Source organism: Musa acuminata, chromosome BXJ2-10 (assembly GCF_036884655.1).
Source record: "Musa acuminata AAA Group cultivar baxijiao chromosome BXJ2-10, Cavendish_Baxijiao_AAA, whole genome shotgun sequence".
Classification (NCBI taxonomy): Eukaryota; Viridiplantae; Streptophyta; class Magnoliopsida; order Zingiberales; family Musaceae; genus Musa; species Musa acuminata.
In genome coordinates, this window is record NC_088347.1 from 27,542,964 (window position 1) to 28,045,886 (window position 502,923).

General features: G+C 40.4%; 65 protein-coding genes, 6 long non-coding RNA genes, 1 other non-coding gene and 2 pseudogenes across 125 annotated transcripts in view; 38 read left to right on the forward strand and 36 right to left on the reverse strand.

The window, feature by feature from the left end:
- LOC135624882 (protein REDUCED CHLOROPLAST COVERAGE 1-like) overlaps nucleotides 1–25,552 on the forward strand; it is an 81,724-nt pseudogene extending 56,172 nt beyond the window's left edge.
- The window catches only part of LOC135624876 (protein REDUCED CHLOROPLAST COVERAGE 1-like), a 97,494-nt gene extending 58,784 nt beyond the window's left edge, over nucleotides 1–38,710 (reverse strand). Inside the window, exon 1 of the mRNA XM_065128920.1 lies at nucleotides 38,322–38,710. The gene's annotated coding sequence lies outside the window, so the exon portion shown is untranslated. The remainder of the gene's footprint in view (nucleotides 1–38,321) is intronic.
- LOC135625736 (uncharacterized) lies at nucleotides 364–2,676 on the reverse strand. Its single transcript, XM_065130826.1, has one exon. The coding sequence runs from the start codon at nucleotides 2,674–2,676 to the stop codon at nucleotides 364–366; it is 2,313 nt and encodes a 770-aa protein (XP_064986898.1).
- On the reverse strand, nucleotides 4,053–8,097 carry LOC135624877 (protein REDUCED CHLOROPLAST COVERAGE 1-like). The gene is made up of 2 exons (XM_065128921.1): nucleotides 5,547–8,097; nucleotides 4,053–4,355 (listed from the first exon to the last, which is right to left on the reverse strand). The coding sequence occupies exon 1, from the start codon at nucleotides 7,951–7,953 to the stop codon at nucleotides 6,613–6,615; it is 1,341 nt and encodes a 446-aa protein (XP_064984993.1). The 5' UTR covers nucleotides 7,954–8,097; the 3' UTR covers nucleotides 4,053–4,355; nucleotides 5,547–6,612.
- LOC135625971 (uncharacterized) lies at nucleotides 26,056–27,768 on the reverse strand. The gene is made up of 2 exons (XR_010492223.1): nucleotides 27,608–27,768; nucleotides 26,056–27,133 (listed from the first exon to the last, which is right to left on the reverse strand). It is a non-coding gene; the product is annotated as an uncharacterized LOC135625971 (long non-coding RNA).
- On the forward strand, nucleotides 31,533–42,534 carry LOC135624879 (protein REDUCED CHLOROPLAST COVERAGE 1-like). Of its 2 annotated transcripts, XR_010491818.1 has the most exons (7): nucleotides 31,533–31,626; nucleotides 32,589–32,722; nucleotides 34,306–34,489; nucleotides 36,486–36,617; nucleotides 36,726–36,838; nucleotides 36,982–37,117; nucleotides 42,381–42,534. XR_010491818.1 is itself a non-coding variant. In XM_065128923.1 (6 exons), exons 1-6 carry the CDS (start codon nucleotides 31,576–31,578, stop codon nucleotides 36,992–36,994), a joined length of 627 nt encoding a protein of 208 aa, XP_064984995.1. In that variant the 5' UTR covers nucleotides 31,533–31,575; the 3' UTR covers nucleotides 36,995–37,275. The 2 variants fall into 2 exon arrangements, 1 of the variants encoding a protein (XP_064984995.1); XM_065128923.1 differs by lacking the exon at nucleotides 42,381–42,534 and having other exon boundaries at nucleotides 36,982–37,275.
- A 375-nt stretch (nucleotides 42,535–42,909) lies between these two features.
- On the reverse strand, nucleotides 42,910–44,310 carry LOC135624883 (plasma membrane-associated cation-binding protein 1-like). The gene is made up of 5 exons (XM_065128927.1): nucleotides 44,140–44,310; nucleotides 43,893–44,050; nucleotides 43,702–43,791; nucleotides 43,524–43,608; nucleotides 42,910–43,440 (listed from the first exon to the last, which is right to left on the reverse strand). The coding sequence occupies exons 2-5, from the start codon at nucleotides 44,001–44,003 to the stop codon at nucleotides 43,130–43,132; spliced, it is 597 nt and encodes a 198-aa protein (XP_064984999.1). The 5' UTR covers nucleotides 44,004–44,050; nucleotides 44,140–44,310; the 3' UTR covers nucleotides 42,910–43,129.
- A 1,845-nt stretch (nucleotides 44,311–46,155) lies between these two features.
- Nucleotides 46,156–63,929, forward strand: LOC103969748 (protein REDUCED CHLOROPLAST COVERAGE 1-like). The gene is made up of 24 exons (XM_065128925.1): nucleotides 46,156–46,343; nucleotides 46,536–46,630; nucleotides 46,748–46,809; nucleotides 47,444–47,536; nucleotides 48,070–48,142; nucleotides 48,432–48,803; nucleotides 48,922–48,989; nucleotides 49,079–49,210; nucleotides 49,401–49,442; nucleotides 50,128–50,652; nucleotides 50,822–50,979; nucleotides 51,071–51,620; nucleotides 51,964–52,026; nucleotides 52,127–52,228; nucleotides 52,329–52,646; nucleotides 52,718–52,810; nucleotides 52,896–52,997; nucleotides 53,093–53,197; nucleotides 53,940–54,073; nucleotides 55,645–55,828; nucleotides 57,837–57,968; nucleotides 58,077–58,189; nucleotides 58,407–58,497; nucleotides 59,899–63,929. Exons 2-24 carry the CDS (start codon nucleotides 46,570–46,572, stop codon nucleotides 62,215–62,217), a joined length of 5,892 nt encoding a protein of 1,963 aa, XP_064984997.1. The 5' UTR covers nucleotides 46,156–46,343; nucleotides 46,536–46,569; the 3' UTR covers nucleotides 62,218–63,929.
- A 549-nt stretch (nucleotides 63,930–64,478) lies between these two features.
- On the reverse strand, nucleotides 64,479–66,054 carry LOC103969749 (uncharacterized). The gene is made up of 2 exons (XR_010491819.1): nucleotides 65,847–66,054; nucleotides 64,479–65,522 (listed from the first exon to the last, which is right to left on the reverse strand). It is a non-coding gene; the product is annotated as an uncharacterized LOC103969749 (long non-coding RNA).
- A 1,570-nt stretch (nucleotides 66,055–67,624) lies between these two features.
- LOC104001015 (probable pectinesterase/pectinesterase inhibitor 34) lies at nucleotides 67,625–70,002 on the forward strand. The gene is made up of 2 exons (XM_009423188.3): nucleotides 67,625–69,107; nucleotides 69,199–70,002. Exons 1-2 carry the CDS (start codon nucleotides 68,030–68,032, stop codon nucleotides 69,894–69,896), a joined length of 1,776 nt encoding a protein of 591 aa, XP_009421463.2. The 5' UTR covers nucleotides 67,625–68,029; the 3' UTR covers nucleotides 69,897–70,002.
- A 3,127-nt stretch (nucleotides 70,003–73,129) lies between these two features.
- LOC104001017 (uncharacterized) lies at nucleotides 73,130–78,377 on the reverse strand. 2 transcript variants are annotated; one of them, XM_009423189.3, is made up of 5 exons: nucleotides 77,739–78,377; nucleotides 77,315–77,515; nucleotides 75,838–75,867; nucleotides 74,627–75,736; nucleotides 73,130–73,892 (listed from the first exon to the last, which is right to left on the reverse strand). In XM_009423189.3, the coding sequence occupies exons 1-5, from the start codon at nucleotides 78,198–78,200 to the stop codon at nucleotides 73,341–73,343; spliced, it is 2,355 nt and encodes a 784-aa protein (XP_009421464.2). In that variant the 5' UTR covers nucleotides 78,201–78,377; the 3' UTR covers nucleotides 73,130–73,340. The 2 variants fall into 2 exon arrangements, with proteins under 2 accessions (XP_009421464.2, XP_018675473.2); XM_018819928.2 differs by having other exon boundaries at nucleotides 73,617–73,888.
- A 1,003-nt stretch (nucleotides 78,378–79,380) lies between these two features.
- On the forward strand, nucleotides 79,381–93,230 carry LOC135583554 (KH domain-containing protein HEN4-like). 8 transcript variants are annotated; one of them, XM_065128930.1, is made up of 11 exons: nucleotides 79,403–79,506; nucleotides 82,015–82,756; nucleotides 83,039–83,506; nucleotides 83,782–84,036; nucleotides 84,213–84,524; nucleotides 86,276–86,355; nucleotides 86,443–86,548; nucleotides 86,624–86,783; nucleotides 89,002–89,062; nucleotides 90,711–90,785; nucleotides 92,969–93,230. In XM_065128930.1, the coding sequence occupies exons 2-8, from the start codon at nucleotides 82,049–82,051 to the stop codon at nucleotides 86,780–86,782; spliced, it is 2,088 nt and encodes a 695-aa protein (XP_064985002.1). In that variant the 5' UTR covers nucleotides 79,403–79,506; nucleotides 82,015–82,048; the 3' UTR covers nucleotide 86,783; nucleotides 89,002–89,062; nucleotides 90,711–90,785; nucleotides 92,969–93,230. The 8 variants fall into 8 exon arrangements, with proteins under 8 accessions (XP_064985004.1, XP_064985005.1, XP_064985006.1 ...); XM_065128935.1 differs by having other exon boundaries at nucleotides 79,431–79,506; nucleotides 82,035–82,756; XM_065128931.1 differs by having other exon boundaries at nucleotides 79,504–79,642; nucleotides 82,035–82,756.
- Nucleotides 93,231–95,516: 2,286 nt separating this feature from the next.
- On the forward strand, nucleotides 95,517–97,152 carry LOC104001019 (uncharacterized). Its single transcript, XM_009423195.3, has one exon. It carries the CDS (start codon nucleotides 95,848–95,850, stop codon nucleotides 96,964–96,966), a length of 1,119 nt encoding a protein of 372 aa, XP_009421470.2. The 5' UTR covers nucleotides 95,517–95,847; the 3' UTR covers nucleotides 96,967–97,152.
- A 1,126-nt stretch (nucleotides 97,153–98,278) lies between these two features.
- LOC135624226 (uncharacterized) lies at nucleotides 98,279–99,876 on the forward strand. The gene is made up of 2 exons (XR_010491622.1): nucleotides 98,279–98,842; nucleotides 99,200–99,876. It is a non-coding gene; the product is annotated as an uncharacterized LOC135624226 (long non-coding RNA).
- A 2,336-nt stretch (nucleotides 99,877–102,212) lies between these two features.
- Nucleotides 102,213–106,154, forward strand: LOC135585954 (auxin response factor 11-like). Its single transcript, XM_065128936.1, has 14 exons — nucleotides 102,213–102,644; nucleotides 102,712–102,830; nucleotides 102,970–103,065; nucleotides 103,193–103,249; nucleotides 103,338–103,490; nucleotides 103,560–103,644; nucleotides 103,731–103,821; nucleotides 103,898–104,062; nucleotides 104,154–104,267; nucleotides 104,350–104,422; nucleotides 104,508–104,673; nucleotides 104,750–105,312; nucleotides 105,410–105,597; nucleotides 105,694–106,154. Exons 1-14 carry the CDS (start codon nucleotides 102,584–102,586, stop codon nucleotides 105,836–105,838), a joined length of 2,076 nt encoding a protein of 691 aa, XP_064985008.1. The 5' UTR covers nucleotides 102,213–102,583; the 3' UTR covers nucleotides 105,839–106,154.
- A 619-nt stretch (nucleotides 106,155–106,773) lies between these two features.
- LOC135624884 (protein KINESIN LIGHT CHAIN-RELATED 1-like) lies at nucleotides 106,774–113,003 on the reverse strand. Its single transcript, XM_065128937.1, has 3 exons — nucleotides 112,155–113,003; nucleotides 110,470–111,378; nucleotides 106,774–107,277 (listed from the first exon to the last, which is right to left on the reverse strand). Exons 1-3 carry the CDS (start codon nucleotides 112,871–112,873, stop codon nucleotides 107,043–107,045), a joined length of 1,863 nt encoding a protein of 620 aa, XP_064985009.1. The 5' UTR covers nucleotides 112,874–113,003; the 3' UTR covers nucleotides 106,774–107,042.
- A 2,515-nt stretch (nucleotides 113,004–115,518) lies between these two features.
- Nucleotides 115,519–120,594, reverse strand: LOC104001022 (uncharacterized). The gene is made up of 8 exons (XM_009423198.3): nucleotides 120,272–120,594; nucleotides 120,081–120,174; nucleotides 119,427–119,546; nucleotides 119,278–119,326; nucleotides 117,355–117,454; nucleotides 117,188–117,249; nucleotides 117,004–117,062; nucleotides 115,519–115,806 (listed from the first exon to the last, which is right to left on the reverse strand). The coding sequence occupies exons 1-8, from the start codon at nucleotides 120,421–120,423 to the stop codon at nucleotides 115,702–115,704; spliced, it is 741 nt and encodes a 246-aa protein (XP_009421473.1). The 5' UTR covers nucleotides 120,424–120,594; the 3' UTR covers nucleotides 115,519–115,701.
- Nucleotides 120,595–121,899: 1,305 nt separating this feature from the next.
- On the reverse strand, nucleotides 121,900–128,028 carry LOC135624885 (triose phosphate/phosphate translocator, chloroplastic-like). The gene is made up of 12 exons (XM_065128938.1): nucleotides 127,549–128,028; nucleotides 127,402–127,467; nucleotides 127,234–127,299; nucleotides 127,073–127,151; nucleotides 126,478–126,598; nucleotides 126,272–126,367; nucleotides 125,722–125,834; nucleotides 125,565–125,642; nucleotides 124,174–124,290; nucleotides 122,658–122,757; nucleotides 122,458–122,558; nucleotides 121,900–122,224 (listed from the first exon to the last, which is right to left on the reverse strand). Exons 1-12 carry the CDS (start codon nucleotides 127,824–127,826, stop codon nucleotides 122,207–122,209), a joined length of 1,233 nt encoding a protein of 410 aa, XP_064985010.1. The 5' UTR covers nucleotides 127,827–128,028; the 3' UTR covers nucleotides 121,900–122,206.
- A 4,856-nt stretch (nucleotides 128,029–132,884) lies between these two features.
- On the forward strand, nucleotides 132,885–136,215 carry LOC135624886 (receptor-like protein kinase HSL1). The gene is made up of 2 exons (XM_065128939.1): nucleotides 132,885–135,636; nucleotides 135,715–136,215. The coding sequence occupies exons 1-2, from the start codon at nucleotides 133,044–133,046 to the stop codon at nucleotides 136,104–136,106; spliced, it is 2,985 nt and encodes a 994-aa protein (XP_064985011.1). The 5' UTR covers nucleotides 132,885–133,043; the 3' UTR covers nucleotides 136,107–136,215.
- Nucleotides 136,216–137,913: 1,698 nt separating this feature from the next.
- Nucleotides 137,914–141,631, forward strand: LOC135624887 (MLO-like protein 2). The gene is made up of 14 exons (XM_065128940.1): nucleotides 137,914–138,165; nucleotides 138,257–138,314; nucleotides 138,418–138,575; nucleotides 138,677–138,793; nucleotides 138,998–139,058; nucleotides 139,259–139,347; nucleotides 139,418–139,492; nucleotides 139,576–139,664; nucleotides 139,756–139,805; nucleotides 139,923–139,963; nucleotides 140,050–140,223; nucleotides 140,472–140,507; nucleotides 140,579–140,707; nucleotides 140,782–141,631. Exons 1-14 carry the CDS (start codon nucleotides 138,049–138,051, stop codon nucleotides 141,106–141,108), a joined length of 1,521 nt encoding a protein of 506 aa, XP_064985012.1. The 5' UTR covers nucleotides 137,914–138,048; the 3' UTR covers nucleotides 141,109–141,631.
- Nucleotides 141,632–141,797: 166 nt separating this feature from the next.
- LOC135624888 (fasciclin-like arabinogalactan protein 13) lies at nucleotides 141,798–142,817 on the forward strand. The gene has a single exon (XM_065128941.1). It carries the CDS (start codon nucleotides 141,944–141,946, stop codon nucleotides 142,691–142,693), a length of 750 nt encoding a protein of 249 aa, XP_064985013.1. The 5' UTR covers nucleotides 141,798–141,943; the 3' UTR covers nucleotides 142,694–142,817.
- Nucleotides 142,818–144,365: 1,548 nt separating this feature from the next.
- Nucleotides 144,366–146,376, forward strand: LOC135624167 (zinc finger protein NUTCRACKER-like). The gene is made up of 3 exons (XM_065127574.1): nucleotides 144,366–144,731; nucleotides 144,828–145,224; nucleotides 145,331–146,376. The coding sequence occupies exons 1-3, from the start codon at nucleotides 144,626–144,628 to the stop codon at nucleotides 146,052–146,054; spliced, it is 1,227 nt and encodes a 408-aa protein (XP_064983646.1). The 5' UTR covers nucleotides 144,366–144,625; the 3' UTR covers nucleotides 146,055–146,376.
- A 459-nt stretch (nucleotides 146,377–146,835) lies between these two features.
- On the forward strand, nucleotides 146,836–153,383 carry LOC135624890 (uncharacterized). The gene is made up of 3 exons (XR_010491820.1): nucleotides 146,836–147,036; nucleotides 151,399–151,540; nucleotides 152,433–153,383. It is a non-coding gene; the product is annotated as an uncharacterized LOC135624890 (long non-coding RNA).
- LOC135624889 (rac-like GTP-binding protein 7) lies at nucleotides 149,232–152,388 on the reverse strand. The gene is made up of 7 exons (XM_065128942.1): nucleotides 151,426–152,388; nucleotides 151,242–151,329; nucleotides 150,685–150,794; nucleotides 150,531–150,594; nucleotides 150,027–150,091; nucleotides 149,875–149,940; nucleotides 149,232–149,540 (listed from the first exon to the last, which is right to left on the reverse strand). The coding sequence occupies exons 1-7, from the start codon at nucleotides 151,849–151,851 to the stop codon at nucleotides 149,442–149,444; spliced, it is 918 nt and encodes a 305-aa protein (XP_064985014.1). The 5' UTR covers nucleotides 151,852–152,388; the 3' UTR covers nucleotides 149,232–149,441.
- A 37-nt stretch (nucleotides 153,384–153,420) lies between the features above and the next one.
- LOC104001029 (large ribosomal subunit protein eL20z-like) lies at nucleotides 153,421–157,010 on the reverse strand. Its single transcript, XM_009423205.3, has 4 exons — nucleotides 156,695–157,010; nucleotides 155,506–155,584; nucleotides 155,239–155,353; nucleotides 153,421–153,850 (listed from the first exon to the last, which is right to left on the reverse strand). The coding sequence occupies exons 1-4, from the start codon at nucleotides 156,927–156,929 to the stop codon at nucleotides 153,803–153,805; spliced, it is 477 nt and encodes a 158-aa protein (XP_009421480.1). The 5' UTR covers nucleotides 156,930–157,010; the 3' UTR covers nucleotides 153,421–153,802.
- A 2,557-nt stretch (nucleotides 157,011–159,567) lies between these two features.
- On the forward strand, nucleotides 159,568–161,709 carry LOC135624891 (aspartyl protease family protein 2-like). The gene has a single exon (XM_065128943.1). The coding sequence runs from the start codon at nucleotides 159,750–159,752 to the stop codon at nucleotides 161,460–161,462; it is 1,713 nt and encodes a 570-aa protein (XP_064985015.1). The 5' UTR covers nucleotides 159,568–159,749; the 3' UTR covers nucleotides 161,463–161,709.
- A 1,043-nt stretch (nucleotides 161,710–162,752) lies between these two features.
- LOC135625626 (transcription factor bHLH144-like) lies at nucleotides 162,753–165,120 on the reverse strand. Of its 3 annotated transcripts, none has more exons than XM_065130674.1 (4): nucleotides 164,392–165,120; nucleotides 164,122–164,226; nucleotides 163,869–164,018; nucleotides 162,753–163,770 (listed from the first exon to the last, which is right to left on the reverse strand). In XM_065130674.1, exon 4 carries the CDS (start codon nucleotides 163,525–163,527, stop codon nucleotides 162,862–162,864), a length of 666 nt encoding a protein of 221 aa, XP_064986746.1. In that variant the 5' UTR covers nucleotides 163,528–163,770; nucleotides 163,869–164,018; nucleotides 164,122–164,226; nucleotides 164,392–165,120; the 3' UTR covers nucleotides 162,753–162,861. The 3 variants fall into 3 exon arrangements, with proteins under 3 accessions (XP_064986746.1, XP_064986747.1, XP_064986745.1); XM_065130675.1 differs by having other exon boundaries at nucleotides 163,878–164,039; XM_065130673.1 differs by having other exon boundaries at nucleotides 163,869–164,039.
- Nucleotides 165,121–166,198: 1,078 nt separating this feature from the next.
- On the reverse strand, nucleotides 166,199–166,271 carry TRNAA-UGC (transfer RNA alanine (anticodon UGC)). The gene has a single exon. It is a non-coding gene; the product is annotated as a tRNA-Ala (tRNA).
- A 978-nt stretch (nucleotides 166,272–167,249) lies between these two features.
- LOC104001032 (protein MEI2-like 2) lies at nucleotides 167,250–174,593 on the forward strand. 3 transcript variants are annotated; one of them, XM_065128944.1, is made up of 13 exons: nucleotides 167,250–167,555; nucleotides 168,212–168,281; nucleotides 168,359–168,499; nucleotides 168,589–169,046; nucleotides 170,431–170,589; nucleotides 170,688–170,804; nucleotides 170,913–171,064; nucleotides 171,294–171,385; nucleotides 171,542–172,511; nucleotides 172,601–172,685; nucleotides 172,766–172,834; nucleotides 173,005–173,184; nucleotides 174,035–174,593. In XM_065128944.1, the coding sequence occupies exons 2-13, from the start codon at nucleotides 168,212–168,214 to the stop codon at nucleotides 174,173–174,175; spliced, it is 2,634 nt and encodes an 877-aa protein (XP_064985016.1). In that variant the 5' UTR covers nucleotides 167,250–167,555; the 3' UTR covers nucleotides 174,176–174,593. The 3 variants fall into 3 exon arrangements, with proteins under 3 accessions (XP_064985016.1, XP_064985017.1, XP_064985018.1); XM_065128945.1 differs by having other exon boundaries at nucleotides 167,251–167,555; nucleotides 168,237–168,281; nucleotides 168,577–169,046; XM_065128946.1 differs by having other exon boundaries at nucleotides 167,258–167,555; nucleotides 168,577–169,046.
- On the forward strand, nucleotides 174,326–176,302 carry LOC135624892 (uncharacterized). The gene is made up of 2 exons (XM_065128947.1): nucleotides 174,326–174,464; nucleotides 174,788–176,302. Exon 2 carries the CDS (start codon nucleotides 175,300–175,302, stop codon nucleotides 176,068–176,070), a length of 771 nt encoding a protein of 256 aa, XP_064985019.1. The 5' UTR covers nucleotides 174,326–174,464; nucleotides 174,788–175,299; the 3' UTR covers nucleotides 176,071–176,302.
- Nucleotides 176,303–177,563: 1,261 nt separating this feature from the next.
- On the forward strand, nucleotides 177,564–185,953 carry LOC103969752 (uncharacterized). Its single transcript, XM_065128948.1, has 4 exons — nucleotides 177,564–178,408; nucleotides 181,894–181,961; nucleotides 183,005–183,147; nucleotides 185,204–185,953. The coding sequence occupies exons 1-4, from the start codon at nucleotides 177,598–177,600 to the stop codon at nucleotides 185,736–185,738; spliced, it is 1,557 nt and encodes a 518-aa protein (XP_064985020.1). The 5' UTR covers nucleotides 177,564–177,597; the 3' UTR covers nucleotides 185,739–185,953.
- A 774-nt stretch (nucleotides 185,954–186,727) lies between these two features.
- LOC135624894 (major pollen allergen Ole e 10-like) lies at nucleotides 186,728–187,680 on the reverse strand. Of its 4 annotated transcripts, none has more exons than XR_010491821.1 (5): nucleotides 187,508–187,680; nucleotides 187,362–187,424; nucleotides 187,028–187,285; nucleotides 186,857–186,946; nucleotides 186,728–186,772 (listed from the first exon to the last, which is right to left on the reverse strand). XR_010491821.1 is itself a non-coding variant. In XM_065128950.1 (4 exons), exons 1-4 carry the CDS (start codon nucleotides 187,581–187,583, stop codon nucleotides 186,921–186,923), a joined length of 423 nt encoding a protein of 140 aa, XP_064985022.1. In that variant the 5' UTR covers nucleotides 187,584–187,680; the 3' UTR covers nucleotides 186,728–186,920. The 4 variants fall into 4 exon arrangements, 2 of the variants coding, with proteins under 2 accessions (XP_064985022.1, XP_064985023.1); XR_010491822.1 differs by having other exon boundaries at nucleotides 186,728–186,784; XM_065128950.1 differs by having other exon boundaries at nucleotides 186,728–186,946.
- A 649-nt stretch (nucleotides 187,681–188,329) lies between these two features.
- LOC135624893 (uncharacterized) lies at nucleotides 188,330–193,643 on the reverse strand. Its single transcript, XM_065128949.1, has 6 exons — nucleotides 193,450–193,643; nucleotides 190,903–191,115; nucleotides 190,656–190,829; nucleotides 190,339–190,563; nucleotides 190,096–190,224; nucleotides 188,330–188,757 (listed from the first exon to the last, which is right to left on the reverse strand). Exons 1-6 carry the CDS (start codon nucleotides 193,498–193,500, stop codon nucleotides 188,524–188,526), a joined length of 1,026 nt encoding a protein of 341 aa, XP_064985021.1. The 5' UTR covers nucleotides 193,501–193,643; the 3' UTR covers nucleotides 188,330–188,523.
- Nucleotides 193,644–193,811: 168 nt separating this feature from the next.
- LOC135624896 (uncharacterized) lies at nucleotides 193,812–196,443 on the forward strand. Its single transcript, XR_010491823.1, has 2 exons — nucleotides 193,812–194,176; nucleotides 195,992–196,443. It is a non-coding gene; the product is annotated as an uncharacterized LOC135624896 (long non-coding RNA).
- A 777-nt stretch (nucleotides 196,444–197,220) lies between these two features.
- Nucleotides 197,221–198,204, forward strand: LOC104001037 (chlorophyll a-b binding protein of LHCII type 1-like). Its single transcript, XM_009423213.3, has one exon. It carries the CDS (start codon nucleotides 197,300–197,302, stop codon nucleotides 198,098–198,100), a length of 801 nt encoding a protein of 266 aa, XP_009421488.1. The 5' UTR covers nucleotides 197,221–197,299; the 3' UTR covers nucleotides 198,101–198,204.
- Nucleotides 198,205–202,565: 4,361 nt separating this feature from the next.
- LOC135624897 (aspartic proteinase oryzasin-1-like) lies at nucleotides 202,566–210,922 on the forward strand. Its single transcript, XM_065128953.1, has 14 exons — nucleotides 202,566–202,707; nucleotides 202,807–203,215; nucleotides 203,291–203,351; nucleotides 204,908–205,002; nucleotides 205,206–205,318; nucleotides 207,801–207,969; nucleotides 208,050–208,089; nucleotides 208,191–208,255; nucleotides 209,089–209,202; nucleotides 209,299–209,363; nucleotides 209,450–209,606; nucleotides 209,680–209,799; nucleotides 210,458–210,540; nucleotides 210,633–210,922. Exons 2-14 carry the CDS (start codon nucleotides 202,820–202,822, stop codon nucleotides 210,715–210,717), a joined length of 1,563 nt encoding a protein of 520 aa, XP_064985025.1. The 5' UTR covers nucleotides 202,566–202,707; nucleotides 202,807–202,819; the 3' UTR covers nucleotides 210,718–210,922.
- Nucleotides 210,923–215,306: 4,384 nt separating this feature from the next.
- On the forward strand, nucleotides 215,307–217,706 carry LOC135624898 (probable WRKY transcription factor 31). The gene is made up of 6 exons (XM_065128954.1): nucleotides 215,307–215,773; nucleotides 215,863–215,961; nucleotides 216,041–216,205; nucleotides 216,287–216,583; nucleotides 216,667–216,780; nucleotides 216,863–217,706. The coding sequence occupies exons 1-6, from the start codon at nucleotides 215,420–215,422 to the stop codon at nucleotides 217,520–217,522; spliced, it is 1,689 nt and encodes a 562-aa protein (XP_064985026.1). The 5' UTR covers nucleotides 215,307–215,419; the 3' UTR covers nucleotides 217,523–217,706.
- Nucleotides 217,707–218,168: 462 nt separating this feature from the next.
- LOC135585630 (receptor-like serine/threonine-protein kinase At1g78530) lies at nucleotides 218,169–220,160 on the reverse strand. Its single transcript, XM_065130827.1, has 5 exons — nucleotides 219,401–220,160; nucleotides 218,980–219,318; nucleotides 218,655–218,909; nucleotides 218,443–218,576; nucleotides 218,169–218,357 (listed from the first exon to the last, which is right to left on the reverse strand). Exons 1-5 carry the CDS (start codon nucleotides 219,534–219,536, stop codon nucleotides 218,169–218,171), a joined length of 1,053 nt encoding a protein of 350 aa, XP_064986899.1. The 5' UTR covers nucleotides 219,537–220,160.
- A 1,351-nt stretch (nucleotides 220,161–221,511) lies between these two features.
- LOC135624235 (S-type anion channel SLAH1-like) lies at nucleotides 221,512–223,491 on the forward strand. The gene is made up of 2 exons (XM_065127651.1): nucleotides 221,512–222,529; nucleotides 223,111–223,491. The coding sequence occupies exons 1-2, from the start codon at nucleotides 221,660–221,662 to the stop codon at nucleotides 223,387–223,389; spliced, it is 1,149 nt and encodes a 382-aa protein (XP_064983723.1). The 5' UTR covers nucleotides 221,512–221,659; the 3' UTR covers nucleotides 223,390–223,491.
- Nucleotides 223,492–224,031: 540 nt separating this feature from the next.
- LOC104001041 (mitogen-activated protein kinase kinase kinase 18) lies at nucleotides 224,032–225,790 on the reverse strand. The gene has a single exon (XM_009423218.3). It carries the CDS (start codon nucleotides 225,448–225,450, stop codon nucleotides 224,152–224,154), a length of 1,299 nt encoding a protein of 432 aa, XP_009421493.2. The 5' UTR covers nucleotides 225,451–225,790; the 3' UTR covers nucleotides 224,032–224,151.
- Nucleotides 225,791–226,345: 555 nt separating this feature from the next.
- On the forward strand, nucleotides 226,346–229,380 carry LOC135624277 (zinc finger protein CONSTANS-LIKE 9-like). Its single transcript, XM_065127709.1, has 4 exons — nucleotides 226,346–227,740; nucleotides 227,812–228,027; nucleotides 228,116–228,441; nucleotides 228,539–229,380. The coding sequence occupies exons 1-4, from the start codon at nucleotides 227,147–227,149 to the stop codon at nucleotides 228,663–228,665; spliced, it is 1,263 nt and encodes a 420-aa protein (XP_064983781.1). The 5' UTR covers nucleotides 226,346–227,146; the 3' UTR covers nucleotides 228,666–229,380.
- Nucleotides 229,269–229,688, reverse strand: LOC135625737 (stigma-specific STIG1-like protein 1). Its single transcript, XM_065130828.1, has one exon. The coding sequence runs from the start codon at nucleotides 229,686–229,688 to the stop codon at nucleotides 229,269–229,271; it is 420 nt and encodes a 139-aa protein (XP_064986900.1).
- A 3,808-nt stretch (nucleotides 229,689–233,496) lies between these two features.
- Nucleotides 233,497–257,330, forward strand: LOC104001042 (uncharacterized). 5 transcript variants are annotated; one of them, XM_065128960.1, is made up of 24 exons: nucleotides 233,553–233,680; nucleotides 235,449–235,509; nucleotides 235,640–235,852; nucleotides 236,324–236,354; nucleotides 236,478–236,671; nucleotides 237,712–237,871; nucleotides 238,650–238,746; nucleotides 240,861–241,030; nucleotides 241,739–241,905; nucleotides 244,914–245,099; nucleotides 245,193–245,282; nucleotides 247,420–247,500; nucleotides 248,917–249,060; nucleotides 251,459–251,541; nucleotides 252,421–252,559; nucleotides 252,708–252,791; nucleotides 253,500–253,661; nucleotides 253,742–253,829; nucleotides 254,488–254,565; nucleotides 255,375–255,441; nucleotides 255,526–255,625; nucleotides 256,535–256,651; nucleotides 256,742–256,798; nucleotides 256,925–257,330. In XM_065128960.1, exons 2-24 carry the CDS (start codon nucleotides 235,486–235,488, stop codon nucleotides 257,096–257,098), a joined length of 2,706 nt encoding a protein of 901 aa, XP_064985032.1. In that variant the 5' UTR covers nucleotides 233,553–233,680; nucleotides 235,449–235,485; the 3' UTR covers nucleotides 257,099–257,330. The 5 variants fall into 5 exon arrangements, with proteins under 5 accessions (XP_064985030.1, XP_064985031.1, XP_064985033.1 ...); XM_065128958.1 differs by lacking the exon at nucleotides 235,449–235,509 and having other exon boundaries at nucleotides 233,497–233,680; XM_065128959.1 differs by lacking the exon at nucleotides 235,449–235,509 and having other exon boundaries at nucleotides 233,497–233,680; nucleotides 236,490–236,671.
- Nucleotides 257,331–261,297: 3,967 nt separating this feature from the next.
- Nucleotides 261,298–263,893, forward strand: LOC135625920 (uncharacterized). Its single transcript, XM_065131069.1, has one exon. The coding sequence runs from the start codon at nucleotides 261,994–261,996 to the stop codon at nucleotides 263,659–263,661; it is 1,668 nt and encodes a 555-aa protein (XP_064987141.1). The 5' UTR covers nucleotides 261,298–261,993; the 3' UTR covers nucleotides 263,662–263,893.
- A 682-nt stretch (nucleotides 263,894–264,575) lies between these two features.
- Nucleotides 264,576–274,359, reverse strand: LOC135624902 (pyruvate kinase 1, cytosolic-like). The gene is made up of 16 exons (XM_065128963.1): nucleotides 274,129–274,359; nucleotides 273,951–274,047; nucleotides 273,769–273,866; nucleotides 272,953–273,108; nucleotides 271,831–271,908; nucleotides 271,463–271,594; nucleotides 270,509–270,589; nucleotides 270,265–270,336; nucleotides 270,091–270,180; nucleotides 268,090–268,234; nucleotides 267,905–267,993; nucleotides 267,115–267,210; nucleotides 266,937–267,004; nucleotides 266,744–266,843; nucleotides 266,434–266,493; nucleotides 264,576–265,000 (listed from the first exon to the last, which is right to left on the reverse strand). Exons 1-16 carry the CDS (start codon nucleotides 274,195–274,197, stop codon nucleotides 264,848–264,850), a joined length of 1,584 nt encoding a protein of 527 aa, XP_064985035.1. The 5' UTR covers nucleotides 274,198–274,359; the 3' UTR covers nucleotides 264,576–264,847.
- A 2,460-nt stretch (nucleotides 274,360–276,819) lies between these two features.
- On the forward strand, nucleotides 276,820–285,753 carry LOC135624903 (BTB/POZ domain-containing protein At3g44820-like). 8 transcript variants are annotated; one of them, XM_065128966.1, is made up of 11 exons: nucleotides 276,828–277,164; nucleotides 277,966–278,035; nucleotides 278,625–279,824; nucleotides 280,720–281,239; nucleotides 281,465–281,860; nucleotides 282,092–282,243; nucleotides 282,629–282,720; nucleotides 282,842–283,792; nucleotides 283,924–283,977; nucleotides 284,079–284,170; nucleotides 285,545–285,753. In XM_065128966.1, the coding sequence occupies exons 1-4, from the start codon at nucleotides 277,112–277,114 to the stop codon at nucleotides 281,098–281,100; spliced, it is 1,704 nt and encodes a 567-aa protein (XP_064985038.1). In that variant the 5' UTR covers nucleotides 276,828–277,111; the 3' UTR covers nucleotides 281,101–281,239; nucleotides 281,465–281,860; nucleotides 282,092–282,243; nucleotides 282,629–282,720; nucleotides 282,842–283,792; nucleotides 283,924–283,977; nucleotides 284,079–284,170; nucleotides 285,545–285,753. The 8 variants fall into 8 exon arrangements, with proteins under 8 accessions (XP_064985043.1, XP_064985044.1, XP_064985038.1 ...); XM_065128969.1 differs by having other exon boundaries at nucleotides 282,634–282,720; XM_065128965.1 differs by having other exon boundaries at nucleotides 282,159–282,243.
- On the forward strand, nucleotides 282,892–288,360 carry LOC103969756 (uncharacterized; annotated as a pseudogene).
- Nucleotides 288,361–288,414: 54 nt separating this feature from the next.
- LOC135624905 (AT-hook motif nuclear-localized protein 1-like) lies at nucleotides 288,415–293,907 on the forward strand. Its single transcript, XM_065128976.1, has 5 exons — nucleotides 288,415–289,985; nucleotides 290,198–290,265; nucleotides 290,365–290,496; nucleotides 291,274–291,435; nucleotides 293,296–293,907. The coding sequence occupies exons 1-5, from the start codon at nucleotides 289,550–289,552 to the stop codon at nucleotides 293,587–293,589; spliced, it is 1,092 nt and encodes a 363-aa protein (XP_064985048.1). The 5' UTR covers nucleotides 288,415–289,549; the 3' UTR covers nucleotides 293,590–293,907.
- A 229-nt stretch (nucleotides 293,908–294,136) lies between these two features.
- Nucleotides 294,137–298,654, reverse strand: LOC135624904 (glucomannan 4-beta-mannosyltransferase 9-like). Of its 2 annotated transcripts, XM_065128975.1 has the most exons (9): nucleotides 297,703–298,650; nucleotides 297,528–297,626; nucleotides 297,070–297,322; nucleotides 295,753–295,863; nucleotides 295,526–295,662; nucleotides 295,321–295,434; nucleotides 295,044–295,243; nucleotides 294,780–294,974; nucleotides 294,137–294,700 (listed from the first exon to the last, which is right to left on the reverse strand). In XM_065128975.1, exons 1-9 carry the CDS (start codon nucleotides 298,030–298,032, stop codon nucleotides 294,538–294,540), a joined length of 1,602 nt encoding a protein of 533 aa, XP_064985047.1. In that variant the 5' UTR covers nucleotides 298,033–298,650; the 3' UTR covers nucleotides 294,137–294,537. The 2 variants fall into 2 exon arrangements, with proteins under 2 accessions (XP_064985047.1, XP_064985046.1); XM_065128974.1 differs by having other exon boundaries at nucleotides 294,780–295,243; nucleotides 297,703–298,654.
- Nucleotides 298,655–301,807: 3,153 nt separating this feature from the next.
- Nucleotides 301,808–303,034, reverse strand: LOC103968341 (uncharacterized). The gene is made up of 2 exons (XM_009381500.3): nucleotides 302,315–303,034; nucleotides 301,808–302,232 (listed from the first exon to the last, which is right to left on the reverse strand). Exons 1-2 carry the CDS (start codon nucleotides 302,796–302,798, stop codon nucleotides 302,051–302,053), a joined length of 666 nt encoding a protein of 221 aa, XP_009379775.2. The 5' UTR covers nucleotides 302,799–303,034; the 3' UTR covers nucleotides 301,808–302,050.
- A 6,839-nt stretch (nucleotides 303,035–309,873) lies between these two features.
- LOC135624906 (DNA glycosylase/AP lyase ROS1-like) lies at nucleotides 309,874–321,198 on the forward strand. 3 transcript variants are annotated; one of them, XM_065128977.1, is made up of 19 exons: nucleotides 309,874–310,007; nucleotides 310,204–311,046; nucleotides 311,243–313,273; nucleotides 314,255–314,345; nucleotides 314,458–315,970; nucleotides 316,901–316,980; nucleotides 317,523–317,607; nucleotides 317,696–317,787; nucleotides 317,881–317,949; nucleotides 318,068–318,104; nucleotides 318,186–318,268; nucleotides 318,821–319,261; nucleotides 319,419–319,455; nucleotides 319,531–319,588; nucleotides 319,669–319,808; nucleotides 319,973–320,038; nucleotides 320,158–320,272; nucleotides 320,363–320,401; nucleotides 320,784–321,198. In XM_065128977.1, the coding sequence occupies exons 2-19, from the start codon at nucleotides 310,554–310,556 to the stop codon at nucleotides 320,912–320,914; spliced, it is 5,601 nt and encodes a 1,866-aa protein (XP_064985049.1). In that variant the 5' UTR covers nucleotides 309,874–310,007; nucleotides 310,204–310,553; the 3' UTR covers nucleotides 320,915–321,198. The 3 variants fall into 3 exon arrangements, with proteins under 3 accessions (XP_064985049.1, XP_064985050.1, XP_064985051.1); XM_065128979.1 differs by lacking the exons at nucleotides 309,874–310,007; nucleotides 310,204–311,046 and having other exon boundaries at nucleotides 311,670–311,800; nucleotides 311,898–313,273; nucleotides 320,784–321,057; XM_065128978.1 differs by lacking the exons at nucleotides 309,874–310,007; nucleotides 320,363–320,401; nucleotides 320,784–321,198 and having other exon boundaries at nucleotides 310,402–311,046; nucleotides 319,989–320,038; nucleotides 320,158–320,246.
- Nucleotides 321,199–324,307: 3,109 nt separating this feature from the next.
- LOC135624907 (uncharacterized) lies at nucleotides 324,308–325,721 on the forward strand. Its single transcript, XM_065128980.1, has one exon. It carries the CDS (start codon nucleotides 324,456–324,458, stop codon nucleotides 325,446–325,448), a length of 993 nt encoding a protein of 330 aa, XP_064985052.1. The 5' UTR covers nucleotides 324,308–324,455; the 3' UTR covers nucleotides 325,449–325,721.
- Nucleotides 325,722–328,800: 3,079 nt separating this feature from the next.
- On the reverse strand, nucleotides 328,801–332,603 carry LOC103968344 (RING-H2 finger protein ATL68). Its single transcript, XM_009381504.3, has 3 exons — nucleotides 332,034–332,603; nucleotides 331,292–331,389; nucleotides 328,801–329,477 (listed from the first exon to the last, which is right to left on the reverse strand). The coding sequence occupies exons 1-3, from the start codon at nucleotides 332,199–332,201 to the stop codon at nucleotides 329,138–329,140; spliced, it is 606 nt and encodes a 201-aa protein (XP_009379779.2). The 5' UTR covers nucleotides 332,202–332,603; the 3' UTR covers nucleotides 328,801–329,137.
- A 2,259-nt stretch (nucleotides 332,604–334,862) lies between these two features.
- Nucleotides 334,863–335,699, reverse strand: LOC135624220 (dehydration-responsive element-binding protein 1F-like). Its single transcript, XM_065127638.1, has one exon. It carries the CDS (start codon nucleotides 335,649–335,651, stop codon nucleotides 334,920–334,922), a length of 732 nt encoding a protein of 243 aa, XP_064983710.1. The 5' UTR covers nucleotides 335,652–335,699; the 3' UTR covers nucleotides 334,863–334,919.
- A 6,442-nt stretch (nucleotides 335,700–342,141) lies between these two features.
- On the reverse strand, nucleotides 342,142–352,767 carry LOC135624908 (BTB/POZ domain-containing protein FBL11-like). Of its 7 annotated transcripts, none has more exons than XM_065128982.1 (21): nucleotides 352,622–352,767; nucleotides 352,417–352,519; nucleotides 351,259–351,559; nucleotides 351,126–351,176; nucleotides 350,647–350,767; nucleotides 350,318–350,450; nucleotides 350,143–350,192; nucleotides 348,678–348,766; nucleotides 348,505–348,604; nucleotides 348,256–348,292; nucleotides 348,006–348,151; nucleotides 346,630–347,185; nucleotides 346,065–346,343; nucleotides 345,678–345,823; nucleotides 344,831–345,169; nucleotides 344,514–344,757; nucleotides 344,353–344,408; nucleotides 343,745–343,825; nucleotides 342,844–342,888; nucleotides 342,687–342,755; nucleotides 342,142–342,611 (listed from the first exon to the last, which is right to left on the reverse strand). In XM_065128982.1, exons 3-21 carry the CDS (start codon nucleotides 351,435–351,437, stop codon nucleotides 342,441–342,443), a joined length of 2,892 nt encoding a protein of 963 aa, XP_064985054.1. In that variant the 5' UTR covers nucleotides 351,438–351,559; nucleotides 352,417–352,519; nucleotides 352,622–352,767; the 3' UTR covers nucleotides 342,142–342,440. The 7 variants fall into 7 exon arrangements, with proteins under 7 accessions (XP_064985054.1, XP_064985053.1, XP_064985055.1 ...); XM_065128981.1 differs by having other exon boundaries at nucleotides 352,606–352,760; XM_065128983.1 differs by lacking the exons at nucleotides 352,417–352,519; nucleotides 352,622–352,767 and having other exon boundaries at nucleotides 350,318–350,390; nucleotides 351,259–351,634.
- Nucleotides 352,768–352,918: 151 nt separating this feature from the next.
- Nucleotides 352,919–361,203, reverse strand: LOC103968347 (serine/threonine-protein kinase D6PK). Its single transcript, XM_009381510.3, has 6 exons — nucleotides 360,652–361,203; nucleotides 359,415–359,502; nucleotides 359,221–359,342; nucleotides 358,218–358,442; nucleotides 354,924–356,898; nucleotides 352,919–354,150 (listed from the first exon to the last, which is right to left on the reverse strand). The coding sequence occupies exons 5-6, from the start codon at nucleotides 356,684–356,686 to the stop codon at nucleotides 353,292–353,294; spliced, it is 2,622 nt and encodes an 873-aa protein (XP_009379785.2). The 5' UTR covers nucleotides 356,687–356,898; nucleotides 358,218–358,442; nucleotides 359,221–359,342; nucleotides 359,415–359,502; nucleotides 360,652–361,203; the 3' UTR covers nucleotides 352,919–353,291.
- An 873-nt stretch (nucleotides 361,204–362,076) lies between these two features.
- Nucleotides 362,077–366,532, reverse strand: LOC103968348 (probable glycosyltransferase 2). 3 transcript variants are annotated; one of them, XM_018819566.2, is made up of 2 exons: nucleotides 365,052–366,532; nucleotides 362,077–362,092 (listed from the first exon to the last, which is right to left on the reverse strand). In XM_018819566.2, the coding sequence occupies exon 1, from the start codon at nucleotides 366,495–366,497 to the stop codon at nucleotides 365,097–365,099; it is 1,401 nt and encodes a 466-aa protein (XP_018675111.2). In that variant the 5' UTR covers nucleotides 366,498–366,532; the 3' UTR covers nucleotides 362,077–362,092; nucleotides 365,052–365,096. The 3 variants fall into 3 exon arrangements, with proteins under 3 accessions (XP_018675111.2, XP_009379787.2, XP_009379786.2); XM_009381512.3 differs by lacking the exon at nucleotides 362,077–362,092 and adding an exon at nucleotides 362,299–362,599; XM_009381511.3 differs by lacking the exon at nucleotides 362,077–362,092 and adding an exon at nucleotides 362,299–362,604.
- Nucleotides 366,533–369,775: 3,243 nt separating this feature from the next.
- On the reverse strand, nucleotides 369,776–375,755 carry LOC135625418 (IQ domain-containing protein IQM3-like). Its single transcript, XM_065130206.1, has 9 exons — nucleotides 375,150–375,755; nucleotides 374,936–375,050; nucleotides 374,718–374,783; nucleotides 374,270–374,358; nucleotides 373,685–373,772; nucleotides 373,007–373,153; nucleotides 372,792–372,884; nucleotides 370,407–370,508; nucleotides 369,776–370,302 (listed from the first exon to the last, which is right to left on the reverse strand). Exons 1-9 carry the CDS (start codon nucleotides 375,470–375,472, stop codon nucleotides 369,868–369,870), a joined length of 1,458 nt encoding a protein of 485 aa, XP_064986278.1. The 5' UTR covers nucleotides 375,473–375,755; the 3' UTR covers nucleotides 369,776–369,867.
- A 2,154-nt stretch (nucleotides 375,756–377,909) lies between these two features.
- LOC103969757 (sialyltransferase-like protein 1) lies at nucleotides 377,910–379,923 on the forward strand. Its single transcript, XM_009383407.3, has one exon. It carries the CDS (start codon nucleotides 378,462–378,464, stop codon nucleotides 379,737–379,739), a length of 1,278 nt encoding a protein of 425 aa, XP_009381682.2. The 5' UTR covers nucleotides 377,910–378,461; the 3' UTR covers nucleotides 379,740–379,923.
- Nucleotides 379,924–382,236: 2,313 nt separating this feature from the next.
- On the reverse strand, nucleotides 382,237–383,552 carry LOC135624161 (protein SELF-PRUNING-like). 2 transcript variants are annotated; one of them, XM_065127569.1, is made up of 4 exons: nucleotides 383,279–383,552; nucleotides 383,136–383,197; nucleotides 382,900–382,940; nucleotides 382,237–382,623 (listed from the first exon to the last, which is right to left on the reverse strand). In XM_065127569.1, exons 1-4 carry the CDS (start codon nucleotides 383,477–383,479, stop codon nucleotides 382,406–382,408), a joined length of 522 nt encoding a protein of 173 aa, XP_064983641.1. In that variant the 5' UTR covers nucleotides 383,480–383,552; the 3' UTR covers nucleotides 382,237–382,405. The 2 variants fall into 2 exon arrangements, with proteins under 2 accessions (XP_064983641.1, XP_064983640.1); XM_065127568.1 differs by having other exon boundaries at nucleotides 383,136–383,552.
- Nucleotides 383,553–385,377: 1,825 nt separating this feature from the next.
- LOC135624909 (uncharacterized) lies at nucleotides 385,378–390,953 on the reverse strand. The gene is made up of 2 exons (XR_010491824.1): nucleotides 390,765–390,953; nucleotides 385,378–386,291 (listed from the first exon to the last, which is right to left on the reverse strand). It is a non-coding gene; the product is annotated as an uncharacterized LOC135624909 (long non-coding RNA).
- A 5,542-nt stretch (nucleotides 390,954–396,495) lies between these two features.
- Nucleotides 396,496–411,548, forward strand: LOC103968355 (uncharacterized). Of its 7 annotated transcripts, none has more exons than XM_065128988.1 (17): nucleotides 396,496–396,732; nucleotides 397,285–397,781; nucleotides 398,110–398,341; nucleotides 398,726–399,021; nucleotides 400,613–400,792; nucleotides 401,326–402,096; nucleotides 402,198–402,286; nucleotides 402,378–402,440; nucleotides 402,530–402,618; nucleotides 402,717–402,782; nucleotides 403,059–403,694; nucleotides 405,289–405,363; nucleotides 405,691–405,761; nucleotides 405,848–405,911; nucleotides 406,961–407,201; nucleotides 408,142–410,893; nucleotides 411,501–411,548. In XM_065128988.1, the coding sequence occupies exons 2-16, from the start codon at nucleotides 397,366–397,368 to the stop codon at nucleotides 408,843–408,845; spliced, it is 3,993 nt and encodes a 1,330-aa protein (XP_064985060.1). In that variant the 5' UTR covers nucleotides 396,496–396,732; nucleotides 397,285–397,365; the 3' UTR covers nucleotides 408,846–410,893; nucleotides 411,501–411,548. The 7 variants fall into 7 exon arrangements, with proteins under 7 accessions (XP_064985060.1, XP_064985064.1, XP_064985065.1 ...); XM_065128992.1 differs by having other exon boundaries at nucleotides 405,854–405,911; XM_065128993.1 differs by having other exon boundaries at nucleotides 402,717–402,776.
- On the forward strand, nucleotides 409,787–410,188 carry LOC135625739 (protein BIC1-like). Its single transcript, XM_065130829.1, has one exon. It carries the CDS (start codon nucleotides 409,787–409,789, stop codon nucleotides 410,186–410,188), a length of 402 nt encoding a protein of 133 aa, XP_064986901.1.
- A 3,032-nt stretch (nucleotides 411,549–414,580) lies between the features above and the next one.
- Nucleotides 414,581–420,796, forward strand: LOC135624910 (glucan endo-1,3-beta-glucosidase 14-like). Of its 7 annotated transcripts, XM_065129000.1 has the most exons (10): nucleotides 414,586–414,717; nucleotides 415,758–415,801; nucleotides 416,790–416,984; nucleotides 417,088–417,159; nucleotides 417,294–417,651; nucleotides 417,745–417,882; nucleotides 418,033–418,699; nucleotides 419,248–420,287; nucleotides 420,358–420,506; nucleotides 420,601–420,796. In XM_065129000.1, the coding sequence occupies exons 7-9, from the start codon at nucleotides 418,384–418,386 to the stop codon at nucleotides 420,421–420,423; spliced, it is 1,422 nt and encodes a 473-aa protein (XP_064985072.1). In that variant the 5' UTR covers nucleotides 414,586–414,717; nucleotides 415,758–415,801; nucleotides 416,790–416,984; nucleotides 417,088–417,159; nucleotides 417,294–417,651; nucleotides 417,745–417,882; nucleotides 418,033–418,383; the 3' UTR covers nucleotides 420,424–420,506; nucleotides 420,601–420,796. The 7 variants fall into 7 exon arrangements, with proteins under 7 accessions (XP_064985070.1, XP_064985072.1, XP_064985069.1 ...); XM_065128997.1 differs by having other exon boundaries at nucleotides 416,790–417,159; nucleotides 417,745–417,925; XM_065128995.1 differs by having other exon boundaries at nucleotides 416,790–417,159.
- A 201-nt stretch (nucleotides 420,797–420,997) lies between these two features.
- LOC103968357 (uncharacterized protein At5g03900, chloroplastic) lies at nucleotides 420,998–429,642 on the reverse strand. Its single transcript, XM_009381531.3, has 13 exons — nucleotides 429,176–429,642; nucleotides 428,059–428,166; nucleotides 427,852–427,955; nucleotides 427,590–427,676; nucleotides 427,353–427,422; nucleotides 427,190–427,255; nucleotides 426,666–426,755; nucleotides 426,182–426,247; nucleotides 424,478–424,620; nucleotides 423,891–423,977; nucleotides 423,743–423,806; nucleotides 422,296–422,439; nucleotides 420,998–421,479 (listed from the first exon to the last, which is right to left on the reverse strand). The coding sequence occupies exons 1-13, from the start codon at nucleotides 429,599–429,601 to the stop codon at nucleotides 421,342–421,344; spliced, it is 1,593 nt and encodes a 530-aa protein (XP_009379806.2). The 5' UTR covers nucleotides 429,602–429,642; the 3' UTR covers nucleotides 420,998–421,341.
- A 583-nt stretch (nucleotides 429,643–430,225) lies between these two features.
- LOC135624914 (heme-binding-like protein At3g10130, chloroplastic) lies at nucleotides 430,226–433,005 on the forward strand. Its single transcript, XM_065129004.1, has 8 exons — nucleotides 430,226–430,508; nucleotides 430,586–430,675; nucleotides 430,766–430,836; nucleotides 431,711–431,812; nucleotides 431,912–432,016; nucleotides 432,132–432,267; nucleotides 432,564–432,673; nucleotides 432,769–433,005. The coding sequence occupies exons 1-8, from the start codon at nucleotides 430,298–430,300 to the stop codon at nucleotides 432,838–432,840; spliced, it is 897 nt and encodes a 298-aa protein (XP_064985076.1). The 5' UTR covers nucleotides 430,226–430,297; the 3' UTR covers nucleotides 432,841–433,005.
- Nucleotides 433,006–433,820: 815 nt separating this feature from the next.
- LOC135624915 (uncharacterized) lies at nucleotides 433,821–434,517 on the reverse strand. Its single transcript, XM_065129006.1, has one exon. The coding sequence runs from the start codon at nucleotides 434,458–434,460 to the stop codon at nucleotides 434,014–434,016; it is 447 nt and encodes a 148-aa protein (XP_064985078.1). The 5' UTR covers nucleotides 434,461–434,517; the 3' UTR covers nucleotides 433,821–434,013.
- Nucleotides 434,518–438,594: 4,077 nt separating this feature from the next.
- On the forward strand, nucleotides 438,595–439,854 carry LOC135625740 (alpha carbonic anhydrase 1, chloroplastic-like). The gene is made up of 6 exons (XM_065130830.1): nucleotides 438,595–438,695; nucleotides 438,785–438,993; nucleotides 439,074–439,183; nucleotides 439,248–439,350; nucleotides 439,425–439,592; nucleotides 439,678–439,854. The coding sequence occupies exons 1-6, from the start codon at nucleotides 438,620–438,622 to the stop codon at nucleotides 439,852–439,854; spliced, it is 843 nt and encodes a 280-aa protein (XP_064986902.1). The 5' UTR covers nucleotides 438,595–438,619.
- Nucleotides 439,855–439,955: 101 nt separating this feature from the next.
- LOC135624916 (small ribosomal subunit protein eS25-like) lies at nucleotides 439,956–442,317 on the reverse strand. Its single transcript, XM_065129007.1, has 4 exons — nucleotides 442,184–442,317; nucleotides 442,027–442,101; nucleotides 441,804–441,938; nucleotides 439,956–440,282 (listed from the first exon to the last, which is right to left on the reverse strand). The coding sequence occupies exons 1-4, from the start codon at nucleotides 442,262–442,264 to the stop codon at nucleotides 440,169–440,171; spliced, it is 405 nt and encodes a 134-aa protein (XP_064985079.1). The 5' UTR covers nucleotides 442,265–442,317; the 3' UTR covers nucleotides 439,956–440,168.
- A 412-nt stretch (nucleotides 442,318–442,729) lies between these two features.
- Nucleotides 442,730–447,929, reverse strand: LOC135624912 (signal recognition particle subunit SRP54, chloroplastic-like). The gene is made up of 15 exons (XM_065129002.1): nucleotides 447,712–447,929; nucleotides 447,481–447,613; nucleotides 447,299–447,366; nucleotides 447,111–447,212; nucleotides 446,873–447,025; nucleotides 446,705–446,782; nucleotides 446,075–446,200; nucleotides 445,484–445,586; nucleotides 445,129–445,229; nucleotides 444,587–444,724; nucleotides 444,370–444,513; nucleotides 444,091–444,166; nucleotides 443,890–443,975; nucleotides 443,640–443,765; nucleotides 442,730–443,068 (listed from the first exon to the last, which is right to left on the reverse strand). The coding sequence occupies exons 1-15, from the start codon at nucleotides 447,895–447,897 to the stop codon at nucleotides 442,961–442,963; spliced, it is 1,728 nt and encodes a 575-aa protein (XP_064985074.1). The 5' UTR covers nucleotides 447,898–447,929; the 3' UTR covers nucleotides 442,730–442,960.
- A 766-nt stretch (nucleotides 447,930–448,695) lies between these two features.
- Nucleotides 448,696–450,995, reverse strand: LOC103968364 (uncharacterized protein At2g27730, mitochondrial). Of its 2 annotated transcripts, none has more exons than XM_009381538.3 (3): nucleotides 450,799–450,992; nucleotides 450,612–450,695; nucleotides 448,696–448,978 (listed from the first exon to the last, which is right to left on the reverse strand). In XM_009381538.3, the coding sequence occupies exons 1-3, from the start codon at nucleotides 450,946–450,948 to the stop codon at nucleotides 448,952–448,954; spliced, it is 261 nt and encodes an 86-aa protein (XP_009379813.1). In that variant the 5' UTR covers nucleotides 450,949–450,992; the 3' UTR covers nucleotides 448,696–448,951. The 2 variants fall into 2 exon arrangements, with proteins under 2 accessions (XP_009379813.1, XP_064985080.1); XM_065129008.1 differs by lacking the exon at nucleotides 448,696–448,978 and adding an exon at nucleotides 449,006–449,715 and having other exon boundaries at nucleotides 450,799–450,995.
- A 541-nt stretch (nucleotides 450,996–451,536) lies between these two features.
- Nucleotides 451,537–456,549, reverse strand: LOC135624913 (rho GTPase-activating protein 5-like). Its single transcript, XM_065129003.1, has 5 exons — nucleotides 455,520–456,549; nucleotides 453,442–453,562; nucleotides 453,247–453,366; nucleotides 452,647–452,877; nucleotides 451,537–452,355 (listed from the first exon to the last, which is right to left on the reverse strand). Exons 1-5 carry the CDS (start codon nucleotides 455,993–455,995, stop codon nucleotides 451,753–451,755), a joined length of 1,551 nt encoding a protein of 516 aa, XP_064985075.1. The 5' UTR covers nucleotides 455,996–456,549; the 3' UTR covers nucleotides 451,537–451,752.
- Nucleotides 456,550–461,025: 4,476 nt separating this feature from the next.
- Nucleotides 461,026–464,235, forward strand: LOC135624917 (beta-fructofuranosidase, insoluble isoenzyme 3-like). The gene is made up of 7 exons (XM_065129009.1): nucleotides 461,026–461,346; nucleotides 461,871–461,879; nucleotides 461,955–462,811; nucleotides 462,907–463,065; nucleotides 463,252–463,493; nucleotides 463,688–463,781; nucleotides 463,879–464,235. The coding sequence occupies exons 1-7, from the start codon at nucleotides 461,133–461,135 to the stop codon at nucleotides 464,062–464,064; spliced, it is 1,761 nt and encodes a 586-aa protein (XP_064985081.1). The 5' UTR covers nucleotides 461,026–461,132; the 3' UTR covers nucleotides 464,065–464,235.
- Nucleotides 464,236–485,163: 20,928 nt separating this feature from the next.
- Nucleotides 485,164–495,307, forward strand: LOC103969758 (beta-fructofuranosidase, insoluble isoenzyme 3). Of its 2 annotated transcripts, none has more exons than XM_065129011.1 (7): nucleotides 485,164–485,484; nucleotides 486,009–486,017; nucleotides 486,093–486,949; nucleotides 487,045–487,203; nucleotides 487,390–487,631; nucleotides 487,826–487,919; nucleotides 494,951–495,307. In XM_065129011.1, exons 1-7 carry the CDS (start codon nucleotides 485,271–485,273, stop codon nucleotides 495,134–495,136), a joined length of 1,761 nt encoding a protein of 586 aa, XP_064985083.1. In that variant the 5' UTR covers nucleotides 485,164–485,270; the 3' UTR covers nucleotides 495,137–495,307. The 2 variants fall into 2 exon arrangements, with proteins under 2 accessions (XP_064985083.1, XP_064985082.1); XM_065129010.1 differs by lacking the exon at nucleotides 494,951–495,307 and adding an exon at nucleotides 488,017–488,373.
- The last annotated feature ends 7,616 nt before the right edge of the window (nucleotides 495,308–502,923 follow it).

The window sequence follows — 502,923 nt, forward strand, 5'->3', positions numbered from 1 at the left end:
TGGATTTCTTGTTCTCTAAGTAACTTGGTTCCTATTTTCCAAAAATACAGGACCGAGGTGTCAACATTCTCGTCTGCATGAACTGTACGTAAAGACACTTGCCTTGTTGTCTTTTGTTTCTCGGAGGTAATCCTCCACATTCTACACCCTCAATAAAACGATGAATCTGAAATCTTCTTAGTCTACGAAACCCTTATTTATATTTCTGTGGAAGAAGAACAGTCTTCATCACACTTGATCATGGCGTGGGCAAGTCGACGCATGAAGAAAGCTACCACAGGAACAACACAAGACTTGACTTACTACTGCACTATACTACTACATTTCATGGACTTGCTGCAATCTGGTCTTCCACAAGAAGGGCTAAAGAGCAACCACTGAAACTGCCTCGTACTCCACACGCTTTCTGAATCTTTGGGGAAGAAGACAATAACCACCAACCCGCTGCTGAAGGTATATCGCCGCTGCAAAAAGCAAACCTTCACAAGGAACGATGACATCCCACACCAGCGAGTAAAAATCTCCGTCTGGACTTGCGTAGATGTACGATGAATCAATGCGACGGTTATAACTGCGAGAGCGATAAGCGTCGTACAGATGAGGCAAAGCTCGGGTGATCGTGATTCCGACGTAGAAGAAAGGCGTCAGGATCTTATCTTTGGAGTTCCGACAGACGTTAAGAACGATCTGAGGGAGCAGAAATCCGTCGAGCACTAAGCCAGCATAAGGGACCAAATCCTCCCAGCGAGAACCGTATCGCTGCCTGCTGAATTCCGACCTCTGCAGGTGGTGCCTTGAGCTGATGAGCCAAGTGAGCAGCGCCCCGGCGAAGTAGAGAGGCAAGCACAGCTTGAGCGTCGTCCACTCCGCGACGCGGTGCCCCTTGTTCTCGTCCGATGACCTCGCGGACCACGCCATTTGAAGCAGGTGGAAGGAGAGGAACAGAGCTAAGCCGGATAAGATCCTCACGATGACCTCATGAACGTCGAGCCACCCACCGCTCCGCAGACTTAGAAAGCCAGACTGACTGCGGTTCGCGAACAAGGCTTCAAAGTTCAGCACCAGAGGAATCACGTGGCCAAGGATAAGAACACCGAGCATGGTGATCGACATGGAAGGCAGGGCGTCACGGTGCTTCTTGGCGTGGAAGGTCTGCAACCCAATGCAAATGCACGACAACGTGAGAGAGATCATGACCATGACGATTTCGACATCCATCCTCCAAATCGCTTCAGTTACTTCTGCTGCGTAAATTTGCTGAGAATACAACTTTATAGGGTCAAAGTGCAGAGGGTCCTGCTTACTCCTTGTGGTGTTGATGGTGCCACTGATACGATCTCCCATCTTCGAGTGGAGAGGGGGAAACTGGATATTGATTAAGATCTCACAGTCAATTGCTGTTTGGTTTTTGGTGGGCAAACTCGGAGATCGACATCCCTTCATGCAGAGTGTTCCACTTCCAGCATCGTATATCCCCTCAGCAGCGATGCCAAACTGTTCGCCCCCCTCAGCGGAAGCAGAGTACATATAATAGCTTATGGCATAGCTTACGTTCCAAACACTTTGATTCTTCGCGACCCAGTCAGCTGCAGGCACGAAGCTTGCCGTCTCCGACGTCGTAACGAAGTCATAATCATCACAAAACTCGTCGCCCATAGAAAAGACATTAGCTTCCCCCCATCCACTTCGGCCGCCGGCATCCTCCACCGCGATACTGAACCGCATGTCGCGGGAACATCTTCCATCTGGATACCTTTCCTCGCTCGACTGTGTGCTGCCACTTCTCACCTTGCAAGGCCCGCTGACAGAATCTATTAGGGTGTAGTTATATCTCAGCCCAGGGATCGTGACCATTCGCCCACCCGACCGGTGGAACGAGACCATGCTGAAGTAGCCAGGGTCTCTCTTCTTCTTGTTACTCCACATATGACCGACCACGTCCTTTCTTCTCAGCGTCAGGACAGTTGGGAACCATAAGCTCAGTCCGATCGAGCAATCACCAACAGAGGGACTCGCCTGTGAACTCCCTTCAAGAATGTGACAGGCTATGAGACAGAGACGATTCTTAACATGGTCCCAATAGCCTTCACCCATCATGGACTTCTTAGGCACCATCGGGACATCATATGAAAGATAACTGGAATTGGAGAATTCGATGTAGAGATGCAACCGGCCGTTCTCCGAGCACTGTATCATATCGAAGGACAAGAATCTAGCGGAGAACCCAAAGCTACTACTTAGAGTTCCACAGTTGCTACCGGTGCAGCCACTGCCGTAGTCTAGCAGAAATGTTCTACCAGTCATATACCGGAGGAGATGACTACAAACAGAAGTAGGCCCGAAACTTAGTGATTCCTCCTGGAATGGAAGAGAGGAGCATGAGTGGTTGGCTTGGGGGATCATCGTGAAAACATACTCCTTTTGAGCATAGGCTACAAGCGAGATGGGATCGATGTGGTGGGGCCCCAAGCTCTCGACAGTCCCGCTCACCAGACTGGTAGAGATGTTGGAAGTCTTGGGGTAGTTGAGCTTCAAAACAGCAGAAAGATGAAGTCGATCACCTAAGGGCTTGTAGAAGATCCCGTGACCAACCATACAAAGCTCACCGGAGGCGTCCCAATCCACGGGAGCCCTCGCCGCTGCAGCTCGACAAACCGGAGGCAGACTCGTCTGCATCATCCCGGAGGAGGTGTCGCTCGCTCCCACGAAGGATGTCGTCGAGGAGTCCGGCGTGGACGACGCGGTGGAGTTCAAGGTGGGCGACCCGTATCACGAGCACATCGGCTGCTCTCTGGTGGGCTGCAAGTCCGACCCGTACGCAGGCCTGCTCGAGCTGCTCCGCTTCAATCCGAGGAGTTCGGTGGCGATCGCTAACTGTCTGCGGGGAGGGAGGAGGGGCCGATAGGCGAAGATGGGATGGAGGTGACGATGATAGGGAAGATTGAGGAGGTGGGAAGGACGGGGACGACGGCAGGCGGCGTGGAACGGCGGAAGAGCGCGAAGGGATCAGGGCGGAGGAGGCCGCGCAGCAAAAGCAGATGGGTGAGGAAGATCGATGAGAGGGGAGAGGAGCACTTCTTTAGGTTACCCATTTCCCTCGAACCTGTACGCGTATCGGGTGGCGGCAGAAGTGGGTGATGCGGCCGAGAAGAAGATGATGACGGTGATGAGCCATCAAGTACTACTACTGGTTGATAGATATCTCGTATGCCTAATGCTGCACCACTTACTTCATGGAAATCTCATCATATCAACAGTTCTCGTTCATCGTATCACCTCATGTTGGATCTGATCCTCGAGGGTTTCTTATGCTATGGGTTGTGATCATACAAAGAGTGGATAGAATTCTGAACCACGAGAGATGAACATTATAAATTTCGCGTCGACTGTGTCGTCCGCTGATGGCGATCTCTCTTTGCTGATAGAATTCTACAAGAACTGAAGAGGTGCTGAAACCATTTGTATCTTCCCACGTACTAACTTGAAGACATGTCAAACTTCCAGATTCATTGTTACCATGTTGATTATTTGTTGTTGTTATTATTATTATTATTTTTTCCAATTAGTTATCTTAATCTTTATAGATAAAATCTTGTCCGTACAAAGCTTAAGAAGAATTAGAAACCTAATGAGAACAAAAATGACAGTAGCAATGAAAAATAAAAATATCTGCGTATTTTGATCAATAATTTGAGTCAAACGAAATTAATACATCGGTTTGCCCATGACAAATGCTTTTAGAGATGGAATCATTGATTTACCTCTTTGATCATTTCAGATTCAATCGAGGGATTATTAAAGAAAAGAATAACAGCATCCTAAATGCATTGATTTAAACAAATTAGAATATACTGATCTCCGATGTTCAACGTTTCCAACTCATAATCAAGTCCATGATCAGGAATATCAGGTTTTAGAAGCAGCTAATTAAGCTTAAAATTTTCACTTTGACCATCACATCAGATAAAAAAACAAGAGAATTTTCCCAACCCTATCAACGACCGAATGACGTTAATTTTGCAAGCATGAAACGCATACCCGAAAAGAATATATTAGCAGAAATTGCAAAAGTTATTTTGATGGGTAGGAAAGTCGAGGTTCACAAAATCCCATGACTTACAATGTTGTCGGCTATAAATTTCAGAATCCTCAAAAGGAAAAGGGGAAAAAAGAGAGGAGAAAAATGCTCATACATGTCTCTTCAATGGAGAAGAAAAAATGGTTAATAGTTTCAACCTAATTCTAATGATTTGGTCAAAAGTTCTACGCTATTTCCATCCTCTCTAGACTTGGAACTTCATAGCCTTCTCAACAATCTATGTTGTGAACCTGCAGACGAAATGGTCTTCATCAGCCTGTACGGAAGAAGAAATGAAAATACTAGGAATGATCATGCAAAAATATTTTTGTGAATGATCAATCACCCAATTTCATTCAAACACCACAAATTAACCCCACACTCTACTCAGAAAGCATTTAATGTTGAGTTGAAAAGATGGCAAATGATATACATACATCTAGAAAGCTATGACAAACAACATACAAAAAAAAATTATATATGTTGTGCAAGTTGAAAACTCGACCACACATAAATCTTGCTTGAGCATCACTCCTGAATAACAGAGGCATACATTACAATTCAAGCAATCTACCTAGTCTGTACTGGAATGCCAAAAAGGTAGTGTGGCAGCTATATTACAAGTCTAATTTTCGGATAAATCTGCTCTAATTTGAGAATGCAAGAAAATGGTTGTAGATAATGTCATAAAAACAAAATCATAAGAGGTAGGATGCACAACCCAGCTTTCTAATCGGATTTAACATCATTATTAAATGTTGTACTGCTTCAACAAATGAACTGATAATCCCTGGTAGACTGGAAATCCAATGAGCCCAGAGACTCAAGACGTGTGATAGATGATTAGATCAACAGCAGTAAACATAGCAAGTGGAAGACTTAACTAAAAGGAATTAGGTTGGATTTGATGGTAAGCCATACCCTGGAATTTGCAACAGATGAGAGGTAATTAGAAAAAACAACTTAACTCCAGCAATCTGATTATCAAGATTGCAAATTAGAGAAAGCTACAATAGAAGCAAAAATCTGCGCCTCAAAAAGATGTTGATACTAGTTTCATGCATATCAAAACATCTTCGGAAGCCTGAAAATATCCGCTCAGTCTGTCTCTCTTGACCGGTTGCTTGGAAATTGGAATGGCTAGACCGGAACTAAAATATCGAGTCAGGCTTATAAATTACATGCATGATGGTATACTATGAGCTTTTTGATGGTGTGAGATATCAATACTGAAGATACTCGAGATTAAAAAATTTGGGGATTTCAAAGGTGAATCATGATCAGTTCACAAACAAAGTTTCTTCCTAATAACTTATGTTAAACAGGATAAATTAATTGTATGCTTGAGAAACCAACACAAAATTAAAGCAAAAGAGATGTTATTGACAATAAAGTATATGGAGGTGCATTGATGAGCAATAAATCTGCAAGTTATGTAACATTGTCAAGCTAATTAACAAAGAAATACCTGGCTTGGACCATGAGGAGATTTGTCGCTTACCTTCCTGAACGTTCAATCTTGGCTTCTTAATAAAAAATATCAGTTGCCTGAAAAATAGCAATAACTAAATTATCAACATTGCTAATTTTTCAGTCACGTCCTCCTGGATGTGGCTTGAACAATAAAAAAAATTCTTTCCTGCCCATTTTGAAGTTTGTAGTGTTCTTTGCTTGTGACTAGTCGGAAGTAACATTTTCACTGGAAGATATATCTGTTGCACTTATAACATCACTTCCTCTTACTACTCTGCTATATATAACTTTAAATGACTGTGATCCATATGGCCTATTGAGCAAACTTATAGGCAGCTTTAGTGTCTGTTTACGGCGATTTCTACCCTTGATGTATATGCTAAAGCTTCCCTCACCCTCATACTTTTTGCTACTCCTGAAGACATGCCTTCCACCACTATGCTGTGCATCTTGTCTGAAAACCGTCTCAGATTCCAAGTCGGTAATTTTTGTATTATTTCTGTGAGATTCTTCAGATTCCCGTTTCTCTAACCAGTTACCATCCAGCGGTTTACAAATGTCTATAATCTGGGATATCTCATTATTCTCTTCTGTTTTGGTCCCTTCTTCAGTATTGTTATCCGATGGAAGGTCTAGACTCACATCAGTTCTTAAATGAGATGTTATAATTGGTTCCAACACGGATTCAGAAGTTGGACTAATGATGGGTGGCAAAGATGAGAAGTCCACAGGATGAGAACCAGACCATACTGATCCTGGCGCAAAGTCAGGAACGTTTGCACCAATGTTGCACTGCCATGGATAATGGTTTCCATGAAATATGTTACCGTTCATAGCAAAAGTGGTATTTGGAATGACTTGAGGTTGGGTATATGGTGGATATATAAATGGCAAGGGACGTAGAATGTGCGAAGGCCTAGGTGAAGAAGGATAAGGATGATGCGGTGAGGTACAAATAGGAGGCACCATTGGCATTACAGCCGTGGGTGAAGCATGCAGACGGGCACTCAATGGCCATGGTGTAACTGCAGAAATTGTACCATTAGGAGGAAGACCAACAGTTACAGGAACAGGACCAAGTACTGTAGCAGGGAAAGGGCTAAACGGTGCAGCAGATGCAGACAGCTTCTTGCTAGATACCTCTCTCTCCCATCATAATTAGAAGGTGGTAGTTCCATCGTGGGATAATCACCACCTGTTTTCTCAGGGATGAGAACCTTCTTGAAATTGAATTGATGGAGACTAGAGTAAGAACTGATACCAACATTGGTACATGAGGCTTCGTCATGATTATCTTCTTTGCTTTCTGCAGTGATGGGACACTCAGATTTTTTCCTATCAGATGTATTTGTTGACAAATTCTGATCATGATTCTCATTTTGCTCAACTCCTTGAACCTCATTGCTAGATACACAATTGTCAATGATATTCTTGGTGAGCATGCTACTACAAGATGCCACTTCCAAATCAGAAGATGATGGTTCTAGTAATTGTTCTGTTTCACAATCTTCCTTTCTTTCTTCTTCATGATCAACTTCAACTTTTTTATCTGAGTCTAAAAACGCATCCTGGACAGTGTCCTTATCTTGGGTTATGTTAGATATCTCAGATAGCTCTGCAGCATTTTCTGTATGTTCCTCGGCCAAAAATGATTCCTTTATTTCAGATGCATTGCCACCAATAGACAACTCTTGTTCCAATGGCATATTCTCCTGAAACTTTCGGCTATGTATCTTGGCAATTGTTCCTGGAGGTGCCAGTGCTACATCTTTATATGATGGAGAATTACTAAAACTATGAACCAAATTGTTGCGAGGCTCAGAGACACCACCTATTAGGTTCTTCTGATTCTCTAATACCTGGCTATCATGGCGATAATAGGGTGCATGAGCATCTAATGGGGAAGTCGTTCTTTCGACAGCACTCCAAGAGTTATGACTGATCTCAGGATTGGTGGATGAAGGCACTGACTTCACCCGATAAGTTACAGCCTTATACGCCTTCTGACCAGATCTGGTGTCTGGTGACTGAACTTGCATGTTAAGATTGTCATTAAAGCTTCCAGGAATAACTATCTTTTTCTTAAGCAAATAATACCCATTATTTAAATAAGAAAACTGTGGCTTGGATTGAACAGTTTCACTAGGAACATCATTCATCTGATAGTTGTAGGTTTTCCAGGTGCTTGTACGTTGATGCTTGATTTGCTGGCTTGAACCTCCGATGGACCTTGGTCTTTGAACAGGTTGCCAACCATCTTCTGCTTCTGTATTTATCTCTCTTACATCTTCACTAAAAGAAGCAACCTTTTGCTCTGCTGTTCCTTTAGATTGTTGAGAAACAAATAACTGCTTTTTGGCAACAGCATCTTCATGTTTTGACTCAACACCTGGACTACTCATGTTCTCATCATCTTGGGTATCACTACCATCAGTCACTTGTTTCACTTCATCTGAAATAGTAGCTACTGAATCCTTGGACAAAGAATCTGCCACATTCAAGTTTTGAGATGACTGCACTTTCACCTGAATCAGTACAAAAATGATTGCTTGGTTTTTGCGATAAAAGGAAAACCAAGTGAAGCTCTTCCAATTAAAATTTTTTGAGAAACTTTAAATTCAAAAATAAAAAGGTTAGCATTCTTATGTTCATTAAATTGAGAGAAAAAATGAAAAAAGAATTCAACAAGCAGAAGAAAAGGTAACAAGAATTGTACAAGCATTAGTACATTAGTGGTCGAGGAATACTAATAAATTGACGATGCAGAGATAAGAGGAAGCGAGTGGAGCGGGGCGGCCGCATGGCACCCAAGGGCGGTCGAGGAAAGGGCAAGGGCGACAAGAAGAAGAAAGATGAGAAAGGTTTGGATTGTGGTTGCCGAGAGAAAATCTATTTTGAGCTGCTATTTTTGTTGTCATTAGTTTTCATTCTTGTCTGACGACTAACTCGTTGTTATTGTTGTCGTTGCTGCTCTGCTAGTTCTGCCTCTGGCTGTGGACATCACAGTAATGCTCCCGGATGAGTCTCATGTCATCCTCAAGGTCTGTGCATGTTCTTCTCATCTATATCTTTCTCCCTGTTGCCTAAGATAAAGACTCAGAGGAACAGACAGACAACGTTACATGAAATCTTTGTGAAAAGGAAAAGAAATGAAGAAACTGGCATGCATGTGAGACACAACGGGAATAGAATTTACTGTTCTGTGAGTAAAATTTAAGAAAGGTTGCATCCAGGAAGGAGCCATGGGAGGCAATGTTTTCCTCGGGTGTCCATGGCTTTTGATTCCCCTGGGAGTAATAGCAGTACTTGCTCTCTACCTCTGCTGACATGATTACTATGGTCCCTCATGAATACATTAGTTTGGTGGGGAACAAAATCAACCTCCTGCAGTTCCATGAATGCAAGTTCCCAGCATTTAATGAGAACTGGCGCAGAACTGCTTGTTGCATCACAAGGGATGACTCATGAAGGGGGATGTCCATTCTTTTGGATTCTGTTCAATGATTGAAGCTTCTCTTTCCCATTTTAGGTTCAGAGTGTATATCTCCTCATTCCTCATCCTAATCTGGCAAAACCATGACAGTGATGATGGTCTTCACCATGAAAAGCAATCTACAAGCTTTTCTTGTGCTGGTTCCTTTGTTTCTGCTATAACTCGTCAGTGGAAATTTGCAGGGGATATCGACCGACAAGATCATCGATGTGCGGCGGCTGCTCTGCGTCAACACCCTTGCGTGCCATATCACCAATTACTCCCTCTCCCATGAGGTACACATGACCTCCCTAACCCCTTTGCTTCTGGAGTTGTGGTACTTTCTCTTCTTGACTAAGTTTAAGCAATGGAGAATTAAGAGAAAAGGAAAGGTTGGAATTAGATTGTCCACTCTGAACAAGGATAGGGACTTCAGAAATCTAATGGTTGATGAGTTCTTGGAATGAGGGTGACATGATCAATTTAGCCAAGAAGGATTGACCTGTGGCTCGCAAGTTGTGGCGATGTCGCACTTGGAAAAACTGGGTGTACCGACGAGCCTTCGTCGGTAGGACGGTGAGGTTTAGTCGCATTTAGCTGAGGTTTGGGTGGAGAAGAGAAACACTTCGTTCTCCGATGTTGACGTTCATCGAGAAACACACCCATCTCCACCTTCCAACTCCTTTGTCTTTGGTTTTCAGGGAAACATCAGTTAAAACCTTTTATATTATTATATGTATCTTTGTTGAAATAATTAGATGATATACAAATAAACTTCTGCTCTACAAAACAATAATAATTTATAAACATTTTTGGCCTTTTATTTCAGGTAAGAGGTTCGAGATTGAAAGACTTCGTCGATGTCACGGTGCTGAAACCATGCACTCTCACTCTGGTTGAAGGTAAACATGAAATAAGTATTGATAGGAAAAAAATTATATTATCAATCAAAAATATTATTTTTTTATTCTCTCAAATTTTGTATTGATGAGTCTCTTGTGCATATGTTTTTCTATATTCATTAATAGGGTATTTGTACTTATAAATTTAAAATAATGAAAAATGGTATATATATATATATATATACACACACGCACAAATTTGGTGAAGTATGCAAATGCTAATTTTACAGGGATATATATGTTATTTTACTAAATACAAGTGTTTTGTTGAAATTTTCTTGCGGGAGAAGAGGACTACGACGAAGAGCGTGCGGTGGCGCACGTGCGGCGCCTCCTCGACCTCCTCTCCTCCACCACCTGCTTCGGTCCTCCGCCGCCTCCGACTCCGCAGCCAACGTCGCCCAAAGATGCCCCGTCTGAGTCAGCCTCCGCTGCGGCCTCGAAGGTCCGCAAGAAAAGCGGCGGTGCCGGAGCCGGCGGGAACCGGAAGAGCCCGCCGGATGACCAGGGCCAGTCCCAGCCGAAGTCGCCGTCACAGTCGCTGGCGGCGGCGGCTAAGGATTCGACGGCAGACCTAGAGGCGGAGATGAGCGGGGCGTGCCCTCGGCTCGGGGCCTTCTATGAGTTCTTCTCCCTCGCCAATCTCACCCCTCCCATCCAGTGTGAGTCCAATCTTACCCTTCCCTCTCTTTTCGATCATGTTTCTCCTGAATCTTGGTCGAGAATTTCGATTGGATCCTGAATCTTACCCTGTTTTCTTTATCGATTCGTCTGCTGCAGTTATGAGACGAACAACGAATCTTAGGCAAGATGAGCGTCCATCCGACGATCATCTCTTCTTCCTCGAAGTAGGTCTTACTATATTCTTTTTAACGTTTTATCCGTGAATCTTATCGCTAATTGTTTCTTTTGGTTGATACTGGATCTGAAATTGAAGGTGAAGCTATGCAATGGGAAGCTTGTGATCGTCGAGGCATGCTCCAGGGGATTTTACAGTCTTGGGAAGCAATGCTTGCTTTGCCACAATCTTGTCGATCTCCTGGGACATCTCAGTAGAGCATTTAATAATGTCGGCCTCCAATTCTTGCTATGTTTCGTTTCTTACATTAAATCTTTTGCTATTTCAGAAATTGTTAGAAGTAACAAACCTACAACATTTTGATTTCGATATTTTTCAGCATTAAATTTTTTTTTTGTGGCATTATGCATTGTTGCTAAGTTCTAGCAAGTGCTCAACTCTGTGCTGTGTGGTTTACAGGCTTATGAAGATCTCATGAAAGCCTTCATGGAACGGAACAAGGTTGGTTTGTTCTTGTTTAGTGTGGTGGATTCAGGAGCTTCTAATATGTTTCCATGTGGTTGATTCTTACTGATGTTTGCTTAGTTATTCCTTATTTCCTTCTTTGGCTGAAACTATGAGCTTATTGGTGTTCCTTGTTGACACTTAGTGTTGAAAATGAACTAGTTTTTTTATAATGACAACTTGCTTCTGTGATTAATATGGATCATCTTTGGCTACTCTATAACTTCTGCATTCTCTTCATGCTTAATCTGAAATATTTGATCATGTGCATCTTGACAAATCAAGTGAATCTTACAGAATGTCCAACTTATAATATCACAGGATTTTTTAGATCAAGTTCTGATTAATTTAGTGTTTCCTTTCTTAGGCCAAAGTAGCATGTCTTAGTTGGAAACCTTTTCAGTTGCTTAAAAAAGAAGAAAGCTAGGGCCGATATGTGTTTGCTTACTTAAAAAGAAAGTTGCAAACAATCTTTGGTGTTGTGTTTCTTGATTCTGTATTGTAGTCATGAGCTCCTTGGTTCAATCTTGTAGGTATATTAGTTTAATTTGCTTAGAATGTGTCATTTTATTCATTTCCACATCTAAATCTTGGGCTTGTGCATATCTTTGTTGTGGTACAGTCTAGCTAGTTGGTTGTTGAATGCATTCGGTTGACTAAGAGTGCCCTATTATTTGCAGTTTGGAAACCTGCCTTATGGATTTCGTGCAAACACATGGCTTGTGCCTCCAGTTGCTGCTCAGTCACCAGCCACATTTCCTTCCCTTCCTGCTGAGGATGAAACTTGGGGAGGCAATGGAGGTGGTTGGTTTCAGGACAGTAGAAGTGATATGATGCCTTGGGCAAATGAGTTCCTTTTTCTTAAGTCCATGCCATGTAAGACAGCAGAAGAGAGACAAATCCGGGACAGAAGAGCTTTCCTGCTTCATATCCTATTTGTAGATGTTGCAATACTAAGAGCTGTTGCAGCTGTAAAGCAAGTTATGGATGAAAGAAAAAATGCAGCTACAGTCGGGGTAGATGAAATCTTGCAGTTTGAGACAGTGGGGGATTTTAGCATCACTGTCACTAAAGATGCTTCAGATGCAAGCTGTAAGGTGGATACAAAGATTGATGGAAGTAAAACAACTGGTATTGATGCCAAACATCTCGCTGAGAGGAACTTGCTAAAAGGAATCACATCAGATGAAAATACAGCAGCTCATGTATGGAATTTTGATCTTTTAAAGAAACCCTACCACAAAAGTGTCTTGTCTTTGTTGTTATGTCTTGTTTTATATGTTTAACGTCAGTTGACAAATTTGTGGCTTGACATTAGTTTCTGTTTTTTATATTTTTATTGTTAGTGAACAAATTTGTGGCTTTCAACCGCAGGATATCGCCATGTTGGGGGTTCTTAATGTGCGATACTGTGGTTATATCGCTGTTGTGAAAGTCAAGCATCATGAGAAAAGCGAACTGGATTTACCTTTGCAAGGTGTTGAAATTAAGGATCATCCTGAAGGTGGTGCAAATGCTTTGAACGTTAGCAGGTAAATAGCCACAATTACATACTCTGATTTCATTCATATAAAATAGTTTTTGCATACTTCATTTCGTTGAAGATATTATTTGTTATTCCAGTCTGAGAATGCTACTTCACAAAAGCCATACACCAAGAGAGAAAAGATTATATAATCATCTACAGAGTTCAAGGCATGAGGAACTCTCTGCAGCAAAAAAAATTGTGGAGAAATTGTTGAAAGATAGCCTAGTGAAGCTTGAGGAGGAGGAAGCTGAATGCAATGTTTCAGTAAGATGGGAATTGGGAGCTTGTTGGATACAACATTTGCAGGATCAGAATAATGGTGACAAAGACAAGAAACAGGTTGGTGAAAATGACAAAAAACAAATCACGACGAAGACAAAAAGTGAGATAAGAGTTGAAGGCCTTGGGAAGCCTCTTAAAATTCTTAAAAACCCAAAAAAGAAACCAGATTCTGATGAAGAAAAGACTTTAACCATTGACAGGAAATCATCTGATGAGATGCATGAAAAACAGAATACAAAGTTGCCTATCAAGGAACCTAAGGTAGAAAGCAAAGAAACTGAGAATTCTTGCAAGCTCAAAGATTTGTTGACTGAACCTGTATATACAAGGTTGCTAGAATCTAATACTGGACTTCATTTGAAGGTATGCACAAGTCACATGAATATATGCAGGTTATGCCTTATTTCAGGTGTATGTTCTGATTTTTCTACTGCTATCTCAGGTGTTGATTGTCAGTTGCAAATTCATGTCTTACTATTACAGAATTAGTAACTTTGTTTGTTTATTCTAAAGTTTCAGTTCTGTTGTACATATGTACACTTATCTGGGCTATGTATCATTAGTTAATTCCTGTCTATATCACAATTACTACTAAATAACATGTAAATTTATTGTCTGTGTGTGTATCATCTTAACTTACATAGAAACATACATTAAGATTACAATTAATTTGAAGATGAGAAGCTGATCTATTCTCATGATCAGTCTCCACAGGAATTAACTGAGATGGCAATGAGATATTATGATGAAGTTGCTCTCCCAAAGTTGGTATGCCTGAGTACAATTTTTTCATATTTAATTCATTATTTTCTGTTTTAGTATGGAATGATGGTTAATGAGTATTATTTGTACCTTGGCATGTATTCAGGTCTCAGATTTTGGGTCATTGGAGCTATCACCTGTTGATGGTCGTACTCTAACTGATTTCATGCATACAAGAGGTCTAAGAATACGCTCTCTTGGGCAAGTTGTGAGTCACCTTTAGCTTGAAGAGGCTGAATATATCTTTACTTTCACAAAGTATTTTTCCTAATTATATTAAATGCAATATTATGTACAATATCTGTCAGGTCAAGCTTTCAGAGAAGCTGTCTCATGTTCAGTCACTCTGTATTCATGAGATGATAGTAAGGGCTTTTAAGCATGTTGTACGAGCTGTGATTGCTTCTGTTTCTGATACTGGAGATTTATCTATATTGATGGCTGCAACACTTAACATGCTCCTTGGGCTTCCTGATTCTGATGTTTCACATTCTGCTATACGTGTGCACTTTCTAGTCTGGAGATGGCTTGAAGTATTTCTAAGAAAGCGATATAACTGGGAACTTACAATCTCAAACTATAATGATATAAGAAAATATGCTATTTTAAGAGGGCTATGTCACAAGGTAATGATCATTTTTCATTTCTGTAAATGATATTTAATTTTCCTTTCATCTTACATGTTCAATTTTCTTAGGTGGGAATTGAATTGGCACCCAGAGACTTTGATATGGATTCAAATTTCCCCTTTGACAAATCAGATATCATCAGCCTTGTACCTGTGCACAAGGTAAAGCTGCTAAGATGGTCTTATTTGAAATATGGTATCTACCATAATGTATCTTACATTCTTAGTGCTTTTGAATCTTTTGCAGCAAGTTGCATGCTCATCTGCAGATGCACGACAACTTCTAGAGTCTTCGAAAATGGCACTTGATAAGGGTAAACTTGAAGACGCAGTCAACTATGGAACAAAGGTAATTCGTCATAAGATACTGTACAGGTTAACTTCTTTGTAAAGACCTTTTTTCTCTTTCATTTGCTTTTGGTATGAAGGTGTAGTTGGATGCAGGCTCTGGCAAAATTAATTGCAGTCTGTGGTCCTTATAATCGGATGACTGCTGGAGCCTACAGTCTTTTAGCTGTTGTTCTCTACCATACTGGTGACCTTAATTAGGTAGCTTTCAGATATTTGTGTCACTGAAGGCCATGGTTCTTATGATATGGACTTATGGAGTATCTTACGATCTGTTATGTGCCATGGTTCTCTCTTTTCTGATATCTTAAAAGGAACCTTGTTAAATGGTCTATTTGAGTAAAATTGAGCAGATCAATTATGTTTTTACCAATCCAATGTCAAAAATACACCATTATGGACAATTTAAATTTGCCAAGTCCAACGATCTGAAATTTGGAGAATTGTAATGTAAAGTTTGTGTCATGGGTGATTATGTTCCGAGTGATTGAAACCGTTTTTTGTAATTCATATTTCATAATATTGACATGTAATTCTGTTGGAAATTTAGTTGGTAGCTAATTTATGCCTTGAATAAGTGCATGCAGGACCATTAGTGGGTCATGAGGTTGAAACAGATCAAAGAGCGATAAACCACAGTTCAATATTTTAATACAGCATTTGTGTTCCTGACTTGTGTCCTCTTTTAGTAGATCAATGTCTAATTCTAATTGGATTTATCTGTTTTTTAAAGGCTTTTGCAAAGATCTGAATCGAGTTAAACCATGAAACAGTATTCTACCACTATGGTTTCTTACGCTAAGATGAATATTATAATATGCTATATGGTGTTTTTTACTATTTAAAATTTTATATATCACTTCAATTATTAGGGATGACTTTTAGGAACTTTCTGTTATAAATTTTGAACCTGTGCTCCTGTCTTTGGCTGGGATTATACTAAATTATTGCAACTTTTAGGCCACAACTTATCAGCAGAAGGCATTGGACATAAATGAGAGGGAGCTTGGATTGGATCATCCAGATACAATGAAGAGCTACGGCGACCTAGCTGTTTTTTACTACAGGCTTCAACATACTGAATTGGCTCTAAAGTAACTTCAATTCTTATTTGTTGTAGTATCAAATCTTAGATAGTGTTCTTTTGATTGGGAATTCTAATATCTTGAATTATTAGATATTCCATCTTTTGTTTTTATAATGACTTGAACATCGGTACTGTCTTATAAGATATTATTGCAGTATAATATATTAGGATTCGAGGAGATATAAACTTAGAATTAGTGCCTCTTCTAGATAGAAAAAAAGAAGAAGACTTCTGGCAGGTAACGGTCAAAAATTTTTAACTAGGTTATTTGCATGAAATGATCTTGATGAATTAATACATAAAAGTAGAAATTTTAGTCTTGAATTCTAGATTACCAAACTAAAAAGATGGTTTCACTTAAAACAACATTCTTAGCATAATACTTGTAAAGTTAAGGAGAAGCCTTTCTTCTACTATAAGCATTGAAAAGAAGTTTGTAAGTTATTCAGCATGAATGCAATGATTGAGATATTTGTACAATTTGTTCATTGTATATCATGCTTCCCAGCACATGTAAAAAATGTCTACATGTCAGAAGCTATTTAATAATGTAAATCTTCTAACTATGACAAAGAAAGCTTTATGATATTAATTAGTGAAGGATAGAGCTTTAAACATACAGAGTTTGTCATAGGAGTACCATGGCAACAAAGTATTTAGAAAAAATTGCATCTATATCTTTTCTTATGTTATTCTTTAAAAGCTTAAAGAGTGACAAATGGTTTATCAAACTTATCAGCATTGTAAAAATTCAGGTTCCTCCAGTCCACTGTGACCATCTTATGAGAGAGAAAGAACACATCGGAATTTTGGTTGGAGAAAGAAGATAGCTCCATTAATATCACATGATTAGTTATAACATGAATTTATTAGCCAAATGGTGAAGAGGAAACTTAAAAATTTTAACACTTAGTCTTGTGGAAGGAGATTGAATAGGTTCTTGTCATAGGCTTGTCAAGAGACCAGACAAATTTCATAAAGTTTCTCCCATTTTTCTCAGTCTAGTCGGGGAATAAATTTTTATGGCCGTTGACAAAGGCCATTGTTCTATTTTAGTCTCATGTGTGACATGTCTTGAGTGTTTTCTCTGTTTGGTCATTGCTCATTTTTAGCTTGTGTTTTGAAGCACTGAGGTTTATATTCTTGATGTGTTATCATGAGGGTTGGTTGATATGACCGGTTAAACAGAGAATTTTTTTTTTACATGCCAATGCAAAACTTAATATTAAAGCTTCCATGACACATATCTGTCTTATGGTTTTGGTTATGTCTACTCTATTATTATGCATATTAGCTAAAATATGCAAAGATGGCATTTTCTTCGTTTTTTTGCCACAAAGAATGCAGCTTAATTTGAGAACAATAGCTTTCTAGATTTAACTTTAATATTTACTTCGTACCTGAAAATTAATGTGTGCATAAAAAGTTGAAGAACAGAAACTAACAAAAATTAAGCTTCTTACTTTCCAGGTTAGTATTGTTATGTTTTGGTGTTTGTATTGGAAATAATAAGCCAGGACCATGCTTCCATCATATGTTATTTACCATCACCCTTAATTTTTCTCCTGTTACTTGTTAATCAGGTATGTGAAACGTGCGTTGTATCTTTTGCATCTTACTTGTGGACCATCTCATCCAAACACAGCTGCTACATATATTAATGTGGCTATGATGGAGGAAGGCCTGGGAAATATACATGTGGCACTTAGATATCTTCATAAAGCTTTGAAATGCAATCAGAAGTTGCTTGGTCCTGACCACATTCAGGTTTGTTTTTGTTCTCAAATTCTGTTTCTTCTTGTGTCTTTTTATTTCTGAAGTAGTCATAGCATTCTTTTAAGATAAGCAGCTGATGCTTATTGTAGTTCGGTGTTAGAAATCATAAATTATTACAATAATTGGTTAATGAAGTCCCACAGAAACATTATTAATTACTTTGAGATGATAAGGCATGTATTACAGAGTGACTTCTAGCTAGTTCACCCCTAATCTGCTCACCTAGTGACCTGGATAATTAGGTGATCTAGAACCCCTTATCTATTGACCTTCTGCTGTGTGGGAGAGGGCTTTGCCAAAGCAGTATAAGTTAGCAGGTTCGACTTTCAGCAATCCATATAAATTAGGAGCATCATTGGCCTGTTATCAAGGGGTTCAGTTATATGCTTCATTAGACAATCTCTGGAACCCATTAGCCAAAGTTTGCCACACACATTATTATTCTGCCCTAACAAGAGTATACCATTCTCGGTCATGCAACCAAGATTTGTTATACATAAGAAAATGGGACAGCAATTCATTCCTTTTTAATTTGTTAGTTTGGGTTTGAACAAGTACATCAAGCAAAATCAGATGAGCTTAAAATCTATCATGTGGTAGAGTACAAAAGGTTTTGGGATCTATAAGAAAAGGATTGCTTTCATATCAAGGTCATCTGGGATGACCTAGTCAGCTTAATACCTAAGCGAACTCCTTCACTCTATTTTCTCTCTAACCTCCTCTTTCTACTCAACATGAGAAAACAATCATTTCCAAGTTCAAAATGGGCATTCCCTTTTGGATACTCTATTATATTTTGAAACACAGGTTACTTGACAAATAAAAAGTTCAATATCTCTAGATGCATTCCATATCCATACTCTAGTGGGACATCTAGTTTGGCTCCTTTGTGACCTCTGAAATGTACGAGCCATACCTTTCTACTTGTGGGGGTTAAGGCTGCGTACATTGTCCCTCCCGGATACTGAATTAATGTGCAAGTGTTAAGAGTGTTAGGCTGCCACTTTGTATACACCTCCAATATTTATTAGAGCTGACTATCTTCTAGATATGTCCAAGGGTACTTCTCGAACACTTTGTAAGTCACTAGTTTATATTTTATTATCGATTGGGAAGAGCTCATTATTTTATCATCTTTAATAGTTCAAGTAGATGGGGATCCACAAAGCATAGTCTATGGAATATAGATTTGATTTTGACTGTTACCTTTTACATTATTCTCTTTTCCTTACAAGTATATCAATATAAGATTTTGTTCTAAAAGGTGTTTTACAATGTACTGCACTAAGATGCTTGTCAACACTTTTTTTCTTCCCATCTTTGATTCAGAACTATATATTTTCTTAAAGCAAAAATATGAGATTTCATTGTATACATGATTTTGCTGCCACATACACTCTGTCTCACTCTTTCAAAATTTTACTTGTTCCCATATCTTCGTCTTGTTATTTTCATTTCATTGCAAAACCAACACCAATTGTTTCCAACTATGTAAGGGAAAAAATTGCATCTCTGTTTTCTTGTGTTCTTGTATGGAGATGGTACACACACAGACATGACGTAGATGGACATACATAGGAACACAAAAATAATGGACACTAGCTGCATGTGTATGTGGAATGAAGTGGTTTTTTTGTCTCAAAACAGTCTCTTTTTCAGAAAAAGAGCTTCTGATACTAACTTGCCTTTTCAAATTAGTCCTCTGATTGGCTCTCTTATGATAACATGAAAGTTAATTTTTGGCAGATAAAAAACCTATCAACTTTATAGTATAATGATAATATCTTTTCCAGGTTTGCCTGTGATAAACCAGATTTATAATTTCATTGAATGATCTCACACTAACTGTCTTTTAACTTTCAATGTCTGATGTAAGTAGTTCCATTATTATTTTTTTGCATTGGATGGTAGACCTTATTTTATTTTTATATGAAGAGTATTAGGTATATATATAATATATGTATCTAATTTTCTACATTACATTAGACCGCAGCAAGTTACCATGCGATAGCTATTGCACTATCCTTGATGGAAGCATATCCTTTGAGTGTTCAACATGAGCAAACAACATTACAAATACTTAGAGCAAAGCTTGGTCCAGATGACTTGCGTACTCAGGTGATTTATGCATATCTTTATATGGAGAGACATCAATAAAACTTTTTTTTTCTTAATTCTGCATCGATTTAGTTTCTTGACTCACAGAGTTGCCATTTGATTTCGCAGGATGCTGCTGCCTGGCTCGAGTACTTTGAGTCAAAGGCTATTGAGCAGCAAGAAGCTGCTCGAAATGGTACGCGGAAGCCTGATGCATCTATTGCCAGCAAAGGCCACCTGAGGTACAGCAATAATTGCAGTGATTAGGTTTAACATGCTTTAGGTCACAAATACTGTGAGCATGCTCACTCTGCACTTATTGCTGATATACGTGATCTATATAACGTCATCCTCGTGCACTAAAATTAATATTTTCATTGACTAGATGTGCCAACTGAATTTTCTACTTCCACTAAAATGATGAATATCCTATGCCTGATCTCCTTGATTTCATTGATTCCAACCAAGATGGTAGAGGAAGAGATGCTGAATCCCTGAAGAGGAAGAATCTGGGTTTAATGGTATGTTGATAAGCCTTTATCTTGTTTAAATACTTCTGAGAATCTAATTGTGTATTTATGTTTGGTCATGTTGGCTTACATGTTTAATATATCCGCTTGCTACCTGAATGATTTTTTAAGTGGTAGATCGAATAAATGTCAAAGACAACATTTATAGAGCCAATAATTTCATGCTAACTTTGGTGGTGAATTAGGTCTTAGGTAGTATATAGTTTAACAGAATAACCTAATTTATAGCAAATATCAAGTTAGTCACTTGAAATAATTCAACTTGTACTTAATTTTTGCATCTAAATTAGTGGTAAACTGAATAAATTTTGAACTTAACACTCATAGAGCCAATTGTTTCATGTAAATATTGGCAATAAATCAGGTCTAACATAATATAGTGAGCAAACTATGCTAATTTATAACAAGCAACTAACAAGTTACTCACTTAAAATTTTTCAAATTGTACTTAGTTTTTACAGCTCTTGCTGCCTGCTACCAATCACTTGATTATAGGCATGCATTTATTTTACCTTGTCTGCCCTGCTTCTGGTTCAAGAAGATACTGCCTTATTGCTATATAACCTGTCCAAGTATTTGAAAGAGAGTCCAACTGAACCTAGAAAACAGAAGTAGATCCTCACTCTTAATTGTTGTGCATGTGGATAATCAAAATACTCAAGCTTTATGTATCAGTACTAGAAAAATATTTTTTGAGAAACATGTCCTACATCCAGCTAGTCTTCAAAATCATGATGTTAAATGAGAATTCGCTGCAAAGGCCATACTGTTTTTGCATAACAGTGTCCTTTAGGTATTTTTTATTGGTTATGAACAATATTTTCATAGTTTCAGAATTCTTTTAGTGTTTGATACTTAATTGCAACACAAACCAACTTATATTAACTAGATGCTTGTGCACTCTTTAATTAAAATCAAAATGTATTCCAGATTATTTATAGTATTAAAAAATATATATTTTTGTGTTACTGGGCAGTTTTTCTCTCTGTACTAAGATGCTAATGTAGTTGCTGAAAGAAATTGATGATGAATCAGACACTTAACCTATAAATGGAGCCAATACTAATGCTTGTACAATTCTTGTTACCTTTTCTTCTGCTTGTTGAATTCTTTTTTCATTTTTTCTCTCAATTTAATGAACATAAGAATGCTAACCTTTTTATTTTTGAATTTAAAGTTTCTCAAAAAATTTTAATTGGAAGAGCTTCACTTGGTTTTCCTTTTATCGCAAAAACCAAGCAATCATTTTTGTACTGATTCAGGTGAAAGTGCAGTCATCTCAAAACTTGAATGTGGCAGATTCTTTGTCCAAGGATTCAGTAGCTACTATTTCAGATGAAGTGAAACAAGTGACTGATGGTAGTGATACCCAAGATGATGAGAACATGAGTAGTCCAGGTGTTGAGTCAAAACATGAAGATGCTGTTGCCAAAAAGCAGTTATTTGTTTCTCAACAATCTAAAGGAACAGCAGAGCAAAAGGTTGCTTCTTTTAGTGAAGATGTAAGAGAGATAAATACAGAAGCAGAAGATGGTTGGCAACCTGTTCAAAGACCAAGGTCCATCGGAGGTTCAAGCCAGCAAATCAAGCATCAACGTACAAGCACCTGGAAAACCTACAACTATCAGATGAATGATGTTCCTAGTGAAACTGTTCAATCCAAGCCACAGTTTTCTTATTTAAATAATGGGTATTATTTGCTTAAGAAAAAGATAGTTATTCCTGGAAGCTTTAATGACAATCTTAACATGCAAGTTCAGTCACCAGACACCAGATCTGGTCAGAAGGCGTATAAGGCTGTAACTTATCGGGTGAAGTCAGTGCCTTCATCCACCAATCCTGAGATCAGTCATAACTCTTGGAGTGCTGTCGAAAGAACGACTTCCCCATTAGATGCTCATGCACCCTATTATCGCCATGATAGCCAGGTATTAGAGAATCAGAAGAACCTAATAGGTGGTGTCTCTGAGCCTCGCAACAATTTGGTTCATAGTTTTAGTAATTCTCCATCATATAAAGATGTAGCACTGGCACCTCCAGGAACAATTGCCAAGATACATAGCCGAAAGTTTCAGGAGAATATGCCATTGGAACAAGAGTTGTCTATTGGTGGCAATGCATCTGAAATAAAGGAATCATTTTTGGCCGAGGAACATACAGAAAATGCTGCAGAGCTATCTGAGATATCTAACATAACCCAAGATAAGGACACTGTCCAGGATGCGTTTTTAGACTCAGATAAAAAAGTTGAAGTTGATCATGAAGAAGAAAGAAAGGAAGATTGTGAAACAGAACAATTACTAGAACCATCATCTTCTGATTTGGAAGTGGCATCTTGTAGTAGCATGCTCACCAAGAATATCATTGACAATTGTGTATCTAGCAATGAGGTTCAAGGAGTTGAGCAAAATGAGAATCATGATCAGAATTTGTCAACAAATACATCTGATAGGAAAAAATCTGAGTGTCCCATCACTGCAGAAAGCAAAGAAGATAATCATGACGAAGCCTCATGTACCAATGTTGGTATCAGTTCTTACTCTAGTCTCCATCAATTCAATTTCAAGAAGGTTCTCATCCCTGAGAAAACAGGTGGTGATTATCCCACGATGGAACTACCACCTTCTAATTATGATGGGAGAGAGAGGTATCTAGCAAGAAGCTGTCTGCATCTGCTGCACCGTTTAGCCCTTTCCCTGCTACAGTACTTGGTCCTGTTCCTGTAACTGTTGGTCTTCCTCCTAATGGTACAATTTCTGCAGTTACACCATGGCCATTGAGTGCCCGTCTGCATGCTTCACCCACGGCTGTAATGCCAATGGTGCCTCCTATTTGTACCTCACCGCATCATCCTTATCCTTCTTCACCTAGGCCTTCGCACATTCTACGTCCCTTGCCATTTATATATCCACCATATACCCAACCTCAAGTCATTCCAAATACCACTTTTGCTATGAACGGTAACATATTTCATGGAAACCATTATCCATGGCAGTGCAACATTGGTGCAAACGTTCCTGACTTTGCGCCAGGATCAGTATGGTCTGGTTCTCATCCTGTGGACTTCTCATCTTTGCCACCCATCATTAGTCCAACTTCTGAATCCGTGTTGGAACCAATTATAACATCTCATTTAAGAACTGATGTGAGTCTAGACCTTCCATCGGATAACAATACTGAAGAAGGGACCAAAACAGAAGAGAATAATGAGATATCCCAGATTATAGACATTTGTAAACCGCTGGATGGTAACTGGTTAGAGAAACGGGAATCTGAAGAATCTCACAGAAATAATACAAAAATTACCGACTTGGAATCTGAGACGGTTTTCAGACAAGATGCACAGCATAGTGGTGGAAGGCATGTCTTCAGGAGTAGCAAAAAGTATGAGGGTGAGGGAAGCTTTAGCATATACATCAAGGGTAGAAATCGCCGTAAACAGACACTAAAGCTGCCTATAAGTTTGCTCAATAGGCCATATGGATCACAGTCATTTAAAGTTATATATAGCAGAGTAGTAAGAGGAAGTGATGTTATAAGTGCAACAGATATATCTTCCAGTGAAAATGTTACTTCCGACTAGTCACAAGCAAAGAACACTACAAACTTCAAAATGGGCAGGAAAGAATTTTTTTTATTGTTCAAGCCACATCCAGGAGGACGTGACTGAAAAATTAGCAATGTTGATAATTTAGTTATTGCTATTTTTCAGGCAACTGATATTTTTTATTAAGAAGCCAAGATTGAACGTTCAGGAAGGTAAGCGACAAATCTCCTCATGGTCCAAGCCAGGTATTTCTTTGTTAATTAGCTTGACAATGTTACATAACTTGCAGATTTATTGCTCATCAATGCACCTCCATATACTTTATTGTCAATAACATCTCTTTTGCTTTAATTTTGTGTTGGTTTCTCAAGCATACAATTAATTTATCCTGTTTAACATAAGTTATTAGGAAGAAACTTTGTTTGTGAACTGATCATGATTCACCTTTGAAATCCCCAAATTTTTTAATCTCGAGTATCTTCAGTATTGATATCTCACACCATCAAAAAGCTCATAGTATACCATCATGCATGTAATTTATAAGCCTGACTCGATATTTTAGTTCCGGTCTAGCCATTCCAATTTCCAAGCAACCGGTCAAGAGAGACAGACTGAGCGGATATTTTCAGGCTTCCGAAGATGTTTTGATATGCATGAAACTAGTATCAACATCTTTTTGAGGCGCAGATTTTTGCTTCTATTGTAGCTTTCTCTAATTTGCAATCTTGATAATCAGATTGCTGGAGTTAAGTTGTTTTTTCTAATTACCTCTCATCTGTTGCAAATTCCAGGGTATGGCTTACCATCAAATCCAACCTAATTCCTTTTAGTTAAGTCTTCCACTTGCTATGTTTACTGCTGTTGATCTAATCATCTATCACACGTCTTGAGTCTCTGGGCTCATTGGATTTCCAGTCTACCAGGGATTATCAGTTCATTTGTTGAAGCAGTACAACATTTAATAATGATGTTAAATCCGATTAGAAAGCTGGGTTGTGCATCCTACCTCTTATGATTTTGTTTTTATGACATTATCTACAACCATTTTCTTGCATTCTCAAATTAGAGCAGATTTATCCGAAAATTAGACTTGTAATATAGCTGCCACACTACCTTTTTGGCATTCCAGTACTGACTAGGTAGATTGCTTGAATTGTAATGTATGCCTCTGTTATTCGGTAGTGATGCTCAAGCAAGATTTATGTGTGGTCGAGTTTTCAACTTGCACAACATATATAATTTTTTTTTGTATGTTGTTTGTCATAGCTTTCTAGATGTATGTATATCATTTGCCATCTTTTCAACTCAACATTAAATGCTTTCTGAGTAGAGTGTGGGGTTAATTTGTGGTGTTTGAATGAAATTGGGTGATTGATCATTCACAAAAATATTTTTGCATGATCATTCCTAGTATTTTCATTTCTTCTTCCGTACAGGCTGATGAAGACCATTTCGTCTGCAGGTTCACAACATAGATTGTTGAGAAGGCTATGAAGTTCCAAGTCTAGAGAGGATGGAAATAGCGTAGAACTTTTGACCAAATCATTAGAATTAGGTTGAAACTATTAACCATTTTTTCTTCTCCATTGAAGAGACATGTATGAGCATTTTTCTCCTCTCTTTTTTCCCCTTTTCCTTTTGAGGATTCTGAAATTTATAGCCGACAACATTGTAAGTCATGGGATTTTGTGAACCTCGACTTTCCTACCCATCAAAATAACTTTTGCAATTTCTGCTAATATATTCTTTTCGGGTATGCGTTTCATGCTTGCAAAATTAACATCATTCGGTCGTTGATAGGGTTGGGAAAATTCTCTTGTTTTTTTATCTGATGTGATGGTCAAAGTGAAAATTTTAAGCTTAATTAGCTGCTTCTAAAACCTGATATTCCTGATCATGGACTTGATTACGAGTTGGAAACGTTGAACATCGGAGATCAGTATATTCTAATTTGTTTAAATCAATGCATTTAGGATGCTGTTATTCTTTTCTTTAATAATCCCTCGATTGAATCTGAAATGATCAAAGAGGTAAATCAATGATTCCATCTCTAAAAGCATTTGTCATGGGCAAACCGATGTATTAATTTCGTTTGACTCAAATTATTGATCAAAATACGCAGATATTTTTATTTTTCATTGCTACTGTCATTTTTGTTCTCATTAGGTTTCTAATTCTTCTTAAGCTTTGTACGGACAAGATTTTATCTATAAAGATTAAGATAACTAATTGGAAAAAATAATAATAATAATAACAACAACAAATAATCAACATGGTAACAATGAATCTGGAAGTTTGACATGTCTTCAAGTTAGTACGTGGGAAGATACTAATGGTTTCAGCACCTCTTCAGTTCTTGTAGAATTCCATCAGCAAAGAGAGATCGCCATCATCGGACGACACAGTCGACGCGAAATTTATAATGTTCATCTCTCGTGGCTCAGATATCCACTCTTTGTATGATCACAACCCATAGCATAAGAAACCCTCGAGGATCAGATCCAACATGAGGTGATCCGATGAACGAGAACTGTTGATATGATGAGATTTCCATGAAGTAAGTGGTGCAGCATTAGGCATACGAGATATCTATCAACCAGTAGTAGTACTTCATGGCTCATCACCGTCATCATCTTCTTCTCGCCCGCATCACCCACTTCTGCCGCCACCCGATACGCGTACAGGTTCGAGGGAAATGGGTAACCTAAAGAAGTGCTCCTCTCCCCTCTCATCGATCTTCCTCACCCATCTGCTTTTGCTGCGCGGCCTCCTCCGCCCTGATCCCTTCGCGCTCTTCCGCCGTTCCACGCCGCCTGCCGTCGTCCCCGTCCTTCCCACCTCCTCAATCTTCCCTATCATCGTCACCTCCATCCCATCTTCGCCTATCGGCCCCTCCTCCCTCCCCGCAGACAGTTAGCGATCGCCACCGAACTCCTCGGATTGAAGCGGAGCAGCTCGAGCAGGCCTGCGTACGGGTCGGACTTGCAGCCCACCAGAGAGCAGCCGATGTGCTCGTGATACGGGTCGCCCACCTTGAACTCCACCGCGGCGTCCAAGCCGGACTCCTCGACGACATCCTTCGTGGGAGCGAGCGACACCTCCTCCGGGATGATGCAGACGAGTCTGCCTCCGGTTTGTCGAGCTGCGGCGGCGAGTGCTCCCGTGGATTGGGATGCCTCCGGTGAGACTTGTACTATTAGCTTGGCACCCATGCCGGCCGCCAGGGCCGATACGAACTCGTCGCTCGCAGGTTCCGCTGATGGATGACCATCATTTCTTCTTCTTCTTCTTCTTCTTCTTCTTCCACTGTCCCGGGAAAGCTAGAAAAGGAAGAGAAAACTAGCGCATTTAGCTCGTTCATAGGTTGATTTAAATGCCTTGTATTTCCGACCATATCTAACACCCAAACTTGGAGTATATACTTTACGATCTTAATAATACATCTGATTTCGTGCTCTTACAAAATATATCTTTGTTTAAAGACTGTGAACTATTAAATTACATCAAAACTTGTGAACAATGAAAGATATGTTTATATATATGCTTTGTCCGATGGAAGGTCACATAAACTTACTGTTACAGACAAAAGAGTACTTTTGATTTCCCTACATTCTTGGCGAGTGATCAATGGTTGCAGAAGATGTTTGATCCAAGAAGAAAAAGTTGTATGCAATAAGAAAGATAAAGGTAGATTGGTTTCCAAAGAAACTCACACGGTCGATTTGCTTGAAATTAATGCATAATATTTATATATATTAATCGACAGGAGAAACAGAAGAAAGTGGAAAGATTACCGGTTTGAGAGTGTCTAAGCAACCATCGACAGCGTTTTCTCGAGACCAAACCATTCTTTTCATCTGTTTCTCCTCCACCAATTAATGTGATTCTCCCCAACACCGTTGCGTGTGCGATAGAACCAAAGAGTTAACAGAGCGAGAGAGAGAGAGAGAGAGAGAGGGGGGTTGGGGATCGAAGAAGAAGCAGAGGAATTAATAGAAGGTGGGGAAGGTGGTGGCTATCGCTGTAGACTACGTGTTTTGGTCGTCATCGACGCTGGCCTTAGCGAAAGGTGAAGGCTATCATACAAAGCAAACCCGTCCCGATCGGTGATACACTTCAGCCGCGTCCGATTCCTCGGCGACTTGGGTCAAACGCTGCCTATTTCTAAGAAATATGTCCATATTTATCGTTGCAGAAAATTAAAAATAGTTATAAAATCTATCTCTTCAACATCTGCAAGGTGTTATGATTAAAGCTAAGCTAATGATCTATCAAAGTCTAAACTACCCGATAATTATAGTAACCATTTTTAATTCATGTCTTGATATAACGTATGTATATGTACTTATGTATATAAAAAAAACTAAATTCTTGGTTTTAACTCACACTTAATTTGATCATCGAAGTAATAATATCTTTATTTAGTTTATGAAGTTGCAGATATACATATATCAATCTAACATTGGGATCCATTTTCACGGTAATAACGAAGACAAAAAAAATAGAGTGAAAAAATTTTGTGACGTGAGGAGGAAACGATCAACTCGAATGATGATATCAGCGTGACTGGTCCAGCAAGTCTGGCTGTCATCCATAATTCCGTGATGTTGATATGTAAGCTTCAGCTAAAAATAGCCATTAGTCCTTCAGTGATTCATCAGAGTATAATGCATGGGGCTGCATGACAGTCAGCCTTGTCTGTCATCATCATCGTAAATGGATTGCACTTGAGAGATGAAGCTTTTATCTTTCCAAGGTTGGCTGATGCTCACACTTCCTCTTGAATTATTTGTGCAAATCCACCTTTTTGTGGACTTGGATGGAGTTTGATTGGCATTTATTATGGTCTGCTCCATGGCAGCCTGCTGCAGTTTGGATGTCTTCTGCTTGTGGTTCCCGCTGCCTCTGAGAGAGAGAGAGAGAGAGAGAGAGAGAGAGAGATGCAAGTCTCAAACAACATATACTGATAACTGTGACCTCTTAGCTTTTATTTGATTTCATTATTCTTCGATTGATGTAAGATTAAATATGTCTATTACTGCTCCGATTCGACGTCATATGATAAATCATTATTTATCTTCGTATTAGTATAAACAAATCCTCACGACTGATTACGACAAATGATAACTAATCACACGAGTATTATTATTTAGATGAAAAACATGAATCACGAATGATAGGGAGGAGAAATGAGTACTCCATTGGCAAGGCATATACTCGACGTCACGTAGAGATTAGCCGAGGAGACATTGCCTGGCGTGGAGTAGTCCCAAAGCCAAGCGAAGAGATGTGTATGTATGCTTTGTGATTCCTCCCTCATCGAGCACTGTAATCTTTTGCTGTCGAGCAATGTAATCTTTTGCCATCCACCCATTTGGTGCCATTTCATATGTGAAATCTAATTGGATTTATAATGTACATTGTACTGTTGTAGTAGTAGTAGACACGTACACAGAAACAATAATACATGCATTCACAGGCCACAGTGTGTGTGTGTTTTGGGCGTCGACAAAGCGTTTATGAATTATATATATATATATATATATATATATCCAACTTGAGATGACAATTCCTGGTACACCTTTATGAATTACATAATTATGAAAAAGATCAAATGTATGTTTTCATAGGCCAAGCTACCCAAAAAGTTTTGGGATGAGGTTTTAAGGACTGTAGTTGATGTGATCAACTTATTACCATTTACAGCCCTAGATAGTGATATTACAGAGTATGTATGGTTATGGAAAAATGTTTCATACAGACATTTAAGAGTGTTTAGTTGTCGTATAAGAAGATTTGATTGTCATAGAAGAAATATATCAAGAAGGTATTGAAAAGGTTCAGTATAAACAATACAAAGCCAATTGGTTCTCCTCTTGCAAGTCATTTTAAGTTATGCTTGGAACATAGTCCTTCAAGTGATGAGGAGAAGGAGAAAATACAAAAGGTTTCTTATGCTTCAGCAGTTGGAAGTTTAATGTATCCGATGGTATGTACGAAGCCGAACATCGCATATGTAGTGAGTGTTACTAGTATATTTCTTGTAAATCCAAGCAAAGAGCACTGGGTTAGCAATGATTTTTGTTTAAGCTTTACAGGATCAGAATAATGGTGACAAAGACAAGAAACAGGTCGGTGAAAATGACAAAAAACAAATCACGACGAAGACAAAAAGTGAGATAAGAGTTGAAGGCCTTGGGAAGCCTCTTAAAATTCTTAAAAACCCAAAAAAGAAACCAGATTCTGATGAAGAAAAGACTTTAACCATTGACAGGAAATCATCTGATGAGATGCATGAAAAACAGAATACAAAGTTGCCTATCAAGGAACCTAAGGTAGAAAGCAAAGAAACTGAGAATTCTTGCAAGCTCAAAGATTTGTTGACTGAACCTGTATATACAAGGTTGCTAGAATCTAATACTGGACTTCATTTGAAGGTATGCACAAGTCACATGAATATATGCAGGTTATGCCTTATTTCAGGTGTATGTTCTGATTTTTCTACTGCTATCTCAGGTGTTGATTGTCAGTTGCAAATTCATGTCTTACTATTACAGAATTAGTAACTTTGTTTGTTTATTCTAAAGTTTCAGTTCTGTTGTACATATGTACACTTATCTGGGCTATGTATCATTAGTTAATTCCTGTCTATATCACAATTACTACTAAATAACATGTAAATTTATTGTCTGTGTGTGTATCATCTTAACTTACATAGAAACATACATTAAGATTACAATTAATTTGAAGATGAGAAGCTGATCTATTCTCATGATCAGTCTCCACAGGAATTAACTGAGATGGCAATGAGATATTATGATGAAGTTGCTCTCCCAAAGTTGGTATGCCTGAGTACAATTTTTTCATATTTAATTCATTATTTTCTGTTTTAGTATGCAATGATGGTTAATGAGTATTATTTGTACCTTGGCATGTATTCAGGTCTCAGATTTTGGGTCATTGGAGCTATCACCTGTTGATGGTCGTACTCTAACTGATTTCATGCATACAAGAGGTCTAAGAATACGCTCTCTTGGGCAAGTTGTGAGTCACCTTTAGCTTGAAGAGGCTGAATATATCTTTACTTTCACAAAGTATTTTTCCTAATTATATTAAATGCAATATTATGTACAATATCTGTCAGGTCAAGCTTTCAGAGAAGCTGTCTCATGTTCAGTCACTCTGTATTCATGAGATGATAGTAAGGGCTTTTAAGCATGTTGTACGAGCTGTGATTGCTTCTGTTTCTGATACTGGAGATTTATCTATATTGATGGCTGCAACACTTAACATGCTCCTTGGGCTTCCTGATTCTGATGTTTCACATTCTGCTATACGTGTGCACTTTCTAGTCTGGAGATGGCTTGAAGTATTTCTAAGAAAGCGATATAACTGGGAACTTACAATCTCAAACTATAATGATATAAGAAAATATGCTATTTTAAGAGGGCTATGTCACAAGGTAATGATCATTTTTCATTTCTGTAAATGATATTTAATTTTCCTTTCATCTTACATGTTCAATTTTCTTAGGTGGGAATTGAATTGGCACCCAGAGACTTTGATATGGATTCAAATTTCCCCTTTGACAAATCAGATATCATCAGCCTTGTACCTGTGCACAAGGTAAAGCTGCTAAGATGGTCTTATTTGAAATATGGTATCTACCATAATGTATCTTACATTCTTAGTGCTTTTGAATCTTTTGCAGCAAGTTGCATGCTCATCTGCAGATGCACGACAACTTCTAGAGTCTTCGAAAATGGCACTTGATAAGGGTAAACTTGAAGACGCAGTCAACTATGGAACAAAGGTAATTCGTCATAAGATACTACTGTACAGGTTAACTTCTTTGTAAAGACCTTTTTTCTCTTTCATTTGCTTTTGGTATGAAGGTGTAGTTGGATGCAGGCTCTGGCAAAATTAATTGCAGTCTGTGGTCCTTATAATCGGATGACTGCTGGAGCCTACAGTCTTTTAGCTGTTGTTCTCTACCATACTGGTGACCTTAATTAGGTAGCTTTCAGATATTTGTGTCACTGAAGGCCATGGTTCTTATGATATGGACTTATGGAGTATCTTACGATCTGTTATGTGCCATGGTTCTCTCTTTTCTGATATCTTAAAAGGAACCTTGTTAAATGGTCTATTTGAGTAAAATTGAGCAGATCAATTATGTTTTTACCAATCCAATGTCAAAAATACACCATTATGGACAATTTAAATTTGCCAAGTCCAACGATCTGAAATTTGGAGAATTGTAATGTAAAGTTTGTGTCATGGGTGATTATGTTCCGAGTGATTGAAACCGTTTTTTGTAATTCATATTTCATAATATTGACATGTAATTCTGTTGGAAATTTAGTTGGTAGCTAATTTATGCCTTGAATAAGTGCATGCAGGACCATTAGTGGGTCATGAGGTTGAAACAGATCAAAGAGCGATAAACCACAGTTCAATATTTTAATACAGCATTTGTGTTCCTGACTTGTGTCCTCTTTTAGTAGATCAATGTCTAATTCTAATTGGATTTATCTGTTTTTTAATGGCTTTTGCAAAGATCTGAATCGAGTTAAACCATGAAACAGTATTCTACCACTATGGTTTCTTACGCTAAGATGAATATTATAATATGCTATATGGTGTTTTTTACTATTTAAAATTTTATATATCACTTCAATTATTAGGGATGACTTTTAGGAACTTTCTGTTATAAATTTTGAACCTGTGCTCCTGTCTTTGGCTGGGATTATACTAAATTATTGCAACTTTTAGGCCACAACTTATCAGCAGAAGGCATTGGACATAAATGAGAGGGAGCTTGGATTGGATCATCCAGATACAATGAAGAGCTACGGCGACCTAGCTGTTTTTTACTACAGGCTTCAACATACTGAATTGGCTCTAAAGTAACTTCAATTCTTATTTGTTGTAGTATCAAATCTTAGATAGTGTTCTTTTGATTGGGAATTCTAATATCTTGAATTATTAGATATTCCATCTTTTGTTTTTATAATGACTTGAACATTGGTACTGTCTTATAAGATATTATTGCAGTATAATATATTAGGATTCGAGGAGATATAAACTTAGAATTAGTGCCTCTTCTAGATAGAAAAAAAGAAGAAGACTTCTGGCAGGTAACGGTCAAAAATTTTTAACTAGGTTATTTGCATGAAATGATCTTGATGAATTAATACATAAAAGTAGAAATTTTAGTCTTGAATTCTAGATTACCAAACTAAAAAGATGGTTTCACTTAAAACAACATTCTTAGCATAATACTTGTAAAGTTAAGGAGAAGCCTTTCTTCTACTATAAGCATTGAAAAGAAGTTTGTAAGTTATTCAGCATGAATGCAATGATTGAGATATTTGTACAATTTGTTCATTGTATATCATGCTTCCCAGCACATGTAAAAAATGTCTACATGTCAGAAGCTATTTAATAATGTAAATCTTCTAACTATGACAAAGAAAGCTTTATGATATTAATTAGTGAAGGATAGAGCTTTAAACATACAGAGTTTGTCATAGGAGTACCATGGCAACAAAGTATTTAGAAAAAATTGCATCTATATCTTTTCTTATGTTATTCTTTAAAAGCTTAAAGAGTGACAAATGGTTTATCAAACTTATCAGCATTGTAAAAATAAAAATTCAGGTTCCTCCAGTCCACTGTGACCATCTTATGAGAGAGAAAGAACACATCGGAATTTTGGTTGGAGAAAGAAGATAGCTCCATTAATATCACATGATTAGTTATAACATGGATTTATTAGCCAAATGGTGAAGAGGAAACTTAAAAATTTTAACACTTAGTCTTGTGGAAGGAGATTGAATAGGTTCTTGTCATAGGCTTGTCAAGAGACCAGACAAATTTCATAAAGTTTCTCCCATTTTTCTCAGTCTAGTCGGGGAATAAATTTTTATGGCCGTTGACAAAGGCCATTGTTCTATTTTAGTCTCATGTGTGACATGTCTTGAGTGTTTTCTCTGTTTGGTCATTGCTCATTTTTAGCTTGTGTTTTGAAGCACTGAGGTTTATATTCTTGATGTGTTATCATGAGGGTTGGTTGAAATGACCGGTTAAACAGAGAAATTTTTTTTTTACAGGCCAATGCAAAACTTAATATTAAAGCTTCCACGACACATATCTGTCTTATGGTTTTGGTTATGTCTACTCTATTATTATGCATATTAGCTAAAATATGCAAAGATGGCATTTTCTTCGTTTTTTTGCCACAAAGAATGCAGCTTAATTTGAGAACAATGGCTTTCTAGATTTAACTTTAATATTTACTTCGTACCTGAAAATTAATGTGTGCATAAAAAGTTGAAGAACAGAAACTAACAAAAATTAAGCTTCTTACTTTCCAGGTTAGTATTGTTATGTTTTGGTGTTTGTATTGGAAATAATAAGCCAGGACCATGCTTCCATTATATGTTATTTACCATCACCCTTAATTTTTCTCCTGTTACTTGTTAATCAGGTATGTGAAACGTGCGTTGTATCTTTTGCATCTTACTTGTGGACCATCTCATCCAAACACAGCTGCTACATATATTAATGTGGCTATGATGGAGGAAGGCCTGGGAAATATACATGTGGCACTTAGATATCTTCATAAAGCTTTGAAATGCAATCAGAAGTTGCTTGGTCCTGACCACATTCAGGTTTGTTTTTGTTCTCAAATTCTGTTTCTTCTTGTGTCTTTTTATTTCTGAAGTAGTCATAGCATTCTTTTAAGATAAGCAGCTGATGCTTATTGTAGTTCGGTGTTAGAAATCATAAATTATTACAATAATTGGTTAATGAAGTCCCACAGAAACATTATTAATTACTTTGAGATGATAAGGCATGTATTACAGAGTGACTTCTAGCTAGTTCACCCCTAATCTGCTCACCTAGTGACCTGGATAATTAGGTGATCTAGAACCCCTTATCTATTGACCTTCTGCTGTGTGGGAGAGGGCTTTGCCAAAGCAGGTATAAGTTAGCAGGTTCGACTTTCAGCAATCCATATAAATTAGGAGCATCATTGGCCTGTTATCAAGGGGTTCAGTTATATGCTTCATTAGACAATCTCTGGAACCCATTAGCCAAAGTTTGCCACACACATTATTATTCTGCCCTAACAAGAGTATACCATTCTCGGTCATGCAACCAAGATTTGTTATACATAAGAAAATGGGACAGCAATTCATTCCTTTTTAATTTGTTAGTTTGGGTTTGAACAAGTACATCAAGCAAAATCAGATGAGCTTAAAATCTATCATGTGGTAGAGTACAAAAGGTTTTGGGATCTATAAGAAAAGGATTGCTTTCATATCAAGGTCATCTGGGATGACCTAGTCAGCTTAATACCTAAGCGAACTCCTTCACTCTATTTTCTCTCTAACCTCCTCTTTCTACTCAACATGAGAAAACAATCATTTCCAAGTTCAAAATGGGCATTCCCTTTTGGATACTCTATTATATTTTGAAACACAGGTTACTTGACAAATAAAAAGTTCAATATCTCTAGATGCATTCCATATCCATACTCTAGTGGGACATCTAGTTTGGCTCCTTTGTGACCTCTGAAATGTACGAGCCATACCTTTCTACTTGTGGGGGTTAAGGCTGCGTACATTGTCCCTCCCGGATACTGAATTAATGTGCAAGTGTTAAGAGTGTTAGGCTGCCACTTTGTATACACCTCCAATATTTATTAGAGCTGACTATCTTCTAGATATGTCCAAGGGTACTTCTCGAACACTTTGTAAGTCACTAGTTTATATTTTATTATCGATTGGGAAGAGCTCATTATTTTATCATCTTTAATAGTTCAAGTAGATGGGGATCCACAAAGCATAGTCTATGGAATATAGATTTGATTTTGACTGTTACCTTTTACATTATTCTCTTTTCCTTACAAGTATATCAATATAAGATTTTGTTCTAAAAGGTGTTTTACAATGTACTGCACTAAGATGCTTGTCAACACTTTTTTTCTTCCCATCTTTGATTCAGAACTATATATTTTCTTAAAGCAAAAATATGAGATTTCATTGTATACATGATTTTGCTGCCACATACACTCTGTCTCACTCTTTCAAAATTTTACTTGTTCCCATATCTTCGTCTTGTTATTTTCATTTCATTGCAAAACCAACACCAATTGTTTCCAACTATGTAAGGGAAAAAATTGCATCTCTGTTTTCTTGTGTTCTTGTATGGAGATGGTACACACACAGACATGACGTAGATGGACATACATAGGAACACAAAAATAATGGACACTAGCTGCATGTGTATGTGGAATGAAGTGGTTTTTTTGTCTCAAAACAGTCTCTTTTTCAGAAAAAGAGCTTCTGATACTAACTTGCCTTTTCAAATTAGTCCTCTGATTGGCTCTCTTATGATAACATGAAAGTTAATTTTTGGCAGATAAAAAACCTATCAACTTTATAGTATAATGATAATATCTTTTCCAGGTTTGCCTGTGATAAACCAGATTTATAATTTCATTGAATGATCTCACACTAACTGTCTTTTAACTTTCAATGTCTGATGTAAGTAGTTCCATTATTATTTTTTTGCATTGGATGGTAGACCTTATTTTATTTTTATATGAAGAGTATTAGGTATATATATAATATATGTATCTAATTTTCTACATTACATTAGACCGCAGCAAGTTACCATGCGATAGCTATTGCACTATCCTTGATGGAAGCATATCCTTTGAGTGTTCAACATGAGCAAACAACATTACAAATACTTAGAGCAAAGCTTGGTCCAGATGACTTGCGTACTCAGGTGATTTATGCATATCTTTATATGGAGAGACATCAATAAAACTTTTTTTTTCTTAATTCTGCATCGATTTAGTTTCTTGACTCACAGAGTTGCCATTTGATTTCGCAGGATGCTGCTGCCTGGCTCGAGTACTTTGAGTCAAAGGCTATTGAGCAGCAAGAAGCTGCTCGAAATGGTACGCGGAAGCCTGATGCATCTATTGCCAGCAAAGGCCACCTGAGGTACAGCAATAATTGCAGTGATTAGGTTTAACATGCTTTAGGTCACAAATACTGTGAGCATGCTCACTCTGCACTTATTGCTGATATACGTGATCTATATAACGTCATCCTCGTGCACTAAAATTAATATTTTCATTGACTAGATGTGCCAACTGAATTTTCTACTTCCACTAAAATGATGAATATCCTATGCCTGATCTCCTTGATTTCATTGATTCCAACCAAGATGGTAGAGGAAGAGATGCTGAATCCCTGAAGAGGAAGAATCTGGGTTTAATGGTATGTTGATAAGCCTTTATCTTGTTTAAATACTTCTGAGAATCTAATTGTGTATTTATGTTTGGTCATGTTGGCTTACATGTTTAATATATCCGCTTGCTACCTGAATGATTTTTTAAGTGGTAGATCGAATAAATGTCAAAGACAACATTTATAGAGCCAATAATTTCATGCTAACTTTGGTGGTGAATTAGGTCTTAGGTAGTATATAGTTTAACAGAATAACCTAATTTATAGCAAATATCAAGTTAGTCACTTGAAATAATTCAACTTGTACTTAATTTTTGCATCTAAATTAGTGGTAAACTGAATAAATTTTGAACTTAACACTCATAGAGCCAATTGTTTCATGTAAATATTGGCAATAAATCAGGTCTAACATAATATAGTGAGCAAACTATGCTAATTTATAACAAGCAACTAACAAGTTACTCACTTAAAATTTTTCAAATTGTACTTAGTTTTTACAGCTCTTGCTGCCTGCTACCAATCACTTGATTATAGGCATGCATTTATTTTACCTTGTCTGCCCTGCTTCTGGTTCAAGAAGATACTGCCTTATTGCTATATAACCTGTCCAAGTATTTGAAAGAGAGTCCAACTGAACCTAGAAAACAGAAGTAGATCCTCACTCTTAATTGTTGTGCATGTGGATAATCAAAATACTCAAGCTTTATGTATCAGTACTAGAAAAATATTTTTTGAGAAACATGTCCTACATCCAGCTAGTCTTCAAAATCATGATGTTAAATGAGAATTCGCTGCAAAGGCCATACTGTTTTTGCATAACAGTGTCCTTTAGGTATTTTTTATTGGTTATGAACAATATTTTCATAGTTTCAGAATTCTTTTAGTGTTTGATACTTAATTGCAACACAAACCAACTTATATTAACTAGATGCTTGTGCACTCTTTAATTAAAATCAAAATGTATTCCAGATTATTTATAGTATTAAAAAATATATATTTTTGTGTTACTGGGCAGTTTTTCTCTCTGTACTAAGATGCTAATGTAGTTGCTGAAAGAAATTGATGATGAATCAGACACTTAACCTATAAATGGAGCCAATAAAAAGTATTGAACACCAACCCATTAACTTCTATGAATGGAGGGCGGTGTTCTAATACCAATAATAAACAACACCCAACACTTTCGACGAATACTACGATGCCAGTATTCTCAAGCTCATGAACAAATAGGCACCTGGAAGAACAGAGGGGCTCCACGAATTCACAAGAGCAGCGTTCGTTCCGCCGATAGAAAAGAGGCTTTGCTCTTCCTTTTTGGCCCGTCTACTGAGACAAAGAAGCGAAGGTCGCCATTGGAGATAAGAGAGACAGAGGAGGAGGCGATTAGAAACGGAAGCAATGGGAGGATAGCGAGAGGAGGAGAGAGGAGCAGCGAGTGGGCTATGATAAGGGACGAAGGGCTGAGATCTAACCATCACAAAGGCCGTTGGCAGCTTATGACCGCGTCCCCTGCCCCGAAACCAGTCATCGCTTTTTCAGTCTCGTATTCACGTATTCTCCCCACTCGTGTCTCTCATGCCTGACTATATCACCGCAGGCGTCATTGTCACCGCAGTGACGGGTCCCACGTTCTCGAGGCAGGCGGGTACGCGATCGGAAAACTCCTGCTCTGATCTGTATCGCCCCATGTCTACGTAGAAATACGTATTTCGAAAATTTCCCCGGACCCCATCGTGGCCCTTGGATCGATGATGGAGGGTGAGGATGCGCCCACCCAATACGGGTCGGACGACGGGGAACGGAGCAGTAGCTCCGGACCTGTTTGGTCCATTAATGGTTTTGGGTTGTGGGAGGAGCACCCTTTTTGGGCTGCTCCCGATGCTTGGGGGCTTAAGAGCTACAAGTCGGATCCGGGTCTGCTAAGACACCACACTATTGTTGGCCTGCGGCAGCTTGTTGTCACGAACGGTCGTCGCGCACCCGCAACAACTCCGTTCAACGAACCGTTCGTCGCTCACACCCGCATGTACAGCTGCTCGACAGCATGTTTCCTCATGGTTTTGGGTCATTTTGCTTGTAAATATGTAAGTTCGAACAAGCTGCAGCGTTGCAAAGCGACCGCTCACCGAACCGAGCAAAACAGCCCCAAAACGGCTCCGTTTTCGCGTGCCGCGGGAGGTGAGCGGAGTGCTGCCTCCGCTCACCAAAATGTCAGCCATCTCAGCACCCAGGAACCCCCCGGGTGGCACATGGCTGGATGGGGCTTCGGTTATATACCGGGCGTTGAACACTCTTTCGCAAGTTCGCACGTGACCTTTACGGGAACTTGGTTTTGCGCCCGGGACCAGGTGAGCGGCTGTTTGTGGGCTTGCAGCTGTTCGTTCATCCTTGAAAGCCTTGTTTTTCTTCCTCTCCCTCTTTTCTCTTGTGCACACAGGGTGTTCGTCGAATTGCTTGTAAAGCTTTCCTTTTCGCAAGACTTCGGGACTTGTCCGTTGCTCGTTCTTTCGATCTAACTTTCTTTCTCTTTTACAGGTCCTTCGGGACCTGCGAGAGGTTACAAAGTGGCTGATCCTTGTGGAGCAAGATCGTAAGGGCGAAGCGCGACTTAGGCAACGCAAGCTAAGTTCGCGTCTTTGCGACGAGGGTGACTCGCGACTTAGGCAACCCAAGCTAAGTTCGCGTCTTTGGCCGCAAGGGTGCATCACGCCTTAGGCAATTCCAGCTAAGGTCGTGACATTGTGGTAAATATTAGCTCAGGTGAAATGTAAATCCAAGGAACCAGCGGTTGGGTCGCGGCCTGACTCGACCCATTCCCCAAGAGCCCATGGTCGAGTCAGAGCCTGACTCAACCCATTGAGCGTAAGGGAACAATAATTCTTTAAATATGCACTATAATTTATTATTTCATTAATTCTACTTGTTCATGCAATTTATGTTCATAATTAAGATAGAGTCAATGGAGTTGCCCATCCGATGTGATTGGCACTACCGCCAAATTACGTTGGTGAATGAATTGGATTTGACGAACATGGGTGACTCACTCACGGAGCCTCTCACCCATAACTGTTGAGGAAATCTCTCTACTCTGTTGAGGGAAATCCTCTAACGAGGAAACTTCACCTATGGAGATGATCTGCGGAAGAGATGGTTGGTTCTGATAAGTAGATGAGATTTCCCTAACTGTTGAGGAAATCTCTCTACTCTGTTGAGGGAAATCCTCTAACCCGTTGAGGAAACTTCTCCTTCTAACCTGTATATAAAGACGGAGGATATGTCAATAACATTCAACTTCTCCTTCTAACCTGTATATAAAGACGGAGGAAATCTCATCTACTTATTAGAACCAACCATCTCTTCCGCAGATCATCTCCATCGGCACCGATCCCAGGTCAACTAAGCGTGGTTCGACCGTGGCGGTAACGTTAAGCGTAAATTGGGTTGGAAGAAAGGGCGTCAAGGACGTGATGTCTCGTTCCATATCACGCAGGTTGAGGCGTCAGCTCATTACTCTGCTCTCTCTGCAAGAATTACATGGCTTTGATTCCACTCTCCCTCCTCCTCGCTTGCTTCATCTTCTTTTTCTTCTTCTTCTTCTTCTTCTTCTTCTTCTTATTCTTCTTATTCTTCTTCTTCTTATTATTCTTCTTCTTCTTCTTCTTCTTTGATTCCACTCTCCCTCCTCCTCCTCGCTTGCTGCTGCTTCTTCTTCTTCTTCTTTGATTCCACTCTCCCTCCTCCTCCTCGCTTGCTGCTTCTTCTTCTTCTTTTCTTCCACTCTCCCTCCTCCTCCTCGCTTGCTTCTTCTTCTTCTTCTTGCTCTCATGACGGCACCGTGTTGAGGCATTCCCGACCACGACGATGCCATGCTTTTCCCAGTTTAATCTGTGGCGCGGAGCATTGGATCACATCGCCCGCTACTAATGAAATCGGTGTGATGTGGTAAGTAAACCTGAGGCGAGCATGCAGCAGCCACCGAGCGTCGTGCATCGACCCGTAGCCATTGGAATCCCATGGGCGCCTTCAATCTGCCGCTGCACTCGAATGCTTCGATGATAAGTATTTTAAGAGTCCTAAAATTAGATTTAAATTTATTTGATCCGTTCAAAATGTAATTATGAAAAACACCCTTTCATGAGTTTGGATATGTTTAAATAATACTATTTATTCGTCAACGTTTTGCAAGTGAGTCCACAAAGGATCGAGAAAGGAATTTGAATCTGGATTTGTGCTAATTCAAAAGAGATTTTTATTTTTTTTTTGTGCTGTGAAGAATCTGATTTATGGATGTAGGTAAGAATTGTGGAATCATATATTTTGCATCAGTTTTCTAATTTATTTTTTTATCATTAATTTTAAAAGTTTTCTCTTTCCATAATATATATGATATTTGTGATATATCTTCTTTAAATAAATACGACAATACCACATGTTAAATTAATTCTTATGAGTATTCAAATTCGTTCAAATCGAATCATCAAGTGTCAAATTAAATCAAAGAAAAAAATAATTCGGTTAAAAGGAAGGTACTTCAAACTAAAATCATTTGGAACCTAAGTAATCGATTACGTATGGATTAATCTACTGTCAAAATCATCAAGCCTCAAGAAGAGTAAAGGTAATAATACATCTTATTGATCCATACTTCTAAAAATGTTTAGATATTTTAACGATACAATTAAAAAGTTAAAATTATAAACTTAGAAAACTATTACTTTTTAAGTGAGCTTGATTCAAATCGATTAATCAAATAAACAAGATATCTTTTCAAATTAAAATTATTTATAATCTTTAAAACTAAATTACTGATGAACCGATTCAGATTAAATCGGTTCGAAACCAATTCGATTAGGTTTGATTTAATTTTTTGATTCGATTTGAATACCCCTATTAATATTACATTGCATTCTTGCATTACTTTCTTCTTCTAAAGAATTCTTCGACATAACTGTCATCCCATAACATGCAAGATATTGTCCCCATCTCATTTATGACTCTTCGCCTTGTAATACAACAATTCTGATCCGTGGGGACGAATACAACTCATGATCTTTGACCCATGCTGTCATTTCTTTTCTTTTTTTTTGTCTATCATACTATGACTATGATTGATTTTGTTCACGAGAAACATGTTTCTTATGTTAATGCACAGAGGGAGTAATATGTTATTAGATTTCGTGTTAATCGAAGTCTCACGTATTAGATTAATCTATTTCTATACTTGTGTTTTTATGGAGTGGATACAAGATCCTTCAAAGCATTATCGATCTTTACGCGTTCTCCATGAACTCAGCCCCAATAATATGTTGAGGCAAAGGAAGACGAGAGACGTGAACGGGATGCAATTACGAGGGACGACGATGATGATTCCTCGTGGAAAAGACACGCAATTAGATGGAGATTACGAAAAGAAATGGCATTCCACTTGCAAAAACTGTACATGATTTCTTTATTAATCTCCACAAGTTAAGCTAAGGTGGATGACTTTCTTGGGATTGGACTCCATCCCAATTCCCAATTAACAGCTTGTAACATATCAACCAATTATCAAAGGAATTAATGATTTATTATTGGTAATTTAAGTTGAATGGTTGGAGTCATTAGGTTGAATGATGAACGTTCACTACATTATGACCAATCGATGAACGTTGATGCATGGAGCCCACTGCAGTCGGTGATACCACGTTCTGTTCTTCGTCGTCAAGCTTCGGTCTTCCTCTATATATATATATATATACACACACACACACTTGCCCTTCTTCTTTTACGCCTTCCATCAAGGAAACTTGACAGAGATGGAATGAAGTTATCGATCCCAAATATAACATAACACCACACTGCACTTAATAATGATATTACATGGCCTGCATGTCCCCTTGCCGAAAGCAAAACGAGAGAAACCAAGACATAGTTACGTACAGGAGAAAGAGAAGCAAATTGACGAAGAGACAAGAGAAAGAATAATAAATCATGGAAACACTGGGTGCGCGGTGGTGGCGAGGTGGCGGTGGAATGATCGGTTCGGGAGGCTGGTGGTTTATATCAAGCCTTGGCGGGTTCAGCCGCTGGCTCGGTCGGCTTCTCCGTCTCCGGGGAGGGGTCCGAGGGAGCCGGGTCGGCCGGAGCAGGTGCCTCTTCCACCTCAGCCTCAGCCTCTTCCTTCTTGATCTCCTCCGCGGTTTCCGGTGTAATATCCTTGCTGGTGCTCTCGACGGCCGGTTCGGCGGGAGCAGGCGGCTCCTCTGCCGGGAGTAAGGTGGACACCTGCTCGAAGAGGAAGATCACGGGACCGGAGACGAGGCCGGGGCCGTACTTGACGGCAGCCTCGCTCACCGGCTTCGAGCCAGGGAACTCTGCGCAAGCATCTAATCTCATCACAAGCCCTTCCGCTATCACCTCAAAACAACTATAACGTCTGTGACAGAGAAAGCATTACCGATCTTCACTAGTTCCTCGATGAACTTGATCACAACAGTTGATTTCTTCTTCAGTCCTGACCCCGTCGGTTTCTTCACCAGAGTCTGTCGTCGTCCAAAGCAAGTATTTGCAGAAGGCTGTAAGTATTTGATACAGAGTTTGTAAATAACATGAGGATGAGGTCAAGATCGATAAACCTTGATTTCAACGGCAGAAGCTTCGTAGATCTCCACAACTTTGGGCTGCAGGTCAGTCTTCTTCTCTTCGAACTCCTTGCTGATGTCCTCCTGAACCAAACAAAGGATCCAGTAGAGATCAGATCAAGTAGAAGGGAGAAGAAGAAGAAGAAGAAGAAGAAGAAGAAGAAGAGAAGCAAAACCCCATGCACCTTCGATTCGTCGAAGGACTTGCATGCCTCGGCGGCGGCAGCCTTCTTGCCGTTCCTGTCAAACACCTTCTTGATCGTCGGAAGGACTTTAGACTTCCAGTAATTCACCATCTCTGCTCTCTTCCTCTTGCTCTCCTGTTAGCTCAAATCGCAAACACCTGTGTCTCCAAAAGAAGAAGCAAACATCACCACACGACTAAACTATATGCGACCAAATGATCGGTAAAGAAAGGAGGAGAAGACGTACTATGAAACTTGCGTCTTCCTCTCCACTCCGCTCCTCTGCCTTTCTTCTATGCCTACGATCACCAATGTATAGTATGCACGAAAACAAAGAGGAGAGCGGAGCCATGTGCTTGCCAGGGAAATATACAAGGACAACGCACCAAATCACCCTTGCACTATTATGAAATTACGGTGTAACCCTTCCTAAAGCTCAGGTAAAAAACGACCGCGTATATGTAATGCGGAGGGTATTTTCGTCCTAAAAGTAAGGATGGCCGGCTCAGCAGAAGGTTACAGTGGGGAGGTGACAGCTGGAGGTCGCAGTCGCCTATTGTCCTCGTGTGCCACCGCCGTCCGCCGAGCCCCGTGGGAAACGGAAAGAGGCGACGCGAAACGGGAATCGGATCGAGGGGTGGCAGAAACCGGGGTTTGTCGCTTTGGGCCGCGGGGCCCGTTGGGGAGCGGGTGTGGGTGGGCCCGGGAGCCGTATTGGTGTCTCCTAAGGACCACGTGGCTTCGCTGGCTTCGGGGCACACAGATCGGCCCTCCGTCATCTTTATCCCACTTAAAATAATATTTAAATACTCTTTTTTTTTCAAATCCCTTTTGGGGTGTCATTTTTTTGGGTTTTTTTGTGTGTTCCTCGAAAATATTATTTATTTTAATTATCAACAAAACCTTTAGGACCCCCTTATCAACAAAAATTATATATATATATATATAGATTAAATTGGAAGAAATTTCTTTGAGATATTCTAAGATTCTGATTATGGTTTTTTTAAGTATTATATTTTTTAATGGTTTCCCATGGAGGTTTTAATTAGAAAGAACTTCCACCTAACTATGGTGGCGAATAATTATTAGATTTCCATAAAGAACTCTAATTATCATGGATTAAAAAAATATTTTAATTTTATGTATTAGGCTTTTCAGATAATAATATATCTCCACTTATACATTATACATTGCAAGAATCCGAGGAAGAAGCCCTTGTCATCATCACCATTGGATGAATGGGGCCATGCTTCGAATCATTGTGATGGGTGATGTTTAGGTGTTTGTCCGAACAAGTTCCCCCTCCTTTTTCTTTTCCCCAATTACTTACTTTTCGTGCAATAATGTGACGTGATATAAGGAATATCTACCAATTTTATTGCATTGCAAAGAGAGTCACCCGTGTTCGTAAAATCCAATTCATTCACCAATGTAATTGGCGTAGCGCCAATTCTATCTTAATTATGAACATAAACTACATGGACAGGTAGAATTAATGAAATAATAAATTATAGTGCATAGGGAAATATTCTTGGAATGAATAATATTTAAAGAATTATTGTTCCCTTACGTTCAGTGGGTTGAGTGAGGCTGTGACTCGACCATGGGGTCTTGGGGAATGGGTCGAGTCAGGCCGCGACCCAACCACGGGTTCTTTGGATTTACATTTCACCTGAGCTAATATTTACCACAAGCTGCCGCAGGCCAATGTATAATAGTGTGATGTCTTAGCAGACCCGGATCCGACTTGTAGCTCTCAAGCCCCCAAGCATCGGGGGCAGCCCAAAAAGGGTGCTCCTCCCACAACCCAAAACCATTAATGGAGCAAACAGGTCCGGAGCTACTGCTCCGTTCCCCGTCGTCCGACCCGTATTGGGTGGGCGCTCCAAGGTGGAGCTCCCAATGGTAGCCAGCCCTCGCATCCTCACCCTCCATCATCGATCCAACGGCCACGATGGGATCCGGGGAAATATTCGAAATACGTACTTATACGTAGACATGGGGCGATACAGATCAGAGCCGGAGTTTTCCCATCGCGTACCCGCGTGTCTCGAGAACGTGGGACCCGTCACTGCGGTGACACTGACGCCTACGGTGATAAAGTCAGGCATGAGAGACACGAGTGGGGAGAATACGTGAATACGAGACTGAAAAAGCGATGACTGGTTTCGGGGCAGGGGACGCGGTCATAAGCTGCCAACGGCCTTTGTGATGGTTAGATCTCAGCCCTTCGTCCCTTATCATAGCCCACTCTCTGCTCCTCTCCCCTCCTCTCGCTATCCTCCCTTTGCTTCCGTTTCTAATCGCCTCCTCCTCTGTCTCTCTTATCTCCAATGGCGACCTTCGCTTCTTTGTCTCAGTAGACGGGGCAAAAAGGAAGAGCAAAGCCTCTTTTCTATCGGCCGAACGAGCGCTGCTCTTGTGAATTCGTGGAGCCCTCTGTTCTTCCAGGTGCCTATTCATTCATGAGCTTGAGAATACTGCCATCGTAGTATTCGTCGGAAGTGTTGGGTGTTGTTTATTATTGGTATTAGAACACCGACCTCCATTCATAGAAGTTAATGGGTTGGTGTTCAATACTTTTTATCTTTCCGAAACTCAACACATTAGTGGTCGAGGAATACTAATAAATTGACGATGCAGAGATAAGAGGCAGCGAGTGGAGCGGGGCGGCCGCATGGCACCCAAGGGCGGTCGAGGAAAGGGCAAGGGCGACAAGAAGAAGAAAGATGAGAAAGGTTTGGATTGTGGTTGCCGAGAGAAAATCTATTTTGAGCTGCTATTTTGTTGTCATTAGTTTTCATTCTTGTCTGATGACTAACTCGTTGTTATTGTTGTCGTTGCTGCACTGCTAGTTCTGCCTCTGGCTGTGGACATCACAGTAATGCTCCCGGATGAGTCTCATGTCATCCTCAAGGTCTGTGCATGTTCTTCTCATCTATATCTTTCTCCCTGTTGCCTAAGATAAAGACTCAGAGGAACAGACAGACAACGTTACATGAAATCTTTGTGAAAAGGAAAAGAAATGAAGAAACTGGCATGCATGTGAGACACAACGGGAATATAATTTACTGTTCTGTGAGTAAAATTTAAGAAAGGTTGCATCCAGGAAGGAGCCATGGGAGGCAATGTTTTCCTCGGGTGTCCATGGCTTTTGATTCCCCTGGGAGTAATAGCAGTACTTTCTCTCTACCTCTGCTGACATGATTACTATGGTCCCTCATGAATACATTAGTTTGGCGGGGAACAAAATCAACCTCCTGCAGTTCCATGAATGCAAGTTCCCAGCATTTAATGAGAACTGGCGCAGAACTGCTTGTTGCATCACAAGGGATGACTCATGAAGGGGGATGTCCATTCTTTTGGATTCTGTTCAATGATTGAAGCTTCTCTTTCACATTTTAGGTTCAGAGTGTATATCTCCTCATTCCTCATCCTAATCTGGCAAAACCATGACAGTTATGATGGTCTTCACCATGAAAAGCAATCTACAAGCTTTTCTTGTGCTGGTTCCTTTGTTTCTTCTATAACTCGTCAGTGGAAATTTGCAGGGGATATCGACCGACAAGATCATCGATGTGCGGCGGCTGCTCTGCGTCAACACCCTTGCGTGCCATATCACCAATTACTCCCTCTCCCATGAGGTACACATGACCTCCCTAACCCCTTTGCTTCTGGATTTGTGGTACTTTCTCTTCTTGACTAAGTTTAAGCAATGGAGAATTAAGAGAAAAGGAAAGGTTGGAATTAGATTGTCCACTCTGAACGAGGATAGGGACTTCAGAAATCGAATGGTTGATGAGTTCTTAGGACGAGGGTGACATGATCAAGCAAGCCAAGAAGGATTGACCTGTGGCTCGCAAGTTGTGGCGATGTCGCACTTGGAAAAACTGGGTGTACCGACGAGCCTTCGTCGGTAGGACGGTGAGGTTTAGTCGCATTTAGCTGGGGTTTGGGTGGAGAAGAGAAACACTTCGTTCTCCGATGTTGACGTTCATCGAGAAACACACCATCTCCACCTTACAACTCCTTTGTCTTTGGTTTTCAGAGAAACATCAGTTAAAACCTTTTATATTATTATATGTATATTTGTTGAAATAATTAAATGATATACAAATAAATTTCTGCTTTACAAAACAATAATAATTTATAAATATTTTTTGGCCTTTTATTTCAGGTAAGAGGTTCGAGATTGAAAGACTTCCTCGACGTCACGGTGCTGAAACCATGCACTCTCACTCTGGTTGAAGGTAAACATGAAATAAGTATTGATAGGAAAAAAATTATATTATCAATCAAAATATTATTTTTTTATTCTCTCAAATTTTGTATTGATGAGAGTCTCGTGCATATGTTTTTCTATATTCATTAATAGAGTATTTGTACTTATAAATTTAAAATAATGAAAAATGGTATATATATATATATATATACACACACGCACAAATTTGGTGAAGTATGCAAATGCTAATTTTACAGGGATATATATGTTATTTTACTAAATACAAGTGTTTTGTTGAAATTTTCTTGCGGGAGAAGAGGACTACGACGAAGAGCGTGCGGTGGCGCACGTGCGGCGCCTCCTCGACCTCCTCTCCTCCACCACCTGCTTCGGTCCTCCGCCGCCTCCGACTCCGCAGCCAACGTCGCCCAAAGATGCCCCGTCTGAGTCAGCCTCCGCTGCGGCCTCGAAGGTCCGCAAGAAAAGCGGCGGTGCCGGAGCCGGCGGGAACCGGAAGAGCCCGCCGGATGACCAGGGCCAGTCCCAGCCGAAGTCGCCGTCACAGTCGCTGGCGGCGGCGGCTAAGGATTCGACGGCAGACCTAGAGGCGGAGATGAGCGGGGCGTGCCCTCGGCTCGGGGCCTTCTATGAGTTCTTCTCCCTCGCCAATCTCACCCCTCCCATCCAGTGTGAGTCCAATCTTACCCTTCCTTCTCTTTTCGATCATGTTTCTCCTGAATCTTGGTCGAGAATTTCGCTTGGATCCTGAATCTTACCCTGTTTTCTTTATCGATTCGTCTGCTGCAGTTATGAGACGAACAACGAATCTTAGGCAAGATGAGCGTCCATCCGACGATCATCTCTTCTTCCTCGAAGTAGGTCTTACTATATTCTTTTTAACGTTTTATCCGTGAATCTTATCGCTAATTGTTTCTTTTGGTTGATACTGGATCTGAAATTGAAGGTGAAGCTATGCAATGGGAAGCTTGTGATCGTCGAGGCATGCTCCAGGGGATTTTACAGTCTTGGGAAGCAATGCTTGCTTTGCCACAATCTTGTCGATCTCCTGAGGCATCTCAGTAGAGCATTTAATAATGTCGGCCTCCAATTCTTGCTATGTTTCGTTTCTTACTTTAAATCTTTTGCTATTTCAGAAATTGTTAGAAGTAACAAACCTACAACATTTTGATTTCGATATTTTTCAGCATTATTTTTTTTTTTTGTGGCATTATGCATTTGTTGCTAAGTTCTAGCAAGTGCTCAACTCTGTGCTGTGTGGTTTACAGGCTTATGAAGATCTCATGAAAGCCTTCATGGAACGGAACAAGGTTGGTTTGTTCTTGTTTAGTGTGGTGGATTCAGGAGCTTCTAATATGTTTCCATGTGGTTGATTCTTACTGATGTTTGCTTAGTTATTCCTTATTTCCTTCTTTGGCTGAAACTATGAGCTTATTGGTGTTCCTTGTTGACACTTAGTGTTGAAAATGAACTAGTTTTTTTATAATGACAACTTGCTTCTGTGATTAATATGGATCATCTTTGGCTACTCTATAACTTCTGCATTCTCTTCATGCTTAATCTGAAATATTTGATCATGTGCATCTTGACAAATCAAGTGAATCTTACAGAATGTCCAACTTATAGTATCACAGGATTTTTTAGATCAAGTTCTGATTAATTTAGTGTTTCCTTTCTTAAGCCAAAGTAGCATGCCTTAGTTGGAAAGCTTTTCAGTTGCTTAAAAAAGAAGAAAGCTAGGGCCGATATGTGTTTGCTTACTTAAAAAGAAAGTTGCAAACAAAATTCTTTGGTGTTGTGTTTCTTGATTCTGTATTGTAGTCATGAGCTCCTTGGTTCAATCTTGTAGGTATATTAGTTTAATTTGCTTAGAATGTGTCATGTTATTCATTTCCACATCTAAATCTTGGGTTGTGCATATCTTTGTTATGGTACAGTCTAGCTAGTTGGTTGTTGAAAGCATTTGGTTGACTAAGAGTGCCCTATTATTTGCAGTTTGGAAACCTGCCTTATGGATTTCGTGCAAACACATGGCTTGTGCCTCCAGTTGCTGCTCAGTCACCAGCCACATTTCCTTCCCTTCCTGCTGAGGATGAAACTTGGGGAGGCAATGGAGGTGGTTGGTTTCAGGACAGTAGAAGTGATATGATGCCTTGGGCAAATGAGTTCCTTTTTCTTAAGTCAATGCCATGTAAGACAACAGAAGAGAGACAAATCCGTGACAGAAGAGCTTTCCTGCTTCATAGCCTATTTGTAGATGTTGCAATACTAAGAGCTGTTGCAGCTGTAAAGCAAGTTATGGATGAAAGAAAAAATGCAGCTACAGTCGGCGTAGATGAAATCTTACAGTTTGAGACAGTGGGGGATTTTAGCATCACTGTCACTAAAGATGCTTCAGATGCAAGCTGTAAGGTGGATACAAAGATTGATGGAAGTAAAACAGCTGGTATTGATGCCAAACATCTCACTGAGAGGAACTTGCTAAAAGGAATCACATCAGATGAAAATACAGCAGCTCATGTATGGAATTTTGATCTTTTAAAGAAACCCTACCACAAAAGTGTCTTGTCTTTGATGTTATGTCTTGTCTTATATGTTTAATGTCAGTTGACAAATTTGTGGCTTGAGATTAGTTTCTGTTTTTTATATTTTTATTGTTAGTGAACAAATTTGTGGCTTTCAACCGCAGGATATCGCCATGTTGGGGGTTCTTAATGTGCGATACTGTGGTTATTTCACCGTTGTGAAAGTCAAGCATCATGAGAAAAGCGAATTGGATTTACCTTTGCGAGGTGTTGAAATTAAGGATCATCCTGAAGGGGGTGCAAATGCTTTGAATGTTAGCAGGTAAATAGCCACAATTACATACTCTGATTTCATTCATATAAAATAATTTTTGCATACTTCATTTCGTTGAAGATATTATTTGTTATTCCAGTCTGAGAATGCTACTTCACAAAAACCATACACCAAGAGAGAAAAGATTATACAATCATCTACATAGTTCAAGGCATGAGGAACTCTCTGCAGCAAAAAAAATTGTGGAGAAATTGTTGAAGGATAGCCTAGTGAAGCTTGAGGAGGAGGAAGCTGAATGCAATGTTTCAGTAAGATGGGAACTGGGAGCTTGTTGGATACAGCATTTGCAGGATCAGAATAATGGTGAGAAAGACAAGAAACAGGCCAGTGAAAAAGACAAAAAACAAATTACGACGAAGACAAAAAGTGAGATAAGAGTTGAAGGCCTTGGGAAACCTCTTAAAATTCTTAAAAATCCAAAAAAGAAACCAGATTCTGATGAAGAAAAGACTTTAACCATTGACAGGAAATCATCTGATGAGATGCATGAAAAACAGAATACGAAGTTGCCTATCAAGGAACCTAAGGCAGAAAGCAAAGAAACTGAGAATTCTTACAAGCTCAAAGATTTGTTACCTGAACCTGTATATACAAGGTTGCTAGAATCTAATACTGGACTTCATTTGAAGGTATGCACAAGTCACATGAATATATGCAGGTTATGCTTTATTTCAGGTGTATGTTCTGATTTTTCTACTGCTATCTCAGGTGTTGATTGTCAGTTGCAAATTCATGTCTTACTATTACAGAATTAGTAACTTTGTTTGTTTATTCTAAAGTTTCAGTTCTGTTGTACATATGTACACTTATCTGGGCTATGTGTCATTAGGTAATTCCTGTCTATGTCACAATTACTCCTAAATAACATGTAAATTTATTGTCTTGTCTGTGTATCATCTTAACTTACATAGAAACATATATTAAGATTACAATTAATTTGAAGATGAGAAGCTGATCTATTATCATGATCAGTCTCCACAGGAATTAACTGAGATGGCAATGAGATATTATGATGAAGTTGCTCTCCCAAAGTTGGTACGCCTGAGTACAATTTTTTCATATTTAATTCATTATTTTCTGTTTTAGTATGGAATGATGGTTAATGAGTATTATTTGTACCTTGGCATGTATTCAGGTCTCAGATTTTGGGTCATTGGAGCTATCACCTGTTGATGGTCGTACTCTAACTGATTTCATGCATACAAGAGGTCTAAGAATGCGCTCTCTTGGGCAAGTTGTGAGTCACCTTTAGCTTGAAGAGGCTGAATATATCTTTACTTTCACAAAGTATTTTTCCTAATTATATTAAATGCAATATTATGTACAATATCTGTCAGGTCAAGCTTTCAGAGAAGCTGTCTCATGTTCAGTCACTCTGTATTCATGAGATGATAGTAAGGGCTTTTAAGCATGTTGTACGAGCTGTGATTGCTGCTGTTTCTGATACTGGAGATTTATCTATATTGATGGCTGCAACACTTAACATGCTTCTTGGGCTTCCTGATTCTGGTGTTTCACATTCTGCTATACATGTGCACTTTCTAGTCTGGAGATGGCTTGAAGTATTTCTAAGAAAGCGATATAACTGGGAACTTACAATCTCAAACTATAATGATATAAGAAAATATGCTATTTTAAGAGGGTTATGTCACAAGGTAATGATCATTTTTCATTTCTGTAAATGATATTTAATTTTCCTTTCATCTTACATGTTCAATTTTATTAGGTGGGAATTGAATTGGCACCCAGAGACTTTGATATGGATTCAAATTTCCCCTTTGACAAATCAGATATCATCAGCCTTGTACCTGTGCACAAGGTAAAGCTCCTAAGATGGTCTTATTTGAAATATGTTATCTACCATAATGTATCTTACATTCTTAGTGCTTTTGAATCTTTTGCAGCAAGTTGCATGCTCATCTGCAGATGCACGACAACTTCTAGAATCTTCGAAAATGGCACTTGATAAGGGTAAACTTGAAGATGCAGTCAACTATGGAACAAAGGTAATTTGTCATAAGATATTGTACAGGTTAACTTCTTTGTAAAGACCTTTTTTCTCTTTCATTTGCTTTTGGTATGAAGGTGTTGTTGGATGCAGGCTCTGGCAAAATTAATTGCAGTCTGTGGTCCTTATCATCGGATGACTGCTGGAGCCTACAGTCTTTTAGCTGTTGTTCTCTACCATACTGGTGACCTTAATCAGGTAGCTTTCAGATATTTGTGTCACCGAAGGCCATGGTTCTTATGAGTTATGATATGGACTTATGGAGTATCTTTGCCATGGTTCTCTCTTTTCTGATATCTTAAAAGGAACCTTGTTAAATGGTCTATTTGAGTATGACAGAGCAGATCAATTATGTTTTTACCAATCCAATGTCAAAAATACACCATTATGGACAATTTAAATTTGCCAAGTCCAACGATCTGAAATTTGGAGAATTGTAATGTAAAGTTTGTGTCATGGGTGATTATGTTCCGAGTGATTGAAACAGTTTTTTGTAATTCATATTTCATAATATTGACATGTAATTCTGTTGGAAATTTAGTTGGTAGCTAATTTATGCCTTGAATATGTGCATGCAGGGTCATGAGGTTGAAACAGATCAAAGAGCGATAAACCACTGTTCAATATTTTAATACAGCATTTGTGTTCCTGACTTGTGTCCTTTTTTAGTAGATCAATGTCTAATTCTAATTGGATTTATCTGTTTTTTAATGGCTTTTGCAAAGATCTGAATCGAGTTAAACCATGAAACAGTATTCTACCACTATGGTTTCTTACGCTAAGATGAATATTATGATATGCTATATGGTGTTTTTTACTATTTAAAATTTTCTATATCACTTCAATTATTAGGGATGACTTTTAGGAACTTTCTGTTATAAATTTTGAACCTGTGCTCCTGTCTTTGGCTGGGATTATACTAAATTATTGCAACTTTTAGGCCACAACTTATCAGCAGAAGGCATTGGACATAAATGAGAGGGAGCTTGGATTGGATCATCCAGATACAATGAAGAGCTACGGCGACCTTGCTGTTTTTTACTACAGGCTTCAACATACTGAATTGGCTCTAAAGTAAGTTCTATTCTTATTTGTTGTAGTATCAAATCTTATATAGTGTTCTTTTGATTGGGAATTCTAATATCTTGAATTATTAGATATTCCATCTTTTGTTTTTATAATGACTTGAACACTGGTACTGTCTTATAAGATATTATTGTAGTATCATATATTAGGATTCGAGGAGATATAAACTTAGAATTAGTGCCTCTTCTAGATAGAAAAAAAAAAGACTTTTGGCAGGTAACAGTCAAAATTTTTTAACTATGTTATTTGCATGAAATGATCTTGATGAATTAATACATAAAAGTAGAAATTTTAGTCTTGAATTCTTGAATACCAAACTAAAAAGATGGTTTCACTTAAAACAACATTCTTAGCATAATACTTGTAATGTTAAGGAGAAGCCTTTCTTTTACTATAAGCATTGAAAAGAAGTTTGTAAGTTATTCAGCATGAATGCAATGATTCAGATATTTGTACAATTTGTTCATTGTACATCATGCCTCCAAGCACATGTAAAAAAGGTCTACATGTCAGAAGCTATTTAATAATGTAAGCCTTCTAACTATGACAAAGAAAGCTTTATGATATTAATTAGTCAAGGATAGAGCTTTAAACATACAGAGTTTGGCATAGGAGTACCATGGCAACAAAGTATTTAGAAAAAATTGCATCTATATCTTTTCTTATGTTATTCTTTAAAAGCTTAAAGAGTGACAAATGGTTTATCAAACTTACCAGCATTGTAAAAATTCAGGTTCCTCCAGTCCACTGTGACCATCTTATGATAGAGAAAAAACACATAAGAATTTTGGTTGGAGAAAGAAGATAGCTCCATTAATATCACATGATAAATTATAACATGGATTTATTAGCCAAATGATGAAGAGGAAACTTAAAAATTTGAACACTTAGTCTTGTGGAAGGAGATCGAATAGGTTCTTGTCATAGGCTTGTCAAGAGACCAGACAAATTTCATAAAGTTTCTCCCATTTTTCTTAATCTAGTCGGGGAATAAATTTTTATGGCTGTTGACAAAGGCCATTGTTCTATTTTAGTCTCATATGTGACATGTCTTGAGTGTTTTCTCTGTTTGGTCATTGCTCATTTTTAGCTTGTGTTTTGAAGCACTGAGGTTTATATTCTTGATGTGTCATCACGAGGGTTGGTTGATATGACCGATTAAACAGAGAATTTTTTTTACAGGCCAATGAAAAACTTAATATTAAAGCTTCCATGACACATATCTGTCTTATGGTTTTGGTTATGTCTACTCTATTATTATGCATATTAGCTAAAATATGTGAAGATGGCATTTTCTTCATTTTTTTGCCACAAAGAATGCAGCTTAATTTGAGAACAATGGCTTTCTAGATTTAACTTTAATATTTACTTCATACCTGAAAATTAATGTGTGCATAAAAAGTTGAAGCACAGAAACTAACAGAAATTAAGCTTCTTACTTTCCAGGTTAGTATTGTTATGTTTTGGTGTTTGTATTGGAAATAATAAGCCAGGACCATGCTTCCATTATATGTTATTTACCATCACCCTTAATTTTTCTCCTGTTAATTGTTAATCAGGTATGTGAAACGTGCGTTGTATCTTTTGCATCTTACTTGTGGACCATCTCATCCAAACACAGCTGCTACATATATCAATGTGGCTATGATGGAGGAAGGCCTGGGAAATATACATGTGGCACTTAGATATCTTCATAAAGCTTTGAAATGCAATCAGAAGTTGCTTGGTCCTGACCACATTCAGGTTTGTTTTTGTTCTCAAATTCTGTTTCTTCTTGTGTCTTTTTATTTCTGAAGTAGTCATAGCATTCTTTTAAGATAAGCAGCTGATGCTTATTGTAGTTCGGTGTTAGAAATCATAAATTATTACAATAATTGGTTAATGAAGTCCCACAGAAACATTATTAATTACTTTGAGATGATAAGGCATGTATTACAAAGTGACTTCCAGCTAGTTCACCCCTAATTTGCTCACCTAGTGACCTGGATAATTAGGTGATCTAGAACCCCTTATCTATTGACCTTCTGCAGTATGGGAGAGGGCTTTGCCAAAGAAGTTAGCAGGTTCAACTTTCAGCAATCCATATAAATTAGAAGGAGCATTATTGGCCTGTTATCAAGGGGTTCAGTTATATGCTTCATTAGACAATCTCTGGAACCCATTAGCCAAAGTTTGCTACACACATTATTATTCTGCCCTAACAAGAGTATACCATTCTCGGTCATGCAACCAAGATTTGTTATACATAAGAAAATGGGGCAGCAATTCATTCCTTTTTAATTTGTTAGTTTGGGTTTGAACAAGTACATACAAGCAAAATCAGATGAGCTTAAAAACTATCATGTGGTAGAGTACAAAAGGTTTTGGGATCTAAAAGAAAAGAATTGCTTTCATATCAAAGGTCATCTGGGATGACCTAGTCAGCTTAATACCTAAGCGAACTCATTCACTCTATTTTCTCTCTAACCTCTTCTTTCTACTCAACATGAGAAAACAATCATTTCCAAGTTCAAAATGGGCATTCCCTTTTGGATACTCTATTATATTTTGAAACACAGGTTACTTGACAAATAAAAAGTTCAATATCTCTATATGCATTCCATATCCATACTCTAGTGGGACATCTAGTTTGGCTCCTTTGTGACCTCTGAAATGTACGAGCCATACCTTTCTACTTGTGGGGGTAAGGCTGCATACATTGTCCCTCCCGGATACTGAATTAATGTGCGAGTGTTAGAGTGTTAGGCTGCCACTTTGTATACACCTCCAATATTTATTAGAGCTCACTATCTTCTAGATATGTCCAAGGGTACTTCTCGAACACTTTGTAAGTCACTAGTTTATATTTTATTATCAATTGGGAAGAGCTCATTATTTTATCATCTTTAATAGTTCATTGTTCTAGAAAGTAGATGGGGGTCCACAAAGCATAGTCTATGGAACATAGATTTGATTTTGACTGTTACCTTTTACATTATTCTCTTTTCCTTACAAGTATATCAATATAAGATTTTGTTCTAAAAGGTGTTTTACAATGTACTGCACTAAGATGCTTGTCAACACTTTTTTTCTTCCCATCCTTGATTCAGAACTATATATTTTCTTAAAGCAAAAATATGAGAGTTCATTGTATACATGATTTTGCTGCCGCATACACTCTGTCTTGTGTCTCACTCTTTCAAAATTTTCCTTGTTCCCATATCTTCGTCTTATTTTCATTTCATTGCAAAACCAACACCAATTGTTTCCAACTATGTAAGGGAAAAAATTGCATCTCCGTTTTCTTGTGTTCTTGTATGGAGATGGTACACACACAGACATGATGTAGACGGACATACATAGGAACACAAAAATAATGGACACTAGCTGCATGTGTATGTGGAATGAAGTGGTTTTTTTGTCTCGAAACAGTCTCTTTTTTCAGAAAAAGAGCTTCTGATACTAACTTGCCTTTTCAAATTAGTCCTCTGATTGGCTCTCTTATGATGACATGAAAGTTAATTTTTGGCAGCTAAAAAACCTATCAACTTTATAGTATAATGATAATATCTTTTCCAGGTTTGCCTGTGATAAACCAGATTTATAATTTCATTGAATGATCTCACACTAACTATCTTTTAACTTTCAATGTCTGATGTAAGTAGTTCCATTATTATTTTTTTGCATTGGGTGGTAGACCTTATTTTATTTTTATATGAAGAGTATTAGGTATATATATAATATATGTATCTAATTTTCTACATTACATTAGACCGCGGCAAGTTACCATGCGATAGCTATTGCACTATCCTTGATGGAAGCATATCCTTTGAGTGTTCAACATGAGCAAACAACATTACAAATACTTAGAGCAAAGCTTGGTCCAGATGACTTGCGTACTCAGGTGATTTACGCATATCTTTATATGGAGAGACATCAATAAAACTTTTTTTTTCTTAATTCTGCATGGATTTAGTTTCTTGACTCACAAAGTTGCCATTTGATTTCGCAGGATGCTGCTGCTTGGCTTGAGTACTTTGAGTCAAAGGCTATTGAACAGCAAGAAGCTGCTCGAAATGGTACGCGGAAGCCTGATGCATCTATTGCCAGCAAAGGCCACCTGAGGTACAGCAATAATTGCAGTGATTAGGTTTAACATGCTTTAGGTCACAAATACTGTGAGCATGCTCACTCTGCACTTATTGCTGATATACCTGATCTATATAACGTCATCCTCGTGCACTAAAATTAATATTTTCATTGACTAGATATGCCAAAACTGAATTTTCTATTTCTACTAAAATGATGAATATCCTATGCAATTGTTTATTCTGCTTGGCAGTGTGTCTGATCTCCTTGATTTCATTGATTCCAACCAAGATGGTAGAGGAAGAGATGCTGAATCCCTGAAGAGGAAGAATCTGGGTTTAAAGGTATGTTGATAAGATTTTATCTTGTTTAAATACTTCTGAGAATCTAATTGTGTATTTATGTTCGGTCATGTTGGCTGACATGTTTAATATATCCGCTCGCTACCTGAATGTTTTTTTATACCTTGTTAAGTGCATGCCTGCACTATGTTGGCTTGGCATATTCCTGTGCCAATTCATGGCAGTCAGCATATATCATGTTGGTTTTCTTGCGAAATTAATGTCCTGAATCTAATTTAGTGGTAGATTGAATAAATGTCAAAGGCAACATTTATAGAGCCAATAATTTCATGCTAACTTTGGTGGTGAATTAGGTCTTAGATAGTATATAGTTTAACAGAATAACCTAATTTATAGCAAATATCAAGTTAGTCACTTGAAATAATTCAACTTGTAATTAATTTTTGCATCTAAATTAGTGGTAAACTGAATAAAATTTAAACTTAACACTCATAGAGCCAATGGTTTCATGTAAATATTGGCAATAAATCAGGTCTAACATAATATAGTGAGCAAACTATGCTCATTTATAACAAGCAACTAACAAGTTACTCACTTAAAATTTTTCAAATTGTACTTAGTTTTTACATTCAGCTCTTGCTGCCTGCTACCAACCACTTGATTATAGGCATGCATTTATTTTACCTTGTCTGCCCAGCTTCTGGTTCAAGAAGATACTACCTTATTGCTATATAACCTGTCCAAGTATTTGAAAGAGAGTCCAACTGAACCTAGAAAACAGAAGTAGATCCTCACTCTTAATTGTTGTGCATGTGGATAATCAAAATACTCAAGCTTTATGTATCAGTACTAGAAAAATATTTTTTGAGAAACATGTCCTACATCCAGCTAGTCTTCAAAATCATGATGTTAAATGAGAATTCGCTGCAAAGGCCATACTGTGTTTGCATAACAGTGTCCTTTAGTTATTTTTTATTGGCAATGAACAATATTTTCATAGTTTCAGAATTCTTCTAGTGTTTGATACTTTATGTTGCAATTATGGCAACACAAACCAACTTATATTAACTAGATGCTTATGCACTCTTTAATTAAAATCAAAATGTATTCCAGATTATTTAAAGTATTAAAAAAATATATTTTTGTGTTACTGGGCAGTTTTTCTCTCTGTACTAAGATGCTAATGTAGTTGCTGAAAGAAATTGATGATGAATCAGACACTTAACCTATAAATGGAGCCAATACTAATGCTTGTACAATTCTTGTTACCTTTTCTTCTGCTTGTTGAATTCTTTTTTCATTTTTTTCTCAATTTAATGAACATAAGAATGTTAACCTTTTTATTTTTGAATTTAAAGTTTCTCAAAAAAATTTAATTGGAAGAGCTTCACTTGGTTTTCCTTTTATTGCAAAAACCAAGCAATCATTTTTGTACTGATTCAGGTCAAAGTGCAGTCATCTCAAAACTTGAACGTGGCAGATTCTTTGTCCAAGGATTCAGTAGCTACTATTTCAGATGAAGTGAAACAAGTGACTGATGGTAGTGATACCCAAGATGATGAGAACATGAGTAGTCCAGGTGTTGAGTCAAAACATGAAGATGCTGTTGCCAAAAGGCAGTTATTTGTTTCTCAACAATCTAAAGGAACAGCAGAGCAAAAGGTTGCTTCTTTTAGTGAAGATGTAAGAGAGATAAATACAGAAGCAGAAGATGGTTGGCAACCTGTTCAAAGACCAAGGTCCATCGGAGGTTCAAGCCAGCGAATCAAGCATCAACGTACAAGCACCTGGAAAACCTACAACTATCAGATGAATGATGTTCCTAGTGAAACTGTTCAATCCAAGCCACAGTTTTCTTATTTAAATAATGGGTATTATTTGCTTAAGAAAAAGATAGTTATTCCTGGAAGCTTTAATGGCAATCTTAACATGCAAGTTCAGTCACCAGACACCAGATCTGGTCAGAAGGCGTATAAGGCTGTAACTTATCGGGTGAAGTCAGTGCCTTCATCCACCAATCCTGAGATCAGTCATAACTCTTGGAGTGCTGTCGAAAGAACGACTGCCCCATTAGATGCTCATGCACCCTATTATCACCATGATAGCCAGGTATTAGAGAATCAGAAGAACCTAATAGGTGGTGTCTCTGAGCCTCGCAACAATTTGGTTCTTAGTTTTAGTAATTCTCCATCATATAAAGATGTAGCACTGGCACCTCCTGGAACAATTGCCAAGATACATAGCCGAAAGTTTCAGGAGAATATGCCATTGGAACAAGAGTTGTCTATTGGTGGCAATGCATCTGAAATAAAGGAATCATTTTTGGCCGAGGAACATACAGAAAATGCTGCAGAGCTACCTGAGATATCTAACATAACCCAAGAAAAGGACACTGTCCAGGATGTGTTTTTAGACTCAGATAAAAAAGTTGAAGTTGATCATGAAGAAGAAAGAAAGGAAGATTGTGAAACAGAACAATTACTAGAACCATCATCTTCTGATTTGGAAGTGGCATCTTGTAGTAGCATGCTCACCAAGAATATCATTGACAATTGTGTATCTAGCAATGAGGTTCAAGAAGTTGAGCAAAATGAGAATCATGATCAGAATTCGTCAACAAATACATCTGATAGGAAAAAATCTGAGTGTCCCATCACTGCAGAAAGCAAAGAAGATAATCATGACGAAGCCTCATGTACCAATGTTGGTATCAGTTCTTACTCTAGTGTCCATCAATTCAATTTCAAGAAGGTTCTCATCCCTGAGAAAACAGGTGGTGATTATCCCACGATGGAACTACCACCTTCTAATTATGATGGGAGAGAGGTATCTAGCAAGAAGCTGTCTGCATCTGCTGCACCGTTTAGCCCTTTCCCTGCTACAGCACTTGGTCCTGTTCCTGTAACTGTTGGTCTTCCTCCTAATGGTACAATTTCTGCAGTTACACCATGGCCACTGAGTGCCAGTCTTCATGCTTCACCCACGACTGTAATGCCAATGGTGCCTCCTATTTGTACCTCACCGCATCATCCTTATCCTTCTTCACCTAGGCCTTCCCACATTCTACGTCCCTTGCCATTTATATATCCACCATATACCCAACCTCAAGTCATTCCAAATACCACTTTTGCTATGAACAGTAACATGTTTCATGGAAACCATTATCCATGGCAGTGCAACATTGGTGCAAACGTTCCTGACTTTGCACAAGGATCAGTATGGTCTGGTTCTCATCCTGTGGACTTCTCATCTTTGCCACCCATCATTAGTCCAACTTCTGAATCCGTGTTGGAACCAATTATAACATCTCATTTAAGAACTGATGTGAGTCTAGACCTTCCATCGGATAACAATACTGAAGAAGGGACCAAAACAGAAGAGAATAATGAGATATCCCAGATTATAGACATTTGTAAACCGCTGGATGGTAACTGGTTAGAGAAACGGGAATCTGAAGAATCTCACAGAAATAATACAAAAATTACTGACTTGGAATCTGAGACGGTTTTCAGACAAGATGCACAGCATAGTGGTGGAAGGCATGTCTTCAGGAGTAGCAAAAAGTATGAGGGTGAGGGAAGCTTTAGCATATACATCAAGGGTAGAAATCGCCGTAAACAGACACTAAAGCTGCCTATAAGTTTGCTCAATAGGCCATATGGATCACAGTCATTTAAAGTTATATATAGCAGAGTAGTAAGAGGAAGTGATGTTATAAGTGCAACAAATATATCTTCCAGTGAAAATGCTACTTCCGACTAGTCACAAGCAAAGAACATTACAAACTTCAAAAAGGGCAGGAAAGAATTTTTTTTATTGTTCAAGCCACATCCAGGAGGACGTGACTCTGAAAATTAGCAATGGTGATAATTTAGTTATTGCTATTTTTCTGGCAACTGATTTTTTTTATTAAGAAGCCAAGATTGAACGTTCAGGAAGGTAAGTGACAAATCTCCTCATGGTCCAAGCCAGGTATTTCTTTGTTAATTAGCTTCACAATGTTACATAACTCGCAGATTTGTTGCTCATCAATGCTCCATATACTTTATTGTCAATAACATCTCTTTTGCTTTAATTTTGTGTTGGTTTCTCAAGCATACAATTAATTTATCCTGTTTAACATAAGTTATTAGGAAGAAACTTTGTTTGTGAACTGATCATGATTCACCTTTGAAATCCCCAAATTTTTTAATCTTGAGTATCTTCAGTATTGATATCTCACACCATCAAAAAGCTCATAGTATACCATCATGCATGTAATTTATAAGCCTGACTCGATATTTTAGTTCCGGTCTAGCCATTCCAAGCAACCGGTCAAGAGACTCAGACTGAGCAGATATTTTCAGGCTTCCGAAGATGTTTTGATATGCATGAAACTAGTATCAACATCTTTTTGAGTCGCAGATTTTTTCTTCTGTTGTAGCTTTCTCTAATTTGCAATCTTGATAATCAGATTGCTGGAGTTAAGTTGTTTTTTCTAATTACCACTCATCTGTTGCAAATTCCAGGGTGTGGCTTACCATCAAATCCAACCTAATTCCTTTTAGTTAAGTCTTCCACTTGCTATGTTTACTGCTGTTGATCTAATCATCTATCACACGTCTTGAGTCTCTGGGCTCATGGATTTCCAGTCTACCAGGGATTATCAGTTCATTTGTTGAAGCAGTACAAGAGTTAATAATGATGTTAAATCCGATTACTAAGCTGGGTTGTGCATCCTACCTCTTATGATTTTGTTTTTATGACATTATCTACAACCATTTTCTTGCATTCTCAAATTAGAGCAGATTTATCCGAAAATTAGACTTGTAATATAGCTGCCACACTACCTTTTTGGCATTCCAGTACTGACTAGGTAGATTGCTTGAATTGTAATGTATGCCTCTGTTATTCACTAGTGATGCTCAAGCAAGATTTATGTGTGGTCGAGTTTTCAACTTGCACAACATATATATATATTTTTTTGTATGTTGTTTGTCATAGCTTTCTAGATGTATGTATATCATTTGCCATCTTTTCAACTCAACATTAAATGCTTTCTGAGTAGATTGTGGGGTTAATTTGTGGTGTTTGCATGAAATTGGGTGATTGATCAATCACAAAAATATTTTTTGCATGATCATTCCTATTATTTTCATTTCTTCTTCCGTACAGGCTGATGAAGACCATGTCGTCTGCAGGTTCACAACATAGGTTGTTGAGAAGGCTATGAAGTTCCAAGTCTAGAGAGGATGGAAATAGCGTAGAACTTCTGACCAAATCATTAGAATTACGTTGAAGCTATTAACCATTTTTTCTTCTCCATTGAAGAGACATGTATGAGCATTTTTCTCCTCTCTTTTTTCCCCTTTTCCTTTTGAGGATTCTGAAATTTATAGCCGACAACATTGTAAGTCATGGGGTTTTGTGAACCTCGACTTTCCTGCCCATCAAAATAATTTTTGCAATTTCTGCTAATATATTCTTTTCGGGTACGTGTTTCATGCTTGCAAAATTGAAATCATTCGGTCGTTGATAGGGTTGGAAAATTTCTCTTGTTTTTTTTATGTGATGTGATGTTCAAAGTGAAAATTTTAAGCTTAATTAGCTGCTTCTAAAACCTGATATTCCTGATCATGGGCTTGATTATGAGTTGGAAACGATGAACATCGGAAATCAGTATATTCTAATTTGTTTAAATCAATGCATTTAGGTTGCTGTTATTCTTTTCTTTAATAATCCCTCAATTGAATCTGAAATGATCTAACAGGTAAATTAATGATTCCATCTCTTTGATCAAAATACTTACCTCAAAATTGATAATAGTATAGATTCCGATATCAAATATCACGAATCGAGTTTAATAGGTTAATTGATTTATTAATTTTATTGACCTATTAATTAATATTTAAGTTAAAAATTAATAAGAATACATTTAGCTGACTTTTTATTTTTTCGCATTGCTACTGTCATTTTTGTTCTCATTAGGTTTCTAATTCTTCTTAAGCTTTGTCCGGACAAGATTATATCTATAAAGATTAAGATAACCTCAAATACTCTAATTTGAAAAAATAATAATAATAATAACAATAACAAATAATCAACATGGTAGTCGTACTTGGGAAGATACAAATGGTTTCAGCACCTCTTCAGTTCTTGTAGAATTCTATCAGCAAAGAGAGATCGCCATCATCGGACGACACAGTCGACGCGAAATTTATAATGTTCATCTCTCGTGGTTCAGATATCCACTCTTTGTATGATCACAACCCATAGCATAAGAAACCCTCGAGGATCAGATCCAACATGAGGTGATCCTATGAACGAGAACTGTTGATATGATGAGATTTCCATGAAGTAAGTGGTGCAGCATTAGGCATACGAGATATCTATCAACCAGTAGTAGTACTTCATGGCTCATCACCGTCATCATCTTCTTCTCGCCCGCATCACCCACTTCTGCCGCCACCCGATACGCGTACAGGTTCAAGGGAAATGGGTAACCTAAAGAAGTGCTCCTCTCCCCTCTCATCGATCTTCCTCACCCATCTGCTTTTGCTGCGCGGCCTCCTCCGCCCTGATCCCTTGGCGCTCTTCCGCCGTTCCACGCCGCCTGCCGTCGTCCCCGTCCTTCCCACCTCCTCAATCTTCCCTATCATCGTCACTTCCATCCCTTCTCCTATCGGCCCCTCCTTCCCTCCCCGTAGGCGGTTAGCGACCGCCACCGAACTCCTCGGATTGAAGTGGAGCAGCTCGAGCAGGCCTGCGTACGGGTCGGACTTGCAGCCCACCAAAGAGCAGTCGATGTGCTCGTGATACGGGTCGCCCACCTTGAACTCCACCGCGTCGTCCACGCCGAACTCCTCGACGACATCTTTAGTGGGAGCGAGCGACACCTCCTCCGGTATGATGCAGACGAGTCTGCCTCCGGTGGATTGGGATGCCTCCGGTGAGACTTCTACTATTAGCTTGGCACCCATGCCGGCCGCCAGGGCCGATACGAACTCGTCGCTCGCAGGTTCCGCTGATGGATGACCATCATTTCTTCTTCTTCTTCTTCTTCTTCTTCTTCCACTGTCCCGGGCAAGCTGGAAAAGGAAGAGAAAACTAGCGCATTTAGCTCGTTCATAGGTTGATTTAAATGCCTTTTATTTCCGATTCTGGCTCTTAACATGTCAAGTCAGACAAAAGACTACTTTTGATCGTCGTTAGGTTTGATTTCCCTACATTCTTGGCGAGTGATCAATGGATGCAGAAGACGTTTGATCCAAGAAGAAAAAGTTGTATCCAATAAGAAAGATAAAGGTAGATTGGTTTCCAAAGAGACTCACACGGTCGATTTGCTTGAAATTAATGCATAATATTTAAATATATTAATCGACAGGAGAAACAGAAGAAAGTGGAAAGATTACCGATTTGAGAGTGTCTAAGCAACCATCGACAGCGTTTTCTCGAGACCAAACCATTCTTTTCATCTGTTACCCGTTCTCGTTCTCCTCCACCGATTAATGTGATTCTCCCCAACACCGTTGTGTGTGTGATAGAACCAAAGAGTAAACAGAGAGAGAGAGAGAGAGGTGGGGATCGAAGAAGAAGCAGAGGAATTAATAGAAGGTGGGGAAGGTGGTGGCTATCGCTGTAGACTACGTGTTTTGGTCGTCATCGACGCTGGCTTTAGCGAGAGGTGAAGGCTATCATACAAAGCAAACCCATCCCGATCGGTGTTACACTTCAGCCGCGTCCGATTCCTCGGCGACTTCGGTCAAACGCTGCCTATTTCTAAGAAATATGTCCATATTTATCGTTGCAGAAAATTAAAAATAGTTATAAAATCTATCTCTTCAACGTCTGCATGGTGTTATGATTCAAGCTAAGAACTTTTAGGTTCTTACGATGATCTATCAAAGTCTTTACGCGCTAAGCTATCCGATAATTACGTCATCACTTTTAATTCATTATAATATATGTATATGTACTTATGTATAAAATTAAATTAAATTCTTGATTTTAATTCACTCTTAATTTGATATGGTAAAAATCCACCATCAAACTAATAATATATTTATTTAGTTTATGAAATTACAGATATACATATATCGATCTAACATTGGGATCCATTTTCACTGTGATAACGAAGACAAAAAAATAGAGTGAACAAATTTTGTGACGTGAGGAGGAAACGATCAACTCGAATGATATCAGCGTGACTGGTCCAGCAAGTCTGGCTGTCATCCATAATTCCGTGATGTTGATGTGTAAGCTTCAGCTAAAAATAGCCATTAGTCCTTCGGTGATTCATCAGAGCACAATGCATGGGGCTACATAACAGTCAGCCTTGTCTGTCATCATCATCGTATATGGATTGCACTTCAAAGATGAAGCTTTTATCTTTCCAAGGTTGGCTGATGCTCACACTTCCTCTCGAATTATTTGTGCAAAGCCACCTTTTTGTGGACTTGGATGGAGTTTGATTGCCATTTATTACGGTCTGCTCCATGCCAGCCTGCTGCAGCTTGGATGTCTTCTGCTTGTGGTTCCCACTGCCTCTTCTCGACTTAAATTGTTTGTGTGAGAGAGATGCAAGTCTCAAACAACATATACTGATAACTGTGACCTCTTAGCTTTTACACATCTTTGATTTCATTATTCTTCGATCATTATTTATGATAAGTCATTATTTATCTTCAAAGATATAAATATATAGTTTTATGAGAAATTATTTGATCGTATGGATTCGTATGATTTTATCCTTTCGTACTCATGCCGATTACGACATATTTAGATGAGAGAAGAGGAGAAATGAGTACTCCATCCACAAGCATATACTCGACGTCACGTAGAGATTAGCCGAGGAGACATTGTCTGGCGTGGAGTAGTCCCGAAGCCAAGCGAAGAAATGTGTACACAAGTAAATGTACGCTTTGTGATTCCTTCATCTTTTGCTGTCGAGTCCGATGTAAGGGCAGAAAATTAAAGGTGACGCCACCCACCCATTTGGTGCCATTTCATATGTGAAATCTAATTCGATTTATAATGTAAATGTTTGAGAATGTACATTGTACTATTGTAGTAGACACGTACACAGAAACAATGATACCTGCATTCACAGGCCACTGTGTGTGTGTTTTGGGCGTCGACAGAGCGTTCCGTTCATGTGCTCACTATAAATCCTCACATGTGGTGTCTCGTCTCTGCTCCTTTCACTTCCCGTGGGTGCCAGAAGATCCTGTAGATCGAGCCTCCATTGACTCGGATTACCTCTGACTTGGATGTTTATAGTCGTCCCTCACGATGCATTGCTGTTCTTCTGCCGTGGTAAAGCACTCCGAGTGAAAGATAAGGGAAACATTATTTAGCAGGGATTGATGGTACGTACAGATCCTGCAAAGCAAATGGGGTTCTTTGGCCCATGGAAACCTGACCACCCGGTTGAAGACAGCTAATGCTGCAGGAGGTGGACATCTCACCGGACTGCTGCTGCCTTCACCTCGCTCGGCTTTCCTTATAACCCTCGCTGACATCTTCTTCCCCTTTTGCGACTCTTTCTCATCTTTCACCTCAACTCCCTTCGCTTTCTCAACAGCAGCCTTATACGATGGGCTACGGCCGACTGGGATCGTCCGAGTCGATCCTCTCTGTTTCCGATCTGGAACCGAGTCGCGACGCGCCGAGCACGCGCAAGCGGGTGTTGCTTTGGCTCGCCTTCGTCGCTGTCCTCCTGCTCGCCGCTTCCGGCGTCTCGGTCGCGCTGTTCTTCCGCGGCCGGATCCCGTCGGTCTCGCCGGCGCGCCGCCGGGCCCCTAGCCAGGCCATCTCCAGGGCGTGCGGCCGGACTCGGTACCCCGCTCTGTGCGTGAGCTCGCTGCTCGACTTCCCCGGCGCGCTCGAGGCGGCCGGGGAACGCGACCTCGTGCACGTCTCGGTCAACATGACGCTCCATCGTGTCGGAGCTGCCATCCACGGCGCTTCCGCCATCGCAAGCGCCGCCATGGACACTCTGGCCCGTTCCGCATACGACGACTGTATGGAGCTGCTCGACCACTCCCTCGACCTGCTGTCCAACTCGCTCCTCGTCGTGTCCCCGTCCTCGCAGGCCCGGGTCAAGGCCGTCTCCAGCGAGGACGTGCTCACCTGGCTCAGCGGCGCGCTCACGAACCAGGACACGTGCAATGAAGGTCTGCAACCGGTCAAAGACCTCTACGTCAAGAAGCACATGGCGAACCAGCTGAAGGACCTCACCGAGCTTGTCAGCAACTGCCTGGCCATCTTCTCCGGCGTGAGCCGTAACGAGGACTTCACCGGCATTCCCATCCACAACAAGAAGAGGAAGCTCCTGAACGCCATCGACGTCGACGATGGATTTCCGGCATGGGTGGCGAAGAAGGACCGGCGGCTGCTTCAGGTACCGGCGGCGGACATTCAGGCAGACATGGTCGTGTCCAAGGACGGAAATGGCACCTACACGTCCATCGTGGACGCCGTGAAGGCCGCGCCGGAGTACAGCAGCCGCCGCATCATCATCTACATCAAGGCCGGCCGGTACTACGAGAACATCAAAGTCGGAAGAAAGAAGACGAACCTCATGTTCATCGGCGACGGCAAAAACCAAACTATCATAGCCGGATCGCGAAGCGTCTACGACAACTTCACCACCTTCCATACCGCCACCTTCGGTATGTGTCACTTCACAGTGAATTCCCATCATTGAATTCAACCGAATTGAAGGAAGGAGAATAAATTGGTTGACTCTGTAATGATTGGCAGCGGCGACGGGGACGGGGTTTATAATGAGGGACATCACGATACAGAACTGGGCAGGGCCGGAGAAGCACCAGGCGGTGGCGCTCCGCGTGGGGGCCGACCACGCGGTGGTCTACCGCTGCAACGTCATCGGCTACCAGGACACTCTGTACGTGCACTCGCAGCGGCAGTTCTTCCGGGAATGCGACATCTACGGCACCGTCGACTTCATCTTCGGCAACGCGGCGGTGGTGCTACAGAACTGCAGCCTGTGGGCACGGAAGCCGATGGACATGCAGAAGAACACCATCACGGCGCAGAACCGCAAGGACCCCAACCAGAACACCGGAATCTCCATCCACGCGTGCCGGGTGGTGGCGGCGGCAGACCTGGAGCCGGTGAAGGCCAGCTATTCCACCTACCTGGGCCGGCCGTGGAAGCTGTACTCCAGGGTGGTTTACATGATGTCGTACATGGAGGATCACATCCACCAAGCGGGGTGGCTGGAGTGGAACGCCACCTTCGCCCTGGACACGCTCTACTACGGGGAGTACATGAATTACGGGCCGGGGGGTGCGGTGGGGAAGCGGGTGACATGGCCAGGGTACCGGGTGATCACGCTGCCGGAGGAGGCGAGCAAGTTCACGGTGGCTCAGTTCATCTACGGCTCCTCATGGCTGCCTTCAACTGGAGTGGCCTTCTTGTCTGGCTTATCCGTGTAAATGGCCACCCATCCCATTCCTTCCTTCTTCTAAATGTTATCATTGCCTTTGTTCTATATGTGACCTCTTTGTTTATGTACGATATAGGTTTATTTTGCCTTTTTTATTTCTTTCTAAGATGTTTTTATTGGAATTCTTCAGAAAGAGAATAATTGCAATCTGCCGAACTTCGATTGAGAACTTCGCACTGTTCAATCTGTTGACTTTTCTCTGCAACATCCTCATGTTCTCATCTATATCTCAAATGGAGTGGAGATGGATATCTTAAAGCCTTCTTTTCCTTGGAATAAGAGTTGTTTTGGCCTTTTCGTACGTGAATTCAAGTGCAGTTTTTGGGAATGGATAAAGACAACATAAGCATGATGAGTATAAGAATCTAAGGATGTCCTTCCAATAAGTAAAATACTGCAATGTTTCTGGCGCCATGTTAACACCATCTTCATATAGAATACAAGGATTATTACGTGCTTGGTTATCTTCCCACCTGCTGCTATCATGGACACCAACAGATGACTCTAATGGAGGTCAGTGCTGTGTCCAGAAGATATCTATGAACAAGCAAAGTCTTCTGGGACACTGATGTGGCCCACAATTTCCAAAACTGTGTGTGACCTGTTGTTGATTACTATGGACAACAAAAATGGTGACAAGAGCCACAAGAACAGTTGTATCAGTCTGCAGTACTCTGCCCACCCCACGCCTTCACTCACAGGGAGGATGAAAGGAATCCGACGCAGGCCCCCATTGAAAAGCCGAAGGCTAAAAGGTAGGAGGAATACTTGATTGGAAGAGAGGGGAAATTTCCTGACTCCTGAGGACTCACGTGGTGCTGCCATTGTTTTGTTTCCAGTGGCTGCTCTCTTCTCCTCCTCCTGATGCTTTTTCTCTGTATTGGTGGGGACTTCGTGTGGCGGTGTCGGTGGGAAGAAACAATGCACCCCCGTGCAACTAAAACCATGGATGGGGGAAGACGGTGGCGAGAGCAGTGAAATGTGTCAGGAGGTGAGGGGTTAGAATTTAATGGGTGAACGGTGGGCAGTAATGGTGACGCCAAGCTGAGCTGCTTGTAGGGATATTGATGAGCCATCAGCATGAATATAATTATTATGCTATAATGATTCCCCACTCAATTGGGGATAGTATATATTTATTATGCTTGTAGGGGTTGGAATTTTATATTTTATATAAAATATATGCATAATATTGTGTGTAAATTATCACTTTATATTTGTGGTAACCATACATTCCAAGATATTTTATATTGGGTGATTTTCGTGAAGTTTTTCTCTAATATATTTTTTGATATATAATATCTTCTATTTTTTATAATTATATAAATATTATTGAGAGTATAGACGATAATAATATTGGAAGCAAACGATAAACAAAGAAGGATGAATGAAGTCTCGGGATGACAATAGGAGATGAGGGCAATAGGCGACAAAAGATAAGCGAGAATAGGGATAAAGTCGATGGATGAGGAAGGACGGATAAGACCCCACGATGAGAGTATGAGATAAAGACGACGAACTTTATATGCATAGAGACGATAGAGCCTCATGATCCTCGTGATGAGACTAAGGTGATGAGAGCATTTACGTACATAAAATAAGAGTCACTATTATTGTTGGTGTAAACAACTTTAAGTCGTGGTCTCGGGGCCGACGCGGCTTGGTTCGGGTCTGAATGATGGGAGATCTTCCTGGGACGACCCTTGGGACTGCAGAAGACCGATTGCGATGGTCCGATCGCGAAGGGGTCACCGTTTCCTCCGAGAGGGGGCTCCTCGCTTGGGCGTCTAGCGGGAGGCCTTCGTTTTCGCACCTACACACAGGTCGGGTCGGGAGAGCTTGACCCGACCCCTCCGATGATCAAGTCAGTGAATAGTCGCAAGGGGTTTTTTCTGTCATCTTCTCTCCTCCCTCACTTTCTCGGAGCGCGAGGGTTTTTATAGTGAAGGTTATCGTTGCCTGATGTGCCCGCTCGCAGGGAGCAGGATCGTACTCCTGGTAACGTCTAACATCGACGTTGGCGTGACGTGACGTGAAGGATCGAGCCTGAGCAGGATGTGAGCAGGATGTTAATGTGCCTCGGTCGACGTTCCGATTCGTGTTGACCAAGTGCTGTCAGATCGATAGAAAAAGATTATGATCATATTTTGAGAAAAAGAAGGAAAATAATTTGAGAAAAAGAAGAAAATTATGATCAACCCGAGTCTTATCACTATTATTACCCTCATCAATTATGATCATATTTTGAGAAAAAGAAGGAAAATAATTTCAGAAAAATCACCCTTTTATGTATGCAAATTAACAATATTATGCACTTATTGACTCAACAAATAAACTCAAAAGATGACGGCCGAGCTCTCTTATTTAGCATCTAAAAGGAGAACAAAAAATTGGAACAGAGTGGAAAATGATGTGGTGAGGTACTAATTAGCGGACATATTGAGCCCGTGAAATAGAGAGCAACTGCTTACTGCTTGGTGGTGCCGGTGTTGCTTCCCATGCCCACAGCATTCTTGATGGCATCAGTTGCCCGCCGAGCCATGTTCATCATCTTCTCCCCGGTCTGGTGCATCACCCCGCCGGCCTGCTCCTTGCTCTCCTGGCACGACTGCTTGCACGATTCGGCCGCGTCTCGTGCGCTGCTCACCAGCTCGTCCTTCTTAACCTTCACATTGCAACCAAATTATTGGGGAATAAACACAAACGCTAGGCGTGCATAGAACTTACCTGAGCCTGTCCCACAGCCTGACCAGCTCGTCCAGCTTGTCCTTCTTAACCTTAGGCGTGCATAGGCGTGCATAGCCTTACCTGAGCCTGCTCACCAGCTCGTCCTTCTTAACCTTCAGATTGATCTGCCATCTCTTCTCTCTCTCTCTCTTTCCTTCTTCGATGTCGCAGCTTCGGAAAAGGAATGATATGGATATGATCACCTGGCGGAGACTTTATATACCGTGGGCAGAGTACCAATGATGAGACGTCGCACGTACCATATGCATTGATGGGGAAGTGCTCTTGAGCTATTCCTCGGCTCAAAAATAGGAAGACCAGGTCTCGGCCACTCGACCGAAGCTTGGGCCTCAGAATCCGGGATTTAGATTCAATAGTTGAACACAACACATACATACACTGGAAATGAATTAGCCTTCCGAGAGTGTAATCTCAAAACAAATCACAAACAAGAAATGAATTCTGGCTGTCACATATTTCTCCTGGAAATCAAACTTCAACCAGTAATATTTTGAGCAGGAACTATATAAACTTCAACCAGTATATTAACCAAACCCCAAATGACTTATTTTCAAGAAACGCTATAAGTAAAATGATCCTCATTCTCTTTTATTAGAGAAGAAGTGAAACAGTTTGGGCCTCCTTGACGATACAACATACTACCTGACTACTGCGACCAGACGATGAGGGAAAAACATGGATCCATTCATAGATTTCTCTCGATAAATTCCCAAATTCTCTCTTCCATATGAACACGATCTCTAAGCCGACGAGGCATGTGCCGTTCATCTGGAAACAGCAGAAGTTCATACGGCTTACCAGCTGCAATTAGTGAGTTGATAAGTCTTGCTGTGTGCCTGAAGTGAACGTTCTCATCGATCATTCCATGAACAAGCATCAACTTCCCTTTGATCTTGTGCACATGGTGCATGATCGACCCAAACTCATAGGCATCAGGATTTTCCTTGGGCAAGCCCATGTATTTTTCAGTGTAGAATGTGTCATATCCATCCCATGAAGTTACCGGGGCACCTGATACTGCACACCGGAAAGTGTCAGGAAACCTTGCCAGGCTCATTGCTGACAGAAAACCGCCATAGCTCCAACCATATAAGCCAATGTGATCCACTTTGGCAAGCCCTTGCCTTACAAGCCACTCCGCACCAGTGAGTTGATCTTCTGCATCTATACGACCGAAGCTGTGCTTTATATGGCCCTCAAACTCCAATCCTCGCCTTGCAGTCCCTCTGTTATCTAGCTGCCAACAGAAAGGACAATTAGCTCGAGCTGGAAAATGCAGTGATAATCATGAGAGGCATCATTAGCGATAATCCAAAACTGTAACAAAGACTAATAAGAACATAAGTCTATCATAATAAAGGCCGACATGAAACAACTAATTATTTCTTGAGGTATCTAACAAAAACCTATGATTCGAAAGACACATTATATAAGAACAATACATACCACAAAGTCCCATATTTGTGTATATTCAATTACATGCACAATATCTGATTCAACTAGGTTCATCTCCCTCCTCCTAACCATTATGAAGTATAAACACAAAATAGTCATCTGTGTATTAATCTCACTATGTTTCCGCCTCACATTCATGAAAAAAAAAACCCATCATTTTAGCAATAATGAAAAATCAAGAAATATAAGACAACATCCAACTTCTAGATCCAGCAAGATATTTTGGAAAGCTTGATAAGAATGGAGCATGAAGACCATCTACAGTTTCAAAATTGAAGCTGTGAAATAATAATTCAAAAGTTCACTACTTTTTGGAACCATACAATTTGTATTAGATATCATATAGAATAATGACTATATGTTAAAGCCAATAAATTAAGTTTATCTCAACAATATCCCACTAGTATATATGCTTTTTTTAAACAGTTACCAAGAAATGTATTTGACAGATCATGTATATCATATTGCAGTTTATGAACCTGGACATAACTGAAAGAAAATAGCAAGCAGGATTACCTTCCATACTAAGATTCCCTTATTCCTTAGGTATTGAGCTCTCATGTCAACTGTATTTATCCATGAATCAACTACAAGTTGAACACTTGGACCACCATAAATATTGATTAATGTTTTATATGGAGGTGGCCCAAATTTCCTTGCATCAGGTTTGTATAACGCCCCATATAAAACTGTGCCATCTTTTGCAGATATTTGCACAATCTCTGGTGATAGAAGTTGTAGCTTCCTACAACAAGGAATGCTAAGAGGCTGCTCAAATAAAGGAGTTATTACACTTCTATCGTGTAAAGAACAAAGTATTACTCTAGGTGGAGAGTTCAAAGAATCGTGGACATCAACAAATCTCTGCATCTGATGATCAAGAACCACTGCATGTCTTCCCCTACCCTGAGTCAACCTCACTGGTTGTTGTAAGGGAAGGTTCCAATCTGGAAAAAGCTTTGTACAGTATAAGTTAGATTCTAATGGTCCATCCACCGTGCCAGTGAAGTAGAGAAGACCTGCATTTTCATTTATGCCAGCAATTTGCTCAACCATCCAATTACCCTGGGTAAGAGGCCCCAAGCAAACTCCATTATTGTCATGATGGTAGAGATGTCTAAAACCAGTCTTTTCACTAGCCCAAATGAAACCACCAGACGAACAATTCACTCCTTTGTCTAGAGGTGTGAAGCAGTCATGCAAGTTTATCCATGTCTCATGCTCTTCTACAAATAAGACCTTTTTCTTTCCGGTCTGAATATCAAACTTAAAAATCTTCAATTTGGAATGGGACCTGCTGAGGACTTGAGCTGTAAGAGAATTATCAGGCATCCAATTGACTCTAGCTAGATACTCTTCATCACCACCAGCATCATCTTGTAACCCGCAAACAAGGTCCATCCAAGTAACTTCTCCTCCAGAAGAAGGAACAACTCCAAGTCGAACTTTCACATTAGCTGCTCCAGCAAAAGGGTAGGCATGGTCTTCTTGTGCATCTGAGCCAACTGAATTTTTTCCCTGATGCATAATTCTGAAAAGAGGTATCTCAGCTGAATCAACTTCAGCGAATGCAATATATTTGCTATCGGGAGACCACCAGAATCCAGTCTTCCGATCCATCTCTTCCTGTAGCCGAAAGCAATCAGTCAGCAGATAAGAAGTTTATCATAATGCACTATAGCATTTGAGAATTAATTTAATCACAGACGAAAGGAGAAAGTTAGCACCTGTGCGATGTATTCAGCGAGACCATGAGTCTGAAAACAGAAAACAGATCAGACCTGTCAGATACTGTACATAAACATGGTCACTAAAATATTCATGCAAACAATATGTTTTGCCAGAAGCAAGCCACAATGTATATGGAATGAATATGGACATTTAAAGATCCAGGCTAAGGTTTGTTGCCCATAAGATAATAAGATTATTACTTGACAGCTGAGACATTCAAAATATGGAGAGATATTAACATGCGCTGTTTTCAGTGCCTACATACAAATACTTCAAAGAACAGTTGACTTCCAAATTGGCTAAATAGTTATGGTCGAGAGATGTTCTCCAAATAATTCTTCATTATATCAGCTTTCTCCATGGACTACCATGTCTGATATGTGTTATTCAAAGATACTCCTTCAAGAATATTTATAGATACTTCAATGTGTTTACAGAACTTATTGAGATCAAAACAAAGTATATAATGATGCTTTGTTAAATCACTATCAGATGTGCTGATTAGCAATGTCTTAAGGATTTAGGGCGTCATGACACCTAGAGTGACTGGTTCAGTACAATGCCTTATGTATCATGACAGCAATGAGAAAACCACAACTATTCTGACATAGGCCACAACATTGCTGGCAAATCATAATGTGCCACCATGTTCTCTTTATCCATACAGGGTATTCGGCAGATTAACATTACAAGGATATCATTCCTGTATTGCACTGAAACTTCTCTGGTGCAGTCCTTGATGGTGCATGTCGGACGACAGCTTTTGTTCTAGGTCAAAGTGCATGTCTGAAGATGGAACTTTCCAATTAGCCCAAAATCATCTTGCCCTCAGTTCCTTTGTGCATAAAGAAATAATAAATGGAAACACAACAGAATCCAGTTCGATCATATTTCAAAGAACCAAACCAAATGTAATGAACAAACTAGTCCTAGCCTGGTTGAAACAAACTATCCTGCATGAACACAGTTTTCATTTTCATATTCAATATTGACGAGCAAGAAGCCGCTTTTTCCCCTGAAGAATCATCATATTCTGAAGTGCTAATCTTTCAAGCACCTCTGGGAATAAAAACCCAAGAGAGAATTGGATCAAATTCAATGTGCAACTGATGTTCAAGTCAATAATTCCTGCTACGTTTGATAACTAGGCAACCAAGCTACAACAGAAAAATTGTACAGACAAAATAACAGAAACTCAGTTAGATGACTCAGATGTCTTGTAATCTTCTCAGAACGTAAACTTATCCACTAAAAAATTTCGATTACATGTTTACATAGCAAAAGAGAAGATCTTTGTTTATGATGTCTCCATAAATGAATATTTTCTCTAAAAAGTAACCCTAATCTTAAAGTTTATTAGATGTATATTGTAAGTTAATATGAACAAATCACAAGTATCATAATTATTTCCAAACCAAAAAAAAAAGTCATAAAAAAAGGATACATTGTTATAACGAGCAATGAATATCTCACCTTTCCATTTGCTCTTGCACCAAAAGTTAATTGGTTAGGCAGCTTAGGCTCCCCAGGTGACAAACTTAAAACATGAAGCTCATCATCTCCAACATACGCAAGCATGCTTCCATCTGGCGAAAGATGTGGGTCAATAATTGGCGAACCAGAACATGGCAGCTTGAGCTCTGGTTCTGAGCCACATAATTCCTGGAAATAGACCTGTTGGAAAAGAGATTATTCACTATCACACCTTAGACGAGAAATTTCAAGATTAATTGATATTGCGGCACAAGGGATAACAACTTTCAACAAAGAAAACATTTTGACAATCGGATAAATGTCATGTAGCAAAAAACAAATCAAATTCTTTTACTACAGTCGACCCATTTACTACGATCGACTTATTAACCGACTAAATCAAGAAATAGGGCAGAGCACAGACCCCATTGGGCAATGGCACCATGATGGTGGGCTTTTCCGGAGAAAAGCAAGAAGATGATGGAGACCTCGCTTTCCATTGGTACCGCGTGACTCCCAATCCCCTCTCCCTCGACCTCTCCCTCCTCAGCTTCTCCTCCACCGAGAGATTGGTCTCGTCGAGTCCCCCTCCTTCGGGCGGGCTAAAGGCCAGCTCTTGCCGCCCCGAGACGACGTCAAAGGCGAAGAGTTTGCGGTGGAGGGTGCCATCGGGGCTGAAGAGGTACGAGATCAGGCGCCCATCGGGGCTGAAGCTGATGGAAGTGGGGGCGACGTAGCCCGGCAGCGGGAACTGGACGATCTCCTCCACCGGAAAGAGAAAGGAGTCGTCATTCGCGTCAGCGAGTGGCATCTCGGCGTTGCAGTGGCGCGGCTTCTTCGCGAAGGCCTCCTTGTCGCTGTCCTCCGCGGCCACGCGCGCTTGCATCAGAGAGGGATAGTGGCGCCGGTGGGGGAGGGGTCGGAGGACCACCGAAACCCTAGGAGCGGTGGCCGAGCCCGAACCCTTGGGGATCGGACTGGACGTAGTGGGTCGATCGGATCGGCGGGCGGAGGAAATCTAGCGGCTCCCCACTCCGGCGCTTTCCACCACCACCTCTCTCTTTCTCTCTATAGTCCACACGGCTTCCCTTAAATGTTATGGACGTTCTCTTTGACACATTAAACCTCGACATATATTAAATTACATATTAAATAACTTTTTTCGTTACATATATGCCCTCACCTGGGGGTTCATATGTAAAACTCTATTTTATATGAGGCTCATTGACATATATGAGCATTTAGAATTCCATTAATGTGTTTTGAGTAGTCACTAATTAGTGTATTGAATAACTTGGGTTCTTTAATATTAACCAATGAAATTTTCAATGTGTTTACACTAACTATCGATTAAAATTAATAATATTGGGATTTTTGAAACCTATAACCAATATTCAATCTGTGCTATTGCAAAGTTTATCTTTCTATGTTATGTTCTCCATGGAGTGGATGTAGAACACACAAGGTGTGGTGTTTGAGATGGAACAGAGGATGATGGATGAGTGGTGACTTTGGTACACAAAAGGCTTGGATCAAGTAGGCAATGTAGTCCAAGTCTAAGGTACAATGAGATTGATTTGTGAACACAATAATGTGGATATGGATGTCAATGTGGTCACCTTAGGTGAGTCCCACCACCTAAAGATTTGAATCATATAGATGGCAACCCTCAGGGGAAATTTATTGGTATTGGATTTATACGTGGGGATCACAAATTGGTGAGATGTGACAAGCAATTGTGGGTGAGAGGAGGCACATCATTTTAGTGAGAGGACCAAAATTTGGGGGGGCTCAAGCGTACGGATATTGCACAAAGCCTCCTTATTTCCCAACACCGTTTTTTGATTAGAGAGGGCAACGAAAACCTGACTCGGGTTCGATTCGACTTGATTTCAGCCTCGATCGGGTCCGTTTTGGTTCAAATCGATGTGTTTAGAACATTCTCTGAAGTTGATGCGATGGGCGTTCGAACGCGCACTGCCAGCCTCTCAGGATTTGCCACGTCGGAAAGTAAAAATAGTTATCAGTGTCTCGCGTCACCGCACGGTCCATCTGCGATCGCAAGTACTTTCCCGTCAGTGTTTGTAGTCGCGGGTTCCGTGCGGCTCACGAAAGCGCGTCGCGCGGCTCGTTAGGTTGGTTTCACTCCGACGGTCTCTGCGGAGAAGAAGCGGCCGCCTCGATCATCAAAGGCAGGAATTCGTTTGTTCTTCTTCTTCTTCGGTTTCCCCTCGTCTCTCTCTCGCGTACCAAATCAGCTTTCTTGAGACTCTGCCGGATACTAGGGTTTGGGCGCTTCTGATATTTTCGCTATTCTGCTCATTCGAGGTTAGGGCTCGATGTTAGTTATGTTCCCGATCAACAAGACGGTAAGACGGTCTGATTTCTCGAGAATGCCAAATAGATTCTTTGTCGGCGAATATCGGAGGAATTTTAAGGAAATTTGCTTCACCCGATCGCGGGATGTTTTTGTTATTAGAGACGCTTGTAATCTCCATTTAAATCCATTCATGGATTTTGAACTGGAGTAAGATTTCTTGATATGTAGCAAAGTTTCAGGATGTATCGCAAGGCAATTTAGATTCATTAAAAAGGGAGAATAAATCCTACTTGATGGGCTAGACGTTTAACAGCTCGCATTCTCCCAGCTCAGTTAGAGTGTTTTTGAGCGACTGGTTGATGATGATCAATTGATTAAGAAGGATATTGTAGGATTTGGTATATTAATGCGTAAGGGCGGACCTCCCTGCTTGTGGGTGTAAGGTTGCATATGTTTATCCTCATCGGACCTTGCTTTGGCAAGAGCCTCGCGTCTTCGTATGCCATTATTATTTTATATCGAGTGAATTTTGGCAAAGAATTTACTTGAAATAGTGGGAATATTTGTAGTTTGTGGAGGTGGGCATGGTTCATTGAGAGTCTTGCTATGAAAGGCATCTTGGTTTTCACAATTCTACATAAATATGACATCCAGTTGTCCTCAGTACCAATAAAGCATCATATTCTCTCTTAATGCTGATGATTTTCATGATCTAATCAATTGAGTGGACAGAGTTATCTTTTCACTTACTCTAGGGACACCTCACTACACATTTTTTTGGTGTGGACATAGTTAAAATTTTAACCATCTTACTACAGTACTTAAGAGCTTATTGTAGCATCTGAATTCTTGAGTTGAAGCAAAAGGAGTCTTTCATGAAGGACGACTGGTTGGTTTTTGGCAGGTGGTTTTTCAGTCAGATAGCTAATCGGTGTAAGACATGAAGAGTGTTATGTCAGACAGATTAAAACATTTTTGTGGTGTAGTCTTAAGAAGAAAGTACTCTGTTAGGTACAGCTGTCTTGCATGTTGAGGAAAAATAAAGTTTTTTTGGTGCATGCATCCATTAATTATTCATTTTGTGAACGGGGATGTAAGAGAAGCTTTCTTGCATTACGTGTGGCACATGGTGATGTTGACACATCTGTGCTGGTTGACACAAGTTAAAAATTTGCCTGGCCATGTGTTCATACAGTTGACATGGTTCAGCATGGTTTGGCCTGTGCCATCCAATGTTGACTAGCACAACACTCTTTGGTTGTGTCTATCTAGGACCAGGTTTTGTCTCTGTTCAGCTGAATAAATGTCTATGGTGTTGTAGGTGATTAGTGGGCAAGAACACCAATGAGATATTGAGATCGTTACTTGTTTACAAGATGTGGGGCACTCTGAAAACAATTTTTGTGGCAAGGTTTGTTCTAGATATAAGGTGCAGCAAGTTTTTAAAAAGCTTCCAAAGTAGTGCCTGCTGATTTGCTTGCTCTTGTAGATTCTCATTTCATGTGTTTGAGTTTATTGTACATCTCATCATTGACTTGCTTTATGGTTCATTTGTTTCTGGAAGTTTCTGTCAGTTACTTGTTCAGTCAAAATTTTGACTTGTTTGGTGTCATGCAAAGGCATCATTATACCATGTATACCTTTGAAGAGGCCTCACCATAATAATCCTGTCTCTGCAACTCCCAACAAACAACTGATAGTAGGGGTGTTGCATTCCTTTCCTATCAAATATGCAGGGGATTATCTGGCTACTCCCTTTTATTTTTCTATGCTTTGCTTTTGGCACCAGCTTTGGGAATAAAAGGTTGCATAACTGATGCATGAAAATGTTGAATCATGACCAGTACAACTGTCACTTGTTACTGACTGTTGTATATGATCAAGTGAAACATAATTCCACGTTTTATGACAAATTTTCATGAAATAAATTAATAGAATAATTCGTTTAGTTTATCAATCAATTTTTAAGATGCCATATCGTTGCATGGTGACCACTAGGTGGCTTTAAAGTCTGAAACTTTTATATTTCAGATGAAATTCACCTGACTTAAGAGTGTTTACATGTGCTGGCTCTTATATATTGCTGCTTAATGGTGCCACTATTTTTCCATGATTCAAATTTGACTTGCTTTGTGACTCTTGCATGGTATTTTGACAAGGATGATATAAGTATGTGGTTGAAAGTCTAAATCAATCTAACCCAATCAAAACAAGATAAAAAATTTAACTAGTTCTAAGGAAATAAGATTCTGTTAGATATCCTGCTTAATTCATCTAGCTCTTTGTCTTCTCTGTGCTCAATGCTTTATGGTGTTCTGCTATTATTTAGAATGTTTTTTTTCCTTTGAATTTAAATTGTTGCAACTTGTTTTCATATTAGTCTTTCTTCTGGTGGATCAGAGGCTGAGAAGCAGATGGCATTTCCATTGCTACCATCCAAGCGTCCTTTTGAACAAAATCCCTTGGAGCACACTGGGAGGGGTAAGTGGAAAAAGACTGGACCTTCTATAACACTGCAGAATCAGGTGAAAGTGCCCCTAGGGGCTATTATCTTCCGAATACTCTGTCCTGCTTCAAAATCTGGAAGTGTGATTGGTAAAGGTGGAGGTATTGTAGCAAGGATACGCCACCAGACTGGTGCAAAAATTAGACTTGAAGAAACTGTTCCTGGATGCGACGAGAGAGTTATTGTAATCACTGGGTTGGAGAAAGATGCCGAACTTGGCAGCAAACATAGTAAAGAAGATGATGAAGGTGCTGGTGCTGTTGATGGTGTTGAGAGTGCCAAGGAAAATACTGATAATATTGAAGGGGCAGAGGATTCTGCTGCTGCAGATAGTTCAAAATTAGATGGAGTACCATCATCAGCAGTGAAGGCACTCGTACTTGTTTTTGAGAGATTAATTGAAGGTGAATCAGAAAATGATGATGAAGATGACACTAATAAGAAGCATTCCACTGTTTCTGCAAGATTATTAGTTCTGTCTGGCCAGGTGGGTTGTGTCCTTGGAAAGGGTGGGAGTGTAATCAAGCAAATGTCAGCTGATAGTGGGGCCCAGATTCGGATACTTCCTAGAGATAAACTTCCGTTGTGTGCTTCCCAACAGGATGAAATTGTCCAGGTAAAGATTATTTTTGGTAATATTTAGCAGTTGTTTATTATGTTATTTTGTCAGATTTGGAATGTTAATTATTTCTGCAGAAAATCAGATGTATTTCTATCTGTCTTTGTCATTGTTCAAATTTTGTTTGTCTCCTTTTCCAGTATCATGTACTGTCTCTTTCTTAGTGTCATGATTTCTTTTACCTTGTTTATTTTGTATTCACCAAGTCTAGGTATTGAAGAGAAGCTTAGCATGGCAATTAATGGATAATTGATGAAACTTTGTCTCATCATTTTGCAGGTAACAGGAGGGGTTGAATCAGTGAAGAAAGCACTTCATTTAGTTGCTCAGCAGCTTTTGGATAATCCACCACGAGAACATGATTTGTTCCCGTCATTGGGTTCTTCTGGTCCATCGTCTGATCCATTTGCTTCTATTCCTAGGGCAGAAGGCCTTCCACCACCAAATTTTCATTATCCCCCTCAAGTACCACCTTTCTCAAACAGGCCTCATGACATCACGGACTTTCATCCAGGCATTGGTCCACCTTTTCCTAAATTTCATGAAAGTGGACCTCTTCTGCAACCCCAAGTTTCTCCAGAGCCAATAACTTACAGGTTATTGTGTTCCAATGACAAGGTTGGAAGTGTGATAGGAAAGGGAGGGAACATTGTCAAAGGTCTTAAAAATGACACTGGCTGTGAGATCAAAGTTCTAGAGACAACTCCTGAGTCAGAGGATCGTATTATAGTGATATCTGGTCTTGCAGTATGCTTCTTTCCCCCTCCCTCCTTCCTTCTGACTCCTTGTAGTTGCTGCAACATTTGAGACCTTGATTTCATGGCTTCATATAGCACTTCAGAATTTTCTGTTAGTGTAGCCTATTTATTTTTGGCTATTCTATCTATATTCTATTATATTTAGGATGGGAACTATGTCAAGAGGAGGTTGTATTTTTAAGTTCGTCATGCTTAGTCATTTTCTATTTAATAGTGTGATGAAGGATAATGCTAGGTCTCCTAATCTGATGATGGTGTTTGTAGCTTCCAAGTGATAGGATAGCGCCAGTGCAGGATGCAGTTCTTCGTGTGCAACATAGACTAGTAATGGCTGTACCTGATACGAAAGAGAGCACTGTCTTGTCTAGGCTTCTTGTTGCTTCCAACCAAACTGGTTGCCTTCTTGGCAAAGGTGGTTCTATAATAGCAGAAATGAGAAAGCTTTCTGGAGCTCATATTCGCATCTTGGGTAGAGAACAGATCCCCAGGGGCGTACTGGAAAATGATGAGGTGGTTCAGGTATGTTTTGGGTTACTATTGTGTGAATATATGGCTGCTGCATCCTTTCTCCTGGCAGTTTCTATCTAAATTATTTGGTTTGGGCTTTGCCTCTGCCTCTTTCTGTTTTTGCAAAATGTCTTTGTTTTTGCTAAATTTTGTTCATCACAACAACATGACATTTGGATTCTTTATAGATATCTGGTGAATTTGGAGCAGTTCAGGAAGCTTTGTTGCAAATAACTGCTAGACTGAAGCTTCATGTTTTCCGTGATAAATTACCCGCTATGAATCCCAACATGCCTCCTGCTTTTGTTGAGCAATTACCTCCATATGGTTTTTACATGGGAAGGAGGGAGTCTTCACCTCCCAGGTTGCATCCTTATTTGCCACCATTTCAGAAAGATCCTGTTGGTCACCCCTTTGAAGAAAGATCTGTCTTTGCTCATCCAGTTCATGGTTCGGGTATTCCTCTCGGTGTTGAGAGACCTGCATCATGGCCACCTCAGGTATCATGTTTTCTGTGTTATTTTTATTGATATTACAGAAATGGTAATTTTCTTACATGTAGTTTGCAGCTTAGAGAGGCTAATACTTGTTTTTAGAACTAATGACTCATGTTATGAAGTATTTTTGAGAATAATTGATAACCATTCTGTGGTTGCTTTTATTTGGTTACTTTCTGCTAGTCAATAAGAAGTGCAGGTTGCAGTGCTTTTTCCAGTCAGACTTTGGCTTGTAATGTAGAAAACATATATTGTATATATAATGCCTTGCAATATACCGGCCCAGGTAGTACAGTGAAGTGATATACCAACATGGCTTGAAGTGTGCACCATTCTACACATCTGTTTGTCATACATGCCGCAACACTTGCTGTAATACCTTCATCTATTCTAGTAATAGCTGTTTGGGTACAAATAGTATGTAAATAGCGATATGAAAGCTTGATTGGGGTAATGTAACTGGCTCCAAGATATGAGTTGATTTTGTAGGCTTAACAAATATGGAGTTATAATATGACGCTACAAATAGTTGTTTGAATTATAGTGTTCTTTTGTTTTTAGAAGGCTTGTATTTGTCTCTTATCATATCTCACATATTCTATGTCCCAAATCTCAGTCCAGTATTTATAGTGGTTCTTGGGAGGACTTGTTCGGTAGTGTTAGTGCCATGTGTTGCCACTCACTTGTGCCTACTGGTACAGGTCCAATTGGAAAAGAAGAAAACGAAATAGTACTGGTATGGGGAGCTACCATGGTGTCTGGGTTGTTTGAAACCCTAAGCCAAGCTCAAGGTTGATGCTCACTGTTGGGATGGTATAGATAGAACAGTCATTTGTCTCGTGTATTTAATTAAGCATGAACTTTTTTATTTTAAGATGATACTGTTTAAAACTTGTTATGATTCGTTGGTAAGGAGCAAAATAGACCAGAAAACTCACATGTTTTAGCTGAAAAAGTGGTCCACGTACCTGGTTTGCCTGGATTAGTGGTACGGATGGTATATTGTGAAATGCAGAAGCATATGATCTATTTATTTGTTTGGTTAAACATACTATTGCTGTCAGTCAGTTTCATTAATCCAAGACTGTTGGCTGATGATTTCTGTTTGCCTTTAGTTCTGTGTAACTTTCTTAAGTCAATTGGATTTTTGTTCTGAAATCATGTGCAAGGTGATAAGGAGCAAGTTTTGTTCCATTATGAGTTGGCTTTCTATTTCATTTCATGCCCTGCTAGATTAACTAGTATAATATTTACAATTCTCAAGTTCTAATGAGAATTGTTTGTTTGGAAGGTGGGGGTTGAAATTTGGGTATTCATATGGACATAAAGATTCTCAACACTGTAAAATAATTGCATAATATCGGTATATGGTGTCCTGGCATGATTAGTTATGTGGGTTCAGTTTTTTGGCCTCATCTTCTGGTGGATATTAAGTGAAGTTTAGGCATATTAAAGTTCTTTTAGAAGTCTAGCTTTTGGTGTAATGCTGTTTTTATTTGTGCAATGATGAGGTTTCATTTTGTTCTGGTGTACTCTTGACTTTTCTTGTGGCATAATGCTGCTCTTAAAAGCTAAATTTAATCTTTCCTTGTTATTTATTTTTGAGTTTCATTTGTTGATAATAAGAAATGGTAAGCATATTTATCTCAGTTAAGTTTGCTGAAATAGAACTTGCTTTTTAACATGTTCTTTTTTTAACTTTTTTTTTTTTTTTCTGTTCTAAATCATTCTTCAATTTTTGTTAATCAATTTAGGGTATGAGGGATGTTGGTGGTCCCATGCTTTTGCCTGATTACCCAGGAGATCCACAAAGAAGGAAGGGTAGATTTGCTAGGTCTGTTTTTCCACTAACTTCTTTTGGTATCACGGCAATCATTCATGAAAAGCTGAAATTTCTTTATTTCTGTTGGCTTTTATGCAGTGGAAGCCAGCCGGCCCCTATTACAAGTGTAGATGTTTTTGTTCCTCGATCTCTTGTACCGTCCATATATGGTGAAGATGGAGGCTGTCTAAAGCGGATCCGTGAGGTTTGTTTGATAATTATGTTGTTGCACATTAAACTGATTTGTTCACCTTAATGTGCATTTTCCCCCCATTTTCAGATCTCAGAAGCCAAAATTATCATTACTGAACCCAGACCAGAGGCTACAGAGACGGTGATCATTATATCTGGAACACCAGAGCAGACCCATGCTGCACAAAGCCTCATCCATGCGTTTGTACTGAGTGAAACTGTTCCTTTAGAATCTACCAAATCTTGAGGTGATGTTCTGTCTTTCCGTACTTGATCTTTCTTGTTTTCACACTAAGATTCCTTCATTTGTAGTAGGTACTTTTGATGCTTCATCTCATGGACATGCATCATATGTTGCTGTTCTAATGTTGTTTTGATTTGGACCTTGGATTGTCAAATATCTAATCCACGATTTTTTGGCATTCAGCACTTTATTTTGGCCTCAGCCAATCAAGAAGCTTCAAGAAAGGAAGAAAATGTTTTCATATTAGAGAGACCAAAGGATCATATTCCAGTCAAACAATACTAGTTTCTTTCCTTGAATTTTGCAGATACTAGTATTTCTGGAGAGGATTCACAATTAGCTGAAGGAGTTAGTTTATCCTGAAAAGAAACAAAGAATATAAAAAAAAAATCTTTGTATGAGCAGAATTTAAATTTGGTTGTTCTGAACTCTATTGGGAAGATAATAAGCATGTGTTTGTATTTTTTTATGGATATTGCATGTATTAACAGTAAAAGTAGTATGATATTTTGAATGTTACACTGAAATATTTAGTGCGGTAATAGGTTTTGGTAGGATGAAAGAATGGTGGTGAGAAATTATAGTTTTTGTATTTTTAACTGATAATGGTTCCTGGGTTTCCATAATTAGTAATATATAGATGGTTAGGGATACATGTTCTGATGCTTTTATTTGTCTTGATCATCATTTTTTATTCATTGGATCTTCCTAACATTGATCTTTCTTTCATTATTTGTGGTGTTTGTGTCAGTATTCATCTTGATTTGCTGGCATGATGAAGATTTTTTGACTGTAGAGTGAAGGTTTGCTTTTCTTTGGTCAAGTGGAAGTAAAAGAGGTCTCTGGTGGACCTAATTCTTGTACTTTTCTAATGAAAAAGTTCATGTTGGTCTATAAAATAGTTTAACTTTAAAGATTGTTGGAACCAGGACTATGAAGTCATATTGCAAAACAGATTTATTCTGTGCCACTTCAATTGATCTTTGATCTCTGTTACAAACTTAATAACTGGGGAAGTTGATTTTGATAAGTGGGGATGATTGGCAAAATAGGTTTTATCAGTACAACTGAAGTTGAACAAGGATAGATTGTGTTAGGATACAACATGCTGATGGACAAGATTCAGTCGGAAAACCCATCTTCCCTCCTTGGAGAGTTTGTATACCATTAAGTGGAGTGGAGTTACGAACATTATATCTTCAATTGCAGAACAATTCTGTAGCCCTTGTTGTGAGTCAATATTTGCTTTAAGTGGACGTGCTGTTGAGTGATCTAAAGACTACTAAATGTTTTGCCTATTTTTAAGAGTGAAGTGTTTGAGGCCATTCAATATTTTTAGGATAGCAATGCTCATCCTTTGCTATCTGGGCTGAAAGGTTGCAGGTGTTGAGACATTTAACACGCTGATGGCCAAGGTTGTCTGACATAGGAAGCGAACTAAGAATCATTTCTATCAGTTAGGTTATACTTAGCGGGCTCTGGATTTTAATTCTTTTAGTCATTTAGTGAAATTGTCACTATAGAGGCCACTCGTTTCATCATTGCTTTTTGTTTACCACATTATGCTAGGGAAGAAAATGAAGTTGCATACACATTTTGTTAATTTAAATCCTGTGAAGACATATGAATGTTATCAGATATGCAGAACAAAGAAGCTTGAAGATTTCTTCAACAATTTTTTTATTATACTAATTTTGATGACTCATATTTTTGCTAGCCATTGATCACAAGTCCATAAGTATTAGATTTTTTTTTCTATTAGTTTAATTATTTATTGAAAATTTGTTAATTGTAAAAGATCCATTGGTTTGCAAGATCTATGCTAATGCAAATTTAATGGAAATATCATAAAAGGCTTCTCTATTACAGTCTAGCTGGGTTTTACAGCATTCCAATCGTATACAACTTCATAAATGTTAGGAACATTAGATGTGAATAACATTTGCTTTCATCAGAAGTTAGTTGTATTAGTGATTATTGGTTTAGTTTTTCTTCAAGTCAGGTCTTGTAATGATTTTTTATACCTCATCATATCTTCAGCAGTTCGGTTGGAAACTATTCTGGCCAGCATATGTTGGGTTCTAATTCAACCTTGACCATGAACTTTTTAGTGTGATTCTATGATTATAAAGTGATTTAGAATTTAGGATTGGCATGTTAAAATTTTGATTGTGACATTTTTATTGCTTCTTCCGTATGTGTGCATTATGTCGCCGGTGCAGTGACAAGTGATCTTAATGCAATCTTGGATGCTATTGGATATCAACCTGCTGTATTTTAAAGGTCTTTCTGGAAAACTTGCCATCTCCATCTCCTTTGCACTAGTTACTGTTTTGATTCTTAGTGCACTTATTATCCTGAGCTTTTCTTATTTTAACATATTTAGATACTCTACCATGATTTGGGACAAACTGAATTATATGTTTTAGTTTATGTAATTTAATATGTATTAAATAAAAAGAGGTGGATATAAGTTATTCATATGGAACTAAAATCAGTCAGTAGACTTTGATATCACTTCATCTCAGCTGAATGCGTAGAGCTTACTTAGAAGCAAGGTTCATCATACCATGGGTGTACTGTTCAGTATGGTTGGTATGTACCGGTTTAATAGGGGACTGGTATAGGCGGTACATATTGGTTTGTCAGTATGCCCCATTGTACTATACGTCGGTACGGTTCAATATATATCATATCGATGGTTGATCGGTACACTGATATGGACCAATAAGACGAACCATGCTCAGAAGTACATTATTTTTTTTCTTTTTGCTTTAGTTAAAGACATTCTTTTTTACTTCTAGTGCTTCATTTTCTTTCCCCTTCTCTTTCTCTTTTTTATCATAGCAAGTGCGGCAATGTTGATTTTCAACATCAGTAGATTCAGAATGATTAGGGTTGGGATCTGGTTGGTTGGTGGCTGCCGTGGTTGTCCAAGATAAACATGGTCGTGAACAGTTACATATCTATTAGTTTTTCACATTTTCAACTGTAATATGACCTTTCTAATAGATGTGTCTAGATAAATGGTTGAGCGCAAATCAGGGCATGGATGCATGCTGAACATTAGGGACCGTAATTCTCTTAAAAGTAGAGTAAGTGTAATATGAGAAATATAAATAATCAGCTGTTGAAATAATTTTGTCCCAGGGCTGGAATAGGTCAGTTTGTTTAAATTTTGTTTTTGAAAAAAATCATCTTATTTTTAAGGTCAAGCTCAAGGTTTATAATTTTGTACCGCACCGGAGTATTGAGCTCAGCTCAGTAAGGTACGGTTTATCGAGCAGTACGTTCTGGTGTACCGCTCGATATATATATATACATACATATATATATATATATATATATATATATATATATATATACATACATATATATACATACATATATATACATACATATATATACATACATACATACATACATATATATACATACATACATACATATACATACATACATACATATATATATACATACATATATATATAAGTTAAAAGAAAAAGGCGACGTCCCCTTGTTTTTCTGCCCGCGTGGGGAGAAGAAACGTCACCTCGATGACGCTGGTTTCTTCTCCCTGCAGCGTCGCCGAGACTACTTCTCCCCGCACGGATGAGGAGAAGTCGTCGAGGCCTCGTCGCCTCAGACGAGGAGGAGGCGACATCTCGGTAGCAGGTGGTCCATATATCGGTCTGCTGACGGATCGGTACGTACCACCTAGTATGGGCGGTATTATTCAAAATTAAAATCCTTAGTCAAGCTAATAAAATCATGCTCAACTTAATGAAGTGAGTTCTTTCTGGATATAATTTCCCTTGGACTTGAGGGCCCGAAATCCTTTATTTTTGTTCCTTATATGCATTTCTCCTCTTTTCCTTTCGTTGGATGAGCATTCAGATATTTAATTGATAGAGATAGGTGCACTTTGCAGGTTTGTTCTAAGAGAATATTGATTGGGCTTCTTCTGTTTGCTTTAAAGAATTTTCCCTGCAATGAGAAGTGAAAGGTATAATTTTCATATATATATATATATATATATATATATATATATATTTTTTTTTTTGTAGTACTATCTAGCCCACATACCAAAATTTCAGTAACAGCATGTTTGTTCTTGTATAGGAACGTCATGTTTGTTAATGTAGTTGTTTAGAGTCTAGACCACCTTTTTTCTCTGTATCTAAACTGTTAAATTAATATTGTAAACCTTCCTGTTTAATTAAAATATGATTTATCTCCATATGTTAGTCTAACTCATCGGCAAAGTATCGCCTGGTTTCCCCTGCATTAGTTGGTGCAAGAAAGTATACATATGTGAACAATTAAAGGTTTCAATGCAGTATTCATAGTTTCTACTCTGCAGTTACTGAGTTGTCTTCTTTTTCCTTTTTCTACTTCAATTTCATCTGTAAAAGTTGTCATTTTCAGAAGTCAAAACAAGGTCTCAACACGTAGGGCTAAGTTTGCATGCATTAATCCTACTCGGACCCTTCAATGGTGGAGCCACGTACACTGGGTTCACCCTTTTTGGTTTAACCTCTAAATTGAGGTGATAGTTTCTCTTTATATTGATTTTTAACCTATGATCAAAGACGAAAGAAAGAATTGATCATGTTCTATATTCTGCAACATGCGAAAAACATCACCATGTTTATTCATGAATGTTATTTAAGAGATGTGAGGATATGCCTTGTTTATGTTCAAACGTGTATGAGTTTATACTGGCTAATCTTATAGCTCAATCTCCAAAACTTTTGGTTCTTCGGCACCTCAATCTATTTTTCTATTCAGCAACTCCTGGAATACCAAAATGTGGTATTATGTCTATTTCCCATGCAATTTAGGTCTTAGCACCTTATTAATAGTCTGAATTCTGATACTATATCTGATGTACCTACGTTAACTTATGAGTATTTCTAGAATTGGACAAGTGTGTATATAAATTATATAAATGCTACTGTTCACTGTGATGCATCCCTGTGTTAGCTCGATTGTTGACATCTCAAGTACAGATCATATGGCTACCAAATTTCCAACTTTCGCATCATCCAGTGGTGAGAACCTGAAGCAGTTTGCATTGTGCCCACTGCTTATAGGCTTTAGGTAACCTTTAGGCAGAAACTTTATGTTGTACAGCACCAGAAAGACCTGAACTCTCCCACCACTTGGAATATGATATTCAGGTTTTGCTTTCTATAAGTGTGTTACACGGGATCCATCTTGCACATGATTTTAATAGCTCATATTTGACCCCCAATTAGTTCATATCGTTTTTCATTCTTCCTAGCATCTAACCACATCAATTGACACCACTATTTTGCCATTTCTCATGAATTAATTTCGTTTGCTTCCAGTATAGTTGGTGTCCGAATCCAAAATTCTTCACTTATCCAGTTGACTGCAACCAGTGCACGCTTGACTGTTTCTCTCAACTGGTGCTTTTTCAACTTGAAATTCCATGCTTCTTTTATTAGTTGAAGTTTTTAGCTTGTTCTCCTTTATGATATTTTTAGCTTGTTCTCATAGATGCTTCAATATTGATTATAAGAATCTGGTTACCGTGGTCCAATTTATTCTTTTGATGGATATTTATTGATCTTGTCTAGTCTTCCATTTCCTGGAACATTGTTGTGGCCAATATCCACTTTTTTTTTTTTTTTTTTGCTTGTCCTTGCGAGGTATCTGTTGTAATGTAACCTAGCTTATTGGGTACTGATGGAATCCTCCAAGATATTTTCAAACTTTGAAGTTCAAAGCATGGATACCTTGAAACTTCTTGTAGGGAAATAGTTAATCAATTTTTTTATGAAAATTCTTGCCTTTGAGGGTTGACGATATTTGATCTTTTTGTCTGATGCTTGTTGAAAATATTACAATTTTTTGTCAGTTGTTGATATCTCATAATTAAAACTCAGCCTATGGACTTCTGAGACTGATAGGAACATGGAGAATAGCATGTTTATCCGTTTCTCTCCATAATAAAAGTGAACAATTCGTTTTATTAGCACTACTTATGACCATTTTACACTAGTGAACATGAAGTATACTTTTGGATCCTACTCAATTTTTTGATATGTAGTAAATTCAGAAGGATGTTTTGTTCATAATTCTTGTGGAGATGTGTGCAGGATTTAGCATGAATGATCTCATGGTTTCCTTCTTTTTTACTGATTGCTGTCATTTCAATAGGGTTATTACTTTGTGATTGAAATGGGCAAAATAGCATTCACGTGACCTGGTCTCTGATGGGTTCCACAACTGGTTTGTTTTGGTGAAATGCCTCTACTCAATCTTGATTTTTCCTTCAAGGTAGTCCTGATGACTTGCTTATATTGTTAGGCCATCCACTTTTCGATGTGAGGTACATGCTTGGGTTGTTCACGTCCTCTTGATACTATTATTCAGGGTTCCCATGCTGTTTTTAATTTAAAGAGAACTTATTTATTTCCAATGCCTACTATTTCTTTTTTATATCAAAAGCTAACCCGAAATAACTGTTTAATTGTATGTTCTATTATAAGTTTATAACATGACATGCATTAGGAGTGATATGCTAATAGTTAATTCTATTTACATGTTTTTCTAGGGCACATTGTTTTGTGCATTTACCAAGAAAATAGTGTGAACTATGATCAACCATCAAGATCATTGCTAGCTTGTACTTGTAGTAGGTTACCATATTGACTGAGCCTAAATTTCTTGTTTATCTCTGATTTGTCAAATTTTGCAAGCTTATTTGTTTTGGGCTTGCAAATTGACTTCAGATTTAGTTACACAAGCATCTTGTTAAATCAGCACAGTTTTGATTGATCGAGGAATGACAACTAGTTTTACATGTCGGATGTTAGAATTTCATTTAGCTGCTTTCTCCTAGGGCTGCTTATGAGATTGAGTGCAATATCTTGGGTGACCAAGGTAAGAAACCCATTTACCAAAAGTTATATTCACCAATACAAGTCGCTTTTTGGATGTTCTTCATGATACTCAATACATTGAAGCTAATGAGTTTATCAACCTGCATAATATATTAAGCTGGTTTTGTAAATCTTGTGCTCCAATCATTTTAAACTAATATTGTGTTGTTTATAGCAACTAGAGGAATGTACTAAATTGATGTGTATGGTAGATGACTGCTAGAGCACATCTAGGAAGGGTATGATTTTATGCTAGTGGGTGTCATTAAATGGTCAAACACTGAACCGTCACATGAAACTTGTACCTTGACATGCTAGTGAGCAAGATGCCAAGGAAAACACTTGTATGCTTCGCTGTTTGCAGGCATAATGAGTAATTCATTCTGATTGGGATTTTATTTATTGTAGCATCCTTTGGTGTTGAGTCATTATGGGAATATTTAGTGATTTCATTGTTTATTTAAAGCTTTGATTAGTTGAGATCACAAGTACCTTATTACAAACTGTAATGGCCGGTGATACCATGCAGTTTCAGCACTAGACATGTATGTTCTAGGCATGTGAACATCCTGAGAACTACCATTAAGATAACTGCTACGTTAAATTGTGGACAGGACCTATTAGACAAGTACAGCATCTCTACCACAACATATGAGATGCCACACTTAATCCATTTATTGGGATTCCATTTAAAGTAGCAAAAATAAAGTTGTGTAGCTTGTTTGATTTGCAATAATGCACTGGATTATCATATTAGGATTACCTCTAACCGATTCTTATATATTTTGTGTTATTAATCTTTTTTTATTTTCCTAAAATGTTAGCCCTGTTGTTAATAAAGTTGGAGAAGACATTTTACAGCTAACAATGATTTTAGATGTAGTAAACAAATAGCATAGGCATGTTGGTGGCTTTTGAAATGTAAATACTGGAGACACAATCGTTTATAATTTTGTCATGTACATTGCATTTAACATACTGGTGTAGTTGGTAATCCACAAAATACACTAGATGAGTCTTGGAATATATTTTTCTGTTGTAGATGTGCCCAGTCAACGACTGTGATTGTTGCATAGTTTTTTATGAAAGCAGGAAAGTTAGAAATTGAAGTATGCATTTAGAAGCTTTTCCTCTCAGGTGCTTCAATGCAGAGATTACACATTAGCTTTTGGTTTATTTGGATTTTTTATTGGAAAAGATCACGTAAGCAGTACGTGTCATACGTTTGTTCAAATTTCAATTTGTTAGCTCTATTATTTTAACAAAAATCCGTTGGAAGTTGCTTGTTAATTCGAAGATTGTACGTTCTTTAAGGCCCGTAAAAATGAAATAGTTAATGTAGATAGTTCAAAATTTGGCAATGAGATTGGTATTTATAAGAAGTGTTAGGGTGTTTGGTGTTGAATACTAATCTTTGTTAAGTCCAGAAAGTTTTTAATCTTCAAAAGTGTTTTGGCGGCCCTTCAAAAGTGCTTGGCTGTGTATGATGCTTTATGCTTGAAATCGATCATTTTCTTTTATAAATATAAAAATAGGGGAAGCAACATAATTCATTTATGATTATCTAGAGATGCCAAATTCTGGACTCCTGAAGCTTCTTGATCCCTCACCAAATCAAGTTGTTTCCTAGTTGTTGTTCTCAGTATAATAAATGCCAATTCCTGTCATTCTTCGTTTTGTCGGGCCAAAAATTGCCTACGAAACCTAAAGATAATATTTGCAAAAGCATGAAATTTACTGTATTACTAAGCAATTTCTTTTATATGTATATGTATGTATGTATATATATATATTTTTTTTTTTTGAAGTATCGCTTTCTTAATTTGCTGGATCGTCAATCTTAATATTCCATGTGTCACAATGGCAACCAATAGCTAGAGAGCAAAAGTCCAAGAAGATACTTGTTTTATTCATATATATACTTGGCAAATCCATCTCCAGTCATCCTAGAATGATCCAGCAAGGCCACACCACACATACATTGATATCGATCATCTAAACCAAAGTCATAGTCCACCACCACCACAAGATGATAATCCCAACTCTCTCTGGCAACCATTCCTTCCCCTCCTCCCACCGCCACAATTCTCGTCTCTTAAGGCCTCGGCCTCCTTCCATCCTCTGTGGCAAGAGGAGGAAAAGAAAGGATCCAGCATGGGATGCGTGACCTCGAAGCGTGTTGAAGCGTCAGTGGCGGCCAATGTCTACCGTCCGCCGCCAACCAGCATCGCTCTATTCGACATCAGCACAATCGAGGAGCCGTGGCTTATCACCACCACCACCACCAAGGCCTTCGACGACGACGAGAGAGAGCAGAAGGAGAAAGAGAAGAAGCTCACTGCCGTGCCGCTCCCTCTGCTAGAAAAGCTCGAATCCTATGAGGTGGCTCCCAAATCCTGGTCCGAGGTGAGCAAAGTTCTTGAAGACCTCAAACCCACGCTCAACTCCCAGCCTCCTGCTGCTGCAGCCAAGCCCCACCATGCTCCTCCTCCGCCAGATCCCAAGAAGCCGCCATCAGCACCATCAAAGAACAACTCCTTCCACACACTCGAAGAGCTCGAGAGCCACACGAAGAAGCCTTCGCCGCGGCCGTCCTCTCCTCCACGAGCGAGCTCGCCCTCCCGCCCGCCGCCGCCCGAGATGGCTGGCTTCCGCTCCGTGAAAGAGAACAGCTTCATCGTACGCGACAGAGAGGAGAGGCAGAGGCAGAAGGCCGGCGGGGACGTGGCTGCCAAATTGCCGTGGTGGCGCCGCGACCCGCTCGATGGGTACCCCGAGCGCTGCCCCCCTGGGAACGCCGACGGCGTCGTGCTCTACACCACGACGCTGAGAGGTGTCCGTCGGACGTTCGAGGACTGTGAGCAGGCGCGACGGGTACTCGAGGGCCAGGCGCTGGACTTCGGCGTGGCGGTCGACGAGCGAGACGTGTCGCTCCACGGGGAGTTCTTGAGGGAGGTCAGGGAGCTGGTGGGCGAGGAGCTGGCGGTGCCGCGGCTCTTCATAAGGGGCAGGTACGTGGGCGGGGTGGACGAGGTGGTGGAGCTCAGCGAGACGGGGAAACTGAGGGAGATGCTGCGGTGGGTGGCACGGAGGGTAGGAGACGGGTCGGGGAAGGGAGGGAAGAAAGACTGCGAGTGCTGCGGCGGGGCAAGGTTCATTCCATGTATGGAGTGCAACGGGAGCTGCAAGGTGGTGGGGGAGGACGGGAAGAGCGTGGAGAGGTGTGAACAGTGCAACGAGAACGGGCTGATGCTTTGCCCTCTCTGCCATTAGAAGACGTCAAAGGTCGGATGGAGAATTGCAGCCCGCAGTTTGCTTAATGTTACGCAAATACCTGTGTTCGATAAACAAGAGGGCACTCGAGGCAATATCAGCCGTTGTATGATATACCACATGAATCACTAGCTTGTTACTAATCTTTGAAAGCTATGTTAATCACCTCTTGGAAAATGTTTTCTATTTCGTTTGGTTATTGCTCCTTTTTGCTCATTAGAACATATATATATATATATATATATAGGCCACTAGGAGGTGGGTCACCTCTCCAAAATACTATGTAATCTTCCAAAGTTGGCGTGGTTATGGGCCAGGAGATTGTGGTTCTTGTTGACGTGGCCTCACTGGGAGATTTGTAGGGTGAAAGATGCCATGGGATGTTGGCCATACATTTTAGAGTCGGCATATAGCCTTTGAGGTGGGAGATCTGGTTTTGCTGGGCTGCTGCTTTGAGGCCGTAATGCAGCAGCCAGCCAAATTGGTGTCGCCTTGCAGATCCTTGATGAGGAAGTCAGAACCTACAAGAGATCTCTTTGCAGAGATCTTTTATCGGACTCGCCCTCGGTATAGTATAGTTTTGAAAGATCTTTCGCTTAAGAGGTGTTTCTGTAAGTATAAAAATCGTAATTATGTTATTTCTATGTAGAAAATTTTAATTCTAGAAGCTAAAATCAACATACCTTTTAATATTACTTAGAGAGCTATATCTGATCTACAAGCGTACATCAACGATATCAATATGCATAAAAGACTAAACTAAATTTGTCTTCTCCTTTTATCTTATCATCCACAAGTTCGTTATGAGCAATGAATTAGAGACAAAGGAGAAATGAAAGAAAATCTATAATATCTATCTAAATAACTGATTAATTTTTTTGAGTTGTTTCATCCTTACGAGATCATATCATTTTATAGGTGAGAGAAAATAGTCTAAAAAAATAATTAGTAGAGTCATTCTCATTAAAATCATCTCATAAGAAATTTTATTATAATCAGAATACAATCATCTCTATAATATATCTTACATAATTAGATAAAATCATATAATCTAATAATTTTTGCTACGAAGAGGATGAGATATAAAGAATGACTCAACTTGATCGTTATACGAGGATGTTTGATTCTCAATTTGATCGTTACAAAACGATACTAGCAAAACTAGGTTTTTGGAACATGGTTGATGAATTCTTCATCGATCGATCCACAAATTGCTATGAATACAATTTTTTTTTTTCTTCTTACTAAAATGGATCTAAATTAGCACAGTGAAAAAACAAAAGTTCCACAGTTCCCACCTGTCACTCGATTAGTCTCAATGCTTCCTATCCTCTTTTCTGTTTGACACATGTTATTGTCGTAAGTGTGGTGGTGGCCTCTAAGATTTGAGTTAGAACAATCATGTCTTGAAGATGAAATATGATTGCATGTTTTAGATCCATTAAGGCGAATATATGCCCTAAGCCACTCGCTGTCGCCTTTGCGTCCTCTGCGTGCTGTTTGAATTCTCCTTGGGAAAGCGTCCCTTATCAACACACTGTGGAGGAGACAAGGAAAAGACGAGAAGTGGCTTAGGATGGGGAGAGTCTCTTCCTCCCAGACGAGACCACCAAATAAGAACAGTTTGGTTTCCACATGGTAGCGTGTCCCGATGAACCCATTTATAGCCTTACATCCATTATCCTCAGAAAGCACTTATGGCCACTCATGATGCCCTCAAGTACACAAAGGAAAGCAGCACATTCATTCACCCTCTGATTCCATGGATGCCATGCGTCACGATAGAGGAAGAACTCGGAGCTTAAAAGATGGCAGTTTGTCTTTGGCACAGGAACCTATCTCACTAGTGAAGCTTAGAGCTAAGTTGGATTGTGAGGTTGGTAAAAGTCAACTTGATCGAGTGTAGGAGAAGCCTTTATATCATTGCAGCAAAAATGGTGTCATAATGGGGTGCTTAAACCTTCTCGATCCTATGTTTACATGCTTTCTGCTACAGCTCTCCATCCAGTCCACCAAATTATGATGTGTTCTTCGGATCTTACAGAAGCTATCATGGCCTCTCATACTATATTGCTTCTACCAGACCTGAGGCTGACCTATTTTTTGGTTTTACCTTTGTTTTTTGTTTTTGGACTTGTGATGATTGAGAAATCTTGGAGATAATAGTTCCTCAATAGGATTCATTCCTGTTATGTTTGACTTTTAACTACTAAAATTGTTGATGCAACAACAGGAGTAGAAATTACTAGAGTCAACCCCACTGACTACTTGACCCAACAAAAAGCTCAAGTCATCACCAAAAAGGCCACAGCAACACTCACAGGGGTTGATGTCCAAACTCCACAAAAAGCTCAGGACAGGTTCATCTGTGCTTTGGTCTTCAAAGAAAAAGCTAATGGCACCACTGAGAGTGACACAGTAAACCCAGCGAGGGTTGGTGTCTCGACTCCACTGAACTGAGGCCAAGAGAGGAAAGATGCCATTTGCAATCACAAGCTGGAAGACACTACCACCACCATGGCTCTGCTAAGATAACAAGAGCTCATGGGCAGTGGCCACACAACCTTTGACAAGAAGGAAGGTATCAACGGGGCAGTGGCCTCGTGATTGGGGCAGAGTTGTTCTCTGCAGGAGTATCTGCATCAATTCATGTGCACATGTGTTTTGTGGTGGACATGGTGGAATGGATTGACAGAATGATTGACCTGAACACATGGATGTATGTACATGTATGAAGATGGTGAAATATGTGTGTGTATATATATAATTGGGAAAAGGAAGGTGGAAATGGAACTGTATTCCCAGCCATGGGGATTGGTGAGATCTTTAGGTGAGGCATCTGTTTGGATTTTGGAGGAGGAAAAGGGAACAGCACTTTTGAGTTATCTATAGATTTGTTATATGCTGGCATCTGTCTTGCAATCTTGGCTGGTTTTGACTTGGGATTATTCCATTACTTAAAGTCTTATATATATATTTGTTGCATGTTAATCTGTGTTAGTATCAATTTTGATCATTAATTTAGGATAAGAGAGTAAAATTCATTTGGTTTACAATTGTCAACTTCAAATATAAAAAAAGGTTAAATCGATTTGAGTTAAATTCATTTGATGATGATGAGTGATAAACTAATTTCTTTTTAGAGTTGAACAAAACTAATATCAAAGATATTTAATAAAATCACTCTATAAGTTAATGAGTCTAATATGATTAAGAAAAATATTTCGATGAGAATTTTTATATACGATGTGGACTAATTGAGTGTCATGCTTGAATTGTTGTCCTGGAATATTATCATAACACTAAAAGTTGGTTCTTTAATGGATAATCTTCTGCATTGCAACAATTGATCTCTTTTATTGTCATTAATAATGACTACTCATTCAAGTTTTCCTTTGTTCATGTGCATGTCTGCTTTGTGGCAATGACATTTAGATTGCACAACAAATATGATTATGATTGATGCGTTGAAATTTGAACTACACAATAGACTTAGGGTCGGCAACAAGTTATTTTAGGGAGAAGAGGGTGGTCCATGATACCACGTTTTCTTATTTTAATAGAAGAACACACAATGATTTGTTCTTGAATGTGATAATTACAAAGACTAATGGGATTTGTAGAGAAAATAAATGAATCCCACCATCGCCAAACAATCGAGTGACTCGATACATAAGCTTTCACCGATAAGATATTCGAATCGTTCAATGCACATCGTCTTACTTTCTATATTACGTCTAAGTTTCGTACTCAAAATCTTACCATCTTTCGGATTGAAATGATGCTTTGTTGCTCAGCTCTAAGAATAATCACGTGTTATTAAGCAACATTTACGACCAATCAGAATTGAGGTTTATGGATTATGCACCATAAGAAATAATAATAATAATATATATATATTGGTCCAAAAGCGAAACCATCACTCCCATTTATTCGTTGGAGGAATCCACTTTCTCTCATCGTTGCAATCTACAAGACGATAGTATAATGTTATTCAAAGACCATTTATTCGTTGCGAATCCAACTACACAAAGCATGTAATATTTCTTTTGGTATGTGACAAAAGAGATGACTAGTTCTGCCAATTGTTCGACTCACAATGAAGTGCACGCGTTGGTTCCTATTGCTCCTACTACCCCACGCATTCTTTGTGCCAACACACACGTGCGCTTACATCATCGCCAACATCATCATTATATATATATATATATATATATATATATATATATATATATATATATATGGAGTCTAATTAGCTTGTTAATTCTTTTTTCTCTTATAACCTAGTTTTCTATAAGATAAGCACATGTACCTTTTCTCGAATGGTCCATTCCACTTTGTTCACTGAAATGAATCCCAAAACACCCCTTAGCATGAGGAAAGACTATTGTGTTCTAAAGAACAAGCTTTCATCCATATAACTCGAATGGTTGGGAGATTAGGTTCCATGGATGCATCACTAAGTCAAAGCTATCTTAGTCATTAAGCTAATCCAGATTATGAAACGCTCCGATGGCAAAACGGTACTGAGGTCGACGGCCATTTGTGGGACCTACCTGTCTTATGGGTGGAGGAAGCAATGGCCCCCGTGCTACCCCGTTTGGCGGCCCTGCGTGTTCCCCAATTACGAACCAGGTAAGGGATTGGGGAGGACGTGAGGGTTATGGCTCGAAGCAAATATTAGCCGCGAGCGCGCACGGCCACCGCCGCAGAGTGGAGCCCATTCCGGTAAGCGGGTCTCGCTCGCGAAGCGTCCACGTGGCTGGTGGTCCTACCCGCCCGTTTCCCGTTCGCTTTCGCCAGGGGATCTCTAAGGGGCCCAACGATGACGTCACCGGCGGGGACTGTGACGGGAACCCTCCTTGCGTCCCTAACGGCGCCGAGACATGACGCCGTCCGTTACTGTCAAGGCAGAAGTGGCGGGCGGGCGGGCGGCGGGCCGCCCGCCTTCATCGGGCGCGGCGCCTCCATCGGGCGAGGCGCGAAAGAGGGAGCGGAAGCGGGCGACGGCGTTCCTCTGTTCTCGGCCCTTCCCCATGCCCCCCCTCCCTCGCCTTTAGAAACAATAGCTTTTGCAGGTTGCACCCGGCTCACCTACCTGTCTGGTGATTAAAGGCTGCAGGAGGGACCCGCACGCAGCTGCCCGAGGACAGGCAGGGGTAGCGGTAAGGCAGCGACGGGTAGGAAAAGCGTTTCTGGGTGCACCATTAATGATTAGCTCCTTCTCTTCCGTCCTGTGTCTACAGCGGTAGGCCGTAGCGGACGTAGTAGTGCGTCGGAGACGAGAGAGGAGGAAGCTGCACCCTCTTCAAAGATAGCTCCTTTGAAGCTTCATTGGCCAGTAGAAAGCCGACTGCAAAAGGGAGCCAAGTGTGTGGGACCAGTCTAGACTGTGGAGAGAGAGGGTTTTATGATTGATAATGGAGGCGTTATGGTGGCGAATGTTGTGGTGATATTGCTGCCGCTTTAATGGGGTGATAAGATAACTGCTGTTACTGCTGCCCTTGCAATCGGACCTGGAAAAGGAGAAGAGCAAATTGGGATAGGGATCGACAGTTATCGCTGCGCTGCTCCGCTGCAGGTGGTGGCGGTGACGAGAGGAGGCGACGCGTTCTCCATGGCGTATGAGGCAGCGGCTCGTGTCGGCGCGAGGGCGGAAGGAGTTCAGAGCGGGAAAGGTGGCTCCTTTTCGGCCTTGTTTTGATCTTCTCCACTGTGATCTGATCGTGGAATGTTTTGGTTAAGGTCTTGGAGGAGGGGATGTTCTCTACGAGGAGCTGTGGAGGGCGTGCGCGGGACCGCTGGTGGAAGTGCCGCGGGCCGACGACCGTGTGTTCTACTTCCCCCAGGGTCATATCGAACAGGTGAAAGCTTTCGCACTTGCACACGCACGCCACAAAAGAGAGCAGCGAAAAGAGAAACAGAAACGCTGCTCTTTCGCTTCGTTTCCTCCCGAAAAGATTGCTGCTTTGTTGACGGTGCTGTGTTCGTGTGTCATCGTAGTTGGAGGCGTCGACGAATCAGGAGTTGAATCAGCAGATTCCTCTCTTCAATCTCCCTTACAAGATTCTCTGCCGCGTCGTCGATGTTCGTCTGAAGGTGAGCTCCTTTTCTTTTGCTCTTGCTCGTTTCCATTGCTTCAATCTTGAATTATGTTGGCTTTTCTTTTCTCTTCTTCGTTTATAGACTTCCTGCTGATGGTGTTGTTGATTTTGATGCGTGTTAGGCCGATCCTGAAACAGATGAAGTGTTTGCTCAAATTGTACTCCTCCCCGAAGCAGATGTAATGACTCGAGTTCTTCCCTTTTCTTCGCTTTGGAGCCGCGATTTGGGTTCTTGGTAAAGCTCAATCTCTGGTTGAACTGTAACAGCAGCGTGAGCCTACGAACTCTGAACCACGTCTCCCGGAACAGCCGAGGCCGACGGTCTACTCTTTCTGCAAGATCTTGACAGCCTCGGACACCAGCACTCATGGCGGATTCTCTGTTCTCCGGAGACATGCCACGGAATGCCTTCCTCCGCTTGTAAGTTCCACTTCTTCAGGTGCTTTCCAACATCATGTAGATGATCTTAAGATATGAGTCTATCATCAGGACATGTCGCAGCAGACCCCAACCCAAGAACTCGTTGCCAAGGATCTCCACAACTTCGAATGGAGATTCAAGCACATCTACAGAGGCAAATATCGGATTTCTCGTTATATTCTGAAGGAAATGAATTAGATTTTGTCTCTTTTATATGTCGATTTGCTTCTTGTGATACAGGTCAACCGCGGAGGCACTTGCTCACCACTGGGTGGAGTACCTTCGTCACCTCAAAGAGATTAGCTGCTGGGGATGCATTTGTTTTTCTAAGGTATTGCATCTGCTGCTGTCCATGACACTCTGCTTTCTGATAGAAATCTGTGTTTCTTAAGCATCCGTCGTAACAGAGGGGAGAACGGAGAACTGCGTGTGGGGGTACGATGCCTCGCTCGTCAGCGGTCGGCGATTCCAGCATCAGTGATATCGAGCCAAAGCATGCATCTTGGTGTTCTTGCAGCTGCGTCACATGCTGTGACTACAAACACCCTCTTCACCGTCTACTACAAGCCAAGGTTGGAAAGCGCATTGCTTTCCTTCTCCTATCGCTTCTCTCCAGTGATCTTTCTCACGGTGGTTGTCTTTGGATTGCCCACATGTTATCAGGACAAGTCAATTCATTATCAGTGTCAACAAGTACTCGAAAGCTTTGCAAGAAGGTTACACGCTGGGGACAAGATTTAAGATGAGATTTGAGGGTGAAGATGTTCCTGAGAAAAGGTGATTCTTCCATAGGATATGTCCTTACTGTTCTGTTGCCTGGATAGATCGTCTAATTGTTGTTGTCATTCTAATTCTGCAGGTTTTCTGGGACCGTAATTGGGATTGAAGACTGTTCTTCTCAGTGGACAGGTTCTAAGTGGAGATCATTGAAGGTCCATATGTTTTGATCCTTCTGTTTCAATTTCCCTTTCGTGCTTGCCTTTTTTTCTCTTCTACAATGTTTGTTGTGTGCCTCAGGTTCAATGGGATGAAGCATGCAATATCGATCGGCCTGAGAGAGTTTCTCCATGGGAGATCGAGCCTTTCAATGCCTTGACGCCTGCTTCAAGTTTAGCACAGCCGGTTGTTGTGAAGTCGAAAAGATCTAGGCAACCCAGTGACACTGCTGATCTCTCGATCCTTGGTATAGAGAGATCGGCTCTTACTACTTGAGGGTCGACAAATTCATGTTATTGACTTGTTTTCTTTCTTGCTCGCAGAACCTACCGCGGCATTCTGGTACTCAGGGACGAACGAGCCACATGAAATGTTATCATTCACTGGCACCGATGCCGAAAACCTTGAGACTCATGATGCTTGGCCATGCATTCAGAAGGAACGCAAAGGAAATGATATCGTGATTGCCTCGAGTTCTCATGATCAAGTATTATGCGATGGTTGGTTTAGGGAAGTCCAAACTCCACGGAGGAGCTCACCTTCCTTGCTAAATTCTCTAAATCTTTTCCAAGAAACAAATGAAGAGACCAAGTGTGCTGCTTACACCAATTGTATCGATAAGGATCCATCTCTGAAGTTTGGCAATGGTGAAGATGAATCGAGGAAGCCTGAAGGTCGCAGCATCACTTACAGGTTATTTGGAATTGATCTGTTCAGTCACTCCAATTGCACAGCTGATACAGACATGGTGACCGGATTGCCTTTCAGCAACTCCGATCAGAAAGCGGGGTTTTCAAAATCTTCAAAGGAGCAAAAACAATCCCCACAGGACAATTCAAAGGAGATTTATGGTAGACATAGTTGTTCGGGCAGAAGCCGCACGAAGGTGAGTGAGTAGCTGCTGCTTAGTTGAAGTCTGTAAACCATAGTTTGGAATCAACATACTTGCAATGAATTCTCATGATGGTATGTATGATCAAAAGGTTCACATGCATGGCCTCGCGGTAGGCCGAGCTGTGGATCTGACGGTTCTCGAAGGATATGATGAGCTGCTAGCGGAGTTGGAGCAGATGTTCAAGATCGAAGGGGAACTCCAACACCGGAACAAATGGGAAGTTGTCTTCACGGATGATGAGGGTGATATGATGCTAGTTGGGGATGATCCTTGGCTGTACTTTCCTTCGAGACCTTCTCATCTCATTTCTCAATGTGCTTTATCTTGTTGCTTTTGTATCAGTGGCTAATAATTCAAATGTGTATTGAGCAGGGAATTCTGCAATATGGCCAGAAAGATTTTCATCTACCCTGCTGAAGAGGTGAAGAAAATGAAGCCCAGAGGCAGGCTTACTCCGGTGGCTGACGGCGAAGAACATGTTCTTTGTTCCGAAAAGGATTCTACAACTGAAGTATGATAGCAACATCAGTTGATGCAATCGACTTCAAGTAACATCACTAGAATTCAGCTCATGTTTTTAAGAGCTTTGGAGAGACATGAATTACCAGAGGAATGCTCATAGCAACAAAACTAGATTATCAGAAGAACCAGGTGTTGCAGAAGGGGAAAACAGGGGATATGCTTGTGTTTTCTGGTTCTGCAGGTCTCTGCTGTCTTTACCATCTTCCATAATGCCATTGTGATCAACTTGTAAATACATGGCTTGAATATTTTGCCTTTGCCATTTTTGTGTGAACTGTCAGTTGTTTCAGTTTAGTGAAGTCAATTGTTCACCTTTTTATGTTCCAAATTGATTTGTGCCACAAGCTCATTAAATCTGAGGATGGCATGGGTTTCCTTGCACTGGGTTAACTGCAAGAATCATGTAACTCTGTTCCAAGCAATTTGCAGGTCAAGAAAGAGATGAACATAACTTGTGTTCTTAGCTTCAAGTTAAGATGTCATCCTAAAATAGCAGCATTACTGTGAGGATGACCCTTGTTCAGCACAACTGGAGAAAAGTGAGCTCCTCGATGGATGCAGAACAGGAGCAACATGGACAGCAGAACAATATCCACTTGCACAGTCTACAGTGCATCTTCCCCAAGCTTAAAAACTTGCTACAACTGTAATGGTAGAAGAGCATCAATAGGCCTCCTTCACCAAAGCTTGTGTTCATGAGAAGCAAGACAGTGCCTAAACCAAACTAGTAGCAGCATTACTACCAGGTTTGTATATTTCTTCCATTGAAAGAAGCACTTTTATACCTTCAAGCACAAGACAAAGACAAACATGTTGTCATGCTTCCCTTTCCAACTCTTTCTTTTTTGTTGTTTTGCTGGCAGCTTTCGATCTGTGAGAAAAATCATTTGCATTAGAAATTAACATATAAACAGAAGAAAGATCGAAGTATTATCCTTGTAAGGACGGCCGAAAGGAATATTTATTCACTGGCAGAAGATAATTGTTCACGACAACAGCTTCACATGTCTCATACATGAAATATCAAATCATCCAAAAGATTGAAGAAAGGTAAAAAGAATTAAAACATGAAAGGAAAATGGAAAGTTGAGAGGCTCAAACAGCAAGAGACCACCATATTCCTCCTATATTGAACTTCTTTACAAACACATTTTTTTTATGTTACAAGGAAGCAAGCCGGTGGGAGGTTCGCCTTTCTCTCAACTCTTGAAACCCAAGCCTGACCACCTCCTCGTGACCTCCTTCCTGATCCTCTGTGAATTAGTGACCAACAGGTTCTCGAGGGACTTGGGTTTCCTGTTCCTGGATCTGCCAGCTTCTTTTAAAAGCTCAGCTAACCTTTTCTTCTCATCATCTACATCAGGGTTTGCTGTGCCAAGCTTTTCCTCCCTTAGCTTGAGCACATGCTCCAAAATCTCAATTGCTTCTCCCACCCTGTCATTTAGAAAATTCAAACATAGAGAAATTACAGAGTTGGTTCTTCTTCGGTGGACGCAACATATTTCTACAATAGATAATATGTACATCAAGTACCACACATCTATCGTCACAAGACTAAATATATCTATTCTATACTTGGATTAGCAAAACAAGTAATCAATAATCCTGGAAAGGGCAGAATTTCCTCATAGGATGCTGCGAGCACCTAGAGCAGCAAAACTTCCAGAAGCATCCTCTCTTTCTGTTTAAACAAAATTGCATGGCTAGGCACAAGGATGCCATCAATGAAGTGGTAGCAGAATAATGGTACAATTGAAAAAATGAGAGAGGATTGTAAACCATTTTCTATCATTTTACAAAACTGATGCTAGGATCCAGATAAAAATCACACATTGGCCACCATAGTTGGCTTACAAACAATTCTATTACAAGGAGCGGCAGGACTTGACATGTAGCAAAGTCAAAATGCATCCAGATACCCCACTGCCATACTGATATCTCAGTTAATGTTTACATAGGGCGGCCCAATTTCCCTCGACACGGAGAGGGTCATTATTATTATCTACACATTTCCATGCAAACTACAGGTTCATTCTAGAGAAGTTCCCCAGTTGCAACCATTAAAATAAAAACTACTAGTAACTTTCAGTCAAGTTTAGAAGCTAAAAATTTCAGGAAAATCATGTATTGTATGGTAAAGCTCAACATGTGCCTTACATACTATAGAATAGTTTCTGCACTGGGAATAAGTTTGATGCACTTGGCAAATAGACAATTGACATTTCATTTTCTCTTAGTGATATATAAAAGACTAAAGATAGCAAGGTTATAAGCATTAAGGGTAAGTTCAAAAGGAGCGGAATCAGAATCACCAAACTGTTGTTTGTCACTTATTCGCTTATACCTGTCCTTTTCAGAAAACACAATGGGCTATAATTATTCAAGATGCAACCATCTACTGGCGCATTCCATCTTTAGATTACCTACAACAACAAGAAGCCTTCCCACCATGACAATTGTTCACAACAAGAAACTTGTCAAACAAAGAGTCATCAGTTCCTTTCTCGTCTTCCTTTATTTCTTTTCACATCACCAATTCTAACAAACTCACCTTGTTTAACTAGGCTAGCCAACTTGTCTCCGCTTATTCTTTTTCACAACAAGAAGCTGGCAGCTAATGTTTTCATAAACAAGTAAGACAATTTCGTTGACAGTTGGTAACTAAATCTTGTTTACGGTATATCATTAGAACACTGGATCCTTATCTGCCAAAATCTGGGGCTGAATATAGAATTCTTGTATTTTCTTTTGCTTTACAGAATATCCGTTTGGTATTATCTTGTCAAATTATGCAGTTTGTTCCATTCTCATGAATGACAATGCAAACCATCAACCACGTTATACTAATTCACAAAATCCCAAGTTGCTCAATGGAGATACATCTTAAGTGTAGTACACAATCGAACAAATGTATGAAATCCAAATATAGCTGATTGTTGTTAGCAAATCAATTTAGCCAAAATATTCAAAGACTTGGAAAGCATTCTGCTAACAATAGCTTTCCAAAGAGAAGAAAAAGATAACTAATATGATCGACCTCTCAAAAATGACAAAATTTAGTACTAGTTATTATCGATTGCATGATTTTCATAATAACAAACATATGATTTATTATTGACATCATGAACTTGTTGTCCGTTGTAGGTAATGAGGTAACAACCTTCAAGAAGCAATATCCTTGATAGGTTCTCTTAAATACCCCCAAAAGGGCAATTAGGTCTGTTCTTTTGAGCATATAAATGATTAATCACCAAGCCCTGAGCTATCAGCTAGTCTCCAAACCAATTATAAGTTGGAGAGATCACTCACTCCTCATATTAGTAGTAAAGTTACACCTTAACAACTTAATAGTACAACAGCAATGGAGAACAATTCAGGCCAATGTAGGCCATGTCACCTTATGACATGGTGCTTCATAAACATATAACTGCTTTTGAAGACAGTTTAATTGGGCACTAGAATTCCTCGATTGAAATAACATTTAACATTGGTAACAAACAGTCAACATTAGACATTTGTTTAATTGACTAACTCCAAAATTCATGTAGCTGCTACAAGTTCAAATTGCCAACATAATAGCCCCGATAGTAGCTCATAACAGGTCAATCAGATGATGTAAACTACAAATTGGCCTCTACAGCAGAAAAACTAAGCATTCGTAAAGATTTTAAAGATTAGGAAACAAAACTAGAAAAAGCGTATACAAGGCTAGTGTTATGTTCATACATGATGATCTTTTGACCTTGATAACATGGCGAGGATTGACTACTGGAAATATAGGACTTTCACAATCAATTGGTTATGATGTTATTATGGACAGTGACACAATCATATAGATTCTGGATGTAAAGGCCTCGATGGTTCTTAAACTGACCACTTTCTCTTCAGGGGTATCATCCTGATGGAGCAGCCTAAGGTGGTTATTTTGTAATGTTTTTTTATATTATTTAGGAAACAAATTACAATTTTCTGTTCCACATGTGTATATTCCTATCTGAATGTGTAGTTTTATATGTATGCTTTCATGAAACTCATCAATGCTTCTCATACTAAGAACAACACCAATAATCAATTCAGAGAACAGTCTCTTAATGGCATCAAGATTGAGGTAATCAGTCAAGTGACCAAAAAAACGTCATGTAATTCAGAGAACAGTATCTTAATGTTTTATTTTAGCAACAAAAAACATTCCGTACTATGTCAACGAAAGAACAAAAGGGCATGTAATTTTCAAAGAATAAACAACTCTAATCCAACATCATGTGTTTGCTTTCTAAAATAACTGTTAGCTGAAACAGCAGCATATGGTCTGGAAGCTTATCAGATGTTCCTTATCACTTGAGTCATTATGGGTCAGCCAAGTTCAGACCACCAAGTAATTTTAAATACTCGTAGCCAACACCATGTGACGAAGCCAAGGGCTGAGACTGGCAAAATCTTAAAGAACATGAGTATCAAAAAGAATTAATCTATGGCATTTGTCAATTTTCTATGATTTTCCATTATATTTTTCCTTGTTGCATCATGTTCACAACTAATAATGATGTTGATAGTAAAAAAGAAGAACAGGAAAGCATATGTAGCACAAAACAAAAGGATTAAAGACAAGAAAGAGCATGTGCTTACCTTCCCATGGCATCGTAAGTCGCTGCAAGATTGCTATACACTCCAAGGGTGTCCGGGTGAGACGTCCCACATTCTTGCTCCAGTACTGCCCTCGCTTCTTCGAACAGCGCGGCTGCCTCGTCGATCTTAAACAGCTGCACGCACGCCAGCCCCATCTGGTTCAGCAAAACTCCAAAGAAGGCCGATTTCCTCTCCCCACTGGCCCTCAGCTTGGCCACAGCACTTTCGAATGAGCTTCTCGCCTCACCGTACTTGCCAACCATGTAATACATCACGCCCATCTGAGCCTCGATCCCTGCCACCGTGCTCCATTGCCCCGGCGCATCCTCCATCAGCTTAAGAGCCTTCTGTAGCAGTTTCAGTGCCTCGTCAGGCTCGTTCATCGCCTCATAGATGGCGGCGATCTCCATCATCCCTCCGGCGATATCCTCGTTCGAGGAGCCCGGCACAGGCTTGGCGTAGATCCTCAGGGCGTTCTCGCAGTAGGACTTGGACTCGCGAAGCTTGCCGGTCTTGTAGTAGAGGTCGGCAAGGCGGACGAGGACGGCAGCAACGGAGGGGTGGTTGTCACCCTTGGTGGACTTGAAGACGGTGAGGGCTTTCTGGTACGAGAAGACGGCCTCGTCAAAGCGGGCGAGGAAGAGGTAGGTGTCGCCGATGCCGACGTCGACGGCCGCAACGTCAACGTCCTGGCCGTTGGCGATGAGGGCCATTGAGGCGAGGACGAGGTGCTCGAGGGCGGACTCGTGGTCGCCCTTGGCCTCGCAGATGAGGGCCATGAGGCGGCGGTCGGCGGCCTCCTCCAGGGAAGCCGGGGGGCTGTGCTCACGGTGGATCTCCAGGGTCTTGCGGCACAGCCTCTCCGCTTCTTCGAACTGCATCGCTTGGACGTGGCCTTCCGCCAAGTACCTGCCGCATTTTTCTCTCTGTTAGCGTTACAGATCAACCAATTAATTGAACTTAAGTGATCAGCGACAACGAACGCCGAGAGGGTTCGGGTTTCGGATCCCCTCGAATTATTGTACGGGTCCAATTTATATCACGCCGTTACCACCCGTACTTTATGTGATGCCCACGGCATGCAATCCGACGGAAGGCGTTGCGGCACACTACAAGACGAACGGTCCAGATCGTATGCGGTGGAACACTACGGTGTCGCAGCACAAAGAGCTGCGCTCATTGGACTCAGCTAGCGTGCGCCGTGAAGGATAATAAGCCTTGAGAACAAAAGTAACGTGCGACGCTACGTAACGGCCGCGGTCCGAACGGATCTCTAATATTTGCACTCATAACGGGTAGTGCGCACGATAATTGACTGGGGACGTTCGACATTAACGTGCGCCAAGGAACAACATGGCCGACCGTCAATCACGGGTCTACTAAGTCGGGTAGCCCCCGCGACGAAGATAACGGCGCATGTCATCACCAACGAACCCGGCGTTGCTACCGCGAGCCGGTATCCGCCAGGTTGGCCAACGTGATCGTCATAGCTGCCCGATGGGGCCCCCAGACGAGGGTGCGGCACGTTAGCACATAGGATCCGCACAGGCTAACATGCGCCGGATCGGCCGGTGGTAACGCGCATTCCATGGCGTCGCCCATATCGATTGCGGTGGAACCGATGGCGGCGAGGACATGGGAGGCCCGGAAGTAAAAGAAAAGGAGCGGTGTACCAGCAAGCTCACCTGCAGGTCTCGGCGACCCTGGGATCGCCATCTCCGAGCGCCTCGATCTGGATCTCCAGCCCCTTGGTGTAGCAGACGATGGACTGCTCCATCCGCCCAGCCACGGCGTGGGTGTCCCCCAGCTGCATGTATCCGGAGAAAGCGGCTAGAGCGTGGTCGGGCCCAAGCGCGGGATCCGTCGCAGCCACCGCCCGCTCCAGCGCCGCCACCGCCTCCTCGTGCCGCCCCAGGCCACTATAGATCGCCGCCGCTACGTGCAGGCTCATCGCCAGCTCCAGCCGCCTCTCTTCTCCCCCACACCGCTCCAGCGACTGCGACGCCCGGATCGCGTACTCCAGCGCCTTGCTCGGCCCCTCTCCGGACACGATCGCCCCCCGCGCCAACTTCAGCAGGAACGGCCCCAGATCCGGGTTGTCCAGCGCCGTCTCGTCCATCACAGCCGGCAGATCCCGCAGCGCGCTCCCCGCTGCGCTAGCGGCGGAACCAGGCCTCTCCAGGGAGAGGCGCCGCTTGCCGGCAGAGGAAGATCCGCGCTCCGCGGACCTGACGCGGGAGGAGCCGGGCGTCGGCGAGGGAGTCTTCTTAGGGCCCGGAGACGCCACCCTGGGTTCCCGTGGCGGGTCGGGATCGTCGGCGGTACGGCGGATCTGGGAGGCGCCGTCGTCGGGAACGTCGACCCGGAGCGGCGGCGCTTCCGGCGGGGCGACGAGGCCCGGCATCGTAGCGGCAGCGGAATGGAATCTAGGGTTTGGTGAAGGAGGTGGAGAAGAAGGGGACCGAAGACTGGGAGAGGATGAGCGAGGGAATTCGGCGGAAGAATTGGGCCGCAGATGGGGCGTCCTTTTAGAGAGATAGAGAGACAGACGAGTAGGAAAATGACAGGAAAATAAATAAATAAATAAATAAGGTCGAATTATTCATCACAGATGACTGCTCTCCACCACTCCCTATCCTTTTGCTCGCCTGCTTGCTTCAATCGTACTTTCCTTCTCACACTTCGATTACCGCTAATCCACTCGTCAATCTTATTAATTAATTTCCTAGTTCAGAAATGCGACATTAATTGCTGTCCGTACGCTCCCCGCCACACACCGCGCGACGCATTGGTTTGCACCGCGGGGCCCAGAATGGGCCCCAACATGCAGCGCAATCATGATAAGCACGTGACCGAAGATAATCCATCACCATCCGATCAGGATCCGACGGTGGAGGAAAAAAGATAAAAGCAAAAAAGTTATAAAGCCAACCAGTGGCCGGACTAGAGGCCAGGATCAAATGCATCACGGCCGTTCATCACGGATGGTGTACGGGATACGGTTGAGAGAGAAGACTACGGAAAGATCGGCGCGTCGAGTGTCGTGGAAGAGAAGTAATCAATGATGACGGAAAGAATAATGTCGACTCTGTGCGGTGTGACTCGAGTCGCGGTCAATTGGAGTGCGATGGCTCTCTCTCTCTCTCTCTCTCTCTGGGGTAGGCGTACCGACTGGCGAAGTATGTATGCATGATGAGTCACATGGATTAGACAGTTGGATGGAGGACGAATAAAGCTGTTCTTATACGCACCCGTTGATCCGATACCCGTCTTTCCCACGCGACCTCTCATGGGAGGGAACGATGATTCGCAGATGGGGCTCACACGGATCCCGTATGGAAACGCAAGTCGATGGGTGAGTCATCAATTGTATCGAATACTTTTATTCTACCCGTACCCATCAGTGGGGCCTTTTTGCTGTCTCTGAGAACGAGCGAGACAGGTCACACAGGCTGGGAGAATAACATAATGGCATTTTTTTTTAGTATTTACATATATTCCTAAAAATCTGATATATAAGGTGGCCTTACTAAAAATTATTTAATTATATTATTATTATTAAGTCACTTTTGGGATAAGATTAAGAGTATTTCAATTGTTTCTTTATATAAACATATGTTTTGGTACTATTTCAATTTATGGACACTGTACACGACACAGAGAGAGAGAGAGAGAGAGACAGTGGCTGTTTAAGATTGGGATGATATAAATATGGAACATGGGATGGAAGCCAATCTGCATCACTCGGTCCAGTGGTTGTTTGAAATGATGGTGTCAAAAGAGACTAATAATGATATGATAGTGGGTGTGTTTCTCTCTGCCTTATCACAAGTTTTTGTTTTTCTATTGATTTTTGTTGCAATATGTTGGATATTTTGTGATTGTGGACCTCAGCAGTATGATTAAGTTGTTAGCCCATTGCCATTGGTGATTGCATTCCTGGTTTGATGTTTAGTTTATTTCTATTCTAGTTTTAATTGGTATTGAGGGAAGTACTGTTAGCTAATCAAGCCTTTCTTTAGTAAAAGGATTTTTATCCAAATGTATACTAATATCAAGGGTTTTTTGGTTGCTTGCATATGTATGCACAGTCTTTCCTTTAGAAATAGAAAAAGTCAACTTCATGTCTTAAGGACAGTATTTGTTCTATTTATTTCTTCTTGACTACCCACCCAATCATATGATACCATTACTAACAATTGAGTGTATTTTTGATAGAATATTAGAGAATTATTATCTAGGTGGAGCGCTTAAGAGGGTGCATTTGTTTGATTGATGGCTTCTGCTGTCTCTCTGGCTTCAAACTTGGCTATGAAACTACTGTTGATTTCTTCGAACAAGAATCTGCTGCATAAAAGGCTCTTGAAAGTACTCGAGTATTAAGTTCTTCCTTGTTCTTTTTCCTTTGTCCTTTACCTTTAGCAGAGAATAAGAATTTTCTTCTCTCTCTCCAAGACAAGAGCATGACAGAAGCTTGCATCTTTTGTCTCCTTGTAATCAGACCAGCTTCCACCTCTGTTTCTAAGGCATCTCTTCCTTTTTTTAGTAGGCCATTTGTAGCTTAGTTGACTTTGTTATCAGCTTCTACGTAACTTACTGGCCTTAGATGTGCATCTTTAAGCTACATGAAACAATTGGCTCAACTTGATAAAGGCCAACCTTTATTCTCACAGGCAAATTATCAGTGAGAAATAAAGAGATCACTTTAGAAGCATTTCTCATCTAATCTGTGGGATCAGAAGATGACTATTAAGAGCGAAGTAATATGAATTAAAAGGGGACAAATGAGGCAAAAGATTGAACAATCAAAATGTAATGGGCTTTGATGATCATAAGATATGACTAACAACTACATGATGATACCTTTCTGAATTCAGCCAAACGCATGAGTTCATTTAATCTGTTGTGCAACTCAGCCACTTTGGTATCATACTTTATTCAACCGCAGCCCCCAAAGCACTATCCAAACAGATATATATTCCATGAAAAGAAAAACAAATAGCAATAAGTAATCTAAATCCTATTGCTCTCAGCTGTAACTCAAAAAAAGAAAAAAAGGTGACAAATTAATTTTCGATAAAATTATTATGGACATTTTTACTGCATAATATAGTGCATTTCTTTAATAGCTGAGCCCAGAAGAATTGCCTCTTAACAGTAATAGTCACATGAAACCAAATTTGGAAGTTCATTAACATAATCTCACTGGAATAAGTAAAGCTATAACTCAGTCTACTTAACTAGTTTCTTCAACACATCCTCAGCACGTTTTTCCAGCTTGGGCAGTGCCCAATCGTGCTGAATGATGTCAATGCTATCCTTCTCCGCACCCAAGCTCTGAAAGATTGCAAAGAACACAAGATTAATTTTATTTTCCATATAATTGGATCAAAAACTTACAATCACCAACAAAAGTGTTTGATGGAGAAATTAGTGGTGTTCTAGTGCGAAGGTTCATGATAAGATATCACAGATACACCAGGTTCCATGCCAGATAAACCTAGAGTGGCAGCATTTGTTTTGTGCAAGGTCGTGGTGGATATCTCCATAAAGTTGGATGCACTAATTCCACACTTGGTGCAACCAATTTGTATGCTGTTGCAGGTAACAATATACAAAACCTTTCTGGTGATGATGTCGAGAGAAAGGCAAATCAGACAAGACAAATGAGGTCAACCCTCTTGAACTGTAACCTTACATGTTTATACCATTCCTTCACATGTACCTAAGAGGAGTGAGAAAAAAAAAGAAAAAACATTCACAATCCAGAAATAGATGTATTCTGCTTTTATATTGCTTTCAGTTCATCAAACCAGAATGTCATGCGTTGAGGCATGACATTCTAACAGGATTTAGTTGAATCATGTGTTGTGAGACCAGAATGTCATGGGTATGACTAGCAAAAACAGCCGCATATATCTACTTTCTCTAAAATATAATAAAAGATCAGACATGTATTAGCTGTGCATCCAAAGTGGCAATTCATTTGACGCAACATATCACAAGTTCAAAATCACCTCTACTGTAACAGTGCATTTTTTAGGTAAGAATAAGCATATCTCCCTCAAACCTCATAATCTGAATTAAGAAATAGAGAGACAATTAACTTTTTTGTTGCTTCATCTCTTTAAATGTGTGCATTTGGGAGAAAGATAGGGGAAACTTATCAGTAGAATCATTGATAAGGATCTCCCAGGTCATCAGCAGTCTGGTCACTCACAAGGGTCTTGAAGTAGGCAAAAGAGTTGCATACCCCAGATAATACCAGGATATAGTCTCGTTTGATACCAAGATTTAGTACCATCTATCTCCTTCATCTAATTTGTTAGTTTGTTTGGACCTCCTGAACTCATTAGATAATGATTTATATACTGTAAAACGTATGCTGATATTTGAATTTTATGGCACCTTGTCTACATAGTCAGCAAAGATGTTATGTAATAAATGAATACATACAGATCACTATCGATCATCAAAAGATATCGTTAACTGGTACTGAGAAGTGCACGCATAATTATGAAATTGAGAAATTACCTTTGTTGGATCAAAACCAAATCCGCTCATTTGCATCATCCGCTGCGTGTCGTCCATAGCTGGATAGACAAGACAAATTACAGGATCAAACAAATACAAGAATCAACGAAACAAAATGCCTAGTCCTAGTAGCAAGTTAAATATGCATTTAAAAAGTCCAACAGATCCGCCTTTCTATACTGACCATTCTCTTCACCCAGAATTAGGCTGAATAAACCCCTTAGTCCAAACAAATTTAGAAAGTACCTGTCCAAAATGATGGAATTCCAATGCTTGAGTAGACAAAGATAGCAGTGCTAAAGTCATAAAAAGATGTCACAGAAAAAACAATATAGATGCAACAAGTCACACCAGGAACGACTGCTGACATAGCTCACATCGACAGTGCTTAAATCGATTCCATTCTGCAGCATTCCCCTAAATCTATGGGTCAAGGGAAATGGTATTTTTGCTGAAAATAAGAGTGCACAGATTAAAGATGTTATCAATAAAGATAATTATTATCAGAAACACGATATAGTGGAAATAACATCAGAAATAAGTCCTGTATAGGAAAGAACCTTCCAGCATCATTTTAAATGTCTCAGAAAATTCGATAGAAAGTATTATATTAACCAATACAATTGTGCTTGACAAAAACTCAAGGCACTTGACAAGATGCAGTCCTGTATTTTAAAAATAGAGTATGGATGAAAACATGCATATTTTGTGAAGCCTACAAGTTAGAGAATAAAATCAACAGTGAATTCTCACTTTTCCACTTCCAATATGCAAAAGAATGAATTTAGCTTTAACAAAGCTTACTTTGGAAAAGAAACCACTGATGCTAAAAATTTGGTAAAGTCAACACTATAATTCAAACTATTACAACAATTTCTATATCTCACATAATTTCAAGCTGATTGGGTTGTAACCGTCAAATTTATATAATCAAGGGACCCTCATATAGTTAACCTAGCTGAATCATTGCTAATCCACAAAAAATACAGTGCGTGCTGATAAAGCTACATATGAATATATACTATATGACATGAAACTGATATACCATCGAAAGTTGTCAGAAAGAATCATCACGTATTTATGTTCACATTTCAATTTGAATTCAGCTAACCATATCTTGTGCCAGTCCTGATAAGTATTTGATACTTCCTATGTCCTAGACCAATGTCACCAGCATCCTCAAGTTTGTAGTCAGTTCATGCAGCAATATTTCATAAATAATGCAGGAAAAGCTCAATCATCAAGGTTTATAATCGTGCAATCATTGCGTAACCATGCAAACACAAGGTAAAGCTAACCAAAATTAAAGATATAGCTTAATAGTCATGAAGGCTTGATGGATATTTCATGCTTATTAGCATCTATTGCAGCAAAAGTTATAGATGTTCCAATGACTCCAACCATAGATGTGCCTTTAATAGAATGGGCTTGGTGCCACAGTAGGGTTGCTCCTATGCTGACCTAAGTGACTAGGATTCAAATCAGTATTAGCCTCTCTACTTACACGGGTAAGAATGAATACATAGTTGGGACGAATATCGTGTACTAGGCTGTTGATCTATAACCATTCTCCCTTGCATTAACCTGAGTAAACTCTTTCCCTTCATATACCATTTCCATGTCTAGGACATACTATATATCCTTGATTTCACCATTACAGGAGCTTAAATTTAAAGTTTGCAACCAGAAATCTGGTTTTTTCTATCATATAGCCTTTTAGGTTCAGAAATAGCATAGGAATCATATCGTAGTTATTCAACATGCCCATATGCAGGCATTTCCAGTATCTTTGGCATGAGCGACCCTATGGTTGAATTCAAGAATCATCCCTTGCCTGTTGAGCTCAATTATAAAGGACTGCAACCAAGTTCACAAGCAGTCAAATAATTCTGCCAACTTTTAATGGAGTCTTCTCATTTACAAGTTTTGCTATTTGGTCATTTCTATAATGATAGAGAAAGGCTCTTAAAAAGATATTTAGCCTTGTATAGGTAAAACTGCATATGTCAGATATTTCAGTTTCCTAGTTTTCTTTTCCATGGTGCATCTGAGGCCTCATGTTGCTAAACAATGAACCACAAAGCCTTCAAAATAGAAGTTAATAAAGTACAGTTTAAACAAAAGATAACAATGACATGTTTGCACAACATGTAGAAAAAACAAAAGAGTGTTTACTAGTGATGCCATGATTATAAGAAAAAACTCCCAAGTCAGCTCATTAATGACATGCCATGAAAACAAAATTATAGCAGACCAAAATTCAAGATAAGATACCTGCCACAAAACCAGAGAAGAAAAAGTTCACCCATGCAAATGTAAGTGTCTGAAAGAGAAACAGATGACCTTGATCAGAAAAATGATAGGAGATAGTAAGCTTTAGAAAGAAGCACAGACAAATAATTCAATGATATATAGTGCAATACCTGTGGTATGATCATTGAAAGGTTCTTCTTCATCATATCCATAGCTAAGTTTGGGTCTGAAAACATCTGAGCCTGTGCATTTTGAGCCTGGCCTTTGGGAACATGCAGTAAGCCATTCTCCTGCAGCACCAAATATTCTCACGAACCATGAACTATTGATGAACCTTTACTATCATTTCTACCATGAATCACCATACTAGGAGAGATGCCTTGTGTGTCCCAGACTCATTGCTAAAGAACAACCAACTTGATAAACTGAGCTTTAACAAAATTATAGAATGTAGACATTGTTTCTCTGAAATGTCTTATCTGCTGCCAAGTACAGAAATACTTGAGCTCACGAGGAAACCTTTTGTAAATTCCAATAAACGATTATTCATACCTAATGTGCAATAATATTAATACGTTACAAGAACGTTCTGAATTTTCTTGACATGATATTGTAGCAGTAAATTCGGAAATAAATCAAAATTCATGTTGGCTCGATAAACAACAAAAACGATAACATCTAACAACGAAAAAATAACCTAAAAAAATCAACAAGTTTCAATTTCTCGCTTCGATTTGCATAAATTCATGTATAGCACAAAGATAGAAGATGAAGCAAGGTTCAAGAAACGATCCTCTTCTTTTCCCTTCCAGTGAGCAACAAACCTCGTTGGTGTAATAAATCTTCCGGGCCCGAAAAGACTTGGCCGGGATGAATCCAGCTGCGGCTCTCAAGTTCCTCGCCCTCAGAATTACCTGCCTACGAAACCGATCAAGGGAAGCCAAATCAAGATTGAAATAACCAACTCTGGAGCGTACGATCGTGGCTACGATCGGAGTAGAAGCAGGACACAAACCCTTCCTTGACGACCTTGAGGTCGGGGGCCTGGTGGGACCGCATGAGCTTGGACACGAAGTAGCGGAGGACGCCGATCAACACCATCACCACCGACAGAGGCACGAGGACCCAATCCCTTATCGCCGTGTCCAGAACAAGATCCTCCGCCATGGCCGCCCCGCCGCACCACCTCCGAATCTAGATCCTCTCCCAAACTATACGAGAACCGGAAGGATCCGACGCGCGCTGCTATCCCTTGGCTCCTCGGTACTCGGACGGAGGCGAGGGTTGGAATGCCCTCCAGCACAGAACGAAAGGTGGGAGATCCGAGCCGTCCATGGTTCCGGGCGCCTCCTTTAAGGGCACTAATCAAAGCTGCGTGCAGGAATCTTGCAGTTCGGAACCGATCACAATTTGCACACATCTCAAAGGCAGAAATCACCATCCGGATCAATCACATGGAGGTTGCCCAGTCTTTGAAGAGGAATCGTTTGGAGAACCATCTCATCTCACAAAAATATTATCCTCATAATTTTATTTTATTAAAAATTAGTATATTATAAATATAACCATTTAAACTAATTATAAGAAAAGAAGAAGAGGGGAAAAAAAGAGAAAAAAAAAAAACTTGGAATGCATCCAAAACCTCACAAATCAGATGTTAAAGAAGACACAAATTAACTGATTGAAGATCAAAGTTTGTGGCTCTCTTATCAATATACCCTTAATCCAGAAAGAGGAGAATTTTTTTGATGTACAAGTACAACAATGGATGATTATATTTCAACTATTGACACAAATGGACAATATTTCATCTAATTGTATGTCTATGTTAGTTTTCATTCAGCAGAATGAAGAGAAAGGTTTCACATATGCAAAAGTAATACAGTTTGTCCAAAACAGTCACCATTGCAAACCACAAGAGTGTAGATATTAAGCGAAAATGAGCTACTCAAGAATATTTCAGACTGCGGGTATATATAGATTTTTCACACCTGGGCTCCATTTTCTTCATTCCAACAATTGGTAATTCAGAACAATATTCAAGAAAGTTAATATATGACAATGAAAGTCAACGATTATTTGAGACTTGGCAATTAAATACTCTTAGCCATCATGATTTTAGTTTTCTGGACCTTAGAAAAGAAGATACATGTGAAGCATATATTGATTGCACATAGGCTTATGATCTCTTCTTTTAGTGACATCAACAACAAAATGTCATGGTAATTCAACCAGTTGGGCTGAGCCATATGCAACAATATTTACATCAAGATACAAAATTATTCAATTCAATAACTCACAAATAATTCAATATAGAAGATCTAGTTAAACAAATAAAATAAATTGACATGCTAATCGACACTAACACCAATCCTTTCCTTGGTTTCATACAAACACTTGACTTGTGTAAAGCTGTGATTTTATTTCAATTAGTTATAATCATATACCTTAGGCTCTTCAAAAAGTATAGATGTCTTTGCTACACATTTCAATTCAGGATGCACCATTTTTCTCCAATTCATCAAACATCAAGTAGCTGCTATCTATCAAACCTGGTTGTCTAGCATACAGTGCAAATACAAACTAGCAGATGTGACCTCTTAATTGAACTTTTACAATATAGGGGAAAGAACTTGAAAAACATTGAAGAAAAGTTGGTTTCATATTTCCACAGGTTTGAGACCAGCAGCTTTATTCTACAGACACGAGCACTCCAGTGCTCTCTTTGAAGCTTCTAAACAATAAATTATTTTGTGTTTTGCAAATTAGCAATGGAAAGAGTTTCCCTTTGGAAAACAAATAACACAACAACGAGAAAAAGAAATGAGATGTAATAAGGGGGCTTTAAATGGCTGCCTGCCTCACATCACTTTCTTTTCCCCTGTCGCTGGCACGTACATGCCAAACCTTGAACGCCATGCAATCCTCCATCGCTACGGCTTCCCACTGCTCATGCAGCTTTCAATTGCTGAGGATGTTTAAAAGGGATTTTGATTAGACTGGTTATAATAATCTTACCTCAACTATAGTAAGAAAATTGATTGAATTGGGCAACACAAAAGGTCCTCCCTACATTCACCTAGTCAAGCCTTTGCAATTTAATCATCCAAGTATATGCCCGACCAGGCTCCAAGGAAAAAGAAGGAACACATCTTTTTTTATCACAATATAACAAATAACAACAAGGTTTTAGATACATACTCTTTTCTCCTCTTCCATCTTTGCCTTGATGTATGAGTAAAGGGCAACTCCTCCAATTGCTATGCAAGTTCCGATACCCGTTTGTGTTGAAATCTTATTGCCTGTCATAGATTGGAAAAGTTAAAGAGTGGCAAGAGCCTATATTAGAAATCTAAACCTGCAGTCATTGAGATATCACAATGAGAGATGACAACACATACCGAATATTATAATTGAAAAGCCAATCACAAACACACGTTTCAGAACATTCCCAACTGCATGTGTGAGAGGAGCAACTCGTTCCAAGGTGTTGGCTGCTAACTGTTGGATGCATAAACATTAGAATGTCATTAATCTCTGTATGCATAATCATGATGCAATTAAAATTCTAATTTTGTTGTATCTTCCAAAACATTTAAAAGAATCTAATGGATGCATTCAAAATTTTATTAATCATTACATTCTAAAACTTAATTCAGCACACTGGAACAGGTGGTTCAACATATATCGTTCCAATAAAAGTACATTTTACTGGGAAACTTCAAAAAATAGTGGCGGATGGATGCTAGAGGGGACTGAAAGATGGCAGCAAGAACAAAAGCGTAATGACCAAGAGACCTTGAAGCAGATAAAATGTGTTCACGATCTTATAGAGAAATGGACCAAATGGTCCAACCCTAATTAAAGTGTTCTGCGATAAAACTTGAAGCAGCATGATACCACCAAAGTCCCTTGTTTATTCAGCTTTGGCAATCTATTAAGATAAGCCAATCTTTTTATTTTCCTAATGCAAGGGCAAAGTGATTGACATTCAATCAAATATTTGAAATTTGAGAAAAAGGTTATTTTGAAACAATCAGCATTAGTGATGTGAGAACAACCATATTCAAAATCACACCATGGTATTCACAATCCATCCGGTCTGATGTGGGTTATCTTGGTCTAATAGATATTATTAGTTTAGAAGAGCATTCCAAATATAATTTCTTTTTTTAAATGAGAACATCTTTTACGTTCCCACTTTCTGTTGTTATATTGCTTACTATAGAAGAAAAGAAAGCTAAAGGACAAGCACGAAAAAAAAAACAGCCTTGGTTGGAGATTCTAATAATAAGGGAGACAAATCTTGGATTTAATTAAGGATTCAAAGGCTTGATAGAATATTTCAGAAGTTTAGTCATCCTTAAAGAATTCATAAACAAACAGGCACATCAATTAAATCTATTATCAACGAGGAAAATTATATGTCAGAACAAACATACAAATATATCTTCCTCAAAGGAGAAAAGATCAAATAATTGACGTATTTGAGTAAAGTTTGGAACTTATCCTCCAAATGTGTGACATCGTTGTCTGTACATGAGGCATGTATGATGCAATGCCTGGATCCTTAGATGTACCCAGAAAAAGTCTGGTTTTCTCTCCTCTGCGTCTCACTTATATTTCAGCAGTGTTATCTCTCTTCCTCTCACTTTCCTTTCCTCTATTCTCAAATTAAAAAAAAAAAAAGAATTGTCTGCTCTTGATGTGCTCCTACATCAGATTGATATCACAGGGTATGTTCTACATCACCTCTTATTCACTTGGCTAAGAAAGTTGAAACCCCAAGTAGACCCATTACTGAAGGAAGAAATTCTAGGAACTGCTCTTTTACTAGTCCAGTGGATCCAAGCATATATATGTTTTCCAGTATCCTCCACACAAACTTAGTAGTCAATTAATATCTCAAACAGTTACCTGATTATAGAGGTGATAAAACATCCCCACCCAGAAAAGATCAGAGAGGAACTTTGTCATGCCTACTTTTGCAATTGCATCCTTGAAGCCATGTTGCATTAGTTGAGGACCCTCAAGCTGCAAGCTCCAAAATAGATTGATTGGTCAAGAGCAACATATAGGCATCAATAACATTCATTTTGTTAAATTAATTTTAAGCAAACAACAAACTAACAGCGAGCTTTCTGCTGCATAAAAGCAGATGCATATGCTTTAAAAACTGACTTGAGCTACTCAGGTATAATAAAATGTCCTGATTGATGCACTATGCTTGAGGTTGAATAACACAATCTACGATGGCCTTGTTTAATATATTATAAGCAGAAGGTGAGAAGGAGAATGTGTGTTGGATGTTTAGTGTCCTTGGCTGATAAGAAAGGACCCCACGCAAAATGTCTTCATATCTGTGCTGCTAATTCATTAAACGGTTCAATGCAACACATCACCCCAAGTTTATATGCTCTAAAAAGTTAAAGCATAGCATGCAAAACACATACATAGCGCAAAGTTCTTAGACAGAGGTTTCGAGTACCAGTCCATATGAAGTACTAGACAGTGGGATGGCAGGAATGGAAAAGAGTAAGAAAAAAGAAAAGCAGTAGGAGATTTACCATAACTCCTTTTCTAGTCCTCTACTTACCTTCTCCACAGCCACTTGGATGAACCGGAACTAAGGCTGGTGCACACAATCGAGTGTTTGGAGGCTTTCTAGAGGATCTTTTAGACCCAGTCTGAGTCTTAAATGACAGTCTAGGCCAGACTAAATCAATAAACAAGGCCAACCGTGTCACAACATAAGGCTAAGAGAATATCACCCATATAGTGGGTGGTACTGCCCTAATCCTGCCAGTAAACCAAGCAATATTGTCGGTAACCCCAAAAGCAGGAACTAACAGTATGGTCCTGATTGCCCATGGGCCAGAACAGTAAATTTCATGTGGACCGTACTGATCTAATCACTGCTAAGAAATATTGTCTCAATTAACATCATAATGAGCTAATCTAATACTATACGAATCAACAAAAAGAAAAACTGAATGACATACATCAGTTCTTGTCCTTTAGTTGAAGTGGCCAATCGAGATTGAAAGTCCATTTAGTCAAATTCAAGCTTTAGTTTGGACACAAATCCATTGCACTTGAGGAAATAAGTGGCTCAAATGTATGGTTAATATTCGCATAAGTCTCCAGCGAACCTAAATATAAAGAAGAAATTATAGATGCTGACAGTCTCTGCCACCAATAACCCAGTTGGACTCTGAGTTCGGCAAGCAATATATGATGGTTCAACAAAAAAAATAAAGTTAAAAGGGACAATTTTCTCTTTACAACAATCCGTGCAAAGTACTTACAAGAATTGCAGGAGGAATACAAACAAATAGAGCAATGATTGATATGTATGCATACACATTTGTGCTGTCCATGTCAGTCTGCAAAAAACAAATAGGTTTTTTGTAAGTGAATGGGACAAATAGGAGAACAAATATAAGGGTGAAGCGTGAGCTGGACCATGGCTTTCTTGGAATAGATGCTCCTGTATGTGAAGGAGATGTTTGAGATCATGGCACTAATGAAGCCAGTCCAATTGAATGATAGTTCCGTGAGGGATGCCATTGAGACACCTGAAATTCACAATATTTACCATATAATGTACTGATAAATAAATAGGAGAGTAATTTGTTTCTCAGTTATAAAGTGAATTAAAAGGAAAAATGCAACTGCTTTCTTGAGATTTTAGCTACCAACATAAGCTCCACCATCTTTCACATTCTTACAGGCCACAAGGTATTATCCATAAAACTCTTTTAAATATATTTATAAGCATAGATTAATTACCAAACTAATGTGTGAAAGAATTGCTTCAGCAATCAGGTTGAATTTTACCAAAAGCATATATAAGATGCAAAACATCAAACTTACACATAAATACAAGTCAAAAGATAGAAAAGAAAGGAAGGATGTCAAATCCTCAGTCATTGCACTCTACCCTTTATAGCAGCATCCCTAACTAGAATAGCAAGATATACAATCACACAATAACATGATAAAAGTAAATTACCAATAACAACTGGAGCTAGAGATAACCAGAGCGTCAATGGTATCGGTTGTCCTAGGATGAATTGAGAAGCTGATGCATTGAAGAAGGGTTCCAGTGCTGACAAGAAAAAAAGTGTTGGATTAAATTTTAGAAGCACTGAACTGGAACTTTCCTTGAAGGGAAAGCTCCACTTCACTCTGGGCAATGTATTAGACATGGAAGATTACCCTTGATTGTGTGAGTGAATGAAACTGCAACAGCAGCAAATGACACATTGCTAGTGACATGACCGATAGCATGGCCGACTGCAACAGGGATGAGCAGCTTCAACAGATCCGAGTCGATGGGCTAAAATAAGACAGATCAAATCAAAATGCATATTAAAATCTCCCTTAGCTTTAGCTAATTCTCAAGGTAAGACAAACTAACGTCTGTTAGCAAAATCTTGGACAAAATATGAAGAACTTGGAACCATACTTTAAACAGAAAACTTCAATGGCTGATTCACTCGGAGTTTTGCAAATTTGACACTTTGAGTTCTTTTTAATGATTAAAAAGACACCATACGTTGAATTCTAAAGTGGGACACTTCGGATGGATATGTTTTGGGCATGCTCTTTGTTCCCTCCTACGGTGGCTTCCCTCACATGGATAGCTTGGCAGCCTAATCGAGATTTCCCACCAACGATGAGCAACCACACGGCAACAATACCCACAAAATTATGGACCACATCATCTATTTGTTTACCTTTTCCCTAAGATGAAGTACAGTTATAATTTCAATGGAAGACGTGCTATAGGGGTTTGGCCGGCGAAACTTACGGCGCGCTTGGGAAGACCGACGGCCCAGCTCACCAAACAATACACCACGCCCACGGAGAGGTGTATCACCGACACAAAGCTGCACCCCCAATCCAAACAGTGAGCACAAAGCTAAATTAACGTGCAACTCTTGCATCATTAAAGACGATAAAAACACTTACTAAGGGTAGGGAAAATAATTATAGATCGTCTTGTTGATGATGTTAAATATCACGTTCAAGAAATACCTGTCCAAAATTCATGATGATGATGATGCATCAGCAATTCGATCGGATTTATGTAATGTAGGGTTTCAAAACATGGTTTGGCGGTAAGATCATCGTACGTACCACATGAAGAAGAAGAAGCCGGTGACGAGAGCGGGGTACTTCGCAGCGAAACCCACTTCCGCTTCCCTAATCGAAACAAGAAAGGGTTGCCTCTTTAGGATTCGGGGGAGAAGATGATTGTGAATCCACGGAGGAGACGGACCTCACCCGACGTGATCGCTCCCTTCGGCCGGCGAGGAGGACGCGGCGGCGGCCACGGGGCGGAGGAGCCCATCCTTCTTGGATACAGCAGCGGCGGTGGCGATCCTCGATGGCGGAAAGGAGCGGTCGAGGTGGATGAGCGAGAGCTGGCGGCTCCAGATGGGGTTCCCTCCGTCGGCCAAGGAACCGGCGGCGATGGCTGGGTTCCTCGCGGCCGGGCGCCGGAGGCGGAGAAGGCCGGTGATGCCGCTTCCGGTGCCGGATATAGCGCCCGCCGCCGCCATTCGTGCCCAGCCTTCTTCCTGCGATCGATCGATCGATACAGTGGGGGCAGCGAAGCAGGAAGAGGGAGATTCAGGTTTCGGAGGGGGAGGGGAACCAAACAAAGGAGAGTGCGCGAGCAGAGCAAGACGAGATCGGAAGAAGTGAAAGAACGGCGCGATGACATCGATCGTCCATCTCAGATAAATTTATATGCGGACATGTTTTGCAATCACAATACATCCGTTGATTTGGGGGGTTACATGTGGACGTGAGAGGTTCAAACGTACAAATAGGCAGAAATAAGAAGAAAGTGGGGGTGAGAATATCATTGTATTTATCATTTAATATTAAGAGAAATAAGGCTATAACAAAGGTTCGGTTGGAGGAGAGTGTCGTTATGATCTGATCGCCACTCCATTTTGGCTAACCTATCTCCTCTCGAGATGGCGAACGCGACCACACGCGCAGCCCTCCACGGTGCACATCTCGTGAGCCCCTCGTAAAGATGGGGTAGCTTTATCGAAGTGGAAGGTGTCGTCGTCCTCGTGATTCTGTTCCTACAAGATAGAAGTTCAAAACTTGGAGCCGCGTGTCGTCCCGCCTGCAGTCGTCGTACGTATGTTTTAACCGTCTGACGCGGGAACTTGTGTTCTTATCGGAGGTTGATAACGCCGATTGATACGGATCGTCCGACACCTTATCAGCTTCACATATGATCGAGCTTCATGTGCAGCTCGATTTCACCTCTTACGATCGGTCACCCCGTTACATCTCTGTCGTCTTATAGGCACGAAGCCTTTATACGACAATTATAATGTGCGATGGTCGGAGAAACCTCTTCATGATCAATTAATATTCAATAATCAAACTAATTCTTTATTTAATTTTAATGATTATAAGAGTTTTAACACTCTATCAAATAATTAAAATTTATAATATCGAATAGACCGAGCGATTTATGAGGTAGTATATTAGTTGGGTATAAGTATAGATGTAAGAAATATGTAATTCACATCTAACAACTTGATCACTATCAAAGTAGAAGTCGATAACAATATGTTTTATATGTGAGTGGAATAGCGGGTTGACGCATAAGCATATATTATTGATATCATCGCGATATATTATATGAGTGAATTATAATGTGATGTGAAGTTCGTGTAGCAAATTGGTAACCAATTAAGTTTTATAACGGTGATAGTGATGACTTAATATTCAGTCTAAAAAGTAGATCTTGTGTTTTATTTTTAGGAACCCCAATTGATCATATTTGCTTCAAGAAAGATAATGTAAACTAACATAAATATTCTATCATCAATGTTGTCTGTCTAATCAATATCAACGAAGGTATAAAGATAAAATAATAATTTTTTACAAAGAAGAAGTCAATGATTATGAGTTCCTTTAAGATATTGCATAACATATTTTAATACAAACTAATGTACCATGGATGTATGAATTATAATAATTTATTAATTGTAAATGAAATGTCTAGATATATGCAGTTGGTATTAGATTGATTTTTGTCTGACAAATCTAAAGAATTTATTATGAAAGAGATAATTTTATTCATTAAGATAATGTATATTTATATTGATTGTGAATTTTTTTATCATCTGCTGCACTCAAATTTATAATTAATAATCAAATTATAAATTAATAAGAAATTAAAATATAAAAAATAAAAAAAAATATTATTCTATATTTGCTATGATCTCCTATCAAAACCCCCCATGTAAATTTACATGAGACTCTACACTTCATCCTCGACTCAAAACCTACACTGCAACTATGAATGCCTCTCGCCTTAGTTCTTTGCCCACGTCCAGCCCAACCATTCCTCCTCGGTCCACATCGGTCCACAATGTGGATTGTGTTCTTTGGTGAATCGAAGAGAACACTCGTGAAAATGATCTAAATCCAACAAGTCAAGATGTTCAATACCAACCACCACAACATTCCTCGAAGTCATCAAGTTTCTACATATTTGTTCCTCAAGACAAATAGTATACTGATTAACTGACACCACGTACAACCGGTCCTGCATGAATTAAACCATTGAATGGACGACGACCAACAACTTCAATCGGATACATCATTCCGCACCATTGGCCGAGAGTTAATACTCACAACTACTACAGCAGTGGCATGCACAGATACTTAATGACCTGCTGCAGCATGTAAGTAATAGCCTTCGTTTTCTTCGAATTGGAGTCGCCCTTCGTGCTCCGTCACAGCCATCAACCATCTATTTTTCCTCATCAGCTCTAACAAGTACATCTCAAAAGGCTACTGTTCTTTCCTGTTGGATCTTTCGAAAGGAGATATGTGTTGCCGATCATGAAGGTGGAATTTTAGTTCTGCCTTTTGCGCTGGTTTCAAAGATCGGAGCCTCTGCCACATTAATTTCCTGGCTTGAGTGTCCCACCCGAACACTAATTTCTGGGAGAAATCGTACAACAAGAATTGATAGGTGTTGACTTTTGTGCTCGTCCTGCCAGTGTCTGTGAGCTGGGATCTATAATAAAGGCTGGATCGATAAATCTGTCACGATTAATCTGAAGGTGACAGAACAATGATCATGAAAAACAAAGATTATTACGAGGAAAAAGATTCACCATACTTTAGTCTTGGAGGTTTGGTCCGCTCATGCTGTTGCATCATCTCTTCCCATGTTCCCTTCCCAGCTAAAGCCAACCTCGAAACCAAAGCATGATTTGGCGCAACCCACCATGCTTTCATGACCTCTCCTAATCTTTGTGGGATTCCTTTTGATTTCCAATATTTTTCCATATCAGAACAGTTGTTTTCGATGAAAGAAGGAACATCTAATCATGGGTTGTTTTCTACATTCATCGTAATTACTTCTTCCATTAATTCATGGGAGTTGGCGGAGCACGGCAGGATTTTAATGGAGAAAGCGGCAATTTGCCCGTTGCGTTAAGGTGGTGGCAATTGGATTAGTATTAATCTCGACACATGACGGACATAAATGTCGATTTAGAGTTCCTTAATCTGATGCATGTATGCTGACAACTACGTTCGTGATACGTGGAACCAAACGCCGCCGCCAACTCAGAAGATTCACACCTCGCTGCTGCACCAAATCAATCAGTCATCACGGCCACCACCACCACCACCGTCACCGGCGTCCTTTGTGCACGTCGTCTTCAGAACAAGACAACTTTGTGCAGGTGAGACGTCGCTTCGTGGACGACAGACAGCTCCATGGACTGCCAACAGCAGTATCTATATGATATCTATATCAGAGAAGACGAGTCATCACAGGTTTTCTATGACCGTTCGCTGACTGCAGATCGCCCGTCATTCTTCGTGTTGTCACACCGAGACATATCTCTCTTTTTACGTGTTCTTGGGAGGAGGAAGAAGATAATGGAGTCTACAACGGCTAGGTCTACACTAGGCTGGAGACCACGGGAGGAACTCTAGTGCGAAGTCTCCAACTAGGGGAGGACTGCCGTCGTCATCGACGAGAATACTACTGCTCCTCCCCTCGTACTGCTATGGAGCTCGAGATGGGATGTGAATCCACTGTGGTTTTCTCCCCTTCCAAAGCGAAGAGACAGCGAGGGAGACAAGTAGGGAAGAGATCTAAGATGAAGGGGTGGGGTAGCTGTAGACTTGCAGTGCTGATTTTAATGCAAGAGGCGATTACTGAACTCTACAACGGCAATCTCTGAGACTGATATAACTGTGTTTGACTCTCACCTGTCCTCGAATTATAACTCGAAGTTTAACATGGTAACAGGAACGACTGGAATTTACTGGCACCGTGAATTCGGAGCGAGCGAGAGCGAGAGAGAGCGACCCAAAGGCCGAGACAAAAATGGCACAACGAGAGCAGAGTCGAAAGGATACAGCTAGCTGTGAAGAAAAAGGACAACTCAGAGAAATCATTGACTCCTTGGCCATCGACGTACTTTGATCCCTTTGTTCTTCGCTTTGTTTCTTTACATGCATATAATCGCTGCAGGTCATGGAAATCATGATAAAGAAGAAAATAGTATGAGAGTTCCAGTCTCTCTCTCTCTCTCTCTCTCTATATATATATATAAACACTAAATATAAAAGTATAATAATTTATAATAATATTTGAACTAGTCAAGTAAACCCCCTTAGATGTCACTTTTGACACCGGCAAAGACTACCTAACAAAATGAAACTTTTCTTCTTCTTCTTATCTTCCTGTCAACTTCTGGCACATGGTGCTACTGAGACACTGGTGCAGCAAGAGGAATTTGTATTCTTTCTCAGGGAGAGAGAGAGAGAGAGAGAGAGAGAGAGAGAGAGGGAGACAAAGGTGGGTGTGTTTAGTCAATGATCAGGCTACTGTTGAGAGGAAATATTAGTTGAGTTTTGTTGGTTTGTGCTACATGATGTGTTTCTATCTAAGCTGTATGATTAAATGTGTGATACCAGTGAGTAAACCTCAGTGTTGAATCCCAAGCAAATATGCTACATTCTCGATTGCCCAGTTGTTGCAGTATCCAAAGCATTATTTGGCCAGAAACCCCCTCTAATGATGCATCTGGTAATCATGGAGCCTACCACGTTCCTCGGTTGAAAGCTTGTCTCCTCCAGCTCGGTTTACAGAGGAATCGAGCTACTGTTCCGGACGAGAATGAAAGAGGAAGATGGATGGTTGGCCAGTGCTGCACGTATCTCGAGCAGCGGTCGCAGCAACATGACACAGATTCCTTACCATTTTAGCTTTCTATCTCGAGCCTGTGCGACTCGGCGAGAATCTAGCGCGTCATGTGTCTGCCATAGATAGCTCTTTCTACCCATCTGACAGAGGAAATCTACCGAGCAATCATGCAGCTCTTCCGAAGGGGTCGTGAGCGGATAGGCTTTACGTTGCCCTTCTGTCTTCCATCCCAGATCAAATTGAACACATGGGGTTTCACTGCGTCAGTGTCCCAACCTCGAGCTCGCACGTAGCGGAAAGCATTCCACTGGCTTAATGATCTCTCACTCACTCGGTCGCTCGGTCACTGATGGGGCATGAAGTAGGTGCCCACCTCCCCCACCCTCTTCCATCTGCTTGTCGTTGCCTTCCTATCAATTCCTCTTTTCTTCTACCTCTCTCTTTCATCAGCGATGGGACGGAAGAAAGGGTAGGTGCCTCTTTCCTCTTCGTCCATTGGGTGCCTCCTTTTGAATGAATGCGGAGGAAAGAGAAGTAGCAGACTCGATCGTTGTTTCGGAACCTGGCCATGGCGCTTGCAGCTTTAGCTGTGCTCTTCTTGTTCCAGCTCTGCCGCCTTTCCCTGTCCTTGAACCAGGAAGGTCTCTACCTGTTGCAAGCCAAGAGGGGTCTCGAAGACCCCGACAACGCACTCTCCGACTGGAACCCTCGTGACTCCACTCCTTGCAACTGGACCGGCATCGCTTGCTCGTCGGCGGGGGCCACCGTCACCAGCGTCGACCTCACCGGCCTCGGCCTTACCGGGCCCTTCCCTGCCTCCCTCTGCCGCATCCCTAACCTCGCTTTCCTCTCCCTCTCCTGGAACAACATCAACTCCTCCCTCCCGGACTCCGCCGTCGGTCCCTGCGCCGCCCTCGCCCACCTCGACCTCTCCCAGAACCTCCTCGTCGGCCCACTCCCCGACGCCCTCGCCGCCCTGCCGTCCCTCGCTCACCTCGACCTCACCGGTAACAACTTTTCTGGCCCCATCCCGCCCTCCTTCGGCCGCTTCCCCGTCATCCAGGATCTCTCGCTCGTCGCGAATCTGCTCACCTCCACTGTCCCTGCCTTCTTGGGCAACCTCAGCACCCTCCGCCAGCTTAACCTCTCCTACAACCCCTTCGCCCCCGGCGGCATCCCTCCCTCCCTCGGTAATCTCTCCTCCCTCGAGGTCCTCTGGCTCGCCGGCTGCAACCTCATCGGCGATATTCCGCCATCGCTCGGTCGGCTCTCGAAGCTTGCCGACCTCGACCTGTCCACCAATGCGCTCTCCGGGCGTATCCCGGAGTCCATCGCCAACCTCTCTAGCGTCGTCCAGATCGAGCTGTACAATAACTCGCTCTCCGGTCCCGTTCCGCCGGGCTTCGGCAAGCTCAGCTCGCTGCTCCGCGTCGACGCCTCCATGAACCACCTCGAGGGGTCTCTTCCGGAGGACCTCTTCGACGCCCCCTTCCTCGAGAGCGTGCATTTCTACTCGAACCGGATCACCGGCAGCGTGCCCTCTGGCGTCTCGCGCTCCACGAGCCTGATCGAGCTCCGGCTCTTTGCCAACCGGCTCAATGGCTCTCTCCCTGCCGAATTGGGCAAGAATTCGCTGCTTATGGTGCTCGATCTGTCGGATAATCTGATCTCTGGTGAGATACCACAGAGCATCTGCGACCGCGGCGTACTAGAGGAGCTGCTTTTGATCGACAATTTGTTCTCGGGTCGCCTCCCGGAAGGCCTCAGCCGCTGCCGGACTCTTACCCGCGTCCGGCTCAGGAACAATCAGCTGTCCGGCGAGGTTCCTGCCGGGTTCTGGGGATTACCCCATCTTTGGCTGCTCGAGCTCAGAGGAAATTCCTTCTCTGGTGGGATCTCTCCGGTCATCTCCAGTGCCGCAAACCTCTCCAAGATCCTCATCGACGACAACCAGTTCAGTGGCAGCATCCCATCCGAAATGGGAGCTCTGTCGAAGCTCTACGAGTTCTCCGCCTCGAACAACCGTCTCTCGGGGCCGCTCCCGTCGTCCCTCGGTTACTTGGCGGAGCTCGGGCAGCTCGACCTCCACCACAATTTCCTCTCAGGCGAGTTACTTCGTGGAATCCAATCGTGGAAGAAGCTCAGCGAGCTGAACCTCGCTGACAACGAGTTCACCGGCCGCATACCTCCGGAGCTCGGCGACCTCCCAGTGCTCAACTACCTTGATCTCTCCGGCAATCTGCTCACCGGCGACATACCCCTGCAGTTGCAGAACTTAAAGCTCAACGAGTTCAACCTATCAAACAATGATCTCTCGGGCCCTCTTCCACCTCTTTTCGCACGCGACATCTACCGGAACAGCTTCCTGGGCAATCCGGGATTGTGCCACGAGTTCTCGGGCTTGTGCCCTGTTTCACGTGGCACTGGGGATCGTCACGGCTTCATCTGGTTGCTCCGCTCGATCTTTATGCTGGCTACGTTGGTCTTTGTCGTCGGAGTTGCGTGGTTCTTTTGGCGGTATCGGAAGTACAAGAAGGCGCAGCTGACACCAGACAAGTCCAAATGGACGTTGACCTCGTTCCACAAGCTCGGATTCAGCGAGTACGAGATCCTGGATTGCCTCGACGAAGACAATGTGATTGGGAGTGGCGGCTCAGGGAAGGTCTACAAGGCGGTGCTAAGCAACGGAGAGATGGTCGCGGTGAAGAAGCTTTGGGGCACATCGAAGAAGGACGTCGAGAACGCGAACCAGTCCGTGGACGATGGTTTCGCGGCGGAGGTCGCGACGTTGGGGAAGATTAGGCACAAGAACATCGTGAAGCTGTGGTGTTGCTGCACTCACAAGGACTGCAAGCTTCTGGTGTACGAGTTCATGCCGAATGGGAGCTTGGGAGACCTGTTGCACAGCAACAAAGGAGCACTCTTGGACTGGCCAACGAGGTACAAGATTGCGCTCGATGCGGCGGAGGGGCTCAGCTATCTACACCACGACTGCATGCCGCCGATCGTGCACAGAGATGTGAAGTCCAACAACATCCTGTTGGATGGTGAATACGGTGCCAAAGTAGCAGACTTCGGGGTGGCGAAAACTGTGGAGATGATGGGGAAGGGACCCAAATCCATGTCCGTGATCGCTGGTTCATGCGGATACATCGCGCCAGGTTTCCCCTCTTCTCATTCTTCTCCTCATCAGCGATGACCTTTGTAGTCGATGCATTCGATTCACTTCCATGCTGCAGAGTACGCGTACACTCTGCGGGTGAACGAGAAGAGTGACATCTACAGCTTCGGCGTGGTGATCCTGGAGCTTGTGACGGGGAAGTTCCCGGTCGATCCAGAGTTCGGGGAGAAGGACTTGGTGAAGTGGGTGACCTGCGCAATGGAGCAGAATGGGGTGGACCATGTGATTGACCCAAAGCTTGATGTGCGCCAGCATAGGGAGGAGATCAACAAGGCGCTCAGCATCGGGCTTCTCTGCACCAGCTCTCTTCCGATCAACCGCCCGTCGATGAGGAGGGTGGTGAAGATGCTCCAAGAAGTGAGAGCAGAGAACAGGACCCAGATCGAGACAAAGGATGGGAAGCTCTCTCCTTACTACCGTGAAGAAGTGGATCCCAACTCTTCGGTGTAAGAGCTTCAGCATCTGGTGAGACAAGAGAGTGTGACTGTAAATGGATGGATCGTCAGTGTGGTCTTATCTACAACATGAATGAAGTGTCAACCAACTGAATGCTACCGTATGTTCTACCCTGGCACAGATACCAGAAGTCTTATCTACAACTGGATGTACTTAACATTGCAAGGGTTATGGCTCGGTGTTCTTCGTCTTCTTCCACCAGAGAGCTGCAGAGCTGCGAGGACGGGCCTGCATAGCGACTTTGATCTCGTGAGTTGTACTGCATCTGATGCCCACAAATTATGCATCAGATCCAATGCGACATCAAACATGTGCTTTTGATGCCTGCATCCTTGCGCAAACAAACAAGGACGGATATGATAGTTGGCAGGAGAATCCACAAGATGATGTCGATCATAAGGTTCTTAAGATCCAAGAAAGTCGTAGCTTGTTGACAGCCAGGTGTGATAGAGGAGATAAGAACAATGGTTGATGCCCCAAAGCAAAGTAGAAGCGATGCGACGGCATTGACATGTTGTGTACATCGTTGACATTGACTCGATCTCTGCCTCCCAATAACATAGCTTGCTTGTGCTGGTTGACCGTTTTCCCTTGGTAATCACTGGAACTCCGAATTACGGAAATACTTCTATCAGCCAGCTTTCACGTTATCACCACCCAAAGCACCGAGCTTCTCTAATGGCGACTTTAGGGTTTGTGCTGAGAATCCATATTCTTCTTGTCTGCTCATTCAGAAAGTCAACGACTTAACCAAAAAAAAAAAAACTCACGATACTTCCCATGTGATGATTCTTAGATTATTATACATCTTGCATGAATCGTGGAGGTAAGGATTGTTAGACAACAGATATGCTGTGATCGGTGAGTCAGCACGGCTAGGTCCACGGGTCGATGTCGGGAGCTTTCTGTAGGGTGATTCAGATGATGAGGTATCCGAGCTCTCGAGAAGGATTGTTGGTTGGCGATGGTCGAGATCAGGGTTGATCGGTGACTCCTTGGTGTCGGGCGAATCATGCTTTCGTGCCGAGTCCCTCACCGTCGATGAGTGGTCGTCCTCCTGCGAAAATGGTCTCCATCGGTTGGTACCCGGTCGTGGCCCCTCCGACGAGCAAGTTAGTAACGATAGGGATTACTTTTTTCCTTCTTTTTTTCTTCTTTCCTTCTTCTGGTCGGAGGCTGGCAAGGGGTTTTATATTGTGACGAGAGGGCTGAGGGTGCATTGATTCGGCATCGTCACAGGCCCCAGAGGGATGAGACAACCTTTCTGACTGACCGTCACATCGGGGCGTGCAGTGCGGTGTCAGACAGTATTGCCCTGAACTCTCAGGATGGGATGTGTGACGTAGGGCTCTGACTTGACGTCTGTGTCGATAGTGATATGTTCAGACTACCAAAATATACCGTATCAAAAATGACTAAAATTATATGAAAAATGACCTCTAAGATGAGAACATGCTCTAGTTTCTTATTTGACTTTGAATGAATTCTGTGATTTTTCTTCTGGTCAAACACTCCTTGCATAGGCTTAGCTAGTTTGAATTTTCTTCTCCAAATATTTATTTCTAGGTTTGTATTTCTTGCTGGGATCTTAAGCATGTCCATGAGCGTCCGATGCTACAAGATTAGAAATCAGAACCCACTCACATATGTCCAACGAATCAAATCTCCTAACACTGCCACTCCTTAATATCTTGAATTTTCTGACACGATTACACGCAATAGATTCACCTCCACAAGCAACAACGTAAGACAGCTTCCGGCCGATAAGGCCGCCTACGTTTCTATCTCATCATCTACAGATCAGTTTGACCATAAGCAGGAAATGAAGAAGAAGAGGAGGAAGAAGCAGAGTAATGAAGGAATTGGAAGGCGCACATGAACAGAATGGGGGGTCTTTAAATATGTGGGAGTATTCCAATGACATCGACAGATCGAGATGACGAACCAGGAAGCTTCTCTCGAGGCCACACCTACCTGGGCTGTCGCTGGCGTTTGCTCCATTTTGATCTTTCTGGCTCTCATCATCGAACGCTCTCTTCACCGGTTAACTCTGGTCAGCCATCTCTCTCGTGCATTCCTTTTTTTTTTTTGTCTTCTTTGTTACATTTCATGGCTGATCATACGGACGGTGGTGCCTTCATCAGTTACTTGAGAGAAGAAAGAGGAAGACGCTTAACCAGGCTCTCAACCATGTCAAAGCAGGTGAGTGAAGAATGTGGCTCGAGTACTGGAGGATTGATTCTTGGTTATTACCTCGATTGCCTCTTATATGATCTACGTCTTCTTGGCTGCGTGTTATCATCAGAACTGAGGAATCTGGGGTTCATGTCCTTGCTGTTGACTGTTGCTAAACAACCCATCTCAAAGATCTGCATACCAGCGAGCCTGGGAGACTCCTTTCTTCCATGCAAGGATGCTGCACCGCCAGGCAGATTCGTTGAGGAGCAATCTTGCCAAGAGAAGGTACGGAATGAGTTTGATTAATTGCCTCTATGGGCTCCGCAGAGCAGATAATATCTGTACATATGTTCATGTAAATGATCAAAGTCTTCCCCATTTTGCAGGGAAAAGTATCTCTGGTTTCATCAGTAGGGACTCAGCAACTGCAGATATTGATCATTGTGCTGGCCGTGTTTCATATCCTCTCTTGCCTTGTAACCTTGGTTCTTGGGGAGGTTAAGGTACTCTTCCTGTTCATATACTGAGCAAATGACTTGTAGAACAGTAGCAACTAATATGATTGACAGTATGATGTTAAGTCATTCCACAAAGAATTTGCTTAGAAGCAGAAATCATTTCCACAAAAAATGTACGGGAAAGCAAATCATAAGCAGCAAGTTAGAGTCATACTGTTTGTCTGATCATTTTTTTCTTGTATTGTTCAGATGAAGAGGTGGAAGGCATGGGAAGAAGAAACCAGCACTCTGGAGTATCAGTTATCAAATGGTAATTTTCGCTATTCTTCTCCGAAACACTCGTTTTCAGTATCCACTTTTCTGATTATACAACATGAAAAATTACTTTGACTTCAATGAATGGTAGAATTTTGGGATTGGCTTTATGCTTGAATCAGGTGTGGCTTGTGGGGATTAGTCTTCCTTGTGTTCAATGTTCTGTCACTGATACTAATTTTGAGAGGGATGCAGATCCTCGAAGGTTTAAGCTGACACGGCAAACATCATTTGGAGAACGGCATTTGAAGATCTGGAGTAATCACCATTTATTTGTTTGGATTGTAAGTTAGATCCCTAATGCTATGCCTTCAAATGTAGTTCCATAAACTGACTTGGTGCCCCTTTTTGTAGGTCTGCTTTTTCCGACAATTCACTGATTCGGTCTCGAAAGCTGATTATTTTTCTCTTCGGCGTGGATTTGTTGCGGTAAGGCATAATTATACGCAAGCCATATTGGCATATGGGAAATACTAATTCAACTGATACTATAAGTTTGGCTTGATGGACAGGTTCATTTATCTCAAGACTCCAAGTTCGACTTCCGAAAGTTTCTGCAGAGATCACTGGATAAAGACTTTGCGGTGGTTGTTAGCATCAGGTCTTGATCTGAAACAAAATTCTCTATGCTTACTAAATCCATCAACATGTTACTAGATCACATCTTTTCTACCATTTTCATCTGGCTGCAGCTTCTGGATATGGATGTGTGCTGTGTTCTTCATTTTCTTCAATGCCTACGGTAATGCAACATCATCAATGTTTTCTATGTTTGTCGACACAAACTTAATTAGATTAGAGTTGCACACTACTCTGCTTTCTGAAATCATCTACTTGTTCATATTTCTTCTACATACAGGATTTTATAGCCACTACTGGCTTCCCTTCGTTCCTCTAGTGGTATGCCCCTTACATTTTCGAAACTTGGTGTATTGAGTCACAAGCCAAGAACTATGATAGGGAAAAAAATGTTCTTCTTGTTGCAGATTCTTTTGGTTATAGGAACAAAGCTAGAGGTCATCATAACAACAATGTGCTTAAAGAGCAGTAATCAGGCAATTGTTGTTCCAGGGACAATAAGCGTGGAACTCGAAAACAGCAACTTCTGGTTTGCTCAACCTCGATTGCTGCTTCACCTGGTGCAGTTCATCTTATTCCAGGTGAGGTCACTCTGTATCTTGCAAGTGAATCAGCTTCCTTTGAGTTAACAGAGCAAGTTGCTTCAGAGGAATACTCTGCCTTGTGAAGATTATACAACAAAGATTTCTCTCACTTCTCCAAATTCACATGTTACTAATGACAAAGAAAAAAAGAGGAAGAGATGCATTTCATCCATTAATAAAGTATACATATATACCAATGAGCACTTGTCTACAGATCTTATTGTAGCTACCTTTGTGCATTGCAGAACTCCTTTCAGCTTGCTTTCTTCACATGGGCATGGGTGGGTATATCATGATCAATCCTGACAACTTCCATCACTCGAGATCTCAAGCTGACATGCTCATGCTGCAGTACAACTTTGGGGTCCGGTCATGCTTCGACAGAGAGGTGGCGGACATCATCTTAAGCTTCGGGACAGGCGTTCTGGTGCAGTTCTTATGCGCTTACGTTACGCTTCCGCTCTATGCCTTGGTCACTCAGGTAGGCCATGCCGAAAGCTCAAGGCTCGATCCTATCACGCTCGGCTGTTCATTGTTCGAATCACTTCTCTTCAGATGGGTTCTTCAATGAAGGAAACCATCTTCGCCGACGAGGTTATGGAGGGCCTGAAGAGCTGGAAGAAGAGAGCAAGGAAGAACCTGGCAAACCAGAGATCGGTGCCTTCCGGTACCTTTCTACCGCGGCCGTATACTCGGCTAACGGATGAAGCTTCTTCTTCCTGTGGTCGCACACCGAGAAAGCGAGAGTTCAGGTACCCTTCACGGAGGCTGGAACTACTGGAAGTCCAGAGAGTGGTGGAGGAGGTCATTCAGCACGGTGCCAACAACATGCCCAGTGACGGCGAGGTCTCTTTTGGGCTGTGGAGACGACCAATGAATTAAATGGTCAACATCCAAATCTTCCCATGAAGGGAGCAACATCTCCCAGAGGAAGTTGTATTTGTGGTCACTGCCTTGGATTAACATACCGATATGAACCGGTGAAATAGGACAATTCAACAGTAATAACATATAACAGAGTCCACATGAGTCTCCATCTTCGTCCTGCCATGAAGAGGACTGATGACCAAAGCCAGACTGTCTCAAGACCCCAATAATGCTCCAAGTCCATAGTACTCATCATTAAACGGGAGCTCAGATGGAAAGAACGGCGTCTATACAACGAGAAAGAAGCTCATGTTTGCGAATTAAGCTGGTGAAATGTCTCCTCAGAGGATTGTTATTGCTGGTGAAGCAGTGTCTTCTTCCTGCGCCAGATGGAATGCATGTGGAAGATGGGTACTCACTGAAAGGGGATATTCTACCTAATGGCAGTCTCATGCAAGCCTGTGTCGATTCGAAGCATCAACTGGTAACTGGGAAACAACCAGAGTTAAAGCATCGTTTTTTGCTATCCTACAGTGATTGGAGTAGGGCAGATGCAGCACTCGGTGGGTAAGCTGTCACAGCAGGACCATTATTGCTCTCATGTCTGGCCTTCCTGATCTGTAAGAAGAGTGCAGAGGGCCATGGCGTGAAATATATGAATGGAAGGAGGTGAGGTGAGGTGAGCTTTATGTTCCACACAAGGTTCCTGATAGGCCTCACTCGCCAACTCCGGTGGCCAGCTCATTCCAACCTTCTTTTCGCTCACTCCACTACAAAGCGCCCCCCCACCCTCACCTCTCTCCCTCTCTGTCGTCACCTCCCATCGAGCCATCGACACCATCCATCCCCAATGGCCTCCTCACCCATGCTCATTGGCCTGACCACATTTCTCCTCCTCACCGCGTCCGCCCTCTTCGGCCAAACCGAGTCCAAGGTGGCTCCCGGTCCTAAGCCGGCGCCGCTCAACCTCACTGGCATTCTCGAGAAGGGCGGGCAGTACGGCACCTTCCTTCGCCTGCTGAGAGAGACGCAGGTAGGGGAGCAGATCGAGAGCCAGCTGAACAACTCCTTCAATGGCCTCACCATCTTCGCCCCCACCGACAATGCCTTCAGCAACCTGAAAGCCGGCACGCTCAACAGCCTGACGACCCAAGAGCAGGTGTCGCTGGTCCTCTACCACGTCCTCCCGAGGTACTACAGCCCAACCACCTTCGAGACCACGAGCAACCCGGTGAACACGCAGGCATCGGGGAGGAGCGGCGTCTACACCGTCAACATCACCAGCACCAGCAACCAGGTGAACGTGTCCACCGGGGTCAACCAGACGCCCATCAACAACAACCTCTACTTGGAATTCCCGTTGGCGGTGTACTCGGTGGACAAGGTGTTGCTGCCCGCCGAGCTTTTCGGGGCTAAACCTCCCGCGTCATCACCGTCTCCGGCGGCGACTCCGGTGAAGCCTAAGAAGAGTGCTCCGGCAGCTGACGGGCCTTCCGCGAGCGCCGACACAGCGCCTTCTGCGGCTAGTCGCAAGGGAAGGAGCGCGGAACGGGTCCTGCTTCTGGGGATCGGGTTGGCGTGCGTTGGGAGTCTTCTCTAGGGAGTCCATTGATTGCATGGGACTGTGACTGCGTCGTTGATCTCTTGGGTGTCTGGTTTGCCGTTGTCAGTAAATTCCTGCATGCATTTGTACCTTTTATTTCTACCATTCATGAGTTATTTTATTTGCTCTGTTCAAAAATAATATTTTCATTATCACATATGCAATAATGACATTTTTGGATCAATAATCACAACCTTATAACTTATTATGATATCTTAATTACAATATCAATTGGATGATTAAAAGCTTAAACTGTTTGGAAAGTGTCCCATCTATATTAAATTCCAAAAATGGACAATTAATTTCAATCTCTCCACTTTTTTGCATTTCCCCTGTTCCGCTGCAACCACCATTCACAAGGACGGAGAGGCCACAACCGCTGTCCTCTCCGGCGTCCCCACCGACCACGGCATTAATTAGTGCATGGCCCACGAACACGTCGTCTCTCTCTTGGTGGATTACCGATCACCGGCCCAACGCACGACCCTCTCGCGCAGATCTCTCCATACATTAGAAAGCATAATGTATCTGTGGCGATGGACGGCAATCATTGATGCAGACCTGAGGTCCCGTCCATGACGATCACTGTTCCTGGTCCTACTCTCCCCTTCTCCTCTCGATGCTGCCCTCTCCCACACCAAGTTTGAGAATGATGAATGCATACATAAGCGAAGGGCCTGTGGGCTGATATATTGCATTCAACCTCAATAAGACTCATCTCTCTCTCTCTCTCTCTCTCTCTCTTCTCTGACTGAATAGTGTGCTGGACTTAGGGTGATAGAAAAGGGATAAAGGCTTTTCTGGCATCTTTGCAGAAAGTGAAGGTGCTGATATCCACACGTCCAGCGGCTTTGAAATATATTCTGCTGTCAACATAACCATGCAAGGAAACAGACATGCCATTGGTGACAAGATCTCTCTTTTCCCCAAGGCTTACTTCCTCCTCGTTTTACTCTTTCTTTTCTCCTCCGACTCCTCTTACATATTTGAGACGGAGCAGTACTTTTTATTGTGGCGCCCTGCAGAGGAATCTCATGTCGGAAAGGATGTGGAAAGTGGTCGCCATGCCTTGGGCAAGGAGAGAATATCCAAGGGCTTTACAAGACTTCAAATGCTAACCTCCAAATGCTTTGGAGTAAACAAAGATCCCAACCATGGATATCACATGAAAGACCTGTTTGATTGTAGTTAATCCATGCACTGCAGTCAGCCCGGAGGCAACGCATCAGAGCTTAGGCTTTTTTCTAGCTGATGTCTCCTTCCACAAGAAGAATCAAATCGATGGAAATGGAGATGTCATGTGCATTCCGAGTCATCTACACTGATGCAAATTATAAGCATTCCGATAGCACGCACCATGCAACACGATCTATCAAAACAGTGGATAAATTCCCACATGCTTTCCTGTCAATTGTCCCGAACAGGTTTTCATGTGTCTTCGGTACAAAGCAACACCGACGAACTGAAAGGATGGATACAAGTGTGGAAAGAGATGGAGTTCAGAGATCTGGAAAGAGTCGATAAGCTTGCATGGCATTATTCATGGACAAGCATTCCTTCTCTGTCGTATGCGTCGTCGCATGGCTATGGAGTTCCTACAGCATCCATGGTGGTAGCACGTGCATGAGTAGTCCTAAGGAATCATAGGACGGAGACTGCACCGATGTTAAGTCTAATGAGGATTTGGTCTGTGTGAAACCGTGTAATTAGTCCCTTAATTCATGCCTTGGACCTCGGAAACACACATCGAGCTGTCTGGTACGCCACTCATACTATAAGCTTACCTCTTAGAAATGAGTGTCACCCGAAGGAACGAGAGAGAGGGTTTGTGTTAGATACATCGGCCAAAGTCTTCTTCTCAACGTTTGCTATCCATAAATAGGAGGAGGAAAGTTGGCAATTGTCTTTAGGGAAGCAGAAGGAGAAGAAATGGCCGGAGAAGCAGTTTCAAAGGCCTCCCAACCACTAAATCCATGTCCTGATCCCAATCTTCCTCCTGTGGTCAAGAAAAAGAGAAACCTCCCAGGAACACCAGGCAAGCATCCATGACTAACACATTGGAATGGAGCTTCTCTCCTCTCTTCTCTCTTCGATGGTAGTTTCAGCTTGACTAAGCTCTTTGTATCAACAGATCCTGAAGCAGAGGTGATTGCGCTCTCCCCGGGAACCCTCTTGGCCACCAACCGATTCCTGTGCGAGATCTGTGGCAAAGGCTTCCAGCGAGACCAAAACCTGCAGCTCCACAGGCGAGGCCACAACCTACCATGGAAGCTGAAGCAGAGGAGCGGCAAGGAGCCGAGGAAGCGGGTGTACGTGTGCCCGGAGGAGAGCTGCATCCACCATAACCCCGCGCGGGCGCTTGGTGATCTCACGGGCATCAAGAAGCACTTCTGCCGCAAGCATGGCGAGAAGAAGTGGAAGTGCGACAAGTGCTCCAAGCGGTACGCCGTGCAGTCCGACTGGAAGGCCCACTCTAAGACTTGCGGCACGAGAGAGTATCGCTGCGACTGCGGCGTCCTTTTCTCCAGGTATATTAATTGCCGTCTCTTTTGCTACGCGTTTGGATTGATCTAAAGGCTGTTCGCCGAAGAGGAAATCCAATTGGATTAATTGGAAGTTTGTCTCGATGAACAGGAGAGATAGCTTCATAACCCATAGGGCTTTCTGTGATGCTCTGGCTGAAGAAACCGCAAGAGTTTCAGCAGCATACACCATGACGAACACGACATCGATCGGCAGTGTCGATTCTCTTCTTCAAGATGGTGTAATGACACCCAACATATGGAAACATCTTTCGCCAAATCTTAAGCCAAACATTATGGATCGTGAGGTTGGTCAGCAGGATAGACACGGGTGTTCATCGTGGATGGGCCATGGAGGTCAGCTCGATAATGCCTTTGATGGAACTACTGCTATGTCTGAGATCAACCAAGCTGGGTTGGTCGACAGTCAATTGAGTTGGATCCATTGCAACAAGTTGTCGTCATTGCCAACTTCAAACACTTTGAAGCCTCTCACGGGAAGCGTTCCTTCCTTGTTTACTTCTCTGCCTCACCGTCCTGCTCCCGATATATCTGCCACGGCATTGCTGCAAAAGGCTGCACAAGTCGGCGCGATCTCCACCACCCCATTCTCGGGGAGCTTTGGGCTGCCCGAGTGCCAGAACACAAGCGCCGGTGACGGCAGCGTCTTTGATGGCTTGCTCATTCATGAATTCGCTGCGTCGAACACGGACGAGGTAAATTACATCACAAGGAGCCGCAGCATGCTAAGAGATTGTCTTGGAGGAGAGACCCGGGACTTCTTAGGAGTTGGGGTGCAGACTCTTTGTCAGCCATCAGCAAATGGATGGATCTGAGCCTGCTCGAGGGTGAACGGCAACAAGAAAGAGATGACCATACTTCGCACTTTGCAGGGGAGGAGACAGGTGCTGATTGATTACTGCTTGCTCTACGGGAAGACGAAGTCATCCGAAAGTAGCAGCTGCTCCTTGAAACGGCTGCTTTTGTTTGGAGAAGAAAGGTGGGAGTGTTGGGAGACGAGGAACACCTTCCCCTTCATTTCCATTACTGCACTAAGCTTCATTTCTTTCAAGGTTGTCTTTAATGTAAGCTGGAATTAAGTGCTTCTGGTGGCACAATGCATGAATTTTTCTTTCTAAATATATTTTTTTTGACAAGTCCAAAAATGGCAAAAAGTTGTCTTGGCAAGTCCAATTAATTTATTTTGCATTATAATTACAAATCAAGAAAAATAAAATATATAAAATAAGAGTAGGAATTAATATAGTAATATTTCTCAATATTTTGTCCATCATATTTTTGCACCACCTTTTTTTTTAAACATTTCATATTTCTTCTTTCATTATTTTTTATTAATTATTTTGAGAAGAAAAAAGATGTAGGAAAACTAAACCAGATTTCTATTGGGGATCCTCTCCAATTCAAATAGAGGATCATCCTGTTCAATTGGTCTCATCATCACTCTTCGTCCTTCCACTTTCGCATCCTATCCATCCATTTTTCGCATAGGGAACGTGGCCGGACGGTTTGGTGGAGACGATCCCTCACCTGCAGGCCGTCTCTTTATGTGCTACAGCGTGATAATAATGAGAAGAAATATAACAAGCAGGTGGCCGCCGAAACAATCAAGAAAAGCCCGACCTTGCGGAGAAACCCGCCCGATCTTTTCTCCTCGCTTGAATTCTCCGGAACTCCCAAGAATCCCGCCGCGTCGAGACCGGACGAGGACGATGGCCTGCAAACCCATCGCCAACAGGCTCGGGAAGGAGGCGGGCCTCCACCCCGAGGTTCCGCCGCTTCATCGTTACCCTCGATCAGGTCTTCGAATCTCTTCCCCGTTCTTCCCCCAATTTTCGATTCCTCCGACTAGGGCTTCTAAATCACCTTGACTTCGTTATGTTATTATGTTCGCGTTCTATTTCTTTGGTTATTATATCATCCTGAAACGTATGACTTGAAACTTCGTCCATCAATCTAGAGAGTAATCGTTGGAACTAGAAATTCTGACTGAGGTTTGCTGTTTTAATACGTTACTTATTCTATAGTCGAGAGTGCTGTGCATGAACTGTGCCATCTAACTATGTGTATAAGCGAGGGATCGAAATATGTTGTGCGTAAACTGGGCGGATCAACTTATGGATGAAAGGAAGAAAGGTGTCATCTTCCTGCTCGCTAGCATTTCCAATTGTTACTTGAATTAGTAACTTATGATTGAGAATTTTGACCTAGAAATAATCCAAATCATTAAGGTAGTTAAGACAATGTCTTCTTTTTTTTCTTTTAACTGAAGAATGGGAAGATAGGAGACTCAGAATTATGGTTTTCAAATGATGATAAGAAACTTAGACATTGAGAGGTAAGTGCATAAATGCCTGACCATTGTGTTTGTATTTGTTGCATTATTTTTTGCTGCTGATCGGATTACCCAATTGATCGAAAGTAAAGGAATTTTAACATGTGCACTCTTGGATGCCGACAAGATTATGAACCAACTGGGAACAACCATTTTATTGCATTATTCTAGATATAATTGATCTTGGTCAAACTTTGATAGTCCCTCAAAATTTTGGTCTCAAGTGTGGACATGTAGGTATATGATCTTTGAATGGATAGAACGCTAATCTGCTGAGGCTCGTGCAAATTTGATAGGATTCAGTCTAATTACCTAATTACTGAGACTTATTTTTCCTCAAGACCAGGAGAGATACCAATCGTTCTAGACTATTACTTTAATATAACCGGTAATTTATAGAACCAATGTAGACAGTCCAGAAGTATTTTTTTAATTGTGTAACAGTAATATATTGTTGGGTCTTTCTAGTCTGAGATATGCAAGTCTATGTGAAGTTCATCGCCATTGGTTCCAATAGATGTGCTCTGAGAGTAGAGGTAGGACTTCCAACAGAAAGAAATTCATTGGCAAATACAAGGTGTAATTATAGATTATCTCCTATAGTTAACTATGATTAATTGATGGGCGCGCAATTTGGAAAGAAGAGGAGAAGAGAAAATCAGTAAAGTTAATATAAAATTAATAATTTAAAAGATAATGAAATTATTTTTTTATCCTTTACGTTCGTGTTTTTTCGCAAGTGACAACACGTGTGATTTTTTCCATTAACGAAGTTAACGACGTAAGGAGAATTAAGATTAAATATTTCATCTTCGTAAGTGTAGGGATCTCAATGCTATTTTTTAAAGTATAAAGACTGGAATGCTAATCATAATTAATTATAGAGGGTAATCTGTAATTACCCCCAAGTCCAAGATTAAGGATGTGTGTTGAGCTAATTGGTTTAAACAGTAGTTTCACATCCCAACTTAGTCTTAAATTAAAGGTAGCAAGAGGTGTAGGTCTGGCCAGAACACTACCAGATGTGCACCAACACTAACTATCTGTATGAGAGACTTTTCTCAAGTCAGGGCACAGAACATTTTTCTTCCTGATTAGCATATAGTAGGGTGTGGCAACTGAATCAGATTCTGACATATGAGATGCTTTAACTTATTTGACCATTCTGATTCTTAAAAATAAATTTGCAATACTGGATTTTCATCTGGTGCACCTGTAAGTTTACAAGACTATATATTCATCAATCATAACAATCATATATTGATTCAATGAGTCAATGGTTTGACTTAGATGGAAATAAAAGTAGTTATATGTAGTAACAGAACACTGGTTTATGCATGCATTAGTTGGTTTGTATATACTAGTATCAGATTTTTGGGAAGATGTGTTATATATAGAATTTAAAATTTTCTCTTGATAGCTGAGTAATTGATGGATGACTATCATATGGTAGACTACTGATAATCATAAATTGTTGTTCCTAGTAATCATAGTAAGGGGGAAAACAACTTCAACTCTAACCACCACACACCATTTTGATCTCTTTCAAAATGTATCTTTTGCATGAGAATTTGTACATAAGTGAAAGGGAATAACTGTTGTTATTCTTATAATGATTTACCAAACTGGTGCACAAGAGCAACACGTAAATATTGTTTCGCAAAACATATTTTCTGATCGGAATTTACTTTCAAATCTTTGATAAGGAGATCCACATAATAGAGTAAAAGAATTAGTGTGACAGATACATTTTCGTAGACAAACTATTAAAGCACTCATCACAGTTCATCCATCAGGAAAAGTCAAGAAACAGAAGGAGAAAATGAAAATGTTACGCTATTCTTGTAATGACAAACATCATCCTTTGTGTTTATAGAATGAAACAGGTCCTCTGCTTTCTGGTCTTTTTCTTTGGCTTTGGTGGACAAAGAACCACCTTAATTGCAGCATCAAATACAGCCTTCACATTCTAAAAAAAAGATGAGAAGTTAATATGAACTATATAATATGTTTCTATTGACTATTTCTGATTGTTTAAAATGTTGTTATAAGTCTATCGGTCACAGGTGAGATATTTAATGATGGTTATCGGTATCTTATAACATTTCAAACTTGGTGTCCTTCCAATAGAAACGAGCATCCTATTTTTCCTCTTTTTTTGAATTCAAGTTAAGAACATCGCAATCAATTCATGCTATGTAAATTGTTATCCCTCAGTGTCTGAATAATGACTTTGAGAAACTTCAGAATTCAAAGTCTTAACATCAAAAAGGCATAATAGGCTTGTTTGGATCTTGCATTACCTGTTGAGTCTTGGAACTACATTCTGTGTAGACAGCCGCACCTATCATTTTCTTTAGCTCTTCTCCCTGCTTATAGTCAAACAGTATGCTGCACTTAGTTTATGACTTGATAAGTACCGCTTTATAGACTGACTAGCAGTAGGTCAACTTGCCTGTGCAGTTGTGATAGGTCTTGCCCCAGGGTGATCAATGAAAAATTGCTTGTCTTCACGTAAGTCTGCACCGCATTAAGACCAAGATTATACAACTTACTGAGTAGTATTTTGGAAGGTTAAACCTTCAATTTGAAATCAAAAGGGAAATAGCATCATACTATCTTTAAAGATGACTTTTCAAAGGGGTCTACTGGTGGATAAGTTTAAAGAGTTCAGACACATAATAGGTTATATAGGTCAACAACTGAACTACTAATCAACTTATCATTAATTAGATCGCCAATGAAGCAGTGACCTTATGACCTGAATGGTTTGACTATCTGATGAAAGATACCTCAGGTGCATTATAGAATATTCAATTCATGGAAAACCATACTGGTCAACTTGTAGGTTGCATCTAACTCCTTGTATGCAAGTAGTTGCTTTCTTTTACTTTTTTTTTTCTTGTTAGTTAAGTTTATCTAGACATAAATTTCAATTAAAAGAATACAATGTTATTACCAAGTTTAGTCCCAACTAGCACAATCGGCACATTTGGAGCATAATGTCTCAACTCAGGAATCCACTGCGAAAAAAAGAGAAGGTCATGAGATACAAATAGAGGACACAATGATGCATGAAAGCTGAAAGAAAACATGCCAAGGGTATTTATTACCTTCTTGTATATGTTCTCATAGCTGGCCTTACTGGTGAGAGAAAATGCTAAAAGAAATACATCAGCTCCTCTGTAACTGAGAGGTCTGAGCCTATTGTAGTCCTCTTGTCCTGAATTCACAATATTGGAAAGCTATTCCATCTCAGTTTGATTTCCTCATGAGGTATGATTGATCGAGTATTTACTGTTTGTCTTTTAGATTGACTAGTTATTGTTGTCTTTTACATTTGTACTTGAGAATCTAATGCTAGCAAAACTTGATATGAAATATTTACAATGTATAGAATTTAGACAAGATGTTGAAATGATGGAGTACTCCATAAACAGAGAGGAAGATCTACTTTTTCTATCAATAATGATCAAATTAACTATCCCCAGTTGTTTGATGATAGTAAAGCATATACAATTGTGGCTGGATATAGACGTATTCGAACAATTTTCCAGTTGAAATACACTGTTAACTTGTGCAAACTATTTCTAGCTTTGCCATAGAGCAGGAGACCAGAATCTATGGCCAGATCGATTTAGCACCATATAAGTAGGGCAATTAAGCTCACCTGCTGTGTCCCAAAGCCCAAGGTTCACTGTGCTTCCATCAACTATTACATTAGCACTGAAGTTATCGAACACAGTCGGGACATAATCCTGTTAAGAACAGTCGCAACAAGAGAAAGCACGGCTGAATTCTACCTCATAACTATGCAAATTTTTCAGGTAAAAAGCTGAGCTTCCCCGTGTTACCGTCGGAAAAGTATTGCTGGTGTAGGAGATGAGCATGCAGGTCTTCCCGACTGCCCCGTCGCCGACCGTCACGCATTTGATGAACCTTGCCGTGCTCATCGTTGTAATGGCACTGGTACTGTTTCTTCTTCTCCCTCTCCCTGGTGCTGGTGCTGGTGCTGATGGTATATATATATATATATATATATATATATATATATATATATATGCGTTTGTCTCAGGCTTTAACCACCATTGGGCCAACAAAGTAGGAAGGACAGAGAGGAAGAGCGATGAAAGGTGGGGATTTCTGCTGCAAAGTGTTTGAATTTTGAATGGGGGCCGGGGAACGTAGGGCGGACTAGGAAGTGGTGGTAGGAGAGGCCCCCTCGTCTTTAATGAGGTGGGGAGCAGCGCCACCACCGTCGCCAGGGGTGCACAGCTCATGCATGCTTCACGAAGGCAGAGCAATGATGGCCTGCTCCACACACCCGATGGTGCTCTTTTGGTTTGCCTTGCTTTGGGTGCAAGAAGGAGCGCTAGGATCAGCCGATCTCCTTGGGCGTGAGTGTTGGTTGGTTGGTTAAGTGCGGGAGAAGGATGGTGATGATGGGATCAAGGGAGATGGGTGGCCTCCTTTGGCTTGCTTAGTAGAATTAATTGCCCACCAAGTGATCATGATTGCGTGGTCATCTAATCTTGGTGAGACCACCACTTAGTCCCTTTGGAAACTTGGGAAAGAAAAAGGGGTGAAGCAACTCTTGGTGGGCTTAGGTATATCAATTGCTTTTTTTATGTGCAAAAAGTCTTCTGGACTTTTTATTGCTCGTATGAGAAATCCGAGTGGAAGTATTGAGTACATACCATTCATTTGCAACTAAAACTTCATTATAATTGCAAGTACGAGTGAGTATACAAAAAAAAAAAAAATTACGAAGTCGAAATATGGTTAAAATTAATATCCCAGAGCATTATAGTCATATATAATGTGTGATTTTTTTAAGTTTTATTATGATTTTTTATGATAGGCATGTAGGAATCCTTGCCTTGCTCGTGGGTGGGGCTTTACAATGGTTATTGGAGGCAACCAGGTGAAAAGGCCCAGCCTCTCGACGAACATGTGAACGGGTCGGATCGAAGCCATCACGGCCCGATGCGGTAATGGGACGCCTCACCAAGTCCTCGTAGATAAATGGAGGGTAGGATACCTGTTTTGTCCCTATAAGAATCCCCTTATGATTCATCTCCGGCCGCCGAGAGGCCTCCGACGTCTCGGAGATCGAGAAGCGCTACGATCTTGGAGGGGCCTCAAGGACAAGGCGCAGGTTTCTTCTCCTCCTCCTCCTCCTCCTCCTCCTCCTTTGTCTCGCCATCCTCTTCTTTTTTCTAGAGTTTCGAGTCGGTTTCTTTTTTTTTCCGGTTGGTTTTCGAGGAATGGCAGGCAGCATGCGGTAAGCCTACGAAGGTGCAAACGGAGAGCAAGTCACGCCGTGGTTTTTGAAATTATTGTCGACCCTCGCCAGCAAGTCCACGACGGCCTGGTTCGATTTCATCGAAGAAGACGAGGCTGGAGTCGGTCCCTCGCCCTTTTTCGTTTTGTTTCTGCTTCTCTTGCTTCTTCTTGGCAATGGAATCTGCTCACCCCATCGTCGTTAGGGATTGAAGGTATGAGACAGTGGTTCCTAACATCATGTGATTAGTGATAATTTTGCTTCCTTATGTGCCCAAAGAAGTCACTGGAAAACCTTTCCCCACCTTCTCCTCCCCTCTTTTTTTTTTTTTTTGTTTGTTTGTTTGTTTCCGAGTCAGAAGGTTTTGAGGGTTTATTCTCTTTGGTATTTGTTAAATATAAAAGTAGAGGGTGTTGTTGGTACGGCATTTCTATGCAAAGAAACAAACATGTGAGATCAATATATGCCAAGTGTTGTCCATTTTTTTCTATTTTGAATACAGCTTGACATGCTCCTGTTGGTATTGAATACCGGTAATTGTTTCGATAGGTACAAGTCATTCAAGCTGACTCGTTCTCATCATATTGTTATCAAATCTACCTACCAAGCTTATCCTTCTGCGGGGGAGGCAAAAGAAGAAGGCTTTAACACGCCTCGACAGACTCTAAATGGCTGAACATAAAGAGTAGTTACATGTCCCCCCAATGGCAAGTAAAAGTCAGATAGACAAAAGGAACAGCCACTCAACCTTTGCTCTTTCTCACAAGAACCCAAGGAATAAACAAATGATACCTTTACAGGGCTCCGTCTCATGATCTCGTATGAAATTCCGACATTGAGTGATATTTTGGCTACCATTTCTTTCTATATGGCGAGTTGGAAAGACAAGACACATACATACATACACACATTACTAATTATTAATCTCGCCACACACACACGTCAGCTCAACTGGTTGCACCACCGATAATCGCAGCAATTGCAGAAAGCGCAGCCTGCTCATGGAAGACCGTGAACCACCCCCACTCATCAGAAAAACTTCATAACTTTTGTAAATTGACATGCTAATTCAGCCATTCGATTTTATGATTGATCATCCAAAACACATATTGTACATACAGTATGTAAGCTATACAGTACATTATCCACAAGTAATGTTGTTGACTGACATAAACGGGACATTGTGAAAGTGTACGCTCTGTTTAAGCAATAAGATCAATAATTCAATGCGGGTACTCCACTTGATCCGTCGTCATCTAAAGTAATTTGTTGACCCCCCAAAAAAAAAAAAAAAGGTTCACAATAGAGTATTGTGTCTTAAGATCTCTGATTTGAGCAACGCTCGTCTATCAGAACCACATTTTTACAAACCTTGTAATTTCTCTATCATACATTTACCGGTCTCAATGCAGGCCCATCTTTAGATGCCACTGCCACATGATGAATAGAAACCCTAATGAAATAAACTCGATGACAAAGAAATCCTCTTCTTATCCATCTCCATATGCATACATCAGTGCTCGAGTGGATCAAGATGGTGGGATAACAAAATGAGTAAAACTCGAGCATGATCCACGTACAGATGGTTCCTACGCACAGTTGAGCATGATCCACCCATGCGCTTAAGAATTAATTCATCAAGCAATTCTAATGAGTGAAATGTCTGATCACGGTAAGCATCGTCTATAAACTCTCGACCATCACACATCTCCATCTCATTCCACTTTAATCCGAGCTCCCTAATTCCCTACTTACGCTACGACGCATACAACCATTTTATTTCTCGGAACCATTGCTCTTCAAACCCTTCCACCTTCCAAACCTCTCCCTCTACCAAATGTGGACTCAATCGATGACTATGCCAAGTAAAATATTGAACACCAACTGAACCGTCTTGCTTCTTGATTTCATGTGGATAGGGATACAGTTCAATCTTGGATCCATGGTGCACTAGCCTGATCTGGTCCAATTTGACCAACTTGACCAAATCAGGTCGGAGCAGGAACGGTACCCACTTATCCCTGTTTCCATCCCACCGGCAGAAAAATACCTATCCTAACAATTTAATCTTTTTTTTTAATTATTATACTGCAAATATAATATCATCACACATATATCAATAATCTTTTTAAAAATAAAACAAATTCAGTTTTAACCTTCGAATATGCCGTAGCAAATGCCGACTTATGATAATCTAGCAAGTATATCACTGAAGATAAGTATGATATTCACAATCACTGATAACTAAAGTTTACTGACTGAAAAGGAAAAATCGATTAACATAATGAAACAAAAACCACTTCAGAGGAAATTAAAAAAAAAAACTTTTAGAAAAATATGGTAAAACAACTTTCACAACTTCTTTATAGAAAAATTTACTTACTGCAATTGTGCAAGCGACTAAGCCTGGTTTCTCTCTGTGGTCTACTCTGGCACAAAGTAGAAAAAACACGCCAACATACCATGGGATCGCAGCCAGAAAGAATCCAATTATGAACCTTCCAAAAAAGATACTCTTCATTAGCCTCAAACGTTCTAAGAATTGGTAATATATGTTTGAAAGACTGAAATAGTTCATGCATTGTGTATATGTACATGTAGATATATGTATACACACACATATATAAGGAAAAAAGCAAGATTCACATACAAAACCCAACCGATGCCCAAGCCGCAGCAAGGGAGACTTGGCAGTGTCTCTGGTCTTCCTTCAACAACATGTGCATAACCTCGAAGATAGTAAGCATTAGATGCATTAGAACACATCAATATGACAAAATATCACATGAACTAGGCACGATGACCTATAATCTAGTTTGATTACAGTTGAGCCAAGTTTATATCAATGCTCTCACTATAAAAAGCAAAATGAATAAAATTGATATTCCATTGCACAAATGTAAACATGCACCATAAAATTCATGGCGAACTTCAAATTCAGAGACAACATCTAAACCATTAGAAATACACGAAGAGTCATCAACACCGTCTCCGATCTTTGCAGTATCAATCAGTCAGGAATTCTAGATGCATAGATGAAGAAGGCAGCACCATCCAAAGGCCTCCTTGATCCACATGCGGATCAACATCCCATGGCCCATTCCGGTTTTGGTTTTGGTTTTGGTTCGAGATTTTGCGAAACCGGAACCGTGGTCAGGGCTACACTGGTGAATGACAGGAGGGAAATCATCCCCGGGGGAAACTCCAATTTTTCTATTGAGAAAAAAAAATATATATTTTTTTTTCTATCTGCTGTTCTATAAGCTTTCATTTCAACAACAAGCAAAATATTCAGCTAGTAGGCCTAATTCCTAATCTTCAGCGATGGCCCAGTCTTCCGGCAATGAAACTTGACGGCACACCTCGCCCATCGTCCATGAATTGTACTGGTAAATGCCGTCGGATTGGAACTAGGAAAGAGTGGTTAAGGCTTTCAGCGAAAGGGAAAAAGATCTTGACACGATTCCCGCAGGATAAGAGATTGGGGGTGGAAGTCACGCTGGCTGGGATCGATAAGGGATTTCTGAAGCGGCTGATGCATTCCAATTCCCCACCCATCCGGAGGCAAAAAATGAAGATCTCCTGAAACATGCGAATGATGTTTAGCTCGCCATAGTCCCGATCAATTGAAGCCCTAAAAGATCTGTCAACCCTCTCCGCCGCCATAAATTCCCACAACCACTTCAAGAAAGGACTTACACCAGGCCGATACCTCGATCCGCATTCCAAGAAACCATCATCCTCGACACCGATGACTTACGAATCCAAGAACCAATTACCCACGAAAGACGAGACGATTGAAGCAAATCTATCGGAATGAATTCAGAATGCTGGTATACCTGGGGCGGCCTGGTAGTCGTGGGCGTAAGAGGGAGGCAACGGCTGCTGCGGAGGCGCAGGGAAGGGAGGTTGAGCGGCGGTTAAGCCGGCCGGAGAGGCAGGAGAGGGGGAATGGGCGATTGTTAGGCCCGGCGGCGGCACCGGCAGGGGGAAGCCGATGCTGGCGGGCTGGGCGTGGTCGGAGGCGCCATGGAAGGTGCTGCATTGCGGCTTGTCCTTGCTCTCCTCGCTCATCTTCCCCCCTCCCCTTTCTTTTGTCGTGACCCCTCTCCGTCTCCTCTCCCCTCCTTTTGCCTTCTTTCATCTTCTTCTCTTCCTCCCGCCCTGATTTAGACTTCCCCGATTGCGTTATTTCAGGTAACGCGCGATGTGGCTTCGCGGAGCCAGACGCCACTTCTGGCACTCGTTGATCGATTACCCCACTTCCCTACCTGCCTCTTCATGGCACGTAGTGTTTTCGCAGCTCTGGGACCCACAAAAAACCAGTAATCAAGTGAAACGTGGATAAGCCAGGTACTCCGGAAACGGGTAGGAAACCCACGTCCGTCGTAATCTCTAACGACGGTTTCAACGACTCGCCACCGACAGAAGAACTGACCCATCCGCTTCTACTCGGTGGACACGCAACCCTATTCCTTCCTCATCTGTTCTTTTCTAGTGGGTCCCGCGTAAATGAAAAGGTCAGCGTGGGTAAACAACGGGGTGGACCCTCTTTCGTGCGAGAACGCAAGTGGAAATTAACGGGCCAAGCTGAGCCCACTACTAATCCAACCCGAAACTTACGCCCATCGAAAGGGTCTCTCTCTATATATGCTCCACAATGTGCTGAACTCCAATTTCAGGGCTGCAATAAAAATATTGCTGATGACAATAAATTAACATGTTAAGAACAGCCGAGACTCCAACTTCACATGGGAGACAAACCATCTTGCAAGGGATTAATGTCAGTCGAATTGACTCGGTAGGAAAGGAACTCATCACCCTTTCTCTTTCTTCAACACCATTCGCTTGACGGCACTTTCCAGCTTGTGTAACTCTCGCAGATCGAGAGTAATAGATACGTCTCTAACCTCAGGTCGGTAGAAGGATGTACAAGAGAAGACTAAAACTTCTCAGGAAAGAATACGAGCTTTAGCACAGAATCAGCTCACTTTGTAACCCCGATGCTTTTTGGAAAGCTTAATCTTTATCGCAGAGCGTGTGTTACTGTCACGCGGTCTAAAGATGCATGAAAGTGGGTGAGTTGTTGTAAGTGCTATTGGCATCAACAAGGAGAACATATATCACGAAGAAAAAGAATGAGAACATATAATGGTGGATGCCACATTAAAAGACTCGTACTTCTGCCGAGACTTTGGTAAAGCGCAACCGCAAGAAGCGCACACACACGGCTTGCTTATGTTGACGAGAGGTAAAGCTCTCTCTCGTGATGGGTTCCAACACAGCACTTAAAACTTGCTTTTTATGAAGTGGATGTTTTAATCATTGCTTGCAGTTTTGATAAGGCATAAGCATTATAGTTCAATTAATTAGTCGCATAAGAGTTCAGAATTATGCGATACATGTAATAAGCCATATGCCGAGCTAAAATCTATACCAAGGCGCTCATCGGTACGTCCCGTCCCGGAAAGCTCAGGACGGGATTGTATGGCGTCGTTCCGCGTATCTCGAGACAGCGATCGCACAAAGGTATCATCTCGCCCCTCGAGGATCGGTCATCATGCCAAACCCGCATATGGTCGACCCTCGTACAGTAGTATAAAAACTTATGATCGGCATCTAGCCCAAGGGAAGGCAAAACAAACCAACCAACCACTCACTTACTCGTTAAGGGGCCAAAGTCGGTAATCACTCGATGAGAGCCATCTGCACAAGAGAGCGGCCACCCCTTGAGCCACCAGCATCCTAACGGAAAGCCGCCAACCAATGTTCTGACTAAGAGCCACCAACCAGCATCTCAATGGAGAGTTGCCAACCAGTGTTCCGTCCAAGAACTGTCAACCAGCATCTCGACCGAGAGACACCAATCAATATTCTGGTGCCAGCACCCCGTCCTGAGGGCATGATCGACCTTAGCAACCAGCTCAACCGACCGAAGACTCCCGACATCGACCCGTTGACCATCACAGCCACGACACATTAATTCATCAACAATATGAATTCTATTATGTCACGACATATCGATTTATCAACAATATGAATTCTATTATCATGATAGTATTATGTCACGGCACATCAGTCCATCAACAATATCAATTCTATTATCATTGCAGTTTAATTGATAGTATTCTTAAGCAGGCCGAGAAATTTAGGATTTAAGATATCATGTATATATATATATATATTAATTTTGTCTATTATGACTGGTTCAAAACCTACCAGCTTTGGTGTATTCTATGCATGTTTTGTGTCACCCGACCCCACCGGCCACCAGGCAAGTTGAAGCACACTTCCGCCGTCCACGGAAGGGCACATCGACGTGGACGTGAACCACCGGCTGCAGGTCGCCCGACATATGACCACCGGCTCCATCGCCTGCAGCTCCATCCTTCCTTCCTTCCAACTCGATGCCGTTTCGTCACTCCCTGCGCAATTGGATTGATGAACACCTGTGCCACCTGGTGGACTTCCGTGCACAGGAAGAACAGTGGTCATCGGTTTGCCATGACCAAGTCAACAAAGCTCCTCAGCTGTTGCCTTTGAAGATTCAAAGGTTGACACCAAAAGCTGGACTTATGTATATTGGATCACATTCCTATAGTATTAATTGAGATACTTGCCGGAAAATTACCGGTCTGACTCCGCCATTTCCTTGCTGACCAACAAACCGCGTGTTCATCGTATTATATTTCTGTTCAAAGTTCACAGCTTCTTCTTATTCTCAGTCGTAGACGGGAGAGGAAAGCATCACGTACTACTCTTCCTCTTCTTCTTCTTCTTCTTCTTCTTCTTCGTTCCTTTGTCTCAACATCCTACTGTTGCAAAGATCCAAAAGCAATTAATAGATCTCTCCTCCTCCTCTTCTTCTTTCTATCCCTTGCTTGCTCTCTGGAAATGGCCTCCTGCAAAGCATGGCACCTCTTCCTATTCTGCTGTCTTCTCCAACCGTTTCGATCTTCAGCTTCTCTCTACAACTGGAGTTCTTCGGCGACGCACGGATCTCCGCTCCCCGGGATCGAATTGCCTACCCACTTGAGCTTCAACGCCGTCACCTCCGCCGGGGAGTCCGGCTGTGACGACCACCTTGACGCGGCCGGCGGATCGCCCAACAAAGATGAGCAAGGATTATTGTACGATAACATGGATCAGGGAGGGGTGGAAGACAACGCAAGCGCCAAGGATGGGGCGGCGCCGGCCTTGAGGCTCCACCTCAAGCACCGGTCTACAAGGGATGGGGCGGCGCCGAACAGGACCAAGAAGGAATCCTTGGAGCACTCCGCCAATAAAGACGCCCTTAGAATCGGGACCCTCTTCCGGCGGATCACCGAACGGAAGAACCAAAACGCCATCTCCCGCCTCGCCGCCGATGCTGATCACCGCGCGGTCGTCGCCGAGATGGGACGAAAGACGGCAATCGCGACGCACCCGAAACAGGGCGGGCAGCTGATGGCCATGGTCGAGTCCGGAGTCACCCTGGGATCCGGCGAGTACTTCATCGACGTCTTCGTCGGTACGCCGCCGCGCCACTTTCCCCTCATCCTCGACACCGGAAGCGACTTGAATTGGATCCAGTGCCTCCCCTGCCACGACTGCTTCGAGCAGCACGGCCCGGTCTACGACCCCGCCGCCTCCTCTTCCTACCGCAACGTCAGCTGCGCCGACCCCCGCTGCGGCCTCGTCTCGTCGCCCGACCCGCCCCAGCCCTGTCGCTCCGCCGCCGCTAATGGCGGCCGTGACCAACCCTGCCCCTACTTCTACTGGTACGGCGACAGCTCCAACACCACCGGAGACCTCGCGCTCGAGACCTTCACCATGAACCTCACGGCCCCGGACGGCGCCGGCGCCGAGTTCCGCCGCGTGGACGACGTCATCTTCGGGTGCGGCCACTGGAACCGCGGGCTCTTCCACGGAGCGGCCGGCCTCCTGGGCCTCGGCCGGGGACCGCTCTCCTTCTCCTCCCAACTCCGCTCGCTCTACGGCGACACCTTCTCCTACTGCCTCGTCGACCGCAACAGCGACCTCAGCGTCAGCAGCAAGCTCATCTTCGGCGAGGACCCGAGCTTGCTCGGCCGCCCGGGCTTGAACTACACCTCCTTCGTCACCGGGAAGGAGAACCTCGTTGACACCTTCTACTACGTCCAGATTAAAGCAATCCTCGTCGGCGGCGAGGCACTGCAGATACCACCGGCGACATGGGAGCTGGCGAAGGACGGCAGCGGCGGGACCATCATCGATTCCGGCACCATACTGAGCTACGTCGCCGACCCGGCGTATCAGAAGATTAGAGAAGCCATCGTCAAGAGGGTAAAGTACCCGATGGTGGCAGACTTCCCGGTGCTGAATCCTTGCTACAATGTATCCGGAGTACCCAAGGTGGAGCTGCCGGAATTCGCGATCTTGTTCGGAGACGGCGCGATGTGGAACTTCCCGAAGGAGAACTACTTCATCCGGCTGGATCCGGAGGACATCATGTGCCTCGCCATCCTGCCGACGCCGCAGCGGGGGATCTCCATCCTGGGCAATAACCAGCAGCAGAACTTCCACATCACGTACGACTTGAAGAATTCCCGGCTGGGATTCGCGCCGGCGAGGTGCGCCGAGTTGTAGAGAGAGAACTCAGATCACATAGTCTTGGAGTAGACATTTTGTCGGAAGGTAGACACGAAAGTGTTGGCTCCAAGAAGAGCTGAAGAGCTCAATAGACCAACAACCGATTCATTTCTTCTTTCCTAATCCCATCTTCTTTTTCTTCTTCTTACATACACACATACATACTTTTGGTCTGTAAGAATAAGTCTGCAATTAGCTCGCCATAAAGTTAAGAAAGGAAATCCAAAGCTCTGTTGTTCTTTTGCTTTGTCGAGTAGATATTTCCTCAAACTGCTTGTCCTGGATTCGTCCTTCCATTCCTTCTCGTAGGAACAGAGAGAAGGAAGAATGATCGGGTAAGCGAGCAGGGAAGAGAACACAGCAGCGATCACAGTGAACCATCACAAGAAGAAGTGACTTCATTTGTACGAGTATCGCAATTCCATGCCTTTGATCATCCCATAGCTTATTTTTTGATGTGTGTATCACATGTGACAGTCAACATCCTGCGGCTATTCCTCGTTCCTGTGTTTGACCATCGATTGCTGTACCTGTTGATCTTTCCTTTCCTCGCTCGCCGATACACCGAGCACGAGAGATGCGAATTGTCGTCCTCATCTGTTGCACATGTTAGGCAACGCGAGCATTAATTTCCACCATCGACGACACTGCGCATCTCCCCTTTTCCTCCGACTACTTGATGTTGCAACCATCACCGCTTACTCCACCATGTACATTGTAGTACACATATTAACTTTGCTCTCTGTTTTGGAGCAGCAGCACATATCGACTCCATGAGGTGTTCGAGCAGATTCGGTCGAGCGACATAATTCGGAGCACCTATTTCGTAAACATGTACACTTTATCGTGAAGGGATGACTGACTTGAATGCTTCAATTCGTAGCTCAAGATTAGATCTTTTTTTGGCTGCACGCCCACCAAATGACTCGAAGAAGATAATGTTTAGATTTGCAAAGAGCCCACCGGTGAGACTTTTGCTCAAACACTTATCCGATTCCTGTTGTAGTCAACTGCAGTGAGCAGCGCACAGGAGTGGAGCTGATCTGTGAGCCATGACGGCATTAAATAGACATTCATCCGTCACTACCAGAAGAGATTCCAAAAGGCAGACAACAGTCTTTGGTTTGGTATGGTAATGGATCAGTTCATCGAAAAAGGAAGAGAAGAGGAGAGGTGGAGTACAAAAGCAAACCATGCACGATTTCAGTAGAGTGGGCATTGGTTTGCCCCACATCACAGCAATTCCTAAGGAGCAAATAAGCATCCAACAAGCACCGCTCGCCATGCTCAGAAAGATCGAGCAAAGCATGGCTTTGCTGTGCCATTGCCAATCATAGAAACAAAAACTGGAACTCGATCGTCTTCTCCGTCGCCTCAAGAATGGGAGGGATCGCGTTCAGTTGTCGAGGTGCTTCATCCCCAGCTTCTTGACTTCCACTTTGAGAGATTTCAGGTACTTGACGGCCTCGTCGAGGACGGCAGGAGTGTCCATGCGATCGCCACCGGGGATGATGCCCTTGAGTGTCTTCACCATCTTCTTCATCTTCTCCCTTTTGCCGCTGCTACTGCCGGCGGTCCCGGAGACTTGCTTCCTGGAAGAAGCGGACTTCGAGTGCGAGGAGCAGGCGGTGTCCGGGGAATGGCCTGCCCAGCTGCCCGGCGTCCTCCCCGTGCTCACCACGTCGTCGTCTTCGCCTTCTTCCGAACTCAGCAACGCGTCGATGTCCTCTGTCTCTTCGTCGTGATCCCTGTGCGCACTTTGGCCGGCGTCGTGAGCGTGAGTTCCGTAGGCGTCGAAGCCGGGAGAGCCGAACTTGTGCGCCAGCGAAGGGTGGAACATGACCCGGCTCCTGTGACGTGTCTGGTCAAAGATGACAAAGTTCTTGGGGCATGTCTCCGACGGCTGGAACTCGATATTGTTGAGCGGGGCAGGGAAATCACGGTGCTCGTGCCCTGCAACAGGGGTGCCGCCGTAAGGGTAATAAGCGCCTGCGCCGGAGTCGAAGCCGTAGCCGTCCTCAAGTGGAGCTTTTCCGGCTAAGTATCTCGGGTTCCTCTGCATGGTGCTGTCGCTTGTGGGAGAAATCTGGTGAAAGTGAGCAGAGGATGGCGAGAGCAAGCAACACGATCTCCCGAGCAGAGTTTCCTGTTCGATGCCGACTTCGAGGAAGGAAAGACAGCTTAGCTATGGAGTGTCTCTTCTATTGAATAGCTCTTCTTCTGTGACAGAGGAAGAAGGAAGAGAACAGATCGACTTGCTCTCAACCTACGTGACAGGCTTAAGCAACTGGCGGAAGTACTCAGCCTGCAGACAGAGGACAACCAGTAGGAGTAATTCAAACACAGAGAAGAGAATCAAACATGTTCTTCAAGTATTTTTTGACACAGTAACTATGGAATTACCTGACAAACCTGCAACAATTGAGAATAAGCAATGATCCTGACACTCATTATGATCTCTCCAGCCTTCTCCAATGTTCGGTATCTCTTTAGATTTGCCTCAATGTGCATTCTCAATTTCTTCACACAGGTTGCGACCAAACCACCCGACAGCTAACAAAGATTCCAACTCACCTGTCATTAATTCACCGAATAAACACGAAATCGAACGCACTTCAAGAGAGAGTTGCGGTGGAAAACAGAGAGGGCGATTTACACTATGACACGAAAGAAGACGACCAAGCGAACGCGCTTCAGGTAGAAGTCAGCAGCCATCGACGACCACGGCATGCTTACCGGTCTGATCTCGGTTCCCGCAGTCCTGCAAACGAAGGATTCAAAGCTGAAACGATCGAATTCAACAGCCGTCGAGCCGCGAAGCAGAAGATAAAGCAGAGGGAGCAGAAACAAACGAAGTCGTGCACCAAAGCTCAAACGATAAACACATGGCTGCTGGTGCAAGAGAGAAGATACAGAGGGGACCTACGGAGGTGGTGGCTCCTGCACGGGCTGATGCAACGCGAGAGGAGTCAGCTGAGATCACAAGTACATGAAGCTGGAGCAGCGACAGGGGAGGGAGTTGGACGGCCTACGAGGCCTATGGGATACGGTGGGAGGCTGAGACTGTGAAGCCACCTTGCCCCTCCCTCCCTCGCCTCCTATATATCTACGTCTTCCGGTGTCTCTTTCCTCCGAGGTAGCTAATGATGGGAGCTTCCAAAGCGGAGATCTCTTTCCTGCGCTTTCATTAAAATTGAGGCAGAGCAATTAATGTGGCGTGGAGGCAGGCAAACGGGGGTGGATGTGCGTCTGTGCGCGCGAACGCGCGCGAGCTTCGACTTGATTGCGCGTGACGCTCCTCCATCCAACACGACAGCCTGCCTGCCTGCCCCAACCATTTAAAGTCGACACCTTTTTGCCTCCACCCTTGGCTCTCGCTGCTGCTCCTCCTTACACGCCTGTCGTCGGATCATCGGAGCCGTCGGATGGCAGGCGTCGCCCCCGGGGACCCGCTCGGGAACTCCGGAGGGGACACAGGGAGAGGGAGGGAGATGGTGGCGATCACTATTTGTTGCCACGGTGTGCGGGTTCATGTGCTGGTGTCGGGGGCAGTGGAGGGGGGACGGTCATCATCATTTGGGTGCGGTGTTGTCATCATAATGTCTGCAGTGGATGGAGAGAGAGAGAGTGACTGAGTGTGTGTGTGTGTGTGGGGGTGGACGAGGAAGGAGACCGGGGGGGAGGGGGGGACAGCGAGGCCTACGGAGCACGCGTGGGCAGTCGCACCTGCGGTGAACCACCGAGCTCGAGGCCTACGAGATGGGCTTCTGCCGCTGTCGTCGCTGGCCGTAATCGATGTCGCGGTTCCCCAGCATGATCTCCTCGCCTCGCCTCGCCTCGCCTCGCCTCTTATGATGACAGGTGCTCCATTGCTTGTGCTCTTCGGAGATCGTATTGCCCGACCACCAAAACGAACCCCCGCCAATTTACCACCTTGCCGTGCGACTCTCTCTCTCTCTCGCGGGCATGACTGTGTGGTGGGGGCCCACGGGTGCAGGAGTCAGCGTGACCTCAGCTAAGGGCCCCGCAGGTGTAAGCGCCGCGTACGATTAGAGGGTCCCTGGGACGGATATGTGACACGCCCACTCAGATTCCTTGCTCATACTTGCTGGATTGCAAAATGGGCTGTAATGGGCCTCTGGAATCCCGGCCCAAAATAGAGGGCTACTTGCAAAATCGTGCATGAAATTACGATCGACTTGTCTCATATAAGACATACATCAACCTCAGGAAATAAACCATTCTTCGTCACAAAGGTCACAATAAGTTAACAGAAAAAGGACACTTCATGTCCCAACCAAAGCTCAAAGTAGAACACTGTCTCATTAGGGGGGCTTTCTGTCGGTGAACACCGAGAGATGACGAAACGTCAAATCGTACTTAGCCGACCATCGTGCTGTCGTACAAAAATAGTTGCCATTAGCAACCTACTCAACCCTTTCTGCAGCAGAACGCCTCATACCATCTAAACGGCAGCGGCAGGGCAACGAGACGACATTCTGTATCAGTGTCTGCTAAAAGATCTGCAACACTTTTTTGTGATGGCATTCAATATGGAGGAGTGGATTCAGGTGAACGCGGAATGCACTTGTTGTGGGCGTGCATTGTATCATGTGCCGCTGGGGAGAAGCGAAGACATATATATGGCATGTGATTATATATATTTTTATTTATAACTCTTTTCCTACATTCCAAATAATTTTCTGTAAAAATACATTAATGTGCTTAAAATTTGGAGACGCGGGGAATCGAACCCCGTGCCTCTCGCATGCAAAGCGAGCGCTCTACCATATGAGCTACGTCCCCAATGACACTTTCTTGAGATAGAAATTAATGTGAAGGTGGGATCGACTCGGATACGGACGCATATTCCGGGTGGTCTTATTTGGCTAGCCGACGACCCGTTAAGCGAAGGTTGCGTGGCAGGAATTGGCGGCTCCGAGTGGATACTTATCCGGATAAACTTAAAATTAAATTAGAGACAAACCCGATGGGCCCCACAGCGCCACTGAGACAAAAACGCATCCCACTGTTTCAGAAGCTGTACGATGATGAGTTAGTTCCACAGCGACTCTCTTCAGTGCTCATTTTTCGTGGTTGACCGTCTCATGTACAGATCTCGTCATTTTTACTTCCACGTGAGCTCCAGGTTGGATCGTCGCCATTCGAACCCATTAATTATTGACACCGTGGTTGACTTGATCACACACACACGACGATGCCGTATAGGGAACGGCGATCCGAACCAACACGCAAGCGGATCAGGACCATCCGAAAGCCGACACGCGTCCCTTAAGCCCTCTCCAATACGGGCTATGGATCGGCCCATTCGAACCTCGTGCGCCCCAGCCACCTTGCTAACCATAAAATAATCCCCGAAGCGACGTTTGCGCGTCACACTGTTCCCAACCACCTCAGCCTTATTAATTGAGAGCATTACACTAATCAACTCTACCGTCAACAACCAATAGCTATTATTATTATTATTATTATTATTATTATTATCATTAGAATTAGATTCCTATCGTACTGCATCAGCTACAGGTCATGTGTTATATCGAAGGGAAACGACCACCCAACTCATCGATCCTATGCATATAGTATTATCGTGATGTAAGGTGAAATGGCAGTATGAGAGAGAGAGAGAGAGACGAGGAACGAGAAGGGACAAGCCAAGTAACAGGTTTGGTGGGGGAAGGGGAGAGGGGTGCGTGTCAACGGACGCCAAGTCCATTAAAATACGGTTGAATCACGGCGCACTAACCCAATAAGACTCTCTCTCTCTCTCTCTCTCTCGTTCTCTCCATCATTTGCTCCTGCGATCATCGCTTTCGCTTTCTGTTTTCCTTGTGCGGAAGGGAGGGAGAGGAGAGGAGACGCACCTCGGCCGCAATAATAGAGGCAGCGGAGCTGGGTCGTGGATTTTGTTCTCGATTTCGGCCGATTAGGGCGGATCTTTTTGGGTGCCATCGCAGTGGTTTTGCTGGGAATTTGGGTCGGAATCGGCGGAAGTGCGCTCCAGGCTTTCGTCTACGTGCCGAGGGAATTTTGGGTGTTACCGATGCGAATTCTGAGTTGTTCCGTCGCCTGGTAAGGGGTTCCGCTCTTTTTATTGGACTAGTTGGACCTTCTGTTGGCTAGGATGTGAGAGATAGGTGGATTTGGGGATTATTAGGGTTCTTATCCTTTGCGATTTGGAGAAGATGTGCCGAAAGACAATAGGATTCTGTTTTAATTCGAATCCCCCTTTCAGCTCTTCTGGATTCTTAGCTGGATTCTGCCTTGTTGCTGATTGAATAAGATTGCACTATCATTTATGACTCGATGCTTTTGATAGACTATTGGTGCACTAGTCTTCCTTGTTGTCATTTTTTATTGTCAATGCTGCTGACGGGGTTTTGGAATTCAATTGTGTGGTTCGTGGCTTCATGAAGTTAAAAGAAATAATTTCAGCGTGGATTTATGATATCAATCATGGTGTTACACATGTCAATTGATGTTCTGAAGAATTCTTATGTTGGAACGATCTTATAAACCTTCTATGAACAAACCATGAAATGTCCATACGTTGAATTGAAACCATGAAATATCTACATGGAGTTTGTTTATCATGGTCCTCTAATAGTGCCTTTCTCTCGTCGAGAAATATGTAGTATACAAAGTGTGGAGCATCTCTCTCTCTCTCTCTCTCTCTCTCTCTCTCTGCGTGTGTGAAACCTTTGCTTTTGAATTCTCTCTCTTACCAGATGTCTTTCTTCATGGCAATTGTAGAGAAATTATCAATGGAGCAAACTTCGGAGAATTCAGCTCGTTTAGGTAAGTAGAAATGAAATCATGCTTTTTCAACAGTAGCAGAACAAAACTGATCATAAACTTTTGATCTTATTGCATAGTTTCCTCAAATTTTCTATCGGTGAAGACTCCAAAGAAGGCAGAAAATGCGTGGGACATTCCATCTGGATCCAATACGCTCTGTGGATCAAGTGATGTTAGCCTTTTCTCAAGCTCATTACCAGTACTTCGTCATGAAAAATGTATGCTGTTCCTTTTAATGGTTACTGACTTTTGGCTATATCATTCAAATCAACTCTATTAATGCTATGTTATTCAGCGAATTTTGCAGATTCACACATCGGTGCTCAATGGACTTTTGATGCATCTTCCAAACTGGAAAAGGGAAACAATGACGCGGAGAGTAAGGTTTGTGTGGATGATCTGGACCTCCATGGGACTGGGATCCTGTTACCTGATGATGAAGAAGCCCTTTTGTCTGGCATAATGGATGATTTCGACCTTAATGGGTTGCCTAGTCAAGTTGATGAACTTGAAGACTATGATCTTTTTGGCAGTGTTGGGGGCATGGAAATGGATTCTGATCCTATAGAAAGCATTACAGTTGGTATTGCAAAGGCAAACATCTCTGATGGCTTTTTAGGCAATGGAATTAGTCAGTATGGTCTTCCTAATGGTGTTGGGACTATTTCTGGGGAACACCCATATGGAGAGCATCCTTCGAGAACTCTATTTGTGCGTAACATCAACAGTAATGTTGAAGACTCTGAATTGAGGTCGCTCTTTGAGGTAAGTGTTTGTAATTCTGTTGCATAACTTTCTGCTTTCAATCTGCTTCAGCTTATATCTAGCTTAATTTGTAGTTGCAAGTATTGCTAATTTTCATGTAGTGAATTCTGTGCAAAAACTGTGAAAATGGTTCCTTCTCCTGGTTTATGTCTTGTTAATTTAAGTTCCCAATTGTTCTAATGTTACTAATATAGAAGCAATTTTTAGAAAGATTAGGTTACCTATTCTCTGTTGTCATATGCAAAGCGTTGTAAAATTTTTGAATTGGTGTTGAAGGATTATCTTTTTCTATGAGTTAATAACAATGTGGAACTACTTTTGTTTGGTATATCTTTTAAAGCTAATAACAATGTTGAACTACTTGTATTGGTGTCGGAAGTATTGCTAACTTATTTTCGTTATATCTTTTGTTATGTGGAACCACTAAGTTTATAAAATAAGTTATTTTCTTTCTGTTATGAAAACGTTATATAGGAATGTTGGTTGTTGGTTTTCTCTATTCATCTCATGTTTGTTTATCAATAAAAAAAATGCTGCAACATGGTGAATCGTTTAAATAGTGTCCCTTGTGGTACTAGTGCATGCTACATCTTGGTCTATTAAGCAAATATACCAAGTGCTACTTTCAACATTTAGTGTGATGTGGCATACCTACTGATATAATTTGTTTCCAAATCATCATCTTCAGCAATACTATCATGTTCAAGCTTTTTCTCATTGCAGCTGGATTGTTTAAAGAGCACAACTTGGGAGATCAATAATGCCCTAGATGACAAATTTGTGACCTGCTGCTAACCTAATATTAACCCTAGAGAGGCAACCTAATTCACAAGGTTATCCGGAGCTTGGGCGGGGTTAGTGTACTATCCCTGCTAGCAAAGAGGCTATTCTGTGACTGCAATCCTAGTCACCCAGGATGCAGAGTAACTTTATTATGACATGAAATCTTGCTATCAACCTAAATGTAAAAGTCAAGTTCATAGCCATGGCAAATAAAGACAGAGATGACTTGTCATACAATGTAGGTAGGATGAGTGATATAAAATAGCCTTTCGAGAAAACCAGTTAAACTGATGTGCGAGTTTTTTTAATTATTGAAACTTCTTATAGAAACCCGTTTTTCATTTAGTGATTGATATGCTGCAATGGTTAGACTATTATGTGCTAGCTTTTTACTGTTTAGCTGAAGATTACATAGAACGTGCTATCTATTGTCAAGTTACATGCATAATGCTAATAATTTGTCTGATTTTGTCAACATGCTAGTTTATTGCCTTCTTATGAAATCTTCTTCTAAATTGTAATTTTCTTATTGCTCATTCCTATTCCAGAACTTTGTTTCTTGACTTTCTCTTGACATTTATTTGTTGCTTCATGTTTTTAGCAATTTGGGGACATCCGAAGTCTTTATACGGCATGCAAACACAGGGGATTTGTGATGATATCTTACTATGATATACGATCTGCTCGATCTGCCATGCGTGCATTACAGAACAAGCCCTTAAGACGGAGAAAGCTTGACATACATTTTTCAATTCCAAAGGTCTCAATATGGATATTTTTTCTTTTTTTTTTTATGGAGAATCTGTAACCTATTTTACTCTCTATTACTTGGTCATTATCTGTTCTAGTAATTTTCAGGATAACCCAACAGACAAAGATATGAATCAAGGAACTCTCGTGATATTTAATTTGGATCCTTCCGTTTCTAACGAGGACCTTAGGAAAATATTTGGTGCCTATGGAGAAGTTAAAGAGGTGAGAAGTTTTATTTATATTTGTTAATCCCAGAGATCGTTTTTCACATAAGGTTACCAGTCACCTGAGGCTAATGCAAAGGTGTCGGTTTTTTACTGTTTGAAGCAGATAAGGGAGACTCCTCACAAGCGGCACCACAAATTTATTGAGTTTTATGATGTCAGAGCAGCAGAAGCTGCCCTGCGGTCATTGAACAAGAGTGACATAGCTGGGAAGCGAATAAAGCTAGAACCAAGCCGCCCTGGTGGAGCTCGCAGGAAGTATGTACATTGATTTTAGTGTTTGCATATATCTCATTCTTGGAGAGAAGTGCTATACAAGATCTGTAGAATTTTTTTTTCCACTCTAATTTGCACTATTACATTAAATTTGCATATATTTCATTCTTGGATGGTTTATTGTTTTCTTATTGTCATGGGTAGCTTTTTCCATAAACTCTTTTTGGAATTATTTAGTACTGAAGTGCTAAAAGCTCAATCTTTTAAACAGCTTAATGCAACAATTGACTCATGAGCTAGAACACGATGAGACCAGAGTTTATCGGCACCATGGGGGATCACCTATCGCCAATTCACCACCAGGTATACTTGGGTAACACGCACCTAAATTCATGTGTATCTTTGTGTTTATATTGTCTTATACAAGTGTTCATCTTTGCTTTTTCTTTTCAACTCTTAACACCATATTTTACATTTGCCATATTTTGTGATTTGAACTGGGTGCCTCTTGAATGACAGGTCTATGGGCACAATTCAGTAGTCCAAATGATAACAGTCCACTACAAGTTCTTAGCAAGTCCCCTAGTGGGGGAGCAATGAGCCCCATTAAAAATAATCATTTGCCTGGACTAGCTTCTGTACTTCCTCCAATGATATCAACTTCCACTAAGATTGCACCAATCGGAAAGGACCAAAATAGGGCCAGCCATGCTGATCAGGTAATTTCTGGTGGGAGTCCCATACATGGAAGTGGATATCAGCAATCTCATTCCTTCCCAGATCATGGTCATGGATTGGTGACCCCAACTCTAGGAAATTTAACTTCTTTTGGTCCTTCTACATCGAATGCATCTGGAGTTGGAACTCTAACTGGCCCACAGTTTCTCTGGGGTAGCTCGGCTTCTTACACAGATAATATGCAGTCTTCTGCTTGGCAGTCTAGGGCTACAGGAAATTCATTCATGTCAAATGGACAAGGGCAAGGGCAAAACTTTCTATATTCAGGCCATCATGGCTCGTTCACTGGGTCATCACACAGTCAGCATCACCATCCTGTTGGATCAGCTCCATCTGTTGTTCCTTTCGAGAGGCAGTATGGATATTTTCCCGAGTCACCAGAGACATCCTTCATGAACCAAGTTGCATTTGGAAATACTGGGATTAACCGAAATGGTGGCAGTTTACTTATGAACACAACTCCTCAGGCCACTATGAATCAAGGGATAATGTCAGGAAACATGCCAGATAATAGTTCACCCAATATGAGAATGATGCCTCCTCAGAGATTTGGACCTGTGCTCTTTCGCAGTCCTCCTTATTCTGGTCTAAGTTCCATCGGCATTGATGGTCTAGTTGATCGGAACCGCAGTCGGCGAGTTGACAACCATGGTGGTCAAGTAGACAAGAGGCTGTATCAGCTTGACTTGGACAAAATAATTAAGGGGGAAGACACTCGAACAACGATAATGATAAAAAACATTCCAAATAAGTATATCTTTGGAAAAATTATCAAATATCATGATTCGTTGCCAATTATATGGGATCATAAACCTAATCTGGTTTTTACTTGCTTTCCAGGTACACCTCGAAGATGCTTTTAGCTGCAATAGATGAAACTCACAAAGGCACGTACGACTTTTTGTACTTGCCAATAGATTTTAAGGTAATTTGCTCAAAATTCAAACAATGGTGGTTTCATAATAGTATCTTAAGCTAAATCAAAATTTGATTTTATCTGTGCAGAATAAATGCAATGTGGGTTATGCATTTATAAACGTGGTGTCTCCTGCACACATAATATCCTTTTATGAGGTTTGGTTTTGTTTTGTTTCCCTACTTGCTGATTCAGTTCTTGTTAGGTCTACTTTCTGAAATGTTTATGATTGGGAGACAGAAGTTTTGAAGTGTAAACTAGGCCAACCAAATAACAAAACCATGTAAACTTGGGAAGCTTTGCTAAACCCCTTTTATACACTTAACAGGCATTCCATGGGAAGAAATGGGAGAAGTTTAACAGTGAGAAGGTTGCCTCTCTGGCATATGCAAGAATCCAGGGTAGAGCTGCACTTGTTGCCCACTTCCAGAACTCTAGCTTGATGAATGAAGATAAGAGATGCCGCCCCATTCTTTTTTATTCTGAGGGAGCGGAGGCTGGTTATCAGGTAAAAGATCAATAAGTTTCTGGGATTCTTATGAAGTAGCTTAGTATACTGGATGTGTATAAGCTGCATTGAATTGATTGATAAGCAAATTTGTTAAAGCTACCAGAGAATGTCCGATGTCGTTAATTAATAAATTCACATGTTCAGCTTATGCGTGTTAGGGTTCACCAGGATCTAACTAATGATTAGATGTCCTGGACGGTGCATTGAATATGAAGGAGCTTTTTTTTTTGTCTTTTTCTGATAGTCAATATTGTGTTGAATGCTTGATGTTAGTATGATTGATGTTACTAGACACATGCTGCGGCCAAAATTTAGTCCTTTGCTTTTGGTCGCGTATAAGCTGTTTGTGCAAGAGCTGTTGAGGTGTAACTGCATACATATTCATGCAGGTAGTCATGCAAAAAAATTGTTTAACTCGCTTCCGTGGCTCTGTTTTGTGACTTTCTGTATTGTTTCCTTATTCCATAAAAACTCAGTTAGTGGCTGAAATTACCAAATAAATAAAATAGTATTCGATGACTGAATATTATTAAATCTTTGTTTATATCCCTTGAGCCAAGGGTTGATTTTCTGGTGTCTATAAAGAAATGATTCCTCTTACGGACATGACTGTTAGTGTTACTCGTGTTCATTTGGATCTAGATGTTGGTAAAACTTATTTTTCATCCTTTTCTGACATGTGATTTTGCGGTTTCGTATGTCTAAGTTTTCGCTGTCCTAGATCATGATGAAGTCAAAGATAAAATGTGGTTACTCCGTTTCTTGCAGATTTTCTTTGTTGATCAACCTTTAGGATTTGTTTCCCATTTAATGGATACGATTGCTAATAGATGAGAAGGTTTTGCAGGAATTCTTTTCATCAAGTCATGTGGATGTGCATCAAGAAGATATGACTGAATCAGTGGGTGACTCACCTGAAGGTCCACGAGGAAGCAGTAATGGGCTGCCAGAGAACACCATCGTACCTGGAACTAGCTTGGAAGGGTAGCAGTTCCTCACAGCAACCACGTATTTGTGAATACTAACTCTCCATAGGTATTCTAAGTGTAAAATACGGTGAGGTGGGGGGGGGTGTGTGTTTGGGCAAGGAAACTGCAGGTGCAATTGTATTCAAGGGTGTGTCCACTTTTGCAGCCACGGATGCACCAAAGCATCATCAGCTCCATTAATCGAAACAGGGATATAAGTCCCTGTTCCTTCTTTTGTACAGATAGGAAGATCCTGACGTCAAGAAATAAAGGTTGAAGTGTATAGGTTTGATCACGGTCAGTCTGCTGGTAAGCACATTGCTAACTGGTTGTGCATGGTTTCATCTTTTTCCTTTTAGGCACATGGTTTTAATGGATGTCTTTTGAACATTGTATTATTGTACATAATGGGACTTAATTTAGTGCACTTAATTTTCATTACTGTGGCAGTTAATTTGAGTTTGTTGAATGTGTTTAATGCACGTGGACTGTACATTTGACCATTTAGTTTCTTCTTTATACGTTTTGCATTCGGACAATTGCTGTTTATTTATAAGTTGGGTGCGTAATGTTATCAATGGCGTGAAGTCCAGAAGTCGCTGAGTTTTAATTCAGTCTGGCGTCATGAACAGGCTGATCAGATGACTGCACCGGCGTTGCCGAGAAGCTGTTCGACGAATTGATCCAACGGTGACCGTCATGTTAGGTACGACGTCACGTGGTGGTGCTTGCTCTGGTTGGATGATTGGACGCTGTCGGGCCACTCGTCCTCTGATGCCTTGAGCGCCACATGGTTGGGCAGTAATTACACTTGGCGTCACAGCTCTGCAGCCACCAAGCATTTATTCTTCTTACGCTTTTCTATAGCCATTAGCCATCCCATACAACTCGGACAGCCCCATGGATAAGGCCCTATTGACCACTATAAAGAAAGGTGAGAAATCACCCGAAAGCGAGTGCTTTTATCTCTTTTTATCTTGGAGTAGCTCGGTTTAGAGTTGATGGACTGCAGTGTCTTCCTGTTTATGATGCGAGGACACACGTTTCCTCTCTCTTTAATGATTCGAGCTAAGTTTCAGCCACAGCTATCTCTCGGTTGTTATTTGAGCGAAGAGCAGCTCAATCACATTCTTCGGTGCTTTCCATGATGGATGAGCCTCTCCTTCCCACCTCCGCCCCCAAAACTGCCCCTCCTGCATCCACGGCCTCCTATCCCAGCTTCCTCCGGCGTCTCCGCATCTTCCTTGTCCTCGCCGCCTGCGCCCTGTGGGCAAATTACGAGGCCTCCAAGGGCTTCGACATCACCGTCCTCCACGGCGCCTCGCGCAGCCCCGCCGCCCGCCGATTCGGCCTGCTATTCGTCTCCAACGGCCGAGCCGCCAGGCTCGTCCTCAGCTCCAGTGATCTCGTTCAGCGCGTCCTCTACCCGGATGATTCGTTCCCTCGGAAGCCAGTGCGCCGGATAACGCTTTTCTTGGCCGACGAAAACCTCAACGAGACCGTCGTGGTCAGCCACGGCCGCCACCCAGGCGAGTTCGTAGTCCAGCTGAGCCCGGCCGTCATGAAGGCGGCGGACGTGCAGATGTCGGTGGCTTCCGCGCTGCAGCGGGGCGTGGCTCGCGTCTGGCTCTGGGACGGGCGAGGCCAGGCCCCGAGACCGCTTCTTGACGCCATGGTAGAGTACCTCACCACGCAGAACAACGCCAGTGCTACACTCCGCACCAATTCCTGCTGCGCGGCGGGGGAGCAGCTGCGCGTAGCGCGCGTGAATCGAGCCATGCAGGAGGAGTGGGACGATCGGATGCTGGAGGATGTATGCGGCTCGCCTTCCGAAAAGGTCTGCTCGGCCTGCCAACCTCTTATCGACCTCAGTACGTTCGCAAGGAACGTAGATCCTCCTGATCAAGATCCATAGACATGAGCGTATGAGTTAGTGTTAGCAGTGACAATGGCCGAATAATTGAGGGGAAGCAGTAGTCAATGCATGACGCAGAAGCAAGTGGAGCCGACCGCTGAGCTACGATCTATGCAAGATTAGGACTGCATCTTGTACTACTTTTCTGTGATCCTACAATGGATTCAGTCAGTACCATGTCATGCTTTGAATCAGCGAATGCAAGTAATAGATTGTGCAATTAATAGCCTAATCAGTGAATGCTGGAGGATGCACACTTAGTTTCATGTGGTTAGCGTCCATTGCACTGCTCAAAATGACCCAATCGTACACAGTAAAACTTGCATGGTGGAAAAGCTTCAGCTGCTCGATGAATGACGAGGATGGTTCTCATTCTCTTTCAAGCAAACTGCTACTAGATGTTGTGGCTCAATGAGCTCCATTGCCTCATAGATGGTTCTTGTGCATGAGCGACAGGTCTCATCAATCATGTAATTAACATGGATGGGTCCCAAACTTGTCTGGTGTTTTGGGTCTCTTGCTGTTGACCGTAGCGTAGCAACACCAGATTCCGGCGAGTAGAGCCACACGCAAAAAGCTTTCCCCTTTCTAATTTGCATGAGGAATTCAATACGTAATATCGACATAACAGGAATAGAAGATCGAGTTGTACAGGGAATTCAATACGAAGAGGACTTTTCCTAAGTACCGAAGGAAGACGAACAATAGGAATAGATATCATAAAGGTTAAGCACTGACCGACAACAAGAAACGAGTTCTCCTTTGTAATGCCATTTGGCCATTTACATATTAACCTCACATCCAATCTACGTCAATAATAATAATAATCATAGCTTTATGATTCCTGTGGGACAAAACTGGTCAGAGCTCATCGACTAGTGGTCTTCCTCAAATTGAGATCAGTCACACACTGTGTTGGATATGCACGGATTTCATCTCTGAACGACGAAATAATTGGATCTCGAGATGGGATTGGTGTTCGTCGTCCGACAGATGCAGCTTATCTTAAACACGGATGCGATGTCTGTGATTAGATGTGAAGTAATTGGAAGTGTCTGCACTTTGTTCTCTTCTTCATGTCCAGGAAACGTAAGTGGCCATCAACCCACCATGTCTGGTCTCTTTCTCTTTGCTCTCTCTCTCTCTCTCTCTCCCTCTTAAATCTCATGGCATCACGAGCGGCACACAAAGGCTCCTTACACAAGACAAGATCTCATAAATCAACGGGCCCCACTTCCCTAGACGTATTGGCCGACGACAGCTCCCATACTTCAATACGCTCGTCTCTAAGTACCTCGACTGTACGTAGTCGACAACGCACGTCGAGCCATTCGCTGGTCAAGCTTTTCGAGGTGATAAGATCATGGCGGTAAATCTATAGGACGTGAGAGTGATTGGTTCAGATTTTTGTTCCTGTTTCTGTTCTCTTGTTCATGCATTCTTACTAAGATTACTACGGTTGTAGCGAAGCTTATATATGTTGATGTAACTCGTTATTTTGCCGCACTCTCTTTATCTACGTCTGCAATGGAGCAGCCTCTCCTTGCTTCTCCTCCTAACACCGTCCCCAACTCTCGACCCCCTCCGGCCAAGTCCTCCAATCCTAACATTCTCGTCGGCCTCACCATATTCCTTGTCGTCGCGGCCTTCTCTCTGTTGGCGAACTACGAGGCCGCCAAGGGCTTTCAGATCGTCGTCGTCAATGCCGCCTTGCACACCCACGCAGGCCGGCGCTTCGACCTTCTGTTCGTCTCCAACGACCGCGCCACCAGACTCGTCGTCGCCTCCAGCAATCTCGTGCAGCGCATCCTTTACCCGGACGATTCGTTTCCCAGGAAGCCGGTGGACCGCGTGACACTTTACATGGCCGGCGAAGACCTCGACAGCACGGTTGCAGTCCGCGGAGGACGCAGCGCGGGCGAGTTCGTCGTCCGGATGAGCCCGGCCGTGATGGAGGCTGCCGACGTCAAAGCGGCCGTGGCTGAGGCGGTGCAACGGGGCATGGCGCGGGTCTGGCTATGGGATGGGCGAGGCGAGGCCCCGAGATCGCTTCTTGACGCCATGGCAGAGTACGTTGCCATGTCCTCCGGCATGGCATCTCCTTCCATCAGGCCCCGCAACACCAGCATATCACCGTTCACAGCTTCGTGCTGGGAGGACGACGACCACGTACGCCTGGCGAGCTTCTTGAATTACTGCGACGCGAAGCACCATGGATTTGTAGCGCGCTTGAACAGAGCCATGCAGGAGGAGTGGACCGAAGACACGTTCAACGTCACATTGGGCTCATCAGTTCCACAAATCTGCTCCTCCTATCTCTCGGCAGAACAAATATCTAGTAAGTAAACCTAATGCTTCTTCTGATGTAAGAGCTAATAAGCTTACTAGTGTGCCACCCTTTACGTAGTATGTACATCATCTCAACGAATAACGAAGCCATTCTATCAACAGATACACACATACACAGAAATGGCTTCCCACAGCACGTACTTTAAATTTGCATTAGTAAGTTCACAATGACTCAGTAAGTTATGAACGCAACAGCAGTCCTTTCCGATTGAATGCCTCACTGATAGGACTTCCAGTTTTGTGATAGAATTCATTGCTGAATGAACAATCGGTGCGTAACTCCGTCATGTCATTATTGTACTGTATGTGTCAGTATAGCATCTTCTCGCGCAGTTAATGGGTTTTGTTGAGGCGTCGTCGTCTGCCCACAAAGGTTTTGTATCCATCTCGTAGGTGGCTCGGGAGCCATCCATGGCACATCAAGAACCATGGTGGGCCTCAGAGCTTTGGGTGCTTCCATTTGGATATGTGGCATCTCAGTTGTCTCTCTCGTCCTCGCCGGGGTGAACATCGAGAAGGCAAGGGTACGAACTGTGTGGTCTGAGCTTGAAAGCTTGAAAGTTTGTGAGCATATTTTCCTTGGGATTCTGATAGCGAGTTTTCTCACCAGAGAAGAATGAGTTGTAGATCTAATGCGGCCTTCTTGATTCGAAGTGGGAAAGGGGCATCTGCAATTATCAGCATCAGACAAAAGCATTTGGCATGACTAACTCCAACTTGCCAGTGATGTTTTTTGCTGCTTTCGGTTCTTCCAAACCTTCTAGGATTTAATTATTAAGAGGACAGCGAGGATTGAGATATTTCAGTACTTGGAGCATATGATTTGGGATCACCAAAGGGCGACGACAGCTACTTATTATTGGGGTTAGCGACGAATACAAATACTTTTAGCAGTCCAAAGTTTCCAATAAATCTTTATTGCGTATTCTAAAGAATGAAAGTAAGACATTTCTCAAAAAAATGTTAGGGTGAGAGAAAAAAAATTCAAATTTTATGTAAATTATTTTATATACTTATATAAGGATATTTTACCTTAAAAACTACCATCCTAATTAGTTTTCACCTAATGTGTTTTTTTTTTATTTAACGAAAATATCTCTCTACCTTCCGCTTCGATCATCATTGTCGTGGTCTCCTCTTTTTCCACTCCTTTTTCTTTTCTTATGTCATTCATCTTTTTATGTTGTTTCTATTTAGCATTGTTCATTTTTACCATTGTATCGTAGCAACGATTACACTTTCATGAATGTATAAAAGATAATGTTCATTATTTATCACAACACTTCATGCATCGTTATTAACATTTTCTTTGCTCACTTATGTTTTACTCGCATTGCATAGACGACTGAAGGAGGAGGAGAGTATTGTTGCTCATCGATGACATTATATAGAGATGACATGGAAGGACGAGCAATGTTTACCAGATCAAATATTTCTAACGAAAAAAAAATATATTTTTATTAAAATAATACAAAAAATCATAATTAGGAGGCATCATTTGATGAAAGTTCAGTCTATATATATATATATATATATGTGTGTAAAATGCCGTAAAGAAAAGAAAGACCATGTGGTTCGCACGGACGTACATAATTCACGTAGGTATGCCTTTTTGGGCAGGTTTCATATTGCGCCCAACCCTAGAAATCGGAGGCGGAGGAATCGAGCCGATCTGTTTATTCGCACCCCGGAAATCCACATGAACCCACAAAATTAACCCCCCAAGCCCAAACCCTAATCCGCCCCCTGCTGCTTCGTCCTCCTCGCACAGCAGATTCAGATTTGGGTTGGGTTAGGATCTATTGATTGGGTTGTAAATGACCTCCGCGCCCCAACGGTTGGAGGCCTCTGGCTCTCGGTCTCCTCGGCCACAACAGCAACAGCAAGCACGACCGCCACCGAGCGGCACGCTGACCTTCGACGAGATCTCCAAGCTCTTCTCGCTTCCCATCGCCGAGGCCGCCCCCGTCCTCGGTAACCACACCCGAACCCTCCTGAAGATCCCCCGATTCCCGCTTCTTATTGTGATTTTCTGTCTATTTATTTCTCTTTGCGGTTGGATTTAGGATCTGGCGGGTGGCTTTGTTTGTTTGGATTTCTGTGAGTGCTCTTGAGGAACTCGGTTGTGGTGCACTTTACCTTCATTAGAATGCATGGATTTGGGCTTTGGTTTTTCCTCTTCGATCTTCTCATCTCTGGACTTCATTAGAATGAGGGTGGTTCTCATTCTCTTTCAAGCATACTGTTACTATTGTGGCTCAACATAAAACTATGAAATTAGCACAAAGAAAAAATAAATTTCACCTTGGGAACACTAATGGAAACCAAAAAGCGCAAAATGTACAACTGCAGTAGACAAGGTTTTGGCAGATTTGTTGTTCAAGCTTGGGCTGATACTGATACCTAAAGTCTGGAGATGAGAATTCGATAACTTGCTACTGACTTGTTGTTCCAAATGGTATAGAGGCCACTTGTCGTTCGTTAGATTTTTCTCTTGGTTGAATAAAATTGTGTTTACATTGTCATGGCTGAGCATTTATTTTGGTTGGTTACTGCATTCCATTTATCTGCAGTTACGTATGTGATTAAACATCAGGTTTAATTTAATAAATATGAAAAGCTTGAATATAGAAGTTAAAAGGAATCATATGGATTGGACAACATAGAGTGATAGAGAGTGCATGGGCATGGAATTACGAATCAGGAGTGTATATTTTCATGAGGATTGAACATTTACCATATTCTACAATTTCTAGAATTCAGTGTACTATTTGATGGGGAAAAGCTGTGTAGCATGAAAGCGGCAAGATGGTATGATGAAGGAACATCATTCAGGACTTGATTAATCAGTTCTGATATTTATGTGAAGGATAGAAAGCTTATTAGCAAGCAGCTTGCTGTTTCCTTATAATTTAAACTGGGAAGCAAGAAATCGGATGTAGCAACATTCATTTAGGCAAGCAGTTGTGATGTACATTACAGATCAATCTTTGACAATAATAGCAAAGTTGCAATCACTAAACCGGAAGAAATTAGATGAAGGAAATCTACTGCAGGGTAGGTAGGACTATAAACACATCAATAACAGAAATATTAAACAATAAAAGCAGCAGCAGCGATGAAGAATATACAAAGAAATAAGATAATTCATGGAGTGACAAGAGAGAAATTGGATCACCACTTTTCTTAAAAGATAAGTCACATACATAGAGCCATGGTGCACTCCATTATTTTGGGAATTAGTAGCTATAGCCTAATACATAGAGCCATTAACTACTCCATCCAAATGTATGTCACATATAGCCATCAGCTACTCCATTCTTTAGATCTCATAACTGGTCCAATATAAATCCTTCTAAGTTCAACATTTTAAGGCTTTCTATTTTACTTTCTGTTACATTTTTTATATTTAAAATCAGGCTTCAAACGTAATTATACAATTTCCATCTGACAGTTGCGAATGCTGCTTTATAGGAGTCTGTACAAGTGTCTTGAAGAAGATATGTCGCGACTATGGCATTGTAAGGTGGCCATATCGAAAGGTAGGTTGCTGATTTAAGTTTTCTCATTAGTTTCGTGGTGGTTATCTCAAGAAATGTTGCATTATCAATGGAATACATAAACTCTTCTCATCCATCTTTTTGGCATATACAGAAACTGATCAACGAAAAAAAAAAGTTGATTTTGAAATTGTGTAATAGCAATGTAACTGTTGCATATAAAGCTTTCTACAAACACAAAATTTTTTTTCTTAAGTTCATTTTGTGAGATGTTCTTTATTTGTTCCATCCAGTTGAATGTAACCTTTTAGAGATTCATAATCTTTTAGTGGCAGTTTGGTGTCTGTTATAATTTTCATAGAGTTCAATGGCAAATATGGTCATAAGCCTTTCTTTTCTTTTTCATTTATTTCCCTCTACATCTTTCTTTCTTTTTCTCCTTGACCTCTATATCCGCTAAGACTATCCATGTTCTGTGGTGACTGTGCTTTCTTTTTTTCCCTTTTCTGCAGTAGATGAAGATTTTCTGTTAGATTGTTGAATTAAAGACGCTTGCACAATTTCTCAGATGTTCATTTCAAACAAAGTTGTTATATTTTGCAATGGTTTTTACAATTTTATTACAATGAGCTGGAATGATGCATGTCAATTTTATTACAATTTTATTACGTGACTTTATATCATGTAGAAAAATCACATTACAAAATATAAAATTCTTTCATGTCCTTCAGATGTTACATTCTCTTTAATTCACAACAGATAAGTGCTCGATCCATCTCCAGTTACAATGGAAATGATGGTTGCTTTTTATCAACTTATCAAGTCAAACTGACAGTACCTATGTGATTGTATTGTTTTGGAAACTGTTCCACCTTGCGTTTTACATTTTAACATCTGTGCTGAATGATCTTTTGCTAACATAATTATCTATCATTTTGGTTATCATATTTGGTATTTATTTATAAAGCATTCTAGAAGAAATAATTAGGAATTTGGTCTTGTTTTTAGCAACTTTGTTGTGTTGTTCTGTTCTTCGTAGAAATGTATCTTCAATTGTGAAAATTAAAATGGTCATGTTGTTTTAGTATCTTGCTGGGAAGACTGTAGAAGATATTAGAAGAGATATTGCTAAGGAGAGAAGTAAGGAGCTAGCTGATTTATCGAAGACTAACCAAAAGAATGATGTGTCCAATGTGATGTCATCGCCAGTTGGTTCCTTATCAGCTTTGTGAGTATACTTACTTTTCTTGTTCAGTGAAAAGTATAATGCATCTCCATCCATATCTTTGTCTTCTAATTTATCATGCTTTATTAGGTATGGCTTTTTTTAGTGTAAACTTCATCAAATATTATCTTAAACACAATCTTGTCCATGTAAATGTCTTGCCATGAGTATTTATTTCAACTTCACAGGCAGTTGTTCTGCAGGATTCTTACTCGATGCATGCTTAGGAAGGCATGAGTTCTCAACTAATCTGTAGCTAGTATTTGCTACTTGATAGAATTACTTGGAGAAAACATTTAACCCGTGTGTATGAATGTTATGCTTGTAGGCTATTCTTCAAATTGTTGCAAAAAATGTGCCCTCTTGGATGAGTTTGCAAGGAAAATATGCCAAATGATCATCCTATAACTATGTGAACAGTTTTATCCATTTTGACTTCGGGGTGATAGTGAATCAAGTCTTTATAAAAATGCTAATCGCCAAATGGATAGGACAAAGTTTTGGCTCTGTTATTGTGACTCACCTATTTCTGGAACTTATCTTATTTTATCAATAATCACATTTCTCGTCTAATGATCTTATTTTGTCAATTTTAGTCTTAGCAGTTTTAAGTTATCGCAAGGAGCACGTAGGACATTTGACTGGTTAAAATTAAAATTGATGTCATCTCTTTCATTATATTGCTTATTGCATGGCCTGAACTTTATATGAAACTCTTGTGACCAAGTTTCTGCTAATTATTGTGTCTAGATGCATTGAGGAAACCGATTGACCTCTGATCCTTACAAACAAATATGGCAATTTTGTCTTCAGTTAATAATCATGGAAGTATTTACTAGCAACTACAGAAAAAAATAATGTCATCTTGTATCTTTGTAGATTACAATGTTTACTACTTGGGGTGTTTGGAGTGCCTATTTAGATTTTCCATGCCTTTAATGTTTGCTATTTATTTAGCTTGTATCTAGTTAGAAATATTTGTATGCAATAGGATGTGGCCTTAATTTTTCATGCCCTTAATTTTTTTTTTTCCCGTACAAGTATCATCAAAACCTAACTAAATTGTAACCAGTAACCTGCAACACTAGCTTTAGCGTATAACACCCAGGTCATGGTTTTCAGGTCACCATGACTAATTAGAAAATCATATTTTAGTATGTGCATAAGGAATTTTGTTATAAATACAGTACTTGCTCCTTTCGGAATGATACAGAAATAATGTGAATCATCCTATTCTGTGAAAAGAGGGGCTTGATGACCTAAGCTGAACTGCTTTGATGTAGAGAATTATTACTGGAAGAAGAATATTCTTTTTCTATTATTTTTTGAACCGAAGAGATCTATCTTTGTGCAATAGGATAAAACTCTCAATTTTCTTGTCTTTTATTTGTTCCTTTTTTTTTGTAAACAGATATTTCTGCTGCTATGCTAGATGCACCACGATTTGATGATCACTAATGAAACATGAATTCATATACAAGATAATGTTTGTTGGGTTGAACATGTCTCATGTTTTTGCAATATTGGAGGCATTATGAAGCATGAATTCATATACTAAGATAATATTTCTAGAGTCGAACATGTCTCATGCTTTTGCCATATTTGGAGGCGGCATGTTGGAGGTAGACACAACTTGGCGAGGAGCCCCTACTTGTGCTCCAGACCTTAAAAAACCAAGAATGTCAGCTTTATTTCAATAAAAAAAAGTGAACCAACGTTATTTCTAGAGGGATTTCTGAGGTCTGCAAAGCACGCAGAGAAGGCAAACATATTAACACATCAGCTTTCTCCTATATGGAAAATTTGTTGAATCTGTGTTCATCATTAACTTATATTAATGACACTACAAGAAGCAGAAAAATTGGTCGTCATCTGTGCAGTTCAAACATGGTCTTCTTTAGTTATTTGATAGATAATTTGCACTTTATTTGTGAATACATACATCAGTGGTTTGTCGATGCTGGACGTCATAGTGTAGGTTCTTTTGCAAGTAACAATTTAATTCTTTGCTTGCTCCTATAAGCCTTGCCTAATGCAATTTTTTTGAATTTTGAAACAGAACACCGAACCCTGCTCAAGAATCTTCCAAAATGCAGAGAGTTTCCATGCCAGGGCATGTTTCGCAACTGCAAGGAAGTAGGTTTACTCAAAACGGATGGCCAAATATGCTCCATCAAAACCAATCAAAAAACATCCCTACGTTCATGGACGAATTCAAATATGGTTTTCCAGAAAATGGTCTATCATCAACTTCATTCAAATGGTGGGGAATCAGCAGGCTAGAAGAAACCGAAAGGACCGTGCCAGGAGAAGGAGAAACTACGACCGAGAAGGATGACAATCAAGAGGTACAGGACTCATCAAATGAAGGCGAAGAACCTGATTCTGGTGCAGAGGACAATGTTATCGTAACCAAGCCATCTGCTTTGCTGTGCTCTCTGAGAAGAAAATCTGTTGAATATGGGCGCGAGTCACTCAAGAGAGGGATTTCGGTGGCCGGAATACCCAACAAACTCACGAAGAGGCAGAAGCTAACATTATCCCAAGTATTTGGGTCATCTTTACCAGAGGAATGGAAGGAAAACTTCTCGTGATCCTTCTTCACTGAGTAATTTAATTTCCATGACCAAATGACAGGAGTCTGTTTTCCAAAGTACCTCGACTAGGCATCGGAAAGACGATACTTTATATCAAACTCGATCGTTTTCTAATCCTAACTGCAGTTTCCTTGTCACAACCTCGAGTGTTTTTTGCCTGTCATCTTCTTGTACATCCTAGTTTGTCTTCCTTCTTGGTGAGAAGGTTATCACTTCATCTATCTTCAGCTTCATGGAATGGCAATGAGAAAATCTGAAATAAGATAATATTGCATTTCGAATTAAAATCCTTTGCTCAAGTCTGCTGCTTGTAGCTGAGCATTAGAATTATAACTTAATTGCTGTGCTTATGATACATATTCATGATCGAGAAATATTTTACCGAAGGGTATCAGATAAAAGTTAATGCCCAAACTACATATTCTAGTGTTTTGTACATCTCGGTCCTCTCAGATCACATGCGAACTGTCGCATTCCAACACAGCCCGAACGAGCTCGTTCCACAGTGAGACTCGCACGCTTCTTGATGGCGATCCAGCTCAGGATTGCTTGGCCTGAAGCGAAGCTGTCGGTGCCCGTGTTCTGTACGTGCCACCTATTCCGTCCTTCGAATTCATGTAGGCAACAGTGCGAAGCTTGTCTTCAGGTGGATCATACTAGATTTATAGTACCGAATCATGAGATAAATTCCTATGTTTCGCTCCTCATGATGAGTAGGATTTCAAGTGCAGGAGCGCTCGAAGGTGATCTTTTTTTTGTTTGTTTACTTGGATGATAAAGACTCGAGCTTAGCTTACGGGGCACGAATGAATGAATGAATGAATGAATGAATGGATTATTTAGTCGAATAGGCAGCTTTGCATCACGCTTTTGTCGAGTCACTTAGTAAAACCTTGTGCAGTGTATGTCCCTATCTTTCTTCCACGTGAAAGCTGCAACCCTCGCAGACGAACTCTTTGAATCCCACATGACATCCATACCTCCGGTAGAAAACTTCTAAATGCATGCAGAGTTTGATTGTGGAAGAAATGCTGCAAGATGTGCTACATTTATCCTGGAATCAATTAAAGGTTTCTCTAATAGCAAGACAACAATAAATTCTCACTACGGCCAACCAGAATCAGATCCATCATAACAATGCAGAAAGCCACTCTTCGGTGTTGTCTTCTTGGTTGGGGTTCAGGCATAACCGCAGCTCCCATAACCTGCAAAAGGTAAGAGAGAACAAATGTGTGTGAGATCTACACGGGTGTCGTTCGAATGGGGCACATGATCGGAGATCTCACTTGGGTCGGTGGCGACCACGAGGCCGGAGTTCTTGAAGAAGCAGTTCCACGGGTTCCTTCCTCTGGACTGGTAGTAGAGGTTCATGGCGATGGAAGCGTGGGACATGAGGTTGTCCGGGTAGAAGCACGTGCGGCCCCTCTGCAGCACGCTACAGTCCACCTGAGAGCAGGCGTAGTTGATGTTTCCCAGAAGAGTTGCTTCGTCCGACGAAGGTTTCGCTACGCACCAAGTTTTCTGCAACAAAGCAACGACAACGTCTGCATCGACTTCCATGACATGCGGTGGAATGGACAAGACGAGCACAGTTCGGGAAGCAAAATGCCGAACAACTACAGTTAGTGAGGCGCATAATTAGGTCCGTCGGTGTTACCTGCCCCTGCACCGACTGCATTCCCCCTGTCATCACAAGGTTTAGAGCAGAGATCAGAAGAAGATGGCGACAAACAGCGGCTAAGGGATCAAGCAAGTCACGAGCTAACCTGTGGCGAAGCAGATCAGGAGCAGCACAAAAGAGAGGAAGACGAAGGAGGGAGTTCTCGCGGCTCCTCTTGCCATTTCTCTACCCCTTCTGTTTGCTGGCCGTAGGAGGAGGGAGGAGATCGAACCTGGTCGTCTTCTTCAGCGTGGAAGCGAGAGCCAGAGCGAGCTGTCGATGATGGGGGATAAGAAAGCAAGCTCCCTGACCGGGCCCGGAGTGGGACCCGGTCAGAAACATGTTATTCGAGACCTACGAGCGGCGCATACTCCACGTGGCCTACGTGTCGGTGGTCGCGCTCTGGCTTGGATTCTTGGGCGAGCCCGACAAGATCGCGAAAAGTGGGCCCCAGAGAAACGCCTCGTGACACGATTTGGGTCCCGATTCCGTCGCATCTCCGATGGCACGTCAGCTTAACGGACCTTTTCGCCTCTCTTCCCTCCGGCGAGCCACAGTGCAACCAAAAAGGAGGGACCGACTCTTCTTTTTGCCCTTTGGGTCTCCTCACCGCTGTGACGAGAACGATGCTTCTTGTTCGGCGTACATCACTGCTTTTCCAGCATTCATCTCTTCACATGCCATCACGTTGCCCTTCCACGGACCGTCCCGTGTTTCCTAGCCTTTGTCACGGTTCATCCCCAGACATTTCTGTGTGCCATGTGAATGTTCTCAGGTGCAGCAAATTGCTGCATTGGCAACTGATATCATGTGCAGACATTGCAATCCTGATATCATGGAATCCACTGCCAATCTATACCTTGGTTCATCAATACGTACCCAAACAAATTTGTTGAACTGTCCCACATGAGCAAGAAGAACACGAAAATAAATTAATACACTTTTAAGATTGCCAAATCCACTTGCATTTGATTACATCATTAGTTCGATGAACCAGCCTGATATACGATTCTATAGAAACGCAGATGTCCGAAAAGTACAACAGAAAGTTTGATCATCATGAGCAACCACATAGGTAGGTAACTTCTTCAGAAGAACGAGGAACCGAAGTTAGGCGGAAACCTAAGACCCAAATCTTTCTCTGTCGTGCGGAGAAGAATAATCTACACCGGGACCAACTGGAATTATCCCAAATGGATTGATAGAAGGATGGCTTCCGTAGTAGTGCTTCTTTATGTGTGCCATATTCACCGTGCTGCTCATGCCTGGAATTTGGTATATGTCTTTGGTGTAATTGAATAGATTTGGATATTCACGCAAGTGTTTTTTGTTGCACTTGAAATGAACAGTATAGACCTGTGGAAATCACATATAGTTCAGTGATCGAGTGGGCATCCAAAATAACATACTATAGTCTAATGGCCTAATTTGATGATGCTTTTTAAAAGTACAGTCGATAGGTTGAAAACCAGAAATCTATTGATACCAGTCATAAACTAGTTTACAGATACGAGAAACACGGAATGCATAGTCAATATTTATCCAGATCCCAATGCAAATAATAAAGCACCTTAGTAGACATTTAAGACATCAGATTCAACAGTATCTTAATAAAAACAAAAATGTCTTCCCCTGTGATTAGAGCAACCTATTGAATCAGAACATAAATGTTTTGTCGAGGGCGTGCTTACAATTCAATCTAACTATAATTGGGGAAGAGATGGCACTAGCCATTCCACCAAAAGTTACCAGATGAAGTTTCATCTGTAGTTTCAATGGTGTGAAATTCAGATGTGCCACTAAAGGTCTCACATTGTCTTGTTTTTTTTTTTTATTGGTTTCATGGCAAACATAGCAAAGCTCCTTCCACCCTTCCTTGGTCCCAGATATCTTTGAACCCTTAGATTTCCATTTTGTCTCTTGTTATGAGCCTAAAAGATTTTCCTTTTTTGAGATGGGTATGCAAATCACATTGATTAACACTGGGCCAAACAGAATGGTTGTGGACAGGCATTTACAAGAGCTCAGATAGATGTCTGTTCTGCTCATAACTTTCTGATAGATGGAACATTAGCATACAAACATGATGAATCAGACTAACATTCTTTTGGTTTCTAAAGGTTAAGCAGAATTAGTTGTAGTCCAGCTCATTAAGGCCACAGGCCACTAAGGTTCATCCATGTGTATGGCCTTTGCCAATAAGCTAAATTCAAATTTCCAATTAGAAAAAGGAATATCATTTTTCCCACCCAAATGAAAAACAACCACCTCCATGAGTTAATACTTTGCCAGTGCAGATATTATGGTTAAAACAAATCAAATAGATTTAGTCCTGTCTTCCTCACTAGTCAGTGTCAAGGTCACATAGATACATCTTACTCCGGCCAAAGTTAAGTTTCTGACTAGTTATATCATCTTAAAACTTGCTTTTGTCAAATGCAGAGGACACTGCCTCAAAATATTCTCTTAAACAAGAGTCTTGCAAAACAATCTGTGCACTGTACAAACATCAAAATAGGAACAATCAGATGCCTAAAGCAATAATTTGCTCACACAAAAATCTTATTTTGCATATTGAATTCCATAAATTATACACAATTGATTGTATATTCTAACAAAAATAAACCGGAAAAAAGACAAAGCATCAGCTCACTTTTCATGATGTTAGGCTGTGTTAAATTTTGAGGTACATACCTCATCGAACCTGATGAGAGTGACAAACAAGCGAACGTCAGCTTCAGTTAGCGTATTCCCACAAATATACCGTTGCTTGCTGAGAGTCTCTTCACATTTGTCCAAAGTATCAAATAATTTTTCCACGGCCTAGACAACCAGAAAGTAGTGAAAAGGCTATTTTCATGATTTAAAGATTGATAGTCATATAATCCACTTCAAGTGAAGGAAAAAAAAAAAATCAGTTGTAGTAGATATAGTTACCTCGTCATAAGGACCTTGTTTCTTGGCAAAGCCACATTTGTATACCCCATTATTTATCGTGTCATATATCCATTCGTTGACCTCATCTATCAAAGCTTGCATATGAGATGGGTATAAATCCAGGTCTGCATTCTCAGCTATATCGTTAAACTCAGTGTTGAACATACGGATTATTTCTGCACTCTCATTGCTCACAATTGTTTTAAGTTTTTTATCCCAGAGAACCTGCCAAATAAGATAAAGCGAAAGGAAGGTCACTTGTTGAGTACACTGAAAGAAAAAAAAAAAAAGTATAGTTCAATAGACAGAATACATACAGGCACCGTATATTTCCCCGTATAGTTTGAGCTAGCCAGCTCATATAATTCCCTAATACTTTTGGCTCCATTCAAGGGATCAGGTTCAGCTCCAGGTTCTTCTGTACTAGAAGGGAAAACCCATCCAAAATGTTCATCGCTCTCCTTTGTCCTTTCCCATATTGGTTTGACAGCCTATCAGATGCAATTGCTCAAATGTTATTATATATTTTCCTAAGATAAACATGCCTAGGATATAGAGAGTCACCGTGTAACTGATGGCCTTGTCAAGTCCTTTGAGCCTCACAAATGAAAGACATCTTGATGCCCAAGGACATGCATATGATATATACAAGTGATACCTTCCAGATTCTGCAGGAAATTGAGAAGTCTTGTCTTTTGAAATAAAATTGCGGAAAGTTGATGGTGTGCGATTGAATGCACCAGATTCTGTCATCTCATCTAATGCTGATCGAGCCATCTTAAGAATGTAATGAAAGACATAATATGGTCAAACAAGAAGTGGAAGAATGTCGAAGAATAAAAACCTCATCCAGTATACAAAAGTGTAACGAAAGTGAGATGAGAGAAAATATTGACATGTACATCAATCAGAAGTTGATAGGAAAGCATTATAGGATTTGTGAAGAGAAAATATTGACATGTACATTATCCAGGAGTTACGGGTGCTGTCAAACCTTGATATAAATAAAAAACATAGCCCTAACTTTCACAAGGTTGCTTCGTATTAGTAACTTACATCCCAGCCAGCAAAACCCAACTAACACAGAATGTGGTGTGTCAGGATGCCTTCAGAATGGCAATACACACGATCTTAATGAGACAGTTGCAAGATGCTGAGATGAGGCCCAGCACTCAAAACATTCTGATGAAGAAGAAGCAAATAATAGAGGTTCACATTACAATCTACTGCATCTATATTTCAAGAGTTCTATTACAATTTTCAGGAGATGCTTGCAATTTAGTCTTATTTAGTAGCTTTCTATTGTTGAGTTGTAAAAAAATTGAGTTAACTTTTAGATGGCTTTTGGGTGGTAAAGTCATGTCTGGACATAAGACAACCCAAGTTAGATATGAAATTGAAACACTAGAAAACAAAAAAACCTATCTTTATTAGTCGACACATACAGATAAATAGAACACATTTTGGTTATGTATACTTCTCGCACTTGATCCCTGTTTATTCCAATTATTGTATAGTGTTGAAAAACAGGGTTCCATACTATAGACTTCCACCAAATGGAACCTTGTTTCCATCACTTTCTCACATTCCTTTCTTCATGGATCATTGTACATACTTATTAACTGATAGTGTTATTATTTCAAATTAATGAGTTACATGTCTGAAATACAATTAAATATTTTCTGTTCATTGCAGCTAGAAAATGCCAAACAGAAAAACTTAATGAAATCTGTAGCAAATTGTTTCTTAGATGTTAGACAATTCTGCATCACTTTTTTTGTAACAGAATCGTGAATAAATTCTTATCTCATCATTCTCTTTCTTAAATCATCAGGTTTATAATTTGCTGAATTTTAGGACAAAACCAGAATCGTAATAAATTTAACCAATAGTCTCAAATAGCATATGACATTATAAGCATAGCGGCATAAATACAGGGGTTAACACTTCTTAGAGGTAGGGTTGGTTAAGAGCAAGATCAGAGGCTAGATCCGAGGCAAGAGAAGAGTAGAGGTAAATAGAGTAGTTCATGACCTTAGTTGTAGCTTGCCCACTAGTCTAGTAGTGACTTGGCCGTTTTCATAGTGTTTCTATAAAGTGATGGTCGGAAGGTTTTCCCAGACTGACTCAGGCAAATCATATGTGTTTGGGTTTACTGGAACCATCGGCATATTCTATTGTTGCAGCTCTGTGGGGCGGTCCTTCCCGTTCATTTGTGGGTTTACTAGAAATCTCTATTCATGCCTAAAACTCCGCTGATTCTATCCATATTAGAAAGGAAGCAAAAGATCCCTGTCATTAAAAACCTAAAGCTCTGCTGATTCTATCTAGATTAGAAAGACATCATTATGAATAGCCTAGAGCTAAAACACAGATATCTGATACAGAGATGCTGCAGCATTGTGCTGCTTCTACAATTGGAATTTTGAAAGATGCCTCAGTGATAGTAGCAATACTCAACAGATGCTAGGTGTAAGGAAAGAATTCTAAACCATTTGAAGGCATGAAATCTAACTCATTTTTGAGGGGTCTTTGTTCCCGTACTATGTTTGCATATAAAACATAGAATAATTGCACTACTGAAAGTAAATTTCTTGTTTGTAATCTTTCCTTGAGCCAATTGGAAATTGTGATAAGGAACGATTTTACATGATGATTGGTCTTGATTAAATGGATCAGAGCACATCAGAAATTTAGTTGTTTAGTCTCGTTTTCTTGAACCCTCCCCTTTGTGTTCCAGCCTTTGCCCTTTTAAAACGAGCTTGTTCAAATGATCCCACTTGAAAATCCTTTTACTCGAATCCATCAGCTATTTGCTCATCATCTCCTTCTTCCACGAATTCCAAAATCAAGAGGACCCGTATCACTCTATACGAGTAATCAACATGGGCCATCTGCCACAACGACTACATATACCTCGATAATTACCCTAAATACCAACTTTCTATACGAATAATATGAAGGTCATCTACAAATCAAGATCCATAGAAGATGAGAAAACAATAACTTACACATGTTAGTTCCAATGGGAGATTAGTAAGCAAGTAACGCTAGTAAATTGGCAGGACGCAATCGCTCATACAAGCGGGAAAGATGGGATCTAAATCGCACCTTGGAGGAGAAGGATCGGGTGACGATGAAGCGAGAACAGGACGAGATCATGCAAAGCCCTCCGACGCTGTCATAAATCTGTGGAACGGGAAAGTAGAAGAAACCTAATCTTTCCACTGATGGAGCGAGGGCGGCGACCCGGATTGGTGCGTGACGTGGCGGTTGCCCAACTCCACGCCGCCAGGTTGACTACCGGCGGTACGTGATTCAACTGCTGCACGGCACGGCATGGCATAGCATAGCGGAGCCAAATCCTCTCCAATTCTTACCCGTTATGAACCCTCCGCTATCGTCTATATCCGCGCTCAGCTGGTCACTTCCGCTGTCTAGGTTGAGGCAGGGAACAGTTTTATCAGCCATCCGTCAATCGTCATCTTATCGTTAAGTGCTGCGAACCGTGATCCCTGGTCGCGACAGGTAAGCCTCATCCCGTCAGAAACAAAACCCAGGGCTACTTGAAACGCGAGATAAGTCACCGCTTCAATTGCAACCGTTGATGTGCCCGGCAAGTGGTGCGTGGTAAGGTCCGTCGGCTTCTCTGTGTGAGCCGCGACTTCGGTTTGTCAGAAAGGTCCTGTTTTGACTCGTGCCGGTGAGTTCTCCTTGATTGCGTTTAGCCGCAGATGGGAGGGGCGTTCCGAATCCCCCGCCATCCTCTCCGCCTTCCAGCCGTCAAGCGGGCGGCTCATGGAAGCTCCCTCTTCCCAGTGGCCGGACCAACTCCAAGGTAAGCAGAGCGTCCCACTCTCTGCGGTTGCGCAATCTCTCCCGCTAGCTAGGGCACAGTTCGGTACTCCTGTTCTCTGTTGTTAATTGACCCTCGATGCTCCTACCGTTTTATTTGTTGTAGTCTAGAGTCGGTATGCTAAATTAAACAGTGAATGACAAGAATTTCATCATCTTGTTCAGAAGAATCTTTGACATTATCTCCCAAAATCGAGGCACCAACTACTCGTTTACTTGTCTCCCAGCTTTTTATACCCCAACTAAGCATCATTTGGTTCAGTAAACTGATCTTTAGGGGTATCTTAATGTCGAAATTTTAAATATCAATATTGATTTTTGTTACGCAAGTATATATTCAGGCTTCGCGGCAAGTAAAACTTGTTTGTTTACTAGTTCAGATGCAAATAGTTTGGAAATTTCCTGGTTTGCTGGCCCAAATATTTACGTTTCTTTCTTTTGATCCAATATCTGTAAGTAACCAACTGTTTGCTCAACCTCACTAGATCAATTCTCTGTTTTACATGTATCATTCTTGATGTCGACATTTTCCCCCTCTGTTAAGACACCTGTTGTTGCTCAATATTTCAACTTAGGCTATGATTGTGTATGGCAAACTTAAATGACTAAGACCCAAATTCAAACATGGTGTTTCATCAATATCGCATTGACTACTTATTTCATAACCCCATATTGAGCAGTCATCAACCATTTGAAGGATCTGCATCAATAATCAAGATTAAGGATAAGATTGAATGAAGTGAAATGATATGATGCTTGGATCAGAAGAATATAGAAAGCAAAAAAAAAAATTTAAAATCTGATAATAGAATTGTATTACACATACGTAGTGCTATAGATATTGTGATCAATTTGATTGTAGATCATGAGTTTTGTAATAACGTTATCATCGATGAAGACTTCATTGTGTATGATCTTGAAAATTACTAAAATAAACATGTTTCTCCTAGTTAGATATAAGTCCATCAACAAAATTGAGATCGAATGGCAATGATCACAGATAGTGGAGTAAAGAAAATCAAGTGGCTCATCGACTCCCTATTCTTTGTTTGGAGGAGATAAAAACTTCTTGAAGAAAAGTTCCTAGTCCATATTGTATAAAGCTTTTCCCGAAAGCATGTAGGCCTTGAGCATTTACAAAATTTCATGGATAATATTATCCAAGGTCTGCCACTGAACATAGAAATATATGCCACTGAACTTTAAAACAAGCTGTTTAAGTCCTCTAGGAACAATGTCAGTGACAGACATTTCCTCGACTTGAATGTTCTCAGTCTTATCTCATCTCCTTATACATGGTTTGTAAGTTTAGGCATTCTAAACCTACTCTATTGAATATTGTTTCCAGTGCCAGTTAATGTTAATCGAATGAGTGATGAGTAATCGAAAACGTGACTTACCAAGGAGCAAGATTGCATAACTTATCAAAAGGTCACTGAGGGCCTTCACAGGGTCAATCTTTTCTTTCGTGTCGCATTGCTGGGTTGTTAACTGTTATGCTTCTGAAGGTCTGACCATTTAAACTTTAAAGTATCCGTTAGAGGTATCTTATTCAACATGTCTGGAAATCAGGGAACACTAGAATACTAAAACGCCTGGATCTGCCACGGTTTATATTGTGATACACCTTTATCTAAGTATTTCATTTTGAAGCTTGTCTGACCAAATATGCTTTTTGATCTTTTGCTTTAAAATAAAATTGCTTTAAGAACCTCAATTGCGTCAAAGTATTTTCATCATTTTTGTTTCTCTATTTTCTAAAGATGTTACTTTGTTGTGTTTTCCTGATGATCCTCAGAACTCAACAGCGGAACCAGTTGGCCATCCTGCTGTGAACCAATCGGCGATAATATGAATTCCAAACTGGACAAGTGGATCATTTTCGTGCATGTGATGGAGGTTCTTCAAAGACGTCTGTGATGCCCATCTTGGTGTAATGTCGATGATGATGGGCCACCACTGCATCAATAGCTATGATGTCTTCCATCTCTCCTTTTCAAACAGTCCAACTGTTTAATAGCTGAAGTGGATGTATCTTTAGATTAATTGAAAACATTGTTGTATGTTTGACTACGAAGTATCAAACTAGATTAAAATTGTAGGAGGATCTGTTTGCACACAGTGAAATATATTAACCTTTTCCAAGAACTACGAGCTTGTACTAAATCTTCTCTAGGCCTCCTTTCTTGCCTAAACTGTAACTTTACTACAATAACATACATAATTGTATATTGATCTGTTATTCCTGTTTGAACTTGTGTCATCTGGGGTTGTTTCAAAGGTGATTTTGACATCAGAGTCTCTTATGCAGGAATGTCATCTGCGTGGATGTCTTGAATTGGATGCCTGTATCTTTTTGTTTATCTCACAAAACTACGCTATACAAACCACTGAGCTCTTGAGAACGTCCAAAAAAAAGAAATTGATCTTTTTACAGCATGACAGTTCCTCCCAAAAAGAAAAGCTTCCTCATCCGTATTGAAAGTCGATTCAGATGTTGATTGATTTATAAGAGTTATTAATTTGAGTTTGAGCATTTTTAACTGTGCACGTTGTAGATGGATGTATCAAAGTTTTGTACACGGATGTATAAACTTTGATAGTGTTCATTCACACTGTATTTGAGGGATACTGTGGGGAAAATAATATCTCAACATCTAAATTGGAGATATAGTCAACATAAAATAAAAGAAAGATAAAATCGATCGGATTGCTACTCTGCCAAGATGACGTTTCCACCATTTTTATTGGACCAGAGCAAGACCACGTCATCTAATTCAAGATTTCTAGTTGCATCTGGAAGCTTCGCCCTTTGGCAGCGAGAACAGATGTGTGGTAGCAAACCTCGGAGACACTGCGACCACCGAAATAGACACAAGATCCAACGAGTATCTCACTCTAAATTGTGGCTGATGGACTGCCAGACGCTGGAACTCATCCGCCACCTGAAACTTCAGTAGCCAATCAAAACCAAGATAAAGATTTCCATGGATAAGGACTCCCGTCCCCTCTTCTGCTATTAAACCCCTGCAGCCTATCACCTCTCACAGCACGCACTCCTCCAAGGCTTTTCGTTCTACTTCACCACCCTCTCCCTGATCCAACCATGGCTGCCACAATGGCCCTCTCCTCCCCCTCCCTCGCTGGCAAGGCCGTCAAGCTCGCTCCCTCGGCCTCCGACATCCTCGGCGAAGGCCGCATCACCATGCGCAAGAGTGCCGCCAGGTCCAAGCCCGTCTCCTCCGGCAGCCCCTGGTACGGCCCCGACCGCGTCAAGTACCTCGGCCCCTTCTCCGGCGAGCCCCCCTCCTACCTGACCGGTGAGTTCCCTGGCGACTACGGCTGGGACACCGCCGGCCTCTCCGCCGACCCCGAGACCTTCGCCAAGAACCGGGAGCTGGAGGTCATCCACTGCCGCTGGGCCATGCTCGGCGCCCTCGGCTGCGTCTTCCCCGAGCTCCTCGCCCGCAACGGCGTCAAGTTCGGCGAGGCCGTCTGGTTCAAGGCCGGCGCGCAGATCTTTAGCGAGGGCGGCTTGGACTACCTCGGCAACCCCAGCCTGATCCACGCCCAGAGCATCCTCGCCATCTGGGCCTGCCAGGTCATCCTGATGGGCGCCGTCGAGGGCTACCGTATCGCCGGTGGCCCGCTCGGCGAGGTGACCGACCCCCTCTACCCCGGCGGCAGCTTCGACCCCCTCGGCCTCGCCGACGACCCGGAGGCGTTCGCAGAGCTCAAGGTGAAGGAGATCAAGAACGGAAGGCTGGCCATGTTCTCCATGTTCGGGTTCTTCGTGCAGGCCATCGTCACAGGGAAGGGGCCGCTGGAGAACCTGGCGGACCACCTGGCGGATCCGGTGAACAACAACGCTTGGGCCTACGCCACCAACTTTGTCCCCGGGAAGTGAGAGGACATGCATGCTTCAGCTCCCGCTATCATTTCCCACCGAGCCTCCTTTGTGCTCTCATGAACGTATCTGTAAATTAATCTGATGCTTTGTGTTTTCTCGTATTACCAAATGCTCAAGTATACTCATATAATATAAATATAATATTATATATATATATATATATAGTAATAATCTTAATATTTGGAAGATATATTAAAATTTGTAGGGGCCCAGCAAGTGGGAGACATGGCCCACAGTTCCAGCCCACGGAGGGTGTTCGTTATTTCGGTTACCATTTCGAGACGGTTTCTTGATGGGTTGAAATGACCTACCCACGCCGAACCCTCCCTTCTCCAACCGAGAGAACCCTAATCTCTCTGATTCCCGCCTCTTCTCTGCCTCCTCCATGGCGAAGCCACCGAGTTCTACGATCTCCTCGATGCGCCAACCTTTTCCGCGGATCTGTAACCCAACCATCATCCTCCCCAGCAAATTCCTCAGGATATCCCGCCAATCCGCCTTCAAACCGGCGATCGGCGTCCGCCCCTTCCCCCTCCGCTTTGGAGGACGATGAGGAGTAGGATATAACGGTCTTTGAATGTCGTTCTTGAAATCCTAGCAACGCTAAAGAAGATGGCGGTCGCTGGCCCTGCTCTTGGGTTTGTTCTTGATGACGACGAGGAGGAGATGAAGGGTTTCGATCTCTTTGATTGCCGGCCTTCGAAGGCCGTTCGTGAAATCTTAGCAACCGCTAAAGGGATAACGGTCGCTGGCCCTGCTCTTGGGGTTCTTACTGTTGATGGCGATTGGTCCGCTTTCTCCGGTGGGTGACGGGATGTGGTGAGCTGTTTCTCCTCTTCGTCTTCGTCCTCCTCCACATCGTCGTCATGGTTATGATCATCTTTATCGTTTTCACACCGTTGAACCCATCTTGTTCTAGATCTTCATACCGCTTTTTGGTGTTCATCCGTTTCCTTTTTTCCAGCAACTGGAACCAAAAACAGGAAAAGCATGATCATATTCTAGATACAGTGGTTATATTCATCGTATCGGTTCTTGGGATGGAGAAGCTTGACTTCAAGCTTCATCTATAGTGGGTTTCTGGTCTTGTATCTTTCACTAATGTGGGTTTCTTATGTTGCTAGGAAGTTATTTGCCTCTTTATGTTTTTCCTTCTTTCTAATTTGTTCTTGCTAAATTCGCCAACCTTCATTTTCTTTGAAGTGAATTATGTGCTCTCTGTTGAGTCTGAGTTGAGAATGTAGTGCTGTTGTAAAAGATCCATTGGAATGTACATTATGCTTTCGGTGGATTGAATTGCTCAGAGTCACATATGGTTGCTGGTATTGCCCATAAGCAGAGAGTGTCCATATGTACATTTGTACCCTGTGATGTCCAGATATCTTTTCATAAGCATGGTTGTGGCTCACAAGAATTCTTATGTCCTTAGATGAATCTCTTAATTTAAACTTTTCTTATCACAAACATGTTACACAATATGTTCATGCAGTATCTGTTTTCATGTTGGCATATTGGGTGCAACAACCTCAGGCAGATCTTAATCAGATTGCTTGTGATGCTATTACATCTACCATTGAAGGCTTAAGTTCTGCATTGAGAGGTATAAAAAGTTCATCATCTATATGTGATTACCATTGTTTTAGGATAGACAATAATATTTGTTGCTTCCAATGCTTGTTTATAGAGGGCAAACCTTAGTGTCAGAGTTAGGTTGTTCTCTTGCGAGGTGAGTGACCAAGGTTCGATTCCAGAAACTAGCTTCTTTACTTATTAGAATGAAGCTGCATAGATGCCAACTTTCTATTCAGAAAAATAAAAATTGAAGGATGCCAACACCCAACATTATTTAAAATTTTTGGATTGTTTAGACCATTATCAACACTATACAGGTTGACCTGTTATACTCTGACAAGATTCTGGTTTCAGTATAGAACCGGTATCTTCTGAACTTGTGTACATGTATATGTGTCTTGTGTATATGTATGTATATACATATATATATATAGTATATAAGCACATGCATATATATTGCTAAACATTTACTTGAACTCTTGCTGCATGCCACCAACATTTCATTTTACATCATTCGGGTTTTACAGTCACCAATTGTTTGACTAATGCTCAGAGTGCTTGTCATAATTCTATGCTCTCACAAATGTTTTCTCAACATGCACAAGTGTCTTGTGAAGATTCCAATTCTTCTTCCTTTTTAACACAAGGCAAAATTTTTTCTTGATGTGATAATAGTAGAGAATGATCCGATGATCTGATACTGACTAATGTAGCAAAAAACCATGAGTGGTAATCAGAGTTTGACAATGGGGTTTATAGGTCCATGGACAAGGTATAAGGCTATACTTCCAGAAACAACAGTGTGTTTGTCTGGGAATTAGGTAGTTTTGTGGACTAAATGGAGTAAGAGGCCAACACTTCTTTTCTTCCTTTGTACCTTTTTCTTCCTCCCCTCAACATCTTGTTCTACCCATATTTGTAATTCTGTCTTTAAGACATGTCTTTTGGTATTTATCTGTTCATGGTTGCGTCCTGACTGCAAATCATTTAACAAGTTGGACAAGTATGTTTTCTGTGATCACATCAGTTTGGAGCTCAAGGTCATGGCTACAAACCAGCTAAGAGCAGTTAGAGGCATGCTTTGTCCTGGTACATTTTTTGCAATCACATCACTAGATCATGAAAATTCATAATAGTAATATTGATTTTGATAGGGCTTATAACAACCACATAGCATGTCTGAAAGTTTCAAGCAGGTGAAGTACTTGTAAGCTGTAGCACATTTCAAGGGTCTTCTCTTATAGTATCTTGGAAGCCAGTGGATTGAAATGCTTTTTATCTGGATCAAAATGTATCTTGATATTATTCTCTTAGATGCATTATAGTTGTATTTTAATTAAGCTGCCTTTGCTGCCTCCTTGTTCCCTTTCTAGATAATTCTTGTCAGTAACCATTTTGAGACTTGTATAGGCACTACAGAATATCGGTGCAATTCCAACATAGTTATGGTAGTGCGAGACATACTAGACAATTATATCTGTGCATGACGTAGCGAACATGTAGAACTCTTAGTATAGCGCAATCTGGTTTAACCTTTTTTATCTGGTGTAATTACACTTGTCTCTCTGTCATAGGTTGTAAAGGTGTCGTGAATGTATCAAGATGAAAACCACCAGCTTTCAGAAAAGGAGCTGCTTAGAGACTGTCAACTTTTGAAGCCTTTTAAGGTAAAATTATTTCATAATTGTTGCAGGGTACCATTTGTTAGATGGTGAACTTCCAAGGACGTGTGATTGTTCCTTTTAAGGTAAAACAAACATTCAAAACCACAAGTCACATTTTGAATGTTTGTTTTTGATAGTTGACTCTGATTAGGCTATGGAACTCAGCATAAGACTCGAGAAATTTGCTGATGTAAGAACTCCTTTCAGATGATTTATGTGCGTGCTTGTTCACCATGAAACTTGTAGATATGCTATTTTGATTTGAAGTCCCATATATTTTTATTAAAATTTTTGCATCCTGGTCTCTTGAACTCGAATATTTCTATTCATGGCACTAAATATTCTCTAATGTGGCATATTATTTTGTGATTGGTTTTGGGCCATTAGGAAGGTTGGTAAGATGCGAATGTTAAATGGCAACATTGTACTGTGATCAAACTGAGTCCAGACTCGAAATGTTAAATGGTAATATTGTGCTATGGTTTTATTTTTTGCTTTGGTTTTTCCCATGCTCAAGAAGATAAAGATTTTTTTCATGTTCTATTTTTTTTTTTACTAAGATCTATCAAGTAAATTGGTGTCGAACAAATTGGTAATGGTTGTCCGGTTCAAGAATTTGGAAGCTGAACCAACTTACAACATCAGCCTGGATTACAACCTCTATACATCATCATATGTTGAGACACTTCACTGCCAAAAAGTTGAACCAACTTATTAGATGTACAAGTGTTCTTTATAGAAGAGAATCTGCATTGATGTTTGTAACGGGTATCTTTCACTGCATTTTCCAAGAATCTTACGCTAATCATATATTACAAGGATATCGTGCTCAGTGATAAGACCTCTGCATTGATGTTTGTAACGGGTATCTTTCACTGCATTTTTCCTTCAATAATTGTCGACCACTGTGGTGTGCTGGAGACAGCAACGCCGTCCACAAAATATCACAGATAGGGTCTGTTTCACCTCCGCTGTGTGCATGACAGTTGAGTTGGTGACCAATCAATATCAGTAGGTCGCTACTGTTAACTCTTCTTGTCCTGGATTTCCTACGCCGAGCCAACAGCATTAACGAGCTGGCGCCCCACCGTCTGCGCCGCACGACGTACGTACATCAAATTCATGTGCCTCAGCCAACTCCGTCGTCGAGCCACAGATGGAAGCATCATATTTTTGATCGTAAAGCCTATCGTGTTGTCGTAAGATTTCGAACGGGAGGCCTTCATTAAATACAGATTCCCAAACACATCGGTACTACCGTGAAATCAAAAGCCGTGGTGTTGACTGGAGCAACTTTGGCCTCTGCTTTGTATTAGTATCTTCCAAGCTATTCCTCCTCACTTGTTCTTTTCTCCAACACTTCTTCTGGTACGGACTCATTCCCCTCTGCTTTTCCTTTCGGTAACTTTCTCGTATCTTTTTCTCTTCGTTTACAAATCTTCCTTGCGGCATGTCGGTAATGTGCAGGGTTTCAGCTTGCATGATGAAGATGGGCAGAGCATTCCCCGCATGCCTCCTCCTCCTCACACTCGTTGTCTGTCTTCCGGGTTCCGCCAACGGCCTCGTCAGGATTGGGCTGAAGAAGAGGCCGCTGGACCGGAACGGCCGGCTCGCTGCGCGGCTGTCTCACCCGGAGGAGCTCGGTGTCCTGGCCGCCCGTAAGTATGGCCCCCTCCTCCGCGATAGTCTCGGTCTTGAGCACGGCCCGGACGGACCGGCGGAGCCGGACGACGGCAACATTGTCGCCCTCAAGAACTACATGAACGCTCAGTACTTCGGGGAGATTGGGATCGGTTCTCCGCCGCAGAACTTCACGGTGGTCTTCGACACCGGGAGCTCCAATTTGTGGGTTCCGTCCTCCAAATGCTATTTCTCGGTGAGCCAACTCACAATACTGATTGATTTGAAGAAAGTCATGAAGGGAATAATTATGGTGGTTTTGGTTGCGCAGGTCGCCTGTCTCTTCCATGCCAAATACAAATCGGGCCGGTCGAGCACCTATCAGAAGAATGGTTCGTCTCTATTTCCGTTTATCTATCCACTGGCAGGATCTTGATATCATAATAAACGTCATTTTTATTCTATTGGTAGTTGGAACAAATAGTCATCACAAGTATTTGGTAATCAATTCCACTATACATATAATTCCTTACAAAATGAAATATCTATAACTTCATTTACTTCTGAAACCTCACATGTAATCTTTGCTGACATGTCTTAATATTTATTTAAATGGTTGATGCAACAAATAGCCATTGCAATTACCTGGGATCTGATTCCAATATAGCTGACTTCCTCGTAAGATAATAAGTTTCAATAACTTCAGACACTCCTGCATCATGCTTGAGTAGAAATTTGGAATCCGTCAATGATACATGTTTGTCTGTTGTGTGGATATCACTGGTTTAGATTTACCACATGCATGCTCATACTCTTGTTCTTAAAGGTCAGATATGAGTGAACCAATTATTACTTATTTTTAGTTAACAGAACTTCAAATAGTATTATTTTTCATTCAACAACTAACCCTCGAGTTTTCAGATCTGTGAGGTCGATTTCAATATGTTCTATAATAACAGTGTTTTTTTACTTATATTTTATGATTTTAAAAGGCCAGATCTTTGTGATTGGCAATTTTTACCTGTTAATTTTTCATCACTGCTGGCCACTCATATAGGATAGTCTTCATTAAGCAAAGAAAAGGACAGAAGCTTGCAAGAACAAGGTAAATATTTTGCAATGCTTTATACCTTCAGGTGCACTCGAACTATAAAATTTTCTGTTTTTCTGTGCTTCTCTGTAGATTATTATCATTTTGTATGATCTATTATATCCTTAATTGCATAATTAGTACTAGTACTTCCACTTTTACTATTTAATGCGTACTTTGAAGATATAAGAAACCATATTTTGATATGGAGGTGCCTTTTTTCTATATCATGATCGACTACCTATTCGATTTTAGCAATGATTTGAACTGTAAGAAGTTCAAGAACATTTTCGCCAAAAAATAATTTTAAGAAAATATTGAGTTATTTAACTTAATGTATAGATTCTGCCATCTGTTCACATGGTTATACCTTCATTTAGGCCTTTAATCCACCTGTGCCTTATGGACTTCTGGATTTTCTTATACGGTTATATCTTGACTCATCAACATAAATGTAGGCTTTTTTCTCATGGCTGCATATCAGCATACACTAACATTTCAGTTTGTGCTTGGATTAACCATCTTAATTGGTCACAATAGTTCCTACTCAGTCATCATCTTGGATACGCATAGCTGTCATCAGATAAGTATGTGGTTAGCTGTGTCTTGGAAGTTCTTGCCGCTGTCCTCTTTGCCTAGCACATTACACCCATGTTCAGTAATAATCTGGTATTATCTTTAAGATTCTTGAATGATTTCCTCTATATTTATGTTACTTTATAAATTAGTGTTTTCTTTGGGAAACAATATTACTAATTGTAAGAATCTATAAATTTATTGCCTTTTTCCTGAATGTTGAATGAACAACTTATTTTTTTGGAGAACACTTCAAACTAATTCTTTTTATCTTCTTTTCAGGTAAATCTGCAAATATTCACTATGGGACCGGATCAATATCAGGTTTCTTTAGTCAAGATCATGTCACAATTGGTGACATTGTTATTAAGGATCAGGTCTGGATCCTATGGAATTCCAATCCCAGTCAATCATGCAATTTTTGCTTTTATAGTTTCTTAAACCCATCGCATGACATTGTTAGCAACAAGTAGATATGGAGCTTCATAGGATTTCAATCTGATGTATTCTACCCCGTGTAGTTTTGGAAGGTTCTATCTTGTGTAATGGATAGTGCAAACTCACAGTGCTGCTATTTCAGGCCTTCATTGAAGCCACAAGGGAGCCAAGTATTACCTTTTTGGTGGCAAAATTTGATGGAATACTTGGGCTTGGATTTGAAGAAATCTCAGTTGGCAACGCAGTGCCTATATGGTATGCAGTGCATATTGAGTAATACTGCTTGTGATTGTCATTATTTGATGGTATTTTTCCTTTGTTTCTTTGTTTGTTCCTTCTTATTTTTTAACAAGAGATTCCAAAGGCTGTTTCTTTATGTTATAGCTTATAGTAAGTTGGGTTCTTTCCGATCAGCTTAAGCGTTTAGGACAAATGGTAACCAAGTCACTGTTATCACAATGGCTCTCCTATTTATCCCTATTTGTTTAATGTTTCACAGTGCATTTGCCCATATATGGGTCTTTGCAAAGCCCATAAACATTTGGCCCATATTTTTATCTTCCACTTGGGTCCATGTGTCAGCTCAAGTGCATTGGCCCAAATTGGACTAACATGTGAGGGTTATCTTAATTGCTTTTTGCAAGGCATGCAATTTCGTACCGTACCGGAGTTTCGACGTTTGCTCGGTACGGTACGGAACGTAGCCTTTTTATAATATATATATATATATATATATATATATATATATATATATATATATATATATATATATATATATATATATTAATATATATATATATTAATATATATATATATATATATATATATATATTTTTTTTTTTTCGTTCCGTCCGGTAACGAGCAGTCTGTGTACCAGTAAGCTAACGGACCGGTATGTACCACCCGTACCAAGCGATATTATTCAAAATTACATACCTTGACTTTTTGTGTGCTTAACGATATTGGCCAAACTGTCTATAAAAATAAGTTGATACAGATATATGAAAGGAAAGGAGAGTTGGAGGGATCCACCATCATTACATTTTTAACCAATGGCAGAAAAGACCCTCAGGTTCAAGAACCAATAACCATTATCATGGAAAGTTAATATTTCATATGCTAGGCTATGGCTAAAAACAATCAAGAAATAGTCTTGATGTTCCCGATGGTCTTAAAATGAGCGTATCTATTAAAAAGACAGAAAACTAATTAAAATATTGGTTTTCAAGGCTTGGTAACATATCGGCAATTTGTTAAGCTTTAGCTGCTTTATCATACAGCTTTCTCTCTAGCTCTAGAAAAGGGAGCCGATGATTTTAGTTTCTTATTTGAAGACACGTTTCTGCTTTTATTATATTTTTCTTGTGACTAACTCAGCTGCAACAGCTGTTTTTTCTGCACCATTGACTAAACTCAACATGCATTTAGGCAATCAGTTATTTTATGTTTAGATGCTATAAGGGGTATAAATCAACTAAATGGATTGGATCATCAATTGCCAACTAGTTATAAATCTTATGTCATGACCCGAGCCTGATGGGCTAACTAACCTATCAACTTTGTTTGGTCTAAACCACTGACCAAAATGCTTAAGCTGAAGTTGATAGTAGTACACTCATCAGACCCTTATAAGTCAATCTTAATATTGCCCACTTTCGAACTAATCAGGGGTGTTACAATCACCCCCACTCAAAGGCTTGACGTCCTCGTCAAGCCCCAACATAACCCAGATCAGACCCTAGCATAGTGCATGTGAGGAGTAGCCCAGTGGTGGCTCCACGTCGTGACGAGTCCTCTGACTCCGTCTACGGGTAGCCCTTTCCTACTCGAGCCCTCTCACCATGCCCAAATGCTAGGTTGGCTCTGATACCAAATGTCATGACCCGAGCCTGATGGGCTAACTAACCTATCAACTTTGTTTGGTCTAAACCACTGACCAAAATGCTTAAGCTGAAGTTGATAGTAATACACTCATCAGACCCTTATAAGTCAATCTTAATCTTGCCCACTTTCGAACTAATAAGGGGTGTTATATCTTAGGTTGGCAGAACATATATATAAAATGTGCTCACAAATACACATTATGGGTGGTATTCTCATGTAAGGGGAACGTAGGGACCATCAATTTAATGCTGTTTTATACTGCACACTTTAATGAATCTATATTCTATATTTTCTATTGTGTGTTATCTATTTGTATGTGTGCATGCATGAGTGGGAGCATGCATAGATGTATTATATTACATAGTGATTCTCTATAATCAGTTCCCTTAAAACAAAGCAGTGGCTTACTGAAGGCGTGAAAAATCAGTTTCTGATCAAATTTATCACTGTCTGATGTGAACAACTTTGGAGAAAAATGCTCCTTGCATGAGAGACTACAAAGAGAAACAGATCCTTAATTAGTAGTCTTGTGCAAATTTCCTAATCATGCCTATTCAGCCTATTTTATATCACAGTTATGCTATGTGACTAGTTTTTCCTCAACAGGGACTGCCAACAGTATACCAAAACTCATCATGCCACAAATATTAATACCTTATTATGATTTTTTATTTTCATGTGATCAAGAAGGGGCTTTGTCAAAACTATCGAACACTTCTAGATTTAATGCTTATGCTATTGCTTGTAATGTTTGCAATAGGTGTCATATTCCGTTCATCATGATTCTAGTGCCAAAAGGGTACTGTCAATGGAACTTTGAAATAAATTAATTTTAGCTTCTTTTATTTGACAGGTACAACTTGGTCAATCAAAGTCTTGTTAAAGAGCCTATATTCTCTTTCTGGTTCAACCGGAATGCAAATGAAGGAGAGGGAGGTGAAATTGTTTTCGGAGGGACTGACCGAGAGCATTACAAAGGCGAACACGTTTACGTTCCCATAACTAAGAAAGGCTATTGGCAGGTTGATTATGTATTTTTATTTGAGCATATGAGTTTTAGTCTTTCTTTCTGTTTATGTAATCTATTAGTTTTCTTTTGCAGTTTGACATGGAAGATGTCCTTGTTGGCGGCCAAACAACTGGTAGTGCATTCAAGTTCTTTATTTTTTTTAACAAAATTTATTTTAGTGTAAATAAATCTTTCATTTTACGCTTTTTAAGCTTGGTACATATTTGATTTCAGGATTCTGTTCTGGAGGGTGTGCAGCAATTGTGGATTCTGGAACTTCACTGATTGCTGGCCCAACAGTAAGCTTTGAAAACTTACATGTGAAGATATGGCATGCCTCCCTTTATATCTATTATTGTATTTTTAGTTTGCTCTATAGGCATTTTTTTTCATCATATCTGTGTGATATATGTACGTGAGAACTTCACGCACTTTTAGAGATCTGTAGCCCTCAAGTGTTTGAAATTCTATATACACATATTTAAAAGCTTGACATTTCATATGCATGCCAACATTTCATTGACAACACTCTTTGTTCTTGTGATACTTCAAAAGTCACAATTTGCAAGCAATTCTTTCGAGGATGGACAAATGCAGTCGTCATTTTGCAGTGGCCTGTGTGCAACTTTGATGCATAAACAATTAGTCTGGACCTTATTTACATTACTTGTTATTCAGCATAGCTACTTCCTAAAAGATCTAGTAAATTCTATTATCGAATTCTTGGCTTCTTATGCATAAGAAACCAACAGAAACATATACTGTAGAATATGTATTCTGGCAGTGATTAGAATTAGAAAGTTTGACAAAAAAATTATATAGAAAAAGATACTGATTTCCATTTTAGGAAATCTGGAAAAAAAAAAAAAGGAAATAACTGACCTTTAAGCTTCTTATGAAATAGTTCAGCTAATGTGCAAAATCATATTGATAACCTTTATTCTTCATAGTCTTGAAGCTATAATGTTAATGGCCAGTTGTGATTGCCCGTAGTGCCCTTTTTGGTTAAGACCATAGTTTCTGATCTGTTATGTGCATAAACATGTACTTCTTGGATCTGAAAGTCATAATCCCTGTATGCAATCTCATTAAAACTGGTGTAGCTAACAAGTTTTTTGAAATTTCTTTGCAGACTGTTATCGCAGAGGTAAACCAGAAAATTGGAGCGGATGGTGTTGTTAGCCAACAGTGCAAAGCAGTAGTTGCACAATATGGTGAAACCATTATGAACATGATATTAGCAAAGGTTCTTACCATTATCCTCTAGACAGAATTCTTTTGAAGGACTTCCATCAAATGTTTAAGACAAATGATTTCATTAATTCTGTGGTTCCTGTTGTAGGAAGAACCAGCGAAGATTTGTTCTAAGATTGGTCTTTGTGCTTTCAATGGAACTCAAGGGGTCAGGTTCGCATCAATAAAATGTTCTTCTATATATGTAACTCTCAGAATATATTTCTTTTACTTTACTATATCTATTTCTGTGTACGCAGTTTGGGCATCAAGAGTGTGGTCGACAACCAAGTCGAAAAATTAGATAGTGGTCTCAGCAATGGTATGTGTTCCTACTGTGAAATGGCAGTCGTATGGATGCAAAGTCAGCTCACGCAGAACAAGACACTAGAGCAGGTGTTGAACTACCTCAATGAGGTGAGGTTGCATCCGGAGACACTTTTATTTAGCCTCGGATGTTGTCTGTATATATTTCCCTTGTTCATTGCAGTTATGCGAGCGAATACCAAGTCCCATGGGGGAATCAGCCATCGACTGTAATAGTCTCCCCTCCATGCCTGTGATAACTTTCAATATTGGTGGAAGGAATTTTGACCTCAGGCCGGAGCAGGTAGATAGTAATTAATGACTTTCCAATAGAATAATGAAGTATGATTACTCCTATTAAATCAAATCAGTTCTTTTGGTTCATTTCACTTACTAGAATCCCACTTGAAAGGATGTTGCCAAGGTTAGTTTTAGTCTGCTGACCATGGGGAAAAGAACCGCAGATCAGACTAATGCATCAAGCACTTAATCTACTTGGATTCAGAGCTCTAGAGGGGTTGAATAAAGATTGCTGATGTGTGAAAGGACTGGATGACCTGCGACTAACACTTGTCTTTTTGATAGAATCCAACATCTAAAATTTAATGCTAGATGATCCTATTATTATCTCTGGTTGATTGCTTTAGATGATCCTATTCTATTTATCCCATATTCCCACTATGAGTGAGGCGCTTGCTGTGGGTCTGTAAACCAGAGAACTGCAGGAAACAAACATTTCCTTATATGATAGATGGGTATGGACAAGAGAGCTTCTCTTCAGCATCTGTGGCAGATTAGTCCATTTGAAACTGGGTATCATGGTTGCTTTGCATCAAGCTTCATATGTTCAAAGGACTTGACTTGTTCTTGTGCACAACTCGAATAATTCCTTCTGATCAAGCTTCAAATGTTCTTTGAATACAATGACCTGATCATCTCTAATTTTTGCTCATCTGTTACAGTACATACTCAAAGTTGCCAGTGGAGGATCTGAGCAGTGCATCAGTGGATTTACAGCTCTGGATGTGCCCCAAGGTCCACTTTGGTACGCCACCTTCTCCATATGCTTCTACAGTACATACTCCCGGTTGTAGCCGGAGTCAGCCTCTGATGTATGTGATTCCTCCATGGCCGCAGGGTCCTCGGTGATGTTTTCATGGGAGCGTATCACACTGTGTTTGACTACGGCAATCTTAGGGTTGGATTCGCGGAAGCAGCTTAAAGATGGTTAATTATGTTGAAGTATATGCACCATATTATGTATGGGTATGTGAGTATGTATCTGGGCTCTACTGTTCCTGCTTATCATAGTGACACTACGATATGACAACCTATGCCATTATTCTGGAACAACAACAAGAGATGTAGATAAGGTGGCCCCCTTGTATAAAAGCTGATGTGGATATGATCCACCAAGCTTATCCTCCCATCAACTCTCCACTGCATGCTTAAGCTTAGCCTCCCACGACACGTAAACCGCGTGGCGAAGCTGCTGTCATCGGCATACTACTAAGTCATAGTGTACCAACTACATGTCGCCGGACAAGATGGTTTGCTACGGCAAGACTTAGGGCTTTTACTGTTTGCATTCATGCATGCAATAATGAATGGGGGAGTGGAGGGGAGCTGTCACGGTCATGCATCTAAAGCTGGTCTTCCTCTTGAAGCTTGCTTGACACGATAATCCATGAAGAACGAACGAGGAGGGAGGGTAGGAGGAGTTGGTGCTGATTTGTTGGGTGCTTGCAGTTGTTTTAGAATGCCTGCTTGTGATAGACAGTGCTTACACCTAATCTGATTGATCAGCATTCCGGAATAAAATACACCCACACGTGTAGCTTCCGATGGTGTGATTTCGGTGGATGTGATGGCTTTGGCTTCGTGGGATTTAAATTCATTCGATTGACCCTCATAGAGCCAAAGCAAAAGTACAAGCAAACAATCCATTACTAAATCAATAGCATCCCTGTCATGGCATGAAAACGTTTTTTTTTTTTTTTGACAAATATAATTGATTAGAAAAAGATTGGATCCTATGAGCCTCTAGCCACTTGAGTCTCCGTAAGTCGGCTTGCACAGTTAGCCACACCTCCACCCCGTCAATGTCTTCGTTCGTCTCGAACAATCACCCACGACACCTTTGGCCTCCTCCGCACGTAGGTTTGCCCACCATCTACTTATCTCCCTTGTCCCACCCTCCACTATCACTCGTGGCTCTCTCCTTCCTCGTTTACGATCGTTAACCTTCATTCTTCTTTACCTACGTTCTCCTCCTTCCTGATAAGCATGGACAATATGTAGATTGAATCGGTAAACTCATTGGTCAGCATGTAAAGACACCCGATATGTGAAGCTAACATTGGAGTGGTCGATGTGTGGAGGCAACCAATGATCAAGCGACTACCGATAAAAATGACCAAGGATAAATTCATTAATCATAAAAAAAAAAACTTGGCAAAAATTCTTTAAAATCAGATTTTTTTTTTATAATTCGTCCCAAGAATAATCTTATCATATGTGACTAGAAGCTTACGTATTGTTAACATCATAAATAACAAAAATCATAAAAAGAATTAACCTTATCGTGATGCCAATACTTTAACTTGTAGCGGTCTAAAATATTGTTTGGGTAAACACAGTGGACAAAAAAAAGCCTAGGGATTCAAGGTTGGAGAACAAGAATGGAAACCAGCTGCAAGTCTAAATCCAGTAGAAGACGGCACCGGATGCAGTGACCGGCGACCTACTACATCGGCCCGTCACATCAGCCTAACTGGTACTCCATGCCACACATTTTTATAAGCTGAAACCTTCTCCCTCTTGCCTCTTGAAGTCACCGCGGTACGAAGAACAATTAATACGACGAGCGAGGCGGCAGCGATTGCCAAATATTCAACGTGGCGATCAGGTAGAGAAATCTGCTCCAATCAAGCCCAGTAATACGCAGAACAACACTCTTTTGATGCTTTGCTAGCTTCCATGAAACGATACTAGCAATGGAATCTGCAGGAGGAATTAATGGCGAGAAGAAGAGGGTGAGGGCTGCTGACGAAGGCGATGATAGTAACCGTGGAGTATTTGCTACCACCGGCAAGCGAAGGTCACCGGATACCCGTCTCATCACGTTAACTCGGATGTTGCAGTGGTTGGAAATGCTCACTGCACATGATAGAAAACTCCACACAATAAACAAAAGAGACCAACGAGAAGAAGAGAGAGAGAGAGACTTCAGATAATTGACCTAATAAGTCAGATGGATCCATCAAACGTGCAATTTGCATCGTTAAGAGACGCATTTTTCTACGTGGTTTCTTGGAAGGTCGTGTATTCACGTGATCTTATCATTATAATATATCAGTCAATTCTTATATATACATATATATATATATATATATATATATATCCTCTTTGTCCCAACTACTATTTCTTTGAAGCTTCTTTCCTTCAGGCTCTTACAACACACACTTTGCGGTCCTTCCTTTCCTTATTGTATTATATTGAGATCGTCATATAACAAGAGGTGGAGTTCTCAGGGAATTCACATCTCAAAAAAGTCTTCAGATGTAGACGGTGCTTCTTCTCATCTCTCACGGCACAAAGACTGGTCCAACATATCAGCGCAACCAGGCGTTTTGCTGACGGAAGTAGACCGAGAAACCATTTCGTATTCACATGCATATCCTGATCGAATGGACCGGAGGCAAGACCTTCAAGTTAGGGTTCTTCTTTGTCCAACGCCGTCGTTGAAGTTGCAGAAAAGGCCACCGCAGCTGCTCTTATTTTCTCGTTGGTTTCTGTGACCCATTAAGAGTTCTGTTTCACGTTCAAACTGTGTGCTTCTCGGTAATTGATGTCGGAGCTTTTCAGCCGCGTCGGTGAGCTGATGGAACCATTGTGCTCTCTCGTGTTGCTCCGTTGCTCCGCAGTCTAAGGAGTACACATCAAGACGAATTGACCAAAGTCGGCACAGCAGGCGTTCGTTGAAAAGGGATTATCTTATGAGCATATTGGATGATGAAGATGCATTCGATGCGTAATGCACAACGTGCTCCAATTGCGTTAATTAGAATATGCCATCTGTCGAAGACCTTTTAGTACATGTTACGTCATAATCTAGTGGCGTAAAGAGAATGCTAATTCGGAACCAATCGATGCCTCGTTCTATGTTTGTCTCTCATTGGTGTCGAGTCCTATAAAACTACGTCAAGTATCAATAAAGCGTCAAGTATTATTTTCCTCTCAATACACAAAAAGATAGTAATCATCCTTGTACGAGTGATTCAACGAAGAATCCGCGTACATATACAAATGACCAAAGCTAATTTTCAAGGTGGCAGTTCCGTATTTGAAATCTTGGAAGGCCATATGCTAGTCTTTGTGTATACCATCCATCACACGCTATTCCGACTTTTTCCTGTGGGAACAGCGAGGCACGTAAGATGACGTTTCCGTCTTATCGTCGTCGACGACCAATGCATTAGTTTAGGGCGGTGCATGAAACGGTCCTCTGCCTCCGACGACCACACGATGACCAGATCCACCGATGGTTGGAGCAGCACCCAAGTCACACAGACGCTTGATTACTAACCCCACTCCAAACCTTGGACATTCGCTTCACTTTGTCCGTGATCCGACCTTAAAGATCAGGGTTAGAGTTTCGATCGAGAGAGCACAGCAGCTAAAGAGGACCCAAAGATGATGAGAACATCAGTCGCGACAAATGAGGATATTAGGAAAGAAAAAGGACAAAAAGAGGATCTGTCACAGCTGATTCTTGGCACCTCGGATCGAGGGATAGATTTGTCGTCGATTGACTTTTCGGCCTCAGGTCAGTTTGCCAGTTAATTCCATGCACGACGGTCGCTGCAATCAATCTCAGCTAATTAGGGTCGAAGAAGGAAAGGCGGGCCTCTGGTGTGTCCATGCCAGTCAACGAAGCGATGGAGGTCGTCGTCGTTTCAGGTGAGCTCTTTGCCTTCGCTACCTGCACCCCCGGGAATGTCTTTACTTGCTTTTTGAATGACTTCAGAAAGCATCACCTCTTTCGAGTCCAAAAGTCACAACTTGCTGGTACAAAAGTCACGGGTTGCTTCACATCGACGGGGACGGATGATGGGCAGATTCAACAGACCACCTAAGCACCCCTATCTCGTGGTAATACTACGTGCGTTCGAGATGGTGATGACGACGACGATCCGTGTGGAGGAGTAGTTCTTACTGTTCACGCAATGTCCTTTCCCTTGACTCTTCTCTCTCTCTCTCTCTTTCTCTTCCTGAAAGGGTCAAAGCTCTAAAGAACGGGGAGATACGACCGCTGCAAACGATGAGGTCGCGCTGCGTTCCACGACGCATCCCACGTGGCCGCCTGTGAGTGGGTCAAACAAGTGGAGCTCCCGCCCTTTTCCCATTGAGCTCCGCCGAGGGAGGGGTGGACATGGGAGCACGGGATCCCCGTCCCGAAGCATGCGTTGGAGGATGATGCCCACATTCTTCGTGAGGGTGAAGTCGGTGTTTGCTGTCTGGGTGAGATGCCGTAGAAAAACAGAGAACGGTGGGCCCAGTCAAAGGAGTTGACCTGTTCTTCAAGTAATCTCGCGCTCGCTCGCTTTCACTCTCACGTGGAATCCGCCAGCCCAATCGGAGGTGGTGAGACGCGATGCGGTCGCATTGAAGCGGTCACATCGAAGCGGTCGCATCGTCCCTGGAAGCCTCTCGGAATCCTCCTCCACTGACGCACGACCTGATGTCATCGTTACTCCCCTCCAAGTCCTCTCCCCGGCCTTTATATTGCCCTCCCCGTCTCGGCGATTAAAGACTTCAGACCTCTTTACCCTCCTCATCCTCCGCCCCGTCCCCATCCCGCTCTTCCTTCACTTCCATCTTTCATTCAATCCAGCTGCGATCGTTTGACGATCCGTAGTTATATGGATAAAAGTGGTGGTACGGGAGTGCTCACCTTGGACACATCGGCTCCTCTTTTCCTCGCTTCTTCTCTGAGCTACGGCGGTGGTGCACTCAAGCGAAAGCAGCCCATGGACTCCAGCGGCCACCCTATGGTCAGCACCGGCATCGAGTTCCCGATCTGCCTCAACCCCCGCAGAGATGTCCGGACGATGTTGCTGGCGAAAGATGAGGTGAGCAACGACGACCGCGTTGCTGTGGGTGAGGTGGATTTCTTCTCGGGTGAGAAGAAGAATTCGAGAAGCCTGGTGGAGACAGAGCTGGATCTCAAGGTGCCGAGTCTTAGTAGTATCAAGAAGGAAGATCTCACCATTCAGGTTTGTGTTCACTGGACCCGTAATTCTACATTACTTCGTCGGAAAAGATTCTTAGATTGTATGACGTTGATTCTTCTTGATGTATTTAGACTGGATTGCACCTTCAAACTCCCAACACGGCCAGTGATCGGTCGACAGTGGACGACGGGTCGTCGAAGAATGAGGATGATAAAGAAGGCATGAATGAGGTTAGAGGTTTTGCCTGAGTGAAGGATCATCCAATTTCTAATCATCCAGAACTAATTGTTCTGAATTTGCTTGACTCAGCTGGCCGCCATGCAAGCGGAGGTGGCACGCATGAAGGAAGAGAACCAGAAGCTGAGGGCAGTTCTCGGCCAAGTGACCACCAGCTACAACTCCCTGCACATGCATCTCACCACACTGATGCAACAGCGGAACCAACGAGAGACCGCAACCCCGCAAGCACATGAGGTAAGATGGATCGTGTCTGTACGAAGAAACCCAATTCCAATCTATTAGAGCAATCGAGCCAATCAGCTGATTCAAATCCAGGCTATGGTGGAGGAAAAGACTGATGCCAAAGATCGCGACCATGGAGGAGTGCTTGTCCCGAGGCAGTTCATGGATCTCGGCCCAGCAGCCGACGACGAAGAAACGTCGGACTCGTCGACGGCAAGCCCCGATCGATCCGCCTCGCCACCGGGAAACGCTGAAGTAGGATCGGCAGAACAGAGCTGGAACCCCCATAAGGCTCAAAAATTGAACCCCACAAAGCCTGCTGACCATGCCCAAGAAGCCACCATGAGGAAAACTCGTGTCTCTGTTCGAGCTCGTTCGGAAGCGCCCATGGTAAGCTTAGGACCCTTAATTGGATGTCTACCTACGACGATGCACCAATCTGTTGAGTACATAAGACTCTGAATTCCTTGCAGATTACCGATGGATGTCAATGGAGGAAGTATGGGCAGAAGATGGCGAAGGGAAACCCGTGCCCGAGAGCTTATTACAGGTGCACCATGGCAGCCGGTTGTCCCGTCCGCAAGCAAGTAAGCGCCCATCTCCTCGTACCGCTGTTAGCATGAACATTAAGCACATAACTCTCGCTGATGCACTGCATTCTCCGATTAGGTTCAACGGTGTGCCGATGATCGTTCGATACTGATAACAACATACGAGGGCACTCACAATCATCCGCTCCCACCGGCCGCGATGGCCATGGCGTCGACCACCTCTGCCGCAGCGTCGATGCTCCTCTCCGGGTCGATGTCGAGCACTGACGGACTGATGAACTCGAACTTCTTGGCAAGAACCATCTTGCCGTGCTCGTCGAACATGGCGACCATCTCCGCGTCTGCTCCGTTCCCGACCGTCACGTTGGATCTCACCCAAAACCCGACGAACCCTTTGCAGTACCAAAGGCCACCTGCCGGCCCGTTCCACGTCCCCTACCCTGGCGCCGCTCCGGCCTTCAGTGCGCCTTCTCAGCCCCCGTCCCTACCGCAGGTCTTCGGCCAGACGCCACACAACCAGTCGACGTTCTCAGGGCTTCAAATGTCGCTGGAGATGGCAGCCGCCCAGTTCCCACACCCAAAGGCGCAGCCAGTCATGCCACCCTCGATGGCGGAAACGGTGAACGCAGCGACCGCTGCCATAACTGCCGACCCGAACTTCACGGCCGCGCTGACTGCCGCCATCAAGTCCATCATCGGCGGCAATCATCAGACCGTCAACGGCAGCAATCTTATCATCAACAACAACAACATTATTCCCGATAAATCTTGCAGCTAGCCCTGCAGTTGCAATTTTCCGGCCACGGTTGGTTGCTGTTGAACATACATCGCTCCTTCCCTTTTTCCCTTCGTGATCATTCTTTTACATATTCATTTGTTTGACGGAGAACTAGAAGACCATGTAATCATACGTGTTATTTGGGGCGGTGCAAGAAAACAGAGAACTGCATTACTTCCCCTTCTTTCCCCTGTTCTCTTCTTCTTTCTCGAGTGTGGTTGGCATTTTCCCAAAAGGGAGGTGTGCGGGGGTTGGTGCAATCCTCCGACCCGGTCCTACTCGCTTACCTCTTCGTGTGGGGCTCTTCGTCGGCGGGTCAACGATTGCGTCCATGCACGTGAAAACACCAAGGCGACAGAAGAAAAAGAAGAAGAAGAAGAAGGCCGGCATCAATGGCAATTGGACCCGTTAAACCGGTCTGACACGGTATTAATGAGTTGGACCGGATTGAAGCCCTTTCCGGTGTCAACGAATTCCGAGTTGACTCCTTAGCTACCTTTAACTAAAATATTATACAAAAATAAATACATTAAAAATATCTTTTATATTATATATATATATATATATATATATATATATATATATATATGTCTTATTTCCTTATCGGAAATAATGACTGTCTGCATGAGCAAATGGGAGGAAATGGCTAATCGATGAGGGAACTTATTTGCTCGAGCATTTTAAGAACTTCCGCCATAGCCGGCCTCTTTGAGGGATCCGATTCCAGGCATTTCTCTGCAATGCGGAAGGCTTCCTTCACCTCTTCGGTAGGAAAACAGCTGAGGGTGCTGTCGACTGCTTGCTCTTGTCTTTCATCTTTGACGACGTCTTTTACCTGTTGCACAATGCTTCAAACCACCATTAGTTTGACTTGGATCGATGTACACCAATTTAGAGAGTTTGGATCATAGAAGCTTTACCCAGGTTACCAGCTTCGTGCCTTCTTCGATGAATGATTCATCTGTGGGCCTTTTACCGGTTAGAAGCTCAAGCAAGACCACACCGAAGCTGTAAACATCTCCCTTTGTTGTTGCTCTCCCTGTGTCGAAATATTCTGATGAAACAAGCAGAGTCATTGTCAAATGGAGACAGGGGTTGAAGAAGAAGATGATGGTTGCTGCAGATTACTTACCAGGGGCAAGGTAACCAAATGTTCCAGCTACAATCGTTGAAACATGGGTCTGATCTGTGTGCATCAGTGTTGCTAATCCGAAGTCAGAAACCCTTGCCTCCATGTTCCGGTCCAGCAGTATGTTGCTTGATTTGATGTCTCTGTGGATTATGTGAGGTATGCAGTCATGATGCAGATATGATATGCCTCTTGCTGCACCCACTGCAATTCTGTACCTTGCAGGCCAGTCAAGAGGCTTCTGTTTGCTCGATTTGCCTGCATCACAAACTTCTTGTCAGCATCTGATTACATGAAACCTAGATCGGTAGAAAGAGCTGTAGATCACCATGAAGCAGAGTGTCCAAGCTTCCATTTGGCATCAGCTCGTATATGAGTAGATTAAACTGTGCTGCAATGTAGAACCCATGGAGACTGACAATGTTCCTGTGCTTTATGTCACCCATGGCCTGCAGCTCTCTTTCAAATCCACGGTCTGTGTCTTTGTTTCCCTTGTTCAATCTCTTTACAGCGAACGCAGTCTTTTCGTCTACGGTCAACCTGTAGACGGTGCCGAAGCCTCCGGATCCTATTATGTCCTTGTTTGATAACTTCATCGTCTTCTTCATAAAAGCCTTGGAACTCAGAGATTGTGCTGCTGGAGACCTGAACACCACCATTCTTCCGCCTGCTAAAAGGCAAGTCAGTGCTCTGCTTCACATTCAACAACGTCGATCGCTCTATAACAGAGTTGCCTAAACGGGATTGACCTGATAAGGAATCTTCGATGATTCTGCGTTTTCGTGCCCATCTTTTGTAGAGCAGAAAAGATATAATGATCTTTGACATCACAAACGCAAGACAGCAGATCGTAATATAGAGTGCAATGACAGGAGATCCAGCCATGTCTCGCAAAGTACCTATTGATGATTCAGATCGTCTTCTTTGAGGTTGAGTAGGGAAAGAACTGCATTGCACCCATGAAAGCTTTCAAAATCAAACGTGAAGCAGAGTGCACTCACCGAAACGGAAGTAATAGTATCGGTACCTTTGGACAAGACTCGAAGAAGAAGCTTGCGAAACGACAAATGATGATGAGTGTCAATCATGGAGTTGGAACCAGGTGATAAGTACAAGCAGGGGATCTCCGGAAATGGCAGCTATCATTGGTGACATGTTAGGTGGAAGAGCCACACGAGCCTACCTGTGAAACCTGTTGGATCTTGTGAAACCTGAGCTACCACAACCTTCCCTTTCTTCGTGTACTGGATCCTGCTACGGTGGAGAAGAAGGACTGCACGTGAGACCCGTGAATAATATGGATCATTCCGAATCAAAGATATACCCAAAAATAATTGCTTTGTCACAGAAATGACAAATCCAATGGCCACATTTCTTAGTTTGTCTGTTTTTGGAGGCGGATTGGAGAATCTTTCATGAACTGTTGCATGTCGCTAGCAACACGTAATGGATGAGCAGTGGTTGGGATGCTCTTATCACTTCCGATCCTTTGGTGACTGTGTCACCATGTCATCTGTGGGACTCTGCGTTCAGAGACTGCATGTGTCGTTCCTCCTGTCCAAAGCAGAGGAGAATTGGCTCGTAACAGAGGCCTCTGCTTCCAGCACACTGAATTAATACAGTGATGACAAGTCAATTCTTCTTCTTCGTACTCAATGTTTTTACTCAATGTGCGCACCGAAGGGTGCATTGCACGCCGACAACCTCTGATTGTCGGAAGCTTCACAGTTTTCCTACCGAAGGCGAGAAGGCAGGATGACACAGGCCTGAGAAGGAGATTGGAAGAAGAATGACCAAAACTAGAAACAACCAGCTGTATCCAATCGTACCTGCTACTACAGCGATGGTTCTGCAAGTTCATGTTGGCCTGGATCCAGTTCTTGTCCAGTAAACCACATGTCGTCTACTTAGAACCTCCACTAAGTCTGATGCCGCTAAAGTCAAGATTTTCTCCTGAGACCGTCCAGGGAGGGCACCATAATGGCTTTCCATGCAATAGCTCACCTTGACAAGGGTTATCCAAAGTTTGGTCTCATCCTTCACCCCATTAATCTGAGAAACCAAGGAAAAAAGGTAGAGAAGATGTGAACTGATGTCTGCTTTGAACTGTCACAGTGTACTTGCTTCTAAAAGCTGAAAGGGAAAGACTTTGAGCAGTGCCAGTTGAATCAGAGTCATCCCTCCCCAGCAGATGCTTTAGTTCATATTTATATCCTTATATAGGACCAGCAGACTCTCTCATACGTTGCTTTGCTTATGTCCACTTCTAGTGGACTCAGAACGTGCTGAAGCTCTTCCAGTGATGGTCCCATGGAGCTCTTCATGTCCACTTCTAGTGAAGCTCTTCACACAGTACAGTGATGGTCGCATGGAATAATAGTAGCTTTTTGAAGGAGATACATGCCGACGATATAAAGCAATCTGTGTGGCTTCAGGTACTTCGTATCGCAGCAGCACGTTCATGCATATGTCTGCATACGTACTGCCAAACCTAAGTCCACTAACTTTGTTCATGGTTATCCAGTGCAGCTGTATTTATCTTTCTTGGAAGTGGAATGACGGGAATGGCTGATGCCCAAAGCTTGGGAAGTTGATCAACACAAATCTCACTGGACTATCACTGAGCCTTGGTCGGAAAAGGTGGATTATGTCGTCAAGAGGAAAGAGAAAAGAAGGTGAAGGATCAAAAGAAGTGGTTGCATAAAAGAAAGATTAATATGGAGCCTTTGATGAGTCCAATCACATGACAATCTCTGTTGAGAATCCATTAAACTAAAATGGTGTGAGTTTTTGAAGTGCATAATGCGGTCCACCAATATTTCGTTACCCACCAGTGTCGAGTTGCATGCGGGTCGATGACTCGTCCGGTCATCCACTCAGCCGCCTTCCTCCTCGTCTCGAATCGATTCCCACACCCTTTTGCCCTCTCTCTCTCTCTCTCCCCCCTTCCCTTCCTCTCTATATATAGACATATACTGTGCTACATGAAGAGAATACGATGATCAAAGATGGAGCAAAGCGAACACCACAACCCCCACCAAGTCCAACTACAGATCCTTACGTCATCTCCGATTGCCATTGCTGCGGCCACCGCCACTGCTTCTGAGAAGGTTCTCTCGAAGCTCTCTGTACTGACGAAATTCCACGCGGGATACTTCCGCATCAGCCTCTCCCTGTGTGGCCAGGCTTTGCTATGGAAGACGCTCAGCGAGCCGACCACTGACGCCAGCGCTCTCCGACCTGTCCTCCGTAGGTTGCCCTCCGCTGCCTTCGTCCTCCTCTGGTCCCTCGCCTTCCTCACCCTCGTGGCCCTCTGCCTCCTCTACGCTGTGCGCTGCCTGTTCCGGTTCGGCAGCGTGCGCGCTGAGCTCCGGCACCACGTCGGCATGAACTACCTATTTGCACCCTGGATATCTTGGCTCCTGCTCCTCCAGTCCACGCCCTTCCTCCACCCCAAGACGACTTGCTACCTCCTCCTCTGGTGCGTCTTCTCTATCCCCATCCTCGCGCTGGACCTCAAGATCTACGGCCAGTGGCTCACCAGAGGGAAACAGTTCCTCTCCATGGTGGCCAACCCGACAAGCCAGATCACAGTCATCGGCAACTTGGTCGGGGCACGTGCGGCGGCGCTGATGGGATGGAAAGAGAGCGCTCTGTTCATGTTCTCGCTGGGCGTCACGCACTACCTCGTGCTCTTCGTCACGCTGTACCAGAGGCTGCAAGGGAGCGACTCCCTGCCCGCGATGCTACGTCCGGTGTTCTTCCTCTTCTTCGCCGCGCCGAGCATGGCCAGCTTGGCCTGGGATTCCATCAGCTCCACTTTCGACATCTCCTGCAAGATGCTCTTCTTCCTCTCCCTCTTCCTGTTTGCTTCCCTGGTAATGAAAAGTCTTAACTATCACTAGCTTATTGCCAAAGTTTTCAGTTTGGTGAATCTTTTCAACATAATTCAGTAATTAGAGATATAAGCACCCATCATCCTGTGGTAATAATCACTCTAATCGATATAGTTTTCTCTGTGAGAACAAGATAAATTGTATCTTTATTCCCCACTAATGAAGCTTGAAAACAAGGTTTTGTGGCATGGAACTAATGCGCATGCACAGCTTAGACGGCAAGCAATAAGAGTGAAATGGTCAAGAGAGAGAAAGAAGAAGAACGCGAGATTCCTGGAATGGGAGATAACAACCTGGATTACATGTTAGACGGACTGCTTGCCTGGTCTCGTAACATACATGCTCACCTTTTAAGGAAGAGGCAAGCCACAAAGGAAGCACCACCACGGCACCACATCTCCGTATCCTATGGAGTAAAAAGTATGCGTCGGCGCTTATTGCATTGCATGGCCGCTCACGCCACCACGTCACATCCCAGTGGCTACGAATCCGTCACAAACTCCTCCGTCTGCGTAAGCTTTGACGGTGGCATGAGATCACAGGGAGATGGCTTTGTGCTGCAGGTATCGCGGCCGGCGCTGTTCAGGCGGTCCATGAGGCATTTCAGCGTGGCGTGGTGGGCGTACTCCTTCCCGCTGACCGTGCTGGCGCTCGCCGCCACCGAGTACGCCCAGGAGGTGAAGGCGGCGGCGGCCAACCTGCTGATGCTCGTCCTCTCGGTGCTCTCGGTGCTTGTCACCCTGGCGCTGATGGTGTTGACGGTCATCAGGACCGGCGATCTGCTGCCTCGCGATGATCCGTTCGTGTGCGCCACATCTGCTGCTGGGGGAGCAACTCGTTGACAACATTCTTCCTTGTATTCACGTACATTAATACGGACATGAGAATAGATCGCATCGTGTCTCGTGTTCTTTCTTATTTATTCAATCCTTTTAGTACCTAAATTTACCGATCTGTGGTTGCAATTATTTGTATGTCATGTAAAATACTAAAATTACTGATTTAATAATACATGACATAAATTGAACAAAACGATTACACTTTAGGTGGTTCGAATCCGAGCCTAACCTAATCGTCGCACGGTCGAATGCGATATGTACCAAATCTGGGTAAGGTTAGGGCTGGAATATTTCCGCCGAACCATTGGTCGGATTGGGTCAGAATTGACGCACAACCGAAGTCGAGCCACCTGGAAAGCAACCTTCAACCGACACGACCTGTCTACCTCAATTCGTTCACGTGAGTCGATAAAAATTAGGCCGGACCGACCGGTTGAACCGGTCTGATTCGATCAAACAAAATTCCGGTTCGACCAGCTATAGACCTAATATTTTGTTGGATAGCGTGAGAGCATCATATGGTCGCCACTTAACAACTAACGGACGGTGCTTCGCGATGCCGAAGAGACGCCTCGGATATGGGGTGGTATTGGGTGCAGCCCAACACCAACTCGCAGATAAGGCTCAACCCGGTCGAATTGCATGTGAACCATGAAAGGGAACCCGGCCTGCCCGAAATTTGATGCAAGGATGTTGAGCAGTAATCGTAGGTTATTGCGATATTAAGAGAAAGATATAGGAGAAACCAGAGGGAAAAGACCACTACTAAGATCTAACGAGACCAATAGGAAATCTCAAATTGGTGGAAGAATACACCTCCGTCTTACAGCTCACAAATTGCCGCTCTTCTCCCTCTGCTACTTGTACAAAGCTCGTGTCACAGTGACCACTGTTACTATTGATCACACCAAATTCGTGTGAACTGTGGAAAGAATCCACCGTATCCATACGATGAATACTGCTAAGCTTGCTGCCGTCACCACAGACCGTTATCTCACCGTCGGTGGTGGCACCGGCCGGACAACTTGGGAAGCCGTGGCAGTCCTCGCCGTCGCTCCTGACCGCCACCCAGTTCTCGTCCCATGTCCAATTAGGACTGCTGCTGCTGCTGATCAGATGTTGGATCCTCGCCGACGGTTCATCATGGGATGGGTGCTCGGCTGATTGCTCGGAAAATGACTCCCAGAATGCCTGGTCGAGAGTGCTCTTCGGCGAGGCCCAGAAGCGATCTGAATCTGGTTTAGACGAAGGATTCGTCCGGGAAGAAGCCACGAATTCGTGCCGGAGGAGCTGCTCTGCCGTCCACCGCTCGCTGGGATCCCGCTTGAAGCACTTGCTCAAGAAGTCCTTTCCCTCTGCCGAGAGCCAGCTCGGGAAGTCCGGCACGACCCGGGAGAAGGCGATCCGATGAACCACGCCGATGGCGTTGGGAACGTCAGGCCATGGCGGACGCCCGGTGGCCATCTCGATAACAGTGCAGCCTAGAGCCCACACGTCGGCCGGAGGCCCCTGTTCTTCTCCCCTGGCGACCTCCGGGGCCATGAACATCGGCGTGCCCCTCAACCCACGACATTCTCCGCCGCCACGATCATTCTCGTCGATCAAGCTTGCGCACCCCAAGTCGGCAATCTTGGCGCGCCCGTCCGACCCAATCAGAACGTTCCGGCCTTTGACGTCGCAGTGGACGACGCCTTCCGAGTGAAGATAAGCCAAACCCCGCAGGATCTGATATGTGTAGGATCGAATTGCGGCCTCATCGAGCCGACCTCCATGCCTCACGATCTCGTCCGACAGCGAGCCTCTCGGAGCATACTCCATGAAGAGATTGTAGTAGAGACCGCCGGCGAGCCTGTGTGAGCTGACGTCGAACCCGAAGCAAGAAACTACATAGGGAGAACCGAGAGAGGACAGAATCCTCTGCTCCCTCTGCAGGACAGCGGAGCGAGAGAGCTCCACGGACTTGACCGCGAAGACCTCTCCAGAATCCAAATCCGTAGCCAACAAGACGGTGGCGGACGAGCCGCGGCCGATGACACGACCTCGGCGCCACCCACCAATTCCCATCTCGCGATGCGACAGCGAAGAGGTGGACGGAAGCGAGCAAGAGGCAGAGGAAAGAGCCTGTTGTTGTATGAATGAACTCCTCGGGTAAGAGATTAGATAGATATATATCGAGAGAAGGGGCGACAAATATTTCAGACTCCGTTGAGTGCGAACTTTCTCTTTAGATTCAGTACGTTTGGACTTCCTTGTCGCCAAGAAATACTAATCCAAAGGGTGACGCACGCCGCACTGCGCCACCTGTCCCTTGCTTCATCCTACTGTAAACCGGCGGCCAGGCGTGATAACGTTTCGTGTGACGATTGGAGAAGCTCTTCTCTTTCCTTCTCCCACTCGAGTCTATCCGCCTTAACTTTGAGATTGCGTCACGAAAGTACCGCTCCAGATGCTGCGTCGGCCACAACACCACAGCTTAGCTCGCCGGATTCGAGCCCACGCGGCCGGCTGCAGTCCACGGGACTCGACTTGGACCATCTCAACTCGAGAGAGCGCGAGGAATATTATGTAGGCATCTGCCAACAAGCCGACGGTTGCCTCACCTAACGAATCTAGCAAGCGTGGAGGGCCGTAAATGCCGTTATACCAAATGTGCCAATACATCAGCTCTTAGATTTCACACCTCGAGCCAAGCTATTGCTTCGCAAGCTCAACAAGTACACGTGCTCCCCCTGTTACAGTCTCTCGTAGAAGGTGGGTTCACCTGTGCCACCAAACGAGCACAGTGACATATCCATTCGGCGCACACCAATTTCTTTGGTATGTTGAGTGCTAATCCAAATATAATAGGATCATAAAGGCAAAAGGGGGCAGCTCATCGCTTGCAAGCCAATCATCCCATCCCCCCCTTCCCTTTTTCCTCCCGTCTCAAGCCACCCCCCACCATCAACACGAGGGAAAGGGATGCATGCCCAGCTTCGAGATGCTCTACCTGCTTCCTTCATGGCTTTGCCGACACGCTTCCCTTTCTCGCTCGCTCAACTATCCGCCGGTGGAGTAACGTAGGACGTAGCTTTCGTTTAGTTAGGAGTTGGACCTCCGTTCATCATTCGAGCACACGAGGCTCGTTTTCCAAGCATATGGTTTTGGACCATGGGAGGGGGATGAGTGAACTGCCATGACGTCGGTTCCCGGTGTGGTGTGGTAGGCCATCGAACTCCAAGCCTTTTTGGAATTAAATGACCAAGAAAAAGGAGTGAATGCGTTTGGACGAGGAAGACGAGTTGAAATCTAATTCTGCTTAGAGATTGATCGTGGAAGGTTGTGGCTCCAGGAATTGACACCGGTGTCGACAAGATATATCAAGCGGGCATCTTTATTTATGTCCTTGCGAATTTTCCTCTATTTATATCCTCGCTATAGATAGAGATAAGAATGATGGAGATAACGCACGTGGAAATATATTTTGGGTAGGTCATAAATATCCCGGTTTGCTTGGTTGGGTGGCCATTTGTTGCGCCTCCGCGCAACCTCTTCTCCGTTCTCCCCGCGAATCCCCGGCCCAACAAAACCCGCTATCGATGCCATCCTCCTTCACTTCGCACCACTCCCTCCCTCTCGCTTCCCGATGGCATCGACGTCCTCCTCCTCCCTCCTCTCCCTTTCTTCCATCATCCACACCTGAAGCGACGCAGGCACACGTACCTGCCTCCGTTCCCGCGTGTCCTCCACCTCGTCAGTACTCTTCCTCTTTTGACCGCCCATGGAGTCTTTGTGCGACTTCTGTAGCGCCCAGCGTGGCCTCGTTTACTGTAACTCCGACGCAGCCCGCCTATGCTTCCCCTGCGACGCGTTCATCCACTCCGCCAACGCCATCTCCCGCCGCCACCTCCGCGCCCTCATCTGCGACCTCTGCCTCGCCCGGCCCGCCTCCGTTCGATGCCTAGACGACCGCATTTCCTTCTGCCAGTCCTGCGACTTGGCCGGTCCTGAGGCCGGAGGCTGCGGCCCCGGCCACCGCCACCGACGCCTGAGCTGCTACTCCGGTTGCCCCTCCCCGCACGAGCTATCCGCAATGTGGTCCTCACTGCTGGACCTCTCCGACAGCACTCTTCTTCCTCTTCGGAAAACGACGACGACGACCACCAACCAGATTTGCGCTTCGCGCAATAGCTTGGCGGTCGGGGAGGCTGCGAGCACGGTTGGAAGGGCTGGTGTGTTGGGGGTGACAAAGTTTCATCCCCGTGTGGCTATCGCTTCTTCTATCTCGCCGATTGTGTCACCTGAGTCCAGTGTGGTGCTTCCCTGTGGATCAGAGCAACAGGGTTTCTTTCACAACGAGTGCAATCCGCCAAAGGTTCTCTCTCTGTCGACTTTGCATCAAACGTACTGCACCATTCAGTATTTTTAATTGCATGTGATGGACAGATGAGATTTCCAGCTTCCAGTAATCTTTGGACATGTGATAACGACGAGCTTTGCAAAGGTTTCAGCACCGGCATGGCTGGCTTCCACTTTCAAGACGGAACAGAGGCACTCGGCTGCCCACAAAACAATACTACAAGCCCATTTCATGATACAGGATCGGATGACTTCATCACGGACAAGAATTTAAGTGGTCACATTGAAAGCGCATTAATCGAGGTTGTCCATTATTCTCAGAACTCTCGGTTCATATCAGCTATTCCTTGTATGGTTGACATTTCCAATGATATAAACATAACGGGTGCAGACCTCACCTACAGTCCAACATGATTGCATGACTCTTCGGTCACCTGACACATTTCAACTCGCCAATGCTGGGCAGCCAGTGAACGGCAATAGCAACAGAAGCGACAACCCAATTTTACACACCGGAAATATCTGCCCAACTATTTCTCTTTCTCTGTCAAACCTCACTGGAGAAAGCAGTGCTGATGATCACGAGGAGTGTGGGGTATCTCCCATGTTCCTCACAGGTGAGTCAACATGGGATTCTAATCCGGAACCCGGACATCTGCATCTGCAGGAGAGGAACGAAGCAAAGATGACATACAACGAGAAGAATAGAAGTCGAACGTAAGTTTCTTATATAATGGACATGCAGCTAAGTACATGCCTATCAGTATGTAGCAGTTGGCAATATCTAAGTACGTGTGTTTTCTTGTATTCGCAGGTTTGGGAAATCAATTACGTATGCTTCACGTAAAGTTAAAGATGATACGAGAAAGCGCATGAAAGGCGGGTTTGTAAAAGCTGATGAAACTTGTGACTTCGATCCTTGTCGAGCAGGAAGCAGCTGAATCGGATCAAGGGCATCATTTGTTTCACAGCTTGTATTCAGATCAGGTACTGTAAATTTGTGTTCTTCCTGCATGGAGTTTCAGTGATGGTCTTTTCCTGGTTAATTTTGATGGTACGGACAAAAACCAAAGACACTTGTTCATGAAGAATGTAGTATTACCTCCATTCATCAGTCACATAACCGATGGATCTTACAAAGACATAACACATATATCATTTTATGTATGCAGGACCGTATAGTAGGATTGGTGCGTCTACAACCTTCTCGAGGTTATTATTCTTGGGAGTTGTTTGCAGACAGGATAATTTTTTTTTTTTTCTTTCTTTTGTGTTTGTTTGATTTTGTTTCCATTCTTTGAACTCCAAAGAGTTCCAAAATGTATTGTTCCGAAAGGGGTCAATCGAGAATAAGTCTGCGTTTCAATCACTCGCTGCCAGTTTGATTAAGAGTTCTCATGTCAAGCTTAATCATTACATCAGCATATTATATGTATTTTGTTTCCTTCGTTTACAAATCTGAATGCAAATAATGCAACCGAAGAACTGAATAGAATACACCAGGACAAGAAACTATGAATGCACAGTGACGATCGATTCATGCTCTAAGCATAGCTGCACATCCCGTACTGGCAGAAGCTACCCTTCTTGCACCGCTTCTTGCAGCCACCGCAGTTCTTGGGGTCGTACATCACGTTGACGCAGCGGCCGCCGCAGCACGCTTGGCCGAACCGGCACTTCGTCCCGCACTGCCCGCAGTTCTGGTTGTCTCTCATCACGTTCACGCACTGCCTCCGACAGCAGTCGGGACCGGGGCTGCCGCTGGCGCGACAAACCCTAGGGAACCTGTCGCAGGTCATCGAGCCTCTCGTCGGATTGTACTGCGCGAGCAAGGAGTAGATCCCCCGGGACAACGAGGCTGGTGCTGCTGCCGTCGGCCGCTCGTCCGCTTCCGCCGAGGAAACGGAGAGGGCGAGAGATGTGGTCATGGCCACGGCGAATGCCACGACGAAGAAGAACCTCATGGCCATTAGGTGCTACGAGAGGTGGACGAAGATGGTGATGAGAAGGAGATGGGATGCACGATGGGTTATTTATAAGGGAGAATTTGCATGGACGTGTAAGAGAGGTTGGCCAAAGGTACATTCTTCAAGGCAGCTGCTTCACGTAACCACGAGCAGGAGTTCAATTCATTCAAGCAAATGGGAAGTTAGGCCTCTCGATGGAATCAGCTGTGAAAAGCTGAGGTAGCACATCTCAAGCTTCAACAGATTGACAGGTGAAGCTGCCATGCCATGCCATGCAGATATGCACTCCTTCACTGATTCCTCATGTTCTTCAAAGTCCACGGTGTACGCCGCAGTTTGGCGTGAGGAAGCCGAGTTGGCGAGTCATTGACTATTGTGACCCATGCAAAAGAGGAGTTCCTAATAGTGTTGACTTGAAAGCGTGGACCATTCAATCCATCGGGTGTTTCCAAGTCGAAGGCCCAGAAATGTCAGCATCCGGTGGCTTCTTCTGGCGCATCGGACTCGTGGATTTGTGTTGGAATTGCACCGAATTCTTGACTCCATTTGGGATGCATTAGGCCAACGTCAAACTGGTATGCTCATCACCTTTTGAATGGCCGAGTGTGTGCTACGGGGGATGTTCAAAGCTGTGGATCGCAGTGCGAGAGGAACAGATTAAGCGTAGACATTAGTAGTGAAAGAAAGAATTATCGTTGGCGATTTCTTCCATCCACTGTATCGTCTATTTCACGTCAGTAGCAGCGGTTGTTCATCGATGGATTCAATGCACCTGTAGATATGCATTGTTCTTAATGAGATATGATCTCATGTGTACCAAAGATGCATTGTTGCCATCTACGATGACTTGTTAGATAATACCAGCTTCGATTGGAGCTACACAAAGCCCTAATGATGCGATCAGCAATGGTGCATCTAATGTTACAACCAAATGGAATTTACAGGTCCACTCTGCATATTAAACCTCGAGACATGGAAGATGTTCAAACATGAGTTCCTGCATGAGATCCATCACTTATATAATAATATATTGCACATGAACTTTGATGTCATTAGCTTCCATGCTGCAAGAAGCTCGTCACTTTCTGGTCATATATCTCTGAGAACAACGTTTTGATGCGTACGTAGTGATGAGTGATGATAATAAGGGTTTTCACGATCATGACAATGGCTGGCTTTGAGAGCACCTCTTGCCTTGTGACGATGAGATAATTAGGCGTGCCACACAAGCATAATATTTTTATAGTATGGACACTCATTAGAACAAGAAAGAAACTTCACTAGGTAAGTTATTTCACGAAGGCTCGTTATGAATTCCCAAACTCTTTGTGAGCTTATTTTGTCCCCCATAATGAAATATTAACTTAATCATCAGAAAGGTTTTATTAGACGCATTCCTGCTCTAAGCTTTATGAAATTGTCCGAAGCAAGATCAAGATGACCAAACATTATTCAACCTCATTATTCAAACGAATTGTTGTACAATCCAAAATGATAGAAAACGGATGATATTATTAATCCAACTCAATATTGAAAAAAAAAATCTAATACGAAAAATTATGACTCACAAACACAAGTCCTCTTCTTACATTCAACATTATCATTGTTATTATTATCTTGCGACATTGCTGCTACTTCGTGATGTCACTCTAACAGTCACTGCCACCGCTATTGCTTCGTGATGTCGCTACCAACATCATTGTCGTAGCGTTTATTTTTCTTTGTAGGTATATTTTCATATCATCTTTTTTTGGTTTTCTCCTCGATCGCTTTCTCTTCTTCTCATTTATCATCTTACTCTACTTGTCTTATCTTTTTTCATTCTCTTTTTTTCCGCTCCAAAACACCAATACTTATAATTATATCTATCGATTCGAGTAGACAAGCGAAATATGTTTGATACCCAAAACGACAATCTTACTAACGAGTCCGAATAAAACTCTTACATGATATCTCTTTCCCACTTGATATCATTAAATCGAATCAAAATTTTAATTTTGTCACGGTGAATTAATGATTGAAATTTATAAAAAAAAATTTATCATAAATACATCTTCTTACTTTTAGGAAAATAGTCGGTACTAAGATGGGGTGAATTAATGTAGCGGTAAAATTACGTTAGTTCAAAAATCTTCATACGATAAAAATCGATTTCGACGGAAAATGCGTAGTAGATGTAAAGCAAGTTAAGAGGTTTGCAGTAAAGTAAATTGCTCATATATAGAAATACAAACTAGAGAAGAACAAGTCAATTTTATAATGGTTCGATTGTCGTGACCTATATCTACTCAACCGATTCTTCTTCCGTCAAGGCCATCGGCATCCACTATCAATCTTCCTTTATAGGCAAAGATCAACCTTCTTCTTATAGCTCTTTCTTTTTTTACTGGATTTAGGAGATAACCCTTGCACCCCCACTCACTCCTTTCTCAAACTATTCTAACACTTAGAACTTTGAAAGGAGTTTTAGATAAGATTACAACAGAGTTTCTTTCCTTTTTACTCTCATTACTTGTGTAGTTTAACCAGAAATGAGATGGGTATTTATAGGCCTTAAGTTGATTTAAACTTGAAGCCTAAAAACATCTCATCCCAGGTTTCCTGGGTTCGGGCGGTATCACCGCCTGACATAGTCTCGAAGGTTGTGTCACGACGGTGCCATCTCTTGGGTCACTGTTTGAGCCTTTCATTGGGCCCAACACAACTCTTGCATAGGCTTAACTAGCTTGGGTTGGCCCAAATCCAATCCTAATTATATGCTAACTACGAAATCTAAGGTATACTTAAGCTAAACAAGTCCCTAGGTCTTGGTTTTTTCTGGCGAACTTCTGATGATCTCCCGGCAATGTTCCAACGGACTTCCAGTAAGCTCCTAGACTTCACGACGATCTTCTTGGTGAGTTCCGACGAGCTTCTTCCAGCAAGCTCCTGGACTTCTCGGTTGGTTCCTACAGAACTTCCAACGAACATTTGGATTTTCGACGAACTCTTGAACTCCCAACAAAATCACGTCCTTGACTCCGGAACTTCATTTTGCTTCATGTCTTGCTATTGTAGTTAATCATATACATGTAAAATACACTTCAATCTAAACAATTATTACTAAGCATGAATCATGTTGTCCGGCATGTCATTGGTCCATCGATGCTTCGTTCGATTCTTCGACGCATCGTCCTCTCTTGCGGTCTATTGTCCAATCGGCCAGTTGACTCCGCAACTCCGATATCCTTGACTCAATATTCACTCTTCTTGGCTCGATACCAAAATCCATGGCCCGAAGCCTTCTGTCGATACGTCGACCGATCCTCCAGCCTGATTGAAGTATCAAGCGTCACTGAAAACACAGATCAAATCATAAACACTTATTAATTGGTTTCATTATCAAAATATGGGATTAACACTTGTTACTCTACACATCAAGAAATCATAAACTAATATTCACCGCTTGCTGCTGGATGCATCGAGAAATCCACATGGTAATGATAATAATAATAAAGCTAATCAATGATATTTAGGGTATAAATATAAATTTACATGTTTTAAGAATAATTTATTTAAAAAATTACACAAAATTCAAAGAATTATTCGAAATCCTAAAAGACAATAAATAATCTGAGTTAGCTCCACGTTAGGACTTGTATATCCTTTGAATCATCATTTTGATGGCAATCACTATATGGGACTCAAAATCGCAATTCTATATATATAGGTTGACAGTAAGGAAAGAATATTTCCCAATTCTGTATAATAAAATACTTATATTTAGTCGATCATAGAGCGATATAATTGGCACATGGATACGTAACGGACATTTCCGTTTCCCAATTCTGCGCTCTTTGTGAACGCACGGTGGGAAGGACTCGAGGGGTGGAGCGAGGTATATGGAATTCAGGGCTCGCGATTACGAAGCCGAGGAGATCGCGTGCGCTGTCCCCCGGCAACCCGCACCCGACCACCCGCTTGCCCTGCTCGCCTCGCCATCTTCGCAGGTTCGCCCTTGCCTCTTCCCCCCACCCTCTGTCTCTTTTCTAGATTTAGATTCACTCTTTTTCTCGGATGCAGGGTTCATGAAAACCAAACCCTAGTTCTTGTTTCTTTTCTTGGGTTTAGGGTTCTTGGTCGTCTCACCCAATTCTCTCTCTCTCTCTCTCTCTCTCTCTCATGGATTCAGGGTTCATTAGAAGCGCGGTTTCGTCTTCTTCTCCTGTACTGGATAATTTTGTGGCCTAGATGGGTGTGATCCTCTGAAATCTAGAATTTAGAGCTGACGATTACTAAGCCGAGGAGATCGAACCCACGCATGAGCTACCCCTCGCCCTGTTTTCTTCATCATCTCCCCAGGAGTTCTATCTTCTTCTTTCTTTCTGTGTCTTTCCTGGATTTAGGGTTCTTCATAAGCAAACCTTGTTTCTTGTTCGCCAATTTGGAGGATTCTTGAGCCCGCGAATGGACTACCCAACTGGTTATATTTGATATTGGAAGGTCTTGAAGATGGCTATACAAAACCAAGGAGATCGCTTGCGGTTTCCCCTCGCATTGCATTGCTCGTCATCTCCTCAGGTTCTTTGCATCTTTCCGTCCCTCGCTCCTTCTGTCTCTTTTCTTGGATTTCGAGTTGCCAAACCCTATTTCTTGTTCTCCTGATGTGAATTTTGAGGCTTACAATCGGTAACTGCTATGGGACTGGCGTAACCCGTTAAATTGATGCGCAGGTTCTTGATAGTGTCTCATACGATTCGCCCGTATCTAGTCTAAGGCTGTCTCTCTCACGTTTTGCTCTCCCTTCTCCTTCTGTGTCTTCTTTTGGAAATATGGTTCGAGATGTTTGTTGTTCACCTGTACTTGGAATATGAGCCCTATGTTTGACGACAGACAGCATTACCTTACTGTTTATGTTTGACAGAGGTTTTTGAAGAGTGTCTTAAGTAGTTTACCTTTCCCCAGTATCTAGCTTGTTTGCGTTCATGAAACACCAAAATTCTGAAATTCGTCAAACATGTTCTGAATCTCCATGTATCTAGAAACATTGTTAGCTGGAGACGATTTCTTCCCTAAACGTTGTCAAATGTCGTAAAGGCTACTGTATACAGTTTTGATTGTTGATAATGAATCATGATGGTATGGTTTTGGAAATTATTTGGTTTTAGAAGATTATTTCATCTGGAGCATGTTACTATTCTTCTAAGTTCATTTACTGTTGAAACTTGGGGTTTTAAGATACCAAAAGATTAGGTTGCAATTTGAGACCTTATACATGCACCTACCAATTCAAAAACTAGTTTCACTGTGGATTCATTTCCCACTGGAAATTGGAATGTCAATAGTTTCTGTAAGGAAGGCTTTGACAGCCTTCTAGGTTTGCCAGGCCATATGTGCATGACTTACTAAATTGGAACGTATAGTTATTTATTAAATTTGAAGATTTAAGTTACTGTGGCACTTTGTGCTTGTTGATGTTTGGCATGGAACAAGCTGCCCAAATGTGCTATTTTGAGATTGTCTTGATATGTGTGTTCTAATGAAATGAAAAGGAGAAACAAAAAAAAAGAAGGGAAAGGGAAAAAGGTGAAAAGTACTTGAGCATTTTGTTAGTTTTTTTCTCCATGGGAGTGCAACATATCCTCTAACAAACTCAAGTTCGAATCAGTCGAGGCTTAAATTGTCTAGATAAGGTTGCGATCTAGGAATCCATAAAATTTCCATTCTATGAGCACTTAGTTTGATTCCAGCAAAGTTTGAACTTGGTTTTCAAAACAGACAGTGCAGATAGCATGGACCATTTTCGGATCATCATATGAGCTCAACCAAAAAAAAAGAGGTCAATTTAGTTTGAATTTCCTAGATTTTGACTTTATTTTATTCAGATATGATGTTGTTGGATTTTTGTATGTCAGCATTTTTTTTGGAAAGTCCATGTTCTTAACAGGATGTTATTCGGTGCAATCTAGGTTCTTCCTGATTTTGAGGTTTGTTTTGATGATCCACTGAGAGAAAGTGCCACAGATGCATCAGAATCCATTCTGGATCGGGAAGATGGTTGCAGTACCTTGAGAAGTAAGCTCTCAGGAGAAGCCGATAATTTGTTAGAAAAAGAATGGATTTTTCTGAGAAGTTCGTTGATGCAGAAGTTCTCCTGCGGCAATACAATTACTATTTCACCGGTGAGCTTCATGCCATCTTTTTTATTTTCTTTTCATTCTGAATTAATAATTTTTCCTTTTTCTTTTTTGTAAATGGATATGATATTTGGCCACTGAATATCCAATTAGGAGCAATTTTATTATATGTGACTGTGATACCTATGCTTACGTTCCAAGGTTTAGAATTTAATTTTTTTCTTTTTTTTTGTTGCAAACTTTAAGAGTACGTAATACTACTGTTTCCATGACAGAAAAATTTATTTTTTATTGATATTTGCTCTATTCCTTTGTGTAATGATAAATGGTTAGTCCTTGCTGGGTAACCCTGTTGTAGGGACATCACTAATCAATATTCATTGGCTGGGTTCGAATTCCTAAACCATTTCCTTAAAAGGAATGGACAAATTGCCACTTCTCTTACTTTTGTTCGGTTGTTGGTGAATAATATGTTCCCTTGATGTTGTAATACGGAATCTAAATTTTTGTTTGCAGACCACGGATGCCATAATGAGGAACAACAAAGGTATCTTGCTGTCACAATTTTGTTATTTGTACAAAGCTATTAAGCAATGAAAAAAAATCCTTAACTATGTGTTTGTCAATGAGTTGATATGAATATCTTGTCTGAAATATCTTAGTTTAATAGGAAAGAATGCAGGATATAAAACGCTGGCAGATATCCACATGGAGGATCTGGATGATCCAGAATCTACTGTGAAAGAGGAGATAAAAGTAATTACACGACAGGAATATGTTTCAAGATTACAAGAACTTAAGAGTGAAATTAATCAGGCATGGATAGCAGAAGATCGCATCAGAGCTTTGAAGTTATCCATCAAGGCATGCATTTTGAAATTTGAATAACTGATTTTGTGTACTGAAATTTAAATTATTTGGTGAAACATTTGACTCATCTTACTCTACATCTGTCCTCATCACAGGCTATCCATTAACTGCATTATCGTTCACTTAGTGTGGTCAAAATTCGTTATGATTAATATCAGAATAAATGTTGAAACCATTCAGTTTGTGGATTATATATTATAAAATTTTCTAGGAAGTGTTTAATTCATTTTGGTCTTGTAAGTTGTAACTGAATATTATATATATATATATATATATATATTTGTGTCCATATTATATTTCTATTCATATGTGTGGCATATGCTGAGGATCTGTCATATGCTAGTGGCTTATGTTTTTTTCTCATTGTCTTCTTGTAATAGTGGTGACCCAATGCGATGGGATTTTTGTTGTATAGAATCTATAGATGCTGTTTTGTGCTTTTTCATAGGTTTGTTAGTAGAAAGACTTTATTTCTTCTTGATACAGTAAAAAGGAATCATGCATAGTTAATGCTTATTAGAGTGACTAGAAAATAACTTGTGAATTGTTTTTTGTTGAAGATAGTAAGATACTTGCTAATAAATTATGGTTTTTGCTGAAGTTTTCCAGAATTAGTGTGGTTGACATGGTCAGATGATCTATGACTACAGCGAAAATCAAAACTAGCCCATAGAACATATGACATGCTGGTGCATGAATAAATTTTTAAAGTGTGTATTTTTGGTCAGCCTATGGTGAATATGAAGAAGTGGCATAGTGCAATACAACTGGCCACAATGTCCAGGGCATTGTGCAAAGAGAAAAAGAAGAAGAAAGCAGGTAACATAGTGAAGAGAAATTAGACTAATGAATGAGCTGCTTCCACAAGTCTGTCAGATTTTTTTGTGTAATTGTTCAGGCATAAGATGTGCTAAAAATTAATGTAGAATGAATATAAAGTCTCTAGGATGCTCATTATGCTTACATGGAATTGGGTTCTCTAACATGTTGCATGACACTATGCTTATGTCATAATCCTATTCAACTTCTTGCAGGTGGCCAGGCTTCTAACAGACACTTCTGTTTGCCAATTTTATCCTACATTATTTACATTGGTTGTAGATGTAATGGATATGCTTGGCAATTTGGTATGGGAACGAATTAAGAAGCGGACCGAATATGCTGATGACAGGACACCAGTATGCTCTTTGCCAGGTGAATGTTGACATATTTTTCTTTCTTCAAGTATATATATGTCTTTATGGCTTTTAAGATATGCCAATATCTTAACATTGTCGGCCTTTTCATCCTACTTTTAAGGCCATCTGAAGATTTGGCTGCTATTGTTATAGTGCCATGCAAATCATAGTTGCTAAAATTTTTGTTTGACTAAACTGTCTACATTTATCTAATTAGAGATGTTTTATTTGGAATTTTTCTTAAGCATGGTACTTATATTTGCAGATCATAATATATTGTCGTTAACCTCAAATTGGTATGTTGGTGTAATGTTTTATTAACACATCCGAGACTCAATGTGCTTTTTCTCTTTGTATATGATGAGACCATGATGTAAATGCTATTGAAATCTTTATCCCTGACATTAATGTGGAAAAATTGCATTTCTACATGATATATTTTAGTGCAGATGTTTTCTTTTCTTTTCTTCTATTTGTATTTCTTTTTTCTTTGAGAAGAGTTGAAGGCAAATCAGAAATATGGCTAGGTTAGCTTAACTCTTGTTTAGTATTTGACATTTACTTTGGTAGAAGAATCTTTCTATTTATTCTAGCTACTGGATATGTTGTAGCTATTTGAAGTTACAGTTGCAACTTATTTTAAATCAATTTTGGCTTTTTTTTTAATGCATGTAACTGTACGGAGGCCTAAGAAATTTTTTTTCATGAGAAATGTTAAAGATGGCTTAAATTAACAATTTTGATGCTTTTCTACTTATACATAAATTTAAAATTTTAATTATTTGAGTATGCAGAGAACTTTACATCTGATGATATTTGTTCTGAGGCAAAAGAGACTTGTTACAATTGGTTTTGCAAAATTGGTTCAATTCATGAACTTGTTCCGCGTATGTAAGTTTCTTTTACTTTCTCCTTTCCAGTTCTGATTTTTCTTGATTTTATTTACCTTTTGTGGTGTACTTTCGTTTGAATACTCTTTTAATTACTTGGTTAATCAATTCTCATGGTTCTGATATGTACCATAAACGTGCAACGGTGCAAGCACACCTTTTGTTTTGAGTTCATTCTGGAGATCCACCTAGATGCTTGTCAAATTAATTTGCACAATTCAATATGGGACTTTAGTGCCATTCCTAGAGAGCCGAGACACGGGGCGTGACACATCCACTTTTTTACTCACAAGGCTTGCCTTGCCTGATATGACTGTTGTGCTAGTTTGCATGGGTGGCACCTGCTGAGACAGGCTAAGTGTGTTTTCCTATATCATATTGAGCCATGCAATTCCTCTAGTGCATTTTTGGGTCAAAATTTAGCATGTATCGACTTGCATGATCCTGCTGCAAAGGTGTCAGTACTGAATAGCATGTTATTATCAACTATCATGAATTGTGCATTTTGCTCCTTACCATACTGGATATTTTGTCATTATGGGGAGTGTTAGTATGCGCTTTGTATCATTCCAATACACCCTTCAGCAATATGTTTGGTTTTTTATGGTCAGTGGAGGTCCCTTACCATACTATGGCACACATTGATATGATTAATGATTATCCCTGTATTTTATGATAGTTAAACTGAAATATTTAGTTTTAAAACTTTTTTTTTTAATGTAAAATTCAGTTGGTCTTTTGTATCACATTAATCTCAGTCCTGTGGGTTGTACATGTTAAGTTATTCACACATTTATGCAAAATTATACTTAGGAACCATATGTGCATGGTTCTGCATATTATAAATCAATTAATTGTAGGGTCCCTGGTCAAATGTTTTTATGGGCACTGTTACTCTCTTCGGTCTGGTGCTGAGGTCTTCTTTGAACCTTACACATGCACGGTGGTTTTTGATACCAAGTTTTTAGGTACCCAATTTAGGGTGTCCATCTGTCATTTTCTCCTTTTTTACATGCGAAGGTTTCTTGTTTCTATTGCTTGTACCCTTCCTATCTAAAGGAGGTGCTATTTATCATCTTATGACATGTCATGGATCAGCCAACCTTCAGCTTGAAGTTGTTACTGGCGATGCTGCCAATATTATGGATGGCGATGGGCTTGGATGGGAAAGCTATGAGGATGATGCTTTGGTGGTAATTGATGATGATTTTAGCATGGAGGAGGCAACAACTGTTGTAGTTGAAACGTGAAAGGCTCATGGGGATTTATGAGAGATGTATCTATTCTGGCCTTATATCTTGCGTGTTGTTTCTTCCCTCCTATTTTAGAGTTCTTTCGGTTTTCCTTGGAGTTTCTAACCATTTGCTGGTTGTCCTTTCTTTCCAATACTACCTTTGAAGTCATCATGTAGAGTTATAGGAATGTGATCAACAACCTGAGGGATAGGTGTGCTGATCTTATTTTGGCGTAACACTTCAGTTACAAGATTGCTGGAAACTCGTGTGATGGGGACTGAGCTGTATTGATCATTTGCGCTGTTAGTCACAGTGGAAGTGTTCTTGTCATCCTTGCACGTGCTAAAGCTAGGGTCCTTTTTGTGTTACTAGAGTGGGCAAGTTTTGGTCTATTTCCTTTCCATCTGTGGACAAGCTGGCTATTTAGTAAATCCTTGTCTGGTCATGCTTTGGGTCATTGCTTGCTATGAGATGATGCTATTATTAGACTGAGGGGAGGTAACTAACATGTGTCCTATGTGGCTGTTGCTACGTGACTGAGGTGTCTCCCCCTTCTTTCTTTGTTTTATGTGGCTACTTCCCAAGGGAGCTTAAGCATTTGTGCCAGAATGACCTCTTGGGTTTGTATATTGATTGTAGAAAAAGAATCCTCATTAGGATGGTTGTTCGTGGAGCTGATATTAGCATGAGATTGTAGCATCATGACATGCATGAAATGTTGCATCTCTGGGTCACAGCTGTAAAATGATGCCATTTGGATTTACCTTTTGCTTGTCAGATAACATTTATATGCAGGCTTTTGTCATGTTTTTGCTGCTGAACTTTTATTTTGTGTGCTTGAGGCAAATGTATGACGTGCATGGCATATTTTTTATATCAGATATTTGGAGCTAGCCATTTTACGGTGTTGGCGTTTTCTAGAAGATAGTTTTGTGTCTATCGTTGAGCGGTTGGTTATGATGATGAGAGGACTGGCTGATCCTCTTGTATCTGCCTTTTGTCATCTTTATTTGGCTCACTGTGCAAGATCGTTGTATTTAGGAGATGATGGTAAGAAAGAATTTGCAAATTGTCATTTTTTATCCTTTCGTGTTCACTTCCCTAATTTAATGTGTGTTGTTAGGCTTTTGCCACTTTTTCTTTCGAAAGATCTTTACATTCCTGCAAAGATTACCTTGCTGATCATCCTGAGTCACTGGAGCTTTTCCTTTCAAGAATATAAACTCCAATAAGTTTTTGTTATTGCCATGATGTAATTTGTTCAAGAAGCAATTATGCTACTTTTCTGCTATTTCATAAGTGGACCCACAAGCCAAAAGAAGTTCCTTGTTACTGTTTATATTGTTAATAAACTCTTGCTTGATTTGGAATACAATTTTATCAACCAGCTTTAGTGGAATGAGCTATTTTGATTATAGTGATTTTTACATATCCATGAGTATTCATGTGCCTACATGTGCAGGCATGCAGTATCTATCTACAAGCATCAATCACATCAATCACATGTTTTCTCCAACATTTTTTTATTACTGAACTTTGATTGGTTATATGATGTTCCAACCTCATTTGATGTATATGTCCAATGATATGACATTGAGATACCGCTAGTGTGTCAGATTTGTCGTGTAAGCTTTTTGTTGTCATACAAAGTAGAAATGCTCTTTGATTTCTGCATCAAGTACTTCCTGCCTTTTTTATATAGAGAGTTCCATAAGAACTTGCTTTAGCATAGTTTTGATACTTATTTCTTCTAAATAGGATATTTGATCATGTCTCTCGGGGACATCTCTATTCTACTGAGACGGGTCCTTTTGGATAAAGAAACAGTTGGATACCATTCCTGCAAGAATAAATATTTTCTTATAAGTTTAATAAAACCTGCCATTGACTGGATTGTGAAGTGTATATTTACCGAAGGTTATCAGGTTTGCACATTTAATTTTTTTTAATTATTTGAACTATTTTGTATGCTGCACATTCATGATCAGTATCACCCTTGATGATAACCTATCCAAATTTTTGAAGATACCTATTCCATTGCGGTTCTCATCGCATTATGTTTTGTTTGTGATATGTTCCTTGGTGAGATAAATCTGAATGCCTTTGTGTTTTACCTGAGTTTTTCTATGTTGTGATAGGAGAAAAAACAGAACAAAGGCTCTGCTTCCCTTTTTGTGCGCTATAGCTGAAGATTTTTAATAATGTGTATTGTCTAGATTCTAGAAGTTGTAGATCAAACCCTATAAGATAATTTCTGGCTCATGTAGAAGTATATTGCGAAGTGCCCTGCTTAGTAGGCTGCAGCATCAGATGAGTCTGAACTGGAACAGTTGGAACAGGAACTTTTCTGCTGCGTCTTCTCAGAATATAAAATATCCATGCTAGGTCTTGTTGAGGATCTGATCTGCAACCAACAACTCTCCCATTGTGCATATTGCACACTAGTCTCAAGCACATGCCATGCATGTGTGAGATGATAAGAAGCATTTAAAGTGAAAGAGAGAGAGAGGCAAACACTAATTGTCAGAAGCAATATTCTAGGCCATTTTGAACTAGCAGAAATTAAAACCATCAATACCAAAAGAAATGATTTTAGATGCATTCTGAAATTCAACAATTGCTCATAAAGGCTTTAGAAGTTGATCCTTTATAAATGCTGCATCCAACACCTCATATTTTCTGTCACCTTGTAAGCAATCTCCCTAGTTTTTTAATCAACAAGTTGAACTTGTTGAATGTATGATCCAGGTCAATAGGTGCAGCTATCTATCATATTTAGAATTAATCACGTCATATTGAGAATTATAATCCTGATCATTAATGCTTTTCTGTTATGCTTCTTACCTCTAGTTATTGCTTGATATAAGATCATTTAAAATATACTTCTTTTTATAAACTTGGTTGCATCCATTGTTACCAGCATTTTCCTACCCAGATCAGTCCAGGTTATTCTTCCTAATTTATATTATTTTGTCTCTGAAATCAATTGTATAATCATAAACCAATTATATAGACAATACCTTTTTATATTCTTGTTTTAGATTCATGTAAGAAAATTTTCAAAATAACAAAAACATTAAATACTATATAAAAAAAGTTTATTTTTTCGATCTTCAATTGTTGTATTGATCATGATGTAAATTTATTCTGTACTAAGACCTGATTATCTTATACCATGTGGCAAGCAACTTAAAGAAAGTGATTCCATAATCAATATGTACCATGCCCCAGAATAACAAACTAACTAATCCTATCATATGATGATTTCATGTGGTAGGTCCTGTGTCGATACTTGAACCATGTTAGGAAGGTCGATCCTAACATGGTGTTTGTTGGATTCATGGTCCAGATGCACGATCCTATGTTGATGTGTCCTGTATATGCCTCAGTGACAAGCATGGTCAGACCATCATTATTGGACTACCTCAGGAAGAAGAGGCTGAACTCACCCTATTTGAAAAAATCAGCACCAGCAGATATGCTGCAGTCTTTTGCAGCAGTTGCAATCATTGGACATTTGCAGTTGGAAAGAAATGTGTGGGTGTGTGTTGGTTGGGGCGCAGCGGAAGAAAGATGGCAAGGAATTTTTTTAATGAATAGAAGGATATCTATCGTGCTTCATCTGCTCCCCACTGCAGGTGTGTCTGTGTGAGAGTGAGAGAGAGAGAGAGAGAGAGAGAGAGAGAGAGAGAGGATAGACTAGTCCTGAGCAAAGCATTGTTGATTATGCTCTCTTCGGGTAGTCACTTCATTCTTAAAATGCAACCATTTTAGAAGTGGCTATTTAGAATATATTAGAGAAACAAAGGTTTTTGAAGATCCAACTCCATATTGCAAGTTATAAATGATATTCTAGCGTTGGTGGCTGTATTATTACATATGATGGCTATTGTGGATCTGGACTTTTCTTTAAAAATAAATCTAATTGTGTATTTATATTTGTAGATTGAGGTTATAATCCATGGGTTTTGATTATAACCCGGAAACCTGGTTCATAACAACATGGATTGATTGGGAAGCTGTACAGTTGTGGATTAAAAGGGAGACCAGTAATCTTGTTGAAATTTGAAGAGTAATGCATCTCTTCTTGTAAGATCAGAGTTCGCATCGAGGACCGATTCTTCTTTTGTATAAGATTGGAAGTTCTATAACTTTGGATACTTTACATGAAACCAACTAAGCAGCCAACGGGACTGGCTGCTCGCTCTTCATCCCCTTTGGGTTTTTTCCAAGAAACATAGTTAGTTTTCCTTCGTCAAGACACTTATTTAATGAAATATAGCCCATAATAAACTAGCTCTCTTGGTACTATCATGAAAGGTCATCTTTGATATAGCTTTCTACCAAGCAATGATCTTAAGTACTTTTTATGCCTTTTCAGATTCATAATTTATGCAGGTGAGATATACCATTGTGGGCTATAAATTTGGCAGGTTATGTTGTTTTAAGCTTTAACTTCCAACATGAAATTGTGTCCCTGCTTATTACCTAATGGCCGTTGGATCACATTATATTGGGGAGTCATTGGGGAATTTTGCTTATCTGATCTAGTATATATATATTTTTAAGTTAGTCATTATATTGGAGTATGTTTATGTCCAAATCAGATGTATTTTTCAACTAATAATATGGATTTGATAAAGCTTACTATCATATTTTAATGCTAAAACTGGCTACTGATGTGATTTTGGCTTATGCTGTTTGTTTTTGTGTTATCCTTTTGTTTGGTTGATTGAACTTGTGTAGAATAATTTTCTAGTGGACAAACTTTTTAATTGATAAGGATTTACATCGAATGACAGGGCCATCCTAGATTTATTATTTGAAATGCCTACTTTCAAGTGTTCACTACTAATTCCATAAATGATATTTTATTATGGTTCAAATAATTATCCTGGATCTAGTGACCTTATATCAGTTTCTTGAAAACTAGAATGCCAGTAATATACTTGTGGAGTTTGGTGTGGGAAGCGATCTATCAGTTTCAACCAGGAAGTTCTCATGTGTCTCCGTAGTTCTTCATTATCTCCTTAAACATCTTCCAGCTGATGTTATCAGCAACAATGCAGTGGAAATTATAGATTTTATTGAACAAAACAAAGATATGTCAGTTGAATCTGTACGTCAGCTATGAACTGTGAGCTGTATGTAAATATTTTTCTTCATGTTTTGTCTTTGCCACTTGGTCATTTTATCTACTGTCCTATTGCAGCATTTGGATTATAGGCTCCTTGGACACAAACTCTACGAGTGCCAACACTCACTCAGTTCTGTTTGTGCTGTAATGAGAAGAATTATGCAGGTAGTTTAGGTCATTTCAGTTGCTCATTGCATATTTCTTGTTTCTGTTGGATTCTCTTGCTTATACATAATTCATAAGGACAGTATGTAGATTACTCTGCTGTAATGCAGTCAGCTTCTTTCATTATGCTGAATTTAGAAAGCCAGTTCACTAGGTTTAACCGTTTTTATGCAGCTCTTTTTTGAACGTGGTGAACATCTCTCCACCTTTTCTCAGTTATTTAAAGCTAACAAAAAGAACAGTTACCCAAGTTAATATTTTGTTCTTCACTATCTGTGTGTGTTTTTGCAGTCAATTTACTGAGTTTTTGATTCTCTATGTTGATCTATAAATTATGAACAAAAATGATATATATATTTTTCACTCTTATGGTTAAATGTTCTTTATGTTGAGCCATATGCATTCCTTTTTTTCTAATTTCTTATCATTTCTTTTACCACACACACACACACACACACACACACACACACACATACATATATATATATATATATATATATATATATATATATATATATATATATATACTATTGATTCCTTTTCTTTCCTTTTGAATGAGTTTTAGCTTTTTGTGTACTTCTGGTTGTTGCATATTTGTGTGAATAATTTCTGCATTTTGGTTTGCATGATCTACAGGTTGAGGCTTAAGTTACTGTAATTAGTTCATATGAACTTAGCTTTGGTTGTCTTGTGATTCTTTTGCTATTTTTGTTTTTAACTTGAAACTTATCATTCTTTTAAGTTTTAACTTCAACTTATCATCATCTCCACCAAGGTTTGTGGTTTGCAATATCACCTGGTAGGCTGGTGCAATATGGTATGAGCAGTATTCATCAATCTGACATGTTACCGGTACATGGACCAATGTAAAGTGGGCAGTATGCTGACCTGTACCGCTCGGTACATCTGGTACAGCATTGATACTGCCCATTGCAGGCTGATAGCTCTGTACCTATAGTCTCCATTTATTTGTTTTTCAACCTGTTTAGTTTTCTTTTTTTAAACTCAATACGTACCAGTCTGAGCCCTGATTGGTGCAGTATCGGTTCATGAAACTGCAAACCTTGCTTTCCACATAATTCATGATCTATGGGCAAAACCGATTGGTCATTAGTTTCATTTTCCTATGACTTTGGATTACCATATGATACCAACCATACTATGCAATCACAAAACAGGCTCGGAGTGTTTGTATCCACTTAGTGTTGTGACTTCAATTAAAATGCTAAGAGTTGTATGGGTTGAGGTAAAAGCCATGATGCTGATCCAAGTTTATAGTTTCCTGTAGCTATATGCATGGTTTGCCTTGCATATGTTGGCTTGTGTGAGCCTGTACTTCAATTAGAATTGTGATCTTTCACATCACTTGACTAGGAATAAATGATGCAGTTTCTGTTATCTTATTGCATGCGGTACTTAAAAAACGATTTCTTATTTGTCTTGTGTATGTGTTTCAGAACTGTCCTGAACTGACCCAACCCTTCCCAGCAGGCAGCAGCCTGGCATCGCTTCCCTGGTGCTTTGTCTGCACTGATATGCCATCATCTTTATCATTCTCTATTGGGAACTTTCAAATTCATATGCCTTGACAATGGCACCTGAGCTGAATAGGTTGACCCTGAGTGAGTAGTGGAGGCTCTCTTGCTTTCTACATTATTACAAAAATCAATAGTCCAACCAACCACCTAGCTTGCTCTTTAAGTGCTCACCTTTTTGTCTTTTGTCTACTTTTAATATCTAGACTAATTCAATTTGCTATTGGTATCAATGAGAAACCTGCAATATTTACAACTATGGGGAGCCACTTCATTTTTCTTTTGAGATACCATTTCAAGACCAATAACTTGTGTCATTTTCTTCAGTCTCTTTGGGGGAATGATTAGATTTGAGAGTTTCATATTAAATTAATATTCTGTCACTTATTCTGCACTAGTTCTGGGGGCAATGTAGGTAGCACTTGCATACTCTTAAATGTTCCTATGGGAAATTTATAATCTGAAATTGTGACCAAAATTATTTGGAGGAGTCACTTGTTTTTTTGCCTGATACTTGATTTCAGTATCTTGTATATTGATTTTGTAGATTTTTTCTCTTTGTTCGCCAACATGCATCTATTTTGTCTTTTTACTAAATTCAGGTACTTGGTCAATACGATAATCTAAATGAGTATTTGATAATAGCAGATGCTTATCTAGACATCATCCTTCTGTATTCAATGGTAAGTCTTTTAATCTCTTTTCTTTGGCAATATATTTCTTTTATGATGTTTGTCAGTACAATAATTTTAATGAGCACATGGTAAGTCATTAATGTCTTTTTCATGAGCAATATATATATATATATATATATGTATATATATATGTATATATATATGTATATATATATTATGCTCAGATGAAGGTTTGGGCCATAGGTTACAACATTTTCTCTGACTTTTGTATATCTTCTGATGTTGGGACAAATAAAGTTAAAATGATTATGGATATGAGACATACATTAGCATCTATAAAGTTATAATATTGACTGCCAAACTATATTTTTTTCTCATAGGAAAAATGGAAACTTGACTTTTGTTGTTTTGACCTAACTTTTGTGGCTATTGTATTTATACAGAATGTTCCTTAAGGAAGTATCTTTAAATAAGACATCCAAGTAAAAAGGTTGCAACATCTTTTTCTGATTCGTACATCTTCTGATGTTGAGAGTCTTGAGACAATTAAGGTTAAAACTTAAAACCATTATAGATATGAGACATGCATTAGCATCTATATAGTTGTAGATATGCAGAACTAAATTGGTTTTATAATAGGAAAATGAAAACTCGACTTTTGTTGTTCTGGCCTAGCTTTTGTGGTTTTTACATTTAAACAAAATATTCCTTTTAGGAAGCATCTTTAAATAAGATGTTAAAGCCAAAGGGGTACTCAACTTGTTTCTTTCCTACATGAGATGTTAAAGCCAAAGGGGTACTCAAGATGTTAAAGTTTTCAAACGTCAAGCATATATTGTTATCTTTTGTTATAGATTTAAGAACCAATTAATATTCAACTCTTCTACATATCCGCAATGCTAGTTACATGAACTGCATGTATCATAAGATCTGGATTGACGTCTTGGAGGTCCATGTGAATGAAGTTATATTGTTCTTATCAATAACTTACGATGTGAAAGGGTTTATATCTTGCTTGTGTGTGCAGCATAAGTTTTCAGTTGCAAAAAGACTGCCTTTGATTGGTATGCATCTGATATATATATATATATATATATATATATGTATGTATGTATGTATGTATATATATGTATGTATGTATATATATATATATATGTATATATATACACATATATATATATAGACACACACATGCATACATACATACATACATATATATATATATATCTGTGTGTGTGTGTGTCTTGCAACTCAATTAAGATATAATTATCTGTGTGTTTGCAGTTATCTACTGTTATGTGATGTGGGGTAACATAAGTGTTTAAGTAAAATTGTTCATCTTGTAAGGTAGATGAATATTGTTATATTACTGTCATTGGAAAAATATATTGTTGTTACTTTCTCTAATTTTCCAATCTATTGATTTTGTTATTTGACTAATACGTAATATTTTTGATATACCAGGAGAACTATCTAGGAATCATATTGGATGGAATCTTAAAGCGAGCTCATGCGAATCAGGTTGATCAAATTGAAATGGAAAATCTGCAGTCCATTCTTGTCAAGATTATCGATCACTTTGATAGATTGGAAGTTGTGCTTGCTATGGTAACAAGCCATTTGAAGCTATATTCCTAAATTTTGCTTCTTTCTGAATTTAGACATTGCTGGTCCTCCTAGGAGTCATGAAGTCATTTTTGGTTCATTGTCGATGTCATTCTGCTTAATAATGTGGATATCTTGTTGACATCATGGTGTCAATCCAGATCAACTGTAGTCTTCTCGCTGCACTTCTAGATGAGTTAGGAAAGGAGAGGGCTGATTAAGCTCTTTCATAAAGTTCTACTAAATAATAAGTTTAGATTCTAGATTTTGCTTTGATATTTGGATTAGTTATTATTATTATTTTTAGTTGTACGCCTTTGAATCCCATCCATTTGGTTATATGTTTAAAGTGTAAGTTGGATAAATTGTTTAGCTATCAGGTGCCATGCTTGCAGAGTTGTAATGGTCTCTTTTGATGGAATTTGAGGATAATGGAATTGTCCAAAAGGGATAGTTCTCTCCTAAAAGACCAGATTGGAGAGTGATTATTAGTGGCTGTAAGATCTTGAGGTTTTGTTCGATGATATTATAACTTGGGACAACATCATATACTGATAGACTCAAAATTTGGTTGGTAACCAAATTTAGCCTCCTTTATCCTCTATTTCTTTTCCATTTATTAGATATTTTGGCATATTTTCTAATTCAGATCAAATTATCTCCTGGTATATATTGCAAGTGGTCAATGAGCTTTTTATAGTAGTTTGGCATCAAGTTCTCAAAAGTTGTGCATACCTCCTTTTTCCTTCCCTGAATAACTTGGCATCCATCAATGTCTCCTTGATCAAGTCAATGCCATCTTTATTAGGAAATTTTTAAAATGAAAAGAGTTATTATTGATCTGGTCTCTTGACATTGGGCCATGTCAGGAGGCTGTTGGTGTGAGCCAACTCGAATAGGTCCTACTTGATATAACCTGTTTTAGAATTGTAAGGCACTTCCACAGATTGCACCTACTTTGTGTTGGTGGCTTGATCTTCAGCTGACTTTTTATTGTATACGTATGTCTCCTCCATCTCATTTAATGGGAATTTCAACACTGAAGATTAATTGTTATTTGTTACCATTGGCATATGCTGCTTAATATGTTAGCACATATTGGCAAGATCAAGTATCAAGATGCTACAGAATGTCTTACCTAGAGCACAGTGGAATGTGGTATGTCATTGGTACAACCGTACAGGTAAATATGAATGTGATCCAAATTGATAATAATCCAGTATAAGATGGTATAGGTCTGGTGCAAGTGCATATGCTATTCAACTAGCCAAACTCAAACCCAACCGGACTTGTAGTTCGATGACTTGATCCATGTGCAAATCTGGTAGACAACGATCTATAGGTCGTAATCTATTGTGTATGGCTTATTCAGCAGAGTTCTATAATATGATGAAATATGTGCAAAATCGAGAATACACTAGACCAGTAGTTGATTCTTTCAAATGCACCATTCTAGCTTCTTTGCCAATTAGATGGTGTTATATGCCATCTTCTAATAGTCCAACTCTTCTTAATCATATTTTGGTATTTCCAGATTTTGAGTTTAGATAGTAGAGTCTCCTTGATGGAGATAGAGAAAGGAATGCAAGAAGCAAATGGCCAATGATCTCAAGTGAATTAAAGCTTAAGAGGTTGTGGGTGCTTCATCCCAATCTTTACTTGAATGTAAGTTGAAGCTTGATATTTGAACACTGACAGTATGATCATCATCAACATCAGCGAAATCCTTTGTTCGGTATCCTGATGAATGTTGGGCTTGTAAATACCTATACCAACCATACTTGAGTTTTTTTAGAATTTAATATATACTAGATGATGAGATCAAGAAGGTCGGAACTAAATGTGTTGGCAACAACCGTGGTAAAGGCCTAGAAGATAGTTGATTGGGCTGGTGAGTGTTAATTAGACTTTACATGTGTCTATAAGTATAGGAATAACATTCATGAAAGATAACCTCTCAATTCGAGCTGATACTGAATGAAAATCATCGAGTACTTTCAATAGGTTTAACGTAATGGCACTTCAGGAGTCCTATATTGAGAGGGTATGATAATCTCATTATTGTAGGTCCTTTGCATTAACAACAATGATCATTATGCGGCTTTAATTTCTAATGTCACATCTTCATATCACATATTTCTTTTGATGTATAATAACTATTTTTAATACACTGCCAAATTCACCTTAGATACCTGTTTTGTCTATATATACTTTTTTGACATGGAGAATGACCTGTGTGGCAGTGTCTTGCTAAAGAAGACATTTTTGTAAGTTCTTAACCTACTTTTGTTTTTGTGATGACTAATTTAAATAGTGTATGCTATTTGTAAATGAACACTAGCTTGGTGATAGCAATGCCTTTTTTTTAGAGATCAACTTATCTGTTTCACTTATTTTGTAGGAACATTTCACGGCAATTCTTGACTTCCTATCTGGAAGCTCACGGAACACAGTTTACATGAATATACTTCATAAGGCTACTAGGTAAATCATTTTTAGTTGCTTTATCTCTAATTATTTTGTTTGTAAATGGTCTATTGTGAAGTGACTCCCAATGGTCAAGCTAACTAACAATAATTTTATGTTCTCTTATATATTTCAGAATTACAAATCACAAGGTCGTAAGTAATGAACTTTTTTTTTTGGCTAAATCTATTAAGTAAAGTGTCAAAGTTCTGCTGTTTAAATCGTTTCTTGTACCATGTTATTATTTCACGTGTAATCTATGCTTTGGAGTTTAGGTAGTTTCAGACTTTCAGTCTGAACAACTGAGCTTGTTTCATGCACAATTGGCCATAGTTTCTTTATTAACTAGACAGGTTTTTGGCAATCATGGTTTTTATTCAGTTTTATTTTAATCTTAAACCAACTGTAATTACTGTATGTTTGATTTCTATAGTTTAGTTAATAACTTTGTTTAGTTTTTATTCAAAGGATGTTTTTGTATTCATATTCTTATAAATTGATAGAGCAGACCTCTGTATTTTTAGACTCTAATTGACAAAGCTAAATGCTTTAGTCTAATGTGTTAACATGCTGAACAAGAGTCAAAAATCACTTGCCACTGTTTTGTGTCCTTAAGTTATGCATACTGAACCACGCATATTTATGTGAAACCATTTGCAGTGGTGTTAATCTGAATAATAATTCCTGTGAAAATTAGAGTTTCTCATATAAATTCACCAAGTAAAACAATTCAATTTTGTCATTGTTGCCAATACTTAAGTTTGGGCACCTTTGGTATTCACCATAAATTTGATTTTATGTTGTCTTGCTGCAAGCCTCAAAAATGCAAATGTTGCAATATAAAATTCTTTGTCATAATCAAACATATTTACGGTCATTTTTAATGATATTATGCAGAGCTGGTCATATTGGGGATCCCACAAGAGTACAATTTCTTTTTGAAGTATCTCAAGTCCTTCATGAGAGCATCGATACATCAAATATGAATGATGAGAGTAAGCATAAAGCAGATTTGATATCTAGATTTGTTGGTATGGTAAGTATACTTGATTTGGAGTTCGAAAATAACTGGAAACAAGAAAAATTAGCTCCTATGCATATTTTGTAGTGCTTATTGACAATAATTTAAATAATCTTATTCACAAAAAGGTCATTTACTGGATGTTTAATAGGTCTTCTTGTAGGTCAACTTTGGAGCTGAATGGGAACAGTATTTATCATTTTTAGATGAATCTCGTGCAGCTTTTGGTAGCATTGATGAACTTAAGGTTAGTCTGTCCGGTGAACATGATAGTACCTTCTAGCTTTCTTTTTCTGTTTTTTTGGTATATGCTTCTTCATCGAACTGTATGCTTAATGAATGTGATTTTTGCCCCTTTCTCAGAAAGTTATAATCCCCCAACCATTGATTTAGCTCCTACAGCTTTTACACCCGTAAAGTCTGTCCTGGGTTGTCAATGCCAATAATGCACAGAGCTAAAATAACTCTAGAAAATCATCTTTTTTTGCTGCTTCTTACAGATAAAAATCAATATATAACCCTTCATGACTACAAAGGATCATGTGTTCTGATCATGTAACGTTTGAGCAGAATTACTTCCTGCTTACAGAACGTTTGAGCAGAATTACATGGTACAGCCATATGATGAAATAGAAATATATCTCTTATTGCCAGGCTTAGTTTGTGGGATTCTTAAAACTTTTTCTTAGTTTAAAAGGAAGCAATATTCTGCTGTAGTCACTTAAAAAAAAGCAAAGGATGGCCTTGTTTTGGAGCTATCCTCTTTTTTCTTTTCTGTATGATCTGGTCTAGCAATATGTTGTGCTTTTGGGTATTTTTTGCTTAAATTGTTATTGACACAAATTCTTGTATCTCTGTGATCAGAACTTTTATTTACTATGCAATAGATATGGTTTGTCAAACTATTCACTTCTAAGCTATGTTACAAGTTTTCTTACAGTCATCTTCTTTGTAGTATGTTCTTATACATTCAAGCAACAATCTAGCCATCAAATCTATCAGAGACAAAAAGAAGTTTCTTGGATTTCTCAAGTCTTGCCTGGCTTTCAGTGAAGTAACAATCCCATCCATTTCTGACAGCATTCAGCGTATGAATCTTTACCTTGAGACTGCTGAGGTGATATCCAGTTTAGTAAATTTGTTGATGACTTTATGTTTTCTAAGCACTAAATGATTATTTATTTCCTGCGGTTGCAGATTGCATTATTTGGAGGCTTGATCTCCCATTCGGAGGGACTTGTTACTTCAGCAATCAGTTGCTTGGAATGCTTAAACATGACAACAGGTATAGATACTGCAGCTGACATATTTCTCCTTGGATGCAAAAGATAGAGATACATAGCAATCTCACTTTATTATGGAACTGAAGTATTACAAAGAGATTACAGGAAATGACAAAAGATAGTGTCCCACAAATAGGGCTTGAGATATTAGAGAATCAAAGGTGGACAAATACTAGCAGCAAGATTAACCATTACCATCTCTAGAAGGCAAAAAAAAAAAAAAGCTCAATGCTGATTTCCATAGTATCTTCAGACTCATTTGCATGTATAAATAAACAATTAATTAAATATATATACACACATATACATGTAAGGTTTGTCATTTCGGGTATTGGACTCGTCTCGAAAATTTATCAGTATGGTATGTACCGGTGTACCGACACATGGTTTGTCAGGGCAAGCCACATCTCAATGGTGAGTTAGACTGGTATGTACCACTCATACCCGTATTGACTCGGGCTCGGGCAGTACAGAAAAACCTATATATATATATATATATATATATATATATATATATATATATATATATATATATATATATAACAACCAATGCTGTCTTGTTTTTACCTTTGTTTATTTACCCTTTTCAGTCTTTTATATTTTAATTTATTTTGTGTTTCTCCATCTAATCTGTACTGTTTCTTCTGCTTTGCTTTGAAGGTTCTCACTCATCAAATGATGTAGATCATATTTCCTCGTTGACTTCTAAATTATGCAGTCTGTTACTTATGATACCAGGTATTGTTCAAACTAATTCATTGTACTGCCTTTATTTATTTCTTCTGCCTTGTTTCTCATGAAGTCATTCATGTGACTGCAGTAATTAAGTTTTCTTTTTGAGAAAATGTACGAATAGTCTTCAACTTATTTTATTATATGAAATAATTAGAAAAGAGAAGAAAGTGGAGAGACAAAATAATAGGGGACAATGAGAAACAAAACAACAAATTCTATCCTAAGAGAAATGGATAGGAAAAAGAAAGCAACCAATCTTATAATGAAATTGGTTGTTTAAATTCCAACTTGATTCATTTTGCATGAATTTGAAGGGGAGAAGTCTTCTCGATAAATTATGTCTGCTCATGTATCTCTATATCTTATATGTTTATCGGTTCATTGTCCGTTCCAAGGTTTTGGCTTCAGATGGGTAAACATAATTTGGATTGGCTTAACTCACTCAGAAACTACTTTTGATGTGTGTGATCTAAGAGAAGTCTTCTCTTCCAAGAGAGCTTCTGTTTGTTACTGCATTTGACACCCTGACAAGATTGACTTAACGAATATTGATTTTCTTGAATATCTTATGACCATCGTTTTAGGAATTCTGCTGATGGAAAAGCATGTCTTAGGTTTAAATTCTATGGTCTTGAGGTTGTTTTAAACTTTTAATCCTCTATTTTTTGAAGTGTATTGGGAGATTATGGAGTTGCAAGTGCATATATCATGTAGTACTGTAATTATCTAGCTGTATGTTGTTAACAAGCTACCTATAAATCCACAAGAAACTTTTTTTTCTTTCTCAATTTCTGTTTCCTTATTTGGTTCAGGTAACCATGAAGAAGGGTCTGTGTGTTTGGTACGAAATCTCATAACAACTCTACAAGGTCACTCTTTGTAAGTCTTCTGTAATAAATCTGGCATACTATTTAATATGCTGATGGCTAAGTTTAATTGTGTATATCATGTTGACTATCATAGGGCATCATCAAAAATTAAAGTGCAGGTATTCTGTGCGATCATATCTCTATCAGCAGGTCTATCTCAGAAAAAGTTTTTGTACCATGCAAAGAACATGGAGGTATGTTCTGCTACGATGGAATTTATAGTGTTCTTATCCAGACTCATCACAACACAATGGATCTGATATTGATACCAGCAGATCCGGCCTGTATCAATCTATAATAACACATGGGACAGGACTGGTGCTCAGTACCATAACAGTGAGTCAGTGATAACCAGTAAAATGACCTTGTATGCAACCAGTATTTGAATCGAAGTCAATTCAAAATAGTTGGGGCATTGGTTGTATCATTGGAGGAATCCTGCAGTGTGAACTGCACATACTCTCATTTAACCATAATAGAGAAAAAAGGACCATCTTCCATAGTGAGCATCATTAATGGCGAGGGTTGAAAGAGATGTGTAGGTTAGGGAAATTATTAATTAACAATTTGCATTTTGACCTTCTATTTTCTGATTTTCTTTCTAGATGCTTTTATTTATTTGATATCTCAAATGTCATCAACAATGCGTTATGGGTCTTCTTTTGTGATCAAAATATAGTAAGCATCATCAAAAGTGAGGATTGAAAGAGACGTGCAGAGAGGGAAAACTATTATCAAACAAGTTTGCATTAACCTTCTATTTTCTGTTTTTATTTCTAGATGCTATTGTCTTATTTGATATCTCAAATGTCATCAACAATGTGTTGTGTGTACTTTGTCGATCATAATATGTAGATTTATTGTTTGAATACTGAAAGCAGATGTAATGGGTGTGATTTTTTTTGCCAACTTTGTTTTTATATACTTCCGTTACACTCAATCTCAAGAAAATGGAAATAATTTGAATGAAAAAGATTTTGGTCCCTGTTTCTGTTTTCTCTTAAAATTTCTTCCAATTGACAAAACATTGGAAAAGAAAGTTCTGCTACTCCAAATTTTGCAAGTGCCTTCATCGATCAAGTTATAAGTAACGATCTGTGCAGGTTATAAGTAACGATCAACTGTATTTTGGGGATCCGTCCTTTGATGAAGAGCTTTCATCTATCGCCAGTCTAGTTCTTCAGATCCTAGAAGATGTTATTAAACAGGAGATGCACTTGGTAAGCTCTTTGTAAACACTAATTCTCAATCATTGTAAAACATATCGGCGTTCTCATGTCATAGGCACACTTGTTGTTTGCTTGTACAAGGTGACACGAGGCAGATTGGCTCTGGATGCTTGCAACTGCCTTCTTGTATCATTCAAAGTATGTGCCTGAATGTCTTTCTTTTTCTTTTCTCTGGGTTTAGGTTATTTGCTCTTCAACTCATAGTTACCAGTTGTGAGAACATAAATGCTAGTGATGATAGACTATCTCTTAATGATCTTGCAGACAAGTCATGAACTCTCTCTAAAATGCTCCAGCCTGATTGATATTGCCAAGTCATGCTTGCATCCAAAGGAGAAGTATCTACGATCGACAGTAAGCTTGATGGACAGGCTCTCCTCGAATCTCGGGGTCCAAGTTGCACCTTCATTAGAATTGACATTGGTTGTGCAACGCTAAGAATAAAATCAATTGGCTTTATGGGGTTTTAATATATCTTTATTTACGTGAGTTGCTGTGATTTGTAGCGAGTTAACAAGAAGATTAGACCATTTTTTTTTGTTTTCCCTGTCAATAGTCATTTGTGCATTCTCTACAACACTAGGAAATGTACAAAAAGAAAATTAGTTTGCATATATTGTTTAAGTAATCACATTATTATTCTAAATAAAATACTGATGAAGCTTTGCCATCTCATGGTCTGCTAGCCTGGGCTGAATCTCTCCGTGCAAGTGGATATGCTAGTGGAGAAAATTGGGAGAAGCAAAAAAGGATAGGAAAAAAAAATTTATGCCAGTTCTATTTGTCCAAAACATACGCTCAACTACTGTCCATCTTGTGTTGGTCTTACGTGTTTTGGTCAACAATAGTATGACGAATGTCCCAATTGCCAGCCAAGAATAATACAATGTAGGACGATGCTTTTTTAATATTTTTTGTTACGTGTCATGTTGTCTTCGTAAGTTACTGAGGTCTATCATCTTCTTTCTCAGATCCGGAGGTCCTTGAAGCTGAGATCCCGCAGATCTACCTTGGAGTTAACCGACCAACCGATCTCGCTGTGTCTCAAGCCAGCGTTGCCCCCCATTGGTAAGCATGTCGAGGCTTGACTACCGTATGCGTTCCCTCTCTTTCTTTGACGTCAAGGAAGCTCTGTCGCACAAGTGGTGGAACTCCGCACATTGAGGAGGCCCGTAAACGACTCCAACCCGATTAAAGTAAACCCCCTACGACTGGAGTCGCAACTAAGCAAATGCGCCTCCCACACGTTCGTTCCTCAACACACACCCCAACCCATATTATTATTTCCAGCGGTGCCACACCCACCACCCCACCCCACCCCAAAACCCAAACCCTCGTTATCCATGTCTTCTCCCTCTCTCCGCCACCACTCCTCTCCTCTTCCATGGCCTTGAGGAGGTCTGTCCTCGCCGGCCTTTTTTGTCTCACCATCCTCTTGCTCTTGCTTCACGGGTGGAGCCATCTGAATCAGTCCAGGCGACGTCTCGGCTTGAGGCACGGCCCCTCGACAGTCCCCCGGAAGCTGCTTTCGGCTCGCTTCGATCTCACGGCGTTCGACCACACGACGGATTACCGCCATCACCATCACCATCGTCATCGCCCTCACCGCCATCATCGTGACAGGCAAACGGCGCATTCGTCCGCGGAACAGCCCAGCGGTGACGAGATCGACCCTCGCTACGGTGTCGAGAAGAGAATCGTCCCCATGGGACCAAACCCATTGCACCACTGAGTGGAGACGATGATGATGTTGGTGAGTGCTCCTCCTCCCGTTGGTCGCATCCCGTTCTTCAAAGCTGGATGGGAGGGATCATTAAGCTCGCATGACACTAATAATGGCTTCCACTTGGACGCTTTGTTCGTTGGTTCTTCGTGTGCTCTCCTGGATGCAGCTCTCCACAGTCCGTAGGTCTTCCTGAAATCAAGAAAGGGGAGTAAACCTCTACACAGCCGTCCGCGTTCTTGGTGTCGGGAACAGCACCGGCGGTTGTGGTCTATATAGATATATATATATATATATATATATATACGTAGAGTCGTGTAGCAAAGATGAGTAACGGGGACGGCACGACGGCGTTGGCACAAAAGACCACGTATGTACCTGCAATAAGTTACTGCAAGCACTTAATAAGGGGAATGCTATGTATGCCATAGCATGTACGTGTTGCAATCTTCTTTCACTCATTTTCTAATTAGTCACTGCCCTCGGTCCGGCAGTACAGAGGGATTCATGCTTTGTGTTGGTGAATATTCTCGTTCATATGCATTTGTCGTTCGAACGTATTCATATGCATTTGTCGTTAACGTTAATAAGTTAACTAGATAGATAGATGTCTTGATATTTTGGTAGAAGAATGATGTTATAGTTGATACCCATCAATCACACGGCTAACACCTTGGTGTTACATGAACGACGCTTACCAAACGTATAATTAATGCCCTAATTCTATGTGGTGGACATCTGCTAGCCATGTAGTTGACACCCTAACGTTATGTGACCGACAGATACTTGCCTATCATGTAGTTGGCAGCTCGATACCATGCGTCCAACAACTCGGCACTGCTGTAATCATTTCCTCTCTTCGTTTAAACCTCACCATTAACGTATTCCTTTCCCATTACATGCTTGGCTTTAGCATGTCGGTAAGAGGCCTCTCATTGGTAAAGATAACATGAAAGCAGGATTCAATTCACGATGGTCACGTTGATCAACATCTCATTGTCATGTGGTTAACTTAGAGTCGCCTTGAATGTTACAAATCACATCTATTGTTGCTACACATTTTCCAAATTTCACATGATATGATTCCATTAGGATCGAGAGAAGCACATAACGTCCCTAATGTCAATGCACATCTTTTAAGCATAACAGTCATAAAACTACACTATAAAAGGCTTCATCATATGCACTCATTATTAAACTCTAGCACATTATCAAACTACACTATAAAGGTTTCATCAAGTGCCACCCTCTTGTACAAAACAATATCATCATGGTGCAGCCATCCCGAAAAACTCTGGGCGATGCTGGACAACATCGATCCGTGCAGGTCGGTCGGTGCTCGCACAGAAGCTTAAGCCAACTGTAGTAAATTGACCCCGTATGATCAACTCATCCTTGCAGGTATAAAAACTAACCCTTCTCATTCGGTCACCCCTTTTTTAACTATACCAGTGCTAGCTTAACCTTTGGAGAGGCTAGGTCGGAAACCTCTCCCCTCTTGACTAAGGCCTATGTGCAAGAGCCTACTGACGACGAAGCAGACTACGTATCAGTAGGAGTGCGGGTGGAACTAACTCCAAGTCCAACCCGACCCAACGAAGGCCTTGTGATTCGGACGATTCTGAACATTGATAACCAGATCGAGTCGTGCACCTCGGCAACGATTATTGATAACAATAATCAATCATCAATTTAACCCACTCTCACCGACCGTCACCATTCCTACCGAAGCACACCCCACATTTTAACTCAACAAGTCCAAGGTTTGATAGAAGTTGTCCGAACCATCATTCCATTCGGTGCCTGACTTGTTCGACAACACCTCTTAGTTCATTCACGATGCCCTGCACCTACTCACAATGGTAGGATACCAACCACCCCTGAAGGAGGTTCCTCGTGAGGTGTAATCTCCATAGTTGGAAGTTTCTAAGGAGTATGTTATTCAATCCATTAGACTCCCACCATAAGTATGTAATTTAAATGGATCAACGCCTCAAAGACATAGGAAAATGACATCAAACAAGGAAAGCAATCCAAGCTAGACCCTATCTAGGATCTTCTTTTGTCAAAAATATCTAGGAAGAATCCATCCAATAAGGATTTCACTTACCCATGGGAATTCGGATCCATTAGACTTTTGCCATGCAAATGATACTTTACGAAACGATTGATTCTCTCATGCGTCTAACTTTCAGACAACACATAATGGTTCGCCAAGCTCCTTCATTCGATCGACTACCAAAGGAGTTCAAACTTCAACTTTATTAATTACAAACTCTATTAACGATATAATCAAAAGATGGCTAGACACAATCCATTCTCATCAACCTTCATATTCACTATCTTCATCCTTTTGGATTTTTTTTCGTTTAGTGATTACTAAACAGTCGATCAATTAACCAACATATTATATTAAAACCCTTGATAGTTGGGAAACAAAAAAAGTCAAAGAGAAGAAATCAGTAAAAAGTGATCTTCCAGGTCAACTCACTCTGAGCCACCTTTGATGACCTTACTTTGAGCAACCTTTGAAATGAAAGATCATGGAAAAGACCGAATCGAATCGTAGTCTACACCCTTAAATACATGTAAATAAGAAGAAAAAAAAAAAACTCCTCAAATAAACAAAAAATGAGATGTAGTTAGCGTTAATAAATTTACAAGTGTATATTTCTTCAGGTTAGCCACTGCATCACCTATTTATCCTGCCATCTCCCCATGCATCTTTGCCACCCCAAAACCCCACCCTTTCTTCTTCGCCCCCAAACTGCTTGCTTCATTGCCACATAGAACGTTTGGACATTCTTCGTTCAATTCCCCAAGTCGATCTTCTCGTCCCTACACATCAACATCTTCTTGCCATTTGATAGGACATGTAACATTAAAGGAATTCGTCGACTGGGAAGATGTTTTTCACCGTGTTAGTGGTATTTCTACGCCGGCGCACGTAAATATTCTTCTACGCATACGGTGCGTAGCAGCAGCGTGCAGAAAGAGATGCGGGCGACCGGAGTCAACGGAACCCACCAGCTCGCACGCGCGTCTCGAAACCTGTGGATTTGGCGACGCGGGCGAAACCATGGGCAGTTTTCAGCGGCAGTTTTCCAGTACCAGGAGCAAGGAACCGCCGCTTGGACCCACCATCTTTTCGATTCACGACTCGGCTGCTTGCCGTAGAGCAGCAAACACCAGAGAACTGAGTGGTTGTAGGATGCCCATGTTCTTTTGGGCCAATCGCTGTGCGGATTTGTCTGTTTTCTGTCGCCACTGGCGCAGCTAAGATCGCCACCACCACCCACAGGACCCCTTCCTTCCCAAAACCGCCTGCGTACTTCCACCACCCGAAACCGGCGGCACCCACAACTCGAAGGAGGACGGTGGAAGCTATTCCCATCGGAGGGAGTGACGCCGCGCGGGGTTGCTCGTACTTTCCTTTCGGCCGGTCAGGGAAGAGCAAAGGCGTCGTGCAAGCAGCGATTGCCGTCGCTTTCGGAGTAGTAATGGAGCCATAGGGTGTCTTCATGCTCCTCGGTGAGAGCATCAGTTACGAAATCTAGCGATCACCTGGTCTTGACTCGTAGGATATTGTAGAGAGAGAGAGAGAGAGAGAATGGACGGAGGGAATGGCATGCCTGGGGGATTGCTAGGCTTGGACATGTCGCTCCAACCGCATCAGCAGATGCATCAGCAACAAGGTAATCACTCGCAGCAGCAACAGCAGCCGCTGATTCATCACCACCTCCAGCAGACACACCACATGGTACCGTTCCAGGCTCCGATGGCCAAGGACAGCGACCACCAGGGGCAGCACCCCGTCAGGCACGCCCAGTACGTACCGCCGCTTGGCCATGTCAGATCTGAGGAGGAGCCCCGGTACGGGGAGGATGTCGATGAGCAGGGGCGGCGCGGGGGAGTACCGTCGCAGCCGTCCTCGTCGGCCTCGCCGTGGCACCGGATGAAGTGGACCGACGGCATGGTGCGGCTCCTCATCCAGGTGGTGTACCACGTGGGTGACGACGGCGGCGGGGCGGAGGGGGAGCAGCAGCAACCCCACGGCACCGTTGCCAAGGGCAAGAAGTCGGCGGCGGCCTCGGCCCCGGTGTCGGCGCTGTTGCAGAAGAAGGGGAAGTGGAAGTCGGTGTCGCGGGCGATGATGGAGAAGGGGTTCTACGTGTCGCCGCAGCAATGCGAGGACAAGTTCAATGACCTGAACAAGCGGTACAAGCGGGTGAACGACCTCCTGGGGAAGGGGACGGCCTGTCGGGTGGTGGAGAACCAAGCCCTCCTTGACACCATGGACCTCTCGCCCAAGGCCAAGGAGGAGGCCCGCAAGCTCCTAAATTCCAAGCACCTCTTCTTCCGGGAGATGTGCGCCTACCACAACGCGGGAGTCTCCTCCACCTGTGCCGCCGCACCCCCGCCGCAGATTCCCCTGCCGGCACCGTCGGATCAGCAGCAGCTCTGCTTCCACCACCCGCCTGGCCTGGTTGACACGGTACTGTTCACGACGAAGGCTGCTGTGGGTAGGAGAGGAGGCGGTGCCCCTGCCGCCGCCGAAGATGAGGGAAATGCAGAGGAAGTCGACGATGACGACGATGCAGACAGCGAGGACGATGATGACTATGACGACGACGGGGATGAAGACAACGACGACATGGAAGGTCAAAATCATAAGCGCCACGGCGACCACCACCACCACCAACACAAGCACGAGGAGGCGGAGGAGGACGAGGACAGCAAGGGGTTCGTGTCAGGTCTCGCAGGTGGCAGGAAGCACAAGAGGACGGCGTCCCAGATGTCGGCCTCTCCTCCGCTCTCGCTGACGCTGTCGTCGCCCTCCAGCTCCATGCGGCAGCTGCAGTCCGAGCTGATGGCCATGTCCGGCGGAGGGGAGCTTCAGCAGCAGCAGCAGCAGCGGCAGTGGCTGAAGAGGAAGGCAGCGGAGTTGGAGGAGCAGCGCGTGGCGTACCAATGCCGGGCCTTCCAACTAGAGCGCCAGCACTTCAAATGGCTCCGCTTCAGCACCAACAAGGAGCGCGAGATGGAGCGCATGAAGCTGGACAACGAACGCCTGTGCCTTGAGAACGACCGCATGCTGCTGCTGCTCCGACAAAAGGAGCTCGAGCTTACACACGGAGGCAGTGGCGGCGGCGGATCCTCCGCCGCCATCCCCTCTGCCGAGCAGCAGCTGATGCTTCAGAACACCAACGCCAATCAGAGGCGCCCTGCAGAGCAGCCGCACATACCAAATGCGGATCATGCTTCTGCCACGGCTTAAAGAAGCTTTTCTTCTATGTTTTCCCGACAAAGATGAAGACAGCAGGGGAGATTTCGATGTGTGCGTGCGGTAGCGGGCAATTGAAGTGTACATCCATCCATGCCTCGATGATTCATATGGTCTTCTATAACTCAAACACAAGCGGACAAGTGAAAACAGTAGGATGTTCTTTGTTCATGTTTTATCTGTAATTTTTTTTCTCATTTAAAGCAGTTTTTCACGGTTAGTATTCTATTAGAATAGTTAATTAAGAGCCAAACAGAACACTTCATTAGTTTATGAACAAATTATTTTGGTGGTTTGCGTTTGGGAAAATAAACTGTATTGCTCGTGAAAATTTATGAAATTTAAAATAAAAACTCAGTCAAAAAAAAAAAAACGTTAGATCTCTCTCTCTCTCTCTCTCTCTCTCTCTCTCGAACGTGCAATGGCTGGCGGAAGATACACACTACCGCGACGATGTCTCCCCTGCTCGAGCTGCCTAATCTCACACTCATTCTTGCCTCTGCTCTGGCATGTGCCTCGTCTGTTTTTCTTATTTTTATGGAATAAACTCACGAAATTGTGTCTTCCTCTTTAATCATGCATGAAAGAGATGTTGGCGGCAACCCCATTCCGAATAAATAAAATCTGTGTAAGAAGTACATGAGTGGAAGTTTTGGTGAATTTAATGAAGTTAATCCTCGAGTCCAAATCATCGTGACATTGATTCGAGCACAGTACTGGCAGGTACAGACAAAATAGGTACAATAATTTATTTATAGAGTTTGATGTGCCGTCGTGGTCTCAGTGGAAAGTTATTTGCTGTGTCCCGAGATGATCTTTTCTCAAGTCACTGTCAATGTCAAATTCTGCCGTTCAGAATGCACTGATTCGTCTACGATGGCCCAAATCTTACCTGTTAGCAGACTCAATTGGAAGAATATAATTCAGACTCAACATAGAGGAGAATTGTTGCAGTGGCACAATGAAAACCAGTGTCTGTGCAATCCCTCATTCGAGTAAACACTAGTAACTGATGTGGGAATTTGCGCAGATCTATGCACAGCAATTCGGAAAATTACCAACATCAGATGTTTGTTTGTTGGATTATGGTTTATTTGAGGAAATGTCTAAGTAAACACAAAAAGAGAAATAGTCGACAGTTCAGCCACCTCCTGTCTGGAATTTGCGAGAAAACAGCTCTTCAATCCTCTAACTCGATAATTTTGACCACTGAAGCATCTCCAACTTTCTGGCAGACGACGACTCGATCATGAGACTTGATCAGACCGGAGGCCTTGCCATGATCAAGAGCAACCTTCAAAACTGACTCATTGCTGGAACTGGTAGACTCAGCCTGCAGGAGTACAGGATGTTAAGTTACATTGCTTAGAAACAAAATGCCTATATATTACTGTTCAATAAAAGAGCCAGCTGTTAGCCTTAAGAAGCAATAAAAGGTTATACAGATAACCTTTATATAACATCATTTCAACTAGAATGATTCTTATTAGCATGTTTTTACTCTCGGGCAGGAATTCTATTATGACCCGAGCCTTCGTTTGGTCTAATCCACTTACCAAAATGCTTAAGCTGAAGTTGATAGTAGTATACTCATCAGACCCTTATAAGTCATTCTTAGTCTTGCCCACTTTCGATGTGGGACTAATCAGGGATGTTACAATCACCCCCACTCAAAGGCTTGACGCCCTCGTCAAGCGTCCTCTGACTCCGTCTACGGGTAGCCCTTTCCTACTCGAACCCCCTCACCATACCCAAATGTTAGGTCGGCTCTGATACCAAATATTATGACCCGAGCCTGATGGGCTAACTAGCCTATCAACTTCGTTTGGTCTAATCCACTGACCAAAATGCTTAAGCTGAAGTTGATAGTAGTACACTCATCAGACCCTTATAAGCCAATCTTAATCTTGCCCACTTTCGATGTGGGACTAATCAGGGGTGTTACAAATTCGTTGTGAATGCTACATGCCTTCCTCTTATACTCTTCTGAACCAATTGCTTATGTTGACAATATATACCATACAGTTCTGCTAATTCTCAGCGAGTGCCCTCACCAATAAAAGAGCTTGGCCACAGATGGTATGGGTGAGCAAGCAACTTTTTGGATCCTTTATGGTCACTTTCTCTTCTTGTGACGGAGTATCACGTGAAAGCATTATATATTTTGCCGCAGGCAACTTGAGGCATTTTCATGGTAAATTAAACAAAATTAGCTAACGAGAATATTGGAAGTTCATTTGTTCTATCAGACATGGTCTCATCCAAATTATCCTCTCATTATAAAAATAAGCTTCGACGATCCTAATTAGAACACATTCCTCTCACCTATGTAACACTCATGCCAACAGCTGTCAGGTGTTTTTAGGCCTTATCAGAAACTAATCTGAAAATGGTCATTCTGGTCACCCAACTTATTGTTATTAATCCAATTCATCATCCATGACAATATTTGAATTATAAGAATCTTTTAACTAGATGCAGATCCTAAAATCAACACATCAAACTTGCTATGGCTGAGTTTACATTATATCCAAGAAAAATGAGCAATCAAATTGAGTGAGGAATTTAATCCTGTGAGAAATATCAATCCTTACTCTTAACAAGTAAAACACCAAATATTTTGGCTGGTTGACTTATATAACACAAGATATCCTAGAAAAGATTCACGAGGTATCTTCTCAGAAGATAGAACAACATCATTCCAAAATATCATGCATACAAGAAGCACATGAAGCTTAGGGAAGATGGGATATGGAAAGTACTTACAGGATGACGAGGATCAGCGAGCATAGGAAAAAGACCTCTAACTATAAGTGATTGTCTGGCCTGCCAATATTAATAACCTTTATCAGTGTTGGATCAAATGTGCCTACTAAAAACCATCTATAAAACAAATACAAGAAGAGTGGTAAAAGATGCCAACATCACAAACACACAATAAAATTTATTATATAAACAGTGGAAATAAAAAAGAAAGAAAACAAAATCCTCAATTATTACTAGTGCATATCATCTCCATGACTTTATGTCTCAGGCTTGGTCAATATTAGTACAAAGAGTGGATAAGCTCACATACTTCAAAAGCGCCACTGAAACTCCATCGAAGTTGGTTTGTCTTAAGCCGAGGGATGACAACAGATAATACAGGCATGGTGGGTCTATACTTGGCAATTAATCTACACAAGAACAAAAGACACATCATGTATGTCAGACTTTTGGTATTAGCCACTGAACAACAGAAATTATGTGAAAATTTGAATGACTTGCACCTTGCAGCTCTACCAGATGAAGTGAAACAAATTATTATGGAAGCCTTCACTTTAATAGCAGCACGAACCTAAAGAAGATCATAACAGTGACCTTAACTATGTTTTTCAACTTTACATATAAGTATACTTAATTTGATAACAGCTAAGTATACTTTAAATAAATAAGGCAAAAACATACAGCCGAGGAAGCAATGGACTCCAGGTGGGTCATCGGTTCTCCAACATATTTCACAGTCTTCTTGAAGTACAAATCCTGGTTGAAAACCTTCTCTGCCTGCAAAAAAAAGTTTTTATGATGATCAACGAACAAGAAAAGCATCACAAAGAGAGAAGAGAAGGATGAGGGTGGGGACTCAAGACATGTGCATTGCAAAAACACTCAGTTACAAGAACTTCATGAGTTCATAAATGACGCAACAAAATCAATAATAAGAAAGCAAAATAAATTCAAAAAAAAAAAGTCTTCAATCCACTATGTTAGCGATATGATCCTACAACCCTTTGATGAGATTAAAAAAATCACAGGATTAGTCACAGCTTTTCTCCTACCAGTTGCACCAAACTCTTCACACCCAAACACCATGCACGCATTTCATATAGTACTTTTCTGTGATTGCTTAAAATACAACATTAGGGCTCATAACATCCTCATTTATATTTAAATCAAAACTTGTATATGTTGGCTTTCCGTATTTTACCAAACCATGCATCTTTTCCAAACACAAATAGGTCGTTTAAAAATTCTATATTACCCGTCATATATCAGAACACAAACTGAGACAATAAAAGTGAAAAAAGGTAGCCACTCACGAACCACATAGCACCGTAGCATATATGAAAAGAGAGCATGCATATTAAAAGCTTGTGTCAAGTCAAACTCTTCCATATATTTTATCAATCCCCATAATAGCTATATATTAGTTCATCATTAATAATCAAACATTTAGGACTACAAACAAAAGGCTTACCTCGTAACAAATTCTACCCACAGTCGATATAGTTTCAACAGGGTACAATCCTCGAAGTGTTTCAGCACCCAAAAGAATTGCATCACTTCCTGGAAAGAATCAAGATTGCTGATTCAAAGCTTTGAATAATAAATGAATGCATGTGTCCTGGACTACGAAAATGGACAGTACTTTAACGAATATACCATCAAGTATTGCATTCGCCACATCAGTTGCTTCGGCACGTGTTGGCCTCAAGTTGTCGGTCATGCTATCAACAACACGTGTGATAACTGCTGGTTTTCCAGCCATGTTGCATTTATAGACAGCAGCCTTCTGAAATAGAAACACCTGCAGATAAATAAGACATTAGGTAACAGAATACTTAATTAAGGTAGGTGCAGTAGTAAATATAAGAAACAGATACTATTCTAGGACAACAAAAAGAAGAACAGCAATCAACATTTTCGAGCTATCAAGCACAAAAAGTATTTATGCAATTTTTCCTCATTTCTGCTAGATTAATAACTCTCCGATTAACTCTCTTTATCCTCAAAATAGTTGCTGAAAAATATTCAGCCGATTGAGATGTTCATAGGTAAGTTCTTCATGAATTGATAGGCACGTCTTCAACACTCATGAACTATTCCAAAATTCACTCAACACTAAGAGTTGCATCAGATGACTACATCCTTGGCAAATAACGAGGTAATTAATAAGCATATCTTGCTTCAAAATTAAATTATTTTCTTATTCGTTTGTATTCATACATATAATTTCCATCATCAAACATGTATAATATCACAAAGACTTTCATGGTTTGAGTAGTTTACATTATGGTTTGTCTTACCGGTCCATACCGATGTACTAATCGGCTATCTATATAATACATATTGAATCGTACCAATATACCAACATATGATATGTGGGACGTACCAACAAACCAATATATACCGGTCATGATTTGTCTTACTGGTCCGTACCAATATACTGATCGACTGTCGATATGATATGTATTGTACTGTACCAATGTACTAACATATGATACGATAGGATGCACCAACAAACCGATATGTATCGCTCATACTGGTCCCCGATCGGACTGGTACATACCGTCCATATTGGGTGGTACGGCAAACCTTCATTTACATCCTTATCAGCCATGGTACGGTACCGACAATAATTGTGTGCAAATTACTCAAAGGTGTAGCAGCACAAACTAACTGGCAAATCAGAAACTGAAGTGTATGTATTTGTCGACAGACAATCAATGTCAAAATTTTAAACAATGGAGAGAAAGACAGTGACACAAAATATCTTCACGTAAAAAGACCAGTGACCACAATAACCAGCAAACAGCATTCCAAAGAACCTCTGTGAGATGCAAAGAGACCATGTTTACAAGAACAAAGGACTACTAAAGAACTGAGCCAAAATAATTCATATAGAAAGAATTATTAGATTAGTTGAAACTCAAACCAGGCCAAGACATAATGGTTTCTTCTTCTCTTCATCTTGAAGAGGTTCTGGATTCAAATCCTTGATGAGGTTGTGCTCAAGTATTTGACCCAGGTATTTCTGTTACTCTCACATTAACTGGAACCTGGTTGCAACACTGAAGTCATGCGATTGTATAATAGACATGCTCATAAAGCTTGTTTCAATCAGATACAAAAAACATGTTATTTTATGGCCGTTATTTCACTATGTAGGAGCGCACATGGTATAAAATCATTTACTAATATGCTAAATGCAGATGCAGCCATGTCTAAATTTCATGAAATTTTCACATGCATTAGACTGGATAATCCTGACCTATCTATGCTACATGTTCCCAAGAACATATGCAGAACTAAACACCAAGTACAGCATTATTTACACATTCAATATCAAGGGTATGTAAATAGCAATCATTTTGCAACTTCAGAACTAGATAGTGAAGACAAAGAGTTTGTAAATGATTATTATGCAAGAAGTTAGCTATCCAGAATTAACAAGGTAATAATGACCACACAAAATTCAATAAACTGACTCATTTTAGCCTTATTTAATTAATTGCTCATATTTCACTCATTATAAAAATTTTAATTTTGCTTTACACAGCCATCTTTTGTGATTTTCATTGACATCCAGTGAGATGTCACAAATATAATAACTCAGGAGTAATAGCTGTACCAATGCTAGCCACAATAATGAAATTTCCCAACCTTCTCAGGTGGGAGATCTATTCCAAGATTCCCACGCGAAAGAATGATGCCATCTGCTTCTTGTAGAATCTCATCAAAATGTGTTAGACCCTTCAAGAAAATGAACAATGGAACTCGTAACAGGAAAGTTGTAAGGTAAATGTGCTAATTAACATTATTTATTTTGCAGCTAACCTCTATGCTCTCGACTTTTGCAAATATTTGTGTTTGGCAAAGATCACCTAACTTTGACAGGAATTCTCGAGCCTGAACTCATTGAAAGAAAAACACAAAAGAAGTTTTAGGTAAATGAACAAGTCGAGCATCAAATCAGGAAAAAATAATTGCAAAAGAAAAATAAAGATTTGGAAATCAACACTTTAATATACTTCAGAGTAAATACAAGGGAAACAAAAGTGATGTGAATTAAATAGCTTACTTGCCGAACATCTTCGGCATGCCTTGTATAAGATAATGAAAGGAAGTCAATTTTGTTGCGGACACCCCATGTACCTATTGCCTGAAAAACAGACAAATTGTTTAATGGGATAAGAAGCTTATAAATATAGATGCTATAGTAATCAAGAAACATATTTAGTACCAGCAAACAAGAAACTGTATTGATGATAATTCGTCTCTCTCAAGGACTAAAGTTAGCAGTCTGATTTGAAAAGCTAAATAGAATAGACACTCTTTTTTCTTTAAAAAAAAGGTTGCTGACATCAGAGATAAGCACCACTACAAAGTTATTTCAGTATGCCATTATGCAGTGGACTAGAAAAAACATCAAGCACAGGTTCAACCTAGTGTGGTCGGTTGACCACTGTAATCAAAATTTAAAAAACATTTAAAATATGGTAACAAGGCTCTGAAATGACTATAAAACCAAAAAAAAGGCTTCTCTCACTCAACAGATTACCCCTAACAAAAAGGATCATAGATGCAAGAACATGATACAACCAGCTTTATAATTATGTGAGGAATGGATTAACCTATGCTAAGCTGCTGATAGAAATAATGTTGGCACTGGTAGAAGTTGGAAGCTAAAGTCTAGAGGATGTATCCTTGCTATGTGTCAAAAGGCCTTTTAATTAATTACGGAGAGATAAATCATGATGATGATAGAGAAAGGCCAATTTTACTCCAAATTTGTCCTCTAAGCACAACACTTCTTTTCTTCCCTGTCTGTATTATATACTGACAATTTGATGCACTATATCATTCTAATATAGCTTCACCATAACTGCTTTTTAGATTGCTCTATGAGGCGCGTTAAAGATGATAATAGATGAAATAATCAAGAATTAATGAGTTTTTCACACAAAATATATCAGGAAAGCTTATTAATATGATAAGAGCAATGCTGATCAAGAGTTACAATGTTTTCTCTTACAATTTTATCAGCTTCAGTAAGTGTTGGCAGATCAATATGGATTTGGGAGACATGCAGGGTGAAGAGTGACCCAGCCAGAGTAGCAGTATTTTTTATTATACAGACTACATCTTCCCCTTTCAACTCAGAAACCTGCAGATACATTCATCAAAAATCAAAAAGAAAAAAGAGAAAAGTGAGCAGCGAAAAAGCCTCAAGAAATATAAGAAGTGACTAATGTAACAGAGACTAGCAAGCTTAAATATACAATATCCTGCTTAAGCAACTCTTCTCAGACTGCAATATTAGTCCCCTTCGACAGCTGAGTAAACCAGTTCTTTTAATTATCAGTCAATCAAGAAATAGCAGACAGCTTTGAAAAGCCATACCTCCAACCAAACAGATGTAGTTTCACTTCCAGTGAACAAGTACTGGCCAATAAATATTGTGTCCCCTGGCTTTACTGCCTGCGCAAGAACAAATTATATGCAAATGTTACTTTGAGTAATTCTTAAGTTAAAATTGCAGTCTGGTAGATACAAAATGGCTGAAATATAATAGCTGAACTTCATGTCCACAGTAGCCCCTAGATGGATATTATGTGATGTAATAGTTGAACTGTTAAACCTAACATCTATGGTCAGCATGTGATAGTTATTGTGTTATAGTGCATGTTCCAAATTCAAGAAAACCTAGGAAAGATCACAGATACTTATCAATTCAAGTCATCCAATGCATCTACAGTAATAAATCATCTTGTTTCAATCAACCCAATGCAGATTAAATCAGGTACTCGATTCTATCTTTCTAAATATTGTTGAGTTCAGTTAGCGTGAGTATGATGTGATTGTTAGAATCACAAGTAAAATTACAAAAACCACACATACACAGGGGAATGAGGATAGTAAGTTCAAGGTGAGTAGGAGAACAAAACTATTCAGCATGTGATGAAGGATAGATGATGAAATCCAAACTACATGGTAATATGATTTTTGCATATGAATATGTTTTTGGACCTGAAAGATCAAGATTCGAATCACGGAAATAACCTCTTTAAAATATTTAAAGATAAAGCTACATATATTGACCCTCTCCGGATCCCACATTGATGGGAGCCTTATGCACTACGTACGCCCTAATATGTTTGTGAACACAGGCATCCCCTATTTTTCAACTCATTCATTCATCATGATTACAAATTTAGTTATTTCTGTAGCAAAAGGAGCGATCAATAAGAGAGGTAAATAAGATAGAGGAACCGGGTGAGAGAGTGGGAGAGATTGAGCACGCAGGAGACCAAAGAGAAGGTAGGCACATTTCATGTGCAGGGTTTTGAACGAGCAAGAACAGTTAAATAGGATGAGAAACATTTGTTCCAACATAACAATTGATACAAGGAAATTTATATTAAACCAGATTAAGGAATATATGCACACGCAGAACTTAATGAGATCACCTAGTTATTAGCATAGTGCAACAATGAGCATGGTTCCAAGAAGAAAATTGCTTGCCTTTGACAATCCACTAAAGTTTATAGGCAACAACTCAGACGATGCTTCCTGCTCCTTATCTGGTGTCAAAATAACATAACCATCCGCCTCAAGTGAGATGGCCTTCTCGGTTTTGTTCACAACCTGCAGCTCTGGACCCACTGTATCTAACATGACCTGGAAAACGGGAAACGTTATTGGTCTTTATGAAGCATTTTACAAAGTTATATTATACAATCAGAAAAATTGTCAGCTGGATCTGAATTTGAAGATACAAGTTTCATGACCAGACAAATTAAAAGTAAACTAATATGTAAGTCAAAAGAGCAGGCCATGCTTACTCAGGTAGTTGGTATGCTCCTTTTGAATAAAGGGGCAGAGTGCTTGAAGCCCCAAAGACGCAATCTTTTTTCTAGCCTATGAAGGATTTATTCGTGCTATATGCATGATTAAGCCCCTTGTGGGGCTTTTGCAGGCCTATATGAGTTTAATGGGTTTTACAAGTATCGAACTGATCTTGTATTCTACCATGGCCTATGGTGACCTTGTGACTTTTTAAGTAGAAAGAGAACAAGGATAAATTCGTCAGCCTAAGTCGCAAACATCATAGCAAATTTTGACAGCGCAAGTTCTTGTATCCATAGTACACAAATAAATAAACCCCAATAGGGCTTTCATCAACCAGCAGAAAAAAGCGATGAGGAAACTAAGCTCAGATTCTATGGTATATGACAAGGAATCGTACTGGTAGCTAAGACAAAAAAAAAAATGTATATATAACGTGCAACCGGCAATCAGAACTCCTATATAAGCAGGTGGCAAATAGCCAAGACTTACGGCGCACAACTTTTTGGTGCTCTTGATTGCAGTCTTGAGATTTTCCAGGGTCTCCTGGTGATACTCGACGTCCCCCCACGAGAAGTCAAAGCGTGCCACTGCCACAGGAAGAACGCAATCAACCGATCAAAACAAAACAGCCTAGTGACGCGAAGCAGGTGAGGCAAGAACGTGAGGCATACCCGACATGCCGGCCTTGAGGCAAGCGGAGATCACCTCCACCGACCGGGATTTGGGGCCGAGCGTCCCCACGATCTTGGTCATGGCAGGGAAGAAACTCTGCACACGCAAAACAACATTTCGCGTCAGTGATCCGGGATCTTCTTCGCCCAGAGATCGATCGAGAGAGAAAAGACGTACTGGCTTCGATGGTTCGAGGATGGAGGCCATCCTGATGGGTTCTTCCAGGAGAAGGTGGGTCGAATGCATCTTTCTTCTTCTGGATCTGTGCTTCTGCTTCGGCTAGGTCTGATTGTGATCGACAACAGAAGACGCCCTCTCTCTCGCTCTCTCTTATGCTAATTCTCCTTTCCCCTCGCCCAACCCACAACAGCGCACGGATATTACTTCTTTAATGGCGCCATTGTCCACAGATTCATCAGAGACTCCACACACGCGAACTCTTCGATGCCTGAACGCACGTTCTTCTGGGGCCCAGTCATCGGTGTGCGATGACGGAGCGGTGGGTCATTCGGCCTTAGACATGGACTTCCGTTGAATCGTTTTGAATGGCCAAACTTGGTTTCGACGCCCGAGGTATAAAACCAGCGGCTGCACGCAGCTCGGTTCGGGTTCGCCCGCGTGGTCCGCGTTCCACAGCCAATGGCCAATAGGAACATGGGATCGGTGGGTGACGACGGGCAAAACCGTGGGGGACGCGTCGGCTCTGCCACCGACAGTCGCAGGCCTTCGAATCGCACGAACGGTACGTGTGGTGGCGACCGAGGCATTGGCCTCACCTATGCGGTATGATGGCTCGGCCAGCTCATAGATTGTCGAATTGGTAATGGCTATGATGGAAGACATGCTTGGACGTTTGGGTTACATCATGCACAAATAAATAGAACGTTTGCGTCTTGTGATGTTGATGTGGAGCGGTGGATCGCAGTAACGGACAACGGAAGTTGGCATCATTGAGAGCGACATAGTTACTGGAGTCGAATGTAAAGAGGCGTAGGGACCCGAAGCGCTTATAATTAAAATTGGAAGCCCTGTCATAGTGTTTATTCTGTGCTTTTTGTAGTCCGTATTTATTTGGGTCCCACTGATAGGAGTATGACGCGGCACACAGGAGAAGGTTTTGGGTGGGGTTGTTGGGAACCACTCTTTTTATAGTTCTGCACCATTATTGGTTTGACTTCCCGTTGGGTGTTTTGGGCATTTGCTGGTCCAATTCGATAATTGTCTTGTAGTTAATCATTCACTTCATGAATGATTGAGAGTGATTTTCCAGTATTTTGAATTCCTCTCAAAATTCAAAACATGTCATGTTGTGAAGATAAAATTTGATTAAGGATTTTACTATTACCAACTAAGTTAATGTACACTTTAAATGACTTTTTGTTAGTATAATTTGTCAAAAAAAGATTTGGATCAATTATGAAGTTATTTGCCAACACTTGGTCACCTCTACTTGTTACTTTTTAAGAGTGTTATTAGGTTTCAACAGGAATAATCTGTTTTAGAGTGTTAATGAATAGTTTTATCGTCATGAACTTCAAAAGAGTTATCTTGATGCATCAATAAAAGTCTTATGATTTTCGAAAGATTAAGGTCGGGATGAGCTTCTTAAGTTTATTCATCCGACGTTTAAATCGAAGTCTATCCCTTTTAATTTAAAATTAATTATATATTTTTATACTGACCTCGATAAGAAAGAATATTCTATAAAAATTTTATAAGGGAGACAATTTCGTAACTAACTTAAATTATCTCGTGCGCTTTTGAAAATGTCTCTATGAATATTTTATAGAAGAGGTAATTCCTAATCAACCCAAGTTGTCACCTAAACTTTCGAATATATTTTTATGAATATTCTACGAGAGAGACAACCAATCCACCCCCCCTAAACTTTCAAAAATATCTTTGGGAATATTTTGTAGATGAGATAATTCGTAATCATAAGTTACCTTGTAAATATTATGTAGAGAGTGTTGGATTGCATCGATCTTTGTCTTTTAATAAATCTTATGTGATATTAATATGATGAGTGATAACTGATTGTATATTCTTATAATTAGTTGAATAAATGAGTCAAATGATTGAATTATATATGTATAACATTATATTATAAATTTAATTTGTATGGTATTGTAAAAACAAGAACGAACTCTATTAAAACATTTGAGTTAGTTAATGTATTATCAGATATGTCATAATTTTGAGTTAACATGTAAACATAATGTACAATAATTAATATAATAAAAATATTTTAAAAAATGAAACAAACACGTTAAGATGGTGAAAAGGTGATGAAAATAACATTTATTTGTTTTAATAAAAAATATATGTAATTGAAAATTTAAAATATTCTTAATTATAAAATAAATAGTTGATGATATATTAAATCTTTAAACTAAAGAATTATATTAGTGAACCGAACTGATAGTAGATGCTGTCTCCTCTTTGCTTTGGGTCGGTGGCGAATACATGCTCTCGTACATGGAGATGGACCGCTTGAGACAAGACCTACCATTCTAGAACTTCCACGTACGATTGTGTTCCCTACTGCAACTAACACGAGTGGCAACTCGAATTTAAACTCGTCGGGTCAATTTGACCTGACCCGGTTTTCCTTGTTCAAAACAGATTTCTTGATTCGTTGACCGAACGGGATTGGTTCAGTCACAAATTCGTCATTAATTTTGTCACGACCCGCCGATTGACCTAATCCAAGCGGCAATTTGAATTAGCCCGGTCTGGCCGGCTCAAATTGGATATATCCGGCCTGGCCCGATCCGGCTCGGAAAATTTTATTTAACCCTTATATTTATCCTGGAAGTGTACTGGGCAGGTCGGACGTTACTTTCGCGGGGCGACGGCCGTGACGTGCCCTCGTCATCACGATCAGCTATGCGTGTCCCTCGGTGGGTAGAGTCGGTCACCTCGCTTTTCCTTTTCCCCTTCTCTCATCGTCACCTCCATCTTCATCCTCACTACACCAGCAGTAGCGGCTTGTGCATCCCTTTTACCATCTCGATCGTCCCCTGCTTTCCTTCCAAAAGAATCAAATCGAGGGCTACTCCCTTTTCTCGATTTCATCCATCTTTTATTTAGTTTTTGCATTCCCAATTTTGTATATGTTTGTCTGTGATTAGAGGTGAACTCCTCCGGATTGGTGACGATGTCTTGCACCGACGACAGAGCTTGCCGTTTCTATCGTCGAGGAAGTGATTGGTACATTTCGTTACACTCCTCTTCATTCTTTTGTGTGTTGACCAGTTAGGATTGGGATCGTGAATCGTCGAGAAAGAGGAACTTTCTTGGCTGGAACATCCCTAAGTAATGGCCAATGTCCTCCAATTGTTACGCTGGTATAGAATCATTGATCGAAGACGAGCAAGCATATAGCTCTGGTGATCCAGAACCAGATAATTGGAATTCAGGACGACGATGGAAAGTACAAAAGGAAAGAGGCAACTCATTTCGTTTGTCCAGCACTATTTGGTGCTCCCAAAGTAATTCACCGAGGCATTATCATGATCGTAGTCCAAGTTATGAAAGGCTTTCTTAAGTATGCCTTTGGATTATTCTGCACCCACCCGCAGGAATTAAAAAAAACTTTAGTAGCATGTCTAAATTATCGATTAGAAACATTCTATTTGCTATGTCCGAAACCTGCTAATCTTCTCTTAGATCTTATTGTCACCTAACCTAGGAGTGAAGACTTGGGTTTATATTGGTCTTGTACCTGAATCTTCAAAAGGATTGCAAATGATGTGATAGAACAGATGATCGATGGGCAAAAATTCAAGAATTAGTAGATAAGAACATCTTGTTCTAGGCAAAGTAATGGGAAGATCAAATTAAGCAAATTAGGAGGAATTATATGCATTCAATAGCTGCAGCTTCCCTGGTGGTTGGTTTTAACATGACTTTATATTAAACATTTTACTTTTCTTACATGAACTTTTTCGTTCAAATTTTGTCTGATGAATTATATCCTAGTTATGTGACTACTGTTTTGATGAATTATAGGTTCTCTAAAACTGGTATCCCAAGTGATATAGTTATTGAAGTTGAGGGACAAATGTTCCATCTCCACAAGGTAGACATCCTTCAGTCTTGGTACATTCTTCTGAGTGTCATAGAATCATTTTCTCTTAATTCCCTAATTTTCTTTTCATTCAAATATTAAAGTGCTTTTATGGGGCACTCTCATATATTTTTAGGCTGCATGCTTGCTGAACTTGGATTTCGAACCATGTGATGAAGTTAATTTATCCGATTGAGATTAGGTCGGTTTCCGAACTTGTCCATTTCAGACAACAAATATTTTGGATCTACTTTGTTTTCATCGTAGACACCAAATTTCACTACGTAGAAGTGAAGACCCGAAGCTTCATTGTTTTGGATATGTTTTTTGGGCTTTTCCTAAATGTACATTGAGGAAATTTCAGATTCAGGTCTTTAGTGAACATTTTGAAGTTTCTCTATCAGAGTGTTTTGTTTATTTGTGTCATAAAATCTTTTTTGATTGGGTTTTGTTTGTAATATTGCATATAGATTCCTGAACCCTTTCATCCATCAATAACGGAACTATCATTCCCCTGTCATTTTTCCTTCTTTAATTATACTTGTCTTTAGTATTAGTCATCATCTGTGCTATTATATGAGAATGTTTTTGGGTCTTTCAGTTTCCTTTGTTGTCAAAATGTGGAAAGATTGCACATATATCAGAAGTATCACAAAATGTCAAAGAAGGTACACATCATATTTTATCAGGATGTCCTGGAGGAGCTGATGCATTTCTATTGGTGGCAAAGTTTTGCTATGGCTTCAAGGTGGAATTGTCACCAAAAAACATCATAATGGTGCATAGTATAGCTGAATATCTTGAGATGACAGAGCAACTTGATGAGAATAACCTACTTCCTGAAGCAGAAAGATTCTTTCATAAATTTGTTCTTCACAGCTGGAAAGACTGCATTGTGGCTCTGCAAAGCTCTGAGGGTTCGCTTCCACATGCTGAGTCCTTCCCTATTGTTACCAAGTGCATTAATGCTCTTTCCAGGATGGTTTGTACTGATCTTAGTTTGTTTGGGTGGCCTATGATGATGTATGGAAGCTTGCAAAGCCCTGGTGGTAGTATTTTATGGAATGGAATAAATACAGGTGCTAAAATTAGAAGTTCACAATCTGATTGGTGGTTTGAAGATATCTCATGCTTGGGAGTGCCAATGTTCAGGAGACTAATGGAAGCAATGTATGAGAGAGGTGTACGACCAGTAATTGTAGCTGGTGCTTTAATGTATTATACCGGAAGGTATTTACGTGGTCTTGATCGGTGGATGAAAAAGCAAGGATCCAGAGATCTTGCATTTCTTACTGTGACACCAGCTGTAGTTGATCACAAAGTGTTACTGGAAAACATTGTTAGTCTGCTTCCCCAAAAGAAGGGAAAGGCTTATTGCCGCTTCTTGTTAGGACTTCTAAGGTTTGCTATTATACTGAATGTTTGCCAGCAATCTAAGGAGACTCTAGAGAGAACTATAGGCATGCAACTTGAACTGGCAACACTTGATGGTCTTTTAATTCCAAACTTCTCAAAATCTGACAATCTATATGACACCGATTGTGTTGAACGGATTATTCACCATTTCTTGCATTCACAGGAGTCAGGTATTGCAACATTTTCACCTTCCTCATCTGTTTCTGCATCTCCATTGTCTAGTTCTTTAAACAGAGTCATAAAGTTAATAGACAGTTACATCACTGAGGTTGCTCCTGATGTCCATTTGGGAACTGAAAAGATGCTTAGTCTTCTAGTAGCTCTTCCAAAATCTTGTAGAAGCCAGAACGACGGACTGTATAGGGCATTGGATGTGTATTTAAAGGTGTGCATCTATCTAGTCATCTTTTTGGCAATTTCAGATACTATATGTTAAAGAGTTTCTCAGAAATAACAGACATACATTAGTCTGAGATTTGATAGAATAGCAGTGTGAACCCAATATGTAATTTCTGGTGTATTACATTCTGATTCTTCAAATAATAATTTTTTTCTGTAAGTACATGATATGTTCTTTATATTTCTTTCTTTTTACTGCCCTAAGTGATCTCATGGATAACAAATTCACATGTTTCATAATTACAGGAGGCTACCATAGATCTAATTAAAATAATTGATTGTTGTAAGATATGTTCAAGCTAGTCTGAATTTTTCATAAAGAAATAATATTAATATCTATGGTGAGCATTTTTTCACTTACCACAAACATACCGGCGAGAAAGTGATCATGACAAACATGTCAAAATATTGATGTGTTGGTTGCATAAAAGACGGTGCATATATACAGAAGATACACGATGTTTGTCTCTATACATTTCCATCAATTTTTTTAAATGTTTCTGACAACATCAAATAAAATTATTATATTGATTTGCGTTTTTGTTTCTTGTTTCTGAAAACATGTTTGTGGTTGTAACTTTAACTCATCGGTAAAATGAAAGATTAGATGGCCACATGAGCAGCAAGGACCATTAGCCGGTCGTGAGGCTAGTAAAGGTGGAAGATGCTTTTAGAAATAGTGAAGGTAAAAGAAATTATACTCCCACAAAGTACAGTTAACAAATATGTTCTCCATTTCGTTCGAAAGTTTTTGTAACAGTTAGAACTTAGAAGTAGAAGTAATGCAAAATGTGCCCCAAGTTCTTGGTAAAGTTTCATGAAGTTTTTGTAGTTGGTACGATCTTTGTTGCCAGATGATCATTGATTGTGTTCCTCTGCAGGCACACCCTTGGCTTGTGGAGACTGAGAAAATGCAACTTTGCAGCGTTATAGATTATGGAAAACTCTCTGTTGATACATGTGCACATGCATCACAGAATGAACGCTTGCCCCATAGAATCATTCTCCAGGTTCTATATTTCGAACAGTTGCAGCTGAGATTGTCCCTTTCTCATTACCTTGATGCTTTAGACATCGACAGCACAGCTGCTGCAAATAATGTGGTTGGACATATCCTACAGAGAGATGGATGGATTTCACTAATTCATGAAAACCAGGCCCTCAAAGTTGACATGGAAAGCCTTATGTCAAGAGTTAGAAATTTGGAACAGGAATTTGTTATCATAAAACAAAAAATTGGTAGGGTGAATAGACACCAATGATTTGATAAGCACGGCTTGCTTCATATCTTGATGATTTGGGGTTTATGCATGTACCACTGGCAGTTGACTACCTTGACACTGTAGGAGGAAAAGATCCTAGTTCCACACAGTTGTCCATGCATCACATATTTCAAATTCGGTAAGATAACACTGAACTTATGTTTCTTTTGGGTAAACCAGATGATTTAATTTATTAATATACATGCCTATGGGGTTAGCATATCTCTTTTGGTATCAGAAAATTTTGCAGGATGATGTTTGGCAAATTATTTTGATATCCTCATAACATGAACAATGTGTTTGGTTGCTGTTTTGTAGCAACTTTCATCTTAAATGTCCTTATCTTGATTGCTAAATATTGCAGTGTGATAGGATTGGCTTGGCAACTATTCTTGTACATGTTGCTAAGAAAGTTCTTTTCTGGAAAGCAGCAAACTATCTTCTTCAAAGTAGTAAGATCTCAAATGGAGCAAGAATGTAGTCACTTTACCAAATGGTTAAATCGGTATCTGAGATAAAACAATCCAGGAACTCTGATTTTCTTCTTTAAATGGATCGTGCTGTCTGACTCTCAGCTGAGACATACCAGTCTTCTAACAACTGCTGACCTACTTTAGGAGAACTGGAACTTTTGTCTTGAATCTGCAAACATGGAAAATAAGTACTCCATATCTCATCATAATTTGTCATCATCTGTGACGGACACGGTCAAAGAGAATAATAACCTGAAGAACAGGAAGTGAGTAGCATCCGCTCACAGGTTTGCCTCTCATGCTTAACATTTTGCAATCCTTTGTTCACAAATTGCAAATTCATTTTCATCTTTATGTCGAGGTTGTAGTTTCAAAACCTGATAGTTTCTTCTGTTTGTTCTTTCGTTTCATCTATAATGAATCACGTTATACGTGAAAGAAGTTTTAATGAAATAAGTTACTGTAACTTCTTCATTTTGATATTCGTTTGACGACATGTTTTGGTAAAAATCTTGCAGTTCTGAATTTTATTTACGTGAAAAATCAGAAAGGGGAAGCAATGAATTCTTCAATGGTTTGTGACAGGTCACGAGAGTATATGGCAATTTCCTTAGTCTCCTTAGTTATACGGGTACATCTTCCTTCCGGAGGACAAGCAGTCAGAAAATAGGTTCGTATCTGAATTTTGTGCTCCTTGCTGTATCTTTTGGTAATCTGTGACTGGATTTCTTGCCTACCAAAGCTAAAAGCTGGTGATAATTTCTTACCTATAAATTGGCAGGTTGGTAATAGCCTGATACTTGACTATGTGAATTCCTTTTTTCACAAGAAAGGACCCTATTTGACTTGGTTGATTCATGTGTTTGCTGTTGAAGATTTTAAATACCTATCTATACTATTCAACATCACTGAATGAAATATTTAGAAGTTATATAAAATGTAAGTGGTCAATTATTTGATCGGGCTGATGATTACCGATGGATATAAAATTGATCTCACTGATGATTTGAACTATAATGTTATGTCTCCCATCTGATGACAGTATCGACTTGCAGGACAGTAGGCAAATGGTTGCAAGTTCTTGTCTGAGTCCCAGATGGTGTTCTCTGTGGAAGGGAGTGCAGCATGCTGTAGCGGCATCCAACATGTACAGTAGTTTCCCCTTTGCTTTTGAGATTACTATGATTTGGTTCATTCCCTTGGATATTAATGAAGGTTACTATTTCTGTGAACGAACACTTCCTTTTCACTAATTTGGGAAATTAAAGACGAATGCCTGCTGGGTGGGAAAAATGAGTTGGAAAAAGAGTTGTGTGCGATGGTTGGCAGCGGGCAGTCTTATTGTGAGTCCCGGCTCGGCTTGTCACAGCACCAAGGCGGTTCGTCCCTTTCCGCGGCCCACCACTACGTGACTGCCAAGGCGGCTCCAATCCCCCTCCACCATCGCGCTCACCACCAACTCAGTGCCGCAGAGTCTATCGCCAGCTCCGGAAAGAAAGGGGTCGCCGTCAACGGCGGTGGCGGCGAGGACCATGAGGGTAATGGCGAGGCCTTCGGCCAGACGGACGCCTCCAAGTGCCCCGTCGCCCCGGCTTTTGACGACCACTGCTTCGCTGTCAACGACAACACCTTCGCCGACCAGCACCCTGCCGCTGCCGACAATGATGATATCAATACCGACAACGCCGATCGAAAGGGGGTCGCCACCTCCGCGTCCCACCACCAACACCTCCACCACCACCGGCAGCCCCATCACCAGTCGCCTAAGCGCAAGGATCGCGACGATGCCAGCAATGGCGAGCCCCCCTACTGCTACAACAGTAGCTTGGCGGCCAATAAGAAGTCGAGGCCGATGTCGTCCCCGGGGGACAACGGCAAGGGCCGGGAGGAGTGGACCGACACGGCAATCGGCTCCCTCCTAGATGCCTACACAGAGAAGTATGAGCAGCTGAACCGGCGCAACCCGCGGGGTAGGGACTGGGAGGACGTGGCCACCATCGTCAGCGAGCGGTGCAACAAGCAGAAGGTGTGCAAGAGCGTGGAGCAATGCAACAACAAGAATGACAATCTCAAGAAGTGATACAAGGTTGAGTGCCAGCGGAGCTGAAGGTATAATAACTCAGAGGTAAAGTCATTCTCAAATCCATGATGGAAGAGTGATTTTGAAAATTTGTGGTACGGCATTAGCTGGAGTTGGTCCCGACGATGTTGACCCCAAGGTAGACTACTGATATTCTTCTATCTGCATCAATGTGGTTTTGGTATGATACTGTTCAAGCAAAATGGAGCATCTTGCACTGCATAAATTGCTAATCCAAAGTTAAATGCATATTGTGTTTCTGTCGCTCAGGTAATTGCACTTATTGCTAAGGAAATTGCAATTGCAAACCATTCTGGTCTTGAGGTATCAATCGACAGCTGCCAATTTTTACTGTATTTGAAGCTATCTTCTTCCTGGATCTGTTATAACTCTGTTCTGTGACCCTTGATTCTGATGTTTTTCAGGTGGCTGTTGTTATTGGAGGTCAAAATATATTTTGTGGTGACACTCGGATAGCTGCGACTGGAATTGATAGGGCTACAACTTATCAAATGGGGTATGCATTTCCTGTTTCAATGCTGATACTTATTTGTACCATTGTGAAATGGTTGGAATGTTGTGCAATTGCATGTTGGGAACTGAGGGTAGTTGTACGATTAGGGATCAACATATTGGAAAAGTCAACAGAGTTGAGATAGAGATATCGCTTGACTATAAAACATAGAAGACACATACACACAGACACAAAAGAACGTTTCATAATGGAAGATGCATAATGGTTTGTGAAATTCATGACATTCAAAAGATACAATGTAATATAAAGATGATGCTTATTACTTATAAGCTTGTCTATTTGATATGTAATTCTATATTGCATGTAATAATGCATTCATGATGGTTTGTGAATTGCATTACTTTCAAGAGATATAGTGTAATATAAAGATGATGCTTATTACTATAAGCTTATCTAATTAATATGTAATTCTATATTGCATGCAGTAATATATTTGACATTTGCATACATGCCAATATGTTTTTCTATTTGCGAATATGATCAATGGAGACATCAGTTGCTCTTTTATTTTTATGTCTTTGAACTGGAACCAAAAGTTAAAATAGGTCATCCTTCTTGTCCATCTTGGCTTGGAAGTAGGCACCATCTTGAGAAGGTTGATGTCTGGTTGAAGCTGGTTGTAAATTTTATTTAATTTTTGGTAGAGGCTTCAAAGGGCATATTCCCAGTTCTTCTACCTTGCTCTCTGAATTTTAACATTGAATTAAATATTATTGTTACCAATTACCATGATGATTTTGTGTAACCATTTTTTGATATCTTGATTCGTTATGAACTACTATTTGCCAAGGTATGCATGATAACTTTCAGGAAACACCACATGTTTCATTACCTGGTTTAGACTGCCACCATATTGGACAAAAGATGATATGGATGTTCTTAGCTTCAAAGAAAATCTATGGATCATAATTTTCATCAGTTGCCAAAATAAGGTTTATTGGTTCCTTCTAAGAATGAAGTCATGAACAAACAAAGTTCAGTTTGAAGTTGACATTTTTGTACATGCTTATCTTGAATTACCATGCATCTGATGCTATGTCTACTTAGTTGAGTCTGACAGCATTTCTATATTTACTGCTCTCCACAGTATTGAAGGAGTGTTGTCTGGTAAAATTGTTTTGTTTTTTTTTAAGAACTGATGAAATTTGTTAGTACTTATCCTTCCTCTTCCCTTAACACCCAAACATCATATGTAGACTTTCATTTGTTTTATGTAAAGCAAATTTGCTTCTCATATTTGTTTTCAACTGTTCTCTGTTCAAATCTTACATTATCTGAATAAATTCTGTTTAATGCATATTCACAGTAAAATGCATTTGTTTCTACAACTCTGTTTTTTTTTTTTTTCAATTGCAGTGTGACATTATGCATTCGTTAAAGTTCTTTTGGCTAAGCTTTTATTTACATATGAATAATGGTAGTATGATGGCATCATTGATGAATGCCATAATGCTCCAAGCATCATTAGAGAAGCTTGGTGTTGAGGTGCGTATGCAGTCTACCTTAATGATGCAAGAGATTGCAGAACCATACATTAGGTGCAAGCTATCCATCATCTTGGAAAAGGAAGAGTCATAATATTTGGTGGGGGCTGGTGCAACGACAGGAAGCCCACTTTTCAGCACAGATGCTGCAGCTTCCTTGAGGGCCTCTGAAAGTATGTTCTCACATGCATCTATATTGTCCCACTTAAGAATGTGGGTCACTATCCACCCCCAAAGTGCAATTTTAGGTGATCTTCTTTTGGGGTAGAACCCACAGATCTGGGTTTGGGCTGTGATTTCTGCCTTTATTTATCCTGATTTGGTATTTCTTTCTTGATCGTGTTTTCTGGAAGACCATTGATCCATGTGACCTTACAACAGTTCATGCAGATGTTGTTCTTAAAGGTACTACTGTAGATTCTATTTACAATTGCCACTCGAGAAACAGCAACGGTAGTGCATTCGAGCACATTTCATTTAGGGAATTGGTTTCTAGAGGCTTTACCGCAATGGACATGACAGCACTAAATATTTGTGAGGAGAACAGCATACCTGGTACGTCGATGCTACTGTATTCTTTGGGACTACAAAATTCTCTCTTGTATTCGTGTTACCGATCTTGTTGCTTTATATGCATTTGCAGTTGTTATTTTCAACTTATCAGAGCCAGGCAATGTTTCAAAGGCACTCTATGGAGACCAGACTGTTATTCTTATCGACCCGTCAGGGAGGATTATCTAATCCCCATTGCCTTTCAGCCAAAGATTTCAGAAGGTAATTATGATTACGGAGTGAATTCCCATCAAATCTTCGAGCAATTATATGCATTCCGAGTGACTTATACCAAAAGCTTGTATTGTCATGGGGTATGTCACCCTGGCGATGAGAAGAACCGCTTGCTCCTTATATCGACGTGATGAAATGGTACAAATCCTCCCTCCACCAGGAACACCTGTAAATTGTAGCTGGTACCATAAATTGCTGGACCATTCGGTTGTTTATTACGTTGTAAATTAATTCAATGCACTGTGCAGAAATGTCAAGAAGATCCCGGAACAAGAGGAAGTGGCAGTATGATCTTTAGTGCTATTACTAACGGATGGATCACAATGATGCTTCCATTTCTTGAATGTATGAAATTTAAAAGGGATCAGCTGCATTTATCACCAAGTAGCAGAGTGGTTATCCACAAGGGGCCTTTTTATGATTATAAAATTTTGCAAATAGCCAATGGAAGGTATGAATTTACTTAAATGATGATTGATAAAATAATGTTTATTCACTAGTGTATGCTTTTCTTCCAAGAAAAATATCTCAATTAAATTTAGAAATATTTGTTAATTCGGATGAAATGCATGTTAGAGTTGTCCTGATCTCAAGGCAAACTAATCTATGATTAATTCTGAATATATATATATATGTATAATGTGGGAAGTTGTGAAAAGTTGGCATTTCACAACACCCCACATTATAAATTAGGGAAGGCCTCGGTGCTGTTGCCAATTTACGCTTTTAATTATTGCCTGGCAGCTTTGTTTCCGGTTTTTGTTTTCTCCTCCTCATGCTCTCTTATAGTAAAAAGGGTACTGCTTTCCACAATATTTCTCTCGTTTTCTTTTAATTCAACATATCTGCACGGAATCTCAACTTGTTTCCAACTTTAATGGTTTATCATACGATCCCCTGTCTGCCTGCAGGGCTTTATCGGAAACCACAGCCAGTGAGACCGAGGAGAAGCGGAGGCAGCGTTTCTTTTCCTTTCTTCTTTTTCTGCTTTGCTTCAGTCACACGGTAGTAGATGCTGTTGCCCCTCTCTCTGTCCAAGCAAATATATAATCTGCGACTCACGTGCAATCAGATGCAAGTTTGTAGGGCGTGTTAACGCCCATTTCTCCCGTCGTTGCCTGGATTTGGCGATCTGGCCTGTTCCGAGCGAGTCCCACATCACATGGGGAGAACATTTGCCGGTCTCAGACGGTCCATGCTCGAGAGTGCTGTGCGTCTTCAGAGGCCTCGGCTGGGACACCCGGGATCGACAGCGACGCCATAGGCTGTGTTGGTGGTCCCCCGGATCACCTGTCCTATTGTCAAGATGTGGTACGCCTGGTGCCAGGACCCATTATAAGTGGGGTCTCCTCTCCAATCTCTGTGTACCTCGGAGGTCTTTATTCTCTACATCTGTGCCTGTCTTGTGCTCGACGAAAACCCAGAGAGAGAGAGAGAGATGGACCATTTGGCGCGAAGCGACGGGTAAGCGGAGGTAGCGTGGGGGGGCTCACCGATCCGCTGCTGCCGGCTGCGGGCGGCGATAGAGAAGGGATATGATGTGATCTGCCTCATCCATGACACCTGCTGCTACGAGGAAGACCGCACCGGACTGTCTCCCCTGACAGTCCATGGTTTTTTCTCTTCCCTCGACCCTTCCGGCCGTCATCAGTCGAACGACGACATCCGAGAGAGACGAAGGCGAGCAAAAGAAGAAGAACAAGAAGGTGAACGGATGAGAGATCAAAAGGTGGACGAACCCGACCGAGTGCGTGATGCGAGTATGTAGAGATTCGCGCACTTGCACTTTTCCTTTAACGACACTCTTATCTGACGAGTCAATTTTTATTTACTGTGGCTAATTAATTATCCATGTTTTTTACTTCATAAATAAATCCAAAACATTAATCTCTTTACCGTAAAGCTTTCTTTTCCGGTGTGTTGTGACTTCATATGTTTAATTCGGAGCAGATACTGCCACATGTATCACGTCGTCATCTCCTACAGCCGGAGTGCGTCGTTCGTGCATGGCATCGCATCGCATGAGAGCTTGGTCTGAGGTCACGGAGACACTACTTGTGCTGCTGGCTTGCGGCCACGAAGCTGACTCCCACCACCCGTTCGCTCCCCGGCATCCTCGCGTGCGAGAGATCGGAAGACAGACGCAGAGAGGAAAGAGGAGAGAGAAATAGTCTGCGTTAAACCCTCTGCTAATTCCGTCTACCGGGGATATAGGTGAAGTCCTCCCACATTTCTCGATCTCTTCTGCCCATCAGGTTCCGAAGAGGAGAGAGCATAGGGATTTGCACCCCCTTCTCACTGGTGATTGATTCCACTAATATAATACGCCTGCGTTTTTGCTTTTACAGCAATGCAGCAGTTGACCGGAGTAGATTAATCCTCTCCCCCATCCGCACCTATCCACGCACCATTTTCGTCTCAATGCTCTCTCTCTCTCTCTTCACTTTCTTGGATGGATTTAGGTGACCTGCCTTGGGTAAAGGCACCATTATGTTCTCCAAAGTCTTCTAATCTACCAGCAGCTTGTCTTGCATTTGCAACCTACCAGTGTTCGTCATAAATCCTGTGGGAGGAAGTGTGATGGTACGACTGGTTATTTATGGTTGAGCTACTTTGGTGCTCTCCTGCCAAATTCCGGAGACTACTGCGACCACTGACCCCTGAAAAATAAATGCATTAAATCCTCTAACTTTGTTATCACTCCTGTGATTTCCTTTCATTTTTCCTTCTTTTCACTGTTATGTCTCACAGTTCATGATCTCGTGAATTATATCTCTTTAATTAGAGAACAAGTGTTTGGGTTTAGAGAGAGAGAGAGAGTTGGGACAATATGTCCGCTATATTCCTCAGACTCTACTTCTCACAGCGCCAGCTGCAGGAGGTGGCTTTTCTCTCTTTAGTCTCTTACCAACCATGACAGAGACTGGGAGTAGCTTGCGGAGCGCCACAAGTAAAGGCCTTTTGAAAAAGGAGAGTGAGAGGGAAGGTAGAGAGCAGTAAGCGAGCGAGCAAGAAGAGTCCTGCCCTCACAAAAGCCATAAAGGAAACAGCAGTCTATTTTTGTTCTCTCTTCGGCTACTTGGATATATGAATGGAAGGGATGGAGAGCGTTGTCGTGACAGGGTGTGAAGGAGGAAGAGGAGGAGGAGATGGAGCTGGAGGAGGTGGAGGAGGAGGAGGAGTGGAAGCAGGTCACTCTTCTCCGACTTTGTCGCCAACTCCTCCTCAGCTTGCGGCATTTTCCAGCGGGGTTGTTGGCGTGACCGGGATGCCCGTGCCACCGTCGGAAGGGGCCGGCTTGGCCATGGGGATGATGGGGAGCGGCGGCTATGGGGGCAGCAGCGAGGGAGATCTTCCCGCGCCGAAGAAGAGAGGGAGGCCCAGGAAGTACGGATCGGACGGCATGGCCCTGGCGCTGTCGCCGACCTCCGGCTCTGCCTCCCCTTTCTCTCCTGCTTCCTCCGACGCCAAACGGGGTAGAGGGCGGCCACCTGGCTCCGGGAAACGCCAGCTCCTTGCGGCTCTTGGTAAAGTGCCCCCCGACCACCCCACTGCACTCTTCTTCCTCCTCATCTTTGAAGCTGTTCTACCATGCTTACAACAGCATCTCTCTTTCTTCCTATCTCTTCTTTTCGTAGCATATATCTGTTTCAGTCGACGACGGTATAGTGGTAGATAGATCAGAACGAAGGCGTTCCTCAGCTCACATTTGTATTACTCTTCTTGTCATGCTTTACAGGAGAATGGTTTGCGTGCTCAGCCGGTGGGAGTTTTACGCCGCATGTTGTGACCATTGCCACAGGGGAGGTGACTTATTTCTCCTTCATGGGTTTCTTCTTGAGCTAATGCTGAACTGGATCCTACGATCAAACTCGGAACTTTCTGCTGATAGATCTTCTGCTGCAGGATGTCGCTGCTAGAATTCTTTCCTTCTCCCAGAAGGGTCCGCGGGCTATCTGCATACTCTCTGCGAATGGGGCTATCTCCAATGTTACTCTGCGCCAGCCAGGCTCTTCCGGTGGTACCTTGACTTATGAGGTATGCAGATGTCAATAATTGTACCTTTGCCATATTGTTTCAGGTGCATTTTTCCATGCCTGTTCTAAGTTCAGCTACAGAGTTCTTTTTCTTCTGAAGGCTACTCTTTGGATATTAACCATTTTAGTAGGTGCCCTTATGCACTCCCTGGAATTCTTTTCGTTTGAAGATATTCACATTCGAGCTAACAAATCAATCACATCATTTTCGCTCTTAAAATGTATGATTTAGGGTAGGGGAGGAGGAGAAAAGAGAACAAGGTGCTACTCATCCTTGCACTCGTTGCAAACTACGTGTGGTATATTATATATTTACTTGTAGACTATTTTCATGCACATCCTTGAATCAAATATTTAAGTAAGGTGAACAATGGAAAAAGATTTCGTGTTTCAACTGAAGTAACGAGGCAAATTTCTATATTGTTAGACCATCAAAAGTTGAGTTATTATTAACAAGTATTTTTCAATATTTATGAGGTAAGCCCATATTTGAAGTTTACGGGGGCCTGTGGAGAAGCATAAAATACAACCTCGCTGGTTAAAGAGGCCTAATCTTTTTCATGATGTTATGCTGAATTTGTAGAAATTTGTTTGGGTAAACTTTATGGCACAAAATTGATGAATCATTGACTAAAGCATCAAAGCCATTTTTCATTGCCTCCTCAATTTTCCTTAGGAAGTTGTCTGGATGTACATTAATTTTCGAGTTAATTTTCTAATTTCCTTGAACTTAAACAAGTTATCCATTTAATTTTATCTTGCTCATACAAATGTGCAGGGCCGATTTGAGATACTGTCCCTGTCGGGGTCCTTTACAATTTCTGAAACTGGTGGTATGCGGAGTAGAACTGGTGGGATTAGTGTGTCGCTTGCTGGACCTGACGGCCGTGTTATTGGCGGAGGAGTTGCTGGATTATTGCTTGCTGCCAGTCCAATTCAAGTAATTATCATCATCTCATTGTCATTTGAATTTATTCTATTAGTTAGGTCTAACTTGGGTGAACTTATGGCTTGTTATGCACCTGAGAGCTACCTAACGTCAAATATGAGGCGTATCGAGTCCTCGTGTTTGTATAACCATCGTCATGGCAATGTCAGTCTGGCTCTTGGATGACACTCTAGTATAACTTGCATCAAACTCTGCATTCTAAGCTAGAATATTTGAAAACAGTAAGCATGTCCATACCATTCGAAATCTGAATATACAAGTGCTATATTGCTTATTCCTCGAAGACAATATGAACATACAAGCATTGTATTGCTGATACCTTTGGCTGTTCAATACAATATGAACATAAAAAGTTTTGAAGAAGGCCATATTTGCATATCTTTTATGTTTTGCTGACTGTATATGGATTATTTTTTGACAATGCAGGGATACATCAGTAAGTTCAGAAGTTTTATAAGACACATGAAACCTGATGCTATTAGTAAACCATTTCATGTTATGAACATGGAACAACAGCTGAACTCAGCGTTGTCAACTTTGCTCGTTCTATAACATATACCAACTGCCAATATAAGGAAGAAAAAATAAAAATGATCTTGCTGAAGTTCTCAAATAAGAATCACCAAATATCATTGACAGACAGTAAGTGCATGGTCCCTGACAATGCTTCAGATTTGGTGGCCTACAGATGGGGTAATTGTCCAATATCTGACTCATTTTATTTTTTAGATTCAGCTTGAATTTCATAGTGAAGTGTCCGATCGCGACAAAAGAGAAGAATTTATCCTCAATTATTAAGAAAACCACAACTGTATAGCCTTCTTACGTACTTCGCTTCTTATGTGTTCAATAAAGCTATATACTGTAAAGTGCTTTTCCATCGTATACAAACCTAGTATCTACTCTTTTCTCTAGTGCTAGTTTTTCTCTCAAGTTTTGTTATCATTTTTTTCAAGAAAAGAGAAAAGGCTTCAACACTTTTTCTTATAAGTTTATGAGTTGATGGTCATATGGATTGAAATGTCATATAGATAGTTTAGTCTTATTTTGCATTTAGCTGTTCTCCTTTTGCTTATCAGTTTGACACAAGGAATATGTACTGGACATATTGGCTCAGTTGGACTTTGATTTTATACTCAAACTTGCATTCAGACCTCATTCTTCTGCCATAAAATGGGGATACCATTCGAGGTGAATGACCTATTTTGATTTTCAACACTGCATGGTATGGTTTGAGTGGATGATATTTTTGGTCTAACAGCCTACTAGATTGCAGACTATGGTATACCAGATGGTACGCTGGGCATAGGACCAGTATCATCCGGTATATGGATTGTACCACTCAGTGCACCTGATTCAAGGCCTCTACAGGCAGTAAATTTTTTTTCAGCTTTTTTCACTTTTTTTTTTGTAAGTAGTAGCCAGGTTCCTCACTGAAGTTGAATCATTCTAAAGAAAGATTCGGCGCATGGTATACTGGTATGGCTTGATCTTGTTTGAAACTTGATATGTAGCGATGTTTCGGCGCATGGTATACCGGTATGGCTTGATCTTGTACTAATCTAGGCCAGGACCGATATGGATCCGGTATCTGAAATTAAAAGCCTTACCATTTTCTAGAGACCAGGGTTTCATGCATTAAAATATCACTGAACAAAAAGGAACCGAGTTACTCAACTATTTGTCTTGTTTTCTCATCCTTGTTGTTTATTTTTGTTAGATTTGGCTATTTGTCTGAGTTAGAACAATGATAACAGCTTTATACACAGCTGGATATCTAAAAACTAGTAGTTTATTTTGGTGCTGGAAAATTTATCATTTGAAGCAGTCTCTTTAATATTGCATTACCAGGTGGTGGTTGGAAGCTTCATGCCGAATGTATACAAGGAGAAACAAGCAAAACCAACTCATCAAGCACAACCTTCAGCACTTCCAGGAACTACTGGTTTATTGACAGCTGCAATGCCTATTTCTCAAGCAAACCCCGAAGAAGACTGCGAGACCCCAACCTCATCATCCTTGGCCAGACAAACCCATGCCGAAAATAGCCTGTGCGGCCCCAATCCAAACTCTACTTGGCATGGTCTACAGTCATCAGAACACAAGCCTTCTCCTGATATTAACATATGCTTACAGGGAGAATAGCATCAAGGTACCCACTCGTCTTTACACCCTAACACTATCATACTCTTCTAACATGTTCAGCAAGATTTCTGCTAGATGTCAGGTTAGTGGATAGCCTAGGAGTCATTGTGCACCTGATTTGATGAATGATCAAATGGTATCCTATTATCGGTTGGTCTTTTTATTGTCACCTTAGTCGTCATTAATGTCGTCATCGTCATCGTCATCGTTCATTGTTTCTTTGTGTTCTTGTGGAAGAAGCTCGAGGAGCCTGAATCTGTGCAAGGATTTTTTTTGGTGACCAAGGTTTCTGTATGATTCATGATAACTGCTAATGTTTTCAGTCAACTTGATTCTGTGGTTATTTCTGTGAGTTCTTTGCCATTCATCACATCGAACCTTCCAAGTTTGGCTCATTGCAGAGCACCATATTTGGCTTCACCATTGCCACAATGTTCCTCAGTTCATGTAGCAAGATGTGAGAGAATTGGGATCATTAATATTCTGCAGGAAGGATTATATTTGCAGATAATATACTGCAGGAACAAAATAATACAAAAGCAACTGCTTACCTTCAATCTATCAACTTATTCCTTTTATTCTCAATCAGAACCTTTCAAACAAGGAATACATCCTACAGAAATCAAACCATCACCATTTCATCTAGAAGAAAAGGCTTATTCTGAATGCACACAATCCTCACCAGACTAACCAGTTTTCTCCCTACCCGTTCATCTTCCTCTTTCATCTTCCTGTATTTATTAGGTTTCTATAGACCACCACACAGGTACTCGCTTGACTGTATATTCACACGAGCATCCTAGTGTTCTTCCCCTGCTGAGAAATAATGGTTTCTTTCAAGCAGCGGCATTTCAACGAACACCTGAGGCCGCTCTAACTTACGAAGCTGATCGAGGTAGAAGATGAAGTCGTGCGAAGCCTTTGGCAACACATGCACACTGCGGCTGCTCAGGTGCTGGGAACGAATGTGCCGACGTAACCAAAACCCACGATGAAGAAAGCCATTGCTTGGAGGAAGAGGTATATGAAGAAATGGCTGTTCCCGAAGGCCACATCGTAACACCCACAGACGAAGAGGTAAGCTCCCGTCCACAGCTCCAGCAGATGCAATCTGGTTTCGACATGAGATCGATCTACATGAGCACAAGTCACAGTACGATTCCACATCCAAAGCACACAAGTCTATGCACCTGTCACCGATCCTGATTCGTAGCTTCCTCGCCGCCTTGGCAGCCATTTTGGGCTTCTTGGTATCCCCCAGCTTCTCGGTGACCACCCACTCGTTCACTCTCCCTGCTTCCAACAAGCCAATAAAGGTTGCTTTCGTCCTGTGCAGAGACATGACGTTCTCGAAGAGGATCCAAAACACAAGCAAGTGAAGAGACCTGTCACCGCACAAAGCAGCCTTAGAGAAGGGTAAATGGAGGAGAACTCGCGAGCAGATCGATTCATACCGTGGGGTTCCGACAGCATTGAGAAGGGTAATGATGGAAGGGATGTAGACTGCACCCCACTTGGGTATCTCTACCTCGGGAACCAACACCGTCGCAGGGATAACGATGCAGTAGAATACAAAGGTCACGATGTGAGCTACCACCTTCCGAACGAAGAAGAAGCTGTAGATCACATGAACCTTCTTCCACAGACCTACTTTCTGCATCGTGACAGAAAAAATGAGCGCAGAAAGCTATTTCTGCATCATCTTCATGTTCTTCTATATAGTGAACTGACCTTGTTGTTCTTGATTTCCATCACCATTTTCCTGAATAGGTTTGCTGGGCCACAAGACCACCTGTGTTGCTGATAGCGGTATGCCTTGAATGTACTCGGCAGCTCATTCTTAACCTGTAGATTCAGTGAAGCGACCAGTCATCAAGTGATCCTTTTCCTATGCCAACAAGAACAAGACAGATCAGTAGTGCCGCAAGTAAATTGCCTTGAGATCTCCAAGGAACACGAACTTCCAGCCCTTGAGGCTTGCTCGAACAGCCAAATCCATGTCCTCTACCGTGGTTCGGTCCTTCCAACCTCCAGCTTCGTTGAGAGCGGCAATCCGCCACACTCCGGCAGTTCCTGCACAACCACGGGCCAATTATATCATCTTATTACCCCCTTTCTTTCCTTCAGGTTCACATGAGAACAGAGGAGGGGAGGGAGGCTCACCATTGAAGCCGAAAAAGGCGTATGTGGAGGATCCAACTTCCTGCTCCACCGTGAAGTGGTAATCAAGTGACATCTCCTGCATCCTCGTCATCAAGCATTCATCCGAATTCACTGCAAATGCACGTAGAATCAGCACAAAATTCATTGAGGGTGCTCCATCGGCAAAGCAATCGACCAGGTCAACCTATGAACTTGGAAGGTCTTCCTCGAGTCAAAAACCATGCAGCCATGCAAGCGAGATGGTGCTACCTTGTTCATAAATCGATGCGGTTGGGTTATAAAAGTTGAGGCCCCATTGTTGAGTAGCACAATTAAGTGAAACATGGATGGAAGTGTCGGCGGAAGATGGAAATAGATCTGGGGCAGAGGAATGGCTGTGGAGGTCCACTGTCAGAAATGCATCATCTTGGGAGATGGTAGCATCAGAGGAATCAATGCACATGGGATGTCAGATGACTATGGCCAAGAACAAGACTTTGGGTTTTTGCTACTTGCTTGAGCAGGTAAGCTCGGCTGCTCTTGTTCTGTTCTGTCTATGATGACACCATGCATGGGATGCAGCACTTGGAACTTTGCTCTGCATTGCTCTCTACCCAAAGTAATGCATAGGAAGACCACAAGCTTTGTCCTCTGCTCAGGGCACGTGATGTTCCGAGAGACAAAGCTGTCACTTTGTTGGCTGTAGGAGAACAAGCCTTGGAGGACCGCCCTCGTCCGCCGTGTCTCCATATGAGCTTTGGATTCAGATTTGGGTCCTCTGTTACCTCACATGAGGATGAGGAAACAAAAGATAAACAGAGAGAGGGATGAGATTTAACGAATCCAAAAGTACATTCACTTTCCCAAGCCAAAGATCGGAGAAAGGATAGGAAGAGGGTGACGGAGACAGTCGAACGTGAACGCCATTATAGCACAGACCTGCACTAATCATGAGGCCCGGGGAAGCCATGAGAAATGGTTGTACTATGGCACGACGCTGCAACATCTTTAACCCCAGCGAGACGTGGAGGAAAGCAAAAAAGGGAATTGCGGAGGGCATGAAACATGGTGGATGAGAGAAGGTGGCGAGTCAAGAAGAAGAACAGCCACCGACACCCGAAACCTATGGTTCTTAGTCCAGCTAACCCTGGAACTGCAGTCAAAGTTAGTGGACCAGATGGCAGACGACGTAAAGAAGCAATGGTCCACCACCACCAGAATCACAGTCGATCCATCCAATCCATGTGCTCCACTCGGAGATCGAGGATGGTCATGGATCAGAATCGGAAGAAAGAGAAATCTATGGAAAGTCAATTAGCTTGGCAGAGGAGGAGATACCAAATTTCCATCGGGCTTGGACGAGGCCGACGTCGGGGTTGTGGATGAGGAAGGGGATGGCGCGCCAGAGGAAGTCGGGCTCGGGCTGGAAGTCGGCGTCGAAGATGACGACGTAGTCGCAGTGCTTCACGTAGCTCCGCTTCATGCCCTCCTTGAGCGCCCCGGCCTTGTAGCCGCTCCGGTTGTCCCTGATCTCGTACTTGATGTCCACGCCCTTGCTCGCCCACCGCTGGCACTCCAACTCCACCAAATCCTGCGTTGTACAACCACCTTCAATCATCCAACACATAATCCTCGCCACCAACCCATGCTTTTGCTAAGTACACCCCAATCATCCCATAAGGGATCCACTGATGGTGACACTAAAGAAGATGGATGGACAGTGGACTGCATCAAGTTTTTCTTGCTCTAATCCAACCCCGTGAAGCACTGTAAATGTCTGCATCGACTTTGTTTACCTTAATGACTGGGTCTGTGGAATCGTCTAGCACTTGGATTATGATTCGATCCGATGGCCAAGAGAGGCCACATGCAGCTCCGATGGAGAGCTGGTAGACCTGCAAAGTCGCATTTGAGTTCCCGAACGACGTAGGAGCAGAGAACCAAGCGCGCATTGTGGAGAGGAAGAGGCACCTCCTTTTCGTTGTACATGGGGATTTGGACGAGGACCATGGGGTAGGCTGAGCTGCCGAGCTCCAGGTCGTCGCGCATGGGCTCCCACTTGTAGCGCTTCTCGGGCCGTCTGCTGAAGAGCTTGACGAGAACGATGACGACGGCCATGTACACCTTCTCGACGACGAGCATCACGGACATCACCAAGCAGAGGAACACAGCGAGCCGCAGAAGGGGCACGATCACCGGCGCCTTGATCTGCTGCCACACCATCCCCATCTGTCTCCCAATGTCGTCCCTCGTCCCCTGGAACGACTCCGGGAGCCGGGCCGTCGAAGGAAGCCTGTCCATCTCTCCCCAGCCAGAAACAGAGGAAAGCTGGGAAAGAAAGCAGCACTTGGGGAACAACCAGTAGCTCTGGAGGCAATTTAAAGGGCGGATCTCTTCCTCTTCTTGAAGTAGAAGCTCGTTGTCTTGCTAACTATTAATCGTCAGAGATTTGCTGCAACTGTTGCTGAGGAATTACGCCAAGACAATGCGGTGGAGCCGACTGTCGCCAGATCTCTCTTTCTTCCCAACACACGGATTCGAGACAACGAACAGCAGGCAGAGTGCAAGAAGCGATCGACAGAACAGCTAAGGCGACATGTAGCTTTCTTTTAGGTCTCTGTCTCCCCTCCAAAACCTAACCCCAACAACAACAGATATGTAGAAGCAGAACTACAAACGCAGGTGAAAGAAAGGATCCCCTCTCTTCCCCTGCTCCTTTCCAAAACTCCGACGACAGACGATATCAAACAGAAAGAACGTAACAAGCAGGAAAAAAAAAAGATGATTGATGGTGTTGCTTATACTTTTCGGCTACTGGAATCTGCCACGCATTTTACGTCCGAATGCTCTTCCTTCCCTCCTGCTATCCTAACGTGAGAGCTCCAAGAAGGAAAGGAAGGCCACGGGAAGAGGAGGAAGCCCCAACTGTGAGGTCCTAACCACACTCCTTAAATAAACACCTTAAACAAAAAAGAAAGTACAGAGACAAAGACTGGTGAATTAATGTTGGTTGAAGGTTACAGAGACCCAAACAAGAAGAGCAAGAAATAGAGTTCCAGGCGCAAATGCAGGCTGTCGTCTCCTTCCTTCCCCCACGTATAATAATACTCTCTACTGCTAAATTCGCTTTGGACTGCTAAAATCCCAACCGAAGCCTCCTGCACTCGCACTTTGTCTCTTTCTACCTCTCCTCCTTGAATAGGAGCACCGTCACTCGCAATATTGGTGGAGTGAGTGACTCCCAGCATCTACTGCGCTCTCGATGCATCAATATCCGTGCTGGATTTCACCGAGAAGACGACCGACCACGTACTCCTCCTGCTCCGTCTCCCACGCACCTCACACGTGTGACTCATGCATCCCCCTGCGGCAGAGTGTTTGGAGCGGCAATGCGGCCTTCCCTGCTCGGTTAGGGTTTGGCCCCACAGTGCACGAGATCTTGTCTCGCTTATTTGCAGAAAAGAATGCGGGAGATGCGAGGTTTCGCTGGTGCAACGTTGACGACGGAACACATCAAACTAGGGTTCATCATCACGATGGTGAACAGTGGAAGAAGGCAACCACGTGCATCAATGTTCGGAGAGCAACCGAGATGAGCTGGCGGTGCAAGAAAGCATGCATGATAGCATCGCAGTTACCAACATTCGAGTCAGTCATACGTAGCGAGGAATCCAACATGCATGTGATCGGCCTCCTTCCTGTCGCCGATATCACCTCCATAGATTACTGTTCTCTGTTCAAGATTCGATCTAACTCAAACTAAAGAAAAGTTCCCATGACGAATAATCTTTGCCATGCGATGGCATCACGACAATAGCGAGTTGATGTATCAATAATTCGCTATTAAATCCTGTCAGATCGATAAGTTGAATCCGCATGTCAGATGATATTGATGGTTTTTGGATCACCAACCTCATTAAATTTGAGTCCCATTGCCACCGAATTATAGTAAAAAGTAAGAGCGGAGGAGACTGTGTTATTCCTGTTTCATTTCTGCATTTAGACTCGACAAACCACATGCATGTAACGTGATATACCCATGCAACTACGTCAAGTTGCGGGTGCATTCGTCATCCACACTGCATTCAATGGCAATGTCTGCAAGTTGGAGTTTTATCTGCTGCAGAGGTGTGGATTCCAGGCTTGCAGAAGAGTCGAGCAGTGTGATCAATCATCGTGGTGTGTTGCATGCCACAACGCGAAGACCTACTTCGTCGGCAGCGAGCTACTCGTGCTCCGGAACGAACAGGCTTCTTCCTTCCAGATCCGCATCCAATAATTGAAGTCGGATGCAGCGAGAACATGTGGATCTATAGAGGCACGAGCTCCGTGCGATTGGTATTCATTGTATGAACAGTGTCTCTTTGGGTTGTCACTCGGCCGAGCAGCTGCCGACGTGTGCTTCCCGCCCAAAGTCCTTATCAATGGCAGTCGCATTTAGGACGCCGGTTAGGTCGAAAGCACATGCGAACCCTCGCGACTCCTTCCCTGCCGTCTCCATCACCGTAGAAGCTGGAAACTCCTTCCCTGCAGTTTGTTTCCCACGCTTCCAGTGACCGAAACATAGCATCCAGCTCGACCACAAGAGCCAGCAGCCGACGTGATCTATGGAGGAGACATCATGGAATGGGAGATGGCCTTGGAAAGTACACATGGGTCAGGGTTTGATGGTGTCGGTGCGTCTTTGGAAAAAGGAAGACAAGTATTACTCCATGCTTTCTTCTCTGGTCGGATCAACCAAACCGATCACGGAACGATGACGGAATGCAGGAAACCATATCGCACAAGTGCCACATGAATGATACAGCTCAACTCGATCGAATGCACCTAAGCTTCTCTACGCACTAACGCAAGCCTCTTTTTTCCATGATAATAACGAGGATAAAATTAAGGTAAAAGCACGTCAAATGCATAGGGATTTGATCTTATTGTCGTCGTATACAGTTTCCGATTGTGACTAATTAGTTGATCGAGCTCATCAAATCGGTCTCGTTTCGTGTTGTGGCGTCAATTAAGTGTGGCATTCCATCCATTTCTGTACTCCTTTACATTGCATCACATTCCGTGCTTCCTAAGAAAACAGATTCCGTGGCGCAATCCCTTTATAATAATAGTACGAGGATGGTGGTGCACCTATTCGTAGAGAATCACTCGGTTTGTGGGCCCCGGAAGGGACCCGATGGGCCCCCACAGCCGATGCCCACTGACTTGGAACGACGAGGCCATGATTGGGTTCCCCTTCCATCGTGCTTTGAGAACCGTGCTGATCAATCGTACATTCGTCCGCTCCGTTTGCCAATTTAATCGGGCTCGGTGAACCAATTAGACCAGATCGGGTCGGACTCGAGAGTTTTCTTCAATCAAGAGGCAGTTGAAGCAGGTGGGCTCGGCAACTCGCCCGGCCCACATGTGATCCAAATAGCCCATCAAAAATGGATTTAAATGTGCGCAAAGCATGGTTAATTATGCCCAAAATAATGGATTTTAGGTACCTCCTAACCTAACTAAGCTGTGTTAATATTTATTTATCGCATGAACGTAGCAAAGTTACCAATTGCATGTAAACTATGGTCATATTAATAATGGTAATTACTGTGACGTTTCCCTTCTTGGAAAATAATTTGAAAGGTGGCGGACAACAATAATTTGTTGAAAATGTAGATGGTATAATGCAATGTCAAACTGGAAGTATATTAGTCATCGTCACTTATCTTTCTCTCTGTCTCACGAGTCCGAACTCTCAATCTCATTTCGCTCTCGTTGGCGACTATTCTAATCCACAGGATGTGGTTGTTGTCGGCCGTGGCCGACCAGCGAGGGTGGCTGATAAGTGGGACCCGTAAACCGTCGGTGTAACGTGGTGGGACCCACGCATGGGGACCCTAAACACTTGACCACCTGATCACATCTCTTCACCCACCGTCAAGGGTGGCGTCTCCCGGCGTGATTGATCTGTGGTTCCCGCGTCTCCACGACTGACGATGAGATTTAGGAGTGACTGGGCCCACCTAAACGGCAGAACACACGAGATTCGAGCTAAAATTACGCGTCATAGTCGCCGATGTACGCAGCAGTATAATATTTGGATATTTGGATGGAGTAATTATATTAATGGCATTACAATATGTACATACGCATACGATGCACAAATAGTATATCTTGCTGCATGATCGGAAGTGCACACAGGCACGATTGCGCTTTGTTTTAGGTCGGCCTGAGACAAAGCACCACCCAATAATTGCAACAACGACGATCATAGTCACAGTAGAAGATCATCGAACGAACCGACCACAAAGGAGTAGATGATGCAGAACGCCAGCTACAGCAAGCAATCCATGAAACTTAACCAGGAGATGCCGATCTTTGAGGCCTTCTCAGCTTGCTTCGAGCAAGAACCAGATGACGAGGAAGAGGTTGAAGCTGCTGCTTCGGTCTGGGGATTGAGGCAGAGGAAGAAGTTTCTCGAGCCCAAGTCAACCAGCTTTTCCTTCGGATCCAGACCTGATGGGAATCGCCGACATCATCAGATGATAGACGGAGGAGGACAGGAAGAGTTGGGTGTTCGGTGACGGTCTTTGCTTACTTTCAAGGCTGAATTGGGAGTAGTGGAGGCCGAAGGCGGAGGGCTCCGGCGTGGGCAGCGGGGGCCGCCTCGCCTCCTTGACGTAGAGCCGCAGCGCCGCGGCCACCAGGTCCCCGACGCTCCAATCCGTGGATGCCATCACCTGCACCGGCCCCAGGCTCCGCTGCACCGTCACATTGACCAGCACCTTGGTCGGCACCTTCCGCTCCACCTCATCCGGCAACTTTCCTGCGGCTGCTGCCGCTGCCGCTCCACCTCTCCTAGCCCCGCGGGGGAGCAGGTTGGGCTGGGTCTTGGGTCGCCGAATCTGGTGGTGCTCCTGCGGGAAGGCCGTCGTCGTTCGCCCGTGGAAGGAGGCGGAGCGCTCGGGAGGGTGCTTCCTGACCCCCACGCTCCGCTCTTGCTGGCCGCTGCGGAGGTTCCTGGGCTGAGAGGAGGAACACATGGCGGCAGTGGAAGTGGACGGCGACGGATTCGGAGCCATCGGCGCAGGGCCGAGTCGTCCCTCCTCCCCACACTTAGCTTCCACGCTTCTGCTTGCTTTATATGATGCGCGGAAGCAAAGCGTTCGAGCCAACAAAACTCACCAATCAATGAGGAAGGAAGGTAGGAAGGGACAACTCCACCATGGAAGGGAAAAGAAACGTGAGTTGATGGTGTAATTGTTCTCGAGATATCCCGTATATACGTTCATCCAAAATTCTCGAGAACATGAATCGGAGAAGGGAGATCGACAATGATTGGAGACCACTGATGATTGGGATTCTTATACACACGATAAAAGACACGGAGCGGACGTGGTGGTGAAGCCCACCACACACACCGTCGGTTCCTTCCAAGAAATGCATCTCTGGGTTGGCCAACGGGTGCATGTCACCTCCCCTCGTCGGCCATCCACTGTGAAGCTCCAGCGACAGGGGGAGGCCGCAACTGATGCCTCGTCCTGTCTATAATAATTGGTGAGAGTTCCAAGCGAACAAAGGAAGCAAGGATGGCCAAACTCTATGGAGACCACAAAAATCGAGTTGGATGGAGCCGAGAGAGAAGCGGAGATGTGAATGACGGGAGCATGTGGGACGCGTGGAGATTCCCGATCGTTGTCGCGGCGGGGACGACGAGGGGGGGGGAGGTGGAGGCCCATCTCGCCCAGATATTAACTTGAAGCGCACGCGAATCACATGTGCCGTGCCGGCTCGAGCTAATTGCTAGCAATCCAACATTATTCTTAGATTCTCAACTGCCATGCTCTTCAATTCCGTAAATTCTAACTTATATTATCGCTAAAAATGAGTGACATTTAGCTAATTCGCAAATTAACTATGTCATCATAACCCCAATCATGGCCCAAAAAGGTTATATTAGCTTAATGAAGCCTAATTGGACCGGGTTTGGTGAGCTTTTTTTGATGGACCGGGTTCAAGGTGGCTTTGACACAGCCGTGGGCTATCATGATCAGCTCATTTCACTTGCGGCCTCCGCAATATGCATGAGAGAGAGAGAGAGAGAGAGAGAGAGAGAGAGAGAGTTGTCGGCAGCGATCGCCTCGAATACATGAAGAATCCATGGAGAGGCACAGAGGATGATTCCCAGGCGACACAGTTGGGTGGTGGGTGTCTTGCCTTGGAGCCTTATTCTTTGGATTTATATGTATGATATGGTACCATAATAAATATTTTTGATTGAAACATTATGAGTTCTAAAAAGGTAAGATTAACAGGTATCGTACCATAATAAATATTTTTGATTGAAATATTTATATGTATAATATGGTACCATAATAAATATCGTACCATAATAAATATTTGGATTTATATGTATAATTTGCATAAGTATTAAGAACTTTGATTGAAATATTATGAGTTCTAAACCAATGAACACTTTGTATATGAGACAGTTTTTATTGAGTTGTAAGATAATTTGCATAAGTATTAAGAACTTTTGTCAAGCACATATCTAACATAGTTTTTGCATAATAATATGTCGATATACTCATCTTCTTGACACTCAGTATACATAAGCCCAAAAACTACATTTGGTTTGGATTGGAATCGCATAACCTTTCGAACAATTAGAATATAAAGTAACAATAGACTTTATGATTTCAAACACTCAAACAAAAGCAAGACAAGAGAGACATTTGGTCATCTCATTGAATTGGATTGTGAAAATGGAATAAGCTGAGCTACTTGCCAAATCAAGATGAATACGATTGTTGTTATTATAATACGATTGCGTAGATTATGTAGCTGTTGATTGGTCATAGGAGGAGGTATAATATAATTTATTACATGCTGTGTCGATGGGCATAAAATGCTGAGGTTTCGTCCTTTGATAGGTATATTCTCTGGCAGGTGTTTTATTGCCAAAAGTGAACTTTCTTGTCCACAACGTACATCGATCCGACTTCTAGAAAAAAGAACTAATGTACGAATCTTCCGTCAATACAGAACCTTTGAATCTAATAATAATAATGTTATTATTATTAAATAATAAATAATATGAGTATTCTAAGAAATATGTTCCCATCAAAAAGGAATCTCTAAAACTGTATAAATATTGATATTTTTTAAATCACATATCGGTACAATTCTCATGCATTAGAAAGTTTATCGTGTCATAAGTAGTACACCGTGTTATCATTAGTTTGACATATATTTAATGATCTTATTGGGTCGATATCTTAGTCGAGTGATTCACACGATTAACACAATGATATAACTATAATGGTCATTCGAAATCAATGATTATCAAGTCTTTATAATAACCCTTAGCATTATAGGAACTTTTGTCCTTCTCCGATCGATAATCAAAAGAAATCAAAATCAATCTTTGAATATATGTTCATCGATTAATCTCATAAGGAAGACGAAGTGATATGTGAATCAATCGCTGATCTATGCTTCGTCATCTTCTCCGATCACGTATTTGATTGAGAAAAATAAGTACATGAGTTAGATAAAAACTATATTTCTTGCATGATGATTTTGTTCAATTTTTTTTCTTTTCGGAAAAAGGTACCCCTAGTTTTAGTTTACTCAAATGGTGCCTCCAATTTTCAATAAAATCGAAAAAAGTCTTATCAGGAGACACCCTATAAATCAGTCCATTAGTGGATGGATCCTTGAGTGTTTTTATTTGACTCATTACAGTATTTTTTGATCGTATTACAATATTTTTTTAGGCACTCAAAATATTATAAAACTATTAAAGAACATTGCAAATGATATTCTTTTTAGTTGTTAGGCATGCAGTTAGTTTGATTGAGGTTAAGAGTCCGATTAGATTATTTACAGTATTTTTATTGTAATGAGCCAAATTTTGATCATTATTTGGGTAATGTTATTCTTAAACAACTATAAATATCTGTTTCATTCATTTATGGTGTATCAAATAATTTTTAGTATGTTCTGATTTCATTTAACTCTTTTTTTTTCGTTGAGTGTTGAAAAGTACTATAAAGTTATTAAAAAAATATTATAATTGATATCATATTGTGTCTCTTTAATTATCATTGCTCATATACCATTATTATATCGAGTTTTTAAGACTTGTTTGGTTGAGGATATGAGTCAATTTTATATAGTTATAATATTTTCGAGTACACTTTATAATATTCTTATTTGTGGTGGGTATAACAAATCAATTGATGAAGGTATTTTCGATATTACTTAAAACAAGGGATATCATTTGAAAAAAAAAAGAAACATAAGTGAGTATTAATATCAAATAATAATATAAAGAAAAAATTGATACTCAATGGATATTTGTTTTTTATAAATCTTATTTATGATATATATTTTCTTTAAAAAAATGATATTAGATTTTTCCACGACATAGGATGTAGATGACATTATTTTTTTAGAACTTTTAGTTTACATTATTATCTCAAATTTAATTTAGTGGAGAATTTAATAATAGTAAAGTAATTATTGAATCTCGTATTTTGATGATGAAACCAATTGATATGTGTTTATGTTTTAATCTGCATTTTGAGTGACGCAGGATGCTTCGATCAGGATGAGACAATTAAAGCAGGAAAAATCATGTTGGGTCGGAGGAACATGTCAGAAGATTAGACGTCGGACCAGTGGATCGGTCGACGTATCGACAAAAGGTTTCGGGCCGTGGATTCGGGAATCGATTTAAGAAGAGCGGATATTGCACCAAGGATATCGGAGTTGTGGAGTCAACTAGCTGATTGGGTAATAGGGCGCAAGAGAGGATGATGCATCGAATAATCGAACGAAGCACCGAAGAATCGAACGAAGCGTCGAGGAACCAATGACATGCCGGACAACTTGATTAATGCTTAGTATTAATTGTCTAGATCGAAGTGTATTTTTACATGTGTAGGATTAACTACGATAGCAATACATGAAGCAAAATGAAGTCCCAAAGTCAAGGGCGCAATTACGTTGGGAGTTCGAGAGTTCGTCGGAAGTCCGGACGTTTGTCGGAAGTTTTGAAGGAACCAACCGAGAAGTCTCGGAGCTTGCCAGAGAAGCTAGTCGGAACTCGCCAAGAAGATCATTGTGAAGTCCAAGAGTTTGCCGGAAGTTCATCGGAAGCTCATTGGAAAAATATACATAGAGACTTGTTTTGCTTAACAAATGTCTTAGGATTTCATAGTTAGCACGTAATTGGGCTTGAATTTGGGCCAACTCAATTAGGAGCCAGTTAGACCCATGCAGGAACTATGTTGGGCCCAATAAGAAGCCCAAATAGTGCCCCAAGAAATCTCACCGTCGTGACACAGTCTTCGAGACTATGTCAAGCGGTGATACCGCCCAACACTACCCCCCAAGCGGTGGTACCGCTTAGGACAGTGTCAGCATCGATTGACATTGGGCGGTGGTATTGCCCAATGCCGCTTGTGCTCAGGAAACCCGGGATGAGAAAGTTTTAGGCTCCAAGTTTGAATCAACTTGAAGCTTATAAATACCCCTCTCATCCCTAGTTAAAACACATGAGCATACAGAGATTAAAAGAGAGAAAACAACGATCATAAGTATATTCCCTCCTCTAGCTTAAACTTAGATTTTTGTTTAGAGAGGCGAGTGAGTGCTTGTAAGGGTTATCTCTTAAACCCGATAAAAGGAGAAAAGAGGTGTAAAAGGTGATTGACCTTCGCCTATTGAAGGAAGGCCTCTAGTGGACACTGGTGACCTCGTCGGAGGAGGAAGCCGAAAGTGGATGTAAGTCACGTGGACCGAACCACTCTAAAACTACTGTATTCTCTTATTTGCATTTCATTCATACTATTATCTTACTACAAACTTTCTTAAGTGTTTAATGCCTTTAATTCATTACATACGCTTTAGTTTCTAAAATTGATTTGTCCTTGGAAACGGTTGTATCGCAACAAAGTTTTTTAAGATGTGATTTTATAACTTATGATTTAGAAATAATTGAGATCAAGGAAAATAGATTACTAGAGTAATGATGAATGAAAATAGATTTCGACCAATTTTCTCGTAACTTAAAAGAAAATGATTTCCAGAACAAGTTGAGGTACTCGTCCAATCAACATAAATCCAACAAAATAAAATGGTTTATATATCATACTAAGAATTCCAAGACCATACGAGGTCTTTCTACGAATGGATGATTAGCTATATTGTGCTTATTCTATTAAGATTATACATATTATGTTAATAATTGTTAAAAGATATAATCAAATTTATGATATTATTTAAAAAATTCATATTTTATGTTTTTTTTAATCGACATTCCCTCTTTTACTTTTTTTTTCCAAACAATGTTCCTAATTTGAAAATTACTCAATTTTTTCCTCAAAATTTTTTTTCATCTATTACAGTGTTCTGGCATGTTATAATATATTATAATATTTTATTCATCATAATAAAAATATTATAATGTCTACTTAAAAATATTTTAAATGATTCAAATAGAATCAAAACATACTAGAAATTGTTTGTTATATCTGATTCAAATATATATATATATATATATATATATATATATATATATATATATAATTTAAAAATATTATCTAAGTGAAAAAAAAGACTTCTGAACTCGATCAAATCAACGCCTAAGTCTAAAAATATGATATCATAAAGGTCCATAAGTAATGACAATAAAAAATATACAAATGATATCACTTATAATATTTCTCAATAATATTTATCTCGTCTTTGATATCTCAATAAAAAATCATAAATAATATTAAAAAATATAAATAAGTCAAATAAAAATACTATGATAAATATTTTTAAATTAAAAGATACTATTTAAAAAAATAAAAAATTTACACACTTGATGCTTTAATTAATATATTGTATAGGACATGTGCCTTTCCAAAAAGGTTATTATCCTATGACCTCATCCTTATGTGGGTCCAATGGATAACAGTTTTATTTATTTATTTATTTTTTATCTGGTACACGAATCTTCCACCAATACGAATCAAACATACTGACATCAAATAATTAGAACATTATTATTTCTGATTTTATCGTACTATATGTCAGCGGGATGGATGCACATGCAACATGCACAGATAACTAAAATTATATTTTTTGATATATAAAATAATAATAAAAATAGATGGAATCGATTATATTCATTTCTTCATTTCATTATACTAACCATCTTCGTCGTGTTTTAATGATCAATATTTTCTGTGAGATAATAAATTTTATAAGCTCAAAGGTGAAGAGAGAAACTCTTAATTAGTAAAGAGTCGGAGTGATTTTATTCTCCGTCATCTTTGTCATTCTCTCATTTGATATAATGTTCGACCCTATAAAAACTTAAATATTAGAAGGATTATTAAATATCATACCACATCATCATATAATATTCTCGATTACTAAATAGTATCATAGGGTGTTTGATAGATTATCAGTTTAAATGCTAGATTATTGTCATTATATCTAAGATTAACAAGCTTGGATTTGTCGCATCATAGGATGTCCCAATTGATTTCAATTATCATTTTGACTTGTGCAACATATTCTCATATATATATATATATATATATATGAATTATGAAATATTAATGTGGATTTCAATTATCTATAATGCGGCTAGCCGTCGTTGCTAGAATGACACGCGTGGTTGGACACGTTGCCGCCGTCTCTGCTGGACACGTGCGCTCCGGACGCGTGCAAATGGGAAGGACTGAGAGAAACGGAGGAGATGGCGGAAGCCACTTTCCTCCCCACAAAGCGTGCCACCGTGGGCTCCAAGGCACACTCCCGCACGCGCCGCGTCGCTCGTCCGATCCTTCCGTGACATTTCGCACGTGTGGCCGCGTCCAACTCGCGTCCCTCGCCCCTTTTTTTTTATTACCCGATTGACCCACAACAGAACTGCTCCCTATATGTGGGACCCGAAAGAAAGACAAGAACGAGCGAGGTAAGGGGCCGAGTCCATTAATGCGTGGGAGAAATGTTTTACATTTTATCTCTTCACACGTGGAAGCATCCATGCGTTCCCTTCGGCGATCGCAGCTATTTCGGTCGTTTCTGTTCTCGTAATGCTTCGCATGACAAAGCGACAAGAACGATGAGAGAGACGGAGCGAGAAAAGGAGCAAAACGGAACTGATGAAGACCAGAAAGAGCAGCGTTCGTCGACTTCCTTTCCCTTTTCTCCGCTGCTTCAAGGTGCAATCCGTTCCTCGTCCTCTTCCCCTTCACGGATGGCGTCCCCGGTGAAAGAAAGGAGTGAGCTTTCCGTCAGCACCTCACTGTTCTGATTGTTTTCGTGCTTTGATCGCTTCTCTTTCTACGAACAACGATCTTTCTTCTCTTGTTGTCCCCGGTGAAAGAAAGTAGTCAAAACCCGCTCTCTTTGTGCTCCGGTTCTTGCTCAAGATGTTTAAGTTCCCCCATTTGCCTTCTTGGTTAATCTTTAGTGCAGGTGGTGATGTCAAGATCAAGGCGTGATCTTCTCGCTTCCTTCTTCCTGCTTTTCTTGGCTGCCGATCCCCTTGAATTACTGAAGCATTGAGGGGGAGAAGCTCCTCTTTCCAACCTCTTTAGCGGTGATTCAGGGCATATCTTCCGGATGAAGGAGGCAGAGATGATGCAGATCTTATGAGAGGGTTGTATTGAACAATGGGGACCGGAGCTGGAACAGGTGACGGCGTGGGGAAGCCAGAATCTTATCGCCGATGTTATTACCGGAAAGATTTGGGTTGATCGCCTCGCCGCAGACGAGGACGAAGACGATCGTCGAGATAGAAGGTTTCGAGCTTCGTCGGCTTGAGAATGGAGTTCAATCGAGGAGTTCCTCTTCAGCAGCAGCAGAAAGATTTCAAGATTCCGTCTTCTTGGTTTCCCGCTACGCCTGCGAAGCCAGTTCCCACGCAAAGACACTTCGTCCCTGACAATGACCAGCAGAACCCTAAATCAACCGCGTCAAACTGTCTCGAAACCGTGCAGGTTTCCACGGGGACTTGTGGTGGCGGGCTCTTCCAAGAGACCGCTTTCCAGGGTACAGCGTTCCCCCGCTCCAGCTCTTCTGCTGGTAGCAGTCACAACGCCAGACCGAGCATGATGACATTCAATGCTGCAGGAGGAGGATGGAGATGGAATCCTTGCTCGAACCCTATAGAATTAAACGATGATACAACTGCGAGCAGGAACCCGTTTTTCGCACTCCTTTTGCAATCACAGATCGGTGAAGGCCAAGAAACGCCTGTTCATCCAAATCAATTGTCATTGAACGCGATGATGCTCCGAAATCCAAGCCTTTCCAATGGTACCAACCCACGGACACCAAAATCTAAGAGCGAGTCTTTTTCCCGTTCTATGGTCTGATGGCGTACATTCGGCTATCAATCGCCAAGATTTCTTTTCTTTTTGACGTTTTTCCATTACCTTCTCCTTTTCTTAAGTATTCCCTGTTGAAACAGGCAGTTTCAGTCTTTTAATTCCAAACATTTGTTTGCTTTCAGAGAAAATAATAACCACGGGTGTGACTGATGCAATGCCATCTCCATTGACACCTGAAACTATGGAGAAGAACAAGTTCTTACAAGAATGTCTTCACCAAGAAGTGACCGGTTTTGTACAGGAAAGAGTTACAGGAGGAAACACATTGGAGAACGAGTCAGAGAAATGGCAACCTCCAGTAGTGAAGAAGGTGTATCCAAGCTTCTTGAACCTCACCGTGCCATCATCTTCTGAGCATGTAGTATTGACTTCTTCAGACTTGATAATACCATCGTCATCAGAGTTTGCCCTGCCATATCAAGTCATGCCCTCTGAACAAGTGCAAAATGAAGTGAGAGCAGTTGTTGTTACAGAGCAAGATGCTCAGCCACTGAATATTGAGAAGCACAACCTAGAAATTCAAGGTGTAGATTTCAATAGAACCCCACAGCAGAAACCCAAAAGGAAAAAGCACAGGCCCAAGGTCATCAAAGAAGGCAAGCCAACCCGAACACCAAAACCAAGAACTCCTAAGCTTGTGACACCTGAGGTGGCAAAGATGAAAGAAGAAGGTTCAACTGGTAAGAGGAAGTATGTGCGTAAAAAAATTGTACTAAGTTCGTCTGATGCCTCATCCAGCATATTAGTGGATAATGTTGTGCTTGATGGTACAAACAGGGGAAAATCAGTCAGACGACGTCTGAACTTTGATTCGGAATCAATGGGAGCAAGAGATGCTTGTCCAGGAACAGCCATAGCATTCAAGCATTGTGCGCAATCTCAAACTCTTGATTCATGTCTTCATTCCACCATGCAGCCTGATCTGCAATCTCAAGCAATGATAGAGAACCCAGGGAGTGGAATGACAATTGATCTCAGTGGCTCAATTATGGTACTAAAAGGGAGAAAAAGAGATAATAATGTTGTCCAAGATGTTCCAATTTGGGATTACAGGGAATTCATGCATACCGTTGGTGGGTTCAGCCAACTAAGTGAAAGCCATAGAATGAGCGACCATGACCTATTCTTACCTACAAGGTCCAAGAAGAAGAGAACAGGAAACAAGCAGGATGGGTTTACATCAGATACTTCAGAAGGGGAGTCCAGGCACGTCAGCACTTGGAGAGCAAACCACAGAGTGGTGGATAATACTCCAATGGCCCTCGAGGAACAGCAAACTTTGGAACATATATTAGCATTTGATAAAATAGAAAAACAGAGATTAGATGTAAAAGTTCAGAGCCATGAATTAGACTCTGTATGTTCCATTATTGATGCCATCTGTACAACTCCTCTGAAGCAATCTGATTGCACTCATACAGGCATTTACCAAGTATCGAGTCCAATGAAGCCACATAGAGGAAATGATTGTCAGAAAGATGAGATTTTTAAGACTGAAAATTCCAAGGATGCCCATGTTATAAGCACCAGCAATGAGATAAAACCAAAAAGGCACGCAAAGAAGGAAGAAGCTACGGTGGCCAATACCCAGTCCTTGAGTACTGACCAAGTAGGTCTGCAAGGACAAAAGATAGGTTCATGTAATTTTGACTATTCTCTAGTACAGAAGATTCCTGATTTTAGAGTATTAATTCCAGGAGATTGCAATGAGAATATTTCTCATACCAATATTAGTTATCAATGTCAAAATGGCAGCAGTTTTCATAATTCAGTTGCTTACAACTTAATGTCAGGAGCATTAGAACCATTTGGAGATCCTCTGGATGATATAATTGAAAAGCTTAGACATATAGCTTTAGATGAGATCCACGAGGATACTAGGGAAAAAGCTAAAAATGCTATTGTTCCTTATGATGGAGGTGGTGTAATAGTTCCATATAAGGGAGAATTTGAGCTTGCCAAGAAACGACGCCGTCGCCCCAAGGTTGATCTGGATGCAGAAACATTTAGAGTATGGAATCTTTTGATGGGAACAGGAGGTAATGATAGCGTGGTGGAAAATGATAGTGAAAAGGAGAAGAATTGGGAAGAAGAAAGGAATGTTTTCCATGGACGTGTAGATTCATTCATTGCTCGGATGCATCTAGTCCAAGGTTAATGCTTCTTTTTCCATTAATTACTTGATACAACAAGTTTCTCAACGATTGGGTATCCTATATATATATATATATATATATATATATTATGCAATTTATTTTTATTTTTGCTGTAACATTTTCAACTAATTAAATTAGTCCAACCTAATCATGGTCCAAGTAGTTAGGAATCATGATGTTCAACAATCAACTAATCATACCTTCATCTGATAACAATTCAATTGCCATAAAGCAGAACCATCTTTCCATGCAAGTCCGTCTCACCATATTTATGTTAGAAGTTGGGAGTCAACATTTCATATTTACTTTTTGGTAAATGTTGTGGCCAGGAATATGACACAAGAAATGACTCCAAGACATAGCCAGTACTTGTGGGGACCAGAGGCATTTCTTATGGAACCATTCAGGCCTCTGAAGTATTAATGCTTTCTGATAATGTCTGAGGGTGTTATCAGTAATTCATTGTGATGAAATTTAGTCAGCATCATGGTGAAAATTTTATTTCTAGTCAACTTATAGTTCAGACATAAATAAAATTCTTAAATGTTGTAAATATGATGAATCTTTTTCCTGTATATAGAAATATTCATTTTAGACATCTGGAGTATCAATATGCACTTCTGGAAAATTTGGATGGCTTGTTGAAAATTGCTTCAGACTTTTGTTGTGCAAGTCATCTAGACCCAAGAAGGCTGGTAATACCATAATAAAAATTAGTTAGGGGAGAAACTGTTCCCTAAGTAAAAGATAAAACAATAATTTGAATGAAAAAGCATCCATATATATATATATATATATATATATATATATATATATATATATATATATATATATATTCATGGTCATTTTTAATATAGACTGGCAAGAACTAGAAGAAATGCTCTTGTATCTGTCTGTAGCTTGCTGCCCCATAAGTCTCAACCAAGCAATCTACTTCATACTAAATATCCACTTTTCTGTTTTTATGTGTTTGTGCAGGAGATAGGCGTTTTTCCAAGTGGAAAGGATCGGTTGTTGACTCAGTTGTTGGTGTTTTTCTTACACAAAATGTTTCAGATCATCTCTCAAGGTATGATGAACTATTTGATTTATTCTGTAATGATAATATGCAGAAATATTTAGACAGTATGCTGAGCTTGCTCATTGGATTTTGCTTGTTAACAGTTTATTAATTTTCACAGCTCTGCCTTCATGGCACTTGCTGCAAGATTTCCTTCAAAATCGAGTAGAAACAATGCAAAACCTCACGAGGAAAAGCGACGCACATGTACGGAAGTTCAAGAAGGGTGCACTGCATCCCTCAAATACTCCAGCAAATTGCAAGATCATATGTTGAGCAAAGAGTCATGTTGCGTAAATTCTCACGTGATAATGGGAGAAAATGAAAGCTCTACCAGTAATGAATCATTTGGTTACAACACTAGAGGTGACAGTGCTGACTGTTCCAGAAAATGTGTTGACATGCATGAAGCAGTAGTTGGTTGTAAATCACCTAATAACAGCTTAGATATCACAGTTGCAATGATGAGAAGTAAAGGCTTAACAAAAGCTGAAGATAGATGGGCATTGAATGATGTGGCTTCATTAAGAAACTATATCATTACATCTCAAAACCCCTCAGAAAACCAAGTTCTGACAACTGACCAGATTGAATTAAACTCGCTTTCAAACTTCCAAGTAGAAGATATAATGACTGGAAGTATGCCCAACTGTGTAGGTTCTTCGAGTTCATTCACAAAGCTTTTGCAGATGGCAGAGAAAATTCTACCAGAAAATTTTCAAGATGGAATTTGCCAATGTACAGATAATGTTTCAGAAAAGAAAACATCACTCTTAGATCCATCATGCAACCTAGGCATGTCAACTTCTCCTGCTATGCCTTATTGTTTCAACAAATCCTCAAGATCTGAATTGGTGGATATGGGGAGTGCAACTGTAGCAAGTCATGAATGCAGATTAAATTATTCTTTGATGATAAATGCAAATGGAGACAAAATATTTGATTCTACAGGTGATTCTTCAGCAGTCACAACAGCTGAAGTTATTGTTCAGCAGAAGTTGGCATTCATTCCCAGAAATAAACTTGAAGATGATTCTGCATCAATAAGCAAGTGTCTTTTGCAGCCAGTTACAAGCTCAGAAGCAGAAGCATGCACTAGAAAGCAATTTTTTTGTCATAGTGACTTTCAGAAACAGGAAAAAGAGGCCTCAATAAGCAACTCCATTACACAGACGTACACACATGTAAAAAATCAGGATACAATCGAAATACAGCAAAGAGAAAATGCAAAGTTTCAGACTGAATGCACTGGTATAATTCAAGCTCAAATGCAGAATTTTGTTACTCAGCAAAATATTCAGAACTTTTATAACAAACAAAGAAATCAATTGGAAGTATCTGATGAAGTCAAAACAATTTTAGAGGATGAGGCATGCAATTTGCAGATAGTTTCAGATGAAACAACAAAAGTTGAATTGAAAGAGAAAAAAATAAAAGATAATACTGAAAGAAAGGGAGCCTATGACTGGGACATCCTGAGAAAAAACATTCATCAAAATGGCACCAGAAAAGAGAGAACTAGGGACACATTGGACTCACTTGATTGGGAAGCAGTAAGGTGTGCAGAGGTAAATGAGATATCTGAAACCATTAGAGAGCGAGGAATGAACAACAAGCTAGCAGCGCGGATCAAGGTACATTGAAGCAAATCATATTTTCATAATTTTGGAGGACACTATCTGGGTTACTTCTTGAGAAAGCAAAATCTTGAGATAAATTATCAAATCACTGCAGCCTGGTTCAGAATTGTGTCACTGAACGACTACCATTACAACAATTTATCTAATTACACTTATGAATAATACAATGTTGATTAACTTATAGTTTAAGCATCCTCAAGATAAGATATTTCTTTTCTTTGTTTTCAGAAATTGGGTAAAATAAATCGGAAAAGTGTTGCCTATGTTAATAACACTCTTGCTGTATGCTGACTGAACCGTAGCTCCGGTAGTATGATTTTTCCTCACTTAGGATAAAGAATAGTGATGTATGGTAAAATAGTCTTTAATCTGTGGATAGCGAAACTTTATGCCTCAATTCTTTTTTTAATTTAATCCCTCAATTATTCTAAGTTGGTGTATAGATTTTGTAAATGCCTTGTGCTGTTCCATGCAGTTCCTGGGCATTAAGTATGTGATATATAGATAACACTTTGATGGAAAATATGCATCATATTTATACTCCTCGTGATCTACATGGTAGATATATTGTTCTTTTATCTATTTAAGATTGACAAAGTAGATGCAGTCAGAGGTGTTTGGAGAACTCCTGATTCAATAGCAATCAAAATCTTTATTTACATAGATTTTCAATATCAGAATATTTTTTTTTATGATATAAAAAAGGTTCAATAAATCAAGCTTTTAGATATATGAATGTGAATCTATCAAGTAACTGTGTGATTGCTTTTCTCTGCTCAGTTTTTAGGTGAATCATATTCAATGTTTTTACACATTCTGCTGCACTTTAAACTATCTGCAATCATATTGAGATCAGATTAAACACTTTCCATATACTTGGACATTTCAGGTAGTGGCTATCCACTTTTTTATTTCTATTTGCAGGATTTTCTCAATAGACTGGTGAAAGATCATGGTAGCATTGACCTTGAATGGTTAAAGGAAATTGAACCGGACCAAGCAAAGTAAGATTAGCATTTCCAATATTTGTCTGCTATACTCAGAATGACTCATGATAGTGAGGAACATTCACATATATCAATCCTGTCGGTAACATTTTAAATTCCAGACGAAAAGGTGGAAAAGTTTTGTATGTACTTTTCGTTAATTCATAAAATTTCAGGTAGTGGAAAAGTTTTATATGTATGTATGTATGTATGTATGTATGTATGCATGTGTGTGTGTGTGTGTCTTTCTAGTGCAATGTGGACATGAATGAAATTGCTCCAAAGGAAATGTAGTGGCAACTTCTTGCTTGTGATTATTTTTATTATAGTCCTATCTAAATTTTTGGAGTCAATGCAATGGAAATTTGAATAATTTCTCAAATTTTAACACTTTGAAGGAGATTATCAACTTTCATAGTCAGAATACAGCAAAGTAAAATGAAGATAAATGATGTTTGTATAAATAGAATAGTCATTATTAAGGATCTGATTTAATTCAGTCATTAGCATATTTATTGTGCTAAAAAAGTCACACAGATTGTAACTTTTACTATTTACAGGGACTACCTCCTGAGCATACGAGGACTGGGACTTAAAAGTGTTGAATGTGTGCGCCTTTTAACTCTCCAGCATCTGGCCTTCCCAGTAAGTTTACTCTCTTAATGTACTTCTCTAAAGAATTAATCAATTTTAGGTCATATCATGGCATCAGTTTCCTATATGATCAACAAAGGTTGACACAAATGTTGGCCGAATATGTGTGAGACTGGGATGGGTTCCACTACAACCCTTGCCTGAGTCGCTACAGTTGCATTTATTAGAGCTGTAAGTATCTTGTTAACGATGATGATGATTAAGGAAAGGTGTAAGTGTTTAAATGAACAGAAATAACTTTATTTTTTCTTCATTGTTTCAAAGATATCCCATGTTGGAGACCATTCAGAAGTACCTTTGGCCTCGCCTATGTAAGCTTGACCAGCGAACTTTGTAAGTTTTAGAATCCTTCTGTGAATTTTGTCATTGAAAATGTTACTTATAAAAGACATTTGCACCAGATAATGATTTAGAAAATTTCTTTGTTTGTAATTATTATTACTTTTTGTAGGTATGAGCTACACTATCAAATGATTACATTCGGAAAGGTATCCCTAACCAGAACATGTGTTGATAAAATATGCATACTTAATTATTTTAATTGTTTACATATAATGAGTTCTATGCAGGTTTTTTGTACAAAAAGCAAGCCAAACTGCAACGCTTGTCCAATGAGGGCAGAGTGCAAACATTTTGCAAGTGCATTTGCCAGGTTTATTACTATACTTATGTATATGTATGTGTGTGTATATATATATATATATATATACACTCTCGAAAAAGGGTACAGTTTGAGGTTCCTGCCAATGCATGATATATTCTATGTGGGGTTTAAATTTGTGAAGATGATGTATCACTACGTATTGGGTGCATATAAATCATTATGGAACAAATTAAACTTTTGTGTGAGTGCTTTGACAATATCAACCTAAAGTAGGACACTAGTAGCCAAAGCAAAACAGTTTTTCCAATTTGATCAATATTCATTTAATTTTTACTCACCTGGATATAAAAGTAATTGAAACCTTTAATCTTTCATTTTATCAGTTCATGTGAAAATAATATGAACAGTAGCATCTACATTTTTTTTAGCATTGGCTTCCTTCAATCAAATAAAAATCTAATATCTAAGTAATCTTTAACTTGAACTCTATTGCCATCACACTTTTAGCTTGTGTACATGATGTTGAAACAGAAAGTACTTGTACAGTATATATCATTGCTGGATATATGATTATTGGATATGCACCACTCAATGATGCAGCGCAAGATTAGCACTTCCAGGACCAGAGGAGAAAAATTTAGTGATTTCAACGATGCCTCTTGCCTCAGAAATCAATTGTACAACAGATTTGCAAATGCTGCAGCTACCTCAATTTGAGGTCAATAGAAACCCAAAGGAAATAAATTGCTACAGTAGTTGTGAGCCTGTTGTTGAAGAACCATCAACGCCTGAAGCTGAAGAAATAACAACAGAAGAAAGTGCAATTGAAGATATCATTTATGAAAATCCTGATGAAATTCCTGAAATTAAGCTAAATTTTGAAGAGTTCACACAAAACCTACAGTATTACATGCAAGGACAATATTTGAAAGCTAATGGTGGTGATATATCAAAAGCTTTAATGGTAAGAAATCCAGAAGCCGCTTCTATTCCGATGCCAAAGCTCAAGAATGTCAGCCGCCTACGAACAGAGCACCATGTGTATGTACCTGCTATCCTGTTTTCTTATAAATGTCTCATCTGAAAGTTAATCATGACAGGATCTTTTTTTCTGGTAATAATGTGTTAAAAATTGGTCATCAAAGTTCTCCCTTGTTTGTTGTTAACATGGGCTAACTCATTAATTTATTCATTACAGATATGAACTTCCAGATTCACACCCTTTGTTGGAAGGAGTGAGTTACCTTATCAAACAATAATTTTATTTTTAAAGAATGATCATTATTGATTCTTTTTTCTAATATTAATAGTTGTATCAAAGAGAACCTGACGATCCATCATCGTATCTCCTGGCTATATGGAGCCCAGGCAAGAAGCTTTGCTGGGTAATATTTGTGATTTGGAGAATGTTTAAAATCTTACCGAAAATTCCATGGAACATTAATCAGGTGAGACGGCACAATCAACTGAACCACCAGAGGCATTCTGCAACTCCCAAGAAATGGGCAAGTTATGTGACAGGAAAACTTGTTTTGCTTGCAATAGCATACGAGAAGCAGAGGCACAAACAGTTAGGGGGACTATTTTGGTAATGTTTACCTCTTCCTCTCGATCATTTCTTTTGATGAAATATAAAATATCAAAAATAAAATTTATCAATTATCAAAGTGAAAGAAAATAAGAATATGCAATGAAATTTATTTATAAAGAACATCGGGAACCTAATCTTGCTTGAAATATTACTAAAAGCAGATTCCATGTCGAACAGCAATGAGAGGAAGCTTTCCACTTAACGGCACCTATTTTCAAGTTAACGAGGTAAGTATATCATTATATTGGTACAGGTGCTGATGACTTCTATAGATTTTTATTCAATTATCCTTTATGGTATTTGTCTTCTTTTGGCTATAGAGACTAATAACGTTTATCTAATTCAGGTATTTGCTGATCATGATACCAGTTGTAACCCAATTGATGTTCCTAGGGAGTGGATATGGAACTTGCCAAGGAGGACAGTTTATTTTGGCACCTCAGTACCAACGATATTTAAGGGTGCAGGGTCGACTCATTCTACATTCTATAGAATTCTGAACATGTTATCACTAAAGTAGTTGCTAACACCTAACTATCTGCAATTGTTAGGTCTAACAACTCAAGAAATACAACAATGCTTTTGGAGAGGTATGCGATGAGCTAATCTTTTTTTCTTGCTATCTAACAATTTACTACATTGTGAATAACATTGTTTGATGATGCTGACTATGAATGATTTCAAACTGTACGTTCCTCTGATTGTGATTTTCACAAGGAATTTATTGTTGTTATTCAATTTTCATGTGAGGAAATATTTTCACTGCTTAAAATTTCTTTACTGAAACCAGAGCCAGGTTGTCTTTCTATTTTGATGTAAAAAGCTGTATACTACATCCTTGAATCTCTCTCGTTCTGATTGTTTTATTATTTTCCTTTCTTGAAATCTTTCTTCCTGCCAGGAAGAATATAGTGATAGTTGTTTTCTGGTTCTCATAAAAAGTCCTTTCCTGGAAAAAATAATATCTTGCAGGATTTGTGTGTGTGAGAGGATTTGATCAAAGAACAAGAGCACCAAAGCCCCTCTATGCAAGATTCCACTTCCCAGCGAGTAAAGCACCCAGGAACAAGAAGATTGCTGCAGCAGAAGCAAGAAAAGAGTAGGTCATCATGTCAGCTAACGGGAACTAACCAGGAAGATCTATCACCTGAAGGCTGAAGCAGTTGTGCTGACCATCAAATTGAGAAATCTGTGGCATGCTTCAAGGTAGGACCTACCAACTATCATAGTGGGCTCCTAACAAGGTTGTCTTAGCAAATCTTCCAGAAAAGTTGACAGGTTTGTTGTTCCACCATCGATCCCTTATGATAGTGAAATTATAATCTTTTGCTATGCTGGTTATAGCATATGGATCTTCATTCTTTATGGGATTCACCGACAAGCATGCACACTGCCATCATAAAACAAAATGTCACCTTAGATGTTAGTTGTTAGCCTTTTTGCAAAAATGAAGCAGTCATTTAATTTTCATCTTAATTCCTTTTTTCTGACACTGACAAGCACAATCGCTGTAAATATAGTCCAGCAAAGGAAAAAAAAAAGTCTGAAATCAACCTTGTACATCTTCGAGGAAAGATCATAAATTTGCAATGTGGCCAAAACCTGCTGTAGCTTTTAGAAGCCCCACTGCATTTAATACTATCTTATATGTTGTAGCTCAAGTGTTAGTTTTCTTGAATTATATCTCCCAATAAAAAAGAAGAATGTGGACTTGGGTATATCAGTTTTTGAGCCAACTCAAAGCATAGTCAGAGAAAGACTTTTTTTATTCATTAAAGAGCATTTTTTAATGCACAGATCAATAGAAACAACATCAAAATTTGAATACGATTACTAAGAATAACAGAACAAATGAACAATCAAACGTGAAGCACTTTTCTCGGTCAACATTGTTTCCAATTTATTTGGTCTGTAAGCAAATCTAACATTATCTGATCTGCATGATCAGCTTTAGAAACAAAAAAATGAATCACTATTCCAAGTGTTTATTGCGAGTCTTATGTTCTTTCTAAATCTTGTTATGGTTTATACTTATATGATATCCCTTGTAGGATGTTAACTAGTCTTTTACGTTTATAACTTTATAACTTATCTGTCCATGCCAGTTATTATTTGAGTTCTTGTTGCAGGAATTTTAACTTGAACATTCAAAATCTTGTATATGTTAGCCTTCATAAAATTTCAGCAGAGCTTACAGTAAAGGTTTAAAGAAATGCAAAAAAAATCTTAAAGCAAACTCTTAGGGGCTTTTTTCACCCTTGGCTTTTTCTATGAGTAGCCCCTTCATTAGTCTTTCCCAAGTTATTGATCTAAATGGATCAATAACTGTTAGTAATATGGAAACACAATTTCCATATCTTTACATCCACTGAAATCATTGCATTGACTTTAGACTAGTAGTAGTAAAATTGGAAATTGATGTGATATAACGATGTTGGCTCATGCAATTCTCTCTCTATCTGAGCTTGGCTGTGGGAGCAGCATGCTCTGTCTCTCTCTCTCTCTCTCTCTCTCTCTCTCAGAGTCACCAGCCCATGCATTCAGAAATAATTGAATACAAAATGGATTTGCTCAGCAACTTGTCATTTTAATGATTCACCTTCTCCAACTAGTTTGAGATTTGGCTTCTGAAGCTGTGTAATTTGAATAATGTTGTTGAATGGACATGTGAAGACTGATGGACCTGAATCATGTGAAGACTTCAATTGCAGTTCATGTTTGCTGCTTACAATATCCTCATACAATAGTTTTCTTATGACATGCTGGGTTGCACATGTAATTGATGGAGACATGTCACATTGGTTCTGGCTCACCAATTAAATGCATGGAATTGTACATCAACAGAAGTATTGTGCTAAAATTGAAAGTCTAAACCATGCCATAGGAATATGTCTATTTGTCCATGGCTTAGACAAGACAAAGTGGAATTAAGGATAGCCACCATGGTCCCATTCCCTACAATAATGAGAGTAGAAAAGGATTGGTGTGGTAGTACCTAAATCTGCCTTCCTCACTACTGGTTTTAGGTTGCAATTACACAACCTCTGACCTGAAAGATGCGTGGGAGGATAGAATTTGGCAATTTTCTTGTGGTTGAGATCAAGTTTATATATCTACTTGAAGATTCAGCAGGGAAATGGTCTGCCAGTTGACATTGAGATCGACTAACATTGTCACTAAAACAGGAGGAAGAAACTCCCTTCCTAGCATTCACATAGGAAGAGGATGGCAATGAAGGATGAGGATGACTAGTGTGAGAAAGGGACCAGTAGAAGGCAGCAAACTGCCATTTGTTCATTGATTCTGACTGACCCATTTTTTGTTGAACAAATCTTCTTGTCTCTGAAATAACTTTCTCCATTTTTTTTCGTGATTAATTAATTTGAATAATTATGTGACTAACAATCTTTTGTCTTTTCGGATTTTATATGTTAAGGGAAGCCTTATGCATTGTCAGAATTGACGGTTGATGATGATGATGATGATGATGATGATGATATTACAGTCGAATTTTCCCTCCGGTAAACACGATTTTTGAGTACCGAGGTGGTCAAAGGCGTGAGATCTTGCACTTCCTTCCCATGGCGAGGCTCACATATCTCGGTCATGTTAGGATCCAGGGAATGGGAGCGGCGTCTCATTTCGCCCTACGGCATCGACCCCACTGCGCCCATGACCCTATCGCTCCGTTCCCCTGAACCGTGTCTCGATCCACACAGGTGAGGCAGTCGGTGTCGTCGTCTCCCACACACCTCAACCCCCGGCCGAAGGAGACAGGTGAGGCCGCACTTGTCGTGAGTTACCACGAACTGTTCACCTGTGATCCCCTTTTTTTTGTCCCCACGGAAGACGTTAAGCCATGCTTATTGCCATCAAAATCTTGTCTTGCCTTCGTATTCCTCCACTTAATTTGGTCCCATCGAGTCTCCAGCTGCATTCTCATGTGAACCACCGGCTCCAACAGGAAGAAGAGAGAAGGCCTCGTGGCCACTGGAGAAAGTAAGCGTGCCCGTAAGTGCAGCAGTAGAACTGTCATCCTCAGAACGACTTGGACATCCGCCAGACTTGACTCCATGTAAATCTTATCCTCACATGCAGGCACACGCTGTTTTCATATTAAATGCTGTGATGACGACCGCAATGAACAGGGAACTCTGGCAGGAGAACAGAGTTCTTGCAAATCCACTCTCTCTCGCGAGCTATATGGCGAATCAGATTCCTGGCAGAACCCAGCAAATCATCATTCGATGCTGTTTCCAAGGTTTCAGTCGGTACCACACCTGATTTCCCTCCCTCCGCTTTGTCTCGCCCTGTGTGATGAAGTTTGGGTTGGTGGCGCATTCTGTTTGTTTCTGATCCTTTCGTCTCACCCTCTCCTACGGCTCACATTATCCAATGCGTTTTCTCCCTCCAAACAGAGTATGTTTCTCTCCCACCTTTCCGAAAAAAATGAGGTTACTGTGAGAAAAGGACTTTGGATCTGCTCAACTCATTCTTTCTTTGGATTCTCACTGACCTGGCAATGAAAGCCAAGCGGAGATATCTGACCCCGGCAACCCTTATTCCTCCCTTTCTTGTGACGCTCTCCACGCAACAGATTCAACTCCCCCTTCTTTTCTGGTTCTCTGGGTTGTAAGGACCGGCATGACAACACTGATGAACAGCAGAACCAACAAAGGCCACCTCTTCTCGAGTCATCTCTTCCTTCTTCCAGCCATGAAGGACTTCGCCTCGTGTTTCAACGAGCACGCAGTTAAGGTTTCCAACAGCTCTTGTTCGGGAAGCAGCAGCAGCAGCAGCAGCTGCAACTCGTCGGTGGTGGATAATACCACCTCGGCTCTCGGTGCCGTGACCTGCCTCTACCGGACGAAGCTCTCCACGCCAAGGGAGCTCCTCGTCAAAGTTACCTGGTCCAAGGGGAACGTCGGCCCGGTGCTCTCCGTTGGCATCGACGACAACCCATCGATCCACCGGTCGGAGCCGGACGCCATGAATTGCCCGTTGCTGGGGAAGAAGAAGGGCAGCCGATCGTATGTCTCCGGAAGCTACGCCGTTGGGCTCCACTGGGACATCGCTTCGGCCAAATACGGATCGGGTCCTGAGCCCATCGACGGCTTCTACGTCGTGATCGTCGTGAACTCGGAGTTCGCGCTCTTGCTCGGAGATATGAGCAGAGACTACATCAGAAATATCGAGGATTCACTGCCGGTTGCGGAGTTCTCTATGATCAGTAGGAAAGAGCAAGTCGTCGGCCAAACACATCACTCCACGAGAGCTCGGTTCTGCGACGGTGGGATCGACCACGAGATCACCGTCAGGTGCAAGGGAGACAGGTGCGACACCAAGGCCTCGGAGCTGTCGGTATCGGTCGACAAGAAACTGGTGGTGCAGGTGAGGAGCCTCAGGTGGAACTTCCGAGGGAACCAGACCATCTTCATCGACGGGTCGCCGGTGGACTTGATGTGGGACGTGCACGACTGGTGGTTCGGCAGCTCCTCCGGCTGCGCCGCGTTCATGTTCCGGACGAGGAGCACGTCGGAGAGCAGGCTGTGGCTGGAGGACGAGATGCTGCAAAGGGAGCAGCAGCAGGCAACACCTGGGTTCTCCCTGTTGATTCAAGCTTTCAAGAGCCAGTGATCTCTGCTACTTGGCGTGCATGGCTTGTTGCTAGCCGTTCATCCTTTTGGCCTCCTCTTGTTTCTTCTTTCTGCTGTGTTTGTAATTCTAGCAGTCACTGAATTGCTTACAATGGTTAGCAAAAGAGATTGTTCTTATTGATCTGAGCTGCAGAAAGTTTGAAATGGTAGATCGGAGTTGATTGTAAGGCTACTCCTTTCGAGGAGTATAATCTCATCAGTTCATCAGCATGTATAGAGACAATTCACTCCCCTATATCATCCTTTTCATCCATGAATGTACCACCGAAGCATATTATTGGTATCATCATCAGTTCATCAAAGTTTCCCTTTGTTTCTTTTCTGCAGTGAAATGTAATTTTGTAGTTTAACCCCACCTTGTAAGCATCACACCTGTGGCATCTTTTCTGAGACGAGAACACATTTAGTCCATCTCGAGAACTCACATGGTGGGCTCAGTGGAGTCATAGTCGATATGTGACTACAGAGACAAGCACCAATTGGAAAGCAGATTCGACTACATGATGAGTTTCTTATCATGTTGATGACCTAATTATTCTTTGCCATTGGTTTGAATGAGAAGTAGAGAAGAGTTGGGTGGCTTTGAGAACTTCTACTTCATGGATTTACACCTACTCCAAGAACATGAAATATGCATAGTCCACAAGGAATGATTTCACATCAAGAAAAGCAGTTCACTGATGCAGCAACAAAAGGAGGATTAAGGGATGTGTCTTGTGTCCCTTTAAATCAACCTCTGTCCAACCATGAGCAGATACTGGCCTTTTTTTGAGCTGTTGCAGCAAGAAGAGGAGGATAAAAGAATGTCCTTTTTCTGATGTTATTTCACATCAGGAAAAAATGTCCTTTTTCAGAGCTGATATGTTTAGTCTTGCCATTGGTATCTTACATGCATCTGGTGATGCTAGTTGGTTGATCTATTCTTCTCTCTCAGAGGACATCTGCTGCCTCTCTCTCTCTCTCTCTCTCTCTCTCTCTCCTTGGCAAAATGGACACTGTATCTGCTAAATATTTTCATAGATTTTTGGCTTGTTCTTGGACTAAAAGAGCAGCTAATTTGGATGGTCTTGACAAGCTTTTGAAGTCTCACTTTAGACCAAATGTTTCATCTGAGGTTAAAAATCCCTATGCATGAATACTATTTTCCTGCATAACATTCTTACTATGTGAAAAATATTCTCTGAAGGAGATTTGGAGACACTGAAACAATCTGTTCATTATAGTGCTATCACTGAAAGATGAGCAAACTGATGTCAACAAAAGAAATACACACATATATATGCATCTTATTCAAGTTTCAGGTATTGCATAGCTTCTTAATTGCTTTTGTTGGTTTATATATGCAAAAGGCTGAAAACAAAATGTTCCCAAATTCACTGTATGTTTGGAGTAATTAGTGTACCAAACATGCACTTTGATGAGATAATCGATTTATTATTATTTTTTAGTAAATCATTAGTTTAAAATATCTAAGTTTAAGTTCATAATAATATATTTACTACTTAATACTTGACATCTTCGTTAAGATCCAAATATAGCTCAAAATCATACACATATCGATTCCTTTTTTCTATTCGAATATCTTATCATACCTCAACGACAAAATTATGTTCTGATCTAATTGGATAACCAACTCATTAATTTGTTAAAGTTGAACTATTAAATCAAAATGATTAACTCTGAGTTAATAATTATGTACTAATCGAAATCTAAGTGACCAAAAGGGCTCCTATAGCTTTCATTTTGGTACCACTTTGCATAGTCCTGACTCAAATCTTCCGCTTCAGATGGAACCATGGAAAGTGTCTGAGAAGGTCAGTGATGAACATGTGGAATCTCCTTTCTAAATATTTTCTGCACTTCTTTCGAGATGAGTATGCGACAGTGGTCGATCAAGAGGATCAGAATCTGCTTTCTAAATATTTCATGAATTGTATGATGCTGACATTAATCCTGCAGCAACTGAGCTGAGCGAAAATATACGAGCACAAATGATTACGAAGGCAAAGCGAGAGGAAGCTCGAAGTGTTTTGGATTGGGGTGATGCTATCGTTCAATTCTAAGTCAGGTGAGCAAAGAGCTAAGACAAAACTCAAAGATCTGAAACCAATTCTGGATTCTCTGCAGAGAACAATCGAACAGCGTGGGAATCGTTCGTTCGAGTACAAGCATCACGAGCCATGTAGGACGTATAAATATAATCGAAAACCATGCTCCATGTTGCCAATATAATACTAATAATTCACATGGCTTTTCGCATAGATTAGGTGCACGTTTCAAGGTGGCGTCGTAGTGTCATTGATAATAATCGAAAACTGAGGATTGCTTGCGTCAACTGTCGATGATAACCTTGGAACAGTCACAATGAATCTGCACTTGAATTCCAGATCTTAGATTCCAATGGCATGACCTCTTTCTCTATTCATTATGATCGATCGACCCACTATGATTCCACCTATTTTCTTTTCCTGTACTCGACTGCTGTTAATTTTTCTAAACCTCGACTGACAGACACTATGATGAGATCTACATCACTAGATATAGTGAATCAAACTCGACATATAATGACATTATTCTTATCATGTTTTAATCTCATACATATGAGTAACTGGACAATCGAATGCTCTCGATGTACATCAATTCATGGGTGTTGACAAGAGGACTGTAATCACCTGTTCTGATTTCAAGAAAAAGAATCAAAACTATAAGAATTAACCCCCTCCCTGTTATGAGATCTTGGAGAAGGAGAGAGATGCAAGGGGACAACTTGCGTTGGCTGGACTTGAGCAAGCCCTTTTCCAAACTAAAAGTGATATCGAGTGGTACCATCGTCACATGATCATCCTTCAGTCACCAGATAATTGAGGTTGATGCTGAGAAGCTGTCTGTACGACCACATACACACGCATGATCCCCCGATGGGTAGACATGTTTGGGGATAAAACAATGACTGCCTATCCGGTGGCCATTATGCATGGCTTTCCAGTGGGCAGATCTATGAGGAAGATGGAATCGTACCCCACAAGCATCTATCGGCAGATATGAGTTGAATATGCTGCAATCTTCACCATCTGCAATCACTATGGTAGTAATCTTGGTAAATCTAGAATGCAAAGGTAAAGGGTATCATGATGATGTACCAGATCCATTGGCAAAGAAAATGAAGGTTCCAAAGCTCGTATAATAATAAACATTAAAGATGTCAACAAAATTAGATGGTGAAAACACTGGTTGTTGATAGCAAAATCATGCAAATCCAGTGAAGAAACAATGTCCACCACATTGGCCCACAATTGTTGCTGGGTGGATTCTTGGATGTGACAGTGGAAAGGTTTCTGTACAGGTAAAAGACAAACTCTTCATTAAGGAAAGGTTGAACAGTTTTACTAGAAATCATTAACTCCTGATTCCATGACAGAATACTAAAATCACCCATTATACAGATTTATCCACGATCTTCTAAATGAGAAGCAGCAGTCAGCTTATTGCAAACAGTTGGATGAATAAGGTGTTAGCTCCTGGACCCCTTCAATCCCTATTTAACTGGCATGGAGATCAATTTCAGGCATGTCCTATTTCCTGTTATTTGAGTCGCAAACAATTTGATGGACTCTTCAGATACTTTCTTTTCACTTTATATGGAACACAGTTGAAAGCAAGAAGAAATTGTCATGTGGATCCTGACGGCAATGACGTCAGCTGGTCTCCCTGAGGCGATGGGCATGCGTTTTCTGCCACCCTTGAAGAATAGTCCACCTGTGCAAACTGATCCTGGCATGGATCTGAAACAAAAGTCTCTGGGGAAGAGAAGACTCTGATGGCTGGACTGTTGAGAGGTTGCAGAGCACGCTTCCGATCAGGAGAATCTCGCAATGAAATTCTACATACAGGACATGTTGAATGTTGTTTCAGCCATATGTCTATGCAAGTGACATGGAATGTATGCCCACAAAATGGAAGAATGCGCAGAACATCCTTCTCTTGGTATTCCGCGAGACAAACTGTGCACCTAACCAAAAGCAGCAAGATGGTTCATCTAGTCAGAGATGGATGCTCTGATATAGTTTTGAGATAATCATAATTTGGAATATGCAAACATATCATACAGAAAACAAATGATTCAGCAAAGGCGATAAACATTTCACACTGAAAAATCAACAAAGGGAAGGAGATCTCAGAGAAAGTAACTTGGTGGAAGGTCATGAGTTACAGCCAAAGAGCACAAAGTGAAACCACAACGAGTTCAGCTATAATATTGATTAAAGTATGATGCAGTTTGGAGTAAAAATAATAACGCCAACTTCACACCAATTTGGAATGCTCACAAACTAAAACTAAAGAATCCTTTACAAGCTTTGTGTTTGTTTAAGGGATTGTCAATTTTGCTTTGTCATGCTTTTCCATTTTCGCTGAACTAAAAATTGGCATTTCTGAAGAACATATAACCACATCATAATACTTAGATCAGTTCATTCATCGCTGAAACATCATATTCAGAAAAGAACATGCCTTGCATTAATGTCCTTGAATACTTTTGGAACAGTTATTAACCAGTTACTACAATACTAAATCAAAGACGATTTATTTCAAGACGTCTAGATCCTCTAATTCTACTTATCCACATTATTGGACCTGTCACCAGTGCAATATCACACAGCTCAGGAAAATTCTTCAAGTTCTGACAAGTTTATACTTTGGAGGATTAGAAAATATAACTGACAATTGAACATATGTTAAGAAATTCCACGACTCATAAGCTATTATGAAAGTGTTATAAATGAGATAGAACTCTCAGATTTTCGAGACTGACATCCCCATTCTTGGTAGGAAACTAGCAAAAAGGGGCGTCTCTTGCCTTTTAAAAGGAAATGGACCATATTCAACTTTTGCTAAGGTTTCTATATTTGCTTCAGTGGATTACTATAAATAAGTGACATCTGTATGGAGCAGATGAGAGAGCTATGAATGCCTCAAAAAACTCTTCAGCAGATCAAATAACTATGTAGCAGCAGAATCTACTGATAGTGAAAGTTATGAACAAGTCAGCATATAGAAAAATGTTAAAATGGAGATACATTGAGTGGATAGTTTAATATGCTAATGTTGTTGGAGACTTGATTGAGAAGAAAGCAACTGGATATTTTGGTTCATGTATTTGTCAAAGAGACTAAAATAAGACCTCAAACTCCAGCAAAAAAAATTAGAATAGAAAAGGCTTCAAGTTAGATTTTGAAAGCACTAAAAAGCAACTTTATATGTCCCAAACAAAGATTAAAATTGAATAAATTTTGAAGCATAATTTGTAGGACTAAAAGTATCTATCTAATTGGTTAATCAGCTAACGGTTTCCTTGCAACTATCTTCTATCTTGAACAAATAACACAAAGATGTGTGCTAGGAAAGAAAACATATAAGGTGTTGTGATCTCTAAAAACTAGCATCCTAACCAGTCAGGATAAAAGAACACACGGCAACATTCAACTCCAGTTATGTCAGTCAAAACCATCTTTCTCCTTTAACTTTGAGTTTCACATGAAAATAAAATGTTGCTTAATAAACTACAATGAAGAGGTGTTTAGAATATAATACGCAGTTTGAAATTTGAGATTCAGTGTTTGACTTACCAGTACCATGACAATCAAATTCAAACCACATATATTCACCAATTATGGCATATAAATGAAGCGGCATAATTAAGTTGGAAAACCAGTAACCCGCAGTGAAGGAACAACACCAACGAAGAACAGACTCAAGGAGAAAACAATAAGAAAATCACAAAAGCAGAGATCAAAAGATAAATATAAAGAAAAATAAGAAACTTACTGTGTTTCTCGTCCGGATGAAATCAACTGATCACCAAATTTCTTTGTTGGAAAGCTAGCGACCACAACTGGTTCCAACCCATGGATCCCACGTTCAAGCTGTTCAAGGAACAAAAAAGGAAGTAATGAAAAAAGTGGCCATTTGCAGAGCCAACGAGTATCATTCATCAAAACCCAAAGGCTATACAAATTAATCTTTTCCAGGGCAATCCAATGCTTCAAAAACTCTAATACAGTTAATTTTGCGTGTCCAGACAGTCCAAAAGAGCGAAGAAATGATCAAAAGAACAAAATGACACGTACATATAAGAAGTAGAAAAATCAAACTCTACAAACTGCAGTAAAATTAAAGAGAGGAAAACAATATTTCCAGTAAGCCAAGACTGCCCAATCGTCATCATGAACATCGGTATGGACCCAAGTATACCAAAAAAACCAAATACAAGAATTCTTTTTTCCCTGTTTCAAACTTATATATGTCTTGAGATAAATCAATTCTGGATAATGTTTGAACGTTGAACAAAGCCTACTCCTTCACAACGAAGTACTTTGAAAGGACATGTATTGTTTCTGGTACAGGTAAGACTCTCCCTTTATCCACAGAGCCAAAAGTAACACAAGTTATTACCAACTACACGACTCGAAACAATGCCTCAAAAACACCAAGTACACGGATTTCTCGGCTTACGGAGCAGAAAAAAGGAGAAGGGTGACACAAGGAAACAAACAGTACACGAACTTACCATGCCGAGGTCGGATCTGGCGGCGGCCGCAGCAGCAGGGAGAGCCATTCTGGAGTTCCTGAGGTGAATTCTAGCGCAGATGAGACGGGTGCAAACGAACACTATGAACATGGTGCTCACCGCGAATCCGATCACCGTCATCACCAAGTTAAGCCCCGGCGAGATCATGATTCTTCCCCCGACTATTCCCCACTTCACTTCACCTTCCCCTTCCCCTTCAAAAGACACCGCGACTACCTTCCATGAAGCCGTTCCGGATCAGCGGTGTCGGAAAATTGCGTCGATCACTTGAACCCTAGGCGGCGTGGGCGATAGGAGGGGCAGGCGAGGAACTCCGCTTCCCCGCAATGGAATAATCCATGGAGACGGAGAAGGAGAAGACGAAGGGGGAGGAGAGGAGGCCAAAGGGATCCGTGGCGGAGTGAGGAAGGAAGAGGCGATTAGAGGAGAGGCGAAGGCCCGCCGATCGAGACGGCGACGAAGAAGCAGCAGCACAAAGCGCAACTTGCCACGGGCTCGTGTTTACTCCCAACCCCACTAACCATCTTTCATCGCCATTATGGTTTCGTTTATCTTTTCCAGGAGCCTTATCTCGGTTTAGAGTAACCATTTCATCCGCCCGAGATATACGAGAAGAACATTCAGGGGCGATGTGGCCTTTCACTGACCCTACGTGTCTTGGCAGGTTTCGTAGGTGACGTCGCTCTGGAACATTTTCAGGGACGATTCAGCCGCACCTGTGCCCGCATTCGTTTCGAATAATTTAGGACCTCTTTTTTATTGGTATGACAGCATTTTATAATGTCTTATATAGTGTGTATGACATTGATGTAGATATATACAGAAATACTACAGCTAGCTGTGAATGCTCTCAACTAGCCATACTGATATGGACATGAATTGATTATTTTCTTGTATAATTGACCAACAAACAATTTAAATGCTAGGGGTGAGAATCTCTCTAGGTGAATTCACAATTAAGTTTTCATTTTTTTTTTAATTTTCTTTTAATTTTGTTATGTATAAATCCCTATGTACATGATGGGTGGTCCTAACAAGTATTATAATATAACCAAATTTTAAATTTATTTTTTGTGTTGACTAGTGCTCCTATTTCATACTTATCCATTCTTTATTGTATTATATACATATATATATATATATATATATATATATATATATATATATATATATATAACACAATATTGAATGTATTATTTGTTATCTATCTTGGTTAGTTGACAATCATTTAAATATTAGACCAAAGATACTGAAATTTAAAATTAGTATAAATATTCTTAAACACCAAAAATGTTTTATTTCTATAATTAATGTATCATTTTTTATTTTTCTTGGATGAATGCAAACAGGGAAATTCTTAATATTTGGCATAACATATATGCTAGGGTAAAATGTGAAAGGATAAATATCTTATTTAATTTATTTTAAGGATAAATATGTGAAAACCTTAATAAAAAGGGGAAGTTTGAATGGGAGGGATCATAACTTTTATAGGTCAATGAAAGCACTACAAATTAGTATTACTTATGTTTTACTACTTTCTATTTCCAAATATAAATACTTTTAAATGCTCCTTGAGAAAGAAAGTTTTTTGGTTGATTCATTTGTAAATGATCATTGATTTTCTCAACTTGTCATTATTATTTTTGAATAGGAAAATAATTCATAAAAGGAAGGTGGACATATATGGAACAACCTCTTGGCAATCATAGTATAGTAATAAGAATAATAGTAAGAGTGGTAAATAAAGATATCATGGATATGTGACAGAATTGTTCTTTCCTGATCATCTTGGTTTTGCCTAATAACGTGAAGTGCCAACTGATGTGATTGCTTGTGGCAGTCTTTGTTATATGAACCAATGTGCTCTTCTTCATCACTTGCCTCAGTATATATAATTCTAAGTTATGGCACCCAATCCAATCCAATCCAATCCATTCTCTTCTCCAACTAAAGCGATGGATGGAATGCGAGGTAGGATTGTTTCCATGCCGTCCGTACATTCGTGTGGCTACGTTTTTTTGGGTGAATTAGGTAGATAGGGAATCGATATATCATCAAGTGAGAGACACAAATTGAGCATCTCCCGTTAGGCTTCCGATTTGGAAGTTGTGGCTCGCCTTTCTTGAGAGAGATTTAGTGTACTAAATTCTTGGTCAATTTTGACCATTAATGGAGAATCTGGTCGCTGTCACTTCTCATTATAATCGTCGGTTCTTGATGAGACCTTTCGAAGTAAGCATAATAGTTCAATTGTGGTTTGACATAATAATTTGAGAAGACTTAATTTCTTTCCCACCATGGGATAAAAACTTATCAGGAATTGTTGTTTTCATGGTAGGGAGAGAGATTTGACCTTTCAAGGAATCTTTCGTCAACCCAAGAATGAGAGATATGCGTTTGACTTTTCAAGAATTGTTGTTCTGAGCAGTTTATGCATTTTTTGGGTCAACTATAAAATAAAGAATTAATACTTTATTATCGAACATGAAGAACTTCGTGCTGTAGTAACATAGGCCATGTTTTCTTCTTCTTCTCGGCCTATTTGGTACACAATGCCCTCAAATTTAATGTCGACTCTTCTTTTCATTGGTCCATTTAACAGCCCAATAATAATTTTATTTGTAGCATAAGAGATGGGGTTGACCGTTTTGGAAAACATATCATAGTGCTTAGTTCACTATTATATGAGTCTTACGTATGTCATTTAATCTAATAAATTTTTTTATTTAATTAATACAATTCAATAATCATTGCCTATATATATATATATATATATATATATATAAAGAGTTATTGCGTCACGAATGGATCGTGGACAGTGAATCTAAATGACGAGGAACAAAAACGCTTCGTTATGGGTAGTTAGTCCGCCCATAACGACAGGTCCATGTAGTGTTCGTCAACCCGATCCCAATCGAACCCTCTTTGCATGGCCAGTGGCGTCAGCAGCATTCCTCTCGCCATGTCATCCAGCAACCCTGGCATGTTGAACAGCGCCTCCTCATCCACAAACAAAGCGGATGGCATCCAAGCTGCGGCCTCCGGAGCTGCAACCGCCTCCCTCCCATCCGTTGCCGGTGTTCTTCCAGCTTCTCCTGGCGCGGCAGGCGGCATTGTCGACGACGATGAAAACTGCTGCGATCTCGTTTCCGAAGCGCCAAACATCTCGGCAGCCTCTGCAGCGGCGCGGCGGACGTCCTCCGCGGCGGAGGACGTCGCTCGCGGCAGAACCCAGGCCGAGTCTGGGAAGTTGAGGTGGGCCGATTCGCCCCGGAGCGCGATGGCGGCCACGTCGTGCGCTCTGGCAGCCACCTCCGGCGTCCGGAACGTTCCCAGCCAGATGCGGCTTTTCTTGCGGGGCTCCCGCACCTCGCATACCCACCTGTCGCCGTTGCGCTCCCGCACGCCGTGGTACACCGGGTGGCGCGTCTCCCGAAACTTCTTCCTCCCAGCCTTCCGCTTGGGTGAAGGGGCCGTGGCGCGTGAGGCCGGCGAAGAGCACGCGGTCGAGAGGCCCGAGGGGAAGCGCTGATTGGAAGAGGAGGTGAAGGAGGAGGACGACGAGCACGAGGAGGAGGAATCCTCAAAATCCATGGGAGTCAGTAATGAGGAACAGAGGGCGGCGACACGGGGGTTTAAGTGGGAGCTGCTTCCCTCGAGGCTCGGCGTGCTTAATATACGCTGAGAGAGCGGTCGGACAGCGTTTGGGCCATGTCGAAATCGACAGCGGGTCGCACACGCGAGAGACGTGGTACTGACAAAAAGGCTCCCGGGGAGAAGTAATAGGGCATCGTCGCCACGTGAGGAACAGGCAACGTGGGACGGATCGCGGCACCCGGTAAGGAAAACGTGTTCCTTATGCCCCGCCCTCATCACGCGAGTTCCTTTTTGGCCGTTGGATCACCGAAGACTCGTGGGGCTTTAAGATTCGAGAACATCTGCGTGATACGTGTCGATGTTCCAGAAAGCCGCCTCCGACTGCCGCGCTTCGTACGGGGTTTGCGGCACGACCGGGGCGTCAACCAAGGGAAGGGCCGCCGCTTCTGTCAGGCTCATAGTCGTGAGGTAAAAGCATGCCTGGGTGGGTCGACGACTTAGCGCCACCATCTCCGCTCCCCTCCGTCCGTATCTATGGTGGCCGACAACATACAAGTCTCTTACATCTTCACTTCACACATGAATATTATCAAACGTCCATCATCGATAAGCTTAAAATCTTTATCAAGAATAATAATGCATGAGTTACCACGTCCAAAGTAGTTGTGTCATTTTATGGGGTAGGTTGAGTTCTTATGGTCACGTCAGCCATTGTCCGCCTTCCGTTCGCTGAAATGACACAACAAGTTGCAAAGCGTTGGTTGAAATGACACAACGAGTTGGAAAGAGCTCGTCGTCGTCCACGAGAACCTCAACGAACGGAGACCGTAAAATGGACGGAGCACAATTGCAGACTAGAGAATCCAAAGTTGGCTTCCTTCGAGTCAATGTAAAAGTGGTAGGGTCGGTGCTGGCCAGCCCTGGATGCATGCATAGCTTCAGAGCCTGCCAAACTTGTGTTGCTAGCCTTTATTTCTCAAAGAAAGCATGCAGCACGAGGATGATCAGAAGCAAGTTGACCGAAGAGACTTGTATGTTATAGGGTTCTTGTTAATCCTCCTGTTTTTAAATACTACATCAGTTTTAGTCGAAATGATTTTTTTTACTCGTATCATAGTATTCTATTTTTTCTTTGCTCCTCGATCCCCAACAGTGATAAGTTAGACATCATCCTCCATTAATCAAATTACTCATCACTTAATCCAATCTGATTGTGCCTTTGATCGAACATATCAAAGCTATCAATCCATCGGTCCAATCCAGATTTGAACTAACAATGATCCGTTAAGCGGATATGACAACTAAACCTAGACGAGATCGACATTTCCGTAGCGATTGGAAGCCGGACCTGCGTTTGCCGCCCGTTTCCATTTCCTTTGCAGCATCCACCTCGCGGCCGGCGGCTCTAACTGGAGCTGCCGCCACAGTAGGCTACCAGAACACCGAGTCCTGGGTGGTCGATCCCTGGTGCATGGCCGAATCCCTGGAACTGATGGCCGGGAATGGTGCAAACCGACATAGACGACTGAGACGTCGGCCTCAGTGTAAGCGTGGCCCAACCTGGCGAAGAAGAGCAAACAATCCTTAGTCGGCGTCTGCATGCATCATCAGTTCACGTGCGTGAGCCCGAACACGTATTATAAGCGGATTCATCATCTGAAACGTCTGGTCGACGTCAAAGTGAGAGCGATCATGATCACCTCAAGAGAACCGCTCTTTGCAGCCAAAGCTTAGAGGCCATGCATAAAACTTCCTGTAGAATTACGAGTTGCGGATATGACGACAATAGTACAATCAAAATGCTCTCAGCAGCAGATTCAACATGAAGAGGAACTGCTCTTTCCAGCCAAAGCTTCGGTTTCCAGGATCATCTTTCGTTGTCGTCCAGGGTGTTCAACGAATGCACCCTTTTCTGCCGTATACATGAAGCTCGTCGTCTTAATTTAGCAACTTAATGAAGCTAAACATGAAGGACAAGCCTTACAAAACAAATGGTGAAGGGACACTCATCACTTTCGCGGCATGAGATGACGCCCGACACCGTCGACAAGAAACAGTCTTGCATCAAGTACATACAGTGTGATCTCAGAATCACGAAAGATCCATCTCTATGCGCTGACACGATCGAGAGCGCATGTCACGTCAATTTCCTCATGCTAGGGAATGTCCAATACCTATAATCGGCACCGACAGTGAAATATGCGTCACAATACTGCATTCCTGAGGCCTTTCTTTTGGTTTAGCAACCTGCAGTAGGATGTAGCAAGCTCGATAGTCTCAAGATTTAACACGTTCTTATGATATATTAATCTAAACAGTAGCACAACAGCTAGATAAAGCCTCTCCCACATAATAGCACTTCTATCATTGGCTGTACAACTCCAGTTCTTGATCTGGCAAACAAGTCATCATCCAGGCACTTCACAGTAACATATACGTGAATCAAAAGGAAGTTAAAGGGTTTCTGCTCGCATCTTTAAATGCTTTCTTCTCTAAAGCAAACACATTTACAAGATGAATCTGCAGCAAAGTACTATCATCAGAAACCCTGGACTGGACTTGATCTGTTTCTTCTGTTAGCTAAAATTTACTAGTTAGTAACTTTGAATAGCATCTTAGACATCATAGCAGCTGAGGAACCGAAGCAGACAGTAGCAAAGGCACACCAAGCCTGCATAGATCATCTACTTCTCGTTTAATTTCGGGTCCAAGAACTTAATTCCTAGAATAATTTTTTTCTGGTAATATTGACTTAAGATTCAGTAACTATTGTCTGCCAAATATCTTTTTGAGTTGCTCGGATGAACTTGCAAATTTACATTTGTTATAGAACACAGAAAGCAAGATATTGGCAATGAATAGCTGGTTACAGAAATAAAAAGAGAAATCAGAATGCCTACAGTGCTTATGTTGCATCAATACAGTGCAAATTCTATCCATCCATCCGTCCATCAACAAGCAAAGACGGAAGCACAAATATTCAGTGCTGATAGAGCAACTTGCATTCTTCCCCTTCTTCATATGATGATGCCTTCTCCTCCAATTACAACCATTGGAATGCAAGACATATATACACTCTCTGGCTGATCCATTCGCGATATCCAAGTTAATATAGCTCTCTCTCTCTAATTATAAATGGAGCATAAGAAAAATCAATAAAATTAACTTATATAAAGGTTGATAATATAAAATTTTATTCTTAAGTTATTATTTATCAATGGGTTGGGGAGTGTAATAAGAAATAAAGAAGAGGCGAGGGTGTGATTGCTAAATAAACAAACGCTATATAAAGGGCAGCGTTTGAGACGACATGACACACCTGCGGACGAGACGTAGATCCCCACCGGTGATCGCATTGGTGGTGGCGGCCTCGGAGAGGAATCGGGCGTCACCATTCCCGCTCCGTGCAAGGTCAGAATCTGCTCTGGTCCTCTTTCGATTCTTTATGGTGGCAGAAATCGGCATCCCGGTTCGTTTTGGATGAGGATTAGGGTTTCGACATGGCTGTAGCGTTTTGTTACGGTCCCTCGATCGCTGGACGTTCTCCATCTGTGCTTACGGCGTAATCCTTTTAGTTTGTTGTCGTTTGTGATTTATCCTATGTTTCATCTCTGACCCAAGAAAATTCATCCGGGATTTCGCTACCTGACCCAGAAAAGAGAGGATGTTGAGGCTTCAAGATCCAAGGTATAGGATCATTCTGTCACTGTCTTTTTGGCTTGGGCTTGTAGATTTCTGAGAGAGCAGCGGCAGAAGACTCGCTGAAGGAGGACGAGGTGGCAGGGACATGTTACCTTCTGCTGCCACCGCAGCGGCCAAGTTGAAGGACCATCGATCCGATCGGCATCGTGACCGCGTCGTCCGTTGGTCCCGCCGTAGCAGCTTGAGCCCTGAACAGAAACAGGCCTCGGCCGGAGCACGTCCATCAAGCACAGAGACTCCGCCCCCTGCCGCTCAGATTTCGGTAAGCAGCTTCACAATGAATCCCCGTCTACCATCCCATGGCCAAGACATCATACTGATGCTTGGTGAGTCACCTTTATCACTCTGGCAAGGTGGTTTTGAAGACACAACACTCGGGTCTTCAATCTTCTTCAGAAAGCCCTTTGTCTTCTTATGGGCTGGAATTGGTTCGTGTCTCTTGACAATTCAAGGGCTGCTGAAGCTAAGGCTCTGAATGAAGATCTCATACTTTGGCCTCTTTTTTAAATTGTCCATAACAGTTGCATCGAGAAAAATGCCCTGTTTAGTGAAGGCATACAAGAAATGCTTAAAGATTAGTCCGTAAATCACCTTTGGCTTCAATTGTTTTACCAAAGCAGACTGAACTTCCATTTCTTATTTGCTGATATTAGCTCTACAGTTGTGCATGGGTCGTCTTCTTCCTGCAATTGTTTTTGGTCAGTCTATGCCTAGAATTGTGTGAAAATGATCTGTTATAATGTCATCACATTTTGTTTTTGACAATCGATACCGGAAAGCTAGATGCATTATTGCAGTTTATCACTCGGGTTAGGTAATTGCCATGAGAAAGAAAAGCAGATATTGGGAACATGTGATATAGATTAATACCCGGAGACCCGAGTATGATCAAGTCCCTAGAATTTTGGCAAGTTTATGGCTAGTTTTCTTGTGTTATCCATATGCCAACATCTTCATTTTTTTAATCTTACACTCTTGTTGATCTGAAAGTTATGGTTTATCGTGACAGGTTCTTTTACAGTATGTTAGTAATGCATTAGCTTTGTTTCATTTTGTTACATAAGCTTGTAACTGAGTTGCTTTGTATATGAATCTCAGCAGAATAGTTTCAATCTTGCAAAATGTGGATCTGGCTTTTCTTTGTTATGAACATTAAGTGTAGCAGTCACATAATCTTACATTATGCTGGTTTTTTGCATGTGGATTATTACCTGAGGAATTCCTTTCCGACGAAAAAACTTGTGAAGGTATGATTTTGAGTCTCCAAGCAACTTTCGTTTCTTTTTCTTTTCTGAGGCAAAGCTTTGAGCAACACTTGTGATTTCTATTGTTTGGCAAAAATAGAATTGATGTCATCAGGACTCTAGCTAGGCAGCCACACAGCTTTGGATTCCAACATTGAGAAAGCTCTTGGAACTTCCCTAGAATGGGTAGCCCTTGTTCATGATTCCTTTGCAATTCATTTAGTTTTTGTCCCGATTGTCTCTTCATAAAAGTATAACAGTAGAATCTGAGAAGGATCCGTAATTGAAATAGAAGGTGAAGCCTGATAAGTCTGTACGGTAAGATGTTAAGTCTTTTTCCCGATTGTATGGGTAAAGTGCTTTTTCTTTTCTCTTTCTTTTTTCTCACGTGGATTTTTGTCTCTTCATAAAAGTGTATCAGGAGAATCTGAGAAGGATCCATCCGTAATTGAAAGAGATGGTGAAGCCTGATAAGTCGGTACGGTAAGATGTTAAGAGTCATGTTCTGTGTGGCCTCTCAGGTTGTGCATATCTCTTCCTCTTCCTACGCAATTTTGCAGATTGGAGAAGGATTGCAACCGTATCTTCCATACATGGAGTTCGACAATTCATCACGTTTTCGTTTTTTCTCAACGCTGGTGGTGATGCCTGCAGTTTAAAGTCACAGTAAATTTTTACTGTTTTCTGTAGTTTATGATTGCATTATCTTTGTATGGTTTTTGTTGAAATGATCCTCCAGCTGTTTGATTGTTTCCAACCCTGCATTGGTCATGGGATAAAGATGTATCGTATTGATCTGAAGTCAGGTCGCTAGTTATTTAATTCAGATGATCATACCCGTTTCGTATGGTGTATATTTCGGGAAATGAACATGGGTTTACCGCTCTTGCTATAATTTTGTTGCATTTTTATCATTTGATGGTACCATATCAACTATCTTTTGATATTGATTATCATCGGTATTCTCCACCCAATTGAGATTTGTCACATCACATAAATTATTAAAAAATTATTCTTACATCTCTCATCCCAAAAAATTCTTTTGGATTTTTGCATATGATGATTTGATTTTTAGTTTTTTCATTTATTTTTTGATACCCTAAATATCTCTGATCGGGTGGATGCTGTTGATATTGTTGTTTCGACTTGTGTCCTTCTTCCCCTCTACGAGACTCTATCGCTTTATTTACCCTATCGCTTTTAGCTCATTTTCTGGTTCTATCGCTTTACCCTATCGCTTTTAGCTCATTGTGGTTGCCTCCTCTTCAAGTTTTGATCGCTTTCGCCCCTTTGCTTCGATCCATTACTGCCACCATACCATAGCCATCGCCATCATGGTCACTTCGATCATGTCATCATTGTTACAAAAGGAGAATGAAAGTGACACTAACGGCATCTAAAGATATTAAAAAAAAATTGAGAACACTCAGGAAAAGACATGGAGGTCACCTCCATCGACGATAGACCCTAACAAATCTGTCCAAATCTTCGCATCCCCCTCAATCAGCAAATACCTCATCGACAATTGTGAAATCCCTTACTAACACAAGCTATAACTCGTTCGGTGGTCACTGAATTACTTGAGCTTTAATCACATGAAACAAGAAAATCTAGACTAGACATGTGAATGAACTAATATATGTCCCACATTCGTTATTCAATTATTTCCCACCAATCTAAGCTAGAAATAAATTAATGTTGCTTTGCACGAGAAACATAATGTAGCAGTCTGTTTGTGTGCTATCTTGACGTAGCAACAGCTCCAACTTGGTGCATTAGCCAGCAACCATGGAGGATGCAGTGATCACATGTAACCAGCAAGTCGTCGTTTGTTTCTGTACTATATTCTTTCTTTCACCACTGTTGTCCGTACCTCCTTGCAGTCCCATTCAATAACTATGGTTTCCTTGTGCACCGACCTAAAAGCCTCCATTGTTTGGGAATCGAACGCACACTTCTGAGACTTGCAGCGACTGATCATCACCGTGCTGAGGAAGCACCTCTCGGCATGCTGAAACAAGGTAGAAAGGCGAGAATCAATTCATCAAAGTAATGAACAACAAAGTTGCTAGTTTGATGTGCATACGCTTGGACTGTCAAAACCTCCTTCACAAGCATCACAGAGATCCAATGCCAATTTCCGAAGGAGTGGCAACTGTATCAAGAACAAAAGGTACTGCTTCATCAGTCATCCAAACGACAAATGATGAGGTCTTTGGGGGGCTAAGAAAAATAACACTAACCTTAGAAGCAGCTTCGTATATGAAGTTTCTCTCAATACCTTTACCCTGTGGTTCATGAAAAATAAGTTCTAACACAAACCAACATATCCAGCAAGAAATAACTTCAATTTGTAGGATTGATGCGGAAAGCTAATTTACACATGTTGTAAACGGAATTCCTTCAAGTCATCAGGATCATAACTACGACAAAATTGTAACCAACACCTTAGCCTAAACTTATGCTAAGTACCTGATAACTCAACATGCATCTTTTCCTCCGACACAGTTTCTCTTTCAATTGTTAATCAAAAGAGACTGATTTCTGAGAATATTTGTGGTAAATATAAAGATACTTGCATCTGAATACATCTCAAGAAGAAAAGCAGTGGGGTAGCACTCAATCAATGTTTCATCTGGTCTTAATCAATCAATGGATCCCTTCTTTTCATTTTCTCTGGTGTCATAGAATGATGTCGGTAAACTATTTACTATAGCACACGAATCCAAGGTCCCAAAATCCAGTCCAACTCCAATATCACATGTCAATAGATGTCCAAGGTAGAACTTACAATTTTGAAATTTGGATATATGGTCTGGACCAGTGCCTTTTTCAGCTTCAAACTTACCCTTATTCAAAAGCCCCGAAAAGTTTAATAGGTAGCTTTTACGCTGTGATTTTATTGAGGTAAATGAATTTAAAAAAAAAAGAAATTGCAGTTGCAGCAGATTTCTAGTGTCTCTATGCAGGTCTAGTACTGGAACTTATGTAGACCTGATTATACACATTCCTGAGTGGTAAAAAAAATACGAAGTAGAAAAATATAAAATCAAGCACAAGTTAACTTGGAAAAGAAATCTGCATTTCATTTTAAATGAAACAAAATAGTCTAGTTTGAAAAATAAGCACCAGCTGAACACTCACATTGTGGCGTAGTAAGAAATCCTCGATAGCTATGCAGTTAAAAAGAAAAGAAACCCCATCCAAAGTTATTTTGCCACATTCCTGCAAGCCAGGTAAACAGGCAATCATTATTGACAAAATAGGTTGGTTGGATATACAAATCTCACATAGTAGTAAATGGAAGATAAATATAGGATCAGGAGGCAAATGGAGGTAAAATAATGGGAAATCATCCATAAAACCCATAAAACAACATCCATCATCCTTGTATTTTGATAAGAAAGAAAGGAATGTTTCCAAAGAAGGAAGATATGACCATGTATTTGGAATTTATTATGTGAAATAAAATCAACAACAGCAAAGTATCTAGCTTGGTTAAAAGTCTCCTGAGTGGCCTGGATGTAATACCTACAAGATGCTAGGCATAATTGTATATGGTTCACAATGCTTCTTTCATCAAATATTCCATTAGGATGGTCTCTCCTTTTATTGGCCAATGAATTCATATGGTTCTCACAGTCGACAGGTTTTTATTCAACAACAGATTAGCAGTAGCATAAACAAAGAAAAACATAACCACACAATTCAGATTTTAGTAACATGAGGAAATATTGCAAAAATATGCGAACCTCCAAATGAATAAATGTTAAGCCTGGCCATCCATTTGAAATGATTTCTTGTGAGGCTGCAAATGTGTGAACAAATAGGAGTAATTGAACAAAATATTCACATTTAAAATCCACAAGGAGAACAAAAACTACAAATATCTTAAGTTCTTAACAATAGTAACCTGAATCTAGAAGTTTACATCCTGACAATGAAAATTCTACCACATTTGGGCAGTTCTTAGTCAGAATTGCCAAATCATTATTTGTCATCCATGGAGTTACCCACTCGAGCCTTAATATCCTTAACTGCGGCATGCTGATCTTACAGGCAAATGAAGTCAAGTCACCAAGACAACAGCATAGCTGCAGCACCTTTAAATTTTTTAAGGATTCCTGAATGCTTCTAAAAATTCTGTCAGAAATTACCTGTAGAAAACAGAACCTGCTGTAAACAATTGTAAAAAACACACCCAGTAGCAAATAAATGAAATGGTGTGACCTGAAAAATAAGAATCACAGACTCCAGCAGTGGGCACATCTTGGGAAGCAGACATAGCACATGATGGCCTGGCGATGCCCCTAGGCCAATTGTTATGAACCTTAATCTACTCAGAGGTACTAGTTCTTCCACAGACAAAATAGAAAATCCCCATCCAAATGCCACTTCTTCCAGGATGCAATGCTGACTCAGTTCAAAGAGATACCCCTTATGGTTAGCAGTGACTGCTGATGCCAGATCATATGTATCAGGCCGATTGAGTTTCGTACAACCAGTTGCTTTCAAGCACCTAATACCTGTGTTTCTCCTAACTACTGACATCAAAGCTTGCATTGAGACCTAAAATTTTACAAGCAAAACTGACTCAGAAAGTAGAATACACAAGCATAACATATCTCAAGCAAACAACTTAACAGGCATAGACAGGTATGGATATACATATGGCTAAGCTGGTACAGACAAAATAGTTCTGCAGTTCACCTGCAACATCAGAAATTTTATTAACTGCCAAACTTGCATGTGATAATTCAATATCCGAATTGTTGGCAATAGGCTGGTGCCTCAATGAACAATGGCAGCCTACATCTGTGACTTATGGAGTTAAAACAATTAAGCAGAATAATAAAGAAAAAGGAGAATGCTCCTTAGCATGCTCACTTTTTTATACAGGCTTCTTATATGAGCAAGACAAAAAAATGAGTTTCATAGGTGAAAGGAAACAAACACACATGTTCAATAAGGAAAATAATTAAGACATGAACTGAGTAGGCAAAGTTACAACAAAAGCTATTTATTTCGATACAATAGAATCCTTAACAAAGATTAAGAAAAGACAGAAGATCATCACCATGGTCTCAGAAACATCAAGACTCTCCAGGAAAGAACCCAGGAAGTCATAGAGAGCATCATCAGTAACTGAAGTTCCTCTCAACATTAGTATCTTTAACATGTACATGCGACACATAAGTTGTGAGATGGAGTTTTGGTCAATGCCTGTAGAAGAACAATAGCGACATGTAAGAAATATAAAAGAGTTAATTATGTATGTAGGTTATCATGGTTAATCATGTTCAGCTACTAGATAGTTTTAAGCCAAGAAAAACTTATACTCATTGGCAGCAAGTTTCAAAAACCAAACAGAGTGAAACTCTACTGATTTAGATAAAAGGACTTCCCAATCAAGCTACAAAACCTAGAAGTCCAGTTTTGTGAAATAAAGAATGAAATTCAGTACCTTTACAACCATCAATATGAAGTTGCTGTAGCCTAAATGCCATTGTGCATGAATATTTGTGGTCACTAACTTCAGTAAGGTTACTAGTCAATAAAAGGTCCGAACAAAGTACCCCAACTGAACTTTGACCAAATGATGTATAAGACAGAATCAGTGATTTGATATGAAGGCACTTGCTTATAAGCTTTGATATCCCCATATCTGTTACCATAGTGCATCCCTTGATGTTTAAGTAGGATAAAGAACCACAGAGAGCAGAGATCTTCAGCAAGTCCAGGTCTGACAAGTACAATAATAAATTAATTCCATCTTTCCAGTTCTCAAAGGTACAATATAGACTAAATATTGTCATTACAAAATTTGTAGAAATAATGCAACAAAACATATGAAAGCATCACACACCAAAGATGCATCTTGTTCAATGAACCATACATATCACTTCAACAGTAAGCGATATGTTGTTGGGTAGCAAATATACAAAGTTAAATGAGACACAAATATTTGCTGCCTCAGACCTTGGTTTAAAAGATGGATGAAGGATTGCCATTTTCTGATCAAGTCTTACCATTAATTTCATTTCGCCCTTCCAACGTCAGTTTTGAGATATTTGACATAGCCGGATTTTCCAATGAGGTTTTTGCAACATTTAATAACAATGAATTTTCTTCCAGCATTGCATATGGTGTAGTACTGGCAACACGATACTTGTCACTGCTCATAGAAACGACAGATACTTTGGCAGGTAAAAATGGACTAGTGTCAACAGTCATGTCAACTTCGGTAATCAAAGGAAATTTTTGTAACAAACAATAGAAATCTTCTATTTTAAGCTGTGAACAGTGAGATGCTCTCAATATGCTCAGTGATGGAAATGCCAAGAGTAACCATTTAACAGCGGAACCAAAGTACAACTTTGGGCATTTAGAAATATCCATCTCACGTACAGATTTATAAGACATTGTCATCAATGACTTCCCTAAGACATAACGGTTGTTTGCAGTGCAATTATCAAGCTCGGAAAGTACCATTCTTTTCTTGGCCGTCATATCCAAATCAGATGGCAACACCACCAGAAAAAGAAAAAGAGCTGTTATGTGAACGCAGCCAGCAAGACTAATTTTCTGAATAACAGAAGCAGGAATAAATTATAAATCTTGTGCCCTTAAGCAAATAGAAAATAGGAGATCTCAAGTAGCATATATATTTTAAACTGATAAAAAAGAGAATAAACACGTGGAACATTATCTAAAAGGCTCATTGTAACCAATTTATAGTCCCATCTTACATTTTCACAGTCAACTTTACCTACAGTTGGCGTAAAGGCTGAGAAAACTAGATCTAAAATGGTTGATCTTCATAGGTTAATCAGCTAAGAATTTATAAGCTGATTCAAGGCAAATTCAGTCCAAACAATGTGCAAAAGAAGGAAGATAAAAAATACAACTTAAAGAAAAGATTCCAAAGCTCTCTCTCTCTCTCTCTCGCTCTCTCTCTCCCCTCCCCCCCCCCCCCCTCCCTCATCTTTTCTTTTCAAAAAAGTATTTTCATGAAATTTTCGTGTTATAGAAAGATGTGTAACTAAAGAAAATTCAATCCATTTTTGATGGTTCTACTGTGAAAAGACTACTCACTTTTTTGGCTCAAGTGCATATTATCATGGATGAATTTTTTAATAGTAAATTGTAACAATTCTTTCTTGTTTCTAAGAAAGTGCTGTCCTTACCTTCACCCTTAGTCCCTTACCCAGTTATTCACATAAAGTGTAAAACATCTATTTTCATTGTCTTACAGACAATCTAACCCCTTGAAAAGGAAATGTGATAAAACAGAAGTATATTTGTTCCAATTGTCCTTTCGTTTTCTCTCTCAATGCAATAATGGAAAAGCATGGTAATGGAAGTTAGGAACCAAGAATTAGTAAATAAAGAATAGAAAAAGAACCTCAGAATATTCCGTCAGGCGAATTCTGAAATCATCTAGCTTATCACCTACAAGAGCAGCGAGTATGATTGAGAAGGAATCTTTCATCAAATCCAGGATTGTACAAATACCCTCTTCCCCAAGCTGGGAGAAGTCTCGTCTCAGCCCTACAGGGACAGGGCTCATACAGTGAACAGCAAAGATAGTATAATAATGAATAGAAAATAAGTAATCTAAAATCTCAAAATAAGCAACCAAACTTTAGAACTACCTGCAGCAAACTCCAAAGGTAAAAGGGAGATCCTCACCTGGTCAAGGAACAAAAAGTTATCCAGAAAAAACAGAAGGCTGTTCTATGATAAAAGTTTCAAAGATTGGAAACAAGAGCAGTAAATTACAACTTCATGCACCTGTACTTACAAAGTAAAAGAAAAAAGAAACTGCACAAATTGATAATAAGGATAAGTGAACTGATAGGATTCTATTTCTGAATTAAGATAAGCAAATCTTTGCACTTTACCTTCCTAAGAATATCAAATTTAGAATCATCTGATGAGCACTGTGAGGATCTTCTGTTGTCGGAAAGCCATATTAGTAACGCTTCGCATAGATGCCTCTCACTAAGCATCAGTTGCAACAAAATTAGTTTACATATTAATTGTACTGATCAATCTGAAGATAGCAAAAACCAACCTATCCAGAGTCAGCAGAGGGTGTTCAATACAGGAATGTAATAGATCATATGGAATATCAGGAAATGAGTTCAATGATGTGACCCATGCCTGCAAAATTGTTGTTTCGTACTTAAAATTTCTAATGGTAAGTAAGAATAGCAACTTAGTAGAAAAACTAGCAACTTGGTAGTGAAGCATCTCCAGAGGCATAAAAGAATAACTTGACATTTATAACAATCTGAAAAGAATCATACAAACTAAGTCCGATGAACAAAGTATGTATGTAAAGTATGAAGAAACAACCTTTTTTCTGTAATTTATTTGCATAATAGCTGCTTACAAAAAAACAGTAGGCACAAAAATTAATTTTCCAAATGCACATGACTATTGGTTTCGGGTAAGGTTGCTAGGTAACTCGATCGTCATCATATTTATTTTTGTTGATTCTAACAAAGGCTTTAAGTCTTTGCCTGATTTACCCAGAACTTATAATTTGAGTTGATCATCTTGTCTTCCTAGCAGATTAACAAATCCTGTCTGGATGTAACCAAAACATCTTAAAAATTTTCCCCCGTTTTATCCTTGGTTCATACTATTACAGTATTACTACCCTTAAAATTTTGTGAACAAAATTTACAAAAAAATCAGATTCTATGTTTTTCTATTAATACAATGCATCAATCTCAACATCCTTAATTGTTCGATATTTTACATTCTGTTCCATTGCAGTAGATCTTGTAACTGCCTTTTGAGACCTTTTCTTTAACAAAGCAACAATTGTTGAACATCACACAGTACTGTTCCTTGTTCAACCATCTCATATATAAGTTCTATTAGCAACATCTTCCTTAATCTGTCATTTATCTTGAACTACAGCTGCACAATGTATATAATACTTATGTTCTGAATTTTCATAAATATCTATTTAAATTTTGATTTCATTTTTAATCTTTATACTACTTAAATTGCACCGCATATATTTAGCTTCTAATTTTGCCATTTCACTCTGATTAATTAATATAATTGCAAAATACAATTTGGGATTTAAATTTGAATATCCATTAAGTTCAACTATTAAGATATCAATTAGTTAACTCAAGGCTTTATCCTTGTGCAACCTATGGCGATCTATCATTTTTAAACTCCGCCATACACTACACTACTAATGGATTATTAATACTAGTCCAAACTAAACGAACCTAAGTAATTCCCCTTCCTGCAAAAGGTCTCGATCATTAATATTCTAAACAAACTTATCTTACAGAGTTACCAGGATATTAATCTGTAAAACGTTAATCAATAGTTTATAGATTAACAATATATTAGCATAAAAAAATTGTCCATGAAGCAAAACATGTCTAACCAAGGCTTATCTATACATCTAGATGCAGCTAAACAGAATAAGCTTCAGTAAAACAAAATTGTTTGCATGAAGAAGAAAACATGGTTATGAGTCAGCTAATGCATGCATATCGTGTACCTACAAAGTTCCGAGCGAGGTAACCTTTGCATAATTCTGGAACAAAACCAATGCCTGCATTCACATCCCCATTCAAACATTACCACAGAAGCATAACATGCTTAGGCACCACCATATATTTAGGATAACATTTGCAATTTAATCATTTAAGCAATGCAATCATCAATTTGGATACCTACCTTGTTCTAATCCAAAATTCCAGGCTTCGATAACTGTGTCCATTGGAATCTGCTGTCCTTCTGCAAGGGTCATCTGTTGAAACCATGACTCACATTCTAATAAAAGGCTCTCGACACCAAAATATAGAGCAGCCTATTAAAAAAGTTTGTATCTTAGAGGTGCATAGATAAACACCTTGAATGAGGACTGGAAATGTTCAAGAATAATAAACCATCAAGTCCACAGCAAACAATTGGTATATTTCCAAACATCATAGTGACAAATAAAAGAAATGATGATAAATACTTCACTAGATGAAAAACCTTGTATGTGGAAGCAAGTAAACAACCTCCAAAATAAGAAGAAAGTTATTAGATGTTATGTGTAGATGAAAGCCATGTATGAACTGCAAGACATGAACAAGTGCTTCTAGGTTCCACCGGATGGATACATGCGCAAGACTCGATTCACTGCAATAACAGAAGGTGAAATGTGTCATCAGTTAGAATAACACTGAAAGCAAACAAATACGCATTGTCATAATTATTAGGCGTATATGGTCTTCTTAGCATGCCATATCATGAACCAGACGCAAATAAGTAGATGATCATTAATGATAAGAAAAGCGCTACTAACTTGGACAGAATAAAAAGCAACACGATTAACTCCTTTCTATCCTCTTCTTTCACATTCGAATAATACCATGTATCATCCAGAACTCACCGAGAAACAAAGAATACCAGGAATAACCGTTGATGCTGAGAAGGCTAAAACTTTTAATTAAAAAGGAACGAAAAAAGGCAACTAGATTTCGACAGAGGAGGTAACCTGAAGCTTCCACAAAGGAGGCCACGAAAGTAGGCGGATTGCTCAACCAGCCTGAAAGAAGCGATCCAAAGAGATCTTTAAAACAACAGCCAACACACATGCACGTAAGAACTGATCAGTAAAGACGACTTGCCTGTTTCGATTCGCACGCACTTTTACCGATGGCGATTGGAGGAGGAGCCCAACATTCCAGTTTTCGACACCGGAGGTCGAAATCGATGTCACTTTCTCCGGTCGGAGCTCATTTTGAACGGCGGAGGGATCGATTAGCTCCAGGACGACATCGTCGCCGTCCGTAGTAGCGGAGGCCATGGAATTGGGATCGCCTCACTGACGTCTGTGCCAAACCAGAGAGCCCTAAAGCCCAAGCCGACGCGTTTGTCCTCGCGGGGCCACGCAAAACACCCAACGACGCAGTTTGAGTCGCGACTTTCCTACGAAGTAACACCAGAATCTGAAGAGCGGCCTGATCGCCACAGAAACGGAACGGCCAACACTTGTAATGATCGCACAACTATATGTTAGATTGCATATATGGATGATTTGGAACAAATTTGTACCAATTAATCCTTAAAACATATATAAGTCTGACGATGGTGGTGATATATCAGATCAATTTTTATATTTAAAATTTTATTCGATATAATTTTTTGTACCTTCTTAAGCAGTGATGGTATACTACTGGACTTGACTTATCAAGATTAAAAGTTTAAAATTTTATCAAATATATTTTATACTTCTCTTTTACCCAAGTTAAAGATTTAAAATCAATTAGTCTGATGATGTACTTGATCCTTTTAAGGATTCAAAATCTTATTTAATATATTTTTGACATCTTAAAAATTAGTCTGATAATGATATATTAAACCAACTCATCAAGAGCATTTAAAATCTCATCTAATATATTTTCTATTTTCACACCTTAAAAACATTAGTTTGGTGGACCAACTTACCAAAGCTTGCATAGAATACATCTTCAATTTATAGTAAAATCCTGGGCTCAAATCAATTTATCAAATATCGAGATTTTGACATCTTAAACATTAAACCAATTTATCAATGGTTGAATGGTTAAAGATCTCATTCGATATATATATATTTTTTGAAAATGTCAACTAGTGATAAAAGTCTTGATAATTTATCATAAAATTCTGGACACAATTCCCCATCTAATCTTGAACACCGCAAGCATATATATATATATATATATATATATATATATATAGAGAGAGAGAGAGAGAGAGAGAGAGACTAAAATCTAATCATTTAAGTTGCTCACCAACAATCTTACCATAGCTGATCGTTTAATATGTGTCAAGAAACAATCACGGTGACTGCAGGAAGAAAAACCTTTTGAACATGCTCTGACAACTCCATATGCCGGTTTGCAGCCACTGAAACAAAATCACAGACAAAAACGTAATTATTATATCCCTAGCAAGCATCATACCAGTGTATCAAAACCATGGCTGGCATAGACCTCGATATCCTCTTACCGCCACGATCCCTCACTTTCACCTCTTTAATCCCCCGGTCATCCGTCAGCCTTCGTTATTGCTAGTTATATCTCAAAAGCAAGTGGCAAGAAGAAAAAACCAACTGACTGCCTGTTGAGAACCATCAGACCACCAAACGTTGGCTTGAACATCTAAACTCAACACGAGAAATCATCCGTGCTATCAAAATCATCAGAAAGAGGTAATAAGAATCAGACATATTTGGGAGGAGAAAAGTTAGGCTCGAGGAAGGTGAGATGCATCAGTATGGGTACATCAGCTTCCAACAGATTACAATGAAGAAAAACATAGAAGCAGGGGCTACTGCATATCTTGAACTCAGATAGGTCTCCCACCTGGCACCAAATCCACTAACGCAATTACACCTTGACTTCCACCAGTCACATAGGAATTACTTGCCCAATATATTGTACAAGTTGCTTCTCAGATACCCCCACCAATACAAATGGCCTTCCTCGAGAGGACAAAATTTGTAGTAGGTGTGGATAAGATGCTGATGTTTTCTAAAATCATATTCAAGTTATTAACAGTGGGAATTTAGACCTACATTTACATCAACAGATAGTCGCAACAACTGAGTACCAAATAAAGATGGACAAAAGCCATCAAGCCAAAGTGCACTCTTCCACTTTAGACTAGAGAAATTTCTCTAAAAGAGCTCGAATTCCACATCCTCCCCATTCGCCCTGAAATCAAGACATCTACCTTCTTTTTTCTTACGGAACACAACAGGGGTCCCAACATCATGGCCTCTTGGTGTCTCGGGTGGTGCAGCACAACGTATTAGGGCCCAATTTAATCCATCGAAAAATGGGTGCTGCTTAATCTCAGCAGCGCCTTTGACTGATCCCAGCCTATTTTCAGGCTCCTTCACTAGCAGACCTCTAATCAAATCCCTTGCATGAAAGCTCATACATGGGTTCTCAGGGAACTTCAAGCTCTGAGAAACCACATTGGCTAATGTTTCTTCATTTCCAGGTCCCTTGAAGGGTGTTCTACCAAAAAGTAATTCATATAGCAAGATCCCAAAGGTCCACCAATCCACAGCACTTCCATGTCCATCTCCTCTAATGATCTCGGGAGCTAGGTATTCATGGGTCCCGACAAAGGAGTTGGAGCGTGCATCAGTGGGTTCCACCACAAGTTGCGGAAGTGGTCTTACCTGCCCACTCACTTCAGATTTTAGTTTTCGTGTCTTCGCTTCTGTGGAAGATACTAAACGGGGTGTGAAGCAAGAAACTTGAACCCAAGATGGTTGAAGACAAAGTGGGTCAATGCAGCTATTTTCAGCGCATGGTCCGGAGAGCTTCTTTTCAGACTCTTGTGTGCCTAATGAGGCAGATCTGAGAAGGATCGGGCTTACAGAGCATCTGAGAGACAAGTCAAAATCAGAGAGCATAATGTGGCCATCCTCACGAACCAGAATATTTTCTGGTTTGAGATCACGGTAGATCACACCCAACATGTGTAGGTATTCCAAAGCAAGGAGCACTTCTGCAACATAGAACCTGCAATAACCATCATTAAGAATGAGTTTGTATCTTTAAAGGCAACATGTAGCAAAGTTAATGAACATTAATGGCATGCCTGAGAATCCAGAATGGACAACAGAAACTCTATTAAAACATTGATTAATCACCAGAGCAAGAATAATGCTGGGACTGGAATTTCTATGGTGCATGGTCAGATTTTAAGCGGATATATCATTCAAATTTTGACTTAAGAGCTTTGTGAAGCAACAATGCTACTTCTGTCTGAAAGCCAATCTGAATTCTATACTCTCATGAAAACATAACCTATCAAAGGAAAGTTAATCCAAGAAATTATGTTAGCATTTTCTGGGCAGCATGCTCTTTTATATGTACAGAAATACGATGATTGAAAAGCAGTTGTATAACAGTGTTCCATGTATGTACCTCAAAAAGTAGCAGAAAACTATTCATGATGCTTTTAACAGTTGTTTGGATGGAAGTTCGCCTCCAACACATCAAATAATGGTTCATTACAAAGTGATTTTCTTTATCCAACTAATGCCTCACTTTAAAGGAGTCTTGTCAAGTCTGTTTCACTAATCTTGTGGAAGAAAGTAAATTAAGCAATCTTAATTGAACTTAATGCTATAGAGATTAAAATGTATGCCTCATCAATTGCTTAGGTTCTCATAATAGTCTATTCCAGTTGCTTCTTGACATGGTTTGGATGAAACTAGAATGACGGATAGCTAAGTCTGTTTTCCTGACAAAACATGAAGTAAAATGTACAAGCAGTTTGAGTTATATACCTAGCGGCTGGTTCAGAAAAACTCCTGCAGGGTTGCTTCTGTCGAAGAACATGCAGGTCGCCACCTGGACAATACTCCATAACTAAACATGAGAGGTTATCCGTTGTAAAATGAGCATAGAGGGTTGGAAGGAAAGGATGATCCAGCATTTGCAATATTTCTCTTTCAGTTTGTGCTCTCAGCATCTTTTTCCTGCTAACCAGGAAATCAATATCCATGACCTTCAATGCAAACAAACACTCCGAACCAACCAGCTCAGCAAGATAAACTGTTCCAATATCACCACAACCAAGTCGTTTGAGGAGCTTAAAATTCTTCAAACCTAAGCTTCCATGTTGAATTAAGTTCTGACGGATGGCCACCCATCTCACATCCTTTGACATGTGAGGTCTACAGCCTTTCACACTAGCACCACTCTGATGGCTCTCCTCACTGATGCTAGTGCTGCTACTATAATCCCCAATGCTGCTTTTCGAACTATGAGAGCACTCTCCTTTTTCTCTTGATCTAGAGAATTCACTTGCTTTAACACTGACGACTCTACTGCTGCCATGGATATTCGGGGTCGAAAAGGTTTTGTTGGCACCACTATCAATGCTGGCCTTATCAATTAATGCGGCAGGATTCACAGTGCTCGATGCAGGAGCAAGAGGAGCCTTAGGGCGACATGACTTGGTTGTAGGCGTAATACATGGAGGCGTGACAGGTTCCTTATGATGGCATGATTTGGTTGTATGTGTGGTACATGCAGGACTGACAGGTTCCTTATGACGGAATGATTTGGTTGTAGGTGTGGTACATGCAGGACTGACAGATTCCTTCGGACAACATGATCTGGTTGTAGGCAGAGTCGCACCACTTTTGTTTACTTCACTATGCTTGGTGGAACCACTGGTTGCTGAAGCTGGCTCAGGCTTTCCTTTCTTTTTGGTGGTCATGTTCTTATTTACTGGCTTGGTTAAACATGGCTTCTCGATAGCCTTGCTTGATGCAGCAACTGCCTGTGAGGTAGATGTGGATGCTTTAGAAACTGATTTTCCCTTCTTTCCTATCTCAACTGCAGCTGATTGACTTTCACAGGATTCTTCCGATGTAGGCTTAATTATATCTTGAATTCTGATCCTAGTTACCTTGGGTGTATTGGGAACTGCAGATAGAAGAGATGAAACAGCACCCCGATCACATGACTCAGAATTTTGCCCTTGACCAAATCCATTTGTCTTTTTCGAAGAATCTGCTGAGGCCTTTTCGGGCATGATGGATATTTCGACCAAATTTCTCTTTTCTCCATTTAGAGGAAGACCAGAGTCACTTGATTGAACCACGACAGATGCATAAAGCCTCTTAATTGTTCCAGCTTCGGAGGTCCTAGATAAGCTAACTGGCTTTGATAGCCTCTTCATAGCAGCCATCTCCGATGCCTGGGAAATGCATAGCCTTCTTAAAGACTGTTTTAAAGTGACAGATTCTGATATTCCTATGCCTGACGGTCGAGATCCTCCAACTTTGACTGGCTTCTTCAGGGCATTCTTTCGCATCAAGTCAACCCCTGGCTGACAAGAGGGACCAAGAACCCCAGATGAGGCCCTGAGATCAATCGCCCTCAAAAGTCGATCAAGGTCATCTTCTACATCCTGGCACTTACCATCTTGTACACTAGGTTTGAGCTTAATACGTAGTGTCTTAGATCCACCAAAGTAATTATCCAAATTTGGTTCTTCATTTGATTCAACAATCTCAGAAGTACCACCAGAGGAACCCATTTCTAGGTGATGGTTTAATGAGACGTGAGAAATCTACCTCAATGTCGAGATCAGAGATTAAATGACTAACCCATCTCTTAGAAAGACATCAGAAGGGAATGAAGCAGTAATATGAAACACCAAGCTCATCTTTATAGATTCCATAATTGTACATATTGTTATACTTAAAGAACCTGATCAACATCTTCCATGAATTACTGCTGATCATGATCCTGCAAATAGATTAAACTACATCATACAATAGAAGAAAAAAAAACAAAGAAGAGAGTATTTGTAGACCCGATGCAAGGTTTATGTTATACCCATTAAATATTTCTTAAACATGAAAAGCAGAAAAACCAAAAGCACAACTTCAAAAAAAAAAAAGCAGTTATAAGCTATTCCACTAAACAACATCATGGTTTTCAGATATCTTAGAATAGAGCATGACACATGCTGGGTATTCGAACCAGACCCTACAATATCAAAATTTTACTCATAACAATTGTCTATAAAACTGCAAATAAACCATCTTCCTTCTCCACCATGTGAAATCTGTAACCATAGACAGAACTCAAGTTCACAATGGACGTCCCAAATTACTCTCAAGAAAAGCATCAGGTAGCACCAAAATAAGGAAAATTAAAAGAAAAATAATCAGTCATTTAAAGAAAACCACAGTCCATCCCTTCCTGCTGCAGCACACTGAACCAAAACGTAGAAAAGATAAAATAGGATCGAATTGCAAAAAACCCAAGAAAGATGTAAGAAGCATCAGAGCCGATTAGCCACACGCGTTGTCATCAAATAGTGTAGAAAAAGATCGGCAAAAGAAGAGGCGTAAGTCCAGTGAGAAACCGATTGGTGAAAACCAGTATACAGACAAAATAGGAAAAAGTTCCGGAAAAACCAAGAAAGAATCAAGAAGAACTAGCGCCGATTAGCCGAACGCATAGTCATCAAATAGAGCAGAAAAAGAAGGCAAAAGAAGAGACATCATCCCAGTGAGAAATCGATCGGTCAAAACTAGCATACAGACAAGATAGGAACCAATTCCAAAATGACCAAGAAAGATTCAAGAAGAATTAGCGCCGATTAGCCACACGCATGGTCATCAAATCCAGCGCAAAAAGATGGCAAAAGAAGAGACGCCAGCCCGGTGCGAAATCGATTGGTGAAAACTGGTGTACAAACAAATATGAACAAATTCCAGAAAAGCCAAAGAAGATTCAAGAAGAATTAGTGCCGATTAGCCACACGCATTGTCATCAAATCGAGTAGAAAAGGACAACAAAATAAGAGACATCAGTACAGTGAGAAATCGATTCGTGAAAACTAGTATCCGGACAAAATAGGACAAAAAATTCAAGAAAGACCAAGAACGGCTCAAGAAGAAGTGGCGCAGATTAGCCACAAGCATTGTCATCAAATCGAGCAGAGAAGAACGGCAAAAGAAGACACAACAGCCCAGTGAGAAATCGACGAGTGAATACTAGTAAGAAGCTCAAAAACGTAACCAAATAAGAGGAAGACGAAGAAAAAGAAGACGTACCGCGAACCAGCCCACCACCAACGCCAGCACAGATCCGGATCGAACAACCAAATCGTAGATCCGACTCAAGAACCACCAAGAAGAGTCTAGGATCGCGACCGTAGATAACGAATCGAAAGATACCTCACCAGGGCTAGGGTTTTCGAACGCGAGAGAGGAGAGAGAGGGAGAGGATGGGAGTAGCGGCAGGAGTGAAATGCTCATCACGAGGAGGTGCACATCGCTCTGAATGATAGGAAAAGAACAAAATAACGATAATTAATAATAAACGAAAAGAAAGAAACTAAATATTACTGAATTCTTTATTAGATCATTTAATTTCTCCCACTTATTTTCCAAATTAAATTTTCATTTACGATAATAAATAAATAAATAAGAAAAGTCAAGTGCTAAAAATTAAATTAAAGACACGGAAAAGAAAATAAAACTCGGGGAAATAATCAGACGCGTCAGCAGAAAAGACGCGGCTCCTTCTTTGAGATGGACCCCGCCGTGGGTCCACCTGAGTTCGGTGCATCGGTGGAGTATCCCAGATGACAAAACAAGGCCTGTCATTTCACCAAATTACCCACCCTCTCAAATCTGAAGCTTATCCAATTCATTATTTGCTTCCTAATAGTCAAAATCCATTTTGATCAAACAGATATTACAGTTTTAATTATCCTGCATTAATATTAAAGAATAAACTGTTGGATAAGATTGAAGTTAGTGAGGCTACACAAATTTATTGCAGTTTACCTGAGGTCCCCATGCACACAGTAAGTACAGTATCAGGATCTCTGAGTTCAAATTATATTGCACATGATCCAACCCAAGTCATTGGATTCCCTACCAGTTAAACCTATGTACTTGCAATACTGGTTTTTCATACCACAAAGTCATCCCTCAGGAAAAGGGTTGATTAATGCATATGTGACTTCATTTTTCTTGGCATTTCAAACTCACTGATTCTTACACTGAAGGAGCTGAAGAACATAATGGAACAGAGCTTGCAGATCTGTACCTCCAAACATTAAATTACCATGCTTTTCGAACCTCTTTTAAAAGTCTGGATCATTGGGATCTTTGCTTTCTACCGTGTGTAGGCCAACAGGGTTGGCTGCAATTACTCTGCAAGATGGAGGGCTTTGCAAGATGCAAATGAGATGCATGCCACCTTGTACTAAATAAAAGGAGGAGTTAATCATTTGAGCATACCAGAAGCTACTCACAGGTGGGAGATGAATGGAGACAGGAACAGAATACATCAAAGTAGCATATGTGTTGTTCCCTGGCTTATCTTTGCCTGAAAAGGATAGTTTGGGCAAGGATTCAATCACTTGACAGATAAAACCCATGTATCATCAACTAAAACCTAATGGTTCCAAAAGCAGACAATGATAGAACAGAATCAAGTGGACATTACACAATGATAATGATGGTAATCTGATAACTTAGCTGAATGGCTATGGTGATTCTTCTTTTAGGCTGCAGAATGACACCGACAGAAAGCTTCAGTGGTGTTCAAATGACAAGATTCAAACTAGTTAGACAATTCTGAGAGAAGAAATAGGTGATGTTTGTTAAATAGGATTAGGACTATAGTAAACTAGCTTAAGCACTAGAATAGAAGTACTAGCATAGCTTAAGTACATCTCCTCTGGTGCTAAAAGCTTACTTGAGTGCTAAAAGAATGTAGAGAACAAAAAGAAAATGTATCTGAAGTACTTGCCATTTAAGTGTAACATGCAGAAGAACTTTTGTTTCGACTAACTAATTATTGCTTCCACCATATCATGAAGGAATCACAAACTAAACAAATAGGCATGGTTAGCAGAAGTTGTTAGAACATTTAGTGCAGCACTGGAAGTTTATATTGCATCTGAAGACCAATTCTGTTTGCTAGTGCTTATTTGCAATAGGCAAACTCAAAAAATAGATTGGAGAAACACGTTTACTATATACTTACATTTTAGCTTCTACTTCTCACACTTCCAAAACCTGGTTTTTCATCTGAGAGATCAATTTTTTTCTTCTAAAGAGAATGAGTTTTCTCTTTACCTATATATTCATTTATAAACCTAAATTCAGGTTTACAAATCAGATCAAGAAACAATACTTCCATAGAAATATTAATTGATTGATCTTCCCATATTAATCTACAATACAAGTCCATATGCATTCTCACCTTTGTTACTAATTTCTATTAAGAACATTATAAATTAAGCTCTATCTTATGTATGAATAATTAATTCATCTAGAACCTAATGGAAGGGCCCTCTTACTGTAGTTGAACACTTGACTTCAATCTTATGCCTCCATTAAGCTTTCTCCTCTTATGTAATTTAATCATATTTTACATATTCTACTAGCAAAGAACGAAGACCATGCCAAACACATCTATCGTCATCTCATTACTTTTGGAAGTCCTTTGTCATGATATTTTAATACGTACCTTAAAGCCTCCTGTCAAACTTTTACAGCCCATTGGGAGAATAGCCGATCTCCAATAGAAGAAAACTAAGCAGTCAAGGCGTGCTGTCTCCCAATGATAAGCTGCCACTTCTTCCGAGTGTCGGGACACAAAGTCTTCGCCATCCCCGTACTTGTAGTAGACAACACACAGCAAACTGTTTTTGCTGACCTCCTCATTTGCTAGTCGAACGCAAGCAATCCACCAGCTCAAGAGCTCGTCAATTTCAATCTCCTCCTCCTCATTTCCTCACTTGTACCTGCCGCCCATGTTTCCAGCAGGACAAGCTTCGATCAACTCCTCTTTGACCGTCGCCTCCTGATTTCTGGATACAGCTCAAGGAAGCAAGTCATTTTATCGAGCAGGTAGCGTGCGTCTGCTAAATCATCAGCCCGTGGCCGACATGCCTCCCCTGTACGTCTTCGAAGACCACCACACTCCCCCTTTTCCGAGCCAGAAACTTCCAGGAGGAGAAGTAGGGCAATTCTGTACAGTGGTCTCTGTTCCCACACTCGTTTCTTTCTTGGCTCTTCAACCAATATATCCGCATGCTACGCCGTCAGCTCTCAAGTCATCGCCGTGCCATTGTCCTTGGAATAGCTTCCTTGTGCCCGTTTACTGAGCATGAAGACAGGCGAATTAGGAATCATTGTACCATTTCCTTGACGCAGTCGCTATCGCTCTCGACTCCAGCTCAACACTCACTAATACGTGCAAGGCGCCGTGGTCCTAATGAGAGCAACCGATCGGCGCAGTTATCCATCCACTAGATTTCAAGCAAGTCTGATGGAAATATTAATCACTAGATTTCAAGCAAGCCTTTACTGCTCGTTCCAATCTGCAATGTCTTACTTCCTTCTTCGAGATTTAAAAGCTACTACCTCGAGGATAGATCAAAATTGAGAGACCAGCTACCGTCAATGGAAATCTATGAGACAAGCATACTAAAGATTTCCAAAGACATCCAGGGAGATCACAAGAAACGTAGACCGATTTCTTGCTGATCCGATAGATCAAAATTGCCCAAATCATAGATCAAAGAGGATATGATAATCTTCAAATTTATTGAAAAGTAATAAACCTCTACATCATTTCATCTTTCTAGCATCCTGACTTTGTCTGACAGAAGGTGTACTACCATCAATCTAAGTTTGAATATTTGAGTCAGGATTCTAATTAAAACTTGCATAAAAAAGAGAAAAAAAAATTGCTAGCTCATAAATACTCTAATCACAGAGGAAGCCTTTTTCTGCATTGAACACTGACATGCTTCAATTCACTTCTGCCATATCTTTTGAGCAGGGAGGCAGGCAGTGAACTGCCTTGCAACTTCAAATTTTGTTCTCATTAACTCTGGCAGGCCATCCCCTGTTCCCTTTATCACTTCGATTCCCCAACTGCATGCTAACTTTCCTTTGTGGATCTTACAATAAAGACCAACATCAAGTTGAAAAGTTGTTAACAATTTAATGATTAGATTACTGAACCCTTTTCATATCCTATCCATATAGCAAGCATCTGATTCTATGCAAATATATGAAAGTAAAACTTATTTATCTACAGAATAAGAAGAAAAAAGATCACTTGCGAAAGATATGGTATTTCAGAAATCTTCCTTAAAAACAACAGGACATTGTGGGTGAGAATCAAACAGAGATCAAAAGAGAAGATCCCAGTGATACGGCATTTCCAGTACTTTCTGCAATGCCTGATATACATCCAGAAAAGAAGGAAGGGAGGAAGGAAAGAAGATGATGGTACAGACAGAAAATACATGATTGAGAAAGTCAGCCAGTTACAGATAACTTCAATACTTACAAGCATAAGAAACTTCAGTCTGGAATGATTAGCCAAGCATGTTGACTTAAGGCCTTTATTCATTGATCCTGGTACAAGAAAGATCAACCAAAGCTCTTCTGGCAGGGACAAACTGACCTGGGTGGAGATCAGTTCAAGATTATATATTCCAAGAAACATAACAAGTATAAGGCTAATACCTACTACCTAGCATCCCTGATGGACCTGCACTCTCAGGTTTTCAACTTTTGGGTTTAAGTAGAGTACGCATGCATAAATGTTTTGAACACTCACAAATAAGAAACAAGACTAAGAGTTCCAATGGTTCTTTATCAGAAAAGAGATCTTCGATAGGGTATTTGATAATGACCACCACTTATAATTGAATACCACGATAACAGGGCAAAACTGTATGGTGTTTATCACCATGATGACCATGACAAAGAGGTTAACAATGATGATATATCTGCAACTTTTCCTCCCTTCTGGTACATACTAAGAATGTACAAGAACCTTAAGATCTTCAAAACAACACTCGCATATAAGCTATGTGTTATGAGTGAGGTGATTGAAGAACTAGGAGACGAGGAAGAGAACAGCATTTAAAAGCTTCCCAGGCTATGCAAAAATAACATTGCAACTAGTCTTCAATAGATACATTTTAAGTGTTTCCTCTATAGCTGAAATCTATACATTTTTCAGCAGTCTCCAAAAAATCTTGAACAAATACAACGGCAAGGGACATAGAACCTCAGCTACTAACACAGACTCCGTGGAAGAGAAACACCAAAAAACCAGGAAATGACTCTTGAGTGAATAATTTGGGAAGAAAATTATATACTAGCCCTTAACATGTTAAGATTGCTATTGGCATTGCTGGCTTACACCCATTCTTCCTATTTGTAAAGAGAAGGATATCCTCTTCTTGCATAGTTCTTCCAGCCTTCAGTTGAGAGAGTTCTGCTATGATTACTGAAGTGACTAAAAGAGTTTGTATACAGTGATTCAAAGTTTTGGCATTTATTTAAAACTTCAAGATTTTATGTGATTGGACTTCCATCTTTCTTCATAGATCATACTGACAACTGAGTCTTTCCAATGCAAGAAAACTCTCCTCTTTCGCCTCATATCTATCTAGATGATAAAAGTCCACGACTCCACGCAACCAAATGATTGAAATGCTTCTTAATGTTGTAAACTAATCATAGCAAGCAGATACCTATTCACTCTCTAGAATGTAATACATAGTATATATACCATAATCTGGTGGATTTCTTTCAGTCTTTTGGGAAGAGATTACAACTTTTGCATTTCATATACAGTTCACAGCACATCTAAATAAGCCACCTCAGAGCTATTAGTCCATGATAGTGAACTAGGATTTTTTTCCTCTCAAAAGCTTCTTCTCCCTCCTAATCTTTAATTCTCTAAAACGATCCTCACTTGGCATTAAATTCAACTTCATGTATGACTTCAACAATAGAATAAAAATTAATAAAAAAGGTCATGAAAGAAGATCAACACGATATGCTAGTTGATCTTGTTGACAAAACAATATACCGGAAGGAGATAGACTACGTATATCATCATCTCATACACTTGATTCAAGCCTTTCAAGCGAAATTTAATACAATTAGAATTAGTCAGTAAGTTAAAGTAAATTTCTTCTCCTTCCAGTTAATTATTATTGGGACATAATTGCAAGTAATGCCTAAGATACTAAAAGCATTTGCAATTGTATGGATATTATGATTTATATGAGGAAACCTCTCCATGTACTTATCTGTTTTGCTATACTATTAGCTGCTGACTGGTGGACCAACCAAGATATTTATTCCATTATCATGTGGGATCATTTCTGTTCTAATGTCTCCACTAGGCAAGCAGGCAAGCAATGAGTCATTGGTAAAGATGCCGATATTAGCATCTTTGATATCCAGTCATCATATACAGGGTAAGTGCGAAGAAGACATCTCTAATATCCAGTGATATTAGCACATTGGACACTCTAGTAAACATTTTTTTAACAAAGAACCGCATCAAATTAAATAAAAAATGAGCCGAAGTAACACTGATAATGATTAAAAAAAAAAGAAAGATTAGTAACACAAAGCAAGCTTCAGTCATTTCTCATAGGAAATTAGGGTGAGAATTTGAATGAGTGTAGGTGATATCAGTCTGTGAAGATACGAATGCCCCCTAAAATGAACATTGAGAGGTTCCAAATAACTACCATGGTGAATAGGAAAACTAATATTAACCTTGTGATACTTGGCATAGAACACTTTCCTAACTAATCGGAGCTAAATGAACTATATAAGGTCTAATTCATCTCAAACCAGATCAAAAGAAACGAGCTACATATTTAAGTTTCATTTATCAACAATTGCATACTTGGATATACAACAAGTTAACATAAAATTCCTTTCTCTTCATGTTCATTACTCTTCAACAAGAAAAAACTCACAAGTTGAAAACACAAATCACATATTGTGGTTCTATAAAGAACGGTTAAGATCAAAAGCTTAATATTACATGCTCCAATTAAGTAAACATCCTATCTCAAACAAATGCCACAACCTCACCTTGGACTGCGGTAGGCTGAGGCCACAACCAGCTGTATCTGTTCATCAACTGGATATTCTGGCTCCAAGATTCAGCTGCTCTTTGACTTCCAGGGGTCTCGTTGTCTGCCTCTTGATCCTCTTGATGTTGGAGCTCGCTAGGCCCCTGTGAGCAAACCCATAAATCCGCAGTATTTGGTTATCTGCGAAATTAAATGCCCTCTCCATGCTACCGAGGCACCTCTCCACCGGGTAATCTCCATAGCTCCCACAAGGCTTGCAACCCACGAAATGCGTAACGAAAGGCCACCTTTCGTCGCCCAGTCCGGGGTGGTACTTCTCCATCATCTCCTCATAGCGATCCACAAGGCCTGCCCAGTAGCCGTGGAGGTAGTACGAGTTCTCGATGAACACCTTGTTGCCCCACTTGTCCTGCTGCGAGAGCAAGAGGTAGATGAGGGCAGACTGGTCGTCGGCCTCGAAAGCCGGCCGGCCCTTGAGGTTGGCGGTGAGGATCTTGCCGGCCTCGTCGCGGACGGGGCCCTTGGGACCCATCGGCGCCCACGCATCGAGGAGATCGAGTGACCACTGGCAGTTGCGGAGAAGGAAGCTACCGGTGTTAAGGCCGATCCAGGAGTGCTGGTCAAAGATGAGGTCCGGGTAGCCGTGAACGACGAGGTTGTGGGCGTCATAGCGAGGCAGTGGGATCTCGAACGCCATGTCGGTGAAGAGGGCGTCGCTGTCCATCCACCAGATCCACTCGACCTCAGGATGAGAGAGCATGAGACGGCGGATCAGGGGTAGCTTGGCCCAGTAGCCAGCAAGCTCGCGGTCGAGGTGGGCCATGTTGTAGACGATCTCGATCCCGTGGAGGCGGCAGTAGTCGATCTTGTTCTTGATGGCCTTGAGGAGGTAGTGGTCACCGGTGGCGTTGTCGCAAGGGTTGGGCGGCGACCCGGTGACGAGGAGGATGCGTGGCTTGCCGCCTTCGACCAGGTTGGGGAAGCCGGGGTTCTCGCTCAGCCACCGCCGCCGCTGGGAGTCCCAGTCGGAGATCTTGGGCCCGAGGGTGTAATTGGCAACGACGGCAGAGGTAATGTCAGTGGCATTACCGCCGCCGTCGCGAGTGGCAGTGGTGGAATTGAGGGAGAGGAATTGTTGTTGCTGGTCGTCATCGTCAGGGTCGGCATCAGAGCGGATCTCGCGGAGGATGCGGTCGATGTCCTCGATGACCCTCTGGTCGGCGGCTTCGGAGGCATCTCCGCCGGCGCCGGCGAGACTGCCGATGCCGATGGTGCCGCGGAGGACGAGGATGGTGACAAAGCCGCAGAGGACAGTGATCTTAAGGTTGTTGAAGGCCTTCTGGATCTTGCGGCCGCGGGGGAGGCGGCCCGATCTAGAAGTAGCCGGGAGACTCCCTCCACCGCTGCGCGCTGCTGCCTTCGACGCCGCTCCCTCTTGGCCCATGTCGTTCGTCTCACCCTCTCTCCTTGTCTTATCCTCTCTCCGCAAAACGCTTATATATCGCGGCCGGCTCGAACAAACGCCGAAGGATATCACGGAAACCGTGAAGAGTTCCGGTCGAGAATGCCGCTGCCATGTCGCGGACTATTCAGGAGACAGTAAAAGGGAGTAATCCTTGCAGCACAATCCCGGACCCCACCGCGATAAATCATTGACGTCAGTCATTTGAAGGTGGCTTCTTTCCTGTTGCCTGCCCTGAAAGAGATGGAAAATCCGACACTTATCTCGCTGTCGATACGATTCGTGATGGACGATTGACGCGAATGGCGGGTAGCGTGGGCTACGGGTTCGGGCCCGTGTCGGCATTGAAAGGCTTGGATCCAAAAACGTTGAGCCTCCATCAGCCGTTTAATTGGGCCGCAAACATCGGTAACACAAAACTGGTCAACTTGTCGGTTCTACGTCAGAGGGGGATTAATCCGTTTCGCCTAAATCCTTCATCATTTTTCACCTTAATTCTTCTTTGTTCTAACTTATTCATTGATTTAAAACAGAAGCATATAGAATAATCAATTTTTTTTGGGCGTTGACTCCTTTAAGTATTAATAAGATAGGCTCGAATGTGTGATTCCATTTCAAAATTCAAAGTTAATTGAAGATTATTTTAATTCATTTTAAATAAAAAGTCAATCGTCGCTCGCAACACAAGCACGACCAAGGCGACCAATGACAAAAGTCTCACCCTCATCGTACTCGAGCAGCTACCTCCCCTCCCTTTTGTTCCGTTGGACTTATCATCTAAAATCCTTATGCGAGGAAGGATATGGTATGAGATTAGAATGTCAATCAGGCAAGTAGAGTGGGGAATGCTTATCCATCCTCTATCCCTGTTCATTTACCCAATTAGACAAGATGAGGATAGGGAATGCTCGTTAGGGATCGAGAACCCCGTGGGTTCTATGTATTCCTCATAATTAATTTATTTAATTTTAAAAAAAATAAAATTACTATCAAACTTAATTAATAATATTAAAATATATATATATATTATATTTAAATATAGATAAAATCAAAATTATTATAACTCGTAAGAGAGGTAGAGGGAAGATGGAGGAGGATCGGGAAAGAAATGGGCAAACACGACAAGGGTTGAGACGATTGATAAGGCGGGGCCGCATAGTGGGCAAGAACAATTACGATGAGGATGTGAGGGTACCGTGATGAAGGAGCAAGCCTACAAGAGGGAAAAGGATGGAGGAGGGAGTGGGTGAAGGGAAGAGAAGGGAAAAAAAAATATCGAATAATTATTATCGTTGCTCATTATTCATCATTTGTAGTTATAAGGAATCATCGTTTACTAACGGATAGAGAAAGAGAACCAATAAAAATAAAGTAAAACAATCACTATGACACTAAATAATTAGAGTAGATGTTTTATTTAATTCAATTGAACCAAATAATTTTTAATTGAATCATAATCTATTCAATCAAGGTTCATCCAATCTAATTAGGCCTAGTATCTCAACCAACATATTAATAGGTCAAGTATTAGTACAAGTACAAGGTACGAAGTGCTTGACACATCCTCGCCCTGGCTCCTATTTATGTATATAATATAAAATGACCCTCATCCCCACTCTTATCCCCGTGCCCATCCTCACTTATTTTTTCCATTCCCACTCTATCAAGGGTGAGTCTCTGTAAGTATAATTGACATCTTAAGCATGAGGGCTATCATCGCCTAAGAAGGAGAGGGTGGGAAGATTGTCGTTGCTTCCTTCCTCAGGCAAGGGTTATAAGCTATGAGCCAAAACAAAGTGAAAAACCTATGATAGGAAAAATATAGTAAAGTATATAATAAAGAAAATACATATATTTTTTAGAGGGTCAATTCAAGAGTAGTGGTTGAGAACAAAGAGAAAAACCGATGACAGAAAAAAAGAAATCACTCACAATAACAGTCCGATACATACATGGTAGCATAATCAATAGTAAGAAGGTAAGATTTGAATAATAATTAGGCTACATGAACATCAATAAAAAATAATAGCATGATGCATATTCTGCTTCTACTCTAAAAATAACAAGATAAGTAATATTTCATCCATACTCCTCTAATTAACTTGTTATAAAAGGCTACTTAGGGTACGATAATTGAGACCATTTACTAAAATTACTCCACCCCGATCGTGTACTAGGTTAAGCATCAAAAGGACTATGTTAGAAAACACATCCAACCTCAATCTTCGTATTGGTCGATCATAGAAGAAGCATTTGAGCCCTCATGAGCTATCAAGCAAGCCACTTCTTTAATCACATTTTACTTAGTTTCGTGCACAGCTCTAAACCAAGTCAAGTTAATCCAAATATTATTGATATCATCCTTATCAACCTAAGAAATCTTTCACACAAACAATGAATAAATTTTGTTGCTCCTTGTCTAACTAGTGAATTCGAATTAAAAGTGAAACAAGATCAATATGGTTGTTTCAAAACAGTTGGAGTAATAGGGGCTGTCATTATTATTGTCTTTATTATTGTATCGAGATATATCCAAGAAGCAAAAAGAAACACCATTTTACCCACCAAATCTATCCACATCAAATATATCAATATCAAATCTATCCATTCAAGTCATTTAGATGAACAAGAAATACAAAAAAAAAGGAAACGAATAGGTGGAGGTAGAGAAGGTTATCTGAAAAGCAAGGACTCGAGAGGATAATTTGATGCCCAAAGAGAGGGTGAGCGGGAGAGGACTATTTATAGGTCACAAAACTAACATAATTTAAACATGGTAATGATCATCGAGGGGCAGGCAATCGCTATCGTCGATCACGGATTCACGATGGTTCTAAAGGTGAGTCTTGTGAAAGTAATAGATCTTTCTTGGTCGTCGTTCTTATCAAATATGTTGTGAGTTTACACTTCTAAATCTTAATTAAAAAATATTATAAAATTTTATTCTAGAAATATTTTCTAACAAAATTAGGATTAAAATCACCATTAGTGATTATATTTTTGTGAATCATTCCTAATCAAATCTATTATTATAGTTGGCTTCCTAAAATAAACCGTTGAATTGATTTCTAGTGATGGGCAACTTTTTTGTTAGATTTTATGATTATATTTATATATAACTCGTATAAAGAAAGTTTTAAATAAATTGGCATGTAAAGTATTTGATAAAATGTATGTGTGAGCCTACTGTTGGTAACAGTCATTGCAACACAGGCATTGTTACAAAGAATAAGAACATCTTATCTCATCGACTCAGCATGAGCTGAAAGGTATTGCTGGTTATCTGTACTGTGACTCCTCGCATAACAATACAAGGATTGATGTCATACAATACATAAACTGGCTAAAATGACTAATGCTTGAGGGAGCTGCTAGGATTTTGATGGGGGGAGGTCATCCTGGGTGAAAGGTTTACAAACTCCAGAGCTTGTACTCTGACTTCAAATGGATAATCTGCAACGCATCCAATTCTTGGACCAGCGCCGCTGCACCATTTCGAAGAAAGCTGATGACCCAACTGGTAAGAACTTGCTTTCCTCTTCGAATTGAGCCTCTCCAATATCACCTTCTTCGGCACATCGGCTTTTGGACTCTGAAGGCCACCGCATAAGGTTTGAGCACCGCTAGAAGCTTGTGAAGTCACTGATGGCTCTGCATTTGTATTCTTCTTTACTTCGGTAGGTAGAACTAGTTTTGGTGTTTTGGAAACTTTCATAGCTTCAATCATCTCTTCGAGCTGAGACCGTCTCTTTTCAACATAGTAATCATCATTTGATGATGAGGATATCTGAGGATTATGTAAGGTAAAAAGAAAAGACCAACAAGATTATTCTGAGAATTAATTGTCAATACCAGCTGGATAGTTAAAAATGAATTGTGAAAGCAGCATACCTTAGTTTCATTCAGATTAACCCCATTTTCTCTGAGAAAGCTTAAGAAGCTGTTGAAATTCTCCTGAGTTGGTCGGTAATGCCCACTGTATGCTGAAATACACTGTAAAACGGTAAACCTTAGTTAAAAAATATTTTCTTAGCAGAAAGTAATTACTCTGTGGTAAACTCATAGGAGGATAAGGTACATCATTATAACTATGCATGACCAATCATATTTAGTTGGGTAGTGAAAAGGAAAATAAAGACGATGTTTGTTTAAAGATAATAAATAAATAGATCGCATCATACCATCAAGATAAGTTTTTAAGTGGCTTGTCATTGGCTAAATTTTAACAATGAGCTGATAATCATGTTTTTTGAGTCTTTGTGGCCTATGATGATCCTTAATGAAAGTTTTATGCATTGTATTTGAGTAAGGTTTTAGATTAGACAGCATCAAAGATGCACAGTCACATACATATAGCAGCTACTGGGTGGTCCGTGGGCGTACAGGGGCACAAACAAAAGCAAATAGGAAGTACAAGTTTTGGACAAAATGTCAACACATACAAAGAAAGATATAATTGTCTGATGTGCCATAGCCAACGAGAAAAATGCAAAAGTTTCACAAGAGTTGCTCAGAGAAAACTTGTAGGTTCATTCCAATGCTATGACATGAAACAAATTCAATTTATACCAATGTCAGAGATCATCTGCCAATAACCTGATGAAATTGTCTTTGCTATGGTGATGTTCATCTCAGTGAGTGGTGCACCAAACTAGACTTAACTGTATGCAACGTTGTCTCTTGAAAATGTAAATGATCTACAATATGATTCTTAGCAAACTGAAACTAGCTCGTGTAAGTATTTAAACAACTCCAAGAAGCAAGAGTCGAAGAAAGAAACAACACTATCATGCAGAAACCTGAATTTGCTAGCTATGACCAACTCCAACAAGCACAATGCACATGAAGAAACTAACAAAAGCATGCATCTATGACAAAATTCCTAAAGCGAACAATAACCAGAAATGGAGATTTTTCATGTAATTCATGATAAACATATTTATTCTGTTTGTGCATAAACCAAAATTAGAGAAATGGTTCAGTACAATGCAAGGTTTTCAATTTCGAATAATACCGCTTGGTACGGGCGGTACGTACCAGTCCGTCAGCAGATCGATACACGGATCGATCGTTACCAAGCGGTGGATCTATATATGTATATATATATATATATATATGTATATATGTATGTATGTATGTATATATATATATATATATATATATATATATATATATATGTATGTATATATATATATATATATATATATTATAAAAGGCGATGTCGCCTTTCACTTCTCCCACACGGGGCGACGTTGCCGAGGCGACGCGACGTCGCCTTTTATAAAAATATTTATATATAAAAAATATTATATATATAAATATATATATAATATTTTATATATAAATATATATTTATATATAAATATTTATATGTAAATATATAAGATTTTTTTTACTTATATATATATAGCGACATCGCCTCGTTTTTCTGTGACATCGCCCCGAATTTTTATTTTATTATATATATATATATATATATATATATACCGAACGGTATACCGCTCGATATATAGTATCGTACCGTACCGAGCGAATGTCGAAACTCCGGTACGATACGATATTTTAATCCTTGGTACAATGTGAAAAAATCTTGATTGTTAAAATGTATTACCAATTCAGGAAACAAATGTTGCACACAAATAACCAAATGAATGGAGATGCAAGAATTGCCTTAAGATTAATATCATTTAAACTTCGACATCCTAGTTATTAAGTTCTGAAAAAGAATGAAGAATTTTTTAATGACTAAGTATGAATTTAGCATTCGAACTGTCTGGACAATTTAAGGTGGAAATGATTATATTAGTGATTAGGTCACAACTAGCACCAAATACAAGATACAGAATACAAAAAAATTTCCCATAGATCAAGTAGATTGTTCTGGACAAAAAGTTCAGAGCACTGGATAAAGTTAGACAAAAGTTAGAAGGAAACTAATCTAAATTTCACCATAGTCTTAAAATCAAACAGGTCTTGCGGCTAGATGTGGTATGAATACAAAACACTTCTTCCTGTGCTAGTTTTTACATTCTTAAACTTGTAGTTAATCCTTTTGCAGAGAACAGGTAATGAAGCACCCTCAGAATTATATTCAAATTCAAATTATAAGCAGATTTATAATTGTAAGATCCATGTAAATAACAAAGAATTAAAGTACATATTGTATCACATGTGTTGGAGTGTGTTCGGACTGGGAAAAAGGTACTGATTTGCAAGAAAATATGAATATGCAGAATATTTATAGATGCCAGGAACATTATTGTAAAATTTTGCTACCTTCAGTATCCCATTTTCTGCAGTGAATCTTCCAGCTGCTATAGTGGCTCCTCCGGCCAGAAAGCTGGAATGGTGAAAGATTCCTTTCTTTTTCTGCATTAGTTCAAAGAGCAAGTTATTGACTTGGAAGGGTCAACCAGAAGAATAACACAACCTTCTTAATCACGGTAAATCAACTATCTATGCAGGAAAACTGGTGGAGTTTGATAATTTACCTGGCCAGCATACAGTCTCCGGGATGTGCTCATGACAAAAATCCATTTTGTTTCTTTGGTTCCTGAGGTGGTATCAAGAAGCACTCCAGAAAGTTTGTGGACAATTTTACCATCCAGTGGGATATATTCATATTGCTCTCGTTCTTGCTGAAAAAAGTTGAAACAGTTCACAATTTAGAGTTGGCACTGCAGATAATAGAAAAAGTAGCTGAAAGTATTTTTAGCATGCCTCTGCCAACAATTGGGACTTTGAAACTTGGTTGTTATGTTTTCCACTGTAAATAATAGAGTAGTTCTTGGCAGCCTTTCCCAAAAAAGTGGCATATTTTAAGATATAGAATCATTTTAATATGGTTGAAGCACTTCACTCCAGGGGTGATGCATCTTTACAATTCTTCAGAAGATTGTGTATGTCATCTTCTAAAATTGGAGAAGCATCCTTGCCATTTGTTATCTACAGAAGAAGATTCAGCTTTCATCAACTTACTCGTCTACCAGGAGGAGGAAATACTAAAGCGCTTTTGGGTTCACTAATTTGTGTATGACTCATTTTAGGATATCATATTGCATCAATCTTATATGGAGACCAGCTTTCTATCGCCTTCAGAAGAAAATGCATTTTAGTTTAACTTAATTATTTCAGGGGTCCAAACAGATGCCTAAGGAAAAAGATCTTACAGGACCAAGATACTTGACACATTGTTTCCGAAGTAATGATCTTGGACGATCTATAAGGTCCAAATCTCTGCCATCACCAATGTCCAACCTGCATATGTGTCAAACAAAATTATATTTAATAAAACAATAGAATAAATAGTTCAGCATTTTACTAGATAAAGTAGGTCATTGGTGGAATCTATCTCCAAAATTGATCATTTAACCAGGTTTACAGATAGTTCAAAAGAATAAAGAATGCCACTTGATCTCTAAAAAAGAATTCCAGGGGCTTGTTCTCCAGACCATCTGAATTTAAAGAAATGCTGGACATGCAGTATATGTTCAATGAATACATTTCTGCATAATGCAAATAGTCCCGTTTAAATCACATTTCTACTTACCAGACTATACCAAGGTAAATCTTCTTTTATTCTAAGAAGGAAGAGGATCTGTGACAGATACATTTCAGATCCATCCTTCATCGCTGACAGATTTTGCAGAAAAAAAATTGCGAGGAATTCAAGCACCAGCCAAGGCAAAGTCTAAAGCTTCTGGGGCTCTCTTTTCTGAACTATGTAGTAGAATGATGATGGTTTTGATGCCTACCAGTAGAAGAAGGGCTCGCCAGCTTCACTTTTACACCATTCTTCATAGTAAAAGTGCAAGTTATGCCCATATCGATGTCTTGGATCAATCTAAAATGCAAAAATTAGATAGATTGGTGAATAACTAACCAATTTTCATATCCAGGATAGAAGCATGACTTTCAGGATTCTATATTAATTTAGGAAGAAAAAATTCAAAACCAGACAAAATATTGATGAATTAAAGTGAAAGTACAACAAAGGTCAAACTTAATTATAATCTAGGAGACTTAATATAAATACCAGCTAAGGTCACAAGTGACACGTTATTTAGCTCTTTTTCACTCAGGAAGCAGAAAGACAAATTTTGACTTTACTGACCGTCTGCATGGCTACAAATGTAAATGCCAGTCTACACCAAACAAGAACAGTAAAAGAGAAAAAGCAGAGGGAACTTTTCCTGTACGTACGGCTTCAATCCAGTGCTGAAAAGCCAGTTTCAGAGCTTTGGCGTTCTTGGATAATCCTCGACCAACCTGCAAGCAACCAAAATATACCAATCCTTCATCATCTTGGTTTCTCGTAATTGCATTATAAATCGAAAATCTTGATTTAAATGTCTCTGATTGCTTCAAACAAATAATAGAAAGAAAGGGAGAAAAAAAAATAAGCAAGAGGAAGAACAAGCCTTGGAAGCATTCAAGCTAATCCGATTCCACCGCGAGATCGCCGTCTCGGGTTTCATGTGATCGAAGAACGACACCGTGCTGCGGTTGAGCCGAGCGAAGTCTATCGCCTGCCACCTTCCCAAATTTCCCAAGCACATAAAATGAAATTAGCATCCAAAGATCAAACACAACAAGAAAGGAGGAAGAAGAGAACGGAAGAATCTCGACACCCACCAGAGCTCCTCGGCCACGACGGCGGAGTCCGCTAACCTGCGGCGGGTGCGGTAGCTCCTGTACACCTTCTGAACCCTCGTCGCCGCCGTCGACTCCGGCGGGTTCGGAGAGAGGACGTCCTCAGGGAAGAGCAAACCATCATCGCCCGTTTCCATCCGGAGGCCCTCACGAGTTTCTTCCGAGGACGGAGGCGCCGCGGGGCGGAACTGCGCCGGGGCGTAATCCGGGCTGGATCGGGGAGGATCGAGGTCCATGGAGAGCGGGAATGCGGGCGGAGAGTGATCGAAGCTACCGCGGATGAGCGGAACTACCTCCACCTCCATCGATCGGTTTACTGCGACAGCCTCTGGCGATGCGCATGTTTAATGGGTTTCCGATGCTTGTGCCGGTCCTCCAACTTCTCGCTATTAATACACACAAGAAAACGAGGAGTGAGAGCGAGAGCGAGAGACAAGCCGGTCCACCAGCCGCCACCAACGCATGCAGGCGTGGGCGTCGGCGGCGGCGGCAAGGTTACAATCAAAGCCGACACGATCCAACGCTAGCAAGAGGTTTCATCGATTTGATCGCTGCACATTAGTTGATCATTTCCCTTGTCACAAACAATCAAACCTACTGTTGTTTCAATTATTGCAATGAAGGGCTATTTATAGATTAATTTTTATAATTTTAAATTTTATATTAATATTTTTATACTAAAGAAAATAATCTTTATATAGGATTAATAAAATAATTTTATAAAAATAAAAAATAATTAATTAGATATTTTACTTTCGTAAACATAAAGATGTCAACGTAACTTTTGAAAGTATAAGAATCGAAATATTAAAGTTATATAATTATAAAAAAATAATCTATAATTAATCCTACTATAATGGATGATTTTTTAAATAATTATAATATTAATTGAAAGAGATACAAAGAGCTTTAGAATTGAATATTTACGTCAAGAAGCTAAAATGAAAAGGTCAATATGGAGGTAGATTTGTGATTAGAATTGAATACCGAGGGCATTAGTTCATCTCTTCTTCTATTCTTTTATTTAGGACTAAAACTTCTAAATTAAAATCATATCGAATGATCCAATCACCTCCGCAAGCAAAGTCAAGAAAACAGGAAGAGAATCGATTAATAACAGTTCAACGATTTAAACGTGAGCGCTTCGAGAGAGCCTCACGCCGGACTTCCGCGGTGAGTTCGTTCATTGCTCCGTTCCCAACAACACCCTAAAGCTTTGTGGTCGGAAGAAGACGGTGTTCAGCTCTCAACGTTTAGCACCTGCGTCACTTGATCACCCAAGCGAGGAAAACCACACGCGTCTCGCTTCATGTTGGACCACGAAAAAGATTCCAGATGGTTGCAGAGACCACGTCGAAGCTTTCGAGCCGATCATCACCTGCTATCAGAGCGAGAGAGAGAGAGAGAGAGAGAGAGAGAGAGATGTGGAGTTAATTGTATGTGGATATTCCACACGACACGCACGTTTTAATATATGTGGAGTTTGACTGCCATGCAGTAGAGATTCCGAAGCTTTCGATGGAGAACACACAAAACCCCATGAGCTGCTCATGCGTTTTTGCTGATCACCAGGATAAGCATTCAGACTGGAAGCTTCGTTTTTACTCTCCGCCCCTAAAGCTAACCAAGCAGACAGCAACATGAAGAGCTTGTGGAAGATTTGTGTTCTTCCTATTCTGCTTCAAGCTCGTGAGTAAATCATGGGTTTAGCTTCTCTCTCTCTCTCTCTCTCTCTCTCTCTCTCTCTCTCTCTCTCTCTCTCAAAGATATCCTTCTCAGCAATGGAGTTTGGCCACAGGAGTGGCTTTTGGTGAAGCACTCGGGTGAGCTGCTGACCTCCCATGCTTAGGAATTCATTGAAATGACAGTAATTATGGAATGATTAGGAATTCATTGCAATGAAACCTGAAATCAATTTTGTTTTAAAATGGGAATGAGTTGATTGAATCCCTCAATTTTTTTTTTTTAATAGCTTGCATGAATCAATCCGGTGGAATTAAATCGTGATCGGTTTTATATTTTACTCAAAATTACTTAAATAGTTTTCATTTAGATATTTCTTATTATTACTTATCGAGTGTACATACACCAATATATAATTGGGATTGGCCTCTCCCTTCGATCATCCATTGCTCTCCACCCCTCCGCTTCCTCTCTCTTTTTCTCTTTCACCGTCCCTTTCTCTCCCTCTTGATCACTTTTCTATGGTCGATCGTTTGCGTCGAGAGTGATGCAATCTACTTTTTCATCAAGAAAAAACATCAATATTCACGTTCCAATCATCAGCATTTTGATCGTGTTACTCACGAATCCATCACTCGATATGGTAGACCCGATTAAAAGCAAAACCAGACCTTATAGAATATTATTCAAAATAAATCCTTTCTAAAGAAATTTAATTGTATATATTGATGAACACATAAGATAATTAGAGAATATTTTATTGCTCACATAAATATTTCGAGTACATTTTCAGAATTTCTTTTTTGGGAATATTTATCACGGACCACCACCAATTCTACTTGTAGCAGGTGAGCCACCCCAATAAGTCTCCAATAATATAAATACCTTCCCTTCCACTTATCTTGGCAGCTTCTGCAGCGTACGTGAATAGGAATGCCAAAGAGATATCTTTAATCCTATCATCTCAATCATCCACTTTGATCTAAACAAAAAAATCATATATACTAAAAAATTAGTTCAGGCATATGCATAAGATGATGATTTTAGAGGTACCTTTGTGCCTCGCCCGGAGGATACCCGGCACAGGATTTGCGTTCGGTGGGGGTCCCGCCGTAAGTTCGCGGAGGAGGAAACCCTGCTATGTGAAACATTAACCATATCAGTGTCGTTTAGAGGCAACAGGGGGGCCAAACTGTCCCCAAGCATGTTGACCCGCCTAACCCACCAGAAATTTCCGCCGAAACCTATCTGTCATATATAACTGAAACCAGTATTTCCACGAGCGTCCAACCCGAAGATGTTATTGAGTGCCGCCAATTCGCCGAACCCAATCCCATCGCTGGCTCATCCTTCTTCGCCAACAGCTCCCTCCGCCCCATAACAACCTAAACCGCCTCTCTGCCATCTCCCGCCTCCCCTCGAACGGCAACCTTGCCGAATGCGATGAAGCGTCATGGTCTCAATGGCTGGACTATGGAACCCACCGAGGAGGATACGCTGAAACCGAACTGCTTCGTGTTTGAAAGGAGGCAGCTGATATGTAAGCCTTCGTTTGGTCCTTAAACGCGCCCTCCGGATCACCCGCGGGGGAAGGTGCTCAAGTCTTCGGAAATGGTGCGGAGGACGGCGACCTCTTTAGCTCCGATGCTGAGATTTTGCCTCCGAACAGTCTTGAGGGCTACAGTGATGAGGAGCTTCATTCGCGTCCCTTTCGTCCTCCTCCTCGTGGTAACCGCATTCAGCTGGCGCTCGGTGTTTCGCCGCGGCGTCACGCAGGCGCCCTTAGTCGACGAGGACGCGTCCCTGTTCGACGTCGAGGACGCGTCCCTGCTTGACGCCGAGGCCCTCAACGCGACCCTCTACAACCTCACCGACGCTGAGGCCGGCGGGGTGGAGCTGCAGCAGGAAGTGCTGGACCTTATGGGCGGGAGACTAGAATCCGTCTACGCCGCCGGCGGGCAGTCCCACATTATCTCCATCTGGCGGAGCATGAGATACGCAGGGAGTCGGCCGGGGCTTTTGGCCCAACTCCGGTTCCCCGCTAGGCCGGAGCACCCCGATCGCGGCCGGCTGTTCCAGGAGTTCCGCTGGCGGCTCAGCGATTGGTTACTCGACAGTCGCGGACTCCAGCCAGAGGTCATGTCGGAGCTCATAGAGCGCATCAAGCGCCCCATCGATCGGCACTACGGGTACCCGCACACCGGCCGGCCATACGCCACCTGCGCCGTGGTCGGCAACAGTGGCATCCTCCTCAAGTCAGTACACGGCCGCCTCATCGATGGCCACGACCTCGTCATCCGCCTCAACAACGCCCGCACCGCGGGCTACCAGCAGCACGTCGGCTCCAAGACCACCATCTCCTTCATCAACAGCAGCATCCTCCACTCCTGCGCCATGCGCCTGGGCTGCTACTGCAACCCGTACGGCCGCTTCGTCCCCATCGTCGTCTACATTTGCCAGCCAGCCCATTTCCTCGACTACCTCATCTGCAATTCCACCCACAAGTCCCCGCTGCTCGTCACCGACGGCGGGTTCGACACCCTCTGCACCCGCATCGTCAAGTACTACTCGTTGAAGAGATTCGTCGAGGACACCGGAAAGCACCCCATGTTGTGGGGCAAGTTCCACGACGAGAAGCTGTTCCATTACTCGTCAGGGATGCAGGCCGTCATGCTCGGGTTGGGCATCTGCAAGAGGGTGAACGTCTTCGGATTCGGCAAGTCGGTGGAGGCGAACCACCACTACCACACCAACCAAACGGCGGAGCTGAACGTGCTCGATTACGCGGCGGAGTGCGATTTCTACCGCGATCTGGTCGAGCGGCCGCAGGCGATACCGTACCTGAGAATCACCAAAATTAAGGTCCCTCCTGTTGTTTTCTACCACTGAGATGCTGCAGCTAGAACAGTATTAGCACACTCAGAAAAGTGAGAATACATGAGGAGGAACAAGTTTTCTTACACTTATCTTTTCTTCTTAGATTCAGTCTTCAGAGAAATATGAGAAGCAGCCGGTCAAATGAACTGTAAATAACATGCTGATTCTTTTCTGATTCATGTTCTGAAACAGATTATGCTGCATTAGAAATGATAGAGATTAGCTTCCGTATGAACCGAGACACAATGTTCAGTTTTTGCAGCCATAACATGCTTGGATACATGCGTGATTGATGTGGGATGTGATTTTGTTCGTATCAGTGCTTCAATTTCCGGCATGAGTTGCCTGATCTAATACACTTGCAGCAGACGAGTAGTATCCGGGCAACAGATTCACGGTCCATATCATCATTACATACAACAAATTCTACATTGGTACATAGATCAATTTATTGACAGAACATTCATCAATAAACTCTATCCAACTCCCAATATAGCACGGCAGTAATATTTGGATAGAGATAAACTCTGGCCAACTCCCAAAATGATGGCAACATTTAGATCTGTGAAGTTTTCAGAACCATGGGAAAACAAGAAAAACTTGGAGCAGCTATTCTTTCCATGCAAACATCAAAGTTATAGCTTATCACATAAAAAAAGCAATCAAAGAGGCTTCAATGACAAATTCAAAGGCTTAATTCTAGGCAACAAAACTACATGCACACATGTAGAAGGATAGTGATTACTTGACTTTAATTGCCTCCCAATCATGGACAAGTAATTGGGAGGATTATATGAACCTATACCACTAATCCTGTAAAATTGCACAACTGTACCAAATCAACAATTTCACCTATAAAAAATAACATGCCTCAGAAACAGCTTTTGATTTCTGTTATCATATCCTAAGGGATATGAAAAGATATGAAGAGCTAATGAACATTTTACCACCAAATGAACACAAAGAGTGCTGTCTCATCCTTCGGCTTGGTCTGGTACCTGTTCTTTATCGGCTCCCCCACAGACAGAAATTAGTATTTAATTTAACATCACAAACATTTAAAAAATGAGATCTATCACTGTCTCTCTTTGTCAAACTCAAATTAATTATATTTAATCATTCCATGCTGAGTATTTTGGGATTCTAAAATAAATGGTGTCATCGTGATGTTGGAAATCCTAAAATTAAGGTTTGATTCTTCTATAAATAAATAAAGGCTTTGATAACAAGAAAACAGAAATACTTTTAGTGTTATTGAATTTCTGATATATATATTTCAAAATTTATGTAAGAAATTTTTTATTTTCGATTTTTCTCATCTCTCTCTCTCTCTCTCTCTCCCTCTCTCTCTCGTGCTGCAAATATCTAAATATGCAACCATCTATTAGTCTCAGAAGCATCGATCGCGCCGCTTCAGATCCCGTCGTTATCGTTGCACAGATGGAAAATGGGACGCGATCCGCTCCCGTCTTCGCATCGACACGATCAAAATCAACATCCACCGAATCATCGATAAAAGAAACGGAAGATGCAATGAAACAAGCGGTTCGCGACCTTACCGGCGGTGAGAAGTGGCATCCTCACGTGTTCTTGGTCCGCTCTGAGTCGACGGTAGAGCGATCGCAGGGAGGAAGGGGGTGGAGCAGTCAGGGGGGGTTCTCACCTGCGACGCGGGAACAGATTTGAAGAAGGGGAGACGGCAAAGAGGGGCTCGGAGGAGTTAGGAGTGGGAGAGGAATGGCGATCGGCGGGAGGGAGGGGGGAAAATAATAACAGGATAGAAGCATCAAAACAATAATAAACGTCGCCGGCATCAGAACCGTTGATGAGAAACTTCTTTGATGCGATGGACGGTTGCGCCCTTCTCGCGGCCAATACGGAGGATTGGATTGCCCGAACCCAATCCCACGGACGAGCTACAGCGGACACGAACCCAATGTCATGAAGCTACGATGTATGGAGCGAGTCGATGTATAATTGAGGTAATTGGATATTGGGATGCATAATTAAATGGTTTTATATTTCGCATGCCATGACGAAGTGAAGGTTGCAGAGCCGCGAGACAAACAAGTCCTCGAAAAGTTACGTGGATGAGATGCGCGGGCACGGCACGAAGGATTCTACGTTGTCATTGACTGAAGAGAGAGACAAGGCGGGGAGTACATGGCGTCAAGTCCATGGAGCAGGAGACCGTGTAAGCGAGGCAAGCCATGGCCACTGGCTTTGTACCGTGTCTCCACCTTCAAGGAGACACGTTTCGAAGCGGATCTCTCGCGAGCCCAGCCATGGCCACCGGGTTTGTACCCCCTTGTACCTTTTCTTCACCTTCAGGTAGACACGCATCGAACTAAATCTCTCCTTTTTCCTTCCCTTGGTACCGTCCAGCAGATTCAGCAGCTCTCGTTCCTCTCTCACTCGTGTTTGTTCTCAATCACACCGCGTCCTCGGAGCAACTTGGATTACAGAGAGCAGAGGAGAGGAGAGGAGAGAGAGAGGGAGGACAAGCAACTCGACGACAACGCAAACGTAGATTATACTGCAGCACAGAGACTAAGAGTGGTACATCTGATCACGGAGAGGAGGGATAGTGGAGCTGCATGGATAGTGGAGGTACAGTAGATTGCACCAGAGACAGTAGACAACAGAGACGGAACGGTGGACGCATGCACGATGGCTCTCTATCGCCGCCTGGCAGCGGTCTCCCGCTGAGAATTGAAGTAGACGGCGGCGACGGGGAGGTCGAGGCCGTTCTCCTCGGCGAAACGGCGCGTGCTGAAGCGGTCCCTCGAGGCCGGCGGGCTGACGGCTTGCCGTCGCTTCTGCTTGAAGAGCACGAAGACGAACCTGTGGATGCCAATGTTCGGCCGGGGGCTCTCGTAGCTCACCACCTCCCTTCCTGTGCCATCACAAACATCGCCCTGCTATGATTCGATGCTCAAAAAAAGGTATTGTTTTGATGATCAAATATAAGATTCAGAATTCTTTATGCACTGCAATCATTGTTTGCGTTCTTCGTCTTCTTTTGAGCCTCAAACTCGCTTGTGTCTTGAATCTATGGCCTCTTCAAGGCATATGGTCTACCTCACATAGTGAATTTGCTCTTTATGATGATCAATGGGCTCTCTCACACATAAGAAAAAGGTACGTACTGAGAACAGGAGAAAGGACGTACCAAAAGAAGCATCTGTTGTGCCTGGAATGTCGGTCACAATCCTGTGAGATGATCAAAGTGTAATTGTTATTTATAATGACAGGCAATATATGTACCTAATGTTATCGTTGCATGTTAGATCAGAAGCCTCAACTGTGCAGTACATGAGTTGCAAAGGAAGACTTCATTCAAGCTATTTCATCACTCTTAATATTTCTTGATCTAGGTTGGAGGAGATGAAGGTGATGGGGGTTTACCAATGCAGGTGCTCCCTGAGATATGGATCGCTTGGCCCTGGGACGTCTGGATCTGTCATAACCTGAAACAATTCCACAGCACAAGGTGAGTGTAGATAGATGCTCGGTGTGTCTCTCCTCGAGACTAGGGTTTGGAAGCATACCAGTGTGAAGAAGGACCTCATGTCACCACCCTGCACCTCGACTCTGGGCCTTGATGTGACTGTAGAAGGGTAGAACTCATGGCCATTGAAGACCAGCTTGTTGGAGCTGTAGGTGACCAAGATCCTCACACTGGGTCTGAAAGAGTCCAGAACCTCTCCAATCACCCTCCCAACAACTAGGGGTTCCACTGGCCTGGACATGCCTCTCACAAGAAAAAGAAGTCTTCTTGGCTGACCAAGGGATGTGTTTGGGAGGGAGGGAGGAGAGAAAGGGCTTCTCATTGGGCTATGGAAGTGGAAGTCCCTATTTATAGGCCGAGTTCCCGGATGGCTTTAGATCGCCTGTCCGGTTACAAACTCAAGAGAGCTGATATGAGTTCAGCTATGCTTCCCCATAGTTTCTCTATATTATTTTCTGATGGATACTCAGAGCAGGTTGTCTGCCAACCAACAGTGATCTGACACAGTGGACTGGCTCTCTGTATCTTCACCTTGTGAGTCTCCAGTCTGGATGAGGGAGCTTTAGGGATTTTATTTGAACTGTTTGGAATGTCAAACATTGTTCCTGAGTTAAAGACATGTAAGAATCTTGTTAGGAAATAAATATCCCTCATGTTCTCTCAAGTTTAGGACAATGTAGGTTTAGACTTTTGCATCAAGAGAGTGTCCAGAAGACATTTTCTCTGGACATACTGCATTTTTCAAAATGTCATAAATTGACAAAACCAGGTTTACACCACAAAAAAAAAAAGGGAAAAGAATAAAACAATTTTATGGCACAGCAAAAATTGTCACACACCCCAATTTATACAAAATTGTCTTCTCTCAAAAATGAAAATACCATAGAACAAAGGCCAATTATTAATGATAAAGTGGCTAATTTTGGATGATATAGAAAAGAATGAAATGAAAAAAATAAATGTGGCAAAAGAATTGACTGTATTCATTCTCCACTTGTCATTTTTTAACATATGATGGCAAAAGTATTGAAGATCTCTCTCGTTGGGGAACTTTTCTCAGCCTACGACTAATATTAGGAGTTCAGCACATCTGCTTGCTTTTGCTTTATCAAGCAACACAGAATCTGTTTCATAGCTTCTGCAACATGCAAAATCCAATCTTTCTGGTCGAGGCCAAAAAAGGGGGGCATTACTGAGTTGTGTGTGTTGCAGGAACCTCCCAAAATGCCATTATGGCACGGAGACCTGACTTGCCTTTAATGGTGAATAATACTTTAGCAATGTTAGGAAGGCATAAAGGGACTCCAACCACATCACACTCCACTCCACAAAGTGGCCATCGTAGTGCTGAGATGCAATTCCAGGGAAAAGAGATACCATGGTCCTTGGCTCAACAAAAAGTACCCCTCTTTATGATGCCACAAACTCACATTGTTCTGCCCGTCAAGCACCAAGCCCACACAACAACCCATGTTCTAAGCCTCCTCTTCCATTGTCTTCTCACTTTACACACACACTGCTTCTATCTATCTAGACTTTCATGGTGAGATCGTGCATCAAACCCCGAGGCTTCTTGTCCACTACTACCTACCCATCAAACAAGAACTCGATGTCTTGATAGTCCAAATACTGATATCAGCACTTCCATCAGAATTAAAAAGAGTTTTGCTATAGATCTGTGTGATTTTCTTCCGTTTATAGCTCAACCATCTCCACCTGTCTGTTCTTAAAGGAAAGATCATCTTTACGATGCGTCGAACAACTACAGCAGGACAACACCGGGAACATGAACTCCAACACTACCGATGCAACCAATACTTCAGTTTCACACATGTTCCACCAATCAGGGGATGTGCATCTTTCATCAAGAAGAGATGCAACCAATACTTCAGTTTCACACATGTTCCACCAATCAGGGGATGTGCATCTTTCATCAAGAAGAGGTGCAATCCACGTCGATCCCTTGGAGATTAAGAAAGCTGGTGCCCCGTCTCATTCAGACTTTATCGAGAGCTTGATTCTTAGCTAAGAATCTCCACAAGCACAATAGTATTAGTACCTCAAACAAGTTATATCTTTAAGCAGTCGAGCAAACACCGGAAGATACGGGTTGGTGACTGAATAATAGCACAACGCAGGTATATAAAGCAGATTAAACATTCAATGATATTGTCACAGTTCAAATCAAATCATATGTACACAACTGGTGTAACTTAATATCACCTCCGTGATGAGTTTCACTTCAGAACTACACAAACTGCTTAGAACCTCACTATTTAGCTTCAGCAAACAAAGTGGGTATGCATCCCAGGTGGCAGTTCACCATAATTCTTAGCTGTTAGAGATCGCCAGTTCCATTTAATAACCAACCACCTGTTAGACATAGCAGATCTTAAAAAGTTATTTGGCCATCCAAGTGGCTGAGATATTCGAAATACAAATCTGCCAGATATTGCTGAACAATCTTTATCAAGGTACCGATGCTAAAATGTCAGCTTTTATGAGATTCCAAAGTCCTACCAAGCATCTCCTGTTTGGTTCTTTTCACAGCCGCCCTTCATGCTTTATTTCTGAAGGATCTAAAAGACCTTCCAAGACAACAAGCTGATCCAACAAAGCCAGCTTCTCATTTTCCAGAGTTTTCACTTCTGCATCAGCCTCACTGAGTTGGCTGTCCAGCGAGAAGCTTTCTTCCTCCAGCAACAGATACTTGTGTCTTAATGCCCTGTACTCATCACCGGATCCTGAAGGATCAGCCAATGAATCAGGAGCCGCCCTGTCTGTCTGTTGGAAAGATGGGGGAACCCCATCTTTATGGCCTTTCTTGGATACCTTTTGTGGCTTTTTAAATAGATGGGTCCCCTCATTTTCCCCTCCATGCTCTCTCTTGATCTGAACTGCACTAGACATTTGCTTCAATGGTTTCTTCTTTCGTGACTTGGCATTAGTGATTTCTGATGAAATGATTGGTGGGTCTTCCATTTCTAATGGGATAGGATCAGCTCCGTAGAGGTGCACTTCAGAAGCAAATGACTCTTAGAACCAGAACGAACCTACAGAAAGAGATAAGCATACAATTAGCTTCAAATTAATAATTAGAGCAATATTGCTGAATTCATGTCTGAAAATCATCTACCACAGTAGACAAAGCAGAATGTTAAGCCCTCTGCTTGTTGGAAGGACAAAATGGCTGTGGTTCAAGTCTCATCCACTGTATTATAAACTAATCATACTATTATATCAAGTCATAACATAGCTAGCTTTTCTACATGGAGGATTGATGCCACGAAAACTCCAGTCTGAAACAGATCGGCATAACCAGGGTTTCCATGAGAACTACAGGAAAGTGGAGTTGTGAATATTCCCAAGAAGAAAAATAATATGAAAAGATGTGAATAGCTTCAATTATGTTTGTTTAAGACAAGAGGTGAACTATAAGAGTGGAAGCAGTGTATCAATATAGGGATGTACCTGGTGAGGTTCAGTTTATGGTTGACCCTAAAACTGTATCGTACCCTTTCTTTTGTACCTCGGAACCAAAACATGAAAACAAAGGTCATAAGAAACAAATTTGGTTTCTGTCCGGTTCGTTGGATTTCAAACCAAACAGATGACTGAAATCTAACCAAGCAGATTTGAACTTTCATTTTCAAACGAAAACCAACCTGATCTTTGATTAGAACCAGGCAAAGCTGAATCAAACAGCCGGACCTGTTTGGTTTATTCTTTCTCAATCTGGATGAACTGCCTCACATCATACTTCAATTATATCAAAGCATTTCATCAAAGATACTTTTCTCGCTAAATAGCCACTATGCAAAAGCTGACTTGAAGAAAAAAATAAACTATTGGAATCTAGAGTCAAGCAAATGTGAAAGATTCTCAAACTATATTATCGATCATACTGTCAAAACAATGGATCTAAGATACAATCGATATGTGAACACTCTTCCATAACGAAACCAACAACCATAAAACATTGCAACCTCTCAACCTCAAGTTTTTTTTCATTATATACACATCTCCATATGTTTCATTAAAGAATTAGTTTTACTGTCAGAAATTTAGTTTCACATGCACAATCAATGGAATACTTAAAAGCAGTCATACTAAAAAAGCATCTTTTAATTCCCCTGAAGTAAGCCCTGTGGTTATCCACACAGAACATCGTGATAACTAGTTGAATGGCACAATAGAGAAAGGCATCAACAAGTCAACTTGAATAAGATGCCTTCCACCAAAGAATTAGTAGGCTTCTCATTATGTCAAGAATCATCCATGCATATAATTTATTTTTCTTCATTCACCATATCCATGGTCACTTCATGATAATCAACAATTCATGAACTGACCTAGAGAACCTAAACAAATAAACTACAAGACCCAATTCTCATGACATACTTGGGTAGAATGATAGATTAAAAGAAGCCCAATGTGAAAGACATATTTACCAAGTCACTTTACCAGATGAAGGGATAAATGTTGCTCTATAGAAGCGAATTATTTAGTGATATGCCTACTAGTCAACCAAACAATAAATATCAATCCTAAAAAAATTATCATCTTCTCTCAAATAAAAATTATGATAAATTAGTTGCATTTAGTGTATGCATTATTTGTTTGAAAAAGCTGAAAATCCTATTATTCTAGTGCACTGCCAGTACAAAAAGTATCCAATAAAATCTACATCATTTTTCACATTAATAAACTGAAAAATGTGTGCAAAAATTCACTAACAAGAACAATAATTTTCATAAACTAAAAATTAAATGATTCTAAAGTTCACAAGATTAAAAAGCAAAACTGTCCAAAAGTTTGTGAAGAACACTGATAAAGTGGGAAGAATCAATTTATAAATCCTTCCTTAACTAGGAAAATAATATAGCAGCTATTATCATAATCAAAGCCAAAAATAAGCAAATACTGATTTACAGAACAACTTTTGGAAAAAGAAACAGCAAAGAATGTAGGAGTCAAAGTCAATTAAAGGTTTGATCGATGTAGAAATGTGGTGGCAATCAGATGGTTACATGCTTCGTAATTGAAATATAGGTCTATGCCAGCATTTATAACTAAAAATGCAGCCCATGCCTTTTTTTTCCAACTCAGTTACGCACAAGCATGAAACATGCCGTGTCGAAGAGGTTGCAACAGCCACAGTGCTATGACTTGGTCCTCTTCCTTCATCCCAGAACCATCTCATCGCGTTCATATACATTTTCTTAATAAGACCTTTTACTATTAAGCCATCATGTTCTTTCCTTGAATCAAAGGGAAACAAGTAAATCAATGGAGGTTAAACTTACTTCCTTTCAGATTGAGGAGCAAATAATCAGAACAATGATTTAAAAAGGCACTCGGGCGCTCGCCTAAGCGCTCGGGCGAGGCGAGGCCCGAGCGCCTCACTTCACTTCCAGGTGGCGTGCTTCAAAGAGGCGCCGCCTGGGCGCTTGCCCGAGCCCAGGTGCTGGGCGCTTCGGGCGAGCGCCTGGGTTAAACCAGGTGACCGAACCAACGTTTTAGGTCTGGTTCGGTCTCCGGTGCTTTAGTTGGTTCAATCGAACCAACTAAAGCACCAATATCAACTGTCGCTGCCCAACCCTAACCCTGCTTGTTGCCGCTCCCATTGCTCACCGCTCCTGCTCCCGCTGCCGCGCTCCTACTGCTCGCCGTTGCCGCTCCTGCTCCCACTGCCTCCTTACACTCCCGCTCCCGCTGCTACTTCCTCTTTTCTCAGTTAGCACCCCCTTACACTCCTCTTCCTTCTTCTCCTTCCGTATACTGTTAACAATATACGAATAATAATACTTGTATTTATTAGATTAATAATATATTATTTTGAATTTTGAAACTTTTTGTTAATGTGACATTATGATTTTGTATCTTAGATTTTCTTAAATTAATAACATATTTTATTTAAAATTTTAAATAATTATATTATATATTTTTATATTTTAGCGCCTCGCTTCGCTCGGGCAAGCGCCTAGCGCCTCGGGTGTTTTTGGACCTTAGCGTCTTTTGACGCCTAGCGCTTTTTAAATCACTAAATCAGAATAAACAAAAAAGAAACCAACTCAGATAATAAAAGCTTGGTCAAATGCAAAAGCAACTTGCACAATTTGCAACTACAAAACCGAAGGAATAGTTACATAAGTGACCATTTTCTAATCAAGTATGCAAGATTGTACGTTTAAAGAGAGATGTGAATGCATGAGAACTAATCGAGTAGATTCTATCAATTGTAGGTTTTCTAAAAATTCTCATTAGTTTTATTGCTCAGAAGCAATGGCAATATCTAGACATTCAACAGTTTAGGCATAGATTAATAACCCATATGAAACTAGGCAACATATTAAAGACTAAGTAGGGGGAAAAAAAGACATCTAGATTGTGGTGTAATATATATGTTACCTAAAAAGTGCAAAGGATAAGATACGCATAGTTCAATACAAGGATAAGGAGAAGCAAAGACAACTACTAAGGGTCATTTTTTATAATAGATGCCATAATGCAGGTGTTGAACACAATTCTGTTTGGTCCACTTTTTACAGGGCAAATCAAACCTGTATACTACGGCTTGAAATTTTTTCTAACTGAAGCAAATTGTTTTTATTATACAAACTAACCAAACAGACCTGTTATCACAATTTCATGTGATCTATAAAATAGCATAGCATCAGTTTTCATGTATCATGACAATAAACCTAAAAGACACAACCAATATATATGCTTTGCTGTAAATCATGCAAATATATACTCACAGCGAGTAAATTAAATAATGTCTACAGTTAAGAAGATATATAAGGGCAATCAGGCACAAGGCTCTTTCAATGCAAGATTTGGAAAAGGCCAATGTAGCAGTTTTATGGTGTCAAGGTTCCCCTCCTCCTCCCAAATCAAGATATTTACTTGCAAAGAAGTAGAAAAGTCTAATACAACTAATTGTTGCAAGCAGGAACTGCTCCTGACAATTAAAGTTGTATAAGTTCAAGTTCTGATGATCTGCACGTAAACATAGCATTCATTGAAAGATGACTAAAATGCTAGGTAATTCATGCACGTAAAACTATCGATGGGACAAGAGACAAAGAAACGAATGGTGCTGGCTGAAAGGAAAAACCCTTTCCGTGCCCTATATATAAAATATAATGGCTTCAATAAAAGATCTCGCAGACAAGCATAAAAAGAGTCTAATCTCCCCTTTTGTGGGTCGAGATCCATATCATCAGCACAGCAATATAAAAATGTCAACTTTCACAATTGATGAGTGTAGAACATGAAATGAGAAAGGAGGATCCGCGGAATGGAATAGGGAGATGATCAAACCTAAAAATGGAGTGTCTATCATTCCGTCTCTATGTACACAACAACATGAAGAAGGCTTCCACATCCCAGCTCCATCCAACATCCGATAAAGATTTCAATTCCGAGTAAGGATCGCGAAAGGGTTTCGACATGAAGAGGTAGAGAAGAAAAAAGGAAGACGAAAGTCTCCTATATCCAAGAAAGAGACGAGAAGGAAGCACCTATTCACCACACCGCCGATAGGTGCCACGCGGTCCTTCGTCCCGCCCGTTCGTCGACGGTCTCCATTGCGATCGTTGAGTTAGGTAGGGCGGCGGAGAACGAAGACGGCCATCGCGATGTCAAGATGGGGGCCGCTAGGGCTTGCTTGTATCGCATGCATAATTGGGTCGACCGACCGGACCGCAAAACCGCCCGTGTCAAGTTTAAGGACGGAAGCCGGACCGTGCCGTTTTATTGAGATAGCATCACATATGACGGTCATCATGTGGAGTGGGACCCGCCTTGGGTCCCCAATCGGTCTACCGTGTCAACCAATTACAATTCAATGCGATTTATAATTTTTAAAAATAACAATTTAAAAAAAAAATATTTTTATTACATTAAACGAGATCAATTCAAACTAAAGATTTATTACTGTGTAATAATATACGAACATCCATCTTATAATATGATAGAAGTCAAAATAAGCTTTACTGTATAGTGTATAATGTACCTATTATCTAAAATTTACAAACTAACATCTTACACGTAAATTTTAAAATAATCGTCTGAATTTTAAAATTAGATATACATAATTTTTTTAATATTAATAAAATATATTTTAGATCTTGGACACGTCAATAATAAATGTGAGCTCCCGAGACACACACCAAGCGTCACGTCACACCACTGCAGATCTAGCACAGAAGGCGTTCACTTGGCAAGTCTCATCTTGGAAAGCTCGAGACAGTGTCACGTGACGTCATTCCGAGCATATCGGATGATGGACACACGAAGGTACAAACTCATCGAGGGGGTCAGTCGATACGCTAAATCCACATACGATCGATCCTCAGACAACAGCATAAAAGCCCCCAGTCGGCATATGGTCAGGAGAAAAAAAGACAGAGAAAAGACCATCGACTTAACCTCCGAAGGGCTCAAGTCAGAATCTCCCAACCACGGCATGTGTGCAGGAACGCGGATGTCCCCGGAGACGCGACCATCCCGACCCTTGATCTAGCCCGACCTCGACGTCTCTTCCAATCGACTTAGAGACCCGCCTCCGAGTGTTAGAAACTCCGAACATCGACATGTGGACCAAGCCGTGTTGACTTCTCGACCACGACGTATGAGTTCACCAACAAATATTTTTATAATAATAAAAAAAATTAAAAAAATATTAATTGGAACTTCAACAAACAATCAAATCATACTACAAGAAATATATTTTTAAAAAAATTAAGAAAGGACCTTTTACTTAAAATAAAATAATTAAAACTAAACTCGATCAATATAATTATATGTTACCCATCTTACGATTAAAATGATTCATCGGCATGAGACGTTGAGAAATATATATCTACTTTTTTAAAATTATTCATTCAATTAAATCAATGATTCATTATTAGAACAACTAGCAGTAAGCATTTAATCATGCATGTGTATTTTTATTTCTTGATACATTTACATGATTTTATCAATAAAATTATTTAATATAGTGATCGATAAATTTCTTATCAAAATTCTGATTGGACTAAACTGGATTTTTAATCGAATCAGTTTAATTAAAAAACTTTAAATTAACAAGTAAGTTATCAAGTCGAATTATGGTAAGTAGTGTCATGCTCGATCATATCCACGGATAAAGAAAGCCAAAGCGCATCTTAGATTGACTTAGTATTTAGGTTTGATAACTCAATAAAATCAATGAATTGATTAATCTCTGAGAAAATGTTGTCTTCAATTGACTTTCAAGAAATGTCAAGATTTTAGGTTTTGTCTTCAAATGTGTCCTCGATATTCATATTTTTCTATCAAAGTCATTTTCATTTTGTAAGAATACCTAAATACTCGTATTTGCAAAAGGATGTCTGCCTTGGAAATCTGGAGTTGAATCAGATCTTCGATTGAATCAATACTGTGTTAGATTGAACTTGATTATAATTTTTTTATTTAAAAAACACAATAAAACCATTTTAAAACATCACAGCAGAAAATATCTCCTTTTTTTTGTTATCATTGTTTCTCATAAATGAAATAAATATTATATTTTTTTTAAATATAGATAGACTTAATTTTTTAGGTAAAGTGGAAAGTAATCATCTTCTATTTTGAAATATGTCAAGATGTTTTTATTTTTAACACAAAATTACTTAAAAACTCTCAAATAAATTAGTTTATAACATCTTATCATGGAGGAATATCTTTTAAATTATTTTTATTTCATAAATATTCTCTCACTGCTTTATAAGTAGAAGAGTATAATTCAATATTTGAAATTTTATTATTTTATAATTATATAAGTTCTTGAACTTGAGTATAGCATTCATTGAATGCTAGTCACTTGCGATGATCTCCTTCAAATTTTGATACTAACAACATTAAATCTATTTGGCTAGTTTTAGTTGAATTTCAATGATGAGTTGATAAGATGGTCATTAAGTTTTTATTATTATTTTGAAAAAGTTAGGACTCCTTTTTAATATTTTAAAAATAATGGATATAATTTAATATATATATATATATATAACTTGAAATATTTTCAACACCGTCACTCTTTAAATTTTATAAAACACACTAAAATAAGAAAAATATATAAATAAACTTTCATCGATAAAAAAAAGGTGCCTCAAATCCCATTGGTCATCATTTTAAATATATTTTTAATTTTATTTTTCTCACTTTTTATGCTATATAAGTATATAAGTCATCTGATAAAAGAGAAGATAAATTAGAAGAAGTATTTAACTCAGGATGTTATGAGTAAATATTTTAATAAATACTTAATAGATAATATAAATTGTAAATATATATTTTATAAGCTTTGAATGATCACATGACAAATGGTCTAATATGGTTTGTCACGATAAAAAATCTTCACAAGTAACTACATGACATTGCTATAAAACAAGACAACAAACTAACCCTAGACACTATCCTAAATTTTCATTCAGCATGTGCCACCTTAGTAACTCTAAGGTGTTATACTGTTTAACATTTTATATTATTTTATGGAGCTAGAAAACCTCTCAAATGATTACTTGAATGATATATTTTTAGGTAGTTTTACTTTTATACGATGACTATACATAATTATGTTATAGAACTAAAATGACTATAAAAGTTAATCGAAATAGGGTTGTCAAGCCTACTATAATCACTCTACATGTTATGTAAAATATGAACAAAATCGAAAGACATCGATATACATAAATATTATATCGAATACCCTTTATACATATTTGTCCATAACATTATTCCTCACTTATTCCTTAATGTTCTCGTTGAAGCCTTGGTAGATCCTGCATCTTCTTGTTTTTGTTGAATCTTCAATCTTATACTTTAGCTGTAACATATTTCTTAGCTCCCATATTTTCTTCATTGTTATTGTTGAGTAGTTAAATTTTGATATGACAATACTACTTTAACTCGTAAATGACTCTAACTCTGTTGAGGGGTCGGTCTAGTTGTGTTGATATTTGTTAGTTTCTATAAATTTTTCAAATGAAGAAAAAGATATTTCTTATTATGCGTTAGTCTCTCAAACAACTCACATCGTTTGAACTAGGTAAATGTGTATTGGAGTTTTAATGAGTATTATCTCGTGAACTTCAAAATGTTTTTGAAATTTTTCCTCCATCGATTTCTAAGTATATATCACTTTTGCTTTTGATTGATATTTTGTTGAGATATAAATTTGGCAATCTACTTTTAAAAGAACTGATCACTGATGATGATGATTCAATAACTATTGTCTTCTACTAAGTTTCTTTGAATGGTCTTTGAATATGTAAATAGCTCATTTGCTAGATAAATAAGAGAACTATGATACTCTGTTTCACTCGTTCTCTTAAAAGTTGAGAAGGTAAAAATTACTTAATTTTACTTGCCTCTTCGAGGATTATACTTCATACATCAGGCTAGTTACTATAGGAAAATCTAGTGGTGACATCACATGTGCAACAAAAGAACATAAAACAAAAAATCATAAATTTCCTAAAAGATGTTTATCGTCATGCGAAGATTGGTGCACAAAAATCTGTAAAATTAAAAATCACGTGTGAGATAGTTGTATTACATAGGGAAATTGATATCCCTAAATTTTTACATATTCGTGGGAGAGGATGAAGGAGGTTAAGCGCCCTCATCTCTAGTAATGATCCACATGGTAGGAGCTACGAAGACGCTCTTCAAATCGCTGCTCAAATCTATACACCTATTAGCTAAGGAGGAGAAGGGGAGAAGAGAATAGAAGGTGATAACCAAGAAACATAGCCTATGACCCTTTGATTCTTTTATATTTATAGAGACCTCTTGTCAACTTAACCATAATTGATCATGCCCTATTAGGTATTAGATCTCCAACCAACTACTCATGCCTATTAGATTAGTGTATCTCTATCCAATAATCTCTCATTTGCTCTTATTGGATCTCATTTATGGGATCCATTAATTCATGGGCTTATTGGATATCTAATAAAATATGAACTCTGCTGGATATCTCGTATCTGAACATCTACTTGTTGTAATACCTACTATATGTATGTGACACTCTAGACCCAATATCGAGCTGGTCATTTGTCATACCTGTCAGAACATGTTTCTAGTTCAGTGAATTATTATCTCCATAATAATTCACTCGACTCATCGACTATGAATATACTAGGCTATTACGCCATATTCCCTAGAGTCTGTCGCTTAGTAGCTCTCGAAGTCTACCAATTTTATTAAAATTGGTGCCTTATTGTTTGAATATTAGGCCTTTGGTTCTTGAATAATCTCTATTACACATAGTTTTCTTTGCATCAACTTAAATGATAACATCATGATATATTTTTTAAGAGTACTTACCTCCACGTCCTCGTGCCCCATGTGAATACCTTCTGATCTTAACTTCACCTTTACAAATTGAGTCACCTTAGTCTCTCTATCAATTATTTCGTTAATATAAGGTGCATGTGTTGTAACTCCCTTCGACTTTGATACAATGCAAGATAAATCCGCTCAATCAGAATTAGGAATCAATGGAATGATATGATCTTGCTTTTGTCTCTACAAGAGTTCATATAATTCATTTTGTCTAAGGAAAGCTTTGTCTCTCCGCTTTATATTCCGTATTATATATTGACTCTCTTCATATGACTTGGATATTTCACTAAGTTCTACCCAAGTTATTCCGCTCATCGATTTGCATTAAGTTGATGGTGACTCTTGGATCCACTATTTCACGGGTCAATCCTCTATTGAGTCCAACCTCCATATCAACTCTAAGTATGTCTTTGTTTGGTATTACCTAGAGTTATTTTCCCATTTGATTTCGTAATGTGTTCATCAATGCATTACTTTATGTGAGATTATGTAATGACTCTTCGCTTAATTTATTATGCTTAATGGAGTTATCGTTTAGAAAACATAGACTTATTGTTTCATAATATCTATCCGATCGAATTCATCTACTCGATGCAACCAGACTTTATAGTTCTTAAGACAAGTGAGAGCACAAGATTATGTAAGGAGGATAAATTGCTAAGAGTTATGTAAAACTCGTAAGATAAAAAAATTACCAACTCAAAAACGTGATCCTCGTGCAAATGCGTGTATATGACCATAATAAAACGAGCAAAACTCACCGGAATATTATCTTCAACCTCAAAAGAAAATTCTATATATATATATATATATATATATATATATATATATATATATATATATATATATATATATTTCCGGCTCGCTCGTGGCGTTTAAGGACGTATGTTAGTCTAGCCCCTTTTGGTTTAGAAGTCTCCATCTCCTGCGCGGATCGAATTCATCTCCATCTCGCCCCATTCCGCTCTGATCGCCGAACGCCGTTAGTCGACGCGGCTTGGTCGCGGGATACGCGCTCCAATTGCTTGAAGAAGCAGGGATCCCTACGGATTGGATCGCCGAGCTCGTTCTTGAATTAGGGTTCTTCCTCGTCTGTTGACTCCTTTCTTGGTCAAGGTTTGAATGCTTAAGCTTCCGATTCGCTTCAGTTTCAGCTTTCACTGCTCATTCCACCTTTGTGCTCCGGAGCTTGAGCTTTCTAATTGATCGCTTGACTTGTCGACTTCGTCTATTTGCTTTGCTGAAGTTGCTGGTTTGATTACTGGCTCTCGTTAGGGTTCTTTCTCTTCCGGTTGTTGAGAGTTTTGTAGTCATTCTTTGCCAGTTTGTAGTTATAGCTAAGTTATTTGGTTTCTTTTATCTTTCCGGATTTTCAGTTTGGTTACGTTAATGCGGAGTTTCCCTGTGATAAACTGCTCAGCCTTCAGTGCTTATCTCGTGCGTTGCGCGGAGGGTTTGAGTATCTCCTTTTGTTGGAACCCCGTCTTTTATTCCACACTGTACAACTCTGTGTCACTTGCCACTTCTCTTGAAGAATTATCGCAGGCTTTCCTTTCCGTCTTGGAAAAAAAATAAAAACATATATTTTAAGTTTTAACTTCATCTTTTATTAAAAGTTGAACCTTTTGGTCACGAGGATGTAGAATTTATTTCCACTGCACTGTTTAGGGATTTCAGTATCGGCAAGGAGATGAGAATGTGCATTTACAGGAACGAGACCTTGAGGTGAACTTTTCTGGTTGGTTAAGCATGAAAATGGCAGGAAGTTCGAGGGCAGAGTCAGCTTCGAGCAGCATGGATGGACCAAACTTTGCTGCTACTGCCCATCACAATGCGCAGCGTGGGGCCTACTCGGGCTCTGGTTTGGAGAGGTCCGGAAGCTTCCGTGAGAGTTCAGAGAACCGTGCTCTGGTTCCTGGACCTGGCACATCAAGAAACACATCCTTCTCTCCAGAAATACCATCTTTGTCACAATATTTACCACTTGAGCCATTTTTGATGAGTGAGCAAAAGTTTTCTCGCTCTGGAGAGTTAAGAAGAGTTCTAGGTGTTACAGTTGAGGATCACACATTTGGATCTGCACAGTTTAAGCCACTCCTGCCTATTGCATCTGAAGAACTGAAACGTTTCAAAGCCAGCATATTGGAGTCGTCAACCAGAGCGAGGTACTCTATTTGTAATTCTTCATCTGTTACTTGTCAGTTGGCTCCATTTAATATCTATATCCATGAAAGAACATTTTGCTTATGCCTTAAAACTAAATTCCAACAGTGCATTCGTTCTTTAGACTGTTTTGGGCAAAATCTGTCTTAAAATGACTATATAACTGTTTAACTTTCATACCTATTGGATTTTAAGCGTGTCATTGCTTGGTCATGTTGGATAATTGATCTCTCTCTCTCTCTCTTTTTTTGCAAGGAAGCATGATTACATTTAATTAAGACAATAGAATAATTGTGGTTCTTGATGAAGATATAACTTCTCTTTTACCAGGGATAGAACAAGGTTGCTGCAGGAATCAATTTTCAAATTGGACAAATATCGGAACATGAGGAAACGACAAAGAGCTGATCAATCAAATGAGAAGTCAGGTACCTCAAATCCATTGAAGATGGGAAGTATGATCCATCAAAATCCTGCAGAACTTGCAAGTCCGAGACTGGAGGACAGAGCAAAAAGTTTGATTCCTAATAAACGTATTCGCTCCTCTATGGCGGAATTACGGGTTTGTATTTCTTCTCAAGGTGTCTTCTTGAGAAATGAGGCTTTTGACTTTGCCACTTCTTGAAGAGACTATTTTAACTTTGCCATTTCTTGGATAGACTATGTTCTAATGCATTAATATCTACTTTGTTGACTTAGTATCTTTAACAACCATTAGTTATTCTTTGTCACGAAATACTGTGCATGCTTTTAAATCTCAAGTTTTGATTCTATTGTCAGTGTTTGTTAAGTATCTGCTATCACTCTGACAATATGCCTATATGATTTCACTGCTAAATAGAAATATAGTGATCACTTGTTTGTGATCTGTCTTCCTCTCTTTGCTGAGACTTAAATATGAAATTTTGAGTTGCTCTTTGATAGTTTTTATTTTTTTCTGCATCAGTCAGAAGGTCGTGGTAGTGTTCCACTAAGGCAAGGTGCGGTTATGGACAAGGATAAAAATGTTCATTTTGAGAAGGATAAATCTATACTTAGGAATTGTAATGGGGGATCAATACCTTCAGAAGATAAAATGCATGGATTTGCACCAGGGGGTGACGGATGGGAGAAAAAACTGAAAAGAAAACGTTCTGTTGGCCTTATCAGAGTAATTGAAAGTGATAGAGACACAAAACAATCAAGTCAACAGCGGACCAATAATGAACCCCGTCTACGCTCTTCTGATGGCATTGGTATCAGGTAACTATCTTACGGGGTTTCACTGTAAGTAACTTTATTTTGTTATTTGGTTACAGGCCTAGCATCTTTGCTTGAGTAACTTTAGATGAGATCTAGTGTGGCTCATCCTAGTTGCTTTAGAACTTACAACTGCCTTGCTATCAAGGTTGTGCAAAAACCTCGATCTCTTTTTTATATAGATTAGAAATACTATCAGTATCCAATCTGAGTTCATTGGAATTCAAGACTACAGTGAAATAGCCATTTCAAAGTATCATGCAAAAGAATTTGATGTGCTTAGCTAGATCTGTAGGCATACAGATTACTAAATACTCCGTAAGTTTACAGATTACCAATTGATATTTATTCATTTTGGATATTCTTTGTGCGACCAGGAGAAAGAAATTTGTTGTGTTTGGATTAGAAATTCTCTCTTTTTAATTTGTGGAAAGAAATGGGGTTTTAGTGTAACTACACAACCAAAGGAAAATAGTGGCGGATAGGGTAACCAACACTATTATACTTGTACAATCAACAACTACGACTCGTGGATCCCTGGATATTCATTTGTTGTGGGAAGTGTCTAAATGATAATTCAAGATTTATTGTGAATAAATTATGAACTTGTCCACACTGAATCCAAGGAAGAAAGAAATGGTTTTCTTAAAAGATAATCCAAATAGTTTTTTTTTTCTGAATAGTGTAGGTAACCCTTTAAGTCATAGTGAATTCTTTGGTAGCTTGTACATGAAATTATTTGCAACTGTAACATGGCTAAAAAAATAATTGCATCATCTGAACCTGTTTGTTGTTTGTATATCACAAATTTTCTATTACATATCAATAAAATTCTCTTGGGACCTGAAGGTATTTCGTGCCTTTTTGTATTTTTAATTTAATTGCACTTAATTTTTTTCCTCTCTAAACGTAATTCCATTTTAGATTTAATCACTTTTATTGCACTAAATTTGTAACCTGTTTTTATTTAAAAGAAAATCCATGCTGTTTTAAGTTTTTAACTCAACCATTGTTTTCTTGTCTCCATTAAAAAAAGAAAAAATTACCATCTTATTATGGCATGTGTAGTGTGATTACAAGGATTGACTTATATCAGATCTATGGCCTATGGATGAAGTCCATGATCTTAATTTTGGATTTTGGTAGTTCACCAGATTTGCAACTTCTGTATATTTTAGGAAGAATGGAGATTGGAGAAAAGAAAAGAGCATGTTTGCAGTGTTAATAACAAGGGCTCTAGCTATTATTGTAGCTGAATTAGGGGAACTGCCTAACGCAAGCAGCCAAGGTGAACTTCTGTGAGATAGCATGGGTGATGAAGAGCATGGACAGAACAAAAGAGCATGTTTGTTTGCTCAAACATGAAAGTTTGAAATTGGGATCTCTTGCTCTTGCATGTTTTTCTTCTTTGTTTCATAATTTGTGAAATGAGAAAAGAGTAGAAAAGAATTTTAACAACAAATTTTTAGATAAACATTCAAATAATATTTTCCTGTTAGGTCATGCATGAGTTTTTTAAATATGCCTACATGTTTCTTTCTCTTTTAATAACATGTATAAAGGTTCTTCCAATAAATTCGAATTTCTTTTTCAGACCTGGATTGTCTAGTGGAACCACAGTAAGCAACAAGGTGGATAGCTGTTCCCAACTAAGTGGTGCTGGTTCTCGTGGCACACCCAAGAATGACTTGGATAATGGCTCTGTTTCAAATGAAAGACGAGAACACTCTGGTGGACTAGATAATGAGCGTAATACTTCTAAAGGAAGCAATAAGTACGTACTATGTTGCTTTTATGGACGTATATTCTATTATGAGATAGAAAATCATGTCTCCACTCCCCAACTTGTGATTTACATATACATGTTTTCTTATTTTTCCTTTCAAAATTTCTGTTAATTTATAAGTGGCCATAGTCATCGTTCTTTATTCTGTTTAGCTACATGAGAGAGTTTTTCTTTGTTTTTTGTTTACATTGTATGCCATTTTATTCTATGTAACCTTCAGAGACAGAACAGTGTTTTGCTGATAGCTTTTAAGCTATGAACTGCCAAAAAGAAAAAAAAAAACAATAAATCCCCGTTTTCCCACTTCTAACTCTAGAAACAACCAATCTTCTATCACAGATTCTCACCACCCATCGTTTGCTTGGTGATTTACCCCATTGCTTCACTCCCTCATGCAGGACTTGCTGAAGATGTTGGAGGGCTTTTTGTTTTTGTTTGTTAATATTTTTCTCCATTGTGAGCTCTCCATGTTTTTACCTTGAATACTCAGCAATCATAAATTTGTCTTACCCTGTTATCAGGCTAAATATACGTGAAGATGTTCAAGCTGGAAACCAGAGTCCTATGATAAAAGGAAAAGCATCTAGAGCCTTGAGAACTGTTTCAGGTGCTGTCATGAATGCATCTTCAAATTTTCTTCACTCATCTGGAAGCATCGACGGACAGGGGCAGGCCCCTCGCATAAACAAAGTTCAGCCATTAACTGCGACCAACCGTAAACGTTTAATACCTAATGAATCATCGTCACCGCCTGTAACACAATGGATTGGTCAGCGGCCACAAAAGATATCCAGAACCAGAAGGGTCAATGTAGTTTCTCCTGTCTCGAATTTGGATGAAGCTCAATTTTTACATGAAGGATCTGCCACTCCTGATGTTGGAGCCAGAATGACAGTTGTGGATTCTGGTGGGCTTTTGATAACCAGGGGCTTGCCAAATAACATTCATCAGTCAAAACAAAAGTTCGATAATGTCCTCTCTCCTTCTGTATTATCAGAGAGTGAGGATTCAGCTGCCGTGGAGAACAAATTTAAGGAAAAGGGAATTGATAATTTTGAGCTAGAGGATGGTCCACAAACATCCCTTAAGGCTACTTCTGTTTTTCCAACAAAGAAGAACAAGACTCCTCCAAAAGAAGAAATCAGAGATGGAGTTCGGAGGCAAGGCAGGAGTGGAAGAGGTTCAGTACAGTCAAAAGCTTGTTTATCTGTACCAAGAAAAAAAGTAGAAAATTTAGATACTACTAAGCCACTCAAAAGTGGAAAGCTTGGTTCTGAAAGGAGTGAAACAAGGTTCTAGACTTGCTTGATTTTTTCTGAATTGTAAATCTTCCTCCTTACTTTCTACCTTTGAATTGTATGAAGATTACTGAATGAACTATTTCTTGGTGCAGCAGGATAGGGCGCCCTCCTTTAAAGAAGACTGACAGGAAGGCTTGTGCTCGTCCACAAACTATGAACAATGGTTCCTCTGATATGACGGGTTTGATATTTTATATTCATTTAGTGACACCATTGATGTGCACATTGCTTTTCTACATTATAGTAGTATCTCATATAATTAACTTTTGTAGGAGAATCGGATGATGATCGAGAAGAACTACTAGCAGCTGCTAATGCTGCTCGTAATGCAAGCTGTGGGTTCCATCTTAAACATATTTGCTTCCACAGAATATATCCATTTACTCTTTGGCACATGTGTTTTATTTGTCATTCTTACTTGCAGATCATGCCTGTTCTAGCACTTTCTGGAAGAAAATGGAACCCACTTTTGCTTTTGTGTCATTGGAGGATATATCTTATGTCAAACAGCAGGCTAGTGTTTATGTTGTTATGTTCCTTTTTTTTTACAATATTTTCTCTGTTAATCTTATGATGATAAATTTTACTCATTTAACCCAACCTTGTGTCAGATACATTTTGCTGAGGAGCTAGATGCAAGTTTATCTAACAGGTTTGAAGCTGGCCATGATGTAATGGTACTAGCCACTTTGATTTTCTGTGTATAACTTCTTTTCATGTTTAATTTCTAGGGCTTCCACTTTCTTGTTAGTACTCCATCTTTGAACCTTAAAATCTGTAGGGATTCCTGAACATGAAATAAGTTTATCTTTTATTTGTCATTGGATTCTAGGAAGAATAAACTATTTTGCAGTTCTAGTTATTTCAAATTGACAACTGTGTAAACTTGGATAAATTTTCTTTGCAGTGGCGTGCATAGGCCCCTAATTCAAGTATTTATCTTTTTTTGTCAGGCCGAGGTTGTTTGTGATGTGGCATCTTCAGCTCATTCTTCTTTTGCTAGAGAGCAAACAAACGCAGTTGGACCAACCAACAAAACTTTTGGGACCCTTTATTCTGTTGATGGAACAGAGAATGTAAAAACATCAGTTGGAAGATTAGAGACCAACAGATGGTATGACAAAATGGTTCCACTGTCACAAAGGCTGCTCTCAGCCTTTATTGCAGAAGATGAGACCGAAAAGCTGGACATTGAAACTCAAGGAGAGTTGTTCTTACATAGTGATGCTAATAATTATATTAACGATCATGCCAAAGAGTTAATGAACATGGATTGTCACTTGGAGCTTGAGTACAAGAATCAGAAAAATAGTTTGGGAGATATTATTCCTTGTGATGAATTTATGGTTTCCAACAACTATAGGCACTTGAATATTCAGAATTTTATGTATGGTTATGAACCATTGGTAGAAAACAGTGCTGTTCTAAGTACAGATAATGGATCTTTATCTGGCTACAAGAAAAACAGTCTTAATCAGTTGCACGTAATGGACAACACTTCTCCTTACGAATGTCAGTTCGAAGACATGTCTCTTGATGATAGAATTTTGATGGAGCTGCACAGTATTGGTCTATTTCCAGAAACAGTGGTATGCATACTTGAGTTTGTCCATATTGTTTATGTTATTTGTATCTTGATGACATACAACTTTTGTGTAACTATAACTTAAAATCAACATTAATTGCCTTTTTGCCAGTAGTATATTAGTATATGTTGAAACTATTGAAACAAATATCAGAAAAGAAACAAGTTCCAATATGAGAAAGCACCAAAGGCAAGCATCATTGTCCTAGTTGGATAGTCTCCCTTTTCCAGGAATATCTATTGCTGTATTTTCTTTTTGTTTGAATTTATTGTGTACCTTATGCTAATGTGTCTTTTAAGCAAAATACTTCTTTGTTGTTGGAAATACTTTATCACATACCCTGAGAGTTGCAACTCTTAGAAAAATGCGCCTGCTAGTCACTTCTAAACCTAGTATGGTAGCATCCAACAGAGTGTTGATTCTGGATGTCATTTATCTTTACTTATGTATGCTTAAATCTGACGCTTTCACTTGCTTAAAGATTTACTCTATAGTTTTACCACACTCAAATCTGTGACCCAAGCTATATTTAAGTTCAGGTATGTCTATAAGTAAGTTCAAGTATTTTGGAGTTACTCCCATTCTTGATATACTCTTGTAATACAAAGGAGGGTAATCAAGAGCCATTGTGCCTGATAGGAGCAAGCATTATTGGCTCATATACATATTTAATCAAAAGTTTGTGCAGCATAATTTAAATTGCTTATCAAAAGCTGTCCTGGAACGTCAGCCCGACAGAGATTGAGCAAATTTATCAGGCAACCCAGAAGGTCTGCTGAAAAAAAATGACCTCTTGTACTTCAAGCCATGTTAGTCAAAAATCAGCTGGGTCACTGCCCTCCAACTTGCTCAAGATAACAAGCTGATTCTTATTGTGCACAAACGTAGAGATTCTTGAAGAAACAGCTTCTTTTCCCTTAAAATTGAGAATTGATTTCCTGAATCAATCTTTTATTCTTTGTCTTGTGCAACACCATCAAGTGTTGCTTTAGCCTCAGCTTATAAAGAAGAATTAGCCAAACTAACCTTTGCCCCACAAATCAAACAATACCAGACTTGGAGGACCCCCAGCCCCCATATTCCCCATCTGGGTGATAGGATTCACCAAAATTGACCTTGCCCCATCCAGGCTTGGAGGACCCCACTTGACTCCAATAAGCTTGAAACTTGGGTTCCGTGAGTCTAGCAAGGTGGCCAAAATGTTATTTGACATGCAGCCAAGGATGATCCTCGATTTTCATGGGATCTGGAATAGTTCAGACTTCAGAGAGATTATGAAGTTGCGTTTATGCGTCGTACTTCATATGGAAGCTTTCTGCTACCAAAATCAAAGAGTTGTATTAAACATAATTGTTGTCAATAACAATGGACTAAGTCTCTTTCTCTCTCTCTCTCTCTCTCTCTTTCTCTCTCTATACATTTTAGTATTTTCCCATCTTGCCTTTGATGAAAAAGGTGAAGTAATAACTCTGATAAATTTGTGCCCTCAGCCTTTCAATGCATTTACAATTTTATATTTGAAATAATAGCAGTTGAAAAGCATCTTTTTTCTTTAAGCTTAAATATCTGATGTTTCCTGTTTTAAATTTCCTTACAGCCTGATCTTGCTGAGGGTGAAGATGCAGAAATTGGCAAAGTCATTTCAGAACTAAAGATGAGGCTCTACCAGCAGGTTATTTGTTTGGAATATTTCTGTTCTGATATTGGTATAATAAATGTTGATATAGGCTCTTGTTAAGCTTTTAGCCCTGCAAGATTATATAAACTTGTGTTATTTGTCACTACCCCTCATAAGTAGTCTCATAGTTCACTGAGGAAAATTCTATTTGATACGTTGTCATTGCATGTAATGAGGTGAAAAATTATATTATTGTGTCTCAAAAGCTTGTCGCTGTTAGTTGCTTTTATCAGAATCTAATGTTGGATGAACTTCTGGTTTTTTTAGTGGTTATTACCTTGACCTCTTTGTGATCATACTAATGCTAAGCTGCTTTAACAGGTGAAGAAAAAGAAGCATCAATTAGATAAATTGGAAAGAGCAATTCGAGATGCGAAAGAAATTGAAGAGAGGTATGGTTTTCTGGGATCTCTTTGGATTTCATCAGTTACAAGTGCTCCATCATCTACCATGACTAAAGCCTTTTCAATTATTGAAGTGACAGGAAACTTGAGCAGCTTGCTGTGAATAAACTTGTTGAGATGGCACGCAAAAGGCTAATGGTAATTACTGCTTTTTGCTAAGGATTTCTCTGCTTGAATAATTGATGCACATATTCCTTCCTCTTTTACCATCTGCCTGATATAAGCCCAAGTTGACAGACACTGTTTAAGGCTTAGCTGATTGCTTCATAGCCAAGTCTCAATTTGCATCTTTATTTGTTATTTTAAAGAAATGTCCCAGTTGCTTCTTAAATATGGTATTACCATGGATGCTATCTTAGTTTCGCCTTGGAGAGTAACTGATAGTTGCAGTTAGTTTTCTATACTTTCCAGTATGGTTCCTAACTCTTCTGCTCTTCTTTCTTGTAATTTTGTGCTAATTTCGGATTCATGAATCTTTACTTGACCTGCGGTGTCCTTCAGTGTCAAGTCATACTGTTGGGTTCTCTGTTCTCAAAATGGTTTATTGTTGGAGCTGAATACAAAGTTATTGGAACCTTTTGTTTGCTTGTTAGATTATTACCTCTGGATGCATGGTAAAATTCTTTTTAATTTTTTGTTCTCTGCTTATGTTTGTGAAGTACAGTCAAATTTATCACTGTCAACTTGTAATAATATTGATTGATTTGTGCCTTTGTAACATTTTACTTGTAACAGTGTCCTGGTAAATGACCATATGTAGTTTTTAGCTTAAGGTTGATCTATGGTTTAGAGTTAGAGAGTCTCTTTTGTTGTGCCCTTGCAGTGTCATAATCATCAATTTTAGTGGTCATCCTAATCATGGCAACAATAAAAATCTTGTCACTTGATCCAAGTCATCGTTCATAAGTTGTTTGAATAAGAAAATATTGGGATACTATAACTAAACAATCTATGTTATTAACCCACAATCTCGCTGGCTGTAGAGTGCAGTTATAGAATGAAGTCACTGAACACTTTTAATACCATTAGCTATTTCTGAACATTTTATGTACAAATTTATGATTGATATACTAACCATTAGCTCCATAGTCATTGAGGTGCTTATGAATATCACCCGTGCATGGGCATTTCTTTATGTTATCTGGTGTTCAGTTGAAATGTCTTAAAGACCTGTTGCCTTTCTACAGGGTGGTCGAGGTAGTTCAAGTCACAAGAGTGGCACCACTAAGGTTTCAAAACAATTAGCATTGGCCTTTGGTAATCGAACAATAGCCAGATGTAAGAGATTTGACGAAACAGGTCGAAGCTGCTTCAGTGAGCTAGCTATTCGGGATGCAGTCTTGTCAGTGCCCTTACACATTAAGCATTCAGATAGGTCTCTTAATCATGTGGAATCACGGAGCGGTCAAGTTGGCACTCGAGCATCAGGTATATAATTTGATTGCGTCTCCTTATAGAAGCATCGATTTACATCCATTTGCAGTATGTTCTTATAAATGACATTTTTTATATGATTCTTTGTCCCATTTCATGTTTAATTAATCTCAGTGTAACAAGACGACAATTTATTTGTTATTTTTTTATTAGTAGTGTCAGCGGGCTGGCTAGCTTGCTAGCCCAACCCTGCTTTTAACATGTGGTCTGGCCCAGGGCTGATATTCTTGGTCTATCTGAAAATGGGAATTGGACATTGCATGTGGTCTGACCAGCTGGGGTGGTATATATAGTGCCATGTTAATGGATTTCATATTATCCAAACAGATGTTTGCATAACACCTCTTTCATGTGGTACTTGTATTGCTATCATTAGTTCATGGTTGTAAAAAACATGATATGCAATTTCGAATGGTACCGTTCGGTACAGGCGATATGTACCGGTCCGATGGTATACCGGTATACGGACCGTCTGTTACCAGACGGACAGTGATACAGTAATACTGTAGCAGTGCTACAGTTATGTAGTGAGAGAAAATCGCTCGATAAACCTTGGTGTACTGTTCGGTACACATTGGTGTATCACTCGGTATGCCGGTACCGTACCATATAGAGCCAACCTCGAAACACCGGTACGATGTGATATTGCATACTTTGGTAAAAAGTACATTTGAGCACTTGCTTTTGCTCTTTAGAAAATATATTTCATCTATCTGCATATATTTAGATCTTTGGCTCTTAATATTATTGGTTTTGAGTAGTTCTTGGGCCTCAAGAAAAAACGTGCATCCAGCTGTCGTATGACAAAGCCCAACCTGGACTTGTCCCATGGATGCCCTAGTTATTGCCAAAGAATTTTCATCATATACTACCATGAGGTTTTTGTTCCTGTATCTGTTTAACTGTAAAGCAGCTTCTGCTACTTGGCTTTCAGGTGTAACATCGAATACTTCCATGAGACATGGGCTTGGTAACAAGATTGATCAAAGTCCATTGGATCCATATCAAAGTTCACCTCAAATGGGTGAGCAATTAGTTACGAGAAGGAAGAAGGAGGTGCTTCTGGATGATGTTACAGGTTCTGCTAGAGCCATATCAAGTCCAACGCACTCTCTTTCAAATAGTGCAAAATGGAAAAGGACTGAAAGAGATAGGGATCAGAACAAAGATGCATTAGGACGAAGTTCTACAGCTAAAGCAGGTCGTCCATCATCAAGCGGTGGCAGGGGTGAACGTAAGACAAAGACAAAACCTAAGCAAAAGATAGCTCAATTATCAACTTCCGGAAATGGTCTTGGCAGAGTTACGGAGGCAGCCAATCTTATGTCACCAACGTTGCATGCACCTTTTGACACTGTGAATAGCTCTATCACCAAAATTGATCAAGAAGTTGAATTGCATAGTTTGGATAATCTGGTCCATGATTCATCAAAAGAAAATGATGATGCCATCTTTACAAACCTACCTCTGCATGGGATAGAATCCATCGATGAACTAGATGTTGCTGAAGGGCTGGGCGGACAAGGGCAAGATATTGCTTCCTGGTTGAACGTTGATGAAGATTCACTACAAGATCATGATCTGGTGGGCCTGGAAATTCCAATGGATGACCTTTCAGAATTGACATTGAACTTTTAAGAGAGCCCATCATACCTTCTCTGGATATCAAACAATCTAGGTCAGGTAAGACTTCTCCTGTTCTTATACCTAACAAATCAAATTATGTACCTCTTGGCAGTTAGAATCTATAATTAGGCCGGTCTATTCTTTTGTATACCTTTTCAGTTCTTGGCAGATCCCAATTGTTTTCTGTCACCTGAGGATTGTTCATAGTGCCAAATTACAAAATCAATTGAGCATTTATCTAGAATGTATATTATTTCAAAGTGGTATTGTTGTCTCTTTTTCTTTTCCTCTCATTTGTTGGTGACTGACTATACTGTTAGTCTATGCAAAATAGTGACATCTTGAAACTAAGTTCATTCATTTGCAAGCTACTATCAAGCATTGTATATGACAGGATTTTGCCATCTGCTACCTTTAGCAAGAGGAGGTGATGTCTATATTGTTGTGAGAAAATTTATATTGCGTTATGTATGAACTTGCAAAATTATAACTAATGTAGTTATTACTCACATGTTGTTAACACTTGCTTTGAGAAGCACATTAATGCAGCCACTCGACTTCTCTTTCTTTGAAGACTCAAGCCATGCAAAATTGGGTGCACATTAATGCATCCCCCAATGTAATGCAGCTGATGCTAGGGCCCACATGAACCTTTAACTCTGTTGTGATGATTCCACGAAAATATCAGATTAAACGCTTCCTCACCGTTGGTTCACACTGCCCCTGATGCCGCAGCGGCCTCACGTCCTGCCTTCCCTTCCTCGGGCGAACGCAGCCACACACCTCAATCAAATGACCACGTTAAGTTTCCGCCCGTCATATGAACCAAGCATACGACGTGTTCTCCCCACCAAACCACTAGTTCTTCGATCACCCCCTCCGATCTTTTTAGCTTCCTCCAACCCCTCGCATTCAAGAGGGGGAGGAGGAACTAAGAAGACACCTTGGCTTCCATGGTTCCGGCGGATCCACCGAAACCAGATCGTACGCAAGACGCAGGACCCCGCCGCGAGCTGGTGGTATCATCCGACGATCCTGAGATGAAGAACTCGGAGCCAAACGTCGGCTCCTCGACAAACGAGCATGTCACGGCGGAGATCACCAAGGAGTGCACCGACTCGGGCGTGGTCGAAGAGAGCGGGCGAGAAAGGCTGAGGCGGCACAGGACCGAGATGGCCGGCCGGGTCTGGATACCGGAGATATGGGGCCAGGAAAGCCTGCTCAAGGATTGGATTGATAGCTCGGTCTTCGACCGGCCGCTCGTCCCCAAAGGCTTGGTGTCAGCCAGGGAAGCTTTGGTCGAGGAGTGCCGTCGGACGAGCTCAAGCTCGCGGAGGATAAAGAATCCATGCTAAGTGTTTGATTGTTTTGTTCGATCATCGTCTTCTTCCCCTTTGTTCCGAGCAAATGCCTCTCCCTCGATCTCCCCCTCGCTATCGTGCTGAATGAAGAACAAAGAGCATAGGGTGATTACGTAGTCATATAGTCTCTTTGTTTAATGGCATCATTGGAAAGAGTCCTGTATTCATTACATATGCGTTTGTTGCTCGAGTCGTAGCAGAGATCTCGACGTGGTGTTTTGCTGCAAGTGTGCATCGAGACATTTAGTTGTGTTGTAAGATTAATGGTGGTATTTTCTGTAATGATATCTTCGCTGAGACATCTAAGTGATCGATTGTGCAAACAATTATACGCTGTGGAGGTTCCTTGTGAGAATTTAGAAAAGCGTGGTATTAATATGAAAGATAGCCAAAATGAGGGTCAGAAAGAACCGAAGGAAGTCATCTGGGGGCTTATGTGAGAATTCATAGAATTATAGGACTAATATGACAAAGAGTCATAAAAGAAGGTTTAAAAGGGGGGGGAAGGCGAGGAAGTCTTGCGCGATTGAGGAGAAGTCTTGCACGATCCTATTTGGGTTCTTTCGATTAGCCATGGATGCGTCGACGGCGAGGAGAGGCCGTGGAGGCGGCGTTTGGGAGGGGCTTTACCGTGTCCTCATGCGCCGGAACTCCGTCTATGTCACCTTCGTCGTTGCCGGCGCCTTCGTCGGAGAACGGGTTTGTTCCCCTTCCTCAACCTGCCGTATAATCTGTGATTTGTGCTAGGGCTTCGATCTTTTTGAGTTTTTCCTATTTAATTTCTGCTCGATCGAGGATGGTTAGGGTCTACACATCTGGTTCTGATCTCGAGGCTCGATTGATCTTGGTTTAGATGCTATTTGCGTTGTCACGCTGGTTGTTGGTTGTTCCCAATTACTATATTCTCTATTACGGTAGTTCTCCAGAGCAATCAGAGCCATGGATTTCTGTTTGATTCAATTTATGCACTTGTGGTTGATCATGAAAGCCAGTGAAATATTTGCAGAAAAAAAAGGTGGGAAGGCAATGGGATCACCGACAGCGTGAACTGACATCATCATGCTTATTTGATTCATTTTCTTGGGCAGAAAGATTAAAAAAGATTTTGTTGGGAATTAAAAGAGATTTTTTTCTTTTTTGAATGGGTCTATGATGATCAGTGACTGACTATATAGTGATTAACCAGAGTTGATATGGCTTTGCTTGAGTTTTGTTGTTTATGGTGATTGATATTTTGTTCTTCTTTTTACCGTAGGAGACACCTTGAATACTTTCGCTGTACTCACAAACTGATTGTTGTATGCAGATCGTCGACTATGGTGTTCACAAGCTGTGGGATTATAATAATGAAGGGGTAATGTTTCAGAACCATGCATCTTGAGTGACTACTTTTCTTGTTGTTGTTTATCCATTGTGTTCTACCTATACAGTTATATACGTGATATTCAAATAGTTGGCATTGCGAGGAACGGTGGTTGTATTAATTATTGTGAAACCTATTTCGATACATGAAACTTCTTTTCTGTGTACAATGATCAGACATGATCTCTGGTACATATGTAAGCTGATGTGTTTAGAGGGACTAATGATTGAGATGGGTATTACAGTGTCATAGGGAATATGTATATTGTAGTGACTGAACATTGAGATAACTCACATCACGATGATATTTCTGGAAAGAGTGCAATATTCAGTTTACGAACTATTCAGTCAGGATAATCTTAATATAAAGTGGAAATGAGACAGAGAGGTGCATGAGAAAAATAACAGATTTTGAGAATAATGTGATAGACATAGATTAAGAAACCTGATAATGTGCTTATTGGATGGAAAGAATATGATCTCGAAGTGAAAAATAATTGTATATATTTGAATCAAGGAGTTCTATTTTGGATTTCTAGATTGCAGTTTATATTGGAAAACTTCAGTACCTTATAATATCTGCTAGGAATTTGAGAAACTATTGAAGAGGCTTAAGGAAAGTAACACCACTGGATGTAGAAGTCACTAAATCTGGAGATGTTCAAAAATCAAATTTAGAGGAAATAGAAGAATCTAATTTTATGTGCTATTGCATGGTGCAATAATGTAGGAAGAATCAAATTTAGAAGGGCATACTAGTTTAATATCTGTCAAGTGGATCGTGGCTTATTGTTGTTGATCTTGTTTCATATATGGTGGTTAGAGATGGGCTAAGTATATTCTGATTCTTGACTTTGAGAAACATCCTAAAGTTTATTGCAAAGGTTTAGGACAGACATGACAAAATGATCATTTGTTTTCCTTCATGTAATGAAGCATTTTTGTGTTGGTTCTTATTGAGCTAATCAACTGCCAAACAATGAAATTATACGGCGGATCATGTTAAAGCTGTTTGCTTATCTGGTACTTTTTTTAGACTGCCTTAAAAAAAATCATGCTTTTCTATGATGCTTTAAAAAAAAAGAAAATTGGGCCTGAAAATGTATATCAATATGATTCATTTTGTCTTATTAGGAGCTTTTCCTATAGGTTGATATGGAATAAAGGTTTTAAGGCTTTTTCTCTTTTGTATTGTCAGCATGAGCATAATTGCATGTAGTAATATAGGCTTTTTGACCCACCAACGAATCGATTATCATTTCAGGCAAGTACCTGTTCTGCCAAGCACAGGCCAACCCTTTTAGAGGGTTGACATTAAGTTGATAGGCAGTCATGTGATTTTGTAAAATTCTTTGACATCAAGTAGTTGAAAATTTCTACTTTCTGCTCTTTAACTTGTGTAGTTTTGTTCTTCCAATTAGGTTTGTTCCTCTTAGTATATATACCTCTAATCTTACACAAGTTATGATTTGATATAAATTGGTCATTCAAAAGGTAACTATAACAGCCGCAAGGCCAACAACCACCTTAGAAATGATAACCTAGCTTTATGTTTCTATTGAGTTTTGTGATTGCTTCTTCAATAGGAATGTAAGTTTATTATAAAGAGAAGAAATATGGTAATCAATACAATTTTTTCGTATAACATTAGCTCATAGCTGAGGTGGAACTTCCAAAGAAGTGGTGGATTGCCCTCAGGTGCATTAATAGAATTTTTTTTTTCTTTTTGCCTATTAGTCAGGTACCTCTGTTCTAGAGTGTCCTCTACAACCTGGTGGAGTGAAATATTAGTCTGGTAGTGGATCATGGAACACTTTTTTTTTTGTCTTTTGACTTGGAAATCAAAATCAGGTTGATAACATTATTAGTTGGCGTGTTAATTCTAGAAACAATAATGCTGATTGTGCCTTTTTTTTCCACTGCAGAAAAAATATGAGGATATTCCAGTACTGGGTCAAAGGCAATCAGAATGATGTGTTGAGCCACAATTCTATTTTATTATCGTCTAGGAGCTTATGTCATGTTCTACAGCTTCTAGAAACATCTTATGTTGGTCTCTGAATAACGTGTCGTATTCAGTTCAGTGATAATGTGTTTTTGAGCTTTAAACTACTGTTGTGTCTCGTTTTGCTCCAATGAGTATCCAAATGATTTTTAGGTTTTGTGGCGATGCATGAGAACTTGTTTGTAAAATGCTATTCAGCTGAACCGAATCAACCCTAAAACTTTTCCAGGGTGGAGTCATGATTTCCAGGGCGGTTGGATCCATGTAATTTTAAATAGCATTGTCCAAATCTATCTATTTGGTTTGAGTTGTGTGTGTATTTTGGTTGAAGTTACTTGTGATCATGTAATTGCAGCTACTACTATATAGTATTTGTTGATACATCTAAATGGTTAGTGTATTATTCTTAATTAAAAAATAAAGTGTATACAAGCTAACACACTTATTGTGATTCTTAATATTTGGTCAAAACATTATTTTATGGAATACAAAATAAAAAAAATAAACTTTAAAATATTATGAAAGAGAATGATATGGATTGAACATTTTGCATTTTTGAATGGATGATGCAGTTGTTCTTTGCATTCTTATAATAAAAAGACCCAAACACTCTGTAAAAAATCTTAAATATTTTTTTTATAAATATAAATATTAAATCGGTTGGTGATTTAGTTTATTATTATTATTATTATTATTATTATTATTATTATTATTATTGTTCGATGGGTCGATCCAATCAACACAATAAAATTTTAAATTGGTACAAAATATATAAAAAAACGATTACAAGATCAAAATTACTTACATAAAGAACCATTCAGTTCCAATCTTATAATTTCATGGGTAAAATAAAAAAAAGAAATATATAGTAATTCTAATAGCCGGGTAAAACTGCACTCATAACAATGGAAGAATCGTCCTCTTAGCCCATTCTAACATGGCCCATTAACAGCCCAAATAGTTATGTGGCCACCAATCCATAATCGTCGGATTTGAGAACGCAGCCCGAGCCCTAAAACCTGCCGTTTCGTCGGCGTCCACTGCGGCAATGAATGGCGCTCTTTCCTCCCCTTTCGATGATCACCTCTGCCGCTCCAAATCAGCCAAAGTTCCGATTCCTTCAACGAATGTAGCTGATCTCAACTCCCATCGCTCGGTAATCTCTCGCGTCGTTCGTCTCCGTTTGATCCTGTAGTTTCTTGATGTGCAAATTGGATGGTCTTTTCCCTGTCATTGAATTGTTCTCCCTGATTGATCGCTGTAAATCATCCTATTTATCTTTTGCCTTCATGTGCTCTTTGGTTGGATAGAAAGTGACTAGAACATTTGTACTTGTTCTTCTACTTGATATGGGCCTCTATGAGTATGGTGTTTCATCTACCAAATGTTTCCTCAAAGTGGTTGGCCATCTGAATTGTGTGCCTGTCAACGCTGATGTCAACAGTATTATTTCGTTTGAATGAATTGAGTAGGTTTGGCTTGGTTCTAATACGGGAAGGATGCTTAATTGACTTGAAGCTAATTGTAATTACCACCCATTGCTTTTGGATCCATTCAACCGAGAATACTACTGATTTAACATAAATCATGAGATTTTGTGGTCTTATTTTCTTTTACATCAAATTTTGCACTCAAGTATTTGATTGAAAACTTGAACTCATGGTTCTTTTTACTGTTTTTGAGAAATGGCCCTAAAGAAAAATCACAATTCCAAATATTTAGAAACTCAGGTGCAGCAATATCATTGATTTTGGTACTTGTAACATCCCATGATTTGAGAAAACTCTTGTTACATTTTATGATCTTAGTGTTCAAGAACTTTCTTCATCAATACCTTCAGCGATAAAATTCTAATTGGTTTTGCACCTAGAATAGCATCTGATTGCAAGAAATAGAGGGACTGAAAAGGGCACACAAGGTAATGTATACACTAAGTAGCATTTCTCTGATTCCCTCATACTAAAATTCGTTGGAATTCTAACAAGAAAGTAGGTCACACATACTAAAATTCATTATTATCTGTCTTCCGTTTGTGTCGTGCTTTCCTTGATATTAGCGTTCAATATATTGTCTCCTCTGCCTTACTGATAGACTTAAAAGTAATTTTAGCTGCTCATACTTTGATATAGTGTTTATGTTCATAAGATCTAATTTATCTTGGTTGTCTGCTGAACACTACCTTCCTTCTCTATTCAGGTTGGGATTGGCAATGTAAAAGACTTAACAATAAAAATGCACAGGTAAAGTTAAATTATGGGAAAAAATCTAGGTAGCCAACCCTAACTGTTGGGATATTTAAGACCGGAACTGATTTCTTATACATGTTGCTGCTGCAATTGCAATTTTCATAAGAACATGGTTCCAGATGAAGTTCAAAAGGTTGTGATGACCCAAAACATGGGTCTGCTGTATAATTTTTACATATATATTTTTTTCTTTCGGACATTCTTATGAAGATGTTTTTTTATGTTAATTTGGGAGTGATATTATTGCCTAAAGAGAATGTCATCTCATAATTTTCATACTCTCTGTCTCCTTTACCACTTTTGTTGGTCCCATTTCTATTGTGACTTCTACCTATCATTTTTTATGTTAAGTTTAACTCGAAACTATTTCTGATACCCAAGTGAATTGAAGATTGACTACTACCAAATACTAGTAACTAATATAAGCTTGGCCTTTTCTTGCATGCGGTGACCATAAAAACTAAAATGATGGAAGAACCTACAAATCTTTACTGCTTATTGTTATATTTCAGTAAAATGAGATACATAAGCCAATAGTCGAGTAAGAGCATAGCACACTTTTGGGAAAGCAATCGAAAGAATGATGTCACCGGAATGCTTCTAATGATTGACAGTTTTGGATGTGTGTGATGCCATGGTGACTGTGCATCCACAGTGCTTTTTCTAGGTTATTCCAATTTCCCTTTTAGCTTATAAAAATTATAATATTAAGCAATGATGTTTAAATATCAATTGCTTGTGGTATGCTTCAGCTGTAGTATTTTGCTTGTTTAACTTTGATCAGTTGTTCTATGATGATTATGCTTTCATTTTTAGGCTGCATGCCCTACGCAAGGACGATAGCAACAGTACTAAGTACAAATCTATAACAGATTTACACATCTGGAAGCAACATTAGAAAGAATTTTAGCTCCGCTAGGGTGATCATGAGGTCTTCATCTTTCTGTTGCTTGAAAAGCATCTCAAAATCTTTCACACACAGGTCATCAAACTCCTTCAACCATCTCCAGTGGATGTTTACAAGGTGAACCACATTGGACCAGAGGGAAAAAGGGCTCAAGATCGTCCCACCACATGATGGTTATATCCTGGATTCTGCCGAAGCTGGAAGGCTTGGAGATCCCTGACACTTTCCATTTTGGAGCTCGTTCTGCATGTGCAGGCTTCACGGTCTCAGGTTCCGTTGACCAGTCCAATGGTTCCTTCCTCGATGGAACACAGACTGGGACATGTGCTGACATGCATCTCATATCCGACCTCCTACTGTCATTTACACACAGGGAAATGGAGCTCCACGGATCACTCTGCATATGCCAATGGTGCTTTAGCATATCTGCAGCGGAAAGTGAATGGTTAGTTTTGTGAATCAACCTCTTCCATTTAATTTCTCCTCTTTAGAATGCGCTAGATGCGAAATGTTGAATGCTACATGTTCATATGATGCAATAACTAGTTATGTCATGGTATATGCATGTTGGTTCCACAGGCATTTGGAATATGACCGAGCTGTCGCATGTTCATCCTTGAAGAATATTGATCACATTCACCGAAAGAAGGCACCACAGAATCCAATAATTGGAGCCCTTTGTACAAGCAAGCGGATACAGTTGGGAATAAAGCTGCCGCAGGTGGAAGATTATAATAAGCATGATAGGGGGAAAAGAAGGGACCAGGTGAGCGCAGTGGTTCTCTTGCATGCTTTTTGTTCCTGTTGTTTAACGTGACGCAAGATCGACATCCCTACGATCTTAAAGAGGGAGACGATAAGGGTCGTGAACCGAGATAAACATGAGCTGTTGTGCTTGCGGTATAGACAAGACTCTTCATCCCATAGCACTTCCCAGGTTTATAGTTCTTCAGAGCCAATTGGTGCAGCTTTATTCTCATTTTCATATTTGTTCCCTTTATTGATATGGTCTTTGCGGTATAAAATGCAGGACTGTTACGTGATGAGATGCAAAGATTGCAGCCACAAGACATCATAAAGTCAAAGACGGGAAAGGGATGGGGGAATAAGATGAGAAGCGAAGGCCACCGAGGGCCCGAAGTGGAAAAGCTTCGTGGTGTTGACGTCGGTCTCTTTCTTATCTCTAAAGAACCCCTAAACATAAATATCACGTAAAGGCTCAGCAAATTTCTTATTACCAGCCACATTAACGATGTTGGCCGACACAGTGGCAGCAGTCATTCTATTAGTGTTAATACGTCATTTTGTGGGTTGACAGTGGTGGCGCACCCGGACGCGGGGCCAAAGAAGGCCCGAGAGACATCATCGTGGGCCATGCAGTGAGACTTTGGTGCTGGAAGTCAGAAGAAAATTTGGAGCGCCAGGTCCTGTCCCCCATGGGGCCTCACCCACTTCGGAAACTCGAGCTGATTGGATCAACCATTGTGGGTCCCAAGGAATGACCGGGTTCTTCAGCGTGGAGCTTCGAAGGAACTTCGGGTCGTACGCGTGCACTCGGCAGCGGTACGCGCGGTGTCTACGTGGAGACGCGTCAACGCTGTGCCACCGACACGTTGCGGTGACGCGGCCCCTCACGTGGGTCTTAAATGACTAATTTGCCCCCGAATCAATGCGAGAAATCGCCGAACCACGCTATTGCCCAAGGATGATACGTGTCGCTCTCGGATTCCCAGACCACAGGAGCCACATTTCCCTGTCCCCACAAGATGCTTTTAAGCGGTCGAGGGCATGGCGAGAGGGTGGTGGAGCGCAGCAGCGACTGGTAGTAGCAGCGGCGAGGAGGAGTTGGCAAAACGATCGAGTTTTCGGATCCGTCCAACATATTCGAATCCAAGGGAACAACAGCAAGTCGACGGCGAGGACGGTAATGGCGTCGCCGAGCTCCTGCTTCCACGTCCTCCTCCTCCTCCTCCTCCTCTTCTCAGGTTAGTATTTGATCCACCCTCTCTACCCTTCTTTCATGTTTTCAGATTCGTTACAGCGAGCATTTGGTGACATCCCTTTAGTCTTGGCTTGGATAAAAGAGGTGCAACAATAAGGATGAGAAGATGACTTTTCGTGAAGAATTCTCTGATTCTTTGATCTTGCACATAGTTAGTTTCCAACCCCATATTCCTGTTGAAATGAAAGAGAGGCAAAAAGGACACATTTTTTTGGTGCTAGATTTGGTGCTAAAGGAGATTAGTTTAGTGGTGGAGTAGACAAAACCACATGGCTTCGTGTGTGCCGGCGAGTGTAGGCTTGTGTGGACCAGGTTGGCAAAGTCGCTTTTAGTACTTACACCAAATGCTCGGTGGCCTCTCTGTAGATCCAAACAACGGGATTCAGTTGGATATGGGTGTTATATGCGTCCTATTTTTAGCTCTTCCCTCGGTAGTTAATCGGGTATTCGTTGCAGATCGAATCTAGTACTAAAATATAATTTAACACATGAGATAATTAGCAGTTGTTGGCTTCTTCTTCGTCTTTACAGGTCAAGTCATCCGAGTAGTTCTGAGCATGGCGGTGGGCATCAACTACGGGCAGATCGCGAACGACCTGCCGTCCCCCGGTCGAGTCGCGAGCCTCCTCCGCTCCCTCAACATCAGCCGAGTGAAACTGTACGACGCGGACCAGAACGTGCTCAGCGCCTTCCTCAACACCGACGTCGAGTTCGTGATCGGGATCGGCAACGAGAACGTGTCGGCGATGACGGACCCCGCGGCCGCCCTGGGATGGCTGGAGCAGCACGTCCTGCCCTACCTCCCCTACACCAAGATCACCTGCATCGCCGTTGGCAACGAGGTGTTCAAAGGCAACGACACCACTCTGATGGCCGACCTCCTCCCCGCCATGGAATCGGTTCACCAGGGACTGGTCTCGCTCAGCCTGGAGACGAAGGTGAACGTCACCAGCGCCCACTCCTTGGACATGTTGGGGAACTCCTACCCTCCCTCCGCCGGCTCCTTCCGCCAGGATCTCGCCGTCTTCATCCAGCCCATCCTCAACTTCCACTCCGTCACCAAGTCGCCCTTTCTCATCAACGCCTACCCTTACTTCGCCTACAAGGCGAACCCTAATGCAGTCTCGCTGGACTACGTCCTCTTCGAGCCGAACACGGGAGTCGTGGATCCCAACACCAATCTGAACTATGACAACATGCTGTACGCTCAGATCGACGCGGTTTACTCTGCCATCAGGACGTGGGGGCACGCCGACATCGAGGTCAGGATTTCTGAGACGGGGTGGCCATCGAGAGGTGACAGTGATGAGGTGGGAGCGACACCGGAGAATGCTGCAAGATACAATGGTAATCTGCTGCAGAGGATAGGGATGAGCGAGGGCACTCCTCTGAAGCCGACGGTGCCTGTGGATATATATGTGTTTGCCCTGTTCAACGAGGATTTGAAGCCTGGGCCGACCTCGGAGAGGAACTATGGGTTGTTTTATCCTGATGGCACTCCTGTTTATAATGTTGGTCTGCATGGGTATCTTCCACCCATGTCGTCGTCGTCGTCGTCTTCGAGGTCGGCGGTGAGTGATCCGTGTCCTCTGATTCCATGTAAGATCATGACTTTTGATGTAAGCATTCCCTCTCCTGCAGATGATGATGGCTGGTTTGAGAGCTTTCGTGTTCGCGGTGGCAGCTTTGATCTTGGCCTGGAAGTAGCTGCTTCTGTAAGCGGCGGGCCGAAGTGGATGGGGCGGTAATGGCCGAGGAGATTGCCACCCGGGGGGAGCTGATGGTTTCAGGTAATGTGGGCTGAGATCATCAAAGCACTTGGTTCTTGATTTGGTTTCACTTTCAGATTCGATCTTACACTTCGAGCTGGCATTGTTTGTACAGGTTTGGCAGATCCTTCTTTGTGCAGGTTCGGTGGGTCCGGGATGGAAGAAAACACCACCGAACATTCTTTGTTGGCAATAAAAAAGAGAGAACATCACGTAAAATTAGCTGCCCATTTGATCTGTAAGAAAAAAACATTTAGCGAAAAGTTATGTAAGAATACTAACCTGTGATCAAACTGATTGATGATTGTTTACTTGTATGGTGCCTGTGGTCAAAAGTAACCAAATTCCTGTAAGTTTCTTCGTTCATAAGAATGCAGAGATCGACATGGATGGCGGTGAAGAAAACATTACATGAGTATATACACATGATGCCCAGCCGAAGTAATAGCCTGAGTATAAATATTGAGCTCACATTTTGGCATATCCATGCACATCTCATCTTAAATCTAAGATGACAACAAATTATAAGCTTTTGGATATAAATATTGCTTTAGCATATGATTAACAATATATACAAATGTATTTTGCGGTAAAAGAAAGTGATGCAGCATCAATTGGAAGTTGCAACATACAATGTAACGCTATGAACAAATTTCCAAATTAAAAGCCATCCCCACTGGAATGATAGAAACAGAGGGAAGGCCTGTTGCAGGATAAGCTTCAATTTCATGTTGACAATTAATTTAACTGGCAATGCCGAGAGTAATTGCAGTCTTCCTAGGTGGAGAAAGAACAGCAACAAGAACATGCTGCAATATACAGAATCACGCTGGAACAATCTCTTGCTTCGTCAGTCTCATTTTTCAAGTTCTCTAAATCTCTCGTCCCAATCTCTAGTCTCATAATCTTGGTCCAAGAAATCCTTCTCGGTAGTATAGACTATCCTGTCCGAACTTATTACCGTTTGCCGTGCCATATCTCGAGCATTCAGCAACTGAACATTTAAGCAAGATATGTTACAAAGGTTGAAACATGAGCATATACATATATGACAAATGTAGCATAATTTAACATAAGCTTTAAAAGAGCCACAAAAGGTTGCTCAATTATTACCAAAAGCTTCATCCACTATTATTACTAAAGCAGTCCACAGGCTGTCCTAAGATGGACACGAGAAGCAGAAACTAGCATATCTTGCTGTAGTAACTGGTGCCATAGAGAGCACTATTACTCATGTGGGGTATTCTTATCAAATTTTAATATAACAAGATTCCAAAAAATACCCAATCCTATTCTCATAAGTCAATCTTGATTGGGATCCACTAGTCCACTATGGGAAATCATGGTCCCTTTAGAAGAAACACACAAAAATAAAACGAAAAAAAAGTATGGCCTCCTCCCTAGCAGCAGCGGACTGACATCACCACCTCACTCAACAACTCAATAAATTACAATGCATTGGGTGAATACTGCCAATTTGATAAAAGCAATTGCTAGAAAAAGTTCAAATCAAATTCCTTTCTTCCCTCCCACTCCCCCCTGCTTTCCTATAACATCATAAGAAAGGAAATAATTGGTTTGATTATCTTGTACTTCTATTACTTAAGATTCAACTATCAAAGGACCTGAATGTCTCATAGGCTTGAGAAAGGAGAATAATCAAATTGGTCACTCAAGAGTTCAGACTGCCATTTTTACACAATCATGAAAGACACTTACAAAGGTTGCTGAATCCAGAAGGAAAGAAGGTGCATGTGAGTAAACTATCCACAAATGAAATTTGAAAGAAGAATCTCTAATTTATTATTACCTTTCTTCTTAAAGATGGATCTGGCAAATCAAGTATCTGAGCTCGCTGTTTCCTGGCTCCGTTCCTCTTCTCAATATTTTTGTTAGTCTTCAGCAGCAGGAACCATCTAAATAAAGGTATTGCGAAAAAAGATGAAGCATATATCTGCAAAGAAATATCCTACATCAGCAAGTGAAATAATGCAGAGACAAGATATTATTACAAATATGACATGACAAGTGAAGTTCAAGATAAATGAATGCTACCAGGCAAAGACAGCTGTATCAAATGAAAATTTCAAGATGATTTAATACCAAACTAGAAATGATCAAATAACTATGACATTTGTAATTGTTTAACACTTAACAGTAGCTATGCGGTGACTCCATCACATCGATCTAAATCTATTTAATTTCACTGGATTTTAAATTGCTTATCTGATTTTAATTGTAAGTTATAGAGAAACACAAAGTCAATTGTTATTTTAATTCACATTTGATTGTTTAACAGTAGACATCTTCTGTTTCATCTTTAACTCTATCACAGCAGTAAAAAGCCGAGTATTCATATTGGTTTGTTCAGAAAATGTGCTCTCCATTTTAATTGATTCAACTTTAACACTTAAGGATGGTCTTATGATTTAATTTGATTTTTCATAAGATATTAATTGTTATATAGTCTTAATGCTTGAGATATCATGAGTTTCTATATCGTTATTAATTTTCTTATAATTTGTTTTCTTATATAATATATATTTATTTTCTTTTATTAAACCCACTGTCAACCGGTTGACCTGATCTGACCAGTTATCAGATGTCACGGTCAATAGTCAATTTGCTTTTTTATAATTACTATTTTTTTTTTCCAAGCTCATGAGATGAACTCACAAGTCTGAAACACCAGATTCAATGAATTAGAACAAAGAACCAGTGATTCAAAACACCTACTGATTGCATGGTAACTGTGAATTGTGAAAGACCAGTAATAAACTGATAAATCCAATAAGTTAGATAATTGTAACTGGGAAAAAAAGTTGATAATTGTAACAAAAATAAACCACTGCTTCATGTGGTGCTTACAATATAAACACTAATTTTCCACCAGAACCTGGAGCATATAGATCCAATGTCACACTCATATGACCATTTCTTTTAAATACTGGTCCATCCATTTTTTACAACTCTGACAAATCACAAGTAACAGACCATATCATTTGGTATACTGCTCTTTTTCTTTTATTATTTCTTTTTCAGGAAAACCTGAGAAACCTGACAGTGCAACTTGGTGTACCACTTAGTATCTTTTTATCGCACCAGCTCTACAGGTTGTCAAAACTGGTGTTGGACCAGCATTTGGAACCCTGTTTATGACTAATAAATCCTCTACACATATAAGTTTATAGCATGAATGCAAAACTTAAAGCAAGTTAACGAGATAAAGATTTATCAGTTCAGAAAACAAGGGGGACCTGTAGTAGAGGAAATAACTGGGAAACAAAAGAAACCAGTCCACCAGGCGCAACAGATATTTCCCTTCAAATACAGAAATGAAGTGTCAATTAAGTAAATACATGTGATAATGAAAGAACAAATCAATAAAAGGATAAGATTTGGTACTTTAGCATGCTGCCAAGGACAATGATTCCAAAAAAATTAAGTGCTCCCAAACCTATAACCATTGCTTTCTCTGAAGCCCCTGTTTTACTGCAAAAACAAAGACTAACCTTATAAGAAAATACAATCTTGCTAAGTGAAAAGCCATGCTGAAGGACAGATTATTCTTATACCCATGTTGAAAAGGTCCAGGTATAATTAACTGTAAGCAAATAGCTAAAAAGAAGTTAAGAACTGAAAGCAAGATTCGAGGAGTAATTTTAAAAATTAATGTCAATTTAACCACGGGAATCAAAGTTGTTTGGCAATTGTTTTGTAGCAGAGAATGCATAACAAGACCAAGAATGAAAAATGCTATAATTTCCTAATTTCACCGGTATACCTGGCACATGCACCTATGTGAGCATTGAATCCATGTTCCCATGAAAACAGTTTGGCATGCATAATATCAATATTTAATGAATTAAAAGACATCATAAGATATAGAGGCATAGAAACCAAGCAATCAACTTAAAGACATGGAATACAACTTGGTATTGATGCCATAACTGCAATGAAAACCTATTGCAATTTTACATAAGAATGCAGACCTGAATAGCCACTTCTTCTCCTCAAAATATTTCTCAACACCATTAACCCACTCAGTCCACCTTTTGCCAACATACTCCTTTTTACCAGCTCTTTGAGATGAAGCAGTTCGTTGCAATGATGGAAACCGATAAAGTATGTTGCCCTGCTCAAGCAGTATACATATTAGTGAAGAATAGACTCCAAAAACAAGTAACAACTTTGTATTATTCTTCTCATTCAAACAACCAAAGCAAGATATGATGATTCTCCTAACAATACATATATCTTGTATTACACTATTACAAATATTCCAAGTTGCCTGTGATTATCAAAACCAAGATTCTTAAAAAACAGCAGTATTGTCTTTAGACCTCTTTTTTATTTAAAAGTTTATGAACTTTAAAACCTTTAAAAATCTCGCCTTGGTGCTTTGTCATGTGTGCTTTATTCTTTTGGGTAACTGCAGATTGAGAGATTCATGAGTGGTAGGGATAGCTTGCTCCCAATGTTTTCTCCACTCTCTCTTAATAAAGGGAGAGTTTTCTCCTATATCTGAAGTGCGTGAGAAAATCTTTCCTGATCACCCTCCCTCTTGCAAATGAGAAATCTTTTCCCTGTAGGAGAGATCTACTTCAGCTCTTCTTCTCCTTCACTACACCAAGAGAACTAAAATCTCTAATATCTCTTGTGGATTTTCCATCACATTCTTTCTTTTCTACACAACAACAACAAATTCGTATGCCCCGACTATTTGGGATTAGCTACATGGATCTTTTGTCGTCATTGAGTTCCGTAAAAAATCATATGTTTAATTAAATCCAGAGTGCTTAAATCTTTATTTGTAGTTCTTATTAAAATCTTTTTAGGTCTTCCTCTACCTCACATTGTACCACTAACATTAATCATTTCACCTCTTTTAGCTATATGAAATTTTCGATCTTTCTTTTCTACACGTTAATCATTTTGTTCCAATTAAGCAGATTGGCTACACTTCGAGGAGGAGAAAGGTGCCCGATCCATGACCGGGCTACTAGTGAGGCAATGAGGATAAGCTTGTGGCATTGGAACTTGGTAGTAAAACAAGGCAACATGTGAGGGGTTACTTAACTCTTACGATAGTGCATATATGCACTTTCCACAACGTTTGCCAATATTCTTTCCAATTTATGGAATGTCGCTGTTGATTAACGTTCTCACCAAATATTTAGATTAATGTTCTCACCAAATAATTTGTTTGTTCTCCCATGGGTCATTTGCTATTTTGATATGTTATATTAGATGGAAGCCCTCTAAAGTAGCTTAAGCTCAATTCAGATGGCTCACTTACCTCGCCCAACTAGCAAAGATGAACAGGCTTAGCGCTTCAATAAACCTAATAATTATTTCTTACAAGAAACAATATCTAAAGCCATTCAATTGGATGCATTTGATCTGAAAATTTGAGAATTTTTTTTTAAAAAAAGTTCGATTGCAAAGATTACTATTTTCTTTTATCAGCACCAAAGTTTCACGGAACCACCTCCCCGAGTTTCAAAAAAGAACATCTTCTGCACTAACAATATGTAGGCCAGGCACTGTGCAAGTATAATCAAGAAACTAACGACCAGAAGAGAACCATTTGCATAGTTTGATCATTATATTTACCTGTTTCATTAAATCAACTAAAAATTTCAGGGGCATCTTATAACTATATAACAATGAAAAAGAAATGCAAGATCAAAGACCTGGTCATCCACTTCTGGATACCCCTGAAACCGCAAGAGTACAGGTAGGACAAATGATTCATCATCCTGTCATTCACAAGTGATTAAGAAACAATTAATTGGCATGAAAGCACCCACACCACAATGGTTCAGTTGATCACAAACACAACACAAAATCCTCAGAGATGATTGCTTATCATATAAATATCTAATAAGCAACTATACAATGAAAATAAAAAAATAAATTGATATAAATGTACATGTGCGTAACAGAAGTAAAGAGCATACAACCTGTTAAAATATTCCAGGATTCCAGTCCAAATTGGTAACGATAAAATCATGACTAGGTAATTGCAAATATTCTTGCTTTTTTATCGAAAGATCACCCAAGAACAACTATTATCATATTCATATACACAATAAGTTACAGCATGACCAACCTTAGGTTTCTAACACCTTATTCTCCTTTGCAAAGAGAAAAAACTATATAACCTAAAAAGAATACCTGTGTTTCTTCAATAGGTGGTACATCAAGATATGGAGCGAGTTCTTCTGCTGCAACAACACCACCATTTGAGGAAATATATTGTCCTATCTGGCCAATAACAGAGATTATGTTAAACAGCCTCTTTGATTATTAGATCAGCAGACCAAAAAGCATAAAACACAAACAATTGTCATCATAAACTAGAATATTCCAGGTAAATTATTCTACTTTTCAAATAAAAAAGTGTCTCACGGAAGACATCATCTACTAATACATAAAGAAAAACCGGACCAGGGCAATTTTTTCAGACTATTCCAGATGGATGCTAAGCAAATATTTAAAAATATTTTACTTCTCAGACAACTTGCAGCCTAGATTTTTAAGGAACTGAGAATTATCCTGCTTGTTAGATTCATCATGTACTTGTTTATGTCATAAATCTGTGCTAACTTGGTTAGATCAAACACTAGTCAAAAGAATAAAAATGTATGTAGAGGGTAAGCTCATGACACAGATGGAAACAGTAAGTGTAATAAAATTACCAGCTTCCACCTCTTTTCTTCAAGTCCTTGATTTGGATCCCCATCACCAAATACAAATGAGAAAACCTACAAAAATAAATAAGATTATGTACAGAACCTGTAACAGACAAACAACTTGGAGATGCTCAGGGCATGAACAAATCAATCAACCCTTTCTTATTACAGATTCAACAAAGTTCATTCCACCATCTTTCTTCATCTGCCGCCTCCGGTAGTAATTTATATCCCAGTACCTGCACATCATACCCTCATACATATTAGAGACTACAGTAAGAACTAAATACATGCATCTGCATGTGTATCCAAGTAGAAAGATCTTGTTTCTGGTGAACATGTTTCTGAAATACATTCATTCATTTGAGAGAACAGTTCAATTTTCTGTTGGATATCAAGAAATTACCAGAACAAATCAGTCGGATGAAACATAACAGTGAAGTCAGAGCCATATGATCTTCCTCCTCGTCTACCACGATTGTCTTCGGTGTCACTGTAACCAATGAGGATGTTAGAGGTTTTATCAAGGGAAACAAAGGAGAGAAAAATCATCATAAAAGAATTAATCCAGACAAACCAAGCTATCAACCAGTTGGTAGCAACATGTATAAAAGTCTAAAAAGGATTTCTAAAAAAATACTATATTGAATAATGATAGAGCACAAAACCTCCGACTAGAAGAAATAAGCACAATGATTGTTGTATATACAAGGACTATCGAGGCAATAAGTGCAGTGCCAAAGGAAACTCTGATTAGATATGCTACTGCTGCCTGCAAGCAACATTGAACTGTTTAAATGTACTAGCTGAAAACAACTCTAGAGATTTGTTAATCAAGAAAAAGTTGAGAACAATGTACATTTCCCTTGCAATACCTTCATTTTGTTTATAAAAGGTTCAACTTTCATCCTAAAAGATTTTGCAGCAAGATTTGAGCGATAATCCTTTGGGAAAGCATAAAGAACATCACCTTCATCTGAAACCTACAAACAGTATCTCAAAATAATTAATTCAATGATAAGTTTAACAACTTAAACAAATTAGATGACAGAGCTATATACAATAGTCATTCTTCTATATGAGCATGAAATCCCTTTATTGGTGTTTTAGCCTGAAGTAAGACGAGAAGAGAATAAAACAAGATAGGTAAGCTTAGTTCTCGTCCACTCTGCAACATACCATCTTATTCTCATTGGTAAATTTACAATAGTATCCCTAATAACAAAGCATGCAATCAGCTAGTAGATCATTATATTGCTCCTCCATTTGAAAACAGGTGTCTAAGGTCATCAGGCTCTTCACATATTACCCCTGAGCATTTAAAATTACAGAAACTAAGAAATGAGTTTGACATGTAAAGACCTTAGATTTGGAAACACAGAAATGTGGATAATTTCCATTTGTTCTCAATTTCCTGTAATTAACTTTTTTATTATTTTATCCTTCTGCAATTTATATTAGCATTAGACATTAGGTCCCCAGTACTGATCGACCTCCATCATAGTCTTGGTAGTCAGTTGTCCACTTATGCAATATACAGCAGTAATTCCTTCCTCATCCTGCTCCCAGCTTCTGTAGCAGCTATTTGAACCCCTCAATTACTAAAGGTGCTAGATATAGTTTCCAATGTCAAATAATAAGCCATCGTTCCACTATAGAAGTTCATCTATCATCATCATTACAATTGATATTTATTTTTATATATTCCATGAATTGAGTCTATACTAGGCCACAGAGTTTGACACTCAAAATCATAACCTCAACGTATTTTCATTTTCGAACTAAACTCTAAACAAAGAAATGAAAGAAAGAGAAAATTACTGGTTATTAGCTTAAGTACCAACCACCCGAAATTTTAGTAAGAGTTTGAGAAAAGAGGTATAATATTCAAAACCTTGATAGAAAAAGAGCTATGGGTAGAAAAAATGTTGAACTGAACTAATCCAAGACGAAACCGACACAATTTGTGACGAGGAAGGAAAGTGTCGTCACCTCCAAGAATCCACCAGTATCCGCAGCGAGTGCCTGCAGAGCTCTCTCAGCTTCGTTCAGCTTAAGCCCAGTCTTGCTCGCCACATCTCCAATCGTGACCCTCCCACCGTAATAATCCAGGGCCTCCATGGCGCGGTCGCGCACATCGGAGGACAGCTTGTCCGTCTCCACCCCGCTCCCCGGCCGGATTCCCGCCGGAACCTGCACGCTGGCGCGGATGGACGAAGACGGAGGAACCCTTAGGCTCGGGCATCTGAGGGCGATGCGGACACGCACCGAGGAGGGGAAGGAAGAAGAGAGAGCGGTACGGTAGGGGGAGGCGAGGAGGAGGAGGAAGGGCTTGCAGGGGCGGGGCTTGGAGCAGAGGCAGCGAGATCTCGAGGTGAAGGATGAGGACGAGGAAGGGGAGATGGAGAAGGAAGCCATGGGTCAGCGATTAGGGCTCGGGTTTGGTCCTCAAATAAAAATCTGCCATTTCTTCTTTTTGTTTTAATCTCATAAAACGAAAAAGAAAACGCTTTCTGTTATCGTGTACGTACGTATATGGGGAAAAATATGGGGTAAATACATATAACAAAAAAAATAAAGATATATATACATTCCCAAAAATTACTCTTTAAATTTTTACTTTTTCTCATGTAATTCTTTAAAAAGCATTTCTTATTTTTTTTATTATAAAATTATTTTTTATCATGTCCTATGATCATCAGCTCCACTTTATTAAGACCATTTCTATTCTTTATTTATCATTATCATTATATCCTTATTTATCGAGATAAAAGATAAGAATAATATCTATCTTTTTAGAAAATAAAAGACTCTATGAATAAAGTAAAAGGAAAGTGCTGCGTGGGAAAATAAAAGACTTGGAATTTTGCCCAAAGAAAATTAAGAAATTACTTAACCCAATTCATTACATGTTAATGTTCATGTTTTCTCCACGACTTAGAAGTCGCCACGTGTGAGTTACATAGATTCATGAGAACTAACCAGATTAACGAACGCGAACCACAATAATTCCTGACAGAGGACTCCGTAGCACCGGGAAAAAAAAAAGAGATCTTGATTCGGTCGATGTAGACATGATCGGAGGAGGAGGAGGAGGAGAAGAAGAAAGAGGACATGGCTACGCTGTGGAAACCCTACACCATCGTCACCTCCATCTCTAAATCTCCTAGCCACCGGAGCCCGTCGTCCTCGCGGTCGTCGACCATCGTCATGGCCTCGGCGGAGCGAAGCGGTACCGCGGCGCGGAGGAGCCCGTCGGCATGGGAGACTCGGATCTCTCTCGTACTCGCCCTCGCTTCCCAGGCCTCGGCCGTGTCTCAGCGGTGTAAGGATCGAGAGATTTTAGGAACGGAGTTCCCGAGAGATTTTGTTGTGTGATTGAATCATTGTTTACGGTGGCAGATTTGGTGGAATTGGCGTCGGAAACCGCAAAGTACGCTTTTCCGCGGAGGAGATTTGAAGCTCAGAATCTTGAGGAGGCTCTGATGTCAGGTAGCTCTTCTTGTTTGGTTTCTTCTTGATTTCATGCCGTCCCCATATTCAGTTCTAACTTTTCTCCTTGCTTTCTTCTTGAATGGGAAGTTCCGGATCTTGAAACAGTCAAATTCCGGGTCTTGAAGCGGACGAACGAGTACGAGATTAGAGAAGTCGAGGTAAGATATCCACAGAGGTCTCTTTTGTTTTGATAATACTCCCTGAATGTTTCATTTGTTCTTCTTTTCTGTCGGAATTTAATCTGAATTTTTTGTTTAAGATGTCAAGATTGCTCTTCGTATTAGTTCCAGGGACTTGTAAGCATAATTGTTGTTCTTTCGTCGACAAAGATAGAGGCTTTCAGCACAGCTTATAAAGATAGAAGTTTGAGGTTCAAAAGGGGGGTCGGGTCTTAGGAGGTTGGGAGGACTAATAGTTGTTGATGTTAGCAGCCAGAAACTTTCAGGAGAAAATGTCACCTAACATTTGTAAAGATTGAATCTTTCAGCATGGTTAATGATATCGATTAACACAAGACATGAAATCGAGAAATTGATCAGGAAAAGCAAGATTGAGGGAAAGCTTAAGACTTGGGAGGAGTATCTCTTAAAATTAGCAGCAGAGTGTGTTAAAGAAATGAATTTTATGAACTACTGAAGGTAATGGACTTCAAATTCAGGCTCTGCTGTGTGTTTGGAGTTGACAGTGTGAAACTTGTTATTTTTTCAGCTTGAAGAAAACATGCAAGTAAATGCTGATTTAGCCGAAAGAAGCCACCTTGATTTCCTTGGAATAAATTATCGATGAGCTTAACCGATTGATTACACCACAACAGGTGAAAGTGCCAAAGATTTTTTTCCCTCCGTATTAAGAACAATAAAAGAAGAGAAGGATGACGAAGAAAAGCTGGAATGTCGTATAGAATCTTGCTAAAATTTTCATGTTTCTGTTAGCATTATTATTTGTTCATGGTAAATTGGGTAGATTATTGTGATTCCCTATTGTGTTTCTTGATAGTTCATACTGATAAATGGATGTGAATGTGCCCGACAGTCTTATTTCATTGCCGAGACAACAATGCCAGGGAAGACTGGGTTTGATTTCAATGGCTCATCACAAGCATTCAATGTCCTAGCAGCATACCTATTTGGTAAGGTACATGAAGCTCTTCTCTGCTTCTGTCCTAGAAAGAAGCTCCTGTGGATTACTTTGAAGTTGAACTTGAATCTAAATCCGACATCATTATTTTTGCAGAATATTACAAGCGAGCAAATGGAAATGACCACTCCTGTTTATACCCACAAATCGCAGTCTGATGGAGTGAAGATGGATATGACAACCCCTGTGATCACAAACAAGGCAAGTTCTAATGTCATTCAGTTTTCACTCTGTAGTATCTGCTTCTTTTTGCATGTTTCATTAGACTTTACTGTATGGAAGGTTATTGATTAAGCGTAATATGTTTGTGGATCAGTCACCCAATCAGGATAAGTGGCAGATGTCATTTGTCATGCCATCCAAATACGGTTCTAACTTGCCAATGCCCAAAGATCCATCAGTAAGCATCAAAGAGGTGCCAAAGAAAATAGTAGCAGTTGCTGCCTTCTCAGGTGTGTGAAAATTAATGAGATCACAGAAATAATGAACAGACATGCAGCAAGTTATATGTTTGTTGTCAAGAACTCAACAAACAAATCTATGGGTGCTGTACTTTGGTCTAGAAATCCTATGGATTATTGGGATGTCCAAAGAAGAAACTTTGTTTAAGCAATCAAATCAAGCTATTCCAATGTGCATTACTTTAGCAAAGAAAGGTTCCTTTTTCCTGCTTTTTGTTGATAGATGCAATGGAGTTACAGTTTGATAAACCATGTAATCCTCAGCATGCTATCTTTCCATCTATCAGGCTTTGTTACAGATGAAGATGTCATGCAAAGAGAATCCAAATTACGTGAGGCTCTAAGAAGTGATACAGAGTTCCAAGTGAAAGAAGGTGCATCAGTGGAAGTTGCACAGGTAGAACTCGACCGATCTACATTTGCTTCTGAGAAAAAAACTAACATATAAGAAGTGTTTCTTATACTGAATTCATTTTCCGTGTGATTCCGCAGTTCAATCCCCCATTCACGCTTCCTTTTACCCGTAGAAACGAAGTGGCAGTGGAAGTTGAAAGGAAAGCCTAGTGGAACACACATGATTTTTCTGAGGGAAATGGAACAGATGATGTATGAACACACTGTCTTGTCAGCTGTTGCAGTAGAAAGAAGTGTAGAAAGATACATTTGGATGATCAGAAATTTTAAAGCCATGAGTTGCTATAAGAATCATTGATTCAATCGCTTTAAGCATTCTCCTTGTTCCAATCACATCATCTTTTCCTATTAGTATATTCATTGGTGCTCACAGCTGATACTTTGTATCTATCATCAAAGATTGCAAAGAAGATCCAGGGGAATAACTTTAAGAGCATCACATCATTTCCTATGATCTCCTAAATGATGCATTTCAACTTCCTTTATATTTTGTTTTTATTCTTTTGAGTGGAACATTAACATACAGAAATTTGTCCTTACTCTTTTGTTTACTCCTTATCGTTAGTTCATTCTTTGAGCATAATAACATCCAAATGTGCTAATCTCAACTATTGTATTGGACAAGATATGAACAGAATCTACCAGTTACTGTCATGTCCTCTGTAGTGCTCCACTGAGCTAAGATTTGGATCTGAAGTCACTGCAGAAAAGCTTTTGATGTTGGATCGTGTCTGTAGCACTCTGCAGATCAGCTAATGATGTTGGATTGGAAATACCTTCCCTCGGACATAAGCAAGAAGATATGATGTTAAACTTCTTTGTATGAGACTAACATATGGTTAAGAACTCATTTTCAAAGGCCTATATATCAAAACAATGCTTCTCTCTGTTTGACATTGATATCAATATATGACGATCCACTTTCTTTGTTTCATCATCCGAATCGATTAGCCCCATGAGATCAACCACAGTGGATGAGCATGATTGGCACTTCCAAGTAAACACTAGATGAGATTAGGAAATATAGCTGGAACTGATAGGATTTATCTTGACATTAATTGTCCTGGATTAATAGATTTATTGGCCAAAGAAGAAAGCAGAAAACCTGCATCACGTTTCATGGAGACACCTTGGAGAGAGATAAAGTTGGAATTAACTCAGTATGTGTTTCATGGGCTATCTTTGCCTTCTCTGGTTCGGGGAGAGAAGAAAAGAGAAAGAGAACCCCTTCCTATGATTGCATATATATATATATGTATGTATACATGATGAGCTTATCAGATCTAAATCATCCTTCAGCTAATTAGTTGGAGAACCCAATTCCTAGCAGAAATCATTGCCTTCTGGTATGCTTTCCAGAGTAGGCTTCCACTCCATGGATCTCTCTTTCTCACTTGCACCACTTCTGCCTCCTTGTCCCCGTAGAAAAGATACTATGTCACCATGGGACACCCCTCCTTTGCTCAACATGTCCTTCAGCTGCTGCTTGGTTATTACCAGCTTGATTCTGATCACCCCCTCCTCTCCGACGCTGGTCTCCACCGCTGCCGCCGGCTTCTTCGGTGGAAGAAGATAGTACAGCTGCCCCTGTCTCAAACACAGCGCCGGATCCAAGTACGTGACCACCGGAAGCGCGTCGGAGACTGCGTGCCCGGGGAACTCATCCAGCACCTGCTGAACCTTCATCGGCGATCGGTACCGAAGGATCTCTCCGTCCATCTTCACTATCCTGATCACCTTCTTCTCCTGAAGAACCAAGCAGTTCCCCATGCTCACACTCCTGTGAAGGCTAATGGCTGTTGGATCAAGGCCTAAGGCTGGAAGGAGGAGGCCGAGTCTCGGTATTTAAAAGGAGATGCATGGAGAAATGACCCTACCTCGGCGAGATATTGCAGAGGAATGCCATGGACAAAGCTCCTGACGAAGACCCCACCAGCGGAAGTATTTGTTTTTTCTGGGATGGTGAAGTGGGCAGAGGGCGTGCAGAATGCTTCCAAACGTAGTCATACAAGAACAAAAGGCCAAGCACTCTTCCACCTACAAAGCATGGCGATCAAACATGAGATGTGTGGATTAAACTAATGGGAGTCTGCTGCACTTTTAGTGTGTCTGAAGACAAAATGAACCATTGAGTGGAGGGCTGCCATCAACTTCCCATTACTTGTAGTGGTGAGGATGGTCGGAGGCAAGATGTACCACTAAAGGCTTGGCTAGTGGTTTGAACACCGGGCACTAGGGTTTACCAGTCAACCCTGATGTTGACGTCCATTTCATGAACTTGTTTCCAACCCTTCTACCATTTACCCATCCAAAACATGGTCTTACTAAAAGTGCAGTAGCTTTTGTCCTGTCACAGAGCCAGAATTCACTAAGGAAACTATAGTGGATGATTGAAATCTCATGAAGAAGATGGCATATTAGTGTTTCGACACGCAATAAAGGACAGTGACTGTAGGTAAGACTTCCAAGTAATTCTCTCTACTGTTCTCTTTCTTCCTCCTGCGCGTGATCGTGATATCCGATATCCATCTGCCAAGTTCATCTTTCCTTTCGTCTTCTGTTGCTTCGGGGAATCCCACCCAACGTGGTCCATGAACACTGTGCTCCAAACAGACAAACCAATCGCCTGAATCCCGCAGCCTCGTCAAGAAGAGAGAGCTGAGCTGAGATCATTATTAGATGGTCAACAAACGGAAGGCATGCATGATTCATGGTGGTAGGGTTACGCATGGCTGAGAAGTCTGCATTGCATGCCGTCTGCCGAATGCTAATGCTCATTTTCTTGGCAGTCGGCAGCACTGGTCCATCTCCACGTCGCCATGTCCTCCAGAAGAAACCATGGAACAGTTTGCATGCTTCCCTAACCAGGAAGGAGAGAGGAATCTGTTTGCTTACAATGGCGTGTCGTCAAGGGAAAAGTAGGAGCAGTGGGAGAAGAGGACGACGACAAAGATCCAAATCACAAACAATACGTCTGCAAAATATCCGAGAACAACAAGGGGACATCTTTCTTCTAGATTTCATTGTCGGCATGATCGTTGTAGCATGTCTCTCGTCCGCAAAATATCTGAGAACGTGGAAGGGATCGGAGGAGTTTAGTTCGTGTCATCATCTTCTTCTTCCTCTTCTGGCGTCCAAATGAATCAACAGTGGAATTATTGCTTGCCTGTCTTGATCATTTCAGGTAGAGAACTCTAGATCATCATCATGCATCAGTTGGACCCACGCCGAGCTCATCTTCCCCACCACCTTTTCGCACACCACCGAGATCTTTCCGTGTTAAGGTGATGGTGGGGATGACGACGGATCGACGTCTCCAACCTTCGTTGTTGCATCAGGCAACAAAGAAGAATAGATGGCACGCGCAGCGCAAGATTTAACAGGTCTGGCCGGTGGCCGAGGCAGTGTCTCAAGAAGTGGGGCGGCGCCGCCCAAACTAGGAGGTCTCTATCTGAGCTGAAGCAATGGGCATGCGTGAGTGAGTCTTTGCGCTTTGCTTCATGCACATACCTGTCTCGACCTACGGAGGAAGCCGTCACCTCTTTATGAATTCGATGCCATCACTCCGTGAACTGAGAGAATTGATTGGTTATTTTTTGTCACATTAATAGAAACGTTGATTAATAATTTAATTAACTTTAGACTATTACAGAAATCGGCTCACTCATTCCTCCGAGTTTATATATTAATTCCTTCATAGATTGGAAATAGAATATTTATTGGTCCCTCTGATTTGTAATGTTTCATATATATTCCTCCAAGAATTTATATTTTGCATACATATATCCTTCCAAAAATTTTATATTTTTTCATATATACATATATATATATATATATATATATATATATATATATATTAGTCCTCAAATATTTTGCTTTCCCACATAAATTCCTGATTCTTGCCATTTATATAAAAGGTCTCTCCTAACATTTAACTTATTTAACTTGTGTATATTATTCCCTCATGTCAAGTCCAAATGACTCCACTGTATGACATATCATAGCAAAACTTTATCACTTTTCTATTTTTTTTATTATATAAAGCAATTGCATCCAACCTTTATGTTCATCCTCTAGAAGAAGTTTTATTTGTATCCCAATAGCCTTCTATCACAAGTCAAAAGCACCTTTCATGGGTTGAAATTAAGTAGAAGATTACAAGGTCTATCATATAGATAATAAGATCAAGGAAATAATGTGCAAAATAGAAAGATTGAGGATACAAAAACAAAAAAAACTCCACTATGATGATGATGTTAAAAAATGACTTTGTCACAAATATTCTTTGCCAATTGTGAGGACATGATTCAAATTATTTTATAATTAAAAAAATTAATTTGTAAAGATTTGATGAATATATTATCATTAATTTAAAACTTTAAAAATATAAATTAATAGTTTAGCATCAATAAAATTAATATATTAATAATATCATCAGCGTGAAACGTGATAAAAAAAATTTCGACTAAGAACAATTTAGAGACTAAAGAGCTATCATTTGATTGAGCCTCACATCCTAATATAATAGGATTTGATTTTGCATTATGTTGGATATTGATGAGAATATCGTATTTAATACTAGATTTTGAAGAATGAGTAAATTGATTTATATGGACTTGATTAGTATATTATTTTTTATTAGGATTTAAACATTCTCTGTCAATTATTTTGACTCAATAAAATTAATATATTAATTATCTCATCAAATTGAATTTGATCGTTTCAATAGTTAAATATGTATACATACATACATACACATATAAGAAACAGGATCAACTCTCAATACGATGAAGGCAGGATATAGCAGCATCGTAATAGGATGCCGATAATGAAGTCAATTTCCTGTTCCTATGTTGCCATTCCCCACAATGTAATATGGTTTGCAAGAAAACCTAACGATGAGTGTCTCACACCATCCTCAGTTTGTCACCGTCAAACAAAGTGCCACTTGAGGTTGATATTAATGCACGCAGGCAGGCAGGCAAGAAGTTTAGATCATGCAGCAAGAAGTTGACACTTGTATGCTACATCCTCATGGGGACCCTTTTCGATTACTTAGCAATAGATAGAGAGATATTGGAAAGTGCATGATTCTTACTGGAATCTTCGCTCACACTTGCTTTTGAGTAAAGTGAATGATGAGATGAGGTTTGGCATCTTGTCCATGTTTGTGTGCCATTTTATGATTCTTAATGTTTTCTTTCTAAAGAGAATGCATTCTTTTGGAGAATTCTTGGTTCAGTCACCAGAGTAGCAGTTTGTTTGCTCCATATATGCACATTAAGTGTGCTGATGGTCAATTCTTGTTCTCTGTAAAAAGGGAAATGTGAGTTATGAATGATCAACTCGCAAAGTTCCTAAATTCAATAGGTCAAAACATGATGCAAGTAGATATCTTCGCTCAGACAACAATGTAGATATTCATTCCAGTGCTATTTGTCTTGTTTTGTGGTGTTTTCTTGATTAGGTTTCAGCTAATAGTTGATCCTTGATCTTTCATTGTTGCAGCTTGAAAAGATACTTAAAATTGATCCATTGCATGTCTTTTTGGCATCAAACCCATTCAAGAATCCTGTCTCACATCCTGAGAAGCTAAAAGGAAAGAGTGCTTGCTCTCAGAAAGGATCATCGAGTGGACTCTTTAGGTCGGCTAGAAAAGTTCAACTCCTCTTTTTCTTCTTGTTGATACCATCAGAACTCACTGCACGAGAGCACTGTCAGATCATGGACATGCCTGATCTATTAGGCCAAAAAGTAGATGTCTTAGATTATGTTTACAGGACTCACCTGTAGAAGAATGGATCACACCACAAAGTCCTGCGTACCAACGTGGATTGCAGAACGTCCCACCCCATCACCACAAACTTCTGCTTCTTTATATGGACTGCTGCTTCTACCTGTCTAAGTGGAGGAGGAAGAGGAGATATAGATGGCAATGGCTTGCATGAAAGCCATGTTTTCCCTGGAGATAGCGTCCCTTCTTGTGGCCTGTGCATATGCCCATGGTATGAGGCTTCAACTTCCTGCAGGTCGCGCTCAAGAAGCTCAAGCTCTTCTTAATAGCCAAGTCTCAGGAACTTGCGGTGTTCGACAGATTTCATTAGATTTGGATACGGTGGAGCAACTGGACCAGAGAAATGGGGAAGCTTAAGCTCAGAGTTCAAGCTGTGCTCTGCAGGAAAGCACCAGTCCCCAATCAACATCGTGAAGGACGACGTGGTCTATAACCCGAACCTGAAAGGACTCGACAGGGACTACGTCCCCACGAACGCCACCTTCATCGACAATGGTTTCAACGTCGAGGTCTGTTCCTCCATCGATGAAACCTCAGCAAGTAATGAGAGACATGCATGGTTCAGGTGATCGAACTCCTTTTCCTGTAGCTACGGTATGAAGGTGGTGGTGCAGGGAAAGTGACCGTGGATGGGAAGAACTACAGCCTGCTACAAATGCATTGGCATTCGCCTTCGGAGCACACCATCAACGGAGAACGGTATGCCTTTTGGATTAATGGATTCTTCTGCTGCTGTTACGTAATTGTTCCAATCTCTCGACAGGTTTCCGGTGGAGCTTCACCTCGTTCACAAGACCGACGGCGGCGACATCACCGTCGTATCGATCCTGTACCGGTACGGCCACCCGGACGCGTTCCTTGTCCAGGTAGAACGGCGATGAGGGGAATAAGATGCTGTCATTGCTTCGTGATCTACTGACGAAAGTACCTTAATTCACAGATGAGGAAGGAGATCGATGAGCTGGCTATGGGGGCACGCGCACAAGTTCCAGTTGGTATTGTTCGTACAAGATGGTGGAAGCGCCACAGTCGTAAGTACTACAGATACGTTGGATCTCTCACGACACCACCATGCACTGAGAACGTTATATGGAGCATCCTCGGCAAGGTATACACACACGAACATTAGGAATCAAGCTCAGTTGGCATCTCACCAGTTGATTTCTCTGTCCTCTTCGTGTGTGACGTTTCAGGTGAGAGAGATGAGCGAGGAGCAAGCAAGCGCACTGAAAGCGCCACTGGAAGAAGAGTACCGGAGTAACTCGAGGCCGTTGCAGCCGCTGAACGGGCGGACCGTGCAGCTCTACGATGAGAGGCAGCGGCGGCCGTCTTGCAGATGCTGTGGTTCTCTGTTTCCTGGTCATGCATAAGAAGCATTTGTTGTGGTGGCTAATCCACCAACAGCAAATAATTTTCTTGATCAGCTCGATGAAAGCAACTGGAAATTGCAGCCAAGCAGCAACACAATGTATGGTCAAGGCAATGATTTCTTGTAATGGCAAAACATATTATCTAGCAAACTCGATAGGGAACATGAGGTTCAACTCTGAAAGAAGAGATTTGTTCTTGATAAAGCAATAAAAACTAAATGCCATACATAGTTAATACTACCGAGAAAACAACCGATAACCCAAGTGGAAAATAAGTACCAATTGCTAGAGAATCAAGGGAGACAAAGCTACTCTCAAGTATTGGTGGCTCTAGTGTAGATTTGTTGGCTTGCATGAGCAGACACCATCCGAATAGCACCCCTTGCCATAAGATCCTTTATGGCCCTCCTTGCTAGTGATCCATTAATCTGAAAAGAAAGAGGACATAAGCTCAAGTCATAATAATGCATACCGTAACAAGAAACCACATGTATCCAAGAGGATCTTGAAGGAGGCTTCGGTTCTTATCATCATAATAATGCTAAATACTAATATGGATATAATTAAAGAGGCAGACAGTAGTATGACAGAGCTACTATCACCTACCCTAAACCACAGTTGCATGGGCCGGAAAATAGAAATTCAAGGATGAACCATATCAATGTCAAAGATGCAGCAGCAGAAAAGGCAATCATGACATTTTACCCAAGCATTTCAAAAGAAAACATTTGATTTTCACACAGTATTTCATGTGTATACACAAAAAGGTGCCAGTCAAGAAAATACTTATTTAAGGCAAGGAATGTGCTGACCAGAATAAAATTATCACGGTCGCAAAGAGAGATTTCACACAGGTTTCATGAACCACAATAGCTACATATTCAATCACACAGAATACCAAAACGAAGAGTTACACCAGTTACCCAAATACTTAGGTATTATATATTACGATTGCAAATCATAGGACGTCAAAAAGAAAAAGAAAATAACTGAAGCCTATCCACATAAGGTTGGGTAATAAGTTCTTGTCATTGCCTTCTCCAGATTTATGAAGATGGTTTCATGTCCAAGGACAAATTGATCAACAAAGGTAAAAATTATGCTAAAAGATAGATTCCCAAATTAGAGGCTCCAATTTTTATGAACATAAGCTAAAGAAATCAGTTCCGTGAGCATCAATGCTACCAAAACAAAGCAACTATATATACCTAAATAAAAGGGAGAAGGCACTAACGACAATTAACCAAACCCAAGTATAACACAAACCAGTTGATTCTTTTTTCTCCTCTCATTAGGAAAAAAAGTAAAACCTGTTTCAGCACATTTCAAGCTAACGGAAAAAAAATCTGATCCCTTAATTTAAACCAGACACTTGATTTCTTCCAACAACATAATGCATGAGCAATGGAACCAATGCAACACAAAATTTACTTAATTAGTAGAGCAAAGCAAAATCAACCCTAAGTAATTGGTTAATCATAACATGTTTTAAGTAAGTACGCATGAAAAGTCAGACATACATCCTAGCAACCACACGAGCAAACGCAGTTAACCCAATGATTAAAGAAAAGTAAAGCAACAATTTGGATCAACTAAACTATAGTTATGTACTTCCATCAATTAACTATCTTTTATCTATAGAGTGGTTAATTGATCTCGTCTCAAAATGGAATGACCGATCTCTCCACATTTACATACTGCATGATGTGCATACTTTTGTCATATTGATGTACACTCACCAAAAATTGAGACTTAAGGCACGTCACATCTATTCAAACATATCACCGTAGAGTTGTAGCGCTAAAGGATTTAGCAGAGAAAGAGAGACGAGATTACATTCAAAGAATCAAACCAACAGTAAACTACTTCCAAAAGAGAGGGTGCTGCAGAATTCTAAGAAGCTTCTTTAACATCGAATGGATGAACCAGATCAAGTCGAGATCTTTTACCCGCAATCGCTCGGACAGCACGGAAGGGGTAATCTGCTTGTACTTGGGAACTTCAGACAGCATCTTATCGTAGTTCGCCTGGTCAAAGAGGACCGCGTTGTTTACCTTCTCCTTCTGCTTCCCCTTGCTCCACTTCTGCAATCCAAATTCTAAATCACTTGAGCACCATGATAATAAGTAAAAAAACCAAGGCCCTAAATTTAACCTTACAAGCACACCATACCTTCTTCTTCTGCTTGCCTCCACCAGATTTGGCCGGCTTCGAGGACGGGGCCGGACCCTTGTCCTTCTTGGGCGCCTGACTCACAGATCAAAGAAACCATTAGCGAATCACACCAACGAAAATATCTAATATGAGGAGGAGATGGAGATACGCTTACCATCTCCCTGGATCCAAACGCGGAGAAGAAAGATCGTCGCGGCGCAAGTTGATGAGGAGAGAGAATGCTGTTCTTTGTCATTGGCTTTAAAAGGAGAGGGTTCCGCGGCTTAGGGTTTCGCCCGCTTCGCGCTGACGTGCGCCGAACCGAGCCCAAGGCCTAGCCTAAGACCAAGATCAACCCGAAACCCATTACCGGTCCAGCCGAAGCCCAGACCGGTCCATTGTTAAATGAGAGACATCTCTCTCTCTCTCTCTGTGAAAAATGACAGTGGGCTTTAATTACTTTTATAACAATTAAAGAATCAATAGGATTAATTTATATGCATAGACAAATGTATGCATATATGTGAGGATGTAGGTTTTTTATTTGGATTTGATTTAGATTGAACCAGGGTTGAACCAGAACTAAGCCTATACAACCCCGGTTATGCTTGGGCTATCCCAACATGACTCACTGTTTAGGTTGAGCAGGTTTCGGAAGAACAGTTGATGGATCAGAAGTTGGCTTGGGAAGATTTCCTTCATCGAACCATATGTTCTCATCTAAAAGAAAGAAACTATTCTAGAAACAATTAAGGTAGATAAATCTCATTACAGATTGAGCAGCTATATGTATCGTTTATGAAGTCGCAAGAAGAAAACAAATAACACTTGAGTTCGGAGATGACATTCTCAGATTTGACTTCCCACAGCACAGAAGGTTTAGAAGGTCAACCTGCAGATATGTAAAGAGCCATGGGAAAGGCTGCAAGGTTCCACATGAAGGGTAGTACTCTCAGTTCTTGCTTCCGAATCCGCGAGGGCTGGGTCTTGCTGATGCCGAGTCTGCAAACTGTTTCCTCGGCTCCGATCGTCTCCTCCTCCGTGCAGTGCCAGGAGGTGCCTGTTAGAGAAAATAATAAGGAAGCCGGTCATCACATACATAATAGGCCGCAACAGATCATTGCATACTAAAAATCATCAAGATTTATGTTAACAAGTTCCACCATTTTGGAGATCAGGGTCTCAATGCACTACTTTTCCTCCTAGTATGGTAATATATATGCTATTTCCTAGGTGTTCTCTCTAAATTTTTTACACTTGCAACAGGTTTCATGTGAAAAATATCAGGTCACAGAAGGCACCCAAATTGCTTCTGAAAATTAAATCTTCATACATAGGGATGATTACTAAATGCTCATGTTAGAGGCTTTTTTTATGGCAAAACTCTTTTTGCATTTTATTTAGAAAGTTTTTCTGATCGATCATTCTTAAGGCATAATTACTAGTAATAAGGACTTGAAGCTTGTTATGGAACATCCATAGTGTTAGGAGATTGTTCAACTCATATGATAAGAGTGGGAGGTTTCATTCTACTGCATCACACAGACTACTAAAAGGCAATGACCATTAGGAAATCAATCAGTCTAGAGGATCTGTCAATGAGTTTCTTCCAAGAGGGCAGTGAGAGGTACCTTTTGCTCTGCTTTCAGTGACTCCTCTAGGTTGCTCAATGCTGGGATGGATCCTCCTTGCATGACCCCCAATAAGTTCTTCATTCGAACACGCATTTGGAATAGTTGAGCAACAAGTTGACTCACCTAAGCACCAGAAAGCTCTATAAATTACCCCAGTAAAATTTTATAATGCAATGCTCTTTAGAATGCAAAAAACATTAAATATCTTTAATTAAAACTGAGTTCAGAAGCTCTATGCGAGAAAGACCTGCTGCTCTGTCTTTCCAGACTCAGTAGCAATTCTCTTCCTTCTAGCTGGTGACTCAGCTAGAAGCTCTGGCTTTTCCCGTTCCTCTGTGTGTTAAATTATAAGTTCATGGTTTAGGATTTTGGGTGTGAAATAATAGGTGTTAGAGATGAAGGCGTGAAAACAACGAGAATTATCACTAGTCTCACTGAAAATATCTACCTGGGGTCATCACATTAATCATTGACTCCATGATCTTCAGATTTTTCTCTGCTTCACGAATTTGAGATGGAGTAACCTTTTTGAAACAGGAGACATGGAAGTTAGTTGCAGTTTTATCATCCACCACAAAAGAGTTTATACAAAAATTTAAGATTTCTTTACACAAAGTAATGGCCATTATTTCTTAGTGACCTCTTGTAGCTTCATCTCCAATCATAAATGTAAGTCAGTTAAGGAAGCAAATGGAAACTCAGTCATTATGAAGTTAAACATGCGTACCTTCCCCATGCCTGGAATCATTCCGATGACACGGCTCACAGAACCCATTTGTGCAACAGCACGTGTTTGTTTTAAAAAGTCATTGAAGTCAAATTTTGCGCTCATGATCTTCTTTTGTAATTCCTCAGCATCTTCTTGTCGCATCTACTAGCACGATTTTTTCACTATTTAGAAATGCACATGATAAGGAAATTTTTGGAAGATAACAAATACTTACTACTTCTTGTGCCTTCTCCACAAATGAAAGAACATCACCCATCCCTAATATGCGGCCTGCCATGCGATCAGGATAGAAAGGTTCAAGATCTTCCATACGCTCCCCTCGTCCTACAAGCTTAATAGGCCTTCCTGATACCTACAACGGCCAAAAGAAAGTGCTATATAAGAGCAAAAGATGGTCCACAACATGCATGAATGAATTATGATGAGATTATTTTAAAAAGGTCATTACACATCCCAAGAAGAAAGAAAAAAGTGGTCATCATGCCATATTAAGTTAAAACTAGTTATACAAGAAATTCAGACATTCTAGCATCTAAATGTATGGTTTAATTTTTAAAAAAGTAAGATCTAAAATTGTCTGAGTCCTCCTTCCTATGAAAGTAAAAGTTCAATATTTCCATAGAGCTTTCTGATGCCCATAGCACCACTATTTATTAAGCAAAAAATGTAGAGAAAGCTGTTTCAAACTGAAAGATGAGATGACCTCATCAAACCAAAAGGTAAAGTCTTTCCCAAGAATATGTTAAGAAGTCAAACCTCTCTAACACTCAAAGCTGCTCCACCTCTAGAATCACCATCCAACTTTGTTAGTATTGCACCAGTAATACCAATCTCAATATTGAATGTTGTGACCAAGGCTGCAAAGAAGAGTTGATAAGGAAACAGACGTAGGCAAGACAAAGGAAACACAATCTAGTAAACAGGCCTCCTAATTTATCATCATAGCAAGAAGCTAGTTCATACAAACTAGTCATATTAAGCTACCCAATTAAACAGTCATTACTAAGCACACTTGTTTTATTGGTCTTCAACAATATTTAAAACATACAGTAAATCACTGAAGCATGCAGCAAAGAAGTTAACAGATAGAGTAACTCTAGTTTTTGCCCACCTGCAGCTTCCTGGCCAGTCATTGCATCCACTACAAGCAGAACTTCGGTAGGATTCAATGCCTGCTTTACTTCCTTCAACTCATCCATCATTGTTTTATCTATCTGATTTGAATAAAGAATTTAGCTAAAGTACAATTTATCATGAAGACAAACAGTTATATAAGAATATCATGTTAACTTCTGAATTTTCTGCATATGAAAGATACATGAGGATGTAGTTGCATGTAAGAGTGGTGAAGTCACAGTTTTAAATAGTTGAAATGAAGATTTCAAGTTTTGACTAAATTTATTTGGAAATGGTGCCTAAGTTAGCTATGTTATTTTTTCAATAATATATTTTTGAGGATTCAAGGTGGGTGTATTTATCATTCTCCTTCAGGTTTGCTTTTACTAATTATACAGGGTTCTTGCAAATCATCATGCTCCTCAAATTAAAGATCTTTCATCATACCAATTTTCTTTTCAACACCAAAATTATACTCATAACTCCCCTTGGTTCCTTTCTTATCATAAATAAAAAAGATATATAATTACATTTACTAGAAACACCCAAAAAAAAAAAGCAATCACAAATAAAGATGTCATGAGACCTGAAGTCTTCCAGCAGTATCCACTATAACCACATCAATTGACTTCTTCCTAGCCTCTTCAAGACCGTGCTTAGCTATTTCCGAAGGTTTTACATTTGTGCCTTCTGCATAAACAGGGACACCCACCTGCACAGGCTCACTGTTTATTATAAAGGAGATGACAGTAGAGGACAGTAGATCCTAGTTATGTCACAAGAGAAATTAGTAAATGGAAAAAATAAATCAAACATGCAAGCTCACGAATGAAATGTCCAAGATTAGCACAAAAATCTAATACTATAGTTTTTCAAGATGAAGATTTCAAGATTCCTAAAAACAAATAGCTACTTCGAAATAAGAACAAAAGTTGTTCAGGAAATAGGTTAAATTACGAAGATAGTAGAAATCAAATAGTTAAGTTTAAGAGAAAAACCTCTTTACTTCAGAAGATTTTGTGGACACTACCACCACTAGGTAAATCATAGTTAAATTTAAAGAGTGGTCTTTTCTGCTAGTGGCTAGAGGAACCAAAAAATGTTACCAGAATACAACATTCTCTGCCCCTACTCACGCTTGTACAGACTCGATGAACAAGACCACCAGAAATATTATTCTCAGACAAGCAAACTATACCCAGAAGTTGTAGGTTACCTTCTCTCCCAAAATCTTAAGTTGGTCAACAGCTGCAGGCCGGTAAACATCTGCAGCAACCAACATGCAGCTCTTACCCTGAAAACTGTGCTTTTCAATTAGCATCAATAGGACATGCAGATTTTACCCAAACAAAATAAGGAGAACAAGAGGGTCCTCAAATTGCACCAATTTCTTCAAGTAGAAAGCAAGCTTCGCAGAAACAGTAGTCTTTCCGACACCTTGAAGACCAGCTAGTAACATCACCGTCGGACCAGACTTTGCAAATACCAGTTCAGACACTTCTCCACCCATCAGTTTCACGAGTTCATCATGCACAATCTGCATCAGATACACATCGTGATGGTAGATGGTACAAGAGAACCTGTATAATTCTATAAGATAAATGCTTCATACTCATTGCTACCTTCACCAATTGTTGATCAGGTCTCACTCCTCGAATCAAGCCCGCACCAACAGCCTGGTCGCTAACAGACTGCACAAACCTTCTCACTACCGGCAAGCTTACCTACACAACAGTATGTTATCAGGTCATACAATCAAATGAGAGAAGAGTTCTCTCTCCTCTGCTTGAAGTTGTTGCCATCGACTCACATCTGCTTCCAGGAGAGCCCGCCTGATATCCCTCATTGGTTCGGCTATGTTCTCCTTGGTCAAAACATCTGCCAAATATTGTTGGCAACAGATTCAAGAAACTGCTGTAAACGGTGACCAAAATCAAGAATCTAAAGCAAGGGGAAGCAGCCAAGAAGAGAAGCGGGGATGGATTTGCAGACCTACACCCCTAAGCTTGTTCCAGGCCGTCTCGAGGCCAGTCGTCAGCTGCCCAAACATCTCTGCCCTCACCGTGAAACATCTCTCTCTACTAACGTGTTCAGATTTTGAATTGATCCAACCCCAAAGTTCCCTCTGAGATTAAGAAATCTTGTGACCATGACACTGTCACGCAGATGAAGACGAAGAAAGAAAGGAACAGTATCACGAATTCGGACTTGGGGCAAGCTTACGGTAAATAGAGTCCTGCGGGAAGATCCGAGGTAGAGGGTCGAGCCGGTCCAGGAAGTAGAGGAATTGGAGGAAAGGTTTGGCCTTCCAGCGACCCTCGCGCCGCAAAAGGCTCCACTACAGTGGAGAGATGGCGCGCACAGGGAGAGATGGCGGTAAGGGGAAGCCGAGAAGGAGACGGCTTCCATGGCCGAAGACGGAGCGAAGGACGACGAGAAGAGACAGGATAATGGAGGATATAATAAAACGCGAAGCCTTTTTTAGCATATTTACAATGCAGCCCCTGCATAATTCAGAAATGCAAAAACATTATTTTCTTATTGTTATATAAATGATATGGCCATATTTGTTGTGACAACAATATGACAATAATTAAATATCCTGTTTAAATAATTTTAATGATCATATATATATATATATATATATATATATCAATTTAGCGAGCAAAGAGATATTAATTTCTATTCCCTACTGTATATGTTGACCAAAACATCCCACGAATTAATGTGTCAAATTTATATTTTCAAGGTGATCTGTCAACATAATTGCTTTGCCTTTTGTCTTTCAATTCGACTCTAATTTAGATTTTTTAGTTCTTTTTTTTTTCTAAAAGTAGAGAACATTATGAGTGCTGTGCATGATTAAAATATATTTTTTAAATTCAAAATAATATCCAAAACTATTCAAAGACTAATTATAAAATGTTCATATAATTAATTATATTTAACATTTATATTTTTTACATTTTTAAAAATTATATTAAAATTATTTATTTTTATCAACAGAATCAATGAGTCAATGACATGAAAAAAAATAATATTAAATATTTTATTTGTATAAATATAAAAAGTTAATATAACTTTTAAAAATATAAAAATCAAAATACTAACTAACTAATTACAGAAAATAATATATAATGAACTCGTTATTTGATGCAGAACGAACTGTTTGAAGCCAACAAGATGAATCTTTGGATGCTAGTGAGATACAACCCAAGAGGAGGCCATTGCATTCGCATTCACTTAATAAACATCGAAGCTGCTGAAGTCGATACCTCCAGCATCAACTCCACGTTATTACACGTTAAATCTACAGGATATGTACAGATTAATGTCAGAGGTCCACAAGAAAAGAGTCTACATGCCACTTAATCTTCATCTTATTTAAGCACGCATACATTTATCCAAGACCACAGTATGTACACAGGCGAAGAGTTGCGGTAGGAAGGAGAGCATATCCGCGTCAGCCTTTGTGAGGTTCCTCGGATCTCTGCAGGAACACAAAGATGAAATGAAGGCATGAAAGGAAGTATTGATATTTGGCCCTCTCTGCATTATTAAGCAACAAAATCATCAATCTAAAAGAACATTACTTTAATTAGTTGTTACCACGTCAAAAAGCTCGAAAGCTCTATCTCAAATTCAATCACTCCAAATTAAGATTTAGTCTTTTAGTTTTGCTGAAACTATATATACACATGGAGGAACCAAAGTAAATGATTTGCTGATAAATAGAATCTAATAGTACAACCAAGATTATTATACCCAACTGTAAGAGGTAAATACCAAACTACAAAGAGTTTGCAATGTCATTATTACATAACCACAATTCCTGCAGTTTTTGCTTCAAAATCAACACTAGTGTTCTTCATTGATATTGCCATCTTAGCAGGTGTATTTTTTGTAAAATTAAAGTGGATTTTAAAAGGGTAATACAACTAGCAACCTAAAACACTTTCCTTCCTCAAATGCAACATGATCAAGGAAAAACTAAAAAGAACTAGATTCTGTATCAAAAGCATCTTACTGGTTCCCCGGTCACACCACTTCGGATGACAAGCCCTTGTTTCGTAGGTATTTTCTGATTTCTATGGCACTGAAGACCTAAGGACTGATTTATATAGCTTAGCCATCTCGTAATCTTCTGGTATCAAGAATTCTTTACGATGTTATTTTCGTCTCATCATGACTGTTGCATGTAAGTCATATGCTCTGAATTTGTATGGCCTACAATTAGCTTGAATGGGTCAGATTTAACAATAGACTTGCACACAACAATATTAATAAGAAGGCTGGACACTGTGACATAAATCCTTCTTTGAAGGCTCCTCTTCAATTCCTCCCAAAGAAAATGATCTAAGAAAGAGATTAAAATATCCATAAAAGGAAGATGCTTAATTGGTCAAAAATGACAAAATAATCAATTTTTTTTTCTTCAACTTAAATTACATAAAGAGGATATCACTGAATTTAACAACAACGGACAGCATGATCTCTATGACAAATTTAGATATATCATCTCCAGAAAAATCAATGATGTGATGTGACCCCTTAAAGCTTTCCCCTTGTTTATTGTTGTAGAATGTTGCAGGAGCTTAACTACACACTATTATGAGCCGAAGTGTTGAGATGGTGTCCAAAACTAGAGGGTACAGTTATTACAGCTCTATCACATATAAAAGAGTGTTCCCTTTGAGTGACATGTTTGACTAGAAACCAAGTTCGAAGTCCACCCAATTTACCATGTTCCGATGTACTCCATAGCATCCCCTCTTTTATTCCAGTTTTTCGCCTTTTTTCCAACTCAAAATATGCTTTTGCTAAGTTGTTGCAATCATCATAAACCTCAAACCTCTTTGATAGCAACCACATCCCCAGACACAAAACCCCACCTTTTTCTTGTTAAAGAAGTATGGAAGCCCTAAATCTCTAAGAAAAACATCATTTTCACAATCCTGGAAGCTATCAGAAAGCCAAATACTCAAATTTTCCAAACAGAGAGCACAGATTAGCTGCTTATGGCTTACCTACGATCCATATGATAGAAATCTGACGCTGATCAACTTAACTAGAGAACGAAAGCTACAAAATAAAGCAGAAAGGAAGCCCAAAATTTTGCTTACTTTCTCGGACTTGGCCTTCTCGGCTTCGAGCCTCTCCTTCTCCGCCTTTCGCCTCAGCTTCTCCATCCGCTCCCTCTCCATTTTCTACGCACAAAACCAGCCCAGTCAGACCACACGAACACATCCCCCGATCAAGACCAAGAAGGCTCCGACAAAGGCTACCGAGACAGCAGCAAGGGCCACTCACCTGGATGTAGACGTTCTCGGCAGCTCGCTCCTCCTCGCTGAGGATCCGACCCCTGTCGTCGCTAAAGAAACGAGGGCTCCTCCGAGCCAGCTTCTCCATCGCCGGCCTCCACAACCGAGGGACGCGGGCGGTGGCGGATCTCATTGCCATGGACGACCTGCTTCGCGACCACAGACGACAGACCAGAAGCTAAGAGGACCCACGAGAGGGAGTCCAATTTATACGAGAACAAACCGGAATGGATAAGGATGGAGTAAACCGGGCCAGCCGACGAACCGCTACTCTCGAGCGGTTTAGTAAACCGGGGCGTAAATATCTTTCGAGGCTTGGAATATTCCAGTACGCAATTTATCAAAAAAGCCTAAACCAATTTATGTTATTCTTATACACCCCTCAAAACTGATATGATCCACTTCTGCGATCGGACGGTCAGGGACATGCCATCAAATGTTTATTAATCTTCCAGTGATCAGAATTTTAAATAAAAATAAAAGGCAAAAAAAACTTCTCCTATTGTTTATAGCATATATTTTAAAATTAGCATATTTTCCCCTCCAAATGTTAATATTATATCTATATTCCATATCCCTCTAAAATTTAAATATTATATATATATATATATATATATATATATATAGAGAGAGAGAGAGAGAGAGAGAGGATGTATATGCATTTTGTCATTACCCCCTCCTTTGTCACATGATTTCTGTTCATGCATCAGCCACGACAATTACTCCATCAAGCAACTGTAGATGTGGTTATGTTGTTTGATTCAAGGCTAAGTCATAATCCAATATGCTTGAAATCATACACAAAGTCTTGTCTCTTTGCAATCAAACTTCCAAGTTATCAGCAGATCCCCCAAATACAAACACAAACATCCATAGCAAATCCACAATGCCCAAAGCCTACCATCACATACAAGTTAGACAAGGAAAAGAGGAAAGAACGGCTTCACCGCCATGCCTCGACACGCTCGACCTTTGAGTCGATACGACTTACGATACGCTCCACCTTTGACTTCTCAGCTGGCAAGGAAGCTCGGCTGGCAGTCTGTGCCTTTGCCTTTCTCCCTTTCCTGTGATTCTGGCTATTCAACCGGCCTGTCTTCTTCCTACGACAGTTTGAATGAACTGAATTGTGATCATTAGCAGCAAACTCCTGGCCTCTAGATGAAGAACCACCAGATGGTGCTGAATTCTCTGCATAGTTTTCGGTAGTCGGATGCAATGCAGCTCCTCGAGAGGCAGTATCGTCGTGTGAGGGCTGAGGACTATCGGCTGCCTCATCTTCTGCAGATTTTTCTTCAGGAATTCGAGCGAGACTATCCAGAACAGGTTCATGGGTGACATGTACTTGCTCAGTTGCTTCATCACGACCGGTCGCAAGATGAATCTGAGGGCTGTCATGACCATTGTCATCAGATGGATCTGTATTAGAAACCGAAGCATCCTCTAAAGTGGGTTCTTGTCTGTCTTTTAGTGTCTTCAAGATATGCATTCGAAGAAAATTCATCACTTGCACCGCATACATCAACGCTGTCAAAGGATCTGCCATCTAGAATTATGATAAACAAATGTACAAGTTTCAGTTTGCAGCCTGTGGGAAGCAGAAAATATGTTTTGCGCATGAAAAGCAATCATGAAAAGTAGGGAAAGGGGGGAATCCTGCTACTTGGGCTCTAAAGCAACTGAAAGAATAAGTGGTTGAAAGTGAAATGCATTTACCATTCCTCCAGACTTGTCTTGAACTCTCCAAAATGACTTGCAAAAGTCATTTGGTAGAGCTATGAGATCTCAATAGGTTTTTCTTTTTTCTGAAAAAAAAAATGCATTTACCATTAATTACCTGAGTCATGTTTGGAGCAAACACCGTGGCAATATTGCGTGCATTCATCTTGTTTTCTTGTTCTTCTTGGACAACATCGGCCATCAAATTGATAGCCCAATCCAATAGAGCAGCCTCTGTTGTAGGCAGCAACCTAGCAAGCCGAGCACAATCCTCTTCTGTTTGGCACTGCATCACCTGCTCTGCTGAAAGAGTGTCGAGCACTCCAGTAGGAAGTTCTCTAAACCAGGCCTACATAAGCAACAGAGAAAAGAAAATGTGGAATTAAGCAATATGAAATTTTGAGGAAGATCAGTTTGTTTGGAAAAGCATGTTCGCGACGTATATTTGTTAATCCAAAATCAAGTATCTATCAGAAAGAAGGAATGATATAGTGATACAGAAAATGTCAATTGAACTAGTAAGGACGACTTTTGCCGCTATTTCATTTTTAAACAAAATGATGTTGCCTCTAGATCTATAAAAAATCAGATCAGATGTATTTTTGTCTTTTCAAAACTTGCAGCAGATTAGCAAGTAGACAACAATGCAATGTATGCAGCACAGAGAGACCATGCAATGGTTGAGTAGGAAAGGCATAGGGAAAGTTTGTAGGTATACCTTTATTAGACCTGCCAGACAATGCACATCAATACCCTCGGGCACTATTCCATTGTTTAGCTGGTCTCTGACATATTCCTCTTGGCTATTATCAGCGTTGATTCTGAAAATTCCTTCTGACTGCATAGTTTCATTGAGATCAAGTTTCAGGCTCAAAGAAGTATTACAATGACTAATTAGAATAAGCAATTATACCCGAAGGCCGCCTTGCTCGTAAAGACGTCTTTGCATCAGCAAAAGGATGGTTGGAACACTATTGCCTCTAGCATCATATGAACACTGCATAGATTCAGTAGAAACACCAAAGACAGTTGCACTGCAGTAGAATTCATGGATTGAGTTAGCTTTTTATAGAGAATGGACAAAAGCTAACATGACGACAAGAATAAGAAGCAAGGATAAACACATGAACAGAAATATTCAAGGGGACAATAGAAATATTCAAACTCGTAGAACCTTGAACAACAACAATATTATGAGCTAAAATTCTTTATGGGTGTCTCTTAAAGTTCCGAGGAACGAATTACTTTCAACCATTCCTGTGACAAATCCCTAATACATGTAAGATCTTAGGATTTTCCTTTGAAACATAATGATGTCGGACAGTCTTAATCCCTTCGTAATTTATATGCATCCACAGGACCCATTATGGTTCAAACACTTGCCCTCTGAACTCTGTGTGTTGCATGTGTTTTCCAACGTGATCATCATTTTAGGTTTGGACTGTACGTGGATCCATAATCATACTCCACACAACAGTATGAAAGATGCGCCAAAGTACAAACAATCAACAAAAACTTTGATCCACCTTTTCTCTATATTATTAATCACATAAATATTAAGGACGAAAGAGAAATTACATGATGAGTTGTAATTCACACCATTATTTCTTTCTATGTTTAAATTGTGAACACCAATAATATCAGATAACATGCACCACAAACGGCTCTCAGTGCATGTGACACACGACTGAAATTGACATGGATTACAAAATATAGAGTGTTGCCATCATAGTTCTTTAAACAGGATTTTATTCGAATGAGTTTTTCAGGTTTTGTCAACAGATGCTTCGTTGTCATACATTCAATCTGGGTGACTTATCATGTGACTTGTACAAAGATCAATGGGGCTAAGTTCTTTCAACCAGTTTTGACATCTTCACAACACATGCAAATGGCATGATGGTATGAATCAGCAACAACCTGACATGACCAATTAAACAGTAACTTTTCACTTGGAGTAGTGTCGATGTTTCCATGCTCTTACTAGATAGGTTCATCACATAGTTGAAGTATATGAACTTGTAGATTCTTTTGTTTCCTATATGTTCAAGGGATATTTGTAGTTCTTACCGTCAACAGATGTTTGTTTATGGGTACACAATTTTTAATTCAGAAAGATCACATTTGAAGATAGACTAACATCAGATATGGTCATAGACGTAAGCGATATGACATCATAGCTTTCTGGATGAACAAGTCAGTGTGAAAATATAGAAATTAATTCAAGAAGAAATCGTTAGTTCTCCTTGGAGCAAATGACTAAGAGGAGCTGAAATTTCCTGGTGAACGGTCACAAAAGGTGAAGACTTAACCCAAGAACGGTGATAAAAGAATCTTGAACTAGGTTACAAAAGTTGAAAGCTGGAACTGACAATGATGGACCAAAATAGTATGCAAAGAAGTTACAAGAGAGCTCGTAATCCAAACAATGAACCTACCAAATGACCGATAGGTATGACTGATAGGTGATGAGAAACAAAACTGGTGCTCGTGTTTTCTATGGCATCAGATTAGTATAAGCATGTAGATTTGTAGATGAAGTGATGAACAGAGAGCATAATATTGTTGATCATCAACATAGTAATCAGGCATAAAGTCAAAATAACTTCATTGGATCCTATACATTTCATACCCACTTGAGAATTACCCCAAGATACTGGCGTCCAAATGTCCTCCTACTTCTGACAACGGGAGATGTTCTCAACCCCAAAGCATAGTATAGTCGTTCATAACACAATAAAAGCAATTATTTTCTTTGGAGACAAAGACCCAATTTAAATTATGATGATCTAAAGATCTTCCTATAAAAAGGAAAAGAGCAGCAGATCAAAGCAAATTTCCACATGTATTATTCTACAACAGTAGGAAAGTTGCTAACTATTTCTAAAGCTCATAAATTGTTCATAACGCAAGAAAACAACCAAAAGGTCGCTTTTTTTTGGGCCAAGAAAAGAAGCACAATCTCAGCAGAAGAACAAGGAAAGAGCAGACCTTGCGCTGGGGGCTCTGCGGGGAACCTCCGGCTCGAACTCCACGGGCAGCCCGAGGAATCCGTGGAAGCGGTCGAAGGTGACGTGGGCGACGTGCCGCACGTCGGTGGGCCACCCGATATCCATCGAGCCGAAGTCCTCGTCGCCGGCGCCGTCCGTCTTGCACCCCAGCAGCGACTTCCGGAACACCGTCAGCAGCAACGCCAACACAGACAGCTGTTGTTGTTCCTCTTCCTCTTCCTCCTCCTCTTCTTCCCCCACGGGCTCGACCTCGGCTCCTCCTCCTCCCCTCCGACTCCTTCCCCTCTTCCTCTCTGAGGCGCCACCAGCACCACCACGCCTCCCCTCCTTCTCCTCGCCCTCTCCGCAGCCGTTGGAAGGGCTTAAAAGCCCAATGGAGCCATCATTCGGCTCGCAAGAAAGGGCGCGTCTTGGAGACGAAGGGAAATGCGATGGGGACCGTAGCACTTCAGCCATGGCTTGGTATTATGGAAGCCGAAGAGGAGGATGTGGGGGGTGGGCCAAATACAAATTCCAGAATTAAAAAGAAAATAAGTAACAAGGATTGGATTTTCGAGAGCAATGGCAAGCCAAAAATCGAATCTTTAGAACAATGACCGGAAGCAGATTGGATTTCTAGGCACTTCTAATTCACCTCCTCCAGCTTGGAGAAAGGGACGGATCTGAGAGTAGGGAGGGGAGGGGGGCGGGGGGGATTATTTTTGAGGAGGAGTTGGATTGAAGGAAGGATTTGAAGCGGTGGGACGTGGGAATCATAACTTGCTCGTTATATATTCTGTTCTTCCCTTTCTTGGCTGGCCATGGGAGGCTATTGGAGAAGAATGGAAAGAACGGGTGAGGGGGCCATGGAAAGGAACAAAAGAAGTAGATTTGAAGGTTGGGAAGGCTCCTCGAGAACTGCTCTTTTTTTGTGCTAATTAATTCCTTGAACAGTGGGCGAGTTGGGTTTAGAGACAACAGAGTCCACAGAGTCACAGAGACGGAGGCTGGAAAGAGGATTTTGTATTTGATGCCACTTGGATAATGAATGATGCACTGAATGCATTGGATTTGGTTACCTTAAGCTATGAGCTTTAAGGTTGTGGCCAAGTTAGGCTGCAACAGCCCAAGAGTTCTGACTTTTGTGTTTCCTGATGTTGATTGATAAGATCAGATGCAAAACATGAGGATTAGAGATGATGGATCCATTAGATATGATTGGCACAGGGCACAAAAAGAAGACGAAGAAGCACCGGTGAAGAAGCTTTTGTTCACAGAGGAGATGAGATTCCTTGCAAGGGACATCCTCTAGTGGTGCATAATAGCCAGCAGGTAAACCACCATGGAAAGAACACAGTCAACAGACAGACAGCCATGGCCCAGCCAGCGATTTATCTAAAGCTTCACTGTTGGATCATTCATCACGCACACATACATTGCTCTAACTTTGGGTTCACTTCAACCCCTGATCACAAGTTTGCATGCGGTTCGGCAAAATGGCACACACAGAGAAGGGATTGATTCTATGTCGCCAGCTTGCAGTGATGCAGACAGGATGACAGTAGATCTACAGCTTCGATTTACAAGTCGATGACATATGTTTGTGGGCATCGTTGGGTGCCACAAGCACACATTCATTCTGCTGCTTGTCATGGCATTGGTCGATCTCCTCCCTCCTCCTCTTTGCTTCCGATGGAGCCAATCGAGCAACATTAAAAGAACAGCTGCAGGTTTCCTGCATCTCAAGGCTGAGGGAGGAGTTGGGAAAGGCAAAATCCACAGCTTTCCTCCTCTTTTGCAGAGAAAAAGATACTGTGACTGGTGGTGGTGGTACAAAAAGGTAAAGCTCGAAGAGAAGGATTGGATGGCAACGGGCAAATGATTTAAATTCAAATGTTTGAAGGGCGGGCAGGGAATTAGAATATTATATTGAGCAAGTTTATTATGTTAATCTATAGGTAATTAAATATTCTATTCTCTAATTAGATATTGGGGCTAATTAGGAATTTTGATTTAGGATTAACTATAAGATCAATTTTTTAACATTTAGAAACCATATAAGTGAAAAATAATACATTATATAAAACCTGATTTTATCATTAGTCTCTGCTCCTATCATACATTTATGTATAATTAAATATAGAATTTGATTTAGCATTTGGAATATCTATGGAGTCTTCCCATTATAAATCGATACATGAAATATCTCCGATCATCATCAAAAAGTCACTTCACATTAATTGTCATCAAAGACATTCACTCCACGAACACACATGATGATGATGTTGGGATGATGGCTTCATTCACAGCCTCTAATCCTTGTTGGTCTCTGCCTACTAAAAGTACTCAAAGCATGCACTCAGCATGAGCTATTATTCTGTGTTACTCCGACTACTGGTAGGATTTTGCAGGGCTTGCTTGCAGCACAAATTAGGTGGCAATCCTCATCGCCTGTGACCTGACAGAAGAAAGAGGGGTGTCTCATTGCAGGGATGGAGAAGCAATAGAGGCCACATGAAAGAAAGAGTGGGATACAACGAACGCTGTGGGGTTGATGATGGTTGAGACTGCTGTGGATTCCGATTGGGAGGATGCAGTCTCGCCACCAAGACATGTTGATCATCATTCTCATTTTTCCTGTTTCTCTATGCTCCTATCATACATTTGATCTTGCAATTGTATTTGTGATTGGTTGGAAAGGTTATTTGTATCGTAGTTATAAAATTCGGATTAGATTTGTTGAGTAGCGGAGTAAAAGCTTCAGCTAATTCATCATCAATTCTGTTCATTAATTTGAGTCTTAAATAAATTATTAGAAAATTAATGATGTGATAAATACTTTGTCGTTAGTTATGTGTAATCGACGTGGGAAGGTCGAGATGTCAAATAATCAACATCACAATATTAAGTGGCGAATACCTTATTGTCAAGCAGGCAACACCTCGATGTTAGGTAATTGACACATCGATATCATATACCCAGTATTTTTATCATATGTAATGGAATATGACATCATCTCCCAAACATTATTAACTATATGGTGTCTTTTGTACATTCCTCAAATTCATCGTAACACTATTCTACTAAAGCCGAAGAATATACGAAATCATCCATAATATCAATACACGCCTACAAGCATGATAGTCCTCAAAGCCACACTATAAAAGATCCCCTTAGGTGCATTCCAAAATTAAAAAAAAATCCTCTCATTTAGTTAATGCTTTTTACTTTGTCACTCTTATTCAATTAATCCAATAACTTAACTCTTCATGTAACTTAAGCATAAGAAGAATTTTATCGGACATACCCTAACGTAACTTTGCAGGATTCGATAAACGAGAGATAGACGTAAAATAAATACTACAACAAAAAGTGACTTTGCTTTGCGGATAAGGGTTTACAGTTTTTTATAATCAGGCTATAAATATCTAATAGCAACAGATATTGTTTCTATCATTTTTAATTATATTTTTATTTGTAATTCTTTAAGACCATAGTAATAGATGAATCAAAGACTAGGATTAGGACCAAATATGTTATTCATTACTATCGATGAATAAAGTACAAGAGAGACTATCGATGACATCAGGAGTTGGCACCACTTGTCCTATAATTGCCAACTATTTTCTAAATCAAAAGGATAGGTCGTGATCCGCCCACGGATGTGGTCGAGGTGTTCTCCGGTGTTCAAACACCATCTTCTTTTTCTCTCTTTTCCTTTGAAAGAGACGAGTGCTGTTTGGATCGTAGCCCTCTTTCTCTTTCAAAGTGAATGACAAAAAACACACAATTAATTTGTTAAAATCAAGCACAATAATAATCTCATGGCCAAACTTTGACTAAATCCTCCGTGAACAAATCTAGATCATCACACAAGATATGTCGAGACATGCTTCAATAAATTAATAGCTTCATACAGCATGCTATGAGCTCCTAAAGGTAACAATCCTCCATCAGCACAGATATAAATGAACTCATTTCCTTATGTAATGAACATTAGAGTCCAAGAGAGACTATCGATGATATCAGGAGTTGGCACTGCTGGCCTTATCATTGTCAACTATTTTTCTAAGACAAAAGGATAAACGATGACAGTCGTCATCCACCCACAAAAGTGGTCGAGGTGTTCTCCGGTGCTCAAACACCATCTTCCTTTCCTCTCTCTTTTCCTTTGGAAGAGACGAGTGCTTGTTGGATCATAGCACTCTTCTCTTTCAAAGGAGTGGACGGCCAAAAAAACTTTCATTTGAAAGATAGCATAGCAATCACAATATTCTTCATGTAGCTGAGATGCATGATGACCATGTTTCCGAGAAAGAGAAAGAGAGGTTTGATCTGAATTCTCTTTGGATATGAGTATGATGTGAAGGATTGGGGGAGATAAGACCGATGCTACATTAAAGATTCCTTTTTTTTTTTGTCGCTACTGATAGTTTTGTTTTATATTTTATAGGATGCATTTTCATGTGCGTTTTATGATATTAGATTTAGTGATTAATATAATCATTTGAAAAGAAAAAAATCTATTTTTTTTATAATATCATGTTTAAAACAAATATTTTTTTAAGCATTCACAAGAAAAATATTATTTTATAAAAAATATTATTTTAAAAACCTTTCGAAATAATAACGTCCAATGGAAATTTTCAAAAAGTAAAGAAAAAATCCTTAATGTAATTACAATTACTATATTTAGGATATTTCGTTGAAGATTAAATAAACAAATCGGCAAAAGATTAAAAAAATAAAAAATACCTCCTCTAGATCTGCAAATAAAATATTAGTTAATTTACTGATTTCTGCCTGTGAATCCTCAACATCCACCGACGTTGACCCAATCAATTTTTTCTCAACATCTCCATCTATCTTATCTTTCTTTTTGTGGTTTGTTTACTTTTATTATCGCATTATAAGAGTGTATATACTTACATTAACGGTTTAAACATCAGAATCAATCCCTTTGTTATCTTAATGAAGAACATATTCTCATGTGCTTGAGTCGCTTCTCCTGCAAATCATCTGTTCTTTGTTATCGAACCCCCAAAAAAAAGCTAACTTTAGCAGAAAAGCTGGAGTTGCATAGCAAAGTAGCTATTGAATCAATGTTTAGCTTATAATAATTAAGATTTAGTAATTATTTCATCGAATATTTGATGAACGTGAAAGAGATAATACAGTTCATAAACATATTATATTTTTAGAATTTATAGTTACCCATCTTTGTCAAAGACATTGACCGTGTGAGAGTGACAGAAACAAAGAGAAGCAAGATAACAGGGTCGGTACGGTCAATGCCGTATATATCGAGGATTGGTATGAACGTATATTAATAATCCGAATATATTTTTTCTAAAATATAAAAAATATATTTAGCCACTGAGAACATCATATTAATAAAATTAGGGAGGTGGTTTTAATAAATAATAATAATAATAGTAGCAGTAGTAAAATTAAAATGGGAAAAGTCAACAGTGCCCTCCTCCTCGCCTTATATACCCCCGAAAGGCCACTCTTCTCCTCTCCCAACCATTCCCTCTCTTGGCTGTAGTCTTCTTCTCAAGTAATCTTCGTCTTCCTGATTTGCTTGGTTGGTGGTCGGTTGCAGGGCGAAGGGATGGGGATGGGGAGGCCGAGCGGAGCTTGGTCGACCCCGTGGTTGGTGGTGGTTCTTGTGCATTGGCTCCTCTGGGCCACCGAGAGGAGGCGAGGGGCGGTGGTGGAGGCCTCCCATGTGGAGTTTGCATCCCTCCAATCTGTTCCTGCCTCCGTCGTCGACAACAGGCTGAGGACTGGGTATCACTTCCAGCCCCCGAGGAACTGGATCAACGGTACGTTCCTCTCCTCCTCCTCCTCCTCCTCTTTGATGTATGGAGGCGTGCTCTGCCGGCGGCGCATGTTAGCCGGGGGCCTGGTTCGGGGCTACAGTGCGCCTGTGGGTCCCGCCGGAACTGGATCCGCCGGGTAACCCGTGTTGGTATTATTTTGGGGTTAACTTCCCCACGTAATCGAGTGTTACGCGATTCGTTAGACTGCTAAGATTTCTTCTCTACCGTTTAAGCATCTAATCAACGTCTTTTTAACGGTGGATTAAGCAAAGAGGAATCCGAGACCACCACGTAAGAGAAACCGATCCACCCTTGTTTTACGCCGCCCTTTTCTGCAGCTCCACAGTATCTTTGCATTGTTTTGTAATGGATAATGCCCTTGACATTGTCAATGAACAGCTGCTAGAATTTACACCTTGTATTGGTCAGATTTGTTTCAATCGAATGCCAACACTGATGTGGTTTTTTGTGTCGTTGTCATATTCTCCATGGACGTGCCCAAATGGGATCATCATCCAATGCACCAGATCCAAATGGTATCATCCTCTTCCTCTGAACCTTTCTTGGTCACATATGGATTCGTGAAGCTAATGGACGAGCAACCAAACCAGGACCCATGTACTTCAATGGCGTCTACCACCTCTTCTACCAGTACAACCCCAATGGCTCCGTGTGGGGTAACATCGTGTGGGCCCACTCGGTGTCGACCGACCTCGTCAACTGGATAGCACTCGACCCGGCCATCCGCCCCAGCAAGCCATTCGACATCAACGGATGCTGGTCCGGCTCCGCCACCGTCCTCCCCGGCAACAGGCCTGCGATCTTCTACACCGGCATCGACCCCCAGCAGAGACAACTGCAGAACGTTGCGTACCCCAAGGATCTGTCCGACCCTTACCTCCGCGAGTGGGTCAAGCCCGACTACAACCCGGTGATCGCCCCTGGCGACGGCATCAACGCCAGCGCGTTCCGCGACCCGACTACGGCGTGGCGCGGTCCCGGCACGCACTGGAAGCTCGTGGTGGGGAGCAAGTGGAACCGGAGGGGGAAGGCCATTCTGTACCGGAGCAGGGATTTCGTGCACTGGGTCAAGGCCAAGCACCCGCTGCACACGGTCAAGGATACCGGCATGTGGGAGTGCCCGGACTTCTACCCGGTGGCGGTGAAGGGGAGGCGAGGGCTGGACACGTCCGCGTACGGCGACGGCGTGAAGCATGTGTTGAAGGTCAGCTTGGACCTGCGAAGGTACGAGTACTACACGCTGGGGAAATACTACCACTACCAAGACAAGTACGTGCCGGACAACACGTCGGCGGACGATCACACTGGTTTGAGGTATGACTATGGGAACTTCTACGCCTCCAAGACGTTCTTCGATCCGAAGAAGCAGCGGAGGATCTTGTGGGGGTGGGCGAACGAGTCGGACGCCAAGGACGTCGACGTAGCTAAGGGCTGGGCTGGAATCCAGGTCGGTCTCGTAGCTGCAGCAGTGTTCATGACACATGATTTCCACAGACTTCGATCGACTGGATCTTCGCTTTGTGTTTGATGAATTTATCGTAGGCTATTCCGAGAACCATTTGGCTGGATAGCAGCGGTCGACAGCTTATCCAGTGGCCAATCGAAGAGCTCGAATCCCTCAGAGGCAAACACGTTGTTGTCGAGCACAAGAAAGTCTCGGGTGGCAACTCCTTTGAAGTGGAAGGAATAAACTCCTCGCAAGTACGTTTAATTAATTATGTTTGATAGACTTAATTCTTTTCTTGAGTTGTTCTTCGCTTTTCTGTCAATCCAAACAGGTACAGACTTTTCCGCCGAGTGAAAGCTGAAGAATTGTGTTCTTTTGGACTCTACTGGCTTTCTTGTTCCACTCTTCTTCATCGAGTGATGTGTTCTTTTACGGTGCAGGCGGATGTGGAGGTAGCATTCGAAGTCTCAGGCTTGGAAAAAGCTGAGGCCTTTGATCCGTCCTGGGCGACTGATGCCGAAGCACTCTGTGGCCGGAAGAGGGCGGACGTCAAGGGTGGGGTCGGGCCATTCGGCCTCCTGGTTTTGGCTTCAGCCAACATGGAAGAGAAGACGGCTGTCTTCTTCAGGATCTTCAAAGCTGAACACAAGCATGTGGTCCTCATGTGCCATGATCCTACCAGGTCGGCCATCCTTCTCCGACCTTCCATCTACCACTTTACCAGTTCATCCACACGTAATCACCACTGTGGTCCAGATGTTGATCTCTGATGCACCAATAAGATTCTCTTCCTATCAAGTTTGGATCATCGACTAATTGCCGATGCAAAACCGGTTTCCATCAGTAACCAATTCTTCATCTATGTTGCTCAAACAGGTCCTCCATGAGGCCAAATCTATACAGGCCGACCTTTGCGGGCTATGTCGATGTGGATATAGCTAAAACTGGCAAGATCTCTTTGAGGAGCTTGGTATGTTGATGAATCTTTAGCCTTCTATCCTTCCTTTTCTTTTAGCTTGTTGGATTAGCTGAAGCATGTTCTGCTCTGTGCTCTCGGTGCCATGCAGATCGATCACTCTGTAGTGGAGAGCTTTGGGGCCGATGGCAAGACATGCATTACATCCAGAGTTTATCCCAGCTTAGCCATCGGAAAAGATGCTCATCTCTTCGTGTTCAACAATGGATCAGCGGACGTCAAAGTCTCTGAGCTGAAGGCATGGGAGATTAGGAGACCTCTCATGAATGGAGCATAGGAAGGCATTCATGGAAATCTCAGCTTACAATAAATTCCGATGTTCAATTTCCGCTGCAATAATGGTCGAAATATAGTTGAGTAGGAGAATGATATGTACTTTGTCGAACTGCATACGCTCCTTTTGAGCTGATTGAATTACTTATTAGATTACTGTGCTAAGCATTATATACGCAGTGCTGATCCAATTCTAAACAATATACTGCCTCAAAAAGTTCCTACATCAGATCTGCATTCCAACACCTTGTCACTGCATCATCTTCCTACTGAGCTCCAGTGCATTACAGCATTGAGTCTGGCCATGCCAAGCATGCAGGCCTAACCTGTTGCAGAACTGACAGAAAAGTGGCATCTTTACACTCCCAGTTGAGTTGTCATCATACGAGGATGGTCAGCTTTGAGCTAATGGGTAACATCACAGCTGCTGAGCTAGTCAAAAAGATAAATGCAGGTGGAAGTCATACCTACGACTCCACTCCATTGCCAAGAAATTTCCTTGAAGAGAAATCTGCTTTGGGTTCAAAGCAAGCATATCTCATCTGAGAATTTGGTGACAATGATCATATGGAGTGTTGGGTGGCTGGAGAAGATTGGCAGTGGAAAAAAAAAGAGACTTGGAAAGTATAGTAGAAAGCAGCCGACTTGCTCCACTATCTAAGATCATCAAATTTAGCAGAGCCACTTGGTTTCATCTTCTTTGCGTCAGAATTAGCAGCTAAGGAGAACTGTGAAATAAATGTTTGCTTAAATGCCACCATGAGCTTGCCGGTCAAATACCACAACTTTTGGTCAGCCCCTCTTGTTTGGAACAAAGAAGAAGGCACTTCAGCTGTTAATTCAGTATTAAGTGTCCATAGTGAAGCTCCATATGTTTGCAACCTGTTCAAAGCAACCTAAGACTGACTTGATGACCCATTTATATCAAGTTTACACTAATCTTGTTCGCGGCATCGGCGAAAATATTTATAATTTTTCATGATAAATGAATTAATTGGAATCACAACGCTTGAATACATTCTATCACAATTCCATTTCGACTGCTAGGCCTCAATGTCAGTTCAGAACAACACCATACCATCATTAAAACATCACTGAATAGGGATTACAGAGATTTGCATGTGAATGACCAATGTCATCACAGAAACAGCCTCCATGAGAATGGAAACAAGTGAAACCTTGGCAGTGTAATACCACCATGGTACCTATAACCAAGCTCATAAAAATCTACACTGTTACAGCCTCAAGATTAAAAGTTATAACAGCAGGTTGTCAACTAAATTTAAAGCCCTGACTGCAGGTAACATAGATTGCTGTCGCATCCTCTGTCATATGAGATGATCTTTGGAGTGAATCAAATTAGACATGCAGACAGAAGGAATAGTGCAAAAAGCTGCAGAAGATAGCAGATTGATAACCACAAGTGTAGCTCAGAGCAATGTGTGAAACACCATCTTTGATCAACACAAGCTCCCAGTATTATAGCTAAACAGGCTTGAAATTTTGATGCTCATAGACTAACTACAGAATGCAATATTTCCATGGAACCGAGTACACGAAGAACGAGACTGCCAATGAGCACAACTCAGTCCAGCAAAATATAGCTTTTATTTTTTAATAAAAAGAATACTATTAGCAGGAAATTAAAATTATATGTATGTTTATATATTATTAATATCGAAATTGATCGTTGATCCACGTCAGAATGTCCATCCGATTGATCCTTTTTTTTTTTTTGGAATCTAACTAAGTTTTATAGAAGAATTTTGTAACTTCTAATTAGCTCCTTGAAATAACCTTTTATGGTCAAATCAATAAGAAATCAAAGAAAAAAAATTTGGAATGTATTTTGGCTTCAAAACTATAACCAAAAGGCTTTTATTCATATTTAACGGTCAAAATTTTATTTCTTAAATTAAATATATTTTAAAGAATAATTTTTTTATTCACGTCTATGCTTTAAGTGATGAGCCCGACTAACATTTAGCTGAATGTTGTCACACATGTATATTTATATATACTCATGTATATAATCTTAATGAGATGGATGATTGGAATCTATCTAGTTCATTTTTCTTTTATAAATATGATAAGAACATTTCTTGGATACCAAATTATATATTTTTATATAAAAATAATAAGAATTGAATAATTAGAAGAGTTGATGAGTTTGTTAAGTATAGGATATTCTCTTTATTTCCTCAAACTTGAACCGAAGGGATGCAAGCTACATAAAACATCATAATGTAGATCGAATCTAAATTAAGTTATGATAATTTATTTATATTTGATAGGGAGTATATTATTACTTAATCGTCATTTGATAACGTGGAGTCATCGATCGGAGAAAAAGATCGAGGTCACCTTTCACTCATATGCCCATATAGACAAGAGTTTAAAAACAATCCAATATAGTTAGTTTGGGGTTATCCCCCCTTGTCGCCTATGTACATAAAAAATCAAGAGGGGATCATTAGGACGATTAGAGATCATCACCCCTCTGTGATCAAGTATAAAAATATATCTTCGATATAATGAAGGGGGGCTCTCTTGAACTATTCACATCCATACTATTATGTATCGAATGACTAATTCGGGTATCAAAAATATCATATTAGGAAACTTATTGTAATCATAATCTTCGTGCATATGATATATTAGGAGCTTAATATTCTTATCTCAAAAATACATTGGACAATCTTGATCGTATGAGTCTAAACCACATCGGATTTAATTAGAATATCAACACCATGTTCTCTTAATAGTACTCACTCCAAAAGATAACTTACATTTAGTTATATTACTATGCTAGTATTTCATATATCCATTTTTCATTAAATATTATTTATTTATCCTACATCATTGCTTATAATTTGTTATTTGGGATCAATATTCCAAAAAAAAAATCTTGGATTAAACCCATGTTATGTCCATCTTCAAATATTTTAACTTTTTTCATTTCCATCAATATCCTTAAAAAAATCCTCAATCAAGTAATTTGTCCACAACCGTTAACAACTATTTTTTATTTATAGTAAAATTATTCAAGATGACCACGTTATATTTTCATTGAAAATAAGTACTTTAATCCGACTTAAATGCGAGACGTGTAAACTTGATGCTATTACGAATCCTAAAGCTCCAAAAACTGTTCACACCTCATGATGATCCAAGTTAATCAACCCAAAAATAATTTGAGAGTCGCTGTCGAAAGTGACACAGCAAGCAGCATTGACACCGAATCCATCGACGACACGCTGTCATCCGCAACCTTGACTTCCCGGCGAAGCATCAGAGCGTGAAACCGAATCGGACGCGCGTCCCCACCCTTCGCCCATCGCCATCACGAGGGTACGTTCGGCAACACGTAAAAGTACAATGACAATTTAACCCCCCAACTCAATTGCAAATATTTCTGGATAAAAGAGCTTCTCGAACAGATAATATGGGTAAAAAAATTTAAAAACTTATTTTATCATATAATTTTATATTTATATTTATGTATCAAATCATTATCATTCACTCTCTACAAGCACCTGACTCTGAGAGAAGTACTACCAAGGATTTCTTTTGTAATTTTTTTTGATATTATGCTACTCAAAACTTTCAAGAAAAAAGTTCTTTGTTTGCATCTGTATATGACGTTGGAACTACTTAAAAGTTGGTACTATGATTTTTGTATCAATTGATTTGGTTAATAAAAGGATTTTGTCTTCCTTTTTCTGAATTGTGAGCTATTATTGTGGTTAGTGTATCATAATAATTTGTATACTATTGTGGTTATCAAAATGTAACGGTTTTATTGTGTTTCTATTACAATGATTTAGAAACACAAGTTGGCTTCATCAAAATTTCTTACATTTTATATATAAAGTTAAAAAATATAACGGTTATTATTAAATATCTTATTTAATAATAACGTAACCGTTCTTATTAAGATTCATAATTCATTATCATGAATTTCTTCATTTATTATGGTTTAAATAATTTCAATTTCTTATTCTTTATGTAAGAAATCGTTATTATTAAATTAAATATTTAATATCATTAAGTTCTTCATTATGGTCCAAACGTTACAAATTTGAATTAATTCTTGAACGTTATGAGTTGGTGATGATAAATGTTCTTGATGGGAGAACATCTATATATACATGAGGATTTTGGTCCCTTGGTTCAATCATCTCTTTGAAGCGAAAGGCTTTCCTACATCATCTAAAGCGAGAGTTCTGAACCGAGAAGAACCAAAGTTCAAGAAGAAACCTCTACAGAAATTCTTGGCGACAATGGCTGGAGGTACGCTATTTCGTTTCCGCATTAGTTTTATTGTGTTTCTATTACAATGATTTAGAAACACAAGTTGGCTTCATCAAAATTTCTTACATTTGGTATCAGAGCCGAATGACCTCTGCCTTGATATGAAAAAAGTTTTCATTTTTATGCCATGAAAATGATTTGATTTTGATTTCTTCTTGGAAACTTGTTGATATATTTTATTGAAAATCATGAGGAAATATCATTTTCAACATTTTTAGTCAGTAAAATGCTCATATTATGTATGCATATTTAGTTATATTAAATTATGTATATGAGCAAATTTTTTATATTTAAAATGTCTAGTGATCCATATAATCTTAATTAATTAAGAATTAGCCACAGCATCCTTAATTAATTAAAATTATATATAAAGTTAAAATAAGGATCACATAAGTAATTAGACATCGGATTGTGACTGATTATATTTTATATAATAATTGTTATCCCACAGGATCTTTTATTATATTTAATATAATTAATCAGGATAAAATATCAAATTATTTTCATAATTTACCCACAGGAATTATGAATTGGAATATAATTTGATAGTTTTATCATAAAGTTCATTTGAATCTATTTGAATTAAGAATTTAGCCCACAGGCAATTTTTATGTCATGAGATTCATATTTTTGGCATGTTTCACATTGGTAAAACATGTATTTTAGTTTATTAAGCTTCAAATTTTGACATAAGCATGTTTGATTTTATGCAGTTTCTCAAACTGTTAATTTCTCTGATATTCGATGTGATATTCCCGAACTTAGTGGTGATAACTATAAGATATGGAAGGAGAGGGTTCTCCTCCATTTAGGGTGGATGGATATTGATTATGCTATTAGAAAAGATGAACCACCTATAGTCACTGATACCAGCACTCTAACTGAGATCGCGTTATATGAGCGATGGGAGCGATCCAATCGGCTCAGCGTGATGTTTATCAAAACTAAGATAACTGCTGGCATACGTGGTTCTGTTGACCAGCATGAAAATGTCCGAGACTTGCTAAAGATTATCGATGAACAATTCATCACTTCGGATAAGGCACTAGCAAGCACCCTTATAATGAAATTTTCATCCCTCAGACTCACCAACATAAAGGGTGTGCGTGAGCACATAATGCAAATGCGAGATATTACGGCTCAACTTAAGAAACTTGAGGTTAATATGTCAGAATCCTTCCTGGTGCACTATATTCTGAACACCCTTCCACCTCAATATAGCCCTTTTAAAATTTCATACAATACACATAAGGACAAATGGTCGATTAATGAATTAATGACCATGTGTGTTCAAGAAGAAGAGAGGCTAGTAATGGAATTGGGTGAGAGTGCATTGATGGTAACCACTCGAGGGAAGAACAAAACTGACAAACATCAAGCCAATCAAAAAGCTTATCAGTAGGGAAAAGGTAAAATACCACCCCAAGCTGATATCAAGAAAGAAGCAAGGTGTTTCTTTTGTAAAAGAAAGGGACACATGAAGAAGGAATGTACGAAATTCCAACAATGGCTTGAAAAGAAAGGTAAACCAACCTCATATATATGTTATGAATCTAATATGGTCAATGTTAATATTAACACCTAGTGGATTGACTCTGGATCAACAATCCATATTGCAAACTCTTTGTAGGGTATGCAAAATCTAAGGAAGCCAGTGGGAAGTAAGCAAAGCATCTTATCAGGAAATAAGATGGGCTCACGTGTGGAAGCAATTGGAACATGCATTTTAACTTTAAGTAGTGGTTTTGTTTTAAAATTGGAAAGAACCTTTTATGTACCAAGTTTCTCACGAAACTTAATTTCTGTTTCCAGACTCGTACCATTTGGATATTCCTTTAATTTTAAAGACACATCATTTCGTTTATTATATAAATTTGATTGTGTTGGGAATGATATTTTGTTTGACGGTCTTTACCGTATTTTATTACAAAATGATAATACTCAAGGTTCAATGCATGTTCACGCTGGCATTAAGAGGTGTAATATTAATGATGACTCCTCTATATTATGGCATCGGAGATTAGGACATATCTCCATAGAGAGAATTAAAAGATTAGTTAAAGATGGGGTACTTAGTACTCTTGATTTTACTAATTTTAAGACTTGTGTGGACTGTATTAAAGGAAAACAGACCAATAAATCCAAAAGGGGTGCTAATAAGAGTTCAGACTTATTAGAAATAATTCATACTGATATATGTTGTCCAGACATGGACATACATGGTCAGAAATACTTCATCTCCTTTATAGATGATTACTCACGATATATGTATATATATTTGCTTCATAATAAAAATGAAGCATTGGATGCCTTCAAAGTCTTTAAGGCTGAAGTTGAGAACCAATGTGGTAAGCAAATTAAAATTGTGAGATCAGATAGGGGTGGAGAATATTATGGTAGATATACTGAAAATGGACAAGCACCTGGTCATTTTGCTAAGTTTCTTCAAGAACATGGGATTATTGCCCAATACACTATGCCTGGTTCTCCATACCAGAATGGTGTTGCAGAAAGAAGAAACCGAACATTATTGGACATGGTGCGGAGTATGCTTAGCAACTCCAATCTTCCTAAGTTCTTGTGGACTGAAGCATTAAAAACGGCTGTGTATATATTAAACCGAGTTCCAACCAAGGTTGTCCAAAAGACACCATTTGAACTATGGAAAGGTTGGAAACCGAGTTTGCGACATATGCGCATTTGGGGATGTCCGTCTGAAGTCAGGATATATAATCCACAAGAGAAGAAACTGAACCCAAAGACTGTTAGTGGGTATTTCATTGGATATGCCGAAAAGTCCAAAGGTTACAGGTTCTATTGTCCATCTCACACAACTAGGATTGTGGAATCAAGAAACGCTAAATTTCTTGAGGATGATGTGATTAGTGGGAGCGATCATTTCAGGAACATAGTTTCTGCACATGATCATATAGAATCTCAACCTTCCACATCAACTGATAGATTGGTTATAGTTCTTTGTACTCCTCAAGTACAAACTAGTGCTGAACAACCAATCATTGAAATTCCACAAGTTGTTGATAGTATTCTAATAGATCAAGCAGTTCAGGAATTACAACAAACTCCTGAACAACTAGTTGAAGCACAAGTTCCTCAAGGAACCTTTGGTACAACATTAAGAAGATCTACTAGAAATAAAAGATCAGTAATTCCTAGTGATTATTGTTGAATCTCGGGTTTTGATGATGAAGTCAATTGTCATTTGTTATCTAATCTATGTGTTGAGATAAGTGTGCAGGATTAACTACGATAAGAGTAAGACAAGCAGCAGGTGTTGCCCCGGAGTCAAGATCAGGATCACGTTGGGAGTTCGAGAGTTCGACGGAAGTTCGGACGGTCGTCGGAGGTTCAGCGTGAACAGATCCGAGAAGTCCAGAAGCTTGCCAAGCGAAGCTCGTCGGAACTCGCCAAGTGGATCGTCGCAAGTCCAGGAGTATGCCGGATGTCCGCAGAAGGATCACCGAGGGTTATCGGTTGATCGACGGAAGTTGGCCGGAAACTCGCCGGAAGAAGCGATTGACGCATCGGAGCAAAGCTGCAGAAGTTGTCTTAGAGTTAATCGTAGTTAGCATGATGATTAAGCATGAAAATGGGAGGTGATCCCATTAGCTTAATCTTGGGGCAATTGGGCCCCTGAAAAGATTCAAAGTGGGCCGAATGGAGTGAACCATTCGGACCCAGATTGCACCAGGAGGTGCAACCGCCCCAGCCAGGAGGTGCAACCGCCTGGGCTGTGGGGTTGGGAGGTGCAACCGCCCCAGCCAAGAGGTTGCACCGCCAGAGCTCAAGTTCCGAGCTCTGCCAGGCGATGCAACCACCGAGCTCAGTCTTCGAGCTCTGGCAGAGAGGTGCATCAGCCTGAGCTAAGTCTCGAGCTCTGCCAGGTGATGCATTCACCAAGCTCAGTCTTCGAGCTCTGGCAGAGAGGTGCATCAGCCCGAGCTCAGTTTCGAGCTCTCCCAGGTGATGCAACCACCGAGCTCAGATTTCGAGCTCTGCCAGGTGATGCAACCACCAAGCTCAGTCTTCGAGCTCTGCCAGGTGATGCAACCATCGAGCTCAGTCTTCGAGCTCTGGCAGAGAAGAGCAATCGGCTGAGCTCAGTCTTCGAGCTCTGCCAGGCGGTGCCACCTCTCCAGTTGAGAGGTGCAACCGCCTGATCCTAGAATTCTGGGATTTGATCGATTTGATCGTTTTGAGCTCGAATTTTGAATTGGGTTGGGGCCTATAAATACCCCACCCATTCAGCACTGAAAAGATACAGACCAATACCGAAATCTTGATCTTTTCTGTGATTCTAAGAGCTCAAAAGTGTTGTAAAGCCTTTAAGTCTCCTCCTTCTGTTCTTCAAGTTTTCAATTGTAAAGTGAGGAGAGAAAGGTCTGTAAAGGTTGTCTCCTAAGCCTGTCAAAAGGAGAGAAATTGTAAGAGGGAAGTTTGGCCTTCGCCCATTGAAGGAAGGCACCTAGTTGACGTCGGCAACCTCATCGGTGGAGGAAGCCAAAAGTGGAGTAGGTCAAGGCTGACCGAACCACTCTAAATCTCTGGTTTGCGTTTATTTTCGAGCACTTTATCATTACTGCAAACCTCCCTCATCACTACTGCTCTCTACGCTTTCACGAACGAATTCTAAGTGCTGTTCTTCCAAATCTGCATTCAGACGTAAATTCGTATTTTCATACATTACAGTTTACGTTTACGTTTGATTCTGCAGAACTGTTTTCCGTGCTTTTACGAACGAGCTTCTTTGCAGTTTACGCTTACATTTTAATCCTATTAATAACTGCAATCTGTCCTCTATGACTTTACGAACGAGTTTCAACATTTAGACGCAAAACTGCATTCAGACGTAAATCGGCTTTCCTCGCTCAATCGTCAGATTTCAGTTCACGTTTACGTCTTGATTTCAACTGCATACTGCCTTCTGCGAGTATACAAACGAGTTTCAAAGTTTAGACGTAAATCTGCGTTTAGACGTAAATCTGCGTTTAGACGTAAAACTACGTTTAGACGTAAATCTGCGTTTAGACGTAAATCTGCGTTTAGACGTAAAACTACGTTTAGACGTAAAACTGCGTTTAGACGTAAAACTACGTTTAGACGTAAATCTGCGTTTAGACGTAAATCTGCGTTTAGACGTAAATCTGCATTTAGACGTAAATCTGAGTTTAGACGCAAAACTGCGCTTAGACGCAAAACTGCGCTTAAACGCAATCTGCGCTTAGACGCAAACTGCACCTAGATACAAACTGAGAATTTGCTTTTGCATCATAATAGTTTTTGAACGAACGCAGCTTTTGGTTTTTAAATTAATATAAGATTTCCGCTGCACTAATTCACCCCCCCCCCTCTTAGTGCTCTCGATCCTAACAATTATGTTGTATATCTACAAGAATCTGATTATAATATTGGAGCCAAAAATGATCCTGAAACATTTTCACAAGCCATGAGTTGCAAAAAGTCAAATTTGTGGCATGATGCTATGAAAGAAGAGATGAATTCCATGATGAGCAATGGAGTTTGGGATCTTGTAGAGTTGCCTAATGAAGCAAAGGCCATTGGTTGCAAATGGGTCTTTAAAACTAAGAAAGATTCGTTAGGCAACATTGAGAGATACAAGGCAAAACTTGTTGCAAAGGGATTTACTCAAAAAGAGGGAATCGATTATACGGAGACATTTTCTCCTGTATCTAAGAAAGATTCTCTGCGTATTATTTTAGCATTAGTTGCTCATTTTGACCTTGAGTTGCAACAAATGGATGTGAAAACAGCATTTCTTAATGGAGATATAGAGGAAGAGGTTTATATGAAACAACCTGAAGGTTTCTCCTCTAGTGTTGGTGAGCACTTGGTTTGCAAGCTTAGGAAGTCTATATACGGCTTAAAACAAGCCTCCCGCCAATGGTATTTTAAATTTCATGAAGTGATTTCTTCATTCGGATTTGTTGAAAATCTCATGGATCAATGCATATACCAGAAGGTTAGTGGGAGTAAAATATGTTTCCTTGTTTTATACGTAGATAATATTTTGCTTGCAACCAATGATAAGGATTTGCTGCATGAGGTGAAACAATTTCTTTCTAAAAATTTTGACATGAAGGATATGGGTGAAGCATCTTATGTCATTGGCATTAAGATCTATAGAGATAGACCTCGAGGCATTTTAGGTCTATCACAAGAAACCTATATTGATAAACTTTTAGAAAGATTTCGGATGAAGGATTGTTCACCAAGTGTTGCTCCCATTGTGAAAGGTGATAGGTTCAATTTGAACCAATGCCCAAAGAACAATTTTGAAAGGGAATCAATGAAAAACATCCCATATGCTTCTGTCGTAGGAAGCCTTATGTATGCTCAGGTCTGTACTAGACCTGATATTGCATTTATTGTAGGGATGCTAGGTCGATATCAGAGTAATCCAGGTATGGACCACTGGAGAGCTGCAAAGAAGGTGATGAGGTATCTACAAGGAACCAAAGATTACATGCTTATTTATAGACATACAGACAATCTGGATGTGATTGGTTACTCAGATTCAGACTTCGCCGGTTGTGTTGATTCTCGTAAATCAACATCAGGATATATTTTTATGATGGCCGGTGGAGCTATTTCTTGGAGAAGCGCTAAGCAGACCTTGACTGCTACTTCTACCATGGAAGCTGAGTTTGTCTCCTGCTTTGAGGCTACTTCACATGGTGTATGGCTTAAGAGTTTCATTTCTGGGCTTAGAATCATGGATTCTATTTCTAGGCCATTAAGAATTTTCTGTGACAATTCAGCTGCTGTCTTTATGGCTAAAAACAATAAAAGTCGAAGTCGAAGTAAACACATCGACATTAAGTATTTAGCCATAAGAGAACGTGTAAAAGAAAAGAAAGTGGTCATTGAGCACATTAGCACTGAATTGATGATCGCTGATCCTTTGACTAAAGGCATGTCACCTCTGAAATTCAAGGATCATGTAGAGAAAATGGGACTTGGTTCCACTTTGTAATGACATTAAAACTCTTATATATTATGATATTTTCTCATTCATGTACACATTATTTTGAGAAAATATATTATTGTTGAACCAAGAATAAACATAAGATTTATTCATAAAGTAATATTACCACATTAAGATTAAGAAACTAAATACATCGTGATACATGGATGATAATACTCGCTCTTAGAGGATTTATCGCTATGATTCATGTATTTATTTATTAAGAAAGTTGTTCGAGAAAGATTAATTCAAATTATTAAGATAAACGTATGGACCAAGTGGGAGAATGTAACGGTTATTATTAAATATCTTATTTAATAATAACGTAACCGTTCTTATTAAGATTCATAATTCATTATCATGAATTTCTTCATTTATTATGGTTTAAATGATTTCAGTTTCTTATTCTTTATGCAAGAAACCGTTATTATTAAATTAAATATTTAATATCATTAAGTTCTTCATTATGGTCCAAACGTTACAAATTTGAATTAATTCTTGAACGTTATGAGTTGGTGATGATAAATGTTCTTGATGGGAGAACATATATATATACATGAGGATTTTGGTCCCTTGGTTCAATCATCTCTTTGAAGCGAAAGGCTTTCCTACACCATCTAAAGCGAGAGTTCTGAACCGAGAAGAACCAAAGTTCAAGAAGAAACCTCTGCAGAAATTCTTGGCGACAATGGCTGGAGGTACGCTATTTCGTTTCCGCATTAGTTTTATTGTGTTTCTATTACAATGATTTAGAAACACAAGTTGGCTTCATCAAAATTTCTTACATTGTTACGTTATTATTAAATAAGATATTTAATAATAACCGTTATAATCTTTTCATCGGAAGTGTATCTATTTATGTAATTAAATAATAGTAAAAATATATGAATTATGATTATGATAATTTGTTTTGGAATAAAAGTTGATAAGGTATATTCTAGTATCATCCTTTAATCATCGATCAACAACCACATTAGAGTTATAATGGAGTTTTAGAGTCGATGTGATGCACCGACATGGCACCTCAGACTCTTGCAAGATGACATATCATTCTCGTGTCGTGCTAGATCGTACGAGACGATGTCGTATAGCACGAAACCACCCGAGAATATGCAAAATGACATTACGCGACACGAAACTATACAGGTCAATCTATCGTAATGTGGAGTGTATGCGTTAATAGATCGGGTACGATCAACCATTGACTACAAGTATAAAAGTCGACCTCCTAGCCAAAGCTACGAGATCGAATCTCGGACACTAAAAACACTTAACTCATCATATTAAATTAAGCTTACGAGGGATCGAGTCAAGAATTACCCTCCCGACATTGATCTTTTGTATTGTACGACGACAATGAAGTAAGAATCTAAGATCATGCTCTACCCTGGGTCGATCCAACAAACGATGCTTTGACTCGACCCGACATCGATTCTCTCACCTTAAGAATCCACTTGGACGACCTTGTGTCATCGGAATCGAGCTGAGTGATGACTCCCCGACGACAGTGTAAAATTGCACAACAAAAGTATCTATTGCTGCAGTCAAATAATCACAGTAATAACTAAACTATTATTGTGGTTGTCCATTACTATAGTTGAATAATCACAGTAACTATTACTGTGGTTTTCTTTTGTTGGGTAAAAGTATCTATCGCTGTAGTTGAATAATCACGATAATAACTAAATTATTTTTTTGGGACAAGAAACGAAGCACAATCTCAGCAGAAGAACAAGGAAAGAGCAGACCTTGCGCTGGGGGCTATGCGGGGAACCTCCGGCTCGAACTCCACGGGCAGCCCGAGGAATCCGTGGAAGCGGTCGAAGGTGACGTGGGCGACGTGCCGCACGTCGGTGGGCCACCCGATATCCATCGAGCCGAAGTCCTCGTCGCCGGCGCCGTCCGTCTTGCACCCCAGCAGCGACTTCCGGAACACCGTCAGCAGCAACGCCAACACAGACAGCTGTTGTTGTTCCTCTTCCTCTTCCTCCTCCTCTTCTTCCCCCACGGGCTCGACCTCGGCTCCTCCTCCTCCCCTCCGACTCCTTCCCCTCTTCCTCTCTGAGGCGCCACCAGCACCACCACGCCTCCCGTCCTCCTCCTCGCCCTCTCCGCATCTGTTGGAAGGGCTTAAAAGCCCAATGGAGCCATCATTGCAAGGGACATCCTCGAGTGGTGCATAATAGCCAGCAGGTAAACCACCATGGAAAGAACACAGTCAACAGACAGACAGCCATGGCCCAGCCAGCGATTTATCTAAAGCTTCACTGTTGGATCATTCATCACGCACACATACATTGCTCTAACTTTGGGTTCACTTCAACTCCTGATCACAAGTTTGCATGCGGTTCGGCAAAATGGTACACACAGAGAAGGGATTGATTCTATGTCGCCAGCTTGCAGTGATGCAGAAAGGATGACAGTAGATCTACAGCTTAGATTTACAAGTCGATGACATGTGTTTATGGGCATCGTTGGGTGCCACAAGCACACATTCATTCTGCTGCGTGTCATGGCATTGGTCGATCTCCTCCCTCCTCCTCTTTGCTTTCGATGGAGCCAATCGAGCAACATTAAAAGAACAGCTGCAGGTTTCCTGCATCTCAAGGCTGAGGGAGGAGTTGGGAAAGGCAAAATCCACAGCTTTCCTCCTCTTTTGCAGAGAAAAAGATACTGTGACTGGTGGTGGTACAAAAAGGTAAAGATCGAAGAGAAGGATTGGATGGCAACGGGCAAATGATTTAAATTCAAATGTTTGAAGGGCGGGCAGGGAATTAGAATATTATATTGAGCAAGTTTATTATGTTAAACTATAGGTAATTAAATATTCTACTCTCTATGTTGGCTTTTTCTTTTACTTTTTCTAATTACCAAAAAAATATTTTTGTTGGTAGTTTATTGCCAAATATGTGCTTAATCTCCGGTATATGTTTATTATTAAGATTGGGACTATACAAGTAGAATTTTATTTGGTGTGCATATGTTAGGTAATAGATAATTTTGTGTAAGAATTTAAGTTTGAAACTAATTTTTACGAAGGTGTTAGTCAATTAAGTTGGTAAAGATCTCGATAGTTTATCATTAAAAAAATTGATATTGTGTTTATATCGAGCTCAAATTTGAACTTTGAATCTAATTTAGTTTATCAATTTCGACATCGATTGTCTCGATTCTCAAATCAGTTGAAATGATCGATTTCGATTCTTAAATAAATCGTACAGAGCTTAGAATTAAAACAAGAATCGAAATGAATTGAAATAAAAATCTCTAATTACATATAAGTAATTAGAGTTCGGAGCTAATTAGGAATTTTGATTTAGGAATAACTATAAGATCAAATTTTTAACATTTAGAATCCATATAAATAAAAAATAATACATTCTATAAAATCTGATTTATCATTCGTCACTGTTCCTATCATACATTTATGTATAATTAAATATAGAATTCGATTTAGCATTTGGAATATCTATGGAGTCTTCTCATTATAAATCGATACATTAAATATCTCCAATCATCATCAAAAAGTCACTTCACATTAATTGTCATCAAAGACATTCACTCCACGAACACATATGATGATGATGTTGGGAGCTGCCCCATCAAGTAGGATGATAGCTTCATCTGCCGACTAAAAGTACTCAAAGCATGCACTCAGTATGAGCCATACTGTGTTACTCCGACTACTGATAGGATTTTGCAGGTATGGAGAAGCAATAGAGGCCACATGAAAGAGAGACTGGGATACTGTGGATTCCGATTGGAAGGATGCAGTCTCGCCACCAAGACATGTCGAGCATCACTCTCATTTTTCCTGTTTCTGTCTGAGATGTTGTGGGGCACATCAAATTATTCAGATATTCTAAAAAAAAATAGCCATCTGATTTGGATTATTGTGTCTATAAAGAATCTTGCAATTGTATTTGTGGTTGGATCGAAATGTTATTTGTTGAGCATCAATTTTGTTTATTAATTTATTTTAAATAAATTAATAAAAATAATAATGATGTGATGAACACCTCATCGTTATGTTTAATTAATATGAGAAGATCGACATCTCGATGTCAAGTGATCGACATTACAACTTTAAATGGTTAACACCTTATTCTCAAGTGGGTGACACCTCGATGCTATGTAGTGGACATTCGATGCTAGGTAATTGACACATCGATATCACATACTCAAATTCTTCGTAACATTATATCGTGCCTTTTGTATGTTTCTCAAATTCTTCGTAACATTATTCTACTAAAGCTACATAATATACGAAGTCATCACCAACATCAATACACATCTATAAGCATAATAGTCCTTAAGCCACACTATAAAATGTCCCTTTAGGTGCATTCTAAAATATTAAAAAAAAATTCTCTCATTCAAATATTAAAATATTCGACACTTTGTCAATTACTTTTCATGTAACTTAAGCATAAGAAGAATTTTATCGAACATGCTCGGACCTAACTTTATAGGATTCGATGTCCTAGATTTGATTATTCACGACACTAACAAGAGACATAGGTGAAATAAACACTATAACAAAAAGTGACTTTGCGTTCCGGATAAGGGTTTGTAGTTTTTATTCATCATGGTTATAAATATCTGATAGCGATAGATATTGTTTCTACGATTTTAAATTATATTTTTATTTGTAATTCTTTAAGACCATGTAATAGATGAATCAAAGAGCAGGAATAGGACCAAATATGTTATTCATTACTGTTTTGGTTTCTAATTTCTTTTCTTAATCTAACTTTTTATTGAAAATATGTTTGCTTTTATTACAAGAACAAATGAAGAATCTTAAAACACAACAACATCTTGAATTGGCAGGAATTGATATTCTATTAAGTGAAGATATTGTTTATCAAGGATTAGGACTAGAAAAATCATGATATGTGCCATGTTATGATATAGAACCATTTTCTTCAGATTTTGTAGTATCTAGATAGATCTCATCGTTTAAAATCTATGACCACACAGTCTGAGAATGAAAAAAAAAAAGATGAAGAAATTCGATAATTAAAAGAAAAGCTTGAAAAGAAAGCTAAAGAAACAGAAGAAATGCAAACTCAATTGCAAATATTTCTGGATGAAAGAGCTTCTCGAACAGATAATATGGGTAAAAAAAATTAAAACTTATTTTTATCATATAATTTTAATTTTATATTTATATTTATGTATCAAATCATTATCATTCACTCTATACAAGCACCTGACTTTGAGAGAAGTACTACCAAGGATTTCTTTTGTAATTTTTTTGATATCATGCTACTCAAAACTTTCAAGAGAAAAGTTCTTTGTTTGCGTCTGTATATGACATTGGATCTACTTAAAAGTTGGTACTATGATTTTTGTATCAATTGATTTGGTTAATAAAAAATATTTTGTCTTCCTTTTTCTTGAATTGTGAGCTATCATTGTGTTTAGTGTAACCTAGTAATAAGTATACTATCGTGGTTATCTTTCATTGGATTAGTGTATCTATTTATGTAATTAAATAGTGGCAAAAACATGTGAATTATGATTGTGATAGTTTTTTTTATGGGTAAAATTTGATAGGACATATCCTGATATCATCCTTTAATTATCGGTTAGCAATCATATCAGAGCCAGTATGGAGTCTCGGAGCCAAAGTGACACACGCGCACTAACGTGGCATCTCAAACCCTTGGGAGATGGCGGACCATGCTCCACCGCTCGGGATCCTACGAGATGGTGCTTCACAGCACAAAACTGCTTAAGAACATACAAAATGGTACTATGTAACAGGGAACTATACAAGTCAATCTGTATCGTACAAAGTATATGAGTTGGTCATCCAAAGCCTCGGCGACCATTAACGGATCGCGTATGACCAATCCTCGATCGTAGTAGGTACAAATATCGACCCCCCCCGTGGGATCAGACCTCGAACACTAAAAACACTCTAAACTCATCGTACTAACTTAAATTTCTTAGGAATCGAGCCAAGAATCTCCCTTCGGGCATTGACATTTTGAACGACCTTGTGTTCTCGGAATCGAGCCGAGTCATACTGACTCGTAACAGGCAGCGTGAAATTGCACAACAAAAGTATCTATTGCTGCAGTCAAATAATCACAGTAATAACTAAACTATTATTGTGGTTGTCCTTTGCATAGTAAAAGTATCGTTACTATAGTTGAATAATCACAGTAATAGCTGACTATTACTGTGGTTTTCTTTTGTTGGGTAAAAGTATCTATCACGATAATAACTAAATTATTACTGTGTTTTTTATTTGTAGGATAAAAGAATCTATTACTGTAATTATGGATCCACAGTGACATGTAAACTATTAATGCAGACTTTTACCTACTATTGTAAAATCCATAGTTATATCTTTTCACAATGACACCTATTATCATGGTTTCATGAGAATAAAATTTATTGCTGATGAGGCTTTTTTTTTTTTTGTCCCAGCCACTTGGCAACCGCGCACCATGCGCTCGCCAAATCAATACGAGGAGTACTTCCATGTGCTAAACAAGATCCGTACCAAAGTACTCCTAGACACATCTCGTCTTAGGAAGTTCAGGACGACGTCGTATGACGTCGTTCTGTGCATTCTGGGATGACAATCGCATAAAGGTACCATTTAGTCACTCAGAGATCGACCGCTGCGTCAAACCCGTGTATGACCTACCCTCGTAATGTAGTATAAAAACTCATGACCGGCATCTGGTCAGGGGGAAGCAAAAAAGAGAGAGGAAGAACAATCGCAAACTTAGTTGTCGATGGGCTAAAGTCGGGAACCACCCGACGAGAGCCTTGTGTGCAGGAGTGCGACCGCCTTCGGATATCCGACCACCTTGACCCGAGACGTACTCCTCGAAGACGGTCTCCGCATCCCGATCGAGAAGTGCTCCCCCTCAGACAGCATCGGCACCCCGACCTACGAACGAGATCAATCCCAGCGCCTAGCCCCCCCGATCGCGAGCTCCCGACATCAACCCGTGGACCAGGCCATGTTGACTCACCAACCACGATGCATAAGTTCACCGACAATTACAGTTAAAACTACATAAATATATAAATAAAAATCATAATTACAAGTATAATTTGTTATAAGAAAACATCTATTAGTTCCGAATCAGTGTCCCATTCAAACATTATTGTCCTTACCTCTGTTCTTATTTCACCCTGTCAATAAACATGATCCATCTTTATCATTTTTTCTACATTAATTTTTATATTTTATAAACAAAATAAATTGTATTTGTATTGATGCTCGACATTTATAATTTAGAGTTTTAATTTGCTAAAATCAAGCACAATAATAATCTCATGGCCAAACTTTGACTAAATCCTTTGTAAATAAATCTATATCATCACACAAGATGGGTCGATACATGCTTCAATAAATTAATAGCTTCATACAACAGACTGATCGCCTGAAGGTAATAATCCTCCATCAACACTGATATAAATGAACTCATTTCCTCATGTAAATGATATGAAAAGTACAAGAGAGACTATCGATGACATCATGAGTTGGCACCACTGGTCCTATCATTGCCAACTATTTTCTAAGTCAAAAGGATAAGTCGTAATCCAGCCACAGATGTGTTCTCCGGTGCTCAAACGCCAGCTTCTTTTTCTCTCTTTTCCTTTGAAAGAGACAGTGCTGTTTGGATCGTAGCATTCTTTCTCTTACAAAGGAGTGAATGGCAAAAAACACACAATTAATTTATTAGAATCAAGCACAATAATAATCTCATGGCCAAAGTTTGGCCAAATCCTCCGTGAACAAATCTAGATCATCACACAAGATGGGTCGAGACATGCTTCAATAAATTAATAGGTTCATACAGCATACTATGATCTCCCAAAGGTAATAATCCTCCATCAGCACAGATATAAATGAACTCATTTCCTTATGTAATGAACATTAGAGTACAAGAGAGACTATCGATGATATCAGGAGTTGGCACTGCTGGTCTTATCATTGTCAACTATTTTTCTAAGACAGTCGTCATCCACCCACCGAAGTGGTCGAGGTGTTCTCCGGTGCTCAAACACTATCTTCCTTTCCTATCTCTTTTCCTTTGGAAGAGACGAGTGCTTCTTGGATCATAGCACTCTTTCCCTTTCAAAGGAGTGCACGGCAAAAAAAACTTTCATTTGAAAGATAGCATAACAATCACAATATTCTTCACGTAGCTGAGATGCATGATGACCACGTTTCCGAGAGAGGTTTGATCTGAATTCTCTTTGGATATGAGTATGATGTGAAGGATTGGGGGAGATAAGACCGATGCTACATTAAAGATTCTTTTTTTTTTTTTTGTCACTACTGATAGTTTTGTTTTATATTTTATAGGATGCATTTTCATGTAGGTTTTATGATATTAGATTTAGTGATTAATATAATCATTTGAAAAGAAAAAAAATCTATTTTTTTTCTAATATCATGTTTAAAACAAATATTTTTTTAAGCATTCACAAGAAAAAATATGTCGATCGACTTATAAAACAATGAGCCTTAGTTTATTGAGTCCAGAAATGAAATTCTATTTCATAAATCTAAAATATTTTTTGTTTAAAATAAATATTTATTTATCTATTTTTTTTATCCAATCGATTAAGGCTTTTCTATTTATAATAGATCATAGAGATTCATACAAATACGAAAGGATATTTTTCTCTATACCGCCTTCGACCATAGTCGTCCTTTGCTACGCACAAGATTGGTTCTTCTACCTGCATCCCTCGCATGAGAATTGTCACCTCTCTCATTGCATTCGGGGTCACCTCTATTGATTCTCGGTGAACATCGTCCTCATATGTTAGGTTTCAACAAAGTCAACGGTAGAGATAAGATCAAGAGAATAATGGTAAAATAATTATTTTATAAAAATATTATTTTAAAAACCTTTCGAAATAATAACGTCCAATGGAAAATTTCAAAAAGTAAGGAAAAAATCCTTAATGTAATTACAATTACTATATTTAGGATATTTGGTTGAAGATTAAACAAATCAGCAAAATATTAAAAAAAAATAAAAAATGCCTCCTCTAGATCTGTAAATAAATTATTAGTTAATTTACTGATTTCTGCCTGTGAATCCTCAACATCCACCGACGTTGACCCAATCAATTTTTTCTCAACATCTCCATCTATCTTATCTTTCTTTTTGTGGTTTGTTTACTTTTATTATCGCATTATAAGAGTGTATATACTTACATTAACGGTTTAAACATCAGAATCAATCCCTTTGTTATCTTAATGAAGAACATATTCTCATGTGCTTGAGTCGCTTCTCCTGCAAATCATCTGTTCTTTGTTATCGAACCCCCAAAAAAAAGCTAACTTTAGCAGAAAAGCTGGAGTTGCATAGCAAAGTAGCTATTGAATCAATGTTTAGCTTATAATAATTAAGATTTAGTAATTATTTCATCGAATATTTGATGAACGTGAAAGAGATAATACAGTTCATAAACATATTATATTTTTAGAATTTATAGTTACCCATCTTTGTCAAAGACATTGACCGTGTGAGAGTGACAGAAACAAAGAGAAGCAAGATAACAGGGTCGGTACGGTCAATGCCGTATATATCGAGGATTGGTATGAACGTATATTAATAATCCGAATATATTTTTTCTAAAATATAAAAAATATATTTAGCCACTGAGAACATCATATTAATAAAATTAGGGAGGTGGTTTTAATAAATAATAATAATAATAGTAGCAGTAGTAAAATTAAAATGGGAAAAGTCAACAGTGCCCTCCTCCTCGCCTTATATACCCCCGAAAGGCCACTCTTCTCCTCTCCCAACCATTCCCTCTCTTGGCTGTAGTCTTCTTCTCAAGTAATCTTCGTCTTCCTGATTTGCTTGGTTGGTGGTCGGTTGCAGGGCGAAGGGATGGGGATGGGGAGGCCGAGCGGAGCTTGGTCGACCCCGTGGTTGGTGGTGGTTCTTGTGCATTGGCTCCTCTGGGCCACCGAGAGGAGGCGAGGGGCGGTGGTGGAGGCCTCCCATGTGGAGTTTGCATCCCTCCAATCTGTTCCTGCCTCCGTCGTCGACAACAGGCTGAGGACTGGGTATCACTTCCAGCCCCCGAGGAACTGGATCAACGGTACGTTCCTCTCCTCCTCCTCCTCCTCCTCTTTGATGTATGGAGGCGTGCTCTGCCGGCGGCGCATGTTAGCCGGGGGCCTGGTTCGGGGCTACAGTGCGCCTGTGGGTCCCGCCGGAACTGGATCCGCCGGGTAACCCGTGTTGGTATTATTTTGGGGTTAACTTCCCCACGTAATCGAGTGTTACGCGATTCGTTAGACTGCTAAGATTTCTTCTCTACCGTTTAAGCATCTAATCAACGTCTTTTTAACGGTGGATTAAGCAAAGAGGAATCCGAGACCACCACGTAAGAGAAACCGATCCACCCTTGTTTTACGCCGCCCTTTTCTGCAGCTCCACAGTATCTTTGCATTGTTTTGTAATGGATAATGCCCTTGACATTGTCAATGAACAGCTGCTAGAATTTACACCTTGTATTGGTCAGATTTGTTTCAATCGAATGCCAACACTGATGTGGTTTTTTGTGTCGTTGTCATATTCTCCATGGACGTGCCCAAATGGGATCATCATCCAATGCACCAGATCCAAATGGTATCATCCTCTTCCTCTGAACCTTTCTTGGTCACATATGGATTCGTGAAGCTAATGGACGAGCAACCAAACCAGGACCCATGTACTTCAATGGCGTCTACCACCTCTTCTACCAGTACAACCCCAATGGCTCCGTGTGGGGTAACATCGTGTGGGCCCACTCGGTGTCGACCGACCTCGTCAACTGGATAGCACTCGACCCGGCCATCCGCCCCAGCAAGCCATTCGACATCAACGGATGCTGGTCCGGCTCCGCCACCGTCCTCCCCGGCAACAGGCCTGCGATCTTCTACACCGGCATCGACCCCCAGCAGAGACAACTGCAGAACGTTGCGTACCCCAAGGATCTGTCCGACCCTTACCTCCGCGAGTGGGTCAAGCCCGACTACAACCCGGTGATCGCCCCTGGCGACGGCATCAACGCCAGCGCGTTCCGCGACCCGACTACGGCGTGGCGCGGTCCCGGCACGCACTGGAAGCTCGTGGTGGGGAGCAAGTGGAACCGGAGGGGGAAGGCCATTCTGTACCGGAGCAGGGATTTCGTGCACTGGGTCAAGGCCAAGCACCCGCTGCACACGGTCAAGGATACCGGCATGTGGGAGTGCCCGGACTTCTACCCGGTGGCGGTGAAGGGGAGGCGAGGGCTGGACACGTCCGCGTACGGCGACGGCGTGAAGCATGTGTTGAAGGTCAGCTTGGACCTGCGAAGGTACGAGTACTACACGCTGGGGAAATACTACCACTACCAAGACAAGTACGTGCCGGACAACACGTCGGCGGACGATCACACTGGTTTGAGGTATGACTATGGGAACTTCTACGCCTCCAAGACGTTCTTCGATCCGAAGAAGCAGCGGAGGATCTTGTGGGGGTGGGCGAACGAGTCGGACGCCAAGGACGTCGACGTAGCTAAGGGCTGGGCTGGAATCCAGGTCGGTCTCGTAGCTGCAGCAGTGTTCATGACACATGATTTCCACAGACTTCGATCGACTGGATCTTCGCTTTGTGTTTGATGAATTTATCGTAGGCTATTCCGAGAACCATTTGGCTGGATAGCAGCGGTCGACAGCTTATCCAGTGGCCAATCGAAGAGCTCGAATCCCTCAGAGGCAAACACGTTGTTGTCGAGCACAAGAAAGTCTCGGGTGGCAACTCCTTTGAAGTGGAAGGAATAAACTCCTCGCAAGTACGTTTAATTAATTATGTTTGATAGACTTAATTCTTTTCTTGAGTTGTTCTTCGCTTTTCTGTCAATCCAAACAGGTACAGACTTTTCCGCCGAGTGAAAGCTGAAGAATTGTGTTCTTTTGGACTCTACTGGCTTTCTTGTTCCACTCTTCTTCATCGAGTGATGTGTTCTTTTACGGTGCAGGCGGATGTGGAGGTAGCATTCGAAGTCTCAGGCTTGGAAAAAGCTGAGGCCTTTGATCCGTCCTGGGCGACTGATGCCGAAGCACTCTGTGGCCGGAAGAGGGCGGACGTCAAGGGTGGGGTCGGGCCATTCGGCCTCCTGGTTTTGGCTTCAGCCAACATGGAAGAGAAGACGGCTGTCTTCTTCAGGATCTTCAAAGCTGAACACAAGCATGTGGTCCTCATGTGCCATGATCCTACCAGGTCGGCCATCCTTCTCCGACCTTCCATCTACCACTTTACCAGTTCATCCACACGTAATCACCACTGTGGTCCAGATGTTGATCTCTGATGCACCAATAAGATTCTCTTCCTATCAAGTTTGGATCATCGACTAATTGCCGATGCAAAACCGGTTTCCATCAGTAACCAATTCTTCATCTATGTTGCTCAAACAGGTCCTCCATGAGGCCAAATCTATACAGGCCGACCTTTGCGGGCTATGTCGATGTGGATATAGCTAAAACTGGCAAGATCTCTTTGAGGAGCTTGGTATGTTGATGAATCTTTAGCCTTCTATCCTTCCTTTTCTTTTAGCTTGTTGGATTAGCTGAAGCATGTTCTGCTCTGTGCTCTCGGTGCCATGCAGATCGATCACTCTGTAGTGGAGAGCTTTGGGGCCGATGGCAAGACATGCATTACATCCAGAGTTTATCCCAGCTTAGCCATCGGAAAAGATGCTCATCTCTTCGTGTTCAACAATGGATCAGCGGACGTCAAAGTCTCTGAGCTGAAGGCATGGGAGATTAGGAGACCTCTCATGAATGGAGCATAGGAAGGCATTCATGGAAATCTCAGCTTACAATAAATTCCGATGTTCAATTTCCGCTGCAATAATGGTCGAAATATAGTTGAGTAGGAGAATGATATGTACTTTGTCGAACTGCATACGCTCCTTTTGAGCTGATTGAATTACTTATTAGATTACTGTGCTAAGCATTATATACGCAGTGCTGATCCAATTCTAAACAATATACTGCCTCAAAAAGTTCCTACATCAGATCTGCATTCCAACACCTTGTCACTGCATCATCTTCCTACTGAGCTCCAGTGCATTACAGCATTGAGTCTGGCCATGCCAAGCATGCAGGCCTAACCTGTTGCAGAACTGACAGAAAAGTGGCATCTTTACACTCCCAGTTGAGTTGTCATCATACGAGGATGGTCAGCTTTGAGCTAATGGGTAACATCACAGCTGCTGAGCTAGTCAAAAAGATAAATGCAGGTGGAAGTCATACCTACGACTCCACTCCATTGCCAAGAAATTTCCTTGAAGAGAAATCTGCTTTGGGTTCAAAGCAAGCATATCTCATCTGAGAATTTGGTGACAATGATCATATGGAGTGTTGGGTGGCTGGAGAAGATTGGCAGTGGAAAAAAAAAGAGACTTGGAAAGTATAGTAGAAAGCAGCCGACTTGCTCCACTATCTAAGATCATCAAATTTAGCAGAGCCACTTGGTTTCATCTTCTTTGCGTCAGAATTAGCAGCTAAGGAGAACTGTGAAATAAATGTTTGCTTAAATGCCACCATGAGCTTGCCGGTCAAATACCACAACTTTTGGTCAGCCCCTCTTGTTTGGAACAAAGAAGAAGGCACTTCAGCTGTTAATTCAGTATTAAGTGTCCATAGTGAAGCTCCATATGTTTGCAACCTGTTCAAAGCAACCTAAGACTGACTTGATGACCCATTTATATCAAGTTTACACTAATCTTGTTCGCGGCATCGGCGAAAATATTTATAATTTTTCATGATAAATGAATTAATTGGAATCACAACGCTTGAATACATTCTATCACAATTCCATTTCGACTGCTAGGCCTCAATGTCAGTTCAGAACAACACCATACCATCATTAAAACATCACTGAATAGGGATTACAGAGATTTGCATGTGAATGACCAATGTCATCACAGAAACAGCCTCCATGAGAATGGAAACAAGTGAAACCTTGGCAGTGTAATACCACCATGGTACCTATAACCAAGCTCATAAAAATCTACACTGTTACAGCCTCAAGATTAAAAGTTATAACAGCAGGTTGTCAACTAAATTTAAAGCCCTGACTGCAGGTAACATAGATTGCTGTCGCATCCTCTGTCATATGAGATGATCTTTGGAGTGAATCAAATTAGACATGCAGACAGAAGGAATAGTGCAAAAAGCTGCAGAAGATAGCAGATTGATAACCACAAGTGTAGCTCAGAGCAATGTGTGAAACACCATCTTTGATCAACACAAGCTCCCAGTATTATAGCTAAACAGGCTTGAAATTTTGATGCTCATAGACTAACTACAGAATGCAATATTTCCATGGAACCGAGTACACGAAGAACGAGACAGCCAATGAGCACAACTCAGTCCAGCAAAATATAGCTTTTATTTTTTAATAAAAAGAATACTATTAGCAGGAAATTAAAATTATATGTATGTTTATATATTATTAATATCGAAATTGATCGTTGATCCACGTCAGAATGTCCATCCGATTGATCCTTTTTTTTTTTTTGGAATCTAACTAAGTTTTATAGAAGAATTTTGTAACTTCTAATTAGCTCCTTGAAATAACCTTTTATGGTCAAATCAATAAGAAATCAAAGAAAAAAAATTTGGAATGTATTTTGGCTTCAAAACTATAACCGAAAGGCTTTTATTCATATTTAACGGTCAAAATTTTATTTCTTAAATTAAATATATATTAAAGAATAATTTTTTTATTCACGTCTATGCTTTAAGTGATGAGCCCGAGTAACATTTAGCTGAATGTTGTCACACATGTATATTTATATATACTCATGTATATAATCTTAATGAGATGGATGATTGGAATCTATCTAGTTCATTTTTCTTTTATAAATATGATAAGAACATTTCTTGGATACCAAATTATATTTTTTATATAAAAATAATAAGAATTGAATAATTAGAAGAGTTGATGAGTTTGTTAAGTATAGGATATTCTCTTTATTTCCTCAAACTTGAACCGAAGGGATGCAAGCTACATAAAATATCATAATGTAGATCGAATCTAAATTAAGTTATGATAATTTATTTATATTTGATAGGGAGTATATTATTACTTAATCGTCATTTGATAACGTGGAGTCATCGATCGGAGAAAAAGATCGAGGTCACCTTTCACTCATATGCCCATATAGACAAGAGTTTAAAAACAATCCAATATAGTTAGTTTGGGGTTATCCCCCCTTGTCGCCTATGTACATAAAAAATCAAGAGGGGATCATTAGGACGATTAGAGATCATCACCCCTCTGTGATCAAGTATAAAAATATATCTTCGATATAATGAAGGGGGGCTCTCTTGAACTATTCACATCCATACTATTATGTATCGAATGACTAATTCGGGTATCAAAAATATCAGATTAGGAAATTTATTGTAATCATAATCTTCGTGCATATGATATATTAGGAGCTTAATATTCTTATCTCAAAAATACATTGGACAATCTTGATCGTATGAGTCTAAACCACATCGGATTTAATTAGAATATCAACAACATGTTCTCTTAATAGTACTCACTCCAAAAGATAACTTACATTTAGTTATATTACTATGCTAGTATTTCATATATCCATTTTTCATTAAATATTATTTATTTATCCTACATCATTGCTTATAATTTGTTATTTGGGATCAATATTCCAAAAAAAAAATCATGGATTAAACCCATGTTATGTCCATCTTCAAATATTTTAACTTTTTTCATTTCCATCAATATCCTTAAAAAAATCCTCAATCAAGTAATTTGTCCACAACCGTTAACAACTATTTTTTATTTATAGTAAAATTATTCAAGATGACCACGTTATATTTTCATTGAAAATAAGTACTTTAATCCGACTTAAATGCGAGACGTGTAAACTTGATGCTATTACGAATCCTAAAGCTCCAAAAACTGTTCACACCTCATGATGATCCAAGTTAATCAACCCAAAAATAATTTGAGAGTCGCTGTCGAAAGTGACACAGCAAGCAGCATTGACACCGAATCCATCGACGACACGCTGTCATCCGCAACCTTGACTTCCCGGCGAAGCATCAGAGCGTGAAACCGAATCGGACGCGCGTCCCCACCCTTCGCCCATCGCCATCACGAGGGTACGTTCGGCAACACGTAAAAGTACAATGACAATTTAACCCCCCAACTCAATTGCAAATATTTCTGGATAAAAGAGCTTCTCGAACAGATAATATGGGTAAAAAAAATTAAAAACTTATTTTATCATATAATTTTATATTTATATTTATGTATCAAATCATTATCATTCACTCTCTTCAAGCACCTGACTCTGAGAGAAGTACTACCAAGGATTTCTTTTTTAATTTTTTTTTATATTATGCTACTCAAAACTTTCAAGAAAAAAGTTCTTTGTTTGCATCTGTATATGACGTTGGATCTACTTAAAAGTTGGTACTATGATTTTTGTATCAATTGATTTGGTTAATAAAAGGATTTTGTCTTCCTTTTTCTGAATTGTGAGCTATCATTGTGGTTAGTGTATCATAATAATTTGTATACTATTGTGGTTATCTTTTCATTGGAAGTGTATCTATTTATGTAATTAAATAATAGTAAAAATATATGAATTATGATTATGATAATTTGTTTTGGAATAAAAGTTGATAAGGTATATTCTAGTATCATCCTTTAATCATCGATCAACAACCATGTCAGAGCTATAATGGAGTTTTAGAGTCGACGTGGTGCACCAACATGGCACCTCAGACCCCTGCGAGATGACATATCATTCTCGTGTCGCGCGAGATCGTACGAGACGATGTCGCATAGCACGAAACCACCCGAGAACATGCAAAATGATATTACGCGACATGAAACTATACAGGTCGATCTACGTAATGCGGAGTGTATGCGTTAATTGCCCGGAGCCTCGATGATTGTTAATAGATCGGGTACGACCAACCCTCGATTACAGGTACAAAAGTCGACCCCCTAGCCAAAGTTACAAGATCGAATCTCGGACACTAAAAACACTCTCAACTCATCATATTAAATTAAGCTTACGAGGGATCTGAGTCAAGAATTATCCTTTCGATATTGACCTTTTGTACTGTAAGACGACAATGAAGTAAGAATCTAAGATCATGCTCTACCCTGGGTCGATCCAACAAATGATGCTTTGACTCGACCCGACATCGATTCTCTCACCTTAGAAATCCACTTGGATGACCTTGTGTCATCGGAATCGAGCTGAGTCATGACTCCCCGACCAGTGTAAAATTGCACAACAAAAGTATCTATTGCTGCAGTCAAATAATCACAGTAATAACTAAACTATTATTGTGGTTGTCCTTTGCATAGTAAAAGTATCATTACTTTAGTTGAATAATCACAGTAATAGCTGACTATTACTTTGGTTTTCTTTTGTTGGGTAAAAGTATCTATCACGATAATAACTAAATTATTACTGTGATTTTTATTTGTAGGATAAAAGAATCTATTACTGTAATTATGGATCCACAGTGACATATAAACTATTAATTCAGACTTTTACCTACTATTGTAAAATCGATAGTTATATCTTTTCAGGATGACACCTATTATCACGGTTTCTAATCATGAGGCATTTTTTTGGGTCCCGACCACGTCCCAATTGATGCACACCACGCCCTCGCCAAGTTAACACAAGGAGTCTACACACCAAATAAAATCTATACCAAGGCATTCCTCGGCACATCCCATCCCGGAAAGCTCGGGACATCGTCGTATGATGTCGTTCCGTGCATTCTGGGACGGCGGCCGCACGAAGGTACTATCTCGTCCCTCGAGGATTGGCTACCGTGTCAAACCCGCGTATGACTAACCCTTGTATAGTAGTATAAAAACTCCTGACCGGCATCTGGCTAGGGGGAGGCAAAAAAGAGAATGGAAGAACAATCACGAACTTAGTCGTCGAGAGGCCAAAGTCGGGAACCACCCGACGAGGGCCTTGTGTGCAAGAGCGCGATCGCCTTCGGATGTCCGACCTCCCCGACCCGAGACGTACTCCCCAAAGACGGTGTCCATATCTCTACCGAGAAGCACACCCTCTCAGACAGCATCCGCACCCTGACTTATGGACGAGACCGATCGCGAGCTTCTGACATCGACCCGTTGACCAGGTCGTGCATCGGTTCACAAACAATTACAGTTAAAACTACAGAAATATATAAATAAAAATCATAATTACAAGTATAATTTGTTATAAGAAAATATCTATTAGTTCCGAATCAGTATCCCATTCAAACATCAATGTCCTTTCCTCTGTTCTTATTTCACCCTCTCAATATACATGATCCATCTTTACCATTTTTTCTACATTTTTTTTTTATATTTTATATAAAAAAAATAAACTGTATTGATGCTCGACATTTATAATTTAGAGTTTTAATTTGCTAAAATCAAGCACAATAAGAATCTCATGGCCAAACTTTGACTAAATCCTTCGTAAATAAATCTACCATCATCACACAAGATGGGTCGATACATGCTTCAATAAATTAATAGCTTCATACAACAGACTATGATCGTCTGAAGGTAATAATCCTCCATCAACACTGATATAAATGAACTCATTTCCTCATGTAAATAATATGAAAAGTGCAAGAGAGACTATCGATGACATCACGAGTTGGCACCACTGGTCCTATCATTGCCAACTATTTTCTAAGTCAAAATGATAAGTCGTAATCCATCCACAGATATGTTCTCCGGTGCTCAAACGCCATCTTCTTTTCTCTCTTTTCCTTTGAAAGAGACAGTGCTGTTTGGATCCTAGCATTCTTTCTCTTACAAAGGAGTGAATGGCAAAAAACACACAATTAATTTGTTAAAATCAAGCACAATAATAATCTCATGGCCAAAGTTTGGCCAAATCCTCCGTGAACAAATCTAGATCATCACACAAGATGGGTCGAGACATGCTTCAATAAATTAATAGCTTCATACAGCATGCTATGAGCTCCTAAAGGTAACAATCCTCCATCAGCACATATATAAATGAACTCATTTCCTTATGTAATGAACATTAGAGTAGAAGAGAGAAGACTGCTGTCTTCTTCAGGATCTTCAAAGCTGAACACAAGCATGTGGTCCTCATGTGCCATGATCCTACCAGGTCGGCCATCCTTCTCCGACCTTCCATCTACCACTTTACCAGTTCATCCACACGTAATCACCACTGTGGTCCAGATGTTGATCTCTGATGCACCAATAAGATTCTCTTCCTATCAAGTTTGGATCATCGACTAATTGCCGATGCAAAACCGGTTTCTATCAGTAACCAATTCTTCATCTCTGTTGCTCAAACAGGTCCTCCATGAGGCCAAATCTATACAGGCCGACCTTTGCGGGCTATGTCGATGTGGATATAGCTAAAACTGGCAAGATCTCTTTGAGGAGCTTGGTATGTTGATGAATCTTTAGCCTTCTATCCTTCCTTTTCTTTTAGCTTGTTGGATTAGCTGAAGCATGTTCTGCTCTGTGCTCTCGGTGCCATGCAGATCGATCACTCTGTAGTGGAGAGCTTTGGGGCCGAAGGCAAGACATGCATTACATCCAGAGTTTATCCCAGCTTAGCCATCGGAAAAGATGCTCATCTCTTCGTGTTCAACAATGGATCAGCGGACGTCAAAGTCTCTGAGCTGAAGGCATGGGAGATTAGGAGACCTCTCATGAATGGAGCATAGGAAGGCATTCATGGAAATCTCAGCTTACAATAAATTCCGATGTTCAATTTCCGCTGCAATAATGGTCGAAATATAGTTGAGTAGGAGAATGATATGTACTTTGTCGAACTGCATACGCTCCTTTTGAGCTGATTGAATTACTTATTAGATTACTGTGCTAAGCATTATATACGCAGTGCTGATCCAATTCTAAACAATATACTGCCTCAAAAAGTTCCTACATCAGATCTGCATTCCAACACCTTGTCACTGCATCATCTTCCTACTGAGCTCCAGTGCATTACAGCATTCAGTCTGGCCATGCCAAGCATGCAGGCCTAACCTGTTGCAGAACTGACAGAAAAGTGGCATCTTTACACTCCCAGTTGAGTTGTCATCATACGAGGATGGTCAGCTTTGAGCTAATGGGTAATATCACAGCTGCTGAGCTAGTCAAAAAGATAAATGCAGGTGGAAGTCATACCTACGACTCCACTCCATTGCCAAGAAATTTCCTTGAAGAGAAATCTGCTTTGGGTTCAAAGCAAGCATATCTCATCTGAGAATTTGGTGACAATGATCACATGGAGTGTTGGGTGGCTGGAGAAGATTGGCAGTGGAAAAAAAAAGACTTGGAAAGTATAGTAGAAAGCAGCCGACTTGCTCCACTATCTAAGATCATCAAATTCAGCAGAGCCACTTGGTTTCATCTTCGTTGTGTCAGAATTAGCAGCTAAGGAAAACAGTGAACTGTTTGCTTAAATGCCACCATGAGCTTGCAGGTCAAATACCACAACTTTTGGTCAGCCCCTCTTGTTTGGAACAAAGAAGAAGGCACTTCAGCTGTTAAATTCAGTATTAAGTGTCCATAGTGAAGCTCCATATGTTTGCAACCTGCTCAAAGCAACCTAAGACTGACCTGATGACCCATTTATATCAAGTTTATGCTAATTTTGTTCATGATAAAAGAAAAAAATTTTGGAATGTATTTTGGCTTCAAAACTATAACCGAAAGGCTTTTATTCATATTTAACAGTTAGGAAATTATTTATTGAATTAAATATATTTTAAAGAATAATTTTTTTATTCACGTCTATGCTTTAAGTGATAGGCCCGACTAAAATTTAGCTGAATGTTGTCACACATGTATATTTATATATACTTATGTATATAATCTTAATGAGATGGATGATTGGAATCTATCTAGTTCATTTTTCTTTTATAAATATAATAAGAACATTTCTTGGATACCAAGTTATATTTTTTTATATAAAAATATTAAGAATTGAATAATTAGAAGAGTTGATGAGTTTGTTAAGTATAGGAGATTCTCTTTATTTCCTCAAACTTGAACTCAAGGGATGCAAGTTACATAAAACATCGTAACGTAGATCGAATCTAAATTAAGTTATGATAATTTATTTATATTTGATAGGGAGTATATTATTACTTAATCGTCATTTGATAACGTGGAGTCATCGATTGGAGAAAAAGATCGAGGTCACCTTTCACTCATCTGCCCATATAGACAAGAGTCTAAAAACGATCCAATATAGTTAGTTTGGGGTTATCCCCCCTTGTCGCCTATGTACATAAAAAATCAAGAGGGGATCATTAGGACGATTAGAGACCATCACCCCTCTGCCATCAAGTATAAAAATATATCTTCGATATAATGAAGGGGGGCTCTCTTGAACTATTCACATCCATACTATTATGTATCGAATGACTAATTCGGGTATCAAAAAGATCAGATTATGAAACTTATCGTAATCATAATCTTCGTGCATGTGATATATTAGGAATTTAATATTCTTATCTCAAAAATATATTGGATAATCTTGCTCGTATGCGTCTAAACCACATCGGATTTAATTAGAATATCAATGACATGTTCTCCTAATAGTACTCACTCCAAAAGACAACTTACATTTAGTTATATTACTATGGTAGTATTTCATATATCCATTTTTCATTAAAAATTATTTATTTCTCCCACATCATTGCTTATAGTTTGTTATTTCAGATCAATATTCCATAAAAAAAAAATCATGGATTAAACCCATGTTATGTCCATCTTCAAATATTTTAATTTTTTTTATTTCCATCGATATCCTTAAAAAGATCCACAATCAAGTAATTTGTCCACAACCGTTAACAACTATTTTTTATTTATAGTAAAATTATTCAAGATGACCACGTTATATTTTCATTGAAAATAAGTACTTTAATCCGACTTAAATGCGAGACGTGTAAACTTGATGCTATTATGAATCCTAAAGCTCCAAAAACTGTTCACATCTCATGATGATCCAAGTTAATCAACCCAAAAAGAATTTGAGAGTCGCTGTCGAAAGTGACACAGCAAGCAGCATTGACACCGAATCCATCGACGACACGCTGTCATCCGCAACCTTGACTTCCCGGCGAAGCATCAGAGCGTGAAACCGAATCGGACGCGCGTCCCCACCCTTCGCCCATCGCCATCACGAGGGTACGTTCGGCAACACGTAAAAGTACAATGACAATTTAACCCCCCAACTCAATTGCAAATATTTCTGGATAAATGAGCTTCTCGAACAGATAATATGGGTAAAAAAAATTAAAAACTTATTTTATCATATAATTTTATATTTATATTTATGTATCAAATCATTATCATTCACTCTCTACAAGCACCTGACTCTGAGAGAAGTACTACCAAGGATTTCTTTTGTAATTTTTTTTGATATTATGCTACTCAAAACTTTCAAGAAAAAAGTTCTTTGTTTGCAACTGTATATGACGTTGGATCTACTTAAAAGTCGGTACTATGATTTTTGTATCAATTGATTTGGTTAATAAAAGGATTTTGTCTTCCTTTTTCTGAATTGTGAGCTATCATTGTGGTTAGTGTATCATAATAATTTGTATACTATTGTGGTTATCTTTTCATTGGAAGTGTATCTATTTATGTAATTAAATAATAGTAAAAATATATGAATTATGATTATGATAATTTGTTTTGGAATAAAAGTTGATAAGGTATATTCTAGTATCATCCTTTAATCATCGATCAACAAGAGCTATAATGGAGTTTTAGAGTCGACGTAATGCACCGACATGGCACCTCAGACTCTTGTGAGATGACATATCATTCTCGTGTCGTGCTAGATCGTACGAGACGATGTCGCATAGCACGAAACCACCCGAGAATATGCAAAATGACATTATGCGACACGAAACTATACAAGTCAATCTACGTAATATGGAGTGTATGCGTTAATAGATCGGGTACGACCAACCATTGACTACAAGTACAAAAGTCGACCCCCTAGCCAAAGCTACGAGATCGAATCTCGAACACTAAAAACACTTAACTTATCATATTAAATTAAGCTTACGAGGGATCGAGTCAAGAATTACCCTCCCGACATTGACTTTCTATACTGTACGACGATAATGAAGTAAGAATCTAAGATCATGCTCTACCCTGGGTCGATCCAAAAATGATGCTTTGACTCGACCCGACATCGATTCTCTCACCTTAAGAATCCACTTGGACGACCTTGTGTCATCGGAATCGAGCTGAGTGATGACTCCCCGACGACAGTGTAAAATTGCACAACAAAAGTATCTATTGCTGCAGTCAAATAATCACAGTAATAACTAAACTATTATTGTGGTTGTCCATTACTATAGTTGAATAATCACAGTAACTATTACTGTGGTTTTCTTTTGTTGGGTAAAAGTATCTATCGCTGTAGTTGAATAATCACGATAATAACTAAATTATTTTTTTGGGACAAGAAACGAAGCACAATCTCAGCAGAAGAACAAGGAAAGAGCAGACCTTGCGCTGGGGGCTCTGCGGGGAACCTCCGGCTCGAACTCCACGGGCAGCCCGAGGAATCCGTGGAAGCGGTCGAAGGTGACGTGGGCGACGTGCCGCACGTCGGTGGGCCACCCGATATCCATCGAGCCGAAGTCCTCGTCGCCGGCGCCGTCCGTCTTGCACCCCAGCAGCGACTTCCGGAACACCGTCAGCAGCAACGCCAACACAGACAGCTGTTGTTGTTCCTCTTCCTCTTCCTCCTCCTCTTCTTCCCCCACGGGCTCGACCTCGGCTCCTCCTCCTCCCCTCCGACTCCTTCCCCTCTTCCTCTCTGAGGCGCCACCAGCACCACCACGCCTCCCGTCCTCCTCCTCGCCCTCTCCGCATCTGTTGGAAGGGCTTAAAAGCCCAATGGAGCCATCATTGCAAGGGACATCCTCGAGTGGTGCATAATAGCCAGCAGGTAAACCACCATGGAAAGAACACAGTCAACAGACAGACAGCCATGGCCCAGCCAGCGATTTATCTAAAGCTTCACTGTTGGATCATTCATCACGCACACATACATTGCTCTAACTTTGGGTTCACTTCAACTCCTGATCACAAGTTTGCATGCGGTTCGGCAAAATGGTACACACAGAGAAGGGATTGATTCTATGTCGCCAGCTTGCAGTGATGCAGAAAGGATGACAGTAGATCTACAGCTTAGATTTACAAGTCGATGACATGTGTTTATGGGCATCGTTGGGTGCCACAAGCACACATTCATTCTGCTGCGTGTCATGGCATTGGTCGATCTCCTCCCTCCTCCTCTTTGCTTTCGATGGAGCCAATCGAGCAACATTAAAAGAACAGCTGCAGGTTTCCTGCATCTCAAGGCTGAGGGAGGAGTTGGGAAAGGCAAAATCCACAGCTTTCCTCCTCTTTTGCAGAGAAAAAGATACTGTGACTGGTGGTGGTACAAAAAGGTAAAGATCGAAGAGAAGGATTGGATGGCAACGGGCAAATGATTTAAATTCAAATGTTTGAAGGGCGGGCAGGGAATTAGAATATTATATTGAGCAAGTTTATTATGTTAAACTATAGGTAATTAAATATTCTACTCTCTATGTTGGCTTTTTCTTTTACTTTTTCTAATTACCAAAAAAATATTTTTGTTGGTAGTTTATTGCCAAATATGTGCTTAATCTCCGGTATATGTTTATTATTAAGATTGGGACTATACAAGTAGAATTTTATTTGGTGTGCATATGTTAGGTAATAGATAATTTTGTGTAAGAATTTAAGTTTGAAACTAATTTTTACGAAGGTGTTAGTCAATTAAGTTGGTAAAAATCTCGATAGTTTATCATTAAAAAAATTGATATTGTGTTTATATCGAGCTCAAATTTGAACTTTGAATCTAATTTAGTTTATCAATTTCGACATCGATTGTCTCGATTCTCAAATCAGTTGAAATGATCGATTTCGATTCTTAAATAAATCGTACAGAGCTTAGAATTAAAACAAGAATCGAAATGAATTGAAATAAAAATCTCTAATTACATATAAGTAATTAGAGTTCGGAGCTAATTAGGAATTTTGATTTAGGAATAACTATAAGATCAAATTTTTAACATTTAGAATCCATATAAATAAAAAATAATACATTCTATAAAATCTGATTTATCATTCGTCACTGTTCCTATCATACATTTATGTATAATTAAATATAGAATTCGATTTAGCATTTGGAATATCTATGGAGTCTTCTCATTATAAATCGATACATTAAATATCTCCAATCATCATCAAAAAGTCACTTCACATTAATTGTCATCAAAGACATTCACTCCACGAACACATATGATGATGATGTTGGGAGCTGCCCCATCAAGTAGGATGATAGCTTCATCTGCCGACTAAAAGTACTCAAAGCATGCACTCAGTATGAGCCATACTGTGTTACTCCGACTACTGATAGGATTTTGCAGGTATGGAGAAGCAATAGAGGCCACATGAAAGAGATACTGGGATACTGTGGATTCCGATTCGAAGGATGCAGTCTCGCCACCAAGACATGTCGAGCATCACTCTCATTTTTCCTGTTTCTGTCTGAGATGTTGTGGGGCACATCAAATTATTCAGATATTCTAAAAAAAAATAGCCATCTGATTTGGATTATTGTGTCTATAAAGAATCTTGCAATTGTATTTGTGGTTGGATCGAAATGTTATTTGTTGAGCATCAATTTTGTTTATTAATTTATTTTAAATAAATTAATAAAAATAATAATGATGTGATGAACACCTCATCGTTATGTTTAATTAATATGAGAAGATCGACATCTCGATGTCCAAGTGATCGACATTACAACTTTAAATAGTTAACACCTTATTCTCAAGTGGGTGACACCTCGATGCTATGTAGTGGACATTCGATGCTAGGTAATTGACACATCGATATCACATACTCAAATTCTTCGTAACATTATATCGTGCCTTTTGTATGTTTCTCAAATTCTTCGTAACATTATTCTACTAAAGCTACATAATATACGAAGTCATCACCAACATCAATACACATCTATAAGCATAATAGTCCTTAAGCCACACTATAAAATGTCCCTTTAGGTGCATTCTAAAATATTAAAAAAAAAATTCTCTCATTCAAATATTAAAATATTCGACACTTTGTCAATAACTTTTCATGTAACTTAAGCATAAGAAGAATTTTATCGAACATGCTCGGACGTAACTTTATAGGATTCGATGTCCTAGATTTGATTATTCACGACACTAACAAGAGACATAGGTGAAATAAACACTATAACAAAAAGTGACTTTGCGTTCCGGATAAGGGTTTGTAGTTTTTATTCATCATGGTTATAAATATCTGATAGCGATAGATATTGTTTCTACAATTTTAAATTATATTTTTATTTGTAATTCTTTAAGACCATGTAATAGATGAATCAAAGAGCAGGAATAGGACCAAATATGTTATTCATTACTGTTTTGGTTTCTAATTTCTTTTCTTAATCTAACTTTTTATTGAAAATATGTTTGCTTTTATTACAAGAACAAATGAAGAATCTTAAAACACAACAACATCTTGAATTGGCAGGAATTGATATTCTATTAAGTGAAGATATTGTTTATCAAGGATTAGGACTAGAAAAATCATGATATGTGCCATGTTATGATATAGAACCATTTTCTTCAGATTTTGTAGTATCTAGATAGATCTCATCGTTTAAAATCTATGACCACACAGTCTGAGAATGAAAAAAAGATGAAGAAATTCGATAATTAAAAGAAAAGCTTGAAAAGAAAGCTAAAGAAACAGAAGAAATGCAAACTCAATTGCAAATATTTCTGGATGAAAGAGCTTCTCGAACAGATAATATGGGTAAAAAAAATTAAAACTTATTTTTATCATATAATTTTAATTTTATATTTATATTTATGTATCAAATCATTATCATTCACTCTATACAAGCACCTGACTTTGAGAGAAGTACTACCAAGGATTTCTTTTGTAATTTTTTTGATATCATGCTACTCAAAACTTTCAAGAGAAAAGTTCTTTGTTTGCGTCTGTATATGACATTGGATCTACTTAAAAGTTGGTACTATGATTTTTGTATCAATTGATTTGGTTAATAAAAAATATTTTGTCTTCCTTTTTCTTGAATTGTGAGCTATCATTGTGTTTAGTGTAACCTAGTAATAAGTAAACTATCGTGGTTATCTTTCATTGGATTAGTGTATCTATTTATGTAATTAAATAGTGGCAAAAACATGTGAATTATGATTGTGATAGTTTTTTTTATGGGTAAAATTTGATAGGATATATCCTGATATCATCCTTTAATTATCGGTTAGCAATCATATCAGAGCCAGTATAGAGTCTCGGAGCCAAAGTGGCACACGCACACTAACGTGGCATCTCAAACCCTTGGGAGATGGCGGACCATGCTCCACCGCTCGGGATCCTACGAGAGGGTGCTTCA

Excerpts from the sequence above, each read along its gene's own strand:
- LOC135624902 (XM_065128963.1), bottom strand. The coding sequence starts at position 274,197 with ATGCATTCGACCCACCTTCTCCTGGAAGAACCCATCAGGATGGCCTCC. Across the intron at positions 273,867-273,950 it reads CCTCAAGGCCGGCATGTCGG|TGGCACGCTTTGACTTCTCG; the intron begins GTATGCCTCACG and ends TTCCTGTGGCAG. Across the intron at positions 266,494-266,743 it reads GTTTCAGTGGCGCTTTTGAA|GCCAGACAATCACTTATAGT; the intron begins GTATGTGAGCTT and ends TAATATTGGCAG.
- LOC135624886 (XM_065128939.1), top strand. The coding sequence starts at position 133,044 with ATGGCGCTTGCAGCTTTAGCTGTGCTCTTCTTGTTCCAGCTCTGCCGC. Across the intron at positions 135,637-135,714 it reads ATGCGGATACATCGCGCCAG|AGTACGCGTACACTCTGCGG; the intron begins GTTTCCCCTCTT and ends TCCATGCTGCAG.
- LOC104001017 (XM_009423189.3), bottom strand. The coding sequence starts at position 78,200 with ATGCAAGCGCGCGTGGCCGCGGAGGACAGCGACAAGGAGGCCTTCGCG. Across the intron at positions 75,868-77,314 it reads GTGCAAGAGCAAATGGAAAG|ACTCATGGTCTCGCTGAATA; the intron begins GTGAGATATTCA and ends TTCTGTTTTCAG. Across the intron at positions 75,737-75,837 it reads TCGCTGAATACATCGCACAG|GAAGAGATGGATCGGAAGAC; the intron begins GTGCTAACTTTC and ends TTTCGGCTACAG.
- LOC103968348 (XM_018819566.2), bottom strand. The coding sequence starts at position 366,497 with ATGGGCCAAGAGGGAGCGGCGTCGAAGGCAGCAGCGCGCAGCGGTGGA.
- LOC135624894 (XM_065128950.1), bottom strand. The coding sequence starts at position 187,583 with ATGGCAAGAGGAGCCGCGAGAACTCCCTCCTTCGTCTTCCTCTCTTTT. Across the intron at positions 187,425-187,507 it reads CCTGATCTGCTTCGCCACAG|GGGGAATGCAGTCGGTGCAG; the intron begins GTTAGCTCGTGA and ends TTGTGATGACAG. Across the intron at positions 186,947-187,027 it reads CGTGGTCGCCACCGACCCAA|GTTATGGGAGCTGCGGTTAT; the intron begins GTGAGATCTCCG and ends TACCTTTTGCAG.
- LOC104001015 (XM_009423188.3), top strand. The coding sequence starts at position 68,030 with ATGGGCTACGGCCGACTGGGATCGTCCGAGTCGATCCTCTCTGTTTCC. Across the intron at positions 69,108-69,198 it reads CTTCCATACCGCCACCTTCG|CGGCGACGGGGACGGGGTTT; the intron begins GTATGTGTCACT and ends AATGATTGGCAG.
- LOC104001042 (XM_065128958.1), top strand. The coding sequence starts at position 233,573 with ATGGAATTCAGGGCTCGCGATTACGAAGCCGAGGAGATCGCGTGCGCT. Across the intron at positions 236,672-237,711 it reads CTTTGAAGTTATCCATCAAG|GTGGCCAGGCTTCTAACAGA; the intron begins GCATGCATTTTG and ends AACTTCTTGCAG. Across the intron at positions 255,442-255,525 it reads ACTCTACAAGGTCACTCTTT|GGCATCATCAAAAATTAAAG; the intron begins GTAAGTCTTCTG and ends TGACTATCATAG.
- LOC135625920 (XM_065131069.1), top strand. The coding sequence starts at position 261,994 with ATGGACGGAGGGAATGGCATGCCTGGGGGATTGCTAGGCTTGGACATG.
- LOC135583554 (XM_065128932.1), top strand. The coding sequence starts at position 82,049 with ATGGCATTTCCATTGCTACCATCCAAGCGTCCTTTTGAACAAAATCCC. Across the intron at positions 84,525-86,275 it reads CTGCATCATGGCCACCTCAG|GGTATGAGGGATGTTGGTGG; the intron begins GTATCATGTTTT and ends TAATCAATTTAG. Across the intron at positions 86,356-86,442 it reads AGGAAGGGTAGATTTGCTAG|TGGAAGCCAGCCGGCCCCTA; the intron begins GTCTGTTTTTCC and ends GCTTTTATGCAG.
- LOC135624167 (XM_065127574.1), top strand. The coding sequence starts at position 144,626 with ATGGCCGGAGAAGCAGTTTCAAAGGCCTCCCAACCACTAAATCCATGT. Across the intron at positions 144,732-144,827 it reads AAACCTCCCAGGAACACCAG|ATCCTGAAGCAGAGGTGATT; the intron begins GCAAGCATCCAT and ends TTGTATCAACAG. Across the intron at positions 145,225-145,330 it reads TGCGGCGTCCTTTTCTCCAG|GAGAGATAGCTTCATAACCC; the intron begins GTATATTAATTG and ends CTCGATGAACAG.
- LOC135624908 (XM_065128982.1), bottom strand. The coding sequence starts at position 351,437 with ATGGCCTCCGCTACTACGGACGGCGACGATGTCGTCCTGGAGCTAATC. Across the intron at positions 344,409-344,513 it reads ATGTAAACTTCTAGATTCAG|CCTCACAAGAAATCATTTCA; the intron begins GTTACTATTGTT and ends ACACATTTGCAG. Across the intron at positions 342,612-342,686 it reads GAGGTTTTGACAGTCCAAGC|CATGCCGAGAGGTGCTTCCT; the intron begins GTATGCACATCA and ends ACCTTGTTTCAG.
- LOC135625736 (XM_065130826.1), bottom strand. The coding sequence starts at position 2,676 with ATGCAGACGAGTCTGCCTCCGGTTTGTCGAGCTGCAGCGGCGAGGGCT.
- LOC103968344 (XM_009381504.3), bottom strand. The coding sequence starts at position 332,201 with ATGATCTCGCCGGGGCTTAACTTGGTGATGACGGTGATCGGATTCGCG. Across the intron at positions 331,390-332,033 it reads CCAGATCCGACCTCGGCATG|CTTGAACGTGGGATCCATGG; the intron begins GTAAGTTCGTGT and ends TTCCTTGAACAG. Across the intron at positions 329,478-331,291 it reads TCATCCGGACGAGAAACACA|GTGCACAGTTTGTCTCGCGG; the intron begins GTAAGTTTCTTA and ends GCTTTTGGTTAG.
- LOC135624884 (XM_065128937.1), bottom strand. The coding sequence starts at position 112,873 with ATGCCGGGCCTCGTCGCCCCGCCGGAAGCGCCGCCGCTCCGGGTCGAC. Across the intron at positions 111,379-112,154 it reads AGGGTCGCCGAGACCTGCAG|GTACTTGGCGGAAGGCCACG; the intron begins GTGAGCTTGCTG and ends AAAATGCGGCAG. Across the intron at positions 107,278-110,469 it reads ACTTACGATGCCATGGGAAG|GGTGGGAGAAGCAATTGAGA; the intron begins GTAAGCACATGC and ends TCTAAATGACAG.
- LOC104001022 (XM_009423198.3), bottom strand. The coding sequence starts at position 120,423 with ATGGCGGAGGATCTTGTTCTGGACACGGCGATAAGGGATTGGGTCCTC. Across the intron at positions 117,063-117,187 it reads AATTCTGGGTGAAGAGAATG|CTATGGACGACACGCAGCGG; the intron begins GTCAGTATAGAA and ends TTGTCTATCCAG. Across the intron at positions 115,807-117,003 it reads TTGGTTTTGATCCAACAAAG|AGCTTGGGTGCGGAGAAGGA; the intron begins GTAATTTCTCAA and ends GCAATCTTTCAG.
- LOC103968355 (XM_065128988.1), top strand. The coding sequence starts at position 397,366 with ATGAAAATGGCAGGAAGTTCGAGGGCAGAGTCAGCTTCGAGCAGCATG. Across the intron at positions 399,022-400,612 it reads TCTGATGGCATTGGTATCAG|ACCTGGATTGTCTAGTGGAA; the intron begins GTAACTATCTTA and ends TTTCTTTTTCAG. Across the intron at positions 403,695-405,288 it reads GTCTATTTCCAGAAACAGTG|CCTGATCTTGCTGAGGGTGA; the intron begins GTATGCATACTT and ends ATTTCCTTACAG.
- LOC104001032 (XM_065128946.1), top strand. The coding sequence starts at position 168,212 with ATGTCTTTCTTCATGGCAATTGTAGAGAAATTATCAATGGAGCAAACT. Across the intron at positions 172,512-172,600 it reads ATAAAAAACATTCCAAATAA|GTACACCTCGAAGATGCTTT; the intron begins GTATATCTTTGG and ends CTTGCTTTCCAG. Across the intron at positions 172,686-172,765 it reads ACTTGCCAATAGATTTTAAG|AATAAATGCAATGTGGGTTA; the intron begins GTAATTTGCTCA and ends TTATCTGTGCAG.
- LOC104001019 (XM_009423195.3), top strand. The coding sequence starts at position 95,848 with ATGGGATGCGTGACCTCGAAGCGTGTTGAAGCGTCAGTGGCGGCCAAT.
- LOC135624161 (XM_065127568.1), bottom strand. The coding sequence starts at position 383,479 with ATGTCCAGGCCAGTGGAACCCCTAGTTGTTGGGAGGGTGATTGGAGAG. Across the intron at positions 382,941-383,135 it reads CTCAGGGAGCACCTGCATTG|GATTGTGACCGACATTCCAG; the intron begins GTAAACCCCCAT and ends ATCATCTCACAG. Across the intron at positions 382,624-382,899 it reads CACAACAGATGCTTCTTTTG|GAAGGGAGGTGGTGAGCTAC; the intron begins GTACGTCCTTTC and ends GTGATGGCACAG.
- LOC135624913 (XM_065129003.1), bottom strand. The coding sequence starts at position 455,995 with ATGGCTGAAGTGCTACGGTCCCCATCGCATTTCCCTTCGTCTCCAAGA. Across the intron at positions 453,563-455,519 it reads CGCAGAGCCCCCAGCGCAAG|TGCAACTGTCTTTGGTGTTT; the intron begins GTCTGCTCTTTC and ends ATTCTACTGCAG. Across the intron at positions 453,367-453,441 it reads ACGAGCAAGGCGGCCTTCGG|TCAGAAGGAATTTTCAGAAT; the intron begins GTATAATTGCTT and ends GAAACTATGCAG.
- LOC103969758 (XM_065129011.1), top strand. The coding sequence starts at position 485,271 with ATGGGGATGGGGAGGCCGAGCGGAGCTTGGTCGACCCCGTGGTTGGTG. Across the intron at positions 487,204-487,389 it reads AAGGAATAAACTCCTCGCAA|GCGGATGTGGAGGTAGCATT; the intron begins GTACGTTTAATT and ends TTTACGGTGCAG. Across the intron at positions 487,920-494,950 it reads AGATCTCTTTGAGGAGCTTG|ATCGATCACTCTGTAGTGGA; the intron begins GTATGTTGATGA and ends GGTGCCATGCAG.
- LOC103969752 (XM_065128948.1), top strand. The coding sequence starts at position 177,598 with ATGGAGCAGCCTCTCCTTGCTTCTCCTCCTAACACCGTCCCCAACTCT. Across the intron at positions 178,409-181,893 it reads CTCGGCAGAACAAATATCTA|GAGTCTGTACAAGTGTCTTG; the intron begins GTAAGTAAACCT and ends GCTGCTTTATAG. Across the intron at positions 183,148-185,203 it reads GTTGGTTCCTTATCAGCTTT|AACACCGAACCCTGCTCAAG; the intron begins GTGAGTATACTT and ends ATTTTGAAACAG.
- LOC135624915 (XM_065129006.1), bottom strand. The coding sequence starts at position 434,460 with ATGGGGAACTGCTTGGTTCTTCAGGAGAAGAAGGTGATCAGGATAGTG.
- LOC135625418 (XM_065130206.1), bottom strand. The coding sequence starts at position 375,472 with ATGGAGGTGGAGGTAGTTCCGCTCATCCGCGGTAGCTTCGATCACTCT. Across the intron at positions 373,773-374,269 it reads GGCGAGCCCTTCTTCTACTG|GTTGGACATTGGTGATGGCA; the intron begins GTAGGCATCAAA and ends ACACATATGCAG. Across the intron at positions 372,885-373,006 it reads GGAGACTGTATGCTGGCCAG|AAAAAGAAAGGAATCTTTCA; the intron begins GTAAATTATCAA and ends GAACTAATGCAG.
- LOC135624906 (XM_065128977.1), top strand. The coding sequence starts at position 310,554 with ATGGAGTTCAATCGAGGAGTTCCTCTTCAGCAGCAGCAGAAAGATTTC. Across the intron at positions 320,039-320,157 it reads CCTATTTTCAAGTTAACGAG|GTATTTGCTGATCATGATAC; the intron begins GTAAGTATATCA and ends TATCTAATTCAG. Across the intron at positions 320,402-320,783 it reads ACAACAATGCTTTTGGAGAG|GATTTGTGTGTGTGAGAGGA; the intron begins GTATGCGATGAG and ends AATATCTTGCAG.
- LOC135624235 (XM_065127651.1), top strand. The coding sequence starts at position 221,660 with ATGGAGCAAAGCGAACACCACAACCCCCACCAAGTCCAACTACAGATC. Across the intron at positions 222,530-223,110 it reads TCTTCCTGTTTGCTTCCCTG|GTATCGCGGCCGGCGCTGTT; the intron begins GTAATGAAAAGT and ends TTTGTGCTGCAG.
- LOC135624888 (XM_065128941.1), top strand. The coding sequence starts at position 141,944 with ATGGCCTCCTCACCCATGCTCATTGGCCTGACCACATTTCTCCTCCTC.
- LOC135624893 (XM_065128949.1), bottom strand. The coding sequence starts at position 193,500 with ATGATCTCGTCCTGTTCTCGCTTCATCGTCACCCGATCCTTCTCCTCC. Across the intron at positions 191,116-193,449 it reads CCCGATCCTTCTCCTCCAAG|ATGGCTCGATCAGCATTAGA; the intron begins GTGCGATTTAGA and ends TACATTCTTAAG. Across the intron at positions 190,225-190,338 it reads AACAAGGTCCTTATGACGAG|GCCGTGGAAAAATTATTTGA; the intron begins GTAACTATATCT and ends CTGGTTGTCTAG.
- LOC135624891 (XM_065128943.1), top strand. The coding sequence starts at position 159,750 with ATGGCCTCCTGCAAAGCATGGCACCTCTTCCTATTCTGCTGTCTTCTC.
- LOC135624883 (XM_065128927.1), bottom strand. The coding sequence starts at position 44,003 with ATGGTGAATTACTGGAAGTCTAAAGTCCTTCCGACGATCAAGAAGGTG. Across the intron at positions 43,792-43,892 it reads AGTCCTTCGACGAATCGAAG|GAGGACATCAGCAAGGAGTT; the intron begins GTGCATGGGGTT and ends TGTTTGGTTCAG. Across the intron at positions 43,609-43,701 it reads CTTCTGCCGTTGAAATCAAG|ACTCTGGTGAAGAAACCGAC; the intron begins GTTTATCGATCT and ends GGACGACGACAG.
- LOC135624879 (XM_065128923.1), top strand. The coding sequence starts at position 31,576 with ATGGCACTTGATAAGGGTAAACTTGAAGACGCAGTCAACTATGGAACA. Across the intron at positions 32,723-34,305 it reads CATACTGAATTGGCTCTAAA|GTATGTGAAACGTGCGTTGT; the intron begins GTAACTTCAATT and ends CTTGTTAATCAG. Across the intron at positions 36,618-36,725 it reads CAGATGACTTGCGTACTCAG|GATGCTGCTGCCTGGCTCGA; the intron begins GTGATTTATGCA and ends TTGATTTCGCAG.
- LOC135624898 (XM_065128954.1), top strand. The coding sequence starts at position 215,420 with ATGGATAAAAGTGGTGGTACGGGAGTGCTCACCTTGGACACATCGGCT. Across the intron at positions 215,962-216,040 it reads ATAAAGAAGGCATGAATGAG|CTGGCCGCCATGCAAGCGGA; the intron begins GTTAGAGGTTTT and ends TGCTTGACTCAG. Across the intron at positions 216,584-216,666 it reads CTCGTTCGGAAGCGCCCATG|ATTACCGATGGATGTCAATG; the intron begins GTAAGCTTAGGA and ends AATTCCTTGCAG.
- LOC135624903 (XM_065128966.1), top strand. The coding sequence starts at position 277,112 with ATGTCTTGCACCGACGACAGAGCTTGCCGTTTCTATCGTCGAGGAAGT. Across the intron at positions 277,165-277,965 it reads TATCGTCGAGGAAGTGATTG|GTTCTCTAAAACTGGTATCC; the intron begins GTACATTTCGTT and ends GATGAATTATAG. Across the intron at positions 278,036-278,624 it reads AAATGTTCCATCTCCACAAG|TTTCCTTTGTTGTCAAAATG; the intron begins GTAGACATCCTT and ends TGGGTCTTTCAG.
- LOC135585954 (XM_065128936.1), top strand. The coding sequence starts at position 102,584 with ATGGCGTATGAGGCAGCGGCTCGTGTCGGCGCGAGGGCGGAAGGAGTT. Across the intron at positions 103,066-103,192 it reads TCGTCGATGTTCGTCTGAAG|GCCGATCCTGAAACAGATGA; the intron begins GTGAGCTCCTTT and ends GATGCGTGTTAG. Across the intron at positions 105,598-105,693 it reads GTTGGGGATGATCCTTGGCT|GGAATTCTGCAATATGGCCA; the intron begins GTACTTTCCTTC and ends TGTATTGAGCAG.
- LOC103968341 (XM_009381500.3), bottom strand. The coding sequence starts at position 302,798 with ATGGCTCCGAATCCGTCGCCGTCCACTTCCACTGCCGCCATGTGTTCC. Across the intron at positions 302,233-302,314 it reads CTCCCAATTCAGCCTTGAAA|GTCTGGATCCGAAGGAAAAG; the intron begins GTAAGCAAAGAC and ends GATTCCCATCAG.
- LOC103969757 (XM_009383407.3), top strand. The coding sequence starts at position 378,462 with ATGGTGCGGAGGACGGCGACCTCTTTAGCTCCGATGCTGAGATTTTGC.
- LOC135624277 (XM_065127709.1), top strand. The coding sequence starts at position 227,147 with ATGGAGTCTTTGTGCGACTTCTGTAGCGCCCAGCGTGGCCTCGTTTAC. Across the intron at positions 228,028-228,115 it reads TTGAAAGCGCATTAATCGAG|ACCTCACCTACAGTCCAACA; the intron begins GTTGTCCATTAT and ends TAACGGGTGCAG. Across the intron at positions 228,442-228,538 it reads GAGAAGAATAGAAGTCGAAC|GTTTGGGAAATCAATTACGT; the intron begins GTAAGTTTCTTA and ends TTGTATTCGCAG.
- LOC135625740 (XM_065130830.1), top strand. The coding sequence starts at position 438,620 with ATGGCAATGGCTTGCATGAAAGCCATGTTTTCCCTGGAGATAGCGTCC. Across the intron at positions 438,994-439,073 it reads ACAATGGTTTCAACGTCGAG|CTACGGTATGAAGGTGGTGG; the intron begins GTCTGTTCCTCC and ends CTTTTCCTGTAG. Across the intron at positions 439,184-439,247 it reads CACACCATCAACGGAGAACG|GTTTCCGGTGGAGCTTCACC; the intron begins GTATGCCTTTTG and ends ATCTCTCGACAG.
- LOC135624897 (XM_065128953.1), top strand. The coding sequence starts at position 202,820 with ATGATGAAGATGGGCAGAGCATTCCCCGCATGCCTCCTCCTCCTCACA. Across the intron at positions 208,090-208,190 it reads TGTTGGCGGCCAAACAACTG|GATTCTGTTCTGGAGGGTGT; the intron begins GTAGTGCATTCA and ends ATTTGATTTCAG. Across the intron at positions 208,256-209,088 it reads CACTGATTGCTGGCCCAACA|ACTGTTATCGCAGAGGTAAA; the intron begins GTAAGCTTTGAA and ends ATTTCTTTGCAG.
- LOC135624877 (XM_065128921.1), bottom strand. The coding sequence starts at position 7,953 with ATGAGTAGTCCAGGTGTTGAGTCAAAACATGAAGATGCTGTTGCCAAA.
- LOC135624889 (XM_065128942.1), bottom strand. The coding sequence starts at position 151,851 with ATGAGCTGTGCACCCCTGGCGACGGTGGTGGCGCTGCTCCCCACCTCA. Across the intron at positions 150,092-150,530 it reads GCTAGTTGGGACTAAACTTG|ACTTACGTGAAGACAAGCAA; the intron begins GTAATAACATTG and ends AATGCGGTGCAG. Across the intron at positions 149,541-149,874 it reads GTAGTTCCAAGACTCAACAG|AATGTGAAGGCTGTATTTGA; the intron begins GTAATGCAAGAT and ends TCTTTTTTTTAG.
- LOC135625739 (XM_065130829.1), top strand. The coding sequence starts at position 409,787 with ATGGTTCCGGCGGATCCACCGAAACCAGATCGTACGCAAGACGCAGGA.
- LOC135624904 (XM_065128974.1), bottom strand. The coding sequence starts at position 298,032 with ATGGACAGGCTTCCTTCGACGGCCCGGCTCCCGGAGTCGTTCCAGGGG. Across the intron at positions 297,627-297,702 it reads CCATGTACAACGAAAAGGAG|GTCTACCAGCTCTCCATCGG; the intron begins GTGCCTCTTCCT and ends GCGACTTTGCAG. Across the intron at positions 295,663-295,752 it reads CGCCTTTTTCGGCTTCAATG|GAACTGCCGGAGTGTGGCGG; the intron begins GTGAGCCTCCCT and ends GTGGTTGTGCAG.
- LOC135624220 (XM_065127638.1), bottom strand. The coding sequence starts at position 335,651 with ATGGATTTTGAGGATTCCTCCTCCTCGTGCTCGTCGTCCTCCTCCTTC.
- LOC135624907 (XM_065128980.1), top strand. The coding sequence starts at position 324,456 with ATGACAACACTGATGAACAGCAGAACCAACAAAGGCCACCTCTTCTCG.
- LOC135624917 (XM_065129009.1), top strand. The coding sequence starts at position 461,133 with ATGGGGATGGGGAGGCCGAGCGGAGCTTGGTCGACCCCGTGGTTGGTG. Across the intron at positions 462,812-462,906 it reads AGGGCTGGGCTGGAATCCAG|GCTATTCCGAGAACCATTTG; the intron begins GTCGGTCTCGTA and ends AATTTATCGTAG. Across the intron at positions 463,782-463,878 it reads AGATCTCTTTGAGGAGCTTG|ATCGATCACTCTGTAGTGGA; the intron begins GTATGTTGATGA and ends GGTGCCATGCAG.
- LOC103968347 (XM_009381510.3), bottom strand. The coding sequence starts at position 356,686 with ATGGGTTCCTCTGGTGGTACTTCTGAGATTGTTGAATCAAATGAAGAA. Across the intron at positions 354,151-354,923 it reads TTTTCTGAACCAGCCGCTAG|GTTCTATGTTGCAGAAGTGC; the intron begins GTATATAACTCA and ends TGGTTATTGCAG.
- LOC135625626 (XM_065130674.1), bottom strand. The coding sequence starts at position 163,527 with ATGCAGAGGAACCCGAGATACTTAGCCGGAAAAGCTCCACTTGAGGAC.
- LOC135625737 (XM_065130828.1), bottom strand. The coding sequence starts at position 229,688 with ATGAGGTTCTTCTTCGTCGTGGCATTCGCCGTGGCCATGACCACATCT.
- LOC135624916 (XM_065129007.1), bottom strand. The coding sequence starts at position 442,264 with ATGACAAAGAACAGCATTCTCTCTCCTCATCAACTTGCGCCGCGACGA. Across the intron at positions 442,102-442,183 it reads CGTTTGGATCCAGGGAGATG|GCGCCCAAGAAGGACAAGGG; the intron begins GTAAGCGTATCT and ends TCTGTGAGTCAG. Across the intron at positions 441,939-442,026 it reads GAGGCAAGCAGAAGAAGAAG|AAGTGGAGCAAGGGGAAGCA; the intron begins GTATGGTGTGCT and ends TTTGGATTGCAG.
- LOC135624885 (XM_065128938.1), bottom strand. The coding sequence starts at position 127,826 with ATGGCGGCGGCGGGCGCTATATCCGGCACCGGAAGCGGCATCACCGGC. Across the intron at positions 127,152-127,233 it reads AATTATTTTCCCTACCCTTA|CTTTGTGTCGGTGATACACC; the intron begins GTAAGTGTTTTT and ends TTGGGGGTGCAG. Across the intron at positions 122,758-124,173 it reads TTTATCACCTCTATAATCAG|TTAGCAGCCAACACCTTGGA; the intron begins GTAACTGTTTGA and ends TGCATCCAACAG.
- LOC103968364 (XM_009381538.3), bottom strand. The coding sequence starts at position 450,948 with ATGGCAATGAGATCCGCCACCGCCCGCGTCCCTCGGTTGTGGAGGCCG. Across the intron at positions 450,696-450,798 it reads CCGAGAACGTCTACATCCAG|AAAATGGAGAGGGAGCGGAT; the intron begins GTGAGTGGCCCT and ends TTTTGTGCGTAG. Across the intron at positions 448,979-450,611 it reads AGAAGGCCAAGTCCGAGAAA|AGATCCGAGGAACCTCACAA; the intron begins GTAAGCAAAATT and ends GTGTTCCTGCAG.
- LOC135624887 (XM_065128940.1), top strand. The coding sequence starts at position 138,049 with ATGACGAACCAGGAAGCTTCTCTCGAGGCCACACCTACCTGGGCTGTC. Across the intron at positions 138,315-138,417 it reads TCTCAACCATGTCAAAGCAG|AACTGAGGAATCTGGGGTTC; the intron begins GTGAGTGAAGAA and ends TGTTATCATCAG. Across the intron at positions 138,794-138,997 it reads TGGTTCTTGGGGAGGTTAAG|ATGAAGAGGTGGAAGGCATG; the intron begins GTACTCTTCCTG and ends TGTATTGTTCAG.
- LOC104001037 (XM_009423213.3), top strand. The coding sequence starts at position 197,300 with ATGGCTGCCACAATGGCCCTCTCCTCCCCCTCCCTCGCTGGCAAGGCC.
- LOC103969748 (XM_065128925.1), top strand. The coding sequence starts at position 46,570 with ATGGCACCCAAGGGCGGTCGAGGAAAGGGCAAGGGCGACAAGAAGAAG. Across the intron at positions 47,537-48,069 it reads ATTACTCCCTCTCCCATGAG|GTAAGAGGTTCGAGATTGAA; the intron begins GTACACATGACC and ends CTTTTATTTCAG. Across the intron at positions 48,990-49,078 it reads ATCATCTCTTCTTCCTCGAA|GTGAAGCTATGCAATGGGAA; the intron begins GTAGGTCTTACT and ends CTGAAATTGAAG.
- LOC103968357 (XM_009381531.3), bottom strand. The coding sequence starts at position 429,601 with ATGGCTTCCTTCTCCATCTCCCCTTCCTCGTCCTCATCCTTCACCTCG. Across the intron at positions 426,756-427,189 it reads AAGAAAAGAGGTGGAAGCTG|ATAGGACAATATATTTCCTC; the intron begins GTAATTTTATTA and ends GTTATTGGCCAG. Across the intron at positions 423,807-423,890 it reads GTCCTTGGCAGCATGCTAAA|GGAAATATCTGTTGCGCCTG; the intron begins GTACCAAATCTT and ends CTGTATTTGAAG.
- LOC135624892 (XM_065128947.1), top strand. The coding sequence starts at position 175,300 with ATGATGGATGAGCCTCTCCTTCCCACCTCCGCCCCCAAAACTGCCCCT.
- LOC104001029 (XM_009423205.3), bottom strand. The coding sequence starts at position 156,929 with ATGAGCGAGGAGAGCAAGGACAAGCCGCAATGCAGCACCTTCCATGGC. Across the intron at positions 155,585-156,694 it reads CGACTACCAGGCCGCCCCAG|GTTATGCACATGTTGTTGAA; the intron begins GTATACCAGCAT and ends ACTATCTTCGAG. Across the intron at positions 155,354-155,505 it reads TTGGGCATCGGTTGGGTTTT|GTTCATAATTGGATTCTTTC; the intron begins GTATGTGAATCT and ends CTTTTTTGGAAG.
- LOC135624910 (XM_065128998.1), top strand. The coding sequence starts at position 418,384 with ATGCGAGAAATCGCCGAACCACGCTATTGCCCAAGGATGATACGTGTC. Across the intron at positions 418,700-419,247 it reads CCTCCTCCTCCTCTTCTCAG|GTCAAGTCATCCGAGTAGTT; the intron begins GTTAGTATTTGA and ends TCGTCTTTACAG. Across the intron at positions 420,288-420,357 it reads CGTCGTCTTCGAGGTCGGCG|ATGATGATGGCTGGTTTGAG; the intron begins GTGAGTGATCCG and ends CCTCTCCTGCAG.
- LOC104001041 (XM_009423218.3), bottom strand. The coding sequence starts at position 225,450 with ATGGGAATTGGTGGGTGGCGCCGAGGTCGTGTCATCGGCCGCGGCTCG.
- LOC135624914 (XM_065129004.1), top strand. The coding sequence starts at position 430,298 with ATGGCTACGCTGTGGAAACCCTACACCATCGTCACCTCCATCTCTAAA. Across the intron at positions 430,509-430,585 it reads CTCGGCCGTGTCTCAGCGGT|ATTTGGTGGAATTGGCGTCG; the intron begins GTAAGGATCGAG and ends TTACGGTGGCAG. Across the intron at positions 431,813-431,911 it reads CAGCATACCTATTTGGTAAG|AATATTACAAGCGAGCAAAT; the intron begins GTACATGAAGCT and ends TTATTTTTGCAG.
- LOC135624912 (XM_065129002.1), bottom strand. The coding sequence starts at position 447,897 with ATGGAAGCCGTCTCCTTCTCGGCTTCCCCTTACCGCCATCTCTCCCTG. Across the intron at positions 446,783-446,872 it reads CTTTCTACTTGAAGAAATTG|GGTAAGAGCTGCATGTTGGT; the intron begins GTGCAATTTGAG and ends CACAGTTTTCAG. Across the intron at positions 445,587-446,074 it reads ATACTGCTGGAAGACTTCAG|ATAGATAAAACAATGATGGA; the intron begins GTCTCATGACAT and ends TATTCAAATCAG.
- LOC135585630 (XM_065130827.1), bottom strand. The coding sequence starts at position 219,536 with ATGGCTGGATCTCCTGTCATTGCACTCTATATTACGATCTGCTGTCTT. Across the intron at positions 218,910-218,979 it reads CTTGGACACTCTGCTTCATG|GCAAATCGAGCAAACAGAAG; the intron begins GTGATCTACAGC and ends TTTGTGATGCAG. Across the intron at positions 218,577-218,654 it reads ATTTGGTTACCTTGCCCCTG|AATATTTCGACACAGGGAGA; the intron begins GTAAGTAATCTG and ends TTGTTTCATCAG.
- LOC135624905 (XM_065128976.1), top strand. The coding sequence starts at position 289,550 with ATGGAAGGGATGGAGAGCGTTGTCGTGACAGGGTGTGAAGGAGGAAGA. Across the intron at positions 289,986-290,197 it reads CCAGCTCCTTGCGGCTCTTG|GAGAATGGTTTGCGTGCTCA; the intron begins GTAAAGTGCCCC and ends CATGCTTTACAG. Across the intron at positions 291,436-293,295 it reads TTGCTGCCAGTCCAATTCAA|GTGGTGGTTGGAAGCTTCAT; the intron begins GTAATTATCATC and ends TTGCATTACCAG.